The 576,716-nt window shown below is 37.6% G+C and overlaps 3 protein-coding genes, 1 non-coding gene and 2 pseudogenes across 10 annotated transcripts; 2 read left to right on the top strand and 4 right to left on the bottom strand.

The window, feature by feature from the left end:
- Positions 1-53,584: 53,584 nt before the first annotated feature.
- CAPZA3 (capping actin protein of muscle Z-line subunit alpha 3) lies at positions 53,585-54,680 on the bottom strand. Its single transcript, XM_020899356.2, has one exon. It carries the CDS (start codon positions 54,499-54,501, stop codon positions 53,602-53,604), a length of 900 nt encoding a protein of 299 aa, XP_020755015.1. The 5' UTR covers positions 54,502-54,680; the 3' UTR covers positions 53,585-53,601.
- Positions 54,681-54,703: 23 nt separating this feature from the next.
- PLCZ1 (phospholipase C zeta 1) lies at positions 54,704-99,970 on the top strand. 3 transcript variants are annotated; one of them, XM_070453688.1, is made up of 14 exons: positions 54,704-54,846; positions 55,284-55,440; positions 56,433-56,554; positions 67,073-67,304; positions 71,709-71,910; positions 74,728-74,872; positions 79,154-79,303; positions 79,944-80,096; positions 81,358-81,505; positions 87,352-87,468; positions 88,581-88,753; positions 94,323-94,446; positions 98,364-98,513; positions 99,824-99,970. In XM_070453688.1, exons 2-14 carry the CDS (start codon positions 55,428-55,430, stop codon positions 99,907-99,909), a joined length of 1,815 nt encoding a protein of 604 aa, XP_070309789.1. In that variant the 5' UTR covers positions 54,704-54,846; positions 55,284-55,427; the 3' UTR covers positions 99,910-99,970. The 3 variants fall into 3 exon arrangements, with proteins under 3 accessions (XP_070309789.1, XP_070309788.1, XP_070309790.1); XM_070453687.1 differs by having other exon boundaries at positions 54,706-54,846; positions 79,854-80,096; XM_070453689.1 differs by lacking the exons at positions 54,704-54,846; positions 55,284-55,440 and having other exon boundaries at positions 56,465-56,554; positions 67,203-67,304; positions 79,854-80,096.
- A 1,633-nt stretch (positions 99,971-101,603) lies between these two features.
- LOC110140734 (ADP-sugar pyrophosphatase pseudogene) lies at positions 101,604-103,397 on the bottom strand (annotated as a pseudogene).
- Positions 103,398-119,677: 16,280 nt separating this feature from the next.
- Positions 119,678-560,609, bottom strand: PIK3C2G (phosphatidylinositol-4-phosphate 3-kinase catalytic subunit type 2 gamma). Of its 5 annotated transcripts, XM_070453683.1 has the most exons (34): positions 542,962-543,121; positions 541,799-541,907; positions 517,327-518,088; positions 512,997-513,079; positions 507,885-508,042; positions 502,118-502,232; positions 476,777-476,879; positions 471,803-471,873; positions 468,283-468,346; positions 450,609-450,731; positions 445,393-445,426; positions 437,836-438,034; positions 430,526-430,648; positions 423,129-423,257; positions 413,572-413,686; positions 404,040-404,170; positions 395,089-395,277; positions 373,128-373,221; positions 369,371-369,465; positions 294,732-294,912; positions 291,826-291,933; positions 271,276-271,368; positions 269,718-269,847; positions 264,243-264,379; positions 261,719-261,888; positions 231,932-232,088; positions 222,624-222,733; positions 201,338-201,527; positions 200,710-200,831; positions 196,194-196,302; positions 174,468-174,543; positions 152,512-152,606; positions 130,887-131,012; positions 119,678-120,193 (listed from the first exon to the last, which is right to left on the bottom strand). In XM_070453683.1, exons 3-34 carry the CDS (start codon positions 518,005-518,007, stop codon positions 120,041-120,043), a joined length of 4,464 nt encoding a protein of 1,487 aa, XP_070309784.1. In that variant the 5' UTR covers positions 518,008-518,088; positions 541,799-541,907; positions 542,962-543,121; the 3' UTR covers positions 119,678-120,040. The 5 variants fall into 5 exon arrangements, with proteins under 5 accessions (XP_070309784.1, XP_070309783.1, XP_070309787.1 ...); XM_070453682.1 differs by lacking the exons at positions 541,799-541,907; positions 542,962-543,121 and adding an exon at positions 560,528-560,609; XM_070453686.1 differs by lacking the exons at positions 541,799-541,907; positions 542,962-543,121 and adding an exon at positions 560,528-560,609 and having other exon boundaries at positions 413,572-413,683.
- Positions 159,733-165,708, top strand: LOC110151259 (dnaJ homolog subfamily C member 21 pseudogene; annotated as a pseudogene).
- TRNAY-GUA (transfer RNA tyrosine (anticodon GUA)) lies at positions 278,968-279,061 on the bottom strand. Its single transcript has 2 exons — positions 279,025-279,061; positions 278,968-279,003 (listed from the first exon to the last, which is right to left on the bottom strand). It is a non-coding gene; the product is annotated as a tRNA-Tyr (tRNA).
- Positions 560,610-576,716: the final 16,107 nt, after the last annotated feature.

Genomic DNA, 576,716 nt, shown 5'->3' with positions numbered 1-576,716 from the left:
CTGTTTAAGATCAGTGACTGGGTGGCAACTGTCAGATGTGTGAGTGAGCCCAGCTAAGGCCAGAATTGCTAAGCCTAAATTTCCAGCCTTCATTGATGACTCACAGGCTTGTGACCAAAGGAATGCCTATTGTTTTAAGCTGCTGGTCTTAGGGTAATTTGTTGTGCAGCGTTATTATGAATAGATAACTAATGCATCCCCCTTGCCTAAATGTTGTGCATTCACAGCAGCTGCTAAAACATTGTCTCATCTATCCAGATCTTTCCATTGATTCTCTCAGTGCCCTAATTTTCTCCATGTGTATCCTATCCTCTTTCCTCAAGCCCAACTTGTTGACTCAGGTCTGTTGACTTGGTCCTGTTCCCAAAAGACCTCTGCTATCACCTCAGACCTGATGAGCCTCATAACTCTGAGAATATAATGCAACCTCTACATTTATGATAAAACTCAGGATTTTTGAATAATTGATAGATCAAAATCACATTTGTCGAGACTGACCCAATCAATTCTGATGCTCAAGGCTTAGCTTTACTTTTCCTGGATAGCTGGTGCACTGCAGCTGTCCCTCTAATAGAAACACAAAAATGGAACATTTCTCCCCATTTTGATGTTTGGTTATGAATTCTACATGCAAATCCTCACTACTTTTCAATCTGCTGTAGAAGCTTTCCAGGGCAGAGAAACAATCTACCAAGGACATGGAAAACCCAGTGCTTTGGACTCCTGGAGTAAACTCACATGCTGAGTCCTGTGCACGCTCGGGCTTCCCAGGCGGCGTGGTGGTAAAGAATCCACTGCCAGTGCAGGAGATGCAGGTTTGATCCCTGGGTCAAGAAGATCCGCTGGAGAAGGAAATGGAAACCCACTCTACTATTCTTGCCCAGGAAATCGCATGCACGGAGGAGACTGGCGGGCTACAGTCCATGGGGTTGGGATAGGCTGAGCACACCTGTGCTCACGTAGACAATCACTTAATCCTTCAGCCATATCACTCCCACAGCACTTTCAGGACTCCTGTGGAGATGGTGCTGTCTGGAAATTTCTCTACTCCTGGAGTTGGTGTTGCCTGTATTGGTACAGAGGCCCTTAGACCAATTGGAAGACCCACAGCTGCCTCTAAAGTCTCCAGGTGATCTAGTTATTAAAAAAGACACACAAGTTTGAACTACTCCAAGCATGGCTGATCAGTCTCTTCTAAAAATTAATTCTTGTTTCTAAAATATAATGGATATGCATTGAAATGAGGTTAAACACTAATATCCACTGTGTAATTTTGTCAGTGAACTTCCTCATTTTAGTAAATTCATATAATACTATTTGATTCTGGTTTCCACTCAGAACATTCATTCTTGAACCACATTTTCAACTTAAACTGTTGTTTCAATCTTAGCAAGATCTTTCCAATGCACTCTCTGGTTTACCACTGTTATTCCAAGAATCACGACTCAGGTCTGCTTGAGTGTGAGACCTTTCATATACTTTTTCAGCAGACTATTAGGCATATTGAAAATGAGCTCAGAAAAGTAAGATTTTGAAGTGACTTCAGCAACCTAGGAAACTTTCCTAAGTCTCAATTTCTTCATCTCTAAAATGTGATTAGTAGTACATTAGGAATACTATTGTAATAGTAATGTACAATCATGATGTTGTTATGAGAATTAGATCATCTCTGTAAAGCACTTTAGCACCATGACTAGCATGTGATACCTCTATACATATTCACTGTAATTATTAAACGGAGCTGTGAAAAAGTGTCTATTGTTTTAGCCATAGTTCATAGTTTAGGAGATGATGAACATGACTGAAAGCCATATTTAACCCAAATGACATGACAGATTCTCACTTAATTCATTTCTTGAGTAGGTGTTTATTGCACACATACCATATACTGGGAACACTACATGGATCCTGCCCTCATCAGGCATATATTTAAAGGGATAGATAGGTACTAAACACATATTGTTGTTATCTATTCGCTAAGTCATGTCCAACTCTTTTGTAATCCCGTGGACTGTAGCCCACCAGGCTCCTCTATCCATGGAATTTCCCAAGCAAGAATGCTGGAGTGGGTTGTCATTTCCATCTCCAGGGGATCTTCCCCACTGAGAGATTGAATCTGCATTCTTAATTCTTTAAGGTACAGGTCACATGTTATTAAAATAGGCCTGATTATTATTCACTTTACAAAGAAATACTCTATTACAATTCTCATAACAAAATGTAAGATTGGTTCCATCATAAACAGTATTGAAAGGAACTATAAGGTTAAAAGTGTAGGACACTGATACTGCAGTGTCCTCCAGACATTTTGAAGAATCTTGTTCTGATTCCTGCTAACAAAGTGTACTTTATGGATGATGTTTAATGACTCAGAAATAGCAGGATTTAATATATATATATTTATATTTATATTTATATATAGGCCTTCCTATGGCTCAGCTGGTAAAGAATCTACCTGCAATGTGGGAGACCTGGGTTCGATCCCTGGGTTGGGAAGGTCCTCTGGAGAAGGGAAAGGCTACCCACTCCAGTACTCTGGCCTAGAGAATCCCATGGACCTTATAGTCCAAGGGGTCACAAAGAGTTGGACACGACTGAGTGACTTTCACTTTTGCTTTTCAGCATGCCGTTCATTATTTAAGGTGAACTGAACTATGATATGTTAGAAAAGGATATTTTGTTTTGCCTACACGGTGGGGTTTGTACTAAGTGCAATGTAACTGTAATTTTCTGCTGATTATCCCATATTGTTCTAAATTCTTTGTCTCTTAGGACTGACCTTAATTTGGCTTTGGCTGCTTAAGCCACTTCCCTTACAAGAAGTCTGTGTGTATGTATGTGTGTGTGTGTGTGTGTGTTAGTTGCTCAGTCGTGTCTGACTCTTTGCAACCCTACTGACTGTAGCCTGCCTAGCTCCTCTGTCCATGGAATTCTCCTGGTGGGAATACTGGAGTGGGTTGCCATTGCCTTCTCCAGGGGATCTTCCCAAGCCAGGGATCGAGCCTGGGTCTCTGCATTGTGGGCAAATTCTTTATCCTCTGAGCCACCAGAGTCTGAGGAATCAGTAAATAAACACTTAAATGGACTAAGGGAGTCGCTTCTTTAAAGAAGTCCTTTTGAAATTCAAATAATCGCCCCCTAATGTTGTATAAGGGTTTTTCACAGGGAAGCTTGCTCTTGTGCTAGCTGTACTCTGTTGCATGTGGTAAGATTTCTTCAAAAGATAATGTGAACACATGTTTTAAAGTATACTGCATGGTTTGAAGTAAGTGGTATGTAGAGGGCAAAATAATAAAATCTGAAGAAGTGAACTCAGAGACTTTAATAACGCTGAAGGGTTTCTAATGAGATGTCAATTTATAGCATGTCAGTTTAACAAGAGGGAGAACAAGTCTGCGGGGGAAAAGAAAAAAATCAAATCGACGTAAACAAGAAGAAAGAGCACAAGGTTCCCCAACAGGGTGAGTTGAATATTTTTTAAATGTCGAGTAAAAGCAAGAAGGTAGGATTTCCTAAGGTATTCTTGAATCTCTTTTCTTAATAACTTTGCTTCTCCTCTCCCAAGGGGGCTGCACCTTATATACTCAAATTAAATGTCAAGTATTGCAACAAACAGTGATGTTCTTTCATTACTCTTGTCACCGATTTCTGCTGAGCATATAGAAGGCTTCTCTGATTAGAAATCATTGACAGAGAAGCTCAACGGGGTTTCTTTTGAACAGAGTAGTTGAAGTAGTTGAAGATTTTTATGCATGACATTATAACTCCTAATAGTTACCAAGCAGGAAAAACATCCTCTTCTGTAACTTAAAAATGTATTTGGTCATGTATTCAAATATAGCATATATTCAGATTCTGAGTGATCAGACTAAAAATCTCTTTAATTAATATTGCATTTAATGTTTAAACCCATTGGAACTTGAGTAGAATTTGTATCCTACTGTTGTATGAAAATTGTGTAAATCTTAATTATGTTGACTTGGTTCATAGTGCTTTTCAGGCCTATTATATTCTACTTTTCTATGTGTTTATTCTATTAATTTTTGAGAGTTTGATGTTGAAACTCTAACTAACGATCTCAATTGATCTACTTAAAAATAATTGTAATATATAATGGAACTATATGTAACTTTGTTCTGTATTTTCCAAGTCTCCTGTAAATGTGTTATCATATTTACATAAATAAAAAATGTTAAAACCTGTTAACTCAGATGCTTACAGAATCCTTTCTGGTTATTTTTGGAGGTGTCATTTCTTTCATGTTACTTTAGAAGATTCACAGCATCATAACATCTCACAACTGGAAGGACCTCCAACCCTGTTTTGCTTGGCCCAAGTTAGTGGCAGAGGTCCTGCTAGAACTAAGTCTACCACATCCATCTCCCATGATCTTTCTGCAGTAACGCTACTCCATGTCCAAGGATACTTAATTTTAATACAAATATCCTCCAATGGAGATATAGACTATCATTTATTTTATTATTTTCTTAATGGATATAAGGATTGAAGTTTTTTTGGCTCTGCCTTTTACCAGCTGTGAAACTTAATCAAGTTTTTATGTTCAATTTTTAGTTTTTCTCACTAAAATTATCAAGAAATTAGATTAATTTTTAAGGTCTCTTCAAATATCCAGCTTCTGATTTTTTTTAATTGAAGATAATTGCTTTACAATGTCATGTTGGTTTCTGCCGTACAACGGTGTGCATCTGCCGTAATTATATATGCTTCTTGAGTCTCCTTCCCCACTTCCTTCTCACCCATCTAGGTTGTCACAGCGTGCCAGGCTGGCCTCTCTGTGTTATATAGCAGCTTCCTACTAGCTACCTATTTTACACATGATAATGTAGATATATCAATGCTACTTTCTCAATTTGTCCTATCTCTCCTTCCTCCTCTATGTCCAAAAGTCTGTTCTCTATGTCTGTATTTCCATTCCTTTCCTGAAAATAGGTTCATCAGTATTATTTTTCTAGATTCCATATATATATATATATATATATATATATATATATATATATATATAAAAGTAAGTAAAAGTCGCTCAGTTGTGTCCAACTCTTTGTGACCCCATGGACTATACAGTCCATGGAATTCTCTAGGCCAGAATTCTGAAGTGGGTTGTCTTTCCCTTCTACAGGGGGATCTACCTTTCCAGTCCAGGGATCGAACCCAGGTCTCCTGCATTGCAGGCATAATCTTTACCAGCTGAGCCACAAGGGAAATTGCAATGAACATTGAGATTAGATGCTGATTTTATGCTGTGCTTTCCACTACCAAACATTTCACAATGAATATGCTGCAGTCCATGGGGTTGTGAAGAGGTGACTGAAAACATGGATTTATCAGATTTATCAGACATATCAGTGTGTGATGAAGAAGTCAGTCTTCATAACTCACAGAGTGGGTCAAATCTCTAATGCCAAAACGATCCATAGTGATTCCTTTGGGCAAAAACCCTGGACGTTTATAGATGTTCAGTGTCTTTGGGGACAATTAGGGTAACCTCTTCTACCTCTTTTCTGACATGTGACCAGTCTTATCTCTCCTGTTCAGTAGCATTAGGATTTCTCCTGCTACCTGAGTGTCACAAACACCCTATTGCCCAGTTGACATCATGACAGTGGGAGGGGAAAGTTTGTAATTCAAATGCATTAAGGAGCCGGGTTGAGTTGGTCCCCAGGCTCTAGTGTGTGCATACTTTGCTTCTCATTCTCTGACGTTTATTTTTAATATGTGTCTTGATTGTAATTCTGAGTCTGTGGTCTTCCTCCCCGCCCCCAGCCAACATATGTAAGTGCTTTCAGAAAAGGAAAGGCATGATTTTTGTCTTTGAGAACCGCAAGCCTAAATTGTTATAGCTTGTAAAGAAGTACGATGTTGCAGTTTAACTCTTTTCGTCAAAAGGAAAAGGACATTGACAACATTCAATCCCATAAAGGAAGGAAAGCCATGAAGTTCTGACATTTGGTGAGGACAGGGAGCAGACAAAAGGGAGTGAAATTTTAGGGAAAAATAATATGGGTTTTTTGAACATTTAAAAAAATTTATTTTATTGAAGTACAGTTGATTTAGGGGAAAATAGTGTTGAAAAAGTGATTGCCTAAGTAGGCAAGTACCATCCAAACACTTGTAGTGCTAGTTGATTTCTCCATTCTTATAAGTGAAGAACCAGGTTCAAGGAAGTTAAGTAATTTATCCCAAGTCACATAATTAGTGATTAGCAGCAGATCCAGGTTTTAAATTCATGTCCATGTAATTTCACAAAATGTTATCTTCTGATTCTTTATCCACATCCCTTGATACCAGATGTATTTTGAATATAAGAATTTAGAAGGTAATACAGTGCAAATATCATGTGTTATATAACAGTCCCAGCAAGGTCTAAGGCTCCCTGTAATCAAAACAGATTCATATGCTGGCAGAAAAGCATGAATATTCACCTACGGCGGGATAAATGAAGTCTATAAATAGCCTCATACCAGTTCAGGTCAGATTTTGCAGCCAGATAATTCAGGTCAGTTCAGTTTTGTGGCCAAAAAAACTGGGCTTTAGAACTTTCTGAATATCACAGCTGGGGACTTAAGGATTGTGGACTTGATTACCAGCCTGCCTGAGTCTATTGAGGGTGTTCTGAGTGGGCCCTGGGTTTTCTGATTGAGGAAATAGTCTTTATGTCAGACTTCTGAGCAGTCCCATCAGAACTGGTGGTCAGTGATCAGAGTTAGGGGCTGTGACTGTCTCTCTGGGGGGTGCCAGACCCAGGGGTTCTGACTGAGCAGCCAAATCCAAGGGTAGTTAGAGCCAGGCCCTGCACAATACCAGGGGGAACCTCTGTTGGCCATGTTTTTGCTGCCCCTTGATCCTTTTTCCAGGTGACTCAGTGGTACAGAATTCGCCTCCCAACACAGGAGACTTTGGTTTGATCCCTGGTTTGATCCCTTTGAGGATCCCTGGAAGATCCCCTGGAGAAGGAAATGGCAACTCCCTCCAGTGCTCTTGCCTGGGGAGCCCCATGGACAGAGGACCCTAGTGGGCTATAGCCATGGGGTCTCAAAGAGTCAAACATGACTGAGCATGCACGCATGAAACTTTTTCATGCCAGAAGTTTCTAGAGTGAACTTTTTCAGTGATATCACATATTTTATATTTGGGAAGTCATTGAAAAATAGTGGACTTGTTCTGTATAGATTCACATTGCAGTCAAATTCAATGAAGCATAGATTATTTGAAAAATGATGGATATTCATCATTAATGAGCTAAAGCTACATTATGGTAAGGTTATTTGAAAATAAAGGCAGACAAGAAGTGGAAGTGACAGTGTTTTTTTTCTCCACAGGTTAGGCTATTGAGAAAGGGAAAAGCTAACCTGTACCTGAAATCTTTCAAAAACTAATATATAATCATTTTTTTCCCACGTAGTATTTAAAATAGAACTGACTTTGTTGTTGTTCTTTAGCCCCTCTTGGTTCCACATCTTAACATGAGATAATCATTAATAATTTCAAAATTGTGATTGAATATGAAGTTACTGTTATGAGAACATTAAGAATTCATGCCATGCCAGTAGTCAGCATTGCGGAGGTACATTGTGTTGTATCCAAAATAAATTTGACCTTGGTGCTCCACATGCATTAATCACTTTCTTCTGGGCACAATAGCAGAACACTAACTGGATATGAATAATGGATGCCAAAATTTGAGATTAATTTTTAGCATACTAGGCTTTGTATGAACACAAAATGAGGTTAAATTAGGATTCTGGTTGTATCTCAACTGTTCAAATTGCCAGATATTTTAAATTTATTAGGCTAGGAGGTTTTTCCCCTGCCATTAACTGAGTAACTGCTACAATAAAGACAGACAGTATCCTGTAGATGTAATGTCCTTCCCTTATCTCTATAATCAAATTCATATTGACCAGCTGAAATGATAAAAACTGCACCAGATTCCAACAAAGCACCAGGGATAAAACAGCACATCCATACAATGATAGGTGAGAGTAAATTTCTATAGATAAGAATCATCAAAGACATATCTAACCTGATTGTAAAGTTTTAAAATCAAATTAGGCTTTTCCCATAAGTTGACTAAGAAGTATTAATGTATGTACTAAGTGTTAGTACTATCTTCTGGCTGAAAAAAGGTCTCTAACTTAAAAACTAGAAACCAAGACACTGGTCTTTACCTATATACTTTGATTTAATTTAAACTTAGATGTACTCAAGATTAATAAATTAATTTTGTTTAATAAACCTGAATAGTCCCTAATATAGAATCTAAACTACCTCAAAGTGAAAGTTGCTCAGTCATGTCTGACTCTTTGCAACCCTGTGGACTATACAGTCCGTGGAATTCCCCAGGCCAGAATACTGGAGTGAGTAGCCTTTCCCTTCTCCAGGGGATCTTCCCAACTCAGGGATCAAACCCAACTCTCCCACATTGCTGGTGGATTCTTTACCAGCTGAGCCACAAGGGAAGCCCACGAATACCAACTGAGCTATGAGAGAAGCCCAAGTGTTCTATCAATTATATCCAGCGGCTTTTTCATCTGCCTGAAAATTGTAGAATGAGGTAGTGTTCGCTGCTCAGTCGTGTGTCTCTTTGCTACTTCCTGGACTGTAGCCTGGCCAGGCTCTTCTGAGAAGATTCCCTTCTCCAGGAGATCTTCCCAACCTAGGGGTCTAACCTGGGTCTCTTGTCCTGAAGGCAGATTCTTTCCTGTCTGAGCCACCGGGGAAGTCCTGGCAAAGAGATATGAGTATAAATAAATGAGTAAAAACCAAAGAGCTAAGTCTGTTTCTGTTACTGAAAACTAATGCATCCCTATTTCTTTTGCATTTGGAGTAATATTCAGCAGTTCAATTATTATTGGGGCACAACTTTTACTACTGAAGAGAAGTTTGATTATGCAGACACATTCAAAAGATGTTTACACATAAATATATTTTGTTCCTGTTACCAAGATATCTATTTTTAAAATCTTCTTAAAATTCTTTTTGGCTGGATCTTCATTCTTTATGGGGGTTATTTCTGCTAAAATAAAACCGTCATGAGATAAATCTTCAATAATAAATAAATAAGCAACTAAATATTGTATTTTGCTTTAAAATTAGAGCCTAGAGCTAGCTACGAATTGTTTTTTAATTAGGTGATGTTTCAGTCTTCTCAAATACATTTAATCCTGGAGGAAGAGTATTCCCCGAGGGTGGTTTCAGTATGGTGCTGTTAGCTAGTGTCTATGCAAGTCTAAATAGAAATTGTTTTTTCTTAATCATTGTGGAAAGAGAGTAGTATGTGTTCCATACATACAAATTTGGGACTACACATCATGATTTTTATGCCACACATTAAATTCCATGTAGTAAGTTAAATATTGATATTTCCTAATTTAATTATTCAAAAATAATAAAGAATTTAGTACGTGATAACATTTCTGGTGAACACATTGTTCTTTCTTGGAAGGGAACAGTTGTGGTAAGGGTATCTTATTGGTATCATTAGCAGATGAAACACAATTATAATCCTTTCTTTGAGATGATATGCTACACAGAATGGGAAAGTTAACGTAGCAGCAGAGGCTGAGCTATCAAGAGTAATGATACATGGCTGTTTTATTTGCTTTTATTAAAATGTAGTTTATATACCTTATTATGCTAGTTTCAGGTGTACTACAGAGTGATTTGATATTTGCATACATTATGAAAGGAACACCATGATAAGTCTAGTACCCATCTGTCCCTGAACAAAATTATTACAGTATTATTGCCCATATTCCTTATGTTGGATATTACCTCTCCATGGCTTAATCTTCTTCACCTACTTCACATACCCCCTCCCAAATCCCCTTACCCTGTGGTAACTTTATGTTTATTCTCTGTGCTTATGTCTGTTTTCATTTTGTTTTGTTCTTTAGATTCCACGTATAAGTAAAATCATATGATATTTGTCTTTTTCTGTCTGACTTATTTATCATAATACCCTCTAGTAGTAATGCATTCTAACTACCTTGCATTTTTACTCCTCCCTCCAGTATTTTTTTAGTGTCATATTTTACATCTTTTTGTTTTGTGTTAATGTACATGATTTTACTACATTTGCTTTTTAACTTTCCTTCTAGCTTTCAAAGTGGTTGATCACTACATTTATTATATATTTGCCTTTACATGTGACATTTTTCCTTTTATAATTTTCATATTTCTAGTTGTGGCTTTTTCTTTTCCACTTCAAGGATCCCCTTTAACATTTCTTTGTAAAGCTTGTTTAGTGGTATTAAGTATATTTTTTAGCTTTTGTTCCTCTGTAAAACTCATGATCTCTCCTTCAAATCTGAATGATAAGCTTGCTGGGTAGAATGTTTTTGCTTCTACATTTTCCCCTTCCATCAGCTTGCATATACTGTGCCACTCTCTTCTGACCTGCAGAGTTTCAGCTGAAAAATCATCTGATAGTCCTGTGCAAGTTCCCCTGTATGTAACTGGCTGCTTATCTCTTGCTACTTTTGAGATCCTCTCTTTATATTTAATGTTTGCTATTTTAATTTTAATGTGTCTTGGTGTAGACCTCTTTGGATTCGTCTTGTTAAGGACTCTCTGTGCTTCTTGGACTTGGATGTCTGTTTCCTTCCCCAGGTAAGGGAAATTTGCAGCTATTTATTTCTTCAAACAAGTTCTTTGACACTTTTTCTCTCTCTTCTTCTTCTGACATCCATATAGTGCAAATGTTATTATGCTTGATGTTGCCCCAGAAGTCTCATAAACTGTTCAGAGATTTCCACTTACTCCGTCTTCCGGATCACTGAATCAGTTCCTCTGTATCATTAGTAATCTGCTGTTGATTCCTTCTAGTGTATCATTTATTTAAGTTATTTTATTATCCACCTCAGTTTAGTTCTTCTTTATATTTTCTGACTCTGTTGAAATTCTCACTGTGTATATCCATTCTTCTTCTGAGTTCCCTGATCATCTTTAGGATGATTGCCTTGGAAACTTTATCAGGTAGATTGTGTATCTTCACTTCATTTAACTTTTCTTCTCAAGTTTTGTTTTGTCCCACCATTTGGAACATATTCTTCTCTCTCCAAATTTTGTCCAATTCTCTGTGATTATGTCTCTGTATTAGGTAGATTGGTTACACGTCCTGAGTTTGTCGTCTTCTTTTATAGAAGGCAGCCTATGGGGCTGAGCAGTATGCTCCCCTCTGGTCACCAGAACTCCGTGTTCTAGGGGTGCCCATATATGGGCTGTGTGCCCCCTCTCTTATGGTGGAACTGACTATTGTGGACATGCTGATAGATGGGGCTGGGCCCTGGCCAGGTTGGCTGTGATGCTGTGCCTCGTGTGGTGAGTGCAGGCCTACTGGAAGGCAGGGTCGGCTTCCCTCATGGTTGCCTGCACATCCTGGGCTGGTGCTGGCTCACTGGAAGGCAGGAGATCACCTGCTACAAAATAGGATAAAGTACACTCCAGATGCATCCAGATGAGACCAGAATACTACAGTCCATGAGGGTAAGCAAACTGGTGTTTGCCAGAGTGCACCATCCACAGTTCTATCAAGAGAATCGAAGAATCAAAAAAATATTTATTCAATGTAAGCTTCTCTGTCAGCTGAGCTTAAATAAAAGAATTGTCTATGTTCAAGTAGAAAGAGATGTGGGGTTGGCTAGATTCAGGGATGTATTCCTTGGGTCATTAAATAGAAAAAATAAACGGGGTCAGTTGTGACAATCATGCCATGGGTAAATACATTCCAGAATCTAGTCTCATTCCCAGTTATAATTTTCAAACCCAGATCCTTATAACAGAATGCTAAGAAGGTTGTAGCATGATTTAAATTACATAGAATTTAAGTTACTTTCTGAGTTTTGTTTTTTTTTTTCTGACCGCTCCTCATGGCATGCAGGATCTCAGTTTCCTGCCCAGGGATTGAACCTGTGCCCTCTGCAGTGGAAGTGTGCAGTCTTAACCACTGGACAGTTTGCTTTCCAATATTCCTATCCAACTAACAGGATGAACCTCATATATACTCAAAAACATTTATTTTTTCAATCAATACATACTTTTAAAACACAAACTATGTGTTCTGTTCTGTTCTAGAAACAGTTCCCACCCTCACGGATCTTACATGAGCCATGGGGGAAAAGTTATATAAATTAAAAAAAAGTACATATATAGTATATTAAATTCTATGAAGGAAGGTCCATAAGGAATATAAAGCAGTTCTGTGAAGGAATATAAAGCAGTATGGAGGACAGGGAATGTACATAGGCATGGTGATGGTAGAATTTTATACGAAGTGGCCAAGAAGGATCTCTCATGGATTAACCCCTGTGGCTATCTGGGGGAAGGGTGGTCAGCTGGCAGGGACAAGTGTAAAAGTCCCAGGATAGAGGCGTATTTTTAGTGTCTGAAACCAAAGACCAGTGTGGCAGATGGAAAACTGGGGAAGAGTAGTAGGGTAAGAGTTCAGAGAGAGAACAGAAAGCCAGATTATGTGGTTCATTGTAAGGATTTAGGAAGACATTTTGAATGATTTAGGAAACCACTGGAGGACTTTGGGAAAATGAGTGACCTCATTTAATTTGTGTTTCAGAGTGATCAGTTGTATATGTATGAAAAGCCTATAGCTACTATCATATTTAATTGTGAAGACTAAATGCTATCCCCCTAAGCTCAAGAACAAGGCAAAGATGTCTGCTGTGGTTATTTCTAGTTAACATACTGGAAGGCCACACTAATACAATAAGTCAAGGAAAAGAAATAGAAGGCTCAAGACTGGAAACAAAGGATCAAAATTATTTATTTTCTGATGACTTTTTTTTTAAATGGAGAAAATCTTAAGAAATCTAACAACTACTAGAATGAATAAGTAAATTTAGCAAAGCTAAATTGACCTAGTTTAACTAGGTCGATATATGTAAATATATTGTGTTTTTATATACTAGCAACAGAGAATTGGAAAGTGAAATAAAATATAATTTATAATAATGTAAAATACTTAGTGATAAATATAATAAAAGTTGTAAAGCCTCTATGCAGAAAATTACAAAATGTTGTTTGAATGACATTAAAGAGGACAAATAAATTGGAGAGGTGTATCACATTCAGGGATTATAAAACAATATTAACAAAGCAGGTCTCCATGACGCAGCAGCCAATTTGGTGAAATTAGGACTTGAATTAAAAAAAAAAAAACAAATCCCCATTTAGTAAGCCATGGCACTTGGGAAATGTCCCTGGGATTTACAGATCCCTGGGTAATAGTCCTTAGTTAGATTTTTTCTTTCCAGAAAGAAAAACAAAAGGTTTACAATTGTTTATAGGAAGTGATAAGTTTTACAAAACTCTGGTCTTTAGCAAGCATACAGTATTGAACTCCATTACAAAGACCAGTACCTAGGAAGGTTTTCCTTTTGAAACTCAATCAATGTATTTGAAGTAGAACCAAAAATAATTTTTTTTCTCTTTTACTGAAGTTGAATTTTAGAGTACCCCATGTTAAAAAGGCAATTTGCTAACTCCTTCAAATTATAGTTCTATTAATCTGTGGCATATTCCTTCTTAGTCTGCTACTTGCTTAAAAGTCTGGGATTCTTAGGTCAATACTTAATGTAGCAGTCAGATTTTATGTGTGGCTACTGCACACCTACTACACACATATCAGGGGCAATGATACACAATTTGTGGCTTTTGTTGGTTCTCATTTAGAATCATTGTACATCTGTGGGATTTAGAGGGATCAGTAGAGAAGCTGGAAACTGCTAACATGTGGTACCTTTAACCTGCTTCTCATTACTTTTCTGCATCATCCCTGTTTCAATTTATAGTTTCATCTTCTAGTTCCACTTTTGGATGAGCCCGATGCCTATGCTTGCTAGGGAAGACAAAAAGATAATCTTTTAAAAATAATTATTTATTCATATTTGTCTCTACTGGGTCTTTGCTGCTGCACACGGGGCTCTTCATTGCTGCGTGAGGGCTTTCTCTAGTTGCAGAGTGTGAGGGCTGCTCTCTGGTTGTGGTGGCAGGCTTCTCACTGTGGTGTCTTCTCTTGTGACAGAGCACCAGCTCTAGAGTGCACGGGCTCAGTATTTGTGCTGCATGGGCTTGGTTACCCTGCGGCATGTGGGATCTTAGTTCCTGGACCAGGAATTGAACCTGTGTCCCCTGCATTGGCAGGTGGATTTGTAACCACGGGGCCACCAGGGAAATTCCCCCAGAAGATAATTTTTGTTTAATGTGCAGACCACATGAGTTTGCTAGTTAATTATTGCCAAAATAAAAATTATTTTCTTTTCTAAAACTAAGATTACTTATTTGTTTGGTATCTATTTCCTAACTTTTAACTGAGCAACAAATAGCAATCCCATGGCTCAGTCAGTAAAGAATCAGCCTGCAATGTGGGAGACCTGGGTTCAATCCCTGGTTGGGCAGACCTCCTGGAGGAGGGCATGGCAACCCACTCCAGTATTCTTGCCTGGAGAATTCCCAAGGACAGAGGAGTGTGGTGGGCTGCAGGTGTGGTTGTAAAGAGTCAGACATGACTGAGCAATTAAGCACACACAGCATAAAACCAACCGACTGCTTACTCTGTTATATTTTGGCTAGTAGTTTATCCTGGAAGGAATCCGAGGAAATAGTGTCATTCAAATCTAAGCATTCTGAGATTGCATGGTTGTGAGTTTGTTTTGTTAAGGCAGGATTCTGGTTTGAATTGCCTTTATCATTTTTCTGGCTGAAAGTATCTTGATCATACTCTTTAGAAGAGAACTTTAAAACTTCTTCAATTATTTTTGTCCTGGAGGACATTCAGAGTAATTTTCTGAGAAGAATTCTGGCTCTGCCCAAGGGTGTTCCCTCTGCTCAGAGCAAAGGTAATATAAGTGAGGCTTTTGATTCATATTCTTTTTTTTTGCAAGGAACAGAAACCCACTCAGATTAGCTATTGTCAAAGGGGTTTATTGTAAAGTTAGGGGTGTTACTTTAGTTTGCCATGGCTACTATAACAAAGTACCACAAATTGGGAGCTTTCCTGGTGATCCAGTGGTTAAGACTCCATGCTTCCAATGCAGGGGGCACAGGTTTGAATCCTGAATGGGGAACTAAGATCCCACATGCCATGCAGCATGACCAAAAATAAAAAAAAAAATTAAAATAATTTTAATAAAGGTGCCACAAACTGAGGGCTTCCCTAGTAGCTCAGTGGTAAAGAATCCACTTGCACTGCAGGAGCTGCAGGTAATATTGGTTCGATCCCCGGGTTGGGAACATCCCCTGGAGGTGAGCATACTCCAGTATTCTTGCCTGGAGAATCCCATAGACAGAGGAGCCTGGTGGGCTACAATCCATGGAGTCTCAAAGAGTCAGACATGACTGAAGTGACTTATCACATAACATAAGTTGAATGGCTGAAACAGTAAGAATTTGTGACTGCATGGTTCTGGAAGCTAGAAATCTGAAGACAGGTTCTCTTCATGGTTGGCTCCTTCTGAAGCCTGTGAGGAAGAATCTGTTCCCTGTCTCTTCCCTAATTTCTGGTGGTTTGCTGGCAAGCTTTGGTATTCTTGGTCTGTGGTACATCACCTACTGCTTTTATCTTCACGTGATATTCTCCCTTTGTGTGTGTGTGTGTGTGTGTGTGTGTGTGTGTGTGTGTCCAGATTCTCTCATTTTATAATGACATGATCATATTGAAATAGGGGCCCACTCTACTTCAGTATGGGCTTTCCTGGTAGCTCAGAGGGTAAAGAATCTTCCTGCAATGCAGGAGACATAGGAGATGAGGTTTCAATCCCTGAGTTGGAAGATCCCCTGGAAGAGGAAATGGCCACCCACTCCAGTGTTCTTGCCTAGAGAATCCCATGGACAGAGAAGCCTGGAGGGCTACAGTCCACTGGGTTGCAAAGACTTGTATGTGACTGAGCGACTAAGAACACACACATACACATGTTGACTATAGACAAATACTTCTTTTATCTTTGATTTCCTTGTCTATAAAGAGATTAGAATAGAATTTATCTCATAGGATTAGCAATTAAGCAGAAACATGAAACAAAAGTCCTTTCCATAATAACCACCACATAGTAAGCAATAAATGCTATTTATTACTTTATTAATCTATTAAATATAATAGCTATGAGTATTGACATATTTTCTACATTAACACTCCCAACCAGAATCCTAATATATTGCTACAACTCTTCTTGTCTGTTTCTGTTATGCTATTAAAAAAAAAAAAAACCCTTATGACCTAAATTAAATGAATTGTCTAGTCTTTAAATATGTTGACCTCTATTATCAGTGAAACTGATTCTGTTTCTGAATTATTCTAATCAGGTATCATTTTTGCAAAGAGATGCAATTAAGTTTAGTGGATTTATCGCATAGTTTGGAGCCTTGCTGGGTTATTGTCTCTGGTAATAGCTTGATTTGTTTTTTTCCTTTTGGCTTTCTGGATATGTATTCATGCCATCTGCAAATGTGGTTCATTTATATCGTCATTTTAAGGTTTGTACCCTGATTTCTTTTCCTGCTTGGATAGTAATTGCCAATATTATTAATACATGAATTGTGAGTCTTATTAATATACTCAGTAGAAGTGCTAAAAGAAAGACATTCATTGTCTTTTTTTATTTAAAGAAATAACTCTGATGAATTTGTATTAAATATATAAACATATTACTTGAAATGGACGTACTCTTTGGTGGTTAAGGAATTCCCCATGACTTTAGCCTTAGACTTAAAATTTAGAACAAATATTGGATTTTGTCAAATGTATTCTTGGCATTTACTGAGAAGCTTAGAAGATTTTAGTTTTTTCCTGCCTTGTTAATGTGAAGAGCCATGTTGATTATTTTGTTTGTGGTCCATCAGTTTAAAATCTCAGGATAAATCACTGAGAGTTTTTATAATACTTAGATATTTGTGTATCAATTAAGAGTTGAAATTGGCTTAATAAACCTTTCTGTGGTATTTCCTTTTTAGATTTTGGAATCCAACAGTTTTTGCCTGATAGAATTATTTGACCTAGTTTTAATTTTGAATATTTCTGGACAGTTATTGTTATCTGAATTTATAGTTTTGAAAAATTTATATGTTTTATTAATACAGTGAATCTGTCACTATGGGATACTCTTATATTTTTGTCTCATTGATTATATTAATGTGGGTCTTTATTATGTTTCTCTGAATATGTTCTATTTTTGTAAATAGTTATCAGTGCTATTTGTCCTCTAGTTGAATGTTTTAGTTGAGAATATTTGTCACAGGTTAAATAATCTTTTAATATAGAATTTATTAACATTTTAAAAATGAAGCCCAGTGGTTGATCACTGTTGTTAGGTTTTATTCTGTTGCTTAATGAGCTATGAACAAACAGGGTAGAATGGAAAAGCCAGACCCACATTGATCAGAAATCTTACATAGTACCAAGCTTCACAAGTTAGATCAAGGCCATAGGCAGTTAAAAGACTCAGATGCAACAGAGAGAGATCCTTCCTGTGTCCAGCATGTCCCTCTGACCAGGAGCAGATAGGTCTCTTTGTGATGTTGACAGGAGCACATGGTGGAAACATTTCAATTATGAAACATCTCTATTTTTATACCCTGGGTGAATAGCCTACATTGACATTCTCTAAGGAGCCATGCCCCTGTCATCTTTGATTCTAGTTACTCTAGGTAATCTTTAGCCAGAGATTTCTTCTTCAAGTCATTTCAGAAATAAGTTGTCTCCTTTCTAGCAATTATCTCTAGTCTATTTACTGGGAGATCCAGGTTGACAAGGGGGTCACCTGCTTTTTCCCTTGGGGATCTCTTCACCCCATGAAAGAAAGCCAGTTGCCTTATCTACTCCGTCCCAGTTAATTATTGTTTCTAATGATCGATTTTTACTGATTTTTGTCTTCTTTTTCCCAGGCACACTTGTTTCTGCTGTTAGTTGCATCATTTCTCTTTTCCACCTTTATTTGGCTTAATAATCTGTTTCTTTCCCAAGTCTTAGGTGGCTGGTATCCAATAACATTTATATTCAGAAAAGTGTATTTCCTTTAAAGTATTAATTTGGTAATGTCTTATGAATTTGGATGTTTTTAACTGTTTTTATCATTCAAGTCTTTTGATATTTTATCTTTCCCTTAAATAAGATTTTGAAATATTGGGTTGACCAGAAAGTTCATTTGGGTTTTTCCTAAAAACCCAAATTAATTTTTTGTCCAACCAAGTAGTATTTTTAATTTCTTTATTATTGGGTAACTTAATTTTTGTCTAATTTTGCTATGAATATTGCAAATGTAACACATTTCTGCCTTTCGATATCTTTCATGTAAATACTTGAGCTTCAGAATAGCATGTATTTAAGAGTGTCTGCAAACATTTACAAGCTCTTCAAATGTGCCAAGTACTGCTAAAATGGGAGCAGTATCCTTGAATGCTATTTTCTTTTATTTTCTAAGGATTTTGCTATTGTATCATTTCTCTGTCATCATCTTTGTTTTCTACTACATTTACATTTCCTTCCTACTAGATTTACAGTATCTCTCATCTTAAAATGGGACAGAGGGAATTTGAGGGACTTGGTGTATGTGTCTTAATTCCTAAAACCTGTGTATCTGTTACCTTACTTGACCAAAGGGACTTTGCAGATATTCATGCGCACTCAGTCACTCCAGTTGTATCCAACTCTTTGTGGCCCCATGGACTGCCCATCAGGTTCCTCTGTCCATGGGATTCTCCAGGCAAGAATACTGGAGTGGGTTGCCCGGCCCTCCTCCAGGGAATCTTTCCTACCCAGGGATCGAACTCAGGTCTCCTGCGTCTCCTGCATCACAGGCAGATTCTTTACCACTGAGCCACCGAGGAAGCCCCTTGCAGATGTGATTAAGTATCTAAAAGTGGAGAGATTATCCTGGGTTATCTTGTGAGCTCAGTGTAATCATAAGGGTCCTTATAAGAGGGAATTAGGAGGGGTCAAAGCCAGAGGAGATATGATGATGGAGCAATGATGTGGATTCATGAGCCAAGGAAAGCAGGTGGCCTCTGGAAAAAGCTAGGAAATAGGTTCTTTCATAGAGCCTTTAGAAGAAAACTTGTGAGCCTATTTTAGACATCTGACCTCTAGAATTGTAAGATAATAAGTGTATGTTGTTTTATGGAAACTAGGTTGTGGTAATTTGTTACAGCAGCAATAGGACACTAATACACTTGGAATATTTTACTCCCAATTAAAGAGTGCTGTTTTATGTCCCATCCTGGTAGCCATCTCTGTGCAATTAAGGTCCAATATCTTTGCCCTTGTAGCCACCTGATGTAAGGTTAACTGCCTTCTGATAGAGTTTTATCAATTACCATTCTGTTGTCATGCGTATGTAGATAAGATGTTAGGAAACTGCTCTGTAGTCATAAAGAAATGATTCAGAGACTATAACCAAACTTTCAGGTTGCTAATATTTTTGAATCTAGGTGTAACTTAGATAAGCAATGGCTTGTTGTCATTTTTAAATTTAATTAAGGTCAGTTTTGCTTTACAGAAAAACAGCTTCCTTACTTATAATTTTTTGCTTTATTCAATTGTGTTATTCATCATTAGTTCATAAGTATTTAATATGCCATATTTTGACTTCCTCTTTTTATTTACATGATACTTCAATGCATATTAAACTTTTCAAACACTGCATGTTTTATACCATTCTGGGGAGATTTCAGGGTAAAACATTAATATTAGAATATACATCTTTATTGCCAAAATTCCCACTGCAATGATCATTTAAATTTTCTGATTTCATATAAGGAGATAAAAATCAAATTGTCCTCAGAATTTTTTTCCTAAGGAAGTGACTGTTGTAAGATATTGGAGGAAACTTACAAACTTCTGGGTGAAAACTGTTTGAAATAGATAATATTATGACCAGGCAAATTTTTATTCATGATGAAGACACAGAAAATCCTTCCTGCACATGCAAGGGAAAATGAAAAATAAGTCAAAGACAAGATCTTTGCTATGATGAAATAGCAATTGAAAAGAACTAGTGACCACTGAACCCAAATTATTTCTTTGTCTACTCATTCACTTGACAGATATTTACTGAATAATTATTATGTCTTGATTACTGTTCTAGATGCGAGAGACAGTTGTCAGTCAAACATGCTCTGGAGATAGGACAGGAGTGAAGGGAGTATTATCATTCTAAATATGATAGTTAGAGCTGAGAAGATGATGTTTGAATAAAAGCATGAAGAAGATGTAGACCAAGATGAGTTTTAATAATTATTTAAATACAATAAAAATCAGGAAATTCCCTGGCAACCCAGTGGTTAGGACTTCATCTTCCATTGCAGGGTGTGTCGGTTCAATCCTTGATTGGGGAACTAAGATCCCACATGCCTCAAGGCCAAAAAATCAGAATATAAACAACAGAACCAATATTGTAACAAGTTCAATAAAGACTTTAAAAATGGTCCATATCAAAAAAATAATCTTAAAAAAATTAAATCCACTGTTTCTCTTTTTAAGTTATAGTTTATACAATTAGACAAAATATTAAATATCAGAGAAATTTAGTGTAGTAGCTAGATGTTTAGGCTTTAACTCCAGAGTTTTTGAGTTCAGAGTCCAGATTCACCACACACAAATTCTGTGACCTGTGACCTACTCAGCCACACAATTTTTCTACCTGTAATTTTGGAAAGGAGCAATATTCATAGGGTTGGGATAAGGATGAAATGAATTAATATAAAAAGTGCTTAAAATAGACTGGCACATGGTAAGTACTCAGCAAACATTAGCTATTATTATTGTGATCATTATTATTATCACATCAAAACTACATGGGTTGGAAAGAGATGTAGATCAAGATTAGGAACTCTTATTATAATAGCTATAAATGGACTATAACCTTTAAAAATTGTGAGTCACTATGTTGTACCCCTGAAATTTATGTAATACTGTATATCAACTATACCCCAAGTTAAAAAAGAGTAGGAACACTTACTGTCCATAAAAGGAAGTAAAATAATATTGTTCTATTATCAAATTTGGTAGTTTATTTAATATGAAAGTAAGAGTGTTAGTCGCTCAGTTGTGTTCGACTCTTTGCAATCCCATGGACCATAGCCTCAGACTCCTCTGTCCATGGAATTCTCCGGGCAATAATACTGGAATGGATAGCCTTTCCTTTCTCCAGGAGATCTTCCCAACCCAGGGATCAAATCTGGGTCTCCCACATTGTGAGCAGATTCTTTACCATCTAAGCTACCACGGAAGCTCTAATTTAAAATAGATAATTGCAAAACTTCGAGATTCACAAGTATAACAAATAATTCTTTCTCTTTAGAATTTTTTGAGAGAAGAATAACAAATATTAGCAGGATAATGAATAAATTATGAATAGAATGGATGGAATAAGTGTACTAAAACCAAAGCAAAGTTAACAATTATGACATTTAATGTAAATAGGTGAGATCTCATACCCTATACCCATATATCACTCAGTTGTGTCTGACTCTTTGCGACCCTGTGGACTGTAGCCCACCAGGCTCCTCCATCCATGGGAATCTCCATGCAAGAATACTGGAGTGGGTTGCCATTTCCTCCTCCAGGGGATCTTCCCGACCCAGGGATCAAACTCAGGTCTCCCTCATTGCAGGCAGATTCTTTAACCTCTGAGCCATCAGGGAAGCCCTAAGATCTCACTTTGAATATTATTAAGTAGCTGACTTTTAAAAAAATAATTGTCTTGTTTAAATTGTTTTCTCTTTATTTCTGTTTGATATGAATAATGCCACCTTCCTTTTTAAAAATTTTAAACAGTTTTGCCTAATCAAGATCTCTTTGATCCTGTTTCATTTTATAATGGTATGCTCTAAAGTAAAGACTTCCCTTTGCAAATATAAAAAAAAAGCCATCAGATGGAATTTAATGGAATTTAGCTGTGCAATTTATAGACCAAGATCTCTTAGAAGTATAAAATGAAATCCACAAAAATACAGTGGAAAATTTTAATAGTTCTTCATATATTTATACAGAGCAAGAAGACAGAAAACACATTATAATGCTTGAATAATATGGTTAATAATTTTGAACTAATAGTTTAGTATCCGATTTTATAAGCTACAAACAAAATATTTTGAAATTTTCAAATGTCAAGGGAGCATTTATTAACATTAAGTCTTAACTAGCTCTGTTCCCTGCCCACCCCTGGAAAAAAACTCAATAAATTTTAAAAGTAGAAAGTATACAGAGATTGTTGCAATCAATTTGGAACATAATTTGGGATCTCTTTCCAGGTTGAAGATGTGCATAACCTGTCATTAGATGGTTACAGTCCTAAGTACCCTACAAAAATTCTTCTTCATGTATGCAAAAAGATCCACACAAAAATGTTTCTGATACCAATTTTCATCCTCCCAAAAAACTGGAGTGAATTTAACTGTCCATTTATAGAAGAAAAGATGCATGTACTGTGGATTATACGTGCAATATAAAGTTCTATAAAGAGTTCAGATGAATGACCTATGAACCTAAGCAACCATGGGTGGATCTAAAAAATGCAAAATTTAGCTAAAAAGAAGCCAGTTTTAAAAGGATGCAGTATGATACCTATTTGTGTAGACTACCAACATATAACAATATATTTTGTAAATGTGAACACAGAAAGTACGTCATAAAATTAAAAAAAAATAGAAATAGCAAATATTAAGTGCAATATTAATGGTTACATTCTGTCTGGAAGGTAGGGACTGTGTGGACCACTTTCTTTGGTTACCTAAAATAAAATTTGAATTAATAACAATTTTAATAAAAATTCTTTAATTTCCTGAATATTTGAAACATTCCTACAAATTATCATAGGGTCAAAGAGCAAATTGGCTTCCCAGGTGGCTCAGTGGTAAAGAATCTTCCTCCCAACGCAAGAGACACCAGAGATGTGGGTTCAATCCCTGGGTTGGAAGATTCCTGGAGGAGGAATTGGCAACCCATTCCAGTACTTTTTGCCTCAAGAATCCCAGGCAAAAACTCCTCTTCCATACAGAGGAGTCTGGCAGGCTACAGCCTGTAAGGTTGCTAAGAGTCAGACACAAGTGAGCAACTGAGCACTCATGCAAAGAGCAAATAAAAATTCAGCAGTTTAGCAAAGAAAAAATAAAGTCATAAAAACTTACATGATTTGGCCAAAAATATATTCAGAACTAAATACTTTGACATGTTTTGAAAATTTTAAAAAAGAAAGAAATGAATCAAGCATTCAATTAAAAAAGAGGGGAATAAAATAAAAAATTAATTTAAGGAATCCAAGTGGAAAGAGATTTATATATTTGTTGTTCAGTTGCTCACTTGTGTTGGACTCTGCAGCCCCATGGACTGCAGCATACTAGGCTTCCCTGTCCTTCACTCTCTCCCGGACTTTGCTCAAACTCATGTCCATTGAGTTGTTGATGCCATCCAACCATCTTGCCTTCTATTGTCCCCTTCTCCTCCTGCCTTAAATTTTTCCCAGCATCAGGGTCTTTTCCAGTGAGCTGGCTCTTCACATTAGGTGGCCAAAGTATGGCTTCAGCATCAGTCCTCCCAATGAATATTTAGGGTTGATTTCCTTTAGGATTGACTGGTTTTATCTCCTTGCTGTCCAAGGGACACTCAAGAGTCTTCTCGAGAACCAGTTTGAAAGCATCAATTCTTCGGCGCTCAGTCTTCTTTATGGTCCCAGCTCTTACGTCTGTACATGACTACTGAAAAAACATCAGCTTTGACTATATGAACCTTTGTCGGCAAGGAGATGTCTCTGCTTTTTAATACGCTGTCCAGGTTTTTTCTATAAAATAGATAATTAAAAATAGGACAGAAATTAAAAAGGAATGACAACAACTAGTATTTTCACATAAGTCAAGTCGGAGGAAAACCTAAAAAAAAAAAATACAAATTCAGTTTGAAATGAGAGGATTTAATTATAAATGAAGAGTTGATAAAATCATAGGAGAATTTATGCTTATTAGAGCTTTTTAAAAACTATTTAACTCAAGATGTAGAAAACTTTTCTAACATAATCATTAGAAAAAAATTTAGAAACACTCCAATTATCTAAAATTATATACTCCAGAGTCAGAGTCTTTATAAATCATCTATTTAAAATTTCAAGGAAGAGTTCCTTTTAGAAGTCTATTTTTCACTCCAGAGCATTGAAAACCTGTGCTATGTGTCCGTCATATGCCTCTCTGGGTTACCTCCCCGTCTCTACCCTACCGTCTGTAACAGACCGCTTCATCAAAAAACTCCAAATGGGAAACCCAGCAGGAGACAGGAAGGAGAGAGGAAGGGGAGGGTGTAGTATTTATTACCTTGGCTCCCTTCCCAAGTAGTTACCTGTTTGAGATCCCAATTGAAAACCAGAAGTTTTCTCAAGGTGAGCATTTTCAAGTTATTCTCTCATTTCAGGTCTGGTATCTACTTCTACCTGTGAACTAGGTGTGTTAGTTCTTTTCCATCAGATCTAAGTGTTAGCAGCCCTAATGGACTGTGGTATAGTTTGTGGTTTCTCTACTCCTTGCTTACCTCTCTGTACATTGTAACTTTATTAATCTTTGGAATTATCTTAATTTCGCCATATGGTATTTGTTTCTTCCTGGTACTCTGATTGCAACAATAAGTAAATCGTTTAATAAAGTATCACATATTTTATTAATACCTGAAAAAGATACTGCACAACAGAATTACAGACTAGTTTCACCCTTCATTAAGAAAATTCTAAATGAGATATTAAATTGAAATGCTCTATCATGGTATAAAACACTTCACCATGAGTAAGTAGTTTGTATTTTAAAAATACAAGGATGGTTTGATATTAATCCATTTATTTCATATCAATGAATTAAATAAGGAAAAATAATATTGACAAATATTCAAAAGGTATTTAATAAAATTAATGTATTCATAATAAAAGTAATCAATACTTTAAAATTAATTAATAAAAAATTATCTCAAACTAAGAGTTATGTATTTAATAAAAGACCTTTTCTTATCATTAAATTATTTTTTGCACCATATTATTTGACAGTATTAGATGTCAGTGTAGTTAGACAAGGAGCAGTAAATGCCAGAATATTTTGAAAGACTGAGACCAATTATCATTGTTTACTGATGACATAATATTTTAAAAGTTACCATCCCAGAATTAATAAATCTCACTGAAGTGACTGGATTCAAGAACAGTGTACAAAACAATAATTATTGATGATATAATGACCTTTTAAATGAAACAGCAAGGAATTTCACAATTGCAGTATAGCAAATTATACTAGTAGGAATTAACTTAAGAAATGTAAAGAAATGTAAAGAAAACCATAATGTTTTACTGCTGTATATGTAAGAATTCTTGAATGGATGGAGAGACATATAACACTCAATGAGAAGAGTATCATTTCAGTTCAGTTACTGTCATGTCTGACTCTTTGCGGCCCCATGGACTGCAGCACACCAGGCCTCCCTGTCCATCACCAACTCCCAGAGCTTGTTCAAACTCATGTCCATCAAGTCGGTGATGCCATCCAACCATCTCATCCTCTGTCGTCCCCTTCCCCTCCTGCCTTCAATCTTTCCCAGCATCAGTATCTTTTCTAATGAGTAAGTTCTTTGCATCAGGTGGCCAAAGTATTGGAGCTTTAGCTTCAGCATCAATCCTTCCACTGAATATTCAGGGCTGATTTCCTTTAAGATGGACTGGTTTGATCTCCTTGCAACCCAAGGGACTCTCAAGAGTCTTCTCCAACACCACATTCAAAAGCATCAGTTCTTCGGTGCTCAGCTTTCTTTATGGTCCTACTCTCACATCCTTACATGACTACTGGAAAAACCATAGCTTTGACTAGACAGACCTTTGTTGGCAAAGTAATGTCTCTGCTTTTTAATATGCTGTCTAGGTTTGTGATAGCTTTTCTTCCAAGGAGCAAGCATCTTTTAATTTCATAACTGCAGTCCCCATCTGCAGTGTTTTTGAAGCCCAAGAAAATAAAGTCTCTCATTGTTTCCATTGTTTCCCCATCTCTTTGCCATGAAGTGATGGGACCAGGTGCCATGATCTTCGTTTTTTGAATGTTGAATTTGAAGCCAACTTTTTCACTCTCCTCTTTCATTTTCATCAAGAGCTCTTCAGTTCCTCTTCACTTTCTGCCATAAGGGTGGTGTCATCTGCGTATCTGAGGTTATTGATAATTTCTCCTGGCAATCTTGATTCTAGTTTGTGCTTCATCCAGCCTGGCATTTTGCATGGTGTACTCTGCATATATTGTGATACAATTATTGAGAAGAATGTATTTTGATATAATTAACATCGTGGGTTTGGATTCAAAGTGGCCCAGGCTTGGATTCTGGTTCCTCCACTTAGTAGCTGCCTAGAATTCCAAGATTCAGTTACGCTCTCTGTAATTTAGGAATAGCAATGATACTTCCTAGGGTTCTTGTCAGTATGTGCATTTATGCTGTGTCGCTTCAGTTGTGTCTGACTCTGCCACCGTGTGAACTGTAGCCCCCAGGATCCTCTGTCCGTGAGATTCTCCGGGCAAGAATACTGGAAGAGGATCCCTCCTCCACGGGTTCTTCCCTACCCAAGGATTGAACCTGCATCTCCTGTGGCTCTTAGCATCGCTGATAGTTTCTTTACTGCTGAGCCACTGGGGAAGCCAAGGTTTAACACACTTACAGTTAAATTAGAGAGTAATTATTAGGAGCAACTTGACAAAAATTCTGATGTTAATCTAGAGGAAAAAATAATGAGGTAAGAATGGTCAAAGCCCTTTTTGACAAAGAAGAGCTATGTCTTAAAGCGACATGTTTAAAAATATGGAATAAGGACTTAATGGAAGAAAAACAGGAAAATGGAAACATGCACAAATACATGTGAGCATTTACTATCTCATAAAGGGTGACCACCAGTTAATGGAATAGACAGGAATATTCATCCAAGTGGCATCAGCTGTTGGCAGAGAAAAAAAAAATCAGTTTAGTAATAATTTCACACAAACTGGCAAAATAAAATCCAGATAGTTTTAAAAGTTTAAAGATGCATCGTCACACCACCAAATCATAGGGGAAAATACATGTAATTTGAATTTAAATTCTTATTGAAGTGTGTGCTGCTGCATGTTGAATAATAAGTGTACTTTAACTTTATTGGTCGATTAGGTTGTCCAGGTCTTAAGAAAAAAACCTTCTTTATCTTTAGAAAGCAAATTTGTTTGCTTGGGCACTTACTGTAATTCCTTGTTACATTTTTAAATTTAAATTTTAAATTTGGATACATTCCACTCCAAATTTTCTATAATAACTGCATATTCACATGTAAAGTCACTTTAGTATTTTGTGTTTTAGATCAGGTACCCCCATTTTTCCATGCAGATAATAAGATCCGGCTGTGATTCACATATAAACTCTTTTCATAAGGACTTACAGACTATGTACTCGTGTAAAACACAAGCTAGGTTAATTAGAGGATTTTTTCCCATCTCTTTATCTCACAGACTTTAAAATTGGACTTTATAATTGTTTTTCTCCCATTCTTAGACTACTTAGTTAACGATGGTCTTTTTTCGTCCCCATAAAGAGACTCTCTCATAAGCATTAAACAAGAGGGTTTTTCCGCCCTTAAGGAAATGGTCTGCTGTTTCTTTCACACTTTGTAGGTTGGGTGCGTTTTCTACAGAACAATTAGGTCTTCCTACAAAGCTTTGCTAGGATGTAACAGTCCGTTTCTCTATCCATAATGCTCCATTTCCCTCTCACTAAGGCTTTCATTTTCCTGGTTCTGAGGTGAAGTTCATAGCCTTTGCCCTTTTAATTCTTAAAGTGGCAGAAGCTTAGGGACAGACCAAAGAGTAGCATCTGACACTTTCATTTCCGCCATAAAGTGATTAATGAAATGCTTGGCTAAAAATATAACTATAATGCGTGGGGCACTATATGGGTCATGGTCCTATTGAACTCGGTACTGGTCAAAATACATCAATCGTGTTTATGTGATATTTGACTTTGGTTACCTTTGGTTTGTAGGAAACTTGAAAAGTTGCAATGTCAGCGGAAGAAATGAGGATAGTGAAGTGTTTAAAGAGCATAGAACCCTAAGTAAAAAGGATAAAAACAGAGCTTCAGGGGTTTCAGTTCAGTTGCTCAGTCACACGTGTCTGACTCTTTGCGGCCTCATGAAACGCAGCATATCAGGCCTCCCTGTCCGTCACCAACTCCCGGAGTTTACCCAAACTCATGTCCATTGAGTCGGTGATGCCACCTAACCATCTCATCCTCTGTTGTCCCCTTTTCCTCCTGCCTTCAATCTTTCCCAACATCAGGGTCTTTTCAAATGAGTCAGCTCTTTGCATCAGGTGGCCAAAATATTGGAGTTTCAGCTTCAGCATCAGTCCTTCCAATGAACACCCAGAACTGATTCCCTTTAGGATGGACTGGTTGGATCTCCTTGCAGTCCAAGGGACTCTCCAGAGTCTTCTCCAACACCACAGTTCAAAAGCATCAATTCTTCTGCACTCAGTTTTCTTTATAGTCCAACTCTCACATCCATAAATAACCACTGGAAAAACGATAGCCTTGACTAGACGGACCTTTGTTGACAAAGTAATGTCTTTGCTTTTTAATGTGCTGTCTAGGTTGGTCATAACTTTCCTTCCAAGGAGTAAGTGTCTTTTAATTTCATGGCTGCAATCACCATCTGCAGTGATGTTGGAGCCCCCCAAAGTAAAGTCAGCCACTGTTTCCACTGTTTCCCCATCTATTTGCCATGAAGTGATGGGACCAGATGCCATGATCTTAGTTTTCTGAATGTTGAGCTTCAAGCCAACTTTTTCACTCTCCTCTTTCACTTTCATCAAGAGGCTCTTTAGTTCTTCTTCACTTTCTGCCATCTGGGTGGTGTCATCTGCATATCTGAGGTTATTGATATTTCTCCCAGCAGTCTTGATTCCAGCTTGTGCTTCATCCAGCCCAGTGTTTCTCATGATGTACTCTGCATATAAGTTAAATAAGCAGGGTGACAATATACAGCCTTTGACGTACTCCTTTTCCTATTTGGAACCAGTCTGTTGTTTCATGTCCAGTTCTAACTGTTGCTTCCTGACCTTCACACAGGTTTCTCAAGAGCCAGGTCAGATGGTCTGGTATTCCCATCTCTTTCAGAATTTTCCACAATTTATTGTGATTCACAGAATTTTCTGGGGGTTTAATCAGCGACAAAGTCCTTGGGCCCTATCCACAAGGTTTCCTTCTTCTCCACATGACAAAGTTTTCACTTGAATAGCAGTGTAGACACTTCCATAGCCCTCCTTTATGGAGAACACAGAGTAAATCCACGGGAAAATTGGATTAAAATGAACATCAACTTTATAGGCTGAATTGCTTGAAATTGCCAATTTTGCACCTCCAAAATGGTCAAATATCAACAATTTCATGTCGCTCCTCCTGACAGAGAGACTGTGTGGGGTTAGGAGCATCCTTTTTCTGATCTTTGTGTCTGTCCCTTAAACGTTGAGGCCTGCCTAGTTGCTTGTAGGAAAAGGAGAATTGCAAAAACCTCGTATCCTTCATTAAAAAAATCTTATTCCCACCTAAGGTGGGAAAAATTCACCTTGTGATAGCAGTGGGGAAAGTGTATATTTATAGTAGTGAGTCTGCTGTAATGTCCATGAGTATAATAAACTTTCTTTATTTGGCTTGTAATAAATTGAGAACTTTTCACAGTAGGAAATATTTTAAACCTTTAGGGAATGTTTTCCATGGGTTTCTGAATACAGAAACAGATCCTAATAATATTCAATACTAACAAAAATATCTGTATATATGCATTTTACTTTGTATATAATTTAATCAATTTCATAGCAGGACATTTGCAATTAAGAAATATCCAAAGCATCTTCAAAAATACCGATGTTTGTATTAATATCAATGGTTGGCTTCTTTCAAGTGTGTCTCTTTAGGAAGATTTTTGTTTTTTCTATTTTAATTTTTTTAAAATTTAAATATAATTGACTTACAATATTATGTTAGTTTCAGGTATACAACATAGTGATTCAGTATTTTTATACATCTTGAATTGAAATCTGTTTTAAATAGATTAAGGAATGCAAACTAAATTCCAGAGGATAAAGTAGCATCTAGTTTCGTGAAAAGTCTGCAGGTTAGAACAGTTAATGTTGTTGATATGGCTTCAAACCAGCCTTTTGATGAAGAGAAAAATGTTGACAGAAATTGTAATATGCTTAAATGAAAATGAACTTCAAATAGAATCCTAATCATTAAAATAACTGGACTGAAAAAGACTGTTAGCTGAAACAGTAGTTAATTTTTCAGAAAGTACCATGGAATAAATTTACATTCACAAGTTAGGCAGACAGACAAAAAAATAATAGCACCAAATATATGAAGCCCTCTTGGTTTCAATGTATTACTTTCCGAACATGTAGATAGATGAGCAGGAAGGTGACTTTAATATAGATGCACTTGAGGCTTTAATTCATTAGTAATCCAAGAAGGAATAATAAATACTTCAAATAAGCTGCACTTTTCATATCTGCTCTCTAATGAAATTTTAATTAACTATAGAACCAATTATAAGATTTTGTATAAAATGTTGCAAGATTAATTTTTAAAATGGAAATTGAAGCACTCAAGCAGTTTTCCTACTAGGCCTTTAGAAAGATGTTCCTTCCGTTTTATCATAATAAATATGAATATGTAAGTATTTAGGTTTGAAACACAAGCCTCTTTTTTATTTATATGATATATAAATATATAGTCTTGATATATATATATATATATATAGATAGATAGATAGATAGATAGATAAATAGATAATTTGGGAGTACTTCCTTGTTAATTCAGTGGTTGAGACTTTGATGGACCTAGAGATTATGATAGTGAGTGAAATAAGTCAGACAAATATCTTGTGATATCACTTATATGTGAAATCTGAAAAAATGGTACAAGTGAACCTATTTACAAAACAGAGATAGGGTACCAGATGTAGAAAACAAACATGATTACCAAGGAAGAAAGGGGAGAGGGATAACTTGGGAAATTGGGATTGACATTTGCACACTATTGTATATAAAATAAATAACCTGTAAGAACCTACTGTATAGCACAGGGAAGTCTACTCCGTACTCCATAATGACCTATATGGGAATATAATTGAAAAAACAATGGATGTATGCATATGTATAATTGATTTACTTTGCTATACATCAGAAAATAACACATTGTAAATCAAGTGTACTCCAATAAAAATTAATTTAAAAAAAGAGAGCGTGAGAGAGAGCACGGCCCCTTTATGAGCAGAGGTCTTGAACTGACAAATCTTTAAAATCCTCAAGATGATTTTGGGAAATTGTACATTTACAAGTTATCCTTAAGATTTTTCATAAAAAGTTTAAATTGTTCCATGTAATTTCATTCATAGATATTTACATCTTAAAATAAAATATTACACATCAAAAAAAATCTAAAAAAAGTTTAAAAAGTATAAAATGATGTATCACATAATTTAGATAACTTAGATAAATTTTTAGCCAAAGAGGGACTTTCTTCTGCTTTGAGGCCATAACTGAATTAATGGCTTTGTTTATATGGCAGTCAGTGAAATACTCAGAATTAAGGAAACAGTTTTGTTCAGTCTCTCAGTCATGTCTGACTCTTTGCGACCCCTTGAACTGCAGCATGCCAGGCTTCCCTGTCCTTCACCATCTCCCAGAATTCACTCAAACTCATGTCCATTGAATCGGGTGCCATCCAACCACCTCATCCTGTCATCCCCTTCTCTTGCCTTCAGTCCTTCCCAGCATCAGAGTCATTTCCATTGCGTCGGCTCTTCGAATCAGGTGGTCAAAGTATTGGAGCTTCAGCTTCAGCATCAGTCCTTCCAATGAATATTCAGGGTTGATTTCCTTTAGGATTGACCAGTTTGATCTCCTTGAAGCAGACAGCAATCTAAAGAATTCTTCAATAAAGTGCCTTTTACTCTCCTATCATAAACAGTACATTGTAAACAGATACTGCTTGGACTGGTTTTTCAGTTCTACGGTGGGACAGTTTACTTTCCTGGAGTTCTCCCAAATGATTGAACAGTGAAGATACTCCCTCTGCTCTGCTCCGGTGGCCTCACCTTTACCCCATCCCCCACTCCATCGCATCCCTATCTTAGGAAGCAACCTCTGTGAAATGGATTGGTCATTTCTTACCTGGAAGTGACAGGACCCTTTTTATTTACACCTGAGATGATTGACAGTAATGATGGCCCTCAGTTACAACTTTTTCTTTTTTGTTTGTGACATAAAGAAGTGAATTCTTTCTATTCTTTCATAGAAATACTATGAAGAAGCAAGTGTGCAGAATCACTTGTGACATAGAGTAGGGCATGAACCCTTTGCAAGTTATCTCATGTTTTTTTTCATTTCCTTATTATTAGTTTTCTGTTTCTAGTAGTCTGAAACTAGATTCCACAAGCCTCAGGATGACAGTCTTCCAACTGGGCTGTTTGTACCTTTGGGGGTTTGTGAAGAAAGTTAAGCGAATTATATTCTGGATTCTCAATTTCCATAAATACTTTTCCTAAAATGTATCTACTGAGAACTCTCCTGCATGATCAAACAGATTCTCTGTTGCCACCTGTCTTTTCTTTTTCTTTTTTTTTTTCCATTTATTTTCATTAGTTGGAGGCTAATCACCTTACAACATTGCAGTGGTTTTTGTCATGCATTGAAATGAATTAGCCGTGGATTTACATGTATTCCCCATCCCGGTCCCCGCTCCCACCTCCCTCTCCACCCGATCCCTCTGGGTCTTCCCAGTGCACCAGGCCCGAGCACTTGTCTCATGCATCCAACCTGGGCTGGTGATCTGTTTCACCCTAGATAATATACATGTTTCGATGCTGTTCTCTTGAAACATCCCACCCTCGCCTTCTCCCAGAGTCCACAAGTCTGTTCTATACATCTGTGTCTCTTTTTCTGTTTTGCATATAGGGTTATCGTTACCATCTTTCTAAAGTCCATATATACGTGTTAGTATACTGTAATGGTCTTTATCTTTCTGGCTTACTTCGCTCTGTATAATGGGCTCCAGTTTCATCCATCTCATTAGAACTGATTCAAATGAATTCTTTTTAATGGCTGAGTAATATTCCATGGTGTATATGTACCACAGCTTCCTCATCCACTCATCTGCTGATGGGCATCTAGATTGCTTCCATGTCTTGGCTATTATAAACAGTGCTGCGATGAACATTGGGGTGCACGTGTCTCTTTCAGATCTGGTTTCCTCGGTGTGTATGCCCAGAAGTGGGATTGCTGGGTCATGTGGCAGTTCTATTTCCAGCTTTTTAAGAAATCTCCACACTGTTTTCCATAGTGGCTGTACTAATTTGCATTCCCACCAACAGTGTAAGAGGGTTCCCTTTTCTCCACACCCTCTCCAGCATTTATTGCTTGTAGACTTTTGGATAGCAGCCGTCCTGACTGGCGTGTAATGTTACCTCATTGTGGTTTTGATTTGCATTTCTCTGATAATGAGTGATGTTGAGCATCTTTTCATGTGTTTGTTAGCCATCTGTATGTCTTCCTTGGAGAAATGTCTGTTTAGTTCTTTGGCCCATTTTTTGATTGGGTCATTTATTTTTCTGGAGTTGAGCTGGAGGAGTTGCTTGTATATTTTTGAGATTAGTCCTTTGTCTGTTGTTTCGTTTGCTATTATTTTCTCCCAATCTGAGGGCTGTCTTTTCACCTTGCTTATAGTTTCCTTTGTTGTGCAAAAGCTTTTAAGTTTCATTAGGTCCCATTTGTTTATTTTTGCTTTTGTTTCTAAAATTCTGGGATGTGGGTCATAGAGGATCCTGCTGTGATTTATGTCAGGAGAGTGTTTTGCCTATGTTCTCCTCTAGGAGTTTTATAGTTTCTGGTCTTACATTTAGATCTTTAATCCATTTTGAGTTTATTTTTGTGTATGGTGTTAGAAAGTGTTCTAGTTTCATTCTTTTACAAGTGGTTGACCAGTTTTCCCAGCACCACTTGTTAAAGAGGTTGTCTTTTTTCCATTGTATATCCTTGCCTCCTTTGTTGAAGATAAGGTGACCATAGGTTCATGGATTTATCTCTGGGCTTTCTATTCTGTTCCATCCACCTGTCTTTTCTTAAGTTTTACCTCCACTCTGTAAAACAAAGGCACATCCCTGGCCCAAATCTTGCTATGGGACATTTTCCCTGGGTATAAAAAGTTCTAGGGCAATAAGCAGACAGACATTTGAGTATTGGTTGAGGGTTGTTATATTCTGAATTCAGGTAAGTTGTGGAGCTGGATGATGGGAGAGACTTTGCCTCTTCTGTTGCCTCCAGTATTGTAGACACATGCATTGATCTGGAGAGAATGTCCTGAGAACAGGTTTTCCACTTAAAGGTAACTGATTCTTTTCAGCCATTTCCGATAGTCATCCTCAAGTCATGCCATTAGCTCAAAATGAAGAACCAAAGGATTAAAATTCTTTCATCTCTAACTGGAAATCATTTTAATATTATCGAATTTCTTAAGACACAGGGTGATAACTGTAAATGGACATTTTATGTGATTTCTTTCAGATTGGAGTTCATTATTTGCTAATGTAGTTAAACTTACTTTCTCAAGTCATTTCATAAAATATTTATTCTGATTTCAGTCAGCCTAATCTTTCTCGTCTATAAAATATTTAATATTTTCTGCTTTCTATTAGCAAGAAATACAACTGTGCGCTTTGGACTAGGCAATTTTTAGCACTGCATATCATTTCTTTCATAAAATACATAGGGCATTTTTATTCTGGATTTATTATATTTTAAACACAGTAGTTCTTATTTAATTATATACTAAAGCTGAACATCAGAGTTTCAAACATACAAGTTACATATTTGCCAAAGCAGTAGTGTGCTGATACACTCCACAATTCATAAATAACTTGTAATTTTACATACAACAGTCTTGCAAATGAAGAAATAAAGATAGCATTTTATTATGCTTTTGACTTTATTAGAATATGTGTAAATTAAATTAAATATGAAAAGTTTTAGTCTTAATGATTGCTTTTAGTAGTTTGTGCTACAAGACCTGATTTCTGATTTGTTTCACAGTGATTTTTATATTTCTGAAACTATGTATTAACACTTTTTTTGAAAGTAAAAACTTGAAATTCAGTGTTTTTCTATTGTGGGTTAGTTTTACTAATTAGGTTGTATGGTGAAGGTTTTCCACTAATTACAGGCGCTAACTCTGAATCTCCTAGACCTTCATAAGATGAAAACCGACAGTTAAAAAGATTTTTACCTTATCAAAGGTGTACTGAATTTAATACTTTGTTTTCCTCCTCCCTGTCTAAGAATATTGGATAAATAAAATGCCTCTAAGTGACAGAGTTGCAGGCACAAGGCAAGTCATTGGCTGGGTCTTGGTAAAGCCTTTGTGTTCTTCCAAGAAACTGAGAATGTCAGGGCCTAGTATGGTAAAGTGAAAGTGTTAGTCACTCAGTCGTGTCAGACTCTTTGTGACCTCATGGATTGTAGCTTGCAAGGCTCCTCTGTCCATGGGATTCTCTAGGCAAGAATACTGGAGTTGGTTGCCATGCCCTCTTCCAGGGGATCTTCTCAACCCAGGGATTGAACCCGGATTTCCCCCATTGCAAGCCGACTCTTTACCATCTGCACCACCAGGGAAGCCCATTATAATAAAGCCCTTTGCAAATAAGTTGGTTTCTAATTTTTTGCTTTCAATACAGTAAAAGGGCTACCTAACAAGTTTGTGAATTGATATATCATTAGCAATAATTTTTGATAATAGATTATGGTGTGATTTTTATTATATAATTCAGAAGAATTTAAAGAACAGAGTGACATTGCTATCAGAAAACTTGTTATTCCTGTCCACTTATTTATCTGATAGTTTGCTCATTTCTTATATCTATGAAATAAGAAGAAAAATATATTTGATGCTGAATCCCTTCTCTCATTAGCAATTAATAATATTTATTCATAGATATATAAATTCAGTGAAGATCAGTTAGCTTGAGCCATACATTATAGGGTATGTCTTCAATAAGTTTTATATTTAATAACCAATCACAAAATTTTTAATATATTTATGTTGTGCTGAATAAATGTTTATAGGAGAAAAAACTGTTTTTAAACTAAGGCTCTATAGGCAATGGAAAAAATTACATACAGATTTTTGAGCAAAGATGTATTATATTTTCTAGCATAAAAGACTTTTACTTCCAGTAAAAACCTTTCCAGCATAAAGATACATGACATTAGCATAAAATATGTTGGTGAAATGAAATAGAAAAGTTCAAAGAGATAAAGGAACTATATAAAATAAAGTGTTCACTTATCTTTTAAATAGATAAATCTAGGATATTTAGATTCTGTTGGCTGCTTTTTAAAACCTGATATAAAAAGAAAAAAACTTGATATGTGGATTTTATTTCAAGATGTAAATATTTACAATATGCCTGAATTACCTGAAATAATTTAAGCTTTTTATGAAAAATCTTAAGGGTAACTTATAAATGTACAAATGGATGTACAGTTCCCAAAATTATTTTGAGGACTTTAAGGATGTATCAGGTGAAGACCTCTGCTCATCAAGGGACCAGGCTCTGTCTCTCTTTCTCTTTTCTTTAAGTTACTTTTTATTGGTGTACAGTTGATATACAATGTGGTGTGATTTTCTGCTGTATGGGAAAATGAATCAGTTATGCATATACATATATCCATTCTTTTTTAGATTCTATTCTCATATAGGTCTCTGCAGAGTACTGAGTAGTACTGAGTTCCCTGTGCTACACAGTAGGTTCTTGTAAGTGATCTATTTTGTATATAGTAGTGTGGGTATGGCAATCCCAACCTCCCTATTTATCCTTTGCCCTTTTCCCCCTTCACAATTCTAAGTTTGTTTTCTAGATCTGTGACTCTATTTCTGTTTTGTAAATAGGTTTGTTTGTACCATTTTTTTTTTTTTTTTTTACATTTCACATATAAACGATATCATATGAAATTTGTCTGACAGTATGACAATCTCTAGATCCATCCAGGTCACTGCAAACGGCAGGCGAGGAAAGCAGTTATGGTTGGAGCAGGCTCTGCAAACCACATTGAGCCCACAGCCTGTCTGTTTATGGTCCCAAGTTAAGTTAGAATTGTTCTTACATTTTTAAAGGGTTAAAAAAAAATATAGATAGATAGATAGAGGTTGACCTTCTGTTACCTGCAAAGCCTAAAAAATATGTGATCCAACATTTTCGGAAAAAGTTTGCCTACTCCTGGATTAGAAAGGGAAGTGAACTGCTAATGCTGTCACAACAAAGGCCCTATCTGGCCCATCTTACTTAGAAGCTGGAAGAGTGTGCACTTGTTCAGTTGCTAAGTCATCTCCTATTCTTTGCGACCCCATGGACTATAGCATGCCAGACTTCCCTGTCCTTCACTATCTCCCGGAGTTTGCTCAAACTCATGTCCATTGAACTGATGGTTCCATTCAACTGTTTCATCCTCTGTGGCCCCCTTCTCCTCCTGCCCTCAATCTTTCCTAGCATCAGGGGCTTTTCCAGTGAATTGGCTTTTTGTATCAGGTGGCCAAAATATTGGAGCTTCAATTTCAGCATTAGTCCTTCCAATGAATATTCAGGGTTGATTTTCTTTAGGATTGACTAGTTTGATCTCCTTACTGTCCGAGGGACTCTCAAGAGCCTTCTCCAGTCTTCTCCACAATTTGAAAGCATCAGTTCTTTGGCGCTCAGGCTTCTTTATCATCCTGCTCTCACATCCGTACGTGATTACTGGAAAAACCATAGCTTTGACTATACAGACTTTTGTTCTATAGACCTCATGTTCTGTAGGTTTGGAAAGAGTATACTGTGGCATCATTAAAAGCTTCTTCATGATCACTTTCCCAGGAGAAAGCTAATAGGGTGGGAATGCAGACAGAGGGGCATAGTTTTACTAGATGGATAGAATACACAGACTCCTAACTCTGGACTTCAGTGGATGAAGATGACAGGGTTGCCTGAGAATCTCTTGCTGATTCCATAAGGTATTGTCTCACTATAGCCATTCCTAACACCTTTTGGCCTCTGTGCATAAGAACCATATTTTAACAATGTAATTAAAAAGTTATTGTATATATTTTGAGTTGGGCTATCGGGATGCCCAAAGTATTTTCCACAGCTACAGTGTTCACTGTAAAAAGGCACTGTATTCCTCTGAATCTCATTTCTTGGGGTGAATATAAATTGACGTTCTAGTGTCATGTCTTGTGCTATCTGTTCTTTGTGCCATAAACTCCAGGGCATCTTCAGAATACATGTGATTGTATAGTGAGGGCATCAAAGCCCCTCCAGGACTTATTTGAAAAGTGTCAACTCATTTTTCCCAGAAAAATATCACGGATAATTTTACAGCTAAATTCCTTCAAATGCAGTATTCTGCTTAAAGATAAATGGATTTTATCTTTGTGGTTTTGCTTTTTCTGACACATTCACTGAATTCTAATAAGTAAAAATTTAAAAATGAATAGTTCCAGAAACTTCTCTTTGCTAATTTTCTTCACCATCAGGAAGCTAGGTGAGGCAACAAGATAGAGGAGAACAAAATTGAGGATCAGACGGAGGGAAACTGGAGAGGCAGGTAATTTATGTCCTCGACAAAGCAGTTTTATTACACAGAAAATTGTTACAATTTTGTGCCAGTCACAGTAAAGCTGCACTCTATCTTTATGATCAGACTTTTATAATTTTTTGACCTGGCAAGAAATATGCTGCTTTTCCAATTTTCCACAAGTTCGGGTCTCTTTTGGTCTCTCCTAGACAGTGGTACCTGTGGCAGTCTGTGGAGCCAAACTCGCGCTTTCCAGTCACCTCCTTGAGAAAAACAGGGATGGACTTTCTTTTCCAGCCCCAGTTCAAGCTTATCTTGAGGAAGTCAACCTCAGACCCGTGAGTGACATTCCCGACTTCGTTCAGGGCACAGCCTCCTCTTGTCCCTGGCCTCAGTCTCACTACTGTGGATTTCTCACAGCTATGTGAGCTGGAGATGAAGTGTGATGCCTTCTAAACCATGGGAAGTGAGGGATGGTGAGGGAAATGTCGTGGGGGGGGGGGGGGGGGCGGGGGCGGGCGGTATTTCTGCTCATCTTTGGGGACTAAAGTCCCCACTGCTTTAGAAGCAGTTCACACTGCTTCTAACCAAGAAAAGCTCTTTTTACTTCTGTTTCTCCTTCCTTTTTTCTTATGCTTGCATTTCTTTGTTTTTTATTTTAATTTCTTTTCTTGGGGGTAATTTTCATTTAATTATCTTTTTGACTGTGATGGGTCTTTGCTGCCGTGTGGGCTTTCCGCTAGTTGTGGGGAGTGGGGGCTACTCTCTGGTTGCAGTGCGCAGGCTCCTCATTGCCGTGGCTTCTCTTGTTGAGGAGCCCGGTTCTAGGGTCTGTATCTTCAGTAGTTACGACACTTATGCTCTAGAGCTCATTATTTGTGGCACACGAGCTCAGTTGCTCCTCAGCATGTGGGATCTTCCCGGATCAGGGATCGAATCCGTATCTTCTAAATTGGAAGGCGAATTCTCTACTACTGAGTCGCCGGGGAAGCCTAAAATTTAATTTTAATTGGATGATAATCGCTTTTACAATGTCGTGTCGCTTTCTGCCATACAACAGCATGAATCAACCATAAGTATACGTATATCCCCTCCCTCTTGAACCTCCCTCCCACCCCCACCCACCATCTCACTCCTCTAGATTGTCACGGAGCACTGGATTGAGCTCCCTGTGTTATATAGCAGCTTCCCACTAGCTATTTTACGGGTGTGTTTATTACTAGTACTTTCAATTTGTTTCCTATATAGGAAACCATTCTAATGCATTTAATGCATGTTTTAAAAAATATGTTCTTAAAAAGTGTGCATTATTTGGAGTATCTATGTTTAATCTCTGCATTTGTTTTCATGATACAAATCATATTGTGTCTTACTTGCTTTTATCCAGCACTGTGCTTGTACCATCCACCAAGAAGGATATGGCAACCCAGGCCAGTATTCTTGCCGGGAAAATCCCGTGAACAGAGGAGCCTGGTGGGCTACACAGTCCATGGGGTCACAAAGAGTCAGACATGACTGAAGTGATTTCGCTTACATATACTGTTCCGTGTACATTTGCTCTGTTCTTCCAGCCATTCGTGATGTTCTTTGGTGTGCATTTACCATGTTTAACTTTTAAAAAATTTATTCATTTCTTTACTTTTTGGCTTAGTTCCCCAACCAGGAGTCAAACCCGTGTGCCCCCTGCAGTGGAAGCGTAGAGTCCCAACCTATAGACCACCAGGAAAATCCCACCACATTTGACTTTTAATCCATCATTGGTGAACTTCAAAACAGAGATTAGCTTCCTGCTGCAACAAACAACACTGCAGTGAACATCCTTGTACATGTTTCCTTCCGGAGACATGTGAGAAATTTGGGAGGAAATATACCCAGGAATGAAATTGCTAGGACATAGGATCTGCATACAATTAATTTGACTAAATAGTGCCAGATTGCTCCTGAGAACAGGAACTTTTGTTTAATATCCCACTAGCAATACACACGTACACACACACACACAGGCACGTACATGCACATGCATGCATATCAAAACATGTACAGGGACTTGTACATATACACAAATACACATTGTTACCATAATTTACTTAAATCAGCTTCTAATTTTTTGCCTTTTTAAATTAAAACCACTAGTAGTGGTTTTAATTTGCATTTCTTGATTATTGCACATTTTTTTCTTATTTGTTTTGGATTATCTTGGCTCAGTCAGTAAAGAATCTACCTGGAAGGTAGGAGATGCAGGTTCAATTCTTAGGTGGGGAAGATCCCTTGGAGGAGGAGATGGCAGTCCACTCCAGTATCCTTACCTGGGAAATCCCATGGACAGAGGAGCCTGGCAGGCTACAGTCCATGGAGTCGCAAGACTCAGACACGACTTAGCATCTAAACCACCACCAGATTGCCTGTTTCTATACTTTGCCCATTTTAAGATTAGGATTGCTGTTTTCTTCTGTCTAATTTAAGCAGCTTCTTGTGTCAAATTGAGTGTATTAACAGAAGAAGGATAAGATTTACTTTGCTTCTTTACAGCTTCCCACTGAAGACCTGTGTAATTTCACCATTCATCAACCACATGAGGAGCATTTAAAAAATTCTGTTAAAATTATGAGTGTTAGTGTTACCTCAGTTTGCTAAGAAACTGTAGAGTCTTTTTTTCTTTTTTTGAGGGAGGAGGATAGTATCCACTTGTGGGCGAGTTGGTAGTGTAAGTGGAAATGGAGCTTAGGATTTCCTTTGTTGGGACAAGTTCCTCCAGTTATCAAAAGATAATCATCAAAAGGGGAAATCAATGGGTATTTGATTCTACGTGGGTCATAATGAACAGCTAATCAACTGCTGCACTGCAATAGAAATGGAAGTGGGTCTTTCCAGGCATCCTCTCTGAAATTAGGTGTTGCTCAACATCATCCTTTGGATCCAGTCCCCCATACCTGGGCTTGTGTGATGGCTCAGTGGTAAAGAATCAGCCTGCCAATCCAGGAGACACAAGAGACATTCATTCAATCCCTGCGTGGGTCAGAAAGATTCCCTGGAGGAAGAAATGGCAACCCACTCCAGTATTCTTGCCTGGAAAATCTCATGGACAGAGGAGACTGGCAGGCTACAGTCCATGGGGACGCAGAGAGCTGGACATGACACACCCCATATATACTCCTTCTAATTTCTGTCCTGTGAACTTAGAAATAATAGGGATAATGGAACAAAATGTGAAAATAACCTGGACCCAGGACTATCCTGTTAATTAAAGCTGCATGATTTTGAAAAAGGCACTCAAATTCTCAGGGCCTCATTTCAATCCTAGTCTCTAAAAGAAGAAGTAAAGCTGTATGATGGTTAGTCCTTCAGTCCAAAAAAGAACCAAAGATGCCATGAAACTCTTACTATTTCCAAACTTAGAAGGGTTTACCAGCAGAAGATTTTAGCATCAATTTTTTAAGACAAAGATGGAATCAATTATAAGGAAACATCCAAAGCAAGAGAGAATTATTTGTAGAAATTAGGACATACAATGGCTTATTAGCACAGTATTAACACTGTAGATAAATAAGGGATTTCCCAGCATTGTGTGTGCATGCGCATGTGTGCCCGTGCCTGCTCACTCATGTCCGACTCTTTGCGACTCCGTGGATTGTAGCCCACCAGGCTCCTTTGTCCATGGGATTTTCCAGGCAAGAATACTGGAGTGGGTTGCCATGTCCTCCTCCAGGAGATCTTCCTGACCCAGGGATTGAACCCACATCTCTTGCATTGGCAAGTTGATTGTTTACTGCTGAGCAACCAGGGAAGAATTAACCTGCCAAAGCAGGAGACGAAAGAGATGTGGGTTTGATCCTTTGCTCCGAAAGATCCCCTGGAGGATGAAATGGCAACCCACTTCAGTATTCTTGCCTGGGAAATTCCATGGACAGAGGAGCCCGGCGGCTAGGGTCCATAGGGTCACAAAGAGTTGGCCATGACTGAGCATGCACTCCCACACACCTAATAGCCTTGACATTAGTTGTAATGGATTTTTGAGCACATATATAATATTTTATGTCAGAATTATAAAGCTCATTACATATGAATAGAAATTCTTAACTCCTTGATGATATGCCTCAACTTCTTATGTAAAGTGATAACTTTTCAACCTATGCTCAGTTTTCTATGGTTTGTGGAATGTTAGTAAGTTTTACTTCAAAGAGGATGCCCCAAATAAACATATTTGTTCAGCAAATATTTATTCCCTACCATGTGTCAGGTATTATTTAGGTGCTAAGGATGTTCTGGTAAATAAACAAAATTGCTACCCCCATAGGGTTAGTATTCTAATGTAGGAAGTCAGAATTTAAAAGATTTTAGTGGTAATGAGTGCTTCCCAGGTGATGCCAGTGTAAAGAACCCATCTGCCAATGCAGGAGACATAAAGAGACGGTGGTTGGATCCCTGGGTCAGGAAGATCCCCTGGAGAAGGACATGGCAATCTACTCTAGTATTCTTGCCTGGAGAATCCCATGGACAGAGGGGCTACAGTGCATGGGGTCACCAACAGTTGGACACAACTGAAGCAACTGGGCATGCAAGCACCCACTATGAAATCAATAAAGCTGGTGATGTGGGGAGAACTGGGAAGGGCCAGTGCTCTAGAGGAGTTCAGATAGAAGATACTTGAGCTGAGGTTTGAAGAATGAAGACAGTTAATCATAAGAAGAGCTGAAGGGTTTGTTTTCAGGCAGAGGAAATTCCGAGTACACAGTGCCTCATGTCAGCAAGGGTTTGGCAGGGAAAAGGCAGAGGACGGAGCCTAGTGGACAAGAGTGGTGGGCAAGGAGTGGTGGTTGGCAAGGTTTGAGAATGAGGTTCTGGCTAAAGGTCAAAAGGCTCTGCAGGCCTATGTATGAAGACTGTACTTTAAGAACATTTAACTCACTGGTGTGCAGGGAGTCAGTTTATATTTTTGAAAGCTTATCTTGGCTTCATTGTTGGAGCGGTTATGGGTCTAAGAGTGGATGCAGCGATGTCAGTTGGGAGACAACGGCAGTACCCTGAGAGACACAGTGGGCTATAGTCTACAGTGACAGCAGCTGTCGCAGAGAGAAGTAAACAGGTATTCTTTGAGAGGTTGAACTCAGAGACCTTGCAGATAGGTTAGATGTGGATGGTGAGGGGAAAAAGGAGGGATCAAAAGTGATTCCAGAAAATACTCAACGAAAAAATTTTTTTAGCGGCAGACTACCTCTGAACCTTTGATGTAGATAGAGACTCTCTAAGCAGGTGCATATGCAGCATATTCAAACTTTGTATGGGACCGCGGGCACATCCTTTGTCCCTGCATTTTCAGCATCATCTCTTGATGCTTTGAAGATTAAAATATTTAGTAGAGAAGTTATCTATTTAAAGGAAACAATTTATTTTCTCCCTTCAATGTATTCATTCATTTGACTGTCCATTTACACATTCCACAAATATGTTAGGATGAATTGAGAAGGTAGCATTGACATACTTTACCCTATCATGTGTAAAATAGATAATTATCAGGAAGCAGCTATATAATCTGGGAATCCCAGCCTGGTGCTCTGTGACAACCTAGAGGGATGGGATGGGGTGGGATGGGAGAGGGAGGCTCAAGAGGGAGTGAATATATACATAAAATTCTGACTGGTTCATATTTTTGTACAGCAGAAACCAACACAACATTGTAAAGCAATTGTCCTAAAAAAAAAATCTACTAAACACTTATTATATTCCACACTCTTTAATGAACTCACCAAAGTAAGTAAGTCCTTTTTCTTGAGGCATATATCTATAAAGACCTTTTTTATTTTTTTTAAATAAAAACCTATTTTTTGAAGGTTAATTTAAAAGAAGGAATTGAGTGATGGGAATGTAAAAAGGAAGCAGGGTTAGTAATAAGTCCATGAAAATATTTTGCAGAAGAATTTTGGAGTTAAATAAATTTGCAGTAACATAAGAGAGGATATTGGGATTTTAGTCTCTTAAAAAGGAGAAAGATGAGACACATATGGATGAGTTGGGCCAGGTCAGATTGCTCTGCAAAGTCCAGAAAGGTTTGATATGAGGTCTTCTTGGATGAATGAATACAGTGTGACTATCAGTGTTGGTAGCTGGTTAGAAGTACCTCCCGGCACCAACACAATATTATAAAGCAGTTTTCCTCCAATTAAAAAATAAAAGTACATCCTCGGCCAAGTGAAGTCAGTGCAGCGTAACTCAAATTTTCTAGTCAAATTCACTATGAATAGATGTGTACTGAGAGTCAATGGCCAATAAAGTGTATTGAATGGCTCCATGTGACTATAAATAGCCACTGTCATCACATTTTCTTCTGTATCATGAAGTCTTATCATTAGAAATCATAACACACTGCAGGAATGTCTAGAAATCCTGAAGAGATCAGTTTGACCAATGAATTTCAGTGCTAGACTTGGTGAATTTAATGCCAGACAAATACCTCAGACCCTTCTTGAACTTTGGGCATTTGTTATGCTATGATAATAGTTTGGCAAAAGAGTCTTGATTTTTCTTTTTTTGTTATTTTCTAATAAATTTGAAAAGATCCTGATGTTGGGAAAGATTGAAGGCAGGAAGAGAAGGGGACGACAGAGGATGAGATGGTTATATGGCATCACTGACTCAATGGCCATGAGTTTGGGTAAACTCCGGGAGTTGGTGATGGACAGGGAGGCCTGGCATGCTGCGGTGCATGGGGTCGCAAAGAGTCGGACACGACTGAGCGACTGAACTGAACTGAACTGAATACATTTGAAGGCATTTGAGCTGTTGAAGATTGTTTAATCCAAGAAAAAGGTATAAAAAGAAGTACTGAAGTGAACATAGTAAATATCTTTTGGGAGCACTGGGATACTGTTCAGGTATCTCTACTAAAAAAATATGGTGTTTATGGAATCTTCACCTTACTTCATTGTCTCTTGCCTTGGCCATCTCTGAACTGAGGGCTGTATTTTCGTGCTGTTAGGGTCACAGATCACATTCCTGGGGAATAAAAAAAAAGAATCTGTCCAATTAGTAAATCCTTTTCACACCATAAATTCTTTTCTATTCATATGAGTTTGGAGCGCAGACATGGTGCTTGCAAAGTGCAGGTACTTTACATATTCTAAAATAAGAATAAAACGTGACTGGGGAAATAAGAACAGCATGATAAGCATTATATTTATGTAATAAAATTAATTCAGGAAAGTTTTTGCATTTATAACCTAGAAGAGGTTGTCCTTTTCAGGGGAGTTAAAATGGACTGAAGTATATAGAAAAATTATTTGAAATCCTTCCAAACAAATCTTTTATGTAGCTTTACAAAATATATTTATTTGTTCAAAATAATGACATTTTAAAATGAACAAAAGGATGAATTTTGACCTTGAATTAATGGTAAGACAGATTCTAAAGCAGGAAGAAATCATATTCCTGAAGAGGAGAGAGGCAGGAAAGAATAAAAACTTAATTCTGAAGTTGCTGGCTTTGACACACTATGAGTGGGGCTTCTAGGTAATATTGGAAGGTAGAAGTGAGGTGCAGTCAAGCTGATTGGGGTCATTGCTAAGATTATTTAGTAGATGTCTTGTTTTTGTTTGTAGAACATAGGTGGCCAGGGTTGGAGGGATGGTGGGATGGAGTTTAAGGAGGAGCTGTGTCAAGACAGGATGTTCCTGAAGGTCAGGTCTCACTGGGAGATGTGTTCATGGGAAGCTACCCTGGGAGATGTGGTCAAGGTTGTATCTTAGTGCTTAGCAACAAGTTCAATAATAAAATAAAACTGAAAAAATAAGCAACAAGTTTGAAAGCCAAGAGTAAAGAGAAGACACATATGCTATAAAAAATACTGTGTTGAAGAGATACTTTAATCATAGGTGTGGATTGTGAGTATCCAGTACTGTTGTAGCTGAATATTATGATGAATATTGTGAAGAAAAGGGTGATTGCTGAAAACCTTGGTGCGTGAGGGTGATCATGTAAGAGGAAGAGAATGGAGGTCTAAAGTTTGGAGGATGCCTGTGTCTGGTTGAGTGTGGGGTACAGTGGAAGAGGAAAAATGAAAAGACTTAGAGGAGGAGGACAGTAGGATGCAATTAGAACTGAGGAAAGAAAAGCTTTTCAGGATAAAGAGATAGTCAAGTTCCCATGATGATGACTGAGGGGAGGTCACTGGAATGAAGAATGATGATATTGAAAACTTGCAAGAATGGATTTTCAGTATACTCCTGGACCAGAAGCCACAGAGTTAAGGGCAGGAGTTTTGAAGTGTGACCTACCTAAATTGGAATCCCAGTTCTGTCACTTACCAGCTGTGTCAATTTGGCCCAATTTCTTAAGAATATTCCTAGTTTTCTAAAGTGTAAAAAATAATTCCCTGTTCTATGATTCTTATAAGAATTCAATGAGGCAGGCAAAATTGCTTGGTAGAATGCCTAGAATATAGCACAGTCTTAAACCTATTCCTTTAAGAAAATAATAAATGGTAAGGAAACAGAAAAAAAGCTAAGAATAGGATAATCTTTTGAAAAGTTTCATAGTGAAAGGACCTGAGAAATTCATAGGGAAGATTTTTTTTTTTTTTTTTAGGATAATTGGAACTGAGTATGTTTGCTTATGAGCTTCCCCGGTTGGCTCAGATGTTAAAGAATCTGCCTGCAATGCAAGAGACCCAGGTTCAATCCCTGGGTCAGGAAGATCCCCTGGAGAAGGGATGGCTACCCCCTCCAATATTGTCTGGAGAATCCCATGGACAGAGGAGCCTGGTAAGCTGCAGTTCATGGGGTCACAAAGAATTGGACATGAATGAGCGTCTAACTCATACGCACATTTGCTTGTAGAGGAGGAAGCTAAGAGGGGGTAGAGAATGTGAAAAGTCAAGATAAAAAAATAACTGATGAATCAAGAGCCTGGATGACAAAAGCTCAAGGATTTAGGATCAGGTGCACAAGAAGAATGGGCCTCAAAGGGAATGTACATGACTTCAGTGACTCTCAGGAAGGAGAAGGAAATAAGTATATTTTTAAGTGCAGAGAAGAGATGCTGTCGGAGCTCTCTTTGAAAGCATGTGTCTTGCTAGTAAAGGAACACAGTTGTTTATTTAGTGTAGGAATGATGTAGCATTAGAAAAAAAATACTGTACATCACTTTTGGAGAACTTCATTTTCTTAAACATGTTGGAGGAAACAATCTCTCTCCATTGGGAGTGGGAAAAGAGCAAAGCTCTTCATCAGAACTTGAGGCAGCTTCAGAAAGCAATCAACTGCCTTAGTATGAAGAGGCCCAGTGTCAGTCTTGGTAATAGGCAGAGGAATGCATGGCTCCTAAAGGGACAGCAGTGATTCACAGTTTACAAAATAAACTCAAGCCTGATGAAGTCTACCATGCTTCATGTGTCTATTATCCTGCTTTGTTCATTCTTTCATTCATTGAGTACCTATCTTAAGACAGATAATTATAAACTAGATACTTGGGATAAACAAGGTCCGTGTTCTTATGGAGCTGACAGTCCAGCTGGAAATAGGATTGAGAAGAAAATACTAGAATATTAAGAAAAGTATCACACTGAGTCTTCAGAATCTGAAGCATTTTGTGTGTCTGTGTGCATATGCCTGTATGCATGCATGCTAAATCGCTTCAGTCATGTCTGACTCTTTGCGGCCCAACTTGGGGATCAAACCTGCATCTCTTACATCTCCTACATTGACAGGCAGTTTCTTTACTACTAGTGCCACCTGGGAAACCCATGTATATGCCTAGGCATACGTACATGTGTTTGTATCCATACCCAGATTTAAATGCAAATGTGTTTGTGTATGTGTGTGATAAATATTCAGAGAAGAGGTAGTAACTGTAGATTTTCCTGACTATGCCAGCCTTCATATAAAGAAAATAACTACTAAATAATATCACTGTGGGCATGCTTTTAGGTAGAGGGCAGCATAAGTTAGAAGGAGTACAGAATGAAGCAGGGCAAAAGCTAATAGAGTTTTGCCAAAAGAATACATTGGTCATAGCAAACACCCTCTTCCAACAACACAAGAGAAGACTCTACACATGACAGCACCAGGTGGTCAATACCAAAATCAGATTGATTATATTCTTTGCAGCCAAAGATGGAGAAGCTCTATACAGTCAGCAAAAACAAGACTGGGAGCTGACTGGCTCAGATTATGAACTCCTTATTGCCAAATTCAGGCTTAAAAGAAGGAAGTAGGGAAAACCACTAGACCATTCAGGTATGACCCAAATCAAATCCCTTACGATTATACAGTGGAAGTGACAAACAGATTCAAGTGATTAGATCTGATAGACAGAGTACCTGAAGAACTTTGACGGAGGTTTGTGACATTGTACAAGAGGCAGGGATCAAGACCATCCCCAAGAAAAAGAAATGCAAAAAGGCAAAGCAGTTGTCTGAGGAGGCCTTACAAATAGCTGAGAAAAGAAGAGAAGCCAAAAGCAAAGGAGAAAAGGAAAGATATATCCATCTTAATGCAGATTTCCAAAGAATAGAAAGGAAAGATAAGAAAGCCTTATCTAGAGCGCTCACCTAGAGCCAGACATCCTGGAGTGTGATGTCGAGTGGGTCTTAGGAAACATCACTAAAAACAAAGCTAGTGGAGGTGATGGAATTCCAGTTGAGCTATTTCAAATCCTAAAAGATGATGCTGTGAAAGTGCTGCACTCAATATGCCAGCAAATCTGGAAAACTCAGCAGTGGCCACAGGACTGGAAAATGTCAGTTTTCATTCCAATCCCAAAGAAAGGCAATGCTAAAGAGTGCTCAAACTACCACACAATTGCACTCATCTCACATGCTAGCAAAGTAATGCTCAAAATTCTCCAAGTCAGTCTTCAACAGTACGTGAACTGTGAACTTCCAGATGTTCAAGCTGATTTTAAAAAAGGCAGAGGAACCAGAGATTTAACATCCGTTGGATCATCAAAAAAGCAAGAGAGTTCCAGAAAAACATCTACTTCTGCTTTTGTGACTATGCCAAAGCCTTTGACTGTGTGGATCACAACAAACTGTGGAAAGTTCTTAAAGAGACGGGAATATCAGATCACCTGACCTGCCTCTTGAGAAATCTGTGTGCAGGTCAGGAGGCAACAGTTAAAACTGGACATGAAACAACAGACTGTTTCCAAATAGGGAAAGGAGTGCATCAAGGCTGTATATTGTTCCCCTGCTTTATTAACTTATATGCAGAGTACATCATGAGAAGTGCTGGGCTGGAAGAAGCACAAGCTATTATCAAGATTGCCGGGAGAAATATCAGTAACCTCAGATATGCAGATGACACCACCCTTATGGCAGAAAGCGAAGAAGAACTAAAGAGCCTCTTGATGAATGTGAAAGAGAAGAGTGAAAAAGTTGGCTTAAATCTCAACATTCAGAAAATGGAGATCATGGCATCTAGTCCCAACACTTCATGGCAAATAGATGGGGAAACAGTGGAAACAGTGAGAGACTTTATTTTCTTGGGCTCCAAAATCACTGCAGATGGTGACTGCAGCCATGAAATTAAAAGATGCTTACTTCTTTGGAAGAAAAGTTATGACCAACCTAGACAACATATTAAAAAGCAGAGACATTACTTTGCCAACAAAGGTCCGTCTAGACAAAGCTATAGTTTTTCTGGTAGTCGTGTATGGATATGAGAGTTGGACTATAAAGAATTCTGAGCACCTGAGAATTGATGCTTTGAAGACTGATGTTGGAGAAGACTCCTGAGAATCCCTTGGACTGCAAGGAGATCCAACCAGTCCATCCTAAAAGAAATCAGTCCTGAATATTCATTGGAAGGACTGATGCTGAAGCTGAAACTCAATACCTTGGCCACCTGATGCGAAGAGCTGACTCATAGGAAAAGACCCTGATGCTGGGAAAGATTGAAGGTGGAAGGAGAAGGGGAAGACAGAGGATGAGATGGTTGGATTGTATCACTGACTCAATGGACATGAGTTTGTGTAAACTCCAGGAGTTGGTGATGGACAGAGAGGCCTGGCGTGCTGCAGTCCACGAGGTCTTAAAAGAGTCAGACACGACTGAGTGACTGAAGTGAACTAAACTGAGCATAAGTTAGTGAAATACCTTTTATACTTGTTTTACTTTAAAGTATGTTGCCTTTCAAAGAAAAAATTTGATATTCGATGTTGCCAAGATTTTAGCGAGGTCTCTTATGCTACCGATGGGAGTATAAATTGTTAAATCTGTCTGGAAAGCAATTTGGCAATATGTACTAAGAACATTAATATGTTCATATCTTTTCAATATGTGATTTTAGGGAATTTATCTTAAGGGAAATAATGTAGAATGTGGGCAAAACTTTATACACAGAGATACTATAGCCTAATTAATAACAGAAATAAAATGTTAAAAATTTAAATTATGTATCAGTAGAGAAATGGTTGTCTTGTTATTGCAGATGAAAATATGAGTATCATGTAAATAATTAAAATTATTTGCTCAAGTAGTTTTAATGACATGGGACAATATCATACAGGAAATTATATAAAAAGAAAAGGGTACAAATTTTTATATGCTGTAGATCCTTAATATTTAAAGCAATTCCATAAAATTGTATGCAAGGAAATAGACCAATATGCTTTACGCTTTAAGCATTTTTATGATTTATACATGTGACTTTTATGTTCAGAAATAGCAGTAAATATTATTTTAAATACCGTGTGTTAATAGATATCTAGTGGGAAGCTGCTTTATAGCACAGGGAGCTCAGCTTGGTGCTCTATGATGATATGGGCGGGGGGATGGGGGATGGGGAGAGGCTCAAGAGGGGGGAGATATGTGTATACATAAAATAAAAATTAAAAACCCCTGTGTTAGAGTGGGCATTAAATGCTTCTGTGATTTTCCCATGAAACATTAATCTTAGGATGGATTGATCTGCAAGATCAATACTTCCATATATAACCATAATATCAATTCAGATTTTTGTGAAAGAATTTGTCAGATGGGTATATTTTAGTGCAGTGAGAGTACTTTTCCTTGTTGCTTTTCTTTAGTTTTTTTCCCTTACATTTTTAACATGGCAAATGAAGGCAGTCAGATGTCTTTGGCCTGTGTGTGGTGAATCCAGTGAAGAAGTACAAGTAGCCTTCAATGGACCGTAGTTGTGTAGGAAATGATTTCAATTAAGTAAATGGAAAGCAGAGATGTGTTACTTTAAGAGTAGAGCAATGTATCTTAAAATGTGATCTTATAGCCCCTTGTATCGGAATCATGACTATAATTGCTCAAGATGTAGATTTGCTGACCTACTAAGTCAGTCTGAGGATGGGTACTGGGAAGTTGTCTTAAAGATATACCCTGGGTCACTATCCTGAGATTCTCCAAGATCTACCACCAATTAAGACAGGTATGAAATTTAGACATTTTTGCAGAGGAACCTTAAACATTGGCTCCATTGTTCATTAAACAGAATTTGACTTTTTTTTTTTCATTTACATGGATCCAAACTGTAAAGCACTTTGCTTACCACATAAGTTGGATGTGGGGCTGGGACCCAGCTACTGCTCAACTGCAATCTTAGTAGAGAGGTTTAGATTTGGAATTCTTGAAGAACAGACAAAGTGATCAGTAACATTGCTGGGACAAGTGATAGGGGACTGCTTGGCTAGAAAACAGCGACCTATCAGTTCTAGCTCCCTTGGGAGTGGTATCCTTTGGGTGGAATGCTTACCTAAGTCATTGCAGACTGGAGTTCACAACTTTTAATGAGACGGGCTTCCACGGAGAGCTGCAATGCTTTAGAGCAGCGGAGTCCAACCTTTTGGCACCAGGGACCAGTTTCATTGAAGAGTTTTTTCACAGACGAGGGATGGGAGGTGGTTTCAGGATGATTCGAACACATTACATTTATTATGCACTTTATTTCTATTATTATCACATCAGCTTCACCTCAGATCATCAGACATTAGATCCTGGAGATCGGGGACCCTGCTCTCAAGGTTAAGAGTGCTAGGGGTCAGTAACACTCATCACTCACTATGTGCCTGGATGAATTAAGTGACTCAGGTTTTAGATTCTTCTCATATTAAATGGGGTTACCTCTGAGAGCAACCTAATGACAAAAGATTTGTTGTAAATCATCTAGCACAGGGTTCAGCATGAAATTTTCATATAAATGACTTCACAAGAGCCAGACTATATAAGCTTGGAAGTCAAGCTTTTCTACTTGATTCTTTGAAGAAAAGCCTGGAGATTAGAGTAATTCCGGATTCTTGCGAGGGGTTGGGGTGTGAGTGAGGGGGAGTGGCCATGGGTCCAGTAGTCCTTCATAGGAGCTAGATTTTTGATATTTGTTGGTTTCATGGACCATCTAACCCTAATGGCACTGATTGAAACCTACCCCCTTGTTGGTGAGTTGAGTTAGATGAACTATCATTTGCAGAATGACTCTTGTTTGCTTGCCTTCTCCAGTTACAAAGAAAGCCAAAAGTCATTCCTACACATACTCACACAGCCTTAACCCTGGCCACCTATATTAATACTTCTGGGGTGCCGCGTTCTACAAAGTCATTTTAGGTTCTAATAAATGTTTCTGGCTTTATGATTGCCACTACCATGAAACACATTACCATCACTCTTTCCTTGAGTTACTGGTAAATATTTCTTGAATAAAATGATTTGGAAGACTTGTCCCTAATTTAAACTTGCATCTGGAATTCCTTGGCGGTCCAGTGGTCAGGACTCTGCTTTCAACTGCTGAAGGCAGTTCAGTCCTAGGCTGGGGAACCAAGTTCCTACAAACTGTGTGATGTGCGCCCCCCCCCCAAAAAAAAAAGTAAAACCAAAAATTGCCCCAAAATTTACATCTGCCAAGTGATGGACATATCTAGTGGCTTCTCAACTTTAGGAGAATAACCTCAGCGCCTCCCCCCACCCCCCCCCCCCCAGAAACACAACTGAATCAAATCAAGACAGTTACCAGGAGCAATCCTTTATATTATCCAGTTGCAGAGCACACTTCTTGAATAAATGACATACCCTAGTTTAGGATACATCACCAGATTCAAGTCAGAGAGTATCCTCTGCCAGTCAATATGAGTACGGGTCACTGGAAGATCTCTTCGTAGAATTCTTCTCAGAGCTTCATTCGATAACTCCTGTAGTTCTTCCAACAGTGCAGTTTGAAATTTGTTCTCTTGCTCTTCCACAAGCCTTGCGAAACTTAGAGCCAGTTGAGCTTGGTTCACCACCTCCAAGCTTTCTTTCAGGTCCTTGGAGATTTCGACATGTAGGTTGACACACCTGAAGTAGTGAGCTTGCACAAAAATTCTCCCTGTTACCTGGGTTAGGAATGGATTGACCTGGAAAATCCATTTTGATTTCCAAAGGCCATTCCAGTAGTTTGCTGTTTCATAGCTGTGGTCTTCAATACAGGCGATCAAGAACTCCTTACTTTTCACTGTTTTTCTCAGCACATTGCAGTTGCCCTTTGGGTAGTGGTCGTTCACATACAGCTTCAAGGCACACAGAACTACAGTCCTCAGGTACTCCGTCTCATTCCGAATGATTCCATGACTCTGGATGTCCTTTAACTGATTTTGAAGCAGGTCAAATTTGAAAGAAAGTTTGCTCTGGTAGTCGAAAAACCTGTAGTCGCCCACGACGTTGTGGTGAGACAGGAGGACAGCATTCCCATCAATGCTGAGCGGGACAGAATATTTTTGGCAGTGTTGATGGCCTGCACACTCCCCTTGATGGTGCATGAGTTTTTCATCACGGATAAGCAGACAGAGATCATCAAAGGCATTTACAAATTCCCCTGGAGGAGCCTGTATCAATAGTCTGCGAATTACTTTTTCTTTCTCTTTCCTACTCAGAGTGCTACGTGACATGTTTGGTAGCGGCAGAAGCAGAGCTTCTGGAATAAGCAGTGTTCAGAAGATGAGAGAACATTCCATGGGGCACCTTTCCCATCAAGGTGTTAAACGTTCAAGCTTAAGATTACCATGTCTGACCATGCCAAAAACAGGTTGTCTGGCCGGCTCTGAGTCTCCTGGTGAAGTCACAAAGGAGCTTGCTCTGTGAAGTATGGGACTTTCGATGAGATCACAATGGGCGTTCGGACCCAAAGGAAAACATGAAAGTCACCTGACAGCGTGGTGCCCAGCCAACCAGCTATACGAATTTTGAAGATTTTTTAAGAACTTAGCCTCCAGAACAGCCTTCTTCATAAAGTGGTGTGTCTCTGTGTTTATCACATAGGTGGTCATAGATCTAAGAGAAGCAACCCAGAGTTTCTAGGGAGTATTTGGAAGCTCTTTGACCCTTTGGGGGCCACAGTGGCAGGGATTTGTAATCAGGCCCTCAGAATAACTGTCCCCAACCCAGTGGAAGCATGTTATCCTGAAAGGTTTTAGGGGTTTAAACAAAAGAGTAAAAATAAAATGAGAGACGATGACTGTTCATGGGAAAATGCCAGACGGCAAGGGTTGCCTCTCTTATAAACATTGTGGATTTGGAAATGGTCAGAACATAAGCAAGAAGCCAGAAAAATTTTAAGGGCAGTGAAGTGCAGAGACCACAAACCTCCATACCGTCTCTGGGGGATTTAAGTGTTGCGCTAACTGCAAAGAACAAAGGCAACAAACCACTGTGTTTTCTGCTTTCTTTCTAGAAAAGGGGCAGTGGCAACAGCGGATGAGTTTCAAGGAATCCCTTTCTTGCCAAGGGGCAGAGTTAATTATATTTGGAACCCGTGACAACTCATAATGGGGAGAAGCTTCTAAGTGAGGAGAAACGAACTTCAGGTCATGAAAATATGGAGAACAAATATCCACTCAGAAGTCCTTTCTGTTCCTCTTTCCTTTCTCTTGATTTATCTCCTTTGAAGACTCCTGAGCTTGTTTCTCAAATTTAAGTGTAAACTGCCTCCTTCTTTATCCATCCTGAGTTTTTTTTTTTATTAATTTCCCTAGCTTCCTGTATCTTTTTCTTATAACATGAGCTTTGCCATATTAAGTCACAGCCATTAAATTGAAGGGTTTCCCATTAGTTCTAACAATCTGAAATTGAGTATATTGTTGAACAATTGTTACTGATACTTTTCATGATTTTATAGACTGTCAAGTCTTATTTTTTCAATTTGAAGTATCCTAAATTTTGCTGTTTCTCTGTAGATAAAGCAAGCTTGATTATTTTTGTTTTCTCCTTCATACTAATTAGACACTCACCATGGCATTAAAAAAAAAAAAACAAACAACTCTTTCTGATGGTCCTTAAAATGTTGCTTTTGGAAGCATGTGAGTAGCTGGACATTTGGTTAGTATAATGGTAATAATCGTATCAGACATGGTTACTATTTATTGAACTCTCAGTAACAGAAACTATGTTGAATGATATATTATGAGCTCATTTAATGCCCCTCCCTTACTGAAGTATTAATTTGACCACTTTTCAGATGAGGAAACTAACAAATGAGAGAGATCAAGTGATAGAAAGATCTTGATCTTCATGTCTTCAGAAAATAGGCTATATTTCCCAAGTAATAACTGGATTTCTCAAATGTTAATTTTTATTCTTTTCCTACAATTCTTATTTTATTATTTTCATACCTTTAGCACTGAATAGTACCTACTTAAATTTGTTTTAAATATTATTTACCATAAAATTATTTTCTTACTTAAGCATGAGATAGACTATCCTTTGAAAAGAAAAAGAAAAACATTGAATTGAAGAGAAACAAAATATTCTTTAGTCATTTTAAGTACTTAATGACTTTCTGTGAGAATTTCCTTAACTTCTTTTTTTGATGTGTCTCCTACATGGTTTTTGTTGATGGTTCGAGATGACTTCAAAGGTGGAAAAATTACCCTAGAGAAAGCTCTGAAATTACTTGAAAAATTAGATATACGGTGCAATACTATACATGTGAAATATATTTTTAAGGTGAGATAATATTCGTCCCCTGCATATCCCACCCTAGGAAGGACTTAATCTAATATAGGGAAATGTGGTTAGCTACTTGTATGTTTTCTGCAGAAAATACATATGAAAGATTAGTCTTTTAGAAATTAAAGCAATTAATTATGTTAGATACATTTATAATCAAAATGGAAAGAATTTAGGTAAGAGGAAAAATGAGTTGTTGATAAAATTTGAAATAATACCAGGTTATCTGCTTAGAACAATCTGAATACACAGATGTTCACATCAGATTAGGATTTGTCATCTGATTAGATCAAATCGTATAAATGGTGAAATGGTAACTGGATTGGATGTTAGTGATTTATAGAAGGCATGGGCAATCTTGAGAAAAATCATATTTTACTCATTTTCAAGGAATTATACTGTAAGCTCCTCTGGAGAAGGGAAAGGCTACCAACTCCAGTATTCTGGCCTGGAGAATTCCATGGACTGTATAGTCCATGGGGTTGCAAAGAGTTGGACACGACTGAGTGACTTTCACTTCCCTTTGTTTAAAGAAGAATTAGTAAGAAGGGAACCTGGCTCAGTTCTGTCACTAGAGGATGAATGGAAAGATCATGAAAAAAAGAAAAAGCTGCGTGTTAGAGCTGAGTTTTTTTACTAGAAGATGGTAAATTTCTTGGTGAATCAGGCAAGAATACTAGACTGGCCAACCCAGATAGTTAGGAAGGTAGACATCCTGAGTATGATTTTGTTTCTTGGAACTGGGCAGCCAGATAATACAATCTATGGTGAAATTGTTACCAACCAACTTAAACTGGGAAGCCTGTATTACTTTGAAAGTGAAAGTTTTAGTTGCTCAGTCTTGTCCAACTCTTTGCAACCCCATCGACTGTAATCCTCCAGTCTCCTCTGTCCGCGGGATTCTCCAGGCAAGAATTCTGGAGTTGGGTAGCCATGTCCTTCTCCAGGGGATCTTCCTGACCCAGGGATCAAACCCAGGTCTTCTGCATTGCAGGCAGATTGTTTACCGACTGAGCCCCCAGGGAAGCCCCTGGTGTTACTTCACATGTGGGCTAACCAGGGAGCCTGGTAGAGTTCCAGGAATGCTTGCAGAGGCAGGTTCCAGTTCAGAGAAAAAAGACAGCTTGGTACTCCCAAAATAGCAGTTGCCAGGGTATCACCATTTTGCTGCCATTTCTCCCAGCCCTGTTCCCAAAGTGATATGAAAAGGGCCTGGAGACATGTGCTCATACAGTGGATGTATTACCTAGAGGGACCTCCAGCTTAAGAGACCCAGAGCTTTTGTTACCGGCAATAAGCCTATCTGACCTTTGCCCCGGAGGGTGTCGTTATTAACGTTATTATCCTGGATAGTAAACAAACCTGTTTTTTCCTCTGGAATGTAGTACTATCTCTTCATCATGTAAATATCCTTGAAGAGCTAGTCCTGAAGAAAGGCCTGGTGACTCTGCTCAGAAAATAAGCAGACAGGAGCAAGCATTTCTCTCAGTCAGATTTAGTCCTCGGGTTTACTAACCAAAAAAGGAGGTCCAGAAAAGAAAAACTGAACTGCTCAGGAGGTTGCTGTAAAAGACAAAGAATTCAGAGTTGCTTCTATGGATCCAAGTAGCTTGTGCTGCCATAAGCAATAAGAATTTTGATTAATTTCTAATACCACACCTGAAAAACACAAATTTCTCTGAAAGGCCGTTATACATAGAATTTCCCCCCAGTGGTATTGCCCAAAGGGAGAAACAGCTATGTGCTCTCTGGTTTAATAAAATTCACATTCAACACAATATAGAGGTAGTAATATGTTAAATCTGTATTTAATGTGCAATACAGTAAATCTTAGTGATTTTCAAGTTGCTCTGAATTAGCTGCAAGATAGAGATAGGTCTTTGAAATGCACTTGAGTAAAATGCAAGCTGTATCGAAAAGCATTATGTAGAGTGTTCAACAGGTATAACAATTAAATAAATAGCTCATTAATTGGAATTTATGATTATTTGGACATAGCCAGGCTGAAGGTCTATTTTGTCTAGCAAAACTTTTTTAAAGTAGCTATGATAACAGTGTTAATTGTAAAAATTAGAGGAGCAGAGATTCCTTAGAATACTTCAAAAACCTCTTTAAAATGACCTCAGATACTTTAGAAGCATGAATTATGTATAAACAAGGATGATGGTTATGGTAAACCATTAACTTCTATTTAAATAATTCTCCTAATAGAAAATACTTTGTTGCCTTGGGTGAAATTGCTGTATATGGATTAAAACGTTGATTAAGTAGTATGCCTAGGGAAAGTATATTGGTTAACTGAATTTTCTAGATAGCTCGATTAAACTGAAACATCCAACTCTTTTGCTTTAACTTACGTTGCTGATCTCTCCACTCGGCAATGATACACCTATTAGCCAGAGCAAATAAAATGAATCACAGTGAATCTTTTTTTTTTGGTGTCCGCACAAACACAAAGGCTCTCAGTGTCTCAACGCTGTTGTTGTTAGCAAGCTTATTGGGTGTAGAGATTCTTCAGTCTGTTAGAACCTAATTGTGCAGTTCTTGATTGACAAGTCAGAAATCTCCAAGCAAATGTCTTAATCTGCAGAATGGGGATACTAATATATTTATTTTGTAGGATGGTTCTAAATATTAAATGTTATCATTTGTGAATGTACCTAGTATCAGGCGCGGCATAAAGTAGGCACCAAGTAAATTTTAGTTGAAGCTACATCATGATTGTTCAAAAAAATAGAGAAAATTACATTATATTTATTGATTTCCTCAGTGTTAATAGTTGACATAAATTCTGACATGAATTTACTTTCTGACAAGGTGAAATTTTATTATAAAATTTGAGTAAAGCACGTATAACTTCATGACCCTGGCAAAATATTCTAAACTTCTTTTTCCCAAAATTAATTGCTGAGTCTTGACTTGAACAGTAGTTCTCTAAGTTTTAAAAAAATCCCTTTATTAAATAAAAAAAATATTTTTAATCATTATTTTTAATTTGTAGCAGGAAAGATCCCCTGGAGGAGGGTATGGCAACCCACTCCAGTATTCTTGCCTGGAGAATCCCCATGGACAGATTAGCCTGGAGGGCTGCAGTCCATGGGGTCACAAAGAGTCTGACACAACTGATACATGAAGCATAGCGCAACACAGCTCAGGCTGATTTTAGGAAATACTGCCTGTCATGTCAATACACATAGCTCGTCTTAGATTACAGTCTTCACTGTTGGCTGAATATGAAATAGTATCCTTTTCAATTTCAAGAACTTATGTTTCTCTATTTTTGCCACGGTTCTGCCGAACCCAGAAACACAAGCCCCACTGGCTATTGGAGCCAGTGTGTCCTCTGGACAAGATGTGTGACCTCTGGACAAGGAGTGTGTCCTCTGCACAGCAGCTTGTGTGCCCAAGCTCACTTCTTCAGGCTAGACTCCAAGATATGCACAAAGGCCTTCTTCAGGAAAGACTGAGTCTTAGGTACCTCTGATCACTGTATCTGCATTAGGGCTTCCCAGGTGGTGCTAGTGGTAAAAATTCTGCCTGCCATTGCTGGAGACCTAAGAGATGCAGCTTCAATCCCTGAAGATCCCCTGGAGGAGGGCATGGCATCCCACTCCAGTGTTCTTGCCTGGAGAATCCCATGGACAGAGGAGCCCGGCAGGCTACAGTGAATGGGCTTGCAAAGAGTCGGAGAATACTGAAGTAACTTAGCATGCATAGCATGCATGCATGCATTAGGGACAGAAGGAAACAGAATAAGAAAAGGGGAAAGAACAAGTTGCCTGCTAGTTTAAACTAGTATGCCAGTCCAGTTCAGTCACTCAGTCGTGTCCAACTCTTTAAGACCCCATGGACTGCAGCACACCAGGTTCGCTGTCCATCACTAACTCCTGGAGTTTACTCAAACCCATGTCCATTGAGTTGGTGATGCCATCCAAACATCTCATCCTCTGTTGTCCCCTTCTCCTCCCACCTTCAGTCTTTCCCAGCATCACTGTCTTTTCAGATGAGTCACTTCTTCACATCAGGTGGCCAAAATATTGGAGTTACAGCTTCAGCATCAGTCCTTCCAATGAATATTCAGGGTTGATTTCCTTTAGGACGGACTGGTTGGATCTCCTTGCAGTTCAAGGGACTCTCAAGAGTCTTCTCCAATGCCACAATTCAAAAGCATCAATTCTTTGGTGTTCAGCTCTCTTTATAGTCCAACTCTCACATCCACACATGAATACAGGAAAAACCATGGCTTTGATTAGATGGACCTTTGTTGGCAAAGTAATGTCTCTGCTTTTTAATAAGCTGTCTGTGTTGGTCATAACTTTTCTTCCAAGGAGCATAAGTTTTCTTCCTTGGAAAAAAGTATGTCAGAGTTTGAGGAAAAAGTTGCAAGTCATAAGATTTCCTAGGCTATATTTTGAATACATTGTTTTTAGGGTAATTTCAGATAGAATTTTAAAATGCTACATTTTATGTTAGAAGTTCTGGCTTTGATAGCTCAGCTTTCTCATCAGAAAGATCAGCTTTCTTATAATATCGTTTATTAAGTAACCTTTCATCTTTTTACTAGCAAACTGAGCAGTGGAAATGGTAACAACGTGAAAGACCTTAATTCTGTTTTCTAAAGTGTACTATCAGAATGAGTAACAATAGAATTATTTTAATATGTTCTTTTATCCTCCTGGATTCAATCATTCATTTAAACGTATGATCACTAGGCTCCTACTTTAGGGTGTGCTCAGTTATGTCTGACTCTTTGCACCCCCGTGTGGCTCCTTGGACCATAGCCTGCCAGGTTCCCCTGTCCATGGAATTTCCCAGACAAGAATACTGGCGAGGGTTCCCATTTCCATCTTCCAGTAATAGGCTTTGGGAATAAAGAAAGAATAAAGTATCTACTTTCATTGGGGTCATAGATTTAAGGTAAAATATATATTTTATTTTTTTCTTAAAAAATTTATTCGAACATTTCATTTTTATTTTATTTATTTATTTAGTTATTATTGGCTGTACTGCATGACGTGTGGGTTTAGTTCTCTTACTAGGGATCAAACCCTGGCTCCCTGCATTAGAAGCATGGTGTCTTAGCCACTAGCCTGCCATGGAAGTCCCTGAAAGATATATTTTAAAATTGTACATAAATTGTTTGGGAAAGTTCTTTTTGTAATGCTTTGCAAAGAATAACCACTTAATGAACTTTTATGTTTTTGTAAACTGGAGAAAGATGATTTCATTACTCTTTTTTTTTTATGTTGTAAACTGTAAATGATTAATATGTAACATTTTGAAAAGCTGTAGTATTCCGTGCGGTGGGCCCTGAGATTTTGCATATTTCCTGTAATATATTTTAAAAGACATCTTTTCCTGCTCTCCCTAGTTTCAGGGAGATATTTAGTTCCTTTTTCCAATTAAATGAACATATTTCATCAGAATCATCAGGTTCTGAAGGCCTCAGTCAGACACTCTTATACATACTAAGTGTTAGTCACTCAGTCACATTCACTTCTTTGTGATCCCATGGACTGTAGTCCGCCAAGCTCCTCTGTCCATGGAACTCTCCAGACAAGAATACTGGAGTGGGTTGCCATTTCTTCCTTCAGGGGATCTTCCTGACCCTGGGATTGAACCCAGGTCTCCTTCATTACAGGGAAATTATTTACTGTCTGAGCCAACAGGGAAACCCTATATGTACTAAGGATATGGGAAACAACTGACAGACTTTGCATCTGAGACAGTTCTAGAAGGGATGTGTAAAGGTTTTATTCCGGTATAATAAACCCCAGTAGAGAAGCAGGTATAGAATCTTCTAGGAATCCTGGGTAGGGCTCTCTGACATGACCTGAGGAGGAGACACAGAGGGACATAGGGAAGACTTCGAGAGAAGGACGTTTTTTTGAAGATTAGTAGAAATTCATGCTCATGCACAGTCACTCGGTCATGTCTGACTCTTTGTGACCCCATGGACTGCAGTACATTGGGCTTCTCTGTCCATGGAATTTTCCAGGCAAGAATACTGGAGTGGGTTGCCATTTCCTACTCCAGAGGCTTTTCCCAACCAACTTAAATAAAAAAGAAAACAATATTCCAGACAGAAGAAACAGCCTTTACAATAGCAAGAGGTGGCTTGGTATTTATACTGTAACTGATTCAGAGCACAGTACAGTGTGAAGTGCATGGAAGAGGTGGTGGTGGTGGTCAGGATGCAAAAACCATGTCTTTGAGGGTCTTGGAGGCCAATAGTTTGGATTTTGTCTTGAAAACAGAGGAGAAACACTGAGAAATTTAAGAGAGTTAACAGAGATCAGACTTGTATTTGACATTAATTTATTTCTGTAAATATATTCTTGTCAACTGAACCAACACATGCAACCTAAAAGTTGAGAGTTATGTTCTGTTTGATGGGAAGTTTTAGGATTTTGACCCTGGGAGGTAGCATCTAAAATAATCCTGGGAGAATTGCTCTGAGGAGGCAAGGGGGACCCAGGTTACATAGAAATTTTACAAAAGCTAGGTAGTCTGAATGTCAAAAGATCATTGTAAATAAAAGAAAACCAGATATCGGTGAAAGTGAAAGTGAAGTCGCTCAGTCGTGTTTGACTGTTTGCGACCCCATGGACAGTAGCCTACAAGGCTCTTCCATCCGTGGGACTCTCCAGGCAAGAATACTGGAGTGGGTTGCCATTTCTTTTTCCAGGAGATCTTCCCAATCCAGGGATCGAACCTGGGTCTCCCGCATTGCAGGCAGACGCTTTACCATCTGAGCCCAGATATCAGTAGTTTAGTGCTTTTCTAAGTATAAAAAGATGTAAGAGTCTAGGCTCACTGAAATCATTCCTTTGATATGCACCTCAGCTATCTGGGGTCATTATTCTGTGTTTTCATATCCTCCTCAGGGTTCAACATGGGGAGTGGCTGCAGTCTGATGCCATGTGTTCTTTCCTTCCTGAGTTCCCGCAGGGCTCACCAGCTCACATTGAAAGAAAGTGAAAGTGAAAGTCGTTCAGTCCTGCCCGACTCTTTGCGACCCCATGGACTTTACAGTCCGTGAGATTCTCCAGGCCAGAATACTGGAGTGGGTAGCCTTTCCCTTCTCAACCCAGGGATCAAACCCAGTTCTCCCACATTGCAGGTGGATTCTTTACCAGCTGAGCCACAAGGGAAGCCCAAGAATACTGGAGTGGGTAGCCTATCCCTTCTCCAGTGGATCTTCCTGACCCAGAAATTGAACCGGGGTTTCCTGCATTACAGGTGATTCTTTACCAACTGAGCTATCTGGGAAGCCCCCCGCCAGCTCACATTGGAGGGTTGCAATCACTGATGATATCCTTTGTTTATTGATATCGCAGGAACTATTCCATTTCTTACTTTGAGTACGGGCAATAGTGTATTGTCTTTTCTTTCCTTCTTTGGAGTTAGTTCAAGTCCTGGGACTGGTGACAATTGACATATAAAGCTTTTGATCTTCAGTTTTATCCTACAGGGAAGATATTAATACATTGATACCCTATATTAATATTGAGGCTGCTGTTAAGAGGCTCAGTACTCAGATTTGAACCTTCCTTGCTTACCGCTTTTCTTCTTCCCCCTTTTCTTTTGCTGACACTGTGTTCCCCAGGCCTCATCTTTCTTCTCCTTGTTACTTACGCTTTGTGCTTTCCTTTTCCTTCTTTACCAAAATTATAACTTCCCATCTCCAATGATAGGTTTCCCTGGTAGCTCAGCTGGTAAAATATCTGCCTGCAGAGTAAGAGACCCCAGTTCGATTCCTGGGTCAGGAAGATCCCCTGCAGAAGGAAAAGGCAACCCACTCCAGTATTTTTACTTTAAAAATCCCATGGATAGAGGAACCTGCTGAGCGATAGTCTATGAGGTTGTGAAAGAGTCGGGCATGACTGAGCACACATAAGTACCTCACGGGATGGTGTATGTCAACACCACAGTGAGGACGAGGTTTGAGGCAAATCTAGATGGTTCAGGACATCCTCAGTCTTGAAGAATCTCTAGCATTAATACCTCAGCCTGAAGTTGGGCAAGTCTTTCTGGGCAGAGAGCTACTTATGGGCTGCAGTTCTCCTGAGGAACAGGGTTTGCTTCTTTACTTAAACTGGGCAGCCCAGGCCACCAGGTTTTTTTGTTTTTTTAAATTTGTATTGAGGTATGGTTGCTTTAAAATAGTGTATTAGTTTCTACTCTACAGCAAAGGGAATGAGCGATAAGTACACATATATCCCCTCTTTCAGATTTCCTTCTCCCTGTCGGTTCATCACAGAGCACAGAACAGAGTTCCTGCGCTATGCAGTGTGTTCTCAGCATAGCCACTCAGTCGTGTCTGACTCTCTGTGGACCCATGAATCGCAGCACGCCAGGCCTCCCTGTCCATCACCAACTCCCGGAGTTTCCTCAAACTCATGTCCATTGAGTCAGTGATGCCATCCAACCATCTCATCCTCTGTCATCCCCTTCTCCTCCTGCCTTCAATCTTTCCCAGCATCAGGGTCCTTTCCAATGAGTCAACTCTTCGCATCAGGTGACCAAAGTATTGTAGTTTCAGCTTCAACATCAGTCCTTCCAATGAATATTCAGGACTGATTTCCTTTAGGATGGACTAGTTGGATCTCCTTGCAGTCCAAGGGACTCTCAAGAGTCTTCTCCAACACCACAGTTCAAAAGCATCAATTCTTCGGCACTCAGCTTTCTTTATAGTCCAACTCTCACATCCATACATGACCACTGGAAAAACCATAGCCTTGACTAGATGGACCTTTGTTGACAAAGTAATGTCTCTGCTTTATAATATGCTGTTTAGGTTGGTCATAACTTTTCTTCCAAGGATCAAGTGTCTTAATTTCATGGTTGCAGTCACCATCTGCAGTGATTTTGGAGCCCAAAAAAATAGTCTGTCATTGTTTTCACTGTTTCTCCATCTATTTGCCATGAAGTGTTGGGACCAGAGGCCGTGATCTTAGCTTCCTGAATTGATTTTTAAGCCAACTTTTTCACTCTCCTCTTTCACTTTCATCAAGAGGCTCTTTAGCTCTTCTTCACTTTCTGCCATAAGTGTGGTGTCATCTGCATATCTGAGGTTATTGATATTTCTCCCGGCAGTCTTGATTCCAGCTTGTGCTTCTCCAGCCTAGCGTTTCTCATGATGTACACTGCATAGAAGTTAAATAAGCAGGGTGACAGTATACAGCCTTGACATACTCCTTTCCCTATTTGGAACCAGTCTGTTGTTCCATGTCCTGTTCTTACTATTGCTTCCTGCCTGCATACAGGTTTCTCAAGAGGCAGGTCAGGTGGTCTGGTATTTCCAACTCTTTCAGAATTTTCCACAGTTTATTGTGATCCACACAGTCAAAGGCTCTGGCATAGTCAATAAAGCAGAAATAGATGTTTTTCTGGAACTCTCTTGCTTTTTTGATGATCCAGTGGATATTGGCAATTTGATCTCTGGTTCCTCTGTCTTTTCTAAATTCAGCTAGAACATTTGGAAGTTCACAGTTCACGTACTGTTGAAGCCTGGCTTGGAGAGTTTTGAGTATTACTTTGCTAGCGTGTAAAATGAGTGCAATTGTGTGGTAGTTTGAGCATTCTTTAGCATTGCCTTTCTTTGGGATTGGAATGAAAACTGATCTTTTCCAGTCCTGTGGCCACTGCTGAATTTTCCAAATTTGCTGTCATACTGAGTGCAGCACTTTCACAGCATTATCTTTTAGGATTTGAAATAGCTCAACTGGAATTCCATCACCTCCACTAGCTTTGTTCATAGTAATGCTTCCTAAGGCCCACTCGACTTCACACTCCAGGATGTCTGGCTCTAGGTGAGTGATCATATCATCATGATCATCTGGGTCGTGAAGATCTTTTTTGTACAGTTCTTCTGTGTATTCTTGCCACCTCTTCTTAATATCTTCTGCTTCTGTTAGGTCCATACCCTTTCTGTCCTTTATTGTACCTATCTTTGCATGAAATGTTCCCTTGGTAGTATCTATAATTTTCTTGAAGAGATTTCTAGTCCTTTGCATTCTATTGTTTTCCTCTATTTCTTTGTATTGATAACTGAGAAAGGCTTTCTTATCTCTCCTTGCTGTTCTTTGGAACTCTGCATTAAAATGGGTATATGTTCTCATTAGTTACCTATTTTATACATTAAAAAGGAATGGAATTGGGTCATTTGTAGAGATGTGGTTGGACCTAGAGATTGTCATACAGAGTAAAGTAAGTCAGAAAGAGAAAAACAAATATCGTATATTAACACATATATGTGGAATCCAATCTATTTGCAAAGCAGAAGTAGTAAAAGAGAATCAGGCCACCAGGTTTTAAGTGGTAATTATCCACTTGTCATTTCCAAACTCTGGCATCATTTCATGCAGTTTTATATATTTATCTACAATAAGAATCCAATGTAATTTCTTTTCAGGATAAGTTGGTATATATGTTACACAACTACTCTAACATTTTTGTTTTGTATATTTTTTACATTTGAAATGTGAGCCCACCAGTAAATTTTTTTAGTAGGATAATGACAGGCTGCAACAAGGAAGAATCACCATAGAAGAATTTAGAACAATATATCGAATTATTACATACAGAGAAGAAATTGTTGAGATTTTCAACACGTATTCTGAAAACCGGAAAATTCTTTTAGAAAAGAACCTGGTCCAATTTTTGATGCGAGAGCAGTATACACTTGACTTCAGTGAAAGTATTGCTTCTGAGATCATTCAGAAATATGAGCCTATTGAAGAAGGTATGATTTTACTTCAGAGTTTTAAATATTTATATGCAAACTGGTTTTTGTTAATAGCAGTTATCAAATTCAAACTTGATTGGGTCAAATTTCTTCTGGGTAATATTATATATTGACAGTTTTAATTTTGTAACTTACAGACAGTGTACATACCTTTTAGAAAGCTATGTTGTGTAACCACGACTTTCTTTCATCGTCTAGTTCCTTCCTTTTAATTGTTTCTGTACCTCTCAAGTGTGCAGAGATGAACTTAGGCAGGGAAAACAAGATGAGGAACCTATTATAATAAATACCATAATGGAAGAAAGGGTCCTGATATTCATTAATAAGATAAAAACCCAGGTGTAGGTAGTTTTCCATTTTTGTATATTATTGACAAAATATAGAATATTAAACTAGCTAAATGAAAACAGTTCTAGGAAAGAGATAAAACATTGTAAAAGCACTCATTTCTCTGTTGTTTACACTTAATTGTCTACAACATTTCATAAACATTAAAACATTTTTGCTTTTCTTTCATTTTCCTATGCAATCATCTGGTTTAAGTCCAATGACCATTTTGGCTAGTGATCTCTTGTATAGTTTTTGATCTTTATTTCATCTTTAATGGGTAAAACACTTTGATTTTTTTCCACTTATACTTATTTTTAAATAAAATAATAAAGACATAATATAATATTCATATAGTTGCAGAAAAAGCACTATTAAAGCATGCTGTTTAACCCTACAGAGATTAATACAGTAGCTCAGAATATTTATTTAACAAGGGCTATATGAAAGTGCAGGACTTCTCAGGAGGCACTAGTGGTAAAGAACTCACCTGCCAATGCAGGAGACATGAGATGTGAGTTCAGTCCCTGGGTCGGGAAGATCCCCTGGAGGAGAGCGTGGCAACCCACTCTGGTATTCTTGCCTGGAGAATCCCATGGACAGAAGAGTCTGGCAGTCTACAGTCCATAGGGTTGCAAAGAGTCAAACAAGATGAAGCAACTTAGCAGGCATGCACGCATGTGAAAGCCCGAGTTCTGCCTTTGCAAACTGGTTTATGGCTACCAGTGTTTAACATATGATGATATGGGTTCTAAGAAAACAAAACATTCCTTCATGGACTCATACTTCCTGATTTACTGAAGTATTTATCTGTGGCAACCAAGCATTTTTCTAGGGGCTGAGGATATGGTGGAGAATGAGGCAAACTAAGTCTTATATTCCTGGTAAGGGTTGGAAGGAGAATGACAATAAATAATTAAACATACAAATAGATAGTTTCAGAGAGTACTATGTACTGTGAAAAAAAAAATAAAATAGAGAGTAGACAACCCACAAGGTCTAGCTCAGGTGAGTGTTTAGGAGAGTCCTTCATGGGGAATGTAACATTTGAGCTGAGACAAAAATGATGAGAAAGAATTAGTCATGTGACAAAATGGGAGAAGGGTCTGAGGTTTTGGCAAGGGAAGTGTTGGCCCTGAGGTGGAGAAGCAAGGCACAGGAAGAGGACAGTATGGTTTGAACCTGGAGAGATAGGCAGGGATCAAATCATGTTGGTCTCGTTGGTCATAAGCTAGATTTTGGCTCATGACTCAGTAGCACATAAAGACTTTGGATGCTTCTAAGCATCGTTGAGGTAAGACTGAAGATAGTCCTAGTAAGAGTCTGATCTCCATTAAAACTTGCAAGTTTGCAGGAAGATAAAGAGCTTGTACCAGAATGTAAAACAAATACCTCTCTAAGCACATCTGATGAGTCCTGATGCTGAGTCTTTACTTTCAATTACAAAGACTTTCCCTAAGAAAGTAGTGAATTGATTTATGTTTTGGTTCAAGCTCTTTATATCACTGCCACCTGGAAACAACCAGTTCACAGACATGCACTTTATGGCCCTGTTCCAGTGAAGATTTTTAAAACACTTACTTTGGAATTGTTACCCTTAGGTGGTAAATTAAATGATTGTTGTTTAGTTGCTAAATTGTGTCTGACTCTTTTGCGACCCCATGGACTGTAGCCTACCAGGCACCTTTGTTCATGGGATTTCCCAGGCAAGAATACTGGAGTGGGTTGCATTTCCTCCTCCAGGGGATCTGTCCAACCAGGGATCGAACCCAGGTCTCCTGCACTGCGGGAGGATTCTTTACAGTTTAAGCCACCAGGGAAGCCCAACTTAAAAGGTGCAAAGGCCCAGTGGAATGGTGCCACTGACGTTTTGGAATTGTGTTTACATTTTAACTATGATATTACACTGTTTATCCATTTCTTCTTTTGAGTCTTCCTCTGCTTCCATTCGATCTTCCCTGGTAGGTCAGACAGGAAAGCGTCTGCCTACAATGCAGGAGACCTGGGTTCGATCCCTGGGTCGGGAAGATCCCCTGGAGAAGGAAATGGCAACCCACTCCACTATTCTTGCCTGGACAATCCCATGGACTGAGGATCCTGGAAGGCTACAGTCCCTGGGGTCACAGAGTCCGACACAACTGAGCGACTTCACTTTCACTTTCTACTTCCATTCAGACAGTTTTGCACACAGGCAAGACCACTCATTTCATTTACATGGGTATTGATCACTTTAGAGACTTGTTGGGGCCAATTTGAATTATGAACTTATAGTCCCAAATGCTGCTAAGTTTCTCAAGCTTGTCCCACAGTGATATGTGACATGTACCAAATGAGGAGAACCTCATTTTATTTTAAATATAAAAATCCATCAGATTAACTATCATCTCAGTCTGGTAGTTTTTAAGGGCATAACATGAGTTCGCTTTTTATTCCATTACCAAAGATATTTACTTAGTTAATAGTTCAAAGAGCTATAGGCCAATCACTGCTAATTGCACTGGGAAGAATAAATTCATGCAAATCATTACAATTACGATATATGAAGCAGTTGCCCCGTACACTTGCATGTTTCTAATTTGCATAGCTTTGAAATAGAGAGTTCAGTTTGCATCACTATAAACATTTTATGTATTTTCTTCTAGCTTTTATTTTTTTAAAGTAAGATTGTAATAGCATTTTGAATGCTGGCTTTTTTGTTTTTATGATGTCATAAACATTTACTTAATGTCACTATGTATTTTTTTCTGATACATTATTTGTAATGTCTGCTTAGTATTGTATCATATTTTGAGATTTAATCTCTTTCCTCCCCTCCGCCCATTTATTTTGCTTTTATAAATAATGCTAGTGTGAGCATTCTTGCATATCAAGCTTTGTCTGAGTCTCTATTTCGGTAGTTTAAATTCCTAGAAATAAAATTCTTTGCCAAGAACTACTCTCTAGAGTGAATACTCACACCAGCTTATAATATGAGGCAAACTGAATTATCAGAAACAAAAGCAACAGTAACTAACCTTTATAGATCTAATATATGGCGCTAGTATGCATGAATGGATGTTATGATTGCCATCATTCCTAAGACAGGGAGAGGTTAACAGGCTCGTCATATAACAAATAAATGAATTTAACCCAAGCTGTCTCATTCCAGAGCCAGTGTTCTGCTTAGATAGATAATTTTGGTATATATGATACCGAGCAAAAAAGTTCACAGATCATTTGCTAAAGATAATAATATGCAAATGACTCAGTAATTCAATTCATAGGAATGCACCCAATAGAAACATGTACATATTTGCACCAAAAGATATATACTGGTTATTTATAGCAGTATAGTTTTGTAAATAGCCCCAAACTGGAAATTATCTAAATGCTCATCAAGAATAGGATTGATAAATTGTGGTATATTCACACAATGGAGAGCTATACAAAAAATAGGAATAAAAAATATCCGTGTGCCACTATAAGAATAAATCTTACAAACAATGTTGAGTAAAACAAACCAGTCACAAAAAATACATATTGTGTCCATTCATTTATGTAAAACACAAAAACTAAAGAAAACTAATCTATGCTTCTAGAAGCCATACCATTGAATATACTTGGCAGTTGGGGATTGGGGTATGGAGGAAAACTAGAAAGTTAGCAGGCGGCAGTCTTCTGGGGTGCTATCATGTTCTGTTCTTTGACCTTGGTGTTGGTTACATGGATGGTTAGCTTGTGGAAATTCATGAATCTATGACACATGTCCTTTTCTTGTATATATTTTAATTATTTAAAAAAATTTTTAAACAGCAGGTCCTTGTTGGCTATCTATTTTAAATATAGTAGTCTTGTATATATTTTTTAAACATTAAAAAAAAACAGAGATGATTAAGTACTATTTAGTGTACTTAAATGTTGATATGAAAGAACTAAAAATAAAAACCTTAGAAAAATTTGTTTCCAAAGAAACCTGAATAGATTAGTATTAATTCTAAATGAATACTTTAGAAACATGCTCTGCTACTAAGTTTAAAGTGAAATGTAATTTTTATACTATTTATGATACTTCTGCATTCTTTTTATTTTTTATAGTTAAACAAGCACACCAGATGTCATTTGAAGGTTTTAGAAGATACATGGATTCATCTGAATGTCTGATATTTAATAATGAGTATGGTCATGTTTACCAAGATATGACTCATCCATTGACTGATTATTTTATTTCAAGTTCACATAATACATACTTGATATCTGACCAATTATGGGGACCAAGTGACCTTTGGGGATATGTAAGGTATTTCTTTTGATTTTTGAATCTATTACATTTTAAAAATGTTTGAAAGTTCTTAGTGGTTTCTACCCTAGTAGGCTGTAATTCACAGTAAAGGAAGGCAATGCATGTTACAAAAACCATAGGGTAGAGAATTTTGATTGGTGCATATCTTGAATATCCAACCTTTGGGTGGTTGTATACTTTATTCAATGTATTGTTATCATGCATGTGTGCATGCATGCTAAGTTGCTTCAGTCATGTCCGACTCTGTGTGACGCTATGGATTGCAGCCCACCAGGCTCCTCTGTCCATGGGATTCTTCAGGCAAGAATACTGGAGTGCATTGCCATGCCCTCTTCTAGGGGATCTTCCTGACCCAGGGATCGAGCCTGTGTCTCATACATCTCCTGCATTGGCAGGTGGGTTCTTCACCATCAGTGCGACCTGGGAAGCCCTTCTAATCCTGTCTGCCAACCTCCTCTCCCTGGTTATTGGCCCTTTGAAGTTTCCTGAACAATTTGGATATTTTGTGTAGGAAAAATGTGGAGAAGACTTTTAAAATCTTATTTAGCTATTCAGAGCATCCTGTACTTTAAAGAAAAAATATGGTCAAAATTAATTCTCAGATATCTACATGCCAAAAGAAAAATAGTAGCATTTATAGATAATAATACATATGTTTATATGTCAGCCGACTTACATAGATTAAAGGAAGTCTATGTTGCACATTTAATTTTGTTTTCTATGATGTCTCATATACTGTTCATACCAATTTAGCCTTCAGTTTTAGTTTAGTCAGTCCACTGAAGCTACAGTGGTGAGCAAGATTTTCGAAGTGGTTACACTCATTTGTTCATGAAAATAGACAGATAATAAAGAGGGAAACAAATCAGTATTTCCAGGGACTGAATCATATGAACCAGGGTAATGTGATAGAAGGTAACTGTGGGGTAAGGGATGCTCCTTTTAATTGAAGGTTCAGGAAAGGCTTTTCAAGAGAGTATAGCTGTGGTCTGAGTGATAATGAAGAAGAAGTTTTAGATATAGTAGGAAGGGAAGAAGTAATAATGCTTGGCATGTTTACAAGAGAGAAAGACAGCAAGTGTGGGTATAAATGAGTGAATGGAGAAGGAAGGGAGGTGAATTAGAGGAAACAGGCAAGTTTATGAGGGTCTTGGGAGACCATTGAAGGGAGAATGGATTTAATCTGGTTGCATAGGGAAGTCCTTAGGGGGGTTTTCCTTAGGAAAATGTCATAATTTAATTTATTCTTTACTGTGGGAGAAAGACCGATGGTGAAAGTGTAGAGGTAGGAGATGCTTTGGGAAAATATTGTCGCAGTCCAGGGATGACGGTGATCTAGATGGTTAATTCATGAGGCAGCGGTTGAGACACATGGTTTAGTTTGAAATATTTTAGGGAGACAGAGCCAACATGGTGATTTACCAGGCAATCTGAAGAGAGGTATGAGGGAAAGGGGGTATCAGGATTTGGGGCCTGATAATCTAGAATGTGATGACATTATGGGCACAGATGGTGAAGCCATTGTAGGGTGTGATTCAAAAGCAAAAGTTCCGTGATGTCCATGTTCAGTTTGAGATATTGATTAGTTATCAAAGGGCTAGGCAAGATAGTCAATTGGGTATATGTATCTGGGGTTTAGAGAAAGTATCCAGGTTGGAAAAATAAGCTTGGAAGCCCTTGACATATATATGCCATTCAAAGCTATGTGATTGGGTGATATTACTTAGGAAAAATCATAGAAAAGGTATCTTATAATCCCATGATATCATCAAACTTACAAGTTAATATTGCTTCTATAATTTAAAATCTAAGTAAATACATAAATCCACAAATTCAGAAATATACCCACTTAAAATCCTGTAAGGATAAGCCCATTCATCCTCTACAGAAATTTCTATTCATACTTCATTATATTTTTTTGAGAGAAAATACACCTTTTCAACAGGTTTATTTAGAAATATAGAAATTTAATTTTGAATTCTGAGAAAATGTTCTACCCCTGTGAAAATTTACAGTTAAATTTAATTATATTTCTTCCTCTATTTCCTTACCCACTTATGAGAGATACAATTTGATACAAGTCTTTCAAAATTTCTCTACCTGTGAGAGGTGGTGTAGAGTGATGTTTGCCTATTAATATTTAAGTTTCTGGTGCTGATCTTTCCTTCCAGTCCGTCATTTGTTAACTACAAATGTGTATAACATTTTTTATGTTGCAGTTTCCTCCTCTTTAAAAGAGAAAAACCAATATTAACTGCATTGAAGAGTTTAATTCATGAAACCCCCCTTAGATTCATTTAAGTGGAGAATTTCTTTATTGAGTGAGAAATTTTTCATGATTCATTCACGTGTTTCATTATTCATTCATTTCAGTCAGTGTGAGAGAGTGAAAAGTGGCCTCCACACCACCACGGAAAGATAGAGAGCTTTCTCTTACGAGCTTCTGAGTAAAGGGTTTGGCATGACCCAGTGCAATCCCCTCATTTTTTGCTGGACACCAAGCCATGTAGTTAAAATAAGCAGCTAAAGGTTGGCTTAATCATGGATAGAATTAAACCTATCTAGAGATGTAGCCAGAAGCAATATTTTTAAGGTTCTTCTCCATGGAAAAAAAATTTTCTATAAAACCACAGAGGGTTTTGATCTACTAGTAGGCAATAAAACCCAGGTAGTATATGGTTAAAAGTGAAAGTGAAAGTCACTCAGTTGTGTCCGACTCTTTGCGACCCCATGGACTGTATAGTTCATGGAATATGGTTAAAAGTATAACCTATAATCCAGGAGTGACAATTTTATTTTATTTAAATTTTATAGTGCCCTTGTGAAAGGATGCCGCTGTCTGGAAATTGACTGCTGGGATGGATCACAAAATGAACCTGTTGTATACCATGGCTATACATTCACCAGCAAGCTTCTGTTTAAAACTGTTATCCAAGCGATACACAAATACGCATTCCTAGTATGTGCATGCCTTTGTTAAGTCACAGTTATTTAAACATGAGATAATTTAATTGTTTCAAAATCCTATAATGCTTGGCCTTAGTTTAGATCAGTGACATTTCATCTGTCAGTTATGATCCATTAGTTGGCAGCAAAATCCATGCAGTATGTATCATTATGTGTGTATGCTCAGTCATATCCGACTCTTTATGATCCCATGGACTGTAGCCCATCAGGCTCCTCTGTCGGTGGGATTTTCCAGGCAAGAATGCTGGAGTGGGTTACCATTTCCTTCTCCAGGGAGTGTATCATTAAAGATAGATTTATTAAAACAGATCTCAGGTAGGAAGGTACATGTAGTTTCATGGAACTTTTTGTTTAATTATGTAATTATATGTGTGTATATGTATGCATGCATGTGTATTGTGTCATAATGTAAGTTATATTTCTTACCACGAGTTAGGGCCAAAAAGTTTGAGAAATACTGTTCTATTTAATAGTAAATATTTTACCAACATTCAGATATTTTACTTTCAAGACACAAATGTCAAAAATGTATTATCTCAACTTTTGGCATATTTTATACTATGATGGGGGTTATTTATACAGAAAAAATGTTTAAAAGTTTACTTTGGATTTCAAAATAGTTATTAAATTAATTAAGTTAAAGATTCAAAGATCTAATTCTTTCTTTCTAAAGCTTCTAATTCAGTTTAAAAATACTCATCTGTAAATTGAGCAGATTTTAATAGTCACTGAATTTTGAATAATACTTGATCCCATTGACAAGTTTGGTTAATTGAACACCTTCAGACATTTTAAATTGTGTTTTTAAACTTAGTATATTTGATTTCTTTCTTAAGTACTTCAATTGTAGTGTAATTGAAGAGATTTAACAAAATCTAAGTATTTAAGGTCTGTTTAATAAATTAAACTTACAAAGTTGAAAAACCTAAAGTTCTCTTAGCTTGGTCAATGTACTATCTGTAAACAGAAACCTAACTTAAAATCACATACTTAGGTTAATTGTTCCATTATATTTTGGAGTATGAAATACTAAATATTCATAACTAAATATTCATAAAATATTTTAAAATTTATCATAATATAAAACCTTAATATATGGCATTGATTCTCTTAAACATCTAATTTCTGATGTTTAAATTTATCCAAACTTCTCCTTTGAATTTTACACCAATGTAGACAACTTCCTATTTGACATTTCCACTTGCATGTTTAATAACTATAGTTAACATGTTTCAGCTTGAGCTCCAGATCATAACCCTCTTTTTCCTAGTCCTACTTTGCCTATGGTCTTTTCCATCTCAGTTAATGACAACTGTGTTTGGCCTAAATCTTTATTGTCCATGTTAATGTTCCCTTCTTTTCTCTCTAAATCCTCTATATGTTTTTCAGCAAATCCTCCTGGCTCTAATTTCAAAATGTACACTGAATTTAATCCCTTTCCCCATTCTCACTGTCACTCTCCTGGTCAACCGGCATCACCTCTGACTTGCGTTATTGCAATGGCTTCTTATCCAGGGTCTCTGCTTCTCTCCCTCCTCTTCTGAAGTTTCATCTTAATATAGCAGAGTGAATTTTTGATAAGTCCGATCATGGCATTCCCCTTTTCAAGCTCTTTAATTCCACTCAAAATAAAAGTTAAGGTCTGTACCATGACTCCCAAGGCCCTACATGACCTGTTTACCATCACCTCCTTGATGCCCGCTCCTCCTCTCTCCCTTGTTCATGTGGCCATTTTGACCTCCTTACCTCTTTTCAGACCCATCTCAAAGCCTTTGCACTTGCTATTCCCTTCATCTGAAATACTCTTCCCAAATATTTTCGTACCAAACTCTCCCACTTCATTTAGGATGGATAATGAGGGAATAAAAGGAAATAGAGACAGTCTGAAAATTCAAAGGCCTTGCAAGGATGGATAGACATCTACAACTTTTAAGACTCCAAAGAGTATGTGATGAAGTGAAGAGAAAAGAAAGGCCTTGAACAGACTCAGTGAAACTTCTCAGTTGGACACAGTGACACAGTTTTGCAGCAAAGATTAGACTGAAGTTTAGACTTTCTACTCAATATAGTTGCCATTAACTTGGGGGTAAGAGAGCAATGAAATAAAAATACACTGGATATCTATGGCCCAGAAAGAACTTTGAGTATAGGTTCCAGCACATGTGACTTACTAGAAACAAGTGTATATGAAATTGTGGTTTTTGAGGGCATTAGATTGCTAAAAACAGAAGCTAAGTCTGTCTTGCTAGGGGAACCTTAAAACCACGCTTAGTCAGAAAGTGAACTGCAGAAGTTGTTTAACTTTAAGAAAAGCCAACTCCTCAGTTCACACTTCAGATATGGCCAAGGAGGATAAAGACAAGATGATCTTCGCAGAGGATGGAACAAAGACCACAGATGACAGTGAGCTCTTCCCAGTGAGTAAAGTCAGGGCCTAATTGAGAAATCCATTTGCTAGGTCTTCACTTTGCCTAAACTCAAAATCACTTATTATATTTGGGAAAAAAAATTTACACTCTTCTCTTGATATTAGACTTGTTTATATATGTATAAATGAAAATGAAAGTATTAGTTGCTCAGTTGTATCCAACTCTTTGTGACCCCATAGACTGTGGCCTAGCAGGCTCCTCTGTCCAAGGAATTCTCCAGGCAAGAATACTGGAATGGGTTGCCATTCCTTTCTCCAGGGAATCTTCCTGACCCAGGGATTGAACTTGGGTCTCCACAGGCAGATTCTTTACTGTCTGAGCCACGAGGAAAGCCCTATATATATATGTGGGTATTTGCAAGAAGATCATTGTGTAGGCTGAATAAGAGCCCCAAAGATACTAGATTCTAATTCCTGGAACCTGTAAATGTTACTTTATTTGTTAAAAGGATCTCTGCAGACATGATAAGTTAAGAATCTTGAGATGAGACACCACCCTGAATTATCTGGATGGGTCCTAAATGCAGGTATCATATCCTTATTCATGGGAGGCAGAGGGAGATTTGACACACAACAGAGGAAGAAGCAGTGCGAAGATGAGGGGCAGACACTGGAGTGATATGATCACAAGCCAAGAAATCCTGGCCACTGCCAGACGCTGGAAGAGGCAGGGAAGATCTCCCATAGAACCTGCTGACATCTTCATTTTAGCCTGTGAAACTGATTTCAAAATCTTGGCCTCCACAACTGTAAAAAGATAAATATCTGTTGTTTCATGCAACCTGATTTTGGTAATTTGTTACAGCAGCCATAAGAAATTAATAAGCTCAGACTTAATATGATATGTTATATGCAATATGACATATGACATATCTATCAAAGGTCTGTAATAATTCAGCAGACCTTGCAATTCCTTTTCTTGTTACTGTAAATTGGCAAATGTGCCCTGAAAATTATATGTGGAAAGAAGGAAAATAATTTTGAATAAGACATCCAAATGAGTGATATTTACTATTTGGTGACAAATTTAAAAGTTACAGTGGTGGAAAATACCTTTGTAGAGTCACTTTTAACCCACTCCAGTATTCTTGCCTAGAGATTTCCAGGGACAGAGGAGCCTGGTGGGCTACAGTTCACAGGGTCACAAAGAATAGACACTACCGAAGTGACTTAGCATGCACACACACACACACACACACACACACACACACACACAAAGTTGCTTTTACTTACTAGATATTCTTTCTTATTTAAAACCTGGAAATATCTTTATCTTTGTTTCTATTTATAATGCAGTGAATTTTGATTATAGAATTTAAAATAGAAAGAATAGAAAATTAACATTTTGTCTAACATATCAGTGTTAAAATTTTTCCTAAAAATATCAAAACATATATATGTACTTTATAAAGTAAAAATGTAGAATCTTGCTTTTTGGCAGCTTGTTTTTCTTCTTAAGACTAGATCATAGATACCTTATTTCTGTAGCAGTATATATAGCTCTACTTCCTTTGTGACAGATCTTTATCATTCCTTTATATGAATATGCTATTATTTATTTTAAAACATAGGGAGTTTTAACAAATTTATTTAAACTGTTGGGAGTTTCAGTTTTTTCCCCTATATTTTAAGTACAACTGGGACTAATTTACCTTTATGTACAGATTTAATGTTTCCTGTTTTGTCAGACTCAAAAGTATTTTCAGTTTAAAGAACAGATAATTATTTTGCTAAGGTACTGAACATTAGATGTTAGTTTTAAAATCAATTAAGTACTCCTCTTAATTGCATTAAAGTTATTGAGGAGTTTTGATTATTAACTGTGGTAATGGTTAATTTTTTTAGGCATCTGAGTACCCAGTGGTGCTGTCTTTAGAAAATCACTGCTCCCCTTCCCAACAAGAAGTGATGGCCGACAGTTTGCTCGCTACTTTTGGGGATGCCTTGCTGTCATATACACTTGATAATTTTTCAGACAGACTACCTTCACCAGAGGTAATATTTTGTCTGAGAAGCTCAGGCTAAGAAAAAGCCTGCTGCTGTTATATTGGCCAATGAAACTGAGCTGGAGATTGATGAAAAATGCTTAGTTTTAATTATAGTGGTGTATCTTTGCAATGTTCCTAGGAAATAGCCCATGATCATTTGGGTGAATATATTTTGATAAAAAGGATAGTCTAGTGTAGTGTTAGTTGCTCAGTCATGTCTGACTCTTTGCAACCCTATGGACTGCAGCCCGCCAGGCTCCTCTGTCCATGGGATTCTCCAGGTAAGAATACTGGAGTGGGTTGCCATTCCCTTCTGCAGGGAATCTGCCTGAACCAGGGTTCAAACCCAGGTCTCCTGCATTGCAGGCAGATTCTTTACCTCCGAGCCACCAGCTAGATCCCTTGGTTTCTATTAGGTTTTTAGGAATATGGAAAAAGGAGCTACCTATATTACTACTGTGGGCAATTGAAAATATGATGAAAGGCTTTTCAATGACCATGACAAGTACAAATTTACCTGTACATGTATAACTGTAACTTTCAAATTGTTTCTGTAGGCATTAAAATTCAAAATATTAGTTAGAAACAAGAAAATAGGAACCTTACGTGAAACCCTTGAAAGGAGAGGTTCTGATATGCATGGGCAGGTAGAGGAATATGAAGAAGAGGAGGAGGTGGAACAAGAGGAGGATGGAAGTGGTGCCACAGAACCAGAACCAGTGGGTGATTTTCGAGATGATTTGGAAAAAGAAGAACAGTCGAAACGGGTGATCAGAATCCCACTCTTCAGGAAAAAGAAGGTGAGGCAACGTTTTGTGAAAATCTTACAAGTGATTGAAAAGTTGTTTTATTTTTTTGTTAGTTGAGAATTTTTAAAACTTTTTGGAGGAAAACATCTTTTTCCTACTTTGTAATCACTTTATCATTTAAAATTTATTGGGAAAAATTAGCAGTGGAAAAGAAATTTTAGAAGTTGTTATCTCTTTCCCCGTGTTAGCTGTTCGTAAATTCTTTTTCTCTACAGTCAGCAAATATTAGGCCTTCTTATATATTAGACGTTGTGCAGTGTATAAAAGATAATGTCTCTGCGCTGAAGGAGAGCTTACTGTCAGAGACAAGAAAATCACTGTTTATATTATATAGTATTTTAAGTATACAAGTTAGCATGACAAAGGAAGGTATACAAGGTTGCAAGCAATACAAAACTAATTCAGCTGGTTTAAATAAAATGTGAATTAATTCAGCTGGTCCGTAGAAATGAAACATTCAGGAAAGGGAATCTAATTTCAGGAATGATTGGTTAAAGTGTATTAAGCGAAGTCCACAGAATTTTCTTTCTGCCAACTTTGGCCCCCCTTTCCTGATATGGGTGCAAGCCTTTGCAAAGCTTCAGTTTTACGTGCTTTCATATTCAAATCTGAAAGTCCTGCCTATCTTTCAGCTGCCCAAGCCAACTCCTTTTGTATCACAGTAGTAGGCTGGCTGTGATCAAAGCATGCGCACATGCCTAAATTGGTTCCTGTTGCCAGGGGAATGCACTCTGCTTAGCCACGCCCACTTAACATGATTGACACTTAAGCACATGGATTGCGCATGGACGGGCAACGTTTTCCCGAAAAAAACAAAAAACCACTTTGGAAGAAGCTAACAGAAGTGCAGAGAATATAGATCCTGGGCTGGAAAAGTGTACAATAGTGTACTATACAGCTGAAGTTATTCCAAAATGTTAGATCACATTGGAAATAGTCTAAAATTCCTGAACTCGTAAAATTCAGTAGACTAAGACCTTTGGGAAAAGGAAATAGAAATAATTGCCATCTTCAGTACTTACTGCATGAATTGGGATTTTAGGTTTAGATTGCCTGGTAAGTAACATCAAATGCTATTGTCATAGAACATATTTACACTGACCCAATTCAAATAGTTTTTGAGGGTATAATCTTATGAAAAAACTAAAATCATTGATTTGAAAGCATATTTTCCTTATTGGAAAAAGAATTTTTCAAATGATTAGTGCAAAATTGTGAAATTATTATTATTTTTTTTTTTTACACCACAAAGATAAAAATATCTATGGCCCTATCTGATCTTGTCATTTATACTAAAGTTGAGAAGTTCAAAAGTTTTCATCATTCAAATTTATATCAACAATTTAATGAAAGCAACTCTATTGGGGAGTCCCAAGCCCGAAAACTTACAAAGTTGGCAGGTAAATTCTTATAATTCAAATAGATGAAGTGTTTAAACAAGTTATATTCACTTTTAAGATGTCAAAATTGGTCAACAGTGTTCATAAAACTATGTTCTAATACAATTTCAATGTATTTAACAGATTTTAAAAAAGGGTTATGTGCCTCAGGTCACTTTACATTTTATTTCACAGAACTGAGCCATTAATTTACTTCTCTAAATCATGAAAGTTTGCTTGAGAATGTCCAGTATGGACACTTTGTTGAGAGGGGCTGGTGAGCAGTTTATATGAGAGAGTAGTGAGTGACAAGGTTGCAGAGGTAGGCAAAGCTAAATTATAAGAAACTTGAACTTTGCAAGTGAGCAGAAGATTGAAATCTCAGGAGTTACATGATCCTTTGTATGTTTCTGAAAGATGCCTCTGTTAGCAGCATAAGAGTGATGCTGGCTGTAGGGAGGAGATGATAAGGGATTGTTGTTCAGTCACCCATTTGTGTCAGACTCTTTTGAGACCCTATGGACTACAGCATGCCAGGCCTCCCTACCCATCACCATCTCCCGAAGTTTACCCAAATTCACGTCCACTGCATTGGTGATACCATCCAGCCATCTCATCCTCTGTGCCCTCTTCTCCTTCTGCCCTCAATCTTTCTCAGCATCAGGCGCTTTTCCAATGAGTCAGCTGTTCACGTCAGATGACCAAAATACTGGAGCTTCAGCTTCAGCATCAGTCCTTCCAGCGAGTATTCAGGGTTGATTTCCCTTAAGATTGATTGGCTTATAGCAGCGAAATTGAAGCCAGGGTGAAGTTTGTGGACATCTATGAATGAATGAATGCCGAGTCACTCAGTTGTGTCTGACTCTTTGCGACTGTAGCCTCCCAGGCTCCTCTTTCCTTGGAATTTTACAGCCAAGAATACTGGAGTGGGATCCTACTCCATGGGATCTTCCCAACCCAGGGATCAAACCTGTGTCTCTTGTGTTGGTAGGATTCTTTACCACTAGCAGAAGTGGGCATCTATGAGGTAGAGATAGATAGAGTGGAAGCTGCATTTCTAAAGTGAAGAAGAAGGTAAAAATGGTACCCAGACCAGGCTGCCTGATGGCTGTGTACCTACAGAGGAGCCATTTGTCTCTGAATCTTGTTTTCATTGTCTCCAGACTAAATCTGAGGTGCGTTACTCTATGTGGTACAGCCTAAGATAACAACTGTCAGGCCTGGGAAAAAGAATGGGAAGCGGACTCTGCCTTGTTCTCAGACTTACATGGTGGGGAACATCAGCAACTTGGAGTTTCCTTGGTGGCTCGGTGGTAGAGAATACAGCTGCCAAAGCAGGAGACTCAGGTTTGATCCCTGGGTCAGGAAAATCCCCTGGAGAAGAAAATGGCAACCCACTCCAGTTCTTTCCTGGAAAATCCAGTTCTTCCTGGAAAAACCTGGAAATTCTTTCCTGGTGTCTACAGTCCATGGGGTCACAAAAGATTCGGACACAACTTAGTGACTAAACAGCAGTTATCAACTTAAAAAGGAATGGTCTGTTGGTAGGGGAAATCTTTTCTCTTTTACCCTTCTTGAGTTCTTGTGACTGGACTAGTAATAAAATTGATGCCAGACCTGTTGATAGGAGAAAAAGAAACAAAATTTAATTCATAGAAATGGGACCCTAAGAAGTGACCAAAGTAGGCAGCTTTTTTGCTTTCCAGATAAAGAAACAAATGTATGAGAAACTGACAGGAAATTAGTGAAGAGTCTAAATAATTTGAGCTTGGGGTAGTAATTAAATGAGGCACCAGGTTTATTTTTATAGGCTTCTCAACTCTGAATTCCCTATCATTGGTGGAAAGGATGTCCTGCCTTCGGATACAGGGAGTGTACTTTCACATGAGAGGTTTATTTACTGTTTTGAAAGAGAAAGAAAAGAGGGAGAGTGTCCCTCTTGCACTGGCCATTGCTTAACTTTAATCCAAAATAATCAATATGCCACTGAGGCACATTTTGAGGCAGCCTATGCTGGGCCTCCACAGTCAATGAGAATAAGGCGACTTGCCATATCCTTTTTAAAAACTGCAATCTACTATCTTATGTAGAAGCAGAAAAATCAGCACCTGCAAACCTGCAAAAAAAACTTGAGAAAAGCTCCTGGCTATTTGGAAATGCAGATTCTAGTATATATGGTGGTTAACCTCATTGGGCTGGCCACCGGTGCTTTAGGGTTTTGAGGCATGCTTTAACTCATCTCCTCAAAATGCCTATTAGAAACATGCTGGATATTTTAGGACTTTTTGGTTTTTGTTGTAAACTGAGGTTTGTAACCAAAAATCTATTCAGTAGCTCTACATGGCAGTTAAAAGAATAGAGTAGAAAGAAATGGAATATAATAAAATGGAATGGAATAGAACTAAATAATAGAGTATAGAAGAGTATATTGTATGCAGGAAACATAAGAATTATTTTATAAAACAGTTGTGTGTGTTTGTGTGTGGTGTTGGATTGTGATATAAAGTATATTTTTACTGTGAAATATTGTGAATGGAGTTTGAATTTGACCTACTTTACTACAGTCCATCATTTCAAACTATTGGATTGTTTTGTTGTTGGTCATGTGGTTGGGACTTCTGGGCACAGAAAAAATGGTTATAATTCTCTCATTCTCATCATATTAAACACTTGCTCAGCATTTGAAAAGGGACTGCATAGAGTCATAACAGGTACCATCACCATTTCTTTGGAAAGAGTATAGAGCACTTTTCTTGAACTAAAAGTCAGTTCAGTTTAGTTCAGTCACTCAGTCGTGTCCGACTCTTTGTGACTGCCCTGGACTGCAGCACACCAGGCCTCCCTGTCCATCACCAACTCCCAGAGCTTGCTCAAACTCATATTCATCAAGTTGGTGATGCCATCCAACCATCTCATCCTCTGTTGTCCCCTTCTCTTCCTGCCTTCAGTCTTTCCCTGCATTAGGGTCTTTTCCAATGAGTCAGTTCTTCGCATCAGGTGGCCAAAGTATTGGAGTTTCAGCTTCAGCATCAGTCCTTCCAATGAATATTCAGAGTTGATTTACTTAAGGATTGACTCGTTGGATCTCCTTGCAGTCCAAGGGACTCTCGAGAGTCTTCTCCAACACCACGGTTCAAAAGCATCAATTCTTGGCGCTCAGCTTTCTTTATAGTCCAACTCTCACATCCATACATGACTACTGGAAAAACTATAGCTTTGTCTAGACGGACCTTTGTTGGCAAAGTAATGTCTCTGCTTTTTAATATGCTGTCTATGTTGGTCATAGCTTTTCTTCCAAGGAACAAACGTCTTTTAATTTCATGGTTGCAGTCACCATCTGCAGTGATCTTAGAGCCCAATAAAATAAAATCTTTCACTGTTTCCACTGCTTCCCCATCTATTTGCCATGAAGTGATGAAACACGATGCCATGATCTTCGTTTTATGAATGTTGAGTTTTAAGCCAACTTTTTCACTCTCCTCTTTCACTTTCATGAAGAGGCTCTTTAGTTCTTTGCTTTCTGCCATAAGGGTGGTGTCATCTGCATATCTGAGGTTATTGATATTTCTCCTGGCAATCTTGATTCCAGCTTGTGCTTCATCCAGTCCAGCATTTCTCATGATGTACTCTGCATATAAGTTAAATAAGCAGGGTGACAATATACAGTCTTGACCTACTCCTTTCCCAGTTTGTAATCAGTCTGTTGTTCCATGTCTGGTTCTAACTGTTGCTTCTTGACCTGCATATAGATTTCATAGGAGACAGGTAAGGTGGTCTGGTATTCCCATCTCTTTCAGAATTTTCCACAGTTTGTTGTGATCCAGTCAGAGGCTATGGTGTAGTTAATAAAGCAGAATTAGATGTTTTTCTGGTATTCTCTTGCTTTTATGGTGATCCAGCGGATGTTGGCAATTTGATCTCTGGTTCCTCTGCCTTTTCTAAATCCAGCTTGAACATCTGGAGTTTCACGGTTCACATACTGTTGAAGCCTGGCTTGGAGAGTTTTGAGCATTACTTTGCTAGTGTGTGAAATGAGTACAATTGTGTGGTAGTTTGAGCGATCTTTGGCATTGCCTTTCTTTGAGATTGAAATGAAAACTGACCTTTTCCAGTCCTGTGGCCACTGCCGAGTTTTCCAGATTTGCTGGCATATTGAGTGCAGCACTTTCACAGCATCCTCTTTCAGGTTTTGAAATAGCTCAACTGGAATTCCATCACTTCCACTAGCTTTGTTTGATAATTCCTGAGGCCCACTCGAGTTCACGTTCCAGGATGCCTGACTCTAGTATATAGTTAATGATTGGTCAAAGATGTATTGCAAGGAGGTCCATCATTCTTAAAATATAATAAACATCATTAGTTTTATTATAAGGAAAAATCAAAAACATGTTTTCATATATGTGAATGCTTTTCATTTATCTAAAAATAATATAGGTGAATATTATTGAAATGGAATGATTTTCATTTTATCTTAGTAAGTCAAAAATGGAAGTTTATAAAACAGTAAAAATAAGATTCATTTGAAGCATAAGTATATATTCTATGTCAGAAGAATGGAAATATATGTACCAAGAGGTTATCAGGGTTATTAATAGAGCAATGAGATTATATGTTGTTTTCTTATATTTTCTATTTGATTTTCCCATTTATCTAAAATAGACATAAATTGCATTTGTGAAAACGTAGCATGTTTAATTTCTAAGTCTCAGAAGTAACAAAATCAGGTTAAAGATATTTAGTGATCATTCACGTTTATCACTTTGTAGATGAAAAAGTTAAGACCCAGAAGAGTCCATGTTTTATCAAAAAGGTAGATATCTAATGTAGGACTATATAAGGAATCATAACCGTTGGGCACACAAAACACATTTATACATGAGTAGCTTCAAAATGAACTTTTCCTCAAAGAGAGTATGGCCTCTAGAAATGAATTAATTAAATTAACTATAATTACTATTAACTTCAGTAACTAATTTTTTGTCTGACCATGCATCTTAGGAAAAGAATAGCATTTAGGATGAGAGTGGCAATGATTCTGCTCAAACTTGACTAGCAAATAGAGTAGGTGTAGGCAATAACCATTTCTTCCACGACTGTCACCATATTAGCCTAAATAGATGTGGGAAGAGGATCTACATAGTGAAAGAATAAAAATGTTGGAGAAATATGAAATCTTTGTTCAAATTTGAGGGGTATCCAATGGTGGTTTTTGTTTAGTTAATAAGTTGTATCCGGCTCTTTGTGATCCCATGGGACCCCATGACCTCCTCTGTCCATGGGATTTCCCAGGCAAGAACACTAGAGTGGGTTGCCATTTCCTCTTCCAGGAGGTCTTCCCGATCTAAGGATTGAAACAGCGTCTCTTACATTGGCAGGCAGACTCTGTACCACTGAGTCACTTGGGTCAAACACATACGTACAGTCTGTTTCAGTTTCCTTATAATTCCTATACATATTCTTTAAGTGTCTACCTATATTTTTTACACATTTCTATTTATTCTATTTAAATCACTTAAGATTCGAAGCTAATTTACACCATTTACCATTATGGATGGTATTTTATTTTGGAATTTTATATGCTCTATGTCAAAGTGAAATTAACTTGAATGTGAGAAAAAGAAACATGTTATTCAGTTGTTTCTTTCTTCAAGTGAATGATTACATAAAATTGTAAAACAAATTATTATTAACTTTTCAATAACAGTTGAATTACACCATGAAACAAAAGTATGAATTTATTTTGATTTCCATGAATTGCAAATACTTTTCCAAGACAGTAGACATCAAAATTGTAGAATTAAATAAATATATATACATAGTAGTTTATTTGAAATATTTTGCAAAATTTTAATTAATTTGTTTTTCAGCCAGGGAATTTATTCTTCACACCAGGAAGTTCATTACCAGAGTATATCCCAAAGCAATAAGAGCTGACTCTTCTAATTTTAATCCTCAAGAATTTTGGAATGTAGGTTGTCAAATGGGTATGTTATATAGAATATTGAGGTTTGGGTTTTTTTTTTTTTTTTTTTTTTTTCAAAAATAAGGCAAAATAAGTTCATTTTGTGAACTAATAAAATATTCATGAAAAGAGCTTCCTTTGAAAAATTTTTGACCCTGGATGTTTTGGAGTCAAGCAATGATGAATCACTGACTTCCAGAGTTGAGTTTATTCTTAAATGGGTTGCATAGGATAAATCTAGGTAAGGGTATAGACATGGAGGTTAAATTCATGAAGAGTTTGCATGGGAAGTGTCGGAAGGGGAAAAGGAAACTGAAAATGAACGTAAGAGGACAGTGAAGATCAGGTGCTTTGCATGAAAGATTTGATAAGGGCCTCTTCAAATCAAGTGACCTGTGCTTTTTGTATTTTAATCACTTCTGAATTCATAGTACTGAAAAATGAGTAATGAGCTCTGTTATTTATCCTTGTCAGACCCTCCTTATTCCAAACTGATCAACTGGTATGCCTCTGGGACTAACCAGTTAGAAAGTGACAAGTGTTAACTCTTCTGTTACTGAACTGTGGCAAGGCCCATAGGTTTGTAGAGAGGGAACAGTTGGGACCAGGATGGTGGGATGGGCAGTGGGGGGCAGATGGTGGTACTGAATACCACCGGTATCTGTTTACCAGGCTATATGAAGTTGTCTGTATATTTTAACAGCAATTATCACTCTGCCTGTTCCTCACTTTCTCCTCAAGTGATAACAGTACCCCTTTAGACTTGAAAGTTTATGATACATTGGTGTCAACCCTTCCAGCATTTAATGTAGTGATTTTCTTTATTCTCATATTTCCTGAATGTTATCTGACATGTACATTGCTATTCTATAATCTGTGCTATGTGCCAGTTTGGTTTTTTAACTCAAAATATGTAGAATAATTTACAGATTAAGTTTTGAAACTCACCTTCATCTGTTAATGTAGACATGGCAACAGCAAATGTTTAAACATCATGAGTCATTTGGTGAACACTTGCTGTTAAAATGTTCAAAGATATATAATCCATGATTAGGTTTCACTCAACTGTTTAACTATGTTTCTTTAGATATTCCCTCATTTCCTACAAAGTCAAAGTACTCTTTTCCCTTACAGTGGCTTTAAATTTCCAGACCCCTGGTCTCCCTATGGATCTTCAAAATGGGAAATTTTTGGATAATGGTTGTTCTGGATATGTTTTAAAACCACGCTTCCTAAGAGATAAAAAAACAAAGTTTAATCCACATAAAGTACCAATAGATGGTAATCCACTCACACTTACAATAAGGGTAAGATTACTTTTACCTTTTTTTCAGTTATGATATAAGCTAGATAGTACCCATTAATATTTTTAGTTCCATTGATTTTCCTTAATACCTTTTAAATTTCTGTTAATCTTTTCAGGTACTGTAGGTGGACGGTATTGCAGCATCTTGCCATATCTTTTTGTTGCCTTTTTGCATGAATGAAAAAATTCAAAAAGCTGCATTGTTCTAATTAGAAGAACATGTCTAGTTCTAGAGACTAGCTGGGATGAAACAGGAACTTTTTCAGACCCCTTCCTAATCCACACACATCTCATTGATGTGCTTCTGTGTGTTTCCTCTTTCCTTTTTCAATCTACCTCCAAGCAATTCTTTCCCACTTTCATTTGTGTGTTCCTCTTTTGTTGTTATTTAGTCACTAAATCATGTCTAACTGTTTTGCAGTCTCATGGACTGTAGCCCACCAGGCTTATGTGTCCATCAGATTTCCCAGACAAGAATACTTGGGCAGGTTTCCATTACCTTCTCCAGGGCATCTTCCCAACCCAGGGATTGCACCCACATCCCCTGATTTGACAGGTGTTTTCTTTACTACTTGGAGAAGGAAATGGCAACCCACTCCAGTACCCTTGCCTGGAAAATCCCATGAAGGGAGGAGCCTGGTAGGCTACAGTCCATGGGTTCACGAAGAGTCAGACACGACTGAGCGACTTCACTTTCACTTTCTTTCTTTACTACTGAGACACCCGGGAAGCCCCTGCTTGCTTAGTCGCTCAGTCGTGTCTAACTCTTTGCGACCCCATGCACTGGAGCCTGCCAGGCTCTTCTGTCTATGGGATTCTCCAGGCAAGAGTACTAGAGTGCATAGCCATTCTCTTCTCCAGGGTAGCTCCTACGTGACCCTAAAATATTCATGTTGCCTAAGGCTTTTTCTCAATCCTCATCTCAAACTAAACATTCTCTTTGTATTCTTTTATACACTTTCATGGTTTCAAACACAAACATGCTCACATTGCTAATCTGACTTCATTTTTTGACTCTAACAGCTAATTTTTAATAGCCCACCTAGCATCCCTACCAGTGTTCTGTCAGGCTTAAAATATTAAAGCTAAACATCCCTTCCTAGTTAAATTGCTTCTATTTTATTTAAATCTCAGTGAATTGAGTCAAATTCATTTATTCAGTTGACCCGGGCCATAAAATTGGGAGCTATTCTTCTCTTCCACATCTCCTTCACATCCCATGTCTTATCAATCTCTAACTTCTGTAGATCTTACTTTAACTGTGTTTCTTATTCATTCCCTTGATCTGATGTAATTTGCTGCTGTCCTTTATTTTAAAGAATTTGTTATCTGATATCACCTCTGTTCCTTTGGCTTCCTAAGGGGTTTTTAGGTAGCCTGTCTCAGTCATCCTGATCATCTTCTACAAGTCAACAAGAGAGATTTTGCTGAGGCTAATCTGATCATGTCTACTTAATATTTATTTGTTTCTCCGGATTGTTTTCTTAGTCTGGCTTTGTCCCACTCCTCTAGCCTCATCTCCCACCACTTCCAGCCTTTAACCCATTCTAAAACCATATGGAAGCCTTTTTTTTGTCCACAGTGGCACCTCTAGGCACTGCATATGCTATTTCCTTTGACTGGACTACTCTTCCATTCTTCATCTGCTTGTTGCATTCTGACTCATTATTTTCAAGACTTTCAGAGTCACTTCGTTTTGGAAACCTTTTCCTGTGCTGAGTTGCATTCCTTTTGAAGTTTTCTTCTGTTGTTCCATGACACGCTATGTTGTTCTTTAGTCACTCAGTTGTGCCCAACTCTTTGGCAATTCAGTGGACTGTAGCCGACCAGGCTCCTCTCTCCATGGAATTTCCCAGGTAATAATATTGGAGTGGGTTGCCATTTCCTTTTCTGGGAGGTCTTATTGGCCAAGGACTCGAACCCACATTTCCTGCATTGGTAGGCAGATTCTTTACCACTGAGCCACGAGGGAAGCCCAGAAAACCCTACACATGCATGCATTACGGCACTTACCACACCCTAAGTTATAACTATTTGCTTGTTATACTTGTCTTTCTCCCCCCACTTGTCTGAGGGTCCTTGAAAAATAAGGACTATGTTTTGTTCAATCCTTCTTCTCAGTAACTGACACAAAGTATTTGCTTAGTACATGTAGGTTAATTTGAAAAAGCAAAGCTGGAAAATAGCTGGTATACACAGATGTTTATAAATACCACCTATTTATACTCCAAAAGGGGCTTAAGTGACGTGATGTGAAAGAGGTAGGGTTAATGATTTTCCTAGGAAGCTGTTCTCATAGCCACGTGGGTCTTCCCCTCTTCTGATTGTTCTAGGGAGCTTTGTGATTACTTGCACAAATTGTGGAGAGCATGATTTGAGAATCAGAAGACCCAGTTTTGCCATGATTTTTCTTAGGTCCTTGATAAAGCCATTCAGCATTTCTGGTTTACTCTTTGTCATCTGTAAACAGAGAACTTTGGATTAAATTGATTATTTTAAAGCTTATAAAAACTATGGAATCACTTCCTAAGTTTAAAATCTCCTGAGTAAGACCACCAAATGAAAGCAAGAGCTATCTGGTTGACCACTAAGGGTCGTCTGCTTGACATCCATCCTCTGCAGTGGCCCCTGAAAGGGCTTTGTGAATTGGAGTGTACAAATAATTTGAAAAATAAATCTCTAAATTTTATTTCAGTGCTCATATTCGATTATCATTATTACTTAGCATTTTTTTTTTGTCATGAGTTACACTATAATGAAAAGGATTTATTGTCCAGAGGGCTGATAGTCTTGCATGGGTGTTAAGTCACTGTCATGTGTGACTCTTTGGGACCCCATGGACTGTAACCCATTAGGCTCCTCTGTCCATGGAATTCTCCAAGCAAGAATACTATAGTGGGTTGCTGGGCCAATTCCATGCTGATCATTAAATATTTGTGCAGTCACTCTGGTTTCTAGTTGGTGCTATAATGTGTGGATGTAGGAAAGGAAAAATTACACATTGGCACTTTTTTTCTTTTCTCTTCCCTCCTTTTTTATTTTTCATAAACTTTTATTGGATATGGCCTAATTCTTTTTCTTTCATTTTTCCCTTTATTCAAACAGTTATTTATTTGTTCCTCTTTATTATAATATTCAGAAATTGAAATCATGTCTCAATTTCTACATTAGTGATAACTCAGTTGGTAAAGAATCCCCTGGCAATGCAGGTGACCCTGCTTTGATTTCTGGGTTGGGAAGATTGGCTGGAGAAGGGATAGGCTATCCATTCCAGTATTCTTGGGCTTCCCTTGTGACTCAGCTGGTAAAGAATCCACCAGCAATGTGAGAGACCTGGATTCGATCCCTGGGTTGGGAAGATCCCCTGGAGAAGGGAAAGGCTACCCACTCCAGTATTCTGGCTTAGAGAATTCCATGGACCGTATAGTCCATGGGGTCCCAAAGAGTTGGACAGGACTGAGCGACTTTCACTTTCACACTTTATAAATTAGTACACTTCAAATGCTGTTCTTTTTTATTTAGACTTTGTTCCTTTGGTTCAGTTCATTTGCTCAATTGTGTCCAGCTATTTGCGACCCCATGGACTGTAGCATGCAAGGCCTCCCTGTCCATCATGAACTCCTGGAGTCTACCCAAACCCATGTCCAATCAGTCAGTTCTTCACAATAGGTGGCCAAAGTATTGGAGTTTCAGCTTTAGCACCAGTCCTTCCAATGAATATTCAGGACTGATTTCCTTTAAGATGGACTCCTTGGATCTCCTTGCTGTCCAAGGGACTCTCAAGAGTCTTCTCCAACACCACAGTTCAAAAGCGTCAATTCTTGGTGCTCAGCTTTCTTTATAGTCCAACTCTCACATCCATACATGACTTCTGGAAAAACCATAGCTTTGTCTAGATGCACCTTTGTTGGCAAAGTAATGTCTCTGCTTTTTAATATGCTATCTAGGTTGGTCAGAGCTTTTCTTCCCAGGAGCAAATGTCTTTTAATTTCATGGCTACAGTCACCATCTGCAGTGATTCTGGAGCCCAAGAAAATAAAGTCTCTCACTGTTTCCCCATCTATTTGCCATGAAATGATGGGACCAGATGCCATGATCTTCGATTTCTGAATGTTGAGTTTTTAGCCAACTTTTTCATTCTCCTCTCTCATTTTCATCAAGAGGCTCTTTAGTTCTTCTTCACTTTCTGCCATAAGGGTGGTGTCATCTGCATATCTGAGGTTAGTGATATTTTTCTCAGCTTTCTTGATTCCAGCTTGTGCTTCATCCAGTCCAGCATTTCTCATGATGTACTCTGCATATAAGTTAAATAAGCAGGGTGACAATATATAGCCTTGATGTACTCCTTTCCCTATTTGGAACCAGTCTGTTGTTCCATGTCCAGTTCTAACTGTTGCTTTCTGATCTGCATGCAGGTTTCTCAAGAGGCAGGTCAGGTGGTCTGGTATTCCCATCTCTTTCAGAATTTTCCACAGTTTATTGTGATCCACACAGTCAAAGGCTTTGGCATAGTCAATAAAGGAGAAGTAGATATTTTTCTGGAGCTCTCTTGCTTTTTCGATGCTTCAGTGGATGTTGGCAATTTGATCTCCAGTTCTTCTTCCTTTTCTAAAACCAGCTTGAACATCCAGAAGTTCATGGTTCATGTATTGTTGAAGCCTGACTTGGAGAATTTTGCACATTACTTTACTGGCGTGTGAGATGAGTGCAATTGTGTGGTAGTTTGAGCATTCTTTGGCATTGCCTTTCTTTGGGATTGAAATGAAAACTGACCTTTTCCAGTCCTGTGGCCTCTGCTGAGTTTTCCAGATTTTCTGGCATATTGAGTGCAGCACTTTAACAACATTATTTCTTTTTTCCTTAAATTAAAACAAATCTGTACTTAAAATAGTTAGCTTGAATAATAGAAGGTGAAGTAAAATTATTGTTAATTACTTTATTAAACATTTTTCTGCTATTCAATCCCTAAGATATGCATATATGAAATAATTGATATTTCAAACTCAGGTAACTTATGATAATATAGGCAACAATGGGTAAGTTAAAAATTCATGATAATTTATCCAAACATATAAATTATTATATTGTCAGAAAATGCTATCACAGGAAATTATGTGGTGCTTTTTTGTACATTTCAGAAGTAATAGTTATAGTTTCTATTTTTTCTGTTATTTTTAGACTATATAGATTTGAAAATAGTTCAAGTTATCAGAGTACTCAGTCTGTATTATAGCAGAAGGAGAGTCATAATATTTTTAAACATTGCTTTATAACAATCATAACAAATGCTGTTAGAATAAAAATATATGTTCGACCATAAATATTGTAGAATGTGGATTCTACTATAATCACATTTGGGTCAAATGGAATAATTTGGTAATCTTCTTTTGATAAAGTTGAAATTTAACTCATGAAGGACTAAAATTTAAGATTTGCACTGTTTTCTATGTTCAGTTTTTTGGTGGGACTTGACTTATTTCATCATAATTTTTGGAGAACATTTTATTTTGAAAGTAAGCTGTGATACAGTTTGTTCTGCTGAATTCTTGAATTTACTGATTTTTGTGCAGCTTATCAGTGGTATCCAGTTGCCTCCCAGTTATCAAAACAAAGCTGATACCCTAGTGATTGTAGAAATTTTTGGGGTTCCAAATGATCAAATGAAGCAGCAGAGTCGTGTAATTAAAAAAAATGGTGAGCTCCTAATATATTTTATTGATCAGTCTATTAGATTTCATGTTGGAAAGCTTAAAAATTATGTATTGATAGAGTTTTGATACATATTTATTTTTCATAAGGCAAAGCTTTTGCATTATGTTCAAGATGACCAAAGTATTATATGCAGCAAAAACAATTTGATAGTGACTTAATGTTGGTTAGATATAGTTTCAGTTACAGATACAAAAATGTATCTGACCTGAAGAAGTAGTTTTTTTCCATTTTTACTTCCTCTTTGTGTTTTCTTCTTTGACTGATTTTTTTTTTTTTTTTTTTGTTTGTACCAATTATATTTATTGCTGGAAACTTTATACTTAAAAAAAAAAAAAAAGTTTGGGACTGATTAAGAGAGATATTTTGATGGCCACAAATCTATCTATCTAGCTGTTAGCTTCTGTGTAAAGAGCTTAAGATTTCTCTGATATAGTGTGTTGTGTAGTTTTACTTGACAGTTTGAATTATTTTAGATCAAAGGTCTGTGGCTTCTGACTCAGTATGCCGTAGAAACCTACTTATAATAGTATTTGGATTCATAATTCAGTCATTTTTGCCAGAAGGGAAATGTAGGAATGAAAGAAGTGACTGTGGTGAGATTTTGAATGTGCCAACACCTCATGACAGTTTACATAATACAGTACTAACACTGCTATTTATTCTCTGAAGTTGAAATCATTAAGAGCATTAGAAAAGTATAGATTCTTGGGGTTGACTGTTAGTCAGATAGTCAGAATAACTCAGGAAGAGAACTTGCAGCTGATCCTTTGAGAGTAGAATCTTCTTTGAGTGAATATTCTCAAAGTATAGTGGACTTCACTTCAGAGTCTAGAAATCTGCTCCAGGTTGAATGGCATGGACAGAGAAGCAGGTGCAGTTTGAGCTATCTTTTTCTTCTTTGGTGATAATTCCCTCAAAAAATCCAATGTTTGCCTCCTCCCAAACCCCAAATATTCCTCCACCTCAGCCCCTAGGAACAAAGGAGAGAAAAAAGATTTGGAAAGTTTTATTACCTCATCCCGTGTTATCATCGGGAAGGGATACTAATAGTAACTCACTGCCTTATTTGGCTCCCCTTAGAGTTGAAATGGCAGTGTCAAGAAATGGCAACTGCTAATATCAAGAGGCTTCTAGTAATCTATCCCTTGTTTTCTCCATCCCCCTTACTTGAGTCTTCGTGACTAAATGCACAGAACATTAATTTATTCCATGCACCCCTTATGTAATACTATGTAATACTATGGTTTTAGCTCCCATTAGAAATTTGATTGCATCCCTGGTTTTATGGGAATATACCTACAAAAATTCAGTTTGGTTCACCAGACACTACTGAGCCTATCATGGTAAAAGCCTGATTCTAAGTATCAGAAAACTTAAAGCCTCTATTAACTGCATTCTTATGTATGCCCCAACTAATTCTATTATAGATCGTTTATAGTTCACTATGGAATATGAGATGTAAGTGAAATTGTTATGAAAGAGTCATTAGTGCTTTAAAGAAAGTACAAAGAATTGTATGGAAGGGGCAAATTTGAAGATGGTTCTTGGCAAGTGAGTAGAATTTTTTTTTATAGAGATTGAGGATAAGGGAATTTTGTTTGTTTCTTTCTTTTTTCTCCATTTTTGGCCACACTTTGAGACTTGTGGGATCTTAGTTCTCTGACCAGGGATTGAACCCAGGTGATGGCAGAGAAAGTGTTGAATCCTAACCACTGTTCCTCTAGGGAATTCCCTAGGATAAGGGAATTTAAGGCAAAATAATAATATGTGTGCTAAAACATGGAGAAAACAAAATTCAAACATGTTAGCAGAAAGTACAAAAGTTCAAGAACAGTATACTTAAGAAAGATTAGTTGTGAAATAAAATGAGAGATTTACTTTGGGGATGGCTATGGAAAATCGTGAAAGCTGTGACACAGTATTAGAAACTTTCTTTTCTGTATAAAATGAATAAAATTAAAACTTTTAAGCAGGGATATAAAGCACTAAGAACTGAGTGTTAGCAGAGATCATTTCTACAGAGTAGAGAGGAAGAAGTGTGTGAGAGAGAGATGAGAAATACAGGAGAGTCAGGATGTGGTTTCACAGTGATACGATGCAGAAGTCAAGTCTTAAAGAAGGGCTGCACCATCAGAAAAGGAATGGAGGATGCACGTGAGGAAGACCGGCAGGACTGAAAGTGTCGATAGCCGGGCAAGAAGGGTGCTGAGATCGCTTAGCTACTAGGGTGATGGTAGTGTACTGAAAGACACGAGAGTCTGGGAGGAAAGCAATTATGTTTGCATACAATAAGGAAGTGATTTTTAAGAAATATTTTTTCATTTGGTTGCATCAGGCGTTAGTTGCAGCATGGCGTAGCCTCATTGCGTCATGTGGGATCTTTCCTCTGTAGTCGTGGCGCCGGCTCTGGGATGTACCGGCTTCACTAGCTGTAGCACTTGGTCTTTCTAGTTGTGGTGGGTAGGCTTTGCTGTTGCAAAGCATATGGGATCTTAGTTCCCTGAACAGGGATTGAACCTGGGTCTCCTGTATTACAAGGTGGATTCTTAACCACGGGACCACCGGGGAAGTCCCGTGATTTTTAACTATAATAACTATCAAATTAGTTTTTTTTTTCTTTTTCACTTTGACAACTGAAAGGACTTTCACATATGTATATGTATTGATTTTGTGTATGTATGAAAGAGAGAGTATGGTCAAGCAGGGTTAGAAGACAGAGAATAAGTTAGTATAAGAATTTTGTGCAGACATTTCGCAGTGCCTATAGAGATTTCACCCTTAAACCTGTTTCCTGTACTTCACTGAATTATTTCTCTATTAGGACAAGGTAAGATGGTCATTATTTCAATGTGAGTCAATTCATTTAATATTTTCACTATCATTGACTGCATTCTGAATTCCTACCTAGTAAATGTGCACTTGTGACCACAGATACACTATAGAAAGCATAGATATGGTATAATTAGTCACAGATGCTTCAATATGTGCTCAAACATGATACAAAGGACAAATCTATTGAGGTAGTAGGTGTAGCATTGCCTTTATATATGAAAAACAATGCATTGTTTTTCCCTGAACTTTTTAAAATTAAAGTAAGAGCATTTATTTGATCTGGATGAGAATTTCTTGGTTCCATTCAATTGTGCTTAATTTTTATCTGATTTGGGTCACATTGTGATGTAATTTGGATTTCTTGTTTGGCAGGATACTCATTTGGGATGATCTGTTTCGCTAGGGACATAGATTACTCATCAATTTTGGATTTGAAAATAAGCATTTAATCAAAAGAAGGATCAAGCGCTGACTTTAGAGCAAACATTAGTGAGCTCTCAGTCCAACCACTGTCTGTAGAGCTCTTCCCATAATATGTCCTGATCTAGAAAAATGCTGTTATATAACTTCCTGTTGTCTCAAGTTCTTTGTTGATAAAATTCTTGAACACAACAGTCATATTGTATAACAGATACATGTTTCTGCTGTGAAATCAGACACCATTTGTTTGATGTCCTGCCCGACTACTTAATGGCTATTTCTTGAAGGCTATTTCATTCACACACAAAAATAGTTATTTTTTGAAGGTTATGAAACATCTTTGTGACTCAGTTTCCCATCTGTAAATGTGGATAGAGATAACCCTGGTGTGAGGATTAAGTGAGATTATCTCCTTAAAGTGTTTAGAATATTGTCCAGCACTTGTAAACACCTAATAAGTATTATTATTGCCATTATTATTTCTTTCTCATGGATGCATTAAAGATTTAAGTCCTCTAAACCATCAGCTTTCATTATTACTATTAAAGTGTTAAAAATAAGAATTTTTAGAGGACAGATATTAAGCATTTTCCCCTAGGAACAGTGTTTGACTTTTTTTTAATTCTATTTCTTCCTTTATATTTCAGCTTTTAATCCAAGATGGAATGAAACATTCACATTTGTTATTCAGGTGCCAGAATTAGCATTGATTCGTTTTGTTGCTGAAAATCAGGGTTTCATAGCTGGAAATGAATTTCTTGGACAATATACTTTACCAGTTCTATGCATGAACAGAGGTAATATTCTGAAAAGTAAGATGACTGTGCTAATATGTATAATTTGAGTTTAACAAAGAGACTCTTTGATATACCAAATAGCTTTCTTCATGACAGTCAGATATGTAAAGGAAAAAAAAAATATATGTAGTTTTATATATATATATATATATATATATATATATATTGTTATATATACATAAAATATATATAGCTATATCTATATATATAGTTATTCCTATATAATTGTTATATGTATATAATATATAGTTATATCTATATATATATAGTTCTTCCTATATAATTGTTATATATATATAAAAATATATATATAGTTATATCTATATATATAGATAGATATAGTTCTTCCTAGTGGAATTATAGAAGTATGTTCTGATACAGAAGGTGGGATTGGGGACTGGGAATGCTAGGAAGACTAATTAGACAAACAATTTATATGAAAATTTCTCTGCGTGGATTATAGCTCTTTTGTTTCAGTTAAGAGTAGGCATGACCACCATGAAGGAATGAAGGAGGGGAACCATTCAGAAGGGAGAAGAGACAGGGAGCCCAAGACTCTTATCTTGACTCTTTTCAGAGCTGCCTTGCAGTCACCTCTCTGGGGTGATTTACAGTGTGCTCCCAATTTTATCCTTATATTTACTTTTCTAGTACCATCTGAGATGTACCTAGGAAACAGCCTTTCTGAAGCAGAAGGGTGATGGCTAATTTTGGAGATGCTGCATTTTCAGGGTGGGGGAAGTATGAGCTGTGTGGTGCTTAGTATGAAGTTGGGGTAGAAATTTCAAATATTTTACTTTGGAGGAAAATGAATATACATGATGGAATATAGCTGCATAGTCCTAGTTTTTATATGTGCTTTATTATTTCTTGCTGGGAAAGATTGAAGGCAAAAGGAGAAGGGGGATGCGGAGGATGAGATGGTTAGATAGCATCACCAACTCAATGGACATGAATTTCTGGCACAACAATAGATAGCACAAGACTTGACATGACACAGTCAATTTATATCTACCTCAAGTGTGAGATTCAGGAGAATGCAGTGCATTTTTACAGTTAACGTGGTAGCAGTGGAAAATACTCTGGGCATCCCTATAGCCCAACGCATGGACATGAATTTGAGCAAACTCCAGGAGATAGTGGTGGACACAGGAGCCTGGCATGCTGTATAGTCCATGGGGTTGCAAAGAGTCAGACACGAGTTAGCGACTGAACAACAAACAAAGTATGTTATTTCTCAGGAGCTCTACTGGGGCCCCTGATGCTGAATGTATTTTTATTGTGTTAATCAGATGTGATTCCTTTTGCAGGTTACCGTCGTGTTCCTCTGTTTTCCAAACTGGGTGAGAGTCTTGAGCCCGCTTCCCTTTTTATTTATGTTTGGTACATCAGATAGCCACTCATGGTATTTGACATAGCATTAGCTTACACATTGCAATAAAACAGTCTAGAATGAATGTCTAGATATTTTTTTCTTTTAACGTAAAGAAAAATAATTATTTTGAAGGTCTGAGCAAATTCACTTTTAAATATGCAAACTAGAGCAGTGGAAACAAAACAGAAGCTTCAGCGGGTCCCGACTCAGTGTGACATCCTTGTCAGCCAATTTCTCTTGCCCCTCTGCTCCTGAGGCTGCTCTTTCAACTTGCTTGTATCATGTTTAATTAGTAGCATTTACAAGTTTCTAAAATATGTCTGAGTGAATAAGATATGTTGGAAAATATTTGGAGGTATAAAAGAAATGTGAAATATAAGAGTGTTTTAACTTCTAGACGCCCACTAGTGCAAATTGTAGTGGGAAGGAATTGGATTCCAGGTACTTAGGTGCCCTTTTACATCCTGGAGTGTAATTAGCTCTTACACTCTCAGACTAGTTCTCAGATGCTGTGTGCTGGATTGGGTACCCTGTAATTATATAGACGTTTTTATGAGTGCATATGATTTTGATTTGCATTCAAAGTGCCTTCCAGACTCTGTATCTCTACAGTGGCTTACATGCTCAGATCTCAGAATGAATTTGCATTGTGTCTGAATCTGCTTCCCTTGTGGCTCAGCTGGTAAAGAATCTGCCTGCAATGTGGGAGACCTGGGTTTGATCCCTGGGTTGGGAAGATCCCCTGGAGAAGGGAAAGACTACCCACTTCAGTATTCTGGCCTGGAGAATTCCATGGATCATATGGAGTCGTAAAGAGTCGGATGCAACTGAGTGACTTTCACTTCCCTTATGAATCTGCACTAAATGTACACTGAAGTTCGTCTCTTGGTCAGATTTGAAATTCCTCTGCTATTTAATATACTGGACTTCTCACCATCAGCAGGGTTTTGCTTTACTAAATGCCATATGTAGAAGAATATGGTTCAGTATTAACTGTTTTTCAAAAAACCAAGCATACTAATACTGATTCTACCACATTGTTGCAGGGCAGTGAGGTAGAATCACCCAGTAAAATTTTTAACAACAGAGAGGGCCATTATAAGTATTTGTTGAAATTAAATCTGACTTTATAATTAAAACACCAAAAATGACTCTTTGTTTATGATTGTTAATGCATTATCACTTGATAGCCAGAAAAATACACAAAAAAGTCAATCTACCATGTTTTCCTACTATCATGGTTTAGCCTCAGAACTAAATATTTAAAATAAATATGCCACTGGGAATTGAAATACCCAGCCCATAAGGAGTCAGGTATCCCAGACTGCTCAGTGTATAATCGTCCGGATCCTCCTTCATGGACCGTCAGGAGTTAAGACCAAGAGACAGTCTTCCCACTGGTCTTTCCCAGTGGCGCAGAGCCTGCAGTGCAGGGGACTCCAGAGATGCAGGTTCGATCCTTGGGTTGGGAAGGTCCCCTGGAGTAGGAAAGCAGTGGAAAAAAACTCCTGGACTGAGGAGCCGGGCAGGCTGTAGCCTATGGACTCACACAAGAGTTGGGCACAGCTGAGCACATGAGCACAGTCTTCCCAGGGGGGAAATGAACAGCCAATTCTCACAGGAATGCTTCTCTTTTGCCAGATGACGAAAGGACTTTATTTATTTATTTATAATGCTTTTATTTTATGAAAAAGCTAATTTCAAATCTCCCTGAAAACTAAGCCGGATACAAAGTCTTAGTGAAGGAGGCCTGGTGGTTCTGTGTGGCTACTCCCCTCTGGCATTCCAGCTTCAGGAAAAGCCCTTCAAAGGGCCTCACGTGTGCATGTTTTAGTGACCTGGGCACAGAAATAGACTCTGACATCTACTCTCAGATACCCTTCATCTACCAGAGCATCCCGTCTCTTCAGCGGGTCATTCTTTAGTAAGGAAATTACTTCCACAAATCTTCCATCTCCTGACTGTGGCTCAGGCCTTACATTTTCAGTATCATCTCCACTGAGAGTTATGGTAGAGATGTACATGGTGCAACTAATTTGACAAACCCAGATCCATACGTATGGCTGAAGAACATGCAGTGTTACCCTTATAGCCAGTTTTCTGAGCCGCTGCTTCTGCGCTTTCGCTGTCATCCATCAGACCCGGGGGAATTCTTGGCAGTAGCCTCCCACCGGTGGTGGAACTGCTTCACTAGAATGATGCATTCCTAACAAAGGGTTCTTTGAGGCTCTGGGGTAACTGCCATCCCCATCACCCGACTATCCTCTGGTTGTATGCTTTTCTGTTTCACAAGTTCTTGTGTGACCAGTAGGATCCCTGTAAGTTGTTTTTTCAAGCATGATCCATTCCAGAAGGATCTTGTTTAACTCATTTACTGTTCAACCTAATAGCAAGTGGCCTGTTCCGCCCATTAATGCAAGGCTTTTTGCCTTCTCTAAACTCCTAAAGCCTTTTGAAGATTTGGAATTCCATGAGAGTTTAAAGGCTTTCATCAGGTGACTATTGTAAGAGTTCCTTAATTCTTGAAGCAGAAAGAACTTATTTCTCGTTTGTTACCAAAAAGATTTAAAATAAGAAAAAAAAAAGGATCTTTCCTTTTCTCACTTTACTTCAGGTACCACTCAAACTCAGCTCACTAACTTGGAAGACAAAATCTTTCTTTAATATCCCACACTACGTTAGAAATGCAATTTTGAAAGGAAACATTATTTTATTTCCCTTCCAGTAATCTTGGAATGTCTTTAGGCATGTTTGTTTATGTGCATTATTTATCATTTACATTACCCTTTAAATTAAACTGATACCATTATTATTATCATTACTATTATTATTTTCTCACAAGATCTTTTAACAGATACTACCCATAGAAACTCCACTGCCAGGGATGTTCTCACATTAGAGAATATTGGGAATGGTGTGAAAAGCCAGCTTTGACTTATTTCTAGGCCTAATTCACTTATAGAAAAATAATAGTGTTGGTGAGGGAAAGGAAACAGAAGAAACAACTAAAATAAACTCTAGGCTGTGCTAACGGAAGATCTTTTAGCTTTTAAACTTTAGTTTAAATGTCACTTTCTCAGGGTGGCCATCCATGACCTCCTAGATTAGGTTACATTCCTTGGTTTATATCTCCATGCAACTGAGTAAAGTGACAACTAGGAAGAGACTTTGCGCTGTCAGGGAGGCCTTGATGTTGCTAGGAGCTGGCCTGACACTCACAGTAAGGCTACGGTGTTCGTTTGCCGAACATGAACAATTTCACATCAACACCCAACAGGGCCACTATGTGACCACCATGAATAAGGAGAAAAGCAAGATCAGTCTGTAAGTCTGTAACCATGCTGGAGCACCTGACAGAAGCATGGATATTGTCCAAACACAAAAGTGCCAAACACTCCTGGGGAAACGTAGGTGACTGTTGGATTCTTCACCTACCTCCTTGAATCTTCTCTCAAATCATCGAACACAAGCCTGAATCCAATCGTAAGTCCTTTGCCGAGACACGCCATGGCTCTTCATTTGTGTATCTCCCTCGTTGCAATGAGGAGTCAACCCACTGTGTGTATTTCTGGTGGTCTTTGCCTGGAGGCCATTAACATAAACCCGGACTCTTCCTTTTGTTACTCTCATTACCTTGCAGTGATCAGCGACAGGAAAGTTTTGTTATGTCATTAATTTTGACCTTTATTTTTTACCCCTTGCTTCTGGTTGTTTAGAACTTCAAATAGAAAACATGCAGATCATAGTCTAGACTTGCCTTGACTTTTGTTTGGGAGATGGTGGCCACTGGAGGCCACTGATGCTGGTTGCTTTTAAGTTGCCCTGTTTTTGAAAGAAGTGTGGAAGAACTGCCTAGAACTGTAAAAAGGAGGCCTTTATTTAAATATTGGGTAGGAAGCTCATGTTGTGAATTAGGATTGGGAAAATGGAATCGCTTACTTTTAGTGAAGCCCTTCTGGGCGTGAATAATGAACATTTTATTGAGAGACTATATGAATTGGATTCTATTTTCAAGAGTTATTGAAATTCCTTGTGTTTTGGTAGCATCTAAACATTTGCTGAATTACATCTCTTTCAAGGTAACAACCCTCTGGAAATATTTGTACCAACAAAGCTTTCTTGTGATGCATTCTGGATTCTTAGGCCATAAAGTTTGAGTCCCCTGTAGTATTGGAGGTAAGTTATTTTTACCAGCCACTAGAAATTTCCATTTAAAACATTAAAGTGGAATTTGAGCTTATGAGAGATTGGTCTTCTATGTGTCTTGCATTCTTATGCATCAGCTGAGCACACGTAGTGGTGGGAATGGTGGTGGGAGTTGGTGTTAAATTCCTTAAAAACCTACACATTTGCAGGGACCAGTGCTCTCTGTCTACTTTCCATTCCGTTTGTATACACTTTAACCTTAAAAAAAATTATTGATTTATTTGACTGTGCCAGGTCTTAGTTGCGGCATGTGGGAACTAGTTTCCTGACCAGGTATTAAACCTGGGGCCCCTGCATTGAGAGGGCAGCATCTTAGCCACTAAACCAGTAGGGAACACCCTACAATTTAACTTTCATACTTGGTGTCACTAATCCTATTATTCACCCAGGACAATCCCTTTTCTAATGTGATAGTTACATCTCTGTGGTGTTAGCAGTGCCTAAGATGTATCTCTAGTAGCATATTGGGCACCTACCGACCTGGGGAGTTCCTCTTTCAGTATCCTGTCATTTTGCCTAAATCAAATCCCTTATGACTATACAGTGGAAGTGAGAAATAGATTTAAGGGACTAGATCTGATAAACAGAGTGCCTGATGAACTATGGACAGAGGTTCATGACATTGTACAGGAGACAGGGATCAAGACCATCCCCATGGAGAAGAAATGCAAAAAGACAAAATGGTTGTCTGAGGAGGCCTTACAAATAGCTGTGAAAAGAAGAGAAGCTAAAAGCAAAGGAGAAAGGGAAAGATATTCCCATTGGAATGCATAGTTCCAAAAAATAGCAAGGAGAGATAAGAAAGCCTTTCTTCAGTGATCAATGCAAAGAAATAGAGGAAAACAACAGAATAGGAAAGACTAGAGATCTCTTCAAGAAAATTAGAGATACCAAGGGAACCTTTCATGCAAAGATGAGTTTGATAAAGGACAGAAATGGTATGGACCTAACAGAAGCAGAAGATATTAAGAAGAGGTGGCAAGAACACAGAACTATACAAAACAGATCTTCACGACCCAGATAATCATGATGGTGTGATCACTCACCTAGAGCCAGACATCCTGGAATGTGAATTCAAGTGGGCCTTAGAAAGCATCACTATGAACAAAGCTAGTGGAGGTGATGGAATTCCAGTTGAGCTATTTCAAATCCTGAAAGATGATGCTGTGAAAGTGCTGCACTCAGTATCCAGCAAATTTGAAAAACTCAGCAATGGCCACAGGACTGGAAAATGTCAGTTTTCATTCCAGTCCCAAAGAAAGGCAATCCCAAAGATTGCTCAAAGTACTGCACAATTGCATTCATCTCACACGCTAGTAAAGTAATACTCAAAATTCTCTAAGCCAGTCTTCAGTAATATGTGAACCGTGAACTTCCAGATGTTCAAGCTGGTTTTAGGAAAGGCAGAGGAACCAGAGATCAAATTGCCAATATCTGCTGGATCATCGAAAAAGCAAGAGAGTTCCAGAAAAACATCTATTTCTGCTTTATTGACTATGCCAAAGCCTTTGACTGTGTGGATCACAATAAACTGTGGACAATTCTGAAGGAGATGGGAATACCAGACCACCTGAACTGCCTCTTGAGAAACCTATATGCAGGTCAGGAAGCAACAGTTGGAACTGGACATGGAACAACAGACTGGTTCCAAATAGGAAAAGGAGTATGTCAAGGCTGTATATTGTCATCCTGCTTATTTAACTTCTATGCGGAGTACATCATGAGAAACGCTGGAAGAAGCACAAGCTGGAATCAAGATTGCCGGGAGATATATCAATAACCTCAGATATGCAGATGACACCACCGTTATGGTAGAAAGTGAAGAGGAGCTAAAAACCCTCTTGATAAAAGTGAAAGAGGAGAGTGAATAAGTTGGCTTAAAGTTCAACATTCAGAAAACTAAGATCATGGCATCTGGTCCCATCACTTCATGGGAAATAGATGGGGAAACAGTGGAAACAGTGTCAGACTTTATTTTGGGGGGCTCCAAAATCACTGCAGATGGTGACTGCAGTCATGAAATTAAAAGAGGCTTACTGCTTGGAAGGAAAGTTATGACCAACCTAGATAGCATATTAAAAAGCAGACACAATACTTTGCCAACAAAGGTCTGTCTAGTCAAGGCCATGGTTTTTCCAGTGGTCATGTATGGATGTGAGAGTTGGACTGTAAAGAAAGCTGAGCGCTGAAAAATTGATGCTTTTGAACTGAGGTGTAGGAGAAGACTCTCGAACTGTGGTGTAGGAGAAGACTCTCGAGAGTCCCTTGGACTGCAAGGAGATCCAAGCAGTCCTGGGTGTTCATTGGAAGGACTGATGCTCAAGTTGAAACTCCAATACTTTGGCCACCTCATGTGAAGAGTTGACTCGTTGATAAAGACCCTGATGCTGGGAGGGATTGGGGGCAGGAGGAGAAGGGGATGACAGAGGATGAGATGGCTGGATGGCCATCACCGACTCGATGAACATGAGTTTGAGTAAACTCCGGGAGTTGGTGATGGACAGGGAGGCCTGACGTGCTGCCATTCATGGGGTTGCAAAAAGTTGGACATGACTGAGCAACTGAACCGAATTGAACTGAAGATGTATCTGATATTGAATAGAGATTAGAGACTTCCCTGGTGGTCTAGTGGTTAGGACTCCCTGCCTTCACTGCCAAGGCCCTGGGTTCAATCCTGAGTCAGAACTAAAATCCCACAAGCCATGTGATGCAGCCTAAATGAATAAATACAGAAACAAACAAACAAACAGGAAATAACTTAAATTCTTGCAGGAATCTTAAATTTTGTTGTTAACAAACAGGTTCAGAAACATTGAATTGCCTAAGGTCTATAGTGAATGACAGAACCACAGTAAATGATGCAAGGCAATCTGGAAAAAAAGTTGTTAAGTCATACAGTATACAAAAATTAGCTCAAGTGGATATCAGACTTAAGATAGTATTTTTATCAGTTTCTTTGCTGTTTTTTTTTGTGGAGAAATGGACCTTAGGGGTTTCCTATTCCATCATTTTTGCTGATGTCATTCCTCACTAGTAGTATTAACATATTCAATTAGTATAATAATTTTATTACACATTAATGAACCAGTATTGACATTAAGACATTATTGTTAACAGAAGTCCATATTTTATTCAAATTTCCTTACTTTTTACCTAATACGACTTTTCTGTTTCTGGGTCCCATCTGCGATTCACATTTTACTTACTAGTCATATTTTCTGAAAGTCCTCTCGGTTGTGAGAGATTCTCAGACAGTCTTCTGTTTGTAATGAACTTGACTGTTTCGAGAATGACTAGTCATGTATTTGGTAGAATGTGTGTCAAGGGTTTGAATAGTGCTTTTCTCATGATTAGATGGAGGCTACAATTTTTGGAAGGGAGACCTCAGAAGTAAAGTGCCTCTTTCATAAAATCTTACCAAAGATACCTTCTCTCCACATGACTTTTCACTGTTGATATTGACCTTTATTACCTGATTGAAGTAGAATTTGTTAGGTTCTCCTCTGTAAAATTCTGTTTCCCTTGCTTTTCATACCGTAGTCTTTGGAAGGAAGTCACTGTGTGCAGCCCACAGCTAAAGAGTGGGCAGTTAGTTATGTTTCACTTTCTAGAAGGCAAACTATCTATATACATTGTTTGGAAATCTTCTATGTGGGAGATTCATTTCCCTCCTCCCCCATTTATTTATTTGTTCAGTCATTTATATCAATATGGGCTAATGGTGTTGTGGTTATTCAGTTGCTAAGTCATGTCCAATTCTGCAATTCCATGGACTGTGGCACCCCAGGCCTCCCTGTCCCTCACGACCTCTTGAGTTTGCCCAAGTTCATGCCCATTGAGTTGGTGATGCCATTCAACCATCTTATCCTCTGCTGCCCCCTTCTTCTTTTGCCTTCAGTGTCTCAGAGTCTTTTCCAATGAGTTGGCTCTTTGCATCAGGTGGCCAAAGTATTGGAGCTTCAGCTTCAGCATCAGTCCTTCCAATGAGTATTCAGTGTTGATTTCCTTTAGGATTGACTGGTTTGATCTCCTTGCAGTCCAAGGGTCTCTCAAGAGTCTTCTCTAGTGCCACAGTTAGAAAACATCAATTCTTTGGTGGCTCAGCCTTCCTTATGGTTCAGCTCTCACATCCATACATGACTACTGGAAAGACCATAGCTTTGACTATATGGACCTTTATCAGTAGATTTATGTCTCTGCTTTTTAATATGCTGTCTAGGGTTGTCATAGCTTTGTCATTGTATGGGCTCACTGATAACTATTTTATACTTTGAATTATAATCTAACACTACTTGCCCAACTTGGTCTAGTTTTGATCAACAAGAGCCCTTCACTTGGCACCTGTGTCCTAGGAAATATTTTTCACCCCCATCATTTCATTTGTTTTACCTGGGGGACCACTGGTAGCAGATTCCTTACCTGAAGTTGCAATAGATATATGTGAACAGTAAGAGTCTAATGATAATTAATATTTTTGCCATCTGACCTTCAAAACACTTTCATATCTCATTTTTAAAACTTCTCTTGAGTAGTATTTTTTTCAGTAAAGTCTTTTTTCTTTTTTTTAAGATTTCTTTTTTGATATGGACCATCTTTAAGATCTTATTGAATTTGTTCCAATATTGCTTTTGTTTTATGTTTTTGGTTTTTTGACCTAGAGGCATCTGGGATCTTACCTCCCCAACTAGGGATCAAATCCACACCCCCTACATTGGATGGTGAAGTCTTAACCACTATTGCTAAAGTTCTTTTTCTGATGACATGAGGAAAACTTTTGGTTTTTTCCCCCTCTTATTGTTTTCATATTCTTTTCAGATAGTTTGAGCTGAATTTATAACTTTTTTTTTACTTCATCTTTTGGTCTCTTTATTTCTTTAGTTTGTATAAGAATAACAGTGTTTCCTGGACCTGAGTGCCGTATTTACTTTTCCTGTCCCTTTGTTATGTGGCCTAGGCATTTGTTTTTCTTTCTACTCTCAAAGTTTTGTCTAGAGAGAGATGAAGTCAGTGAGTTCCATCCACATCCCTTGTTCACATGAGTCTTGACCATCTTGATCCCCTGGAGTAGGTTGTGTTGTCATTGTTTAGTTGCAAGTCATGTCTGACTCTTTTGTGACCCCATTGATTATAGCCCACCAGGCTCCTCTGTCCATAGAATTCTACAGGCAAGGATACTGGAGTGGGTTGCCATTTCCTTCTCCAGGCCACCGTCCTGACCCAGGGATCAAACCCTTGTCTCCTGCACTGGTAGGAGATTCTTTATCACTGAGCCACCAGGAAGTGGTTAGTCTCACCTAAATTGTTCCTTTCAGACCAACATCTGCTCCAAAGCAAGTTTTCACCTGTAAGTAACCATCCTGTCTGATTTCCCTTCAGTAAGTCCTCTGTATGCTTCATTTTCCCTTAGAGTACCAGTTCTAGAGATTTCCCCAATATGTCCCCCTAGGCCCTCTTGCCAATAATTCTTTTCCTTTGAAAGTCACATAATAATTCTTGGAATCCTTTACACCTGTCTTCCTGGGTTTCCCTCTCAAATATGACCAGATTTGCTTATCACTTAATTACTCTGTCTCAGTTTTTGAGGGATGGTTTCCCAGTTGTTCTTACAAAATGCTGCTGCTTTATGGGAAATCTTTTTTAGAGTTTTCTAATTTTAGCTCTCTTTAGGATGTCATGATAGCTGCTCTCCAAGGCCTTTCTTCTTTTTATCTGACTTTATTTGACTTTTTTTAGGTACTGTTCCTCCTTACTGAACCAGTAACAACTGAAATCTATTGCCATTTTCTGTTACTTTTTCAAGAGAAACTGGATTTGAATCAGTCACCTTTTTCACTTTGTAGTTCTCTCTCCTAGCTCTTAGCATCTCATTTCCCCTTCATATCTGCCCAGTTTATGTTTTTAAGATCCCAGTATTTCTTTCAAGGAAATATCATCCTCATTACTACTCTGTTTGATGCCTTCTATTTTATTTTCCTTTTTCTACTACCTTTGTTCTAATGGTAAGAAATTCCAGTTCCTTCTTGATTCCTGGGGTAAATCAGAATTTCAGAGCCAGAGGCTAACAGGCACAGACTTTTAAATTGCTTTTTCAGTTTTGGGGCATTTAGCAATCTCAGTTATTTTTTGATCTCAGCTTAGGAAGAGGGCATATTCTCTTTATGAAATGAATACCTATTCTTTTTTATTTAAATATTAATAAAATCCACTTCCCTTCTGTGATTGGAGGCATGGTTGGAATCTCTGAACTCTAATAATTAGAGTTTCTTTAATTATCAAATGCAGTATCTGCTTGAGACTGTGTTGTTTCGGTGACTGAAGACTGTGGACATGACACATGAATTCAGGTTTGGTCTCATCTCTTCCACAGCTGTTATCCTAAAGTCACTTCAAAATAACACACACATGCGTGTGCACACACACACACACACACACACACACACAAAAGAACTCAGTATGGGGAAGTTGATACAGAAGGCAAATATATCTGTCTCTGGAGCTAAGAATTTTAAGCTCTAACTTTACTAGAGCTTGTAGCACACTTTAAATTCAGCTAATGTTCAAATTTCTGGCCTAGTTATTTTGAGATATGACTGAGAAATCCATTAAAGAAAGCAGCTGATGTTCTTTTATCACCTAATGCTTAAAAAGCTTAAGAAAATTTTAAAAGGCTTATCTTTCTCTTATAGTCTGTTTTGTTCTCAAGAGTAAATCTTACATGGTCTGTACTCATTAATGCCTAAAGGTTTAATGCTACATCCCTTTAATGATAAAAACCAGTCATTTGGTACAATCTAAGCCATTGCAAACTACCAAGGTTAATAAATCCACATGGCCCGTGCTTACCAAAGCCTAAAGTCCAAGCAGTGTCTCTTGGTTCACTGAAACTTGTGTTGATGCTGTGTTCATTCCAACATTTAAAAATTCTTTTTTAATTTAATTTTGGCTGTGTTGGGTCTTCATTATTGTGTTGGCTCTTCTCTAGTTGCAGTGAGCAGGGGCTACAGTTCATTATAGTGCAAGGGATTCTCACTGCAGTGGCTTCTCTTGTTGCCCGGCACAGGCTCTCGGGCTCATGGGTTTCAGTAGTTTCAGCATGCGAGTTTTAGTAGCTGTGGCTCCTGGGCTCTAAAGCACAGGTTCAGCAGTTGTGGTACATGGGCTTAGTTGATCTGCAGCATGTGGGATCTTTCCAGACCAAGGATCAAACCCATGTCTCCTGCATTGGCAGCTGGATTCTCCATCACTGAGCCAACAGGGAAGCCCTCCAATATTTTTTTTTTTAAGAAAAAGTTTTAAGTTTAATATGTTTATCTAAATTATATTGAGAACATTCTGGATCCTGTGCTAAGAAATGAAGTATATCTTAATTTGTGACTCTTATGTTAACAATATGAGGGTTAAGATTGCTGGGCAGTTTAGTTGTTGGAATTTCTATGATGTATTAAATTGTCATTTTGGGCCTCGATAATATGTCAATTGGCTATGGTTTTTCCAGTGGTCCTGTATGGATGTGGGAGTTGGACTGTGAAGAAAGCTGAGCACTGAAGAATTGATGCTTTTGAACTGTGGTGTTGGAGAAGACTCTTGAGAGTCCCTTGGACTGCTAGGAGATCCAACCAGTTCATCCTAGAGATCAGTCCTGGGTATTCATTGGAAGGATTAATGCTGAAGCTGAAACTCCAATACTTTGGCCACCTCATGCAAAGAGTTGACTCACTGGAAAAGACCCTGATGCTGGGAGGGGTTGGGGGCAGGAGGAGAAGGGGACAACAGAGAATGAGATGGCTGGATGGCATCACCGACTCGATGGACATGAGTTTGTGTAAACTCCGGGGGTTGGTGATGGACAGGGAGGCCTGGCGTGCTGCAATTCATGGGGTCGCAACGAGTCAGACATGACTGAGCGACTGAACTGACTGACTGACTGAATATGTCAATCATGGTAGCTCTTCAATAATCCATTTCTTTTTGGGAATCAAGTCCTGATCTTGAGCTGTATTTGCTAGAAATGAGTCTGTTACCATAACCGCTTAATTGTTTGATATCAGTAACCATGTCATATCTGTGATCCTCAGTTTCTTTTAGCCTGCTCATTTTGAGATGTTGTAGTTTTATGTGGAAGTTTCTCAGGGATTCTGAAGATGACAATGGAGAGGTCAGGGTTCATTGGATGGGCAGTCGTCCAGTGCTTCCAGTCCCTCACATCCAGGTAACTTAAAAATCCGCCCCTCCCTGTAAACAGTGTGTATGTATACATTACATTCAAGTGTGTATGTATATATTACATTCAAGAATTCATTTGAGTGGAAAGTTTACGCTATGAGACTTTTGAATGTTATTAGTTTCTAAAACTATAATAATCTCTCCCTTCCCCATCTCATTGGGCTTCCCTAATAGCTCAGTTGGTAAAGAATCTGCCTGCAATGCAGGAGACCCCAGTTCAGTTCCTAGGTCAGGAAAATTCACTGGAGAAGGGATAGGCTACCCACGACAGTATTCTTGGGCTTCCCTTTTGAATCAGCTGATAAAGAATCCCCCTGCAATGTGTGAGACCTGGGTTTGACCCCTAGGTTGGAAAGATGCCCTGGAGAATGGAAAGGCTACCCACTGCAGTATTCTGGCCTCGAGAATTCCATGGACTGTATAGCCCATGAAGTCACAAAGAGTTGGGCACGACTGAGCAGCTTTCACTTCCCCATTTCATTAGACTTCTTGTAAAAGGCAAATAAAATACAAATATAAAAAGGCTAAAAGAGCTGTAAAACATGATATGAATGAGAGTTAAGACTAGGAGCCATGTTTTTCTCTTTCACTGGTGTGTCATTCAGTCATTTGTTCAGGCATTTAATTTATAAAGACTTTCTAAGCATCTACTACATGCCAGGTTTTTGTAGGGGCTAGAACAGCAAAACAAATGAAGACTCAATGTTAGATTCATTTGTTAGAGCTGCCATAAAAAATGACACCAACTTGGTGACTTAAACAACAGAAATGTTTGTCTCACACTTCTGGGAGATAGAAGCCTGAAACTAAGGGGTTGGCAGGGTTGATTCCTTCTGACAATCTGTTCCACGAAAGTCTCCTAGCTCAGGTAGTTTGTTGGTATTCCCTGGCTTATATGTGCATCATTCCAACCTCTATTTCATGTTTTCATATGGTGTTCTCTCTGGTTGCGGGTCCCTGTCCAGATTTCTTCCTTTTATAAGGACGCCAGTCTTATTGGATAACAGGCCCACTCTACTCTAGGATGACCTCTTCTTAGCTAGTTACATCTGCAGTGACGCCATTTCCGAAGAAGTTGCATTTTGAGGTTCCTGGTGGTTACTGTGCTTTGTTGTGCTCAGTTGTGTCCAACTCTACTGTGACCCCATAGACTGTAACCCTCCAGGCTCCTCTGTCCATGGGATTTCCCAGGCAAGAATACTGGAGTGGTTGCCATTTCCTTCTCCAAGAGATCTTTCCAAACCAGGGATCGAACCCACATTTCCTGCATTGGCAGGCAGGTTCTATATCACTAAGCTACCTGGGAAGCCCTTCTGGTGGTCAGTTCAGTTCAGTTCAGTTCAGTCGCTCAGTCGTGTCTGACTCTTTGCGACCCCATGAATCACAGCATGCCAGCCCTCCCTGTCCATCACCAACCCCCGGAGTTTACACAAACTCATGTCCATCGAGTCGGTGATGTCATCCAGCCATCTCATCCTCTGTCGTCCCCTTCTCCTCCTGCCCCCAACCCCTCCCAGCATCAGGGTCTTTTCCAATGAGTCAACTCTTTGCATGAGGTGGCCAAAGTATTGGAGTTTCAGCTTCAGCATCAGTCCTTCCAATGAACACCCAGGATTGACCTCCTTTAGGATGGACTGGTTGGATCTCCTGGCAGTCCAAGGGACTCTCAAGAGTCCTCTCCAACACCACAGTTCAAAAGCATCAGTTCTTCGGTGCTCAGCTTTCTTCACAGTCCAACTCTCACATTCATACATGACCACTGGAAAAACCATGGCCTTGACTAGACTGACCTTTGTTGGCAAAGTAATATCTCTGCTTTTTAGTATGCTATCTAGGTTGGTCATAACTTTCTTTCCAAGGAGTAAGCGTCTTTTAATTTCATGGCTGCAGTCACCATCTGCACTGATTTTGGAGCCCCCAAAAATAGTCTGACACTGTTTCCACTGTTTCCCCCATCTATTTCTCATGAAGTGATGGGACCAGATGCCATGATTTTAGTTTTCTGAATGTTGAGCTTTAAGCCAACTTTTTCACTCTCCTCTTTCACTTTCATCAAGAGGCTTTTTAGTTCCTCTTCACTTTCTGCCATAAGGGTGGTGTCATTCTGGTAGTTAGGGCTTATCAATTTTGAGGGGACACAATTCAGTCCATAAAATTTACATAACATCTATCTAAATATAAAAGTTATAAATAAAACCAAGAAGTCATTAAATACAACATGCCTTGTTTTCCTTTATAAACACCTGAAAAGACAGCTTTTAATTGAGAATTCTTGGATGTCTTAGAGATCTGTGTTGGATTATGGTGACCTGAAAAGGACTGGCTCCTCTCCTGGAACTGGTTCTCCTTCTGTATGTCCTGCTTTTGCCTCCCGGCTCCCTCCTGTGCTATCGGTGGCCTCATGCACATTTGTGGACCCTTCAGCTGGTACATTTAAGCTGCATCCATATACACTGTAAGCAGCCTGCTCTTGGCCACCACTGGAGCCTAGCCACCCTGATGTTGTGTCTGACTTTACGTGAATGGACCCTTAGAAGGCCTGCAAAGGCTGTTTGGGCAGGGAATTCTGGAGTCATATGTACCTAGAATTTGGTCTAGAATGAGGCTGTGGGTATAGGTGAGTCATATACTCACCATAGGTTTATGGTGAGGGCACCAGAGCAAGGATTCTTCTTGCCTGGGTCTATAGCTGTACTGTCAGTGAACAAGACTTCTTGAGAGTCTTGTGTTTTAGTGAAAAGATACAAAACATAAATAATAAACAAAATAAATAAGTAAATTGTATAGAATGTTCAAAGGTGATAAGGATATAAGAAAAAAAGTAGAGCCGAGTGGGAAGGATCTGGTGTGTATTTGAGTACAGAGCAGGTTTCAGTATGACACAGACAGGTCGAGATGGAAACATATGACCAAGACTTGAAAGAGGTGAGAGAACAGGTAGGTAGATATATGGGACAAAAACACATTTTGGAAGAAAGGAGCTGCATGATAAATATTCCAGGGAAGAAGCATATGCCTAGAACACTCAGGGAATGGAAAGGAGGCCAGTGTTTCTTGAGTGTGTTGAGCATAGGAGGATGTAATGGGAGTTAAAATCACAGAGATGACCAATGGGAGGTCAGATCACAGCAGGCTTTTGAGGTTATTTTGAAGGTTTGTGCTTTTACTCTGAGATGAGAAGGCTCTGCAGAGTTTTGAGCAGAACAACAGGGTGGCTCCAATTGCTGTGTTGAGAATACGCTGTAGGGACACTTCCCTGTAGCTCAAATAGTAGAGAATCTGCTTGCAATGCAGGAGACCTGGGTTTGATTCCTGGGTTGAGAAGACCCTCTGGAGAAGGAAATGTCAACCCACACCAGTATTCTTGCCTGGAGAATCCCAAGGACAGAGGATCCTGGCAGGCTACAGTCCATGGGGTTGCAAAGAGTCTGACAAGACTGAGCAACTAGAACTATTACTATTACTATAAGGGTGGGCAGGGTAAACACAGAAACTAAGGAGACAGTTTAGAAGAAGGCAATTGTAGTAATTTGGGACAAAGTTGATAGGATTGCCTTGAACAGGAGAGGAAACAGATGGAGAGGGGTAAGTGGTTGGATCTGGGAAACGTTGACTATACTTGGTGTGTCCATTCCTCCTATTCACCTTGTTGTGATTCCTTCTTCTTATCTCCAGTTGTTGAAATTTTCTACTAGTCTTCAGATTATTCTCACTTACAGTTACTCTGTTGTTGTTCAGTAGCTAAATTGTATCCTACATGGACTGCAGCGTGCCAGGCTCCTGTGTCCTCAACAGTTGCCCAGAGTTTGTGCAAGTTCATGTCCACTGAGTGGCTGTCTTTACAAATAACTGAGCTGCTTTGTAATTGGTTGTTATTTTGGTGTGCCTGTGGGAGGAAGTGAATTCAGAGTCTTCCTACTCCACCATCCTGGCCATTCTTTGGGCTGGAGTTGTAAAACTGGGAATACATAAGAGATGAGGGTTCAATTCCTGGGTTGGGAAGAGCCCCTGGAGGAGGATGTGGCAAACCACTCCAGTATTCTTACCTAGAGAATCCTATGGACAGAGGATTCCTATAGGCAGTGGGCTACAGTTCATGGGTCACAAAGAGTCAGACATGACTGAAGCAACTTAGCATGCATGTAGCATATGATATTTAAAGCCATCAAAATAGATGACATCACTAGGGAGTGGAAGTTGATGGAGAAGAGGACCAAGGACTGGGCCCTGGACACTTTAACACTGGAGACTATGGAGATGCTCCTGCATGGAAGACCGAGAAGGAGGGACCAATGTTATAGAAGGAAAGCACAAGGGGGTGTTGTGTTCTGGAAGCCAAAGGAATAGCTTTGAGAAAGGGGGTTATTGCCTGTGTATTTCAATGCTGCCAATAGGTAATTTTGGATCAGGGTTGGAAACTGACCTTTGGATTTAGCTATGTGGAGGTCAGTAGGTACCATGAAAAAAGCAGTTTTGTTGAAGTGTTTGGGACAAGCATCTCCTTGGAATGGTCTGAGAGAAAATGAGAAGAGAAAAACTGGAGGCAGAGATTAGAGACAACCACTTTGAAGAGTTCTGCTGCAGAAAAGAGCCAGTCAATTAGATGTGTATTTGGAAGGAAGACAGAAGTGCTGAGATATTTTTTTTAAGGATGGTTGTTCCATCATGTAACCATGTATATTGAAGAGCATTATCTAGAAGAGAATAAAGAAATGATGCTTTTGCATAGAGGAGAATTCCAGTACTGTTTGTGTGTAGGCAAGAGGTGATTTTTCAGTTGCTCAGTCATGTCTGACTCTTTGTGACCCCATGGACTGCAGCACGCCAGGCTTCCCTGTCCTCCATCATCTCCCAGCGTGCTCAGACTCATGTCCATTGAGTCAGTGGTGCCATCCAATCATCTTGTGCTCTGTCATCCCCTTCTCCTCCTGCCTTCTATCTTTCCTAGCATCAGAGTCTTTTTCAATGAGTTGACTCTCTGCATCAGGTAGTCAAAGTATTGGAGCTTCAGCTTCAGCATCAGTCTTCCAATGAATATTCAGGGTTGATTCCTTTAGGACTGACTGGGTTGGTCTCCTTGCAGTCCAAGGGACTCTCAAGAGTCTCTTTTAATACCACAGTTCAAAAGCATCAGTTCTTTGGTGCTCAGCCTTCTTTATAGTCTAACTCTCACATCCATACATGACTACTGGAAAGACTGTAGCTTTGACTAGATAGACTTTTGTTGTCAAAGTAATGTCTTTGCTTTTTAATACACTGTCTAGGTTTTTCATAGCTTTTCTTCCAAGGAGCCAGCATTTTTTAATTTCATGGCTGCAGTCACTGTCCACAGTGTTTTTGGAGCCTAAGAAAACAAAGTCTTTCACTGTTTCCAGTGTTTCCCCGTCTATATGCCATGAAGTGGTGGGATGAGATGCCATGATCTTTGTTTTTGAATGTTGAATTTTAGGCCAGCTTTTTCACTTTTTCACTCTCTTCTTCTACCCTTGTCAAGAGGCTCTTTGGTTCCTTTTCACTTTCTGCCATTAGGATGGTGTCATCTGCATATCTGAGATTTGATATTTCTCCCAGCAATCTTGATTCCAGCTTGTGATTTGTCCAGCTCAACATTTCACATGATGTACTCTGCATATAAGTTAAATAAATAGGGTGACAATATACAGCTTTGACGTATTCCTCCCCAATTTGGAGCTAATCTGTTGTTCCAGGTTTGGTCCTAACTGTTTCTTGACCTGCATACAGGTTTCTCAGGAGGCAGATAAGGTAGTCTGATATTCCCATCTCTAAGAATTTCTTACAGTTTGTTGTGATCCACACAGTCAACGGCTTTAGCATAGTCAATGAAACAGAAGTAGATGTCTTTCTGGAATACTGTTGCTTTTTCTATGACCCAAGAGCTTCCCAGGTGGCACTATTGGTAAAGAACCACTTGCCAATACGTGAGCTAAGGGGACCTGGAGTCAAATGTACAAGCTGAGAGACTGGTTTTGGGTAGGAGCTGGGGTTGTTTTTCAGTGATAATAAGTAGAAAGGTAGAACGTAGACTGTGCTGAGTGGGTAGATGCGCTAGTGAACTGATTCCAGTTTCTAAGTGAAGTAGGAAACAGTCATCAACTGAGAGTGAGGATTATGGTAGAGGGTTCTGGGGTTTTATCAGAGAGAAGGATATGGAATCACTCTATTAGAAAGGTAGAGGAAATAGACCTGAAACACACAGTCACTGCCCAGAGCATTATGGCTGACTTGACTCACATGATCACGTGTTCAGAGCAAAACCATATCAGCCCACACTAGGAACACATATATTTTCAATGAATAAATGTACAGTCTTTTACATGTTTATGCCTATCACTGTATAAAAAGAGCTTAAATTGCTTTTTTAATACACACACAGGAGAACTCTGAGTAAAGCAAGGGTTTTAATAATTTAATTGGTGGAAATTTTTAAAAAACAATTTAATTCTCTTAAAAAATATGATAAAGTGCCTTGATTTGTACCTTGATTTGCAGGTGGAAATCTGCAGGATTTTTAAAAAATTACTTTATGGCTGCACTGGGTCTTTGTTGCTGTGTAGGGGCTTTCTCTGAAATTTGCAGTAAGCGGGGGTTACTCTCTGGTGGTGGTGCATGGGCTTCTTACTGCGATGGCTTCTCTTGTTGTGGCGCACAGCCCTAGGGCTGCCAGGCTCCCTAGTAAGGCACTAGGGTTTAGTTTCCCTGTGGCATGTGGGATGTGCGTTCCCTGACCAGGGATCAAACCCATGTCCCCGGCACTGCAAGGCAGATCCTTTATGACTGAATCACCAAGGAAGTCCCTCCAGGATTGTTTACTCAGGTCACGATGGGTATGAAAGTGGACTCAAAAGTAAGAAAACTTTTTGTTGTACAGAGAAGAGGTTTTGATCAGAGAGGAGAGTTTCAGAGTTTGAGATCTTTGAATTAAGGCACAACAAAGTTTAAAATGTGATAATGCCTCTGATTGGCTGAAATCCAGTGATGATGAGTACTGAAGAGGGTGAAAGCTACAAAAATTCTTCCAAAAATTGGATTTAAGAATTTCAGGCATTTATGCTTGGTTTTTCTGTTAGAAAATAACTATAGTATTCTGCCAGAGCTTACTAATGCCTTCAATAAATATAAGATTACAAGTGGATGTGTAGGTATATGTACTTAATTCAAATTTTTTTCCCCAATTATTTTTATTAGTTTGAGGCTAATTACTTTACAATATTGTAGTGGTTTTCGCCATACACTGACATGAATCAGCCATGGATTTACATGTGTTCCCCATCCTGAACCCCCCTCCCACTTCCCTCCCCATCCCATCCCTCTGGGTTTTAAAAACCTGTTTCAGATATACTTCGGTATTGAAGTGATGAGATTTATTTGCTTGTCTTTTTTGAAAACTACATTAAAAGTATTGCTTTTAACTATAGGCACATAATTATAAAGTGAACGCGGATTTGATTTAAAAGATACACTAAAATGTCCTTTTATTATTTTACATACTGAATTTACACAATCAATTGGAGAAATGTTCTAAGAAAACAATGAAATACACATAGAGAATAAGTAACTAAAAACATTGATTCTGATTTCTTTTCTCTGTGTCCTTAATATACCACACTACCTTTGATTAACAAAAGTTCTGATCTTGTGATAGAGAGGCCCCAAAGTGAAAAAAGTGTGAGTAGTTAATGAAACTGTATGTTTAAAGCAATGCTCAAATTATACTGTTACCTAGTGGATACCATTTTTCTTCATTGAGCGTGACACTGCAGAGTTGGATGTTAATTGCTCCTACAAACGTGGTTTTGCTCTTTACAATAAGCATTAAGACATGTCCTTGGAGCTCTGTGACTTCATCATATACTACCTGAAAAGGGAGAGAATTTTGAAAATATAAATCAGATATGCTTAAATGCATCTTTTAAAAATATTGCTTTAAACAAAATAATTATTATTTTGGAATGGACAGGTTAATGTTGTTATAATCTTTCATTTCTAACTCTTAATTCTGAAGACCTAAATCTTCTGCTAACATGAAGGAGTTTAATGACAAAGTATTTCTTAAGAAGCTTAAAATTTACTCTGATTCCATTAATAATTGTCTATCCCAAATTTAATAAGACTGCAAATCATTCTCTAGGAAGAAATTTAAATACTTACCACCTTTTAACTGTCCTTGAATTTATGTGCAGCATGGAGCCTTGAGCACTATTTTCTTTGTTGAAGGCTAATGAGGAAATCAGACCAATCTCCATGATTTCCTTTTGTTAATTTAATGTAGTCCAACAATAGTTCCTTCTCCATGTGAAGCAGTCATACTATGGTTACTTTAATTTATTTAAAATTGTTTAATTTTTAGTTATGAAAATATATGCTCATTAAGTAAAATATGGGGATGAAACAGAAATGAATATAAAAGAAAGGAGATTTTTATATTTCTACCATTAGGAGATAATTATAGTTAACATTTTGATGTGCTTTTTGTTTTCTATATATAATCACTTTTCAGACTCTGAGCTATAATTATGCTGTGTGTACAGTTTTGTGTGTTTCTTCCTTTCGTTTACTAGTCATGTAACTATTTTTAAGGAGAGAGAACTATTCAACTGCGATTTATAATATCCAAGAAGTAAGTCACAGGCATTATCACTAGGTGCCTGCAGTGGTAAAAAGAAACTTTAAAAAGTACAGGATCAAGAAGTTAGTTATACATCATAAAAGGAGGAGATTGCTGTGTATAAACCCAACGTGGTTGCCAAGGAAACTCCTTTTAACACATTTAGAGGAGTTTCATATGATGCTACAAATGTGCTTGCTTTCTATAGTGAAGCTACAAGATAGGAAGAAGTGCTTTCTGTATATGCAAAGAAGAATCAGAGGAAACAAGTTGAGAGGAAAACCTTGAATCTTCTAGGAAGCCTGCTCAGTGTGTATGGATGTGATTTCTGGCCATCTTAAGTTATCAATGAAATTCCACTAAAGATGAATCTGCTAGCTGCTCCGAACAGTGATTTACTTATCAAAAAAATAATAATTCAATTAGGGGACATGAGATACAATACAGGATGTTGATCCAGTCTATAGTATTTCTTGTGACAGCTCCTGGCTACCTACTCTTCTAGTATCTTGCTCCCATTCCAGGCAGGAGATTACCTTTTAAATTCTTGTGCGTGCATGCCAAGTCACTTCAGCTGTGTCCGACTCTTTGCGACCCCATGGACTGTAGCCTGCCAGACTCCTCTGTCCATGGGATTCTCAGGGCAGAACTGCTTATTCAAGTTATTCCACTTAATTTCTTGAGTTCCCCTGGCTAGTAAAGGATTTTAAGGGATGCCTTAAAAGTTTCAAAGTCTTACCAACGTAATTCATCTTTAATGGCAAAGAGAAGTCTAACATGGACTCTGAATCACTCTTATCTCCTGAACACTTATCTTTCCAGGACTTCAGAGTAAGCTCCTTTTCCTCTTCTCTATGGTGGTTATTTTGAACTATCTAAATTATCCTCCATTTCCCTCCCCACAACACATTCGGCAGATACACTCAATTCCTATTTTACAGAGGAAATAGACGAAGGGGTCCTCAAAGTGTATAAAGAAAAATGGAATAGCCCTGACCTTTAGGCCTTTGGAAAATCTGGTTTCAGAACACTGGGAATCTTATAAATTAGTGCTAAAAATGTAACTTTCTAAGAAACATATCAATGATACGTATTTATTTAAATCTGTTGTCAACTATAGTTCTTCCTGCACTTACAATGGGGTTACATCCTGATGGGCTTATAAACCCAAGGTAAACTGAACAGGTGGCACTGGTGGTAGAACGTGCCTGCCCATGCTGGAGACAAAAGAGACCCAGGTTGGATCCCTCGGTTGGGACGATCCCCTGGAGGAGGGCATGGCAACCCACTCCAGTATTCTTGCCTGGGGAAATTCCATGGACAGTGGGGCCTAGCGGGCTACTGTCCATGAGGTTGCAGAGTTGGAGATAACTGAGCGTCGCGTACTTAACCCATCAAATATCATAGCTTAGCCTTATCTACCTTAAGTGCATTCAGGACACTTACATCAGCCCACAGTTAGGCAAAATCATCTAACACAAAGCCTCTTCTATAACAAAGTGTGTATATCTCATGTAATTTATTGAGTATAGTACTGAAAGTGAAAAGCGGAATGGCTGGCTGGGTACAGAATGGCTGTGAGAGTATTGATTGTTTACTCTCATGACTGAGAGCTGTGGCTCGCTGCCACTGCCCAGCATCAGGAGAGAATATTCTACCGCGTACTGATAACCTGGGAGAAGATCAGAATTTGAAGTACAGGTTCTACTGAATGCATACCGCTTTTGTAGCACTGTAAGTTCAAAAAATTTCAGGTTGAACCATCTCAAGTTGGGGTCATCTGAATGCACTTTCTTATTTGAATATGGTGATAATATTTACCTTTTAGCATTGTGAGGAAGAATAAAATGAGAGAATGAATATAATAAGCCTTGGTGCAGAACCTGGTACATAGTAAACACTAATGAATTATAACCAAAAAAGATCCATCAAATACACAAAAAAAGAACAGTCATTTCTTGGTATTTTTGCCTTGAAAAGTGAAACTGTTAGTTGCTCAGTCATGGCTGACTCTTTGTGACCCCATGGACTGTAGCCCACCAGGCTTCTCTGTCCATGGAATTCTCCAGGCAAGAATACTGGAGTGGGGGTGATCCCCTTCTCCAGGGGATCTTCCCAACCAGGGATCAAACCTGGGTCTCCCTCATTGCAGGCAGATTCTATACCAGCTGAGCCACCAGGGAAGCCCATTTTACCTTAGCTGACTGGAAATAACAGTGATAGACAAAACTGAATCTCCAGCTATTTAGCAAGCTGAATTTCTCTAATACACGATGCTAGGAATTAATTGCCTTCCTGGTTAAAATACAAACATTTGCACTCCAAAGTTAAATTGTATCTAGTTGATACAATGCATATGCTGTGTAAATAGTGGCTGGTAGGCAACCAATTCAAACTTGCTTTCTAGAACTTGGGAAGTTTTTTCCGAGTGTTTTTTGATATGTGGTTGATTGAGCCGATGACCACAGAGCCTGTGGCCACAGAGAGCCAACGTACGTGTTTTCTGAGGAGCCTGGTAATTATCACATGGCATTGACCTTGTATTTAACGTCTCCCGTTCGCTTCCTGAGGGCTGCTACATCAGGGACTTTAGGATTTCTCAAACTGCCAAAGCCAGGCAGAGGTCTGGGGAGTGGGAGAGAATGAGTTCACTCCCCTTCTTATGTAAACCTCTTAGCGGAATTCAAAGGGAATATCATATTGCATCACTTCAAAACGCTTTTCAGGAAAAGTTCTTTCAGGTGTTATTCACAAGCCTCTGTCTCCCTAATCCTCGGACCTGAGAGAGGCCGGGTCAGGATGACTGCCAAGTGTCCCTTCAGCATCCACCTCTCAGACACTAAAGCTCTGACACAAGGCCGAGTGTATCACCTTGATGCTCTCCAGAGTGGCTCCCAACAGGACTGCCTGCCGCCTTCCTGAAAACCTTTCTCACCTACAGAGCCCTGCGGTGGACACGACTGGGCTCAGGACGGGGTGGGGCTGGTGGTCAGAGTGCCCCCAGAACTGCCCTCCACGTCTCCCAGAAGCAGAGTGGGCTGCTAACTCCACTGCCACTGACCTTTCTACCCTGCTATCTTTGTTATCTGGTTAAGAGCCATCATTTTTTTAATGACTCATTAGAAATATAGATTCAATTTTAAAAATGAATTATATTGTTATAGTCCATGTATTTTGCACATTGTATTCCTTTTTTTTAATTGAAGTATAACTGATTTATAGTGTTGTGCCACTCTCTGAAGTGACTCATTTATACATATACAGACATTCTTTTTTATATTCTTTCCCATTCTGGTTATGACAGGATATTGATATGCTACACAGTAAGGCCTTGTGGTTTATCCATCCTGTATATAGTAACTGACATTATATTCCTTTCTTAGACATTATCCTACTATAAAGTATAGAGGCGATATTAGAAAGGACAGAATAAGAATGTTCTATGTAGTTTATGTGCCTTAAAATATTCAGCATTGGCATGAATATCTAGCATAGAATGAGGTGTGTGGTATACTCAGTAAGCAATGGTTATTGTTGTCTGTAACATCCTCTCATTCCATACTCATAAAGTAATGACAATTCTGTTTGTAGAGGAAGACCCCGAGGCCTTGAGGTAGATATGTTGATCAGGGCTCGGTAACTACATTTCAAGTCCAGAAGTGCCTGATTCCAGAGCTCTGACTGACCCCATTAAACTTTCTGTTGTCCCTCCCTTGCTCACCCCCAGAGTTCTGGCTTTGAGCTCTCCCTTTCACAGCCCTGCCTCTTCACTCCACGCAGCAGCCTTAAGCACAATTCAGTTTCCATACTATCGTCTTGCAATCATTCAAATACTCTTTAGAATTATTTACTAGAACTTGGTGTCAAATGACACAGTGAATGCTTGCACATAAGTTAATAGATATTAAATTACCCTAAACAGTGTTCTTCTACTTGATGTAACAGTGTCACACTTACACATTCAGTGTTTGTCAGAAGGCAGTAAAGACCTGACACATGCCTATGGGTAAAAAGTACTACAAACTGAAATTAAAAGAGCTGTGCATTTTTGGTTCTGTTTATATTAAGGCAGAATACATATTAAATCATTTGGTGATAAGTCTCAAAGAATATAGTCATCTGTGTACATCTCTAGTATTACACACTAATTATTCATTGCATTGAAGAAAAAAGTGCTTATTTTTTAAATAACGTTATGGATGAAGTAAAGCAATTAGAATATATGTATATATCATCTATGATGTGCAATGGTTACATGTTATAAAACACTTTCAAGAAAAATAGCTTTTACATAATGAAGCATAAGAAAAAAATCCATAGTTTATGTAAATGGGAGGATGTGTGTAGGTTATATGCAAATATGCCATTTTATAGAAAGAACTTGGGCACCCGAGAATTTTGGTACGCTCGGGAGTCCTGGAGCTAACCTCCCCTGCAGATATGAAGGGATGAGGATGTCTGTATAAGGTGTTGCTAAGAAGCACAGAACTAATAGAGGGGACTTGGCACAGAGATGGGGGCCTACATCATAGCTGAAGGGGAAAGAAAGTAAAACCACAGTTAAAACCAGTGCCCTTTATGGGGGTATTTCTTAGAAATATTCTTGTATTGATACAGACACAGCATAATGGGAGAAAAATTAAAATACTGTAGTCTTACATGCTTACTGAATAAAGCAGGTAACAAATTAATAGGTAAAATATGATCCCATTTTTGTTAGAGAAGGTGTCTGTTGAGAGAAAGAGACATAATTCAGAAAGAATACTTGTTAAAATATTAACAAGGGCTCCTTAAAAAGATAGTGTAGTCTTTTTCTTCTCATGGCTTTCTAAATTCAACCACTGCCCTGCCAAATTTGTTTATATGATGATCGTTACTATTAAGGCAGTCATTTACCTGTACATGAATTCATCTTCCTGCTCATTTGGATTATGTATAAGTTGGAGTTTGCTATGCATAGACTTATGGGCTTCCCAGGTGGTGCTGGGAGAAGGCAATGGCACCCCACTCCAGTACTCTTGCCTGGAAAATCCCATGGACGGAGGAGCCTAGTAGGCTGTGGTTCATGGGGTCGCTAAGAGTCGGACCGACTGATCGTCTTCACTTTCACTTTTCACTTTCATGCATTGGAGAAGGCAGTGGCAACCCACTCTAGTGTTCTTGCCTGGAGAATCCCAGGGACGGGGGATCCTGGTGGGCTGCCGTCTATGGGGTCGCACAGAGTTGGACACGACTGAAGTGACTTAGCAGCAGCAGCAGCAGGTAGTGCTAGTGATAAAGAATCCACCTGCCAATGCAGGAGGCTTACGAGATGTGGGTTCCATCCCTGGGTCAAGAAGATGCCCTGGAGGAGGGCATGGCAACCCACTCCAGTATCCTTGCCTGTAGAATCCCATGGACAGAAGAGCCTGGCAGGCTACGGCCCATAGGGTTGCAAACAGTTGGACGCAACTGAGCATGTACATATATCTCTAGTGGTTGACATCATGGCAAATCAAAAAACGTTAAAGTATCTTTCCTTACTAAATTATACATGTAGTTGAATATATATAAATGTTTTCTAGTTTTACATTTTTCCACATACACAAGAAGTGTCACTTATGGAATTACCCCAAATATTTAATTCCACAAATCTTTTCAGAAGTAGCTAAGTTTCAGAGATACCAAGAAAGATAAGACTTTTCCCTTGTCCTCAAGAAGTTTTCAGTGTACTAAAAGAAAAAAATAACTGTGTAGGACTGAACAAGAGATGGTAAGTGTGGTGTAAGAGTCACAGAGGAAAGAGTGGTTCACAGAGTCCATATTTGAGGGGAACCCCAAAGTTGGCAGAGAAGGGCAGGAGGGCAGACGGCCTCATGAGCTCAGTCACAGAGCTCACAGGGATTATTCAGGGAATGACAAGCTGTCTGATGTGACTGGAGAATATGACTAAGTAAGGGGCAATGGAAGGCATGAGCAAGCAAATGTTCCTGACTTCTTTTTGTCAAAGGTGAAAAAGACATTAAACGTAGCAAGAATTGCTTTTTCAATGGATGGTACTGAAATAATTGGCATTCATAGGCAAAAAAAAGTGAACCTTAACCTAAACCTCACACTTTATTCAAAAGTCAACTCAAAATGATTATAATGGACTTAGGTGTAAAATATAAAATTTTAAAATATTTAGAAAAAATACAGGAGAAAATCTTTAGGAAGTGGTAGGTGAAGAGTTCTTAGAATTGCCAGCAAATATGCAGTGTATAAAAGAAAAACAATTGATGAATCAGACCTCATGAAGATTAAAAACTTTTACTTGTGAAAGACCCTGAGAAAAGGATGGAAGGTCAAGCTACAGACTGGGAGAAAATATTTGCAAACCACATACCTGACAAAGGTTATTGATAATATATAAAGAACCTCAAAAATCAATAGTAAACGTAAGTAAAAATGCAGACTCTCTAATTAGAAAATGTACAAAGACACAAAGACATATTTCACCAAAGAAGATATGCAGATGGTAAATAAGCACATGAAAAGAAATTGAAAGTGAAGTTGCTCAGTCGTGTCTGACTCTTTGCAACCCCATGGACTATAGCCTACAGTGCTCCTCCATCCATGGGATTTTCCAGGCAAGAGTACTGGAGTGGGTTGCCATTTCCTTCTCCACATTAGCTACTAGATACATGCAAATTAAAACCACAGTGAGCTATCACTTATTACCTTTCAAATGAACTAAAATTAAAAATAGTGATATTTTTATTTGATAAAATAAAAATGATACCAAATGTTGGCAGAGATGCAGCGAAACTAGCACAACTATTGCATTGGGAGTGTAAAATCATGTAGAAAAAGAATATGACAATTTCTTGAAAAACTATATATGGCATTATCATAATACCCCAATAATTACATCTTGAGCATCTCTCTAGAGAAATTACAACTTATATTTACATAAAAATCTATACATAAGTGTTCAGAATAGCTTTGTACTGCAGTAGCCCCCAGCCAGAAACAACCCAAATGTCCTTTAATTGGTAAACAGTTAAACTTTCCTACCTCCCTGCCATGACTGCTACTCAGCAGTGAAAACAAACTATTGCTACACGCAGCTACTTGGATGGATCTCTCATGAGATGTATAGTAAAAGAAAAAAGCCAACCTCAAAATGTTACAGACTGTATGATTCCATTTACATAATATTTGAAATGACAAAATTCTAGACGTAGTGAATGTATTAAGAGTTGGGCATGGAGTGTTAGAGTGGGAAGATTGTGGCTTTAATAGGATAGCACCAGCATTTTGATGGAATGGCCTATACCTTGATTGATTGTGGTGATCACACAAACCTATATATGTGATGTAAATGCATGGAACTAAATACACACATACATAAGAACACGTGTAAAGTGAGAAATCCTAATAAGGTCAGTGGATTGTACCAATGTTAATTTCCTGATTATAATATTGTCGATAGACAGGCAAAGTGTTACCATTTTAGGAAAAGTGGTTGAAGGGTATTTGAATTCTCTCTATATTATTTCTTCCAACTGCTTGTGAATCTACAATTATCTCAAAACAAAAAATTTTTTTAAAGATATATAAGGATGATATTGCTCCAGAGACAACTTTGGAAAATTACTGATTCAAATTTGAAGGGCTGTGAATGCCACACTTTGGATTTTGGATATTATCCAGTAGGTAGTAAGGAACATTTGGAAAAAGTTATGTAGGAGAGTAATAAAAATGAGTAGCTTTTGCCACTTTAGATAGAGATTTGAATGATTTAACTGAAAAGTACAAGATGGGCAGATAGAAAGCTATTATATTAGCCAAAGTTATGAGGCCTTTCACCAGAGAAACAGTGATGGGACACAGAGGTGAAGACGGATTGAAGAGGCAGATGACTGCTCAAGTAAAACTGACAAAACTTAGGGATTAACTGGACTTGTGAGTGAGGAAGACAGTGATGTCATTAGTATCTTCCCAGATGACAGTGGAGGGAAACCTGGTTTAAGAGGGCCTAGGAGGCATCCTGAAGGGGCTCTTTCTTTTTTAACTGGAGTATGATTGCTTTGGGCTTTCCTGGTGGCTCAGAGAGTCCTGTGGCATCTTCGTCTCTGTCTCGGGTCACTTGCTGTTAGAGAGGCCAGCACCATGTCCTAAAGAACATCAAGCACACATGCGGCTAACACCCGAGACCCCCTCCAACAGCCAGAGAAGTGAGGCTAGGTGAGCATCTGATGCAGCCCCAGTCAGTCCCTGGATCAGGAAGATCCCCTGGAGAGAGGAATGGCTATCCACTCCAGTACTCCTGCCTGGAGAATTCCATGGACAGAGGAGCCTGGCGGGCTTCAGTCCATGGAGTTGCAAAGAGTCAGTCACAACTGAGTCACTAACACTTAACTTGCTTTTGTAATTGCTTTACAATGATGTGTTGCTTTCTGCTGTACAATGTGAATTCATCTATAAGTATACATATATTCCCTTCATCTTCAGCTTCCCTCCCACCCTCCCTGACATCTCAGGGGCTTTTCAATAATCAGGTAAAAGTACAGGTTTAAAGGGCTTCCCCGGTGGCTCAGTGATAAAGAGTCTGCCTTCCATCTGGAGACCTGGGTTCAATCCCTGGGTTGGGAAGATCCCCTGGAGGAGGGCATGGCAAATGACTCCAGAATTCTTTCCTGGAGAATCCCCATGGACAGAACAGCCTGGTGGGCTACAGTCCAATGGGTCACAAAGAGTCGGACACGACTGAGCATGCAAACACAGGTTTAAAGCTTAGGAAAGAAGCCAGAGTTTGAGGAAATAATTGAGATGCAACCTTCAAGTAGGTAATAAATGAAAATCTGTAGATCCATAAGATCATTTTGAGTGTATATATCAAGAAGAGATGAGGTCACATCATGGAACTCCAGTAAATAAATATTTTCAGGGGAAGAATGGCAATGAAGGAAAATGAGAGCGTGATTAGAGAAAACAGAAGGGAATTAAGAAAGGGCAGAACTCAAGAAGCAAAAGGGAGGTGTCAAGAAAGAGGAAGCAGTTAAGTTAATAGAGTTGCTGTCTAACTGCTCAGCAGAGGACAGCCCGATGGATCACTGGACTGAACAATTAGGAGTCTTCTGGTGCCCTTTGAACAAAGCAGCATTGGTCAAGGTAGAATCCATGTTGCAAAGGATTAAAGGGTGAGAAGGAAGCGAGGAACAGAGAGCAGGAAATATGCCAAGTTTGCTAAAGTGTGGAGGTGATAGCAAGAGGAAAAAAAAAATTTGATGCTTTAGAAAGGCTGAGTTGAAGCCCCTTTTTTTTCCTTAAGACTTCAGAGTTGAGGAACTGGAAAGGTAGGCAAAAATCAAGTGATCAAGGTACAGAGGAGATGGGAAAGGATGGAATCAAGAGAAAAATGTAGGGTTTGGTGAGAAAGAATGAGAGGATTGGATGTTCAGATTGTATACTACAAAGGAATTGGAGAGCTATATATAATATAAATTAACTTTAATATAATGTGTGCTTTGTACTTGTTTATTTTTTCATAATTTTTGCTTTGTACTTGTTTATTTTTTCAGTTTTTCTAAGGAGATTTTATAACGTTTGTTGCTGTACAATAGATTAGACTTTGATAAAGTTATCAGGTAAGGAAAACGAGGGAAAGAAAAGCCTATTAGAGAAAATAAGATTGAGTCAAGGATAATGTTAGGAGGCAAAACAAATGCCATAAAGTCTTGGGCTCTTGCTGTAAGCTAGCCACAATTTGAAAATTGGTTCATAAGCACTTTGAAAGCTGTATTTTCCTATTCCTATAGCATCAAGAACAGTGAGTGGCACACAGTGGCTATTTTGGGAAACATCTTCCCTTTATGAAATAATGCTGCCAATTACTACAGATTTTCCATATTTCGTTGTGAAGCTGAAAAATGGTAAGAAAAAATACAAAGTGATGGGACAAGAGATGAATCATACTTACAATCTCATTGTAAGTGGGGTCGGTACATTTTGGAACAGATTTTGTTTTCCTCCTCCGGGCTTCACTGGGATACGGTAAAAGATAAAATTCAACATGTGCACTGGGCGCGGAGCCATCTGGGAGATGCTGCAAAGGAAAATGGTTATAAATATTAATGTGCATGGCTATCAAAGCAAACAAATACACGGGTACTAAACATCTAGACCAAAGACAGGATCAAGATTTATTACAGTCCCTGTTTACCAGAAAAGAAGAGAACAATCAAAAGAAATACATCACAGCTCAAAAGGAATCCCAAAATACAGTTTAAAGGAGTGAAACAGTCCATCTTAAATTAAGCCCCGTGTCAGAGAGCTACATTTAAAACTCCAGTAAGTATGAGTTACTTCAGTTTTTTGTAGTAAAAATGAAATTTGCATTTTTGACCGAAATGGTCAAGAGATGACTATAATCCACTGGCTGAGGGCCCAAGTGCCTCAGGGGACCATGCACCACTTGAAAATAAAAAAAAGAAAAAAATTCAAGTTTATCACCTAAAATAAGATGTAGAATTGAATGACATGTAAATGTGTATTGCATAATATCATATTTTCAGATAGAATTTAATTAAAATATCAATTAGACCTACTTACAAGATTTTAAGGTAGCTAAAATAATTTTATTATCTGAGTCAGGGGTCCCCAACCTCTGCGATCTAATGCCTGATGATCTGCGGTAGAGCTGATGTAATAATGACAGAAATAAAGTCCGCAATAAATGTAATGTGCACAAATCATCCTGAAACCATCCCCCACTCCAGTCCGTGGAAAAATTGTCCTCCACAAAACCAGTCCTTGGTGCCAAAAATGTTGGGGAGCACTGATCTAAATTATCCTAAAATATATTGGATGATCCTTTCAAAATTGTCTTCTGTGGCACTCCCAAAGTTGCATGAGTTCCGGCCTGATCGGTGGATCAATGATGCTAAATCTATAGCTCTCTGGATCCCCTCTCTCTAGCTTAGCCCAACAGCCTTCCTCCCCCTGAACTTCCCCAACTGGCTTCAGAATGTCTCCCTTTTTCAACCTTTCTTCTTATAAATATTTTTATTTCTTAATAAATTTGAAGACACAGTATACTCTTAAAAGTTTGGAAACAACTGTACTTCAGAGAAATGGGTTTTATCTTTGTGGCCAAATGGAAAGAAAATTGTACGACAAGCTATGCATATCTCGCTTGATAAAATGAGAAATGTTTGTGTAATTTACATTTAAAGTGGATGATTTGAAAGTCACAATTGAGGAGTTTAAGTGCTTATCTTGGTGAATACATCCTAACTACTAAATCAGTAGTTTTCAACAAATTCTGTGAATGACAATGACATTCACACACGAACATCCAGTGCCATCCCCAAGGTCATTAGCTTGAATTTTATATCGTTCTTTGACACTTAGAAAAGCATATTGGAAAGTAAGGAGAGTAAGGAAATATGATATACATTATTATAGGACTAACTTCTGTTCTAATTTACATAGTAAAAAATCTTGTCATTAGGAGAATCTGGGTCTTTATTATTATTCACAAATTAGATAAAATATATCTGAACACATGCACATGTCAAAATGATAAGATCTTCAAAACTGCTGCTTTGGATGGTGCTCAAGATACCCTGCTCCACTCAAAACCCTCCCCCAGGAGGAGCTCTGAAATTTGTCATTGACACAATGGAAATTTCTGTGACACAGAAAAACATTGCTATTAATATTTGAGAGAGCTGATTTTGTGTGTGTGTGAAAGAGGAGAGAGAGAGAGGCATGAAGGCAGTAAAGTGTTTCTGCTCTGTGTAATTGTCTCTCTTTTCTACCACTGGGCTTGAGCATTCCATACCTATAATCACTGTATGTGTCATCTTAGACATGGTGGTGACATCTTAGAGTTGTGGTTCTGGGAGAGGCTTTTTGGTTGCAGTGTGGGCCCCCAAATTTCTCAGCCATGTGACTCATTGGAAAAGACCCTACTGCTGGGAAGGATTGGGGGCAGGAAGAGAAGGGGACGACAGAGGATAAGATGGCTGGATGGCATCACCAACTCGATGGACATGGGTTTGTGTAGACTCCAGGAGTTGGTGATGGACAGGAAGGCCTGGCATGCTATGATTCATGGGGTCACAAAGAGTTGGACACAACTCAGCGACTGAACTGAACTGTGGCTTTTGGTAGATAACTTCTCTGTGGATCAGTTTCTTAACGTCTTAAATGGGGCTAAAGGTGGCGTTGATCTCAAAGTATTCAAAAGATTAAATAAAATAAACCATGTAATGTAAGTATGCTGCTGCTGCTGCTAAGTCACTTCAGTTGTATCCGACTCTGTAACCCCACAGACAGCAGCCCACCAGGCTCCCCCATCCCTGGGATTCTCCAGGCAAGAACACTGGAGTGGGTTGCCATTTCCTTCTCCAGTGCATGAAAAATGCAAAGTCAAAGTGAAGACACGCAGTCGTGTCCAACTCTTAGCGACCCCATGGACTGCAGCCTACCAGGCTCCTCCGTCCATGGGATTTTCTAGGCAAGAGTACTGGAGTGGGTTGCCATTGCCTTCTCTGAATGTGAGTATAGTGCCTGAAATAGAGTAAGATCCAATAAATGCTTCCTACTATTTTTATTTTCTATAATTTGAATAAGAATACACTATATGCACGACTGAGCAACTGAACTGAACTGAACGGATATGCACTGATTGGACTAGATGGCCCTAAAGTACTCTGATATTTGAGAGCAGGATTTCTCAACATTTTCACTATTGGCATTTGGGGCCAAGTGAGTCTTTGTTGTAGGGGGGTGTTGTGTGCCCTGAGGATACTTTAACAGCATCACTGACCTCTACCTACCAGGCTGCAGCAGGATGGTATCATCCTCCTAGTTGTGACAGCAAAGATGACCCCAGACATTGTTAAATGACCCTCGGGGGGCAAAGCTGACCCCGGTTGAGAACCACTGATATTGATGACTCTCAAATTGGAATCTGTAATTCAGCCTTCAGATTCCAGTCTAGTGACCTATGAAGAGCTCTACAAGTCAGTTATACTCTAACCAAAATCCATCTTCACTTTCCTCACTACTCCAAAATTGATTTTTTTTCAGCCTGTTGAAATTGTATTAAATGATACAGTTTCATTTCTCCAATATCTCCCTTGTCACTGATTTTCAAATCCCGGTATGTACCAAGATCAACATCCTCCCTTTTTGCCTTAGTTCATTTGCCACCATAGATCTTTATTCCCTAACTTACCATTAGATTTTTTTTTTCCATTTATTTTTATTAGTTGGAGGCTAATTACTTTACATCATTACAGTAGTTTTTGTCATACATTGAAATGAATTAGCCATGGATTTACATGTATTCCCCATCCCGGTCCCCCCTCCCACCTCCCTCTCCACCCGATCCCTCTGGGTCTTCCCAGTGCACCAGGCCCGAGCACTTGTCTCATGCACCCAACCTGGGCTGGTGATCTGTTTCACCCTTGATAATATACATGTTTCAATGCAGAGCGAAGTAAGCCAGAAAGATAAAGACCATTACAGTATACTAACACATATATATGGAATATAGAAAGATGGTAACGATACCATTAGATTTTAATTACTTTTTTGTGTCCTGGTCTTCCCACTTCATTCCCTCATTTATTCTGTTTATCACTGTTGTATTTAACCTTCCTGGAAACTGTTTTGACTGTGTCACTTTGCTTCTCAGAATGTTTCAAGGATTCCCCGCTGAGGGATAAGCTCCCAATCACGGAACAGAAAAAGTATTTTGTACACAAGCTTTCACCAGGCATTTACTAATTAAGGGTTTGGGCTTCTGTTTCCAATTAGTGTCTTCGAGAAGATCCTTGAATATCTTATTGTTTTCAGAATAATAGAACAATTTAAGTCAGAGATGCATTTGATCTGAGCAGCAGAGTTAGTCTGTCCTTAGGAGCTGTAAATGCAGACATGGATTTCTCAAGTCTTTAAGAGAATCCTTTTTTCCACTTAATGAATACGCCTAGAATGCAGGAGACCCTGGTTTGATTCCTGGATAGGGATAGGCCACTCACTCCAGTATTTTTGGCTTCCTTTGTGGCTCAGCTGGTAAAGAATCCACCTGCAATGTGGGAAACCTGGGCTCCATCCCTGGATTGGGAAGATCTCCTGGAGCAGGGAAAGGCTACCCACTCCAATATTCTGGCCTGGAGAATTCCATGGACTGTAAAGTCCATGGAGTCGCAAAGAATTGGACGTGACTGAGCGACTGAACAACATAGCTGATTCACTTGGTTGTTCAGCAAAGACTAACACAATACTGTAAAGAAACTATATCCCAATTAAAAAATGAGAGGAAAAAGCTGACTGCAGGGTAAAGTAAATGTATCTTGGGGTCTGCTTCCAAGGTCTGTCCTAGGGTTTACACTGAACCCAGAGCTATATGAAGGGATCTCTCTGCTAGAACTGATATTTTCATGCACACCACTGCATCAGGAATGTATCTGTTAAGGTCTGTTATGTTCAGTATCTTAATGTAGCTGCTCAATAGGCTACATCCCGACCCAGGGATGGAACCCAGGTCTCCCACATTGCAGGCAGATTCTTTACCGTCTGAACAGTATCTTAATGCTTCACTTCAAAAACATTGACTTTATCTCATCTCTCAGATCCTGTTAGACAATTAGATCCTTATGACCCTTTCTTACTCCTGTTTTTGCTCCAACTGGAGCTAGACTGTATTTGTAACATAACTACTTGCACTCTGTCTCAGAATGAATTCTTGGTCACCATTCTTCTTGGAGACTTGATCTCTAATTGCTGTCCTTTTCTTGAGACCTTGTTTACTCTTCTGTGATAGTCCTCTCAACCCTCCGGACTTCACTAACTCATTAAAAATCTCCTTGACAATAAGCACAGCAGGTTATTTAAGTCTGCTTCTAGGAGCTAATGATTATCCAACAATTTCTTGGGGGCCTAATAGATGGCGGAGTGTGAACTAAAGTCATATTTTTGCACTACATTCCTGTGCCCTCTCGCAACCACCAATAAGTTTTCGTCTCCATGTCCTGGAGTACATGAAAGAAAGAGGAAAAGGTAGATTCAGTTTAAATGAAGGAGTGCCTTATGGGGGACTTTGTGTGGGGGCAGGGGGATGGCCCCACATTAGCAGCAAGCACTCCCTGCAGAGGAAATAAATATGTCTCACACGTATTTACTATTTTTTTCAAATATATGTATGTGCTTTTGTTAACACAATTTTGTTATTTAAAAGCACTGCTGCATTTATAGTAGTTTTAAACATTTTTTGTATTTTTTTAGATATATCAGATAGCAAAAGGGTTTCAATGGCATCTGAGAAATCAAAAACATTTTTGCTTGTCTAAAAAGAGGCTCCTCTAGTTGAAAAGATTAGAAACAAAAGTCTTAGGATATTCTTAGCTTTCACTGGTGGAAGAGCCTTCCTTCTCAACTGAAAAGTGAAATATAGGGGATTCTTAGCTTGGTTATTATTTTAAATTAGAAATATATATATATATATATAAACATATATATTAGTAAATCTTTATTCACAATGTGTGTTTAGTTGCTCAGTCATGTCCGCTTCTTTGCAACCCCATGGACAGAAGCCTGCCGGGCTCCTCTGTCCACGGGATTCTCCAGGCAAGAATACTGGAGTGGGTTGCCATGCCCTCCTCCAGGGGATCTTCCCAACCCAGGGATAGAACCCAGGTCTCCGACATTGCAGGCAGATTCTTTACCCCTGAGTCACCAGGGAAGCCCTTATTCACAATGCTGACTTCTAAATAATGCTGTTAATAGTTGTGTGAGTGTGCAGCGTTGCTTTGGTCATGTCTGACTCTGTGACTCCATGGACTGTAGCCCATCAGGCTCCTCTGTCCATGGGATTCTCCAGGCAAGAACGCTGGAGTGGTTTGCCATGCCCTTCTCCAGGGGATCTTCCCTACCCAGGGATCGAACCCAGGTCTCCCACATTGCAGGCGGATTCTTTACCATCTGAGCCGCCAGGGAAGCCCAGTGCCACCTAGGTAGCCCTGTTAATAGTTAACTGTGCCAAATTTCTGTCTTCATTTCTTGCCTTAGGTTGCACACAGTGTTTCAAATAGTTTTCAATGTTACTTTTGTATTTTTTGTGATCAGTGAATGAAAGTATCTTGAAAATATAATTTATCAAAATTGAAAAAAATAGTAAGCATTAGTATGTTGGTATAAAAAGAAAACAAAATATAAACTGTAAAGTAAATAAAACCATCTTCACATTGTAGGGTATGCCAGCAACTCTTCATATGAGTGCATGAAAAAGACTTTTATCTTTCATACACAGTAATAATAATAAGAGCTACCACACAGTGAATGTTTAATTTATTTAAAGCACTCTCTTAAAATAATCGTTGAGCTAGTATTGTCTTTATTTTATTCAAGAGGTTTCAATGTAAAGCCTATGCTTTTGTCTACTACCCTGTAAGGTCTCTCTGAAAAGAATGTAAAGAAAACTGACAGATTCAAATTAAGAGCACTTCTAGATCAAATTTTCTTAGTTATGTGATGAAGGTACATGGTTTAAAAATATCAGACACTTTGGAAATGTCTGTAGATTAATTCAAAGTTTAATTGTATTTAATAGGTTATTATCTTTTTGATGAATAATTTATGAGAATTTTCCACCAAGTTTTTTTTTTTAACTTAAATGTTTCCAATCATAGGGTAATATAGGCATTGGTAGAAATCAACTGATGATGATTAAAGCAAGATAGGACTATCAAAACCTGAGGTCTATGCCAGAAACAAAACAATGTAATAAAAAAGCATTTCCCTCATTTATGTGCCTGCCAAATGGCAATTTTGAAACTCAGGCTGGCCATCATGAAGAGGGTGTTTTTATAAAATGACAATGTACATTAAAATTACAGGAGTACAATAAAAATGCTTGTGATGTATGGTTTGCTGTTTGCCTCAAAGAAATGGTGGAATGGCTTTTCCAGTCTTTGTGTTAATTTGTATAAAATGGGATGATTTCAGGTCTTCGTGAATTCAATTAGGATGGTCTTCTGCTTCATATCACATCAATTTAAGCCTTTAATAGAACTTATCATCAATAGGTGAGTTCCAATAATTTTTAAAAAAAATCAAGCTACCATATGTCTAGCACTTTGGATGTTCTGAGAGAGGACACAGAAAAGTGATCAAAATAGTTTCTGCCTCCAAGGCAAAAACAAACTCATTGGCATGATCATCTTGTATCATATATATATATCATATATATGTATCATATATTTAATATATATAATATTATATATATATATATATTAATCCTCTACTTAATATAGTTAGCGACCAGACAGAAGTCACAGTCTAGTAGATAGAAATTCTTTTCTGACTCAGTACATATGGGTTGAATTGCTTCTAAAAGTTCAGAATTCTAACTAGGGCTCCAGACTTTCACTGAAGTATCTTGTGAAGCTTGAAAAGTTTTTCCATTTCTCAGTCTTAATAACATGTTACAAGTAAGCCATTAAATCTCATTTGCTTTTTACAGTCTACTCAATAGAAAATACTGAAGAACTGTTTGAGTTAACTGGTAATTAAAAAAAATTTTTTTTTACAGTTGCATTGAACCACTGTAGATGATTTCCAATTTCCAAAGCCTTAGCTTCTATCCACAGTGCTGAGAAAAGTAAATACAAGTAAGAGACAGACTATGTTTTGTTAGTGATTCCTGAGGAATTGTGATGAACAGATAAATACTGGAAGGTTAGCTTTATGATGTTATATTTGATAGGATGGGAGAAAAGGATGAACTATAAAAAGCAGAAACTAGTAATTTAGAGATAAAATGTAACAGTTTTTTTACCCATATACCTCAAATATTTGCCTGATCATGTCCAACTAAACAGTTTTATCATGATTTGAATAAAGATAGAGATATATGATGTACAGGTGTCAATAATCTGAGTATTATGGCCAATATGCTAGATCAGATCATCAGGACTGAGTTATGAGGGGTTGGAATGATGAATTATATCTAACAAAGTTAAAAAACAATAGACTGAATGTCAAGTTCTTCTTTTGGGCCTGGAAAACTCATTCTGCAAATCCAGGGTGTGAAATTCTTTTTGCTTTCCTTCATTGGAATAGGTATTTTTCTTTTGTTGCTGAAGGGCATATGCCATCTGCAGAATTCTAAATTGGCATTCCTTTTTATTTTCCAATTCTTTTACATGTTTCCCTGTCTTTTAGCTTTGGTTATTTCTTGCCTACATGGTTTCATTCTTCTCCTACATGCCAAGTGTTCTTTTTCTCTAGCTCTTTCACAATTTATTTTCCTCTGTCTTTGGTTTTTGGCAATTTGAGAACAATATATAAATGCATGCCTTTGTTTGAACTTTTCCTTTTGGTACTCAATAAGGTACTTAAATTTATAAATATATGTCTTTCACTAAACTTTGTAAGTTTTTAGCAATTATTTCTTCAAATATTTTTCTGCCTCAAACTCTTACTTCTGTCTTTGGAATCCAGAAACAAATGTGACCTAATGTTAGATCTTTGAGTATTTTCCCACAGACCTCTGAAATTCTATTCTTGTTTTTCTAATCTTTTTCTCCATGTTATTTAAATTGGATAATTTCCCTTGATCTATCTTCTGGTTCACTGACTCTCCCATCTTCTCCATTCTTCTCTTGAGTGCAAGATTTTTAATTTTAGATATTTTATATTTAAGTCCTTAAATTTATACTGGTACTTTCAAAATGAAGCTTATAATTAATAGACCATTTAACAGAACAATATCAATATAATATTATATTAATTTTAGGGGTACAACATAATGATTTGATTATGATGTCTAGTTTACACCCATGACCATACAGAGTTAAATATTTTTCTATGATGGCAAGAACTTTTAAAATCTACTCTTCCCAACTTTCAAATATACAATACAGTATTATTAACTATAGTCAGCATGCTGTACACTGTATCCTCAATGATTTATGTATTTTATAACTGGTAGATTATACTTTTTGATTCCCTTTATCCATTTCACCCCTTCCCTGACCTCTGGCAGTCACCAGTCTGTTCTCTGTATCTATAAGTTCGGTTTTATTTTGTCTAGATTCCACAGACAAATGAAATCTGGTGGTATTTGTCTTTCTCTGCCTAACTTGTTTTGCTAGGCACGGTCCCCTTAAAGTCCATCCATGATGTCACCAAAGACAAGATTTTATTCTTTTTATGGATGAATAATATTCCAGTGTATGACTATATACTTTCTTTTTCATTCATCCATTGATGGACCCTCAGGTTGCCTTCACATCTCGTCTACAGCCAATAATGCTGCAGTAAACATGGGGGTACACATATCATTTTGAATTAGCATTTTCATTTTCTTTGAATAAATATTCAGAAGTAGGATTGCTAGATCACATGGTAGTTCTAGTTTCAATTTCTTCAGGAAACTTTGTCTTTTATTTTTGATAACAGTCATTCTATTTGTGAAGTGATATCTCACCATGGTTTTGATTAGTATTTTCCTGATGATTAGTGATGTGGAATACCTTTTCAAATACCTATAGGCCATCTTTGGCCAAACAAAACAAGTTTGTTTTCTTTGGTAAAATGTCTTTTCAGATTATCTGTCCAGTTTTCAATTTGCTTGTTTGGTTTTCTTGCTGAATTATATGAGGTCTCTGTATATTTTAGATATTATTAGTCTTTTACTAGATATATGTTAATCATATATCTTACTCCTATTCAGTAAGCTGCCTTTTCATTTTATTGATGGTTTTCTTTGCTGTGAAGAAGCTTTGTAGATTGATATAGTCCCACTTGTTTATTTTTCTTTTTGTTGCCTTTATTTTTGGTTTCAATTCCTAAAGTCATCAGTAAGATCAATGTCAGGGAGCCTTTTGCCAGTGTTTCCCTGCCTCCCCAGGTGTTTTATGGTTTCAAGTCTTACATTCAAGTCCTTAATCCATTTTGACTTAATATTTGTGTATGGTATAAGATGGGCTTCCCTGGTGGCTCAGGTAAAGAATCCACCTGCCATCAGAGGAGACTCAGGTTCGATCTCTGGGTTGGGAAGATTTCCTGGAGAAGGAAATGGCAATCCACTCCACTATTCTTGCCTGCACAGAGGAATCTGGCAGGCTATGGCCCATGGGGTCGCAAAAGAGACAGACACAACTTAGCGACTAAATAACAACAACAGTATAAGATGGTGACCCAGTTCCTTTTTTTTTTTTTAAGCATGTAGCTGTCCAGTTTTTCAAGCACCATTTATTAAAGAGACTGTTTTCCCCTACTGTATGTTTTAGGCTCATTTGCCATCAGTTTGTTCTTTCTCAAGACTGTTTTGACTATTTGGGGTCTTTTGTGGTTCCATACAAATTTTAAGATTGTTTCTTCTGTTTCTTTGGAAAGGCCATTGGGATATTGATAGAAAACTGATTCAATATTGATTGAATCTGTAGACCACTTTTTAGTATGGACATTTAATGTTAATTCTTCCAATTCATGAGTGTGGAATATTTTCCATTTACTTTTAATTCTTCAAATTTATTTTGGTATCTTATGACATTTCTGTGTACAGGTCTTTCACCTCCTTGGTTAAATTTATTCCTAGGTATTTTATTCTTTTAAATGCAGTTATACTTGGGATTGTTATCTTAATTTCTCTTTCTGATTGTTCATTATTACTATAATGTGGGTGATTTATATATATATGTGTATTTTCTGCTTTTTGGAAGTTTGCTTTATGCCAGTTTGCGTTTAGGAAAAACCTCCATTATCACCTAACTAACCATTAGGTGGTTATCATTTCATTTCACCATTATCATTTTGCTAACTGAACAAAATCCAGATAATTTTCGCTTTTACAAGGAAAGGTGAAAAGTGAAGACAGCATTCAGTCTTTTTGGGGGGCAACAAACTGTTAATAGCAGTGCTCTCATTGCTCAAGGTAGCATGAACCCTGAACAGCGAGGCTGGTGCTGCCAAGCTCATTTCCCAAGAACTACACTCAGCACTTCAGTATCAAGCTGCCATAGCTCTGACCTGTCTGTGAGCATGGGTGCTTTATCTTGATTTACTCTGTGAATTTGTTAGCAAGATGCAGCCTAAAGTAACTGCTTTTTCATTTTCGCCATTTTGTCTTACTAAAGATTTCATAGGAATGCCCTATTTTTGGATAGTAAGGGAAATTCAGTGATTTCGTATCCTGCAATTTTACTGAATTTATTTATTAATTCTAATAATTGTTTGAGAAGTGGTCAGGATTTTCTATATGTAATATCATGTCATCTATAAACAGGGACATTTCTACAACTTCCTCTCCAATTTGGATGCCTTTAATTTCTTTTTCTTACCTAACTGAATAAGAGTGGTGAGAGTGGGTATACTTGTCTTACTCTTGATTTTTGAGGAAAAGCTCTAAGATTTTTACCATTGAGTACAATGTTAGCTGCCCTCCCCCCAGTGCTGCCCCTGACAGTCCCTTTCATGGATCACAGCCTTGTCCTGGTGAAGGGGCTTATGTAACTCACTGAAGCTATGAGCCATGCCATGCAGAGCCACCCAAGATGGACAGGTCATAGTGAAGAATTCTGACAAAATGTGGTCCACTGGAGGAAGAAATGGCAAGCCACTCTAATATTCTTGCCATGAGAACCCTATGAACAGTATGAAAAGGCAAAAAGATGTGAGACTGAAAATTGAGGCCCCAGGGTGGAAGGTGTCCAACATGCTACTGGGAAGGAACAGAGGGAAATTACTAATAGCTCTAGAAGGAATGAAGGCTGAGCCAAAGCAGAAACAAGGCCCAACTGTGGATGGATCTGGTGGTGAAAGTAAAGTCCAGTGATGTTAAGAACCATATTGCATAGAAATGTGGAATGTTAGGTCCATGAATCAAGGTAAATTGGATATGGTCAAGTGGGAGATGGCAAGAGTGAATATTAACATCCTAGGAATCAGTGAACTGGAAGGGAAGGGAATGGGTGAATTTAATTCAGATGACCCTTATATCTGCTACTGTGGGTAAGACTTCCTTAGAAGAAATGGAGTAGCCCTCAGGGTCAACAAAAGAGCCCCAAATGCAGTACTTGGGTGCAGTCTCAAAAACCACAGAATGACCTCAGTTCATTTCCAAGGCAAACCGTTCAAAATCACAGCAGTCCCAGTCTATGATCCAACCACTGATGCTGAAGAAGCCGAAGTTGAACGGTTCTAGGAAGACCTAAAAGGCCTTCTAGAAGTAACACCCAAAAAAGATGTCCTTTTAATCACGGGGCATTGGAATGTGAAAGTCAAGAGATACCTGGAGTTATAAGCAAGTTTGGCTTTGGAGTACAAAATGAAGCAGGGCAAAGGCTAACAGTTCTGTAAAGAGAATACACTGGTCAGGGCAAACACCCTTTTCCGACAACACAATAGACAACTCTACAAATGGTCAATACTGAAATCAGATTGATTATATTCTTTGCTCCCAAAGATGGAGAGGTTCTATACACTCAGCAAAAACAAGCCCTGGAGCTGACTGTAGCTCAGATCATCAGCTCTGTATTGCAAAATTTAGGCTTAAATTGAAGAAAGTAGGGAAAATTACTAGGCCATTCAGGCATGACCTTAGTTAAATTCCTTGTGATTCTACATGAAGATAACAAATAGATTCAAGGAATTAGATTTGGTAGACAGAGTGCCTGAAGAACTATGGACAGAGGTTCATGACACTGTACAGGAGGCAGTGACCAAAACCATCCAGAAAAAACGTGATACAAAAAGTCAAAATGATTGCCCAAGGAGGCTTTACAAATAGCTGAGAAAAGAGAAGTGAAAAGCAAGGGATAAAGGGAAAGATATGCCCAACTGAATGCAGAGTTCCAGAGAATAGCAAGGAAAGATAAGAAGGCCTTCTTACATGAACAATGCAAAGAAATAAAGAAAAGCACTTTCTTCAAGAAAATTAGAGATACCAAGGGAGCATTTCATGCAAAGATGGGCACAATAAAGGACAGAAATGTTCTGGACCTAACAGAAGCAGAAGATATTAAGAAGAAGTGGCAAGAATACACAAAAGAACTGTACCATAAAAGGTCTTAATGATCCAGATACCCATGATGGTGTGATCATTCACCTAAAGCCAGACATCCAGGAGTGTGAAGTCAAGTGGGCCTTAGTATGCATTACTAACTACAAAGCTAGTGGAGGTGATGGAATTCCAGTTGAGCTACTTCAGATCTTAAAAGATGATGCTGTGAAGTTCTGCACTCAGCATGCCAGCAAATTTGGAAAACTGAGCAGTGGTCACAGAACTGGAAAAGGTCAGTTTTTATTCCAATCTCAAAGAAAGGTAATGTCAAAGAATGCTCAAACTACCACACAATTGCACTCATCTCACATGCTAGCAAAATAATGCTTAAAAATCTCCAAGCCAGGCTTCAACAGTACGTGAACCATGAACTTCCAGATGTTCAAGCTGGTTTTATAAAAGGCAGAGGAACCACATATCATATTTGCAGCATCCACTGGATCATTTTAAAAGCAAGAGAATACCAGAAAAACATCTACTTCTGCTTTAATGACTATGCCAAAGCCTCTGACTGTGTGGATCACAACAAACTGTGGAAAATTCTGAAAGAGATGGGAATACCAGACCACCTTACCTGTCTCCTGAGAAATCTGTATGCAGGTCAAGAAGCAACAGTTAGAACCAGACATGGAACAACAGACTGATTACAAATTGGGAAAGGAGTATGTCAAGGCTGTGTATTGTCACCCAACTTATTTAACTTATATGCAGAGTATATCATGCAAAATGCCAGGCTGGATGAAGCACAAGCTGGAATCAAGATTGCCGGGAGAAATATCAATAAGCTCAGATATGCAGATGATACCACCCTTTTGGCAGAAAGCAAAGAAGAACTCAAGAGCCTCTTGATGAAAGTGAAAGAGGAGACTGAAAAAGTTGGCTTAAAATTCAACATTCAGAAAACAAAGATCATGGCATCTTGTCTCATCATTTCATGGCAAATAGATGGGGAAACAATGGAAACAGTGAGAGACTTTATTTTCTTGGGCTCTAAGATCACTGCAGATGGTGACTGCAACCATGAAATTAAAAGACGCTTGCTCCTTGGAAGAAAAGCTATGACCAACCTAGACAGCATATTAAAAAGCAGAGACATCACTTTGCCAACAAAGGTCTGTCTAGTTAAACTATGGTTTTTCCAATAGTAATGTATGGATGTGAGAGTTGGAATATAAAGAAAATTGAGCCCTGAAGAATTGATGCTTTTGAACTGTGGTGTTGGAGAAGACTCTTGAGAGTCCCTTGAACTGCACAGAGATCCAACCAGTCAATCCTAAAAGAAATCAACCCTGAATATTCATTGGAAGGACTGATTGTGAAGCTAAAACTCCAGTACCTTGGCCACCTGTTGTGAAGAGTTTACTCATTGGAAAAGACCCTGATGCCAGGAAAGATTGAGGACAGGGGGAGTAGTGGGCAACAGAAGATGAAATGGTTGGATGGCATCATCAGCTAAATTGATGTGAGTTTGAGCAAACTCAGGGAGATAGTGAAGGACAGGGAAGCCTGGCCTGCTGCATCCATGAGGTCACAAAGAGTCGGACAGGACTTAGCAACTGAACTACAACATAGTTTGTTTCCTTAAAAAATAATCGGTAATCTTTGAGGGTCAATTTTTTGGTTAAAAAGCCATGAAACACAGTAAGTTATGTATATCTGGGCTGGGTACTCTTCACTGTCCATTGCTTTGGATCTTATTTATTCTTTGAAACTGGAAATGTATGTCATAATAGGCCAACTCTGGAAGAACAATTTTTATTCATGGAATATAAGGCAAATATAATTGTTTGAATAATTATTATTAGAAAATTTCCCTTTATCAAGAAATTGTCATTCATTTAGATAAAGTGAATCTAGGATGTCAATGAGCAATGACAAATTTCTTTTAAAGATCTAGATTTTTAAAAAATTGAAAAGAATTGAGAGCAGGAGAGAAGAAAACAAGTCTAGAAATGGAAGAGTAGGAAGCTGTGGTACATATACACCATGGAATATTACTCAGCCATTAAAAAGAATTCGTTTGAATCAGTTCTAATGAGATGGATGAAACTGGAGCCCATTATACAGAGTGAAGTAAGCCAGAAAGATAAAGACCATTACAGTATACTAACACATATATATGGAATTTAGAAAGATGGTAATGATAACCCTATATGCAAAACAGAAAAAGAGACACAAATGTACAGAACAGACTTTTGGATTCTGTGGGAGAAGGCGAGGGTGGGATGTTTCAAGAGAACAGCATTGAAACATGTATATTATCCAGGGTGAAACAGATCACCAGCCCAGGTTGGATGCATGAGACAAGTGCTTGGGCCTGGTGCACTGGGAAGACCCAGAGGGATCGGGTGGAGAGGAAGGTGGGAGGGGGAATCGGGATGGGGAATACATGTAAATCCATGACTAATTCATTTCAATGTATGACAGAAACCACTACAATATTGTAAAGTAATTAGCCTCCAACTAATAAAAATAAATGAAAAAAAATCATTTTTCTGTTTCTCAGTTATACAAACTGAACTGTTATTTTTTAAAAATCTTGGTCAGTTCTAAATAACTGCACTATTTTGTCAGTCTCTTCACTAGGATAAATAATATTGTGTGGCTTTGAAAGGGAAAAATTTTAGCAATTTTGTTTTAGCCTGTGAATTCACAGGAGGGAAATAGTTCTGAGAGCAAAGATTTAATATAAGATAAACAATTCTTTTCATCAAGCTTACTATCAAATACGACAGAACTGCAGGCAGAATAATTTATTTTAATATTAAAATAAAATCAAGCACAACTTCTTTAGTCTGATTACTCAAGCATGTGAAAATACTAAAGGCTAAAAAATAAATAACAATTAGTTACAAATTGAAATGAGCAAAGAAAATGTGTTAAGAACTTATAGATAGATTTTTCTGTCATTTACATTATAATGTTATTTCAGTCTTCAGATAAGTCAAAGAAATAAAGTAGTCATTTAAAAGAAACTTTGGAAAATGCAAGCTTGAGAACTTTGTTATGATGATTTTGGGAAGGTGATAAAGATCTTAGTTCTTAGTTGTCCACATTAGAAGTAACTTAACATTCTTTCATTTAACAAAGTATTCATTGAGCACCTGATATACTTGACCCTGCTTTAGCCCCTGGGGTTATAGCACTGATCCAGGGCAGTGGAGAAAGGAAGTTTGGAAGTGCCAACCAACAGGGGTGGTTTTGCAATTTTATATATGTGAGTAGGAGAGGACCTCATGGGGAAAGGTGACAGTAAAAACAGCTCTTCAGGATATGTGAGATTGAGCCATTGGGGAATTTGAACCATGGGCCTGGGGAAGAGCAGTCCAGGTATGCTGAGTAGCAGGTACAAATGTCCTGGGGCAGAAACATGCTTCAGTATTCAGGGTATAGGAGGAAAATCATTGCAGCTGAAATGGAGTGATTTAGGGAGTCTGCCTGGGAAATCCCATGGACAGAGGAACCTGGCAGGCTACCGTCCATAGGGTTGTAAAAGAGTCCAACACAACTTAGGGACTAATTACAACAGGCATGAGGTGAAGCTGGAGAGGTCAAGGGTGGTACGTGGCTATCATTGTAAGTAGAATCAGATTCCTTCTCCAGAGGGATATGAGAGAGGAATGATAGGCTCTGACTTTTATTCTCAAAGGAATATTTTGGATGCTAGGTTAGAAGAAGAGATATAAAGAGATATAAAGCAGCCGTCCCCAACCTTTTTGGCACCAGTGTCTGGTTTCGTGAAGACAGATTTTCCGTGGATTAGCGGGTGGGGGGATGGTTTTGGAATGATTCAAGAACATTGCATTTATTGTGCCCTTTATTTCTATTATTATTACATAAGCTCCACTGCAGATCATCAGGCATTAGATCCTGGAGGTTGGGGGCTCCTGATATAAAGGTAAAATTAGGGAGACCTATTGAGAGGCAACAGTAGTAATTCAAGTGAAAAGAGATGGTAGTTTGATCCAATGGTGGTAGTGGTGGTGGTAAAGCACAGTGGGATCCAGGATTTATTTTGCAAGATGAAACTGACAGAATTTGTTGATAAATTGGGATGTAGTTTGTAAGAGCAGTCAAAAGAACTCTAAAGATTTTAACCTGAGCAGCTAGTAGGATGAAGGTGTTATTTAGAGGTGAGGCAGACTGCCAAAGAATCAGGTTTCAGTTCAGTTCAGTTTAGTTGCTCAGTCGTGTCCAACTCTTTGCGATCCCATGAATCACAGCACACCAGGCCTCCCTGTCCATCACCAACTCCCGGAGTTTACTCAAACTCATGCCCGTTGAGTTGGTGATGCCATCCAGCCATCTCATCCTCTGTAGCCCCCTTCTCTTCCTGCCCCCAATCCCTCCCAGCATCAGGGTCTTTTCCAATGAGTCAACTCTTCATATGAGGTGGCCAAAGTATTGGAGTTTCAGCTTCAGCATCAGTCCTTTCAATGAACACCCAGGACTGATCTCCTTTAGGATGGACTGGTTGGATCTCCTTGCAGTCCAGGGACTCTCAAGAGTCTTCTCCAACACCACAGTTCAAAAGCATCAATTTTTCGGTGCTCAGCTTTCTTCACAGTCCAACTCTCACATCCATACATGACCACTGGAAAAACCATAGCCTTGACCAGACGGACCTTTGTTGGCAAAGTAATATCTCTGCTTTTTAATATGCTATCTAGGTTGGTCATAACTTTCCTTCCAAGGAGTAAGTGTCTTTTAATTTCATGGCTGCAGTCACTATCCGCAGTGGTTTTGGAGCCCCCAAAAATAAAGTCTGACACTGTTTCCACTGTCTCCCCATCTATTTCCCATGAGGTGATGGGACCAGATGCCATGATCTTAGAAGCAGGTTTAGGGGGACAATAATCAAAAGTTTTACTGGATGTATGTTAAGTCGTGATGCCTATTGAATTTCTACTAGAGTTGTTGAGTAATCAGTTGTACACATAACTGGATTTTAGAGAGACTTTCTTTCTTTCTTTTTTTTTTTTTTAGGGAGACTTTCAAGTTGTATTATATATACAGAAGGAAATGACATGTATTTAAAGGGTATTTAAAGCTACAGGCCTGGCAATAAAAAGAGAAGAGGGACTGCCCTGGTGGTCCAGTGGTTACGACTCTGTACTTCCAATGCAAGGGGCAAGGGTTTGAACCTGGGTTGGGGAACTAAGATTCCACATCTGTGAGGTGAGGCAAAGAAAATATTTTTTAAAAGAGAGAAAGAGATGAGTTCCAGGGCAATGTTAAGACATTAGGGGACAGAGAACAACCAGGAGAAAACGTGACTTCATTATTAACAACTTTCCTTTGAAGGGCATTGGCAGCATACAGGCCCTAGTGGCCTTAACATGTTAGTCACTCAGTTGTGTCCGACTCTTTGTGACCCCATGAACTGTAGCCTGCCAGCCTCCTCTGTCCATGGAATTCTCCAGGCAAGAATACTGGAGTGGGTAGCCATTTCCTTCCAGGGGATCTTCCCCACCTAGGGATTGAACCCCGGTCTCCTGTGTTGTAGGCAAATTGTTCACTGTCTGAGCCACCGGGGAATTCCAAGCAGTTTTCAAATTTTTAAAGGATTCACTTTCACATTTTCCATTTACTCATAACTTGATCCAAATCTTAAACTCTTAGTCTTACTCACTCCCCTCCTTTATGCTTTCATCACACTCATTTTGAATATACTTATTGGTAGTATAACTTCATTGGAGTGTAAAATGCATTTTTGAAAACTGTCAAAAGTAATTTGGGGATTTAGGTGATGAGTAAAATGGGTGATCAGGTTGGTTAATACTGTTTTTGATCAAACATTAGGCATGACTGTTGAATAATATCAACAAGTTTATTTGTGGTTTATCTGCAGATCTAAAAGCAATGTTGACAGGCATGTTCTAAAATGTCTTCAGCAATGACATTACTGAAATATATGTATAGTTTCCAAGAGGACTGTTTTCAATTGCCCGTTATATGTCATACACATATATAAATTCTGTTAAATTAACACTATTTCTTAAATATACTTTATCATGTGTATTTATATAGATTCTTAAAGTCCATGAACACACATATCGCTATAAATAATATCTAACTTAATCTTCATTTCCCAGCCTAAGACTCTTAAACAACTGCTATTCTCAGTTAAGCTGATTAAATTACTAAAGCAATTGAAAATAATTACTTTTAATAAGTAAAAGTTCTACAAAGCACATTTAATAATATTTGCCCAATTCTTATAAAAATTGCTGATTGCAAACAATACAGATTTACAGACAAGCATCTTTGGATGTCTGGCTAATACTAAATTTATAAAGGATGTATCCCCTGAAAATCATGCCAAATATTTTTCAGTGAACAAATATTTATCAAGTGCTAGTATATTCCAGATGCACATCATGTTGAGAAGAGTTTGCTCCTTTAAGTCCTTCCAAGTGCATCCTTAGATATTTATATGCACAAAGGAGAGAGCCGAAGCAGTGCTTCTGACTTTTGCCATGTCAGTGGATTCTCTGGGGAGTTTTGCCATGTGGAAGACCCGTTTTGCTAGGTTAGTGGAAGACCAGAGAAGCTAGTGAGGGCGAGTGTTACCCTTGCCACTTACTGCATCCAGATTCAGACCTTTAATCAATTAAAGGTGACTCAGATATTCAAACTGGATTTAGAAAAGTCAGAGGAACCAGAGATCAAATTATCAACATCTGTTGGATCACAGAAAAAGCAAGAAAGTTCCAGAAAAACATCTGCTTCATTGACTGTGCTAAAGCTTTTGAGTGTGTGGATCACAACAAACTGTGGAAAATTCTTCAAGAGATGGGAATACCAGACCACCTGACCTGCCTCCTGAGAAACCTGTAGGCAGGTCAAGAAGCAACAGTTAGAACCGGACATGAAACAATGGACTGGTTCCAAATTGGGAAAGGAGTACATCAAGGCTGTATATTGTCACCCTGCTTACTTAACTTATATGCAGAGTACATCATGAGAAATGCCGGGCTTGGATGAAGCACAAGCTGGAATCAAGATTGCAGGGAGAAATATCAATAATCTCAGATATGCAGATGACACCACCCTTATGGCAGAAAGTGAAGAGGAACTAAATAGCCTCTTGATGAAAGTGAAAGAGGAGAGTGAAAAAGTTGGCGTAAAGCTCAACATTCAGAAAACTAAGATCATGACATCCAGTCCCATCACTCCGTGGCAAATAGATGGGGAAACATTGGAAACATTGAGAAACTATTTCTTTGGGCTCCAAAATCACTGCAGTTGCTGACTGCAGCCATGAAAAAAAGGTGCTTGCTCCTTGGAAGAAAAGGTATCACAAACCTAGATATCATATTAAAAAGCAGAGACATTACTTTGCCATCAAAAGTCCATCTAGACAAATCTATGGTTTTTCCAGTAGTCATGTATGGATGTGAGAGTTGGATGATAAAGAAAGCTGAGCACAGAAGAATTGATGCTTTTGAACTGTGGTTTGGAGAAGACTCTTGAGAGTCCCTTGAACTGCAAGGAGATCCAACTAGTCAATCCTAAAGGAAGTCAGTCCTGAATATTCATTGGAAGGACTGATGCTAAATCTCCAATCTTTTGGTCACCTGATGCAAAGAACTGACTCACTGAAAAAGACCATGGTGCTGGGAAAGATTGAAGGCAGGAGGAGAAGGGGAAGACAGAGGATGAGATGGTTTGATGGCATCACCGATTGAATGGACATGAGTTTGAGTATGCTCCGGGAGTTGGTGATGGACAGGGGAGCCTGGCGTGCTGCAGTCCATAGGGTTGCAGAGTCGGGCACGACTGGGAGACTAAACTAACTGTGGCACAGAAAGCTCCCTCTCTTAATGACATGGTCCAATTGCCATCCTGGTCTCTCTGACTTGACCCATCTTCAGGGAGTAATGGGGTATAAATAGAGCAGTTTCTGGTTTTCCTTAGAGGCTAACTAACATTCTTGGTTCTGGGGATGCAAAGATGGGGGGTTCCTGTTATGGAAAAATTATTACTTTTCGAGGGAATAAAAATATCTTTTTTTTTAAAGAAAAATATCTTTGAGCAATTAAATCAGAATATGAAAAGTGTTCAAAGTACTGAATGAGAATCTGTGAGAAAATTACATCTCTGGCTTCACAGAGAAGGTGTTGGCACAATTCAAAGGGATGAGTCAGCCTTCCACAAAGCTTAGCTTGATGAGACAGATGTAAACTGTTGGGACATAGCTTTTTTTTCTTTTCTTTTGGTTCTCAATACTCTAGCTATGCCGGAATTGACTTGTTCTGATACGTCACTGAGAATAAAGTCTGACTTTCATTCTAGGACTTCACCTGTGAAATATGTTATAGCCTTTCCACCAAGGATCACCATTATACTGTACACTGAACATACTGACTACCGTAATTGGCTCCTTGTTCCTCACTGGTACTGGTGGCTGGCCAGTACATCCAGTACTTCCTCTCACAAGTGTTGACATTAATCGCTTAAAGGAAGAAAGTTATTTCTAAATGTAGGTTTACATGTTTCTTATTAGATAAGAGAAACTCACGATGTTTTTCATGTGCTTCACAAGTATGGTCAGCTTCGTGTCTTCGTAGGATATGACTAACTGCACCTTAGGCTTCTTGTCAGCACTCTTCTCACCTGATGAAACAGTAGAATTTCAGTGAGTTAAATTGGAAGTGGCTGGTCATGTGATGGGGGCTTCCCGGGTGGCTCAGTGGTAATGAATCCGCCTGCTTACGCAGGAGACGTGGGTTTGATCCCTGGGGCGGCGTGGAGTCGGGGGAGATCCCCTGAAAGAGGAAATGGGAACCCACTACAGTATTCTTGCCTGGGAAATCTCATGTACAAAGGAGCCTGGCAGTCTACAGTCCATGGGGTTGCAAAGAGCTGGACATGACTGAGCATGACCACATAATACACTGAACATTCAAAGACTAAAACTAAAATATACTCCATATACTTACCTCATCTCTTCCTTTCCAGTTCCACAGCACCTAGTTTAGATGCATAAGGATCTTTTGCTTAAATTGCTAGAACACTCTCTTCCCCATCCCCAGAACCCAATGTAACCCATATTGTACACAATTACCAGTATAATCTTTCTAGGGCAACTTTTATAAAATTACTCTTTCAATCAAAGCACTGTTCATAGCTTTCCATTGCTTATGAAAAAAATTCTGAATTTCTTGGCTTCATGTTATTGCTTCTTATTGAATCCATGTTTGTTTTATTTCCCATTAATATTATTTCATACTGCAGTCCATATGCTCAGTTCTACAGACATCCTCTGCTATTTCGTTCCAGACATCACTCATATTATTCCCTTTATTTGAAATGATCTCTTTCCACTATTTCTGGCTGTTGAATTTTTACCTTTCTACAAAGCCAAATTAAAATGCAAAATAGTTTCTGTGGTCACCTCCCTCTGAACTTCACTAGCACAGCCATAATCACTTATTATTTATATCTTAATTATTACTTTACCTGTCTCAATTTGCTTAGTGGATTACAATCTCCCTTAAGGCTTCCTTTTTTTCCTCTTTTCCCAAAGGATATGTAAATCAGTGCTTGCTCCATAATGTTGCACTAAATGTCTATTTAATGACAAAAGTAAACCTCAATTTTCTTTTCAAGTTATATAATAGCATTCCAACATTAAAATGAAGGCTTCACTTTTTTAATTAAAAGTTTCCAGTTTATAGCCAAAGGATTAAACATAATTCACAGTTTTCTAATATTTCTCTTGGTAATTGCTGGTTTTATGTTCTCTGAGGGAAATCAGAGAGAAGAAATTTATTAATAATAAGAAATTTGGCAGTGTCTTGTTGTGCGCTCATTGGGGTCTAGGTTGTTTTCTGATAGTCAATAGCTCTCTAGCCCTAACATTTGAATATTAAATATTAAATGTGGTATGTTTCCTCTCCCAAAGCCTTTTACATGTTTATTAGAATCGCTTACACATTATAAACAGGCAATATTTTTAATAATTTTCATGTTAATGTGGATTATTGGCATTGAAATAATTAAAATTGACATCGAGTGTTTCTTACAACTAAAATGACAATTATGTAGATAAATAATTCTTTAAAATATCTTGATTATAGTGATTGAATGACACTGTCATTCTGAGATACTATGAGGTAATTCTGACGGTATTACCTGGGTAAACAGCATTTCATAATTTAAAAATGTAGCTGAACTTTTGGTATGAGGACGCTAAAAAATCTGATACTTTCTGATGAACAGTGAATATTATTTTTGAATTGAAGAGTGAAAGGATTATTAGACACATTAATTAGAAACTTAATGTGTTGAATTAGAGGAGCATTAATTCAAAGATAGGGGATTAGCATAAATTTATGGATGAGTGTCTAAATGATAACCATACAACTGTTACTTGAATTGACAAGAGGATCAGTTCAGTTCAGTTGCTCAGTCATGCCTGACTCTGCGACCCCATGGACTGCAGCACGCCAGGCTCCCTTGTCTATTACCAACTCCTGGAATGTGCTCAAACTTATGTCTATCGAGTTGGTGATGCCATCCAACCATTTCATGCAAGGTTAGTAACCGGAGTATCCATCAAAACACATCAGAGTTTAGAACCCACTGGAAATGCCAGCTACTAGGAAGTCACTGACTCAATGGAGATGAGTTTGAGCAAACCCAAGAAGATAGTGAAGGACAGGGAAGCCTGTGTGCAGTAGTCCGTTGGGCTGCAAAGAGTCAGATACGACTCAGCGACTAAACAACTGCAACACAGGAAGTCTTTGTAGTCAATGTAGTAATAGTAGAGGTGCTTAGTATTTCTAGAATTCTTATCGTATGCCAACGATGGGCTCAGAGTTTCACATACATAACTCACTAAATCCTCACAGCAAATTTATAAAGTTTGTGTTTACTTGCATTTTACACACGAGGAAATTGAAGTGTTTGGTCCAAGCTTATGTAGACAGTTAATGGTACCAAGTCAAATGATCTCTAAAGTCTGTTTTTGAATATCATGAGGTAAAGGGGAAACGAAGAGTCTGTAACCTAAGGGGAAAGACTTTAAATGAAGAGCCCAGAGAGGGAGGTTTTTTGTGTTTTCTTTTTTTGACTACAGGGCATATGGGATCTTAGTTCCCTACCAGGGATCGAACCTGGGCCCCTGGCATTGGAAGCTCAGAATCTAACCACTGGACCATCAGGAATCCTGAGGGAGACTTGAGAATAGCTTTGATGGACAAGAAGATACTGGACTATTTTGATTTTTCTGTTTCAAGTTATTCCGGGGGAATCTCATCATGCTTAATCTAACCATTTATAGTAACCCCAAGAACTTTAAAAATAATGCCAATCCAAAGAATGACCATGTTGAAATGCTTGAATGCATGCCATGAAGCAGATAATACAGGGCTTAATATGCATAATGTGTCCATTAATGTTAAAAAATGGCATTTCAAAATTTAACTTCCTTTCAACTGATAATATATTCATATAATTCAAAAGTGAAAATGCATTTTCAAAGTACACAGTAAAAAGTCTTCCTCCCATTCTTAATACCTATACAGCCAGTTCTCCCATTATTATTTTATTAGTTTTGCAAGTATTCCTCCAGAGGGACACATATCCTTCCAGAATTTCTCCATTTAAGTAAATATGAATAAGTATTTTTATTCTTCTCCCTTTTCCTTGAAAAGAATAGCATATTTACTATTCTATACAACCATCTTGGAGGTACTTTCATATCAATAATACAAAGCTTCTTTATTTTTTAAATATACTTTCAGAATATTCCATCATGAGGAAATACCATGATTTATTTAACAGTTTACCCACTGATGGGCAAGTCAGTTGTTTCCAATGCTTTCCAGCTGTTACAAACCATGCTGCATTAAAGAGCTTTGTATGTGTATCATTTTGTATCCCTGTACAAGTATTATAGGATAAATTTCAACAGCAGAATTTCGGGGTCAGTGGGTATTGATTGGCATTTGTAATTTTGGTAAATATCGCCAAACTGCCTTCCATGAAGGTTGTACCAATTTGCATTACCACCAACAGTGTATGAGTGCTTGCTGATTCTTAACCAAGCTTGTTAATTAAATTTTTGAATTTTTGCTGATCTGATGAGTTAAAACGGGATCAGTGTAGTTGTAATTTGCATTTTTCTTGTGAATGACATTGAGGATTCTTTCATCTTGTTAAGAGCCACTTGCATTTTGTTTTTGTTTTCTGGAGGTGTGGATTTATTTATTTATTTATTGTATTCTTTACACTGTTTTCTATTTGGCCATTTTTTTAAACCAATTCATAGGAGATGGTAACATGTTAAATACTCAGCTCTTTGTCTGTGATAAATGGCAAATATTTCACCCATTTTGTCACTTATCTGCACTTTTTTGAACTTTGCTACAGTGTTTTATATCATGCAGAAATGTTATGGATTCTGAATTATTTGTTGTTATTCAGTCACTCAGTCGAGCCTGACGCTTTGCGACCTCATGGACTGCAGCACACTAGGCTTCCTGTCCTTCACCATCTCTCGGAGCTTGCTCAAATCATGTCCATTGAGTTGGTGATGCCATACAACCATCTTGTCCTCTGTCATCCTCTTCTCCTCCTGCCTTCAATTTTTCCTCACATCAGGGTCTCTTCTAATGAGTCGGCACTTTTGCATCAAGTAGTGAAAATAATGGAGCTTCAGCTTCAGCATCAGTCCTTCCAATGAATATTCAGGATTGATTTCCTTCAGGAATGTCTGGTTTGATCTCCGTGCAGTCCAAGGGACGCTCAAAAGTCTTCTCAACACCACAGTTCAAAAGCATCAATTCTTCAGTGCTCAGCTTTCTTTATAGTCCAACTCTCACATCCATACATGACTACTGGAAAAACCATAGCCTTGACTAGATGGACCTTTGCTAGCAAAGTAATGTCTCTGTTTTTTAATATGCCAAGTTGGTCATAACTTTCCTTCCAAGGTGTAAACATCTTTTAATTTCATGGCTGCAGTCACCATCTGCAGTGATTTTGGAGCTCAAGAAAATAAAAAGTCTTTCACTGTTTCCACTGTTTCCCCATCCATTTGCCATGAAGTGATGGGACAGGATGCCAACATCTTTAAATGTTGAGCTTGAAGCCAACTTTTTCACTCTCCTCTTTCACTTTCATCAAGAGGCTCTTGAATTCTTCTTCACTTTCTGCCATAAAGGTGGTGTCATCTGCATATCTGAGGTTATTGATATTTTTCCTGGCAATCTTGATTCCAGCTTGTGCTTCTTCCAGCCCAGTGTTTCTCATGATGTACTCTGCATATAAGTTAAATAAACAGGGTGACAATATACAGCCTTGACGTACTCCTTTTCCTATTTGGAACCAAGTCTTGTTCCATGTCCAGTTCTAACTGTTGCTTCCTGACCTGCATATAGGTTTCTCAAGAGGCAGGTCAGGTGGTCTGGTATTCCCATCTCTTTCAGAATTTTCAACAGGTTATTGTGATCCACAAGTCAAAGGCTTTGGTATAGTCAATAAAGCTATTTTTCTGGAAATAGATGTTTTTCTGGAACTCTCTTGCTTTTTCGATGATCCAGCGGATGTTGGCAATTTGATCTCTGGTTCCTCTGCCTTTTCTAAATCCAGCTTGAACATCTGGAAGTTCACAGTTCACATATTGCTGAAGCCTGGCTTGGAGAATTTTAAGCATCACTTTACTAGCATGTGAGATGAGTACAATTATGTGGTACTTTGAGCATTCTTTGGCATTGCCTTTCTTTGGGATTGGAATGAAAACTGACCTTTTCCAGTCCTGTGGCCACTGCTGAGTTTTCCAAATTTGATGGCATATTCAGTGCAGCACTTTCACAGCATCATCTTTCAGGATTTGAAAGAGCTCAACTGGAATTCCATCACCTCCACTATCTTTGTTTGTAGTGATGCTTCCTAAGGCCCACTTGACTTCACATTCCAGGATGTCTGGCTCTAGGTGAGTGTCACACCATCATGATTATCTGGGTCGTGAAGATCTTTTTTGTAGAGTTCTTCTGTGTATTCTTGCCACCTCTTCTTAATATCTTCTGCTTCTGTTAGGTCCATACCACTTCTGTCCTTTATTGAGTCCATCTTTGCATGAAATGTTCCCTTGGTATCTCTAATTTTCTTGAAGGGATCTTGTCTTTCCCATTCTATTGTTTTCCTCTATTTATTTGCATTGAATGCTGAGGGGGGCTTTCTTATCTCTCCTTGCTATTCTTTGGAACTCTGCATTCAAATGGGTACATCTTTCCTTTTCTTCTTTGCTTTTCGCTTCCCTTCTTTTCACAGCTATTTGTTAAGACCTCCTCAGACAGACATTTTGCTTTTTTGCATTTCTTTTTCTTGGGCATGGTCTTGATTCCTGTCTCCTCTACAAGGTCACGAACTTCCATCCATAGTTCATCAGGCACTCTGTCTATCAGATCTAGTCCCTTAAATTTATTTCTCACTTCCACTGTATAGTCATAAGGGATTTGATTTAGGTCATACCTGAATGGTCTAGTGGTTTTCCCTGCTTTCTTCAATTTCAGTCTGAATTTGGCAATAAGGAGTTCATGATCTGAGCCACAGGCAGCTCCTGGTCTTGTTTTTGCTGATTGTATACAGCTTCTCCATCTTTCACTGCAAAGAATATAATCAATCTGATTTCGGTGTTGGCCATCTGGTGATGTCCATGTGTAGAGTCTTCTCTTGTGTTGTTGGAAGAGGGTGTTTGCTACGACCAGTGAGTTCTCTTGGCAGAACTCTATTAGCCTTTGCCCTACTTCATTCTGTACTCCAAGGCCAAATTTGCCTGTTACTCCAGGTGTTTCTTGACTTTCTACTTTTGCATTCCAGTCCCCTATAATGAAAAGGACATGTTTTTCTGGGTGTAAGTTCTAGAAGGTCTTGTAGGTCTTCAGAGAACCGTTCAACTTTCAATTCCTGAATGTAGTTGACTCTATTTATGGACATTCTATTATGTTTTACTTTCTCCTCTACTTATGCACTGACATCACACCATTTTAATTATTGAGACTTTGTAATGTGTTTTTATATCAGATAAGGTAACATCACCTCTTTGTTTTGCTAAGTTTTCCTGATTTTTCTTTGTTTATTTTCATTTATAAACTGTAGAATTAGCTCATGTTGTTAAAAATAAATCTTCTGGAGATCAATCAAGATGGTGGGATAAGAGGATATAGAGCTTACCTCCCCTCAAGAACATATCAGATAATACATCTAAATGTGGAACAAATTTCACTAGAAATTGGCAGAAGGACTCCTGTACAATCAAGGCTATAAGAAAGATATACGTGTGATCAGGTAGGAAGGAAAGAAAAGAGATTGAGTTGGGATCTTTGCTCCTGGGAGAGACTCAGAGGAAAGGAGAGAATTTATTGGCAGACAGCTGCCCTGGGGAGTGAGCAGTAAGAGCTATGGATTAGGCACCCCAGTCCTGAAGAAGAGCCCCCTTGGCTGGCTGGGGGACCACTGGACCTAATAATAGGGGAGCTGCGAGAAGCCTGGATTCTGCTCCTGAGGAGCATATGCACACTGGCTTATCCCTAGGACAGGCAGAAGGAGGTGGTCAAGTGACTGCTGGGTTTCCCACTGCCTACTTGGTGCATGTCCCAGCCCAGTCGAGTGAATATTCCAGCCCCATTCACTCTTCACATCACGGTGTGTTGGATCTAGGGCAGATACTACTGAGGAGAAGACATAACTTAGGGATCCAGAGACTCCCCAGACCCAGGGCAAGTCTGGTGGGATGGCAGTGCCGTGGTTGATGCTGACTCAAGCTGCGCATCAGAAGCAGCCCAGAGCTCTGAGAGCAGCCCTTCCACCCCAGCTCACACCCCAGTGCATGCTGAGTGTCCACGTGGGGCCCTGCCTGCCCTGTGGTGTGGCTCCACAGGGGAAAGGAGGGTGGTGGAGACCGGGGGCAGTGACTGACTGTGAAGGGTGAAGAATACTTGGAGCTCAGGCTGCAGCTGAGCCAAGGGACACAATTGCAGGTGCTTGCACAGGCCGTGCAGTGCAGACAGCTTGGACCTCCGCTGTGGCCGACACAAGCCGAGAGCCTGCACTGGACCCCTTGCTTCAGCGCTCCCCAGCTCTGGGGCAGAGGTTCCAGTGTGGGGATAGGGGAAACCCACGCTTAAAGGCACCTGTGGGTTTTCTTTGGTGACTCAATGGTAAAGAATCCGCCTGCCAATGCAGCAGACATGGGTTTGATCTGATCCAGGAAGATCCCACTTGCCTCGGAGCGACTAAGCCCATGTGCCACAACTACTGAGCCTGTGTGCTGCAACTGCCGAAGCCCTTGCACCCTAAAGCCTGTGCTCCACAAGAGAAGCCACTGCAAAGCGAAGCCTGCACACCGCAACAAGAGAGTAACCCTGCTTGTCACTAGAGAAAAGCCCGAGCAACAAGGAAGACCCAGCAAAGCCAAAAATAAATAAAACTATTTTAAAAAGGCACTTGCCATTTTTTAGCACTTTTTTTCCAGCCCTTCCATTTCCAGTTTCACCCCCTACCAAGGGGGTAGCTGTCCGCACACCCTGACTAAAGATGTGATTTGCACCCCTGTCAAATCCAGCTCTCCCATTAAAGGCACTGAGCACGTGCAGTCTGAATAGGGATGTTCACACATAAGAACACCCCTTCAAGACTACAACAGGTAACTTTCACACTAAATTCATAGTCAGAGGAAGTTAAGTAAAATGAAAAGGCAGGGGAAATGCTCTCAGTTGAAAGAACAAGATAAAACCCTTGAAAAAGCAGATAATGAAACAGAAATAAAGAATCCAAAGCACTGGTGGTCAAAATGTTAACTGAATTAGGGTAAAGAACAGATGAACACAGTGAAAAATTTACAAAGAACTAGAAACTGTAAAAACGACTCAATCAGAAACGAAGAATTCAATAGCCTAAATTAAAAACACATTAGAAGGAATGAATAGCAGATTGATACAGAAGAAAGCATGAGTGATCAATGAAACCAAGAGTTTTTTGAAAAGATAAAATTGATAATCATTTATCCAGGCTCAGAAAAGAAAGAGGACCCAAATAAACAAAATAAGAACTGAGGAGATACCATAGAGATACATATTGATACCATAGAGATTAAAAAAAAAATCATAAGAAAATACTACCAAGAGTCAGATGCCAATTAATTGGATAACCTAAAAGAAATGGACAATTTCTAGAAACAACATGTCAAGATAGAGTCAAGAAAAATAGATAATTTGAACAAACCAGTGGTGAAACTGCACATGTAATTTAAAAACTCCCAGCAAACAAAAGTCCAGGACTGGATGACTACACAGGGGAATTTTACAAAACATATAAAGAAGGACTAATGCTTATCTTTCTCAAACTATTCCAAAAAATTGAAGAGGACAGAAAACTCCCAAGTTCATTCTACTAGGCCACTAATTATCCTGATACCAAAACTAGACAAAGACACTTCGATAAAAGAAAATTACAGGCTAATTTCTTTGATGACTATAGATGTAAAAATCCTTAATAACATACTAGAAAAGTTAATTCAACAATATATAAAAAGGATCATACACCATGATCAAGTTGGATTTATTCCAGGGACACAAGGATGGTTCAACATTGACAAATCCATCGTTGTGATATACCACATTAACAAAAGGAAGGATAATAATTACATGAGCATCTTAATAGACGCAGAAAAAAAATTTCACAAAATTCAACATTTATTCATGATAAAAACTGTCATCAAAGTCAGTACACAGGGAACATATCTCAACATATCTTCTTGCTCAGTAGCTCAGTCGTGTTTGACTCTTTGCAACCCCATGGATTGTAGCCCTCCAGGCTCCTCTGTCCATGGGATTTCCCAGACAAGAATACTAGAGTGGATTGCCATTTCCTTCTCCAGGGGATCTTCCAGACACAGGAAGTGTATCTCCTGCATTGGCAGATGGATTCTTTACCAAGTGCATCACCTGGGAAGCCCACCTATCTTCTAAGACATAATAAAATTCATTTAGGACATACTGACAACTAATATCATATTCAATGGTGAAAGTTGTGTTCTAATTTCATGGCAAATAGATGGGGAAACAGTGGCTGACTTTATTTTTGGGGGCTCCAAAATCACTGCAGATGGTGATTGCAGCCATGAAATTAAAAGACAATTAATTACTCCTTGGAAGGAAAGTTATGACCAACCTAGACAGCATATTAAAAAGCAGAGACATTACTTTGTCAACAAAGGTCCATCTAGTCAAGGCTATGGTTTTTCCAGTAGTCAAGTATGGATGTGAGAGTTGGACTATAAAGAAAGCTGAGTGCAGAAGAATTGATGCTTTTAAACTGTGGTGTTGGAGAAGACTCTTGAGAGTCTTTTGGACAGAAAGGAGATCCAACCAGTCCATCCTAAAGGAGATCAGTCCTGGGTGTTAAGTGGAAGGAATGATGTTGAAGCTGAAACTCCAATACTTTGGCCACCTGATGCAAAGAGCTGACTCATTAGAAAAGACCCTGATGCTGGGAAAGATTAAGGGTAGGAGAAGAAGGGGACAACAGAGGATGAGATGGTTGGATGGCATCACTATCAATGGACATGGGTTTCGGTAGACTCCAGAAGTTGGTGATGGACAGGGAGGCCTGGCATGCTGCAGTTCATGGGGTTGCAAAGAGTCGGACATGACTGAGTGGCTGAACTGAACTCATATTTACTTTTACCTTTATCCATTTCTTTTTCTTTTTGTCTTCCTTTGGTTTGTTTTGTGGTTCTTATTCTAATTATTCCAATTTCCCTCTGAGCATTGCTTTATCTTTCTCTTGTAGTTTTCTGAGATGTGCTTTTTCATTATTGCTATTCTTTGTAAGTTTTGTTATTTTGATTTGTAAGTCCTTTTGATCCAAAAGTTGTTCAAGAGAACTTAATTTTTTAAACCTTCAAACTTAATTATCTTTTAGCTTTATGAATTTTTCCATGGGTGTCTCACTGTGTTGTCTCATGATTAGGGAATATGAGATTTCTACTTCTGAAAATTTATTGAAATTAATTTCCTTTGTGACCTAATATATAATCTATTTTCATGCATATTCCATGGGCTCTTGAAAAGAAGATATATTCTCTATTTTCAGAATAAGAGTTTGATATAAATTACAGTTTGCCTCATTAATGTTACTATTTAGTTTTTCTATGTATTACTTATTTTTTTCTACTCAGTCTTTCAAAAATCAAGAGAAGTAAATTAGAATATTCTATTACCAGTTTGCTTTGGTGTGTTTCTCCTTGTATGTTCCATAATTTCTGTTTTATACATGTTGCAGCAGTTGCTTATATCTTTATTGAGAATTATACTTGTTATAGTCTAAAGTTCCATTCCTGTTTAATTCAAGTCTTCTGGGACTAAATTGCATTTGTTTTTTTATATGATTGTGACTTTTGATTTTCATGTTCTTTCTTTGCTTAATGTGTGTGTGCTCAGCTGCTCAGTTGTGTTCAATTCTTTGGTGACTCCATGGACTACAGCCCACCAGGCTCCTCAGTCCGTGGAATTTTCCAGGCAACAAGACTGGAGTGGGTTGACATTTCCTACTCAGGGGACCTTCCTCACCCGGGGACTGAACCCATGTTTACTTCCTCTCCTATAGTGGCAGGGGGCTTCTTTACCACTGAGCCACCTAGGTAGCCCCATTACCTAATATACCTATGCCTATATTTTACTTTTCAGTCTTCTAAATTCATTTTGCTTTACGTGTATTTTTACATCAAATATAGTTAGGATTTTCCCTTTCACTCCTATAGGAATTTTCTTAATAGGTGAGTTATATTTATTGATATAGTAGATATATGTATATTTATTGATATATATTTTTTCTCTGCATTCTTATCTTTATTTATTGATATAATAGATATATGTTCTCTTTGTTCTTATTAAACTATTAAAGAAATAGGCCGCGCTGCCATCACTGCCGCCGCGCTCGCTGGCTGGCCGGGTGTGGGCCCCGGGCTCCCGCTGCAGGAGAGGACCACCAGGGCCGCCGCCACCACTTCGGCCCTGGCCTGGGCTCCTGGCCTGAGCCCACTGCCCTGTCGGGCGATAAAGTGTCACTACGAAGGGCTGGGAGTGCGGGACGACGCCGGCGAGGAGGAGCTCAAGAAGGCCTATTGGAAGCTGTCCCAGAAATGGCACCCAGATAAAAATCTGGATAATGCTGCAGAAGCAGCTGAACAATTTAAACTAATCCAAGAGAAGTATGATGTGTTGAGCGACCCTCAGGAAAGAGCGTGGTACGATAATCGTAGAGAAGCTCTGGTTAAAGGTGGACGTGATGGAGAATATCAAGAGGACAGCTTAGATTTGCTTCACTATTTCACTGTGACCTGCTACTCTGGTTATGGCAATGATGAAAAGAGCTTATTATACGGTGTACCGTAATGATTTTGAAATGATTGCAAAGGAAGAACTAGAATCTGCTTTAGAAGAGGCCATGGAAGATTTCCCAACTTTTGGAGACTCCCAGAGTGACTATGATATGGAAATCCACCACTCTACGCTTACCAGCAGAGTTTCTGCACTCAGAACTTTGCTTGCAAAGAATATGATACACGGCAGGCTTCAAACGGCTGGGAGAAACGAGCCATGGAAAAGGAAAACAGAAAGATTTGAGACAAAGAGAGGAAAGAGAATGAACTTGTCCATCAGCAGGTCGCTTTCATCCGTAAAAGGGATAGAAGAGTGCAGGCTCATCGAAAGCTTGTGGAAGAACAAAAGGCGGAGAAGGCGAGGGAAGCCGAGGCGATGAGGCGGCGGCAGAATCGGAGACCAAGCTGGCAGAGCAGTGCAGAGAGCACAGCTGATGGCCGTGGCCGACTTGGAGAGGGAGCTGGGGAGATGGAGGCACAGTATGAAAGCAATTTGGAGACGGATCAGGTGAAGATGAAGCGGAAGAACCGCAGCTCAGAGACGGACAGGATGGTAAAGACAGCGAGGAGGCCGAGGATGCAGAACTTTATGATGGCCTTTACTGCCCCGCGTGTGATAAGTCTTTCAAGACCGAAAAGGCTCTGAGGAATCATGAAAAATCAAAGAAGCATCGGGAAATGGCTGCCTTGTTAAAACAACAGTTGGAGGAGGAGGAAGCAAATTTTTCAAGACCTCAAACTGGTGAAAATAGCCTGAATGCCAATTCCGAGGAAGAAATGGAGGAGGCGCCAAAAGGAAAGCTTTTTAAAAAAAACAGAAGAAAAAGAAACAGAAGCCAGCACAGAACTGTGATGATAATTTCAATGAAAATGGAACTGGAGAAGGAGTAAAGGTTGACCGGGAAGATATCAACCTACATGAAAACAGTGCCAAAGAATTGGAAGATAGTCTCCAAGAAAATGTTGGGATCACAGAGACTGTGGAACTGTGCAGTGACCCAAAAACTGAGGCTAAAAGTATTTCTAAACCCAAAGGAAAGAAAGTCAAAAGTACTAAAAAGTCTGTCAGAGTACCTGCTGAACCACAGACAATGAGTGATGTGCTTATCAGCTGTACAACCTGCCACAGTGAATTTCCATCCCGGAATAAACCTTTTGATCATCGAAAGGCCACTGGTCATGCAAGAGCACCTTCATCCTTAACATCTTTAAACAGTGTAACAAATAGTTGAAACAAAAAAGAGAAACTTAAAAATAGAAATTCTGCCAATGCTTTTTCCTTTCAATTGTCTTTAGTTTTTGAAACCAAAAACTGAAGTGAAATCATCTAAAGAGTTAAAATTTCAGTGATCTGCAATTTATTGCATTGTGGACGATTATTTTTTATCTTGTAAAAACTTTTTTTTGTTTATTATGTATATTTTAAAACATGTCATTAGTGACTGAATTCTACTTTTGCCATCTGAAATTGACTTGAATGTCTCAAAACAGGTAAATATTGTAAAGCATGCATTCTTGACTTTTGTTGGCTCATGTGGACAGAAATGTACAAGGAGAATTAAATTATTTTAACACATAAAAAAAAGAAATATAACTTCTAACAATGATTTTTAAAGAAAGTCTTTCACAAAGTAATTTGCTTTATATACTTATGATATTTATATAAGTTTTAATTTTTGTTCTAGTGGTTATTTTATTCGATATTCTTAGACTTTTATTTCTTTTGACAATATTTCTTTCCTAATAGAAGCAAAGATAACATTAGTGTGATGATCTTTCTCATCTACTTTGATCTACCACCCAATTACATGCAATGTTGTGATCTTTCTCAGTGTTTTTCTAACACTAATATTACATATGCTAAGATTTTTTATTGCTTGATTTGTTACACTTTAAGTGATATCTTTTGACACAGAGCTATTATACATGAGGTAATGAAAGTCTTTTCTCATCTTTTTTTCATCTTTTCCTTCCTATATCAGCCACAAGCAACAGTCTAAAATAATCTTCTAATTACATGAGATTATATAAGATGCGATAGCAAAGTGTATATTTTAAAGCTTTCCAACTCCATGGACTGTAGCAGCCAAGCTCCTCTGTCCATGGGATTCTCCAGGCAAGAATACTGAAGTGGGTTGCCATTCCCTATTGCAGGGGATCAAACCCAGGTCTCCCGTACTGTAGGCAGATTCTTGACTGTCTGAACCACCTTCCCACCAGGGAAGCCTAATCTAAAATAATCTGCTAGTTAAAACCATGAGATTATATGATATATTGTAGCAAAATGTATATTTTAAAGCTTTCAGTGGAAAATTTCAAAAATAATACAAGTATTTATTTACAAGCGAGCCTAACCCTTCACCTCTTGTCCTTCCATATCAATAAAATTTAAATTCAAAACCTGGGTAACATGGACTTCCCCAGTGCAGTGGTAAAGAATCCACTTGGTGTAGATTTGGGTTTGGTCCCTGGGTTGAGAAGATCTCCTGGAATAGAAAATGGCAAACCACTCCAGTATTCTTGCCTGGGAAACCCCATGCACTGAGGAGCCTGGTGGGCTACAGTCCAGGGAGGTCACAAAAAGTCGGCCGTGACTTAGTGACTGAGCACACTTGCATGGGTAACATACTTCAAGCTGTAGATAATTGGTCTGGGCTTTGTCAGAACAAGCAACTAGAACATTAACCAGAGAGACCTTGCCATAGAGACTGTGTGGCTTCAAGCTTGCTTTTAAATTAACATCTCAAAGGTAAAGTAGTGATGTAAGGTAATGATTGAAAGTTCCTTTCTGTAATCATTTATAATTATCAATGGCATCTAAACATGCTCATGAATTCATCCTCTTAACTCTGGCAACTGTTGTCTTTGATCATGTTCTAGTCCATTACCTACATTATTATTTCTGTATTGTGGCAAAAATCTATCTTCTGTGTATCAGAGCTGTGTATTGGTGGAAGGTGGATAATATTTATTTTTGTAGAAGTATTATTTGGCATGGTGGCTGTATTAATTTGTGGGGAGTACAGAGTCTGTCATTAGAGAATTAAAGAATACACAAGATAAAATTGAGCAACTTTCTGGTTAGTGTCTTGGTTGAGCCTGGTGTCTAATACTAAACATGATGATTTACAGATTTTTTTCTCCCCCCGGGTGATACTTCAAGAGGATTCTAGTGGTTGGGAAGCTTTGAATTCCTTGTGCTGGGATTTTTCCACATAAAATGGTGAGTGTGAGAGAAGGAGCATAAGTTTAGATTTTGGTTTCTTCTCTCTTGACCTTTTTCTAAAAATGGCAAGCTACCTTGGCACAGAGTATTAACATAACTTTCATTATTGTTTTTTTTATTGTCAGTTATTTATTCACGAATTCTTTATGGAGTATCTAGAGGAGACAAGGCAATTTGCTCAGCATTGGGTTTACAATGGTAATCCAGATGCACATGGCTTGTGTCTTCATGGATTTTTAGTTTACAAAGAAGCACATAGCATAGTTATCATTGCAATATGTGTTTTGAGGAAAAAAAAACATTATATAGGACTATATAGTAAAGGCAATTGAGATGAGATATGAAGGATGCAGATAATGATGGGGAAGGCGGAACAGGAATCAAGAAATCTAGGCAGAGAAAATTGCATCTGTGAGGTACTGAGGGTCTTGTCTTAGTTGAAGAATTCAAAAAAGACAAGAGAGAAGATCGGGAAGGACCTGATATTCGACTGGAAAGGGAAATTGGTGGGTACCATATTCTGCTGAGATGCAGCAGGAGAATTCTGGTCTTTTTCCAAAGAGCTGGGCCAGCCCATAATTTGTGGGACTCAGTGAAATTAAAATGCAAGATGAAAATTCACAGTCCTTTTCCATAAAAAACTTTTTATTAAGAATTTCAAGACAGTGACAACAGAATATTAAACCAAGTATAGGATTGTTCTAAGTACTGCGCTTTGTACGACTGCATAGGTTACAAGCCCAGGAGGCTGGCTCTGCCTAAAGGCAATGAGAAGCCAAGGAAAAGGGGTGAGCAGAGGAGAGAGTATACTTGGTTGGCACCTTCTGTTGTTCTACCAAGGCATGTTTAGTTAGTAGGTAACAGCAAAGGTAGGACTCCAAATGATTACTAATGTGATCTTTACAGGGCTTGTGCCTAGATACATAGGTGTCCATATGTGCTATGCTAAGTCACTTCAATCCACTCTCAGTTCGTTAGTAGGGATAGTAAAATGGTAAAGTCTGGGATTTTTGCTTCAGGTCATCCTATTTAACCATTACTTTAATACACTGAATAAATTTATCCTCTAATTATTTAACAACTCAGAGTTTCAAATGACTGACAAGAAGTATCCTTAATAGTGTGCTTCTTTTTTGGAATCAAATGATATTCTGTGACAAAAGTATTCAGAATTCAGAATAAGAAAGAGGAAATAATTTAAAGAATACACAAAGGAACAACTTCTTGCTAATCCTTCTTTGTTTCAATGATTTGCGTATCCTGTTTAGAATATGCAGTCCTGCTGTTGTAACATAATAGGCAGCTTGTCTTTAAAAATATTGGGAACCAAAACTTTTGCCCATTATCACTGACGAAAATGTCTTGAGTTATTATATGATGTAGTAAGAACTAAGCAAGCCAGAAAAAAAAAAAAAAGAAACTCTGAAACAACCATTTTAGTTTCTACAATAAGAACCCTAATTTTTGTGTGTGTATGTACTTTAATAAATAATAATAATAATAATCACCAACATAAAACTTGATAGTTACCTGTAGTTTATTTTTTGAAACATGAAGAATTTTCTTTAAGGGCTTTAATAACAAAACAGAGGCCAAGCTAGTAGCTTTTTTAAAAAGTTTGACTTCTCTAGAAATTGGCTACTTTCTTATTATTGTTTTTTTTAATCTGGTTAATTCAAGTTTACAAACAATGATTGTAAAAATCTCCCCAGCTAATACTGTTTTTAGGGAATATTTATAAATTATGACAGTTCAGTTCAGTTAAATGCTCAGTTGTATCTGACTCTGCGACCCCAGGGACTGCTGCATGCCAGGCCTCCCAGTCCATCACCAACTCCCAGAGTTTATTCAAACTCATGTCCATTGAGTTGGTGATGCCATCCAAACATCTCATCCTCTGTTGTCCCCTTCTCCTTCTGCTTTCAGTCTTTCCCAGCATCAGGGTCTTTTCCAATGAGTCAGCTCTTCACATCAGGTGGCCAAAGTATTGGAGTTTCAGCTTTAACATCAGTCCTTCCAATGAACACCCAGGACTGATCTTTAGGATGGACTGGTTGGATCACCTTGCAGTCCAAGGGACTCTCAAGAGTCTTCTCCAGCACCATAGTTCAAAAGCTTCAATTCTCAGCGCTCATCTTTCTTTATAGTCCAACTCTCACATCCATACATGACTGCTGGAAAAACCATAGCCTTGACTAGATGGACCTTTCTTGGCAGAGTAATATCTCTGCTTTTTAATATGCTGTCTAGGTTGGTCATAACTTTTCTCCCAAGGAGCAAGTGTCTTTTAATTTCATGGCTGCAGTCACCATAATAAAGTCTGCCACTGTTTCCCTGTCTATTTGCCATGAAATGATGGGACAGGATGCCATGATCTTAGTTTTATGAGCATTAAGCTTTAAGTCAGCCTTTTTGCTCTCCTCTTAAACGTTCATCAAGAGGCTCTTTAGTTCTTCTTCACTTTCTGCCATGAGGGTGGTGTCATCTGCATATCTGAGGTTATTGATATTTCTCCTGGCAATCTTGATTCCAGCTTGTGCTTCTTCCAGCCCAGTGTTTCTCATGATGTACTCTGCATATAAGTTAAATAAGCAGGGTGACAATATACAGCCTTGACGTATTCCTTTTCCTGTTTGGAACCAGTCTGTTGTTCCATGTCCAGTTCTAACTGTTGCTTCCTGACCTGCATACAGGTTTCTCAAGAGGCAGGTCAGGTAGTCTGGGATTCCCATCTCTTCCAGAATTTTCCACAGTTTTTGTGATCCACATAGTCAAAGGCTTTGTCATAGTCAGTAAAATAGAAGTAGGTGTTTTTCTGGAACTCTCTTGCTTTTTCAGTGATCCAACAGATATTGGCAATTTGATCTCTGATTCCTCTGCCTTTTCTAAAACCAGCTTGAACATCTGGAAGTTCATGTTTCACATATTTTTGAAGCCTGGCTTTGAGAATTTTGACTGTTACTTTACTAGCATGTGAGATGAGTGCAATTGTGTACTCATTCTTTGGCATTCCCTTTCTTTGGGATTGGAATGAAAACTGACCTTTTCCAGTCCTGTGGCCTCTGCTGAGTTTTTCAGATTTACTGGCATGTTGAGTGTAGCACTTTCACAGCATCCTCTTTCAGGATTTGAAAGAGCTCAACTGGAATTCCATCACCTCCACTAGCTTTGTTCATAGTGATGCTTCCTAAGGCCCACTTGACTTCACATTCCAGGATGTCTGGCTCTAGGTGAGTGATCATACCATCGTGATTAACTGGGTCGTGAAGATCTTGTACAGTTCTTTTGTGTATTCTTGCTACCTCTTCTTAATATCATTGGTTTCTGTTAGGCCCCTACCATTTCTGGCCTTTGTTGAGCCCATCTTTGCATGAAATGTTCCCTTGATATCTCTAATTTTCTTGAAGAGATCTCTAGTCTTTCCCATTCTATTGTTTTCCTCTATTTCTTTGCATTGATCACTGAGGGAGGCTTTCTTATCTTTCCTTCCTTTTCTTTGAAACTCTGCATTCAAATGGGTATATCTTTCCTTTTCTCCTTTGCTTTTCGCTTCTCTTCTTTTCACAGCTGTTTGTAAGGCTTCTTCAGACAGACATTTTGCTTTTTTGCATTTCTTTTTCTTGGGGATGGTCTTGATCCCTGTTTCCTGTACAGTGTCATGAACCTCTTTAGGCACTCTTTCTATCAGATCTAGTTCCTTAAATTTATTTCTCACTTCCACTGTATAATCTTAAGGGATTTGATTTAGGTCATACCTGAAAGGTTAGTGGTTTTCCCTACTTTTTCGATTTCAGTCTGAATTTGATAATAAGGATTTCATGATCTGAGCCATAATCAGCTCCTGGCCTTGTTTTTACTGAGTGTATAGAGCTTTTCCATCCTTGGCTACAAAGAATATAATCAATCTGATTTCAGTGTTAACCATCTGGTGATGTCCATTTGTAGTCTTCTCCTGTCTTGTTGGAAGAGGTTGCTTGCTATGACAAGTACCTTCTCTTGGCAAAACTCTATTAGCCCTTGTCCTGCTTCATTTTGTACTGCAAGGCCAAATTTGCCTGTTACTCCAGGTGTTTCTTGACTTCCTACTTTTGCATTGCAGTCCCCTATAATGAAAAGGACATGTTTTTCTGGGTGTCAGTTCTAGAAGGTCTTGTAGGTCTTCATAGAACCATTCAACTTCAGCTTCTTCAGCATTACTGGTCAGGGCATAGACTTGGATTACTGTGATATTGAATGGTTTGCCGTGTAAACAAACAGAGATCACTCTGTGATTTTTGAGACTGCATCCAAGTACTGCATTTCAGACTCTTTAGTTGACTATATTGGCTACTCCATTCCTTCTAAGGGATTCTTGCACACAGTAGCAGATATGATGGTCATCTGAGATAAATTCACCCATTCCCGTCCATTTTAGTTCGCTGATTCCTAAAATGTTGATGTTCACTCTTGCCATCTCCTATTTGACCACTTCCAATTTGCCTTGATTCATGGACCTAACATTCCAGGTTCCTATGCAGCATTGCTCTTTACAGCATCAGACTTTGCTTCCATCACCAGTCACATCCACAACTGGTGTTGTTTTTGCTTTGGCTCTGTCTCTTCATTCTTTCTGGAGTTATTTCTCCACTGATCTCCAGTAGCATGTTGGGCACCTACCGACCTGGGGAGTCCATCTTTCAGTGTCCTATCTTTTTGCCTTTTCATACTGTTCATGGGGTTTTCAAGGCAAGGATACTGAAGGGGTTTGCCATTCCCTCTCCAGAGGACCACATTTTGTCAGAACTATCCACCATGACCTGTCCGTCTTGGCTGGCCCTACACGACATGGCTCATAGTTTCATTGAGTTAGTCAAGGCTGTGGTCCATGGGATTAGAAGGGTTAGTTTTCTGTGATTGTGGTTTTCAGTCTGTCTGCCCTCTGATGGAAAAGGTTAAGAGGTTTATGGAAGCTTCCTGATGGGAGAGACTGACTCTGGGGAAAACTGGGTTTTGTTCTGATGGGTGGGGCCATGCTCAGTAAATCTTTAATCCAATTTTCTGTTGATGGGTGGAGCTGTGTTCCCTCTCTGCTATTTACCTGACCAAACTATGGTGGAGGTAACAAAGATAATGATGACCTTCTTCAAAGGATCCCATTCAAGTTGCCACACTCAGTGCCCCTAGCCCTGCAGTAGGCTACAACCAACCCATGCCTCTGCTGGACACTCTTGGACACTCACAGGCAAGTCTGGGTCACTCTCCTGTGGGGTCACTGCTCCTCTCTCCTGGGTCCTGGTGCACAAGCTTCTGTTTGTGCCCTCCAAGAGTCTATTTCCCAGTCCTGCGTAAGTTCGGGCAGCTCTGTGGTGGTGTTAATGGCGACCTCCTCCAAGAGGGCTTAGGCCATATCCAGGTCTGCTGCACCCAGAGCCCCTGCCCCTGTGGCGGGCCACTGCTGACCCGCACCTCCACAGGAGATGCTCAAACACGGTTTTGTGTCAATCTCTAAAAATATTTTATTTTGTAGACATCATTTTTCTTTAGATACATGCTATGAAATGTAAGAAATTACCTTAATACTGTTTATGGTTTGACTGTAAAAGCAAAACATCTTAGAGGGTAACATTACTTACATGAGTAAAATGTGGGGGCAATAAAAGTGATTTAATTATCATATACTAATTTAGGATTTGTTAGTATAGAGCAGTGCATAATGGGGAAGTGAGTGCTTTACTGAAAATTACTTTCAGTCTAACAAGAGAAACAAGGCAGACACAAAAATAAATATGTAACAGTAAACAATCACACTATAAGGCCTGATCTGGCTATAGAGAACCGTACACATGAGGGGTGAGTAACTAGGATATCAGATACAGAGAGCGGTGATGAGCAGATGGGCCTCATCTTAAAGGTAGAGAATACGAAGGTGGATGTGGACAAAAGGAAGGCTGGGAGTTGCAAAGCAAAGTTTGGGGTAGGGGTGAGGCCTAGCCAATTATGAGTTTACAAATCTTATGTGAGATTAAAAACCAGTATCAGTATTAGATGGCCACTGGCAATGGAATTACATTAAGGAATGCTTTAGATTGGTAGGATATTTAAAAAGTCCTTGCCAATCTAGGTGAGATGATAGAAAAATTAATTAGAATTAACACATTTGGCAGAGAATAGGGTAGATAATTGTGCTGGGCTAGGTTAGGATTCTGATAATAAAGTAAGTCTTCATGAGGGAGGTGGAATAATTATTGAGCTTTAAAAGATAAGTATGAAACTGCTAGATGGTCATTATTATTGCCCAATATTTATTTTTGTTGCTTTCTAAGATGTTGAGAAAACTGTAAGATTTACATGCAGGGGAAACCAGGACCTCTCTCTCTGAAATGCAATTCCACCTCAAAGCACAGTTAACTGAAATGAGTTAATAGTAGGATAGCATGGAATTATTATAATTAGACAAACACACCTGGGTTTAATTTAACTTGATAAACATATTCTAAGGGGTTGAAAGCCTTGAAAATGGTTTGCAAAGACTATGAAAGCCTTATTGTTAAAAATATTTTAATTTGAAAATTAAAAAAAATATAGTTCTGATTTTTTATACAATTGAAACTCAATAATTGTACATACATGCTCAGTTGTGTCTGACTCTGCGACCCCATGGACTGTAGCCCACCAGGCTCCTCTGTTCATAGGGATTCTCCAGTCCAAAATACTGGAGTGGGTTGCCATTTCCTCCTCCAGGGGATCTTCCCAAACCAGGAATTGAACCTGGGTCTCCTGCACTGGCAAGCAGATTCTTTACCACTGAGCCACTGGGGAAGCCTCACAATTATATTGAAACTCAATAATTGTACATGGTAATAATGATAAAATTACTTGCCTAGGTCCACAGCTGATGATTCTTTCATTGCTTGTTCCACAGGCTCAGAGAGGAAAAAGCTACGTACACAATCACTCTGAAAAATAAGACAAAATATATATTTTTATTTCATACACTTATTTATCATTCCTGTTTCTTAGTCTCTGAAAACACTGACCCAAATATAGAGTATTTATAGATACCTGTTTTATTTATAGATATATCTATGTTTATAGATTCCATAAATAGGCAAAGTATACTAGGAAGTTTATTAAGTCAATGCTGTAATTTTTCACTGAATTAAGCTAATCTCTCACGAGATTAGAATCTGGCCATTTTACATTTCTTTAAGAGGCTCAGGTGTACACTGCTTTTAGAGCTCACCACAATGTTTACATTCTTGAACTTTACAATTATGCATCAATCTCACATGTCTTTTTTCTAGAAAATGTGTACTGTTGGACAAAGCTTTTGGAGAAAAATTACTCTCAGTAGGGCACAGACACTCAGTGAAAAACCATTGCTCTTCAGGGCTCAGTTCTAGAAATGCTCACTAAGCTCTAAGCATTATGCAATGTTAGGGGATATTTAGAAAGAGAAAGATGCAAAAGGTGACCTCTGTATTAGAACACAGCCTAATTAGTGGAGGAAACAGATTGTATTGAATGCTTCAGTAGAAATTCTAGTTCTGTGTAATTTTACTACAAAGTGAGTGTGCTTCTCTTTTAAACTGAGATGATCACAAACAAACTGACATTTAACCTGGACTCCAAATAAATGGGCTAACTGATGAATCAGAATAACTTGTCCTTTGTGACTTTGACAGGCATTTTGTTTTAAGGCATTATATTGACACACATTTTGTTTTAAGCAAAGCAGCCTTCCCTGTATTTTTTATCTGAAGTGTATTTTTATCACTACGTAACTGATTATTGCTTTAAACTATCATAAGCTGGCACCATATTAGCTGCAAAGCTGCCTGACATTCTCCATTCTCCCCAGCTAGCTTCGTTATGTGCAGTGGCCCTTGCAACCTTGTCCAGAAACTTAAACTTCCAACTCTGACTCCTTTCCTGATGATTTTGTCTCCACTCTAGAGACAAACAAAAGGCAGATGGAGATTCCTGAATTTCCTGCCAAAAAATTCGACAGATGCACAAAGTCATGCTTTCTCTTTTCTTTCTTCTCCAAGGGAAGAACTCTCTCTCTTCCCATCTATTCTAAGTTGAAATGCACCCTCCCCCCAAAATGTTGAAATCCTAACCCACAGTAGCTCAGAATGTGAACTTCTTTGGAAATAGGATAACTGTAGATATAAATAGTTAAGTTAGGATGAGGTCATATGGTGGAGGGTGGACCTCTCATCTGATATGACTGGTGTCTTTATAAAGAAATTTAGACACATTTTATGCTGCAAAGATGGTGTGGAGAGACAGGGAGGAGATGGCCATCTATCATCTACAATCCGTGGTGAGAGCCTGGGATAGGTTCTTCCTTCACACCTGTCAGAAGAAATCAACCCCGTGACACCTTGATTTCAGGTGTTCATTCATAGCTTCTAGCACTGTGATGCAATGCATTTCTGTTGTTTTAAGTCACCCAGCATATGGTACTTTGTTATGGCAGACCTTGCAAACTAAAACACCATTGAATGCTGCTCATGTCCTTCAGTGTCCCAGATGCTATACCTTTCTCCTCAAGAACCTTGTAGAATATCCCAGTCTATAGTCTTTTTCTTCCTTCCTCCTTCCTCTCCCTCCTTCCCTCTCATTCTTGCCTTCTTCCTTCCTTCCTCTCTCTTTCCTTCTTTCTCTCAAGAATCAAGTATGGCCATTTCTTTTCATTTTACAACCATATTTCTCTTTTTATGATGTTTATATTTCTGTCTATTTTATTAATAGCATCTTATTTAAAAGTAACTGCAAGGGTGGCCACAGTATACATAAAGCATGAAAAGACTAAAGCCCTAACAGTTATTGCTAGAGAATTTTTCCTTCACCATTTCCATTCTTTCCAAGTTTTATTCCAGAAAGAGAGAGAAGGACGATTAATATGTCCATAAGGAGTAATCGCCTTCACAATATTAACTTGGACAGAAACAATAAGGACCCAATTTAGCTGGTACCATCTTATTTTTCTAGGGCTTCCCTTATGGTTCAGCTGGTAAAGAATCCACTTGCAATGCGGGAGACTTGGGTTTGATCCCTTGGTTGGGAAGATCCCCTGGAGAAGGGAAAGGCTACCCACTCCAGTATTCTGGCCTGGAGAATTCCATGGACTGTACCATCCGTGGGGTCACAAAGAGTCAAACACAACTGAACGACTTTCAGTTTCAGTTTTCAGTATCCTATTTTCCCACTAGACAAGTTAAAAAAAAAGTCAGAGTTTTCTAAGTGTGGAAGAGTAGGACAGCTTTTACACTGACATGGTACCCCAGATGAGTTATAAAATTTCTCAAACCACGCAAAGTATACTCATACAAAAACAATGTCTTGTCATTAATGTCCTTTTCAAGTCCTGTTATTTTTCTCCTCTTTGACACAAACTTAACGGGAAGAGCTGTCAGTACTCACACTGATTCCACTTCTTCAACTTCCTCTCACTTTATGATCTACCACACTCAGGTTTCTGTCATTAATTGAACTTTGAAAATGCTCATACCATCATTTCTCTTGTTTACAGTCTTCCCCCTGCCCCAACCAAATCCAATGGAGATTTTCTTGGCCCTTTATATATATATATATAGCTACCCCATTTTTCGTGAAAAATTCTCTTTCACTTGCTTTCTTGTTCTCTCAGTTTTTCTTCCATTTGTCCTGCCATCTCTTCTTACACTTTTTTTCAGGCTCCTTTTCTTTTTGCTTATAACTTCAGTTCTAGTGTCCTTCACTTCTAGGCTCATTTCTCTCATTGTTCTAACATGTTCTTTCTGGGTAATGTTATCCCCTTTGGTGGTTTCTATATTCCCTGGTGGTCTAGGGGTAAGACTGAACTCCCGATGCATGGAACCTTGATTTGATAACTGGTCAAGGAACTAGATCCTACACGGTGCAGCTGAGAGTTCACATGTTACAGCTAAGACCCGGCATAGTCAAATAAACAAATGAATAAATACATAACTATTTTTAAACAATAGACCTTATAATGATTCACAAATCTACACCTTTATCTCCATTCTATCTCTTGAGTCTCAGCCCTCTACTTCAGTATATTGAAATATCTTTTTATTGGCTTCCTCGACTGTTCTAAAGATAATTAAAACCCCCAAAGTATACAACTAAATGCATTTTCTTTTTCCTTGATTTGCTACTTCTTCCTGTGCATGCATGCTCAGTCACTAAGTAGTGTCTGACTCTTTGCAACCCTATGGACTGAAGCCCACCAGGCTCCTCTGTTCATGGGATTTTCCAGGCAAGAATACCAGAGTGGGTTGCCAGTTCCTCCTCCAGGGAATCTTCCTGACCCAGGGATCAAGCCCATGTCTCCCATATCTCCTTAATTGCAGGCGGATGCCTTACCACGGTGCCACCACTATACTGAACTGTATTTCCTCATGCTCGCTCACCTCTCACGTGTTCCTTTCTCCATCCTTTCCACTTCTGTCCACCCACTTGCCCAAGTTTTATCACATTCTCTCTTCTCTACTCATTTAGGCTAGTCAGTGTGATATCAAGAGCAGAGATAATTTATTTACTCATATCTAATAGAGTAGTTTTACTAAATAGATATTTATTAATAAAAACCGAGATCCAATTTCAGATATAGAATACATTGGTCTTCTAATGGAAATATTTTTATCTGTGTAGCAGTTTTATGTATCATTATAAACTAGTTGATTAGCAATTTTGATCTCTACATGTTTATCTCTTATGAACTTGTTTAATAATCTATCTTTAAGAAATATATCCATATTCAGAGAGCTAACCAAATCAAGCTTTTTAGTTTGAGAGTCTGAAGTCAAATTTCAGGTAGTGCAGAATTTGTGGAAGGAAATCTGACCTCCATTGGTTTTTGCCAACCAGTCAGTTATTCTCATTTTGGCAACATTTTGACCTCACCTCCTGATGGTTATTAAACTTCAGTAGTAGGCAGAATATCTCCCCAATTAGTGTCTGAAATGTCACCACTAGCTAATTATTCCCTTGTGTTTACACTGTCATATCCTTGAAACCCTCATTTGTAATTCCAGGTGTGGTTGACATGCTTAGCGCTAATTTCTTCTTGTGGCAAGATGGTTTTCACTCGATGAGAAACATGATCCAGTGTCAATGGAAGGGAAAAAAAAATCAATAAAAATGATGATAGGATAGGAAAATTAATATTACTGGATTTCAAAATAATCAATTAAATTTTTTCTCACATTTGGTTTTACTTGTGTACATGTATCCCACAGCTTTTTAGCACATTGCACTACTGGAGAGTTTGGAGAATTATCGAAATGTTAGTGCTATGATTGCTTTCACTGATAACCTGAACCAGTGTTTTCAGTTGCATATGTACTGACCACCAGGCAGTGTGGCTGTCTTTAGTCATGTAGACTGTATACTGAGCAACTCTGGGTGCCTTGTTTACATGGACCATAGATAAACTCCTAGTCTGCAGGGCTCTCCAAATGTAGAGCTGCCAGATACAATAAATAAAAACAGATGATGCTTGTGACTTCCTTGGTGGTCCAGTGTCTAAGTCTCTGCTCCCAATGCAGGGGAGCTGGATTCTGTCCCTGGTCAAGGAATTAGATCCCACATGCTTCAATTAAAAGATTCCTGCATGCCACAATGAAAATTGAAGATCCTGCATGCTGCAACTAGGACCTGGCACAGCCAGATAAATCAATCAATATTTTTTTAAATATATATGCTTTAAAAAAAGATAACATCCATGCAATATTTGCAGTGTGAAAAGTGGAAGTGTTAGTCATTCAGCTATGTCCAACTCTTTGCAATTCCCTGGATTGTAGCCAGCCATATTCCTCTATCCATGGGATTCTCCAGGCAAGAACACTGGAGTGGGTTGCCATGCCCTTCCCCAAGGGATCTTCCTGACCCAGGGATAGAACTTGGGTCTCCCACATTGCAGGCAGATTCTTTACCATCTGACCCAGAAATTTGTTTATCTCATATTCAGATTTAACTGGGCAGCTTGCATTTTATCTAGCTAACTTACAGTGTGAGATGCTTAAAGATGTATGGGCACACTTTTGGTTGTCTCAATGACTAGAGAGTACAATTGGCAATTAATGAATAAGGCTACTTATTCTAAATATCCTGACATACCTACAACATTCTCCCATCATAAAGAATGTTACTTTTCTGTTTAATTCTTCAAATGGTAATAGTTTCTCAGAGGAAAATCTCTACTTCATTCTAGAAATGAGAAAACTGAATATCAGAACTCATAAGGGATTGACTGATTGAAATTAGTATAAAAAAGAATGTAGAGTATAATCAGTATGCCCAGGTTCAACTGTGTTACCACTGCCAATGACCTATAGACATGAAGAATACCTAGGGGGACAGGTATGTCTACAGAGAGTTTTGCAGGAATCCTAGGGCACTCTAGTCTTTTGCACAAGCGTAAAGCAACTGGGATATATTGATGAGTTATAAACAGGAAAATATGATATTTTATACTTATATACTATATATTCTAGAGAAGGGAATGGCAACCCACTCCAGTATTCCTGTCTGGAAGATTCCATGACAGAGGAGCCTGGCGAGCTGCATCAACGGGGTTGTAAAGAGTCGGACATGACTGAGCAACTAACACACACAATATACTTATATGCCATAAGTATATTTCTAAGATATTTCTTAGAAAGTTTACAGTACTGCATTGTGGAGGAAAGGAAAAACAGAAGCCAGACTTAGAGAATGTCATCAGCAAAATCCCTGTAAGTTCAACATATTCTATCCTCCAAGTATTCCATTCTGCTTTCCTTGTAAGTTTCTGAGATGATGGTAGTGTTGTCTCACATTTCCCTTTATAACCCTGGTCCTGGTGATGGGGTAGGTCTCCTCCTTGCATCTCCTTGCTCTTCTAATCTCTGCACTTGCTTCCTGTCTAAAAATGCCCTGCTTTGAATATTCATGTCTACTACACAGCCCTCTCCCTCTTGTTTCACTTGTCTACTGACCTCTAGGTCACTGGCTTTTATTCCAAGAACATTTTAAATCCTGGAACATTGTCATTTTCTCTAATAGTACCAGTCACAATTCACACTTATGTGTTTTTTTTTTCATTTTTTCTTTCCAATTACTTTACAATATTGTAGTTTTTGCCGTACATTGACATGAATCAGCCATTTATTTTATTATTGACACAAAACATCCTTTTTAAAAAAAAATCATTTCATCCAGTAATCTTATTCTGCATCTCACTGCATCACTCACTTTTGTTCTCTTGATCTTATCTTGATCAATATGACTGAAGCTCTTCCATTGCCTTGATTTCTAGCCTCTGAGGCTACATGCAACAGCTCCTTCCTTTTCAGCTCACTTCCTCTAGTTAAATAACTCGAACAATCTGTTGACCTTTACACTGAACTTAACCCCTCTCATATTCTCATATCTTTCCTTGGCCAATATGGATCACATGGTCGATACTTATAACAACTCTCTGCATCCTCCTTTCAACTTCTTGACCCTTTCCCCCTTTACGTTATCATTCACTTGCAAAAAAACAAAAACAAAATAACTCTGGTTACTCTCTGCCAACTCTGCAACCGTAACAGGCCTGAAGAAGGTCACTGAAGAAAATCACTCACCCATGCTTACTGATCTTACTGTCACCTCATGCCCACTACCATCGAATTGGCACTCAAGATTTTCTGGCAGTTTTACACATATCACTATCCCATTTACGCTTCCATTCACCTATAGGACTATTTAATGTCTTAACCTCACTCCTCGAAAGGCGAACATGCTTTCTCCCTCTTTCAGTCTTCTTGTTGATAGAAAAAACAGCAGCAGAGAAGAATTTTTATAAGCTCCCAACATCTATCATCTTACCATACCTCTGCCATTTTGTCTGCTATGTAGGTGGGCTGCCTGTGCTGTAATCTGAGACTGATTTGGGCACCAGATAGCATGCCTTCTTCTCTACTTTAGGTCATCACTCTGATATCTGGCTAAGTGCATCACCAATTTTTGATTCTTTAGTGGGTTTTCCTACCAGCTTATACATATCATTCATTTCAATAAAAAAAATTCTTCACTTACATTTCCCTGCACACTATTCCCCCCCTCCTCATCCTTAGAGCAAAGATTTTGCAAGGATTGTTTTCTTCTTTCTACCCCAAATTTCTCTCTTCACATTCTCTTTTGAGCCCATTTTAATCAGGTTTTTGTTCCCAACACTAGCATCAAACTGTCTTAGTAAATTCACCAAAGATATCCATTTTGCTAATCTAGTGGTCAGTTCTCAATTTTTGACCCATCAGTAGCATCTGAAACAGCGTCATTCCTTCTTCTTTGAAATATTTCCTTCTCTTGGATTCCAGGCACCAGATTCTTTCGGTTTCCAACAGGTTGCTTTTTCCCAGTCTCTTAGATTGCCTGTCTTCCATCATCTCAAATTTTAAAATTTTACATGGTCTCATCCTCAGACCTCTTCTCTTTAATATTTACATTTTCACCCTAAGTAATATCCACTCTCATGGCAAGAAAAACAAATTATTACCTGAAACTCCAATATTTATATTTCCAGTCTCTCTTTTCCCCTCAACTCAAAACAGTCAATTTTCTACTTGACATCTCTACTTAGAAGCCTCACAGGCAACTGAGTATATTTTGATCCAAACTCTTGAAAACCCTCAATCTCCACTGCTCCTCCTGTAGTTTTATCCATCACAGCAAACATTCAACCAATGCAATCTTGTATGGCCATAAATGTGGGTTGTTGGTCTGCATTTATCCTGATTAATCAGTTTGTGTGCCCTAACAGTTGTTAAGTATTTGGAACATCCCTCCTATGTAAAACATTATATATTTCGTGAATAAATTCATACATGGTTGGTATTTATCTTAAACGATTCTAAAGTTATTGAACTTTGATATCAGTGATCCAGGTAAATGCACTAAGCTATATTAAATACTCTATGAGGTTATACATATTTTTTCTTTGTTAAAGTAGATGTTTATTTAACTAATATAGGATTCTTACTGTCTAATAATGTGTTTTTAAATTAGAAATTCAGTCAGTAAAAAGTAAATCTAAAAGCCAACTGAGCAATTTTAAACCAAAATCTGCATCAGCTTATATTTCAAACTCAGAGCTCATATTAATAGTTTGTTTACCAATTATATTATCAAGTCATTTGTAATTTACAATAATTGATTTTTGAGAGAGTTGATCAATTCAAAATCACCAAAACCTAAGTGTTTTTCTAATATCATATGAATTTATTCTTGTTCTTAAAGTCCACAGAGAGTTAAATCCTTGCAAAGATCAGAAGTAATGTAATATGACACTGAGATCATTTTTTTCTTTCTTTAAAATAACACATTAAGAATTCCTATTTATTAACTGGCCAGCCAACATCTAGAATTGACTGCAAGATTTAGTTCCAGCAAGTTAAAACAATAAGCTAAATCTATCTCTCTCAACCGCCATGAAGCGCTGTAAAAATGTGAATTTAAAAATGAATTCCCTTAAGAGTTTTAAATCAAAGTTGAACAGTAATTATATTTTATTGCTTTTTTCATAGAGCAGCTTGTCAGAATGTCCAGTCTTTAATGTAGTTCAACCCACTATATTTGTATTGGAGTTACTTGGAAGAATGGCACTATGAAAAATAGTGAACTTCTAAGGAATCTTTTATAATCCTGGCTCTAAAATGGCATCAGCATTTTTCCAGACTCTGAAAAATAATCTTGGTTTTACTGATGATACACATATGACATTTATCCTGCCTGCATCGTAATCTCAGCCAGCTTCAAATAGGAAAAGAGCAATATAGTAACAAATGCAGTAATTAACATCTGGGTTTAGCAAGCAGAGAACAAGAAACATATGTTCACTATTAAGACAGGATTTACCCATTTGGATTTATTTTGACGTTTGATTTCTGCTTAAAAAAATAATATTGCTTATGCCGTAAGTGATAGCATTCCTTATTTTAAGGGACTACTAGAAATAAGCAATAAGACTGAGAAGAGCTAAAAATCACAGTGAATATGGTTTTTAAAAGTTTTCAGACAACAGCTGTTGGTTTATCTTAGCTAAACTCCAATGTGGGAACACATTTGTTTAGATACTGCAATCATTTGCTGTAACTTTTATTACATGTTTATATTGCCCTTTATAAAGGTCTTACTTAGTTTAGAACATAATTTAACCAAAACAGAGCAAAATTTAAAGAAACAAAGGGAATTCCTGTTATCACGACTATCAAGTTTACTTGTGGAATGAAACTACACACATTGAAAGAACCAAAGAAGTTTCAATCAGTTTGAGAGACAGGAGTCAAGCTAAACAAGCAATCAAAAACCAAGGAGATGGAGGGCGAGGATGTCTCAGTTGGTGCTTGCAGCCTCATTAGAAGAAAGTGGAATGGTGTGTAACTATAGTCCTCATTTATGTCTGTTTTATCAACCAATTTGTGTGTGGAGAAGGGGAATGGAAAGAAGAGAGAGAGAAAGAGGGGAGAGAATGATGGTCTCAGGGATTCATAGTCATCCCTGTATTTGAGTTGCTCTTGGTTTTACTGATGATACACATATGTGTATCATTGGTAATTGATACACATATGATACACATATATCTTGGGTTCAGATAAAACCTTCAGAGACATCTCTCCCATCTAACTTAACTCTGATACTTGAGACTGGACTTCAAGGCAGTCTTTTCATCTCATTTCCTTAACAAGAAAACAAGACTGCTTACAATTGAGTATGCCCCTGAAAGGGTATATAATATTTTATTTTAGTAAGATAAGGTTGTCCAGTTTCATATTCAAGATGCACCTACTACTTTCTTTTCTCCTCCTTTTCCACTCACTGCCATCTATTATTTATATGTTCATGTCTGTATTTATCACCATATTATAAACTCATTGAGAGTAAAGAATATATTGCATTATTTTACTCTTTTCAATTTGTTCTCTACAACCAATTTAAAGTTTTTAATCTAGAGTGTTATACATAGTAAGTGATCAGTAAAAACTTAAAAGCCTTTACAGAGTTATGTACAGTGATATAAAATATTTTTAAATAGTTACAAATAAATGCTTCACATAACTAAAAAAGACTGCAGTCTTTAATGTATAGACATAATAATTTGTCTTTCCTACATCGCCATTGATAAGCAGCTATGGAAGAAGAAAAGTATTTTTATGAGGATTTTTCCAGGGTCAGAAATAAAGATAATTCTATCACAGGAGTATTCAGCAGAGATATTGTAAATTTATTTTATAAATATTGTAAATTAACTGTCTTATTGGAAGAGGAAAAATATGTGTATGTAAACAAGTCCTCTAAAGTTGTCCATATCACTTAAAATAATTACAATATATGTTATATCCCTGACTTTATAGATTTTAGTGTTTATGCAGATAGCTCTGTTAAAACATAAGAGAGAAGGGAAGAAATGCATCAATATTACAGTTTTTTAAAAATCTCAAAATAACATGATTTACTTTGGAGTTATTTATGTGATTTTTAGGCCAATAATGTTTATTTAGCTGCTCTTAAAATAAGTTTTCATTCCTTGGATATAAACAAATGGAATCAGAGAAGCATACGCCAGCATATGGAGACACTTAAGCTTTCACTGTGGTTAATCTATTTGAAGATAATTGAAAATTGACATTATACATCATGGAGAACCTGGGCGGTCAGTCAGGTCACACTGCTTATTAAAGCTAGTCAGCATCTGCTGATGTCCCTGTCAAATTATTAGTGTTCTATCACTGTATAATATGTATAACAAGTAATGGATCAGATGCATAGAGTTCGTTGTTGTTTAGTCGCTAAGTCATGTCTGATTCTTTGTGACCCTGTGGACTATGGCCCTCCAAGCTCTTCTGTCCATGGGACTTTCCAGGCAAGAATACTGGAGTGGGTTGCCGTTTCCTTCTGCAGGGCAATCTTCCCAACCCAGGGATTGAACCTGCCTCTCTTGTATTGCAGGTGGATTCTTTACCACTGAGCCACCAGGAAAACCCCCATAAAGTTCCTTAGCAATAAAGGAAAGAAAACCCCCACGTGTGAAATTGTGTCTTTATGAAGCTCCAGAACATATCAACATACACAGAATATGGACAAGGATTGTAATTTTCTTAGAGCAGTGTACATATCTGATTCAGCTTTTGAATTTCTAGAGCAGAATTTCCCAAACCCGGTGGTGTCAGAAACGTGTGTGTGTGCTCAGTCATTTCAGTTGTGTCTGACTCTTGGTGACCCTATGGACTTATAGCCCCAGGCTTCTCTGTCCGTGGGATTATCTAGGCAAGGAATACTGGAGTGCTTTGCCATGCCCTCCTTCTCCAGGGGATCTTCCCAACCAAGGGATTAAACTCACGTCTCTTATGTCTCCTGCATTGGTAGGCAGGTTCTTTACTGCTAGCACCACTTGGGAAGCCCATGTCAGAAACAGGTTCTTAAAAAACCACACAGATACCTAGCTAGATACAGTCATACCTTGGAGATATTGTAGGTTCAGTTTCAGAACACCATAATAAAGTGAATATAGCAATAAAGTGAGTCACACAAACTTTTTGGTTTCCCAGTGCATATAAAAGTGATGTTTATAATATACTGTAGTCTATTAAGTGAGCAATAGCAATATGTCTTTAAAAAACATACATAACTTGTTTAAAAATACTTTATTGCTAAAAGAATGCTATCATCTGAGCCTTCAGCAAATTGTAATCCTTTGAATGGTGGAGGGTCTTACCCTGCTGTTGATGGTTGCTGACTAATCAGGCTGAAGGTTGGGGTGGTTGTATAAGATGACATGATGCCTCTTTGACAAATGATTTCTCTGTAGCAGGCAACACTGTTTGATAGCATTTATCCACAGTAGAAAGTTTTTTAAAATTGTAGTCAATCTGCTCAAGCTGTGCTGTTGTTTTATCAACTAAGGTTATGTAATATTTAAAAGTTTTTGTTGTCATTTCAACAATCTTCATGACATCTTTACCAAGAGTGGATTCCACCTCAAGAAACAAGTTGATTTGCTTAACCATAGGAAGCGACTCCTCTTTGTCTGTTAAAGATTCATCATAAGATTATAGCAATTCAGTCCCATCTTCAATCTCCACTTCCAAATCTAACTCTCTTGCTGTTTATATCATACCTGTAGTTACTTCCCCCACTGAAGTCTTGAACCTCTCAAAGTCATCCATGAGGGCTAAAATCAACTTCTTCTAAACTGTGAATGTTGATATCTTGACCTCTTCCCAGGAGTCATGAAATGTTCTTAATGGCATCTAGAATGGTGAATCCTTTCCAGGAGAGCTTCAGTTGACTTTGCCCAGATCATCGGAGGAATCACTATCTATAGCAACTATAGCCTTAAAAAATGTTTTTCTTAAATATTAATGTTGGTGCAAACGTAATTGCAGTTTTTGCATTGTGTAAATTTGCCATTTGATATTGGAATGCATTCTTAATAAATGTGGTCATGTTACACACCATTTTAATGTGCATTTCTTGGTTTATATTTTTTGCTAATGACCTATTACTTGCTGTTTATTTGATATTTACCTTAGACTATGGAAATGATGCTAAGACAAAAAGCAAATCTGAGCAATTTTCTTCTTTGAATTCAAAATGGATCATAAAGCAGTGGAGACAACTTGCACCATCAACACATTTGGCCCAGGAACTGCTAATGAATATACAGTGTAGTGATGGTTCAAGAAGTTTTGCAAAGGAGATGAGAGCCTTGAAGATGAGGAGAACAGTTGCCAGCCATCAGAAGGTGACAATGACCAATTGAGAGCATCATCGGAGCTGATCCTCTTAAAACTACATGAGAAGTTGCCAAAGAACTCAGCGTCAAGCATTCTATGGTTGTTTGGCATTTGAAGCAAGTGGGAAAGGGGGAAAAGCTTGATAATTGGGGGCCTCATGAGCTGACTGAAAATCAAAAAAATTGTCATTTTTAAGCGTTGTCTTCTCTGATTCTACACAACAACAATGAACCATTTTTCAACTGGAGTGTGATGTGCAATGCAAAGTGGATTTTATACGACAACCAGCGGTGACCAGCTCAGTGGCTAGACTGAGAAGAAGCTCCAAAGAACTTCCCAAAGCCAAACTTCACCAAGAAAAGGTCATGGTCACTGTTTGGTGATCTGCTGCCGGTCTCATCCACTACAGTTTTCTGAATTCCGGCAAAACCATTACATCTGAGAGGTATGCTCAGCCAATCAATGAGATGCATGGAAAACCACAACATCTAGAGCTGGCATTTGTCAACAGAAAGGGCCCAGTTCTTCTCCACAACAACACCCGACTGCACGTCACACAACCAATGCTTCAAAAATTGAATGAATTGGGCTACGAAGTTTTGCCTCATCCACCATATTCACCTGAGCTCTTGCCAACCGACTACCACTTCTTCAAGCATCTTGACAACTTTTTGCAGGGAAAATGCTCCCACAGCCAGCAGGAGGCAGAAAGTGCTTTGCAAGAATTCATCAAATCCTGAAGCACAGATTTTTATGCTACAGGAATAAGCAAACTTCTCATTGTCAAAAATGTGTTACTTGTAATGGTTCCTATTTTGATTAATAAAGATGTGTTCAAGTCTGGTTATGATGATTCATGATCCGAAACCACAATTACTTTTGCATCAACCTAATAAGACTTGAAAGTCAAAATTGCTCCTTGATCCATGGGCTGCACAATGGGTGTTGTATCAGCAGGCATGAACAACATTAATCTCATTGTCCGTATCCATTCAGTGCACTGTGAGTGAACAGTGATATTTTAAAAAGAATTTTTTTTTTCCTCAGCAATAGTTCTTAAACAATGGGCTTAAAATATCCAGTAAACCATGTTGTAAACAGATGTGTAAACAGATGTCATCCAGGCTTTGTTGTTTCATTTACAGACCAGAGGGCACAGTAGATTTAGCATACTGTTTGAGGGCCCTAGGTTTTTTGGAATTGCAAATGAACACTAGTTTCAACTTAAACACCAGCTGTATTAGTGTAATTACTCTCCCTTGACAAGAGTCAGCTTGAGCTTTGAAATTCTAAAGCCATGCATTGACTTCTATCTGTGAAAGTCCTGCACGGCATCTTCATCCAAAGGAACGGTGTTTTGTTTAAACCAAAAATCTGTTGTTTAGTATAGCCACCTTCATCAATTATCCTAGCTAGATCTTCTGGATAACTTGCTGGGGCTTCTGTATCAGCACTTGTGCTTCATCTTGCACTTTGAGGTTATAGAGACAACTCCTTTCCTTAAACCTCATGACCCAACCTCTGCTAGCTTCAGACTTTTCTTCTGCAGCGTCCTCACCTCTCTCAGCCTTCATGTAACTGAAGAGAGTTAAAGTCTTGCTCTTTGTTTTAAGGGAATGTGTGGCTGATTTGATTTCCTATCCAGACCACAAAAACTTTCTCTTATCAGCAGTAAGGCTGTTTCTATTTCTTGTGATTCATGTGTTCACTGGACTAGTACTTTTAATTTCCCTCAAGAACTTTTGCTTTGCATTCACAACTTGACTGAGGATTTGGTGCAAGAGGCCTAGCTTTCAGACCATCTCATCTTTCAGTATGCCTTTCTCACTAAGCTTGATCATTTCTAGCTTCTGATTTAAAGTGTGAGATGTGCAACTCTTATTTCCACTTGAACATCTAGAGGCCATTGTAGGGTTACTCATTGGCCTAATTTCAATATTTTTGTGTCTCAGAGAATATATGGAGGCCCAAGGATGGTGGTGGCAAGAGAGAAAGAGAAAGAGAGAGAGAAGAAGGCAGGGCTAGTCAGCAATGTGGACCAGTCAGAACACACAAAGGTTCAGAGTCTTATATGGGTCCAGTTTGTAGCACCCTCCCAAAACAATTACAATAGTGATATCAAAGATCACTTTTCTCAGATCACCAAAACAAATACAATAATAGAAAGATTGAAATGTTTTGAGAATCACCACAATGTGACACAAGACACAAACTGAGCATATTCTGTTGGGAAAATGGCACCAATAGATTTGTTTAAAGTGGGGTTGCCATGAGCTTCAATTTGTAAAACAAACATAATACCTGTGCATGGCAGATAAAGTGAAGTGCAATAAACTGGTGTATACCTGTATCTTGCTTTGCCTGTATGACCAGCATCTCTAAAGACTGACCTTAGAACATACTTTTTAAAACCTCCCCATGAAACACTTCATCAGTAGGTACTATTTTGGTTTCTTGGTCAGGAAGTATACAATGTAGGCAATCGAAAAACATTTGTTGAGTGACAGAGACAGTAGATTTTGAAAGTATTAATAGTCTTTATTATTCCAGTCCTCAGATTGAATTTTTATTGATTTTATCTTTGTTAATCTAGCACTACTTTATTTTGTTATATAGAAAGGACAATTAAGAAGCAGATGTAGGATTTACATCTTAGGAAGGTATTTTCTTGTACTTCAAATACTCATTTTTCAAAATTCATTTCAACTATTAGCAAAGTGTTACTTTGTGAGACTCACACCCATCATATCAGCTTCCTTTTGCCTGATACTTTTATGGCACAAAATAAGATTGCTCTCTTTGGAAGTCCAGGGTTAGAAAGTGGTTGACATAGTCTTCGAGCATTTCTGGGATCTGTGATTTCACAGTAGTATCTCATGTTTGATGATATAAATATCTCTTCTTTTTTCTTCTCCTCCTTTTTTTTCCCATTCAAATCCTACATCCTAATCCTAAAACAAGAATAAGTGGTGCTTGAAATTTCTTCAGCCATGTTTTCCCTAAATATTTGCCAATAGAATGTAAGAACAGCACAAGACAAAATAAAAGCATCTCTTCTTGGGGCCTCTTCAGTAGCACTTTAATTTAGTAGTAAATGTGAATGTGATGAAAACTGAGGTCCTCTGGTAGTTCTGTTCAGCCATCTCAGTGCAGCTGTGATCATGACGAGCTGTAACACTATTCATTAAACCTTGTGGTGATAAACTTCACTTTGCAAGTCTTCTCTACCTGTATATGTCTGACTCCTTTCCTTTTCCCCTCTCAGGACAGTCCTCTGCGAACAGTTCTCTGTGAACCTATCCTCTAGGCAGATATACTTAGGAAATCTCTGTTGTTGCCATACCAAGACAGATCTCAATATTTACCCTATTCACACCAGGACCAGAAATCAGAAGCCTCTTCACTTTGCACTCACTTGCCTCTGCTTAAAAAGGCCAAAGCCTGACATTTTCAATGATTACTAGATATTTTGCCAATTACCCTGAAAAGTCTTTAAAACTATCTGATCTGTAAGGCAGCCCTCAGCCTGAAAGATGACAATCCCATTCACGGTCCTCTCAGCATGATCCCTTGCAGACAGTTGTCATAGCCATGTGTCCTTCACTATGACAAAGTGAATGGACATGACCTTCAGAGAATGTCACAGTTAGTAAGAACATTAAGATTTCAACATACTACATTCTTGAATATGCAAAAAGCATTTGAAGTCCAGTGACATAAATTCATTTGCCTTGATCCTTTAGAACAGAAGCCTCTCTTATAACTTATTTCCCATTACTCATTGATTTGAGAGCTAAATACTAAATGTATTCAAAAGATAATTTATATTGAGTATGCTAGTATAATATTGGGTTGGCTAAAAACATTCTTTCAGTTTTTCTATAAGATTTACAGAAAAATTCCTAATGAATGTTTTGGCCATCTCAAACAGTTAAATTCATGCACCTGCAAGATATCTACGTATATCTTTTAGTATAGTGTAGCTTTTCTATTGTCTAGTGCTGTTTCAACAATCATTTTACATTTTTATTTTCAGTTAGCTTATTATGTGGTTCTGTTCTCATAATGAACAGATACTGTTCACTTCTTTCTCTGTTCATAGCAGATATACTACAGATGTGCTCTGAGTGATCTTTCTGAAGGGTAAAATCATGACCCAGTGCACCAGTAATGCTCATCATTTAAAGCATGACCAAACAGTGTTCCTGGCTTTAGCACTAGGTAACCAAGGAACTTGTCCTCAAGCTGGCAGCTAGCAAGATTCTCCAGACCATTCTTTACCAAGCCAGAGGTTTCTGGTCACAGAGTTCATGTGGGATTATACAGTGGGGTGAGAAAAAAAAATCAAAATTGCATTCATATTTATTTTATAATATAATCCAAAATTTCCCCAAAATTTTGCATTATTTTCTACAAATTTTAAAGCCTTTATTGCTTACTAGCATGGTAGCTTATATATTAAAGATAAATTATGTATTTTGGGAACATGCATTAAAATAAAACTGGTAAGAATAAGTTAGGAGACTGCTAGTACTTTTCAGATGCAAAGTTTCAGTCCCCTAGGTTTTACAAAACAACATAAATCCTATAGGCTAATATATGCTAATAATTCTGTTATTTTTCATTTAAAGTATTTGTTAAATATTGATGAGATTATAAGTGTGCTATCCATGAATAAAAATTAAGTGAATATAGTCATTGATTTCTTTAAGCTTCCAAACAAGAGAAAAACATGTAACCATAATGGATGCTTTGTCCTTGCAATTTCCCTTGTCTAGAGCAACTTTTTCCCAGTTGCTATTTACTAACTTCTATTATGTTTGCCCTTTAACAACAACCTGAATGCCATACTCCCTGGGATGCCTTCTTTACCTCACTGGGAACTGGGTTAAGTATACCTCCTTAAGTGCTCAGGCACTTGTCCTTTGATTCAAAACAGCATCTCCAGCTGAGCTACCAGCCTGGAAACAATATTGCAGCACAATATTCTTGAGTTCAGATTTGCTAAAAATCAATAATATAGTAGGGTACCTTAATATCTACTACATTGGAAACCAAATATCTGTCCACGTCCAAACTGGAAAAAAAAAAAAAGAGGAAAGATGACTAGACTATGAAATATGGTTCTCAAATATGTCATGGGGGTTTCCCTCGTGACGCAGTGCATGAAAAAAAAAATCTATCTACCAATGCAGGGGACATAGGTTCAATCCCAGGTCCAGGAAGATTTCGCATGCTGCAGAACAACTAAGCCCATGCATTTCAACTACTGAGGCTGAGCGCCAGAGCCTGTGAGTGGCAACTACTGAGTCCACTGTCACGAGTACTGAACCTTTAGTGGCTAGAGCCTGTGCTTCACAAGAGAAGCCCCCTCAATGAGAAGCCTTTGTGCTACAATGAATAGTAGCCCCTGCTCACCACAACTAGAGAAAGCCAGGGCAAAGCAATGAAGACCCAGCAGAGCCGAAAACAACACCACCACAATCATGGATCAGAACACCCTCGAGGGCTCATTAAAACACATTGCTGTACCTCACCAAAGTTTCTGATTTAGATTCTTATTGAGGATGAGGCTGATACTTTGCAGTCTTATAAATTTTCAAGCGACGTCCCAAGCACAGTCCAGAAACTGAGCTTTAACCACTAGTCTTAGGGACTGGTGATAGGGATTTAAAATTTTCTCTTCTTGATCCTGACTATATGCAATCTAATACAATCATTATTGACAACTGTGTGTGTGTGTGTTTTTTTTTTTTCTAATAGACTTAGGATGCTTATAATCTGAATTGTGGGATTTTTTTTAAACTAGGTCTATTCATCAACAAACCACAATATTACCCAACTAGGAGGTATAGCAATAAGCCAACATCCTGAATCAGTAAACCTACAGTTAGGAAACAATTTTGAACATGTTCATTAATATATTTTATTTTTAAATTTCAGTAAGGTTACCTTGATATATACTGACTTAATCTGCTATACAACATGTAACTAAAACAGTTCACACTATGGAAAGTAATCTCATCTAATGTCTTTCCCAAGTTGCACATGGAGAAGAAAAGTTGTTGAATGCACAGCTGAGAAAAACAGATTTTTTTGGCGCTTTATTAAATCCAAGTTATGGGGTCAGAAGATTCCCTGGAGAAGAGAACAGTTACCTGTTCCAGTATTCTTGCCTGGAGAATTCCATGGACAGAGGAGCCTGGCAGGCTACAGTCCATAGGGTCACAAAGAGTCGGACAAAACTCAGTGACTTTCACTTTTATAGGGTTAGTTGTAGTCCTCTTGTTACAATACCTTTAACTTACTGAAGTTCAAAGACTGCATATTGCATGTTTCTTAGATCAAAGGATACCAAAGTGCTGCTAGGATTTAATCAAGACTGCAGAAAAATGATCAAATCACTATGATGTACACCTGAAACTAATATAATATTGCAAGTCAACTATGCTTCAATAAAAGGAAAAGAGACTAGAATCCAGGAGTGGTCTGTTAATGTCCTCATTGGACAGCATCACCGACTCGATGGACAGGAGTCTGAGTAAGCTCCGGGAGTTGGTGATGGACAGGGAAGCCTGGCTTGCTGCAGTCCTCAGGGTCACAAAGAGTCAGACACAACTGAGCGACTGAGCTGAACTGAAAGGCTTCACTGTCCGGGTGCCTGGATAGAGGAGAAGGGAAAGAAATAGGAGGTTCTCATTGTTTTAATAAAGAAATTCATACTAGAAGCAGTCAATATAAGTGCTTCTTTTATATACTCACAACTTAACAATAGACAGTTTACAAATGCTAATTACTGATGTAATTAAAAGCACTCTAAAATTTGGGGGAGAGGATGAAGAAGAGGTAGAGCTATTATATGTTCATCTTATGACATTTATAAATTTAAAATGTCAATGTATGACAAAAACCACTACAATATTGTAAAGTAATTAGCCTCCAACTAATAAAAATAAATGAAAAAAATTTGCTTTTTTCTCTTCTTTTTATTGTATTATAGGAGATGGTAGATGTTAACTAAACCTATTGTAACCATTTCACAATATATGTAACTCAAGCCATCATGCTGAAAGCCTTAAGAAAATGGACATTATTAATTAGCACAAAGATGAGATTTTGTTCATAAACGTGGTAGCTTGTTGACTAGCATGATTAATATTAGAAACGCTCTCTCATTGGGACACTAAAGTTATTCCAGATATATGGATTAGCTAAAGATATTCCATAAGCAGTCTCCATTCTTTCATCAAAAGGCAAAAAGTTTAATAGATCTTGTACCTTTTACACTTGGGCTTCCCTGGTTGTTCAGCAGTAAAGAATCTGCCTATAATGCAGAAGATGTGGGTTTGATCCCTGGGTTGGGAAGATCCCTTAGAGAAGGAAATGGCTACTCACTCCAGTATTCTTGCCTGGGAAATCCCAAGGACAAAATTGGTGGGCTACAGTCTGTGGGATCACAAAGAATTGGACACAGCTTAGCAACTAAACAACAACAATAACCTTTTACCCTTAAGGATGATGTTCTAGATAAATCCCTGCTGCTGCTGCTGCTAAGTCGCTTCAGTCGTGTCCGACTCTGTGACCCCATAGACGGCAGCTCACCAGGCTCCCCTGTCCTGGGATTCTCCAGGCAAGAACATTAGAGTGGGTTGCCATTTCCTTCTCCAATGCATGAAAGTGAAAAGTGAAAGTGAAGTCGCTCAGTTGTCCGACTCTTCGCGACCCCATGGACTGCAGCCCACCAGGCTCCTCCGTCCGTGGGATTTTCCAGGCAAGAGTACTGGGGTGGGGGGTCATTGCCTTCTCCGAGATAAATCCCTAAAAGGTCCTATGTCTAGCCAATAACCCCAGAGGATTCTATTAGCTTGGTACCCGCCTCTGTAACTTACATTTATCTCATAGGAACTTTTCATGCAAGATGATGATAAGGATTTAATAGTAAAGGGAGCAAGTGCTCTCTTGAATCCTCAGAAGGACCTGTATCTTCTGTGTACATGTGTACGTTGTATGTATGTGTATATAGGAAGGGATCTTAAGAGTCCTTTTTTTGATGCATATGACAGAAGGGAGCAAAACTGGGAAGTAGTATATCTTTTCAATTTTCCAGCCTACTCAGAATCACTGGTGAGTAGTACCAAAATCTCACCAAGAAATTCTCAAATACTTTTTCATATGGGAAGTGACCACAAACTTAGATCCTCTGAAACAGGTCCCTATGAGAGACAAGGTTTGTTAGAACACAGGATGGAGGTGAAGAGGTAGAATGGCAGATATCTCTGGAAGGGGAGGGATTGAGTGGGTGATGACTGCAGTTCTAAACTCCCATTTTTAGTGACAGTAGATTCAGTCATTTACTCTAGACCTCCTAGTGAGAATAACTTGTATAATTAGACAATTTGTTTTCAAACTGCTTGAAAGCATCAGATAGCTAACAAGATAGTGAGGAATTACCAGACTAAAATCTGGGTAAGACATCAAAATATAAAATCAGTTCTATCTATATACTGGTGAAAAAGGATTTTTAAAAAGTACCATATCTGGTATAACAAAATATTTTTAAGACCTCTATGCATAGAACAATAAACTGTTATTGAGAGAACATTCTAAAAATACTTAAATGGGTATATGACAATGGATTGAAAGATATTAAGATGCAATTTCAGCTAAAACCCCGGTTGGTTTTTGCATAGAATTGACAAGATAACTTTAATTTGCACATGTGTTGAGTAAATGTAGGACCAAAGATGGTATAAAGTATTTAAAAATACTCCCAGTAATAATATATAAAACAGCCCATATGTTATGTAAAAATATAAAAGTAAATTGTAACATACGTTTCCAACTTCATATGATCCATTTAATATCTGTTCCATGTAATGATTTAGATCTCTGAACCTTTTGTGATCTGAATTTGTAAAAGGTAAGTGCCACCAATGAGGAAACCTGTTTTAAAAGAAAAAAAGTATATTTTCATTAGTTTGAAAATTGGCGTCAGTATCTTAGAATTGTTCATGGAGTTATAGCTGCATCAGATGGAAGAGCCAATGAAAACATTTTTTATAAAACCACAGAATGCATGATTAATTCCGAGAGTTTTATTAACATGGCTGTGGACATGTGCTATTTTAACCGTCATTAATGTTAACACTAATTTAATTTAATTTAGCACACTAAATGAATATATATTTTCCCTCTTACTGTGTTTATGGCAGACCACACACTTTGTCTTTTGATACATGTGGGGGTTAATAAATACTTTCTGAAATTTAATGATTCATAATTTTCCCAAAAAGTCACATGGTATTGTTGCTTCTGGGTTCACTGGAGACACTGCTACACTAGCTAAATTAAACATTTCACCAAGTGACATATGCTTCCATCTGGTCTTAGTCTTTTGGAACAAACTATCACTTTCCTCAGAGGTCTGACTTGCAGACTTTCCTTTTCATTATCTGATGATTCATCTTGATGGGTTGGACATTGATTAGGACCAATTACTGGGGGGCATGACCTGTTAAAGGCAACAGGTTTTGCTTCTTAAGGGCGTCCCTGGTAGCTCAGATGGCAAGGAATCTGCTTGCAATGCTGGAGACTCAGGTTTGTTTCTTGGGTCGGGAAGATTCTCTGGAGAAGGGAATAGTTACCCACTCCAGTATTCTCGCCTGGAGAATTCCATGAACAGGGGAGCCTTGGCGGACTACAGTCCATGGGTCACAAAGGGGCGGACACAACTGAACGACTAACACTTTAACATTTCTGGTTAAATGCATCGTTTTAGGAACTATCTAGCAACTTCCTCTGACTGCAGTCTTGCTGTTGCCACCTTCATCTTCTGCTTCTTTGGTCTTGACCTTCCCCTGGGCAAAGGAGCATGGGGGATGGCAAAGGATTGTCAGCAAAGACACCGACGTATGTGACAACTGCGAGATATCCTATCCATTGCTTCTTGTTGGAAATGTCAGGGAAATCCAAAATAATATGTATGTGTCTTTAAATAATTGATATTTTACTTTTTTACTTTTGCAGTTCTAAGGCTTAAAGTATTAAAAAGTTTTCATCCAGATTTATTTATCATAAAAATTATTATCACGTATAATTAATCAAAGCACAGAAATACATTTGGTAAGTAGATAGATTTTTCTGGTTTTAAACATTAATTTGCTTATTTGTGGATGAAATTTCTTTATTGCTAGAATAAAATGGAGTTCAACATTAGTTCTATTCCATTTCTATCGATGGATGTACTAAAAAATATTGCCTGTAAATAAATATATGAGAATTAAGGAATTCAGCTCCAGTAATGTCCTTCAATTGTTTGAAATGCTTTTGAGCTATATGTCAAATATAACGTAGTAATAGTCCTTGAAAATTATTTTTTAGGATATTTTATCTGATGGTGCTGACAAGTCTTTCAATTCTGTTCACACCACAGATTAAGAAAAACCTGACCTGCAAACAGATTTGATATCCAGAATATTAGAATAATTCAGTTTCTCAGTACCAATACCGGTATTTTGGTTTGCCCTTTATTTGAGCCTCAGAGACTTTGTACTCCCTGGCACAGTGTATCAGCATAAAATCCTGGATGGCTGGGAGAAGAGCGATGGTGAAAGTAAGCGAGGGAAAGGAAATCAACCTTTCCCAACTAGATGAGTTTTATTGTTATTTTATAATTTTATTCATTTATTTTTTTGCTGTGCTGGGTCTTGCTTGCTGCGTGGGCTTTTCCTCTAGCTGTTGTGAGTGGGGGCTCCTCTCTAGCTGCAGTGCAACGGCTTCTCATTGCGGTGGCTCCCCTTATTGGAGAGCACAGGCTCTAGGGCCTGCGAGCTTGCGTTGTTGCTTCTCCCAGGCTCCAGAGCGCAGGCTAAATACGTGTGGTGCACAGGTTTAGCTGCTCTGTGGCACGTGGGATCTTCCCGGACCAGGGATCAAACTTGTGCCTCCTGCATTGGCACGTGGATTCTTTACCACTGAGCCACCAGGGAAGCCCTCATGCAGATGACTTTAAAGAAGAAGATTAATTTCAAGGAAGATTCCTATGTCTTTGTATTCTCAGAAGGTACCAAGTACAAACAGCCTAATTTGAAGACCACTGTTTTACAATATGTCTAATTTGAACTTTCTGATCATACTTTCTAGATTGGATTTACCTAATTTGCATAGAGCTTCTCTTAGTAAATTTAGGAGTCAGAGGAAATCTTGCCCTCATCCTTCATGTATATGCATTGCTATAAGCCTGAGTTCCTTTGGGACTGTCAGCATACAAATGTTGTTCAGGGAACAAAGAACTAAATATTCCTCCCTTCCACATGTTGCTTGAATGGCTTTAAAACCAATTTAGGTCACCTGACAGGAGTTGTTGAGCAAAGCAGAATCCTAACTAAAGCTGAAAATCTAGACGAGGCACATGGAAAGAGATTACTGACATTTTAAAGTTTTACAGGTTATACTGACATGTATTGAGGAGACAGAAGAGTAGAACAGAGACACTTTCGACACTTAAAAGAACAGCCATTTACAGAAATGAACGAGTATATTTCTAAATCATTAGTAAGTAAGATACAATGGAAACCACTAATGTTGAATTCAGTATTTGTAGTTGGACTTTAAATTTTTTGGCCAGTATTTCCTTTTCCTGTTGTCATATTAGATGTTTTTCAATAATTCTTAAAGCCGATGTTGTCTTTAAGTTTTCACAATGACATTCCTTCCCTATCAGTCTCTTACTCTGATGACTTTCTAATTTTTAAAGCATTTGTATTTCAAAATTTCTGAGCTATCTGCAAGTATAGTTTCATGAATGTAAACTACTCAGTCTTCAATAATGCCCACTATCTTTCCATCCACTGGTGATGTTGCTTAGATTTATACTTTGGTAAATGACTAAACCCTGAAAGTCTAATGAAAATCCACATGTTCCAAGCATGTCAGGTCAGATATGAACATTCCTATTGTTAGAGGACCATTTACTCAAGAAAAATCCTGGTACATTTGGCTCTCCCTATCTGCAGGTTCGACATCTGCAGATTCAATCAACTGTAGATGGAACTATTAGGAAAAACTAATACAGAAAGTTCCAAAATGCAAAATTTGAATTTGCTGCATGCAGAAAATATTTACATAGCATTTACATTGTATCTACAACTATTTACATAGCATTTATATTGTATTAGATATTATAAGAAATCTAGAGGTGATTTAAAGTTAGAGGAATACAAATACACTCATGGCGGATTCAGGTCAATGTATGGCAAAACCAATACAATATTGTAAAGTAAAATAAATAAATTAATAAAAAATAAAGTAAGAGGAGACTTTAAAGTAAGAGGAGACTGTGGTTAGGTTATATGTAAACACTATGCCATCTTATGGGTAGGACTTGAGAATGCAAGGATTTTGGTGTCTGCATGAGGCGGGGTCCTAGAACCAATTCCTTGTGGATACCAAGAAACTACTCTAGAGGTAACATTTGATATGCCTAGGTGAAAATATAAAAATTTCTAAAAAGTTCCTTTTTAAAAAGTCAAGATATTCCACATACTCATCTATAATCTAAATTTGGCTAGTTCTAAATGATAAATTTTAGAAGATTAATTTGATCAGAAGTTATTTTGAATTATACCCTTTGTTTATGCTTAATATGTTTTTGCTATAACATGAACTGAAGCAATGGTTCTCAAGACTGCAAAATAAAGGTAATAACAAGTTAAATTTAGATAACCCAAGTTCAAGTTAATGTGTGTGCTCCATGCTTAGCCGTGTCCGACTCTTGCGACCCTATAGACTGTAGCTTCCCAGGCTCCTCTGTCCATGGGGTTCTCCAGTCAAGAATACTGGAGTGGGTTGCCATTTCCTTCTCCAGGGGATCAAGTTAATAATTAATAACAAAAATGAACTGATGTGAATAAATTTTACTTGTATACTAATTGATATTGATAAATTTTTCTTGTACAGCAGATAAATATATCAGAGCTTTTTGTCACCATTATTTGCTGAAAGAGAAGATATATCCAATTTCGTTCTGTATTTTCAATTTTATTTTAACAGAAAATTCTAGAAAAAGATTAAATTTAAAAAACAGGCAAAGAAGACAATTTTACTGATAATTGATGAAAAATGAAATTGGTTCTGATTTTTTTTTGTTTACAACACCAATACCTGAAAGCAGACAAAATTAAAAACCTTTTTCTGTTTGATGAGAAAAAAGGTTCTTTACTCTGAGACCAATAGAGACTGCTTGATAGGTTCAGTGGAACTAGAATCAGAATGCTGTATTGTTCACAAATAGAAAACCCCATAACCATAATTTCTCCCTGAATGCAAAACCCCAGGGAGGACAATCCTTACTCTGGGAGGGTCAGTGATGCAAACTGCTTTTGAAGTTGGCTGTGAAGTTTTGCAAACTGGTCAAATGACTTTTCTGTCAGGCTTGTTTCGTTGTTACTGTGAGTCACCTGGATTAGATACAGCTGCAGAAAATAAATAGAGAAAATCAAAAGACGGCAGTATCAACCTTCAATACATTCTAAAATCTGGCTCTGTGTAAACTAAACAAAGCAAGAATTTCTCTGCAAAAAAAAAAAAAAATCATCACAAAAGATAAGAGGTACATTTTGTAAAGGCAAAATTACCTATAAACACACGGTATAGAAAGATATCATAATCTTAGGTGCTAGGAACAGACTGCCTAATTTCTTTTCTTCTGTCCTGTGGACATTTTAATTAGTTCTTGATTTATAGTCTACCACAGGGCAGGAACTGTTCTCTTTGATGATTCTCTACTAACAGCTCTGGTTGTTATGATTTCTCCTTGGAACATCCTCCTTAACTGCACTTCTACTCAAACTGTAACTGATTTTTCATATGCATGGTAAAAAAAAAATAAGCATGGTATCAGGAAGAATGTATATAATGAAGCAAAGTGGGAGATGTAGTCAAATGATATTTAAGTCAAGATGACAGTCTTGAAACTTACATGGCTGGTTTTCTTGCTGAACCCTAAGATTGTTGCTCTTTGGATTGACCTGCTTGCACCTGGCATACAGGATTCCTGGGAAAATGTCTGTGAAGTCGATTTGGCAGGACTTATGGATGTCATTTGTGCAAGTGTATGGATCAAGTTATTCAATTTCACAGGGAAGCACTCCAGACTTTCCTTTATTTTCCTAGAGAAATGAAAAAAGATAAGATGAGTGATGTTCCCCCTGAGTTGACCCATTTCACTTGAGTCATTTCCTTGTGTTAGATGTGAATGGAGAAGTCAAGGACCATGCCTATTGATTTGGAGTACAACTATTAATAGTAAACATTATTTTTTATCAACTTCAAATTCACATCTTGAGCTGTTAGCAAATATAAGAGAAACTCTCGTGGTGAAATATAAAACTAATTGTAATATTTCTATTTTGAAGTCTTTAAATTTTTCAAAAATAGAAATTATTTAAATTTCTATTTTTGTTGTTGTTCAGTATTATGTCGTGTCCAACTCTTTGCAACGCTATGGACGGTAGCACACAAGGCTCCTCTATTCCTCTACTAACTCTTGGAGTTTGCTCAAACTCATGTCCACTGAGTCCGTGATGCCATCCAACCATCTTATCCTCTGTTGTCCCCTTCTCCTCCTGCCCTCAATCTTTCCCAGCATCAGGCTCTTTTCCAATGAATCAGCTCTTCCCATCAGGTGGCCAAAGTATTGAAGCTTCAGCTTCACCATCATTCCTTCCAATGAATATTCAGGGTTGATTTCCTTTAGGATTGACTGGCTTGATCTCCTTGCAGTCCAAGGGACTCTCAAGAGTCTTCTTCAACACCACTAAAAGCATCGGTACTTCATTACTCAGCTTTCTTTATGGTCCAACTCTCACATGCATACATGACTACTGGGAAAACCATAACTTTGACTAGGCAGACCTTTGTCAGCAAAGTGATGTCTCTGCTTTTTAATAGTGTCTAGGATTGTCATAGCTTTACTTCCAAGAAGCAAGCATCTTCTAATTTCGTGGCCGTAGTTACCATCTGCAGTGATTTTAGAGCCCAAGAAAATAAAGTCTGTCACTGTTTCCATTTTTTTCCCCCTTCTATTTGCCATGAAGTGAAGGGACTGGATGCCATGATCTTAGTTTTTTGAATGTTGAGTTTTAAACCAGCTTTTTCACTCTCCTCTTTCACTGTCATCAAGAGACTCTTTAATTCCTCTTTACTTTCAGCCATTAGAATGGTATCATCTGCATATTTGAGGTTGTTGATATTTTTCCCAACGATCTTGGTTCCAGCTTGTGCTTTTCACATGATGTACTCTGCATATAAGTTAAATAAGCAGGGTGACGATACACAGCCTTGACGTACTCCTTTCCCAATTTTGATCCAGTTCTCTGTTCCATGTACAGTTCTAACTCTTGCTTCTTGATCCGTATACAGGTTTCTCAGGAGACAGGTAATGTGGTCTCAGATTTCCGTATTATATTTTTTAGGAATAATTTAAAACATCAATTTGTTTAAAATACTTAAACAATTCCAGAAGTTATATCTATCAAAACAGTGTATATTTCAAGAGGCCCAACATCTATTCCTGAACTCTCGGTACTATTCCTTTCTTCCCTCTATATTTAAACATTTTTGAAAAATTATGATTTAACTTTCATTGTTTTATTTTCAAATATATTTGATTTCCTCTGTCAACTATTTTCTAAGAAGTTGTATACTATAATACTATATTTAATATACACATATTTTACATGAAATGCTTTTCACTCTGGTCTTTATTTATTTATTTTTTTGTTAGGGTTTTTGGTTATTTCTGCTTTATTATGATTATTTATATTTAAGAAGGTTTGCACTTGTGTCCTAATGGTATAATGAATATCTTCAGATAATACCCTTTATCCCCTGTGCCCTTTTTCTCCCGTATCTGATCTCCGTGTTATCCTTTTTATCCTAGTTCATATAATAAAGCAATCTTTATGCCTACTCCACATTTCATATGTGCTTCCTATTTCACTCCCATTTTTTACAGAGCTATTCCATCTACATCATATGGTATCTATGCTATACATATTACACATTCCCTCTTCTGAGATATGCTGCTTTGACTTGTCCCTTTGCCCCCAATTTTTTCTGGATTTTGTTTTTCCTTTGCTCTTACAATCTTTCTCCTTTCATTTGGATTATAGTTATAGCAGTTTGTCTTCAGCTTAGGACTTTTTCTAAGGAGGAAGTGCCAGTTACTTTGAGAGTTTATAGACTTCTTCAGCCTTTTCAGATTTGCCATGGAACCCTTGCCCTTCTTTCTGAACTGGCGTGTGTAAAAGTCCTTCCCCGTTTCAGCTGCTTCATAGCTTATCAAATTGGCCCACTCAGCTTTCCAATGAGTACCTGTGAGCTCTGTGAAGCCTTGTTCTCAGGTCCATCAGATAACCTGTGGCTTCCTTAGCTTCCTCCCATAAGATGCTGTTACACAGGTCTTGTAACTTAATGGTCTGCCCTTCCCTGCTTGTTCTTAGGAACACCTTGTTACCTTGTTACTTAGTTTTGTTTTGGATGCTGTCCACAGCATCTGTTTTATGAATTATGAGAGAAATTCCACGCACACTAAAACATTTGCTTTTTTTTTTTAAATAAAATGTAATTCAAGTTGCACAGTAAAATATTTAGTAAAATGTAAAAGGCTTGCCTCATCCTTCTGTTACCACTCTCCTCCCCCCAAATAAGCACTATGAACAGTTTGGTAGTCTTCTTTTGAGGTTCCTCTATACACCTGTGCAAATGAACAGACATACAGACACAGATGACACTCGTACTATTTTTACTCTTGTTATATGCCATGTGCATACTGGGATTATACCAATGAAAAAACCAGACAGAAATGTCTCCCCTTATAAAGTTTCTATAATGTGAGTATAAAATATCATGAAATAAACATAAAAATATAGGATTTGAGAAAGTAATATAAACTATAGAAGAAACTAAGATAGAAATTGGGGAGAGGGAATATGGGGTAGGAAACAGTTGCCAGTTTAAGCAGGATGAAAGTGAAAGTAGCTCAGTCCTGTTCGCCTCTTTGTGACCCCGTGGACTATACAGTCCATGGAATTCTCCAGGCCAGAAGACTGGAGTGGGTAGCCTTTCCCTTCTCTAGGGGATCTTCCCAACCCAGGGATCAAACCTAGGTCTCCCACAATTGCAGGTGGATTCTTTACCAGCTGAGCCACAAGGGAAGTCCAGTCCACAAGGGAAGTCCAAGAATACTGGAGTGAGTAGCCTATTCCTTCTCCAGCGGATCTTCCTGACCCAGGAATTAAACCAGGGTCTCCTGCATTGCAGGCGGCTTCTTTACCAGCTGAGCTACCAGGGAAGCCCCTTAAGCAGGATGGTCAGGGATAATTTCACTGAAAAGATGAGTGATTTGACGAACTTAATTTGCCAAGAACATAGACCATGGGAATTTCTGTTTGAGGCTATTCTAGAAAGAAACAACAGCTCATCCAGAAGCTCAGAGGTAGATGGATGACTGGTTCTTAACAGACAGCAAGAAACTGCAGTGTGACTGACAGAGTAAGGAGGGGAAGAAAGGAATTAGGCAGATAAAGGGAGCATGTCTTTGTAAGATTTTTGAGATTGTGTGAGATGGAAGTAAAAAAGGCAAGAATCAAAAATCACAATGTAATCTGCTTTTTTAACAGTAATATATTTTGGACATGAACTTGAGCACACTTTGGGAGATGGTGAGGGACAGAGAGGCCTGCCGTGCTGCAGTCCATGGGGTCACAAAGAGTCTGACATGACTTAGTGACTGAACAACAACAACAAATATATTTTGGAAGAAAAATTTTACAATAACTTGTGCATAGTAAGTAGCCCTCAAATATTTGTTGAATGAACAATCTCTCTATTTTGAAAAACGGAGTTAACTTTATTTTTTTAAAAATGATCTATCTGGAAGTATAGGTATACAATGATTAGTTTAACCAATTTTTTTTTTCCCATTGCAAAGACCATTCTTTTCTCACGGATTCAACTTTTGTCCAACACCAGTGGTCTACATACATATAGGCTTGTTCTTGGCTTCTTCATTTGGTTGTACATTGTCAATTTGTCTATCTCTGTGTTAATACTGAAAGTGAAAAGTGAAAGTGAAGTCGCTCAGTCATGTCCGACTCTTTGTGACCCCTTGGACTGTAGCCCACCAGGCTCCTCCATCCATGGAATTCTCCAGGCAGGAATACTGGAGTGGGTTGCCATTTCCTTCTCCAGGGGATCTTCCTGACCTAGGGGTCGAACCCAGGTCTCCCACATTGCAGGCAGACGCTTTAACCTCTGAGCCACCAGGGAAGCCCCAACTTACTACATATTCTTAAATAGCTAGAATTTACAATAAGTCTTGAAAATTCCTTTGCCTTGTTCTTCTTTAGGTGTTTTTTTTTTCCCTACAATTTTAGGTCCTTTAACCTCCTGAATATATTTTAGAATCAGCTTATCAAGCTTCTGTTGTTGTCATGTCTGACTCTTTGGGACCCCATGGACTGCAGCATACCAGGCTTCCCTGTCCTTCACCATCTTCTGGAGTTCACCCAATTCCTGTCCAGTGAGTCGGTGATGCCATCCAACCATCTCATCATCTGACACCCTCTTCTCCTCTGCCCTCAATCTTTCCCTGTATCAGGGACTTTTCCAATGAGTTGGCTGTTCCCATCAGATGGCCAAAATACAGGAGCTTCAGCTTCAGCATCAGTCCTTCCAATGAGTATTCAGGGTTGATTTCCCTTAAGATTGACTGGTTTGATCTCTTTGCTGTCCAAGGGACTTTCAGGAGTCTTCTCCAGCACCACAGTTCAAAGGCATCAATTCTTTGGTGTTCAGCCTTCTTTACAGTCCAGCTCTCACAACAATACATGACCACTGGGAAGACCATTGCCTTGACTATATGGACTTCTGTGGTTTGTCATAGCCTTCCTGCCAAGAAGCAATCATCTTCTGATTTTATGGCTGCAGTCACCATCCACAGTGATTTTAGAGCCCAGGAAGAGGAAATCTGTCACTGCTTCCACCTTTTCCCCTTCTATTTGTCATGAAGTAATGGGGCCATGATCTTAGTTTATTTTAATATTTAGTTTTAAGCCAGCTCTTTCACTCTCCTCCTTCACCCTCATCAAGAGGCTCTTTGGTTCTTTCTCTGCTTTCTGCCATCAGAGTGCTTTGCTTTGCTTTCTGCCATTATCTGCATATCTGAGGTTGTTGATGTTTCTCCCACCTATCTTGATTCCAACTTGTAAGTCATCCAGCCCAGCATTTCTCGTGATGTGCTCAGCTTGATGTGCTTATCTAGCTTACCCATACACAAAATAAATGAACAATCATTTGAGTGGTATTCATTAAACTATAAATTAATTTAGGGAGAATCAACACCTTCACAGTATTGAAACTTAAAACCACTAAACATGGCATATCTCTCCATTTAATTGAGTCTCATTTTACATCCTTCTGTACAATTTTAGAATTTTTTTCCTGTGGATGTTTTGCATATCTTTTGTTAGATTTATCGTAGCTTGTAAATTCTAGTTTTTTTTCCCCTAAATTTTAACGAATAACTGTTAGTATATGAGTAGATTTTAAGTTATTATTTCTAACTATATTGTATATTCTTTTGAAATTTGAATGGACACAGTCATGTTATATGAAAACAATGACAGATTTTTCTGTTACCTTTTACTTACTAAGATTTCTAGTTCAATGTTAAATGAAAATAGTGATAGCAGGCATTTTTGGTTTGTTTGATTATAGGGAAAAGCTTTTAATGTTTTACCACTAAGCACAATGTTGTCTATAGTTTTTAGCTACAGGTTAAGGACACTTCTTTCTATTTTTAGAGTTAAAAAAACAGTGATTCTAAATTTTAATAACTGCATTTTCTGTATCTATTTAGGTGATCATATAAAGCTCCCCCTCTATTTTTTTCACTCCTGACTCTTGAATGTTTATCTTGTAACTACTTACTGTACTAAATTCTGGTTATTTCAAAAATTAAAAGAAAATTATCTGGAATTGCTTTGTTTTCTTATTCAAGTGGAAAATAACAATATACCAAATCTTAAATATAGAGCTTTACTATAAAGATAGAGGCATTATTATATTTTTCTTGACATTAGTGACATTAAAGGTTATAATTTTTCACTTTAAAATACATGTTTATCTAAGTTTCCTTCTATTCTGAGCTTACTAAAAATTTCCAAGAGGAATAGATGTTGAATGTAATCAAACACTGGTTTTCTGGGTTGGCATCTATCCAAGTTATCATGCAGTGATTTTTTTATGAAGAAGCAGCCATGTCCTTGATGTTAAAAATATAAATCAATAATGTTTGATAATTTCCCCCTCATTTTTTATACAACTTCAAGCCCATTTATCTTGTTCTGGTATTAGGTTTTAAAAAAAAAATCCAAAATTTTTCATTATTATATATCAATCTTGGCCAAAATTTGCTAAGAAATTTAAAATATGACCCTGATCATTATTCATTTCCACAGTGTTCATTATTTCTAAAGATGTCCTTTGACTTTATGAATTTATGGGTAGATAGATAGTACAGGATAAAACGTTCATTTCTTTCCTCATCAGCAGTTTAAAGACATGAAGACAATAATAATAGTAAAAGTATAATACTGATCATGATTTATGGAGACCTTAAAATTTATTCACTCATTCAACAAATATTTACTGAGCACATTTTATGTATTGGGATGGAAAGTTTATGGTAACAGCATGTACTCACTTCTTATGAAGGTAGGACTATGAACCATAAATCTTGAGTTCTGATGTACTCATGCTCACATAATCTCAACCACATCGTGGCCTTATTCTTACATTTCCCAAGAGTCAAGATGCAAGAGGGCTAGTGGTGAAGGATGAACTCTTATGATAAACCTAGAGTTTTAAGGCAACTTTCACCTAAATCCATCTCCAGTTTCTCAAGAGGCAGGTTTAACAAGTCAGATAAACTAGTGTTGTTAAATATGATGCAATTTAGGATGGGGGTCCTCAGAGCAGAATTGGACATGACTCAGCGGAAAAGGTCAGTTCTCATTCCAATCCCAAAGAAAGGCAATCCCCCCAAATGCTCAAACTACTGCACAATTGCACTCATCTCACATGCTAATAAAGTAATGCTCAAAATTCTCCAAGCCAGGCTTCAGCAATATGTGAACTGTGAATTTACAGATGTTCAAGCTGGTTTTAGGAAAGGCAGAAGAAGCAGAGATCAAATTGCCAACATCTGCTGGATCATTAAAAAAGCTAAAGAGTTCCAGAAAAACATCTATTTCTGCTTTATTGACTATGCCAGAGCCTTTGACTGTATGGATCACAATAAACTGTGGAAAATTCTGAAGGAGATGGGAATACCAGACCACCTGACCTGCCTCTTGAGAAACCTATATGCAGGTCAGGAAGCAACGGTTAGAACTGGACATAGAATAACAGACTTGGTTCCAAATAGGAAAATGAGTACATCAAGGCCGTATATTGTCACCCTGCTTATTTAACTTATATGCAGAGTACATCATGAGAAATGCTGGGCTGGAAGAAGCACAAGCTGGAATCAAGATTGCCGGTAGAAATATCAATAACCTCAGATATGCAGATGACACCACCCTTATGGCAGAAAGTGAAGAGGAACTAAAAAGCCTCTTGATGAAAGTGAAAGAGGAGACTGAAAAAGTTGGCTTAAAGCTCAACATTCAGAAAACTAAGATCATGGCATCTGGTCCCATCACTTCATGGCAAATAGATGGGGAAACAGTGGAAACAGTGTCAGACTTTGTTTTTTTGGGCTCCAAAATCACTGCAGATGGTGATTTCAGCCATGAAGTTAAAAGATGCTTACTCCTTGGAAGGAAAGTTATGACCAACCTAGATAGCATATTAAAAAGCAGAGACATTACATTGCCAACAAAGGTCTGCCTAGTCAAGGCTACGGTTTTTCTAGTAGTATGTATGGATGTGAGAGTTGGACTGTGAAGAAAGCTGAGCACCGAAAAATTGATGCTTTTGAACTGTGCTGTTGGAGAAGACTCTTGAGAGTCCCTTGAACTGCACGGAGATCCAACCAGTCCATCCTAAAGATCAGTCCTGGGTGTTCATTGGAAGGACTGATGTTGAAGCTGAAACTCCAATACTTTGGCCACCTCATGTGAAGAACTGACTCATTTGAAAAGACCCTGATGCTGGGAAAGACTGAAGGTGAGAGGAGAAGGGGATGACAGAGGATGAGATGGTTGGATGGCATCATCGACTCTATGGACATGAGTTTGAGTAAACTCTGGGAGTTGGTGATGGGCAGGGATGCCCTTTGTGCTGCAGTCCATGGGGTCGCAAAGAGTTGGACACAGCTGAGCAACTGAATTGAACTAAACTGAACTGAGCAACTCAGTACAAGCCAATAAATTAGTATGGAATTCCTAGGTGGGATAAAAGCACTAAAACAATGCCCCTTTAGTTTTTATATAGAAATAACACTTAGAAAAATTTTTTAGTATTTCTTGAATCAAGGGAACATAGTCCAAAAGGACATAAAATAAGATAAAATTTCTTAAGTCATAGGTTCCATCTTAAACATATGTACAAATTCTTTTCTACTTCAGAACAGAGGTACCTTTTTATGTAAGTATTTTAAATTGCTTATCATCAGAAACAACTGCTACTAATAGGTTTCCTAGCTATGTGTGAATAGGCAATTGAGTTTATCAGTCTCAGAAAACTGTCAAATTCAGGTCTAACCTTTCATGTCAGTTTTTTTTTCTTCTCAGGTATATAATACTGTATATTTTGAGCTCATATTTTTGCTAATATAAATTTATATTAATAAATAAAATGGCAAAAGTTTCTGTTTCATAAACTACATTGGAGTAACCATTGAAGCTTGCATGAGTGTTTCGTCACTCAGTCATGTCTGACTCTTTGCGACCCCGTGAACCGTGACCTGCCAGGCTCCTCTGTCTATGGAATTCTCCAGGCAAGAATACTATAGTGGATTGCCATTTCCTTCTCCAGGGGATCTTCCCCACCCAGGGATTGAATCCAGGTCTTCTACAATGGCAGGCAATGGCTTTACCATCTGAGCTACTAGGGAAGGCCAACCATTGAAGGCCTAAAGGTGTAGTTTTGGTGACTGAGTGAAAGTTCTTAGACAACACTTGATGGGAATTTAAAAAAATGCATATTTCTACTGCTGAAGTTTGATATCATTTTGCTGTTTGATAGAACACCAATCTATTTTACTGGTCAATCTCTTTAATAGTCTCAGGGAATACTTCTCAAATGACTTTTCTGTGAAGGAATTTGCATGAGAATGTTCTTATTTTATCATATGTAAACAGTTTCAACTCACATTCTCCATGAACAAATTTCTTCATCTAACTCTCAATAAAATACGTTATCACGACAGTTCCTATTTCGGTACAAATTTATATTGGACCAATAAGTATTCAAAAGTATTCAAAATATTTTTAACCAAAAAATTCCCATGCTGAATGAATTTAATGAATAATCATTGCTGATGCAGTCTTGGTACACCATTTTTTTAAAAAAGATTCCTCTCTATACACTTTTATTTTAAAAAATTAAAGATTATCTGACATTAAAAAGAGAGCACTTGATGATTTTGGGGTATGTAACATGTATGTATATTTGTGTGAAGATACATTTAAGCTTCATGGTCTAACCTTAAAAAATTAGATGCTAAAAATAGATATCTCATGTTAATCTCATATAGTTTTAATGGCATGGTACCCTAATTTGAGAAACAGAGCTATAAACATTTAGGTTTTTTCTCTCACTATGTTCTTTCAACTAATCCAAAGACACTACAGTTAAAGCACATCCATATTATCTGAGATTATCAGTTTCCTATGTAGTTTTATTTCCACATAATTTTGTTTAGCATCCTGAGAAGAGCACCTATTATGCAAGAAATCAGTTTTGTTCTCTTTTGAACTCACTTATCAGTTCTGCCTGTAATCTCAAGAAAGTCAGCTTTCACGAGACTCAATTGTTACCATCTAGAAATATAGTTGATGACTAAACCATGCCATCCCCTGGGACTATTGACAGAATCAAATGAAGTAACATATAAAAAGTTATTAGAAATAGAATGTGTTTGTGCTAAGTAGCTTCAGTCTTATCTGACTCTTTGCGACCCCGTGGACTGTAGCCCGCCAGGCTCCTCTGTCCACGGGATTTTCCAGCAAGAATACTGGAGTGGGTTGCCATGCCCTCCTCCAGGGGATCTTCCCTATCCAGTGATCGAACCTGTATCTCTTAAGTCTCTTTCATTGGCAGGCAGATTCTTTATCACTAGTGCCACTGGGGAAGACTTATAAATTTTATTTAAGAAAGCTTACTACTAAATAAGTAATAAAATGAATATATATATGAGCCCAAAAGGCAGTAAACTAGTAAGATAGATACAAGGGAAAACAAATGTACAGATTTATGATTCTGTGGAAACTGACTTATGGTAGACTCTTCAAATCCTACAAAAGATATGTTAGATAAGGATTAAAACAAGAGGCAACTTTAGAGTTTCTCATCTTTTTCTCTTTTCTCCTACTCATAGTTTAGAACCTGGCTTTAAGAATGAAAAACTGCTCTCCTCCAGGTCCAAGCTTCAAATCTTAAGAATTCATCTACAAGTGTTATGCAAATTTCATCAAAGGCACCCAGCTGCATACAAACAAGAATTCCAGGCTCCATGGCTTTTAATACAATAAGTAATTCTTACATTTTCTTATGGAGGCTTCTTACAAAATTTAGCTAAATTAGAGCAAATGGAATTAAAAAACATAGGGAAATATAGATGGACTAGTCTTATGTATAAGTACTATGCCAGCAAAATAGCATTCCAGGTTTTGATCTCCACGTTCCCCTAAAAGCCAGATCTTTTTTTTTTGATTTATTGTAAAAGCTATCATATGTTTATGTGTCCAGTAACTCAGTCATATCCAATTCTTTTCAACACCTTGGGCTGTAGCCTGCCAGGCTCTTCTGTCCACGGGATATTCCAGGCAAGAATACTGGAGTGGGTTCTATTTCCTACTCCAGAGGATTTTCCTGACTCAGGAATCAAACCTGAGTCTCCAGCATTGGCAGGCCAATTCTTTACCACTGTGCCAGTTGGGAAGCCCCTCTAAAAGCTGTCTTATCTGCAGTTAAAAAAATAGTAGTTTCAAAAATCAATTTAGTTCAGATTAGTTCTTACAATTATATTTTTTAAAAATGGAAGACTTTTTTAGGGAAATGCCAGTTTAATTTGCATTTCCCTTTGAATCTGCTTTCCTAATTTAAGGAAAGTTGGAGGTCATAACTGTTAGTTCCTCTAACTCCTGTTTTTTATTTGGATTTTCTTGTGAGCATTCATTTCTGAAAGTATCAACAGTTAAACTAAGGCAAAAGAAAACTTTGACCCATATTTGTGGAATTCAGCAATCCATGAGATGACACCTGATGTGAAGAGCCGACTCATTGGAAAAGACCCTGATGCTGGCAAAGACTGAGGGCAGGAGGAGAAGGGGACAACAGGATGAGATGGTTGGATGGCATCACCAACTCACTGGACATGAGTCTGAGCAAACTCCGGAATAGTGAAGGACAGGGAAGCCTGGCGTGCTTCAGTCCATGGTCACAAAGAGTTGGACACGACTGAGCAACTGAACAATGAGATGACAATTTGCAAAGTCCTAAAAAAATAAAATCAAGAAAGTTTAATGATAAAAGAGCGCAGGGATCTGCATTCCTGTCCCATACTCTTGTTTCTCAGTTTTCAGGAGAAACCAGGTAGAAAGCCACTGAACTATGTTTTGAGACATTTGAGCATAAGGAATCTTGTCTCACCTTATTAGGTTAGGTGTGCAAACTCAGTTGTGTTAGTCTCCTTACAACCCCATGGACTGTAGCCCACCAGGCTCCTCTGTCCACGGGATTCTCTAGGCAAGAATACTGGAGTGGGTTGCCATTTCTTCCCAACCCAGGGATTAAACCTGCATCTCCTGCATTAGCAGGTGGATTCTTATCACTAGTGCCACCTGGGAAGCCTATAACCATGAAAAATAAACAAGAAGGAATGCTGGGGACACTGGGGATTTCTGGCACTGTGTCTGCATACTTTGTCAGCTAAGGGACTCTGACTCCTGTGTTTGTGATGTGAGGCCTGGGAGCACTCTTTCGGGATGTCATCAACATTTTCAGCAGCTTCATGCTTGTACTTGTTGGGACAGTCATTATGCCTCCTCTACCCAATGGCCGCTCCTTATTAAGACTGTTCCTTCTAAAGCCCAGAGTTCAGAGAAGAAGCTCCAGGCTGTTCTCTGTGAAGGGGTGGCCCATGGTGAGAATAATAATTGACAACTGAATCCATGATGACTTTGCATGAAGGACCCTGTCCAGTAGGAATAAAGGCCACTAGTTAAGTCAATTAGACAATCTCTCTCTGGAATTTATATGAGAGAATACTGGCCAATAGGCAAAGAGAAGTAGTATTTGATAGGGAGAGATAAGCAGAAGAGAAGTCCTTCGTTTTCAATAGAAACTGGCCAGGCATATTGGTTTCTGGAGTTTGTTAGTTGACAGTGTGTGTCCATGTATACTCTTCTCCCCAAAGATACCAGATAGAATCGAGTTCTTGCTATCAAAATACCCCACTGATGCAAATAATTGGTTATTTTGAAGTCTGGGGTTCTGTTTTGCTTCAAGCTGCCTTCAGTTTTAGCTGAAGAGCTGGAGATCTTACATTTACTAAACCAAAGAATCTGCGTGACAGGCCACATGGATTATCTGGGAAGACAAATGGAAAATGTCTTCTCATATATCTGGAGGAGGAAATGGGTAAAGGGAAAAGCAGGATCTTCGTATAGGAGGGAAGGTAGGCTGGGAAATTTATGCTTGATGATCCCGGTCTGGCCTGTGAAATAGGTTGCCTGTTTCTAAAGGACAGCTTGCCTGAGGTTTGAGACTGAAAATTCTGAAATAACCCATTTGGATGGCACTTTAATGGATGGTTGCCTTTGTTGCCTAGCAGTGGGCTCGGCAGAGATATTACATGAGAGTATCAATTTGCAGGGACTGAGTCGTGATACTTTGCTGATTCTATTCAACAGAACGCAGCTGTAAGGGGAGTAAAACAAAAAAAAAAAGTAAAGGAAGCAGAGAGAGGAATTGGCAATGAGGTAAAAAGCCTTTGTGGCCGGTAAACCAATTTTATTTTCATTTTTCTCTAAATGCTATTTGTTGTAATATGATTTTTTAATGTCACACACCCTCTGAAGCTCTTGTGATCATTTCTTAACCCAGAATGTGAATACCCAAGAGTGAAGCAGGATCCTGTGTTGTTCATGAATAGAGTACTCCCTGAGAGACACAGGAAAAGCCATTTCTTTCTTTCAAGTCTCGAAGAGGGTCAAGAGGGGCAACCTCTTAATGCTAATACCGTAGTCAGATGAGGGCACTCAAGGTATCCGCACATGCTGTCTCAGATGGCTTAGTCCTCATTCATGACCCAGGTCTCTGAGTTTAGTAGTGGTAGTGGGAGAGGGTTGATTTTCATTTTAGTTTTATCAGTATCTTAGTAGAGATATCAGAATAAAAGTGGCAGAAAATATTTCTAGTTTGTTGGAACAAAGAGAACAAGGGGTTTAAATATACCAGGGCTCTCATAAGTATACCCAAGTTAATGACACTCATTGAGGCACCAAGATCATTGCTGAACTTGGTTTCCTTTTTGGTAAATTATGTGCTCTGTCATTGACACTTCAATTTTGTCCTTAAGTTTTGATATTCATATAATGTCAGAAAACATAGCTTAAGATAACAGTATAATTTATGCAGAGAAGTAAACAAGCACACAGAATTTTTAAAGGCTTCCTTATTGTTTTCAACTCACCAGCCTGCTTTTATAAATTCACTCTATATGTTAAGCATTAACAGAAGAATACTGTATAATTTCCTTTTAAATTTTAAATGTCTAAATAATAGAGAGTTTAAGTAACTTTTTAACTGGCAAAGAATCATAGTCACATTCAATTCAAGGCTTCCTGAACCTTGATAATAGGTTCCAGCAAAAGTGCTGGATGGAAAGTGTGATAGGAAAGACACTAAACATTTGATCTACAGATACTGACCAAGGAACTTAAAGGAGAGTTGAAAAGATAATCTCAAGGCATATTAAATCATATGTAAAATATCAAGGTACATAATTGAGATTTTAGGACAAAAGATACTACTGAGACAGGCTCTTGGAAATGAATGGGAGAGTGAGTCTCCTGGAGATTTCTCTGAGAAGAAAAGTAGAAAAAAAATAGAGGTTCAAGGCATCTGGTAATGTGCCAAAAGTGGGAAGGCAGGTGGTGGTCTTGGCATCAGTAATAAAGTTATCCCATGGGGATCTCCCAGGTCAACCACTGTATCAGCATGTGTATGTACTTTAGTCATGTCCAACTCTTTGTGATCCCATGGACTGTAGTGTGCCAGGCTCCTCTGTCCATGGGATTTTCCAGGCAAGAATACAGGAGTGGGTTGCCATTTCCTTTTCCAGGGGATCTTCTCAACCCAGGGATCAAACTGACATTTCTTATATCTCTTGCATGGGCAGGTGGGTTCTTTACCACTAGCACCACCATCCTGAACCAAACACCTGGGGAACACCTGATGGTGGCACAGTACAGAGCTAGAATAATAATTCTGTGAAGGACGTCAGTCCGCCAAGGCTTGGGGGTATTCAGGAATGAAGATAGGTGCCCAGGAAAGGTTACAATATCATCCAGCAGCCTGCGTGGGCTCCAATGAATGAATCTCAAGAAAACTGTGGTCTGAATTAAGAAGCAGCGCAACTCCAGTAGCCCTCACTTGTGAGGGGAGCATCTAAGCACAGTAGAATTTAAGGCCCCGCGTTATGGGGCATGAGCCCCTGGATTTGCATCGTGGCTTTGTCTCTTGTTGGCTGTATCCTTTGTCAAATCATTTTCTTTCTCTGGGGTCTCAATTTCCTGATCTAAGTATGTAGAGAAAAGTGATACTGCCTCATAGACTTGTCATGATGATTAAACAAGTTACTGTAGGAAAAGTACTTAGAAAAAAGTTTGACATGTAAGAAGCACTGTATTAAATATTAGCCATTGCTATATGAGTTTTGTACACTTGATGTTTCATGGTAAAATTGTATTTTCTGTGACATTAAACTTTTTAATATATTTTAAGGGACTAGAGCTTGTTTCACATTCAGATACTTTTGGAAGTGGAAATAAGTCCTCTGCTTTACTTGGGAAAAACTGATTAAACTAACCAGCAGATTAGCTTAGGTGATATACTAGATAGTATATAATTCAGTAAATTAGGCATATCATGAAATAATACATGTTCTGTAGAGTTATAGAAGACTAGTGAGTATTAAAATAATCTGAAAAGCCTTTGTGGATGACATCCAGAGTCTCAAGGGATGGATAGGACTAAAGATTAGATCAGAAACCCTCCTCTTTTCTAGTAATTTTATAATTCTTAGGAAGCCATTTTTGATGAGGCTGTACACATAAGTTAAAAAGACAAAGCAGGCATGAATACCTGTGTGCTCACTCGTATCCGACTCTTTGCGGCTCCATGGACTGTAGCTCACCAGGCTCTTCTGTTCCTGGGAGTTCCCAGGCAAGAGTACGGGAATGGGTTGCCATGCCCTCCTCCAGAGAATCTTCCCAACCCAGGGGAAGACTGAACTGGCATCTCCTGTATTTCCTGCATTGGCAGGTAGATTCTTTATCACTGAACCACCAGGGAAGACCTGCAGGACTGAATGTATATTGACAAATTGATCTACCATGGCAAGAATTCATTTGGGAATAACAGAGGTGGTGTGGATAAACCTCAATAAAGACAATAAAGTTTATAAGGTCCTCAAAAGTAAGAGGTAGGATATGGCAAGTCAGAGAAAATTACTGAACAGAGTAATAGTGTGCTGTGGTTTAGATGACCAGATGTGTTTTAAGTCTCCCAAAGAGAACAAGTTCTTGACTATAAATTTGTAGAAAAATGTTTAATTAACCGAATGTACCACATAACATCTGAAAGTGAGAAAATTAGCCTGGCGGAGAGATGCAGGCAGATAAATGAGATCTAGCTCACTGCCAGAATTCTACTGGCTTCAGATCCACTTCTTTTGTTTGTTCAGGTCCTCTCAATGGGAAGGAGATGAGTCAACATAGGCAAGCTCTCCCATCTCTGCAATTCTATCCCTCACAGATCTGAGTGTGTCAGATGAAGTTGGAGGATGTGGAGGGATGAGACTCTGGCAGACAAAGCTTATTTACCTTTTTCTATGGCCTCGTCCTGAAAGAACGTTCTTCATCTGATATATAGTTTTTCCCTTTGTCCTAAATGGTAGCAGGGCTTATTTGTGGACTGTAGCCTGTAACTGCTTTGTTCAAGCATGACACATCAAATGCAGGTTGGAGCACAATCATGTTTTAAACTCCACCTTTTCTGGCCCTCTCTCCATTCCTCCCCCATCAGACTCTGTCTCACTGACATGCCAACCACTGTGCCTGCCCTGCTGCAGCCCACTTTAAAGAAGGGCATCCCAGTCAGATCCTGACAGAATAGCCTGAGGGGACTATTTCTGGTACTAGGTGAACCCATACACCTTGGATGGAGTTAACTGTAGCAGGGTCAGCAGCTTGAGTAAAAGGCTGATTTCCTATTCATGAGGTCCCCAGAGCTGCCCTCAACATAAATCTGGAAGGACCTTCCAGGCCCTGTGATAGACCTTCTGTTCTTCCTGAGGCAGACAGTTAGCTGTCCTTCCTTGGGATTTCTCATTAGTCCCTTGCCCCCACTAATTGAGGCAACTTGAGAATCCCTCATCCTTGAAACTGAGGATCTGAAACACCTCTTCCAGTCTTCAAGCTAGTGTCTTTGGCCACAGTCAATTGTCAACTAATATTTGTAGTTTTCTAAGGGGCACTTAGAAGTGAATTCCTTATTGCCAAATTCAGGCTTAAATTGAAGAAAGTGGGGAAAACCACTAAATCATTCAGTTATGACCTAAATCAAATCCCTTATGATTATACATTGTAAGTGAGAAATAGATTTAAGGGACTAGATCTGATAGAAAGAGTGCCTGATGAACTATGGGCAGAGGTTTGTGACACTGTACAGGAAACAGGGATCAAGACCATCCCCAAGAAAGAGAAATGCAAAAAAGCAAAATGGCTGTCAGAGGAGACCTTACAAATAGCTGTGAAAAGAAGAGAATCGAAAAGCAAAGGAGAAAAGGAAAGATATACCCATTTGAATGCAGATTTCCAAAGAATAGCAAGGAGAGATACTAAAGCCTTCCTCAGTGTTCAATGCAAAGAAATAGAGGAAAACAATAGAATGAGAAAGACTAGAGATCTCTTAAAAAAATTAGAGATACCAAGGGAACATTTCATGCAAAGAAGGCACAATAAAGGACAGAAATGGTATGGACCTAACAAAAGCAGAAGATACTAAGAAGAGGTGGCAAGAATACACAAAAGAACTGTACAAAAAAGATCTTCATGACCCAGTTAATCATGATGGTGTGATCACTCACCTAGAGCCAGACATCTTGGAATGTGAAGTCAAGTGGGCCTTAGGAAGCATCACTACAAACAAAGATAGTGGAGGTGATGGAATTCCAGTTGAGCTATTTCAAATCCTAAAAGATGGTGCTGTAAAAGTGCTGCACTCAATATGCCAGCAAATTTGGAAAACTCAGCAGTGGCCACAGGACTGGAAAAGGTCAGTTTTCATTCCAATCCCAAAGAAAGGCAATGCCAAAGAATGCTCAAAGTACCGCACAATTGCCCTCATCTCACATGCTAGTAAAGTAATACTCAAAATTCTCCAAGCCAGGCTTCAGCAATACATGAACCATGAACTTCCAGATGTTCAAGCTGGTTTTAGGAAAGGCAGAGGAACCAGAGATCAAATTGCCAATATCCACTGGATCATCAAAAAAGCAAGAGAGTTCCAGAAAAACATCTATTTCTGCTTTATTGACTATGCCAGAGCCTTTGACTGTGTGGATCACAATAAACTGTGGAAAATTCTGAAAGAGTTGGAAATACCAGACCACCTGACCTGCCTCTTGAGAAACCTGTATGCAGGCAGGAAGCAATAGTAAGAACAGGACATGGAACAACAGACTGGTTCCAAATAGGGAAAGGAGTATGTCAAGGCTGTATATTGTCACCTTGCTTATTTAACTTATATGCAGAGTACATCACGAGACATGCTGGGCTGGAAGAAGCACAGGCTGGAATCAAGATTGCTGGAAGAAATATCAATAACCTCAGGTATGCAGATGACACCACCCTTATGGCAGAAAGTGAAGAAGAACTCAAGAGCCTCTTGATGAAAGCTAAAGAGGAGACTGAAAAAGTTGGCTTAAAGCTCAACATTCAGAAAACTAAGATCATGGCATCTGGACCCATCACTTCATGGCAAATAGATGGGGAAACAGTGGAAACAGTGGCTGCCTATTTTTCAGGGGGCTCCAAAATCACTGCAGATGGTGATTGCAGCCATGAAATCAAAAGACACTTACTCCTTGGAAGGAAAGTTATGACCAACCTATCCTAGACAGCATAGTAAAAAGCAGAGACATTACTTTGCCAACAAAGGTCCATCTAGTCAAGGCTATGGTTTTTCCGGCAGTCATGTATATATGGGAGGGCTGGACCATAAAGAAAGATGAGCGCTGAAGAATTGATGCTTTTGAACTGTGGTGTTGGACAAGACTCTTGAGAGTCCCTTGGACTGCAAGAAGATCCAACCAGTCCATCCTAAAGGAAATCAGTCCTGGGTGTTCATTAGAAGGACTGATGTTGAAGCTGAAACTCCAATACTTTGGCCACCAGATGCAAAGATCTGACTCATTTGAAAAGACCCTGATGCAGGGAAAGATTGAGGGCAGGAGGAGAAGGGAATGACAGAGGATGAGATGGTTGGATGGCATCACTGATTCAATGGACATAAGTTTGGGTAGGCTCTGGGAGTTGGTGATGGACAGGGAGGCCTGGCATGCTACAGTTCATGGGGTCTCAAAGAGTTGGACATGACTGAGCGACTGAACTGAATTGAATTGAAATGTCACTAGTGGTGGAGAACCCGACTGACAATGCTGGAGACATAAGAAATGTGGGTTCAATCCCTGGGTCTGAAAGATCCCCCAGAGAAGGGCATGGCAACCCATTCCAGTATGCTTGCCTGGAGAATCCCATGGACAGAGGAGCCAGGTGGGCTACAGTCTATAGGGTTTCTAAGAGTCGGACAAGACTGAAACAACTTAGCATGCAAGTAGATATAAACCATTGCTTCTTTCAGAGATAATTTTACTATTAAAGCGCTTTTTTGTTGTTGTTCAGTTACTCAGTCATATCCTACTCTTTGTAACTCCATGGACTGCAGCAGGTCAGGCCTCCTTGTCCTTTACTATCTCCTGGAGTTTGCTCAAACTCATGTCCATTGAGTCAGTGATGCCATCCAACCATCTCATCCTCATTTGTCCATTTCTTCTCTTGAGTTCAATACTTCCCAACATCAGGGTCTTTTCCAATCAGCTGGCTCTTCACATTAGGTCGCCAAATTATAAGAGCTTCAACTTCAGCATCAGTCCTTCCAATGAATATTCAGGGTTAAGATTCAAAAAACCAGACCTACCTAAAGAATCACTAATGGTAGAATTTCAGAAGCAAACCAGATAGCAGGAAGGTATATTTTTGACAGGGGCTCTGCCTGGAGTTCCTTAATCATATCATATAGTTTCCGATGTTGAATGCTGCAAAAACCCTAGAGCATGAGATCAAAGCCTTAGCTTTGGGCTCTAGTCCTAGCTCTATGTCTTACTACTTCTTTTAATCATGGGCAAGCCCTTAATTCTTTAGATCTCAGTTTTCTCATTTGCATATTTATTGTCAGAATAAATAAGTAAATAAACTATTTTATTTAGAAGCTAGGGCTCTTCTAGCTATAGTATTCTGTCATATTTCTACCACTCAACACAAGAGCAGCGTATCCATTAAAGTTCGTTAAACAGAGATTCCTTACAAAAGTGAAATTCTCTGAGTGTTTAGGACATACATTCCCATGAACTCCCCCTAATCCCTTGGAATGGAGACAGTTTCTACGCTATACATTCTGGGAAAAGGAGGGAAAAATAATACCTGTGTGGGAAAGATTTTACTCTCAGTAGTGTTGTCTTTAACAAGACAGAGCATACATCCATTAAAAAATTATAATTTGTGTTTACTAATTGCCAGTTGACTATTACAATGATTAAAAATTAGACTCAAATAAGATTCAATATTGGGCTTCCCATGTAGTTCAGTGGTAAAGGATCTCTCTGCCAGTGCTGGGAACGCAGGAGATGCAGGTTTGATCCCTGGATTGGGAAGAACCTCTAGAGGAGGAAATGGCAACCCACTCCAGTGTTCTTTTCAAGAAAATCTCATGGACAGAGGAGACTGGTGGGCTATATAGTCCGTGGGATTGCAAAGAGTTGGACACGACAGAGTGACTGAATATACACATGATTCAATATTAAGAAATTACAGGAAACAGCACTGTATTTCTCTACTTAAATGTTTACTAGGATAATGATTATGGCTAACATTTATGGAGCATCTAAAATCTGCTAGCAGTTTTGCTATCCTTTCAAAAATTAAAGTTCAAGAGATTTTTGTATTATAAAATGAACCACCCATTTGACAGATTTTGAATCTATCTGATAATCAGTATATTGTGCCCAGACTCTTACCTTGTTGTTCACTAGCGCTTTCCCAGACTTGTTTAATAAAAACTAGATTAACAACAGAAGATAGTCACCAAATATTCCAACATTTGTATTTTCTTAGAGATGAAAGTAGTGAGTCCATATCTCATCATAAATCTTTTTCCAAAATGTTTTTCAGGACATAGTTTGAGTAGAGCAACCAATTTATTTCTGTCAGCTCTCTGACCTCTTTATTGAGTAATGTGTTACATGAAGAGGCTGGTTAGCGAACAATAGCTTTTCCTACAGAAACGCTGACTAAGGCCTCCTGCTAGACAGTCTGCATTGCAGCTTTTCTGTCCCTAGGGTAAAAGACACAAGCTTGTTTTGGAAATGACAGTTTTATACCCATGACTGTTCACCCTGAGATCATCTCAAATGTGAGATGTGTCTGTACACAAGAATACATGCATACGCATACATTCACAGCTAGTCTTACTTGGTAAAATGACTTGTTGCTTCGAGGTCTGTATCTTGTGGACGAAGATTATTATACACATATTTCAGGTCTTGGATTCCACTTAGCTCGGGCAATCCTGCATGTAACATCTTAGCAAAACAAAAACACACAAACAAAACAAACAAAAAAATCTCAATAAATGTAAATAAAATCTCCATTCTTGTCTTCTGTAGAAGAGGCATGTTCAGCAAGAGACAATAGAAATAATAAGAGCTCTAGTGTCTGAATTTCTGGATCCATGATTTAAAATCTAAATGATCTTGAAAAAGGCTTTTAACCTCTTTGAATTTCCATTTTCTCCTTTTTAAAGTGGATATAAAAATACCCAACATGTTCTGGGAGAATCAACTAGTAATGATTAAGAAAGAGCTATACATATAAATTATAACACAAAAATTATATCACAATACCTATTTTTAAGAAGAAAAACTTAATCCCTCCAAACATGTAAGTAAAGCATACAGATCAAATGGTGTGTAAGGAAAGAAAAGAATTCATCTTTCTGTTGCTTAATCTTGTGCCCCATTCCTTTGCTTTTTAATCTTATGTTCTTTCATGAGTCAATGACTCTTAATATAAGAACACATTTTTCTCTAGTTAAGTGGTGACTGAATTTATTAAAAAAATATTAAAACAATGAAACAAAGATTAAACCATACAAAGTTTCAGGTATTTTTTTTGCCAAACTTTGGGAAAATGCTTTGTTTAAATTATGGTGTAGATTGAAGGGATAATATTCTCTTTAGTTATAGGCAGACAGCTTAGAAAAAAAATAGATCTTTGAGATAAATGTGAGCTCTGAGAAAAAAAGAATGTCATCAGTATCTCATGACTAAAATAAATTACTTCCTGCTCTGGAATAGAGGAAGGGAAGTTAAGAACAGTTGTGGGAAGTTAAGAACAACGAGGTTGATCCTAAAAATAAAGAAAAGTCTACTTCCTTGAATGTCCAGTGGTTAAGGCTTTGCCTTCCAATGAAGGGGGTGTAGGTTTGATCCCTGGTTAGGAAGATAATATCCCATATGCCTTGTGGCCAAAATACCAAAACATAAAACAGGAACAATACTGTAACACATTCAGTAAAGACTTCAAAAAGGGTCCTCATCAAAAAATAAAAATCTTAAAAAAGAATAAACAGAATGTGGCTATGGAGGATGGCTGAAATTGTGACTGACTTGATGAAATTCAAGTAAAAAAAATGGATTTGAAACTATTTTCCCTTCCTACTCTTTCCATACAGGCTGAGGGACCAGCATAAATAGATGGACAGAGGAAAGCAAGATGTCTTCCATTTGTTCACAGACAGATATCCAAGATAGATTTCAGGAACATTGGGTATCCTGTGGGTGAGTGACAAGAGATGGGGCTGAAAAGGCAAGGAATGTGGGATGTTTTAGCAATAGGAAATATTCTGTACTTTATCCTAAAGGCAAGGAAAGCTCCTTTCATGTTTATATATGAGCATAAAAAGAATGAATTGTGTTTGAGAAAGATCATCATGGTTACATGTGAAAAATAAAGTGGGGCCAAATAAGAGGCTAGATCGGAGACTGTTGAGGAATGAAGAAAAGTTACTAGAGTTTAAATATACCTAGGGGATAGAACTGAGAAAACTAGGTGGTTGACTGGATGTATTTGGTGGACTAGTTGGGGCTTAAAACATAAATACAGATTTGGGGGTTATTAGCATACAGATAGTAATTGAAACCATGGGAATGGATTAGGTTGTCCTGGGAAGTTGTTAGCCATCTTTCCCTGTGGATGATCCAGCATCTTAAATTCATGATATCTAAAGTTGAGCAAATTTTCTTCTCCTATAAACTCTTCCTCCTGTTTTTTATTTCATATCTCACTGCCACTATTGTCCAAATAACAAGAAGTGAACGTGTTAGTCACTCAGTTGAGTCTCTTTGCGATCAGGTTCCTCTGTCTATGGCATTCTCCAGGAAAGAATACTGGAGTGGGAAGCCATTTCCCTGTCCAGGGGATCTTCCTGACCCAAGGCTCAAACCCAGGTCTCCCCATTGCAGGCAGATTCTTTACTGTCTGAGACACCAGGGAAGCCCATAGTAACAACAAACTCATATCTTATTTGAGTTTCTCTTCTTCTTGATTCCCAATGACAGTCTTCCATTGCAATTATTGTTCCAGCTCAGCTCCCCATCTTCATTTGCTTAGATAACTTGAATAGTTTTTTTTTTTTCTGGCTCTTCAATACTTATCTCTCTAATTACATAATTTCTAAGTTATCCATCTAAAATCCAAGCTACATGGATTTTAGTATGATGGTACTTCCTTCATCAAAAACAAAGAAATTTTTCTAGGTTCTCAGATGGCTATATCTCAGGTGGCTATATAAATCCAAAATTTTCATCCTGGTCATAAATGACTTTCTTAATCTAACTGTGATCTAACACTTCAACCTTACTATCTACATAGGCCTCCATCTGTGCCACAGACTGGCTGCACTTGATCACCTCTGTTTCTAACACATGATATGCCCATGGTCTTTAAGCCTTCACACATACTTATGATTTTCTTTCAGTCAGGATTCCTTTCCTCTCTTCCCTTGTCTGTTGAAATTCTTTTTGAAGGCTCATCTCAAATACTTCTTCCTCCTTGAAAGCACCACAGGTGCCCTTGCTAAGATTTCATAATTTGTTTTCTTTGTACAGTAATCCTATTTTGGTTACAACTCTTTCAAAGAACTTATTGCTGCTTAGATTTAGCTATGTTTTATTTGAGTGTAAGTTTGTCACACTAGATCTTAAGTTCTTTGAGAATAGAAATTAAGTTTTTAGTCCACATTGAATTGTCTCTATTGCTTAACATGGTGCTTTGTAGTTAGGACTTAATGAATGTCTGAATTAATGAATGCATGAGTGAATAAAAACCCTGTGAGGCATTGAAAACCTACAGATAGAACTTCAGTCCCAACTAATAAACTTAAAATCAACCATAGGGAGATACATTGCCAAGAGCAACTAAAGCTCAGATTAGGTTCTATCGGTTCTGTACTTAAGAATTCCAGAGACATATGTGCACTTATTGTGACAGTGTCCCCCTTTAACACACTATGACTGTCTGCTTGTTATGAACACCTAGATCTGAATTCCTTTCTAGTTTCTCTGAATATTCTGAATTCACATATGCTCCTTTAGGGCTCTGTCAAACATTTCTTTGGGAAACAGACCTTATACTTACCCCTTCCTACACATGCACACATACACACACAGACCACACCAGTGGTCTGCCAGCTGCAGATGGCCTCAGATCCAAATTCTCTCCCTTTCATGTGGCTGATTAAAGGAAGCAAGTGCTAACTTTGCCCTTGTTGATGGGATTCATTCCTTAGAAAGAGGGCTTTTAGTGTTGCAGCTCTGCACGGGAGAGTAAGGACGGTCTCAAACTTGGGTTCACTTCGCCAGGTCTGTTCACTGACCCACAGAGATGTGATTCCAGTGCCTGCCAGCTTATATTACAGGGGTCAAAACTTTAGATGGGCTTCCCCGGCGGGCTCAGTGGTAAAGAATCCGCCTCCAATGCAGAAGATGTGGGTTAGATCCCAGGGTTGGGAAGATCCCCTGGAGCAGGAAATGGCAACCCACTCCAGTATTCTTGCCTGGGAAATCCCATGGAAAGAAGAATCTGGCAAGGCTAAAGTTCATGGGGCCACAAGAATTGGACACGACTTAGTGACTAAATCACCAACAATAAGAAAGAGAAAGGGTGGCTGGTACAGATAAACAGATAAGTTCCTTCTTAAAACATGGGAACATTAAAATTTTTTTTTTAATTCTGTTTTTCAACTACTGAGTCCAAATCTATCTTGATAGTCATGCTTCAGAAAGCAGACACTCTTTGCCACCATGTAGAGAAGTTAGAAAGATTTCTGTTGGGAAATATTGGATATAAAAATGGGTGTGATAAACATTTTAAACTGGGTGAATGGTCCCTATGTTCTTTGGGAGCCTTCCATAATGACTGCTATTGATTTTTTAATAAGAGAAAAGCTGATGAAATACAGGCTTTTATGTTAGTGAATTCAGCCAGCAACACTCTTGGGTCTCTACAGATGTTTTGCTTTTAAGCAAGATGGGAATTTCATAGATTATTTTTCCCCAGCTTTTCCCAGGAGTAAACAAAAATGACTGTGGATAACTGGAAACGGACTGTTCTCTACCAACGATGAGCAATGAACTCCACAGCAGACACCAAATGTTTGTGTCTCATAATCCTTTGTTATTGACCATTCATGGAGGGCAGAATTTATGATCCATGTCAAGTACTTCTCAAGTCATAACTAGGTTATGGCACAGTAGATTAAGTTCTTTTTGAGTAAGTTAACACAGAAGAAGTCATTTGAGAGAGAGTTGAGGGAAATATAGATTACACACAGAGGTAGAAAGTAATCCAAAAGGAGTCCATGTGTAGGCCAGAATTGGAATGGAAAAAAAAAATAGCTTGGGGTAAAGAGAATGGGATTGATATATACATACTGCTGCTGCTGCTGCTAAATCGCTTCAGTCATGTCCAACTCTGTGGGACCCCATAGACGGCAGTTCACCAAGCTCCGCCATCCCTGGGATTCTCCAGGCAAGAATACTGGAGTGGGTTGCCATTTCCTTCTCCAATGCATGAAAGTGAAAAGTGAAAGTGAAGTCGCTCAGTCATGTCCGATTCTCCATAACCTCATGGACTGCAGGCTACCAGGCTCCTCTGTCCATGGGGTTTTCCAGGCAAGAGTACTGGAGTGGGTTGCCATCACCTTCTCTGATATACATACTACTATATATAAAATAGGTAACTAATAAGAATGTACTGTATAGCAAAGGGAACTCTACTCAATACTCTGTGGTGACCTAGACGGGAAGGAAATCCAAAAGGGAGTGAAAAGTCAGTGTTAGTCGCGACCCCATGGACTGCAGCTCACTAGGTTCCTCTTTCCATGAGATTCCCCAGACAAGAATACTGGAGTGAGTTCCACTCCCTTCTCCAGGGATCTTCGTGACAGAAGGATCGAACTCCAGTCACACACATTGCAGGCATATTCTTTACCATTTGAACCACCAGGGACGCCCCCTAAAAATGTCAACAGAGTGTATATATGTATATAGATAGCTGATTAACTTTGCTGTACAGTGGAAATTAATACAACATTGTTAATCAACTATACTACAATTAAACAACAAGCAAAAAAACCCGAGCTTGGCACTGGTACTGCTGTTCTTCTGACAATGGATACTTCTTTTTTCCAATAGACTATAAACCCCATGGGGACAGAAATTCTGTTTATCCCTTTACAGACATATCTCCAGGGCCTAGCACAGTGACATAGATGCAGCCAATCTTCATCAAATATTTGTTGAGTGATAGAATAAATAACTAAATGCCGTAAAACAATCTTCTGTACATTTAAATTTGGTCTTTATTTTATAAGAAGCTCTACCAGAGAAGACATGGTCTTGAAACCTTTACTGATGCTTTGTTTATCTACAGAACCCCATAAGAAAGAAATGTGAAGAGCAGAGAATCAAGAGGTAAGTAGTCAGAAACAGAGATATAACATTGCTGTTTTATACATGTGTGGGGTCACAAAAGAGCCGGAGAAGACTTAATGACTAAATAACAACCACCTTCATTTGTCTAATTGGTCCGTTTCCCAGGTGAGGCTCAGTGGTAAAGAATCAGCCTGCCAATGCAGGAGACGTGGGTTCGATACCTGGGTCAGGAAGATCCCCTGGAGCAGGAAATGGAAACCCACTCCAGTATTCATCCCTGTAAAATTCCATGAAGACAGGGGCCTGACACCAAGGCTATGATCCATGAGGCCCCAGAGTCAAACATGACTGAGCACACATGCACACACTAATTGGCTCACGTTGCATCTGATATCTGTTTCAATTTCTGTAAAAGTCTAAATCTAAGATCATAAAATTAATTTGAATTAGTATCATTCACTGCCAACTTTTCTTCCTTAGCCTAAAAGTCACACTTGAATAATTAAAACAGGGAATTTTTTTGCAAATACTACTTACCAAAATCCTTCAATGTCTGATTTTAATGTTATTTTATGAAAAATTATTTGACTACTTGAATAAAATATCACATATCTACTTCTTTAGATGAAATAACATTGTATTACTCTTTAATGACTATTTAATATATTATGACTCGCATGCTAAAATTTTTTTTTTTACGTAAGTGGAAATGTTTATTAAACAAAAGAAAAAAGTCCACCAATACCTTTTAGAATTTTTTTTTCTTCAAAAGCTGTTCTTTCATATTATTTTAACATGCTTGTCATTCAGCATAATTTTACTGTCATCTGAGAAACAGTATAAAATGATATTCGTCCTTTTCTGCTTTGGGTTTATTTTTGAAATGTCTGTGACTGGTGGAAGCAATAGTTAGAATATGGTACTCAGTCTTAGTAGGCAGTTACTTACAGCATTTTAGACATTTAGAATCGCTGGGTACCTAATTTGCTTGTGTACATGAATTTTGTCCTCCTTATTAAATTGAAAATTTTAAGACTGACAAGATCTCATATGTTCATGTATTCTCCACAGTTTCTGGCATATAGTAAGTACTCAAAGGTTTATGGATTCATGAGTTAGACCCCATTAGAGTGCAAACGTTGACATCATCTGGATATTTACTATGAAATGGAGTCAAGGTCATAGACTCAGCCCTTGTAGTTTTACCTGTGGCTTGAATACAATGAACTATAAACCATCTCTGTTTATGACTGTAATATGGCCTAACAGAATTGGGAGATAGAATAAAATTCTACCAGTATGAATCACTGGCTATTACTGGAAAGTCAGTTTCACTCTGGAGATGGACAGAACCGTATATATCTAGTTTACATGTGAAGTAACCAAAGTGTCTTTCTATATGAAGGACTACATGTTTATAGAATATTTAGAAATCCATATTTTCAAGACAGAGAGGAAAGAAGTAAGGTCCATATGTTGGTTGAAAGGTGAAACAAGAACCAAAAGCCAATCTTCAGTGCAAGAAGGTCAACATTTATTTAATACTATGCAATAGAACTTTTCTGCTATGATGGAAATGTTTTATATTCGTGCTGCCCAATATGGTGCCACTAGCTAGATGTGGCTGGTGAGTGAAATGTGAAATTTCAAGTGAAATGTGGTTAGTGAGACTAAGGAGCTGAATTTTAAATTTTATTCCATGGTAATTAAATTTAAATAACCAAGTGATTAGGGGATACTGTATGGACAATGCTCTAATAGGTTAACAAGGATCTAGTGTAATAACTGGATCCTACTATAGGACAGGTACTGTGTTGTTTATGTTAATTATCTAATAGGGCTATTACAAAATGTAAATCAATTAATACACATAAGGCACTTAGCATAAATGCTCATGGAAAGTATTCAGCACTAGGTCATGTATTTATCAGTCCTACAAGGTAGATGCTACTACCTTTAGTTAATAGATGAGGAAATAAGAGTCCAATTGGGGTGAGTAACACATGCTGAGGAATATAACCAGTAAGAGGCCAACTTAGAATTCAAACCCGGGAATTCAAACCTACCCTTAACAACATCTAATAGAACTGTCATCTGATGGTTCTAAACCAGTTTTTAAAAATTTATTTATTTTTAATTGAAGAATGGGGAAACAATGGAAACAGTGAGAGACTTTCTTTTTTGGGGCTCCAAAATCACTGCAGATGGTGACTGCAGCCATGAAATTAAAAGACGCTTGCTCCTTGGAAGAAAAAATATGACCAACCTTGGCAGCTTATTAAAAGGCAGAGACATTATTTTGCCAACAAAGTTCCATCTAGTCAAAGCTATGGTTTTTCCAGTAGTCATGTATGGATATGAGCGTTGGACTATAAAGAAAGCTGAGCACCGAAGAAGTGATGCTTTTGAACTGTGGTGTTGGAGAAGACTCTTGAGAGTCTCTTGGACTGCAAGGAGATCCAACCAGTTAATTCTAAAGGAAATCAGTCCTGAATATACATTGGAATGACTGATGCTGAAGCTGAAGCTCCAATACTTTGGCCACCTGATGCAAAGAGCCAATTCATTAGGAAAGACCCTGATGCTGGGAAAAATTGAAGGCGGGAGGAGAAGGGGATGACAGAGGATGAGATGGCTGGATGGCATCACCGACTCAATGGACATGAGTTTGAGTGAGCTCCGGGAGTTGGTGATGGACAGGGAAGCCTGGCGTGTGCAGTCCGTGGAGTTGCAGAGTCAGACACGACTGAGGGACTGCACTGAACTGAACTGAACTGAAAGATAATTGCTTCATAGAATTTTGTTGCTTTCTGCCAAACCTCAACATGAATCAGTCACAGGTATACATATATCCCCTCCCTTCTGAAGCTTTCTCCCATTTCTCTCTCCATCCCACTCCTCTAGGTTGATACAGATCCCTGTTTGAGTTTCCTGAGACATATAGCAAATTCCCTTTGGCTATCTATTTTACACATGGTAATATAAGTTTCCATGTTACTGTCTCCATACAGCTCACCCTAAACCAGTTATTTGTGATGATTGTACTGATTCCAACACCATGCTGATTTATGAAAGATGTACAGATCTCCTACAATTTGCTGCAGTTATTAGTGTGTATGTATGTGCCCATAGGAATCACCACATTTCCTTTCCAGGAGATATTTCTATCAGATCCCTCTCCTTTCACCCTGACATTTGGTTGGTTCACTGGACAGTGGAGTGAAACATTAAAAATTCCTCTGTTGGTCAACAGAGAGCACCCAGGACTATGATGCATAGACTCAAATGTGCTATTCTAGAGTTGAGTTGCTAGCAAGTCATCCTACATTTTTGACTCTCAGTTTCTTCATCTGGAAAATAAGCAAGTGATCAAAGGGACTGGGAGGAAAACCAGGAAAAATCCTTGCTTGTCCTACATCACTGGGTTGCCATAATGTGAAAATGAGATAACATTTTAAAAATACTTTTGAAAAAATCCTAAAGTACGATGCAACTGATATAATATTCTAAATTACTGTCCTTGATCTTTAATAAAAATATACTGAGATAACCCCTGAATATATCAGTATTATTGTGAAGAGAAAGGTTTGAGACAATGACTGTGAACTAATGTTATGAATTATTAAGAAATGTGTTGGTAAGCTGTACAATGGTACTTTTAGTTTGTTCATTCCATTCCATTTTGAATAGCTCTTTGGGGAACTCCAAATCATTAACAAAGATAGACGACTGAAAGAGAGAAAAAAGTGAAGCTTATTATTTCTATTAATTCCCCAAGGGACTTACCATTTCTAGCAGGTTCAAGAGCAGCCGACTGTGTCTTCTGACAATATTATAAGCTCGACAGCAAAGCTCCACAAATTCTTGGAAATGCTGTGGGTTTTTCCCACCCTCTGTAATAAAGTACTCCATCTCTGAAGTAAAAATAAAAGGGGCTCGGTCCCTATAAGCAAAAAAAAAAAAAAAAAAAAAAAGAAAAGAAAACGAAAAGCAAGAACAACCATAAACAGGAAGAGAAATGGTTGGAAGAATCAAATTAGGTAGTTACAACAACTTATTTCCATTTGAAATTTTTTGTTATTTTTCTCTCCACTCTAATGAATGAACCTCCTTCATTGTAGGATGGTTAGAGAAACTTGCTAATTATAGGCTTTGAATAATGTAACTGAGCTGTAACAGAGAAGGAAGGGCAAGTTATTTTACAGAGTTGACCTATACTGTCTCAAATAGTAATTCCAAGTTATTTTTGATGTGACTATTATCCACTAAAGTTAATATAGGGAATGTGATTTTATAGAAAATATATTTATTAATAAAGTATGAAATGATAGAACAGATCATGTTTTTAACCTCATGGTACTTTTTCTTTTTTTTAATGGTCTTCCCTGATGCTCAGATGGTAAAGAATCTGCCTGCAATGAGACAGAGTCAAGTTCAATCCCTGGATCAGGAAGATACCCTGGAGAAGGGAATGGCAACCCACTCCAGTATTCTTGCCTGGAAAATTCCATGGACAGAGGAGCCTGGAGGGCTACAGTCTTTGGGAAGACTGAGTGACTAACACTTTCTTTCACTTTCAGCAAATTGAGGAGCATTATTTACAACAGCCAAGATATGGAAACAACCTAAGTGTCCATCAATATACAAATAGATAAAAAAGATGTGACATATATATACACACACACACATATATATATATATATATATATACACACACACATATATATATGTATATATATATATTTATGATATATATGTAAAGAAATGTTATTCAGCCATAAAGAAGAATGAAATCTTGCCATTTTAAACAACACGGATGGATTTAGAAGGCATCATCCTAAATGAAATGAGTCAGAGAAAGACACATGCTATATGATTTCATTGACATGCAGATTCTAAAAAACTAACACAACAAAACATAAACAGACTCATAGAATCAGAGAACAAACTGGGGTTGCCAGAGGGGAGGGAGATGGAGGAATTAGTGAAATAGGTGGAGGAGACTAAGAGTTAGAAACTTCTTGTTATAAAATAAATAAGTCATAGGGATGTAATGTACAGCATAGGGAATATAGTCAATAATACTGTAATAACTTTGTATGGACACAGATGGTAACTGGACTTACTGTGTTGATCATTTTGTAATGCATAAAAATATTGAATCACTGTTCTACAGCTGAAATGAACGATGATATTGTAAGTCAACTATAGTTAAGAAAAAAAAAGCTAAGATACGCATGACAAATTCTTTCAGAAGGTAATCTGTGAAAAAACAGATGTTACCAATTCATTGTGATATGCTTAGTAAGGGAAAAAGAGGTAGCTATGTTTCATTTTATACTAAGTGTAATAAAAATCTTGGTCAGAAACGAGGAAATATGACCAGACACTGTTAGTGTGGGGTCATGAAAAATTGGACATGACTTGATGACTGAACAACAATACCTAGCTCTTAGAATTGCTGTGAGGACTAAGAACACATACACAAAGGCCCGACACAGACAACGCTATAGATTTGTGAACGGCTATAAGAGGTTCATGCAGAGGGCACAGACTGTAGCCTTGCCAGCTAGGCTTCCAGTCATATTCAACCACTTACTAGTACCCTGAACAAGTCACTTGGCCTCTGAGTGTCTCAATATCTTCCTCTGTAAAATGGGAATAAGAGCACTTGACTGCTTGGATAGTTGAGAGGATTAAATGAGTAAAAGTACTTAAAACATAGCCTGGCATATAGTAAACACTCAATAATTTTAAATACTGTTCTTAGTCTCCAAACTAATAAAATTATTCTTGGAGCTGAACCTGGTCATAGCTAAATCTCTCTTTCTCTTCAAAAATTCCATCTGTGAGATCCCACCTATCCTTCAATGTTTAATTTACTTCCAGCTTCTCCATGTGATCTCTTTGGCTGCATGTCCTTAAGTGGACATTTGAATTTGGTAGCATTTTTTATAAATCATTCAACCATGGGGTCATCACTACAGGTAACATTTTAGTGAGTTTTAGCAATATCGTAGACTTCTATAATCAGAAAAAAGCTTAATTTTATATATATAAAAGTCTTCTTTTTCTTACTCTCTATAGTATATTTGCTATATTGAGTGAAGTTTTTGAAAACTTTTGAAAGGGTCTCAAACTTTACAACTTCCTGAAATTTTCTTTTTTAGTGTGATAGATATGCTTTTCTCTTTGATAAGGAAAAATATGTCTGACCAAATTGATTTCTCTTGGAAAATTTTTTAGTTATGTTTAAGTTCATGTGATAATCTATTTCAAATATGTAAAAAAAATATACAAATTAGAGAAAATATCTAAACTAAAAGAGAGAACTGAAAGTGAATTGAAAGATCAACTTCCCAAGTAGGTAGGTGCCCAATATGCTAGTAGAGGTCAGTGGAAAATATCTCCAGAATGAATGAAGGGATGGAGCCAAAGCAAAAACAACACCCAGTTGTGGATGTGACTGGTGATAGAAGCAAGGTCCGATGCTGTAAAGAGCAATATTGCATAACCTGGAATGTTAGGTCCATGAATCAAGGCAAATTGAAAGTGGTGAAACAGGAGATGGCAAGAGTGAACGTTGATATTCTAGGAATCAGCAAACTAAGATGGACTGGAATGGGTGAATTTAACTTAGATGACCATTATATCTAGTACTGTGGGCAGGAATCCATTAAAAGAAATGAAGTAGCCATCATAGTCAACAAAAGAGTCCAAAATGCAGCACTTGGATGCAATCTCAAAAACGACAGAATGATCTCTGTTCGTTTCCAAGGCAAACCATTCAATATCATGGTAATCCAAGTCCATGCCCCGACCAGTAACACTGAGGAAGCTGAAGTTGAATGGTTCTATGAAGACCTACAAGACCTTCTAGAACTAACACCCAAAAAAGATGTGCTTTTCATTATAGGGGACTGGAATGCAAAAGTAGGAAGTCAAGAAACACCTGGGGTAACAGGCAAATTTGGCCTTGGAGTACAGAATGAAGCAGGGCAAAGGGTAATAGAGTTTTGCCAAGAGAACGCACTGGTCATAGCAAACACCCTCTTCCAATAACACAAGAGAAGACTCTACATATGGACATCACCAGATGGTCAATACTGAAATCAGATTGATTATATTATTTACAGCCAAAGATGAAGAAGCTCTATACAGTCAGCAAAAACAAGACTGGGAGTTGACTGTGGCTCAGATCATGAACTCCTTATTGACAAATTCAGACTTAAATTGAAGAAAGTGGGGAAAACCACTAGACCATTCAGGTATGACCTAAATCAAATCCTTTATGATTATACGGTGGAAGTGACAAACAGATTCAAGGGATTAGATCTGATAGACAGAGTGCCTGAAGAACTATGGATGGAGGTTCATGACATTGTACAGGAGGCAGTGATCGAGACCATGCCCAAGAAAAAGAAATGCAAAAAGGCAAAATGGTTTTCCTAGGAGGCCTTATAAATAGCTGAGAAAAGAAAAAATGTGAAACGTAAAAGAGAAAAGAAAAGATATACCTATTTGAATTCAGAGTGCCAAAGAATAGCAAGGAGAGATAAGAAAGCCTTCCTAAGTGACCAATGCATATAAATAGAGGAAAATAATAGAATGGGAAAGACTAGAGATCTCTTTAAGAAAATTAGAGCTACCAAGGGAACATTTCATGCAAAGATGGGCACACTAAAGGACAGAAATGGTATGAACCTGACAGAAGCAGAAGATATGAAGAAGAGGTGGCAAGAATACACAGAAGAACGGTACAAAAAAGATCTTCAAGACTCAGATAACCATGATGGTGTGATCACTCACCTAGAGCCAGACATCCTGGAATGTGAAGTCAAGTGGGCCGTAGGAAGCATCACTATGAATAAAGCTGGTGGAGGTGATAGAATTCCAGTTGAACTATTTCAAATCCTGAAAGATGATGCTGTGAAAATGCTGCACTCAATATGTCAGCAAATTTGGGAAACTCAGCAGTGGCCAGAGGACTAGAAAAGGTGTTTTCATTCCAACCCCAAAGAAAGGAAATTCCAAAGAATGCTCAAATTCCCACACAATTGCACTCATCTCACATGCTAGTAAAGTAATGCTCAAAATTCTCCAAGCCAGTCTTTAACAGTATGTGAACCGTGGGCTTCCAGGTGTTCAAGCTGGTTTTAGGAAAGGCAGAGGAACCAGAGATCAAATTGCCAATATCTGTTGGATCATCGAAAAAGCAGGAGAGTTCCAGAAAAACATCTACTTCTGTCTTATTGACTACACCAAAGCCTTTGACTGTGTGGATCACAACAAACTGGAAAATTTTTGGAGTGGGAATACCAGACCACCTGACCTGCCTCCTAAGAAATCTGTATGCAAGTCTAGAAGAAACAGTTAGAACTGGACATGGAACAACAAACTGTTTCCAAATCGGGAAAAGAGTACATCAAGGCTGTATACTGTCACCCTGTTTACTTAACTTATATGCAGAGTACCTCCGAGAAATGCTGGGCTGGATGAAACACAAGCTGGAATCAAGATTGCCAGGAGAAATATCAGTAACCTCAGATATGAAGATAACATCACCCTTATGGCAGAAAGTGAAGAGGAACTAAAAAGCCTCTTGATGAAAGTGAAAGAGGAGAGTGAAAAAGTTGGCTTAATACTCAACATGCAGAAAACTAAGATCATGACATCTGGTCCCATCAGTTCATGGCAAATGGATGCGGAAACAATGGAAACAGTGACAGACTTTTTCTTTTTGGTCTCCAAATTCACTGCAGATGGTGATTGCAGCCATGAAATTAAAAGACGCTTGCTCCTTGGGAGAAAAGTTATGACGAACCTAGACAGCATATTAAAAAACAGAGACATTACTTTGCCAGCAAATGTCCGTCTAGTGAAAGCTATGGTTTTTCTGTAGTCAAGTATAGATGTGAGAGTTGGACTATAAAGAAAGCTGAGCGCCACAGAATTAATGCTTTTGAACTGCTGTTTTGAAGAAGACTCTTGAGAGTTCCTTGGACTGCAAGGGAATCCAACCAGTCCATCCTTAAGGAAACCAGTCCTGAATGTTCTTTGGAAGGTCTGATGCTGAAGCTGAAACTCCAATACTTTCACCACCTGATGTGAAGAACCGACTCACTGGAGAAGACCCTGATGCTAGAAAAGATTGAAGGCAAGAGGAGAAGGGGACGATAGAGGATGTTATGGTTGGATGGCATTACCAACTCAATGGACATGAGTTTGTGTACACTCTGGGAATTGGTGATGGACAAGGAAGCCTGGCATGCTGCAGTCCATGGGGTCGCAAAGAGTCGGACATGACTGAGTGACTGAACTGAACTGATATAAACTTAATAATATTATTGAACCTAATTATAATATAAATAATCATAATAAAAATAATATTGTTGAACCTAATTTTAACCATGTTAAATATTATGGTAGTCTAAATTGTGGCATCTTTTCTATATGATTTGTATGGCTCACTTCTGAGCAATTTTTAAAAATAATGTAGAATTTGACTAAGATTTTTCTATAAACAGAAGGAAGCCTCACATATGAAACAGAAAGCTATCCCAACCTGACAAGCTGTAGGTATTGTAGCTGGATTGATTTATCAGTCTACTCAAATGTGACCACAATCCCAGGTTGCAGAATTAATGTATTGGAGCCTGTATCTGAAGTTAAAGCAATACTTACAATTCTTATATTACAATTACTTATATCTCATAAGTTGGTTGTGGCAAGAGGGAAGACTGGAAACTATTTGATCTCTTAGAGTCCATACTGTACTGCATTCTGAATCATATGTTGGAAATCTCTCACTTATAGCTGTATAAATAAACCAGAAATTCCTTATTGTGACTATCCCTTTTTTTTTCTTTTCCAGATAAGTGATTTTACTATTACCTGCCTAAGCCCTAACTATTTGTGCTTCTGTACCTTTTACTTGTATAGTTTGCCATTTCTGGATATGTTTCTCTTTCTGTCTTAATATCCTTATACTAAGAGACCAGGATCAAAAGTTTTTTTAGTAAGTTTTCTCTAAGGAACCTTTCCGTTGCTGACTTCTCCTTACTCTGCCTTATCCTTTTGCTTAGTCCTACAGCTAATATATTTTATTTTTTATAGTCTCTAGTAATCTCATGAATTTCCCCCAATGATTGTATGATTTTAAGGGAACATGAAGTATTTTATTTTCCCTTTGTAGTTTTTAATATCTCAAACAATATTTTGTTGCATTTATTGCTATATACAATGAATGCAAGAGTAAATAAATAAAAGCTCACACAGTGAAGAGCTTAGATGATTTAACATTTATGTGGAAAGACCATGTGAACAAAGTTATTATGATTCTGTCATTTTGTTGTCAAATTTAATCTTTTTATTAACTTATGATCAGTCTTTCCCTGAAATTATTATCCTGTAAAAATGCTGGGAGTATTTTGTATAAATTTTCAATATAGGTAGGAAGCAAGTAGTAGTTTAAAAATGTATATATACTTGGGAAATTTAAGGATATTTCTCTTAAAAATAAATACTAATTACCAAGACAATTCTCTTAGTATGGGAAACAGCAGGACAATTAATAATTTGCTTTTTGTTATTACTTATGCATAAGCTTCCCTTTTAACTCTACTGTAGATATAAGCTCCTTGTATCAGGTCACTAGAATACCAAGGTCATCATCATTAACTATATACAGATTCTTACTGTACTGAGAGTACACGGAGATTTAGGAAAAGTCTCTGCCCCGCGGGCTTCCAGGTGGATCAGTGGTAAAGTATCCACCTGCCAATGCAGGAGACGCAAGTTTGATCCTGGAGAAGGAAATAGTAACCTGGTCCAGTATTCCTGCCTGGAGAATTCCATAGACAAAGGAGCCTGGTGGGCTACAGTTCATGGTGTCTCAAAGAGTCGGACACGACTTAGCGACTGAGATGCCTGCACACTCTGCTCCTTAGGTGACTTCAGTCTAGCTAGAGAGGCATGCATCTAAAATGTTAGCATACTATAGGTATTTATCAACAAATATTTAATAGGCATCTATAATAGATATATGGAAGGATAATAGGTAGGTGGAGGTTAAAGATTTTAAAAACCAATACCCTAAAAGCAATGAAAATTTACTGAATAATAACAATAGTTTTTAAAAGCTCTTTCCAGCTGTAATATGGAAAAGAACGTAAAACAGGGAGGGTGTATGTGGGCAGATCAGGTAAGAGGTGTTTGCAGAAGATTTTGATTAGATGTGAGAGTTGTTTAGATTAGAATTGTGGCATGCAGATACAAAGAAGTGTGTGTGTGTGTGTGTGTGTGTGTGCGCGTGTGCTTAGTCATGTCCAATTCTTTGCAACTCCATGGACTGTAGCCCGCAGTCTCCTCTGCCCGTGGAATTCTCCAGGCAAGAATACTGGAGTGGGTTGCCACTCCCTTCTCCAGGGGATCTTTCTGACCCAGGGATTGAACGCATGTCTCTGGCATTGCAGGCGAATTCTTTACCATCTCAGTCACCAGGGAAATACCTAGATACAGTGAAGTGGAAAGAATTAAAAACGACTTTGAAGAAGAAAGTCAAGAGGACTTCATGATGGTTAAAATGGAAGCAAAAAGAAGAACTAAGCAGAACTTTAAATTTTTGGCTTGTATATCAGGAAGGTGACAGCGCAGCATTCCGAGTGGGCTCAGCCTTGAGCAGGTTACCTTTAAGACTTACAAGAACAGAGGATAATGAGGTGTTGCCACACTTACTTCTGGACCACAAAGAAGGGCTATAAACTGGAAGGAAAATTTTGTGACTTTTGGGAAGACTACATAGGCATATTTTTCCTTATTCCTACCACTAAGTACATAAAACCCCTTGGAAATCATATATAAAACAAACATAAGAAGACTCTTAAAGGGTGTAGAGAAGAGGAGAGACTTAATAGGGGCCTCAGACCTCAAGGAACAACGTATATTTCTGCCTCACACATTCCAGACATAGAGCTCAAGAAGCCAGCAATATGGAAATGCTGGTGGATGTAGGCAAAAACATGACCAAAAGAAGGCCTGCTCTCTCTAGCCTAAAGATCAGGAAAGGGTAGCTTGGCAAGACAGAAAATGTTTAAAAATAACCACTCTACTCCAGCCAAATATCACAGAAAAGGCTGTGACTGTACTCCCCTACCACACTAGAAGAGATGAATAGTGGGGAGCTTAAGCTTCCATGCTCGCAAGGCCGTATTGAGGCACCTCAATCCCCTCTCAAGGGGTATCAGAGACAGGTGAGTCAGGAGCTAGGTATTGATGGAGGAAGAGATACATAGATCAGTGGAAAAGGATAAATAATGCAGAAATACTCATTTGTATAGCCAAGGCTATGGTTTTTCCAGTAGTCTTGTACAGATGTTAGAGTTGGACCATAAAGAAGACTGAGCACTGAAGAGTTGATGCTTTTGAATTGTGGTGCTTGAGAAGACCTTTGAGAATCCCTTGGACTGCAAGGAGATCAAGCAGTCAATCCTAGAGGAAATCAACCCTGAATATTCATTGGAAGGGCTGATGCTGAAGCTAAGGCTCCAATACTTTGGCCACCTGACTCAAAGAGCTGACTTACTGGAAAAGACCCTGATACTGGGAAAGGCTGAGAGCAGGATGAGAAGAGGGCAACAGAGGATGAGATGGTTGAATGGCATCACTGATTTGATGGACATGAGTTTGAGCAAACTCTAAGAGACAGTGAAGGACAGGGAAGCCTGGCATGCTGCAGTCCATGGCATCACAAAGAGTTGGATACAACTGAGGAACTAAAGAACAACAAGCTCAAATAAATATGCCCAACTGATTTTTGAAAAAGGGGCAAAGACAATTTAATGGGAAAAGGTTTCAGTGTTTTGACCAGATGACGCTGTAAGAATCAGACATCCATAGCCAAAAATATAAACTTTGATCTAAATCTCATACCTAATATAAAAATTAACTTAAATGGGTTACAGACTTAAATGTAAAATGTAAAAGCAAAATTTCTTGGAAGAGAACACAAAAGAAAATTTTGGGGGCTATGCAAAAAGTTTTTAAGAGGATGAAAAGAAAAGTTATACACTGAGAGATAATATTTGCAAATCCAATAGCCAGCAGGGGAGAGTGTCTAGAATATGTAGAGAACTCTCAAATCTTAACAGTAAAAAAACAAATGATATAATTAGAAAATGGGCAAAAGACATGAAATGTTTCATAGAAGAAGATATGCAATAAATAAGCACATAAAGAATGGTTGACATCATTAGTTATTGTGTGTGTGTGTGTGGGGGGTTACTCAGGCAATGTGTGTGCTCAGTAGTGTCTGAATCTTTGTGACCCCCATGGACTATAGCCCACCAGGTTCCTTTGTCCATGAGATTCTCCAGGCAAGAATACTGGAGTGGGTTGCCATGCCCTCCTCCAGGGATCTTCCTGACCCAGGGGTTGAACCCGTGTCTCTTGCATTGGCAGGTAGATTCTTTACCAAGTCACCCGAGAATCCCCATTAGTTATCACGGAAAAGCAAATTAAAACCACAATGACATGCCCATAAGAATGACTAAAATATGTAGTTAACAACAATGCCAAATGCTGGTAAGGACATGGAGAAAATGGATAACTCATACATTGATGGTGAAAATGCAAGTAGTACAGCCTCTCTGGAAAACCACTTGGCAGTTTGTTAGCAACAACATGAACTATCATACAATCCAGCAATTATACTTTTGGGCTTTTGTCTCAGAGAAATGAAAACATATTCACATAGAAACCTGTATGTGAACGTATCAAGCAACTTTCCTGTAATAGCTAGAAACTGGAAATAACACAGATGTTCTTCAGTAGGTGAATAATTAAACAAACTATGGTATATCTACACCATGGAATATTATTTGTCAATAAAAGGAACAAAGTATTGATACACACAACAGTTTGGATGACTCTCCAGTAAATTATGCTATGTGAAAAAGGCCAGTCCCCAAAGTAACATTATTGTATGACATCATTTACATAATACTCTTGAAATGACAAAATTATCAAAGTGGAGAACAAATTAGTAGTTGCCAGGGGCTAAGGATGGAGAGAGACGGGGGGTGAGAGGCAAGTGGGGCAACATGGAGGCTCTGGGGGTGATGAAGCTGTTCTGTATCTGGATGGTATAATATTAAGAAGCTGGTCATGATACTGTACTGTAATTTTATAAGATGCTACAAGTGAGGGAAACTGGTAAAGGGCACATGGGATCTCTTTGCATTATGTCTTAAAACTACATGTGAATCTGCAAATATCTCAAACTAAAATGTTCAGCTAAAGTTTGCATGAGTCATCTGGATATAAATATTGATGGAGGTCTTGGATGTAGCTGATAGCAGTGTGCTGGAGACAGAACAGTGAGAAGAGAAAGGAAAAGGCTAAGATAAATCTCTGGGAATCTGACATCTAGTGGCTTGGGAAAAAGGAAATCACCCTGCATTGGGCACTGCCTGGGGGAGAAAACTAGAAGGGAAGCAAAGATCATCACTATTCTGAAGATGGAATAGTTAACGCTGCTGAAATCTGCAGGTAAATTAGGTAAAATGAAGAATAAATAATGTTGTGCGTGCTAAGTCACTTTAGTTGTGTCTGACTCTTTGTGAGCCTATGGAATGTAGCCCACCAGGCTTCTCTGTCCATGGAATTCTCCAGGCAAGAATACTGGAGTGGGTTGCCATTTCCTTCTCCAGGGGATCTTCCCAACCCAGGGTTGGAACCTGCGTCTCATATGTCTCCTGCATTGGCAGGAGGGTTCTTAACCACTAGCACCACCTGGGAAGTCCAAATAATGTTGGGTTTAGCACAATGAAGTTCACTGATTTTATCAAGAAATGAAGAATAAAACCAGGATGAAGTGGGGAATTGGAGGTAAGAAATGTAGATCAGGAGTTTTGATACTTCTTTCATGAAATTTGTGGAGGTGAGCAAAATGCATGGAAATGGGGGGTTTGAGGCAAGATCATTCAAACTTTGGAGAAATAAACATATTGAAGAGTATTATTTAAAAAGGGAGAGGGAATTCTGTGGAGGTCCAAAGGTTAGGACCTTGTCCTTTCACTGCCGTGAAGTGTGAAAGTGTTAATTACTCAATCATGTCTGACATTTTTTGACCCTATGGATTATAACTCATCAGGCTCCTCTGTCCATGGAATTCTCCAGGCCAGAATACTGGAGTGGGTTGCCATGCCCTCCTCCAAGGGATCTTCCTGACCCAGGGATCAAACCCACATCTTCTGCTTTGCAGGTGGATTCTTTACTGTCTGAGCCCCCAGGGAAGTGATGGCACAGGTTCAATTCCTGGTTGGGGAACTAAGATCTTGTAAGTCGCACAGTGTGGCCAATAAATAAAGAGACAGATAGGAGAGGAATGCAGGGAGGTGTGAATTCTTGGTAGCATAATGCAGCAGTCCCTAGCCTTTTTGGTACCAGGGACCGGTTTCGTGGATGACAATTTTTCCATGAATGGGAATGGAGATGGTTTGGGGATGATTCAAGTGCATTACATTTGTTGTGCACTTTATTTCTACTATTACATCAGCTCCACCTCAGATCATCAGGCATTAGGTCCAGTATAATGTATGTAAGAAGGCGAGAAGGAGATGGCTCCAAAGCTCAGATGGAAGGACTGGCTTTGGAAAGGAAAAACAAATTTGTCTATTATCACAACAAGAAAGAAATTGTGATGCAGATATAAGTTTCTGAGTTTTGTATTGAGTACAAAAGCAGGCTCTGTTCTGTTTCCCTTTTTCCTTTTTTTTTAATTTTCCCACAATAAAGTAAGAGGTGTGGCTGTCTGTGTAAAATAAGGGGTAGTAAACAGTGGGTTGGAGAGACTGGAGGTTTATCCTGTAAGGATAAGTATGGTAGGATTGCTGGGCCGTGTGGATGGTCCATTGGAAACCAAGAACATCTGCCTGTTGTGCTGGGGCTTTCCTGTAGTGCAAAACTGCTGAGGGTCAGTAGCCCTGGCGGTGGAGACCACCCTATTCTGAAATACAGTGTTAATGACATGGACCAAGCATGCCAACTGCAGTGGCTGTGCCCTGAAACAGCTGTGGTGCAGTCTCCTTAAAAATGAGCATTCCTCCATTTACTGAACCGTTCCTTAAACAAATAGGTGCATACTTGAAAAATGAATGATGTTGGATTTTAAGGTGTCAAGCACATAACCTATTTGAGGACATAATAATTCACAGAAGCAACTTCCTCAGATGTAAATTATGCAATCTAAATATTAATAGTACCACTGGGCTTCATCCCAATGGTTCTGAGTGGTCTTTGGCCATACCAAGTTCAACAAAAGTCTCTGCTGAGCTCGGAAAATTAGAGTCATATCCCTTGAGCACTTAATTTCTATTAGATTAATGACCCTGTTAGATTTTTTTTTAATGTAAGGAAAAAAAGGGTGAGCAATTGTGCCTGAGTTTTCATTCATAAAAGAGCATATTTCCCATAGACAAGAGAGTGGCCCTCCTGCTGTCACACTTGGTCCTAGTGTTTGAATGCCTCTTACCATACAACCATCTTGTAACACGTTTAAGGACATGAATTTAATATATACAATGGCCATAAATGCAGGATAACTATGTCATCTGGTACTAACTAAAGAAACAGCCAACTTTCCCAATGCTGAAGAGGAAACAGTGTGTTGGAATTAGAGAGAAACAGAATTACCAGATTCCTACACGGCACCCTCCCAAGGGTACAGCACCCAGTGACTAGGACTCTGGGCAAATTATAATGACGAAGACTTCTTAGTTCTTGATTCATAAATTAGAGAAAATAACAGTAACTTCCTCAAAAACTTTTGTAAGAATTAATTAAGCTAATGCATATAAAGTACTGACAAGTCTTTAAAGGGTAATTTTGAATCTCTTCTTTAGAATCTGCTCCCTACTACTGGGTGACATAGCATCTCACTGAGAAGCACTGCTTTCTACCACTCCCAGCAATATTTCACAGTAATTTGAGAAAAGCTATGTGTTTCAGCATTGATGATGGAGGCAGGGAATATGAAGTGTGGGTTGGAAAGACAGAGAACTCAAGCAAGGATTCACAGTGGTAGAATTTGTCTGCTATACTGTGGACATACTTTTAATTTCCTTTTATAGGATGAAAGTGTGAAAGTGTTAGTCATTCAGTCGTGTCTGACTCTTTACAGCCCCTTGGACTGTAGCCCACCAGGCTTCTCTGTCCGTGGAATTCTCTAGGCAAGAATACTGCAGTGGGTAGCCATTCCCTTCTGCAGGGGATCTTCCTGACCCAGGGATCGAACTGGGGTCTTCTGCATTGCAGGTGAATTCTTTACTATCTGAGTTACTGGGGAAGCCCTTTTATAGGATAGTTCATCTAGTATTTACTTGAGCAACTGATAAAGCCAGTAAGTGGATACCTACAAAAGGACATATACAAGTTTGAAAGGCTCCAGTGCTGAACACATGTTTGTACATCACACTGAAATGTGGGACTCAGTAGTGAGGCACATTTTGTTTCTATTACTGAAATTATTATTGCTAATTTCATGAATTAAAAATGTTTTTGTCCCCAGGAAGTAACATCGTCACATTAAAATATATTGTTTTAAAGATTTTTTAAAAGCTCCAGACTGCCATTATGGTGGATGGTGATCTTAGCACACAAATAAGTGGGGAATGTTTCAGCCTACACTTTCCCTGATATCATGAGCGACCTACATTTCAGAGTGCACATTCTGCTGTCCAACACAAAGAAGACAAGTCTCTTGTCTCATATCCATGAGTTAATTGAGAAGGCACATTTGGCATCTCCACTGGAGAGGAGAGCACCTTGTATAATTAGACAGCACAAGAAATCTCATCTGTGCAATATAATAAGAACATAAGGGTACATGTACTATCACAAAAAGAACATTTAAAGTCTTGGGAGATCTCCAAGTTCTCAGCAGTTATTAACTAAGGAGACCCTCACCAATAATCTCTTAAGTGTAAAACAAAGTTTTCCCTCCACTAACCTCTTTTATAACTCACTGTGGGTCCTAAGTTAGACTCTGGGAGGTCCTTGATCTTTAATTGCTTAATAACTTTAGATACTGACTCTGGAGTTCCTTCTCAGGCTCAGACACTCCATCTCACTTCTTTGAAACTGCTAATTAAAACAGCTACCTCTTGCAATTATCAGTCCTACTTTCCTAAGTATGATATTTGGGAGTGAGTTTATAGTAGATTGGGATTATATGGGGCTTCCCAAGTGGCACTAGTTGTAAAGAACCCACCTGCCAATGCAGGAGACATAAAAGATGTGGGCAAAAATCAAGAATAGCCCAAATTAACTCTGAAAACATTCCAGTCACTCCCAAAGTTACCATATGCATGATCAAAATTTAGGAATCAAGCTTGAAATGGACCTTTTCCCTCTTACTGAAGAGTTTAACACCAGGAGCGTCTCCCTGAGCAGGTACTGTTTCTTCATTTGGGTATCAGATAACGTTCTAATACCTGGTTCAAGTTTAGGAGATATATTTAGTCTTGCTTTAAAAACTAGACTCAGACTCAGGACTATGAGATGTTTTTATTGACAAGCACATTGTACCTTGGATCAGCTGAGGACTCAGTACCCATGTCTTCCATCTTAAACATGTTTTGTTCTCACTGGTGCAGGAAGGCAGGATCTTTACAGTATTTATTCTCTCTCTCCTCTTCTCTCCTTCCCTCTTTCATTTTGTTCCTTTTATTCCCTCTCTGTCACAAACTTTTCTTCCTTTCTTAAGCACTCTTCACTTTTTTCATCTGACAATCTACAAATTTCTCTTTGAAAAAAACTCATGGTTGGTTTGGCTTTTTTTTTTTTTTTTGCTTAAGTTATTCATTTTTTATTCTTTTAATTTATTTTTTTCTTTTTAATTTATTTTTTTATTGAAGGATAATTGCTTTACAGAATTTTGTTGTTTTCTGTCAAACCTCAACATGAATCAGCCGCAGGTATACATATATCCCCTCCCTTTTGAAACTCTCTCCCATCTCCCTCCCCATCTCACCCCTCTAGGTTGATACAGAATCCCTGTTTGAGTTTCCTGAGACATATAGCAAATTCCTGTTGGGTATCTATTTTACACATGGTAATGTAAGTTTCCATATTACTATTTCCATACATCTTAACCCTCTCCTCCCCTCTCCCCATGTCCATAAGTCTATTCTCTATGTCTGTTTCTCCACAGCTGCCCTGTAAATAAATTCTTCAGTACCATTTTTCTAGATCCTGTATATGTGCAATAGAATACAATATTTATCTTTCTCTTTCTGACTCACTTCACTCTGTATACTAGGTTCTAGGTTCTTCCACCTCATCAGAATTGTCTCAAATGTGTTCCTTTTTATGGCTGAGTAATATTCCATCTTGTATATGTACCACAACTTCTTTATCCATTCATCTGTTGATGGACATCTAAGTTGCTTCCATGTTCTACCTATTGTAAATAGTGATGAAATGAACAATGGGATACATGTGTCTTTTTCAATTTTGGTTTCCTCAGGGTATATGCCTAGGAGTGGGTTTGCTGAGTCATATGGTGGTTTTATTCCTAGTTTTTTAAGGAATCTCATACTGTCTTCCACATTGGCTGTATCAATTTACATTCCCACTAATAGTGCAAGAGTGTTCCCTTTTCTCCACACCCTCTCCAGCATTTACTGTTTCTAGACTTTTTGATGATGGCCATTCTGACCAGTGTAAGGTCATTGTGGTTTTGATTTGCATTTCTCTAATAATGAGCAATGTTGAGTATCTTTGCATGTGTTTGTTAGCCCTCTGTATGTCTTCTTTGGAGAAATGTCTGTTTAGGTATTTCTCCCCCTTTTTGATTGGGTTGTTTGTTTTTCTGGCATTGAGTTGTATGAGCTGCTTGTATATTTTGGAAATTAATCCTTTGTCAGTTGTTTCATTTGCTGTTATTTTCTCCCATTCTGAGGGTTTTCTTTTTACCTTTTTACTTCTTTTTACCTCTAGGAGGTGGGTCATAAGAGGATCTTGCTTTGATTTATGTCATCGAGTGTTCTGCCTATGTTTTCCTCTAAGAGTTTTATAGTTTTTGGTCTTACATTTAGGTCTTAATCGATTTTGAGTTTATCTTTGTGTATGGTGTTAGTAAGTGGTCTAATTTCATTCTTTTACATGTAGCTGTCCAGTTTTCCCAGCACCATTTTTTGAAGAGGCTGTCTTTTCCCCATTGTATATTCTTGCCTCCTTTGTCACAAATAAGGTACCCATAAAACCATAGGGTGCATTTCTGGGCTTTCTCTCTTGTTCCATTTGTCTATATTTCTGTTTTTGTGCCAGTACCATGCTTTCCTGATGACTATAGCTTTGCAGTATAATCTGAAGTCAGGAAGGCTGATTCCTCCAGCTCCATTCTCCTTTGTCAAGACTGCTTTGGCTATTCGGGGTCTTTTGTGTCTCTGTATGAACTGTAAAATTTTGTTCTAGTTCTTTGTAAAATGCCATTGGTAATTTGATAGGGATTGCACTGAATCTGTAGATTATGTTTAGTAGTATAGTCATTTTCACAGGATTGATTCTTCCTACCCAGGAACATGGAATATCTATCTGTTTATGTCATCTTTGATTTCTTTTATCAATGTCTTATGATTTTCTGTGTTCCATTCTTTTGTCTCCTCAGCTAAGTTTATTCCTAGATATTTAACTCTTTTTGTTGTAATGGTGAATGGCATTGATTCCTTAATTACTCTTTCTGATTTTTCATTGTTAGTATATAGAAATGCAAGTGATTTCTGTGTACTGATTTTGTATCCTGCAACTTTGCAAATTCACTGCTTAGCTCTAGTAATTTTCTGGTACTATCTTTAGGGTTTTCTATGTAAAGTATCATGTTATCTGCAAACAGTGAGAGCTTTACTTCTTTTGTGATCTGGATTCTTTTTATTTCTTTTTCTTCTCTGATTGCTATAGCTAGGACTTTCAGAACTATGTTGAATAACAGTGGTGAAAGTGGACACCCTTGTCTTGTTCCTGATCATAGGGGGAATGCTTTCAGTTTTTCACCATTGAGAATAATGTTTGCTGTAGGCTTACAAAATATGATCTTTACTATGTTGAGGTAGGTTCCTTCTATGCCCATTTTTTGAAGAGTTTTAATCATAAATTGGTGCTGAATTTGGTCAAAGGCTTTTTCTGCATCTGTTGAGATGATCATATGGCTTTTTATCTTTCAATTTGTTAATATGGTATATCACATTGATTGAATTGCATATATTGAAGAATCCTTGCATTCATGGAATAACTCCAACTTGATTATGGTGTATGAGCTTTTTGATGTGTTACTGAATTCTGTTTGATAAAATTTTGTTGAGGATTGTTGCATCTATGTTCATCAGTGATATTGGCCTATAGTTTTCTTTTTTGTGTGTTGTCTTTGTCTGGTTTTAGTATCAGGGTGATGGTGGCCTTGTAGAATGAGTTTGGAAGTGTTCCTTCCTCTGCAATTTTTTGAAAGAGTTTTAGAAAGATAGGCATTAGCTCTTCTCTAAATGTTTGATAGAACTCTCCTGTGAAGCTATATAGTACTGGGCTTTTGTTTTTTGGGAGATTTTTGATCACAACTTCAAATTTCAGTGCTTGTAATTGGGTTGTTCATAATTTCTATTTCTTCTTGGTTCAGTCTTGGAAGACTAAACTTTTCTAAGAATTTGTCCATTTCTTTCAGGTTATCCATTTTATTGCCATATAGTTGTTCATAATAGTCTCTTATAAGCCTTTGTATTTCTGCATTGTCTGTTGTAACCTCTCCTTTTTCAACTCTAATTTTGTTTATTTGATTCTTCTCTCTTTTTTTCTTGATGAGTCTGGCTAAAGGCTTTTCAATTTTGTTTATCTTCTCAAAGAACCAGCTTTTAGTTTTAGTAATCTTTACTATTGTTTCTTTCATTTCTTTTTCATTATGTCTTCTCGGGTCTTTTTTTTTTTTCTCTCTCAGGTCTTTTTGATTTCTTTCCTTCTACTAGTTTTGGGTTTTTTATTTTTTATTTTTTTGGGTGTTGTTCTCCTTTTTCCAGTTTTTATAGGTGTAAAGTTAGGTTGTCTCTTCGATGTTTTTCTGTTTCTTGAGATAAGATTGTATTTCTATAAACTTCCTTCTTAGGGTTGCTTTTGCTGCATCCCATAGGTTTTGAGTTGTCATGTTTTCATTGTCATTTGTTTCTAGAAATTTTTTTATTTCCCTTTTGTTTTTGTAGTCCAGATTTCTTTTGTTTCCCATTTGCATGGAATATATTTTTCCATCCTCTCACTTTCAGTCTATATGTGTCTTTAAGTCTGAAGTGGGTTTCTTGTAGATAGCATATATGTGGGTCTTGTTTTTGTATCCATTCATCCAGTCTGTGTCTTTTGGTTTTGGCATTTAATCCATTTACCTTTAAAGTAATCATTGATATATATGTTCCTATTGCCATTTTCTAAATATTTGGGGATGATTTTGTAGATCTTTTATCTTCTCTTGTATTTCTTGACTATATAAGTCCATTTAACATTTGTTGTAAAGCTGGTTTGGTGGTATTGAATTCTCTTAACTTTTTCTTGTCTGAATAGCTTTTTATTTCTCCATCAGTTTTGAATGAGATCCTTGCCAGGTACAGTAATCTTGGTTGTAGATTTTTCCCATTCAGTGCTTTAAATATATCCTTCCATTCCCCTCTGGCCTACAGAGTTTCTGCTGAAAGATCAGCTGTTAAGTATATGGGGTTTCCCTTGTACGTTACTTGTCGTTTCTCCCTTGCTGTTTTTAATATTCTTTCTTTGTGTTAGTCTTTGTTAGTTTGATTAGTGTGTTTCTTCTTGGGTTTATCCTGTATGGGACTCTTCATGCCTCTTGAACTTGATTGACTATTTCCTTTTCCATGTTGGGGAAATTTTCAACTAAAACCTCTTCAAAAATTTTCTCACACTCTTTCTTTTACTTTTCTTCTGGGAACCCTGTAATTTCAATGTTGGTGCATTTGATATGGTCCCAGAGGTCTCTGAGACTATCCTCAGTTCTTTTCATTCCTTTTACTTTATTCTGGTCTTCAGAAGTTATTTCCACATTTTTATCTTCCAGCTCACTAATTTGTTCTTCTGCTTCAGATATTCTGCTATTGATTTCTTTTGGAGTATTTATAATTTCAGTAATTGTGTTGTTTGTCTCTGCATGTTTATTTTTAATTCTTCTAGGTCTTTCTTAATTGATTCTTGCATTTTCTCCATTTTGTTTTCAAGGTTTTTGATCATCTCTACTATCATTATTCTGAATTATTTTTCAGGTAGTTTGCCTATTTCCTCTTCATTTATTTGGACTTCTGTGTTTCTAGTTTGTACCTTCATTTGTGCAGTATTTCTCTGCCTTTTCATTTTTTTTTTTAAACTTACTGTGTTTGAGGTCTCCTTTTCCCAGGCTTCAGGGCTGAATTCCTTTTTCCTTTTGCTTTTTGCCCTCCTAAGGTTAGTCCAGTGGTTTGTGTAAGCTTCATATAGGGTGAGATTTGTGCTGAGTTTTTGCTTGTTTGTTTTTCCTCTGATGGGCAAGGCTGAGTGAGGTGGTACTCCTGTCTACTGATGATTTAGTTTGTGTTTTTGTTTTGTTTGTTGTTTAGATGAGGCTTCCTGCACAGGGTGCTACTGGTGGTTGGGTGATGCCAGGTCTTGTATTCCAGTGTTTTTCTTTGTGTGAGTTCTCACTATTTGATTCCCCCTAAGATTTGTTCTCTTGTAGTCTAGGGTCTTGGAGTCAGTGCTCCCATTCCAAAGGCTCAGGGGTTGATCTTGAGTTTTGCATGGGTCTATATATTCTTTTCCACTGGTCAGATATTCCTGTCTGCTCTCAGCTGTTGTTCTGCATGCACTTCTGTGTCTGAAGATATATTCCTGATGTATCTGTGAAGAGAGATGTACTCCATGTCCACCTACTCCTCCACCATCTTGTTCTCTCTCTTTATTTTTAATTTGAGTATGATTGCTTTACAATGTTGTGTTGGTTTGTCATAACAACAAGGTGAATCAGCCATAGGTATACATATGTCCCCTTCCTCTTAAACGTCCCTCCCACCTCCCACTCCATCCCACCCCTCTAGGTTGTTCCAGAGCACTGGGTTGAGTTCCCTTTGTTACACAGCAACTTCCCACTAGCTATCTATTTTACACATGGTAAAGTGTATGTTTCAATGCTACTCTCTCAATTCGTCCCACCTTCTACTTTCCTTGCTGTGCCCACAAGTCTATTGTCTATATCTGCATCTCTATTCCTGCCCTGCAAATAGTTTCGTCAGTACACTTGTAGATTTTAGGATGATGGCTATTCTGATTGGTATGAGGTGATACCTTGTAGTTTTGACTTGAATTTCTGTAATAAAGAGCAATGTTGAGCATTTTTTCATAAGAATGTTTCTTAACTTGTCATGGGAGGGAGGTAAATAAAAGGAATTTACTCAAATGAAAGCCAATGATAAAACATAGTAGAATGATAAAGTGAAGTAAAAGAGGGAGAATCAGCTATAAGATGATGAGAGTGACAAAACAAACTTAATTTCTTGAAATAGTGAGAGAGCTTTGAAAAATCCAGAGGTCTATTCAAATGCTAGGTGGAGTTTACCTTGGATTGATTTTATGGCTAGTTAAGGCTTTTGTCAAACTTACAGCTTACCAAAAAATTTTTTTTCAGTTATTTCACTGTGGTAAAACACACACAACATGAAATATACAATATTATCCATTGTTAAGTGTACAGTTCAGTGGTATTAAGAATATTCATAATGTGTGACCATCAACACCATTCACCTCTACAATTCTTTTCATCTCTTAAAAGTGCAACGCTATACCCTTTAAACAATAACTCCTCATTTACCTTCCCCACTGCTGCTGGCTGTGGGACTCCTGGCCACCACTGCCTTACTTTCTGTATCTATGAATCTATGATCTAAGTACATCATGAAAGTGGAATCATACACTCGTGTGTGTGGTTTTTTTTTATTTTAAATTTATTTATTTTTTATTTGAAGGATAATTGCTTTACAGAATTGTGTTGGTTTCTGCTGGCTCACTTGTGATTTGCAGAGTGGCTTATTTTGCTCAGCATAATGTCCTCAGGACTCATCCATGTTGTAGCATGTGTCAGAATTTTCTCTTTAAAGAACTCCATATTCTGCTTATCCACTCATCTGTTGATGGACATTTGGATTGCTTCCACATTTCAGTTAGTATGAATAATGCTGTTATAAACATGGTTGTACAAATATCTCTTTGCTGCTCTGTTTTCAGTTCTTTTGGGAATATTCCCAGAAGTGGAATTGCTGGATCATATGCTAATTCCATTTTTAATTTTATGAGGAACAGCCAGAAGGTTTTCCACAGTAGTTGCACTGTTTTGCATTCTCACTGACATTTCTCCACATCCTTGTCAAGAACTTATTTTCTGTTTTTTTTTATAGTAGCCATCCTAAATGGGTATGAGGTAGTATGTATCAAATTTTGAATCTCATCCTCCAGACTCCCACATGGAAAGTGACCATCAGGTAAAATCCCTTGGTAAATTTTCAGTTGGAATAAGAGAATATGGAAAATTCTTCACAAATTTATCTTCAGAAAAAGTGTAGTTGCTCAGGTCAAGGAAAGTAAAATGTATGGCATTTTTGCAGTGATCCTTCAGTTAACCAAAACTGAGTCTCTGCTAAATGTCACGCATTAGCTAGGTGTTTAAGATACAAAAGTGTTCTCATGACACTTACAGTGAGAGAGGTATTGGAAAGTGTGTTTTTCTTCTCAAAAGTTTAGGTGAAATTGAAACCTGCTTTGAGTTAAAGGAATGAGTCTTTCTTAATAAACAATTTTGTGAATAACAGACAGTGAAACTCACCTAATTTCAAAGAACACTAAGATAGTAATTAAAGCATGCAGGAGATCATTAATATCCATATAGCATGTGAATTACTGTGAATATTGCATTAAACCAGAAAGATTGGAGTAAGGCAAAAATTAATCTTTTAATCTGCGCAGGGAGTTTTTTCCCCTAAAGATCGTTAAATTGAGGATATTTAGAATATAAATAATATAACACTCAAATTAGGACTTAGGCATTAAACATTTTAAAATTTAGTAGTAATTAAATTTGAAGATAATGTCAAAATGATTACAGGTGCAGATAATTTTTAAGACTAATATTGAGAGGAAATTCTGAGATCAGTTATATAAAGTGATTGCTGATTTGCTAGGATAAAACTTAAAACTGAGTCTAAATCATATTGTAAAAGATATATATATATATAGATCACCCAGGTGTATATATTTTAATAGGAAAAAACCAGACTTTGACTTTTGTTGAGTTCTCAAATGATTTTCATCTGTTTTAATAGTTGATTTATGTCCTAGAGTGTGGTGGTAAATATTTAATAACCTGCTCACTCACTTTTTCTAAGAAAAAAAAAACGCTCTGATTTGTGACATTTGCCAAATTTCCATGATATATATTCTCCCACCATGACTGATTTCAGGCTACCAGTGGAATGTCATTGAAATGTGATGTTGAGAAGAAATAACACATAGTAGGCTCTTTCAAGCCAGTATGAGCCAGTTCTCACACACCTCGGCTCATGTCTTAAATTACATCAGAAGTCAAGAGTGACTTGGTGAAAAACATCATAAGCTGAATAGACCTGACAAATAGTGTAATCTATTCTTTCAGGCAGCAAGCTTCAAAGTCAGAGAACTAAAAGAACTAACAGTTCAATTTATGAATTTCAAATATATCCTTTAAAGAGTCCCAAATAGGATATTTAGCTTTCTGATGGCTCAATTGGTAAAGAGTCTGCCTGCAACATGGGAGACCCAGGTTTGATCCCTGGATGGGGAAGATGCCCTGGAGAAGGAAATGGCAACCCAGTCCAGTATTCTTGCCTGGAGAATTCCATGGACAGAGGAGCCTGGTGGGCTGCAGTCCATGGGGTCAAAAGAGTCAGACATGACTGAGTAACTAACATGCTTTCATGATATTTAGATAAGTTTAAACAACAACAACAAAAAACCCAATAATTACCTAATGATGCAACCTAATTTCTTGTCACTTCATTTGGAATTTTTACATTATTATTAATTCCAACAAACATTTATAGAGGCCTCACTCAGTTTAAGGAACTCTTCTAAGCACTTTACATATATCAATTAATTTAATCTTCAAACCAAAACTATTTTATAGCTGATTAAACTGATGCACAGAGAAGCCATGTGTTTAAGATCAGATCATTAGTAAGTGATAAGGAGTTTTTTTTTTTTTTTAAAGCAGAACTTATCTTAGGGTGTGAGACTAACTACTGCTCATATGGCCTCTTAAAATTATCTAGAAATAAGGCTGCAAGAGGTTTTCCCAGGTTGTACTAGTGGTAAAGAATCCGTCTGCCAATGCAGGAGACTTAAAGAGACATGGGTTTGATCCCTGCGTCAGGAAGATTCCCTGAAGGTGGGCAACACACTCCAGTATTCTTGCCTGGAGAACCCCGGTGACAGAGGAGCCTGGTGGGTTACCTCCACAGGGTCTCAAAGATTTGGACACAACTGAAGTGACTTAGCATACATGCATAAGGCTGCAAGAAAGACTTCATGCAAGTCCAGCATTACCAAAGTGAAAGATCATACGGACTGGAAATAATAGTCTAAAAAAAATAAAAGCGTGAAACAGTGAATTAGAACAATAAACATCACCAATAAAGGCCTTCCTTAATTTCCACTCCTCTGTAAGAGAGTCACCATCAAGAAATCATTGAGTGGAAATTTAGAGTTTATTACAATAATATTTTTATGCAATGAAAAAATTACTATATAGAAATAATCGTTACACAGCAACTTTGAAAAATTGTGGATGCATAATTTGTTAATCATCTTTATTTGAATCTTTGTGAGAGAAAATAAAGAAATGAACAAAATAATTAAGCAATATTTCAAAAGAAAAGCCAATTGGTTTCAGAAAGTTGGTGAAATCTCATTGTTTTCATGGTGGGGATTTAGCCATTTTTTTCTCCCAGAATCATTAAGTAATGCTGGGGCTAAACTGTCCTGTGATTTAATCTGCCAGTGTAAATCCTCTTTATCTAATCTCATAATTAAAACCAACACTAAAGAACTGCTTTTTTATGTACAGGATGTGAAATTCTTCAAATTCATAACTGAGCTGTAATTTTTCTTTCTTTCTTCATAGTTAGAAAATCTATAGGAACCTCAGATTTGGTCTATTGAAGATAGGTTTTCCAGATTTCTGGAAAACTGAATTCAGAGCAGTGTTTCAGGGACACCTGAGTGAAGACTCCAAAGGAGTGTTGCTGGGCTGACTCACATAATTAAAGAATCAGAAAAGCCTGATGTTTATAAACATTTCTTAAACAGAATCACACAGATGGTTAGTGTGAGATGCTCTGGAATGATGATATAAGCATAAGTATTAAAGGGCAATGGCACAGCAAGAAATCCCTTTATTTCTTGAGACTTCTCTGGAGGTCCAGTGGTTGAGACTCTGTGCCCCCAATGCAGGGGTGCAGGTTCAATTCTTGGTTGGAAAACTAAGGTCCTGCATGCTTCAGGGCATGGTAAAAAACAGCAACAAAAAAGTCCTTTATTTTTCAAGATCGTATTTTTACGGAGAATGTCACTTCATTACTGTTTCCTTTTAAGGAAACCAAGGGGACATCTCTCCCTAGCTTCAATTTATTTGCATCTGCTTTGTTGGATCATTAATTTCCATTATTAAGTTCTGTATTCTTGGCTAAGGGTTAAATCTGCAATATAGAGAAGGATTGTATGTGAGTTCTTTTTGTCAACTCCATTCCCATTCACAACTGGAAACTGTACTCTTTTATGTGAGGTTAAGCAATTGTCTTATGAAGTAATATCAGTTAATGTATGGGGTTAGTGACACTTTATAAACCATAAAAAATCACATGAATACTTTCCTTCTCCATGTTTTTAGGGAGTAGACAAATAGGAGAAATATGCATTCTGGGATACATATGCTCTTTTTTCCCTGTGGGTACAGCATTTTTTGTAAAGGAGTAAGATCCTGGTTTATTGCTGGTTATTACTGGGACATTTATATGGCCTTGCTAGGCTATAAGAGATTAGAATAGTCATAGAGCATGATTTACAAACCTGGCTTTGTACATTAGAGGATGTTTATTAATATGTCTAGTATGTGTATAAAAGAAGCAAGGTGTAGTTAGGTTTTGCTCTAGAGATCAGTTATATAATGTAGTAATGAACACATTTATCTCAGGGGGATTCAGAGGCCTTTTTTATAAGAGACCTTTGTTCACCTAGCAACCAAGAACAACCAATGGACTTAGGATTGAAGAGTTGGCTGCTTAATGAAACAACATTCAAATGAATTCCAGAAACAACTGAAAGAGATGTGGAAGGAAATTATTGGATGCTGCCTGAGATTCAGGGCTTCCTAGATGTCTCAGTTGTAAAGAATCTTCTTGCCAAGCAGGAGATGTGGGTTCTATGCCTGGGTCGGGAAGATCCCCTGGAGAAGGAAAGGGCAACCAATTCCAGTTCTTGCCTGGAAAATCCCATGGACAGTTTTTGCCTGGGAAATCCCCATTGGGGGCTACTATGGGGTCGCTAAAGAATCAGACATGACTTAGTAGCTAAGCAGCAGCAGAAGCAGCAGCTATAATTCAAAATATGAATCTATATAGAGTAATAGTGAGTAGGCATAGTTCAGGTTAATCATTAAAGAAACTCAAGGCATATATTAATACTTCCCTGGTCCAGTTAAGAATCAACTGGTGGTTAAGAATCCACTTGCCAGTGCAGATGACATGAGTTCAATCTCTGCTTGGGGAGGATTCCACGTGCCTCAGAGCCACTAAGCCCCTGCATCACGACTACTGAGCCCGCAATGAGAAACCCGTGCACTGCAATGAAGAGTAGCCCCTACTCACTGCAACTAGAGAAAGCCTGTATGCAGCAAAGAAGACCCAGGACAGCCGAAAAAAGAAAAGGAAAAAAGGGCAGAAGTATCAGTATCAAGAAAGAAATCCAAGCAGACATTGCCAATGAGCCTTACATAGTCACTGGTGGAGATAAAATCCTGCAAACAATAATCCACATGGATCATAATGCTTCTGTTGGCCACCTCAGCCAGTGCCCAATAATCTCAAGGAAAGACAGTGCCAACTTCATTTTCTTTCATCCAGTTAGTAATTATTGAATGGCTGAGGGCTGACTAGTGAATAGTTTATTGGCTGAGTAATTCAGCAAGGACTTTCCTGGTGGCTCAGCAGTGAAAAGTCCCCCTGCCAACGCAGGAGATGAGAGTTCAGTCCCTGGGTCAGGAAGACCCCCTGGAGAAGGAAATGGCAACCCACTCCAGTATTCCTGCCTGGAGAATCTCGTGGACAGAAGAGCCTGGCGAGACCCTATAGGCCATTGGGGTCACAAAAGAGTCAGACTTGACTTAGTGGCTAAACAACAATTCAGCAAATGGTATTAAGAACCTACCGAAGTAAGGTTCTCTGCTGGGCACGTTTTCATGACCTTCTTAGAGGTTGCATTAAAAAAAACTGTCACACTTCAGAAGCAGCAGAAGCTGCTGAAGCATCAATAAACCAACGAACTGGGCTTCACCTCTTCTGTAGACCCTGGTATATACTGCTAACATAGCACTTACCCTATTGTTTAGTAACTTGTTCTTTATTTTTTGTTTCCCCAGCTGAATTTTTTTTCTGTGTAACTGGAATATCTTTATGCATATTTTAACCACCCCGTGGTCAACACAGATGCTTATCTAATAAATGAATAAGGGTTAACCTGAATTCTCAGTGGGTGGTGTGCGTATGTGCTAAGTTGCTTCAGTTGTGTCCATCTCTTTGTAACCCTATGGACTATAGTCCACCAGGCTCCTCTGTCCATGGGATTCTCTAGGCAAGAATACTGGAGTGGGTTGCCATGCCCTCCTCCAGGGGATCTTCCCGACACAGGGATCGAACCTACATCTCTTATGTCTCCTCCACTGACAGGCAGATTCTTTACCACTAGTGCCACCTGGGAAGCCCCCCCAGTGGGCAATACAGCACAATAAAGATGTCACAATTTTAATGTAATCTTTAAATTTCTAGGAAAGAGTGGATCTTAGGGAAAGTGTTACATGAGTAAATTATGTAATATGCTCATAGCTATTAACATCTGTCTTTCATAAACCAGGTATCCCTCTGCTGTGATGTTCTAATTTTCTATACCTCTACCTTTTCCTTCACCACATTTTTGATAATTATTTATGTGTCGGTCTTCCCAGTATTCTAAAGACAGGGTAAGCACCACTGAGGTGGCTGTGGCTCAGCTGGTAAAGAATCCGCCTGCGCTGCGGGAGACCTGGGTTTGATTCCTGGGTTGGGAAGACCCCCTGGAGAAGGGAACGGCTACCCACTCCAGTATTCTGGCCTAGAGAATTCCAAGGGGGTTGCAAAGAGTTGGACACAACTGAGCGACTTTCACTTCACTTCACTTCCCAGTATTCTAAAGACAGAGTAAGCACCACTGAGGTGGTAACTATAAACTCTTCATCTTTGTATCCCCAAGGTTTATCATAGTCCTTCACACATAGGCCACACCAAAAGATGTTTAAGGAACGAATGAGCATGTGGTGAATTTTCCTGAGCTTATTAATTATAGAAGACAATGTTTTGAAAGTGATACAAAGTGAAACAACTCCATTTGTAGGCCTTCAGAAAATAGGAGCTATCAGTTTGTAAGAACTGAACCTTATTATGTAGTTTATTTGGCATTTTAATATCAGATTATGACCAACTAGTGAAAATTCATCTTGTAATATTGTAGCAGACATTTTGATGTCCTCTGTTGAGGAGGTGTTTTTAGCTAAAAGTGACTGATGGGTCTTTGGAATGGTCTGATACCATTTCTACTTTAATATGAAGTTATCTTTTTAAAGCAAGGGACTTTTAGTCTTAGACTTCTGGTTCCCTTGCCTCCAGTTCAAATAAAATAAAACACAAGCCTGTTTATTCACCAGTCTTTTCCATTTCAGTAAATGATATAATTATTTGCAAAGAACAAAAATCCAAGAGTCATCCTTGAATGCTTTCCTTATTTCTTCTACCCACCAGGCCTGTTTTCCCCTCCTGCTAATGATTGACAGTGCCCAGTCAATTAGTAGGTCTTGTGGCTCAGATTCCAAAATATGTTTGGAATCTTCTTTACCACTAAGGTCTTCCCTTAACTATTGTAATAGTCTGCTAACTACTTCCATTATTTCACAGGACAGCAGGAGAGAGCTTTGAATTCCATTGAGATCTATCAATGGTTGCCTCTGAATGTTAAGTAAAAGCCATCCTCTACACCATGTCTTCAATGCCCTATTTGATCTGGCCTCCAGCAAACTCTTCATCTTTCTTCCCTACAGCTCACCTCTGTATCCCATCTCCAGGCCCCAAGGCCGTCTTCTTGTCATTAGAACACACCATGCTTAGTCTGTGCTCATGGCTGTTATTTTGGTGTCCTCTCTTCCAGGAATACTCTTCTCATGGATCTCCACAAGGGGATCACTCACTATACAGCTGTCTCTCATTTCTTCGAGGAAGGCTCTCTAAAATATTGGATTGGCCAAAAAGTTCACTCAGGTTTCTTACAATGTTATGGAAAAACCTGAGCGAACTTCTTGGCCAACACAAATAGCATTCCTCACGCAGTTACTTTCTATCCCAATTCTCAGCTTTTGTTTCTTAGTAAAAAATGAAACCCCTCATTTCCTCATGTTATCTTCTTTGATGTCTGTTATCCATACTAGAAAGAGGTCAGGGTTTGTATTTGCTTCATCCACTGTTGTATCCTCAGAGTCTTGAATGGTAGTTGCTTACTGAATATTTTTGGAATGATTCAAGACTAATTTAGTCAGGAAGTGTGCTCATGTAAACCAGGGTGGTGATTGCTATGGGCAAGATACCAGCTGTATTGAAACCATGAACTCTGTCCTCACTGTCCATTTAAAGCTTATAAGAAAATGAAAATACCATGTTTCAAACAATTCCGACCAAAACAGGAATAGGATCCTATGAGAGGAGGCCAATTTAATTCACTAACAATTTGAGGAACCTAATTTGTTCCGTTAGGGCTTTCCAGGTGGCTCAATAGTAAAGAATCTGCCTGCCAATGCAGGAGACAGAGGAGGCAAGGCTTTTATCCCTGGGTCAGGACGATCTAGATAGAGTAGGAAATGGCAACCTGCTCCAGTATTCTTGCCTGGAAAATTCCATGGACAGAGGAGCCTGGAGGGTTACAGTCCTTGGGGGTCACAAAGAGTTGGACACGACTGAGCACACACACACACACACACACACACAAACACAATTTGTTCCATTAATAATCTATTGAGAAAACTCTTCCCTTCAATATTATTAGCTATATAATCATGTTTATGCTATCTTAGGGGATTTGAGAGATGTAGAGCAACTCATCTGCTGGGTTTCTATTCTGTTACATGTTATAGATCACTTCAGGAGACTGCCTAATTACTCCAATAAACATGTTTTGAGCACTGACCTTTTTATCCCTCCAAAGGTTTGTGCATGACCCAGGAATTTTCCAAAGTCAATATGAAACATGTGGCCCGACTTTGTTAGCATGATATTGTCGTTGTGTCTGTCACAGACTCCCAGGATGAATGTTACCACACACCAGCCAGCACAGGAATAGAAAAAGTTCCTTAAGACCTAATCAGTTGAAAAACAGTAACACAAAAGTAATATAAACACAAATGAGCAAACACAGAGGTAATGGTAAAAGTATGATAAAAAACAGGATTGTATCATCTGGAACCGATTCTACATCTCAGTTGAGAAGATATGATTAAATGGTTGGTTCTTGATATGCTACAGAAGAAGGTAAAGCAGTCTGTTCTTTGGCTTAATGAGTGTTTTTGTTGAAATGAGAGAAAATATCTTTTGTTCAATTAAAGCCAATTTTCATAGTTTATTCATAATGTGATCTTTTAATGTTACAGTTGCACAAGAGTGGATGACTTTTTTCAAGGTAAAAGAAGAAGGAACAATATGGCTCAATATTGCCTAGTCCTATAGAAATTTAAAATATCAATTTTGGAATATATGAAGTTTTTACACAAAATAAACTATATTGAGATGTCTCATCCCTTACAAATATGTCATCCAGTTAATGCCCCAAAGGGTTTGCTACAGTATATAATTGTGTGGGTGGAAGAAGGTTCCATTAAGTCAGTTGTGGCTTATGTTTCTTTAATGAACACAGGTTTCTTGCCAAAATTCCTTTTTCTACAAAAAAATTGTCTCCTGGGTATACATCATTTTGGTGGATGATGGGACGATGAGTGTAACCATGGTGCAACCATGAGTGACAGGCTGAGCCACAGATATGGACCTCCTCAGCTAGTGTGGCTGACCCTTGGGAAGGGAAGTCTATGTGGCTGGACTACATGCCGGGTCAGTTCCAGGTATCCCAAGTGCCTTAATTTGTCTGTCTCAATTTTCTTTACTTATAAAGATAATAAAATATGTCTTTCACATGGTATTTATGAATATTAAATGTATGTGGAAACACATCAAGCAATACAACCTCAGGGTTTGTGCCTAACTCAAGTCTCAATTTTGGGAATGGGTAAAAACTAGATTCAAGATAAATTTCATCTAATTCTTTGTTATTTGGACTCCCAAACCTGTATTTTGCTGTATTCCATGGCTCAGCTGGTAAAGAATCTGCCTGCGATGCAGGAGACCTGGGTTTGATCGCTGGATTGGGAAGATTCCCTGGAGAAGGCAAAGGCTACCCACTCCAGTATTCTGTATAGTCCATGGGGTTGCAAACAGTCAGACACAATTGAACAACTTTCACTGATTCACTCAATCTCATAGAAGTTTGGAGTGGATTAAATCTTGGGTCTCTCTCGCCTGTCCCAGGCCAACTAGGGTGACCAAACCTCCCAGTTTGCCCAGGACTGAGGAATTTCCTAGAATGGGGGATGTTTAGGGCTCAAGATGGTTCTGAGCAAATCTGATGCTGGCCCACATTGCATCTTTGTGTGAATCAGCATAAAGGTGTCCCTACCTCTCTAGGGGACCTAGGTGTACCAGTTCATGCTTTGGCAGGTGGGGCAAGGCGTGGCTCTAGTCAACTCATTCTTTCGTCTAGGAGCCCTGGTTGAGGGCAGAATCTGAACACTGTACACTGCAGGCTAGATGCCAAGGTAAAGTGGGGAAAATGTTTGCAGTCAAATGGAATACTACATTTTGTAAATTCTGAGATAAAAAATGAAAACTCTATTATGCATTCTGAAAACATTGAAAGAATAAGGCATGAGAAAACAAAACTTGGCAGAGGAAAATACATTGCAAAGGAGGGAGGGGGATTTATAGAAATTATAGATTGTAGACAAATAGGCAGAGGTAACTTAGAGAAGATAGTTTCAGGAAGCATCATCTCATGTAAGATGGCTGTAAAGGAGGCTGCTAAGTCTTTATTTATAGCCCAGAATTTCCACCCAGAGTAAAAACCAAACACAGAAATTTTTACTGAGTTAATATACCAGTACCTTGGACTGCAAGAAGATCAAACCAGTCAATTCTAAAAGAAATCAACCCTGAATATTCATTGGTAGGACTGATGCTGAAGCTGAAGGTCCAAATCTTTGGCCACCTAATTCAAAAAGCTGCCTCACTGGAAAAGACCCTGGGGCTGGGAAAGATTGAAGGCTGGAGGAGAAGGGTGTGGCAGAGGATGAGATGGTTAGATAGCATCACCAATTCAATGGACACGAATTTGAGCAAACTCCAGGAGACAGTGAAGGACAGGGAAGGCTAGCATATGGCAGTCCATAGGGTCAAAAAGAGTCAGACAGGACTTAACGATTGAACAACGAAAACAATATACCATTTAAACTGTGTTGTTATTACTAGACTGTGACTGAGTGCATTAGAATTCAAGAGAACTCAAGAACTCAAGAGAACTCTATTTTTTCATAAATCAGAATATCTAATGAGCCAGTGTATATCCTTATTTAAGTACATCATTTAAAACTAGCCACAGAAGGACAAACCTTTTCATAATCCACCTTTAAAGGGTTGTGCTGACTGAACCATTTTTTGATTGTATTTCCTTTCAAGGGTCCTATTGGTCCAAAACGACGATGGATTTTTGCTAGGGTTACAGCATCAGGCACCATCTGCACCAACCCTGGGTGATAAAAAAGAGATTATGGAAACAGCTCTTCCTCTGCAGGATGAAGGATACTTAGGAAACGCATCTTGATCTAGGTAACAACAACAGTTGCTAGCATGACTTGGATTACGCCCTCACCCCGCTTTTTTTCTTTTTTCAAATTTTCTTTTCTGAAGGAGTCTTACCTAGATGGTATTCCTTCTAATTTTTCCTAAATCCTGGGGAGTGATGAGGCTACTCATGTTTGGTCAGATGTATAAGAAGTATCTATTTCTACTAGATGCTTAGATGTTCCATTAAAACAATAGTAGAAAGTCAATCTAGATGGTCTCCCAGAAATCTCACTGAGTCAACAGAGTAGTGAATTAATTAATGTATGGCTTGTGCATTCATTTACAGTTTAAAGGAAGACATTTAAACTTGTATAACAAGCACATCTATGATATAAGTGAATCAAATATAACCTACATGACAAATATTTCAAATATATGATAAAATCAATGTTCAGGTTAATAAATGCTTCACTTACCAGTTTCACTTCTAGGAGTGAACAGAGTAACTCTGCAGTGAACATGGGCAGAGCCGCCTGCTCCTTCCTTCTCAGTCAATGTTAAAGGGAAGCGATGGTAATTTTTTAACAGAACATACATTGGTTGAACTTTAATAGGACCTTTGACCCACAAACCATCAAGGCTTCTTTTCACTGTGTTCCTAAGGCTATTGGAATGTAAATATTTTCAAGCCTTCTGATTTTTATTCTGTACAGAACAGCAATTTAAACCCAGTGTTTAAAATTCTCCTAGGAATAATGCCAAATAAACAACCTGTAATCTACAGTTCTGTAAATAAAGTCATTGAAAAAAATTAGAGTTGAGAATTTCTGATTTCCACAATCTTCAACAGATGCAAGAGTTGCAAACACAAATGCCCAAAGGGATCAGGGACATAAATGTAGCTATATAAAAAGAGAGACAGTTAAGTTTTAAAAATTGACTATTTCATGTCTACCTTTAAAATATTCAAATTAAACAACAAATGAGTAGATCATAGTAATGGTAGGCAGAACACTTCTCTGTGTTGGATTTGGCCAGTGGCAGCTGGTTGTAGCCTTCATCTCTCTCTCTCTCTCTCTTTTTTTTTTTTTGCAGCCTGAATCTTTTAATATTCAATAGCCCAGCCCAGGGTGACCATTAGACATCTACATTGCTAGATTGGAGAGAAACTTAAAACATGGAGAGTGGGAATAGAATCCTGCAAGATATATTAAAATCAATTTGTTGAAAACAAAAAAAGAAGGAAATGTAACACCCCAGAGATATATCCGAGTCATATCTTTAATACCATTTCTCCCTCCCTGCCTAACAGTATTTGGCTCTTGTGCAGGTATTTCCTTGCTTATAGAGATAGTGAATGTAAAACTTAACATTTGACAGTAATATAATTACTTTGGAAACAGTAATATAATTTCTTTTTCCAACCCTGAAATTTTCCTTCATTCTTCCAGTTCCTCCATTTAATACTTTCTAACAGAAAACCATGGCACCTGGCTCCATGGTGCTTCATCGCCACCTCTCATTTGTTGTTGTTCAGTCAGAGTCATGTCTGACTCTTTGCGACCCCATGGACTATATAGCTCACCAGGCTCCTCTGTCCATGGGATTTCCCAGGCAAGAATACTAGAGTGGGTTACCATTTCCTTCTCCAGGGGATCTTCCTGACCTAGGAATTAAACCCACAGTTCCTGCATTGGCAGGCAATTTTGTACCACTGAGCCACCAGGGAAGCCCTGTGCATCTGACCACAGCCCAGACTAGCACATAGATTAGCGCACCCCTTAGATACGGTACTGTAGCAAAGTCAGTTATGCTTCAGACCTCATTTGTCTTCAGGGAGTTAATCACTGCTAAATCCCAAGTCATTTATCATAAGTCTTTCATTGCTGACTACCCGGAAAACTTTGTACCTCATTTATAACAATCATGGTGGCTAAATTCTGCCCATTAATTAAAACCATAATTTACATTTTTATCCATTTTAAGCTACTGTGTATTATACACCTTTGAAACACTTCTAGCATAATTCTGTGCACATTGGGTAACATGTGTTTCTCCAATCCCATAGTTCTGTAATACAGCATTTCTCAAAATTTAATGCCCATATGTATTGCCTGAGGATCTTGTCAAAATGTAGGTTATGGTTCAGTAGGGTGGAGGTGGGGCCTGAGATTCTGAATTTCTAACAAGTTCGCAGGTGATGTCATGTTGCTGGTCCATAGGTCACACTTTAAGTAGCAAGGTTCTTAGGGAGAAAACTTTTTAAGATGGTATCAGACAAGGTGTGCATGCATGCTTAGTCACTAAATTGTGTCTGACTCTTTGCAACCCTATGGACTGTAGCCTGCCAGCTTCCTCTGCCCATGGGATTTCTCAGGCAATAATACTGGAGTGGGTTTCCATTTCCTTCTCCAAGAGATCTTCCTGACTCAGGGATTGAACTCATGTCTCCTGCATTGGTAGATGGGTTCTTTACCACTGAGCCACCAGGGAAGCCCCCATCATATAAGGTAGTGATTCTCAAAAAAAGGTGCCTGAGAAACACTAGAGCAGCTTTTTGTAATCATTAGACTGAGCCTCTCCACCTTGCATCACCCTCCCCACCCCTGCCCAGTGGAGAGCTTGATTTAGTAACCTGGTTGGATCCTAGATGTAACTGCTCCAATTTTCCTAAGTAATATTTATCCCATCAAATCTGGAGCAAATTTGGAGCAATAAAATAAATCCTAAAGAAATTTTATCTGCTCTGATAATCTCTCCCAAAGTTCCTACAACACCATATCCCAAATAGTCATGAGAATTAACAATAATGTTGATAAAGTTGTATTAACTTGTGGCCTGGAGTATACTCTCCTTAAGACCAACAGCCCTGTTTAGGTCATTTTAGTATTCCCTATCTTTGTGACAGGTGTCCCCAGTGGTTCAGCAGTGAAGAATCCGACTGCAGCGCAGGAGACACAGAAGACATGGGTTCAATCCCTGTGTCAGGAAGATCCCCTGGAGAAGGGGTGGGAACCTACTCCAGTATTCTTGCTTGGGGAATGCCATGGAGAGAAGAGCCTGGCAGGCTACAGTCCAGAGTGTCGCAAAGCGTAGGATACTAGGGACTTAGCACACATGCATTTTACTTTGTGACATTTCTCGAGAACAGTAGATATTCAATAACCCTTGGAATCTGATTAAAAACAGAACCTAAATGCCTAAAAAAAGACATTTGCTTTAATGATCGCCATTTCAGTGGAAGAAGTATTTTTCCATTATAATCTTACAACTAAAGAAATTGTTGGTAGATAGTGGGGAAGAATAACTTGTTTACCTAATTATATCTGTAACTTTGGGCAAGTCTAGAGTTATTTTTGCTGAATTATTTTATGAATGTTAAAAGTTTTAGTCTCCATTACATTCCTATGATTGTAAACAGAGAAACCTAGAGATGGAATTGAAGAATTCCACTGAGGTTATTGCTGTATTCAATTTCTGAATAAAAAGTAATCCATGTGACATCAAGAAGCTCAGCTTGGTTCATCTAAGCCTTGGCTCATTCTTACCCTTTCAACATATTAGGATATGAAAGAATTAGGTCATTTATGTGAGAAAAGGGAGAATAAAACTGAAGGAATAAGGATCTCTGAGAAGCAGTAATAAAAGACTTTCAGGATTTAGGACATTAGAAGTTCAGGAGTGGTACACTTGGCATGGAAACAAAGGCCCTATTATTAGAATCAAAATAATTGGGTAGTTTGACTTGTAACAGTAACCCTGAACTATCTAGCTGCAAGTTAACTAGGAGATGCTTCCATGTTTAGCTTCTAAAATCTTGAATCTCAGTTGGCTTGGGGACTGAGCCTAGGTATGGGACCCCAGGAACTGAAGGGTGCATGGAGGCAGTAGCAGTTTTTCTTTTAAGATGATGGGTTTAAATTGTAGTTCTGTCTGAATTAAAAAAAAAAAAAAACAACATAATCCCTTTTCCAATTCTATGATTATTTTATCCCTTTGTTTATGCAGATATATCTTCTATGCTGCTGCTGACTAGTGCTCAGTTTTGTTTGACTCTTTGCAACCCCATGGACTGTAGCCTGCCAGGCTCCTCTGTCCATGGGATTTTCCAGGCAAGAATACTGGAGTGGGTTGCCATTTCCTTCTCCAGGGGATCTTGCCAACCCACAGATTGAATTTGGGTCTTTTGTGTCTTTGCTGTACTGGCAGCAGATTCCTTAGCACTAGTATCACCTGGGAAGCCCATATTGTCTATATTTCATACCAATTAATTTAATGAAATTTTAAGTGGCAATGGCCACATGTAAGAAAATCATGATACCTTAGAAATTATTTCTTCAATTTAGCATAATTGTAATTAAGTACAACTTTTACTTCTGATGTCTGCTTATTTGTGTGGATCCTCAACATTTTATTTTCATTGAAAATGTGTACATATGTAATTATATTTCCATATTAACATCTTGGCTTTTATAAAGAGAAATGCTGAAGTAAGTTCAAAGTTTGCATAGAGATCATCTTTGATTGTTGATATCACATTTTACTCAAAAGTCTTTCAGAAACTAAGTGCATGTTTATAACTTATTTCGAATTTTCAAAACTCCTTTAAGTGTTTGCAACTTTGTAAATTTTGTCTTAATTGGAAACAATTGTAATTTTTATGAATAAGCAGATCTTTCTATTATCAGCTTAAAAAAGAGAAAAAATATGAATTATTAATGTAAATAATCCTTAAAGACACTCAAAAGAATATTACAGTTAACATTTGCATTGTCAGAGTCCTGATTAATATTTAGAAGGACATTATGCTTTATATAAATCATCTTTGTTTATTGTTTTTGAAACGAATTCTTTTTTTTTTAAAAGAAGAACGACTATGTTTGGGGCTTCCCAGGTGGTGCTAGTGGTGGTAAAGAACCTGCCTGCCAAAGCAGAAGACATAAGAGATGCAAATTTGATCCCTGGGTTGGGAAGATCCTCTGGAGGAGGAGGAAATGGCAACTCACTCCAGTATCCTTGCCTGGAATCCCATGGGCAGAGAAGCCTGGCGGGCTACAGTCCATAGAGCCACAAAGAGTCAGACACGACTGAAGTGACTTTATCACTTGATGATATTAAATTATCTTGACTTATTGTTTTTAAAACTAATTCTTTGTTAAAAAAAAAGAAGAATGACTATGTTTAGTTCTTTGGATTTTAAAATTTGTCATCTAAAATGAAAGTTGTAGAAAGTCTGAGGGCATATTACCAATAAATGTATGAGATAAGTAAAGTAAGTCAGCTTTCTAATCTATACTGACCTTGGCCTTTTCCTGTGGATAGACATCTGTAAATGATCATTCGCATATCTAGGCCCTCCTGCAGCCAAATATTGTCCATCACTTGAATAATCTGCAGAACAAGCATATCCTGACGGAGATCATCTCCAGCCTGTTAGAAACAAAATTATAGACTCTGGGTTTCTCCTTGAATTTCATTGAAAGTTTTCAACAACAGTATATGTCATTCCCTTCTCTGAATAACTTTCCAGTCTGACTTAGGGTGGTTTCAGTTGTTCTGTTAGCACTAAGAGTACCCTGTGTTTCTGATAGAAGATCAAAGAAAATAAGAACTTTCTTTTAAATGATTATAGAAGCTTTAGCCATCAAATTAGAAGTGTCTTGGAATGTTGTTCCTTGATACCAATATTTCAATTTACTATCCATGTGCAGCCTCTTAACGTCAAAGTCTGGTGAAGAGAGGCTAGACAAACATTCATTCAAGTTTCAAACTCAGCCAAGTGACATCTCTTTAAAAGTAATGTATTTGATGTGTTACAAATTTATACACTGATATACAGTTAAATTACCTGGAGCTTCTTGACTGGGAGTATAAATAGCACATATATGATTCATCAGACTGACTCATCGGCTTCTCTTACTTTGAAGGCAGTTACAGAGTTTTCAGAATAAATGGCCTTTGATAACAAGAAATCACAAAGGGTGATTTTCTAGCATAGGTGAAGGAAATGGAAAATGTCCAAAGGGGAAGGACAGTTCTATGCTGTTAGCTACCAAGAGGCTCAGTTTTGAAAATGCTTTCTAAATTATATGCAGAAGACTGTGTGCCACAATGAGATTTTGTGTGGTTTTTTTTTTTCCTTCACTAAAAATGCAGTGCTGGGGGAACTCTTAATGCTTGAGGTTACACAGATCACAGCAAAAATATGGATGTACTAACAAGTGTGATCCTTAAACTAGTCAGAATTGAATACAAATTCCACTCTGAGACCTTGTTTTCTGGTTTGGCTGAGTCATTTAACACATTAATCGAATGACCGGCAAATGTTTCCTTTGTTCCTACTGAACTGTAGGTAACTTTTTACTCTACTGGGCCCATGGGATTCATGATAAAGACTGCTATGGCCCATATTTATGTTTTATTTAAAAAGAAGACAACAACCCAAATTACTAAAATAAGCAAGTGCTCACTAAGAAAAATTTTATGCTAAATCATATCATTTGAGTTTCAGCTGATTTTGATTCAAATTTAATATGAAGGCCAAAAGAAGACTCTCCCCCGAGAAACTTACCACAATTCTGCTTTCTGTACTACTCAACAGTGATCATATAATTTCATTTATTGAAACATACCTCCAAGAGTTTTGCACTGAAGATTCACTGGCTTTGAGCCAGTAAGTTTGGATTTATTGCCAATCATAGTTTGGCATGTACTATAATTCTGTGAAAATGAGGAATCGAAAATAACTGGCATCTTCTGTGCTGTTGCCAGAGGAATAGAGCTATACTATTTTTCTGAGTAATAAATCAATAGTCCTATCTATGGGATCAATTTGATGTTTCAGGAGAGCTACTGTACCTTAAAAATGACACTGATGTTTTCGCCCATTGGATTGGCATTAATGAAAGTAATCTTCAACGGCAAAGCATTAGATGTGAAATATGAACATGCCTACAGGACAAAAGCAAGAGAAATATGGTGAGCAAAATAAAGCAAAAAGAACAGTTTGAAATCATGGCCCCAGCGGAATCTGTTATATGAGCAAATGTAACACATATGAATAATTTTTACACTTTGAAACAAAGAAACATATTTATTTAAAAAAAGGCTTTAGTCTACCAACCAAAGCCTTCATTTGTAAACTGAAAAGCCAGCTTTTCAGCAGGTTATAAATCTTCAAGGACATTTTTCCCTCACTGAGCAGTGATGGTGTGTAGGGGGTTTAAATAAACTAAGTAGTATGTAGGTATTGTGCTTTTACTGGTTGGTTAATATCTAAAAGATGAAATTGCTATTTAAAAAATATATATTTCTTTTTTCATTCTTTCTGCTCAATAGCATATTTTAAGGAAACATGGATAGAGAGTTAAGAAAGCCCTGAATACAAACTTGGACTCTGATACAGAGGGAAGCTGGCTTCCCCGGTGGCTCCAGTGGTAAAGAATGTGCCTGCCAATGCAGGGGACATAAGAAATGTGGGTTTGATCCCTGGGTTGGGAGGATCCCCTGGAGGAGGGCATGGCAACCCACTCCAGTATTCTTTCCTGGAGAATCTGTTGGACAGAGGAGCCTGGCAGTCTACAATCCATAGGGTTGCAGAGTCAGACACGATTGGAGCGACTTAGAATGCACGCACAGTGTGAAGTAAGCCATAAAGAAAAACAAATATTTTGTATTAACACATATATGTGGGATCTAGCCAATCCAGCCAATCCATCCTAAAGGAAATCAGTCCTGAATATTCATTGGAAGGACTGATGTTGAAGCTGAAACTCCAATACTTTGGCCACCTGATGCAAAGAGTGGCCTCATTTGAAATGACCCTGATGCTGGGAAAAACCGAAGGCAGGAGGAGAGGGGGACAACAGAGGATGAGATGGTTGGATGGCATCACTGACTCAATGGACATGAGTTTGAGCAAGCTCCAGGAGTTGGTGATGGACAGGGAAGCCTGGCATGCTACAGTCCATGGGGTCACAGAGTCGGACATGGCTGAGTGACTGAACTGAACTGATGGAATCTAGAAAAATGGTACTGATGCACCTTTTGGCAGGGCAGGAATAGAGATGTAATTGTTGAGAACGAACCTGTGGACACCGTGGAGGAGGAAGAGGGTGAGATGAAAGGAAAGAGTAGCACTGATATATACACTACCACATGTGAAACAGATAGCTAGTGGGAAGTGTCTATATAACAGAGAAGACAGCTCAGCATGGTACTCTGTGACAACATAGAGGGTAGGATGGGGAGGTGGGAGGGAGGTTCAACAACAATATGTACGTTGTTATTTTTGTTTAGTTTCTGAGTCATGTCCAACTCTGTGACCTCATGGACTGTAGCCTTCCAGGTTCCTCTGTTCATGGGATTTTCTAGGCAGGAATGCTGGAGTAGGTTGCCATTTGCTCTGTAGACAATCTACCTGACTCAGGGATCAAACGTGTGTCTCCTGCTTAAGCAGGCAAATTTTTAGTACTCAGCCAACTTGGAAGCCTGAATAAACACACACACACACATACATCATTTCAGTTCAATTGCTCAGTCGTTTCTGACTCTTTGCGACCCCATGGACTGTAGCATGCGAGCCCTCCCTGTCCATCACCAACTCCTGGAGATTACTCAAACTTATGTCCATTGAGTCGGTGATGCTATCCAACCATCTCATCCTCTGTCGTCCCCTTCTCCTCCTGCCCTCAATCTTTCCTAGCATCAGGGTCTTTACCAGTGAATCAGTTCTTTGCATCAGGTGGCCAGAGTGTTGGAGTTTCAGCAACATCAGTCCTTCCAATGGACAACCAAGACTGATCTGTTTTAGGATGGACTGGTTAGATCTCCTTGCAGTCCAAGGGACTCTCAAAAGTCTTCTCCAACACCACAGTTCAAAACCATCAATTCTTCGGCATTCAGTTTTCTTTATAGTCCACCTCTCACATCCATACATGACTACTGGAAAAATCATAGCTTTGACAAACAGACCTTTGCTAGCAAAGAAATGTCTCTGCTTTTTAATATGCTTTCTAGGTTGGTCATAAATTTTCTTGCAAGGAGTAAGTGTCTTTTAATTTCATGGTTGCAGTCACCATCTGCAGTGATTTTGGAGCCCCCAAAATAAAGTCTCTCACTGTTTCCATTATTTCCCCATTTATTTGCCATGAAGTGATGGGACCAGATGTCATGATCTTAGTTGTCTGAATGTTGAGCTTTAAGCCAACTTTTTCACTCTCCTCTTTCACTTTCATCAAGAGGCTCTTTAGTTCTTCACTTTCTGCCATAAGGGTAGTGTCATCTGCATATCTGAGGTTACTGATGTTTCTCCCAGGAATCTTGATTCCAGCTTGTGCTTCATCCAGCTTGGCATTTTGCATGGTGTACTCTGCATATAAGTTAAATAAGTGAAAATATATAGCCTTGAAGTATTCTTTTCTCAATTTGGAAACAGTCTGTTGTTCCATGTCCAGTTCTAACTGTTGCTTCTTGACCTGCATACAGATTTCTCAGGGGACAGGTCAAGTGGCCTGGTATTTCTATCTCTTGAAGAATTTTCTACACTTTGTTGTGATCCACAAAGTCAAAGGCTTTGGCATATTCAATGAAGCAGTAGATGTTTTTCTGGAACTCTCTTGCTTTTTCAATGATCCAGCGGATGTTGGCAATTTGATCTCTGGTTCCTCTGCCTTTTCTAAATCCAGCTTGAACATGTGGAAGTTCATGGTTCATGTACTGTTGAAGACTGACTTGGAGAATTTTGAGCATTACTTTGTCAGCACATGAGATGAGTACAATTGTGCGGTAGTTTGAGCATCCTTTGGCATTGTCTTTTCTTTGGGATTGGAATGAAAACTGACCTCTTCCAGTCCTGTGGCCACTGCTGAGTATCCAAACTTGCTGACATATTGAGTGCAGCACTTTCATAGCATAATCTTTTAGTATTTGAAATAGTTCAACTGGAATTCTGTCATCTCCATTAGCTTTGTTCATAGTTTGCTTCCTAAGGCCCACTTGACTTCGCATTCCAGGATGCCTGGTTCTAGGTGAGTGATCACACCATCGTCGTTATCTGTGTCATGAAGATCTTTTTTGTTCTTCTGTGTTTTTTTGCCACTTCTTGTTAATATCTTCTGCTTCTGTTAGGTCCATACCATTTCTGTCCTATATTGTGCCATTTTTGCATGAAATGTTCCCTTGGTATCTGTACTTTTCTTGAAGAGATCCCTAGTCTTTCCCATTCTATTATTTTCCCTTATTTATTTTTGTAAATTAATTTATTTTTTATTGAAGGATAATTTCTTTACAGAATTTTGCTGTTTTCTGTCAAACCTCAAAATGAGTCAGCCATTGGTATACATATATACCCTCCCTTTTGAAATTTCCTCCCATTTCCCGCCCCCCATCCGATCCCTCTAGGTTGATACAGAGCCCCTGTTTGAGTTTCCTGAGCCATACAGAATTCCAGTTGGCTATCTATTTTACACATGGTAATTTAAGTTTCCATGTCACTCTCTCCATACATCTCACCCTCTCCTCACCTCTCCCCATGTCCTTAAGTCTATTCTCTATATCTGTTTCTCCATTGTTGCCCTATAAATAAATTCTTCAGTACCATTTTTCTAGATTCCATATATATGTGTTAGAATACAGTATTTATCTTTCTCTTTCAAACTCACTTCACTCTATATAACAGGTTCTAGGTTCATCCACCTCATTAGAACTGACTCAAATGTGTTCCTTTTTATGGCTGAGTAATATTCCATTGTGTTTATATACCACAACTTCTTTATCCATTCATCTAGGTTGCTTCCATCTTCTACCTATTGTAAATAGTGTTGCAATGAATAATGGGATACATGTGTCTTTTTCAAGTTTTGTTTCCTCAGGGTATATGCTTAGGAGTAGGATTGTTGAGTCATATGGTGTTTTCTTTCCTAGCTTTTTAAGGAATCCCCATACCATCTTACATAGTGGCTGTATCAATTTACATTCCTACCAACAGTGCCAGAGTGTTTTCTTTTCTCCACACCCTCTCTGGCATTTATTGTTTGTAGACTTTTTGATGATGGCCATTCTGATCAGTGTGAGGTGATATCTCATTATAGTTTTGATTTGCATTTCTCTAATAATGAGTGATGTTGAGCATCATTTCACGTGCTTGTTAGCCATCCATATGTCTTCTTTGGTGAAATGTCTGTTTAGGTCTTTTTCCCACTTTTTGATTGGGTTGTTTGTTTTTCTGGCATTGAGTTGTATGAGCTGCTTGTATATTTTGGAAATTAATCCTTTGTCAGTTGTTTCAGTTGCTATTATTTTCTCCCATTCTGAGGGTTTTCTTTTCATCCTGCTTATAGTTTCCTTTTCTGTGTAAAAGCTTTTAAATTTAATCAGGTCCCACTTGTTTACTTTTTTTTCTTTTCTTTTCTTTTTTTTATTAGTTGGAGGCTAATTACTTTACAATATTGTAGTGGTTTTTGCCATACATTGACATGAATCAGCCATGGATTTACATGTGTTCCCCGTCCCATTCCCCCCTCCCGCCTCCTTCCCCATCCCATCCCTCTGGGTCTTCCCAGCACACCAGCCCTGAGCACTTGTCTCATGCATCCAAACTGGGCTGGTGATCTGTTTCACCTTTGATAGTATACTTGTTTCAATGCTATTCTCTCAGAACATCTCACCCTTGCCTTCTCCCACAGAGTCCCAAAGTCTGTTCTGTACATCTGTGTCTCTTTTTCTGTTTTGCATATAAGGTTATCATTACCATCTTTTAAAATTCCATTTATCTTTCTGGCTTACTTCACTCTGTATAATGGGCTCCAGTTTCATCCATCTCATTAGAACTGATTCAAATGAATTCTTTTTAATGGCTGAGTAATATTCCATGGTATATATGTACCACAGCTTTCTTATCCATTCGTCTGCTGATGAGCATCTAGGTTGCTTCCATGTCCTGGCTATTATAAACAGTGCTGCAATGAACATTGGGGTGCACGTGTCTCTTTCAAATCTGGTTTCCTCAGTGTGTATGCACAGGAGTGGGATTGCTGGGTCGTATGGCAGTTCTATTTCCAGTTTTTTAAGGAATCTCCACACTGTTCTCCATAGTGGCTGTACTAGTTTGCATTCCCACCAACAGTGTAAGAGGGTTCCCTTTTCTCCGCACCCTCTCCAGCATTTATTGCTTGTAGACTTTTGGATAGCAGCCATCCTGACTGGCATGTAATGGTACCTCGTTGTGGTTTTGATTTGCATTTCTCTGATAATGAGTGATGTTGAGCATTTTTCATGTGTTTGGTAGCCATCTGTATGTCTTCTTTGGAGAAATGTCTGTTTAGTTTAGTAGGAGGAATCAACCTGCCTGACTTCAGGCTCTACTACAAAGCCACAGTCATCAAGACAGTATGGTACTGGCAGAAAGACAGAAATACAGACCAATGGAACAGAATAGAAAGCCCAGAGATGAATCCACGTACCTATGGACATCTTATCTTCGACAAAGGAGGCAAGGATATACAATGGAAAAAAGACAACCTCTTTAACAAGTGGTGCTGGGAAAACTGGTCAACCACTTGTAAAAGAATGAAACTAGAACACCTAACACCATACACAAAAATAAACTCAAAATGGATTAAAGATCTAAATGTAAGACCAGAAACTATAAGTCCTAGAGGAGAACATAGGCAAAACACTCTCCAACATAAATCACAGCAGGATCCTCTATGACCCACCTCCCAGAATATTGGAAATAAAAGCAAAAATAAACAAATGGGACCTAATGAAACTTAAAAGCTTTTGCACAACAAAAGAAACTATAAGCAAGGTGAAAAGACAGCCCTCAGAATGGGAGAAAATAATAGCAAATGAAGCAACAGACAAAGGATTAATCTCAAAAAACAAGCAACTCCTGCAGCTCAATTCCAGAAAAATAAATGACCCAATCAAAAAATGGGCCAAAGAACTAAACACTTGTTTACTTTTGTAAGGAGGTGGGTCATAGAGGATCTTGCTTTGATTTATGTCATCCAGTGTTCAGCCTATGTTTTTCTCTAAAAGTTTTATAGTTTCTGGTCTTACATTTAGGTATTTAACCCATTTTGAGTTTATCTTTGTGTATGGTGTTAGGAAGTGTTTTAATTTCATTCTTTTATATGTAGTTGTCCAGTTTTCCCAGCACCATTTACTGAAGTTGCTATCTTTGCCCCATTGTATATTCTTGCCTCCTTTGTCAAAAATAAGGTACCCATAGATGCATGGGTTTATTTCTGGGCTTTCTATCTTGTTCCATTGGTCTACCTTTCTGTTTTTGTACCAGTACCATACTGTCTTGATGACTGTAGCTTTGTAGTATAATCTGAAGTCAAGAAGGTTGATTCCTCCAGCTGCATTCTTCTTTCTCAAGACTACTTTGGCTATTTGGGGTCTTTTGTGTTTCCATATGAATTGTGACATTTTTTGTTCTAGTTTTGTGAAAAATGCATTGGTAATTTGGTAGAGATTGCATTTAATCTGTAGATGCATTAGGTAGTATAGTCATTTTCACAATATGACTGTGAAAGTATATGATTCTTCCTATCCAGGAACATGGAATATCTCTCCATCTGTTTATGTCATCTTTGATTTCTTTCATTAGTGTCTCATAATTTTGTGTGTACAGTTCTTCCTTCTCCTTAGGTAAGTTTATTCCTAGATTTTTAATTCTCTCCATTGCAATGGTGAATTGGGTTGATTCCTTTATTGCTCTTTCTGATTTTTCATCGTTAATATATGAGAATGCAAATGCTTTCCGTGTATTGATTTTGTACCCTGTAATTTTGCTAAATTCACTGATTAGCTCTAGTAATTTTCTGATACTATCCTTAGGGTTTTCTATGTATAGTATCATGTCATCTGCAAATTGTGAGAGCTTTACTTCTTCTTTTCTGGTCTGGATTCCTTTTATTTCTTTTTCTTCTCTGATTGCTGTACCTGGAACTTCCAGAAATAGGTCAAATAACAGTGGCAGAAGTGGACACCCTTGTCTTGTTCCTAATCTTAGGGGAACTGCTTTCAGTTTTTCACCATTAAGAATAATGTTTGTCGCTGCTGCTGCTAAGTTGCTTCAGTCGTGTCTTACTCTGTGCGACCCCATAGCCCACCATGCTCCTCCGTCCCTGGGATTCTCCAGGCAAGAACACTGGAGTGGGTTGCCCTTTCCTTCTCCAATGCATGAAAGTGAAAAGTGAAAGTGAAGTTGCTCAGTCGTGTTTGACTCTTTGCGACCCCATGGACTGTAGCCTACCAGGCTCCTCCGTCCATGGGATTTTCCAGGCAAGAGTACTGGAGTGGGTTGCCATTGCCTTTTCCAATAACATGAATGTGAAGTGATAGCTCAGTCATGTCCAACTCTTTGCAACCCCATGGACTATATAGTCCATGGGATTCTCCAGGCCAGAATACTGGAGTGGGTAGCCTTTCCCTTCTCCGGGGGATCTTTCCAACACAGCAATCAAACCCAGGTCTACCACATTGCAGATGGAATCTTTACCAGCTGAGCCACAAGGGAAGTCCAAAAGTGGATATGTCTCCTTTGAGCCGGAGTCGAACCAGTGACCTAAGGATGTCTCTCGGTTAGAGTGTCAACTACAGTGCTCCACTCTACCAACTGAGCTATCAAAGGGACTTAAGGAAAAGGAAAGACACAATGTTTGCTATAGGCTTATCACTTATGGGCTTTACTATGTTGAGGTAGGTTCCTTATATGCCCATTTTTTAAAGAGTTTTAATCATAGGTATGGATGTGAGAGTTGGACTGTGAAGAAAGCTGAGGGCTGAAAAATTGATGCTTTTGAACTGTGGTGTTGGAGAAGACTCTTGAGAGTCCCTCGGACTGCAAGGAGATCCAACCAGTCTATCCTAAAGGAGATCAGTCCTGGGTGTTCATTGGAAGCACTGATGTTGAAGCTGAAACCAATACTTTGGCCACCTCATGCGAAGAGTTGACTCATTGGAAAAGACCCTAATGCTGGGAGGGATTGGGGACAGAAGGAGAAGGGGACAACAGAGGATGAGATAGCTGAATGGCATCGCCGACTTCATGGACATGAGTTTGAGTAAACTCCAGGAGTTGGTGATGGACAAGGAGGCCTGGCGTGCTGCGATTCATGGGGTCACAAAGAGTTGGACATGACTGAGCGACTGAACTGAACTGAACTGAATCATAGATAGGTGCTGAATTTTGTCAAAGGCGTTTTCTGCATCTATTGAGATGATCATATGGTTTGTCTTTCGATTTGTTAATATGGTGTATCACATTGATTGATTTCCATATATTGAAGAATCCTTGCATCCCTGAAATAAATCCAACTTGATCATGGTGTATGAGCTTTTTGATGTGTTGCTGAATTCTGTTTGCTAAAATTTTGTTGAGGACATTTGCATCCATGTTCATCAGTGATATTGGCCTGCAGTTTTCTTTTCTTGTGTTGTCTTTGTCTGGTTTTGGTATGAAGGTGATTTTGGCCTCATAGAATGAATTGGGAAGTGTTCCTTCCTCTGCAATTTTTTGAAAGAGCTTTAAAAGGATAGGGATTAGCTCCTCTCTAAATGTTTGATAGAATTCTCCTGTGAAGCCATCTGGTCCTGGACTTTTGTTTTTTGGGAGATTTTTGATAACAGCTTCAATATCATTGCTTGAAATTGGGTTGTTCAAAATTTCTATTTCTTCCTGGTTCAGTCTTGGAAGACTGAACTTTTCTAAGTTCTGTTTCTTCCAGGCTATCTATTTTATTGCCATATAGTTGTTCATAATAGTCTCTTATTTTATTTATTTATTTATTTTTTCATTTATTTTTATTAGTTGGAGGCTAATTATTTTACAATATTGTAGTGGTTTTTGCCATACATTGACATGAATCAGCCATGGATTACATGTGCTCCCCATCCCGATCCCTCCTCCCGCCTCCCTCCCCATCCCATCCATAATAGTCTTTTATAAGTCTTTGTATTTCTGCATTGTCTGTTGTAACCTCCCTTTTTTCATTTCTAATTTTGTTGATTTGATTCTTCTCTCTTTTTTACTTGATGAGTCTGGCTAAGTGTTTGTCAATTTTGTTTATCTTCTCAAAGAAACAGCTTTTAGTTTTATTAATCTTTATTATTGTTTCTTTCACTTCTTTTTCATTTATTTCTTCTTGGATCTTTATGATTTCTTTCCTTCTACTAATTATGGGTTTTTTTCCTTCTTCTTTTTCCAGCTGCTTTAGGTATAAAGTTAGGTTGTCCATTTAATGTTTTCCTTGTTTCTCAAAGTAGGATATATATATCCTGCAATAAACTTCCCTCTTGGAACCACTTCTGCTGTATCCCATAGATTTTGAGTTGTCATGTTCTCATTGTCATTTGTTTCTAAAAATTTTTTAATTTTCCTTTTGATTTCTTCATTAACTTGTGGTTATTTAGAAATGTGTTGTTTAATCTCCATGTGTTTGTGTTTCTTACAGTTTTTTTCTTGTAATTAATATTTAGTCTCATAGTGTTGTGGTCAGAGAAGATGCTTGATATGATTTCAACTTTCTTAAATTTACTGAGGTTTGATTTGTGACCCAAGTCTATCCTGAAGAATGTTCCATGTGCACTTGAAAAGAAGGTGTATTCTTTTGCATTTGATGGAATGTCATGAAGAGATAGATGAGATCCATTTTATCTAATGTATCATTGAAGATTGTGTTTCCTTCTTAATTTTCTGTTTTGATGACCTGTCCATTGGTGTGAGAGAGGTGTTAGAGTCTCCTACTATTATTGTGTTACTGTTAATCTCTCCTTTTATGTCTGTTCATGTTTGTCTTATGTATTGAAGTGCTCCTATGTTTGGTGCATAGATATTTACAATTGTTATGTCTTCCTCTTGGATCAATCCCTTGATCATTATGTACTGTCCTTCCTTATCTCTTATAATCTTTTTTATTTTAAGGTTTATTTTGTCTGGCATGGGGATTGCTACTCCAGCTTTCTTTTGCTTCACATTTGCATGGAATATATTTTTCCATCCTCTCACTTTCAGTCTATATGTGTCTTTAGGTCTGAACTGGGTTTCTTGTAGACAGCGTATATATGGTCTTGTATCCATTCTGCCATTCTGTGTATTTTGGTTTTAGCATTTAATCCATTTACATTTAAAGTAATTATTGAGATATCTATATATATCTACATATATATAGATGTATACGTATATATATATCTATATATATATACACTCCTATTGCCATTTTCTGTCTGTTTGGGGTTGATTTTATAGATCTTTATCCTTCTCTTGTATTTCTTGACTATGTAAGTCTGTTTAATATTTGTCGTAAAGCTGGTTTGGTAGTATTGAATTCTCTTAACTTTTTCTTGTCTGAAAAGCTTTTTATTTCTCCATCAATTTTCAGTGAGATCCTTGGTTGGTACAGTAATCTTGGTTGTAGATTTTTCCCATTCAGTACTTTAAATATATCCTGCCATTACCTTCTGGCCTGCAGAGTTTCTGCTGAAAGATCAGCTGTTAAGCATATGGGGTTTCCCTTGTATGTTACTTGTTGCTTCTCCCTTGCTGTTTTTAATATTCTTTCTTTGTGTTAGTCTTTGTTAGTTTGATTAGTATGCTTCTTGGTGTGTTTCTTCTTGGGTTTATCCTGTGTGGGACTCTTTGTTCCTCTTGGACTTGACTGGCTATTTCCTTTTCCATGTTGGGGAAACTGTCAACTGTAATCTCTTCAAAAATTTTCTCATTCTCTTTTTTTCTCTCTTCTTCTTCTGGGACCCCTATAATTTGAATGTTGGTGCATTTGATATGGTCTCAGAGGTCTCTGAGACTATACTCAGTTCTTTTCATTCCTTTTACTTTATTCTGATCTTCAGAAGTTATTTTCACCATTCTTTCTTCCAGCTCACTGATTTGTTCTTCTGCTTCAGAGATTCTGCTATTGATTCCTTCTAGAGTATTTTTAATTTCACTAGCTGTGTTGTTTGTCTCTGTATGCTTATTCTCTAATTCTTCTAGGTCTTTGTTAATTGATTCTTGCATTTTCTCTGTTTAGTTTTCAGAGTATTTGCTCATCTTTACTATCATTATTCTGAATTCTTTTTCAGGTAATTTCCCCATTTCCTCTCATTTATTTGGACTTCTGTGTTTCTAGTTTGTGCTTTCATTTGTGCAGTATTTCTCTGCCTTTTCATTTTTTTTTTAAAGTTATTGTATTTTATGTCTCCTTTTCCCAGGCTTTGAGGAAACTTGAATTCTTTCCTTGAAAAAGGTCGAATTCTTTCTTCTCTTTGATTTCTCTCCTCCTAAGTTTGGTCCAGTGGTTTATGTGAGCTTCATATAGGGTGAGATGTGTGTTGAGTTTTGTTTGTTTGTTTGTTTTTCCTCTGATGGGCAAGGCTGAGTGAGGTGGTACTCCTGTCTGCTGATGATTTAGTTTGTACTTTTGTTTTGTTTGTTGTTTAGATGAGGCGTCCTGCACAGTGCTACTGGTGGTTGGGTGATGCCAGGTCTTATATTCCAGTGGTTTCTTTTGTGTGAGTTTTCACTATTTGATACTCCCTAGGATTAGTTCTGAGATTATGTGATTAATCACAGAAAACTAGCCAATCTGATCACATGGACCACAGTCTTGTCTAACTCAATGAAACTAAGCCATGCCATGTGGGGCCACCCAAGATGGACGGGTCATGGGGGAGAGGTCTGACGGAATGTGGTCCACTGGAGAAGGGAATGGCAAACCATTTCAGTATTCTTGCCTTGAGAACCCCATGAACAGTATGAAAAGGCACAATGATAGGATACTGAAAGAGGAACTCCCTAGGTCAGTAGGTACCCAATATGCTACTGGAGATCAGCGGAGAAATAACTCCAGAAAGGATGAAGAGATGGAGCCAAAGCAAAAACAATGCACAGTTGTGGATGTGACTGGTGATAGAAGCAAGGTCCAATGCTGTAAAGAGCAATATTGCATAGGAACCTGGAATGTTAGGTCCATGAATCAAGGCAAATTGGAAGTGGCCAAACAGGAGATGGCAAGGGTGAATGTCTACATTTTAGGAATCAGCGAACTAAAATGGACTGAAATGGGTGAATTTAACTCAGATGACCATTATATCTACTACTGTGGACAGGAATCCATTAAAAGAGATGGAGTAGCCATCATGGTCAACAAAAGAGTTCGAAATGCAGTACTTGGATGCAATCTCAAAAATGACAGAATGATCTCTGTTCATTTCCAAGGCAAACCATTCAATATCACGGTAATCCAAGCCTATGCCCTGACCAGTAATGCTGAAGAAGCTGAAGTTGAAGGGTTCTATGAAGACCTACAAGATGTTTTAGAACTAATACCCCAAAAAGATGTGCTTTTTGTTATAGGGGACTGGTATGTAAAGTAGGAAGTCAAGAAACACCTGGAGTAAGAGGCAAATTTTGCCTTGGAGTACAGAATGAAGCAGGGCAAAGGCTAATAGAGTTTTGCCAAGAGAATGCACTGGTCATAGCAAACACCCTCTTCCAACAACACAAGAGAAGACTTTACACATGGACATCACCAGATGGTCAACATCGAAATCAGATAGATTATATTCTTTTCAGCCAAAGATGGAGAAACTCTATACAGTCAGCAAAAACAAGACCAGGAGCTGACTGTGGCTCAGATCATGAACTCCTTATTGCCAATTTCAGACTTAAACTGAAGAAAGTAGGGAAAACCACTAGACCATTCAGGTATGACCTAAATCAAATCCCTTATGACTATACAGTGGAAGTGAAAAATAGATTTAAGGGGTTAGATCTGATAGACAGAGTGCCTGACGAACTAAGGACGGAAGTTCGTGACATTGTACAGGAGACAGGGATCAAGACCATCCCCATGGAAAAGAAATGCAAAAAGGCAAAATGGTTGTCAAAGAATGCCTTACAGATAGCTGTGAAAAAAAGAGAAGCGAAAGCAAAGGAGAAAAGGAAAGATATTACCATTTGAATGCAGGGTTCCAAAAAATAGCAAGGAGAGATAAGAAAGCCTTTCTCAGCAAATGCAAAGAAATAGAGGAAATGCAAAGAATAGAGGAAAACAACAGAATGGGAAAGACTAGAGATCTCTTCAAGAAATATCTTCAAGAAAATTAGAGATACCAAGGGAACATTTCATGCAGAGATGGATTCAACAAAGGACAGAAATGAGGTGGACCTAACAGAAGCTGAAGATAAGAAGAGGTGGCAAGAATACACAGAAGAACTGTACAAAAAAGATCTTCATGACCCAGATAATCACGATGGTATGATCACTCACCTAGAGCCAGACATCCTGGAATGTGAAGTCAGGTGGGCCTTAGGAAGCATAACTATGAACAAAGCTAGTGGAGGTGATGGAATTCCAGTTGAGCTATTTCAAAACCTGAAAGATGATGCTGTGAAAGTACTGCACTCAATATGCCAGCAAATTTGGAAAACTCAGCAGTGTCCACAGGACTGGAAAAGGTCAGTTTTCATTCCAATCCCAAAGAAAGGCAATGCCAAAGAATGCTCAAAATACCACACAATTGCACTCATCTCACATGCCAGCAAAGTAATGGTCAAAATTCTCCAAGCCAGGCTTCAGCAATATGTGAACTGTGAACTTCCAGATATTCAAGCTGGTTTTAGGAAGGGCAGAGGAACCAGAGATCAAATTGCCAACATCTGCTGGATCGTCAAAAAAGCAAGAGAGTTCCAGAAAAACATCTATTTCTGCTTTATTGACTATGCCAAAGCCTTTGACTATGTGGATCACAATAAACTGTGGACAATTCTGAAAGAGATGGGAATACCAGACCACCTGACCTGTCTCTTGAGAAACCTGTATGCAGGTCAGGAAGCAACAGTTAGAACTGGACATGGAACAACAAACTGGTTCTAAAAAGGAATAGGAGTATGTCAAGGCTGTATATTGTCACCCTGCTTATTTAACTTATATGCAGAGTACATCATGAGAAACACTGGGCTGGACGAAGCACAAGCTGGAATCAAGATTGCCGGAAGAAATATCAATAACCTCAGATATGCAGATGACACCACCCTTATGGCAGAAAGTGAAGATGAACTAAAAAGCCCCTTGATGAAAGTGAAAGAAGAGTGAAAAAGTTGGCTTAAAGCTCAACATTCAGAAAACTAAGATCATGGCATCCGGTCCCATCACTTCATGGGAAATAGATGGGGAAACAGTGGAAACAGTGTCAGACTTTATTTTTTTGGACTCCAAAATCACTGCAGATGGTGATTGCAGCCATGGAATTAAAAGACACTGACTCCTTGGAAGGAAACTTATGGCCTACCTAGGTAGCATATGAAAAAACAGAGACATTAATTTTCCAACAAAGGTCCGCCTTGTCAAGGCTATGATTTTTCCAGTGGTCATGTATGGATGTGAGAGTTGGGCTGTGAAGAAAGCTGAGCACCAAAAAATTGATGCTTTTGAACTGTGGTGTTGGAAAAGACCCTTGAGAATCCCTTGGACTGCAAGGAGATCCAACCAGTCCATCCTGAAGGAGATCAGTCCTGGGTGTTCATTGGAAGGACTGATGCTGAAACTGAAACTCCAATACTTTGGCCACCTGATGCAAAGAGTTGACTCACCGGAGAAGACCCTGGTGCTGGAAAAGATTGAAGGCAGGAGGAGAAGGGGACGACAGAGGATGAGATGGCTGGATGGCATTACCGACTCGATGAACTTGAGTTTGAGTAAACTCTGAGAGTTGGTGATGGACAGGGAGGCCTGGTGTGCTGTGATTCATGGGGTCGCAAAGAGTTGGACACAATGGAGCGACTGAACTGACTGAACTGAGGGTTAGTTCTGGTAGTCTAGGGTCTTGGAGTCAGTGTTCCACTTCAAAGGCTCCGGGTTTGATCTCTGTTGTGGCACATCTCATTTATGTGACGAGTTGCTTATGCCTGTTAGTGGCTCAACAACCTGGTTATTTAGTTATTTTAGAGCTCTCAGTCCGCCTCTTTGATTTATTGTCCTGGGAAATAGCAATACATTCCAAGACCAGAGTAATATCTCTATATGTATCTGACTGTGAGGCACGGCCTGTGGTTCTGCACATCTCTGGGCACCGTGCACATTTCCACCTGATCTCAGAACACAGCTCCAATGTATTTTCCTCTATTTTTTTGCATTGATCACTGAGGAAGGCTTTCTTATCTCTCCTTGTTATTTTTTGGAAGTCCATTCAAATGGGTATATCTTTCCTTTTCTCCTTTGCCTTTAGCTTCTCTTCTTTTTTCAGCTATTTGTAAGACCTCCTCAGACAACCATTTTGTCTTTTTGCATTTCTTTTTCTTGGGGATGGTCTTGATCACTGCCTCTTGTACTATGTCACAAACCTCCGTCCATAGTTCTTCAGGCACTCTATCAGATCTAATCCCTTGAATCTATTTGTCACTTCCACTGTATAATCATAATGGATTTGATTTAGGTCATACCTGAAGGGTCTATTGGTGTTCCCTATTTTCTTCAATTTAAGCCTAAATTTGGCAATAAGGAGTTCAGGATCTGAGCCACAGCCAGCTCCTGGTGCTTTGCTTTTGTATGTATGTATATTTATGGCTGATTCACATTGCTTTGGCAGAAACCAACACAATGTTGCAAAGGAATTTTCCTCCAATTAAAAATAAATTTTAAAAAATTTGTACTCTGTCACTTATCAACTGTAACACCTTGGACAAATTACTTAAATTTTTTTGCATGTGTGTTAGTTGCTCAGTTGTGTCTGACTCATCATCCCTATTTCACATCGGGATAAATGTTTGTATATTAACGTAATATAGGGATAAAAATCCTACCTCATACAATTTTCTAATAGGTATATGAACTAATGGATATAAAATGGCTTTTATAATGTCTGATATTAATCAGGTACTTAAAAAAGATTAATGCATTTTTTCCCTTTTTGTTAATGAACATTTTCTTATCTTTACAAACAATAGGACAACATGCATTTCCTGTTCTCATGTTTTTCAATTATACTTTACATTTTATCTTCAGCTACAGCTGAACGATATCATAAACAATATCAACTGCTTTCCATTATTTTCCTTTTATGTGCTTACAATTGTTTGAGTGCTAAAGGTTATATGTTTTTAGGTTATTAGAGAGTTCATGTTGACAATGAAGAATTAAATCAATACTAAAAGGAAAAGGATTTGATACTTTCAACTTATCAACTTAGTAAAAATATGAGATCAATACGTTTTGCAGGATCAGTTTGAATGTCATTATTTCTGAGAAGTCTGAAATGGGTAGAAGAGAGGAAAGGATCTATTTCTTAACCTATTGATGTAAATCTAACATAATCCTCAAGCAAACAGAAACCCTTGTTTACTAAATCAATTTGAGTTTTACAGTGAAATGATGAGACTGCTTGTTAAGTAATGAATTCTTGCTGCAAGAATCAGTCAATCAGGGAACATATGAACTCCTGTCATGGTATTCAATTAGGAAACCCTGTATTGGGCCACAGTCTAGACCAGTGGTTTTCAAATTCTCTTCATTCAACTCTGGGGATGCGCAGGGTGTGGGGAGGTGATGAAGTCTTTGAGGCATGCCAAGTCCAGGAGAGAGACAAAGGGCTAAGAGAGACTAAGCCCTTCTTTGTAATTACATCACTGAGAGTGATTGTGCTTTCATTGTTTCATATTTTGGTTTTCAGATGCAGTCTGTTTTTTGAGAGTCACAACAAAAATAACACACACTTGACAACTAGTATGCACAAACCACTATCTGTATGCAAATAGAAAGAGGCACCATATCTACCTCTGAAAGAGCCTGCAAAAAGTTGGTATGAAAGTATACACACTGCATTAAGTCAAAAATAATTTACAAGGCAATGTAACATAGTTGAATGAGGAAGCATTTGAAGAAGAGAGTATTTCAGAGATGAGCTGAATTTGAAGATTGTGAAAGACATAGATTAGTAAACAGGTGAAAGAAAAGGCTTGCTAGATAGGAAAAGGCAAACAAAGAACTCCAGAGTAGAAGTTAAAAGTGGATTGGGAAGGCCATAACCAAGAGATAGGAAAGAATAAATCAGTCTTGGAGGATAGATTATAAAAATGATGAGATAAAGGAGCTGGAATAGAGAAAGATAAGAAAGGTTAGAATAGGGAAAGGATGATATGACTTCTCTTGTTGCAAAGTAAACACTGCTGAAATAGACTTAAAATAGATTTTTAAAAGGAAAAGAAACCTATTAGTAAATGAAAAGTCTGGTCCTTACTCTCCCAGGAGTAGAGAAGGATTGCATTAAGTTATTCCCACTCTCTCATTCTAACCATCCCTTAGTGAAACAGGAAATGGTCCATTGTGATTAGTGGTCTGAACAAGAGGTAGGGGTGAGAATTCTCCTAGTAAAGAAAGCTTAGCTAAACCCAAGAAGACTTTTGCTCTCTGTCTTGAAGGGCCATGTTTTAAGAAACGGATTGAGCCAGGCCTGAGTGCTTCTCCCTAGTGTAGTTAACTGATGATGATGCAACTCGAATGCTGACTGTGTATGCAGGCTTTTCCACTGGACTTCTTTCCAGAGTGACTTCTGACACACGATAAGCTCAGTATTGACTTCCCACCATCACTGCATTTATCAGCTTTCTCCCCAGATGGGCTCTCTGAGGTCCTAGAGGACTGGTGGTATAACCAAAGACCTTCCCATGCTCATTATTACATCCACAGGACTTCTAACCTGTGTGAATTCTGTGATATATAATGAAGTGTGAGTCTCAACTGCGTATTTTCCACATTTATTGTGCTTTTCTGGTGTGAAGTCTGTAACATAAAGTAAGATATTTACTAGACTAAATGCCAAGCCATGCCACATTCAAAAGGCTTTTCTCTGGTGTGAATTTGCTCATAATCAACAAGTTTAGAGGTCTGACTGAAGGCTTTTCTACACTGCCGACACACATGTGCTTGTTCCCTGGCATGGGGGAACCAGTGTCAGTAAGACTGACGCTGACTGTCTTACTTGACACTGGATTTTACTCTGACTGAAGGCCTTACTACATTCCTTAAACTTGTAAGACTTCTGTCCAGTGTGAACTTTCTGGTGGTCAGCAAAATTTCTATCAGAATAGAGAGCGTTCCCACATTCATTTCAACATAACGTTTGTCACCTGTGTGAAGTGCCTGGGGCTGTAAAAAGATCCTACTCTGAATGAAGGCCTCCCACACTCATGATATTCTGAAGACTTCTCCCCAATAAGGGCTGTCTGATGTGCCTCTGAGGGGATGAGGAGTGAAGGCTTTTCATGTTCGTCACCTTGATGAGGTGTCTCCTTGTCTAGTATTTTTTGAGACGGGAGGAGTGGTGACAAATCTCCTCACACTCTCATTCATAGAACCTGTCCCCTCAGTGGGTGCTCAGATGAACCACTGGCTGAGGGGTTTCTCTAAAGCTCTTAACATACTCATTACATTCCCAGAGGTTCTTACAAGTACGGATTCCCTGATGGTCAACCAGATGTGGGTCCTGACGAGAATTTTGCTGCATTTATGGCACCTTCGGAGGTGATATGTGTCCCTTCAGACCTCCTTGTCGTTCAGTAGGACTGAGGACAGACTAAAATGTCCTGCAGGTGAGAGCTTTGCCTGCCACAATGCCTGTTCATTGCTGTACCAGAGTGTGTGGGCAAAGAGATGGCTCCCCTTGGGGCACTTGCCAGCCTCAGGAAAAGTGCTGATGGCTGCGGGCTGCTGTAGGCGAGGAGCGTGGTCCCAGCCACAGCACTTTGGGTGCTGACTGCTGGGTAGTGGGGACCTTGGCCTGGCCAGCTCACCTGCACACTCCCACAGGCACCCAGTAGAGCCAGGGCTCCATATCCCCAAGGCCTGTACGAGGCATAAATGATATGTAATTTTAATTGAAAACAAATCTTTCTACTCCTTAAACAATAACAACAAATCAAGAAGGCAGAAATAAAAAATAACATCTGACCTCCACAATCCCATTGTTCTTTCTATGTATTGCTCATGTGGCTGCTCAAATGACCTAGTTTTTTATGTAAAAAACTTCCTTTCCATTTCAAAAACTGTTGACTGGACCCAACTGCTTTTTGACTGTAGTGCTAGAAAAATATATCAATACTTATAATAAAAAAAAAGATACAGCTGTCTTTGCAATATTGAGTTTCCATGTATCTTTAGTCTCAATCAGTGTATACTGCTTATAATAAAAATGTTACACATTTTTAAAAAAATCAGTGATGATTTGGATTTTAGCTTTGATAGACAGCTCAGCTTATGGAATTGATGCCTTGTTTTGTTTTTGTTCAAAATACATCAATGAAGTATATTAGGAAAGTTTGTAGGGTGTCTTTGTAGCAGAAAAGTTTTCAAGGTGACAGCATTAAGTTTGTAACAAAATGTTTTCTATTCATGCATTGTGCGGGTGTGTGCGTGCTCAGCTGCATCCAATTCTTTGCAACCCCATGGACTGTAGTTCTCCAGGTTCCTCCGTCCATGGAATTTCCCAGGCAAGAATACTGGAGTGGGTTGCCATTTCCTTCTCCAGGGGATCTTCCCAACTCAGGGATCAAACCTGAGTCTCTTGTGTCTCCTGCTTGGCAGGCAGATTCTTCACCACTGTGCTACCATTAGTATGAATAGAAGAGGAAGCTCTCTTCTATTCATACTAATGGTCTAATTTTTCCCTTAATTATTATATTTGTTTCCTTGACTGTGTTAAGACTTCAGTTATGTAACATTTACTGTGTATGTATGAAAGTTTAATCTCTTCACTTCTAAATGTCACTTATCAATCCTTTTTAATAGAGTCTTCTAGTCTTGGACTTTGGAGAAAGAAAATAATAAAGCCCATGGAGAAAGAATGATTCTAAGTCAGACAAGGGTGACTGATAGAGACTTGGCAGAGAAGGGGTTTGTGAGTTCAGTGATGCTGAGAAGGGCTTTCCGGGCATGAGTAAAATCACAAAATATATCACATAGCATCATGACTCATGAACATCAATGAATTTTAAATTAAATCAAAACTGAGATGTTATAGCTAATGATATACTCGTGTCCTAGGCAAGGGTGCACACGTAATCTAAATAAGCATGGAATTAAACCAGCCTGCACGGGGTCACCAAACCAACCAGTTTTGATTAAGTCAAGAAATCAATTTAAGTAAGGAGTATCTTTATTTTTTTCACTGAACTGAGAGTCTGCTTCTATTAATAAACCAACGAAATAGCTGATGTGGTTAATGTGATCCCAACTGGTCACAGTGCATCAAACAGAGTATGCAGTTTGGATGAGATTCAATTAATTTTTCTTAAATAATTATAATAACAATTCACAATTTGTTTTTGCCATTTCAAAACCATCCAGTGAACTAAACAATACAAAATAAAAATATTCAACTTATCTACTGAATATATCAACTTACATCACCATCAATCCCCTGTATGCATAGGGCAGGGTTCAGAGGGAGGTGACAGGTCTTTGTGCACCAAAAGAATTCTTCTAGTCTGCCAAGCTCCTTCTTCAGGACCTCCTGTGAAAAATCATCAGAAAAAACATTTTTGAAACTGTAAAGAACTTGACTTGCCTTTCAAGTTATACATTTCTTCTATTGATTATAAAAACTCATTAATTTAGGGTTACACACTTGGATGCTTTGGATCAGTGGGTGATGTAGCTGCATATGAGGAGGCAACAGACTAAAGACAAGAGGGAGTCCTAGGAAAAATGAGGGAGTAAAGATTGAATGCCCTTTCTGAAGCACTTTAAATTAAAAACAAAAGCAAAACAAAGTACTGTTCTATTCAAACAAAACATGATGCATTGGGCTTGACCTGTGACCCAGCAACTTGCAACCCCTGCTTTAAGGAATTATTAACATGATCCATTTATCATAATTCCCTGAAATCTTAGTTTGTAACTCTTAAGATTTACACTTGATACTAATAGTACATTTTAGAAAAAAATTTCCCTAGAGTAGAAGCAATAATGTCAAAAAAGATAATTACGAACAATTGATAAATGTCAGAAACGGTAACATATATGAACAAATAGTTTACTAAATGCCAGTGAGTGTATTTCTGATAGTTGACTCACTCCCTTCCACAGTCCTCTGCACACGTGGAAGGTCAGAGACCAAACAACCCCTTTAGAATTGTGTATCCCCTGAGAGGTAGAGAACAAACGTACAGATGTCAAGGGGGAGCTGAGGGGATGGGATGCATTGGGAGATTGGCATTGACATACATACATTATTATTTATTCTGTATAAAACAGAAAACCAGTAAGAACCGACTCTACAGCACAGGGAACTCGGGGCTCCACGGTGACCTATAGGGGAAGGAACGCCAGAAAAGAGGGGACACATGAACATGTAATTGATTCACTTTGCTGTAAAGAAAAAACTAACAAAACATCGTAAGGCAACTATACTCCAGTAAAAATTAAAAAAATATATATATAACTGTGTATTCCCTGTCAAAAAGAGGGAAAAACAATGATAATTAAAAAACAAAAACCAAAAAACTTTTGACCTATTTTGAAAACTCTTTTAAGTCCATTTCTACAAACGAGGTTATCAGATTAATGATGCTTGACTAACTCTCAAGAGTTTCTCAGCTCTGACTCCTGGCTCATGGTCAAATAACAGAATCGACTGCTCCCAGAATCCAGAAAAACAAGGAGGAGAAATGGGGCAAAGTTCCACAATGGGATTCTTTTTGTCTGCCCTCTTTGTCTTTTCTATACCTGGATTTGCCTGAAGAGCATCAGAGGGGAACCTCTGCTCTCTTTAACTAAAATCTCTTCACTGGGTATAGTTAGGTTTAATTGGGTTTAAAAAAAAAATAGAGAAAAACAGCTTACAGTAACTTGTGAGAAATTATAAATTTTTCTCCCACATCCTTCTTTTTTCTTTTCTCGTTTTCATGTGAAAGAGGTGTTCTCATAAGAGCAGCCAGTCAAGGTGAGAGAAATGCATTTATATGAGAGGATGATGTCAATATCACTTTGGAACTTGATGCAATTGGTCAAAAAGGCACTGTACTGACTGTAGTATGCATCTTCAATACATGAGGGACTTTAAAGTATAAGAAATAAAGACCAAACCTATACACAAAGTTTGTAAATTTTAAACCAAATTTATTTTACTTATGCTCAACTTTTTGTTTACCATTAGACAATAACTAATGAGTTTGCAATAACATGGAGAAGTCATAGAAATATTTTTTTTCATTGCTTATCATGTTATGTGCCTTAAGGCTCTTCTCTGCATCCAGAAATTATATGCCTCCCATTAAAAATAAATTCCATGCTTCTGCTTTTTATTTTCCATTTTTTTCCTACATAGGTAAATTAGCATAGCTTCTGGCATTATTACCAAATGAAGTGATTTCCAGTAAGAAAAATCTTGTGCTGGGAAAGAGTTCTGGGACACTTTGCCTCCTACTATTGTTATATCATTTTGTTGAAAACTCTTGTTGATTTTAAACAGTGGATGGAGAGAGACCATGAGCTCCCTTGAGGACAAGATTCATGGTTTAGTCATCTTTCTATCCTTAACTCCGAGACCATAGTAAGTACTTGTTATTGAATTATATTCTTAATCCAATGAATGGAAGTTCATTATCTCTCTACATCTAGATTGTGAACTTAAGAGAATCTACTTAATGGTCTGTAACAGTGAAGGGAACTAGTAATGCAGACAATTAAAAAGAGCAAGTGTTCTTCCATTAGATCAAGAAAAAGAATAGCCAGGTCCTTTATTATAATCAGTGATGAAAGAGGTACAATATTTTGACTACCATCCATGGATGTTAGTACGAAAGTCTTACTATCCACACCACTATTGATTTGTTTCATGTATTTCACTTTATTTGTTGTGGCAAGAAAAAAAAATGCCTTTAAAAAAGTAGCTTTGATTAGTGCAGAGTTAGAAAAATTTAGACCAAAATTTTGTCCCTTGGACAAGGGTGTTTAAAAAGTCCCATTTGTGTACTTCTTCTGTAAGTCTGAATTGTGCTTCCATTCTGAGGAAATTACTTCATCTGGTCGTTTTAGTCAAATTGCCCTGAAATTGGTCTCTTGTCAGGTACTGTTTGTGCAACATGGCTATTTAAATTAAAAAACCATGTCCTGGTGATAGAAATTATCATTAACATTAGGATAGTAAATTGACCAAAAAAAACTTAATCAAAAGAATTGATTGAAGTGTCTTATGACTAAGTGGCAGTCAAGGAATGTACTTTCAGTGTTATGACATTCAAACTTAATTGAATCATAATGAAAAAGAAAACAAAAGTTCATTACAGGAAGATTGATGTCCCAACAAACCTGTCTTTGAGGGTCACTAGCAGTCTTGACTTTTTCCCCAATGTCTCCCAGAATCTTGATAAGTTTCTGCTCCTTGGAAAACTCACCCCTCAGGGCTTTTCCTGCACAGAATTGGAGTGCAGCCAATAGCTTCTGATACCAACTTTTAAAATAAGTTTCATTCTGTGCATCCTTTAGCAGCCTGAAGGAAAGGGAGAAAAAGAATTCTTGTATCTAAAGTTGATTTTTTTAAACACCTCCAGCAGGAACAATAAGTGCATTTCAGACTAATCTGTGTGATGGCTTTGGGCAGTTTAACAGCCTAGAATGGGGGAAATGTTGTTTATTTGTTGCCAGTCATCAAGTTTCATCTGATAGTTAATGAGATTCCGAGAGTGAAAAATCAATGAGACCCACTATTCCTCATTTCAGTTCATGATGCACTTTTTCTTCTTTTAGGCTTCTTAAGTTCTAGGACAAATAACTTATCCTAAGAGCCTATTTTTGGCTTATTAAAATACAGACAAAGTTTTTTAAATTGTATTTAATAGTCACTATACTTAATGGCGACTCAACCATCAACCCCATGTTTTTCTGTTTTTCTTCAATAGATAATGTCCGCACGCTGTCATATATCTATGTATTGCTCTTTATTACATCACTTCCCCTTGATTACCTGGAGAAAAATACCATAAAGGCAAGACCATGGTGCTTTTTTTGTTGTTTTGCTTTGCTTTCAAGTATTTTTGGATTCAAATCTTAGCCCTACAACTTTCAAGTAACTTAGGCTACTTACTTAAACCAGTTGAGGTTAAAGAAAAAAAGTAATATCTCTGAACCTATAGAATTATACAGAATATAGAAAAAGTTAATGTGATTCTAATTCAAAAGGGCTTAGCTCAAAGTATGTACTAGTCAGTAAAAAAACATTAGTTCAGCTGTATCTTGCAGTCTCCCCAAGCCAACTTCTCTCACTGGCAGTCTGCTGGTGTCATGAACATGGGAAGCACGGAACAAAAGAAGGGAAGGACACTTCGCGAGATAATGGAACAGTGACAATTACTGGATTACTCTTTCTGCCATGTGACAATTTCTATTTCCTTGAAACCAATCCCAATATGCTTCAGCTTTACTTTTTATTATGCCCTAAAACACTGAAGTAAAAAAGACTGATTCCTTTAAATGTTAACCTCTCTTTGACTGATTCTTTAATTCTTGTCTCTAGTCTTCTGAAAAAAAATTATCATTCAAGGAACTAGAAGAAAGTTATGAGAATGGAATGCTGAAAAAAAGGATTAAATGCCTAGAAGCCAAAATATTAATATATATAGATGAGTTTCATTTTGCATTCCTAATTTTGCATCTCTGCCCACTATGTATTGTGCTACAGAGATTCTAAGAAACACATTATTTTCATTTGTTGTATGTTCTCTGTTCTTACACATTTAAGTTAAAAAATTAATTGAATGAATCTGCTTTTTTTAAAGGAAAGGGCTTGCTCTCTTGTCATTTTTACGAAGCTAACTTATCTTCTCACACCTCTTTTACTTTTGCAAAGGAAACATAAACTGAGTGGAATAAGAGTTCTTATTTCTGAAAAGCATTAAAAAAACCTCAAGGGGCTAATGATGTATTGATGAAAATATAATCTATTGATACTTATATTTTCAATGTAAGGAGAATAACAGACAATAAAACTACTCCTTCAATGAGATTTTTGAGATGTCAGACATAATAAATGAATCATGTCATTATTTGAAGGCTCTAGGAAAGTGAGAGTTGTATGGATGTGAATTGGAAAGCCTCAAATGAAAGCATCCACATTTAAAACTTCAAGATATTTTCTGCAGAGTGTATACCTCAGAGGGGCTACCCAGTGGCTCAGTGGTAAAGAATCTACCTTCAATTCAGGAGACATAGGAGACACAGGTTCTATCCCTGTACGGGGAAGATTCCCTGCAGGAGGTCATGGCACCCCAGCATTCTTGCATGAACAGAGGAGCCTGTATGTGGGCCATAGTCCATGAGGTTGCAAAGAGTTGGAAATGACTGAAGCGACTGAGCATGTACCCATGTATACCTCACAGATTTTCACAGTAATTTGAGGACTTCAGTAATATACAATTGTATAGGCTACTTAGTTTTCAATAAGGTAAGGAAGTGATGGGTAGAATATTTCTATATCCCATATCAATGCTGGCCAACACTTTCATACATTTTAAATACTAGTTACTTGTTTTGAAAGATATTATTATTTAAAACTTTTAGAACATAAATATTACTCTATTACCACCTGACTATTACATACATGATGAAAGGTTATTCTGCACAGATGAAGTCAACGTTTTACTAAAATAATTAGAGAAGACATATTTTAGGAATGGGAGTGTGGTCATAGGAATTGTCAAAATTGTATTGCTGGTATCCAAAATACTCTTAGCCAACTCGATGGACATGAGTTTGAGTAAGCTCTGGGAGTTGGTGATGGACAGGGAGGCCTGGCATGCTGCAGTCCCCGGGGTTGCAAAGAGTTGGATATGACTGAGCGACTGAACTGAACTGAATTCTTATTCTATTAGAAGTCTATTTGCTTCTCTCATAGCGCTGGTTTAAAGAGGGGAAAAAAAAAAATCAGTCTAACTCATTGTTCAAAATAAAACATCAGGGACTTCCCTGGCAGCCCAGTGGTTAAGACTCTGCCTTCTAATGCAGGGTGCGTGAGTGGGCTCATGGTCAATTACTAGTTGGGGAGCTAAGGTCCCACTTGCCTCATGGAGAAAACCTAAAAAACATAAAGCAGAAGCAATATTGTAACAAATTCAATAAAGACTTAAAAAATGGTTCACAATCAAAAAAAATCCTTAAAAAAAAAAATAAATAAAACAGAGCAGGGGAGATTTGTAGAGAGATTATGTGACTGTGCTTTAATTTTTTTTCATTTATTTTTATTAGTTGGAGGCTAATTACTTTACAATATTGTAGTGGTTTTTGCCATATACTGACATGAATCAGCCATGGATTTACATGTGTTCCCCATCCTGAACCCCCCTCCCACCTCCTTCCCCATCCCATCCCTCTGGGTCATCCCAGTGCACCAGCTCTGAACACTTGTCTCATGCATCCAACCTGGACTGGAGATCTGTTTCACACTTGATAATATACATGTTTCGATGCTGTTCTCTCAGATCATCTCACTCTTGCCTTCTCCCATAGAGTCCAAAAGTCTGTTTTATACATCTGTGTCTCTTTTTCTGTCTTGCATATAGGGTTATCATTACCATCTTTCTAAGTGAAGAAAACGCAGTGTATTTCATTGTGATTATTTTTCTTATAGAACATGTCTCATTCAAACTTTAAGTTCTCCCATGATGACATGGTCTCCTGGTTCAAGTTCTACGGGTTTTTACTCAACTTGTAAGTTGTTTTACACAGTGCAGAATTGAAATGATAGTGTGTTATATAATGATCCTGAGAGGTCAATTAGTCTATCCTTGTGTTGTCAGGGACAATCATTTTAACTGAGGAGAGAAATTAACATGTACTTTAATTTTAATCTATTCAGAGAAAGCTGGACTATTCAATTTTGAGTGGAGGGTTACATAATTCTGTGTCAATGACCTTCACCAGCAGGAAGTAGCAAACCCATCATGTGGTATTTTTTACCTGCTGCTTCTTTTTGTAAGACTGGAAAACAACTGGTCACTTTCCCCTGAGAATTACAGAAACTCTTTTCACAAGACACTGTCACTGGGAAAAGCAGAATTGCTTATGCCAAATTACAAAAAATAATTTTTTAAAGTTCAGGTCAAGGGATTGAGAAATAGGAAATAAGTCTTGGTGCTGAAAGACTAGGCTGTTAAGATGCAGGCAACGTGACCACAAACAAACTATGAGGTAAACCTCAAAATGTCAGAGACCTGTTTATCCCAGTGCAGGCGAGATACAGGAGTAGTTCAACTTGATATTATTTTTCACGTGTGTCTAATGGACTGTAAGTAATGACAACATTAAAATGAGAATATATGCATAAAATCCAGCCGATTAAAGGTTTTGGTAGTGTTGAGAATGAGAGGTAAAAATAAGGAGAGAAGCAAGCATAACACAGGTGACAGAGCATACTTGCTCTGGGATGTCATAAAGGCATTTGCCTAAGTTAAGGGGATAGTGGTGAACTCAGATACACAAACCCCAGCAGCATGAAATGGAGATTTTCCTTGGAAATTAGAGCTTTCCTCCATTTCTTCATGCACATCATGCTTCTGATCACATGGTGAGTGACTTGCTGGAGGTCCAGGAAAAGGATAGCTAGTTCTCATTTCATCAGTCTACCAGCAGGACAGAACAGGCTAATCACACCAGCCCAGCTCTCCTTGCCTCATGACTCCCTTCGGTGTAGGTCTTAATTTTAGTTCTCAATAACATGATATCTTAATCAGATGGTAAAGAATCTGCCTGCAATGCAGGAGACTCAGGTTTGATCCCTGGGTCAGGAAGATCTCCTGGAAAAGGGAATGGCAACACACTCCAGTATTCTTGCCTGGAGAATTCCATGTACAGAGGAGCCTGGTAGGCTACAGTCCATGGGGCCACAAGGAGTCAGACATAAATGAATGTATGAAATACACACCCATGTGTGTATTTCCTGTGAGGGAAGAGAAGAAACAACAGTCAAAAGAAAACTGAGCTACACAATGAAGATGAGTGATTTCAGGTCACTCCAGGACCTCCCCTTCCCATTGCGTCTATTGGTTTAACTTTAGGTGAGGGTAAGGGATGTGCTCCTAGACCAGGTCTTAGTGAGCATGGTTGGATTTTAGAAAGTGACTTCTTCGAGTGTATTTATAACCCTGGGACATATAAGGGCTGAAATCCAATATTTGATATGGAATTATTAACTATAAGTTTTCAACAGTTTATTAAAAAGTAAAAAATAATGTACTTCTTTAGTCTTTATAACTTTATTTTACTTCTCATTGGTTGACAGATTTATTTAATATTTCCCTAAATTGAGGTACTTGATACATTTTATTGTCTTGCAAACATAGCTGTTGCCCATGACTAGCTCATTTCTAGAATATTGATTCTCTCTTTCAGAAATATAGCACCAAACTTCTTTTGAATTTTGCACATAGGGAGCATTACATGGTCGAAGTCTGCTGAAATGTAATTTCTAATCAATAGTTATTTTGCAACATACATTTGTCTATAAGCCACTTTGAAATAAGAATATAAAATTATTAAAAGGGAATAAATTCAGAAGATAATGAAATCCATACTCTGGAGACTGTATACATTTTTAGAACGCTTAAATATATGAGAAGAGCCCCTAAGGTATGAACTGACTTCATTTTACCCCCATTTTGCAATTTATGTACCGAATATTTATTACCACCTCCAAAGCAGTGTGTTCAGAATGCCATATGTTCATACTTATAATCTTTCCACTGTGTTCATACTGTGTGGTAGATTTGATTATTTTTCTCAACACCATGCTTTCTTCTCTGAAGCTTACACAACTACACTCTTTGCTCTGTGACTTCCAGTGTCTTTCCAGAGACAACATCTACTTTTCCACCCCATGTCAGGATTGGCCTTGTGACGTGCTTAAGCCAGGAGGCTATGACTGGATAAAATGTTATGCCCAAATCTGTGTGGATGCTTTAAATGTACTATCATGGATTGGTTTGCTGTCTTGTACTTCTGCTTTCTGCCATGAGAATAGCATGTACCCGCTGGGGTTGGAGGTGAGGGATGGGGTTGTTCCTTCAGTGCTGGAATGAGAAGACAATGCTGAGTGGAGCTGAACACTGCTGTGTGGAGTCCAGGGCAGCCTAGCAGAGCTATAGCAAGTCTGCAGCCTGTGTGGTACATAAGTGAGAAATAAATCTGTTGCTATAAGCCACTGAAACTGTGGGGCTATTTGTTGATATGGTGAAAACTAATGAATATGCCAAGTTTTATACTCTTTCTCTTTCCCTTTTCTTTGCTTTTGTTTTCATTTGTTTGTTTGTATTGCCTTTAGAATATGGAGCATATATATATTTTTTAATCTCTCCAATGTTAGCCCTGAGGATACTCTGGGGGCAAATCTAATTAAAGAAAATAAACAAAGGAGGCAAGTCTGGTGAAATAGATGGGTGAACAATTTGAGTACACTAATTTAGATTAAAAAATTAGAAAAGTTAGAAAAATGACTTTCTTTTATGGATCATTCAGTCAGTTCAGTTGCTCAATTGTGTCTGATTCTTTGTGACTCATGGTCTGACTGCAGCATGCCAGGCTTCCCTGTCCATCACCAACTCCCAGAGCTTGCTCAAACTCATGTCCATCGAGTCAGTGATGCCATCCAACCATCTCATCTCTGTCTTCCCTTTCTCCTCCTGCCTTCAATCTTTCCTAGCATCAGGGTCTTTTCTAATGAGTCAGTTCTTTGATCAGGTGGCTAAAGTATTGGAGCTTCAGCTTCGGCATCATCTTCAATGAATATTCAGGACTGATTTCCTTTAGAATTGACTGTTTGATTTTATGGATCATAAAAAGCCCAAAAGAGTATTTGATATGGTTCATTTGGACATGCATATTCTGTTATATTGCTAGAATTTTATTGTTATTTTATTACTACTAACATACTTTTTGACTCATTTAGAGTATGAGCAGGCCTAGGTACCATCTGCTGTTTTGTCCAGCCCAGGTGTCTGAACATCTAATAGGAGATTCTCTCTGAGTAAAAATGCACTAATGAGTGGAACAGGACAATGACAAAATCTTTTGACCGACATAACACAGGACTAGACAAACCTAACACACTACCAGATGAAGGGTCTGATGGTTGAGGGCAGTGAGGGAGGCAGTACACCTAGCTGCTTGAGAAACTGAACTCTGCTAATGGTGACAGCTGGAAGAATGCAACAGCTGAATAGGGAGGGTTTTGGAGGAGAAAGCATTTATCTATATTAGCATGCTTAATGGAACTTCCTTTAATGGAAGACTGAAGATTAAAGGAAAGAAACAGCAGTTATCCTATGCTTTAACAATAGCCAAAGAAGTGACTGGAAGTCAGAGAACTCCACAGGGTTTATTGGGAGATGGCCAAAATGGCTATGACTCACCAAGTGCCATCTCCCCTACTGGGCTTTATATTTTCAAGTGGGGTTAAAGGAAAGGGGCTGTTTGAGAGTCATGAGTCATCAGCTTAGTGAGGGATAGAGTGGATCTGCTATTCTCACACATCCCTGCAAAGTCTAGTGAGGAGGGAAGTTCAAGGATAGCCATTTATTCAGATATGTGCAAGGATGGGAGACTATTGCCTCATTTCCAGGTTAAATGTCTGTGCTAAAAGAGGGTATGTTGATTTTCCCTAGGGATGTCAATAGGGAAGAGAGTGCAATGCCAAGATGGAAAAACAGGATAGCAAAGGAGCAGCCTGTACTCCTGCACCCTAACTGGCAAAGCAAGGATGTGTGAGTTTCTCATGATTCAGATAAACACATGGCAGGTAATTAAATGTGATCCCACTCCTTGTGTTGGTTCCTCAGCCATGTCCGGCTCTTTGTGACCCCATGGACTGTAGCCTACCAGGCTCCTCTGTCCATGGAATTCTCCAGGCAAGAATACTGGAATGGGTAGCCATTCCCTTCTCCAGGGGATCTTGCCCATCCAGGGATTGAACCTGAGTCTCCCACATTGCAGGCAGATCTTTACCATTTGAGCCACCAAAGGCTCAGCCAAAGGAAAATCTCATAATGGGAAATCCTGCAAGGCTGGAACTCACTCACATGAGGGAGCCAGCTTTGACACTGAATCCACAGGGGCCTTGATGGAGAATCAGAGACTACACACAGAAACTGTACTTTCTTGCCTCAGTGAGTGTGAGGGTCACTCTTTCTCTTTTTCCCCCACTCCAAATCAAGAAAAGCGAGAACTAGAAGACAGAGGGAAGAGGAGTGAAACAGCAGGTAATATTCTCCACCCACCACAAGTCCCCTAAGCTAAAACTTGGGGGTGCTAGAGACTGAGGGGGAGGTGTATGCCAAATTGGAGAAGAAAATTAAGTTTTAAATTGGACAAAACTGGTGAAGAGGTTTTTTTCTTTGCTATCTAAAAGTGACCTAGGAATCTGTGGAATCTATCCTGGCTTTATTTAGGAAATGTGAAAGGGAAGAGTAGATTTTCAAAATAATAAAATGTTTTATTGGAGACCTGCCAATATCAGGCTCAGCCAGTTTAAAGAAAACCAGGCAAGACAGTTAAACACCTATGAGTCAGTGCAAAAACAAATATAGCTTCAGGAAGTGCACTGACTACACAGCAGGAGAGAAAAAGTCTCAAAATGCAGAGCAAAAACTGGGGAGTCTTGTCTCCTAATTTTCAGAGAGTTGGTTGAGATTTCTCTCTTTGCCTTTCTTCATCCCCTTGCAGCCACCGACTGCTCTTTTAGAGCACTGCTGATTTTGGCTTCCCTTGTGGATGACTGTTGTGATACAATACACAGAATTGTATTCAAGAAATCAAAGTTGTTTCATCAAGAAATAGGATATTAATACTTCATATATGTGTACATAGAGGTACATATTTATTACTATAATTGATATTTTATCATCATACCAAAATCTTTTAGCAGTGATGACCAGTTGCATAGTTAATTATAAGCTTAAATGGTATTTTTCTGAACAAAAATTAGCCATAAAGGGTACCCAGTTTATGTACACATTTGTAATCAGGATGATGCTTACACAGCAATGTTGCTCTCTTAAGATCATCTGGAAGCTATGAAGGAAAGAAAAAAAAAAAACTATGCTGAGCAGGTAAGTTCCCCTGAGTAGATTCTTGAATCTATAATTAGAAATCAGAGCCCTTTTCGCTCGTCTTGCTAAGGGGCATGGTCAACTTGGGAGATGTCATTGCTGATGTTTAGTAGCTAAATTGACTCTTTGTGACCCCAAGGCTTACAGCCCGCCAGGTTCCTGTCTCCATGGGACTTTGGAAGGGTGTTGCTATTTCCTTCTCCAGGGCATTTTCCCAACCGAGGGATGGAGCCCATGTCTCCTGCTTGGCAGGTGGATTCTTTACCACTGAGCCACCTGGAAAGCCCAACTTGGGAGATTAAGGTAAATAAATAAAACTCTTTCCAATCCACTCACAGGTATTCCTTTGTTCACATGTTTAACATACTGAATGATGTGATGTCAGAGAGCAGAAACTCTGTCATTCTCCTCTCATTCCAACACACTTTCTGCTTTAGTGTTATTTTATTCAAATCACTTTCCTTAATTGAGCACCAAGCTGTGAATGGCTATCAGTGACCTCTCTCGGTCCCCACTGTTATACTTCATATGTGCTTACTAATCCTAAAACAAAACAGGTGGACTTTTGGCCCTGGGCACACTTCAGAATACTAGCTAGCCTTCGATGAGGCCCTCCTGTATTACATTTCCCTTTTTTCTCATTCTGGTTTTCTCCCGTCACTGACCAAGATTCATACTGCTTCTGCTGCTCTTCCTTGGCCAGAAACTACCTAGCCCTGCTCACCCCTGTTGTGTTCTAGGGTCCCAATTACTCCTTGTTTTTCTTACTCTGAACACATATCTCTCACTTCAAATTACACTCATATTTTTAGAAAATAATATCACATTAGTGTAGAGCTGAACTGCACTTTGAGATAATCCCTCCCACCCATCACATTTATTAGGTGAGGAAATGGGAAGATTAAGGGACTTGCCTAAGATCCTTATGACAAGAACACTGCATTCTTAACAGGCTCTTTCCATAGCACCACAGCTTGTGTCTGTTATGGAACAGATGTTTGTGTCTCCCCAAAATTTGTATATTTAAGCTCTAACTCTAAATGGGATGATACTGGAGGTGGGACCTTTGGGAGGTGATTAAGCTTAGATAAGGTCATGAGAGTGGAGTAATATAATTAGATTACTGAATTATAAGAAGAGGAGACTGGAGCTCTGCCATGTGAGGACACTGGGAAGGTGTCCAGTACCCGTCCAAGAGCCAGGAAGAGGACACTTATGGAGGACTGAAATTGGCCAGCACCTCAATCTTGGACTTCCCAGCCTCCAGACTGTGAGAAATAAATTCATGTTGTTTAAGGCACACAGTCTGTGTTATTTTTTAACTGCAGCCTGAACTGATTAACACAGTGTCCTAAAAACCATTAAAACACAACTTGGAAGATAATTTTATGCTTGCATCACCTCTGGCAAGAAACTTAGTGCTTTAGCTCTTCACTTTCCTACTCTGTAAAATGTTGGAGTTTGTGAGGTTCTGTAAGATACCTTCCAACTCTAGGGCTCCATGACTTTAATACTTAATGAACTTACCCAACATCTACACCAGGCATTTCCTAAGCATTTCCGGTAGCTCTGTTAGGTAATTCTCACAAGCACTCCAAATAACGTGATTCCCTCCATTTTACAGAGGATATTACAGTTTACAAAGATCCAATAACTTGCCCAAAGTTATTGGATAATTAGGTGACAATGCCCAAAATCACCCAACCTGTAGACCAGGGATTCAAATGCAAGTGTATCAGACTCCAGAGCCCCTGCTCTTCATCATCACCTTGTACCACCTTGTGATATCCTAACACAGGTGCCAGCTGATGATTTACTCTGAGACCAACAAAGATGGCTCAGCAGGTAAAGAATCCACATGCAATGCAGGAAACACAGTAGGTGCAGGTTCGATCCCCAGGTTGGGAAGATTCCCTGGAGGAGGAAATGGCAACCCACTCCAGTATTCTTGCCTTAAGAAAAATCCCATGGAGAGAAGAGCCTGGTGAGCTATAGTCTATGGGATTGCAGAGAGTCAGACATGACTGAGCACAGGCACTGATCAAAGGATTCTCTTCTTGCCTCTTTCTAATTATGTTTTTCTTTAACATCTTTCTCTTACTTACTGTTTTGTAGCCCTCAGAAGTCTTATGCTCTCTAGGTTGACTTCTTTCTTTCCAAAGTTCCTCATTTAATTTTGTCCTGCTATGTGTAAGCTCCCTGCCAAAAACCACCTAACGATGTTAATAATATTTTCCTTTCTGCTTCTATTAATAACATTTTTTGAACTTTTAAATCAGAGCTTGTTAACCTATTTTCATGTGAAATACTTACAAGCAAGAATACTTTTTTCTCCCCACCTAGTCAGTAGAATGAATAGGATATGTGGATCTACTTTGATAATGCAAGTAATACACTCATCTATGCTCTATCCTTCCTCACTTGAGAAAGTGAGACCAACACCAAAATTTCAAAGGATTTGGACTTTCATGGTTTGTTTATACAAGTGGTGGTGCTGTGTGAGGCTAACTAGGAGAGTGGAGGGAAAAGATGCTGAATTGAAAATAACACTCATTACACTTGGGAACCTAAAAATCCTGATGGATTGTGTGGACACAACCCGTGTGCCTTGAGCTACCCACCTTAACTGGGTCTGTGGTTCCAAATAAATGCCAAGCTGTGGCAGAAAAGAAATGGGGAGTCATTACCGACAGAACATGTGCCAAAATAAAATAAATTTTAGTTGACATATAATTAGTGTTCAAATTCATGCCTGTGGAGTTTTAAACTAGTCCAATAGATGTCTACATTTTCCCTAACTTATATTTTAAAATATGGTTCTGAACTGAGTTCCTAAACTCAGCCTTTTTGTTTTCTTTTTCTATATATATATATTTTTTTCCTGAATACACGTATAGTTACTTTAAAGGCCAAGTAAGCACCTTTTTCATAAAGCTTCCTTCACAAAAATTTTTTAACAGCAAAGCAATTCCTTTGCTATATGAATGTTTCATAAGAACAGCAACCTAATAATAAAAATCCTCTTTACCACTCAGTCTTTTGTTCTTGCATAGCCCTCTGGTGAAAGTTGGATAATCATTACATTGTGCAGTGAGCAAGTCATGCGTTTGAACACAGCCAGAGGGGCTGGTTTACAAGGCTAAAGGCAAAGCTGGCTTTGAAATACCCTGCTTCCCCAGAACCCAAACGCATCAGAACCCTAGTTTCAAGTCACAGCTGGGCGGTTGCCTCACCCTTCATCCTTCAGAGGCACAAATAGCAAGGTTTATTCTGTGAGGGTATTAAAGTTTCCCTGGGAGGCTATCTGTAAGATTTGGAGCTGTGTTTGATGTCCTGAGAAAATTTCTGGGACATTCTTGCTCAGCATCATGAAAGAGCGTGTTCCCTGAAGTCGGCAAGCACTGTTTAATCCTGTTCCTTTTGGAAATTCAATAAAGCCTTAGAGGTGTTCCAGGAGGTGTCCACAAACTACCTGATTAATTTTCTGTTGATTTAGGTGATGTTGTTACTTCGTTGCTGTGGCTCAGGTTGTGCGTGCCAGGCAGGGATAACTGTCCTGTCCACCATACTGTATGATTGTGGGAAGAGTACTAAGCCTATTCCATCTCTCAGGCTCTCTGTATGCACAAGTAACTTAGAGGTTCCAACCTAAGTCTTCCCATTTCTAAAACGATAATAATGAGTGTCCTGTCATCAGATCTACGTGTCTGTTATGGACTGAATTGTGTTCCCTGAATTCTTATGTGGAAACCCTAACTCTCAATGTCACTGTCTTTGGAGACAGGCCTTTAAGGAAGTAACTAAGATTAAATGGGGTCATAAAAGTGTGGACTTAATTCAGCAGGACTAGGGTTTGTATGAGAGGAAGAGACGCCAGGTAAGTGTTCACATAGAAACATGGCCATGTGAGGACCCAATGAGAAGGTGGGCTGTGTGGAAGCCAGAAAGTCTGTTTTTAGCTCTTACCAGTAACTTATGCTTAAGCACCTTGATCTTGGGAGTTCCAGCCTCCTGAGCTGGGAGAAACTTAATTTTTAATGTTCTAGCTACCTAGTCTCTGGTACTCCGATTTGGCAGCCCTAGAAGCCTGTAAGACAGTTTCCAATCTAGAAGTCATTTTTCCAATTTAGACCTACGTGTCCATCTGTCTACAAGATATGATTCTCGAATTTTCTTAAGGCATCTTAACCTTGAGGGTGAAGAAATCAAGAAGTGATAGTTGTTCAGTTGTGTCTGACTCTTTGCAACCCTCTGAACTGCAGTCCACCAGGATCCTCTGTCCATGGGATTCTCCAGGTAAGAATACTGGAGTGGGTTGCCATACCCTCCTCCAGGGGATCTTCCCAACTCAGGGATTGAACGCAGGTCTCCTGCAAAGAAGGCAGATTTTTTACTGTCTTAACCATTACATGACTAATTTCATCATTATTCCTCCCAATGCCTACTTTTTTACCTGAATTACTTATCTCCACAAAGAGAATGGCCAGCCGTCCATCACCTGAACTAAAAATGAGTCAAGATTCCTCTCTCACCCTCATCCCAACATCAACTCTGTTACCATGTTTCATTATGTTTACCATTTAAATAGCTCTCAAATCTAATTCCTTCTCTCTGCCCTGACTGACAGCATTTAATTGAAGTCTTAATTTCTTGAATGTATTACCTTACTCTACTGGTACTTGATTTTCCTACCACCTGCATTTTTAATTTTTTTTCCACCTCAAATTAGTTCTCTTTACTTAGTCTAATAAGTCCTGTTCTAAAAGTCATGAATTAAAAGCCATGTAGCCTCAGGATAAAATATAAAATCCTTAGTATGAACAGACAGGGCACTTGGTGGTTTAGGTCCTCCACATCTTCAAGGCTTGTCTCTGAGTCCCATTCATGTTTTTCCATTCTCAAACACAAACTGCTACTTATAATAAGTTGAATCTTCTCTTTTCACAGGTTAGAATGCTTTTGTATTGCACCAGCCCCTGTGTCTGAAATTATATTTCAATATGTCAACATGTTTGTCCTTTAATGTTTAACTTAATTGGCATCTTTTCTAAAAAAAGTCTTTCTTAATTTTTTTCCAATCTTGGGCATGTGTTCAGTCTTGTCTCTGTAAGGATGAAGTGTTTTCCCATATCCATTATTCTTGTAACACTACCTGTTTTTTTTTTATGGTGTTTTAATTGTTTATTTTTTTTTATCTTTCACCTACTAGACTTTAAGTTCTTTTTTTAATTTAATTTTATTGGAGTAGGAAGTTTCTAATTGTGACAGTAGCCAGTCAATGTGTTAGTGCTGTCACCTCAGTAGTGTCCAACTCTTTGAGACCCCATAAACTGTAGCCTGCCAAGCTCCTCTGTCCACGGGATTCTCCAGGCAAGAATACTGGAGTGGGTTGCCAGTTCCTCCTCCAGGAGACTCTATACAGTATTATACAGTAATATTCACAAAAGTACAACCATGTGTAGAAGATATATGCACATGAAAATGTACACTGAACATGTGAACTAACATGTGACAGGATATGAGAACACATATTCTCATCTTTGAAAGTTTGCAACTTGAAGGTTCAAATGGAGGGGACTTACTGTTCTTAATTAGATGGACTTAGTTGAGGAGGCTCATATTGAAAGTGCATCACTGGGAAAGGTACTTGAGCTAAGAGGCAGGTAATCTGTAGGGAAGATATCTTGCAAAGCACTTTTCTATTAGATAAGCCATGCCATTTTAGAATTGGAATTTCCTACATCTCAGAGGAAAAAAATATAAATGTAGACATCTATTTCTGCTTTGTTTACTACGCCAAAGCCTTTGACTGTGTGGATCACAATAAACTGTGGAAAATTCTGAAAGAGATGGGAATACCAGACCACCTGACCTGCCTCTTGAGAAACCTGCATGCAGGTCAGGAAGTAACAGAACTGGATATGGAACAACGGACTGGTTCCAAATAGGAAAAGGAGTACATCAAGGCTGTATATTGTCACCCTGCTTATTTAACTTATATGCAGAGTACATCATGAGAAATGCTGGGCTGGAAGAAGTACAAGCTGGAATCAAGATTGCTGGGAGAAATATCAATAACCTCATATATGCAGATGACACCACCCTTATGGCAGAAAGTGAAGAGGAACTAAAGAGCCTCTTGATGAAAGTGAAAGAGGAAAGTGAAAAAGTTGGCTTAAAGCTCAACATTCAGAAAACTAAGATTATGGCATCTGGTCCCATCACTTCATGGCAAATAGATGGGGAAACAGTGGAAACAATGGCTGACTTTATTTTTCTGGGCTCCAAAATCACTGTAGATGGTGATTGCAGTCATGAAATTAAAAGACACTTACTCCTTGGAAGGAAAGTTATGCAACCTAGACAGCATATTAAAAAGCAGAGACATTACTGTGTCAACAAAGGTCCGTCTAGTCAAGGCTATGGTTTCTCCAGTGGTCATGTATGGATGTGGAGTTGGGCTATAAAGAAAGCTGAGTGCTGAAGAATTGATGCTTTTGAACTGTGATGTGGAGAAGACTTTTGAGAGTCCCTTGGACTGCAAGGAGATTCAACCAGTCCATCCTAAAGGAGATGAGTTCTGGGTGTTCACTGGAAGGACTGATTTTGGAGCTCAAACTCCAATACTTTGGCCACCTGATGTGAAGAACTGACTCATTTGAAAAGACCCTGATGCTGGGAAAGATTGAGGGCAGGAGGAGAAGGGGACGACAGAGCATGAGATGGTTGGATGGCATCATCAACTCAACGGACATGAGTTTGGGTAAACTCCAGGAGTTGGTGATGGACAGGGAGGCCTGGTGTGCTGTGGTTCATGGGGTCACACAGTGTAGGACACAAAAGTGACTGAACTGAACTGAAGTGAAGAAAACATTACTGTACATTTGTGAGCAAGAATGTGTCTGTGTGGGAGGGTGGATCTATTTAGGTGCACAATCAGAGCATTTATTTCCAAAGAATTTCCAAAAGCTTGTTGTATGGTACTTAAATCTCATGTTAAAAAAAAAAAAATGTTGGTGCAAAAAAGTGTCAGACCCTAAAATTTATTCTTAAGAATGCGTTATAATAATTAAAAAATGTTTATCTACCCAAGTTAATATGGCTTGTAACAACCTAAGGGTGGTTTTTATTCCTACTGTTATTCTTCAGGGGTCTCCAAGTCTTTTCTACTTTGGACCACCAAATCATCTAGTCCTCTATGGGACTGTCCAGTCATAATTTATCCTTGAAGAAAAGCTTCAGGAGCTTGCTTTAATGAGACTCTTTAGTTACCTCAGAAATCAATAGTGGAGTTTGGATGATAGTGTTCAAAGGGCAGATAACAGAAATTGCTTTGACAAAGGTGGTTGAGAACTTTCTTCTTTTTAATGACATACAACATTAAAAAAAAGAATAAGTGGTTTACTATTCACATTTCTTAGGGAATGACATTTACTCTTATTTAGGATTTAAAAATTAATTCATTTGAATTATGAATCAAATATTTGCATACTCTACTTTTGGAGGTGTTCTTCCCTAAAACAGTATTTTATGTTAGCTAAATCCAATAATGCTTAATTTCTTATTTTTCCTTTGTTAATGCTTAACTTTTTTTCTGTTTCCCTCTATTTCAATTAGCAGCAGCAGAACAAAATAACTTATTTATTTTAATGCTTTTTCTGTTCAGAGTGTAATGATTTCTATTTTCACAAATGAGGAAAACATGCTGATAAGAGGGTAAGTTGATAATGAATTTGTGCTCATTTCTTTTCCTAAGAATTTTGGAAAAGTATAAATGGACAAAGAATTCAGCATGAGAAAGTCTGTTATTTTTGCATAAACTCTGCCTCAGGAAACATTCATGGTCTCATCCCTCTCTTGGACTGGTGATACCATTGGTAATCAATTAAGAAGTGGTATTTTCAGTTTAAAAGCTTTGAAATATAGGTAAAACAATAGGCCAAGGAGTCAGACATAACTGATAGTGTAACACAGTCGGGCCATTTAATTGCTGTGTGACCTTTGGTCTCTGATTTAAACTCTCTGAGCTTCCACAGTATCTAATGACTGCTCTGAGGACTAAATGATAAAATTCAGGAAAGTACTTAGTGAAAATCTGCCATTATTATCATCTCAATCATAATGGTAATCATTGTTCTTGCTATCCCTAGAAATATGCAGTTTGAATTCTAGCTTGCATTTTTCTAGACTTCATAAATGTTTTTGGTTACAGTGGGGTTCATTTTACAGCAAATGTTTTTCTAAACATGACCTAATGGAAAACTTAAACTTTCCTCAATCGAAATAGCTGCTGAGTTAAATATATTTCTTATTTGAATGCTATTTAGACAACACTCTCCATTTAATAAAAAGACAGGAAGAATGGTAGAAAGCTTTCTCCACTGTTCAAGGCAATTCTGGTTCTAAGGATATGCAGGTTCAATATCTGCAGTTCGTCTTATGTCACTATCAAAAATACTGGCAAAACAACCGCTAGAATAACGAAGAGAATAAACATAATAACAACAACAATCACTGAAATCGAGGCACCAAGTGTAAGAAAAATACTGTAATTTATTCAGCAGGCACTCTAAAGTTGACCATTGTTACTGATAAGAGTGAATATATGAGTATTTTTCTGAGTTTTTAAACATACACTGACATATTGCTCTAGACATATTACTTCTACTTGACCCACATAGCAGGGCTTGTTTTTGATATTTGATCTGAATTGGTTTAGCATGCAGAGAAGTAGCAGTCAAGCATAAGACAGAAATCAACTTTGGAAACTGCCCCAACATATAAATGTGGCCAGATACACAAGGGCGTTTTGTCTTTTCATTAGACTAATGTGCTATCATTTGTAGGCTAACATTTGCACAGTAGTGGAGAGAATAATTACTTCTTTTAATGTTTGCCCAATAATAAGCTGTAAAATGGGGCTTGGACTATAGGAAGTTTTATGGAAATAATTTTATTCAGAAGTTTTTTTATTTGTTTTGTAAAAGAGCATACATTTTTAAACAAAATCTTATTTAGAACTATCTTCTTCCTCCCACCTCTCCCTTATTAGAAAAAGAGATAAAAAGAGATTTGCTCAGTTGAGAATGAGGTCAACAGCTGCCTAGACCAATGGTCTGTTTTGGTGTCACCTTTCACCTTCAGTAAAACACTTCTCCAACACTGCGGTGTTGAAGAAAACTCTTCAGAGTCCCTTGGATAGCAAGGAGATCAAACAAGTCAATCCTGAAGGAAATCAGTCCTGAATATTCATTGGAACAACTAATGCTGAAGCTGAAGCTCCAATACTTTGGCCACCTGTTGCGAAGAACTGACTCCTTGGAAAAGACCCTGATGCTGGGAGAGGTTGAAGGCAGGAGGAGAAGCGGACGACAGAGGATGAAATTGGATGGCATGACCGACTCGATGGACATGAGTTTGAGCAAGCTGCGGGAGTTGGTGATGGACAGGGAAGCCTGGCGTGCTGCAGTCCATGGAGTCACAAAGAGTTGGACATGACTGAGTGACTGAACTGACTGACTTCACACTCAGAGATAGCTCTGGGAAGTTTGTGGTTTGAAAGAATACATGTTTAAAACATACTGGGATAGGTAAACATTTCTATTTTTAGAGATGCAATGGTTGAGGCCAAGAGAGAAATAGCAACTTGTAAAAAAAAAAAAGAAAGAAATAGTGACTTGTTCTAGTTTGTTGTTATTGCTAGTTGTGTCTGACTATTGCAACCCCATGGATTGCATCATGCCAGGCTTCCCTGTCCTCCACTATCTAGTTTATACAACTACTTTATTTATAGTATTTTATTCAAAAGATAGATACTAAGCATCTACACATGCTCTGATAATACAGTCAGTCAGTCAGTCAGTTCAGTCAGTCCAGTTGCTCAGTCGACTAACTGTAAAACACTAAGGTATTTAAAATGAGTCAGGTCTTTGCCTCAGGTGGCCAAAGTATTGGAGTTTCAGCTTCAGCATCAGTCCTTCCAATAAATATTCAGGACCTCTTTCCTTTAGGATCGGCTGGTTGGATCTCCTTGCAGTCCAAGGGACTCTCAAGAGTCTTCTCCAACACCACAACTCAAAAGCATCAATTCTTTTGCACTCAGCTTTCTTTATAGTGCAACATTCACATCCATACATGACTACCAGAAAAATCATAGCTTTGACTAGATGGACCTTTGACAGCAAAATAATGTCTCCGCTTTTTAATATGCTATCTAGGTTAATCATAGCTTTTCTTCCAAGGAGCAAGCATCTTTTAATTTCATGGTTGCAGTCCCCATCTGCAGTGATTTTGGAGCCCAAGAAAATAAAGTCTCTCACTGTTTCCATTGTTTCCTCATCTATTTGCCATGAAGCAATGGAACTGGATGCCATGATCTTAGTTTTTTAAACGTTGAGTTTTAAGCCAACTTTTTCACTCTCCTCTTTCACTTTCATCAAAAGGCTCTTCAGTCCTTCTTCACTTTCTGCCATAACGGTGGTGTCAACTGCATATCTGAGGTTACTGATATTTTTCCCTGCAATCTTGATTCCAATTTGTGCTTCATCCAGCCCAGAATTTCTCATGATGTACTCTGCATAGAAGTTAAATAAGCAGGGTGACAATATACAGCCTTGACATACTCCTTTCCCAATTTGTTACCAATCTGTTGTTCCATGTCTGTTTTAACTGTTGCTTCTTGACCTGCATATAGATTTCTCAGAAGGCAGGTGAGGTGGTCTGGTATTCCTATCCCTTTAAGAATACAGTAGTGACCGAATACATGATAATACAGTAGTGACCAAAACATGGACACGCAACAGTGACCAAGACATAGTGTTGATTGTGATGACCAAAATTCTTATGCCCATGGAGTTTATATTATAGTGGGGGAGGACAGATGTTAAGCAAATATGAAAATGGATTAGCAAGATAATCTAAAGATGTCATATAAAGTGACCAGAATGCAGACATTTACATAGCTGATAAGTACAGCCAGTGAAAGAACATCTTTAGACACAAATCCAGAGAACAAAAAAATAAAATTAAAATATCTGCAGCTGTTTAACTTTTAAGATGGGGGTACATTTTAAAGAAAGATGCTTTAAGCAAAAGTGAAAGAATTACAAACATATAATTACGAACAATTCTTAAATAAATTAGCTGCTTGATTTGTTTCATATTTTTATAAATTTGAATGTACTTTTGAATCAAGAAATGCAGAGTGTTCTTTCAAATTTGAAAATAAGGGAACGTTGAGCTAGTTCCTATTTGGAATAAGTTAGTGACTGGGGAAAGTTCACTCCAGTAATATAGACCGATAGAGTTACATTTCTCATAGCTTTTCAAGTATATGCCATTTTGATTTTTTGAATTGGACATTAATAGACTCTTATGGATTTAGAGACCTCCCATAATGAATTAACATCCAAATATTTATAAATATTAATTTCTGGACACAGGTGAGATATTTTATTAGGTACTGTCAGAAAGCCATTAAAGTATAAGAATCCTTTGCCCAAGAAACACATCTAGCTTAACTGGAAGTAAGGGAATTAAGATACACTTAAAAATATAAGATCTTACATTATGCGGATCAAATGTGTGCTAAGTTGCTTCAGTCACATCCAACTCTGTGTGACCCATGGACTGTAGCCTGCCAGGCTCCTCTGTTCATGGGATTCTCCAGGCAATGATCCTGGAGTGGGTTTCCATGTCTTCCTCCAGGGGGTCTTCTTGACCCAGAGATTGAACCCAAGTTTCTTATGACTCCTGCATTGGCAGGCAGGCTCTTTGCCACTAGTACTACCTGGGAAGCCTGAGGTTCAAATATCAGCACACAAATTTTTGGTACAGAAAACTGACTAGAAAAAAAATAATTCTTGTTCAGAATGACTGCAGAAAGGTCAGATGTAAATTAAACCATAAAAATAAGTAACACATGAATAGGATGTATTACAAAGGTAGGAAGTTTCCAGAGATGAGTCATATATAAGCAATGACTCTGTGATGGGATGAAGCAAAGTTTATTCAGGCACTGGTAACCTCAAAAATCTGATAACAGCAGAGGTTTATGCAGGGGACTAGTGGAAGCAAAATTGTAAAGGTATTAATAGATTTGTGATAGATTATGAGCACGTGCTCAGTTGTGTCTGACTCTTTGCAACTCCGTGGACTGCAGCCCACGAGGATCCTCTGTCCATGGAATTTTCTAGGAGAGAATACTGGAGTGGGTTGCCATCCCCTTCTCCATAGGATTTTCCTGACCCAGGGATCGAACCCAGGTTTCCTGAATTGCAGGCAGATTCTGTACCCTCTGAACCACCAGGAATCTTAAATACCTAGCAAAGAAGGTGGAAGTTTCTATAAATAACATTAAACAGGAGTACATGCAGTCAAGATTTATGAGTAGGGAAGAGATATTGCATTCATACAGGTTCAGATTTGTCTCCTCCTGTGTACTCATTTTGTAGATGAGAAGACCTAATTCCATAGGGCGTAACTGTTTTCCCTGATGTCAAACAACTGGTTCTTCTGCAGCAGTCGCTTGGCTGCATTTTTATAGGTTTTCAAGATGAGAAGTTTTCGTTTATTTCTTTTCAGATAATTGCATGGCTGAGAGTGGCTGTGGTACACTAGAGGGCAAAGAAACAGATTAGACAAACTCTGACATAATGATTGAGCCCTCACAAAGGTGTTTCTCGATTTCTTAAAACCTATTCTTTCTTTTGATGAATAAAACCAAGCTCAAGCCTTCCTTCAATCCTATTTGGAAATTTTGAAATCAAGTAAATTATTTTCATGATGAGCAATTAAATACAAAGAGAACAGAGTTGTAGACACAGTGGGGGAAGGAGGAGGGGGGCACAAACTGAGAGAGGAGCATTGAAACATACACATTACCATATGTAAAATTAGATGGCCAATGGAAATTTGCTGTGTGATGCAGGGAGCTCAGATCTGGTGCTCTGTGACAACCTAGAGGGGTGGGATGGGGTAGGAGGTGGGAGGGAGGTTCTAGAGGGAGGGGATATATGTATATCTCTAGCTGATTCATGTTGCTGTTTGGCAGAAACTAACACAATATTGTAAAGCAATTATCCTCCAATTAAAATAAATAAATTTTTTAAAAAGTACAGAGTTAAATTTGAGTTTTGAAATTATATTTAATCCTGTTGATAGGAGCTATATTTCTCTTTTGGACTTTCCTGGTGGCTCAGACGGTAAGGAGTCTGCCTTCAATTCAGGAGAACCGGGTTTGATCCTTGGGTCGAGAAGATGCCCTGAAGAAGGAAATGGCTACCCACTCCAGTATTCTTGCCTGGAGAATTGCATGGACAGAGGAGCCTGGCAGGCTATAGTCCATGGGGTTGCAAAGAGTTGGACAGGACTGAAGCAACTTAGCACGTACCAATCAGTAACTTTGACAAATATCTTGCCCTTGACAAACTCCCACCCTAAATGTTAGTCTGGTTCCATGTCTATTATTATTTCAACTGCCCTCCTGATAGTCACCTACCTTTACTCATGCTTATATTATTATAATTCATAATTTCTCAGCCTATACTGTTATTATAAATAATAAAACAATATTATAAATAATCTTTCAAATTGCTTTCTACTCTGTGTGTGTGTTAGTTGCTCAGTCATGTCTGATTGAGCACTCCATACTGGAGTGGGTTGCCATGCCCTCCTTGGGGGGATCTTCCCAACCCAGGGATAGAACCAGTGTCTCTTACATCTCCTGCATTGGCAGGTGGGTTCTTTACCACTAGGGCTATTGGGAAGCCCATGTTAGGCTATGACTCAGGTCAACTCTATATGGCTCCAAAACTTCTAAGTTATTAGTGCCAGGTGTCATAAAGTCTACAGAAATTAAAATAGTAGTAGCAGATTGCTACCCTTCATTTTCCTATACTTAAAAAGTTTTAAGCACATAGGGAAGATAGTAAGAGGTAAAAGTGCTGATATTTAATATTTAATATTACAGTAACCAGTTTATGCAGATGTCACCACCCTTATAGCAGAAAGTGAAGAGGAACTAAAGAGTCTTGAAAGTGAAAGAGGAGAGTGAAAAAGTTGGCTTAAAACTCAACATTTAAAAAACTAAGATCATGGCATCCAGTCCCATTGCTTCATGGCAAATAGATGAGGAAACAATGGAAACAGTGAGAGACTTTATTTTCTTGGGCTCCAAAATCACTGCAGATGGGGACTGCAGCCATGAAATTAAAAGATGCTTGCTCCTTGGAAGAAAAGCTATGATTAACCTAGATAGCATATTAAAAAGCAGAGACATTACTTTGAAAGATTGAAGGCAGGAGGAGAAGGGGATGACAGAAGATGAGATGGTTGGATGGCAACAATGACTCAAAGGATGTGAGTTTGAGTAAACTCCAGGAGTTGATGATGGACGGGGAGGCCTGGTGTGCTGCAGTCCATGGGGTTGCAAAGAGTCAGACACAACTGAGCAACTGAACTGAACTGAACTGAACAAGTTTATCTAGTAAACTTTTTAAAAAAGAAACGCCATAGGTGAATTAAGCATGCATGCATATTTTTAAAGAAAATATAAAATGAAATATCAGAAAATAATATCATAAACCAAACATGGAAAGGAAAAAGGGATAAAGGGAAAAGAGAGAGCGAGAAAGAGAATGATTTGGGAGGCAAAGGAAATTTGGGGGGAAATGGATTATTAAAAAGAATTTAAAGGGGTCAAGGAGTTAAATTGGAGAAGGAAATGGCAACCCACTCCAGTATTCTTGCCTGAGAAATCCCAAGGACAGAGGAGCCTGGCAGGCTACAGTTCATGGGGTCACAAAGAGTCAGACATGACTTAGCAACTAAAACAACGAAAACAAGGGGTTAAATAAGAGATGCCCTTCCATAGGATAAAAGTCAGAGTAATATATATAATAGCTTGTTTAAATAAAACCTCAACTACAATCTGAAATGTGATTATAAATAGGTATAGTATAATTCGAGCATATTCAGCATGTCTTTGAAAAGGTCATGGTTAAAATAAGCAATCTGTTGCCATTAATTACCAAGCTTATGAAAGTATTTCCAAGAAAACTTCCCCTTCTCTCCTTCCCCTGTGGGGTTTTTTCCCTTTATTTCCCATAAGAAATTATTATTTCCATTTTATGCAGAGTCAAAAGCATCACTGCACTGATATCAAAGAAGCTATACACTACTTTGTAGGTAAGAGCTTCCTTGTCAGCAATGAACCTCTGAGGCAGTTCCAATTTAGGAGCAGTAGTTTAGGGACTGAGAGACAGAAGAGCCTCTGGTCATATTTTCACACGAAGCACATTTAATTCTGATTTGGGAGGAAAGTTTGAAAATACAACACAAAGGCTTTATCTGAATAGTTGATTGAAACAATATGGATATATGATCAAAGAGCATACTAAACAGTTTTTAGAGTCCTTTTTGCTGAAAAGATGGATTACAGGTTTAGTATGTTATAATTTCAGGGAAATGAAACCATGTTAGCTTTTTTCTCTCCGTAAGGTACATTTTAGTCATTTGTTTATCTTGTGCATTATTTACCTTTAACCAACGAAATTAAGCCCCTCAGTTTCAAATCAATACACTGATTCATGTTCTGGCTGTTAAGTATATGGCTTTTTTGTTCACGGCAACATGGGTGAGATTAAAGTATATTTTTAAAAAGTAATTCACAGAAGCACTTATAGTCATTATTTTTTATGAAACTCAGTCCTTGAGAAACCAATTATGAATCACAAAAGGTTAGAAATTCTTTTTAATCACAGAATATTACTGCTCAAAGATCATAAGGTACAATTAATCAGTGTATTACTTACAGTCAATAAAGGCAGATGTCACAGGAACTATTTGTTCCCTGTAGTCCCATAATCCATGACCTCACACTGTTCAGACTGTCTACTTTGCTTGACATAGTTGAGAATTTTTTGAAAACTTCTCTATTAATGAACTTTATAAAACAAATAGTATTTTAAGGCTCTGGCAGGGGAGAGCATTCCAGAATCAACAAGGACGCCAATCAAGGATAAGATTTTGAAATAAGAAATACTGCTCCCTTGGCCCCATGCTTCTTGGTTTTAGAAGTCAGCATTTTGTGTGTTGGATTTCCTACCAGAATAATAGAAAGATGCCAGAAAAAGATCCTAAGAATAGGAGTAGAATCAATTATCTGAAGCAGCATCTCTGTATTTGAAATCTGTTTGCCAGCTTTGAGCAAACTGACATAGTCATAACTTGTTTGACTGAACTGGCGAATCAGTGAATAACTGGGCAGTTCAATTTATAATATAAAGTCATTTTTATATGGCTTCCCATCTTTCAACATTTCAAAAATAGGATACTATGAATGACAATATAAGGTCATTTAGTACTTGTTCTTCTAGAACATGGTAAGCTCCAAGAGTGACTCAGTAAAAATAGTAATGAAAGGTAAAAATGTAGAGTTCTGTTGATTCTGTTTTCTTTTTGAGAACTGTGTTCTTTCACTATCGTATTATTTCTATTAAATTAGGAACATTCAAAGTGAAAAAAGAGGTTATTAATTCTATTTATATCAAATGTTAATACTTTATTCATGTGTGATTGAATTAGAAGTTTGGAACAGATGAAGGTTAGGGAAGGATAATGTTGATTATCTGACTCTGGGGTCATTTTAACAGAGCTTTCTCCTTTCTGTGTTGGACTAAAGTGGTTTGCTATTGACTTTTCCCCATGTGCTAGTTCTTGAACATTTCAAGCTTCTCTAAATAAATTCATCCATCCATTCAGTAATCACATCAGCCAATAAATGGTTAAACTTCAGGAAGGCACTAACATTTTTCTATTCTCTTCATAAAATATCTTTTTATTAGTTAACTGATTAAATTTATTTTAAGTGTTACAAGCTTGGATTTATGTAAAACATTTATAGAAATAAACTACAACCAGTACAACTATGTATTCTCCTGGTGGCTCGGATGTTAAAGAATCCACTTGCAATGTGGAAGACCTGGGTTTGATCCCTGGGTTAGGAATATACCCTGGAGGAGGGCATGGCACCCACTCCAGTATTCTTGCCTAGAGAAGCCCCATGGACAGGGGAGCCTGGCGGGCTAGAGTCCATGGGGTCGCAAAGAGTCAGACACAATTGAGCGACTAAGCACAGCACAGTACAACTATGTATTTTAGATATTGTGGTATGGTATAAGATTTCATCTATAAAGGAGTTCTACAAATAAGCTTGAAACCAATACTTTGATATTGGCCCTGAAGATAATTGGTGTGGGAAGTAGAAATTAAAATATTTCAAGTTGGAATGTAATAATGTTTAAGAATATTAGTCCTGTCTTTATTAACATTTTTGTTTTTAAAGAAGTTCATTAAGCCCACTATTTCTCTGTCTAATTCCACTGTTTATGATAAAATTTCACTTGGTCTCATGGTCACAAGAGAAGTCCACAATAATAAATTGTGTTGTTTCTACCCTTAATGTATATCTGAAATATCACTTTCATCACTATTCAGTTCAGTTCAGTGGCTCAGTCGTGTCCGACTCTTTGCGACCCCATGAATCACAGCACGCCAGGCCTCCCTGTCCATCACCAACTCCCGGAGTCTACCCAAACCGACGTCCATCGAGTTGGTGATGCCATCCAGCCATCTCATCCTCTGACGTCCCCTTCTCCTCCTGCCCTCAATCTTTCCCAGCATCAGGGTCTTTTCCAATGAGTCAGCTCTTTGCATGAGGTGGCCAAAGTATTGGAGCTTCAGCTTCAACATCAGTCCTTCCAATGAACACCCAGGACTGATCTCCTTTAGGATGGACTGGTTGGATCTTCTTGCCTTAATCCAAATTTGAACTATTTGAACTGTTCTGCCTACTTTCATCTTTACATCTCTGCTGCTTTCTCCAATCAAAATGCATGTGAACGCATTTATACATAAACACCTACAAAATCTATTCACTACACAATAGCTATGAAGCTTTTAAAGTGAACCAGTTCATATCCTTCCCTGTTCCAAACCCATGAAGGAATTTCTACCTTATCCATAATAAAATCCAAAATTCTTGCCCTGGCTTATGATGATTTGACCTCTACTGAGCACTGTCGCCTCACTTCCAACTACCTGCTCACTCCACTGGACCACTTGGCCTTCTCCAGTGCAACACGTGTAGTCCCAGCCCTCATTCCTAAGGTCCTCCTCAGGCATTCAAATGGATCCCGCCTTCATTTCATTCCAATGTTTATGAAATATCTTACTACGCTTACCAGCAATATCCAGAACACTGTTATATTTATCCTAATAACAATCATCAGCACCTGACATCACATAACATCACATATTTATTTGTATTTTTTCCTGCTATAATGGATACCCCTGAAGGCATAAATTTCATTCTGTTCACTTACACACTGCAGCGACGAGGAAGTATTCAATAAAGATTAAATGAATGAATAGATAACTAAATGAATGTGTATGCCCATTCTCTTATCTTGCTTATGTGGACTAACTCCAAAGCAAGCCATAGAAATAATGCTTACTTACTATTTTACATTATTTAATCCTGGACTATCTTCACAACTCCCACATGATGATTTTCTCAATATGTTAATTCAAGGTTAAAGCAATTAGATTTCAAAATTTTATAAACATTGATCCTTCCAAGATTATTTTCAGTCTAATTCTATGACAAGTGATTTTTAAATTGTAGAATTCTTCAAAGACAGTCTATGATAAATCTCATGCAGCAACAATACTTATCATAACTTATCCTGGGTGGCCCTTCCATTCTTTTGGTTTATTTTACAAAGAGACAATAGTCATAGGAGTGTTTGGAATCACACTGTTCAAACCCAGTTTCAAAAAAGACAAAAAACAAAACAAAACAAAAACAAATCCCAGGTTCAACAGTTATTAGCTGAATAACTCTGGGCAAGTCACTTAGTTTCTCTAAGACAAATGTTCTTTATCTGGAAGGAGAGGATATTAATATAGTCTGTTCTACAGTAGCATGTATTTCTGTAATGTGAATTACTCATGTAAGATTAGCATATGGGGGAATGATGTTAGCATAATGCAGAAGTTATATTGGTTCATAAGCTATTTTTTCTAGCATATTAATAGTATTTTGTGCCACTAAGAAGCAGCAACTGAATGTCATGTACAGCAAAAGAGTTGAAAACAATAAACCAAGGAAAAATAACAGTAGTATTTTCATAGTTTCCAGTAGTATTCAAGTTCTCTGTTCAAAGTGGCCACAAACTTTCTCATGAAAGAACTTTATACTTGCTTCTATCAAGGTAAATTTTATCTTATACTTCTAAGTTAAGCTTTGCTGCTCAGGGCTGCCTGGCCCCAGTCAGGGAATACTGGGGCAAAGCCCTAGCAGTTGCCTGAACCATTTGTCCCGAGGATCTTTCCTTCAAGATTCCCTGACATGGCACCGGTTGCCCCAGGGCTTGGCAGTTGAAGCTAGGAACCAACAAATTACCCATTGACAGACTCAATTTTGTAGGGTAAGTCATTGCAGTTTGCACACTGGGAACATATTTCCCCTTCACTGTGGGCTTTTCCTTTAGGGAACAAGCCAATTTGATTGGGGTACCCTGTTGGGAAGGGGAATTGTTGTTGGACTGTACCTGAGCTGGAACTGGGTTCATTGGAGAAGTAATTCTTATGGGGGTAAGCCCATCTTAGTTGGAATTGACTCATTTGTTTTGTAGAGTAAATTTATTGACATGAGTTGGGAATCAGTTCAGCTGGAACCAGTTTACTGGGGAACTAGTTCTTGTGGGGGTTAAGTCTACCCTGGTTGGAATTAGTTCTTTGGTTTGTAGGGTAAGTTTGGGAGTTGGGAACCAATTTGTTGGTGTATCGATGCTGCCATTTTTGTGTGGAATTTTTTATACTGGACTTGTATACATCTTTTGTGCTGTGGTATGGTCATACTCATAAAAATGGGAAGTATGCCATCAATTAATGGGAATTACTCCATCTATCTCGAAGGAGAGTGCTTTTGGCCATATACTGGACACATGGGATACAGATAAATGGATACTGGGTATAACTGTAAGCCTATGACTATGCTACTGTAATGGGGTGTGGACCCATGTATGTTAGAATCAGAAGAGCAATAGTCCCCGAATGGCTCACTCTATTATGCAATCTCACAGTTAGAAGTGTTTTGCAAAAGAGCAGGGAAAAGAGATGAGATACCACAGGTAGAAGCACTTATGCTATTTCATCAGGAGAAAAAGGAATCAGAGGACTACCGCCTTATGGTGCGGAGATCTGAGAGGAAAACCCAGTGGGATACCTAAACAGAAGAGCTTAAACAAAATTCAGGAGACAAAACAAAACCCAACTGAGGATCCGTCAGTTTCTAGAAAGAATTTATCAAGTTTATAGGTGCTACACAAATACAGACTCTGAGCACCCTGAGAATGCAAGGATGATAAATATGACCTTCATCAGGCAAAGTGCCCCAGAGATTAACAGCAGGGAACAACGACAGAAGCAAGGAGATGAGAAACAGAATGTAGCTTTTTTGGGGCAGCAGCTTGGAAAGCCAGTAACCTAAATGAGGGCTTAGGCTCAGTGGTAAAGAATCTGCCAGCCAATGTAGATCCCTGGTTCAGGAATATCCCCTGGAGAATGGAATGGCAACCCACTCCAGTATTCTTGCCTGAAAAATTCCATGGACAGAGGAGCCTGGTGGGCTACAGTCCAGGGGTTTGCAAAGAGTTGGACACGACTGAGCACACACGCAATTATACTTTGCATTTCTTTATGTATTAGGAATCTAACATATTTCAAACTGTCCTGGTATTTATTACTAAGATTGTTACTGTTTTGCCTAGTTCTCTAACAATAATATTCACAGAAATGTTGAATAGTCAGCCTCAACACTTTTTCCCATAATCCCTACTTCCTTTCAGTAGATGATTCTGCCGAATGTGAATTTTCTTTAGGAATACATATGGCTGTGGTGAGGATTACATGAGATAATCCATATGATATTTACTAGAGTGTCTGGCATCTACTAAATATTTAAAAAAGAATGCCTGTTGCATACTCTTAATGTGTATGTATGTGTATGTGTGTGATGGGTGTATAAATCTTGTTGAAAGACTACTAAATTGTTAAACTGGAGATGCACATAAGTAATGATTTATAGTATGCAAACTGCTTCTAGTAACAGTATTAAAAATATGTTTTTAAATTGATTACTGACTTCCATTTTGGGTAATGCAGCAGTTTAAGTATCCTGACCAAGTTTATTACAAAAGAAAATCCCAAATGCTAGACTATAATTAAAATATTTATTGTAAAATATATTACATGCATGGATGAGCCAGCAGGAAGGTAAAGATTCCTCAGATGCCAAAAAAAAAAAGATAAGAGAAAGCAGAAATGTGGAGATGTAAATAGGACTCGGAAGCCAGATTTTGCCTGGCATTTGCTGAACTTAAGCAACAAGGACTTTTATTTTTCACTTGGGGTGGTAAGGAACAAAGATTGTACCCTGAGAAGAGAGATTTAATAAACGATTTACCCATAAATCTTGGAGCTCAAAGGGATAGGCCTTTAGTTTAGGAGTTAACTAAAATCAATTAGACATTTCCAAAGCACTTCAAGGAAAATTAACTTTCTGAAAACATGGTGCTGGGTGGAGAATTCTTTTGGCTCTTATCTGGGTTTATATCTCATATATATAGTACCCTAGTGTTCAAAAACTCCTTCAGCAAATAACTTAGTTGATATCATTCTGAATTGACAGAGCTTTCAGGCACACAGCAGAAGCAAATGCAAATCTTCTTTGAAGGAACCTACATTCATCAGGCAGGACTTCCGTTATGGCTCAGACGGTAGAGAATTTGCCTGCAATGTAGGAGACCTGGGTTCGATCCCTGGATTGGGAAGATCCCCTGAAGAAGGGCATGGGAATCCACTCCAGTATTCTTGCCTGGAGAATCTCATGGACAGAGGAACCTGGCAGGCTACAGTCTATGGGGTGGTGAAGAGTTGGACAGGACTGAGGGACTAATCCTTTTACTTTCACTCTCACCTTCATCCAGGCAGGCCTCATACCAATGGATAAAAATTCCTATAGATAAGTTTCCAGAAAATATGAGTTCTCAATCAACTACTCTAGGGGCTTCCCAGGTGGTGCTAGTACCTGCCTACCAATGTAGGAGACACAAGAGATGCTGGTTTGATTCCCTAGGTTGGGAAGATCCCTTGGAGAAGGGAATGGCAACCCACTCCAGTATTTTTGCCTGGAGAATCCCATGGACAGAGGAGCCTGGTGGGCTACAGTCCATGGGGTCACACAGAGTCAGACATGACTGAAGTGATTTAGCACAAATGCATGATCAAATACCTCAATATACATAAGGAAACAGGACACTACGAATCGGAATCAGCAGCAATAAAACCCACAAAAATTAGACCCACACTGTCAGATAATTTTTCACTGAACAATTTCAGAGTTCATGATTTGTTAATGCAAATAATTCTGGGGAAGTTAATAATGGAACTGAGTACACAGCTAAGTGTCAAGTTCTGAGATCAGACCTGTGACTGACTCTGACATGAGGAAGGAGGGAAAGCAAGTGGGCAAGGAGGAAGTGGGACCAGGTAAAGGGCAGAGCAGAGAGGCTGGAGTAGCAAAGAGCCCTTATGATCATCATCCACTTGCATATTGTCAGCTCTGAGACCATCAGTAAACTCATTCAGGGCTAACACAAAAGGGTTTGAAGAAGGAAGACATTGAGTCTCTCTGGGTTTTAGTTTTCTCACTTGTAGAATGAGAGACTAGGTCGTAAAGACATCTAAGGTCTTCTTATTTCTCACATTCTATGTTTCTGTGATTCCACAAACACAAAAACTGTCTTAATTGCCTTGGTTTGCACCAGAGAATAAAAGCTACTAGACTACCTGTACTCATTAAATACCATTCAAATTATGAACACCTGCATCAGAAACACAACCAACATATAATCTCCAGTGCAGTCCACGGCTGACTAATTAGGGAGCATTCATCCCCTCAGGTAAACATTTAGCAAGAATCCTCTCTGTTGCCTATGCCAAATTTATCTGTAAGAGGAGAAGCCTGGATTGAAATATTAAAGAGAAAATATTTTATTATGGGGCAGTGGTGGTGAAATTTTTTTTTTTTTTGCAGTATTTTATTCAAATACTGAGCTGTCATTGTAAGAGGGATAATGCTTCAGTTTCTTGCTGCCTTATGTTTGATTTCCCTGAGATATGGCGGGCTTCCTTGTGGCTCAGACAGTAAAGAATCTGCTTGTAATGCAGGAGTCCCAAGTTCGATCCCTGGGCTGGGGGGATCCCCTGGAGAAGGGAATGGCAACCCACTCCACTATGCTTGCCTGGAGAATTCCACGGAGAGAGGAGACCAGTGGGCTACAGTTCACGAGGTTGTACAGAGTCAGACAAGACTGAGTCATATGCTATTAAAAACTGCTGCGCACTACTATAAGCATGCTTGAAAATCACATGATGAAAGAAATTATCTGAATCTTATCAAATTTCGGTATGTAAGGTATCCTGTGAAAACGAATAGGTAAAGCAAATCTTAGGACTCTAAAAGAATGATAGAAATCAGACCACAGGAATCAATGTTGATGATGGTGACTATTTACAATAATTAAATTGAGTCAGAATCTAATATATCCTTATCAATTACTGAATTTTTCCATGCTGATTGGAAAAACTATATCTTTAAGTACAGTTGATAAAGTCTGTGGTATTCTTGTACACATAATGATTCTATGCCAAAAGAACATTTTATAAATGATAGTATTTATTTATTCTTTTAAAAGCTGTTTCCAAATCATTGAAAATAATGTAATGCTGGATAATTTAGTTTTATTGGTAAAGGGAATAGATTTTATTGTTGGTAAGCAAGTTGGCCTTTAGAAAACAGCCAATATCATGTGTTGAAATGAGGCCAATTTAATCAGTGAGAGGAAATTTCTAAGCCAGAAATTCAACTTGCAAAAAAAAAAAAAAAAATGATATTACTTGGGGGGAAGAAAAACACACACACAGAAGATCCACATTTGTGACTTCTCTTGTAAACTTGGTTAAGTTTTTAGAGTTTCTCACAGCTTAAAAAAGAAATTCAATTGTTTCATTCAGTTTTCCCAAGGGTACTGGTTTAGATTTCAGAATTATCAGTTCCTTTTAACTTATCCTCTGTCAGTGATCTATAAAACAGGCCTAAATTATAGCGGAGACAAAGCAAGCAGAAGGGAATGAGAGGGAAAAGGACTGCTTACTTGATTTCATTCTAGTTTATTCTAGTATCGGTTATAATATGCATGCCATATCTCAAAGGGAAAGCCACACTTGTTGTATCATAGTTCTCCACGGTATGTTATTTACCTTTTGCAAAAGGGCTGTGCTTTCATTTGAATACTGTCTCTGAGTGGCCAATATTCTATAGACCATTTATGAAGTTTAACATTAGAATTACATCTCTTCAGCCTTTTCTAAGGATTCTCTAATGTATCGTGGGTTAAACTAAAGGCTATGCAGGGAGGACATTAAGGTAATTCCCTATGGTAAGCTGAATAATACACTCCTTTCCCCCATTATATCTGTGTCTTTATCCACAGAAACTGTGGCTGTGTTACCTTAATTGGTCAAAGATACTTATGATTAAAGATTGATTATTCTGGATTATCTGGCTGGACCCACTGTAATCAGAGGGTCTTTACAAAAGGGAGGTTGGAAAGTCAGAGTGAAGAGGAGATATGATGGAAACAGAGGTCAGAGTGAGGCCACTGCTAGAAAAGACTCCCGAGTCAAGGAATGTGGGCAGCCTCTAGAAGCTGGAAAAGGCAAGGAGGTAGTTCCTCCCCTAGAGCCTCTGGAAGAAATAGAGCTCTGCTAATACCTTGATTTTAGCCTGATAAGACCCATTTTCTGATTTTAATGTCCAGAACTAAGTTGGTGGTAATTTGTTACAGCAGCAATAGTAAACTAATACATTTGCTATAGGGCCTTACTGAGAAATGGAATTCTTTGCAATGCAAGTTGTATAACATCCCTTATAAAATAAATATACCATTAAAAAATTAACAGATACTAGATAAAATGAACAGAAAACCATACCCAACTTCCTTTAGAATGTGATTACCTCAATAGTTAGACTTTTATCAAACCAGTTGACTTTATTATCAAACCAGAGTGTAAGTATAGGTGAGGATCCAGGAAAACAGCCATTTTTGTGTACTACTAGTGAATGTGTGAAGTGAAGTGAAGTCGTTCAGTCGTGTCTGATTCTTTGTGACCCCATGGACTGTAGCCTATCAGGCTTTGCCATCAATGGGATTTTTCAGGCAAGAGTACTGGAGTGGGTTGCCATTTCCTTCTCAGGGGATCTTCCCGACCCAGGGATCGAACCCAGGTCTCCTGCATTGTAGGCAGATGCTTTACCCTCTGAGCCACCAGGGAAGCATGTGTAGCACACAAAAATACCTGTTTCCTGGATCTTCAGCTGTACTTGCACTCTGGTTTGATACTAAAGTGATCTGGTTTGATAATCAAGTCTATTCCTGGGTTGGGAAAATCCACTGAAGGAGGGATAGGCTACTCACCCCAGTATTCTTGGACTTCCCTTGTGGCTCAGCTGGTAAGGAATCTGCCTGCAATGTGGGAGACCTGGGTTCGATCCCTAGGTTGGGAAGATCCCCTGGAGAAGGGGAGAGCAACCCACTCCAGTATTCTGGCCTGAAGAATTCCATGGACTGTATAGTCCAAGGGGGTTGCAAAGAGTTGGGTATGACTGAGCAACTTTCACTTCACTCACAGTGAATGTGTAAGTTCCCACAATATTACTTAATAGAGGGCATTGGCAATGGAGAGCAAAAGAAGTATAAACACTTAAACAACTTCTATTCCAGCGGTTCAACTCTTGAAAAGTAGCCTAGTGAAATAACCAAGGCCCTATGCAACTACTTAAGCACAAGGAAGTCTATCTAAATATGACTAGGTAAATATAGGAAACAATCTGAATTTCTGATCAGTTCAGTTTCAGTTCAGTTCAGTCGCTCAGTCGTATCTGACTCTTTGCAACACCATGAACCGAGGCACACCAGGCCTCTCTGTCTATCACCAACTCTCGGAGTTTACCCAAACTCATGTCCATTGAGTTGGTGATGCCATCCAACCATCTCATCCTCTGTCGTCCCCTTCTCTTCCCGCCCTCAATCTTTCCCAGCACTAGGGTCTTTTCAAATGAGTCAGTTCTTTGCATCAGGTGGCCAAAGTATTGGAGTTTCAGCTTCAACATCAGTCCTCCCAATGAACACCCAGGACTAATCTCCTTTAGGATGGACTGGTTGAATCTCCTTGCAGTCCAAGGGACTCTCAGGAGTCTTCTCCAACGTTACAGTTCAAAAGCATCAATTCTTCTGCACCTAGCTTTCTTTATAGTCCAACTCTCACATCCATACATGACTACTGGAAAAACCATAGCCTTGACCAGACAGACCTATGTTGACAAAGTAATGTCTCTGCTTTTTAATATGCTGTCTAGGTTGGTCATAACTTTTCTCCCAAGGAGCAAGTGTCTTTTAATTTCATGGCTGCAATCACCATCTACAGTGATTTTGGAGCCCAGAAAAATAAAGTCAGCCACTGTTTCCACTGTTTCCCCATCTATTTCCCATGAAGTGATGGGACCCGATGCCATAATCTTAGTTTTCTGAATGTTGAGCTTTAAGCCAACTTTTTCACTCTCCTCTCTCACTTTCATCAAGAGGCTCTTGAGTTCTTCACTTTCTGCCATAAGGGTGGTGTCATCTGCATATCTGAGGTTATTGATATTTCTCCTGCCAATATTGATTCCAGCTTGTGCTTCTCTAGCCTAGTGTTTCTCATGATGTACTCTGCATATAAGTTAAATAAGAAGGGCGAAAATACACAGCCTTGATGTACTCCCTTTCCTATTTGGAACCAGTCTGTTGTTCCATGTCCGCTTCTAACTGTTGCTTCCTGACCTGCATACAATACAGCTTTCCCAAGAGGCAGGTCAGGTGGTCTGGTATTCCCATCTCTTTCAGAATTTTCCACAGTTTATTGTGAGTCACACAGTCAAAAGCTTTGGCATAGTCAACAAAGCAGAAATAGATGTTTTTCTGGAACTCTCTTGCTTTCTCAATGATCCAGCAGCTGTTGGCAATTTGATCTCTGGTTCCCCTGCCTTTTGTAAAACCAGCTTGAACATCTGGAAGTTCACAGTTCACATATTGCTGAAGCCTTGCTTGGAGAATTTTGAGCATTACTCTACTAGCACGTGAGATGAGTGCAATTGAGCAGTAGTTTGAGCATTCTTTGGCATTGCCTTTCTTTGGGATTGGAATGAAAACTGACCTTTTCCAGTCCTGTGGTCATTGCTGAGTTTTCTAAGTTTGCTGACATATTGAGTGTAGCACTTTTACAGCATCATCTTTTAGGATTTGAAATAGCTTAACTGGAATTCCATCACCTCTGCTAGCTTTGTTCGTAGTGATGCTTCCTAAGGCCCACTTGACTTCACACTCCAGGATGTCTGGCTCTAGGTGAGTGATCACACCATCGTGATTATTTGGGTCATGAAGATCTTTTTTGTACAGTTCTTTCGTGTATTTTTGCCATCTGACAATAGGGTGTTAACTAACCATATCATAATAATTGATGATATTAAAATAAATAAAGGTATTAATTAACAACAGAATACTTGTCAGCTGTAAAAATAACATCACGAAAGTGTAATTATTTTTGGAAAGATGCTCAGGGCAAGTTGTATTTTTAAAATTACACTATGGACAACACAATATCTATAATATAATATCATTTTCATAGTATATACAATACACACAGATTATGTACTTACATACACATAGACACGCAGTTTAGGAGAGTATCTGCCAGCAAGGCCTACTGATATCTAACACTTACATATCACAACTGATTTGCAGCATCTATTCTAGGCATTCTACATAACTCATTTGATCCTCACACCAAACCTAGAGAGTAAGTGCTATTATTAGTGTCTATTTTTCACCAGAGGAAATCAAGGTTAAGAAGGTTTAATTTGTTCAAAGTGATACAAATAGTGAGTGGGAGATCTGGTAATCAGTGTACAGGCTTCCCTGGTGGCTCAGTGGTAAAGAAACCTCCTGCCAAGCAGGAGATGCAGGTTTGATTCCCGGGTCGGGACGATCCCCTAGAGAAGAAAATGGCAACCCACTCCAGTATTCTTGCTTGGACAGAATCCCATTAACAGAGAAGCCTGGCGGGCTACAGTCCATGGAGTCACAAAGAGTCAGACACGATTCTGCAACTAAAACAACGATGTGAAGAATTTATGCACCTAATCAACAGGGGACAGCTTTAAAAATGCTCGGATTAGCGACATTTGAAAAAGTATTTTTACTGATCTAGATTTTGTATTTTTGATATAACAACAACAAAAATAGTAACAAAGATTAAGATATATTGAGTGCTTTAATTATTCCAAGCATTGTGCTAAATGCTTTATATGCATGATCTCAATTAATCCTAACAACTTACAAGGTAATATTTCTAATCATCTTGTTTTGCATAGTAAGTAAATAAATCTCAGAGAGGTTAAGGTACATTTTCACAATCACACAACTACTGAGTGTCAGATGGAAGTTCATACTTACCTGAATTCAAGGACACTGTTTTTAACTACCATGTCATGCTGCCTGAATGAACTTAACACTGTAGAAAAATTCATTGAAAGAAAAGAAACCCTCCCTTTCTGGCCTTGGGTTCAGAGAACTTCAACATACCATTTGATGTGACTTAATAACAGCAATTCTCTACACATTATAGACTTAGTTATATTGAGTATATTTCATTAAAGAGTTCAATTTAGGCACAGGTTAAATACTCAAAGGACTGGAAATGAATCTCAAAATAACTAATGTATTTCCAATATAAAATCCAAGTAGTGAGATTTGAATTTAATTGTTTCTAACAGTAAAGATACCCACTACAGAATATAAAGGAGTGAAGCAGTCTACACATTCATAGGGATCAATATCTAAATAGTAGAAATTAATCTCTCACACTTTCCCATGAACATTACCTTGAGGCTTCTGCTGTAGTAAAAGGAAGTTTTCAACAAAATAACTGCTTCCTAACATAGGTTACAGGCTTCCCGAGGGGCTCAGATGGTAAAGAATTTTCCTGCAATGCAGGAGACCCAGATTTGATCCTTGCATCAGGAAAATCCCCTGGAGAAAGGAATGACTACCCACTCCAGTATTCTTGCCTGGAGAATGCCATGGACAGAGGAGCCTGGCGAGCTACAGTCCATGGGTCACAAAAAGTTGGACACGAATGAGCAACTAACACTTTCAATGTAGGCTATTCTGTTAGTTCCTCATGTAGGTTGCTCTCTTTTCCTTTTTCTAAATGTCTTAGAATTAGGTGAGTGGCTAAAACAACTCATATTGGACAGACCTGTGCCAAACAAACACTTAAACAAACCCAGGAATTGAATCAAGTTCTGCTGCACTGCAGGTGGATTCTTTACCAACTGAGCTATCAGGGAAGCCTGATATAATTATTTATGGGGATCTATATTACAAGTTTTAAGGATTGTCTGAGATGTAGTTATATATTAAAAAAAAAAAAAAAAGACTAGCTGAGGGTTTCCAGGTGATAAACTTCTTCAAACTCTCTTTCGCTGAGGATTCTTTTTCTAAGATTTTAATGAGAATAACAGCTGATAGGCTACAAACTTAGTGTATTAAAACAATGACCATATATTAGCTATGGATAATGAGTCTGAGCATGGTGTGACTGCATAGTCTGTTCAGGATCTCACAAAGCTGAAATCAACGTACTGGCCAGATTAAGTAACTCTTCTGGTGGCTCTGGGGAATAATTTGGTTCCAAACTCATTCAGATTTCCATTTCCTCACTGGTTCTCAGCTGGGCGTCACTCTTTGAATACAGAGGTCATTATCACTTCCTGACACATGGTCTCCTGCCATCTTCAAAGTCAGCTACAGAGCATCTCCTCATATCGATTCCCTCTCACACTTGGAATTGTTGTAGTAGCTTTATCATCCGCCAGCTAAAGGAAACTCTGCTCATAAGGGTTCAACTGACTAGTCAGGCCCACAGAGAGTAATTTCTCTCGCCATATATAAACAGACCTCATTTTATTCAGCCTTGTCTTATAGTGCTTTCCCAATACTGAATTTTCTTTCTTTCTTTCTTTTTTTTTTTTAACAAATCAAAGATTTGTGGCAACTTGTCTTTGACTAAATCTTGGCACCATTTTTATGACAGCATTTGCTCACTTTGTATCTGTGTCACATTTTGGTAATTCTCATAATATTTCAAACTTCTTCATTTCATAATTTTACCATGACTATCACTATTTTCATTCTTATTGAAAGTCTCAAATAAAAAAACCTGGTCTTTCATTAAAAAAAATTTGATACACCTTATTCCTATTTTATAGAGATTGAAAAGTTTTAGAGTCAACACATATAAACACATTACAAAGAAGGAGCATCTGGGACCCTATGCTTGCAACTTAAAGAATTGGGGAAATTTTTTGGAACAGTGTGAAGATATATAAATTTTCTAAAATCAATGATGTATGTGGTTTAGACAGGTAGGAACAGGCTCACACAGAAATGAGGCCAATGACAGTAGCATTGAAGAATGAGCTATATTAGTAGTGTACCTAACAGCATAATTTCCTGATGGCCACTAAAGAAGAACTGTTAAATTATTTTTCTGTATTGACATGATAATATGGGCCTACATTGCATTCATATTTGTTTTTTATATTGCTTCAGTCACCATCATAAATAAAAGTAAATTCAGGAAGGAAGAGGTAATATGGAATGCTGCAGAATCAAGCAAAAGCATTTAACTATTCTCTGTTGATACTAATTTTTCTTACTTTCACATTTATCTAATAACTTCCTATGTACAAGCTACAAAGGAAAATATAATATGCATATCCTCATCCTATCCATTTTTCAAGGATCCATTTTTGTCTTGTCTCCTTCCAGCCAATTTCTCTACTCCAATCCACCCTGATTGCTCCTTTTCCTTGGTTTCAATTTTATTCTTATTTCACATTGAAATGCTTTGGAAGTAACCACTTTTCGATGCCTTCAAGAATGTTGGTTTTGTCTCTCAGGAATACAAAGCCTTAAAAGTGGAAAATGGCTGTGCAAAGAGGATGGACTGTAAAATAAGAGAGATACAGGTGTACAGGCTCAAACCCAGCTCTGCCTCACTAGCAGCATGGCCTTGAACAAATGATTTAACCTTTTAAAAGATTAATTTCTTGCTAAACTTGCATCTAGCTTTCTTTAAATCTCTGACTAGTAAACAATGGCCTGTGTTGAGTTCTTCTTGAGGACAAAGCCTCTGTGTAACTGCTCTGTAACTCAATGATGGGCACATCTGAAACCTCAAGGGCTTCCCTGGATGCTCAGCAGTAAAGAATCTGCCTACTATGCAGGAGACCCAGGTTCGATCCCTGGGTTGGGAAGATCTCCTTGATCCACTCCAGTATTCTTGCCTGGAAAATCCCATGGACAGAGGAACCTGGTGGGCTACAGTCCATGAGGTTGCAAAGATTTAGAGATGACTGAAGTGACTGAGCATGCATGCTGAAACCTCAATCAAGATTTCTGGGCCACTTCTGGGAACTCCAGAATGGTTTAAAAAAATGGTGAAAAAAATAGCATAAGGCAAATGTCTCTGACATATTATGAATAGAGGCGTAAAGTCTTTAAATAAAAAAGGTATCATGAAGATTTTGAACTTGAAGTTGATTGCAATTCAAACTCAGCAATTCAAGAAAAAAAGATAACCTATTCACTGTTATTTACATTGAAGCCATTCCTGGTTCTTCCCCATCCCCTCATACCTTCGGTGGGAGGCATCTTCTGATATGGTTCCCAGTGATGTCCTTCTCCTGGTGTCCATGCCCCTGGGGAATCCTCCCCTCGAGCATTGGCTGAACCTAGTGACTTGCTTCCAACTGATAGAATATGGCAAAGGTGACAGGATGTCACTTCTATGATTACACTATAAAACACAAGACTTTGTGTTGCTAGTATTTTCTCTGGCTAGTCTTGTATTCTCGCTCTGATGAAGAAGGTCTCCTGATCAGGAATCAAATCTTGTCAAATATTAGTTTGAGTCAACATGGAAGTCAATTCTGTTCCAGCTAAATCTTGAGATGACTGGGGATCTCAGGTTGACACTTTATTACAGCCTCTTGAGAAAGAAATCTTGATGCAAAATAGCTAAGCTCTGCCTGAATTCCTGATCCACAGAAAAAGTGAGATGATAAACATGCTTTTTTTCAGCCAGTAAGTTGTTGGGATAATCTGTTACCCAGTCCCTGATGCTGAGAAAGATTGAGGGCAGAAGGAGAATAGGGTCTCAGAGGATGAGATGGCTGGATGGCATCACTGATGCAATGGACATGAACTTGGGCAAGCTCTGGGAGATGGTGAGGGACAGGGTGGCCTGGTGGGCTACAGTCCACGGGGTTACAAACAGCTGGATATGACTGGGAGACTGAACAACAACATCAGATAGTGAATTCATCAGTAAATTGTATCAGCTCTATGTTCACATTTAGAATAGAAAATTCTGTTAATAAAATTTCCTGAATTCTAAATTCAAAATGAGAATAGAACCTTACCAATTTACTGTTACCACCTTCATCTAATACAATTTCTCACCTGATTACTGCAGTAACCTCTTAAGAACATGTGACTTTTCTGCTTTTGCCTTTTCCCCCTTATTTTATTTCAAAATGGCAGGCACAATGATCCTATTAGTGGAGTCCACTCTAAGTCAGATACTCAAACCACCTTACAGAGACCTATATAGGCTTGCCTGGTTTGTGTCTTCTTCCTGGGCACACCTAGCACATCACATCAGCTTCTCAGACTTCCCTACCATGCCATTATCATACTCTGATACTCGCCAAAAGATTTTGAAGCTCCTGCATTTTGCTTTCTCAGCATAGAATGTGCTACACCCAACAACTTCATAGTTGGTTTCTTTGAATATCTTACTCTACTGTCTTCTTCTCAGAGAGGTCTTCCCTGGACACCCTAGTAAAACTGCAACTTCTCAACATAGTTCCTAGTTTTATTTCCATTGTATTTATCACAATAGCATATTTTATACACTTTATTTATCTTGTTTATTATCTGTCTCCTCCACTAGCATATAAGCCCCATGAGGGCAGAGAGTTTTAATATGTTTACTATTATTCCCAGCATATGAAACAGTGCTTAATACATAGTAGGCATTCATTAAGTGAATGAATGAATGAATGAATATTATCAATTTGTACTTGCTAGAAGAAATTAGTATAGAAACTGTTTTGAAGAGAGGATGTGTATTATGTAAGCATGCAATGACATTTTTGTGGTACTTAAGACCACAAGGAGCTTTACATTAATAAGCTAAGCAGTGGGGTGGAATTAAGCCAGCTTTTGGTTCTTCCTAACAAACAGGAGTAAACCTTGGCATGGAATACTCCAAACCACAGACAACTGACAACATTCAAATTAGGCACTGAGTCAGAACACTAATTAAAATGTACATTTAAAAGCTAATTGAGTGGCGTTTACTTGCAAAAATTATTTCAGTAGTAAATTACTTCCTCTTTATTTTTTTAATTAAAGAGAATAAAACAAGGATGACAGAAAGTCGCTCTTTGTGGCTTCACAATTATTCTTTAGAAACAACACCTGAAAGAAAATTCCCAAAGGCACTTTCCAATTTTCAATATTGCCATTAACTCAAGATAAGAGTGTCACTTTGAAATGTTACACTGAACTTCAGACCCAACTCCAACACTCAGGACCTATAGTGAAGTCGCTTAGTCGTTTCCAACTCTTTGCGACCCCGTGGACTGTAGCCTGCCAGGCTCCTCTGTCCATGGGATTCTCCAGGCAAGAGTACTGGGGTGGGTTGCCATTTCCTTCTCCAGGGGATCTTCCCCATCCAGGGATTGAACCTGGGTCTCCTGTATTGCAGGCAGATGCTTTATCCTCTGAGCCACCAGGGAAGCCCTTCTAGGCAAGTATTAAAACCACAGGTCTCAAAACTTTTTCAACATTTATTTCTCATATAGAAAAAATTGTAGAGCTGCTCTCAGATATATATATATATATATATATATATACACACACACATATATATATATATTCATTTAAGAGTTATCTGCACTAATTCATTTCAATGTATGACAAAAACAACTGCAATGTTGTAAAGTAATTAGCCTCCAACTAATAAAAATAAGTGGAAAAAAAAAAGAGTTACCTTCCTATTATTCCATATAAATATGTTAATTATAAAACATAAAAGATATATTAGAATATTAGTATTTAAAATTAGTATTAAATATTAGTATTAAATATTAGTATTTAAAATTAATTTTAATTCCATCACATATATTAACTAAAATGCATTTCTTGCTCTTTCTAAATGCAGTTATTAACACTACTTGTTGATAATTATATTAGTAAACATTCTGCATTATATTTTAAGGTCTTGGTTTATCACTTTATGCTACCAAGGTCTGGGTTCAATATTTGGGTTTACTTGGTTTCATTACTGGGAAAAGCCCATCACAAAGATGCATAGATCCAAGTAGGAGAAAGACCTCAGAGTCTGCCCTGTCATAGGTGTATTTAATAATAATAATTTTTAATAATACTATCTAACAGCTAAGCAAACATTTCTAAAATTTTGCTAGAAATTTTTATTATTACTTACTAGTTGTTCTTAAAAGCTAGTGGAAGTTTTTGCACTTTCATACTTTTAACTTCTTTATTTGGAAGATTTTAATACAAGTTAGAATTTTCTATCCCCAAGTTTTAAAAGTATATAGATATGAGAGATTTTGCATGTCATCCTTTTACATAATTTTTGGCAACAAATGCACTTAATTATGAAAACATATCCTAACCAACATAACATTTTCAAAATACTCCCTCTTAGCACATTAACAAAAATGACATTTGCTTTTCCATTATGTAAAAAAATTACCTTTATCTTGAAGGAGCACATGAAATTCAGTGTATGTGTGTGTGTGTGTGTTACTTTAAGAAAATATCTGCCAAGTAGCATACTAAACACCACAGAAAAAGCTTCACATTTGAAACACATAGTTTATAAATGAAATTACACAACTCACTTTTATGTTTGCAAACTTTTAAGAGTGTTTTATCACGAGATAGCCACTGATTGTCTGGGCCATCTGTCTAGACAAAAATTCTTCATGGTTACTTCCTGTATTATTACAAAGAACTGTAATGATAGGACTCTGCCTTTTAAAATAACATACATCTACTTAGCCAGGCACAAGCAAAAAGTGCCACGGGTGATTGCTGTACGTTGTGGAATTCACTCTTCTTTTATGATGTCATAAGAGAAAATGAATCACCTGACATGTGAATCAAATGAGGGTACCAATGAGTACCCTCATATTAAGTGCAATGATTACTGGAATATGTGGTTCAATATCTGTATTTAATCACTGAAAAAAGGTGGAACACCATGGAGCCTTGGGACGAAACTGAAGAAATTTAAGACCCCTAACTATAAGGAGATATTAATATCATTTACATCTCTTCTAAATAAAACAACTTCATTCAACTCCATCTGCTCTTTATTCCATATATGTACTATTAAATAGTAAAAACATCTAGCAATTAAATGAAAAAAAGGAGTCAAGAGAAAGAAAGCAAGGCCTTTGGAATCCAGTAAGACTAAAGAGGGTGTACTTTCACTGTTATATTTATAATGGATAACCAACAAAATCTTACTGGATAGCACAGGGAACTCTGCTCAATGTTACATGGCAGACTAGATGGCAGGGGAGTCTTGGGGAGAATGGATACATGTATATGTATGGCTGAGTTCCTTCACTGTTCACCTGAGACTATCACAACATTGTTAATCAGCTAAACTCCAATAAAAAATAAAATGTTTAAAATAAAATTAAGAAACACAGTATACTTTATTTTGAATAAAGACTATCTTAATACATATATTCTCTGGAAGTTAACATAAACCTTTCTGACTATGATGATTTATGGTATAGGGTTCATTATAACAATTAAATATTTACTTCTGCTCTTTCCAATATTAATTGAAACAAAACGACACCAAAACCTAGCTCCTTCACTGTAACAGTCAGGGTCCAAGCAGGGAACAATGTCCATTTAAAATTTGAGGAATGTGTTATGAAGAAGATACGGGAGGGATGATGAGAAACCACCTTGAACAGCTAATAAGTGAGGCCACTAACAGTGGGATTGTTAACAGTCTTAGGCCTGGGTGTGGGAACACTTATGGGACCTCAGGAGGGAGTCAGTGACCATACAAGGAGCAGTGAAGACATGGCCAACTGGAGGAGAGTTTCACAGATAGAGGCAGGGAATAAATATATACCCCGACTACACTTCTTTTCCTGTAATATCCTGCTGAGTATACTCACTGGCTATTGTCAGCCAAAGGCAAAGGAGACTCTGGAAGCTGACCATGAAGGTTAGCCTTCTTGAAAGGGCAGAGAGCAGGGTGAAGAGTGGAGAGTGGGTCTGAAGAGGCAAACACAAGACACAAGGCCAGATCTTGCTAAATTTTATTTCTTTCTGTAAGACGAAATAGTTAAATGACAGACTGGCACTAAATTCTATTTTTAAAAAAACTATGTAAAAAAGATATGAGATCAATTAAAAAAATATGGAGAGATTATATAGTCTGTTGCTGTGACCCTAAAGCATGACTAATTATAGGCTTTTAAAAAATTGCTTCTTTTACCATTTTGAATAGGTAATGTTTCTATGTTACAAAATTCAAAATTGTAAATGGGACTAGAGTGAAAACTGTCTACAATTCTCCTTTCCTTCTGCTCATTTTCCCTCCTTACATAAAACCATGGCTCCTAGTTTCTTTCCTGTACTTAACAGATTTTTCCATATGATTGCAATCAAGATTAAGTATATAAATATATATTTTTTACTTTTTACAAGTATCATAGAGTATTATATACACAGAATGTAAATTCCTTTTGAAATGTAATAATACATCTTTAGACAGTTTTAAATCAATACACAGAGTATTTTCTATAGTGCATGTGGGCATGCTAAGTCGCTTCAGTCATGCCCGACTCTTTGCTACCCCATGGACTGTAGCCCGCCTGGCTCCTCTGTCCTTGGGATTCTCCAGGCAAGAATACTGGAATGGGTTGCCATGCCCTCCTCCAGGGGATCTTCCCAACCCAGGGACTGAACCCACGTCTCTTTCATCACAGGCAGATTTTTTTTGCTGCTTAACCACCAAGGAAGCCCTGTTTTCTATAGTATATAAGATTTTGTTTGCATGAGTGAAACAGAACCTCCTTTATTAGTTTTCTATTGATGAGTATTGGTTTCTGCCTTTTTTCCTACAACAAAATCTACAGTGAATATTGTCATATAGACATTATTTTTACATCTTCTACTATATTTATAACAGGACTTAAAAGCAAAATTGTTTTGTTATAAGGTTAGCATATTCAAAATTTTAAATTATACTGATAAATAAATCTCCATAAATAAATCTCCAGTCATAACCATTAAACTTCTAGCTGCAGTTTGAGAGTCTGTTTTTCTACATTTCACAAGCTGAGTGCCACCAAATTTTTTGGTGTTACTAATTTGACAGGTTAAAATGATGAATGATTTAATTTTAATTTCTACTATTATGACTTAGGTTGGACAATGATTCATTTTTTAATTTATTATTTATTGGATTACTTGTTTATATCCTTTAACCATTTTTATGGATTGGGAAGGGCTCTATATTCATTAAGAAAATAAGTTATTGCCACTGAAAAGAGTGGGTTTATAAAACACTTTGATTCATGAAAAAGTGTTTTTCTACTTAAAAGAAATTATATATTTCGTGATAGAAATTTTATGGTCCCTTTCTCTTTTACCCTCTTTCTGTTTGTCTTATAAATCTTTGATGTACTTGGAATTTATTTCAGGGAATTGTATAAGTTATGGATCCAGCTTTTTATCACACAGTTGGTTATCCAAGCACTATTTACTGAATGATCTATCTTTCCTCCACTGATCTAAAATTATTTTTATTAAAAAGAAATCTACTAAATTATTAAAGACAATTTGGTATACATCTGGACCATCAAATCTCTTTCACTAATCTTTTTTTTATGGCAATCTTTGTTTTTTTTTGGTTTTGGCAGTACTATACATTTTTTTATTATGGATAATGATTCATTTTGATCATAAATGTACCAAAAGGATAAAAAAAAATCCACTGTGCTAAAGAGTGTTCATGATAAAGAGTTATCAAACCTAGAACATAAATTGAATGAGTTCTTTGGATTTTGGATGAAACAAGTGGACTCAGAGAAGTGCTTTTAATAAAAATAAAAAAAATAAAAACATTTTGTTGGATAAAAGCTCAAATCAATTCAGGCACACTGAAAATAATAAAATAAAAATTAGTCATCATTTTTCACTATCATCAGCAGTGACAATAGAAAGATCCCTGTATTGACTATCATATGGAGGACCTGGCCATCATTATACCCATTCTACATTGTGAAAACTGAGGTCAGGAGAATTTAAGATTAGGCAGCTAGGAAATACCAGAACCACCACACCACCACAATTAAAATATTGATGAGCATTTGCTACATGTATTAGGCTAAGTGTAAGTATTCATAAGATGCAGGCTTATATACAAGACTAAAACATAAATTGTCAAATGATTGATAAAGGCAAAATATGATATAGGATTTCAGCAGAGTTAGAAATTTTTGAGATTGGAGTTGTTTAAGTATGACAATATTTTTATATTAATAGGTGGAACTGTTAAAGAGGATGACTCAGGAAATAAAGATCATGACTCAAGAGGTCATTCTAGGGAGTGGAATTGAAGATCAAACATAAAGTTATAGAAGGAAGATGGCTCATAATATATTTGGAGAAAAGGTGTATAGATTTTATCAGAATGGGAGAGATTTTACATCCATTACTTCATTTATGTATTCATTTTGTAAGAGAATAGTGCTTTGGTACTTTCTGATGGACAAGATGACAACTGGTATTTGTTTCTTATTAAAGGAAATACATTCATAAACACATGAGAGTTAGGAATAGGAATCAAGCCTGGTGTGAATATCTGCATAGTTACATAATGCTTCATGAACTAGGAATGCGGAAGTGGCAACTGTGTAAATAAATAGCTCTTGGGTGGCCAGGGGAGATCATTACATTCTAAAATGTTTTCCATCCAAACTTTGCTGTCCTATTTTAAAACAATCCTTGGATCTTTCTTATGCCTATGCTAGCATGCCTGCGTGCTCAGTCGCTCAGTCGTGTCTGATTCTTTGTGACTCCATGGAATGTAGCCTGCCAGACTCCCCTGTTCATGGAATTTTCCAGACAAGAATACTGGAGTGCATTGCCATGCCCTCCTCCAGGGGATCTTCCCAACCCAGGGATTGAACTTGCGTCTCAGGTACCTCCTGAATTGGCAGGCAGATTCCTTACCACAGAGCCATCTTTCTTACACATAAATGATTGGCGATGACTATACAGTTATTATATTATTGGATAGTAAGAGATTAGGAATAGACTTTAGTAGTTATACATTTTGATTTAGCAATTCTTCATTGTCTTATTATAATCATTATACAACGTAATTCACTTTTGCCATGAAATGATTTTCTGTTCATTCTGCCTCTGATTTTATTCTTTCCTTGTCTTTAACCAAAATTTCAACTTTTGACAATAGCATTCCCATTCCAATATACAGAAGAATTTTCCAGTGCTTACGGAAACAAAAGGGTAAAGAGGTTCTTCAGAGGCTCCTTTAATTAAACAAGAAACAGTCCAATAAATGTTTTCTTTATTTCCTATGTGCTGTATAACGAACACAAATGCTTTTCCAAACCATAACAGCACATGAAATAAATGGAAAATATATTCATATAATATTGAACAAAGATAAAAATATTAAATATGTAAGTATGTGCTCTGCTTAGTCGCTCAGATGTTTCTGGCTCTTTGTGACTCTGTGGACTGTAGCCTGCCAGGCTCCTCTGTCCATGGGGATTCTCTAGGCAAGAATACTGGAGTGGGTTGCCATGCCTTCCTCCAGGGGATCTTCCCAACCCAGGGATCGAACCCAGGTCTTTCGCATTGCAGGTGGATTCTGTACCGTCTGAGCTATAAGTATAGATTTCCTTCCATTTGGGCTTGCCAGGTGGTACCCGCCTGGGAATGAATTCACCTGCCAATGGCAAGAGACACAGGAAACCGGGGTCTATCCCTGGGTTGGGAAGATCCCCTGGAGTAGGAAATGGCAACCTACTCCAGTATTCGTGCCTGGAAAATTCCATGAACAGAGGAGCCTGGAGGTCTTCAGTCATTGGGTAGCACAGAGTCAGACCCAACTGAGACTTCACACACACATGGGGAATACACACACACACACACACACACACACACACACACACACAGACAGCACAACACACAGAGTAATTATTGATTTCTGTATACTAATTCTATTTCTTAAATTGTGAGATCAGCTTCCAGGAACTCACTCCAAACTAAAAATTAACACATTAGCCATAGAGAGAAACTTGTAGCCTGTTTTATTGAGTTCTAACTCCTATTTGAAAATTGTAGGTACAAAAGGACATAGCTTTTCTTGTCATTTTAAAAGAAGTACTCCTAGATAATTTAATCAGTTGTGAAGGTTGTCGGTAAGACCTGAAGAATTATAATGCAGTAACTTGGTACTCTCTTTCTTTCCTAAAATGAGCCCAGTTTCAGAAAGTTAATCTGGCCACTCTTTTCTCATTTCAGCCTGTGTCTTTCCATGAGGTCCTTGGAATCTACTCAGATTATCCTTATCCATAGCCTCTTTGAAACAGTGTCAAAACTGTACTTCCAAGAATTCATTTTAACTAAGCTTGCTTAATCCTGAAGACTTTTAAATTTTCCATTTCCTTCATAGTTATTGTGGTTATCTTACAATTACTGTGATATTCCTTTATAAATGTTCTTATATTGTTTCAGATTAAATTGCTTGTTTATACTTATTATTTTAAGAAAGAATGTAAACTATTTGAGGGCAGGTACTTATTACATTTTTTAAATTGGTCCACTGTATATTTTAATAGTGCCCCACACTCAGTCTCATTAAACGTCTCTGAGTGAGATGAAAACAGTTATTTCTCTCAGTCTGGGGGTTGATACTGTCAGTTAAATCAAAGCAATCATAACCATTCATTTTAATGTAGTTTTGATTTAGATGTTATTATGCTAAATGTGGCTCAGTGGTAAAAGAATCCCCCTGTCAATGCAGGAGACTCAGGAGATGCAAGTTCCATCTCTGGGATGGGAAGATCCCCTGGAGGAGGGAATGGCTACCCACTCCAGTATTCTTGCCTGGAATTCCCATGGACAGAGGAACCTGGAGGGCTACAGTTCATGGGATGGCAAAAGAGTTGGACAAGATTTAGCGACAGAGCACACACACATGCTAAAATGTATCACACCTTAAATCCTAATTTGATGTTTCTAAATTGGTAGAGTACAAACCTTAAATGCTGCTGATAGGTGGTCAAAATTTTTTTTTTGCTTCTTAATGGAACCCGGTATTCAGTCTCACTACTGAATGAAAATTTTGTTTACTTAGAGTTTTACATTTTTATAGCCTCATTTGAATAATAAAATGCACAGACAGAAGTAGGAGATTAAAAGAAAACAAAGCTTAAAGAACAGTTAAGTCAGGAGTTGAAGTAGAGCAATCTGTATCGCTGCACTTGGCACTCACGTCTCTAGAATGTACATCTGTCTTCAGCACACTGTTCTGGTACCTTTCGTCATCATCATCTGCTCTACTAGTTGGTCCTCTGCTGTGTCATTGGAAAATCTTGGACTTCTCCTATTACTACACATGATTTTAGAGTTTGTGGCATAGAAAAAACAAATAGACCCAGAGACAGTATTTTTGCAAATGAGTAGTTGAATTGAATGAACAAGCCAACTAAACATTCTGGGAAATCAGAATTTTGAATTCTAGTCCTAGATAACAGGTAGTTATTTAACATAGATCAGAAATTCAATAAAGAAACAACAGTGTAATTGGAGGAGTGAAGGTTCATATATTAATTGAAATAAATGTATCAACTAGACATTCATGACCCCACCACAAACCTTTTTATCTTTGAATAAGTTATTTAGCTTTTTGGAGGCTTAATTTTTTCATGTATAAAAATAACACCTACTTTGCAGATAGAATAGCCATAGAGTTGTCAGGTTTAGCAAATGAGGGTACAAGATAACCAGTTAAATTTATTGAATTTCAGATAATATTTTTTAGCATAAACATGTCATAAATAAAGCATGACATACTTGTACTAAAGACTACTTATTGTTTCTTTGAAATTCAAATTTAACTGTATATTTTGCATGACCTCTGGCAATCCTACTTGTTGATGACATGTTGAGCACTTGGTACTTGGTACATACCATGTACGGGGTAAAAAGCGGTGAAGGTACTGGCTGATCCCAATGCTGTGATTGTGAGAGACAATGCAATTTAATTAGTATTAAGAGTGGGAGCTCTGCAGTCAGACTGCCTGATTCAAACCTCCTTCTCCAACTTAACAGTTCAGCATATTACTTAACATTTCAATTTTCTTATCTGTAAAATGGGGATAATAATAGCATCCCATGGTGGAGCTGTTGTGTGGATTAAATGAGTTAATACTGGTAAAAATATTTAACATAGTGCAAAGACTTAGCGACTGAACTGCAACAACAGATACCATCAATATAAGCCCTGGATACATGCTAGTTATGTCTGTGGTTTCGGGCAAACCACAGATCCACTTTGCCTAGAACTGAGGGGTTTTCTGGAACATGGGACTTTGAGTGCAAAAACCCAGACAATTCAGGACAAACAGAGAAATGTAATTTATGCTTTTAGCCAGGGAAACAGAACTCACAAATATGAAACTACAAAGGAGTTAAATAATAGTAATAATAAAAATAACATCACTGTCATCATCAAAAATAATAATAGCAATTCATGTGTTAAGGACACTGATTATAATTTATGTTTACCAGCTCTTGACTAAAATAATTCAAGGAAATCATGTTGAACTGGTTACTTTTAGGAGTGGTTAAGCCTTTGCCTTCAAGGAGCTATCAGAAAGACAGACTTTATACAGACTTTAAACAATTTATTTCCAGACAATTTGACAAGTAACATAAACAGGAGGTCTTTGGGAATCCAGAGAAAGGTTTAATCAACTCTAGCAAAGGATGGAGACGATTTAGAGAAGATATTTAAACTGTGTATTGAGAAATGCCAAGGAGTTTTCCAGGCAAAAAGCGAAGAAAAGCATTTTAGTATCTTCAGACAGTAAAGAGATGTGAAGGTAGTGATCTCTCCAGGCAGCAGCAAGCATGCTGGCATGGTCCGACCATCAGAGCGAAGAACAAATAGTATAAAATGAGACGAAAAAGATGCAAGTGAAGGACCAAGTGTAAAGGAATTATGTGCTCTTCTCTTTATGTATCAGCTATATATTCCTACAGGATAAAATGAAAATATAAATTAAATATGATACAAAGGAAAAGTACAGATAGGAAAGATGGACCTGGAGTGAAGTTAGTGTTAGAATTCAGGCTACAAGCTCATGCTTAAAGGTCAGCCCCAAATTGTATATACAATCAAAGGGGAGTAATGACATCTAATGAATGTTTACTATGTGCCAAGCACTATTCTTAATAATATCAGACTTTCTGGTGTCTTCAAACAGTTTTCAATCTAGAAAAGATCATTCAAAAATTATTTTAGCTGTACAAATTAATATTTATTTTATTAACTTTTAAATTTAAAGAGTCCATTTTCCTTAATGTTTTAAGGTCAGTTTATATATCTTATACTATTTATAAATGTAATTAATTTTAATAATCACTTTTGGTGGGGAGTGGAGGGTGTATCTCTGATTAATATTTTCCTAGTTAGAAACTTAATGCTATCAAACAATTTGAACTTCATTTATAAATTTAGTATATTTAATGTTCTTTTAATAGCTCAGTAATCTGTCTTGAGAGAGAAAACTTTCTCAATATAGCTTATACATAATATCATAAATATGGTGTGCTGTTTACTCAAATATTTCATATTATTTATATAGTACCATTTCAACCTAAAAATCATAAGCCTATTTGATTACTTGGCTAATCTGATACTCTAAAGGCCACATTCTCTTATTTAAAAAAATTACAATGGCATACATATGCATGTAATATAGTTATTACAATATAGTTCTCTGAAATATTTCCATATCTAATTATAAATCTAAGGGTTAAATGATGCTTTCTTTTATTCTGGCTGTACCACATGGTTTGTGGAATCTTAGTTCCCCAACTAAGTCACTCAGTCCTCATTCCTGAGCATTGTTCTGCTCAGGCTCCTCTGTTCATGAGATTTTCTAAGCAAGGATACCGGAGTGGATTTCCATTTCCTACTCCAAGTTCTCCAGCCAGATAAGGATTGAGTTCTGACCCTTGGCAGTGAAAGCTAGGAGTCCTCCTAACTACTGGACCACCAAGGAATTCTTGATGTTTTCTTAAATGTACCAAAATCTTGATAATTATTGAAACTTGGTGACAGTGTATGTGTGTGGGGGTAGGTTATGGTACTATTTTCTCTATTTTTGTAAGTATTTGAACACGTTTAAAACAAAAAAATTAAAATGCTTTGTCATTAAAGACGCAAACATGTTATCCAAAAAATCTTGGAATATCTTTTTAAGCAATTTTTGTGTTGCTTTCTCAGCTTGATGAGATTTCCTAACTACCAGAATGGCTTCTGGGTAGAACACTGGCCAGTTGATGCTTAGTTTGTAATTTCTAGGTCAACACCTTCCAACTGGGGGAGTCTTTCAACCCATGTTCCTTAGGTTCACAGTAGAAATTGCATCATTTTTCAGACTGACATTAGCATTCTACTACATCCTCTCATACCTGCCCCTTCCTGACCTCTGAGATCTCTATCCAACCTGCACCTTGGCTCCCACAAGCTTCTCTGTCACTTAAATAAATTTTGCTTTTCTCTGGCCCTTAAAATATTTAAAGGACTTTGCTTCTGGCTCCAATGACCGCTCCTGATGAAACCAAGCCTGGCTACAAAAGTCTTTCTGAGCGTTCCCTATTTCTTGTTTGTAGGAAGAAGGCTTCAGACTCCTAGACCTTCCCTGAGTTTCAAATGGCAGGTTCAAAGTTACTACTTGGGGGAGGGAGGGAATACAGAAACAAAGGAGGAACAGGCAAGAAACAATTGTGCAGCAGGGTATTGGTTCCTCCTTGGGATATACGTAACAACACATCTCTGAGTTCTTCTGCAGGAACTAAGGCCCCCACCTTGGTAGAGGACAGTAACTTCTAGCTGAGCACAAGATTCCTGGAGCACCATACTGTTGCTGTCGTTTAGTTGTGTCTGACTCTTTTGCAATCCCATGGACTGTAACCCGCCAGGCTCCTCTGTCCATGGGATCCTCCAGGCAAGAATACTGAAGTGCGTTACCATGCCCTCCTCCAGGGGATCTTCCTGACCCAGAGATTGAACCTGCTTCTCTTATATCTCCTGCACTGATAGGCCAATTCTTTACCACTAGCGCCACCTGGAAAGCCCTGAATATGCACATGTGTGTGTGTGTTAGTCACTCAGTAGTGTCCAACTCTTTGCGACCCCATGGACTGTAGCCCACCAGGCTCCCCTGTCCATGGAATTCTCCAGGCAAGGATACTGGAGTGGATAATGGAGTGGTTTGCCATTTCCTCCTCCAGAATATGCACATACCCTTAGCTTAAATCTTCACCAGCTCTGCTGTTCAAGAAGACACTGCTTTGGAAAAGATTCCTGGTGTTCTCCTTGCTTGCTGCAAAGAATAATAAATTCTTCCTTCTCCTGATCTCTGGTTTGGTTGTGTCTTTTGGCTTGACACCCACCAAGAGGTGAACCCGGTTTTTGGGTAACACTCTGTTGCATAAACCTTCCATTTCCTCGCCTCTCTCTCTTTTTTTTTTATTTTTGGCCACGCTGCCCAGCATGCAGGATCATTGTTCCCTGACCAGGGATGGAACGTGCATCCCCTGTGTTGGGCCAGAGGAGTCTAAACCACTGGACTCCCAGGGAAACCCCTTCTTGTTTCTCTTGCTTGATGATATATTCTGATAAAAAATATTTCTGGTTAAATCCAGATCTCCACATATTTCTTGGACAGGGAGAAAAACACACAAGCATGCCTGTTGTCCTTTTGAATTAAAAGCAATAATTTCAGGTGATCTCACTCTTCATATCTCCAACACCAATTGCCCTATTCAAAGATGTTTTTGTTTTCTTCATTTTATAAGCAATATAGGAAATGGCAACCGACTCCAGTATTCTTGCCTGGAAAATCCCATGGACGGAGGAAGCTGGTAGGCTACAGTCCATGGGGTCGCAGAGAGTCACACTCGACTGAGAGTGTATCTGTATGTATCTGTGTATCAGTGTATCTAGCCCCTTATGTGTTCCCATCTACCTTTCAATTATTTTTCTGTTTGTGTGAATTTAGTGTATTAATCCTCTTGTGCCATAGATTCTGCTCCTTATCATTACTCACTGATGATGCATCAGAAAATTTACCACTTTTGTCTCATTAATGTTGCTCTATTAGTTTCTCCCATCAGTATATAAAAAAGTGGTCTTCCAAAAATGGCAGTAGTGGTAAAGAACACGCCTGCCAATGCAGGAGACGTAAGAGATGTAGGTTGGATCCCTGGATAGGGAAGATCTCCTGGAAGAGGGCATGGCAACCCACTCCAGTATTCTTGCCTGGAGAATCCCATGGACAGAGGAGACTGGCAGGCTATAGTCCATGGGGTCACAAAGAGTTGAACATGATTGAAGTGGCAGTATATACACATATAAAAAAAGCTGCTATTTCTCACATTCTAAAAACAAACCCAATGTTCATTTTCATGATCCCACTTCTCTTTCCCTTCCCAGTAAAATACCTAAAATCATTATCTTTGATGCCTACAAAAATCCGTCTAGTCAAAGCTATGGTTTTTCTAGCAGTCATTTATAGATGTGAGAGTTGGACTATAAAGAAAGCTGAGTGCCGAAGAATTGATGCTTTTGAACTGTGGTGTTGCAGAAGACATTTGAGAGTCCTTTAGACTGCAAGGAGATCCAACCAGTCCATCCTAAAGGAGATCAGTCGTGAATATTCATTGGAAGGACTGAGGTTGAAACTGAAACTCCAATACTTTGGCTACCTGATGTGAATAACTGACTCACTTGAAAAGACCCTGATGCTGGGAAAGATTGAAGGCAGGAGGAGAAGGGAATAACAGAGGACAAGACGATTGGATGGCATCACCAACTCGATGGAGATGAGTTTGAGTAAGCTGCAGGAGTTGATGATGGACAGGGAAGCCTTGGCATTCTGCAGTCTATGGGGTTGCAAAGAGTCAGACACAACTGAGAGACTGAACTGACTGATCTCCCCTTCCATTATCTCTTGAATCTATTCCTATCAGGCTTTTATCTCCACTGTACTGTAAATTGCTTTTTCAGTGACCTGCAGTGATCTCCACTGTGCTACTCTGATCTCAGAGCTACTTAACCTATTAGCAGTCCTTGACAAAGTTGATCATATCAGTTTTATTTCTATACTTTCTTTATTTAGAAATAATGTTGCAGAATTCCATGCTCACTTGACTTATATTTTACATCTCTGCTTCTGCTGCTTTTTAGTCTTTATTTCTGCTTCTGCCTTATCTTTTTGACTTTTAAATGTTGGCTTGACCATGAATTATTTGGACTTTGCCTTTCTATCTGTTCTCATTCTACCATCACATCATCTGTGCTAGCAGTTTTAAACCTCATCTTTTGTGTTGATAAATCCAGTTTTTATCTGTAGTATAGATAAAGATGTCCATAGTCCTTATTTCAGATTTTAATAGGTCCAGATTGATGTTTTGATGTCTATTTCCTACCCTTAGAAATAAACACTCCTAAAACTATTCTTTCAGCTGTTCAAGCAACAACCTTGGTATTATAATTTAATTGTTTCTCTTATACTTCTCATTCATCAGAAAATTCTGCTGGCTTTAATTTCAAAAATTAATCCAGAATTCAACCATTTCTCACTTCTTTTACTACTGTATCTTAGACTAAGACACTATAATCTCTCACCTGGATCATTGAATTAGCCTCCTAATTGGTTTTCTTCCTCAGCTGATTTTTAACCCAGCATACAGAGTAATTCTGTTAAAATATAAGTCAAATCATGTCTTTCATTTTCTCTGAACCCTCTAATGACTTTTCATTTAGATTAAAGCTAGTATTCTCATAATGCTGCAGAGAATTTTATATAACTTGTCCTCATCTTCACCTTTTTCCCAGTTGATCTCATTTCCTACTATTCTTCCCCCTTTTCAAGTTAATTCAGCCACACTGGGCTCATTGTTTTTTCTCTAACACCCCAAATACAGTTTGCATTTGCCATTTCCTCTTCCTGATATCCTCTTCCTTTACATACTTAATCCACTCTTATACCTCACTGATGTCTTCTTCCAAATACCACCTTTTTAATAAAGCCTTTCCTTCTGTGTTGTTCAGTCACCAAGTCATGTCCAACTCTTCATGACCCCATGGACTGTAGCATGATTAAAGTGTTAATTGCTTCAGTCACGTCCGACTCTTTGCGACCCTATGGACTGTAGTCCACCAGGCCCCTCTGTCCGTGGGACTCTTCAGGCAAGAATACTGGAGTGGGTAGCCATTTCCTTCTCCAGGGGATCTTCCCAAAGCAGAATCAAATCCAGCTTTCTGGCTACTCTATCTTAAAATTGCAACTCCTTGGACTCTTGTATTCCTGTATCTCCTGATGGTTTCAGTTTTCTCCTTAAATCATATCAACATCCTATAACTATGTATCTTTTTTCTTTCAAATGCTACATAAGGAAGGGCAGGGATTTTTGTATGTTTTATCCACTGCTGTATCCCTGACGATGACAACATAACCTAGCTCATGGAAGGTGCTTGTGTGCTTAGTCACTCAGTCGTGTCCAACTCTTTGCTACCCAAGGACCATAGCCTGCCAGTCTCCTCTGTCCATGGGGATTCTCCAGGCTAGAACACTGAAGTGGGTTGCCTTGTCCTCCTCCAGTGGATCATCCCAACCCAGGGATCAAACCCAGGTCTCCTCATTGCAGGCAAATTCTTTATCATCTGAGCCACCAGGGAAGCCCAAGAATACTGGAGTGGTAACCTATCCTTTTTCCAGGGGAATTTCTTGACCTAGGAATTGAACCAGGGTCGCCAGCATTGCAGGTGGTACTTTACCAGCTGAGCTACCCAGGAAGCCCATGGAATGTGCTTAATAAATACCTATTTAATGAGTAAATCTTCCTATGGGATAGGATAACATCTCTTATAGATATAAGCCTGACACTGGTTGGATTTTCTGTATCACAAAGCTCTCCATCTCTTTCATCCCAAATCTGTTCTCACAACAACCCTCTGAAAGTAAATGATATTCTCACTTGTAATGCCTGAGAAAAACTGGTCTCATAAAATTTAAGTACCTTGCTAGAAGTCAGATACCTAGTAAATAGTAGAACCAAGTTTTGCATCCAGGTACAGTGATGTAGATCCTAAACTATTAACAATTACCCTGTGAGTTAAGAGAACCTACATTTTTATATGTTAAAAACAAACTGCATGTCTTGGAGAAGCACAAACTTTCCTGCTATAGATAATAAAATTAAATTTATCTTGTGGGTCATTCTATATACTATAGGATGATTGATCTGTGTCTTAACAGACACTGCTGAATCACTGAATTGGGTAGATGAAATAATAAACAACAGCATTATTAGTAGAGAAATGATGATGTTCTAAGTTAAGGGTTTAATAGAGATGGAGAAGATGGTACTGATTCATATTTCTTAAGTTAACTTGGTAGATACAGTGGGTGATGGAGAAAATTAACCCAGCTATAGAAATGAGTGGCTAGAAAAACTGATAGGAAAGTAAGTCAACTCTGAGTAGTTTGATGATACTGAAGAACCAGTGAAGGTCAGGAGTAGAGTTTCTATTGCCACTGAACTCTGAGTTTAGTATTTGTGATAAAGTCAAAGTGTAAAAAGATTAATACATTAGATTTCTAAGTTTAAAACTTCAGATGAAGTACCATTCTTAGTGATGACAAGATTAAATATATAACCAGGGAAAGCAGTTACTGAAGTGTGAAGGTGCTAAATTTTACTGGTGAAAGAGGAGGTCAAGGGCTCTTGACACTTTAAGATTTTAGCTGAATCATTCATTTAGAAAGGAAGCATTCCAGAATGGTGATAAAATGCGGGATGGTGAGAAACACGAGGAATGGTGTTCCAGCAGGTTTCCCAGGTACATAGTTTTCCCATTTACACTTAGGTGAAACATGCATCAATTAGACCACAGAGTTACAGATATATGCCCACCTATCTGACGAAATACTTTGGTTGGGGAAGTGCTATATTCCAACAAATAGAATATCATTTGATTAAAAAATAAAAAAAAAGAAAGGGAAAGAAGGAAAAGCATAAGAAGAAATAATTGTCATGTCTAGGAACTGTATGAGGCATATTGCATAATCTTATGTTATTCCACCTTTAAAAAAAATCTCAATTCTTTCAATGATTGACTGATTCAGCATATATTTATTGAGTAGCTACAGGTGGCAGGGCCTGTGCTAGGTACTTATGGTAAGTATGGTATTCTTATTTTGCAAATGAGGAAATGGAGGCTCAGATGTTAAGCCAATTGCCCAGGACCAAAAAGGCATGGTGTGTCATAGTAAAGATCACTGGGTGCTTCAAAATAAAGCTCCAAAAGTGACAGATACAGTGTACCCTAGAAGTTGGAGCAGGAGTTGGACCTAACTTTAATATGAAAAAAAGAAAGTGAAGCCGCTCAGTCCTGTCCAACTCTTTGCGACCCCATGGACTGTAGCCTACCAGGTTCCTCTGTCCATGGAATTCTCCAGGCAAGAATACTGAAATGGGTAACCATTTTCTTCTCCAGGGGATCTTCCCGACCCAGGGGTCAAACCCAGGTCTCCTGCATTATAGGCAGACGCTTTACCTTCTGAGCCACCAGTAAAGCCCATCTTCATATGTACAGAAATAAAATAATTTCTTCAAGATAGTAATTGCTAAGGCTTCTGGGTAAAGGAAAGAGAAAAGAGCAATATTCAGTCTTCACTTGTCATTAATCCACTGCCAAATTGGAAGGAACTGCCAACTATGACCCTGAAAGTGAACCCTGCATAACTGATGTTACTTTACCTTAAGAACAAATTATCATTTTGGTCATAAGTTCAGTGATAAGGTTTATTATAGACATTTTGTACCAAATGAATAAGTCATTCAAGGTTTGAAAATCTGACTAAATTATGAAAAAGTCCACGATGGCCACCAATCACATTTTCTTCCCCATTTCATGAGATATTCCAATGACTTCTTATCTTTTCTCAGATAGCCTACAATGCTTTCCTAGTGTGGTAGGTTTAGCAATGCTTTGGTGATCCATTCTCTTGCTGTTGTAAGAGGTTCTTTAGTTCTTTGCCTTTGACGTTCCCAACTTCTTGAGTGAGTACAATTTGCATTTGCACTTTACAGTCATAACCCTTTAAAATAAACCATTACAATACTGCAAATTAGCCTCCAACTAATACAAATAAATGAAAAAAATTCAAAAAAATAAAATAAAATAAAATAAACAAACGATTGGTGGAAATTTTTACTTGTATCGTCTCCTTCTGAATTGTGTTAGCAGGCAGTGGAGTGATGTGAGTGATATAGATGCTGAATGTTGAAATGTAAAAACAAGTATCAACAGGCAATCTGTGAATGTTGTTAGATTCCTTTGTCTGTTAAATTTCTCTGAAACTAAACGATGCACATATTCCCAACTTTTTCTGACACTGAGAATGTTTCAAGATACTTTTCTTAACAGGTCTCTGAACTAATCTGTATACACATTGATTTTCCTGGTCCCACATCCAAATTCTATTATTAAGCTTCAATTACAAATTTGAATTGGAAAAAAAAAAACAAAGAACAATCGTAGGAGTAAGGAGTCAAATGTCAATAATCCAAGATTTAAATTCAACACAATTATTAATTAGCCCTATAACCTTGGGAACTGTAATATTATGTTTCTAAATGAATTCCTATGTTTTCTAAATGACTCAAAAATACATCCTTAGATGTGCTAAATACACATCTTGATATATATGATCTCAATCCATTTTAACAACTGTTAGGCATAATTGTATTTCTTTTTACAGATTATGGGAAATTAAGCAATTTTTCTGAAAGCATTTAGCTAGTAGAGATCTGAGTTGGAATTTCTATTATGTTTCCCTCCAAATCTTGTTCTCTTACTATTACATTATTCTGCCTTTTATTGTTATTCTCTTTTATAATATTTATGTGGCTTGGCAGATCATAATGGATGAGACTCAGGGTCAATTTCTGGCTCTTCCACTTAGTAGCTTTGCATATTTAAGCTTTTGAGAACTATGTTTTTCATTTGAAAAGTGGAGATAACAGAGTTCTCTGAAATAATCAAACAGTATTTGGAATGACTAGTATATTATCTAGCGTTTGTCTACCAGAAGGCAGTGCTGTCCTAAGAAGAAAGAGTATTGAAAACAGAGAGTTGGATGATTAGAATTTTTAGCAATACTCTTCAAGTCAGAGCCATACCAGAGCTGATAAACTTTAGTACTCTAGTATTCTTAGCAGAGAAAAAATAATAAAATATTCCTAATGATTATCCAAGACACCATCTTATCACCAATTAGGTTCATGAAGTTCCTTGATCCTGAGAAGGGGTTCACTGGACACTTGACACAACTATTCCCAATAACAAGTAATTGCACATGAACACACTGAATGTATGGATGTGAGAGTTGGACTATAAAGAGGGCTGAGCACAGAAGAATTGATGCTTTTGAAGTATGGTGTTGGAGAAGATTCTTGAGAGTACCTTGGACTGCAAGGAGATCCAACCGGTCCATCCTAAGGGAAATCAGTCCTGGGTGTTCATTGAAAGGACTGATGTTAAAGCTGAAACTCCAGTATTTTGGCCACCTGATGTGAAGAACTGACTCATTTGAAAAGACCCTGATGTTGGGGAAGATTGAAGGCAGGAGGAGAAGGGGATGACAGAGGATGAGATGGTTGGATGGCATCACTGACTCAATGGACATGAGTTTGGGTAAACTCTGGGAGTTGGTGGTGGACAGGGAGGCCTGGTATGCTGCAGTTCATGGGGTTGCAAAGAGTCAGACACAAATGAGTGACTGAACTGAACTGAACACTGAATTTGGTTTCATAATTCAATAAGAGGGCTTAAAAATCATTGAATAAAATGTTTATAATTATTCTGTTGAGACAATAGAGTTGAAAAACAAACTCTAGCATCTGTAGTAACTACTTGGATTAGCTAAGAGGGAAGCTAATGGTTGAAGAAAACACATTACTTAAACTACGTTTATCATTATTTGTTTATATTTTCTATTCCTTTCACAAAATAGCTAAAATTATGTATATAATAGACACTCAATAAGAACTTGGGGAACAGATAATGAATGAAAGAATGAATGACTAACATAACACTTTTTCTCAGTAGACTTTTTTTTTTTTTAAGATATAGCAATGGAATTTATTTCCAATATTTGTACATATCTCTGAAAAAGTTCTTGATGGCAATGTTCTCTAATGATTTATTTATTTATTTTTCCAGTTTTATTTATTTATTTTTATTTTACGATATTGTATTTGTTTTGCCATACATTGGCATGAATCTGCCATTGGTGTAAATGTGTTCCCCATCCTGAACCCCCCTCCCACCTCCCAAAGAGGACACAAATAGATGAAGAAATATACTATGTTCATGGATGGGAAGAATCAATGTAGGGAAAATGAGTATACTACCCAAAGCAATCTATAGATTCAATGCAATCCCTATCAAGTTACCAACGGTATTTTTCAGAGAACTAGAACAAATGATTTCACAATTTGTATTGAAACACAAAAACCTTGAATAGCCAAAGCAATCTTGAGAAAGAAGAATGGAACTGGAGGAATCAACCTGCAGGACTTCAGTCTCTACTACAAAGCCACAGTCATCAAGACAGTATGGTACTGGCACAAAGACAGAAATATAGATCAATGGAACAAAATAGAAAGCCTAGAGATAAATCCACGCACCTATGAACACGTTATCTTTGACAAAGGAGGCAAGAATATACAATGGAAAAAAAACAACCGCTTTAACAAGTGGTGCTGGGAAAACTGGTCAATCACTTGTAAAAGAATGAAACTAGAACATTTTCTAACACCATACACAAAAACAAACTCAAAATGGATTAAAGATCTAAATGTAAGACCAGAAACTATTAAACTCCTAGAGGAAAACATAGGCAAAACACTCTCCGACATAAATCGCAGCAGGATCCTCTATGACCCACCTCCCAGAATACTGGAAATAAAAGCAAAAATAAACAAATGGGACCTAATGAAACTTAAAAGCTTCTGCACAACAAAGGAAATTATAAGCAAGGTGAAAAGATAGCCTTCAGAATGGGAGAAAATAATAGCAACAAAGCAACGGACAAAGAATTAATCTCAAAAATATACAAGCAACTCCTGCAGCTCAATTCCAGAAAAATAAATGACCCAATCAAAAAGTGGGCCAAAGAACTAAACAGACATTTCTCCAAAGAAGACATACAGGTGGCTAACAAACACATGAAAAGATCCTCAACATCACTTATTATGAGAGAAATGCAAATCAAAACCACAATGAGTCATGCCATCAGAATGGCTGCTATCCAAAAGTCTACAATCATTAAATGCTGGAGAGGGTGTGGAGAAAAGGGAACCTTCTTACACTGTTGGTGGGGATGCAAACTAGTACAACCACTATGGAGAACAGTGTGGAGATTCCTTAAAAAACTAGAAATAGAACTGTCATATGACCCAGCAATCCCACTACTGGGCACACACACCAAGGAAACCAGAATTGAAAGAGACTTGTGTTCCCAAAATTCATCGCAGCACTGTTTATAATAGCCAGGACATGGAAGCAACCTAGATGTCCATCAGCAGATGAATGAATAAAAAAGTTGTGGTATATATACACAATGAAATATTACTCAGCCATTAAAAAGAATACATTTGAATCAGTTCTAATGAGGTGGATGAAACTGGAGCCTATTATACAGAGTGAAGTAAGCCAGAAAGAAAAAGAACAATACAGTATACTAATGAATATATATGGAATTTAGAAAGATGGTAATGATAACCCTGTATGTGAGATAGCAAGAGACACAGATGCATAGAACAGTCTTTTGGACTCTGTGAGAGAGGGTGAAGGTGGGATGATATGGAAGAATGGCATTGAAACATGTAAATTATCATATGTGAAATGGATTGCCAGTCCAGGTTTGATGCATGATACAGGGTGCTCGGGGCTGGTGCACTGGGATGACTCCGTAGACTTCTTATGCACTTATCTATCTCTGTTCCCTGAAGTCCACTGGTCCACTTTTTCAGCTTCCTCCATGACAACTAGAAAGTAAAGCTCTAGACTGAATTCTGTGATATTTGCAGAGTCATCAATCAATTTTTGTTGACATAAAAAATTGAGACTCTCTAGAAGTAATGGTAAGTTTTACTTGGAAGAAAGTAGTGGAAATTTCATCATTTTGGCAACTGAATGACATTTACAGTCTCTTAGTAAACATATATACACAGTGCCCAATTTATAAAAAAGATTTATAAAAAAGGAAAGTGATTCATACATTAAGATTTTCCATTTAACAATTTCAGATGACTAAACTCAAGTTAAGATAGACCAATAATTTGACATTCTTTCACAAGTGGTTAATGTATCAGGCAGACTGTCATATCTGAAGACAAACACTATTTGTGCAAGCTGTTCACTCATCTTTGGTCAAAAATGAATCACACATGCCAAAACAAGAACAAGAATTCTAAGTTATTGAACATGACAAATATTTGATTGAAATACCCAGGTCTAGATTTTGTAGCAAATAAAAGCAACACATATGAAGCTTTTTAGAGGAAAATAAAGTCAATTCCTTTCTGTTGAAACTACAATACTTGTACACAGATGAAGTTGAAATCTGAGCTAGAAAGTTAGCAAAAAAAACAAAAAAAACTTCCAACCTTTTCAGAGTGATCTTTTGATGAGCAAAGATAGAAAGTAAAATAGTGTCTGAAAAGAAAGGACTTATTCAGTAACTGATATAAAACAAAAAGAACTAAGAATCTTCACAGCCCAGAAAAAAGAACAAAAAATTGGAGAATACAGGAGTCAGCAAAAGTCATAAACTCCTCAGTAATTCCCTAAAGCTCACAGAAAGTCTCAATACAGATTATATTTTAAAAGATAGTAATCATCTATTTGGCAAGGTTTGCCCCTAAAACACTTCTTGCCAAATCACTAGACATAACCTTTTATTTTCAATCAGGGCTTTAAGAAACACCATAGTTAAAGTCATAAAAGCATCTCACTCTGTGGACTCAATCAGTATTAACACCTGATACCTCTTCAAAAAATTTATTCCAGACTACCATATTTTTCTGTAAGTCAGTTAACTCAACAAATATGATTATTAGAATACCAATGGTCAACTCTATACATTTAGTATAATATGATTTGGGCGGATTGCCTGCTGTTGTAAGTACAGTAGTTAAGATAATCTGTTGGCAGCACCAATGCATGTGATGTGATTATTTTTAAAATTCATTCAGCAAGTATGTATTGAGCACCAATGATTCTACTTTCTGCCACATGGGTGGTGTCATCTAGATACACAGATGACACCACGCTTATGGCAGAAAGCGAAGAAGAACTAAAGAGCCTCTTGATGAAAGTGAAAGAGGAGAGCTGAAAAAGCTGGCTTAAAACTCAACATTCAAAAAACAAAGATCATGGCATCCAGTCCCATCACTTCATGGCAAATAGGGGGAAAAAAATGGAAACAGTGAGAGACTTTATTTTCCTGGGCTCCAAAATCACTACAGATGGAGACTGCAGCCATGAAATTAAAAGGCACTTGTTCCTTGGAAGAAAAGCTATGACAAACCTAGGCAGCATATTAAAAAGCAGAGACATTACTTTGCCAACAAAGATCCGTCTAGTCAAAGCTATGGTTTATCCTGTAGTCATGTATGGATGTGAGAGTTGGACCATAAAGAAAGCTGAGTGTGAAGAATAGATGCTTTTGAACTGTGGTGTTGGAGAAGACTCTTGAGAGTCCCTTGGATTACAAGGAGATCCAACCAGTCAATCCTAAAAGAAATCAGTCCTGAATATTCATTGGAAGGACTGATGCTGAAGCTGAAGCTCCAATACTTTGGCCATCTGATGTGAAGAACCGACTCATTAGAAAAGGCCCTGAGGCTGGGAAAGATTAAAGGCAGGAGGAGAAGGGGATGACAGAGGATGAGATGGCTGAATGGCATCAATGACTTTATGGACATGAGTTTGAGCAAGCTCTGGGAGTTGGTGATGGACAGGGAGGCCTGTTATGCTGCAGTCCATGGGGATACAAAGAGTTGGACACAAATGAGCAACTGAACTGAACTGAAGTGAATGATTCTACTATGTGCAATGTTCTGTTAGGAGAGATGATCAAGATAGAGCCTCACAGTACAGAAAGGGAACAGAGGTTTTTATCTACACCAAATCTATTTCCCTCTTTATATCTGAGGAAAGAATCTGATTTTGTTCAGATATAAAAATCTTCAGAAGAGATGAATAGTTTGGGGATAGATTCTCAATATTCTAATCAGCTGGGTAAGTCAACTCATTCAATTGCCATCTAATTAGATAACTGGTTCAGGATGACATGCAACCCAATTCTGGCAAATGATATAGGAAGTTAACTCTGCTATGCAGTTTACAGAAAACTTTTCTTGTTGGAGAAAGATTGGTCCTTTTCCTTTCATAACCATGTTATGAAATGGACTAGAGACCAGTCAACATGCTAAAGATGACAGAGCAGAAAGATCAAAGAAACTGAGTTTATGACAAAATCAGTGAGTTTCTGCAATAATAAACTCCAGAACCACCTGACGAGCAAACTGAGATGATTATTTTTTCACATCATTTCAACACTTTGAATCAAAATTTTCTGTTACTTGTGGCCCAAAGTGTCTTAAAGAAAAGGGAAATAATGAAGTCAACGCAAGTATGCACACTTCTCAGGTGGCTCAGTGGTAAAGAATCTGCCTGCAAATGCAGGACACACAGGAAACTCAGGTTCAATCCCTGGATTGGAAGATTCCCTGGAGTAGGAAATAGCAACTTGATCTAGTATTCTTGCCTGGAAAATTCCATGGACATAGGAGTCTAGTGGGCTATAGTCTGTAGGATCACACAGAGTCAGACATGACTAAGCAGGATGAGCATGCATTCACATAGATATACACCCAATCTGCTTTCCTACGTTAGCTAACAGTGGGCAGGCCTTCTTATTGACTTCCCATGTATGGAATATAATCCAAAGTGTATGTGCTACTTCTAGACCTGGCACCTAAAAATATCTTCAACCTGATGCTCTGATTCTCTCTCTTTCTTTTTCTGGGTCCAACACCATCAGTATGGTGATATGCTTCTATTACCTGTCACTAATCCAGATCTTTTCCTGATCTTCATTAAAAACCAACAAAAATCAAGCAATGCTGTTTTTTAAGGTCTTAACCCAAAACTCCAGCATACACTATGGCAGAGAGGGGCTAATATTATTATAAGGGAACCAGATGACTATCTAGGGAAGCAATGATGTAACTGCATGTAGTTATAATGAAAAATTGCAAGAGACTGGATTAGAAAGTTTAGTTCCCAAATGTCAGATGTCTGAGTTCCAATAATTGAGCTCAGTACGTATATACATATGTACATACACACATATATACAAAATGTTCCTTTTTACAACTGTTTACTGATTTAACAAAATAGAAGAATATCAAGGAAAAATAATTTAAACTAAGAATAATTTTAAGGTGGAGCTCTGTGCCTGTTTTTGCATTTTTCTATGGTAGACCTTTGTATTGGGCTTCTCTCATGACTCAGATGGTAAAGAATCTGCATGCTGTGGGAGACCTGGGTTCGACCCCTGGGTTGGGAAGATCCCCTGGACAAGGGACTGGCAACTCACTCCAGTATTCGTGCCAGGAAAATTCCATGGACAGAGGAGCCTAGGGGGCTCCAGGGGGTCGCATCAGATTCTATTTTCATATATATTTAATAGGAGTAATAAGACAAATTATATTAGAAAATAACTTAAAATTTATATTATGCTTTTTAAATACATCTTTTTATTAAAGGAACTACATATAACCTTTATCATATAAAACAGACAAAAAACAATAGTTCTTCTTTTTGACTGTAACTAGAAAACTGTGTTAATGAATTTTACAGATTATTATGTAAAATGTAAACCTTTTCACAAATAACTGTCGCTTTTCTCCAGGTTGGTTGGAGTGGAGAAGAGCTATCATTAGTTTGGTGAGTTGTTGATTATAGGGATTTTATCTGGTGTGTACTTTTCTGAGAATGACAGGGTGAAAGATGATTATAACAGATCAATATTAAATGACAAGATATATCTTCCCCTTACAAAAAAGTGAAGCAACAATTCATTATTTATTATGCTGTAAAGATAAAATGGTGAATTAGTGGCAATATAGTGATTCTAGAAGGTAAAGGATTGAGGCTTTAAAACCACCTATTGATTCTGTATCATGCGTGCTCTATTACACCATAATAACTCCCTAAAGTGCAGCTTTTCACTCTCACTTTAAGGAGTGTTCCAGACCTCGAAAGAGACACAGCACGTACCTCCTCTGTGTATAATTTGTATGCCTTTATCAATATTTAAGTCTGACAGAAGGGAAGTGTTTTTTATTTACCTGATGGCCAGCCTTGCCTCTCTGCCTTGTGCCTATATTATATTTGGAACAGGTCATGGGCAAAACTGTCAAATGGGCAGAATCTGCGGCCAGCTCTCTCCGTCTCCTCTGTCCCTGCCACACAGCCCAGAGGTTTTTTTTCTGCCCGCTAGATGCTAATGAGAGTTAGCCTGTGAGTTTCTTTAGGCAAACACCATTCTAGTCTATCCTTAGTAGTTTAGCAGTATCTAACATCTTAACATCTGTCATATACATGGACAAATGAGGACTTCCTTGGTGGTCCAGTGGCTAATGATCCCCCTGCCAATGTAGGGGACATGGGTTCAATCCCTGGTTGGGGAAGATTTCACATGCCTTGAGGCAACTAAGCCAGTGTATCAGCTTGCCCTACTGAAGACCGCATGCCCTAGAGCCCGTAGTTTGCACCAAAAGAAGCAGTCACAAAAAGTCCACGCACAGCAACTCGAGAGTAACCCCGCTCATCACTAGAGAAAGCCTGCTTGCAGCAACGAAGACCCAGCACAGTCAAAAATAAAATATTTAAATATGAACAAATGATAAATTAATTCCTCATAAGCATTATGTTCTGAATATATATATATATGTATAATATGAGAAGAGTGCTTCTGAGAGGAAACATTATTTAACCAAAAGGAGCGGTTGCTAAAGAGAGAGTTTCAGGCATTGGTGAGAGACAAATTTAGGAGAGGGGTAAGGGGGTCATGTGACTTCAGATCACATGATGCAAAATTTCCACATTATTTTGCTTTATTTAGAGTAGTCCCTGATTTGAGAAATTGCCCCAAAATTCTAGATAGGAAAAATTTAAGGGAGATTGTTAAGAAAATGACTGGTCAGTTTTCAAATCATCTCAATTTTAAGCGTACTACATTAGAGCTCATATAGTCCTTTGATACCATGGGCCACCCTGGAAAGTCCTTGCGGTCCCAGAGACTCCAGTGCCTTAGTTCACTGCGGCTCTCTCCCAGCTGTTTCAGCAGACGCTGCATCAGGGGCCAATCACCTGATACTGCTCTAGCCTTGCCAGCATTGTTTGGCATCAAGGCTGATTGACTGCTCAAGCAGCTCTCTTCTGCCCCCTTCTGTCATAAATTTGCATGTACCCAGCTGGGCCTGGGACAACTTTGTCCTATTCGTTCCTTCAGTAGCAATTTATTGAATATTTGTCAAGTGCCAAGTACTGTCCTTGATAGTACTTGATACATATGATATATTCGATAAATATATATTATATACTTGATAGTATTTATCAGTGAATAAAACAGAAAAATATTGTTGTACTTGGAGCGTCAGCCAATGGGCATTTCATCTCAGGTTATCCCCACACTTTGAAGAGAACACTTTCAGAGTTTTGTAGGATATGACTTAAAAAAACAATTTATACAGATTTTTACTCAAAATGGCTCTCTTGGAGCTCATTCAGCCAGACTTATTAATACTATTAGGAATATGAAAGACTGCAATATTGCTGTTCCACTTATGATACGTGTCTAGCATACTGATTCTCCAATTTTTTTTTTAAAGCAAATATTTAAATTAGTTTTCTTTGATAAAGAAATGTTTATCTTAGCTAAGCTTCCCTAGAACAGATACAGGAATTAAGGTGTATGTGATTTACTGAAGGAGTTACTCTTCAGGAAACTCGGTGGAGGCTTGGAATGAAAATGGTACCGTAACGATTTCCCGCTCCCCAGACTAGGTAGCTGTGTTAGCAGAGACGGATTCCGCAGAGAAGAGGCAGCTGTCAATTGGCAGTCAATATTCACAGAAGCTGCAAGAGGGGTCTACCCGCTGGGTAGAGGGGATCTGCCTAGGGCACTGACAGTATCTTTGAGAGTGCATTGAATTCCCTGCATGTGAAACTATTGCTGGCCTTAAAGAAATTTCTCTGGTTTCCTGACTTAAAAAACACTTTTTTGTCAGTATCTCCTGAGTGTCAGGCATTGGTATGATTCGTACGTTGGTGAGTATGACATGATAGCTATCATGAGTCGCTATCGGGACTAGCAGGGGAAGCAGACGGGAACAGAAGTGTTAAGGTAACGTGACACGACAGCCGTGGGGTCATCTAGGGTCCACTCTGGGAGACAGCACGGGAGTGGTACCCCTGCAGGACAGTGGCTGTGGAGTCAGGAGAGGCTTCCTGTGATGTGTCGTCAGAGCCAGTCTGGTCAGGGCCCTTCGTAAAGGCCTGTCCTTACTGTGTACTGCCATCACAGACTAACACACACTGAACAATTGAGATTGATCTCGCAGCTCTGGAGACCAGAAGTTTGAAATCAAGATTGGGCTGTGCTCCCTCCCAAGGCTCAGGGGGAGAATCCTCCCCTGCCTCTTCTAGCTTCTGGAGACTCTGGACAGTCCTTGGCTTTGGACTGTATCACTCCCATCAATGAGGCCATCTCCACATGGCCTTTTCTGTATGTGTGTGTCTTCTCTTCTGTTTCTTACAAGGACAGTTGTCATTGGATTTAGGACCCACCCTGATAAAAACCCACACTGGGATTCCCAGGTGGCTCAGTGGTAAAGAACCTGCCTGCCAATACAGGAGACACCAGAGACTTGGGTTTGATCCCTGGGTCAGGGAGATCCCCTGGAGAAGGGCATGGCAACCCGCTCCAGTATTCTTGCCAGGAAAATCCCTTGGACACAGGAGCCTGGAGGGTTATGATCCATGGGGTCTCACAGAGTCGAACACAACTGAAGCAACTTAGCACTCACACACTGATAAAAAAGGATAATCTAATCTCAAGATTTTAAATTTAATTATATCTTCAAAGACCCTTTTTCCAAATAAGCTCAGAGTCACAGGTTCCTGGAATTAAGATGTAAATAAATTTTTTGGGACATCCCATTCAATCCAGTGTCATACTATCAGCTAGTGACGGCTGTTTGTTTATTTCTTATTCAAAATGGAAAGGGTCTGAGCTTAAATTTCTATAATTGCTATATGATGGGAGAGAGACCTCTTAAGTATGAACTCCAAATGCTACCCTACCAATTTACAGTCACCTTTTAGGGTGCAAACTGTGATTGAGAGCTTTTAAACTTTCCCAATCCAAAGCTATTGTTAGCTCCCTTTCTGTGAAAAATTGGGGATATTCATCCTATGTCACCCTTTCAATGGAGGAGACTTGCAGTAACTCCAAGTCAATTTCCCTTTTCAGGAAGGCTGCCCGCAGTGACGGCAAGCAGTCAAGATGGTTTCTGAGAAAGCCTGTTTATTCACAACTCAATATCTGAGGAGTTAACCTTCTATCAGTGGCAGGTGGGAACAACTGTTTGGGGGAGACCTATTTGGGAGGTATACAATTACAGGGATTGGTAAACAACTGAACATATTAGTGAGAAACAGGGAGGGTCCAGAAAAGCTTCCAAGACCTGAGTGAGCAGGGTAAGTCATTGAGTTCAGCGCTGAATATGCTGAATATGAAGAAGCAGGAGCTCACCCAAGTGGAAAAAAATCATTAAACTGATGTCTGATGGAACTCTACCTTTTTTAAAAGTTATCAGATATTGGTTTTTATTGTTTTTGCTTTATTTTCTAAGGAAAGATAAATTGAGAATTTTTTCAAGTGTATCATGAGGATTTTGAGCAGCATCTTTGAAGTTTAAACTCAGCATTCTACTTACAATGCCCCCTAAATATGATGCTCATTCTCAGTCGCTCAGTCATGTTTAACTCTTTGCGCCCCTATGGACTATAGTCTGCCAGGCTCCTCTGTCCATGGGATTCACCAGGCAAGAATACTGGAGTGGGTTGCCATTTTTTCTCCAAGGTATTCTCCCAACCCAGGGATCAAATCTGCAAATCCCACGTCTCCTGCACTGCAGGTGGATTCTTTACCACCAAGCCACCTGGGAAACCCCAAATATGACGCTAGGCAGCAGCTTTTTTTTTTTAACTCCAAGATATATTTTAAATATATGTAATTTTCTTTGATGCTTAGAATATTTTGCCTGATTCTTAATTTTTAAGTTTTAAAATGAGATGGGTATTTTAAAATTGCCCTCCATGTTGTCTTGTTCTTTTTTCATATTTTCATAAATTAAGCATTCAGAAACAAGCAGTTCATTTATAACTTACATCTTCTTCTAGTCCCTCTATCTTACTCTCATCTTAAATCAGTGAGAAGGGAAATGGGCTTTGTTACTCTTTTTTCTCTTTTTCATAAGGGTGAGTTCCATACTGAGAAAGTCTTTCCTCCCACCTTCTTTGACAAAGTGACATTATTGTATTTATTGTGAACCTGCAAGTACGGCATTGATTGACAGCTCTGTCTGTACCCACTGTTTCCTATCAAAAGACCCTACTTTTTGCACCTTTAGCAGATGCAGAACTTACTAAGATGGCTCTAGTACTAGTATTATGACAATCAATGTAAGTCCTCAATATTTTATTTTAATTTTTTAAATGATCTTTTTATTTGCTCTTCTACTTTATATATTTTATATTATGTCTTGGTTCAAATATTTAGATCAAGACTGTTACGTAGTCATGTTACTTTTTAATATGTCTTCATTTTAGTAAACATGTTTTAAAAAAGTGAAAAGTGAACAAAAGTGAAGTTTGAAGGGAAATAAACGTCGAGGGTAATGGAGTTCTAGCTTTAATATGACAGTGAAATACCAACAAATATATCCACTTAACTTCCCTTATCATCAAAGTAGCTGTTGGAAAAATGTAAGAGAATAAGACTTGATTCAGAGTCTGATGAAGACAGTCTACTTAGTGGAAGGCCTACTACTGGCCAATGTATCTGATGCCTAATTATACTGACATACTAGAGGAAAATGATCTGGCTTTTCTATTAGATACTTGAAATGGAAATCTGCATCTAATCAAACATTAGTTCTTGACAATTCCTTGTATTTCTATTTTTATATGAAATCCTTGAGTCATTTTCATGGGAAGAGTGATGTCAACAAGAGCAATGTTTTTCAAAGTAGAAAAACATGATATTAAAAAATGATATTGACTTCCTTTTTTCTCATTAATTAAAGTTCTTCACTAGCAATTGAAGCCAATAAATGGTGCTTGTCATACATATGTGAGGACAAAAGATAGATTCAATTCCATCCTTAGGTTACTGACACTTGTAATCGCTAAATTTTTTGTGCGAATTTAGTAATAACAGTAGGGAGAACAGCATCGAAAGACACCTTGTTTAGTAAGATCAGGAGCAGGCAGTGATGGGAGAAATCCTGATATATCTTAAAAAAGTCTGACTTCTTCACTAATAGTATTCAAATTTAATGTTTTTGGAAAACTTTAGTGCTCCAGGAATTTTAAGCTTAAGACAGTATATTGGCCTCGATCCCACTGTTTATAACTAATATTGTTACAGAAATTACTTTTCAAGCTTACATTCTTCCAAAATATACACAATCTTATAACTAGATTTTATACTGAAATATCCAAGACGTAGATGTGACCACATGTAGACCTTGTGATTTAAAGCTATCAGAAAAGGATCACCTAGATTTAAAATTCCTGTTGGATTCAAAGAGCAGCAACAGTAGAAAAGGAAGATTTTTAAGACAATGACAGTTAAATTATACTCATAAATAAAAATGACCCTGATAAAGACTCACATTTGGCTGAATTTTAAGTGGAAGTTTGTATCAGTTTTATAAGGAAAAGCTGCCCCACAAAAAGAAGTCGGCAATAAAAACAGGCATCCTACCTCACTTTGGTTAATCTTACCAGTAAAGACGATGGGCAAACTGGATGCTTTGTAGTGAGCGGTGTAACAGAAGTTGAACTAGAGGACTCTCAAGGCTCCATTCAAACTTGGCAGCCTGAAACAAGAGGTGCAATTTCTTTACTTTCTTTTTCAGTAACAAAATCATATCAGAATACAGAGGTACTTAAGAGGCTTGAGAAAGGGAAAACAGCATAAACGGTTTGACAAAATACTTATATTGGATATATTTATCACTTGGTGTATAACTAATAACAGAGCATATACACATCACACAATTTAGTGTTGCGGAGTCTGCCTTTTTTTCTTTTTTGGCTTTTAGTATCACAGAATAAATAAGAGCAGGTGGTTGGTGGAGTTCAACCATGGCTAGGGAGAGAATCCTGGCACACAGAAAATAATATCATGAACAGTGTCTTGGATATAAAAGATGGCATTATTAAACAATAGATGTTTCTATTCTCTTGGTTTGAAAAAGTGAAAGTCATTCAGTTGTGTCCGACTCTTTGTGACCCCCATGGATCCATGGAATTCTATAGGTCAGAATACTGGAATGGGTAGCCTGGATCAAACCCATGTCTCCCGCATTGCAGGCAGATACTTTACTCATTGAGCCTCTATGGAAGCTCAAGTAAACTGGAGTGGGTAGCCTATCCCTTCCCCAGAGATTCTTCCTGACCCAGGAATCGAACCGGGGTATCTGTGCAGAATTGCATGCAGATTCTTTACCAACTGACCTATCAGGGAAGCCCCCACACTCAAAGCCTTAACTGAAATCACCTACTGAGTATTATCCTGCAGACTTTCAAGCTTTACTTTTAAGTGTCAAAGCTACCTTTCAGTGGACACATAATCTACCCATCCCCCAATCTCCCATTCTTTCATTTGCACGGTGAACAACTTTCTAACGTTTTCTAGGATATTCAACCTGACGGAAAAACACAGCAACAGCAACCTTTGAGACCTAATTTAGACCTCCACACCCACTTCACCATCAGCACTCAGTATCTGGGCCCTCATCATCATCTCATGAACCACAATAAGCTGTGAAAATGAATGTCAGGTTTTCTCCCTATCTTTCTAAAAGGACTTATTCCTGCTTGAGAAACAAAGTTTCTATGGCTTGTTGCTCCATAAGCCATTTAAGTCACACACACACACAGAGTTAATACCACAGTCCAGAGAGCAGAAAAAATTGGTACAATGTTCATTCAACATACACCTAAAGAAACACCTCAGTATACTAATTATCCTTCAGGATGGGAATGTTTATGAATTCTTGAAGTGTGAGAATGTCAAAGATGATCTCAGCAAATTTGCATAAACTCGTGATGCTGTCTGAATATATAAAGATCATAAAGTGTGTTGTCTTAAACTGCAGTTATGACCTTCTTTAACTAACATGCTAATATTGGATTGACTAGACCATGGGCTGTGTTCATGCCCTTATAGTGAACATATCCTATGAGTACACTAGCAGGAGAAAGATGCCTCAGAGTCTACTTCTGTGCTTGTCTTTTAGCTTTCTTTTAAGATTTCCGTGTGATTTCTTTATGAACCCAGTAACTACTTACTGACCATGAAAGGCCTCCCTTGCTTCCAAATTCACTGCATCACTCTGTCTGCTGCTACAATTTCTCCCTACATCCTGCATCATCATCTAAGAAGGAGACAATATTTTGGATGCATGCTTCGCTGGCTTCCTAGTTGTCTCAGTGGTTAAGAATCTGCATACCAATGCAGGAGAGGGGTTCAATCCCTGGATTGGGAAGATCCCCTAGAGAAGGAAATGGCAACCCACTTCAGTATTCTTGCCTGGGAAATCTCACAGACAGAGGAGCCTGGCAGGATATAGTCCATGAAGTCGCAAAAGAGTTGGATTCAACTAAGGAAACGGAACAACAACAACAACAGCATTATTTTGAACTCTCTTCTTGAAACCTACCTGCATTGTTACAGCCTGTGGTTTGCAGTAACCTCTGGGTCTGTGGCTTATTTGAGCATTAGCTATGAACCATAAGCTCAGACAGTAAAGAATCTGCCTGCAATGCAGGAGACCAGGGTTTGATCCTTTGGTCAGAAAGATCTCCTGGAGTAGGGAATGGCAATCGACTCCAGTATTCTTGTCTGGAGAATTCCATGGATAGAGGAGCCTGGCAGGTTACAGTCCACATGGTCACAAAGAGTTGGACACTACTGAGCGACTAACACTTTAAGAACCATACCTTCCATTTTCATCATGGTCTTCAAATACCTTCATATTGCTCTTTAACACAGCCTGCACAGTTCTAATAAAATAATGCATAAGAAAATAACATGATTCCAGAAAATAATCAGCAGGGTAGGAAATTTTTTTTATGTCTTGCAAAGTCAGGGTGCAGCATCAAAGTTTTAAGGGCAAACTCCACAATGAATGTTTTGAAATGTCTTCCCATTTGTTATTTTCCAGTCACATTAATATTTCTTTACATCTCACATGATTTTATAATTATCATTTTTAATTAGGGAATATTTGCAACTTTACCTATCTTTACCTCTGTGTATTTGCAATGCTGGATCCTGGGTGCAACTTGTCTTATAAATGAATTTGCATTTACAGGCATATGTCTCTCAGCCACATTCCTAGTGTCAAGTGTTACTGACTCAGATTCTGGCTTTCAAATAGATTTAATTTACATATACTATTGTAGAAATTTCCTTTTTTTGAGTTGGGTTAGATATAGCATGTTTCCCATACTCAAGAGGCATAAGATGAATAATGTTTCTGCAAGTTGAATTAATTTTTATTTTCACTACACACTCCTGCAAGGCTAGGGAAACCACAACTGTAAGGAGTGGTAGTAGTAACTCTCTGGTACATATGCTTCTAGATCAGTTCTCTCTTTAAGGCTTTCAGAGAAGTGCATGTTCTGTTTGTAAAGTAACATAGAATTCAATTGTATTATTAGAGACTCCTCACTTTAGTCTCAGGGTCCCTGTCTTAAATTCAAAACCTGAGGCACCTGGCATATAAAATAGCTTATAACGATGACCTGATCTTTCAGGTAAGAAAACAGCTGAGTTAAAAGCAAAGCAAAAGAAAAACATACAGACCCCTATTTTAGACCTATTCAGCATTCAGTATCCAGTTAACTTAGAAAAAAAATCATTGTTTATATTTTGGATATTCAATCATATACATGACTATCTGTGCAATTGTTTATGTGGTAACATATTCAAACTAAATCAGACCATGATCAGATTTCTAGATAGGTTTATAGTATTTTCCAAAATTACTCCAATATCATGATATATGATGTCACAAAACTACTATCTGGCAGCAGAATTTGATTATTAGAAACTACTGTTTTAAAATCTGTAATTAATATTAGGATATGGGAAAAGCAAGAAAAATATTATGAGCAGACTCCTAGTAACTATTTTCTACATAATGTTTATTTGGTTACTTTTTTATAGTTTTATATATACAGTTGGATAGCAATTTTTCATCACAAGTGTTATTTATTTTTCTGTTATAATTAATCAGTGAAGGTGTTTTTTAAAAAAATTTTCCCTTTTGGTGTTTTTTGTAACCATATCAATTTTGGGTAGAGAATTTCTGCAGTAACCAAGTTGACATATGAGCTATATTTTTAGCCCCTTGGCTAGCCAAACTGAAATTATCACTTTTTATGTAGGCTACTGTTGATTCACCAGGACCTGTTTTAGAGAATTATTGGCTAAAATCCTGGAATCCCTTGGCAACTTTGCTGTCCTTACCTGAACTAGCTGTGGGAGATATTCCAGTAGTTCATCATTCAAGAGGTTGTCTAACTGCTGAACTGCCACATTACGAATTTCTTGATCTGGAAAACTAAAACAAAGTAAATGTACTTACTATGCTGTTAATAGCATATAGTAATGCATGAGAAATATCAAGAAAACAGAGAATTAATTCCAACCCCAATGCATTAGATAAAATAATCTCACAATCATTTAAGATAATCATTATCATCAAATAATCATTCTTTTTTTTTTCATATTCTGTGCTCTCCTGTGAACTGTAGTCTAAAGTTCTTTTGACTAGAATTTGGAAACATGAGCTTAAGTCAGATCCTTGCCAACTTTTCTGCCTATAAAATGTGGATTATAGGATATCTAAGATTTTTTTAAAAATATATGAAAATCTTTGCTTGTTATTTAGCCATGTATTTAAGTAAATAATTACTAGCTGGAGATCTGATGGCTTATATGATTAAAGATGGGATAAAACATATTTAAATGAGTCTTTAGGCAGAGAATAATAAAAAACAAGAAATCTAAAGTATCTTACAATAAATAAACACAAAGAATTTAATACAGCTAAATCTTACTAGGCTGTTAAGTTCTTGAATGTAACTATGCCTTACTTATTTTGAACTGCATATGCCTGTTGTAAGATTTAGCACCAACTAAACACAATAAAATCTTGCTGCTAAACTAAATTTATGAAGGTAGTTCACATCTGAAACCCTACAGTTTGGAGGGTTCTCATCTGTGGGTACATAGGGTGGGCTGTACTATGCCCTTTTATATAAGGGACTTGAGCTTCTAAGTTTTGGTTTCTGCAGGGGTGCTGGAACTAATGATACTGATGGATGACTGTGTGCCTCATAACAACTAACACTGCTCCATCAGTAGAACTGTGTGTGTGTGTGCACATGCATGCTCAGTCGTGTCTGACTCTTTTGTGACCCCATGGACTGTAACCTTCCAGGCTTATCTCTCTATGGGATTCTCCAGGCAAGAATACTGGAGCAGGTTGCCATTCCCTTCTTCAGGGGATCTTCCCGATCCAGGAATTGAACTTGAGTTTCTTGCGTCTCCTACATTGCCAGAGCTCCCAGAAAGTGCCTACATATAAATTTGACACCATGCTTTGACATGATAAATAAATATAACAAGGGTTTTGGTGAGAGCAACACCCTTATTTTTTTAAATAAACAAATCTTAAACAATTAATATGCTTAATTTAAAATTCGAGGGAACAGTTTAGAGCAATTCACTTAGAAACAAAGAAAAGAATAAATAAGACCCTCAAATCTCTTTGCATGGAAACTATGAATGCTTTTCAGGTGAGAGCTCTAAAGACTGTGGAGGTCAGAACACTTTAGTCTCTAATGCCCAGTCTCTTCTCAGCATGTCCAGTTACTTAAGGGTGAAAGGAATACATGCAGCTATAGTCTAAAGGACAAAAATAGCACCACTCTATTTCCCCAACTGTCCTTGATAGCAGTTTGAAATGTGGTGCTTAAACAGGTTACATATTTTCTCTTCATTCATTTAAACTGAGCATTTTAATTGCAACAAGAATTTCACTTCCAAGGTTGGTCATTCAAAACCTTTACTTCTGATCTACATATACTTTTCCAATAATATTTTCCCTACGGATATTCTAGCAATAAGGCCTACTGAGACTGTAGTCCAGGCACATCTCATGAAGTACCACTAAGGTCAGGTTTCAGCATAGCATCACGCACAGATGGAAAGAAGAAAGGGTGTAATAAAAATGCAAAGCTGGAAGAAGGTCAGCTTGTTTTAGCACACTAAGACTTTATTTTCTCCTAACTAAATGTGATTGACTCTAATTTATTGCTCTCAATTACTAAACCATTTGTCTGAGGCTTGTAGACATCAAGGTCAGTTTGAGGACACTTTGAAGTCTTGGGGGAATAGTTACTTGGTACATTTTGTTGCCTAAGTGATGACTTAGATCAGATACTAGTCATCCTTGCTTTCCTATGTGCCTATTTCATCTTACTGATGTGAATGACAGCAAAGGAGGAAAAACAGAAAACAAACATCACAACAAAATAAAAGTCTGGTAAACACTGTATCTCTAATCATGTGCTTATTTCCAAACACTAGAATGTAAAGTCCTTGAAAGCAGAAAAATTTTACCTGCTTTGTTCACTTACTGTCCTCATTATCTCTAGATTGGGGGACACTCTACATATTTCAGAAATGTCTAAATTGAATTAGTTATCTTTCTATCTAAAGCATCACTACTGCCAGACTTCTGTCTCACAGTCTGTGTTATCATCTTTCTCCAGCCATGTAGGTCTGAAATTTTAATAATTGTTTTCTCCCTCTTTGCTAAAGACTCGTCATTTAATTCCCACCCCCCTCCTTTCTATCTGGTGAAATTCAATTCATCCTTGAAGACAAAGTTCAAGCATCAATTTACTGGTGAAGCTGTTTCAGCCACTTTCTAGAATCACCCCCTTTTCTATGGGATTCTGAACACAAGGTTGAGGGTAGGCTCATTCATTTACATCCCTAGTCCAAGCATAATTGAATAAAAGTTTGTGGAATTTCTAGTAGTCTCTTGTCTTTACATCTGATCAGTTGCCAAGTTCTGTTGCTTTTTCTATCCCAATGGCCCTTGCATCAATGTTGTTATTTAGTCACCAAGTTGTGTACGATTCTTTTGCGACACCATGGACTGTAGCCTGCCAAGTTCTTCTGTTTACGGGATTTCCCAGGCAAGAATACTGGGGTGGGTTGCCATTTCCTCCTTCAGGGCATATCCCCTACCCAGGGATCGAACACATGTCTTCTGCATCTCTGCATTGGCAGGCGGATTCCTTTACCCCGGGCCACCAGGGAAGTATTCTATGCTTGTTTTCAGTTTCTTCTGCAATTATCTATGCTAGGCTATACTTGGCTCACACTGGTATTAGCATTTTTAATAGTAATACCTTACAAAATTTCCTGAATTATTTTGTAAATTCATTTCCTATAAAACAGTAAATGGTTTTCTATTTTCAAAGAAACTTTCAGACCCATACTATTTATTTACATACTAAAAGCTAGCCAAACACTCCAGACTTTGGTACTACTGCAATACTGAATAAACTGCCCTGGCTCATTGTATGCTGTTTTTACTTTGAATATGCTATGTTCATTGTCACCTTTGTACGTACTGTAACCTCTGCTTGGAACACCCTCCCTTCTCTTCTTAAACTTCTAGCTCTCCTTCAAGCTGTGGATCATATTCCCTTGAAGGCCACTATGCCAGTCTTTAGCAATCACTTTTCTTAACTCCCAGGGCACTGAGTGTTTCCTCCACTGGGCAACTGGGTGTGACAGTGCGTGAAAGAATTTATCATTTTATTAATATGTATCCTCATTCCTCAACTAGTGAATATACTGTTGCTAAGGATTGGTCTATCCTCTTTTTTTATTTTGAGAATTCAGGACCACCCTCCTTACGTGTTGGGTGATTAATAAAAATACACTGATCATAGGAATTCCCTGGCAGTCCAGTGGTTAGGACTCCATGCTTCCACTGCTGGGGTGGGGGGCGGGGGCGGGGCATGGATTCGATCCCTGGTCAGGGAGCTAAGATCCCATGTGCCATGTGGCATGACCAAAAAAATAAAATAAAAGCATTGCTCACAATAATAATAATGAGGAAAATCATACTATGCTTCTTGTGCTCTGAGATAATTTATATATTATATATTGGTAGCAGGAGGTTCAATTCCACAAACAGCATTTATACAAATCCCAGATTTTTTTCCCCTCACAGTCGAAACAGTAAGACAAAAACAAATCCGATGGTGATGGAAGAGAAAGAATTTTTTTTTTCCAGGCTCTTTAGGAATAGGAGAACAAAAAACTAGTGATATCTTTATAGAACAGTCCAAAAGGAATATTATGTATTTGTATTAATACACACAAATGTTGGGAAGAATGTTTTTGCATTTTCATAGAAAGGGATGTCTCTTTTTATTCATTACTGGTGCTTGAAGTTGAGGAAGCAATTGGAAGAGAAACTGGCAAGAAATGAACCACATGACATCCTGAGATGTGACTAAGGCCTAACGACATTAAAGCATATCCAAATATAACCTGAATCTGACTATTTTAGGAAGAGTTGGCTACATTAAAAGAGATGCTGGCAGTGTTGGTGAAGTTCCTGGAAAATGGGGCCCTTTTATACATTGCTGGCAATATATAGCAACATGTATAAAAAGAATCTTTAAAATGTGCTTATTCTTTGATCAAGTAATTCTACTTTGGGAATTTATCCTACAGAAATAATCAAAAATGTGTGTGAGGATATATGTATGCAAACAAAACTGGAAATAATGTAAATATCTAAAAATAAGCACTGAAGTTAAATGTTCTATGACTCTATGATAAAATACATGCTGTCATTAAAATATTAAAATAATATTTAATAATATGAGAGTATAATGAAACATGTGCGCTTAACAAAAAAGATGGAAAGGAAGGATCAAAATATGAATACTAAATTTCTAGATGGAAATGTCATGGATGACTTTAGTTTTCTTTTTTAAAGCTTAGTTTTTAAAGATTTTTAAACTTTCTATATGACTGTTTTATTGGTTACTAAAAAACAGTAATTTTAAAAGTAAGTCTCATTCAATTAATTATGAAAATACATTAATAATTGCAAATAATTGCACATTTTAAAATAAAATAAATTGAAAATAAATAATTGCAAATTTATTACCATTAGAACAAAGATCCAAATCATGTATTCTTTTAAGAATACACATTGTAGAGTGAAAGAACAAGCCTCATATTTTGTACTTGATTTAGAATATTCTTTTAACTAATAGGCCCAAATAGGGATCTCTACCCCTGGAGAATTTGTGCTTAATATCTTTTCAGGGCCATGAACTCAGCCACAGATCAATGGACAAATATGTTCCACAAATCCTGGCCTTTCTTCCCTGTGATGTTGTCTGAAACTATTTAAACATTCTTTGGGGATATAGCTATTGGCATTTCATGCTCAGTAACTTGCTCCTCAATGAGGTGAGGGCTACTCATATTAGTTCTCTGAGTGTGGTGTGATATTTACACACCGAAATGTCATATGTATCAGAAGAACTTCAATCTATTTTGAATTTTCCACAAGCCAGGTTATTGTAATTTCCAATGACCTGGTTTGCTTGAAAAATAAGTATAATTTTTGCTGATAATAAACTAGAGCCACTTTCTAGTGAACCTGCTAACCTTGGGATTACTAATTTCTGTAGTCATGGACATAACACCTTGAGTCTGGGAAATAAAGAAAAGTCTCAGTAGAAGGATTCATCAGGCTGATGTCAATTAGGTCCTCGTTCATTTATATTTATCAGAAACTTCCTTATAATCTGGTGGCTCAGAGGGTAAAGCATCTGCTTGCAATGTGGGAGACCCCGGTTCGATCCCTGGGTTGGGAAGATCCCCTGGAGAAGAAAATGGCAACCCATTCCAGTGCCCTTGCTTGAAAGATCCCATGAATGGAGAAGCCTGGTAGGCTACACGCCATGGGGTTGCAAAGAGTTGGACACGACTGAGTGACTTCACTTTCCTTACCTCATAATCAATCAGAAAATAGATAATTTAAAATGTAATAAATGGAGATCTATCCGTTTTAAGGTATTAAAAAGATATAAGATCAGTAAAATTCATTACTTGTTGGGGAGGAGACCAGGTAAGTGAAACAAATTTTCATTTATTATGAAATTAAAAAAAATTAGAAATAAAAAGAGTCCATGTGAAATAATCACTTATTTAAGGTTATTCATAATTTTTAAATGTCCATTTAATTAACTTTATGCTATCTAATTTAACTTCCAAAGTATGTCTGAAGAGAGGAGCAAAAAAAACCCAAAAAAACAAAAAACAAAAAAAACCTCTACGATTATGGTCAAAAGCAAAAACATTAAGACTGGTTTACTATTCAGTTTTATATGAGCTTCCTGAACAGTGATTCTATATATTCAGGGTTTAGTTGCTTTTGAACTGAGCTAATAATTGCATCTTAAGGATTTCTAAAAGGGTAAGATACCATACCTCAGAAAAATATAAAACTCGCTACAGTAATTGTTAAGGGATTTTTACCTAAAAATAGCTTGTTGTCCAATGAGGACATTTGGACACAAAGAAAAAAAATACTCTTTGCAGACTGGCTCTAAAAGTTGAATAAAGGAATCTAAGAAATATGGCTAAAAACCTCAAAATGTGAAAACATTAAGTGAAATGAAAGCAAATTCAAGACAAACATTTTTCAAAGAAACTTCAGTGAGATATCAATTTTATATTTTGCTAATACTGTAGGGTAAACACAAAGTTGAAAGTCAAGCAGAAAATTAAGTTGGAATTGCAATCTTTACATGGGCAGGAACGGAAGCATATCAAATATTCATGTAGTTCTTTGACTTAAGGGAGAAGCAGAAACTGACCAGTGGTTAGAATCTGCTGTTAAGCAGAAGTTCTTCAATTTCTTTTGGACCCTTTGAGATACTTAAAAATTACAGACGATTCTGTTAGGTAGTTAGAATAGGGAAAAAGAGTCCAAAATGGCGGTGGCTAAAGGACAAGGAAGGGAAAAGCCCGCGAAAATAGAACAAAGGAAGGTGAAAGGAAGGTCGGAGGACCGGAGTGAGGATTTCAGGTAGAACAGCATTCCTGGCTGAGCCCAATTTGCATAGGGCAGGCCCAGGGGGAAGAAAACATATAAAAGGAGGAGCCAAGCGTTTTCTCTCTCCTCTCTCTCTCTCCTGTGTGGATACGCTTTCTCTCTCCCTCTCTACCCCCCACCCCCACATGCTGGCGCGCTCCTCCACTCTCTTCTCTTCTTCAAGGATGGATTTTTCTGCTATCTTCTAAATAAAATAGAGCTGTAACACTGATTTGTCTAAGAGCTATGACACGGTTTGTCCAAGACCCAAGAGCTGTGATGCACCGAAGGCTTTAAAGTCCGTCGCTCCAAATCACTGTTGTGATGAGACAAAGAACCGAGGCGCATACACTCGCCTGACAATTTCAAAGAGTTTTTTTTTTATGTGGGTTATGCAGGCAGGTGTTCATGCTCAGTCATGTCTGATTTTTTGAGACTGCATGGACGGTAGCCCACCAGGTTCTTCTGTCCCTTGGATGTCCCAGGCAAAAATACTGGAATGGGTTGCCATTTCCTTCTCCAGGGGATTGTCCCCATTCAGGGATCAAACCTGCATCTCCTGGGTTTTGGCAGGAAGATTCTTTACTGGGGAGTCACCTGGAAAGCCTCTATCTATAAATAATTATCAATTAAAAATAAAACCAAGACATTAAGGAAATATTTATCAATTCATTTTAAGTGACATTAATAAATTCATTATATGTTAACATAAACAATATGTTTCTAAAAAATATAGCTGTATTTTCTGAAAGAAAATAGTGAGAAGAATTATACCGTTTTTGTCTCGAATGTCTGGCTTAACAGAAAACAGCTGAATTCTCCTATCTGCTTCAGCACTAACTCTGTTGTAATACTGCATATCATGCAGTCTCTGGAAAATCCCACTCTACACTCATGAGTAAATGAGTATGACAAAAAGAAATGATGTCTGGAACTACTTTGGAAAAAATTTTGACCTTGTGACATCGCTGTAAACATCTTGAGGACTGTAGACCGTAGACTTTGAAAACTTTGGATGTACAATGTAGTTTTGGTCAAAGGATCAGCACCTGTGCCCTGTTTCTAAGACAGCAGCACATCAACCTATGTCTCCCATGAATGAAAAATTGGCTTCAAAGTCATCTGACCAACATCAGACTTGGGACTTGTCATTCTTCCTCAAACGTATAATTCCTCTCATCTCAGAGGGCTATAGGAATATCACAACGGATTCAGACAAGCTTCAATAGGACCACTGGAATTATGAAGTGAAATTTCAACAGAAAAATACATCTTTCGACTTCTTCCCATTTGGCTTGTTACTTTGTCATTTCTACTTATTTCTTACTTTCTTTTTCTCTTCTTTTTCTAGTTTGAAAAATGATATAGGGTCAATAGCTTACTTCAAAAACTTCTGAAGTGATGGGTGAAAGCCAAATGCAATGTAACAAATGTTGACCTTTAAAAAAAAGCAACTTGGAGTAAACTGAAAAGCAAAGAAATCTGAGATCAAATTTAAGTGTAACAGAAATGTCAGACTTCAGAAAACACAGTAAGAATTCATGCAGAATGCCATGAGGCTATTCAGCCTAAAAGCACCAATGTCAGGTTGGAATTAGAAAACCATCAGAAGTACAGAACTGTTTTTCCAACAGGTATTGAGTCTGATGACACACTCAGCATCAGCTTGGAAGGAAAATGTCAATATGAACATCCTTGCTATTTTTCTAACACTAAAAACAATCAGACATGACAGAAGAAATTTTTTTCTAGGAAAAGAGGTGAATAAGGCTTCTTTAAGATGATTGTCAACCTCTATCTACTGAATAATTCATGTTCTTTCAAAATTGTTCACATGATTATAGAATATTAGAATTTAAGGAAACCTGGAGATCTGGTTCAACCTCCTGACTGTATACATGAAGAAACAAACTCAGAGAGTTCGGGCTATTTTCCCGAGGTCATTCACTGGTGGATACTGAAACTAGATTCTAAATATCCAGAATACTAGGCCAATATTTCTATCAAGGCCTTCTAATATTTTGACTAGCTATTATCATCTATGCTTATATAATAGGCACAAGACTTATTTGGGTGTATTTTTTAATTTTATTTCATTCTAAATGGGTCAATAGAGACATATAATAGTAAGTAGTGTAATTTATGTATCTGGATTGGGGCACTGGTTCAGTCATGAACCAAAAGGAATAAGAATGAGTCCTAGGCCCAAACAAACAAAGGAACTGTTCATATATTTCCTGATGGATAGTGATGGACTTGCACAACGAAACTGGGAAATGACTATATAGTCATGTGTGCATGTGTACTTAGTCACTTAGTTGTGTCTGACTCTCTGCGACCCTTTGGACCGTAGCCTACCAGGCTCTTCTGTTAGTGGGATTTTTCAGGCAAGAATACTGGAGTGGGTTGCCATTTTCTCAAGGAATATTCCCGACCTAGGGATCAAATCCATGTCTCCTGCGTCTCCTGCACTGCAGGTGGATTCTTCACCCACTGAACCATTGGGTAAGCCATATAGTCATGGTATTAACTAATTACTTAATTAAAATGATCATTTATAATTAAAGTGTAGTTATTGGTTTTGTTCCTTTTTATGATTGCATTTTGATTTTTACTTAGACGACGTTAGAAAGGCACTACCTAAAGCAAATGGTATATTGAAAACATAATAGAGAGAGTTTGTGTTTGGACACATTGAACATTACAAGCAAAAGCAGTATGACGTTAAGAAAAAGAATAAGGGGTTTTGATGTTTGCGTCTCTATTTCTGCTTTGTAAATAAGTTCATCTGTATCATTTTTTTTAGATTCCACATATAAGTGATATCTATGATATGTTTCTCTTTCTGAGAATGGACATATAGACACCATGGAGGGAATGGGGGTGGGATGAATTGGGAGACTGACATATATACACTAACATGTATAAAGTAAATAACTAATGAGAACCTCCTGTATAGCACAGGGAATTCTAACAAGTGCTCTGTCACCACCTAAATGAGAGGGAAATCCCAAAAAGAGAAGACATATGTATACATATAGTTGATTCATTTTGCAGTACAGCAGAAACTAACACAATATTATAAAGCAACTATACTCCAATAAAAAGTATTTTAAAATTTTAAGAGTTTTATAATTCTAGTCAATAGGCATCTGACTGAAAAAAATAATAAGGTGTACTTAAAGTCCAAAGTATAACCAAAAAATACTCATTGAGAATAAAGTTATTCATTGTCTTGTGGGGAAAAAAAAGAATAAGGGATTTGGAATCTAAATATGAAGGGTTCTAAAAATAAATAAATAAATATGAAGGGATCTTTTCTTATCTTAAGACCTCTCCCTAAACAAATTTATTTGCACTCTTGACTTATTTCCCATCCTTCACTGGATGATTTCCATGTTGGGGTCTCCAGCTTAGATACCTTTCTTGAACACCTTTGGTCATCTCAAGCACTCCTCAAAGCCAACATACAAAGTCTGAACTGCAGCGTTCTTGCTCTTCTATTGTTTATGTGTCACCCAGTGTGCCCCATCTTAGGGAATGTTACTTTTATCCCCTTACTTACCAAAGACAGGGACCTAGGAGTAATCCTCGATACTCTTCTTTTTCACTACGCCTTCCCATTCAGTCCTGTCATTTTTATGTCTAAATATTCCGATTCTCTTCATTTCATTACCTTACCACCCACCTTCTAGGGCTTCCCTGGTGGCCCAGCAGTAAAAAATCTGCCTGCAACACGGCTTTGATCGCTGGGTGGGGAAGATCCCCTGGAGAACAGAATGGTAACCCACCAGCATTCTTGCCTGGAGAACCCCATGGCCAGAGGATAGTGGCAGGTTACAATCTACGGTTTCACAAAGAGTCAGACAGGACTGAGCAACGAAACCACCACCACCACCCCCACCTTCTAAGGCTGACTTGCCATTCTCTGATCCTTGGACTACTTCCATAACTTATTGCATCTTCTCTCATCTACTTTTGCTTCCTTCACCAAATCCATGCTTCACTTAGAAACCAGAGTAATCTCAGAAAGATGAAAATCAATTCAAAATATTCTCTCACCGAGAATTATTTATGCCTTCCTGTTGCTTTCAGAATAAAGACGAAGTTGCTTAACACGGCCCTGTTTAGAAGACCCTAACGTGATCTAGTTCCATCTGAAGGTATCTGTTCATCACACACTCCTCCCTTGTACTCCAGACATACTGGCTCTCTTCAGTATAGTTCAGTCGCTCAGTCCTGTCTGACGCTTTGCGACTCCATAGACTGCAGGATGCCAGGCTTCCCTGACCATCACCAACTCCTGGGGTTTACTCAAACTCATGTCCATTGAGTCGGTGATTCCATCCAACCATCTCATCCTCTATTGTCCCCTTCTCCTCCCAATTTCAGTCTTTCCCAGCACTGGGGTCTTTTCAAGTAAGTTAGTTCTTCATATCAGGTGGCCAAAGTATTGGAGTTTCAGCTTAAACATCAGTCCTTCCAATGAATATTCAGGACTGATTTCCTTTAGGACAGACTGGTTGGATCTCCTTGCTGTTCAAGGGACTCTTAAGAGTCTTCTCCAACACCACAGTTCAAAAGCATCAATTGTTCTGCGGTCATCTTTCTTTATAGGCCAACTCTCACATCCACACACGACAACTAGAAAAACCATACCTTTCACTCTTTGGACCTTTGTTGGCAAAGTAATGTCTGCTTTTTAATATGCTGTTTAGGTTGGTCATAACTTTTCTTCCAAAGAGCAAGTGTCTCTTAATTTCATGGCTGAAGTCACCATCTGCAGTGATTTGGGAGCCCCCCAAAATAAAGTCTGCCACTGTTTTCACTGTTTCCCCATCTATGTGCCATGAAGTGATGGGACTGGATGCCATGATCTTAGTTTTCTGAATGTTGAGTTTTAACCCAACTTTTTCATTCTCCTCTTTCATTTCATCAAGAAGCTCTTTAGTTCTGCTTCATTTTCTGACATAAGGGTGGTATCATCTGCACATCTGAGGTTATTGATATTTCTCCGAGCAATCTTGATTCTAGCTTGTGCTTCATCCAGCCTGGCATTTCTCATGACATACTCTGCAAATAAGTTAAATAAGCAGGGTGACAATATACAGCCTTGACGTACTCCTTTCCCTATTTGGAACCAGTCTGTTGTTCCCTGTCCAATTGCTTCCTGACCTGCATAGAGATTTCTCAAGAGGTAGATAAGGTGGCCTGGAATTCCCATCTTTTGGAGAACTTTCCATAGTTTATTGTGATCCACATAGTCAAAGGCTTTGGCATAGTCAATAAAGCAGAAATAGATGTTTTTCTGGAACTCTCTTGCTTTTTCGATGATTCAATGGATGTTGGCAATTTGGTCTCTGGTTCCTCTGCCTTTTCTAACTCCAACTTGAACATCTGAGAGTTCATGGTTCACGTACTGTGGAAGTCTGGCTTGGAGAATTTTGAGCATTACTTTACTAGCATGTGCTGCTGCTGCTGCTAAGTCGCTTCAGTCATGTCTGACTCTGTGCGACCCCATAGATGGCAGCCCACCAGGATCCTCTGTCCCTGGGCTTCTCCAGGCAAGAATACTGGAGTGGGTTGCCATTTCCTTCTCCAATGCATGTATGCTCAGTCACTTCAGTCGAGTCCAACTCTGTGACACTATGGACAGCAGCCCATCAGGCTCCTCTGTCCACAGGATTCTCTAGGTAAGAATACTGGATTGGGTTGCATGTGAGATGAGTGCAATCGGGCGGTAGTTTGAGCATTCTTTGGCATTGCCTTTCTTTGGGATTGGAATGAAAACTGACCTTTTCCAGTCCTGTGGCCACTGCTGAGTTTTCCAGATTTGCTGGCATATTGACTGCTTTCATATGATGCTTTCATATGATGCTTTCACAGCATCATCTTTTAGGACTTGAAATAGCTCAACTGGGATTCTACCACCTCCATTAGCTTTGTTTGTAGTGATGCTTCCTAAGGCCCATTTGACTTCACAATCCAGGATGTCTGGCTCTATGTGAGTGATCATGCCATCATGATTATCTGGGTCATGAAGATCTTTTTTGCATAGTTCCTCTCTGTATTCTTGCCAACTCTTCTTAATATCTTCTGCTTCTGTTAGGTCCATACCATTTCTGTCTTTAATTGAGTCCATCTTTGCATGAAATGTTCCCTTGGTATCTCTAATTATCTTGAAGAGATCTCTAGTCTTTCCCATTCTATTGTTTTCCTCTATTTCTTTGCATTGATCACTGAGGAAGGCTCTTCTATCTCTCCTTGCTATTCTTTGGAACTCTGCATTCAAATGGGTGTATCTTTCATTTTCTCCTTTGCCTTTCACTTCTCTTCTTTTCACAGCTATTTGTAAGGCCTCATCAGACAACCATTTGTCTTTTTGCATTTCATTTTGGGGGATGGTCTTGATCCCTGCCTCCTGTACAATTTCATGAACCTCTGTCCATAGTTCTTCAGGCACTCTGTCTATCAGATTTAATCCCTTGAATCTATTTGTCACTTCCACTGTATAATGTAAGGGATTTGATTTAGGTCATATCCAAATGGTCTAGTGGTTTTTCCTACTTTCTTCAATTTAAGTCTGAATTTGGCAATAAGGAGTTCATGATCTTTACTGCAGTCACCTCCCAGTCTTGCTTTTGCTAACTGTATAGAGCTTCTCCATCTTTGGTTGAAAAGAATATAATTGATCTGATTTCAGTATTGACCATGTGGTGATGTCCATGTGTAGAGTCTTCTCTTATGTTGTTGGAAGAGGGTTTTTGCTATGACCAGTTTTTGGGGGTTTGTGTTCTTTCGGCAAAACTCTATTAGCTTTTGCCTTGCTTCATTCTGTACTCCAAAGCCAAATTTGCCTGTTACTCCAGGTATTTCTTGACTTCCTACTTTTGCATTCCAGTCCCCTATAATGAAAAGGACAACTTTTTTGGGTGTTAGTTCTAAAAGGTCTTGAAGGTCTTCATAGAACCATTCAACTTCAGCTTCTTTAGCATTTCTGGTCAGGGCATAGATTTGGATTACTGTGATATTGAATGGTTTACATTGGAAACAACAGAGGTCATTCTGTTGTTTTTGAGATTGCATTTAGGTACTGCATTTTGGACTCTTTTGTTGATTATGATGGCTATGCCATTTCTTCTAAGGAATTCTTGCCCACAGTAGGCTCTCTTCTCACTTCCTAAATGCAGCTTCTTCATTTCCTAGCTGCCATCTTCCCATGGAGCGCTTCTCTTATCTCCCCTTCACTAGTTCATTTTCACTCATCTTAGATATGAAATCAAACATATAACTTCCTCAGGGAAGACTTTTCCCACTCTGGAGAAAGATTTGGATCCTTTGTTTTATGTTATCATGGAACCATGCACTTTTCTTTCAGAGCTGTTATGACACCTGTTATTTTACATTTATAATTTGGTAAGGGCCTATTTCTCCCCACCTCCAGTGGACTACAACTTCATAAAGGCAGGATTATGTTTCTTTTTGCTTAATATGCTAGCTTTAGGGCCTGAAGAAGTGTCTAACATGAACAGGCCATCAATAAGTATCTATTGAGTGAATGGATAAACAAACGATATAAATTACTTCGTCTATAACATAGAAATCAGTAAAAGGGGGGGAAATTGTACGTGATGGTAACAATATTAAAGAGACTGTTTTATAGGTCAATCACATAATATTTTGAAAGTGCTTAATAAGTAAGCTATAAGTCACTATTCAATTTTCAAATATAAATTTGCTCTTTTACCATATACATTTTGACAAGTGATTTTAAGCTTAGTGAAGCTTACTAGAAAATAAATTCTTCCCATGAATTTATGATATTTACAATTTAGCATTGAAAAAAATCTGAAAACTATAAACCCTTTTAAAAATACAGATACCAGGAAGAGGATGATGTTGACAAGCTTGACTGGTAACATTTATTGAAAGTTCTCGTAAGTACTTTATCCTGTAAGGTACAACACATGGTACTTATTACTCCCACTGGCAGGTAAGAAAACTTGACTGAGGTGATTCAGGTAGTAAGTGACAGAGACAGATATGTCTGATTTCAAAGCTTATATTGTCAACTGTGAAAGTTGGAAGCAACTCCATAAACTCTTCAAAAATACACAAAAGTAAGATTCATATCTTTGGCTTATGCAATTCTAAGTTCTTCATTCTCAGTATATCACTTTGACTCTCTCTTCATGTGGAATATTGAAATCTTCACATTTTTCTCTTCCATATCCATTTGTTACTGTTGTTCAGTCACTAAATCATGTCTGATCCTTTGAGACCATGGACTGCAGCTTGCCAGGCCTCCTTGTCCTTCACCATTTCCCAGAGTTTGCCCAAGTTCATGTCCACTGAATCAGTGATGCCATGCAACAGTCTCATCCTCCGTTGCCCTCTTCTCCTTCTGCCTTCGATCTTTCCCAGCATTAGGGTCTTTTCCAATGAGTTGGCTCTTTGCATTGTGTGGCCAAAGCATTGGCACTTCAGCTTCAGCATCAGCCCTTCCAGTGAGTATTCATGGTTTATTTCCTTTAGGATTGACTGGTTTACTGTCCAAGGTACTCTCAAGAGTCTTCTCCAGCACCACAGTTTGAAAGCATTAATTTTTCACTGTTTTGCCTTCTTTATGGTCCAACTCTCACATCCACACATGACTACTGGAAAGACCAAAGCTTTGACTATATGGACCGTTGTCAGCAAAATTATGTCTTTGCTTTTCAATACATTGTCTAGGTTTGTCATAGTTTTCCTTTCAAGAAACAATCGTCTTCTGATTTTATGGTTGCAGTCACCATCTGCAGTGATTTTAGAGCCCAAGAAGAGAAAATCTGTCACTGCTTCCACCTTTTCCCCTTCTATTTGCCATGAAGTGATGATACTGGATGCCATGATCATAATTTTTTTAATACTGAGTTTTAAGCCGGCCTTTTCACTCTCTTCTTTTACCTTCATCAAGAATCTTTTTAGTTTGTCTTTGCTTTCAGCCATTAGAGTGGTATCATCTGCATATCATTGCTGATATTTCTCCCTGCAATTGATTCCTGCTTGTAACTCATCTAGCCAGCATTTCGCATGATGTACTCTGCATATAAGTTAAATAAACAGGGTAGCAATATACAGCCTTGTTGTACTCCTTTCTCCATATCCATAGTTACCTATAATTCTATTCATATATTTCCTTTCCTCCCAACTGAGAGGAACAAGTTACTCTCTTTCCTTGATAACACCTCTATTTTCATTTTTGGTCCAGTCTGTTGGGTGTTGGTGTCATCTCATTTTCTCACTTCACCCATCCCTGTTTTCTGAGCTTCTCCTCATGCATCTTTCATCTCAGTTTGTAAACATGCTTGGAGCTCTTTTATTTAAACAAACATATGAAGTCCAAACATCAAAATCGTTCTCTTACCTCCTTCAACTTTAGTAATCTTCTCACCTTTGCGATCAATCTTATTCCAAGAGGCACAAATTATTTTTCTCTATTTCCTCTTTGATGCCTTGAAGATGGCATCCAACTTCAATACCCAAATTTGCTCTTTCATCCACAACTCCTGTCTTGGTTAATGATGTAATTATCTATCACGTACCTAAATCAAAAAGTTCAAAATCTTCCTTATTTCCTCTCTTGTTCACTTTCCTCTGAAATATTTCTCCAGTCTGCTTTGGAAATCTCTACTGATGCCTAGAGCAGGCCCAGACCACTTTTCAAGTAGACTATTTCTATACCTGCATCTAATATCCTTGCTGTTACTCTTTTTTACAGTTGACACTTTACATTAATGCACAGAATTATCCTTGTACAAAATAAATCGGACTGCATGAGACCCATTTTTAAGATTCCATGGGGTACAATAAAGTTAGTTATGAGTAACTGCCTGACTTATAGAGCCCCAAATAATTTAAACTGAACCAACCTTTTCAACTTTGTCTCCCAGTACCATTCCCTTCTAATATTAGAGTAAATCTCTCATTATTCTCTGAACTTCCATAACTTTGACCATCTAGTCTTTCTTTCTGGAATTCCATTTCCTCTCTTCTCCACTCAGGAAATGCCTATGAATGTTTCAAGTCAGAATTCAATTCCTTTCCAAAGCTTTTCTTACATTTTCTGAGAGAATCTCTCTCTCTCTTCCTTGGGGGCATACAGCACTCAACACTTTGATTATAGTCTAGAGAATATTGTGTGGTGATCTTCAGTTTGAGTCTTTCCCTCTGAATTGTCTGTTCTTTAAACACAGTTGCTTTGTCTTATTCTGCTTCTTTGATTCACTCTGTGCCAGTTTCCATGTACACATATTTTTGCTCAAAAAATAAATGGAAAGGATACATTGTCACCTATCAGTTGATTGCTTAGTCAAATGTGGAAGTTATAGCTGTCTAACTTTTCCATATTCTCTTTGGCCTGCTTACAATGTTAGTTAAGAATGACTTTAGTACATTAATCTCTACAATAAAGAATACAGTGGTTTGATGCAAACATTTTCGTGGGACATTTTTCCAGGGAAACTGATTTTGAAAGCTAAGGCACTGCCTATTAAGTATTGCTCTTGTTTCTGCAAAACAATAATTTCACTTCATGTAGGATGGGAAGTCATCCTTGTCAAATTTTTATTTAAGCTTCTGATGTAATCCTCTGATACTAATTCAGAGTTGCTATTTTTAAATGAATGCTTTCCTTGAACTGCCTTCTAATTCCTTGGGTAATTTCTGCTTATTATTAGTAGTTGAATAGTTGTGTCTGTGCACCAGGGTTCAAGAAAATAGCAACCATCTGCCAAGAACTACAGACCTTAGCCCTTGGTCTCTGGTATTCTGACAGTACTGCCTTCTCTAATGGAAATATCAGTACCCGGTGAACACACTGTTAACACTCAGCTGTGGAAATATTAACACCCTATGGCCCACAAGAGCTAAATCAAATCTCAACATGTCTCTTGCTAAAAAGAAGCCAGCAGGAGGTGGTGAATCTTCAAACAGGATTAAGTAATCAGCAATATTAAAAATTTTCTGAGCTAGAAATGGAGCACGCTGGTTCTCAGGAGGTTAAGCCACTGGGAAAAAAAATAGATTATTCAATGGAGACAAAATATAGACCTTTGAAGAACTCACTCTGACAACTCACTTAACAAGCACATAGTTTGTTCTCAGAGAAGTCAGCTTTTGAATTTAGAGATGTTGAAACGTTCATTTCTCCAAACAGCCTGTCCCCAAGTCTTTCAACAGTTTTGTTAAACTGAGAGTGGGAGTCAGAGGATGAGTACAGTGGAAACACTCCAACCTTTTCAGTGACCTTTTTTGATACATAATAAGGAACTGTTCAATGTGCAAATAAATCAACTTCTACTAAGCTCCTTGAATGACACTTACTAAACACCACTCTACTCTGAAACCAGTCCTCATAATGTCTAAAACTCTGATTATTCAGAAAAAAGGAAATTACACAGGGAAGTGGGAACATCCAAGCATAAGTGCTGCTATTTACTATAATCAAACTACTTTGGATAGTCTTATTTACATATTTAGTACATAAACAAACAGCATGTATTTATGTAGGAATGGTGTGAATTATAGGGTGAGGATGGCAAGCTCCAAATCTCTGGATTTAAGTCTACCTCCTTAACTTACAAGTGCCTTTTGGGCAAATTAACCCTTGTAAGCTTCAGTTTCCTCAAAGGTAAAACTGGGATAATAATAGTATTTGTTTTATAGGGTCATTATAGATAATAAAATGAGGCAGTATTAAGGGAGCACTAAATGAAAAGTTAAACCTTATACTTAAAATATTAAGAGAATCAAATAGATGTTCAACATCTCTTCAGGTAGAGAAGCTTAGTTATCAGGAATCAAAGAATACAGAAGTCCATCTAGTGAATCCTCTTTATCTATAAGCAAGAAAACTAAGCAGGCTTCATGCTGACAAAGATTTTTGTAAAAATTATTCCATGAACTTTACAATAAAATATTAGTTAATACATTTAAACATCTTTAAAATAGACGAAAGTATATCTTAATGGAACAATAAGCTATCAAAAAAAAAAAAAAGGCCATAGTTAATGCTTTAGAAACTTTAAGAAGTTATCCCATAAGAAAACTAGGCTTTAGCCATATAGAGTCATATTAATAGTTTTGCCTTTATAATCATTCTTTAAGTATTTTTAACAGTTTTATAGAGATGTGATAAATACCATATAATTCACTCAGGGTACAAGTTAATGGCTTTTAGCTCCCTCCCAGAGTTACTGAATCATAACCACAAAAGAAATCTCATAACCACAGACTCTCGTTCCCTACATTGCCCCAAACTCCTCTGGCTCTAGGTGATCAGGGATCTACTTTCTGTTTCGATCCATTTGGCTATCTCTGGGCATCATAAAACATGTGTTCTTTTGTGACTAGCTTTGTTTGCTTAACATGTTTTCAAGGTTCATTCATGTTGTAACATACATTAATATTCACTTATTGAATATTCTAACATTGCATGGACAGACCACATTTTATCTATCCACTCATTATTTGATGGTCATTTGAGTTGTTTTTACTTTTTGGCTATTGTAAATAATGCTGGTCTGAACATCCATGGAGGAATTTTTAAGGGAACCTATTTTTCATTTATCTTGAGTATATACCTGAGTGGAATTGTTGGGTCATATGTTAACTTGATGTATAGTATTTAAGAAACTGACTAACTGTTTTCCAAAGTGGCTGCTCCATTTTACATTTCCATGAGCAATATATGAGATTTCCAATTTCTTCACATCCTTGCCAAGGCTAATTGTCTTTTTCTTTATAGTCATCCTAGTTAGTGTCAAGTGATATCTCAATGTGGTTTTCATTTATATTTCCCTAGAGATTAATGATGCTGAGCATCTTTCCACGTGCTTATTGGACATTTCTATATTTTCTTTGGGGAAATATTAGAGCCTCTGATTATTTTTTTTTTAAATAGGTTATTTATTGTCTGGTTATTGAATCATAAGAGTATATATTCTGAATTAAATTCCTTTATTAGATATAGGGTTTGCTAATACCTTCTCTTATTCTGTGAATTGTTACCTTCACACTTTTTTTTAACCTTTACATTTTGAACCAATTTTCTATGAGCTAATCAGTTCAGGAATGACAAAACAATAACTGTGCTACTTTTCTAAGTTTTAACTGAGCTAAAAACAATTAGGATTTAGCAAAAAAATATTTGTAGATATTGGCTACTCTTATCTATATCAGAAAAAGAGGTTAAGAGTAAGGTGAAAATGGGAACTCATTTCTTCCAGAAGTTTCTTGAAATATAAGTATGAACTGTAAGTAATTCCAATGAAACCAATTGTTAATTGATTTTCTTATACAATTATTTCATTAATTAATTCAACTGTATAAGGAGATGTAAGAAACAAAGATAATTGATGACTCCTTCTAATAATATAGTTTAAATATTATTTTAAAATAAGGTATAAATGATCATAATGAATTTTTGAGATTGATTCAATATTGAGTAATTACTATGTCTCAAGTATTATTAAGCTTGTGGGAAACAGAAACACTATGATGAACTATTTGGGCTTAAATAGCTCTCATTCTAATGTGGATAAATTATATGTTTCAAATGTTGTGTGTAAACACATTGCAATATAATGTAATTCATAAAGAAACAAAGCACTGTAATAGGAAGATGTGGTCAGTTTTACTTAGTGCAGTCAAAGAAGGATCCATGTAGAAAAAGCCTTATAAAAAGGGGGAAAGCTACAAGCTCAACTAAAAGACAAATTCTATCTATGTATCTATCTGTGTTCTATCATTTATCAAGGAAGGTGGGTATATGGGTGCACAGTAATTGATGAAAGATATCAGAAAACAGGAATATTCAATGTATGAGGCACAAAAAACATAGAATTTTAAGATAATTTGTAAATTTTGAACTTGAGAGGAAGCTTCTAGTAACTCCTACGAATAATAGAAAAAAATTCCTTTCTCCTCCTTTCACATGCTAGAAGTTTTATAAAAGACACGAATTTTAAAATAAACCAAAATAAATTGTTTGAAAAGTCCTTTGTGTCACTTTCTCTCCCTTCTTTCTCCTTCATCAGGATCTTGAGAAAGAATTCAGAGCACAACTGAGTGTCATAATTCTTCTCTGACTCTAGAGATTGCAGACTTTCTTCATGGCATCAGTGCTGATGCCATGAAGAAGACTTAAAATATCTCTTCTTGGCTTTGAAAGTGAAGCAGAAGCCAAGTAAGAACTGCTTCCCCAAGCCAGAACCAGACATCACACTTGTTCCCACATGCTTTCTCTTAACTAGACGATGACATCATTATCCACCAGATTCTCAACCACCATGCATTTTATTCTGGGGAAGATACAGAGAATACACAAGGGATAGGTTTTTTTCATTTTGCTCTTATCATTATCATTGTTTTACTAACTGGACACCTACTATAAATGGGTATTTTGCCAGGTTTTGCATATTTCAATAGTAAAAGATACTGTTTCAATTTTTAAGGACTCTTGTTTTGAGAGAGGGACAAGTAGAGAAGCTTATTTTTCCCTATTCAATATTTTTTGGTTGTTATTTCTCTAAGAGCAACTAGACTCCCCATTTAAGAAACTCTGGCATTAATTTTATTTCAAGTTTATTTTACTTTAGAAGACACAACTGGAGCCCATTATACAGAGTGAAGTAAGCCAGAAAGATAAACACCAATACAGTATACTAATGCATATATATGGAATTTAGAAAGATGGTGACGATAACTTATATGCAAGACAGAAAAAGAGACACAGATGTATAAAACAGACTTTTGGACTCTATGGGAGAAGGCGAGGGTGGGATGATTCGAGAGAACAGCATCAAAATATGTATATTATCAAGTGTGAAACAGATCACCAGTCCAGGTTGGATGCATGAGACAAGTGCTCAGGGCTGGTGCACTGGGAAGACCCAGAGGGATGGGATGGGGAGGGAGGTGGGAGGGGGGTTCAGGATGGGGAACACATGTAAATCCATGGCTGATTCATGTCAATGTATGGCAAAAACCACTACAGTATTGTAAAGTAATTAGCCTCCAACTAATAAAAATAAATGGGGAAAAAAAAGAAGACACAATTACAGTTTAGATTTGTTTCAAATTGATATTCACAGCTTGCATTTATCTAAATTTAATATCCACAGCTACTGAAATTGGAAATAAACAGAATTGGTATTGAATTACTTATAGAGACTTGCAGTTTTTCTCCTCAAAATTTTCACATTAGTAATATCATGCCTGTCATGCAATTCTTACCTGGAAGTCAAAAGTCCAAGTGCCTCCAAAGGGTGAGTGAATTTCCATCTTCTTAAAATGGTATGCATTTCTGAAACAGTTCTTTCATCCCATCCAGGAGCACTTCCCAAGACCAAAGGAAGGGAACAATTTTCATTGTTGCAGTAGAAGCGATAAAACCATAAGTATCTTCTCTTTTCCTCAGAAAGGCTGTAAAACCAGATTGAAAGCGATACTTTACTGGAGTCTGTGACACTAACAAACGTTTGCTATGAACAGTCAGTACAAAATATTAGGTCTAGTTCTTTGATTTTTAGTTTCTTTTGGAAAATAAGTCCTTTATCTTCTTGGGACAGTTTGATAGGTTATTTTATCAGATTATTTCCCACTAACTTTAATCTTTTATAGAAAAATTAAATAAAATGTACTTCAGATAATTCACATGTATTTTTCCTTGCTCTTATCTTTGCCACTTTTTAAAAAATGTCATTCTGGTTAGTAAAGTTTCTGTCTCCTTTAAGGCAGAACAAGTTTATCAATTCTGCCACATGTACTACTTAGAACAAAAATTCTCAACCATTTACTTTCTTATTGTTTTTGGAAATTAACTTAGACCCAAGTGGGCCTGCGAAGAAATGGCATATTTTAAAGATGATATTCCTTCATTTCGAAGCAAGTTTCATCAGAGGTCAGAAAACTTTTTGCTCTAAACTTCAGAAACAAAGATCTCATTTCATCCCTGGATCTGGCTTTAAATTCTCAGAGTTTGCTGGAAGTTTGGAGTTAAAATGCCAGTGAATAGGACTTTCTCTCATGCACAAGTGTGTCCCTCAGAAGATCTAGATCTGGGACAAGGGCCATTGATTCACTGACAGTTTACCATGTTTTGCTTACACTCCAGGAAAAGCATTCAAGACCACAGTTGAACTGAAGGACAGCATTTCTCACACGACAATGACAGCTTTTCAACACTGTCTCCTCCAAACTGACACTCTGTCACTCAGCTTTCATTAACTAAAACTCCCAAGAAGAGATAGCAAGACTTATTAACAGATTTTAAATATCATTATTTCTCTATAATGTCTTCTGAAATCCTCTCCATCTGCAAAATGAAAGAAATGAATTCCAGAGGATGGTTTTTGAGGTACATTTGGGCTCTTTTTCTCTTTTGTCACTACCTTCTTCACCAGAAACCCCCCAGAAGAAAAATACTCCATAATAAAACTATTACTATGCTACTAAAACTAATTATTTTGTTTTAACTGAATTCATTTTTCAATATTGAATGATGCCTTTTTCTCTTTTACTGAAGCATAATTTACATAAAGAGAATGCATGGATTCAGTTAATTAAATTTTGACAAATGCACATATCATGTATGATAAAATCCACACTCTTTTCAAGATATAAAACAGTTTCTTATGCTACCAGAGGCAAGCAGTAGTATGACTTCTTTCACTTTAGACAAATAATATCTACTTTCAAACTTCATATTAACAGAATCATGAATTTTTTTTTATTTATAGCTTCTTACACTAAGGATAATTTTTTGAAATTATCCATACTGTTGAGTATATCAGTAGATTTTTTCTTTCAGTTAATGAGTATTACTCCTTTATATGAACATATCACAATTTGCTTATCCTTTCTCCTATCTGATGGACACTGGGAGTGTTTCCTGTTTTGGAATGTTATGAATAAAGCTTTTGTGAACATTTGTGTGCATGTGTTTGTACAGGTGTATTTTCATTTCTCCTAGGAAGTACCATGGAGGGAAATGAGTTGGTTGTATGTCTCGTGTTTACCTTTTGAAGAAACTGCTTCCTGAAGTGGTTGTTACATTTCACATTATCAGGTGTAGGGTGTGACAGAACCAATTGTATAGCATTCTTGCCATTCTTTAATTTTGTCCATTAAAAAATATTATCCAAGTCACTGGAGTTTAATTAAAAGCATACTGATCATTTGAAAAAAAAATATACTAACAGATTATAATTGTATTTTTATCAATTAGACACTGTCATCTTAACAACAGAACAACTAGAACTGTCATCTTAACAATAATGGTTATTCTAATCAATGATATGATATATTCTTCCATTCACTGAGGTTTCCTTTAATTTCTCCTAGCAAAGTTTTGCATTTTTAAGTAATTGTGTGTTAGTCACTCAGCCATGTCTCATTCTTTGCAAACCCATGGACTCTAGCCCTTCAGGCTCCTCTGTCCATGGAATTCTCCAGGCAAGAATACTGAAGTGGGTTGCCATTCCCTTTTGCAGGAGATAGAAATGTTGATATTGTAAATATTGATAGAATTTATAAAAATGAAATTTATTTTCTATTTTTTACTGGAATATAGTTGCATTTTGTACATTAATCTCAAATACTATGATCTTACATAATCACCCATCTGAAAATAGAGTCAGTTTTATTTCTTTCTGACTTTTACACTTTTAAAACTTTTCTTTTTTTTCTGTAGTACTGCACTGGCTAGGACTGACAGTATAACACTGAAGAAGAATATTTAGGCAAGCACCTTTGTTCCCAAACTTAGGGGGAAAACATTTATTCTTGCATCATTTAATATAATGCTAACTATAGCTTTTCCTATAGATCCAGATTCAACTCAGGAGTTGAAGGTCAAGGAAGTTCCACTCTATTCTATTTTGAAAGTTTTTATTATAAATTGGTGCTGAATTTTGTCAAAATTTTTCCCCCAAAGATATCAAGATGGTATGATTTTCCTTATATATCCTTTTCAATTCTTTTAATTTTAATCTAGCTAAATTTTTGTATTTAAAATATGCACCTGTAAACAACATAAAGTTGGATATTACTTATGGCAGAAAGTGAAGAGGAATTGAAAAGCCTCTTGACGAAAGTGAAAAAGGAGAGTGAAAAAGTTGGCTTAAAGCTCAACATTCAGAAAACGAAGATCATGGCATCCGGTCCCATCACTTCATGGGAAATAGATGGGGAAACAGTGGAAGCAGTGTCAGACTTTATTTTGGGGGGCTCCAAAATCACTGCAGATGGTGATTGCACCCGTGAAATTAAAAGACACTTACTCCTTGGAAGGAAAGTTATGACCAGTCTAGACAGCATATTAAAAAGCAGAGACATTACTTTGCCAACAAAGGTTCATCTAGTCAAGGCTATGGTTTTTCCAGTGGTCATGTATGGATGTGAGAGCTGGACTGTGAAGAAAGCTGAGCACTGAAGAATTGATGCTTTTGAACTGTAGTGTTGGAGAAGACTCTTGAGAGTATCTTGGACTGCAAGGAGATGCAACCAGTCAATCCTAAAGATCAGTCCTGGGTGTTCATTGAAAGGACTGATGTTGAAGCTGAAACTCCAATACTTTGGTCACCTCATGCGAAGAGTTGACTCATTGGAAAAGACCCTGATGCTGGGAGGGATTGGGGGCAGGAGGAGAAGGGGACAACAGAGGATGAGATGGCTGGATGGCATCACCGACTCAATGGACATGAGTTTGAGTAAACTTCAGGAGTTGGTGATGGACAGGGAGGCCTGGCGTGCTGCGATTCATGGGGTTGCAAAGAGTCGAACATGACTAAGCAGCTGAACTGAACTGGGATTTCCCAAGCAAGAATACTGGAGTGCATTGCCATTTGCTCCTCCAAGGGATCTTCCCAATCCAGGGATTGAATCCACATCTCCTGCACTGGCAGGCAGATTGTTTACCACTGAGGCAGCCAACCACAGTTATTGCACTGCTTTATGTATAAGAGCCTTAGAACACTATGCTTTTATTTTTCTACTTCTCATTATTACTGTAGCTGCTATACGTTTATTTTTATTTATTATATGCCCAGTTGTACATTATTTTTAGTTAAATATTTTAAAAAATAAATTAATAAACATGAAAAATGTATATCTTTATTATCTAGCGATTTTCCCTTTGTGGTACTTTTCATTTACTCTTGTAGATTTGAATATCCATCTAGTCATCACTTTTTTCAGCCTGAAGTATTTTCTTTAAAATTTCTTACAGTACAGATGAGCTTATAATTAACTAATTCAGCTGTATTTAGTTGAAATGTTTTAATTTTGTCTTAATTTTTGAAATGCAATTTTATTGGTTATGGAATTTTTAAGTTGATAGAGTTTCTTTTCCCCTTTCAAAATGAAAGATAACATATAATGTCTTTTGGTTTCCATAGTTTCTAATGAGAAATATGAAGTTAATGAGAAATCTGTAGAATTACAGTTCATCCCATGAATATGATTTACTGACTTTCTCTGAAGCCTTAGAAAAATTTTATATTTATCTTTAGTTTTCAGACAATTCACTATGGTGTGCTTAGGTGATGTGTGTGTGTGTGTCTGTGTGTGTATGTATGTGTATGTATTTGGGATTTGCTAAGTTTCTTATATCTGTAGGTGATTTTTTTAAAATAAACTTGTAAAATTTTGGATATTATCTCTTTAAGAATTTGTTTTCTTCACTATCTCTCTTCTCTCCTGTGTGTCCAATACATACATGTTACATTGCTTGATAATTGTCCTATAGGTCACAAGGCTGTATCACTATTTTCAGGTTTTGTTCTTTCTGTATTTCAACATGGATAATTTCTATCGCCCATTTTTTAAACCCACTGTTCTTTTATTTCATTATGCAATCTATTAAGCTTTTCCAGTGATTTTTAAAAATTTAGATACTGTGCCTTCCAGTTCTTAAATTTCCAGTTTTCTACTTCATTTGTTCACCCATACGTATCTTTTAATTCAAACCCATAAATGCCTTTATACTACTACTACTGCTAAGTCGCTTCAGTCGTGTCCAACTCTGTGAGACCCCATAGACAGCAGCCCACCAGGCTCCTCTGTCCCTGGGATTCTCCAGGCAAGAATACTGGAGTGGGTTGCCATGTCCTTCTCCCAAATACGTTTATAACAGTTGTAAAATATTTGGTGGAGGAGGAAATGGCAACCTACTCCATTGTACTTGCCTGGAGAATCCAATGGACAGAGAAGCCTGGCAAGCTATAGTCGATGAGGTTGCAAAGAGTTGGATACAACTGAAGCAATTTAACATGCATGCAAAACATCTGAAGCCTTTCTAACTGCCTCCTTCAATCCTGGTCTATAGTTATATATTCCTGACTCTTCCTATGTTTAGCAATTATTGGTGGTACACTAAACATTTAAAATCCTACATTATTCAGAGTCTGCATTTTGCTACATTTGAGTGCTGAATGTTTCCATTTTTTTTTTTTTAGGAGGCAGTTTAATTACTAGTAGATCAGCTTGATCCTCTTGGGGTCTGTTTTTATGATGTGTTAGACTAGGCCAAGCGCAGTCCTAAGTCTTGAGCTAGAGCACACTTACTCCTAATATGCATCTTTCTGATTTCTTTATTGAGTGCTGAGGTGTTCTGTGATCTTTCTGCATCATTACTGGTCAGAAAATTTATGTCTCCCAGCATTGCGTAACCTCTAGAATCTACATTTATTTCATATCTCCCGGTAGCAGTTCTTTTGCTATAAAATCCCCATGTGCTCATGAGTCGCTCAGTACTCAGCTGAATATATAAGGAGATACCACTACATATTTCTGTAGCTCCTATCCGGTGGATCTCCCTTTCTCCGCTATTATTCTCTGGAAATTCTAGCTGCCTCAAAATTACTAAACTCTGTGATCTCTGCCTTATTATTATTATTATTTTTAATCTCAGGAGGTAAGACCTGCCTGCTCTTCTTTAATCATAACTTCCAGAGCTATGATACAGAAAATGTCTCTGGGTCCGAAGGCCTTTTTACTCATGGGTTCACCTCAAGCCTTCTCTGCTCAATTTCTGAGAGCAGTTGCTTTATATGTATTTCTCTTGTGTCTTATTTCTTTAATTCAGGAGGACTAGTTTAGTAATATAGTAGGTAACCTTCATGGCTAGAAGTGGAGGCATAATTTCTTTCAAAAGATTTGTTTTTTTACCTTATGTTCTGAGATTTTCCTTACATTAGATACTTTTCTTTAGAGGTCATCAAGAAGGTATTCTTGTTTTTACAAATGTTATAGTACATTTTCACCAAACTACATTGAGTCTGAACTTCTCGACTGCTTACATTTAACCAATCTGAAAGAAAACAAGTATGTCACCAACTAAATGATAAAATGTGGTATTTGGAAAATGAATTTAATCTGTTTCTAACATAAGTTTTATCACATTGAAGACTTCTCCATCTGTTTGCACAGACCTGAATGAAACTGTATTCTACTGAGCATTAATAATTGTATTTGAGTGAGTAAAAGAGAAAAATGTTGCTTATTTTATGTATGTTATTGACTTAAATAGAAAACTGAAGTATAGAACCAGTTAGAATTCACTGGGGATAATTTAAAAGCACAAACCTTTAATATTTAAAAGCAGTTTCTATGCTTATTTATTTGTTGGTTTTGACATTTTTTGTTTGAACATATTTAAAATTTCAAAGGATAGCAACTTTTTATATTTAAAAAAAATCTCTCATACAAATATATCAGTCTTTGACATGTGACATACTTGTTAAATGTAAAGTTTTAGATTTTTGAGTAAGAACTATCAAAAGATGCTTCATTTAATTAAGATGGCAATAGTCTAGAATAATGATGGATAATCAAAATATGTGTCATAAGAACTATGAGAATCCTTAAGGTCATTTTTATACCAAACTCTATGCCAAGGAACTTTATCCTTTATAACATTTATTTTACACATATTATTTATCAGGCAAAGGGTAGAGCACTGGAAATGTAGTAATAAATAAGATAGGTTCCTGGTTCTCTCGGTTCTCACAAACAAATGAGAAAAAAAAACACATTAATGACCAAGATGATACTAGATTGTGTTATGTGTGATAAAAAAGGTAATAAGAGAGATTGTAAAGAGGGGAAAACGTCATTCAATAGGGTCATAAAAGAAGGTCTCTTTGAGAAGATCACACTTAAGTGAAGACCTACAGGTTGAGGGGCTTCCCTGGTGGCTCAGATGGTTAAGAATCTGCCTGCAGTGCAGGAGATCCAGGTTCAATCCCTGGGTCAGAAAGATCCCTTGGGGGAGGAAAGAACACTCCAGTGTTCTTGCCTGGAGAATCCCATGGACCTAGGAGCCTCGCGGGCTACAGTCCATGGGGTCACAAAGAGTCAGACATGATTGAACGATTAGCATTTTAACACTTTCACTACAAGTTGAGATGATTCAGCCATGTGAAGAACTAGGAAGGAGTATTTCATGAAGAGGAAATCCAAAATAAGAAGACCCTGAGATGGAAGAGGGAACGGCACATGTGAAATATGTGAAGTAAAGAGATGTCATTGGCTTGAAGTGAATGAGGAAAAGAGTAAGACGTGTGGAAATTAGAGCTCAGGGCAGTAACAAGATTATCCCAAACTAAATGCTTAATCACTTTCAACACCTCAGTCTGAAAGGTCTCAAACTAATCCCTCCTCCAGAAAATGACTCTAACATGTGCCCAGTTCAGCAACTTCAAACCTTAGACTCCTCAATGAATTACCTTGATTGTTTGGTTTCTCATTTGGCTTCACCCCTATTTACTATTAATCATCAAGTCATGTCTTTTCAATTCACAGATATGTGCCAAATCCAGCCATTACTATCAATGTCCATAATGTCCACTGCCATTGCCCTCGTTCTAGTGACCATGACCTTCTTCCTAAAATATTACATCAGCTACTTTACTGTACTGCTTTCTTTCTCTTTTCAGTTCAGTTCAGTTGCTCAGTCGTGTCCGACTCTTTGTGACCCCATGAACCACAGCACACCAGGCCTCCCTGTCCATCACCAACTCCCGGAGTCCACCCAAACTCATGTCCACTGAGTTGGTGATGCCATCCAACCATCTCATCCTCTGTCGTCCCCTTCTCTTCCTGCCCTCAATCTTTCCCAGCATCAGGGTCTTTTCAAATGAGTCAGCTCTTCGCATCAGGTGGCCAAAGTATTGGAGTTTCAGCTTCAACATTAGTCCTTCCAATAAACACTCAGGACTGATCTCCTTTAGGATGGACTGGTTGGATCTCCTTGCAGTCCAAGGGACTCTCAAGAGTCTTTCCCAACATCACGGTTCTAAAGCATCAATTCTTTAGCGCTCAGCTTTCTTTATGGTCCAGCTCTCACATCCATACATGACCACTGGAAAAACCATAGCTTTGACTAGAGGACCTTTGTTGACAAAGTAAGATCTTCCTCTCTTACTTCCTCTCTAAACCATCCTTCAATTTATAGCCACTGGATCACTCAAAAAGATTATTCCAATCACATGACTACCCTGTTCAAAACCTTTAAATAATCTTTTATTCTTGGAATAAAATGTTTTATTATATATCTCACACACATGAACAGTTGCTTTCTTAGTTTTGTGCTTTTCCATGTGGTAATGAGAGCATCATAAGCTGTGGTTTAGAGATTACCAAATATTAAGTACAAACAGTAAGTACACAGAATTAGTAATCTCTTATAATTCTTCCTGGGATATCTCTTTCCCAGAGAATTGCTGTTTGACAAAATTTAAGTACTCCTTTAGTTACTAATTTAGTGGTATTAAAACATAAGCTATTTCTTTTCTTTTTTTAATGTTATTATAATTAAATTTTACATTTTCTGGTTTACCAAAACAATTTTCTATCTAACTGAAGAGCAATGGTTTATCACTGTTAAATGATGATCTGTATCTACCAGTCTCTGCTTTGTTGTTCTGAACTGAATGTTTTCCAATCTTTTTATTTTTCCTTGACCGAAAATTTTCTGAGTGTCACAGAAAAAAAAATCTTAAAAAAAAAACGCAATTACTAGCTGAGCTCCTAAGTATTAGTGGATCATCCAACGGATGTGATCGTAGGAAATGAGAAGAGTTATGTGGGAAGAAAGGTTCACTCTTAACAGATATGAGTGCTTCTAGAATGATTGCTGGTATGAAATGCAGGCAAAATTCCCTCCCAAGAACTGGGTCACTTACAGTATGGGAGTCTGTTTCTGTGACAGTCTGGCAATATGTTTTAAACATTCTTTTGGTGGTTCTTCAAGATCACTTCCATTCTCTTCAGAATCAAGTTTCATATACTCCCACTCAGTAGCTGGAAAATCAATCTGAAATAACAAAAAGATGGTTTGCCATGTATCAAATGTCGAAAAATGCATCATTAATTTAATGATCTCTATCTTAGATTTATAGAAAATAAAGCAAAAGGCAGGAAAATATCCTATGTTTCCTGTGATGTTTATTATTTAACAATAATTTTAGAAGAATCATTAGGGTTTGGACTTGGTGTTTAAATATACATGATATTTGGTAAATCCTCAATTATTTATATAAATGGTATATAAATTTGTAGTTTGTAACTTTATCTGAGAAAAAATAAGAACATAATATTTATTAACTTTTCATAAAGTTAAACACTATATTTTTATATAATGCTGAAATTATACCCTTTCTGTATTTCACTACTAATGTCTATTTTTAATTGATGAAAATTATAGTTTGTAATCACACTTTTTTCATGTAATCACTTGAGAAAATAAAAAGAGTAACTTTATGTTGGTCTCTACTATTTAAAATCTGTAAGTCTGTGAACCACTTTGTAGACATGATAGTGAACTCTTCTCTGGTAAAGATCTGTTTTGCAAGTATACAACCAAACAATATTCTTGCTGTGGCTCTATAGTTCAGTTTTGTAGACAAGGCTAGAATGCAGACCTTCTTTTTTCCTGGCTTAACATGCCTCCCACTAGACCACATTTAAGTGATAACCTGATTCTAGTAAATAACATTTGTCATTGTTGTTGTTTAGTTGCTCAGTCATATCTGATTCTTTCGTGACCCCATGAACTATATAGCCCACTAGGCTCCTCCGCTCATGGGATTTCCTGGCTAAGAATACTGGAGTATGTTGCTGTTTTCTTCTGCAGGGGATATTCCTGACCAGGGATCGAATCCACATCTCCGGCATTGGCAGGCAGTTTCTTTACCACTGAGCCACCAGGGAAGCCCAGTAAATAAAACAGTAGTTATAAAAAAATACAGTTTTCAAGTATGTAAATGAGATAAATATTTTAAAGCCCTATATAATGCTTAGGGGGTTTCCCTGGTGGCTCAAATGGTAAAAGAATTTGCCTGCAATGTGGGAGACTCAAGTTTGATCCCTGGGTCAGGAAGACCTCTTTGCCTGCAGAATTCCATGGACAGAGAAGCTTGGCAGAATACAGTCCATGGGGTCATAGAGTTGGACATGACTGAGTGGCTTTCACTTTTCATAGTACTCAAGAGTATCACTTTTTTTTTTCATTTTCATATCAGAAAATCTAAAGAATTTATTTTTCTCTGTTGATCTATGTTAGATTGTGATCTCGGAGAAAATGGAATAAAATTATATGGTAGACTGTGAGTTATGGTTTGAAATACAGTTTAATCTACTTGGGTTCTTATTTGAAAAGTCTTAGGAATTTTATTCTTTAATCTTTGAAACTTGTTGCAATATTTGTTTTTGGTATAATTTTTGTTACAATATATGATTCTTTAATCCAACACACCAAAGCAATATTATAGTAAATTTTGCCTCTTGACAGAAAGATTAATTTTGCCTTGGAAAGAAGTGCCTCCAGTATTAGTAGGTTACCCTTTACTCTTAATATATCCAGATATTTTAAGAATAGAAAACAAAAATACTAGAAATAGTATTTAATGAGCTAATTCAATTTTATGTTGGTCCTAAGTAAAGGGCAGGGTAGATGAGGAAACTAAAGATAGCGGATGAGAATACAGAAGTATCCTTATACAAAATCTACTAAAAATTCATTGATATATTTCAATTACAAAATTTTTTTCATTTCTGATACATGAATGAGGTCCTATACAAATTGCATATTTTCATATTTTATGAAGCTAAACAGTTACCGATTCTTCAGTTGCTAACAGAAAATAGGGCTTTCCTCAGTTGCCTCTTGTTCTAGTTTTTCACAAAAGATACCTTCCCAAAATATGTGTTAATGTACAACATTTTCCCTAGAATTCTTTTGAGTTCTATGCATTATGGAGGAAGAGAAAGGCAAACATTAACAATTAAAATAGGGTTGAATACATACAAAGCACCCCAAGCTATGCTTCAGGTTAATAATGGCAAACATGTGACTCTTCTTCTGTGATCATGATGCACCAAGCTTGGCCTTAGTCTTATTTTTTTTCTTTTCTTCAATAGAGTGTTGCAGGAGCTCTCTACTAATGTGTTCACTTAATGTGCCATGACACCTACTGCTCCATTCTTGCCTCAAAGAGTTAAGGATAGACTACTGACTTCAAACAAAACAAAGAAAAAAAAGAAAATTATGAGGCTCTTTCTTCCAGGGTACAGGAAAATATTCAGATCCAATCATCCACACTTATAATTCACACTTTCTTATACACTGAATATTGACCTCTTGTGTTCCATTTATCTGTTCTGCTTTTACCCTCTCCTTCATCCTTCTCCAATTACACTTGGCCATCATGTTTCCTACTATGGCTTCGTTTTGGAATTCCTTGAAGGAGCTGCTGTGAATGTTCCTAGTGTTCATGTTCACATAACTGTGCCAATAAGATGTTCATGGACTTGCTCAGGCCCCCCTGATTCTACCTCCTTGTTCAAAGAAATGAGCCTGGGCTGTAGGTGTAGTTTGGATATAAGGCATATACATATTGGACCATAAGTTCTATGTGGTTCAAGGGAAGGAATGATGTCTATCAACTAGATGGCAATTGCTGTGAGTCTGTGGAAAGAGTTGTAAAAGAGGAGCTGAAGAAAAAGGAACCTATGCTACACTAGGACAAAAATGTACTGTGTTCTAAGGATCATGTACCAATAATATTACTGTTGCCTCACCCTAACATCACTGATAATGAAGGATAAACAGGTAATGAAATGTTAGGTAAAGTAAAATACCTTGTATGAACGAGTAGGTAAGAACTATGGTTTAAGGAAGTTCTCAAGAAAGAAATACAATGTTGTAAATGTGTTGACAAAAATCTTCTTGGTTATTATGTGAACATACAGGTAGGGAACGCTAACACTTCTTAGAGTGAAAAGAGGGAAGGGGGTAAGAGGGAAGTTCATGGAAGAGGGTTCCAAGGATCCTAAAAGGTGAATAACAATGACAGAAACTAAGCCCAAGGGTGGATAACAGACAATTTAGGGAAGGTGGTAGACACATTGAAGGCAGTGAACAGAATTCATAAATGCACAAAAGGTAAAAGCAGGACAGTGCATGTCGGAGACCAAACTTTTGAAGCTGCTGGAGCTTGATGTCAGGGAGTGGCAAGGGAAACAATGGGAGGAGGCTGTGCTTTAGAACTTGCCTGTAATTCTCTAGTGCTGAGTTACTGAAGAGAATAAGAAGGAGAGCAGTGGGTTCAGATTTATGTTTTAGAAGGATCATGCTTGTGGATTTTGGATTAGAGAATAACAAAACTAAAGACAAGGGGGAAAAAGCTGAAATATTGTAACCTAGAAGGGCAATGTTGAACTAGGGCAGACACAGTGGGGACTTGTGAGGACAGATTTGAAGAACGTATGAAAGAAGAGTTGACAGGATCTACGGTGGACAGAATATGAGTATTGAGAGAGATGAGACAAGTGCAACAGCTAGCTGTATGTGAGTGCATGAACAGTCATAAATAATTCAGGGAGTGAAAGCAATTCTCAGAGGACAGTGAGCTCAATTTGGGATGTGTTGTTTTTGAAGCTGTCTACAGAATATCTCTTGATGAGGGTGAAAGAGGAGAGTAAAAAAGCTGCCTTGAAACTCAACATTAAAAAAACAAATGGCACCTGGTCCTATCACCTCATGGAAAATAGAAGGGGAAAAAGTAGAAGCAGTGACAGATTTTATTTTCTTGGGCTCCAAAATCACTGTGGACAGTGACTGTAGCCATGAAATTAAGACACTTGCTGGCTCCTTGGAAGGAAAGCTATGACCAACCTAGACAGTGTATTAAAAAGCAGGGACATCACTTTGCTGACAAAGGTCTATCTAGTCAAAGCTATCATTTTTCCATTAGTCATGTACGGATGTGAGAGTTGGACTATAAAGAAGGCTGAGTGCCAAAGAACTGATGCTTTTGAACTGTGGTGCGGGAGAAGACTCTTGAGAGTCCCTTGGACTGCAAGGAGATCCAATCAGTCCATCCTAAAGGAAATCAGTCCTGAATATTCTTTGGAAGGACTGACGCTGAAGCTGAAACACCAATACTTTGGCCATCTGATGCAAAGAACTGACTCACTGGAAAAGACCCTAATTCTAGGAAAGACTGAAGGCAGGAGGACAAGGGTGTGGCAGAGGGTGAGATAGTTAGATGGCATCACTGACTCAATGGGCATGAGTCTGAACAAACTCTGGGAGATAGAGAAGGACAGGGAAGCCTGGCATGCTGCAGTCCATGGGACCGCAAAGAGTCAGACATGACTGAGTGACTAACACTTTCTTTCCCTGTGGTGTAAAAGAGTGTGAACTAAAGATACGGACTTAGGCATGAACCTGCAAGATATTGTAAATCAAACCTTAGGAACAAATAAGCCCCAGCAATTCCATTGCTGGTGTATACAGCCCAGATAAATGAAAACATAGGTTCACACACAAACTTGTACATGAATGTTCAGAGCAGCTCTGTTCTTAATAGCCAAAAAGAAACAATGTAAATGTATATTAACTAATGAGTGGTGTATCTATATTGTGGGCGGGGCTTCCCTGATGGCTCAGCAGGTAAAGAATCTGCCTGCAATGCAGGAGACACAGGAGATGCTGGTTCAATCCCTGAGTCAAGCAGCAACTCACTCCACTATCCTTGCCTGGGAAATCCCATTGACAGAGAAGCCTGGCGGATTATAGTTCAAAGGGTAGTGAAGAGTCAGATGTGACTGAGCAATAAGCACATTTCTATATTGTAATACTATTTAGCAATAAAAAAAAAAGAATACTGATATGTGATGCAAAGTGGATGACTTTTGAAACATTATGCTAAATGAAAGAATCCAGCCACAACAAAACACATACTGTATGATTCCATTTACATGAAATGTACAGAATAGGTGAATCTATAGAGACAGAAAGTATATTAGTAGTTGCTAAGAGTTTGGGACTGGAAAGCAATAGCTAAAAGTTATGAGATTTCTTCATAACAATGAAAAAGCTCTAAAACTGGCATTGGTTGAGATTAGTTGTGCATATCTGTGAAAATACTAGAAAACATTGAATTGTATACTTTAAATGGGAGGATTGTATGGTATGCGACTTATATCTCAATAAAGCTTTAGAGAAATTCTCTCAAGGAGAATATACATACTGAGAATAGCAATGGACAGCAGACAGAACCCGTGGGAACTGTCAACAGTGGGAACAAGCAAAAGAAAAGGAGCGGGAGAAAAAAACAGAAAAAGAATAACCAAAGAGAGTGTGAAGAGAAACCTGAGGGCAAAATCAGCAAAGTCAGAGGAGAAGAGTGTTCTGGAGTAGGGAAGTTGCTGCTGAGTCACTAAGTCATGCTGGTCTCCTTTGTGACCCCATGGACTATAGCCTGCCAGGCTCCTCCGCCCATGGGGATTTTCCAAGCAAGAATACTGGAGTGGGTTGGCACTTCCTCCTCCAGACCCAGGGATGGAACCCACATCTCCTGCGTCTCCTGCATTGGCAGGCGAGTTGTTCACCACTGAACTCCTTTGGAAGCCCTGTAATAGGGAAGAGATAGAGCCAAAAACTGCACAGAGAGGACTAGAATGAAGAGGTATGAAAACCAGTACTGGGTTTGGCAACTAGAAATTAGGAGGTTATCTGACAGCAGTGTGGTGAGGACAAATAAACCAGAATATAGTGTATTTAGAATGAATGGGGGGGACTTCTCTGTCGCTCCAGTGGCTAAGACCTTGCCTTCCAATCAGGGAATGTGGGTTCAATCCCTGGTTGGGGAGCGAAGATCCAATCTACCTTGTGGACAAAAAAGCAAAACATGTAGCAAGCAATATCATAACAAATTCATTAAAGACTTTTAAAATGGTTCACATAAAAAAAAGAAAAACTTAGAAAAAATAGAATGTATAGGAAACTAAGTAGAGAAATATAAACTAGAACAAGAGCAACATTAATTAAAACAACTCTGTTCTTAGTGCTTAAATTATGAATCACTATACCAGATTGTCCTCATGCTAAGAGTTGACTCATTGGAAAAGACCCTGATGCTGGAAGGGGTTGGAGGCAGGAGGAGAAGGGGACGACAGAGGATGAGATGGCTGGATGGCATCACCGACTCGATGGGCATGAGTTTGGGTAAACTCCGGGAGTTGGTGATGGACATGGAGGCCTGGCGTGCTGCGATTCATGGAGTGGCAGAGTTGGACACGACTGAGCGACTGAACTGAACTGAACTGATACTATATTGTATACAGGAAGAGGGAAGAAGTTGAGGGAGACACACATTGATCAGATCATATAATAATTTGTCTGCATGTCTGAATTCATATCTGTGCATGCATGCTAAGTTGCTGCAATCATGTCTGACTCTGCAATCCTATGGACTGTAGCCCTCCAGGCTTCTCTGTCTGTGAGATTCTCCAGGCAAGAATACTGGAGTGGGTTGCCATGTCCTCCTCCAGGGAATCTTCCTGAGCCAGAGAATGAACCTGCGTCACTGACATCTCCTGCATTGGCAGGAGAAATCTTCACTACCAGTGCCACCTGGGAAGCTCCGAACTCAGATCTACTTCACTCTATTCACTGCTTCCAGTCTGCAGCATAGCGTAAAAAAAAGAAGGCTGACTGGAAGGAATTAAGTTCTGTAACATATTATAACCTGCATCATACCATAATTGTCATCTTTTAATAACAGAGACAATCAGCAAAGCACAGACCAGAAAGAAGTTGAACAGGCATAGTACAATCCTCTCACTGTATGGAGGTGGAAAGTGACTTGTTCAGAGTCATGATGTTTACTGTTAAAGAGCTAAGACTCGACTCCGGATCTCCTGACTCTGAGCCTGATGTCTTTCCCTGTGACTCACACTGACTCCTTAACACAAACACTAGTTGCAGAACTTGCTTCTAATTTCCTCACCATCTCATAATCCTTAGGTTGACAATTCCACTCTAAATTCAGCTCTGTGTAATTAGAATGAGACTAGTTATTAAGGCTTTTAACTTTATTACCTTAATACCTCTTACTTTATTTTGTATATTTCATCATCAATTGAAAAAATTCTGAGACGCTTCCATCTATGTCTATACCATGTGAAATTATTTTGTAAAAGTAGATAATTGAACATTTTTTCATACTGTTGGATGATTTCCATATCTTCTCTCTTTTTCTTGTAAGATAAATTATGTCATAGGGGCTTCCCAGATGGCTAAGAGGTCAAAAAAAAATATCCGCCTGCCAGTGCAGGAGACACAAGTTTGATCCCTGGGTCAGGAAGAACCCCTGGAGAAGAAACAGCAATCCACTCCAGTATTCTTGCTGGGAAATCCCATGAACAGAAGAGCCTGGCAGGCTACAGTCCATGGGGTCGCCAAGAGTTGACTTAGTGACTGAACACGGGCATGAGGTAATTCTGACCTGGCTGTAGGTCTCTACCTGGAATCTATGCTGCTGAATACTTGAAACTTCTTCAGCTTCCACTTCCAAGATCTGTGCTCCTAAAGCAGCTGATCCCCTCACTTGAGAGGAATCAAGGAAGGTCTCATCTGATAGTCTCCTTCATGTCTCCCACCCCATCTCAGCCATTAAAGACCCCGATAATCATAAATTTATATCCATAAAGCTCTGACAGTGGTCAGACTTGGAAGATTTTTGTTAAGCTCAGGTGGTTTAGATCTGGCAAGAAAAAGTCTGCATTCATCTTCTTAAAGAAAGGTAGTTGTCCTGTTACAAGGAAACATCTGCTAATCACTAAGTCATCATCTGTTGAGTGTCTAGGATGCTGTGCCAAGATCCAATCTAATCAACCACTTCTTTGGCATGTGTGTGGCTTTATTTTTTACAACATCTGGCTTTTATTTTTTTTATTTTATATGGAGGTATATAGCCAATTAACAATGTTGTGATAGCTTCAGATGGATAGCAAAGGCACTCAGCCATACATATACATGTATTCATTTTCCCCCAAACTCCCCTCTCATCCAGGTTGCCACATAACATTGAGCAGAGCTCCCTGCACTATACAGTAGGTCCTTGTTGGTTATCCATTTTAAGTATAGAAGTGTGTAGGCATCTATCCCAAACTTCCTAACTATCCCATCCCCCATTCCCCACTCCCAACCCCTGCAATCAGAAGTTCCTTCTCTAAATCCATGAGTGTCTCTTTTGTAACACTGTTTTTTTAATAACCCCATCCACGGATTAGAAGTGGATCTTCAGCTACTGTCTAGAGGTGGAAGTTCCTTCATCTTGCAAAGTGAAAGCCACGCTTTCTTATTAGTGCTGCTTTTCTTTTCCATTTTTAACAGCTTGCTTTCCATGTTGCTAAACTTTGTTCCTCACATCCTTTACTCCAAACCTGGAAATTCTACGAACCTAGAGATTCTACTCATTTCCTCCAGCATAGTGATTCTCACTTGAGGGCAATTTTATTCCTAGAGACCATTTGACAGTATTTGGAGACATTTTTGGTTATCAGAACTGGGAAGATACTACTGATATTCAGTGGGTAAAACTGAGTTAAATATTAACTCAAAACACTGTTAAATATCCTACAGGGCACAGGGCACCCCCCACAACAAAGACTCATCCCATCCAACATGTCAATAGTGAGAGGCTGAAAAATCCTGTACTATGCAGCACAGCCCGGTTTTTCTCACATAGATGGAGAGTCCGTATTCCCTGCATTCGCATGTATGGGAGCGGTTGGGCTTCAGGTATCTGATGAAACTGATCACTTAATAGCATGAAAAAAGTGAGGAAAATGGAAAAAAAAAAAAAATCCTCTGAGCAGAAAGGATGAAAGCCCAAAATCAGTAATTACCTTTCATTCATGATTACAAATCACAGAAAGAAGAGAGCCTTTAAGGAAAAAGGAAGGATTTGGTTTGCTGTTTCTCCCCCTACTATTCAGCTTAATGGCTAGTCATTTAGAAAACATATAACAAAAGAGATTTTAAGGCAATATGACATAATGAAGAGGTAGGTGTGAATAAGGTACCAAGTTAATAATATATACTAATGACTGTTTTTAGACAATGGAAAGAAAAATGAATATGTATAATGAGTAGACTCATGGCAACAGTCCATTCCTTTCCTTCCTGATTGTGCTGGATGGAGAATGGCTTGAAATTACTATTATATAAACTGGGAGAAAAGTGCTTTGAGAACACGGAATGCAAAATAAAAGCAATTGAGGTTTTACAGATCCCAGCAGGCTGGAGAAAGAGAAGACTATTAAAATGTGTGATCCTGGAAGAATATTGTTTCTGTAATTGACAACAAGCTATTTATCAAGTAATCCTTGCTGTGTGCTTTAATCTCATCGCCTGACACTTACCTGCAGGGTCACTGGGGACGGCTGACTTACATCCCACACTCCTGGAGCAATCATTTCCATGGGAGGCTCACTTTGTAATGTCATGCTGAATAGCACAGACCCGAGAATGGATCTGCTGCAAAAGACAACACGTATGGACAGACAGAAGTCATGTCAAGACGGAAGCTTATAAATTAAAAAATATATGTAAACACAATTAGCTTCAGTAGCTTTACTCAGTAGTTAAAAGAGAAATAGGATATTCCACAAGTCTAGATACTGAGGAATGGTTCGTTTTTAATAATACCACATGCATGGCTATGTCTGTAGATGCCTACATTTATTTTCCACAAGAGAAAACTGTTTCCACAATGGTTTCTAACAGGTAGCATTTACTCTTAATTTCCAACAATGCTGATTACAAGATGGGACTAAGAATCTCAAGTTTATATTCTTGGAGTTATGACTGCCTTAAATCAATAAAGATGTTAATAACTTTTAAGAATATTTTTTTGCTTCATAGGGTGACTAAATTCCCTGGGAATCTTTAAAGATATGAGCTCTAAATTTATAGAAAGAAAAGATTTAAATTAGCATATGATTTGCAGATCAAAGTAGTTGTGGGACTTCATGGAGGAAGTGGTTCTTTATACATAAATAGAAAGATTATTCATATTCTGAATATTTAAACCTATGTTGTAAATTACCATAGTAAATGAGAGTGAATACAGGAAAGACTTTAGACAGGAAGAATTCATGGATAGTTTTAACAGCTTCAATAACATCCAAATTCACAGAGGCTTATAGGAATTAAAAAACAAGCTATACCTGGCTTGTATATATGAATATGATTATTGGCTAAAATGTTCTACTGATCACTGGGAACAGTCTTTGATTAACATACCAAATTAAAACTGTAGAACTTAAAGTCAACAAGATTAAAGTTTATACAGAATTTTAATTCATTAAGCAAGTCTTTGGAAAATAACATAGAATTCTACCTTGCCATTTAATGGACAAATATGCAAAGTAAGAGGAAAAAAATCCAAATAAAGTTTTCTAAACCCTTAGCTTCTTGAGGCTTGGCTTCTTTAGCTTTCATATTAAAAGATACTATTAGAAAGTATACAGGGGAGTATAATTTTAATCACTACTATGCAGATATTTTTATATAACCCAAGAATATTCTTTTAGAAGGATGAATTTTGAGTCATTTTTATCCCTTTCTTCTATCCTCACCTCACAAAACTTGAGTTTTGTTTTTTTGTTTGTTTGTTTTTTGGTATAACAATACCAGGGACCAGTATTAGCCAATACTAGCATTAGCAAAAGTAGTGTCAAAGCGTTAGCTGCTCAGTCGCATCTGACTCTATGTCACCCCATGGACTGTAGCCCACCAGGCTCCTCTGTCCATGGAGTTTTCCAGGCATGGATAGCCATTCCTTTCCCCAGGGGATCTTCTTAACACAAAGATGGAACCTGGGTCTCCAGAATTGCAGGCAGATTCTTTACTGTCTGAGTGACCAGGGAAGCCTACAGTATACTAACAAGCTAAAAGTTAACTCAATGGAGATAAAGATTAGAAAATTATTACTGTGGTTTTCTCTTTTACCTTTCAGAGTATATAACCTTGCCCTAGATGGTCTGAAGCATCCATCTTCTTGGGAAAACTTTTGGATTAGTTTCAGCCAGATTGCAGGAGAAGAGTGCTATAACTGAGCTTGGAGGGCTCAGATGTTAATGTCCTCCACAGAATTTACAGAAAATACGCCTATCCATGGTAGAGTAAACAGGAGTGTCGGAAGGTGGATGTGGCATACTGGAAGGAGAATGTGGCAAAAGAAAAAGCTACCACTTCTGGCAATTTGAGTTGGTGGGAAGCAGAAGACAGAGAAAGAGGGGACAGTGTGATCATGGTATCCCAAGTTCCCCTCTTCTGCCCATAGGAAGGCAGATGGGGAGGAGTGTTAAGTACGTGAGCACAGCCTAATGCTGAAGGCAGAAGGGGCTCCATTTTATGCTCTGCACTTCAGATCTGAGAAGAAAATCATTTCTTGAGCTGATCCTGTACAGACTTGAAGAGTGACCTTCAACATGGGGCCACATAATACACAGGCCAAAGGAACTCATGTTCAGCTTTATTGGGTTTTTGGTTTCTTTACAGAAGAGATGGAATCTAGACAGAGCTGAAGATGCCTGTGTGGGAACGTTTCCATAAAGGGAGTCAGGTGGTGGGGATAAAGGGCCTCTACAATAAGGGCATCTGGTTAGACCATCTGAGCTGAGGTCAGCTCGGAGTCCTGTGTGGGTCTATGGTGCCTGCCAGAGCCCCGGACACCCTGGAAGTGTCAGTTAGCCCTAGAAAAGTTGGGAGGGTGCCAATCACAGGCTACAATAGATGGAACAAACAACCACCGGCTTAAAAATGCCTTTGATTTGGATATCGTATGTCACTGGGCCAAATAATCTGTTTCTTTTCTGATCCTTTGTATCCAGATTTCCCAGGTGGCGCAGTGGTAAAGAATCCACCTGTCAAAGCAGGAGATGCGGGTTCTATCCCTGGGTCGGGAAGATCCCCTGGAGAAAGAACTGGCAACCCACTTCAGTATTCTTGCCTGGAGAATCCCACAGACAGAGGAGCCTGGTGAATCCAACAGACAGAGGAGCCTGGGAGACTACAGTCTTTGGGATAGCAAAAGTTAGACACAACTCAGCAACCAAACAACAACTGTCCTCAAAGACTTAGGGTGTCAGAAAGCTGAGTGATTGAGCATTTTATCCAAAGGAGGCTGCAAAATTCCAAAAAGACCTATTTAGATGATCAAATTGGCTAATTTTTTAGTAATCAATGGAAAGTTTGTCCTCCTCCTTATACAGGGTGGGAGCTCATGAGGAAAAATGTGATATATTAATTGCACTTTTTCTTCACATCTAAGTTGTGTAGTGAGCTATATTTATGGCCCTACTATATTTAGACATCTTGGCCATATTTCACTCTGAAAATCTGAGTGATCTAAGCTGATTCCCACAAATAATGAAGAGACTCAAGAATAACTGTGAGTTATCTGTCATTTGTCTCCTCAGATGGAGTCTGGATCAATAGTCACCCTGGCCTTAACCCTGAGTTGTATGGGCACAGTGAAGTCAGAACACTTGATTCAAGTATACGTATGAAAGGATGTATCAAGAGATAGGACATAGAGAGAATGAACTTCTAGTTGTCCAGTTAAGGTTAATACGATACATACTTTAAGACAATTCTGGGGGAAAGGGTGTTTGGTACCATTCTTTGGGTTCTCTGTGGGCAGGAAAGTACCTAATTTATACTCTGACAAGGGGCCTTTTTCAATACTGTAGGCATGACTGAAAGACTACATTTCCATAGACTTCTGTGACTAGAAAATATGAGCATGAGGAAGATGATCAGTGGAATCAAGGGATTTAAAGAATGCATCTTAGTGTTGGTGGTCTCAGAAAAAAAGGATGAAAATGGAAAATTTTAATATCCAAGTTGGTGGGATTCACCAGTAGGTTTTACATTACAATGCCATGCAAAGGTTTATGAAGTCAGTTAAAATTAAGCAAACAAAACAAAAACATGATGAAAGCAAAACATACCAGAAACAGTTTCATAATCGTGGAAAGAGCACCAGATTTATACCAGGACATCTGTATCCTGTCTTCATTAGCAAGCCTTAATTTGCTTAATTTCTTCGAGCTTCTGACACAAAATCAGTAATTTGTGAGTTTTCTATCTGTCTTCATGTGGCCTTGTGTTTGGGGGAGTAGATTTTAGAAAGGTGATGTTGTGCTGTGCTGTTCTTAGTCACTCAGTCATGTCTGAGTGGCTTTGGGACCCCATGGTCTATAACCCACCAGGCTCCTCTGTCCATGGGGATTCTCCAGGCAAGAATACTGGAGTGAGTTGCCATGCCCTCCTCTAGGGGATTTTCCCAACTCAGGGATTGAACTCAGGTCTCCCGCATTGCAGGGGGATTCTTTACCATCTGAGCCGCCAGGGAAGCAGAAAGGTACCGAGGCAATGGCAAATTGTTGCTCAGTTGTTAAGTCATGTCTGGCTCTTTGCTACCCTATGCACTGTAGCCTGCCAGGTTCCTCTATCCATAGGATTTCCCAGACAAGAGTACTGGAGTGGGTTGCCATTTCCTCCTCCAGGGGATCTTCTTGAACCAGGGATTGAATCCATGTCTCCTGCATTGGCAGGTGGATTCTTTACCACTGAGCCACCAGGGAAGCCCTGGCAAAGAGATAGGAATCTAGAATTTCAAATGCCACCCTGCCCACTCCACCAACATGTATATGGACTGTTCATTGATCTTATATGTGGAGATTTTGAATAAGATGTCATTAGCAAAGGACTATGCAGATAAATAACATTTCTATCCTTAGTTTAGTCCAGTTCAGTCACTCAGTTGTTTCTGATTCTGTGACCCCAAGCATTGCAGCATGCCAGGCTTCCCTATCCATCACCAACTTCTGGAGCTTACTCAAACTCATGTCCATCAAGTTGGTGATGCCATCCAACCATCTTGTCCTCTGTTGTCCCCTTCTCCTCCCACCTTCAACCGTTCCCAGCATCAGGGTCTTTTCGATTACTTAGTTCTTCGCATCAGGTGGCCAAAGTATGGGCGTTTCAGCTTCAGCATCAGTCCTTCCAATGCATATTCAGGACTGAATTCCTTTAGGATGGACTGGTTGGATCTCCTTGAAGTCCAAGGGATTCTCAAGAGTCTTCTCCAATATCACAGTTCGAAAGGATCAGTTATTCGGTGCTCAGCTTTCTTTATAGTCCAACTCTCACATCCATAGGTGACTACTGGAAAAACCATAGATTGGACTAGATAGACCTTTGTTGGCAAAGGAATGTCTTTGCTTTGTAATATGCTACCTAGGTTTGTCATAGCTTTCTTTCCAGGGAACAAGCATCTTTTAATTTCATGGCTGCAGTCACTATCTGCTGTGATTTTGGAGCCCGAAAACTAAAGTCTCACTGTTTCCATTGTTTTCCCATCTACTTGCCATGAAGTGATGGGACCAGATTCCATGATCTAAGTTTTCTGAATGTTGAGTTTTAAGTAAACTTTTTCACTCTCCTCTTTCACCTTCGTCAAGAAGCTCTTTAGTTCTTCTTCACTTTCTGCCATAAGGGTGGTGTCATCTGCATATATGAGAATATTGATATTTCTCCCTGAAATTTTGATTCCAGCTTCTGCTTCATCCAGCCCAGCTTTTCTCATGATGTACTATGAATATATGTTAAATAAGCAGGGAGACAATATACAGCCTTAGCGTACTCCTTTCCCTATTTAAATCCAGTCTGTTGTTCCATGACCAGTTCTAACTGTTGCTTATTGACCTGCATTCAGATTTCTCAGGAGGCAGGTAAGGTGGTCTGGTATTCCCATCTCTTGAAGAACTTTCCAGAGTTTGTTGTGATCCACAGAGTCAAAGACTTTGGCGTAGTCAATAAAGTAGAAGTAGATGTTTTTCTGGAACTTTCTTGCTTTTTGAATGATCCAATGGATGTTGGCAATTTGATCTCTGGTTCCTCTGCCTTTTCTAAATCCAGCTTGAACATCTGGAAGTTCTCGGTTCATGTACTGTTGAAGCCTGGCTTGGAGAATTTTAAGCATTACTTTGCTAGTGTGTGAGATGAGTGCAATTGTGTGGTAGTTTGAGCATTCTTTGGCATTGCCTTTTTTTGGTATTAGAATGAAAACTGATCTTTTCCAGTCTTGTGGCCACTGCTGAGTTTTCCAAATTTGCCTGTATATTGAGTGCAGCACTTCCACAGCATCATCTTTTAGGATTTGAAATAGTTCAACTGGAATTCCACCACCTCCACCAGCTTTGTTCATAGTGATGCTTCCTAAGGCCCACTTGATTCGCATTCCAGGATGTCTAGCTCTAGGTGAGTGATCACACCATCGTGGGTATCTGGGTCATGAAGGTCTTTTTTATACAGTTCTTCTGTGTATTGTCACCACCTCTTTTTAGTATCTTCTGCTTCCGTTAGGTCCACATCATTTCTGCTCCTTTACCTGTTAAGGCCATACCATTTCTATACTTAAGGGTCCTTTAAATTTCAATATTGTACAAATTCCTATGCCTGGATAAACCAAATGAAAATCTGTAGCACCAGGAGAATAGATGGGCTAGTTGGCCCTCTCTGGCCCCCTGTTTCCTCAGACAATTAAAAAGCATGTTTAGAATAAATTAATTACTCTCATTTTTAAGTACAGGATTCTATGCATCCATGGTTTGGCATTCTGGAGCCAGCACTTTCAGAAGATCTGATCTTATAAAACTCTTTGAGACTCTGACTCTCATAGATCTAACAGGTTTCATGGCCAGGAAGAGAGACAAGATCCCCTCCTGTGCTGGTGAGGTTTCCACAGCTCATTCATGAAGTAGGGCGTGGCATCTAAGGGCAGGAAGGGAGGCAGCTTGAAGTAGGAAGATGTTTGGACAGAAGTCAACCCTCCATTCTGGGTTCTCATTCTATTCCTAAATAGCCCAGTGACCTCTAGCCAGTCCCTTAACCTTCTTTCATGATAAAGATCTTCATGTATAAATAAGATATTTGAATTGAGCTCTGAGAGTCTTTATCCTACAGGGTGGAAGAATGAGAAGGCATTTTTATCTACAACTTGTTTTTATTATTTGATTTTAAGGGTATATCTGAAATGACAATACATTTCAGGGGTCAGGGTTGGCTCCTGAGTCTCAGGAATAAAATTGTATTATGATTTACTTAGGCTTCTTTTTAAATTCTACAAAAGAGATTCTCATTTTCTTGCATTTTAACTCATCTCAGGAACTCTGGAACTACTGATGCCTGGGCTTCTTCACAGACCAATTAAATTAAAAATCTTTGGGAGAACTTGGGTTTTGGGTTAGTTTTAAATCTCCCCAGGAGATTCTATTGTTCAGTCAGGGTTGAGCATCTCTGCATTGAAGGAGTTTACTGCAGTTTAGAAATGCTAAGTAAGGACCACACTATTTGTTTTGAATTTAAGTAGGGAAGGTAGCTCATAGACATGACTAAGGTGAGAATAACCCTGTCTTACTGCAGTGGAGGCATTGTGAATACAGATGTGGTATAAGCCCTGTCTGCAAAGGAGAGGATTATAAAACTTTTGTGGGCAACATTTTACCTTTGTTCTTGACACATGTCTTTTTAAAAGAATTGAAAGTGAGTTTGTGTGGTTGAAAATGTTGAACTTCATTTTTATTTGTGCACACTCTTGATGCAGCCATAACCAGTACATGTGAGTTTAATCTTGGTTGGTTCTTCTGAAACCCACCTCTGGAAACCACAAAGAGACAGAAAGCCCTTAAGTCCGCATATTTTCAAGTCGTGTGTATCTTGGAAAAAATAAAGACATAAATGTTCATTACAGCTCCACACGACTAGGTATGAGCAATTTGAACTGAAATAAATGACAGAACTGATATCAAATGTTTATGGGCAGGGGTCATCCCGTGAAAGGAAATGAAATTAAGTGACTTATTTGATGTGATCTTGGAAAACCTGCATTACATAAATTGGGTTAGAATCTCCGTAACTCAAAGCAATGAACACAATGGGAGTTATTACATCTCCCCAACTGGCCACGTGATGGATTTCTGATGTCTTAAAAAGATCTAAATTTCTTTACGTTGTTTAGCGCAGGAGAGAGCAGATTTTCTGATTTTCATAAGAAATGATATTTTGGAAACACTTCCACAAATGCGTACTGACATCCTCGTTGAAGTAAGTTGTGTTTCTGTGATGTCTCAGCATCCACAATTTTGCCATTTTTCCTTAGGAAAAGCACTTAATATCAGTCCTAGATGGCATTCCTTTAAAGATACCCATTGTCTCTAATCACTTGCCTCTAAAATGCCTACCAAAGGTTAAGTGACAGATGACAAAACAACATGGAGGCAGCATTTTACTGTCACAATAAGCATGTAGAAAAAAGCCTTGAAGATTAGTTTGAAAGACAAAAAACATTCCAGATCTTTAATATGTTTAACAAGTTTTTGATTACCTGCTATGTACAAAATAGTGTGTTAGAGGTAATAAAATGGATTTTTTTTTTCAGTGAATAGCTACAAATGTATTCTACAAACATTTTAGATCTTACAAATACTGCAGATGAAACTTTAAAGAAACTCACTCAGGAGAAGGAAAGGCACCTGTGCAGCTGCTCCCAGTGAGAAAGTAATGAAAGTTCTTAGCCCACAAATCAGATTTTTGAAATATCTGCTAACAGCAGTTGGTATTCCTGTTAGGGTTGAACTGTTTCTGATAGACTTTTGAGATCTTATTTCATTCTAAATCTCCTATAGAGATTGATTTTCTTCCAATTCAGTTTAATAAACAAACCTGTACTGATTGCCTATTTATAAGAGGTACCATATTAGATGACAGAGATTACAAAGAAAATACATTCCCTGTGCTCACACATGTGGAAACTGGCTATAACATGAAAATAAATAAAAGAGCAACAAATATACACACACAAACATGCACACCATGTCATAATTAATCCAATAGAAATTATCTTTAAAATGTATTACAGAGGACTTTCCTATAGACCCAGTGGTTAAGACTTGTGCTTATACTGGAAGGGGCACGAGTTCAATCCCTGGTTGGGGAACTAAGATCCCACATGCCACAAGGTGTGGTCAAAAGCAAAACATACAAGCAAACAAAACCAAAATACATATCACAGTTGCTTTGATGACATTTTATTTATACTGACTAAAAGTGGGAACTAAAACCTGATGAAGAATTTTGTTAACATTTTTATATTACCAAATCTTTCTAAAAGAGCAGAGGCAGAAATACTCTTTATAATAAGATTAAAAAAACAACACAGGTTCTAATTCTTCAAAAGTCCCCCCCCTTTTTTTTAAACAGTTTGATTCTAAAGCAAGTTTTGTCAAGGGAGAATAACTAAGATGTTTTAAAATATTTTTCTTTAATGACACAGAAAATCACATTACTGACTTTCTCAAATATTCTAAGTATTAATAATTCCAAATCCTTATGGTTAAATTGACAGCTACTTTTTCAGTGGCAACTAGTTCTCACAGAACTAATACTTGGCTTACTTTTCTGAAAAATATCATCTTAAAGTTGACATGTATTTTTTCTTGGCAATAAAAGGTCAGTAAACCAATTACATTGAATAATTTTACTTCAGCCAGAATTTCATGACTTACATTGTTGCTAAATGACAGTACTGATCTAAATCATTTTGTATTAGTAATTCCAGAGAAACTGGCTGGTCAGAGAAGGAAAAGAAATTGAGATTGGTCATGCCGATACCTTTTCATGGTAAATGACCCAGTTGACAAGCTGAGCATGAAGCTTGTTTCTAAAGCCATTTCTACATTTTGCTTTTTAGTCCTGCTTTCAACAGTCATGATTTATATTGAGGTAGCTCAATTTTAGAATAAAATGTCTTCTTGATTTTCTCATTATGCCATATACTGAACATTATCTAGGTCCAAGGAGGTTTTATTGAGATGGAAGTTTTGTTAATCACAAATGATATACTTACTGTTTTGGAAACAGTGGAAAACAAGTCCAGGCCAATAAATCTGCATTGGTTGCATAGGTAATCCCAAACAATTTTATAGTGAGCATGGATTCCCTTGGAAGTGATTTTATTTCAAGAGGAAAATTGATCCTTAAAATAAAAGAAAAAATTAGGTTGGGCTTTCCTGGTAGCTCAGATGGTGAAAAAAAAAAAAAAAAATTGCCTGCAATGCAGGAGACCCTGGTTTGATTCCTGGGTCAGGAATATTCTCTGGAGAAGGAATGGCAAACCACCCAGTATTCTTGTCTAGAGAACTCCATGGACAGACCATGGGGTCACAAAGGGTCAGACACCACTAAGTGTGTTAAGCACTGTTACCCTTGATCTCATTAATACTCCCAACAACTCTAGGACACGAGGACCCAATTTAAATGATGTTTTCATAAAGTTTTCCTTCTAATACAGTGCTGTGTAACACAAGTATTTCAACTATTTGAATTGAGACATTCTCTTAAGTTTTAATGTTTTATCTTATAAATGCAGAAATATAGCAGAAGTACTAGAGTAATGAGATTGATTATGGTGATTGCTATGATTTTGACACATAAGCTTATTTTTTGAAAATACAAAAACTTCAGCATCAAGAAAGTATGATTAACATTGTCTTAGGGAATGGGGGGAGGGCAGGAAATAACTCATAATGGGTCTTAAAGAGTAGGTTGGCTACAACCAGGTGAATAGTTGGAAAAGAATATTCCAAAAAAGAAAAAAGTGCACAGACAAAGGCATATACACATGGAGCTGAGGAATGGTCAGTGGTGCATTGTAGCTAGAACAAGAAACATAGTCAAGTTGGTCTTAACCTGAAAGTTATGAAGGATACAATTAGAAAGATAGGTGGTTGCCAGAATATTTAAGAACTCTGTATGCCAGGCAAAGGAATTTGTTATTTTTTTCCTAATGGCAAAAGGAAACGTTTAAATGAGAGAGCTAAAAGCATAGAGAGTTGTTTATAATTTTAAATGTGAACTATTCTGGGTGATGATGAGATTCCAGGAAATTGGGGGCTGATTGCTGAGATGTAATAGACAGTACAATTCCTGGATATGTCAAGGTGAAGAGCATCAAACTCAGACCCTGGATGGATTGTAGATATGGGTAAAAAAAGTGGCTAAGAATAAGCATAAGGTTTTTAAAGGTGGAAAAAATTTGAATTTGGGCATCGAATCCATTAATATATATATGAGATTGCCTAGAAAATATAAAGATACTTTAAGACTGGGAGGAATATACCTGGGTGGTCGAAGCATCTAAGAAGAAAGAGCTTTTGACAGGAAATTGAGAGATCTGAGGTTCCTAATGGTGGACAGGAAGAAGGGTATCTTTCTTTCCTTTCAGGAGTCATCTTGGCTACATAGAAATGATACAAGAATCTCAAGAAAAATACAGTGTTTAGGAGAAATAGATTTATGGGTGGCTAGGAAGCATGTGTGGAGAAGGAAACAGCTACCCACTCCATTATTCTTGCCTGGAGAATCCCATGGACAGAGGTCGCAAAGAGTTGGACACGACTGAACGACTTTCACTCACTCACTCAGGAAGCATGTGAGAGTTGGACTATGAAAAAGGCTGAATGCTGAAAAATGGATGCTTTCAAATCATGGTGCTGGAGAAGACTCTTAAGAGTCTCTTGGATAGCAAGGGGATCAAACCAGTCAATCCCAAAGGAAATCAAGCCTGACTACTCACTGGAAGGACTGTTGCTGAAGCTGAGGTCCCAAAACTTTGGCCACCTGATGTGAAGAGCTGACTCACTGGAAAAGACCCTGATGCTGGGAAAGACTGAAGGCAAAGGGGGAAGAAGGTGGCTGATGATGAGAGGGTTGGATAGCATCACTGACTCAATGGACATGAATTTGAGCAAGCTCCAGGAGCCTGGGAAATCCTCTGGACAGAGAGCTTGGTGTGCTGCAGTCCATGGGGTTGCAAGAGTCAGACACAACTTAGCGACTGAATCACCACCGGGAGATAGTAGAGGACAGAGGAGCTTGGTGTGCTGCAGTCCATGGGGTTGCAAAGAGGTGGACACAACTTGGCGACTACACAACAACAACAGGCAGCATTCAGCCTGAGGAATAAGGAGCAGTTAATTCAGACCAGTGACCATAACTGCTTCTGAGGAAATACACATCTTTCCCCTCAACATGCTATTCTCTGAGATGGAGAGGTCCAGGTCCGGGTGTAAAAAAACCATCAAACAAGACAGAAGAGCTATTTTAGAGGTAAAAGTGGATAACTAATAATTGGCTGACAGCATATTAGTGGAATAGGACAATGACGAATTGAAGATGAATTTTAATTAATAGAAAACACAGATAAGGAATTTGGGATAGGTGATTTATATGTGGCTTATGGCATACTGTCATTGAGTTAATAACAACTCAGAGACATCAATATGTAAACTGTGTGTGGAGATTAATCAAAGGTTTTGATTCAAATGTTGGCCCTCTGACTACACAGATGTTCTTCTTTGAGTGATAAATTTAACCTTTTTAAGCCTTGTTTATCTATAAAGGGGAAAAAATATTACATAACACAATATGTGATAAATGGTAGATTGTATATAAGCAGTATATTCCTTATTCCATCAACAATGTAATAACTTATATTAGCCACTGTAAAACAGATGAAATATAATTCTAGTTAAAAGTAAGGGAGGGGACATACATATACTTATGGCTGACTCATGTTGATATATGGCAGAAACCAACAAAATATTATAAAGTAATTATCCTCCAATAAACAAAGTTTTTAAAAAAGGAAGGAGAGAAAACAAAGCAAAGGCTAAAGAAAATTTATTTTTCATTATTAGCAGAAATTTAGACTATTGAAAATTAAATTATCACACATTTAGTTATCTAAAACTTGTTCTTATCTTTCATATTATTTCACAGTTATAATATTTATTCAATGTAATGTGGACATATTTCTTAGCTTAAAAAGAAGCTTTGAAACTCAACATAAAATGTTGATGATTTTGTGAAATGCAGAATTTTCTTGAAGTTTCTTGAATATTCTCTTTTACCTGTAATTGACTTTCTATTTAGTTTTCATAATTTTGTGTTAGGATGGAAGCTATAATTTCACTTTCTCACATAATCTGGAATGTTCTTTTTCCCATTGAGTCTCTCTTCTTCATGTGTAACTTCACTTATTAGTGAGCTTTTCAAATCAAGAATGACAAAACATTCGATAAGTTACAGTGGATAGTTACTGCCTATCTCCATTTTGTCATTTTTATTAATAAAAATAAATTCTTCCAGAGTAAGAATACATACTTTATAGTTATTTATTCATTTTCTTGAATACATATGGATTTTTAAGCCAGAATAATCTCATAGTCACTGAGAAATCTTTTTTATTAACTTCTACACAGCTATTGAAAAATCAAAGGAATGAACTTTACACAAAAAAGGAAGAAAAATACTTTGAGATAATTCAATAAGTGAAGTAAGATTGCTTCTCTATATCTACAAACTTCAAATTTTAACCATATGCTTGCCTTACTCTACTATTTAAAAATGACTAAAAACTAAAATTTTTCTTAAACATTCTTTACTTCTATATAAGACAGTTTTTCTAAAATCAGAATAACTTTTTGATAGTGAAATTGGGAGATTTAAAAAGTCACACTGTATAGAATTCCCCTATTAATACTGATATAAAATAATGGACCATTGTAAGGACTTTGACTTTTGTCTGAGTGAAAGAGGGAGCCATTTCAGGATCATAAAACAGCACAGTGATGTAGCCTGACTTACATTTTAAAAAAGAGGTTACTTGAGCTGTTGTATGAGAAGGACTATAAAGGCGGAAGAGAAGTAAGGTGACTATCACAAGGCAGTTGTAGGAATACAGGGGAGATATGATGGTGGCCTATACAAATGAAAGTGACAAGAAATAACACTCTGGAAATATTCTGAGGACAGAGCCAGTAGGATATCTGAGAAATGGGTCTGAGAGAAGGAAATTCAGGCTAAGGATCTGATCTAAACAACCAAAACTGGAAATGATCATGCAGGGTGGCCATCCATAGGTAGGACAAATTTGGAGTGTAAGATCAAGAGCTTAGTTTTAGACATATTGAGTGAATAAGTACGGAGTTTGTGACTGATGCCTGGGTTGGCGATATAAATTTGGGAGTTGCTGGCATACAGATGGATTTAATGCTATGTGACTATAAGAGAAAACTAAGGTTATAAATATAGCTACAACAGAGGAAGCTTAAGCGCCGGGAGCCAGCACATGGGATCCCACCCATGACAAGGTCATGAGAAGAAGACCTGACAAGCAAGGCAGATCAGGACTTCAGGGATTTCGAAAAGCTGCCCTGGCACTCACCTTAAAGATGATCTCTGTCTTTCTGATGCTTGCTGTATTAGACTACTCCTTAATTTCTGTGACACAGGAAGAAGGCCTTCCCTGATCTATCTCCAAACAGAATCAACTTAGAACTTTAATCAATATGTCCCCCGGACGGCGGTATCCTATAAGATTATCCAGGATGAAAAAGAGTGTTTCAATTTAGACCCCTTTGCTGGCATTCTAGCCTGCTTGGCAAATGTGTACTAATGCACATGTCTGCTCACAACACTTTAATCATGAACAGCATAAAGAACCTGATCACACAAAAGGCCCTAATAGGCACAGAGCCCTTTGGGGGGTGAGGAAGCCCTATTAGAGAACACAAAAATTTATTCTTAAAGTGGTTATAGTTAAAGATTCAGAAAAATAAGAGTTTAGAATTGTTCATTTTAACCAGGAATGCTAAACAGGGGCTGCCTCACGGGAGCTGCAGAGTCTTTGTGTGGTAAACCTTTTAGATAAATTTAATTGATAACTTCTGCAAAAGGACTGACCTTTGTGTTCATTAAAGAATAGATTGCGGAAAACAGCTTTGCATTCACCTAGGTCATAAAATGTCAATAGGCCCCGAGGCCAGAAGATAATGTATAAGACTCTCACAAAGAAGTTGCAGGAAACACCCTGGTTTCGTGAAGGACAAGCTGATGTAATATTAAACTATCTTCCCCTTAAAAAATGTACTAACTTAGAATATAAAAGCTACGGTAAAAAAATAAAGATTTGCCAGACTCGACTACACACCCCCAGTCTGGTCTCTCTCTCTTTCTCGCCGACGCCGTTCATCCTGAGGGTACCCCTGGATCCTGCTGAGGCTGGACCCCAGAACTTAAGGGCTAAGACTATGAGCAGTGTGGGAGAACAAAAGGATACGGAGAAGGAATGCCCAGTAAGGTAGGCGGAAAGCTAAAAGAATGTGGGAAACAGCTCCTAATAGATTATGTAAGATGAAGACAAACATCAGATTCAGCTCTGCAGGTCACTGGTGACTTTAACAATCAATTTCAGTGGAAAAGAGATAATGAAAGCCTGACTGGAGTATGTTTTAGAGCAGGGGAAAGAGCCGAAGAAAGTGAATACAGACAACTCTGGAAGGGTTTTGCTGTAATGTAGAGAGAAAAATAGCATAGCTGCTGTTGAAACAATACAGCAGAGTTTTTTTTTTTTTTTTTTTTTTAAGTTTAAGAACTATTTGCAGAATATAAATATTCAGCCTAAGATTTTATATGTTGTAAGAAAGTATGAAAAATCACAGTAAAAACCTCAGCTTTGGAGTCAGAGTGTATCTGAGCACTAATTCTGCCTTTTGCTGGTTGTGGGACCAGGGCCAAGTTAATTAAGCTTCATAAACATCAATATTCTGATCTGAAAAATGGAGATGAAAATATCTCTATGTATTTTTGTTATTAAGTTTAGATGAGATAATATGTTTGGGGGGTAAACTCTGATGACTGGAATGTAATAAGCAGTCAAAATCTATGTCACATATTATTATTAAACAAAGTTTATGTCCTCAAATTTACAGTCTAGTAATAAAACATGCAATTAATTGTATTGTAATGGGTATATGTCAATAAAATATATAAAGGATGCTACAGGCCAGGCACCTAGAAAAATGGTAAATAAATATATTTTTAATGAAATAAAATGAGAAGAATTAAGATACACACTACTATATTCAAAATGGATAACCAACAAGGACCTATTGTATAGCACATAGAACTCTACTCAATGTTATGTGCTAGCTTGGATGGGGGGTTAGTTTAGGGGAGAATGGATACATATATATGTATGGCAGAATCACTTCACCATTCATCTGTAACTACCACAACATCATGAATTGCCTATATTCCAATACAAAATAAAAAGTTTAAAGTATGAAAAAAGATAAAAAGATTTGAAGGACAAAAAAAAAAGAAAGAAAAGAATTCTGGTTAAAGTAACTAACTCTTGGGGGAATCAGAGAAACTCCACAGGAAAGATAACACTTATGCACTCTTGAAGGACAAGAAGAAAAGTATACCAATGTAGTTATTCCACTAATACTAATAATTTCAATTTCTTTTGAGATTTTTTTCTCTGAAATTGATTTTAGAATTAGGAAATTTTTCTCTTGAATTGTTTAAATGATGGCACATATTTGTCAGTTGAAAACAACCATGGATAAGCTTTAATTAAGTCAGAAGAAAAGTGAAAAGTCAAGTGAAAGTCACTCATTCATGTCTGACACTTTGTGACCTCATGAACTATACAGTCCATGGAATTCTCCATGTCAGAATACTGGAGTGGGTAGCCTTTCCCTTCTCCAGGGGATCTTCTTGACCCAGGAATCGGACCAGGGTGTCCTAATTCTAGTAACTGAGTTGGTTAATATATTTTTGAGGAGTCACTTATTACATAAAATTCATTCACTTGCCAAGCTACATTTACTGGACTCTTACTGTGTCTGGTGCTGCTTTAGCTGTTAGGGATAAAATTTGAAAAATAAATAAATAAATAAAGATCTTGGTAGGAGTTGATTATCCCAAATTAGATGGCATTTTACACAATGCATAGATAGTTACTGTACAAAAACTTGATTGCTTAAATAAATTTGCAATTGGCTTTTGGGAGAAAAGAGATTACATATGTCATTAAGTGACATCTTCTTTGTTATAACTGAAATCCATCTTCCTCCAATACCCAATAGAGGGTATTCCTTTTATCCAAAGTCTACAAATGATTAATAATTCTCCTTTTCCCAATTTCCCTCTTTGAGAAGTTCAATAATATAGATTGGCTATTTATCTAGATTTTTAAAGGGACCTTTAATCTGTTGAATTGAAATTAGTTACCTAGTATGCTTAGCATATTTACCACATCTCTGAATCAAATCAACCAGCTACATTAAAAAAAATTATATCTTTCACTTAGAAAGCAGCAGGGGAGAGGGCAGGTGGAAGGAACCCTGGTCTTTATTGGACAAATAATCCTTCTAGAATAAAGATTAAACTTACGTTTCATTCCAGTTGACCATGAAAAAAAACAACTTTTTGACGGGAATATTTCTGCAGTTTCTCACTTGGCACAGCTTCTTTCCAGCATATGTAAGCCAACAGGAGAAAGAAAATGCTTTATAGCTAAAAACAAACAACATTGATTTAGTAAGTTGAACACTATGAAGGAAGCAGTTTTCTATATGGGTCAGTTATTTTATAGTTAAAAGTCAAATGATAAAGTGTTGTTTGCTTGTACAGAGTGTACTTTAAAAATTACTAAGAATTTATGTTTGGTGGCTTCAGCAAAATTGCAGAATAATGGGAAGTCCGAGACCCTCTTTCCCCTGCTGGAGACACCAATTCAACAACAATACATGGATCAGTTTTCTTTGCAAGAAATCCAGAAACAAGTTAAAAGGCTCTTGCACCCAAGTGCAAAACCAGTCACAAAGAAATCGGTAGGAAAATTCATGGCACTCATCTTGCAGAGCCCTTTCTCCCAGCAGAGTGTCATGTGACCATAAAAGATTTCCAACTCCCATCTTCTCCCTGGGGTGGGAAAGAGAAGACTGGATGTCTGACATTCAGACTTTTTAGAGGTTTATCCAAGGGACTGGTTTTTCTCTTGCCTAAATCTGAGTGCTGAACAGGAATCGGTGCCAAGTTCGGGGCCTCTGAAAACAAAGGCAGTGAGTGGTCTAAACTAGCACAAACTAAGGACTGGTAGGCAGAGGCTGATGCAATCTGATGATCTCTGAATTGGCAGGAAGAGAGCGGAGCAGGGAGGGTGCAGTGTGCATCCAACAGTTTGGCTTTCTTTAGAGGCTGTGTGAGGGTCTGGTTTATGTCTCATGCACCAGAGCATCTATGGGACCAGGCATACTCTGAATGCTGGCGCCCAGCTGAGAACAAAAAAGAGCTGAGCAGCTTATGGAGAACCAGCAGGAAGGACCACAGGCTGATGCTAGATGAAACAAGAAATTCAAGTTCTTGGCAAAAGAAGTAAAACCTCTCTAAGTGTGAATTGACACACAAATCCAGGGAGGATGCACCTACAAGAAAGGTTTGAAAACCCCCAAATCTCTAGCTGATTGGTAACATTCTGTCAACCACAAATTGGCATTTGCCATGGATGCTTGCCATCCACCGCTGCAAGGATTGAATCACATGCTACTGTAGCTGCTGATCTCCAACACCCCTTGAAGGAGTTCAGGGTAGAGAGCAGGAATGAGGCACTCTGTGTTTCTGGAAACTGGAAAGGACAGGTCTTATAGATAGTAAGATATTTTCAGGAACTGAGTTTATGAGCCCTGTTCTTGATTCTTCTCATATCTTGAAAAGCACCAAAATCGTTCATATCTAGAAAAGCACTAAAATGATCATTTCTCGTGACTAGCAGAAGCTTCACGAGATCAACAGAAGCTTTCTACAAAAAATCTGTGCTTGACTGCATGTACTCCCCCTTCACCAAAGTCACATATATGCTGTCCTTTCCCCCTGCCTCTTTGGGGCCATTTTTCAGAGCTATCTGAGGTGCTGTCTCGCAGACTGGAGTCCTCATATTGCACCAAATAAAACTTAACTCACAACTTTCACATTACACATCTTTTTTCAAAGCAACAATTCTTTCCTTGTATGAAACCAGTCCATAAGGACTGGGAGAGGTAGCTGATTTTTTTTTTTTTTAATGTTCAAATCTCAATACAAAGTAAAACAAGGTATACAATGAGAGAGGAAAACATGGGCCCAAACAAAGGAACAAGATAAATCTCCAGAAGTGAAATGAAAGTTGCTCAGTTGTGTCTGACTCTTTGCAACCCCATGGACTTCTCTAGGGCAAAATACTGGAGTGGGTAGCCTTTCCCTTCCCAGGGGATCTTCCCAACCCAGGGATCAAACCCAGGTTTCCCGCATTGCAGGCAGATTCTTTACCAACTGAGTCACAAAGGAAGCCCTGAGAGTAAAAATGCATTTCTAAATCATTTCTGAGAATGAAAGGATGAAAAATGAGGTTAGGCTAGATAAACTTACCATCTTCAAAGTCAATAATTTTGTATGAATCTAACTGACATTACAAAGATCCTCTAGTCTTTTCTCTACCAGGTCTCCCAATGAAAGAACAAAATTAGAAACCAAAGAGAAAATGCAAACAACCGTCACGTGTTGTTCACTGCAAAGCCAAGTTTATTTGAAACATATTAACATAAAATGGTGCCAGGGCTAGAAAGCAAAGACCTTCATAATAGATGAATTAAAGTAACAAGTGCAGACACAGAACCGACACTCTTTTACTTCCCTCACAAAAGGGTAAGTTCTTATATCACCATATTGACCAACTTCATGAAATGTTACGAATACATCAAAATTGTAGAGAGTTGGTTTATGCTAAAAGAAAAATCTCCAGAAACCAATCTTAAAGAAATGGAAGTATATGAACTACCTGACAAAGAATAAAATATATACATATATATACACACACATGCTCAATAAGCTCAGAAAAATAATGCATAAATAAAATGAGAATATTAAAAAATATATAAAAAATATTAAAAAATAATAAAAATATTAAGAAGAAATTGTGGAGCTGAAGAATACAACTGAGTTGAAAAAAATCAATAGGTGGGTTCAAGAACACACATGGATCAGGCAGAAGAAAAAAATCTGTGAGCTCAAACATAGGTATTTGAAATTATTCAGAGAAACAAGAAAAATGAAGAGTGGAGAAAGTCTAAGGGGCTTACGGGACACAATCAACAGGACAAACAAACACATTATTTGAGTCCCAGAAGATGACTGAGAGAAAGAGACAGAAAGCTGATTTGAAGAAATAATGGCTGAAAACTTATTAATTGTGGGAAAGGAAATGGACATCCAATTTCAAGAAGCCTAATGGGCTAAACTAGGATGAGCCCAAGGAAGACCATACTAAAACATTAAAATTAAACTGTTGGAAGTCAAGTACAAAGACAGAACTTTGAAAGCAGCAAGAGAAAAGTGATCTGCCACATAAAAGGGATCTCATCAGCTTTTCAGCAGATTTCTCAGCAGACACCTTGAAGGCCAGAGGGAGTGAGATGATATACGCAAAGTTCTGAAAGAAAAAAAAATATTGTATCTGGCAAAGCTGTCCTTCAAAAATGAAGGAGAAATAAATACTTCCTCAGGTAAAAAGCTGAGGGAGTTCATCAGCACTAGACCTGACAACATGAAATGCTAAAGGGAGTCCTTCAAGTGGAAATGAAAGGATGCTAGATAGCAACAGGAGACCATATGAAAGTATGAAAGCTTGCTGGTAAAGGGAAACATATAGACAAATACAGAATACTGTAAGACTGTAATGGTGATACATGAATAACTTTTAACTCTGCTACAGAACTTAAAAGGACAAAGTATAGAAAACTTTAATAATAACAATATATAAAATTTAAGAAGATGCAATTTGTGATATTAGTAACATAAAGTATGATGAAGGAAGAAGAGGAGAGTCTTTGTATATGACTAAAGTGATATTATAACAAAATTTTAAAAAGTGAAGTTATTATCAGCATAAATCAGTGTTTTAAATATAGTATGTTTTATGTAAGGCCCATTGTCACCACAAAGAAAACAACCACAATATAGATGATACGCAAAAGAATATAAGAAAGGAATTGAAGTGTACCATTATAGAAACTCATCGGGACACAAGGAAAGTGGCAAGACAGGAAAAGAGGGACAAAAATGCTACAACACAGAAAACAAGCAAAAAACTGGCAAAAGTAAGTCCTTCTCTATCATTAATTATATTAGATATAAATTAAATTCTACAATGAGAAGAAACAGCATTACTGAATGGACTAGTAAACAAGATCCAACCATATGCTGTCTACAAGGCATATACTTTAGATTTAAGGACACACCTGAAAGTGAAAGGACAGAAAAAGATATGATAATCAAAAGAGCATGATTGGCCATACTTAAACAAGACAAAACAGACTTTAAGTTAAAGCTGTCACAACAGACGAAAACATATGATGATAAAGAGGTCAATTTACCAAGAAGATACAATAACTGTAAATATACATGCACCCTAAATTGAAGCAAATATATTAAGCAAACATTGAAGGGATGAAAAGGAGAACTAGAAAATAACACAATAATAACAGAAGATCGCAATACTGGTTACAAGGAATAGAACAATCAGACAGAAGCTCAATAAGGAAACAGAGGGTTTTAATAACATTATAGTCCAGATGAACCTAATAGACATTTATAGAACATTCCACCTAACCTCAGGGCAATATGCATTCCTCTCAAGCTTGGATCTTTCTTTAGCACAGATCACAAAATTGGTCACGGAACAAGTTTTCACAAATTTTAAAAAATTGAAATCGTATCAAGTATATTTTCCGACCACAATGGAATACAAATAGAAATCAGTGGCAGGAAAAAAAAAAACTGGAAAAATTCTCAAATTAATGTTAATTAACACTTCTTAGTTTCTGTCTCTTTTTTTATTTTACTGAAATATAGTTATTGTACAATATTACATTAGTTCCAGGTGTACTACATAATGATCTGATGTTTGCATACATTATGAAATGATGACCATGATAAGTTAAGTAACCATCTGTCCTCATAAAAAGGTATTAAAATATCATTGATTCATGTTTCTTATGCTGTATATTATTAACACATCCATGTGAGTTATTAGTTATATAACTGGAGATTTATGGCACTTAATCCTCCTCACCTATTTCACCCCCAACCCACCCCTTTCCTTCTGGCAACCACTTGTTGTTCTCTGAGAGTCAGTTTTCATTTTGATTTTTAGACTCTACATAAGTGAGAAATGAGTACTTTGGAACAACCAATGGGTCAAACGGAAATCAAAAGGGAAATTAGAAAATATCATAAAATATGAAAACACATACCATAACAAAACTTATGAGATATAGCAAAATCAGTTCTAAAAAAGAAGTTTAAAGCAATAAATGCTTACATTCAAAGAAGAAAGATCAAATAAAAACTACAATGAGGTACCACCTCACACTGGTCAGAACGGCCATTATCAGACAGTCTACAAACAATAAGTGCTAGAGAAGGCGTAGAGGAAAGGGAACTCTCCTACACTGTTGGTGAGAACGTAAATTGGTATTGCCTTTATGGCGAACAGTATGTAGGTTCCTCAAGAAGCTAAAAATAGAGCTACCATATGATCCAGCAATCCCATTCCTGGGCATATATCTGGAGAAAACCATGCATCCCAATATTCATTGCAGCACTATTTACAGTAGCCAGGACATGCAAGCAACCTCAGTGTCCATCAATGGAGGAATGGATAAAGACGATGTGATACATGTATACAGTGGAATATTACTCAGTCATAAAAAGAATAAAATAATGCCGTTTGCAGCAACATGAATGAACTTAGAAATTTTCATACTGAGTAAAGTTAGATGGAGAAAGACAAAAATTGTGTGATATCACTTATAAGTGGAATCTAAAAAAAAGTACAAATGACCTTATTTGGGCTTTCCAGGTGGCACTAGTGGTAAAGAGCTCACCTGCCTGTTCAGGAGATGTTAAGAGATATGGGTTTGATCCTTGCATCGGGAAAATCCCCTGGAGAAGGGCAAGGCAACCTACTCCAGTACTGCCTGGAAAATCCCATGGACAGAGAAGCCTGGCAGGCTACAGTCCAAAGGGTTGCAAAGAGTCAGGCACAACTGAAACGACTTAACACACACACATGACCTTATTTACAAAATAGAAATAGAGTCACAGATGCAGAAAACAAACATGGTTACCAGGCAGGGAAGTGGGGGAGGGGAGGGATAAATTGGGAGATTGGGACTGATATATATACACTACTATATATTTATAAAGTAGATAACTAGTAAGGACCTACTATATAGCACAGGAAGTCTTTTCAATACTCTTTAATCACCTCTATGGGAAAAGAATCTATAAGAGCAGATACATGTATATGTATAACAGATTCACTTTACAGCAGAAACTAACACAACATTGTAAATCAACTATGCTGCAATAAAAATTTCAAAAACAGATTTAAAAAATTAAAAATGAAAGAAGTTCACAAATAAACAATCTAAATCTATATTCAAGGAACCAGAAAACAAAGAACAAACTAAGATAAAAATTAAAAGAAGAAAGAAAATAATAAAGATTAGAAGCAAAAGAAAATAGAATAGTGAAACAATAGAAAAATAAACAAAACTAAATTTTCCACATACATAAATAGAAGCTGTATGTATATAGCTTTCTCAGTATTTATCTGGCTACATGGTTTTTCCAGGTGAATTAGAATCAATAAGGATATACTAAAGGTTTAAAAATTATGAAAACATTCTAGTTGCAGTTTGTTACATTATACATCATCCTCCTAAAATACTTCATAAAATTAAGAAAGAGAAAAAGTGTAAAAGAATCATCCCATGGGTTTTAAAGAATGTTTATGTGAGATCCATAGATAGTCGTTTTTCTTTTTTACATACGAAGGTAAAATTTTCATTATAATTGACTCATAAATTTTGCACAGTTTCCATTTGCAAAAATACAGACCAAGATAAAACTTATTTCTCTTTTAACTAAAACTGTTTCTTTTAGCCTTTCTTTGAGATGCTAAGTGCAGTGGGTGCAATAAATCCATTAGAAAATTACTATTCTCTTATCACTTTTAATTTGATTTAATCAGTATTCTCTTACAGATTTAATCCATAAGGAATTTAAAATAATTATTATAATATTACTCTAATTATGTTACTCAAGAAAATAGTACATAGCAGAATTAACCTCAAACCTGGCAATGTTCCATGCATAATTGTGGTTAATTTCTATTGTAACTCAAGTAACTCTTGGCTAATTTTTACTTTATCAAGGTACTAATCTCACAAAATATTTACCACTCACAACTTGATAGGGATCAAAGTGATTTCTTTCTATTTTTAAATATTCTCCAACTCCTTGTATGTGTGTGCACATTCTCACCCTGTGTTAATTGGCATCAGTCATTTAAACTCAAACATAAAAAATGAAAAATTTAGGGCAATCACTATGTGAAGGTGGGCATTTTCTGTTTCTCTTATGATATATTGACAACATGCAGTTATTTTTAACAGGAGAATGGGAGAAGACTTGAGAGAAAAGAAATGTGCACTGGACTGGAAATAAAAGTGTGAATGATTTTAAGAACATGGATACATCCATGCTGATTAAATTTCAAGATGAAATACTTGCTTCTGCAAATAAGAACAAGGCAAATTATACTCAACTAGAAGCTACACAAAACTAATTAACCCTTTTGTGGAAAAGGCATCACTACTCACCTGTGCACCCAGGTTTCTGGAATATTGTGAGCTGCATACACTGTGAAGCTAAGGTGGGAAGGGACCCCAAGATTTTCAAAGGAGACTCTATACAGAGGTGCATGTAGAGGCTGGAAATCTGCATAGAAGCTGCTGCAATGGATATCAATTAGCTGATAGATGGATGTGGATAGTTCAGTTGTCACTTTCTCTATCAAACCTGGGGAGAGGGCGGGGAGAGGGATAGAAACTAGGTCATCTGTGAAGGGTCATATTTATCACAAACCATTCTTTACAGCTTTGAAACTTTTTATAACAAAATTTAAAGAAAATTGAATTAAAATGACCCTCTACCAACTGAAGCCAATTAGCCATCTGTGCCTCTGTATGCAGCCTGGGGTAGCTGCTATAGTGTAATTAATAAGCTTTCATTTCTTCAATTGCATAAATTTGGGAAGCACAGCCTGTAATCACAAATCATAATTCTGGGTTATCAATTTGGCATTCTGATCAACTATAATTCACAAAATTTTTGGCCTAGATTATTATTGTTTAGAATTAATGTTCAGACAAGGGACATGTTTTCTGTGTGGTTTATCCCTACTTTAAACAAACTCTATCTAAGGAATTAATTATAATAAGTTTGATTATGCTATGTGTGCCATTAACTGAACACTAATCATACACATTATGCTGCCATAAAAAGAGTGCTAGTACATGGCTGGGATCCGAGGTAAGTTTAGAAAAAAAGATTTATGACATTTAGTATATTTCTTGAAAATCGAAGCCTTGCTGGAGTTTTACCATTGTTATTTGTAGGGAGTCTATTGATTATCCTAAAAGTGACTTGTCATGAAGTAAGAAAAAATTAAGAAAAAAATGAAGAAAAATGACTAAGTACAGGGACCAATAGTTTTGAAATGTCTGCTAGATGCCGTGCCAATTTACCTTAGAGCACATGAAAAGCGTCCCCTGATCATTAAATTTAAGGTAAATTCTTCTGAGAATGGTATTCTCCCTCTCGTTAAACCCTCTTTGCTGGACAAACTCCAACCTGAGTGGGAGGGAGCAGAAAAGGCTGATGAAATAGACTAGGCAGAACTGGTGGACTTAGATACGAATCTGGTGCCATTAGGATGGAGAAACCTGAGGATGATGAATGTCATCCCTGGGTAGGATTCACTGTCAGACACTTAACAGGGACACTCACTGCTGACATTTTGTATGCAGTAGTCAATGCATTGAAAATTGTAAGATGCTCATGACCTGCAATTATTTTTAATATTCAACTATGTTGTTTCAGAAGTTAGGTGAATAATCTCGTGTAAAAAACTGTATTTTAAAAATTATTCCTTTTTTACCTAGAAGACGAAACTCTTTAATGGACAAATACTTAAGTGACAAAGGGTTTTAAGAGATAAGTGTATAATATGAAGTGTTATGAATGGAGCCCTCCTACCCCTCTGAGTCACTCATGCCTGACTTTGCTGACAAGCCTCGTAGGTCGGGGGTCGCAAGGCTCCTGTGGTCGTGATCAAGACCCCTCGGTACTTCGGGCCTTGTCCAATCCCCCCAAAAGGCCTCCTTAAATCCCACAGGCCGGTCTTGGTAGACGAGAGTGAGGCAGAAAGCCATGCGTTCCTCTATCCATCCTGTGCCAGAAATATGTACGGAAATGCGTGGGCCAGAATTATGTACGGAAATGCCGAATTTCAGAAACTTCTACTTTTCGGCCGCCTTGTTCTGGAGAAATTGAATGAAAAGGCAGTGCCGCCAGTGCGGGGAAGACAGAGGGGAGAAACATTGTTCTTGGAGGCGGTTCCCACGTGGGGACTGGACGCCGGGCTGCGGAGAAGAGCCTCCCGGAGGAGAGCCGGCCCTCCAGGCGGTACTTGGGAGGGAGACACCTTGTCCGGAGGCCTGAAGCCCATGCCTCTAAGCATCCGCAGCAATCCTCGGCTTCTGGGCGGGACCACGGAGAACGTGATGGAGCCCTGGCGGAGGGATGGGCGGAGCCAGCCTGTGTGGGTAAAGGCAGAAGGTCCTCTCCCCTTCCTCCTGATGCTAGGCCTCCGCCCATGCCCATGATTGCTGCTCCAGAAGTCAGCCTCCATCCGACTTCTGTCTCGGGTTACCGTACAGCCTCTATTTCCCGGAGGAAAAGGGCCGAGACAGGAGCTGGTCAGCCTCGACTGGCAGCCTTTCCCCAGCAGGGCTGAGCTAAGTTTACAGACGCCTGGCAGGTGTTCGCAGATGATGACTGAGGTTTCTGTAGCGTGAGGGACAGACCAATGGACAATTTCCCTCCATTTCAACCCCAAGCTTGCCAATCGGACACCAGTTAGTTGTGGTTCGCGACTCTGCGGGCAGAGTGCGGGCCTTTTCAAGCGAGGCGTCCACGTGGTACTGGGAGTGTCAATTGCAGAGTAGGGCTGTGTAGCCTTGGCTTTGGAGTGGTCCGGCCTGAATGCCTGTTCTCGCTCTCCGGATTGCAGGTTTAGTCCACTGGTTGAGCAGGGCTGGTGGTGCTCACCTGTCCCAGATGGGGTCCCGAATGCCAGGTCCAGGGCGGGCTCCTTCCTCGCCCTCCCTCCGTCCCGCCTCTCCCACCCCTCGGGCGGCTGGGTCATGTGCAGCCGTGAGTCCCCAAGACCACAGCCCAGAAGAGCGAGGTGGCCAAGCCCTTGGCAGCTGAGGAGACATTGTCAGAACAAGCGCATCCTCAGATCTTATGTTCTCAAGATCTGTTGTGATTTTTTAAAAATTCTCATAACATTTTATTTTAGTTCGGTTCAGTTCAGTTCAGTTCAGTCACTCAGTCTTGTCCGACTCTTCGAGACCCCATGAATTGCAGCACACCAGGCCTTCCTGTCCATCACCAACTCCCTGAGGTTACTCAGACTCATGCCCATCGAGTCGGTGATGCCATCCAGCCATCTCATCCTCTGTCGCTCCCTTCTCCTCCTGCCCCCAATCCCTCCCAGCATCAGGGTTTTTTCCAATGAGTCAACTCTTCGCATGAGGTGGCCAAAGTACTGGAGTTTCAGCTTCAGCATCAGTCCTTCCAATGAACACCCAGGACTGATCTCCTTTAGGATGGACTGGATGGATCTCCTTGCAGTCCAAGGGACTCTAAAGAGTCTTCTCTGACACCACAGTTCAAAAGCATCAATTTTTCGGCGCTCAGCTTTCTTCACAGTCCAACTCTCACATCCATACATGACGACTGGAAAAACCATAGCCTTGACTAGACGGACCTTTGTTGGTAAAGTAATGTCTCTGCTTTTTAATATGCTATCTAGGTTGGTCATAACTTTCCTTTGAAGGAGTAAGCGTCCTCTTTTAATTTCATGGCTGCAGTCACCATCCTCAGTGATTTTGGAGCCCCCAAAAATGAAGTCTGACACTGTTTCCACTGTCTCCCCATCTATTTCCCATGAGGTGATGGGACCAGATGCCATGATCTTAGTTTTCTGAATGTTAAGCTTTAAGCCAACTTTTTCACTCTCCTCTTTCACTTTCATCAAGAGGTTTTTTAGTTCCTCTTCACTTTCTGCCATAAGGGTGGTGTCATCTGCATATCTGAGGTTATTAATATTTCTCCTGGCAATCTTGATTCCAGCTTATGCTTCTTCCAGCCCAGCATTTCTCATGATGTACTCTGCATATAAGTTAAATAAGCAGGGTGACAATATACAGCCTGACGTACTCCTTTTCCTATTTGGAACCAGTCTGTTGTTCCATGTTCAGTTCTAACTGTTGCTTCCTGACCTGCATACAGGTTTCTCAAGAGGCAGGTCAGGTGGTCTGGTATTCCCATCTCTTTCAGAATTTTCCACAATTTATTGTGATCCACACACTGTACCATATTTTAAAGGTTTTTATATTTTGAGTTGTAGAAAAAGAAATGTCCATTAAGATCATGAAAGGGGCCAAGTGTGGGGCTGGGGCTCCTGGGTGGTCCAGTAGTTAAGAATCCGGACACTTAAACTGCAGTAGGTGAGATTCGAGCTAAGATCCTATCAGCCGTGCAGTTCAACCAATAATAATAATAATAATAAAGATAAAAAGATGATGAGTGTAACAAGTGGAACAAGTCACAAATTTGGCCTAAGCATATTCAGTGTGGAGTCACATCACACAGTATTATTGTTTTTTTGAGACACATGCACTTTCTCATAAGTAGTTTCCAAAACGGAAATTGCTTTTTGGTTCTTCTGTGCTGTGCTTCGTTGCTCAGCTGTAGAGAAAGAACTCCTTCCAACCCCATGGATTGTAGCCCACCAGATACCTCTGTCCATGGGGACTCTCCAGTGAAGATTACTGGAGTGCTTGCTGTGCCCTCCCCCAGGGTGTCTTTCCCAACCCAGGAATCCAACTGGGGTCTCCTGCATTGTGAGCAGATTCTTATGGTTCTTAGTTGCTTCAAGAAATTGGCAGAATGAGCTAGACACTTCCTCCAATAGTATGTGTGCCGTGTTCCATTGCCCAGGAAAGAGGCCAGCTTCTGCATGGAGCTTCTTCCCACATCCTGTCCCTCAGTAGCTCTGCCCGTAATTAAACATTTTGTTGTTGTTGTCCAACACATGCTATTATTCACTTAGTTATTCATAAATTTGTGCAAAATTTATGAGATGGCCAAGTTCTACTCACTTGCTGTGTTTCTAAAATTGTGCCCTTTGTTGAAACAGCCTGAGGTGACAAGCAGAGTGAAAGAACTCTAATTAAAATTCTCTGAGAAATCAGCAGTAGCAATTAATGAAACAGAAGAGGAAAGGCGCATAAAAATAGTCTTTAAAGAGGTCTCATCAAACTCTGGAGGCCAACCAGCAGGGTTTCTCCTGAACAACAGGAGGCAGAGAATTATAAATTTATAAAAGCATCTTGTTTCTCTGGTCCTCAAATTGTATTCTGAAGCAGGAAGTACAGACTTCTTGTTAATAATTCCCAATCTTGTGCAATTGAATGCATGTTAAAATAAATCATAAAGTTGAGTTAGAGATCTCCTTAATTCAAGCCCCAGCACATATTTTAGAGAATCTTAATTATTGGGCTAATTACTCAAGCTCCACTTTTTACTTTTTTGCAGAAATACAGTTCTAGGTTAGAATTTGCTTCTTTAAGGTAGGATAGAGATTGGTGAAATATGGGAAAATGTTTATTGTACCTGATTTTGCAATGAGAAAAGACTTGTAATAACAGGAAATAAGCAATGGCAATATATAGGTGATTAAAATGCATTAATTAGAATGTTTTGTTTGCCTTTTTATGGAATGAAGGAGTAAGAGTACATGACTTTATTCTAATGTACTTTTGAATGGAAAATAGTCCCCGTGTTGTTGCTCTTTTGTCACTTTCTGTACTTCTGTTCAGTGAAGTCTGTGTTTTCCTTGCAAACATAATCTGTATTAAAATCTGGTTTGTTTTTCATGTTCCAAATAAACTTTGTTTACACAAACGGCAACATGCCAGATTTAATGAATGCTGGTGTAGAGCACAGGTATGATCAGATCTCTTAGCTTCAAAGTATATTGCAGAGAATCCATAAGAATATTAAGTATGAGAATCAGAATCATCAATAATAGTGGCTTGTTGTTAGATCAACATTTTGTGTAAAGAGGGCTCTAGACTTTTATTTCAGAGTACTTAAATAGAAAGCAACTGCATGTATCTACTGGCAAATGTTCATTTCATTTTGTTGTCATTTCAGCACTCTTCCTTTCTGCTTTTTAAACTACTGTAAGGTGTTTCTACATAATAAAATACTAGAAAAATATATTTATCTTGTAGAATGAGAAGTATGATTTATGAAAAGTTTATGAGAGCTGCAGATGGAGAATTTTTAATCCAGAATTAATTCCTTTTCTGTGATGATTTAGCATGGATTATAAGTCCCTGGGAACATTTCTTGCAGTTTTGTGGACTCTCCTATCCTGACCCCTGAAGAACATAGGATGAGAGGAGTTTATTCCAACATTCCTAATAGAAAGGAAGAAAAGGCCAGTTTCATATAGGCATACCTCTGACTTATTCACTCCTCGTTCTTCTACTTGTATTCTATGCTAGGAAGATTGTTAGGGGGTGTCTATCTCTTCCCTTCCTTGGTGGTGCTCTGGAGTTTTATTATGTGAATGCTTGGAATAGGGATTTTTGCACTAGCACAGGTTTTTTGCCCTTACCCTTTGCTATCACGTTTTCATCTGTGATGTGAAGTGGGGGAGTTCTTCCTATGTATTGAATACAGTAAGTCCTCTATATATGAATGAGTTCAGTTCTGAGAGTGCATTTGTAAGTCCAATTTGTTTGTAAGTCCAACAAAGTTAGCCTAGGTACCCAGCTAACACAATCAACTATATAGTTCTGTACTGTAATAGATTTATAATACTTTTCACACAAATAACATATAAAAAGCAAACAAAAATATTTTTAATCTGATAGTACAGTGCCTTGAAAAGTACAGTAGTACAGTCCAACAGCTTGGGTACAGAGACTGACATCAAGTGAATAGGTGAGAAGTTACTGACTGGAGATGGAGAGGAGGAGGTGGGAGATAGTGGAGCTGAAGAATCATTAGCAGTAGGAGATGGAGGGCAAGCTGCAGTTTCACTCATGCCTGAACACACGTTTGCATCTTTCAAAGTTTGCAACTTGAAGGTTCATGTGTAGGGGACTTACTGTATCTTCTTTTGAGTGGTGGGAATTAGAATTGACAGGATATCCTGCTATACATAACTTTCTACTGAAAACCACTAAGGGTATAGAGGGCAGGTCAGAATTATTGTTTGTGCTTTCACTGTCGCCTTTGACAGTGTTAGTTGAACATTTGTGAGTCAGATTATTTCCTTTAAGATTCTCATAAGTGTTCATAAGCCAAATATGATCTGCCAGTGCAAACAAGAGCAATATTGACCACACCCTGCACTTTACATACTGTCGTATCCTTTATTCATATTAGGAAAACTGAGGATCAGAGAGTTTCATTCTTTACTATCAGAGTCAAAAAATGGGCAGTTGGAATTCAAAACCAGTTCTGCCTGATTCCAGAAGCCAGACTCATTGCTGTACATCACACTATCTACCCTTTTCAACAGAGGCCCAGTCCTCCTGTGGCTTACAGTTTTGTAGGCTCAGAGCTTCGGCAAAGACTTAAATATTTCAGAACCAAATCCTCCTGCCTGATACATTAAGTTGGTGTTTCAAATAGAGCTTGATTTTAAAATGGAAATTAATGACCTTGAAGAAAGACATCTGCTACATTTTTGACTTCTCTTACATCATAATATCATTAGTTAAATAAAATTTTATTTTTTCTTAGAATGATAATAAGGGCATTTTCAGAATTCCTTTTATTTTTATAGCTTTCTTGACTTTATTTTTTAAAAAATCTCAGGCTCAAAGGCAGTGGATTTTTATTCACTTGCAGAATAATTACTACCGTCAGTAAAAAGAGTTTTAACAAAAGTTTTTTCCCTCAAAAATATTTTGTGTGTGTGTTATCACCATATTTGCAAAAATTAAATTATTTTTGACTTTAGAAATTGTTTATTTAAAAAATACTTGGATGCACGTATGTTTTACCTTTTGCTGAAGCGTCTGAATTTTGATGAAGATTCTGAAAAAAAAAAAAAAATAGGTCCAAAGATACACTTGTTATTCGGAAAACAAATTTGGAAAACCAAACCAATAATGTCCACAATCTACATACATAAATTTCTCTGCCATGATAAAAGGAAAATGCATTTCTTGGTGTCCTATATCAATATTACTTATTAAACAGGAAATCTAAATTGTAAGATGAAAGAAAAGTCTTCTAACTGTCATCATCAGCAATCTTTGTTATTTGATTCAAGGAAAAAAATTTCTAGCATAAACTCATGTTTCTTAGTATTATTTGAACAGTTCTGCAGATATTGCCTGGTGGCAAAATAGCTTCTGGTGGTTCAGACAGTAAAAAAAATCTGCCTGCAATGCAGGAGACCCAGGTTTGATCCGTGGGTGGGGAAGATCCCCTGGATGAGAGTATGGCAACCCACTCCAGTTTCTTTCTTGGAGAATCCCATGGACAAAGGAGCCTGGCGGGCTACAGTCCATAGGGTCGGAAAGAGTCGGACATGACTGAAGCAATTCAGCACACACCCACGGATGGTCCCAAAATCCAATCCCCCTTCCACAACGGAGACTGATATTTTAGTATAAAAGATTTGTCAATTTTCTCTGTTTAGTGTGTTCAGTTCTTATTTTAACAGTCACTTAGATAGAGGCTTAAAAAAATCATACAGATTCACTGTATAGTTTCATTTCTTTATTTTGTAGGATTAAAAAGAGAAACTGGTAGTCAAACACTTGAGATTGTATCCTGAATTAAAAAAAAATACTATCTGAAATTTGTGTTTTTCATCATCATTTAAATTTGTATCCATTAGCATGGTGATTTTTACTTGCTTGTTTGTTTATGTTTATTGTACACCTGGAGTTACTTTAGTGGTTTAGAATTTACTGGCTATAACTTCATTATCATGAAAACTATATACGGTAGGTGATTCACAGATTCACTAAAAGTTACATTTGAGTCCAAAAGCAAATTCAGTTTTTTAACAAGATCCATTTTAATTGACACTAAATTTTTTTTGAAATTTTGCTTTGACAAGTTTGCTTTGAAGGAAATCCAATTAATGAAAAGCTTGATTTCTCAAATAAACAAACTAGGGAATAATTGTTTTCCTGTATCAAGGAACTTGTTAGAGTATTCCTTTAAGAGAGAAAAGTTTTCTGTCATGTTTAGAATGTAATTAAACATTTATATAACTTTTCATTGAAGAATATCATTCACATGAACCTTCTCAGAAGCATTTCTCTTAGGTAAAATAGGTCATCTGAGCATAGATTCAACCACTAAGCTGAACAATGAGATCTTTACCCCAGCTTTGTGGGTGAGATTGTTAAACACGTTACCATGACTTAACTAGAAGTCAGTTTATTCAGAAATGTAAGCTTGTATTTTAAAATCATCATGACACCCACCTACAGCACAGTGTGTAAGACTGCATTTTTTATTTGTAGTTTGTTTATTGCATATTTAATGGAAATATATTATGTGAGCTTCTGGAATATAATGCTAAAGAATGGAAAATTGTTTCCAGTGCTAGGTGGGAGCATGAAGTATAGATGGAGTACAACTGCATTCGTGATATAATTCTTCATTTTGCCAAAACTTACATTTAGTAAATAATTAGTTCCCGGTATGGCAGGAAATAGTGTTTTGCTAGTTGACCTAAAAATGCAGCCAAGAAAAAGGACAGCTTTGAAATTTGAGTTTGTTGGCAGAAGACATATTTCTCAGTGTTTCTTTAGTTTTAGGTTTATGGTGGGTGGATAGATTGAATTACTTTGGCATTATTAGCCAAATTATTAGTTGGTTACTACAGAAATAATGTAAAATATACTTACTACTTGTGCTGATTTTCTTATATAGGTGGGCTTATAGTTAAGATATGTTGAGAAAAGGGATGGACAAAATATCTGAATGATGTTGAGTAAGTTAATTTTCAAAATGTACTCAAGCAGAATCTGTTTACTTGGGGATATTCAACTATTTATTTTGATTCTTGGCATATATGAAATAAAACTGGTAAATGTCAATTCTTTTCTTCATTTCTATGCATGAATAGTCACATACAATTTAGTGCTCAGAAGTATAGAAGAAATGTGAAATATGATATGGGCTTCTCTTGATTATTGTGATTGTCCATATTTTCCTAGGAAATACTTTGTTTCTCCTTGAAGGATTCTTTTGCTTCAGATATGTTGAAAGTTTGATATTTTTGAGAAAACTGTCATTTTTTTTTTAACAGGGAGTTTCAGAAAATGGATGTTTAAAGAAAGCCTTTTCTTTAAAAAGCTTTTTTTTTTTTTTTTAATTAAAGTGCTCCTTTAAAAGCATTTGAAGTGCTTCATCCTAAAATTAGATTTTCCTCCTTCTTTGATCATTTGTTTGTTTCTACTGATTTACTGAGAGCAGGACATAAAAACTGAAGAACAGCCAAGTGGTCTTAACAGATGGGAAGACATGTGTTCACATTCATGTGTCTGGCCTCCTACTCTAGCATTTGCCATGAGGTTGGCTATAACCAACGGTCCAGAGATAAGAGAGTACTTAGTGGTACTTGGGTGAATTAAACTCTTCATCTTGGCCTCATGAAGAAGATTATAAAAAACTACTACAGCAACATCTCTACTACTTCCACTAATAATAATGGGTGGTAGTGGTTTGCTTGCTAGATTGTGTCTGTTTGTGACCTCATGGACTGTAGCCTGCCACACTCCTCTGTCCATCAGTTTTCCTAGGCAAGAATGCTGGACTGGTTTGCCATTTCTTTCTCCAGGGGATCTTCCCAACCCAGGGATTGAACCTTCATCTTCTGCATTGTAGGCGGTCTCCATTGCAGACAGATTCTTTACCGCTGAGCCACTCAAAATACACTATCATCTGGCCCATTTGTTAATGTTATTTCTGATGCAAGAACCCTGCAAATTCTGTTTTCTTTTTCTGTTTTAGAGATGAGGAAAATTGAAAGTTAGAGAAATTAATTAGTTTTCCAAAGTATATTCACCTGGGAAGTGGCAGATCTCAAATTCAAATCATCTCTGCATGACCCTATGCTTTTTGTATTTTGTTACCAGCTCTAAGTATTCGTATTATCTCCAAAAGGTGGTAATCCAAGAGAAATGAATAACTTGTTGCAAGTTAACTCTCGCTTGTTATCATAAGTTAACTTTAGCTGTTGTAAAATCTTTTGTTGGTATAACAACTTTGCTCTTCAGTCATCACTGTCACTGTTCATGTAATGCAAACAGGGTATTTACAATTCTGGATTTATTACATATGATTGCAAAAAACACAATTGTAATTATTTATAATAAGACATAGGGGCCAAAACAAATACCATATATTAACACGTATGTAAGAAATCTACCAGGCTTCCCTGGTAGCTCAGCTGGTAAAGAATACGCCTGCAATTCAGGAGACCCCAGTTCGATTCCTGGGTTGGGAAGATCCCCTGGAGAAGGGATTGGCTACCCACTCCAGTATTCTTGGGCTTCCCTGGTTGCTCAGATGGTAAAGAATCCTCCTGCAATGTGGGAGACCTGGATTCCATCCCTGAGTTGGGAGGATCCCCTGGAGGAAGGCACGGGAACCCACTCCAGTCTTCTTGCCTGGAGAATTGCCACAGACAGAGCAGCCTGCTGGGCTACAGTCCATGGGGTCGCAAAGAGTTGGACATGACTGAGTGACTAAGCATATAGAATCAAGAAAAATGGTACTGATGAACCTATTTGCAGGGCAGGAATAGAGACATAAATGTAGAGAACGGACTTATGGATTGGGGCAGGGGTAGGTGATTGTGAAGGAGAGGAGGAGATGAATTGAGAGAGTAGCATTGACATATATACACTACCATGTGTAAATAGCTAGTGAGAAGCTGCTGCATATCATAGGGAGCTCAGCTTGGTGCTCTGTGATGACTTAAAAGGGTGAGATGGGAGAGTAGGAGGGAGACTCAGGAGGGAGGAGACATATGTATACATATAGCTGATTCAATGAACATGTATACACATAGCTGATTCACTTCCTTATGTAGCAGAAACTAACACAACATTGTAAAGCAATTGCACTTGAGGGAAAAAAAAGACACAGGATGTCCAATACTAAGAAATTACTGCTTTTTACCAAGTCACCTATTTGAAACAACAAGTATGACAATTTATATATATTAGTATAATTGTCAACTTCGTAAATCAGTCTTTTTGAACTTTCAAGACTGGTGCATTCAAGGTAATAGAATCTATGCTCTTCCTATCCATACAGATAAGGAATGCATGCAGTCACTCTCTTTTATGAAGTTTCATATGTACTGAAGTGTGTTTAGAGGCCTGAGCTCACATTTCTATTTTGCTGCTTATTAATCGTCTATACACAGCACTCTAAGCATCAGATTTTAATACTAAAATAAACAGTAAAATACCAGTTTCAAAGTATTGCTGTGAGGATTAATTGAAATAAAATAAAAATTAAATGAAATGAAGTAATATATAAGTGAAGATATCATTGCAAGTCACTATCAAGTATTAGTTATTATCATCAGCAGTATCATATCTTTTTGACTTTATCACTGCTAACCTAGTAATAAGACTGAACAATTCATTGTAACCAGATGTCCTAATCTTTTTCTTAGGCAATAATCACATATAATCGACATCAGATTTCTGAGATTTAAAAAAAAATCATATAGTGCTCATTTTTATAAATGGAAAAACCAGGAAATCATTATAGAATGTGAGATCATCAAAGCAGTGTGCCTTGAAGATTCAACAAAAAAAATCACAAAAACTGATCTCTTCTTTCCTGCATAAATGCTTGTCCAAGCAAGCATGGGTGCCTGCCTCTGCATACACTGATGTGCATGAGAGCCATTAATAGTCTATACAAACACTTGCCTGTGAATATTATTATATAAGCACATTCAACTAGGTAGGACTGTAGGGTAGATTTCAGTCTCATTTGAAGGTTATATTGTAGTTACACTTTGAAGGTATAAGAAATTTCCTTTTAATTAAATCATTTTGGTATAGTAGAATTAGGTTTTCATTACCCCCAAATGTTTGAAATATATATGAACAGCAACACATGCACACACTTACACACACACATACGTATGTACCAGTTAGTCAAAAGTCTTTCACTCTCCTTAATTAATTATTGAAATAATTGTTGTGTAATAAATAAGTGTATTTACCTTTGCTTTTCCCTGAAGAATAAGATTTAGTTCATTTACAGCATCTGTAATTTGTTTGGTCTCCACACATCCCAGAACACTGCATATATTTTTTACTTCTTCGATAACATTATCCACATTTTGCTGTAGATGAAAAGATTGATACCTTTTAGTTTATTGAAATCTAGAGGACACTGATATATATTTAAACTACCTCTCTACCTAGGAAGAGGAAACGGAATAAAAAATGATTGTTTCCATGTAAAAGATTCTCAGGACTGGTTACCCTGTGATCTAAGCATGATTTGCATTGAGTGAATGCTGAAAACTAAGACTATCAGTCCTAGTTGATATATATCAACTCTAACATTATCTGATATAAAATGGGCGAGAGAAGAGACAGAGAGAGACTGAAAGTCTCTGGTTCCTGCAAAATACTTGGAAAACCAGACAAGTTATAGCAGATCTGTGTAGAGTGCAGAATACATTTATTTTTGTAAGCACTGTACACAGGGCAAAATTATTAAAAATCAGAGTTCAGAACAAACTTGGGACAATGAAGTTTGGTACTGGAGGTGTTAGGTAATCATTTGATTATACTGTATTTTAAGCTTATGATGTTTCAAAAATAAAATCACTGATGACAAGTACAGTCCACAGAAATGACCAACTATTCTTAAAATCAAAATTACTGTCTCTGGTTAAGATAGTTATACACATTTTGTGTCACAGTTCTAAGAGCTTTTAATTTTTTTTTTAATTTCTGAGGTTTCACATGTTCTTAAACTTAGCTTTCATTAAAAAAAAACTGCCCTATTTTGAACTTATTCTTTTTTATTTTTTATCAGTAATTGTTGAGAAATCTTTTTTTCTTTAATCCTTTGCTAATCATTTTTAACTCTATAATATTTTAATGTATTTTATCTATATCACTAATAAAGTTGGCTTTTCAAAACACATTAGCTCTATCAAGTCTAGAATCACATTCACTCCAATGGAGAATTTCAATGGAGTTTATTTCACGAGAGATGGAAAAATTTTTTTTCACACAAAGATATGAATTTATAATACAAAAGATTTTAACTCTACTTATTCTAGATCATTTTCTTATCAAAATATTATCAATATAAAGACAAAAAAGTGGGTATTATATTTAAGAATATCATTTTGCGTCTTTTGTGGAAAAATAAAGCTTTTTAATATATCTCCAGTACCTTTTATAATGATTTTATAAACATTGAAAACTGTTGATAAAAACCTAGAAAGAATGGCTAATTAATACTATGAAAGAGACAATCAGGATTCCAAAATTGTCAACAGACTTGATTAGTGAGCTAAAAACAAAACAAAACAAACAAACAAAAAAATGAGCTTAATTGGGTTCTTGGATCTTAAGTCTTCAGAGATTAAGAAAATATAACTACTCAGTTATAACATGGGAAGAAAAATTTATTACTAATGCATGTGGAAAAAGCTCAGTTATTTTATTTATGTGTGAAATAAATGAGTCCACATTGTGATGTGACTGCCAGAAGAGCTACTTTATTATTAAATTGAAAGATATGTACTCTCCAGAACCAGAAAGTTAGAGCTCAGCAAATGTATATAATCTGAACTGAGGTCAGTGTTGAGTATCACGTTTGCCACTGGACTTAACACATGAAGTTTTTCCCAAAGAGAGCAATCCGACTATTAATATGATATGAATATACTTTTCTGAAAGAAATAATAAATTCTATTTCCAGCTCTGCAATAGGGTTACATGTGATAAAATCCTGATTCTGTCCTATTCTACTTATGGCCATTATCAAAATTATTTAACTTCCATGGATCTGAATTCCCTCATCTGTAGAATTGGAACAATAGAAATTACTTATTATGATTATTAAATAATAATTAATTATTACTATTTGGAGAAGGAAATGGCAACCTACTCCAGTATTCTTGCCTGGAGAATCCCATGGACAAAGGAACCTGGTGGGCTACAGTCCATGGAGTCGCAAAGAGTCAGACATGGCTGAGTAACTAACACACAATACACAATTATTATTAAGGTTAAATAAGATAAAATAGGAAAAGTCCTTGGCAAAGAATGTGGGCTAAATTTTAGTTAATTCATTTTTAATTAGTTCATTTTTATCCATTCAAACAGATTTTTTGGTTTATAAGAGAAATCAGACACTGTTCATGCCCAGGTAACTAATAAGATAAAAATTAAGAAATATTAAAACTATGAGAGAGATGTGTATCAGGTTTTGAGTGAATGAATTTGCTTTTCATTTGTACATTCTTGGTAGTTATGAGATACATGTGAATTTGTTGAAATTCATGATATATTACTAGTTGAAGTGCAAATGTTGGGTTGACTGGGTCACTCAATAACTAATTTATTTCATCTGTTATTGTAGTCTTGTAGTGCCTCTTGTCTGATCTATTTATCTCATTTGATCTGCATAAAAATTCAGAAAGATAAATATTTCATTTTTGAGTCACCACAATTACTAGAATATGTTAAGTGAAATGTTGCCATTGTAAAATTTGCTTGTTGACTAACTAGATTGAGTGCAACAGGGATACTGGATTGAAGATGTTTTCAAAATTTCATACTTGGAAAACCAAGACAGAGTGCCATGAGTTATGGCAAAATAGGAAGTTTTGGTGGAATTGTGATATGTGTATATTTTTGATACACAGAGCTTGAGTTGCCAATGGAAAAACCAAGTAGACTCAGCCTCTGGATGTTGGGAAATGCAGCAGAGTTCTAGCTCTTGCAGCTGTAGGGCTGAGTAAACATGGACACCTTACACACACACACACACACACATACACAAACACACACACACACACACACACACACACACACACACAGTGTACACATATAAACATTAGCTGAACCATAAGAAAAGATGTAAATCCAAAGTTTAGCCCAAAACCAAGATAGGATAAATCTGTGGATGACGGAAATTAAATGAGGGAATTTAAAGGCTGAGCATTAACTTCAACATGGATATGTCAGTAGCCTGGGAAAATGTCAGTGGACTTAGATACGGGTGTTTACTGCTTAGAATGGGACAAGTGCTGAAATTTTAGGCCTAAACCTATTGGTTGAGGTAGGAGAAAGGACAGACCTGGGACTGAGATCCCTGACACTGGATTGTCACCTGCAAAAATGTGGAAAAAACAGTGCCTACTGACCAGGAGAACATTTGAGGAATTCTCTGTCAACCTGGGCATTGCGTAAGGAAAATGATTACCTGAGGAACTGTTTTGTGTAGCTATGGGGTATTAGTTTGCACTACCCTTAGCAGGAATATATGCTAAACATAAGCCAGTGTTGTTACTATTTTGGACTCAGGCAGAAGCAAATGCAAAACTTTTCTGACCCCAAACCACAAGGGCTTTGGGTGATCCATCATGAAGTATTCTACAGACACAAAACAAAAGAATTTGTCCCTGATTTCAAGAGATGACAAAGCTTAGATTTCAGTGTTATTTTCATAGAGGTGATACCTGACAAAGAAATTGGATTTGATTGTTCAGAAGGAAAATATAAATAGAGGAAGTAAAAATGGAAACCGGGGTATATAACATTTCAGAACATTTAATATTTAGATCATGAAGGAGGAAGTATGGGTCACAGTTGGAGCACACAAAGTTTTGAGACATAAGCCATAAGACTGCAGTTTAATGGGCATAAAGGAAATATAATAGATGGTACTAGGAAGTTCCAGTTTGGAAAAAAGAAAAAGGAAACACAATCACTTTCAAGTATATGATGACCTTTCAAGTAAAAAAGGGATTAGATTTACTGTAAGTTCTGGAATGATAAATTAGAACAAATGATTGCACATTTAGGGAATTTCATTTTGGCTCAGTGTGAGATATTCATTTTGGCTTGATATTTTGGAAGAATTATTTTTTCCCAAAATTGAGTAGGCTGAGTAGAGACTTCTTCCACATTACAGGTGTGCAGGCAATCGGGATGTTTAGAGGAAATTTTTGCATTAAATAGGAGTTTGAAGTAGACTACTTTAAATTCTTTCTAACTCTATGGATTAGTGAAAACTAACAATACTGCTGTGATGTTATTTCATGTGCTCTATTCTAACCTTAGAAATAATTGATGTATCATAGACTCTGAAGGAGCACCAGTCTAATACTTTAGAGATGAAGCATATTTGTAATGTATTCTGAACACTGGAGAAGATTGGTGACAGTCTCCTCCTCATCTTTCTTGAAAACAAAACTAAACTAAGAGCATAAGGTTCATGTCCCTGACCCCATTCCCTTAATTTAGCTATGAGGGAGACCAAAGTAACAATGTATTTAAATAGCTTGCTGTTTTCCAGGATTTTTAAAATAAATCTTAATTAATTTCTATTTCTGTTTACATACTAAAAATTATCAAATTTAATTAGTTATCAATTTATCAAATTCAGGAGACAAATTGAGAATTTAGAATTATCTTTATTCCAGGTTCAGCAGTTAGTGCTATTATAAATTGCTCCTTAAAGATTAAAAATTGAAAAAAAAAAGATTAAAAATTGTCTTTGGAGTTTCATTTCAGCTAAAATGTAGAACTTTGGATCCACTGTAAAAATAGAAAAAGGCAGATAATATACAAAGATCATAATTTTTCCTGACTGCATTAGAGATTTGAGGTCAAAAGGTGACCAAGTAGACTAAATTCCAGAGTGGCAGGCCCTGCCAAGGGGAGATGGAGCACAAAAATGTCTTTGGCCTTTGGCAGAGCACAGGAGAACAAGATGACCACTATATAAAAGGGTAAGAATAAATCAGCCAAAATTTCAGCAGATTCTTAAAGGCTAGATGTGAGTAAGCATGTCAATTTGAAATATCTGGGAGTTCAAGAAACAAGGAGAGTTAACAGTCATTTGTAAGCTCATCTTGGACACCTACCAGTTGTTCAGGGGAAATAATGAAGACGGTGCAGCAAACTGAAGGTCCATTCATTGGCCTTCTAGGGGAAACCCTATTTCTGTAGATCTTCCTCTTATAAGAAGCAGAAACTCTAAGCTACTGGTTTATGATACTAGAAAAATGACAATATGAGAGGAGACAGATATTTTCTGTGATCCTGAGCCCAGGCAAAAATCTCTTGCTTTGGAGGAAGGGAGAAAAAGCAAACAGCCTGCCTCACAGGGACAAATGGGACATGGGTTAAGATCTTTTGCTGGTGAGAGAATGGTTGAAGCAAAAACCTGTTGTTCCTGGGGAAAAGACTGGGGACCCTGTATGGAGTCCAGGATCTCACATGGGTACCAGTCCGAAGTCAGGAACCACTAGGAGAAAGGACAGAAAACTGTCTCCTGTACAAGATTAAGTGCAGATATAAGGTACAGTTTGGCTGCCAGAAAGTTCCAGTTTTAAGGCAGAAATGCTCAGACAGTTCCAATCCTGAGATTCAAAAGCACAGCCTAAGGCTGTTGTTGATCATTACCTGAAAATTCCCTCTACTTTAATACAAAAATGAGTCTATTTTGAATAATAAACAATAGCAGAGTACACTAGGAGAGAGACAGTAGTGTTGAGAGAGATCGTCTCTGTGACCTGGCAAACGGGCTGTTGAAAGCTGAGGAACAGAGAAAAAGATTCTAGTACTGCAGTTGCTCTATATTAGTATAGGTGAAGGTAACGAACCATTAGGGGAATTTGAAGCCTGAAGTGCCCTGACTATAATGATAGGAAGAACGAAACACAAAGTTAAATCCAGACTAAATTTACCAACTCTACATACTAACAGAAGAGCATTGCCCCATCCAGGTATGAATACCATTAACCTCAGTCTCTAGTATTGTTCTATATGGGATGTTTAGGACTCAATACAATATTGGAATCTATACCAAAAAACCAAGATATAACAATCTATTGTCAGTAGATGAGACAACTAACAAAACCAAACTAATAAATGACCCAGATGTTAGAATAATCAGACGAGGACTTTTAAGTAACTATGATTAGCGTGGGACAGGACATAGTGGAAAATGTAGACGACAGGCATGAACAGATGGGGATTTCAGCAGAGAAGTGAAAACAATGCAAAAGAGGCAAGTGGAAATCATAGAAATATAAGCATATACTTGATACTAGAGATGAAGAATTCTTTCAATTGATTGAACATCAATCTGAGCATCAGATTGAACACAGTGAAGTAAAGTATCAGTGAAATTGAAGATAGATCAAGAGAAACCATCCTACTGAAACACAAAGAGGAAAATGACTGGGAGGAAAAACCAGTACACACCATCCAAACCTGTCAGAGACATTTATGCATTTGGAGTTCTGGAAAGATAAAAATGGGGGAGAGACATATTTAAAGAGATGGTGGCCAACATATCAAAATTCATAGGCTGCCACTAAAAGTTAGAGGGAAATTTATTACTTTAAACTTTGAATGATTCTGTGTTATTGAATTAGAAGAAACCGAATTTATCATAAATCCTTCCCATAAGGAAAATTCTATAAACAGATGGTTTCGTTGGTAAATTTTATCAAACATCTAAGAAAGAAAGAAAACCAAATCTACACAAATTATTTCAGAATGCAGAGTCAGCCAGAGGGAACATTTCTTAACTTATTTTATAAAGCTAGCATTATTTCAATGTTAAAATCAAGCCACAATATTAGAAGAAAAGCACAGACTGATGTCTCATAAACACAGATGCAGATAGCCTTAACAAAATATTTGCCAATTGAAGCCAGAAATATAGAAAGAGTTCTAAGTCATTACAGTTCAGTTCAGTCGCTCAGTCCTGTCTGGGGTTTTTGCGACCCCCGGGAATGCAACATGCCAGGCTTCCCTGTCCATCTCCAACTCCCACAACTTGCTCAAAGCAATCCATCGAGTCGGTGATGCCATCCAACCATCTCATCCTCTGAGGATGAGGATCTTTTCCAGTGAGTCAGTTCTTCGCATCACGCGGCCAAACATTGGAGCTTCATCTTCAGCATCAGTCCTTCCAATGAATATTCAGAAAATTTCCTTTAGGATTGACTGGTTTGATAACCTTTCAGTCCAAGAGACTCTGAAGAGTCTTCTCTGACACTAAAGTTCAGAAGCATCAATTCTTTGGCATTCAACTTTCTTTATAGTCCAACTCTTACATCCATACATGATTACTGGAAAAACCACAGCTTTCAATAGATGGACCACTGTTGACAAAGTAATGTCTCTGCTTTTTAATATGCTGTCTAGGTTGGTCGTAGCTTTTCTTCCAAGGAGCAAGCATCTTTTAATTTCATGGCTGCAGTCACCATCTGCAGTGATTTTGGAGCCCAAGATAATAAAGTCTGTCACTATTTCCATTGTTTCCCCATCTGTTTGCCTTGAAGTGATGAGACTGGATGCAATGATCTTAATTTTTTGAATGTTGAGTTTTAAGCCAGCTTTTTCACTCTCCTCTTTCACTTTCATCAAGCAGCTCTTTTAGGCTGGTGTCATCTGCATTTCTGAGGTTATTGATATTTCTCCCAACAATCTTGATTCCAGCTTGTGCAGTGTTTCTCATGATGTACTCTGCATATAAGTTAAATAAACAGGGTGTCAATATACAGCCTTGACATACTCCTTTCCCAATTTGGAACAAGTCTGTTGTTCTATCTGGTTCTAACTGTTTCTTTTTGCCCTATATACAGATTTTTCAGAAGGCAAGTAAGGCAAGTATTCCCATGTCTTTAAGAATTTTTCAGTTTGTTGTGATCCACATAGTCAAAGGCTTAGTCATAGTCAATAAAATAGAAGTAGGTGTTTCTCTGGAACTCTCTTGCTTTTTGATGACCAACAGATGTTGGCAATTTGATCTCTGGTTCCTCTGCCTTTTCTAAAACTAGCTTGAACATTGGGAATTCTCGGTTCACATAATGTTGAAGCCTGGTTTGGGGAATTTTGAGCATTACTTTGCTACCATGTGAGATGAGTGCAATTGTGCGGTAGTTTGAACATTTTTGGCATTGCCTTTCTTTGGGATTGGAATGAAAACTGACTTGTTCCAGTTCTGTGACCACTGCTGAGTTTTCCAAATTTGCTGACATATTGAGTGCAGCACTTTTACAGCATCATCGTTTAGGATTTGAAATAGCCCAAATGGAATTCCATAACCTCCACTAGCTTTGTTCATAGTGATGCTTCCTTAGGGCCACTTGACTTTGCATTCCAGGATGTCTGGCTCTAGGTGAGTGATCACACCATCATGGTTATCTGGGTCATGAAGATCTTTTTTTGTATAGTTCTTCTGTGTATTCTTGCCACCTCGTCTTAATTTTTGCTTCTTTTAGGTCCATACCATTTCTGTCCTTTATTGTGCCCATAATTGCATGAAATATTCCCTTAGTATTTCTAATTTTCTTGAAGAGTTCTCCAGTCTTTCCCATTTTTTTGTTTTCCTCTATTTCTTTGTATTGATCACTGAAGAAGGCTTTCTTTTCTCTCCTTGCTATTCTTTGGAACTCTACATTCAACTGAGTATATCTTCCTTTTCTTCTTTGCCTTTAGCTTCTCTTCTTTTCACAGCTATTTGCAAGGCCTCCTCAGACAACCATTTTTCCTTTTTTGCATTTCTTTTTCTTGGGGATATTCTTGATCACTGCCTCTTGTACAGTATTATGAAACTCTGTCCATAGTTCCTCAGGTACCCTCTCTATCAGATCTAATCCCTTGAATCTACTTGTCACTTTCACTGTATAATCATATGGGATTTGACTTAGATTATACCTGAAATGGTCTAGTGGTTTTCCCTACTTTCTTCAATTTAGGTCTGAATTTTGCAGTAAGGAGTTCATGACCTGAGCCACAGTCTTGTGGCTCCTGGTCTTGTTTTTGCTGACTGTGTAGAGCATCTCCATCTTTGGCTGCAAAGGGTATATCAATCTGATTTTGGTATTGACTGTCTGGTGATGTCCATGTGTAGAGTCTTCTCTTGTGTTGTTAGAAGAGGGGTTTTGCTATGACCAGTGTGTTCTTTTGGCAAAATTCTGTTAGCCTTTGCCCTGCTTCATTTTGTAATCCAAGGCCAAACTTATCTTTACTCCAGGTATCTCTTGACTTCCTACTTTGGCTTTCCAGTCTCTTATGATGAAGTACACATGTTTTTTTGGTGTTAGTTCTAGAAGATCTTGTAGGTTGTTATAGAACCATTCAACTTCAGCTTCTTTGAGGCTGAGGCATAGACCTGAATTACTGTGATACTGAATGGTTTGCCTTGGAATGGAACAGAAATCATTCTGTCATTTTTGAGATTGTATTTTGGACTCTTTTGTTGACTATGATGGCTACTCCATTTCTTCTAAGGAATTCTTGCCCACAGTATTAGATATAATGGTCATCTGAGTTAATTCACCTATTCCAGTCCATTTTAGTTCACTGATTCCTAAAATGTTGATGTTTACTCTTGCCATCTCCTGTTTGACCATTTCCAATTTACTTTGATTCATGGACCTAACATTCCAGGTTCCTATTCAATATTGTTCTTTACAGCATCGGACTTGACTTCCATCACCAGTCGGCAGGTGGATTCTCTACCATTAGTTCCACCTGAGAAGCCCCTCACTGTGTCTATAGTAGTGCAAAGATTTTTCAAAAATTGAAAAGAATAAATGAGAAAATCATACAACCATATGTATAGGTACAGTGAGGGGCTTCCCAGGTGGCACTAGCAGTAAAGAATCTGCCTGCCAATTTCGGAGACATGAGTCTGATCCCTGGGTTATGAAGACCCCCTGCAGGAGGAAATGGCAACCCACTCTAGCATTCTTGCCTGGAGAATCCATGGACAGGGCAGCCTGGCAGACTACATCCCTGGGGCTGCAAAGAATCGGACTTGACTGAGTGACTGAGCACACATACACACATAGATACAGTGAAGCCTGAAGATGGCATTAAATTGCTGCAATTTCATTATAAAACCTGAAGGATGAGGAGCTGAGTCTTCTGGATGAGCCAAGAAAGTTGTTTCTCAAAATGGAAACTATTCCTAGTGAGGACACTGGGAAGACTTTTGAAATCACAACCAAGGATTTAGAGTATTAAAAAAAAAACTTAGTTGATAAGGCAGTGGCAGTGTTTGAGAGGACTGACTTCCAATTTTGAAAGGAGCTCTACTATTAGTAAGGTACTATCAAACAGCATTGCATGCCCCAGAGAAATGATTCATGAAAGGAAGAGTCAACCAATGTGGCAGACTTCATCGTTTTCTTAAGAAATTGCTGCGGCACTCCAATCTTCACTAGATGTCAACATCAAGGCAGTATCCTCCATCAGCAAAAAAGATACAATTCACTGAAGGCTCAAGTGTTTGGGTTGATATTTCTAAAGAAGGGAAGCAAAAAGCAAAGGAGAAAAGGAAAGATATACCCATTTGAATGCAGAGTTCCAAAGAATAGCAAGGAGAGCCTTCCTCAGTGATCAATGCAAAGAAATAGAGGAAAACAATAAAATGGGAAAGACTAGAGATCTCCTCAAGGTAATTAGAGATACCAAGGGAATATTTCATGCAAAGTTGGACTCAATAAAGGACAGAAATAGTATGGACCTAAAAGAAGCAGAAGATATTAAGACGAGGTGGCAAGAATACACAGAAGAACTATGCAAAAAAGATCTTCATGTCCCAGATAACCACAATGGTGTGATCACTCACCTAGAGCCAGACATCCTGGAATGTGAAGTCAAGTGGGTCTTGGGAAGCATCACTACAAAGAAAGCTAGTGGAGGTGATGGGATTCCAGTTGAGCTATTTCAAATCCTAAAAGATGATGCTGTAAAAGTGCTGCACTCAATATGCCAGCAAATTTGGAAAACTCAGCAGTGGCCACAGAACTGGAGAAAGTCAGTTTTCATCCCCATCCCTAAGAAAGGCAATGCCAAAGAATGCTCAAACTACTGCATAATTGCATTCATCTCACATGCTAGTAAAGTAATGCTCAAAATTCTCCAAGCCAGGCTTCAGCAATACAGGAACCATGAACTTCCAGATGTTCAAGCTAGTTTTAGAAAAGGCAGAGGAACCAGAGATCAAATTGCCAACATCCGCTGGATCATTGAAAAAGCGAGAGAGTACCAGAAAAACATCTGTTTCTGCTTTATTGACTATGCGAAAGCCTTCGACTGTGTGGATCACAATGAACTGTGGAGAAAGAGGTGGGTGGGCATACCAGACTACCTGACCTGCCTCTTGAGAAACCTGTATGAAGGTCAGGAAGCAACAGTTAGAACTGAACATGGAACAGCAGACTGGTTCCAAATAGGAAAAGGAGTACATCAAGGCTGTGTATTGTCACCCTGCTTATTTAACTTATATGCAGAGTACATCATGAGAAATGCTGGGCTGGAAGAAGCACAAGCTGGAATCAAGATTGCTGGGACAAATATAAATAACCTCATATATGCAGATGACACTACCCTTATGGCTGAAAGTGAAAAAGAACTAAAGAGACTCTTGGTAAAAGTGAAAGAGGAGAGTGAAAAAGTTGGCTTAAAGCTTAACATTCAGAAAACTAAGATCATGGCATCCGGTCCCACCACTTTATGGCAAATAGATGGGGAAAGAGTGGAAACAGTGGCTGACTTTATTTTTCTGCGCTCCAAAATCCCTGCAGATGGTGATTGCAGCCATGAAATTAAAAGATGCTTACTCCTTGGAAGGAAAGTTATGACCAACCTAGATAGCATATTAAAAAGCAGAGACATTACTTTGCCAACAAAGTTCTGTCTAATCAGGGCTATAGTTTTTCCAGTGGTCATGTATGGATGTGAGAGTTGGACTATCAAGAAAGGTGAGCACCAAAGAATTGATGCTTTTGAACTGTGGTGTTGGAGAAGACTCTTGAGAGCCCCTTGGACTGCAAGGAGATCCAACCAGTCCACCCTAAAGTCCTGGGTGTTCATTGGAAGGACTGACACTGAAGCTGAAACTCCAATACTTTGGCTACCTGATGCGAAGAACTGACTCATTTGAAAAGACCCTGATGCTGGGAAAGATTGAGGGCAGGAGGAGAAGGGGATGACAGAGCATGAAATGGTTGGATGACATCACCGACTCAATGGAGATGGGTTTTGGTGGGCTCATGGAGTTGGTGATGGACAGGGAAGCCTGGTGTCCTGTGGTTCATGGGGTTGCAAAGAGTTGGACATGACTGAGCGACTGAACTGAACTGAAGCAAGGAATTATTTTTTAATTATGGTACACGCATTGTGTTTTTTTAAGACATAATGTTATTACACACTTACTAGACTACAGTGTAACAAAACTTTTATACATACTGAAAAATTAAATAATTCATGTGACTCACTTTAGCGCCATATTTTCTTTATTGTGGTGGAATGAAACCAAATCTGAAATATCTGAGGTGCAAGTTGCTAATGGATGCATACTTCTGTGGTGATATGGCAAAGAAAAGTTACAAAGTGGCTTTTCTGCAAAGAATACCTCTTAAGGAGAAGAAAAGAGATATAAAGTGGCACACAGCCAGATTTTAGGATACTGGCAATACTTTGTACCAAACTTATTCTGTAATAAGATTGCCTATTCAGTTCTTTAATTTGTGTGTGTGTACTCTTCATGCATTATATAACTCACTGCACAGATCTTAAGTCATCAGATTATGTCATTATTCTGATGAAACTCTTTACATCTCACTTGAAAGTGAAAGTCAGTCGATCATTTCTAACTCTGCAACCCCATGAACTGTAGCCTGCCAGGTTCCTATGTCCATAGAATTCTCCAGGCAAGAACACTGTCATGGGAAGCAATTTTCTTCAGAGGATCTTCCTGACCCAGAGATTGAACCCAGGTCTCTTGCCTTAGCAGGCAGATTCTTTACCGATGAGCCACCAGGGATGCCCACTTAGGATACAAATTATGTTGAGTAGTAATTATCTTCCTTACTGAAGATCTTTCATTGTTTCTTCTTATTTTTGTCTGGCAGTTTTCTATACATAGGTTTGACTTTTAGTAGTTTCAATCTGCCCTTTATTTCTGCTAAGATAGGTTGCAGTTCTGCAAAGGTGTTTTACTTCCTTTTTAAACTGACTTATCTCCTTCGTCTCCTTGACTTCTCCGTTTGTGACCTTTTAGCTGGTCCATGTTACTTATTCATTTTACTCTATTTTATTATGATTATTTTTGCTCCTTTCCCTCCTGTTATATTCTGTTGTGAATGCAAATCAGTTTTGTGACATTTTTCTTCTGGATTCTATACAATCCTCTACTTTAGTGATGGTGTTAAAAATAATAACTCTAATAGCAATAAAATCACACTTGTTCTTATCTTTTCTTGAACATTTTTAATCTTCCAGCACTATATAATATTAAGCACATTACATCTACTGCTTTGTTAATTTTTAACAATATTATTTTACTATCTTCACTCTAGTAGTGAGTAATATAAACTCAAGGATTGTTGAATTAAAGCTTACCCTGTGGCAGAATGTTTATACATACATTTGGAATCTCTGCTCCTAGACTCTGTCTTTACTGCCACTCTGGTTAAATTATGTTTGAAATTGGAACTTCTGAAAATCCAACAGTCAGTCTGCTTATTACTAAGACAGCTATTGTCCGAAATATGCTAAATATATATTATCAGATCCCTGTGTGCCCACTTTCTTTCTCCTTATAAATGGAATTTTTGATCTCTGTTTAGAGGCTAAAATACTGTTAGATTTTGATCTTGAGGAAGGTGTGAGAAAAGAATTATTCTGCCTTCCTCATTGAGTTAGTTACACCTGAACAATAGAGAGAGGCTTCCCTGTTGGATCCGTGGCAAAGAATCTGCCTACAGTGTAGGAGCCTCGGGAGACTTCTGGCTTTGATTCCTGGGTCAGGAAAATGCCAAGACATGGCAATCTACTCCAGGATTCTTGACTGGAGAATCCCGTGAACCGAGGAGCCTGGCAGGCTACAGTCCATAGGGTTGCAAAGAGTCGGGTGTGATTGAAGAGACTTAGCACAGACACACGTGAACAACAGAGGTGACTTTTTTATTTTTTGTCTGGTTATCTAGTTGGTACAGCCTCTGAGTTATGCGCTTGAAGGTAAGGTGTTTGGAGGCTTTTAGCTCTTTTTATACCAAGCAGATGTTTCATGAAGCCAACCTACATTTTGAAGCATGGATAGATTTTTTCAGTCCAGATCCATTTGGTCTACAATGAGTTCATCAGTTACTAGATTCCAGTGTAAGTTTGTCCTCAGTGATAGGGATTGCTAACTTTCTCTAAAGGTCCTACTTGGCATTTAAATAAAAATTTTGGAGACAATGCGTTAGAGGCTACTAGGAGAAAGCAACTTTGAATCCGAAGCTGATTCTTCCACCTAGATAGAAATCTGGCTTTACACTGCTTTATCCTGGAGATCTACCACTCTGTGTTCTTTATGTGAAAATGCTGTTTCCAATTAGATTGTTAGCAACATGGTTCTGACTTTGATTTCTGTTGATTCCAGTAAGTAAATAGTTTAGTAATTTGTACCAAGTAAGCATTAAGTAGCTCCTCTGGGGAAAATTCTTTCTCTTTCTTCTGTTCTTAATTTCTCCTAAATGTTAGCAATGAATTCTGAATATAGAATGAATACAGAAAACATTCCTTAATTATTAGTAGCATAGAAGAGAGGGGGAAAAAATTGCCAAAAGAAAAAGCTCTATGTAAATTACTTACAAAATTAGCTGTTTACAAGCATAAGTTAGGATGCCCAATCTGAAATGTGTCAAATGTAAAATATGCTAATAGCCATTGCTGATGAAACAAAATATTTGGAAATTTAAGTTATCCATATTATTCAGTAATATTCATGGCAAGTTTATTCAACTTGCTTGTTCGTTATTTTGTCAAATCATATAATAATTCAAGTATGAGATAGGTAAAAACATTGTTCTTCAAATTGTTAACTATTTTCAGTTGATGAAATGCTATTTAATGGACTTGTCAAACAAACAGAAAGTGCAATATTGTAAATTGATAATATCACAGTCTGTTCTCACTTCTTAGATATTTAGCTATTGATGCTTCTTAGGAAGAAATGTCATTTAAAAAATTCATTGGTTTAGAGAGAGTTCATGTGGAAAATTGCAGACACTGTGGCCTATTTATAAAATAATTCAGATGTGGTGATAATAACTATTTGCCTGTGATAATATAAAGACAGTATTTCTTTGATGGTTTGCCAACTTTTCAGTCGTATTGGAAAAATTGCTTTTTTTCAAAAAATGATTTATTTTAAAGTGAAAGTATTGGAGGCCTCATATATAAGGCCTCTGCATTTGACAATTAAATTAATTATCATGGATCTGTTATACATGAGCAGTACTGAGACATTTAGGTAGTTAAAATTCATCCATAAGGAAGGTATGATAACCTCCACAGTATATCTGTGTATAGTCAAGAGCCATAAATGATATGGGAATGGAGCCTTAATATGCCCTGGGTACCTGGTATATTTCAAATTTTACAGTAGAAAGAATGGAAATCACAAACAAGTAGTAATTATGACACTTTTATAAGGTTTAAAGCAATATAAATAATTGTGAATTGTTTGCACATTCCACATTTTAAACTTGCAGATTCAGGCTAGACTCAAGAAAGAAGTGGAATTAGAGTGAGAGGATTTACACCTTGGGAAGGAAGATGAGTTGTGTATTTGTCATTCCTGTATCTTTACTTATTTACGTGGAATTAACGTGTGAGTTTCGTATCTACATCAAGAAGTGTAATGTATTATTTTCAGAACTGTTTACTCTTTTTTAATATTGGGGATAGCAATTTAATATTGCTTAAGATCTGGACCCTTTGTATAGTTATCAAGAGTCATTTGTTTAATGGAAAAAGAAGTCTTCACTTGTTTTAAAAACATTCTCTTACCTCATTTTCTGTAATCATACAGTATTTTATCTGTGGAAGACTAATATGTATGTTGAGCACATCAGGAGAAATGCTGGGCTGAATGAGTTACAAGTTGGAATCAAGAGAGGCAGGAGAAACACCAATGACCTCAGATATGCAGACGACACCACTCTAATGGCAGAAAGTGGTACCAAAGAGCCTCTTGAGGGTGAAGGAGGAGAATAAAGAGCTGGCTTAAAACTAAATATTAAAAAAAAAAACTAAGATTGTGGCATCCAGCTCCATTACTTCATGGCAAATAGAGGGGGAAAAGATGGAAGCAGTGACAGATTTCCTCCTCTTGGACTCTAAAATCACAGTGGGTTGTGATTGCAGCTATGAAATCAGAAGACAGTTGCTTCTTGACAGGAAAGCTTTGAAAACCTAGGCAGTGTGTTGACAAGCAGAGACATTACTCTGCTGACGAGTCTGTAGAGTCAAGGCTATGGTCTTCCCACTGGTCATGTATGGCTGTGAGAGCTGAACTGTAAAGAAGGCAGAACACCAAAGAATTGATGCCTTTGAACTGTGGTGCTGGAGAAAACTCCTGAAAGTCCCTTGGACAGCAAGGAGATCAAACCAGTCAGTCTTAAGGGAGATCAACCCTGAATACTAGTTGGAAAGACTGATGCTGAAGCTAAAATTCCAGTATTTTGGTCGTCTGATGTGAACAGCTGACTCAGTGGAAAAGTCCCTGATGCTGGGAAAGATTGAGGGCAGAAGGAGAAGAGGGTGCTAGAGGATGAGATGGCTGGATAACATCACTGATGCAATGGACATGAACTTGGTCAAACTTCAGGAGAATGTGTGGGACAGAGAGGCCTGGAGTGCTGCAGTCCATGGGATCGCAAGGAATCAGACATGACTGGGCAACTGAAAAACAACAATCCTTCCCTGGAAGAACACACTGTAAGAAATGATTTGCCTAATGGTGACTACAACTTGGATGCCTAACAGGCATTAGATTAGACTGAATCCATTATTTTCCCTGCCAAGCTAGTTTCTCCTACCTTCACAGTTTAGTTCATTAATGTCTCCATGCAATCAGTCAGCCGCCAGGAATCTGGAGATAGTCTAGGCACTGTGTTCTTTTGTTGTTCACAGTTTTTCACCAAATCATGTAAATTGCACATTTCCACCTTTTATGAAGTCCCTTCCTTTCCATCCCCACATTGGAGCTTTTGCCCATGCCCTCCCCATCTCTTTGGGTTAATGAAATGTCCTATCGTCACCCATCTGTCGTCGTGCTGCCCTGCATAATGGCTCTATGTCATCAGCTGATAAATTAGAAAATCATTAAATTGTCCATAAAATGTCCTTAAGACCATACATCATAACTTGGTTCCTGTTTCTCCCTTTCATCTGGTCTTTTCCTAGGCTTTCACCTTGAACCTTAATTGTGGCCATTCCAAAGTTTCAATAGCATACAGTTTCTGACTCAAACCAGGCTGTTTGCTACCTGCTCTATTCCTGTTGTTATTTGCTTTAAGTTATCACTACCTCTGACTTTCCTTCACCACACCCCTCCCTTGGCTGGCACACTCATTTTTCAACACTCAGATCAAATAAGTAAAATCGATCACTCTCTTTTGCGTGTCCTATATACACATAGGTCTTTCACAGTACACATGACACTTTATTACACACGTCTGGTTACTTGTCTGTTTTGCCATGATAGGATGAAAGCCACTGAAGTGTAGATCCTCAGCTTTATAAATCTTTGTATATTCAGAAATGTGCAAAGTTTTAGAGAAAGAGTAGATAATAAATGCTTATTAGATTAATTAAGTAAGTAACAAAAGTTAATACCTGGGTTTTCAATAAGTATTTCAGGTGGAAGTCATATTTTTGGATTACTGTTGAGAGACACTGTCTGGAAAGAAAAAAAGAACTTTGTTTAAAGTTGAGTGGGAAAACATTAAATTTAGCAAATTTATCACAAGTCTTGCGTTGCCCATGATTCTATAGCAAATATGGTTTAAGGATTTCTGTTGATGTAATTTTAAATATCATTTTGAATGTCTGCCTTAAAACCTCTGTATAACTTGATAGGCTACAAGCATATTTAAAAACCTTAGAACTCAGAAGAAATTTTTGACAGCTTAACCAAACCTCTCAAAGACTGTTCATTATAAGAAACTACTTTTATTTCAAAATGTCAGTTGCAAAGGGATTCACAAGGAGATAATGACAGATACATCAATATTAAATATGCAAAAATTTGCAGAGAATTGCTTTCAGAATTAATGACATATTTATCATAAGTAGTGTTGTATTTGATCCCAAACCTCTGTGTTTTCCTGGTATTTTTGCTTTTTTCCCTAAGCTCCTATTAATGCTTCAGCTTTATCTCTTCTTAGGTGGAATAGGTGTGAGTTGAACAGAGATTCTTCTGGCTTCACTATTCAAAATTATTTTCCCAAACATTATTGACTTTCCTTTCCTATTTTTTCCTGAAAGCTCCTGAATTGAATCAAGTGATGAATTGTACAACACAAATTCACAATGGTAAAAACACACCAATATATTTTATAATAGCAGTTAGCCCTGTTCGATTCCCTGCCCAACTCTATGAGTGTCTGCAGCCAACCCTGTCGCTACACAGGCACCTGCAGCTGGTCTTCACAGCTGGGTGTGTGTGTGTGTACATGACCAGCCCCAGCAGCAACTGCTGTCTGCCCTGGTCCCTAGCTGGAGGCACTACTGAGGATCACAACAGCCCCTGCAGCACTGCAGACCCCCCACAGCACTTGCCAAGGACCACATGGTGGTGGATGCTGTGGAACCCCATGGCCTGAGCCGAGCAGACTTGGCGTTTCTCCTCCCCTCCTGGAGTTGTCTCACAATTCTGTGCTCGGTGCCTTGCACCACTACACCCAGGGTCACAGCACATTCCGGGGTACCCTTGCCTGTAGGTGAAGGTCTTTCCATACTGAAGCCAGCTCATGCAGTCTGGAAGAGGTGACTGCTGCTTCTTGCGTACAGACAGCTATGCAAGACTGTGTGCAGTGAAAGTGGTCATTGCTCAGTCATGGCCAACTCTTTGTGACCCTATGGACTGTATAGCCTTCCAGGTTACTCTGTCCTCGGGATTCTCCAGGCAAGAATACTGAAGTGAGTTGCCATTCCTTTCTCTGGGGGATCTTCCCCACCCAGGGATATAAGGCTAGAAGATCATAAAAAATCAGGGAAATATGACACCACCCATAGAATACAGTAGACTTCCAGTAACTGACCCCAAAGAAATGGAGATACAAGAATTGTCTGATTAAAGCACTCAAAATAATTGTTCTAAAGATGCTCAGATAACTACAAGGGAACACAGGAAAAGAATTTAGTGAATTTAGCATAACCATGCAAGAAATAAAATGAGAAATTCAGCAAAGAGAAAACACAAGAATCAAATAGAAATGTTTGCGCTAAAGAATACAAGACTGAGCTGAAGAATTTGATAAACTACCAAACAGAAGACTCCGTAAACTTAAAGACAGATTTCTTGAAATCACCCAATCAGAGGAACAACACAATGAAGAAAGGGAATCAAGAAATGTTGTCTGTCAACTATACTTCAATTAAAAATTACTGACAATGAAAAGTTAGTGAATAAATCCTATGGGCCTCACAGTCAGTTCAGTCACTCAGTTGTGTCTGACTCTTTGCGACCCCATGGACTGCAGCACGCCGGTCCAGCATGCAGTTGCCATCACCAACTCCTGGTGCTTGCTCAAACTCATGTCCATCGATTGGGCGATGCCATCCCACCATCTCATCCTCTATTGTCCCCTTCTTCTCCTGCCTTCAATCTTCCCCAGCACAGGGTCTTTTCCAAAGAGTCACAGGCTCCTTTTGTTTCTCTGTGCCCCAGGTAGCATCCACCTACAAGTCACAGCCCTCCACCAAACAGTTCAAAACAAATCTCTGACTCCCAGGGATTCCAGACTTTTTGAAGAATTTGTCCAATTTGATGTTTCTCTCTGCATTTGTTGATGTGGTAGTTGTCTTATAAATTTATTTTGAAACACAACCTTTGATTTAATACACCATTTTGATGGGGACCTATCTGAAGCATGTAATTAGTAATACAATAATAATTTAGATTAAGTGATATCAAAAGTCCTCCTTAGTTTTACCCATTCTATGATATTATGGTATGAGGCCGAATACTGGCAGGAAAGAGAAAGACATGATATTTTAATGAAAGAATGTAGCCTTTGCAAATTGCAGACAGCATTGATTTCACTCTTTCTACTAACAAAAGGACTTCCCTGGTGGCTTAGATGGTAAAGCGTCTGCCTACAATGCAGGATACCTGGGTTTGATCCCTGCGTTGGGAAGATCCCCTGGAGAAGGAAATGGCAACCCACTCTAGTATTCTTGCCTGGAGAATCCCATGGACAGGGGAGCCTGGCGGGCTATAGTCCACGGGGTCGCAAAGAGTTGGACACGACTTAGCGACTAAACCAACTAACAAACTGAGTGATTGGCCCTAGATAACTTATTTAATCTTCCAGAAGTTCAGTTTCCTTGATTCCAAAGTAAGGTAGTATGTGTTGTTATGGAGTTAAAGGGAGAATTCGATGAGATAATGTATGCAAAATGTACTAGAACTCCAGGAAGTGATAGCTATTATTAATAGTCACTAAAACAATTTTAACTCTCTTTTATATCAGGCTGTGCTTTAGAGAATTTATGACACATACCTCCCACACTCCATTTTTTGCTCATTTAGCTCAGAGCAACTTTAATGCCTGATAAACTCACCCTGTAGCACTGATACCTTTTCCCAGGTTAGCTTTTTGATACGTCTATTCTTTCAAATAATACATGCATACATTGAGATATCAGACTCAATTAGGATATGCTCATTTGCTGTCACTTGAGTTTTCCAATTTGAATTCACTCTCCTTAGTTTATAATGTACCAATTATTTTCAAGGAGTTCCAGAAAGGAATTTAAAGCAGGAGATGGTGACTTTCAAAGTATGGAAATTCAGTGATATAAAGAGCTTAGTGACATATGCACAATCAAATTTACCAAATGAATGAGAAAAAAAAATCCTCGAAAATGTAATAAGCAGTAGTAAAGAGATTTTTAAATGAATGTTAGATTGTTCTGGAAGGTGTTAGCAGCTCTTCAAACGCATCTGAATAGCTGTGAAGAATAGATAATTACTAACAGAATTTGCCAAAGGGAGATATCTATTAAAAGCACAATAGCTTCCACAGTATTAGTGAAAGGATAGTTTTTACAATCAACTGAAAAATATTATGATTTGGCACTTGAGAAATCAGCCAGAAAGTAGTCTTGGAACAAAAATGAAATGTCTTACCTGGACACTTTCCAGATATGCATAAATTCTAGAAGTTGCTTCAGATAAAACTGACTGTGGTCATCTTCATGCTGTAGACAGCAGGATATATTAATATTTATAGAGAGAAGAGGAATGAATCCCAGATAAAAATAGGTCCGTAACTTCCTGCTGTCATTTTATTCACCTCTTTTGATAACCCTCATTTATCATTTTAATATTTTGTTTTAAAGACCTTAGAAGACACTTCTTAACTGTAGAAGCATTCCTTTCAAAAGTAAAGCAGAAAGCTGCTCTTTGGTTGAGAATAAACTCCAAGGACTGTTGAAAGGCATCCTGCCACCGCCAAGGTCAAATACGAATTTATCCCAGCAGGAAAGCAATTTTGACACCAGTTCTCCCACGTATGTGTACGTTTTCTTTACATTTAGGCCTTGGATCCATGGCAGCATAAGACTTGACAGCTTGCCATATTGGCTGGCAGACACAGAATGGAATCCTCCGTTTTTCAGATTTTCCATGTCTTGCCACCAAAATATCAGGGTAAGAGAACTTCCCATTTCATGAACGCTGAGTTATGCTAATGAAAGACAACTGCTGATAGGTGTAAATTGCAGGAGTTATCAGATGGCATTGTATTTTTCTCCCAAGATGAGCAGGAACTACCCATCTTAAAATAGCAGCGTCCTGATCCACATCTCTGCATTCACACAAACGCACTCTCATCTTAACTCCTTGATCAACTCTTCTGAAATGGGCACCTATAAAAACCCTATGCAGGTCTGCAGAGGAAACAAATACACCCCATCATCTTTGCACTTTTTCATCACCCAGAGCTGTTAAGTTTTACAGCCCAATGGGTCCCTTAGTGCCTGGGGTGCATATAATCTTGTATGTCAGTATGCACACAATCTAATTTTAAGACTGCCTGTTAGAGTTTCTGACAGAAAACATCAGAAGGAAAACCTTTACATGGCTTAAGGTCAACGGTAAATCAATTTTTATATTGGATTGTTTTGTGAGGAAGAGGGAGGAAGCTAAGTAACATGGAAAGAATAAGGTCACTGCAATGAAAAAGGAAGGCTCTGTATTAATAGAAATGCTAAGGAACTTGGCAACATGAGGCTTACTCTATAGGCATTTACATCCAAGGTCCCTGGTTGATGAAATCTGAAAGTGTGATAGTGATTGAGACAGTTTATTTTTCTGCAGAAGATAAAGCTAAAGTTCAGGCTTGTAAAGGACAGTAAAAGGGAAGGGAAAATAGAGAAAATAAGAGTCAAAATACATTAAGGTTTGAACTGTAATGTTTGGCATTTGCCTTATTTCAGAGACTTCTCTGGTGGCTCAGTGGTAAAGAATCAACCTGCAATGCAGGAGACACGGGAGATGTGGGTTTGATCCCTGGGTCAGGAAGATCCCCTGGAGGAGGGAATGGCAACCCACTCCAGTATTCTTGCCTGGGAAATCCCATGGACAGAGGAGCCTGGGGAGCTGCAGTCCATAGGGTTGCAAAGAGTTGGACATGACTGAGCACACATGTACTTATTTCAGAAGTTAAAACCAAAGCAGTATATAAATAATATGACATATTCGCATCTTTCAGTGTACCGTAATCATATTCATTTAAAAGCTACTTTACTTGGCTTCCAGAGATACATTTTGGGGCAGGGGAATTGTCCTTTTTCACACAGTCACTTAAAAGAAAAAAAAATTATCTAAAGGATCTCAAAGAGTTGGAGGAAAGTTTGAGCACATGTCCTTGGAATGTATTGTGCAATTTACTTTTCTCCAAAGCTGAAAGCCCTACCTCTGTTTTAGTAAAAACACTAAGGTATTTTTTTTTCCTTTTTCATACAGAAATCTATTGCTTTAAGTATTCTGTGAAAGCTTCCTTAAGCTATAAAGATTCTTAATTTTATGATTAATATCTACAATGTTGGCAATATTTTTGATCAAACCTGAAAGATGTAAAGGGAGAAAATTAAAAACAAACATGTTTCAGTCATTCTTGTCATCAAGACAGGAATTTAAAAATTTTGAAATCTAGGATGATTTCTAAAGAATATCAACCTGTTTTGTGAATAATCTCTTGGAACATGAATTAAATCATCATATGTCAATATAATAGGAGTCAGTTTAAAATAAGAAAGCCATCTAAGTTGAATTGAGCTTTGTAATGCTTTTTACAATGAAAAAAACTCTGAAATATCTCCTGAACGGTGTTGGTGTCAATAAACTTAATAAAATGATAGTGATCATTATAGTTCCAATATTACATAGAAATAATATTGTCAAGCCAATTTTATGTTGTTTAACTAGAAAGAAAATTTAATTATTCCTAATGTTTAGCATACAGCTGAAATTATGAAAATCATAGAGAATTTTGGCATCATTTTAAATAATAGAATTAAGAGAGGAGACCATTCACCATTCCCTTAGCATAGATTTATAAAAGAAAAAGAATCATGGGTCATTTATTTTAAATATAGCCATTCAGACCATGAAGAAGGGTTGCAAACTGTTAAATTGTCTCAGTTATATCATTATATTAAATTAATCAACATGCTTATTTAGTCCTGAAAGAAGATTTTATAAAACCAGGCAATTAGTTTTTATTTTCTTCAACTATAAGATTTTCAAGTGAAATTATAATCTAACCTACTGGATGGGTACAATATTGTAAAGTAATTAGCCTCCAACTAATAAAAATAAATGGGAAAAAAAATAAAGATATCTTAAACAAAACAAAAAAAATTCATAACAAAAAGTATGATATATCAGAGTGCAACATATGCATCATGTTGACATAACACACCAGTGTCCAGATTCTAATATTTTCAATATCATGAGTAAGTTTTTGAGCTGTGTGAATGTTTTAACTAACATTAGGGTGATCTAATGGCTAAAACTTTGCCTTCCAATGCAGGGGATGTCGATTTGATCCCTGATTGGAGAGCTAAGAGCCCACATGCCTTGTGACCAAAAAACTGAAAAAACAAAAGTAATGCTGTAACAAATTCAATAAAGTCTTTAAAAATGGTCCACATCAAAAAACTCTTTAGGACTTCCTAGTAGCTCAGCAGTAAAGAATCCACCTGCCAGTGCAGGGGATGGAGGTTTGATCCCTGAAATGGGAAGATCCCGCACACCACAGAGCATCTAAGCCCATGCCCCACAACCATTGAGCCTGTGCCCTAGAGCCTGGAAGCCACAATCACTGAAGCCGTAATGTCCCAGAGTGCGTGCTCCAAGACAATGAGAAGCCTGTGCACCAAAACTAGAGTAGCACCCACTTGGTGCAACTAGAGAAAAGCCCACGCAGCAGTGAAAACCCAGCCCAACCAAGAATAAAGAAATAATATTATTTTTAAAATTTAAAAAAAGACTACAATATCATATAGTCTAACATCCTATAGTTTTTGCTTTGGGGCTGTTATGAATTAATACATGTAGAGCACTAATAGTGCCTGGCACCTAATATATGATTAATGTGGTTAATTATCATTAAACACCCTGTGATGGCCCAGGCTTTGGGATATGTGGATACAACCGTGGAAAACAAAACAAAGCCAAAAAAACATAAAGGTAGAATTTTGACTAATTGCCCTGACACCCATACCTAAAACGTTTGAGTATAGTCCATAGATTCTCAGTGGAGACTCACTGACTGGGCTCAGATCCAAGTCTCTGCTTACTAGTTCCATGAATGTGACCTGAGAAAGGTCATGAGCTCCTTGGGATTCAGTGTCTTTATTGACACATGGAATTGTAAAGAGTAAATGTGATGTAAATGTTAAAGTTTCAGATATAAAATATATGTTCAGTACATATTATATCAAAGTAGTGGAGTTACATGCATTTAAGAATAAACCTGAATTTACATGAAACTGAAATATTAGTGATTTGTGAATTACCACCAGTGACATTCTTTTTAGCAATTATTCAGCTTCTAAACAAGAGTAGGAGTTAGAATGATACATTTTCTCCTCCCCCTGTTGAAATGAAGCATGATAATTTCAGCTTTTTCATCAACACTGAGGACAATTTGAAGATGCTTAGGTTTATTAATATTAAGGGTATTAGTTACTTTATAATGTTTCTTTGTGGAGATTTCAGATGCATAGCCCTGGAGCTGTCAACGCCATCTGAGTTGGGTACGAATTCCAAAATATATTTCTAAACAACTCTCTTTTGGCCTCATTATGTTATGTTCCACATAGATATATTGCAAACTAATGCACTACCTGACACTTTTTATGATGAAGCTCCCCAAAAAAAAAAAAAAAAAAAAGTCATGCATTGGAAACCTGTTATTTAAGGTAAATGACAGGGTGATGGGAGTTTTGCTTAAAGCAGGTAATTGGAAGATTCTATAGATAAAATCTGCTAAAATATCAAAGTTTTCTGCATACTGTGCAATTTGGGTTTGATATAACTCAAGACATCACACAGGGAATAAAATTTATATCTAACAACATGAAGCTGTCATTAAAGCACAGTAATTCCTTTCTAAGGAGTTTTATTATATATATTATAAATATTAATCTGTCCTGACTTAAACTGTGTTGATACCACCATTGTCTTCAAATAGAGCAAGAGTTGTGTTATTTTTCTTCCTTCAATGGTTTCCCCATTATATTTTCTGTTCCATTCATTTACTAGTGGATTCTTGTATGAATATAACATAAATAAGTTACTCATAAATGACTTTTTAAGAGACCAGTTGATTTATTATACTGAGGTTGCAGTACGCTGTTCATGTAATTGCTTTAGTCCAAATTGTTAATAGACATATGGACATATATTTCATTATGTTTCAATATACTCAAATTGAATATGTACTCAATATACTCAAAATATGTTCAAATATACTCAAATAAATACATATTCATTAAGCCATGTAATCCCAAAATGGTAACGATCCATAAGGATGGGAACACTGCCCTTAAAGAACCCATTTGCTAACTGATGCCAATGCTAAGAAAGTCTCACCTTTCGAGATAATGTTCCTGGGGTGTCTCTCTTTTTCTGTAGATGAAGTTGAATAACAGATTCATTTTTCTGAAATACTCTGTGGCTTCCCAAATAGTGATCACTGAAAGAGAAAAAAAAAAATGAACATAATTATTTTCTCTTACTACTCCCCCAGTGTGTTTTCCTCCCTGACTTCATGTCATTTTATTTTATTTTTAGAATTTAGTCTGATAAAAGTTTAAATATATCTGTAGTTTTCTGTCTGTCTACCTATCTATCATGGTTTTCCAGGTGGCTCAGTGGTAAAGAATCTGCCTGCCAATGCAGGAGACATGGGTTTGATTCCTGGGTCAGGAAGATCCCTGCTGGAGGAGGAAATGGCAGCCCACTTCAGTATTCTTGCTTGGTAATCCCCTGGACAGAAGAGCGTGGCAGGCTCCAGTCCATGGGGTTGCAAGGAGTTGGACACAACTGAATGACTGTGCCTTATATCTGTCTTCTCTCGTGTGCATGTGTATACAGGCGTATAGAGATATGTCTCCTCATATTCAGTTTTAAAGGCAAGATATATTTATTTTCAAATTCACTGTTAGAAAAAATGAGTAGACACCTTTAGAATGGATATGATAAAGAATCCATATTCAGAGTTAGTTTTATCTGGCCATCTCAAAGCTGACCACAGCATGTTTCTGGGAGGTCTAATTGATGCCACAAAATGTATGTGGGGATCACTGTAACAAGAAAGCAGAGACGTGTGGCAGACATATCACAAGTTTAGAGACAGATGTACCAGCTCCTTGAGCTTAGGCCAGTTAAACTCTCTGAAACACAATATTTTCCCTTTAAAGTTGGGATATTAATGTCTATGACAAAGGCTTGACAAGCAGATTAAATAAAACATATTGCACATTTCAGACATTTTTAATGGTGTAATTGTATTTTGTTTTCCTCCCTCCCTTTCTTCCTTCCTTCCTTCCTCTCTCTCTCTCTAAATATTTCCTAATCACAGATGAAATAATGAACAAAACAACCTATTGCTATCCATAGGGCTCTTATATTGTTCCTTGAGTTATTTCCACTGTGAATCTAGACATGAGACATGGCCAGTGTATTCCCTGAGTTTCTGGAATCATTGATTTCTGCCTTCCTCCAAGGGCTATTCTCGTATTCTATCACATATACTCAGGTTCCTCTTTTCACTTCCCCCAACCCCAACTCTTTTTTTCTTCTTTTTCCATGCTTAGAGTTCTGAAATTTCCTCTGAAGTTGCTCTTCTTATTTTGGGAACCACTTTAAGAGTAGCGAACCATCTTGCTCTCAAAGCTTCCTTCCCTCAGTGTGTTGAAGTCTGGACCCTGGATCCCAGTGCAGTGAATTCAGTCTCAGATATATATGGCTACTGCTTTCTTGAACTGCGTATTTTACCCACTTGTATGTACATCCCTCACTAGGGTTACCAGAGAAAATAGATGACCAATAAACATAAATTTCAGATAACAATGAATAAACATTTTTAGTGTAAGTATGTTTCATGTATTATATGAAACATGCTTACACTAAGAAAAATGGAAATTTTTGAAGTTCAAATTTAACTGAAAATTCTGTATATTTATTTGCTAAATGTGTCAGTTCAACTCCCTTCTACAAGTCAGCCCAAGTTCTTCCCTTATCTTTGCCTCAAGTGTGGTGAGGAGAGGGGTAAGGTCTGGGTAATTTTCAGATTTTGGAAGGAATTTTTCCCCTATAAATTTTCTTTTTTTAAAAAAGTTATGTTATAGGAATATGTTTTCAGGGAAAACATTTGAATTAGGCTAAATTGTGCACAATAAAAAAATATCTTAAAATTGTTCTCTTTCCCTTTGTCCAAAACCATAATTAACGAAAGTATATTGCAATTAAATAAAAGAAAATAGGCTGAGATAAATGGTCAAGCCCACATACATTTATGTTAAAAATAAGATCATTTTTATTTTATCTGTGTCTCTATCTTGTAGCTAATTTCTTTTAATTTATTTTTGGACACTGCCTTTTTGTTTCTGGCATACTGCATGGTACTCAGGATCTTAATCTCCCAATCTGGTGATCAAACTCATGCCCCCTGCAGTGGAAGCACAGAGTACCAAGCAATGGGACGTCAAGGAATTCCTGAGACTTTGCTTCTTGATCTGAAAATTTAAATTATACCATTCATAGCAATACCATCTGCTGTGTTATTGTAGGTTTATATTAAACATATTTGTTTTTAAAATTTTCCCTTTATTCTTTGGGATTATTTGAACCTTGAGTCTCTTTTTCCTCTATCTTTAGAGGCTTAGAAGACACAAATAATTTTAATCTTCTACTGGTCGCTATTGTTTTTAGTAAGATATATCTTAAATCTTTTCCATTTCAACATCAATTTAATCATTATCTATATCACATTCTCAAATAAATCTCCAAGCTTAATATGACTTTGGCTCTATTTCATAACACTACAGTTGCCCAAGAAGAGATCATTTCAATATTTTTTCCAGATTCTTTTATAATTTACTAGATGCAATAAAAGCATAGTAGATTAGTTGGTCCAAAAAGTTAGAAATGGGAATTATGAAATAGATATCTTAATACACTTTATTTCTAAACTAAAAATAGCTAAATAGCCTCTCAATAACCAAAGTCTTGATGCTAGAATAGGGTTGTTGATATAGGATGAAGGGTCTGTTGATTACAATTTTGTGTCTTCTGGTATAAAGCAAATCTATAATTATCTTTAATTTTCAGCTCCAGCTTCTAACCTGAATGGAGAATTTCTTTAGATTCTTGTGCTTATTATTCTAATCTTTTGAAGTTGTTTCCTCCACACTTAATTCAGCAGCAGTGATTTTTAATGATCTATCAGGAATGTATTTGTTGAGTAAAGAGGGATTTACAGCTCCAATTTTAGACATTTTTTTCAATATAATAACAATTTGCCCAAATATTCTTAAATTAACAAGGACTTTTTTTTTCATCTCTGACCTTTTGTATTTAACATATGAACAATTTTCATAAATATCTGATGTTTCTGGACTCTAAATATTTCATTAATCCATATATTTATTCCTGTCCAGTACCAAATTGTTTCAACTATTTTATAGCATATTTTGAAGTTTATAAATAAACAAAAGTAATCATTTAAAAAATTATATTATCTTTGCATGATTTCTCTTTCAGAACAATTTTGAAATTAGTGTGGTAGTATTAAAGAGAAATTCTAATATAGTGTTGACTTATATTTCATTTATGGAATTATATACGAGGAGTTGGCCTTTTTATAACATTGAATTCTTCCAAGGAAAATATACGTCTACATGCATTCTGATTCTCTTCTATACCCTTGAGTAAAATGATAGTTTTCTTCCAAGTAGATTTTATAAGTATGCCCTTTGCAGGATATTTTATAGTTTCTGTTCTATTACAAATCGAATATTTTTTCCATAATATTTATTAGTTGAGTTTATTTGTTGATTTTTCTTATGGAATTCTGTTGTAATAGATGAAAGTTTTTCAGTTGATTTTTTTGTATTTTCTAAGTAGAAAGCTATATTCTTTTAAAATAATTGCAATTTTATTATCTTCCAAAAGCAAAAAGCTTCCTTTTGATTTTTTATTCTATTATGATAGCTAGGATGCTTGGCAGACTTTTGAATAGCAGTAATGAAAATAGATATCCTTCTCTTTTTCTTGACTGTATGGAGTGCATCAGATGATTAACACATATGGTATTTGCTGCATTCCTGGTCTATACTTTTGTTGTCTATTTTGTTAATGATTTTTTTCAAATTATGAAAAGTTCAAATTTTATTTAATGAGTTTTTTGCCTTTACTGAGTACATCATATTGAGAAGATCTTTTTTTCCTTGAATGTATTAATATATTAATTGTATCAATAGGCTTTTTCTATGTATCTTTACATTCTTGGGTAGATTTAATTTGCAATTTTTAAAGTTTCTTTTTGTATATAGCAAAATCTAGATTGGCCTATAATCTTAATGTTTGTGTTAATATTTATTTGTTTTAGACATTACAATTTAACTATCTTTATAAAGTGCATGCATCTTATTCTCTGTCCTGGCACAGTATATAATTGAGAATTATCTATTCCCCCAAGGTTTGGTGCAATTTGCCTAAAACTACATTTTCTACTCCCCACTGCTCTTTGTTCTGTTTCACATTTATACTTCTCCTTGAGCTAATTTTGAAAATTCATGATTCCTTAGGAAATTATCTATTTTTTATAACGTTGTCAAACAAATGTCCCAAGTCCCTCCTATTTAAAAAATCTTTTGACATTTACCTGGGAGCTCTACAATCCCCTTGCGATCCTTCTGTCCTTTCTATCTTATCACTCTTCTTGTTTTACCAGAAGTTTTTTTATAAATTTTTTTTCCTGTCCTTTCATGAGAATTTTGGTGGGCTGCTGGTAGATTTGCATTTTCAGTCTAATGTATTAATCCAATTCTGAAGATTAATAATTATCATTTTAATTTTGGGAATGGTTTTACATGAGAAGAGAGCTCAGAAACTGGAAAGGAAGTACTTTTCTGGTCCAGCTCTTTCATTTGCAAATAAAGACACTGAGTTCAACAATCTAAGATCAGAAACTAGAACATAAATATTTGGAGTAAATATAGCTTGCTTGAAGTTTATTTATAGAGTTAAACTTTCTTGTTATAATGTGATATACATGCTTCTTCTTATAAAATAGAGCAGGGGAATTAAGGTGTTCTGCAAACTTTGAGCTAAAAATAAAACATCTCATGGGAAAATAGGACAGGAAGAGACCACTCAAATCAATACAGGTCTACACAGAGTTCATGTGTTTGTGTGCATACACACACAGACACCTTAGTACAGAACACTAGCATGGTCTTAAAAAGACACATTTAATTTCAAAAAAAAAAAAATATATATATATATATGTATATATATATAGTAAAATAGACCTGGCTTTTAAAAATGTCTTTAACTTGGTGAAAGAGAATATATAGAAAACCCTGATGCTGCTGAATATAGAGATGAGGGCAAAATGTACAAAAATTGTGGAGAATTCTTCAATAAGCATTTTCAAGACCGTGAAGTCAAGTTGAGGGGGGAAAAATGCATGTTTTCTGGGTGAATAGTCACAGTCACTGGTACAGTATTGTCACTCTCAGCAGCTTTATGTATATTTCACATTCATCTATTGTTACTTAGCAGAACAAAACATTACAAATATGCCTGAAAAATTTCCCTGTATGTAAAGATGACTTGTCTGAATAAATTAATTCATGTTATAGAGATATGTCATATTGTTGAAGAATTTGGAGAAGGAAACGGCAACCCACTCCAGTATTCTTGCCTGGAGAATCCCGTGGACAGAGGAGCCTAGTGGGCTGTCGTCTATGGGGTCGAACAGAGTTGGATACAACTGAAGTGACTTAGCAGCAGCAGCAGCTAAAGAATTTGTATTTGGTACTTCTTTTGGGGCTATCATGTTTCAAATACTAAACAGTCTTTTTTACATATGTTAACAATAATAAAAACTATTACTGCACTCAGTAGTTGATATAATATTTACATGTTTCTTTCAATAATGAACAAGTTTTATTTAGTATAAGCTCTTTCTTTGGGGAATTGCTTTCCAATGAAGGTGTATGTAGAGTATTCTCACACTGGGGCATTTGTTCTAGTACAGTTACTAGCTAGAATCAAATTCAAGTTTGTATATATTATTTTTATTAATTTTTAAACTCAGCAGTGGCCACAGGACTGGAAAAGGTCAGTTTTCATTCAAATTCCAAAGAAAGGCAATAGCAAAGAATGCTCAAACTACCGCACAATTGCACTCATCTCACATGCTAGTGAAGGAATGCTTAAAATTCTCCAAGCCATGCTTCAGCAATATGTGAACCGTGAACTTCCAGATTTTCAAGCTGGTTTTAGAAAAGGCAGAGGAACCAGAGATCAAATTGCTAACACTTGCTGGATCATTGAAAAAGCAGGAGAGTTCCAGAAAAACATCTACTTCTGCTTTATTGACTATGCCAAAGCCTTTGACTGTGTGGATCACAATAAACTGTGGAAAGTTCTGAAAGAGGTGGGAATACCAGACCACCTGGCCTGTCTCTTGAGAAACCTGTATGCAGGTCAGGAAGCAACAGTTAGAACTGGACATAGAACAACAGACTGGCTCCAAATAGGAAAAGGACTACATCAAGGCTCTATATTGTCACCTTGCTTATTTAACTTACATGCAGAGTAACATGAATAACATGAGAAATGTTGGGCTGGAAGAAGCACAAGCTGGAATCAAGATTGCCGGGAGAAATATCAATAACCTCAGATATGCAGATGACACCACCCTTATGGCAGAAAGTGAGGAGGAACTAAAAAGCCTCTTGATGAAAGTGAAAGAGGAGAGTGAAAAAGTTGGCTTAAAGCTCAACATTCAGGAAACTGAGGTCATGGCATCCACTCCCATCACTTTATGGCAAATAGATGGGGAAACAGTGGCTGACTTTATTTTTTGGGGCTCCAAGATGCAGATGGTGATTGCAGCCATGAAATTAAAAGACGCGTACTCCTTGGAAGGAAAGTTATAACCAACCTAGATAGCATATTAAAAAGCAGAGACATTACTTTGTTAACAAAGGTCCGCCTAGTCAAGGCTATGGTTTTTCTAGTGTTCATGTATGGATGTGAGAGTAGGACTGTAAAGAAAACTGAGCACCGAAAAATTGATGCTTTTGAACTGTGGTATTGGAGAAGACTCTTGAGAGTCCTTTGGACTGCAAGGAGATCCAAACAGTCCATCCTAAAGGAGATCAGTCCTGGGTGTTTATCAGAAGGACTAATATTGAAGCTGAAACTCCAATATTTTGGACACCTGATGTGAAGAGCTTACTCATTTGACAAAAGCCTGATGTTGGGAAAGATTGAAGGCAAGAGAAGAAGGGGATGGCAGAGGATGAGATGGTTAGATGGCATCACCGACTCAATGGACATCAGTTTGGGTAAACTCCAGGAGTAGGTGATGGACACGGAGGCCTGGCGTGCTGCGGTTCATGGGGTCGCAAAGAGTCGGACACCACTGAGCTACTGAACTGAACTGTTTATTAAAGATAGCAACAAAAGTTCATATTAAAATGTTTGGAAGGGTATTTTGAAGGAGATTCAAAACTAAATAGAAGTAACTCAGAATACTGTTAATGGATGGTTTAAGAGAACATGTTTTCCTTACTGTGTGAGAGCTCTCAAAGTGATGACATGTTCTTTCTGTGCTCTGACATGGTTCTGTGATTTTATGAGGAAAGCAAAGTACATAAATGAGAAATGCACTTTATTCTTTTTTTTTTTTTTTGCTCAAAGTAAGTCTAGAAAATTATAATAGACTAAATTATAGTACTATAAGTCTTAGGCTGTCCTGAATGTGCTGAAACTAATCAATTTGTTCAAGTTTGCTAAACAAAACCCTTAATTTTATTGAGAATAAAAAGACTTGTTTTCTCCCCCAGGAATATAGGTAACTGGGCTTTTATTGCTAATGAGTATAATCTATTACCTTAAACTTTATACAATATTACCTAGTCTTTTTTCCCTGGTAATTAACAGTTTTATTTTTATTTGAATTGAAGGCAATTGCAACTTATAATCAAATGTTTAAAGAATAAATTAATACTAATTGTAATGGAACTAGCTAAAACATTTTTAAAATAGACATTTTTTTAAGATTATTTAAAAATTTTACTTAGATTTAATTTTTGAAGAGGACTTTCTTAATTTCATCAAAGGAATTCAGCATTTTGTTTCCTAGGAGAGGTCAGAAGAGAGAAAAGGGACTCCATAGTAGATAACCGGATCAGACTAATGAATGCTAGTGATGAATCAAGAGGTAGATATTATTTCTTAATTTGATTTAAAACTATGTATGGCAGTTTCAAGGTAAGACTTTTAATTAATTAACATTAGCTTTCTTCTTTTCTTATGTCTTTTTAGTACTCTGAGTTTTTGAACTCAAGAGTCAGTTAAATAGTAAAGAAAAGTTTTGCTTTATTTTGTTTAAATCAAAGATTGAAAAGTTGGCCATAACTGCAAGCAGTAGGCCCAAACATAATTTCAAGGAAGACTGTTCACTTTCTCCTTATGTGGCATTTGTGGTTCACTATTGACAATGCAGTCATGATTTACTTAACAGAAACTTTTAGGTGCAGTAAATTATGTTTTTTCACACAGAAGCTCATAAGGAAAATTGTTTTTAAGTTGAATTAGAAAGCAAGAGAGCAAGACTTTTGAGAAAAGAAATTGCTCAAATCACAGGAGTAAGAAACAAAAACCTGCACTCTTCAATTGGCAGGTTTTTAGATAATAAAGGAAAAATGATGAAGTAATGTTATACTTCATATATTATTGAAATATGTCCATGTCTCTGTATCTATCTTATCTATATGTGTATCTAAACTTCACATGAAGTTTATAGGTGAAGGTATAACAAGGTTTACTATCTGCAGAAACTGCAGAAACTTTACTATAAAGCAGAAACAGGAACAGTCTAGGAAACAGTCTTTCTGTCCCTAGGTCTTTTATCTGTGCTGTAACTCACAGAAAAGACAAGATGTTATAGTCCCTGACCTCAGTACTGCCACTGCATAAGTCCCAGAGGTTCTGTCTACTGGATAAGATCATGAGCAATAGGGAAATGAGATTACCAAGACACTCCTACTGTGGTAGTTAACTTGTGGGCAAAAACCAGGAATGTAATGGAAGATGCTAATATTTTTATTATTTTTCTGTTTAATTTATTCTGACTTTAATTAGCTCATCCAGTCTCCATACTTCATATTGCTCACAACTTTATTTTACACTACCAACAGCCTATGTTACAATTGATAAAATTCCAATGCTTTCATTTGCTCTTTGCTCCTAATTTAAAAACTTTGTGAGGCAGTTTTTTAGGAGTATATGATACTTGATGCAACTCTCTTTGATGTTAACTGAAGTACCTGATAAGAATAGCATGATAGCCACGTGTAAGAGGTCAGGAGCCATCTCATTTTGAGAAGAGTTCTGGAGTTAGTAGAGTGAGTTACTGGATTCTTGAAAGTGTTTTATAGAGAGAAGGAGTGCCAGAGCAAGATTCAACAGAGTGAAAATGAAATACTTTAATTGACAGGAAGAGTTTGTCATATACTAGGTTATGAGAAGTGGTAAGTGGCTGTAAAAATAAGATAGTTGACTTATTAAAAGGGGAATTGTGACTTTCTAGGAAAATTATCTTCATTTTTCAATATGTTATGAAGTATAACATTTTGTTTTATTGATTAAATTCAGTATTTGTGCAAGACACTGGTTTTACAAATATGTACTTTAGGTTGTGGTCCTAAGATGGCAGAGGGATAGGATGGGGAGACCACTTTCTCTGCCACAAATTCATCAAAAGATCATTTGAACGCTGAGGAAATTTCACAAAACAACATCTGAATGCTGGCAGAGGACACCAGGCACCCGGAAAGGCAGCCCATTGTCTTCGAAAGGAGCTAGGACAAAATATAAAAGATAAAAAGACAAAAGAGCTAGGGATGGAGACCTGTCCCGGAGGAGGGAGTCCTGAAGGAGAGAAGTTTCAAAAACACCAGGAATCGCTCTCACTGGTGGGTCTGTAAGGAGTTTTGGACTCTCAGAGGGCAACATAACCAGGAGGGAAAAAGCAAACAAATAAACAAAAACCACAGATTATGCACCTAACTGCAACTCCCAGTGGAGAAGTAGCCCAGACAATCGCATCCGCCACCAGCAAGCGGGGTCTGAAGAGGGAGGCACGGGCTCCATTGCGTAGGGTTAAGGACCAGGCCTGAATACCCTGAGCACAATCTGAGGGAGCTAACGTGAGATAGCAAGCCAAACTGTGGGATAGCGAGAGAGAGAGAGAGAGAGAGAGAGAGAGAGAGAGAGAGAGACACACAGAGAAAGAGAGAGAGAACTTTTCCGTGAAAAGCTCTAACCTAAGGCACTGCTGGGAGGCTCACAGAACAAAAGACTGAGCGAATTCCAGAGGAGAACTAGTGGGCTGCAGGCTGGCCCATCCCCCGCCAGAGGCAGAGAGGAAGGCGGGTGACAGCCAGAGCTGGAAGGCGAGGGGCAATCTCCACCCCAGAGACAACATCCTCTACCAAACTGCGAGCAGGCTCCCAGTGGCTAAGCAAGTCTTACTGGTATCCTGGACAGTTGACATCCACCAGGAGGGCCACAGCCAGAGATCAGCTCCCCAGAGAGAGACACATGGCACACCTGAGATGGTGCTCCTGCTGTGCACCCAGGAAACTGAGCGGCTGGGACCAGGGAGGTTATAAGACGCACCGCCCACCTGGGGAGAGTGTGCTCACCAAACCCCTGGTCACCTGAGCTGCTCAGACCTGGGAAGGGCACAAAACTCAGCCCCAACTGAGTCTGTGCCTTTGTGGAGTACCCGAGAACCTGAACCTGAGCAGCTTAGACCTGGGAAGTGTACACAACCCAGGGCCCAGTTTAGACAGTTCCCCTGCAGAGCAACCTGGAGCCTGAGCAGTGTAGAGCAGGAAAGCACACATGCCGTGAGCGGGGGCAAATCCAGTGTGGCCGAGACACTGTGAGCACTCCCCACACATGCCAGTGATATTTGTTTGCAGTGTTCCTCCCTCCCAACAGCACAACAGAACAAGTGAACCTAAATAAGTGACCACTTTCACCCCCTTGTGTCAGGGTGGAAATTAGAAACTGAAGAGACTTGCAAACAGAGGAGGCCTAAATAAACAAAGAAGAGGGAACTGCTTTGGAAGTGACAGGTGCAACAGATTAAAACCTTGTAGTTAGCACTGACTATATTGGAAGGGGCCTATAGACTTTGAGAAGTATAAGCTGGAGCAAGGAACTATCTGAAACTGAACTGATCCCACACTGCCCTCAACAGCTCCAGAGAAATTCCTAGATATATTTTACTACTATCATTAAAAAGAAATTTTTTTTTTAATTTTAAGTGCTTTATTACTCCTTTAGTTTTATAACCTACTATTACCTTGAAAAAAAAAAAAGATCTTATTTTTAAAGCAAATTTCATACATTTTAAAAATAATTTTTGTGATTTTTAAAAAAATATTGTATTTTTGAGAGTCTAAACTCTAGATTTTTAATCTTTGCCTTTTGGTATTTGTTATCAATTTTGTACCTTTAAGAATCCAATCTTCAGTAGCCATTTTTACTTAGGAGTGTGATTACTGGCTTGATTGCCCTCTCCCTCTTTTGACTCTTCTTTTTTTCCCCCACATCACCTCTATCTCCTCCCTCTACCCAACTCTGTGAATCTCTTTGCGTATTCCAGGCTGTGGAGAACACTTAGGGAAATGATTACTGACTAGATCAGTTTCCATCCTTTTGATTCCTCCTCTTCTCCTCCTGGTCACCTCTATCTCCTTCCTCCTTCTTCTCTTCTCTGTGTAACTCTGTGAACCTCTCTGGGTGTTCCAGGCTGTGGAGAACACTTAGGGAACTGATTACTGACTAGATTGCCTCTCCCCTTTTGATTCCCCCTCTTCTCCTCCTGGTCACTTCTATCTCCCTCCTCCCTCTTCTCTTCATATAACTCTGCAAATCTCTCTGGGTGCCCCTCACTGTGGAGAACCTTTTCTCCATCATCCATTAGATATTTTATCATCAGTGTGGTATGGATGGAGAAGTCTTGAGGCTACTGTAAGAATAAGACTGAAAACCAGAGGCAGGAGGCTTAAATCCAAAACATGAGAACACCAGGAAACTCCTGACTCCAGGGAACATTAATCGAAAAGAGCTCAGCCAAAAGCCTCCCTACCTACACCGAAACCAAGCTTCACCAAGAGACAACAAGTTTCAGAGAAAGACATACCAAGCTAATTCTCCAACAACACAGGAACCTAAGCCTAAGCATTAAAATACAGGCGGCCAAAAGTCACACCAAACCCACAGACACCTCAAAACTCACTACTGGACACTTTATTGCACTCCAGAGAGAAGAGATCCAGCTCCACCCACTAGAACCGCTGCAACCTTCCCTAATCAGGAGACCTTGATAAGCCACTTGTCCAACCCCACCCACGGGGAAGAACCTCCACAATAAAGAGGAACCACAAACTTCCAGCATACAGAAAGGCCATCCCAAACACAGCAATCTAAACAAGATGAAAAGGCAGAGAAATATTCAGCAGGTAAAGGAATCTGATAAATGCCCACCAAACCAAACAAAAGAAGAGGAGATAGGGGGTATAACTGAAAAAGACTTCAGAATAATGATAGTAAAAATGATCCAAAATCTTGAAAACAAAATGTAGTTACAGATAAATAGTCTGGAGACAAAGATTGAGAAGATGTAAGAAAAGTTTAACAAGGACCTAGAAGAAATGGAAAAGAGTCAATCAATAACTGAGACCAAAAACACTCTGGAGGGAACCAACAGTAGAATAATGAAGGCAGAAGATAGGATAAGTGAGGTGGAATACAGAATGGTAGAAATAAATGAAGCAGAGGGGAAAAAGAAAAAAAGAATTAAAAGAAATGAGGAAAACCTCAGAGACCTCTGGAGCAATGTCAAATGCCCCAACATTCAAATCATAGGAGTCTCAGAAGAAGAAGACAAAAAGAAAGGCCTTAAGGAGATAATAGTTGAAAACTTCCCTAAAATGGGGAAGGAAATAGCCACCCAAGTCCAAGAAATCCAGAGAGTCCCAAACAGGATAAACCCAAGGCAACACACCCCAAGACACATATTAATCAAATTAACAAAGATCAAACACAAAGAACAAATATCAAAAGCAGCAAGGGGGAAAAAAAAACAAACAACATACAAGGGGATACCCATAAGGATATCAGTTGATCTTTCAATAGAAACTCTTCAGGCCAGAAGGGAATGGCAGGACATACTTAAAGTGATGAAAGAAAAAAAAACCTACAACCCAGATTACTGTACCCAGCAAGGTTCTCATTCAAATACGAAGGAGAAATCAAAAGCTTTACAGACAGGCAAAAGCTGAGAAAATTCAGTACCACCAAACCAGCTCTTCAACAAATGCTGAAAGATCTTCTCTAGGCAGGAAACACAGAAAAGGTGTATAAACTTGAACCCAAAACAACAAAGTAAATGGCAATGGGATCATACTTATCAATAATTACCTTAAATATAAATGGCTTGAATGCCCCAATCAAAAGACAAAAGACTGGCTGAATGGGTACAAAAACAAGACCCCTATATTTGCTGTCTACAAGCTGCTGCTGCTAAGTCACTTCAGTAGTGTCCAACTCTATGTGACCCCATAGACGTCAGCCCACCAGGCTCTCCCATCCCTGGGATTCTCCAGGCAAGAACACTGGAGTGGGTTGCCATTTCCTTCTCCAATGCATGAAAGTGGAAAGGGAAAGTGAAGTTGCTTAGTTGTGTCTGACTCTTAGCGACCCCATGGACCACAGCCTACCAGGCTCCTCCATCCAGGGAATTCTCCAGGCAAGAGTACCTGAGTGGGGTGCCATTGCCTTCCCCGATGCTGTCTACAAGAGACCACCTTAAAACAAGGTACACATACAGACTGAAACTGAAGGGCTAGAAAAAGATATTTCACACAAATGGAGACCAAAAGAAAGCAAGAGTAGCAATATTCATCAGAGAAGGCAATGGCACTCCACTCCAATACTCTTTTGCCTGGAAAATCCCATGGATGGAGGAGCCTGGTAGGCTTCAGTCCATGGGATCGCTAAGAGTCAGACAACTGAGTGACTTCATTTTCACTTCTCACTTTCATGCAGTGGAGAAGGAAATGGCAACCCACTCCAGTGTTCTTGCCTGGAGAATCCCAGGGATGGGTGAGCCTGGTGGGCTGCAGTCTATGGGGTCGCAGAGTCAGACACAACTGAAGTAACTTAGCGGCAGCAGCAATACTCATATCATATAAAATAGACTTTGAAATAAAGGCTGTGAAGAGAGACAAAGAAGGACACCACATAATGATCAAAGGATCAATCCAAGAAGAAGATATAACAATTATAAATTTATATGCACTCAACATAGGAGCACCACAATATATAAGGCAAATGCTAACAAGTATGAAAGGGGAAACTAACAGTAACACAACAATAGTGGGAGACTTTAATACCCCACTCACACCTATGGATAGATGAACTAAACAGAAAATTAGCAAGGAAACACAAACTTTAAATGATATAATGCACCAGTTAGATCTAATTGATATCTATAGGACATTTCACCCAAAACAATGAATTTCACCTTTTTCTCAAGTGCACGAGGAACCTTCTCCAGGATAGATCAGATCCTGGGCCATAAATCTAGCCTTGATAAATTCAAAAAAGTTGAAATCATTCCAAGTATCTTTTCTGATCATGATACAGTAAGATTAGATGTTAACTACAGGAAAAAAAAATATTAAAAATTCAAACATATGCAGGCTAAACAACACACTTCTGAATAACCAACAAATCACAGAAGAAATAAAAAAAGAAATAAAAATATGCATAGAAGTGAGTGAAAATGAAAACAAAGCAACCTATGGGATTCAGTAAAAGCAATGCTAAGGGGAAGGTTCAGGGCAATACAAGGTTACCTCAAGAAATGAGAGAAAAGTCAAATAACTAACCTAACTCTACACCTAAAGCAACTAGAAAAAGAAAAAATGAAGAAGGGTTAACAGAAAGAAAGAAATCATAAAAATTAGGGCAGAAATAAATGAAAAAGAAACAAAGGAGAAGATAAATAAAATAGACAAACCATTAGCCAGACTCATCAAGAAAAAAAGAGGGAAGAACCAAATCAACAAAATTAAAAATGAAATCACAACAGACAACACAGAAATGCAAAGGATCATAAGAGACTACTATCACCAACTATATGCCAATAAAATGGACAACTTGGAAGAAATGGATAAATTCTTAGAAAAGTATAACATTCAAAAACTGAACCAGGAAGAAATAGAAAACCTTAACAGACCCATCACAGTCACAGAAATTTAAACTATAATCAGAAATCTTCCAGCAAACAAAAGCCCAGGATGAAACGGCTTCACAGCTGAATTCTACCAAAAATTTAGAGAAGGGCTAACACCTAGCCTACTCAAACTCTTCCAGAAAATTGCAGAGGAAGGGAAACTGCCAAACTCATCTATGAGGACACCATCACCCTAATACCAAAACCAGACAATGATGTCACAAAAAAAGAAAACTACAGGCCATCACTGATGAACATAGATGCAAAAATCCTTAACCAAAATGCTAGCAAACAGAATCCAACAACATATTTAAAAGATCATACATTGTCATCAAAGACCAAGTGGGCTTTATCCCAGGGATGCAAGTGTTCTTCAATATTCACAAATCAATGAATGTGATACACCATATTAACAAATTGAAAGATAAAACCATATGATTATCTCAATAGATGCAGAAAAAGCCTTTGACAAAATTCAACATCCATTTGTGATTAAAAAAACCCTCCAGAATGCATGAATAGAGGGAACATACCTCAACATAATAAAAGCCATATATGATAAACCCACAGCAAACATTATCCTCAATGGTGAAAATTTGAAAGCATTTCCTCTAAAATCAGGAACAAGACAAGGGTGCCCCCTCTAACCACTATGATTCAACATAGTTTTGGAAGTTTTAGCCACAGAAATCAGAGACTAAAAAGAAATAAAAGGAATCCAGATTGGAAAAGAAGTAAAACTCTCACTGTTTGCAGATGACATGATTCTCTACATGGAAAACCCTAAAGACTCCACCAGAAAATTACTAGAGCTAATCAAAGAATATAGTAAGTTGCAGGATATAAAATTAACACAGAGATCCCTTGCATTCCTATACACTAACAATGAGAAAACAGAAAGAGAAATTAAGGAAACAATTCCATTCACCATTGCAACGAAAAGAATAACATGCTTAGGAATAAATCTACCTAAAGAAACAAAAGACCTATTTGTAGAAAACTAGAAAACACTGATAAAATAAATCAAAGATGACACAAATAGGTGGAGAAATATGCCATGTTCATGGATCAGAAGAATCAATATAGTGAAAAATGAGTGTACGACCCAAAGCAATATCTAGATTCAATGCAATCCCTATCAAGCTACCAATGGTATTTTTCAGAGAACTAGAAGAAATAATTTCACAATTTGTATGGAAATACAAAACCCTTGAATAGACAAAGCAATCTTGAGAAAGAAGAATGGACCTGGAGGAATCAACCTGCCTGACTGCAGGCTATACTACAAAGCTACAGTCATCAAGACAGTATGGTACTGGCACAAAGACAGAAACATAGATCAATGGATCAAAATAGAAAGCCCAGAGATAAATCCACGCACCTATGGACACCTTATCTTTGACAAAGGAGGCAAGAATATACAATGGAGAAAAGATTATCCCTTCAACAAGTGGTGCTGGGAAAATTGGTCAACCACTTATAAAAGAATGAAACTAGAACACTTTCTAACACCATACACAAAAATAAACTCAAAATGGATTAAAGATCTAAATGTAAGACCAGAAACTATAAAACTCCTAGAGGAAAACATAGGCAAAACACTCTCTGACATAAATCACAGCAGGATCCTCTATGACCCACCTCCCAGAATATTGGAAATAAAAGCAAAAATAAACAAATGGGACCTAATTAAAATTAAAAGCTTTTGCACAACAAAGGAAACTATAATCAAGGTGAAAAGACAGCCCTCAGAATGGGAGAAAGTAATAGCAAATGAAGCATCTGACAAAGAATTAATCTCAAAAATATACAAACAGCTCAGTTCTAGAAAAATAAACAACCCAATTAAAAAATGGGCCAAAGAACTAAAGAGACATTTCTCCAAAGAAGACATACAGATGGCTAACAAACACATGAAAAGATGCTAAACATCACTCATTATCAGAGAAATGCAAAGCAAAACCACTTCACGCTAGTCAGAATGACTGCTATCTAAAAGTCTACAAACAATAAATGCTGGAGAGGGTGTGCAGGAAAGGGAACCGTCTTACACTGTTGGTGGGAATGCAAACTAGTATAGCCACTATAGAGAACAGTGTGGAGGTTTCTTAAAAAACTGGAAATAGAACTGCTATACAACCCAGCAATCCCACTGCTGGACATACACACCAAGGAAACCAGAATTGAAAGAGACACATGTACCCCAATGTTCATCGCAGCACTGTTTACAATAGCTAGGACATGGAAGCAACCTAAATGTCCATTGACAGATGAATGGATAAGAAAGCTGTGTTACACATACACAATGGAATATTACTCAGTCATCAAAAAGAATACATTTGAATCAGTTCTAATGAGGTGGATGAAACTGGAGCTTATATACAGAGTGAAGTAAGTCAGAAAGAAAAACACCAACACAGTATACTAAGAAATATATATGGAATTTAGAAAGATAGTAACAATGACCCTATATGTGAGACAGCAAAAGAGACACAGATGTAAGGAACAGTCTTGAACTCTTGTTAGAGAAGGTGAGGGTGGGATGATTTGAGAGAATAGCATTGAATCATGTATATTATTATATGTGAAACAGATCGCCAGCCCAGGTTTGATGCATGAGACAGGGTGCTCAGGACTGGTGCACTGGGCTGACCCTGAGGAATGGGATGTGAAGGGAGGTGGGAGGGAGGTTCAAGATGGGGAACACATGTACACCCCTGGCTGATTCATGTCAATGTATGGCAAAAATCACTACAATATTGTAATTAGCCTCCAATTAAAATAAATAAATAAATTAAAAATGAATGAAAAAAGAAATAATAATCTAAAAAAATGTGTACTTTATTTTTCATTGAGTCAAAAGTCTTAGTTTGCTAATATCCCAGGCCTCGAGAGTCCCTTGGACTGCAAGGGGATCCAACCAGTCTATCCTAAAGGAAATCACTTCTGGGTGTTCATTTGGAAGGACTGAGGTTGAAGCTGAAACTCCAGTACTTTGGCCACCTGATGTGAAGAGCTGACTCATTTGAAAAGATCCTGCTGCTGGGAAAGATTGAGGGGAGGAGGAGAAGGGGACAACAGAAGACGAGATGGTTGGATGGTATCCCCAACTCAATGGACATGAGTTTGAGTAAACCCTGGAAGTTGGTGATAGACAGGGAGGCCTGGCGTGCTGTGATTCATGGGGTTGTAAAGAGTCGGACATGACTGAGTGACTGAACTGAACTAATATCTTGTAACTTGAAACAAAAACCATGAGCCATTAGTGTGAGCATCACTCAGAAATCTGTTAAAAGTGAAGTCTCTTCCCTTGACCAAGAAATTCAGAATCTGTTTTTAAAAACATCCTCAGATAACTCATATGCACATTGAAGTTTGAGGACACTTTTAATATATCAATGTAAAGGTAAAATTATATGTAATTTGTGTCTATCTTATATATTTACATCCCCTGCCTTTTCAGAATTTTATTACTTTACTTTGGTAAAGACAGATTAGTTCAATAAAATAGCGAAATATGACTTAAGGAGGAAATGTTATAAAAGTAATAGATTAAAAAAAAAAAACAGACTGCCAAAAAAAAAAAAAAAAAGTAATAGATAATCACAAAAATACTATTAGTAAAGTTGGGAAAAAATATCCTTACCATTGACATTTAATATTGACCAAAATTTTAAATCAATTTTTGAAAATTTGCTTGGTTCATCAAGTAATTACTTATTTTTTTTTTATGACTATTTTAATAGACTGATATTCCATCTGGAAGAAACCAAGAAGTTTAAATTTTGAGGATTTGCCTTATCTAATCCAAACCAGATGAGAAACTGCAAAAGTAGCAACTAAATATAATTTGCCACTATCTTCACAAAGCAGATTAAGAAACAGAGATCTGATAAATTAAGGGGAGTTTAAAATAAAAAATCTTTTGACCACACCAAAAAAAAAAAATCTTTTGACATCATTTTACAACAGTAATAGTAGGATTTGGGGGGAAGGAATACATTTTTATTTTTCAGTTTATTATAACAACCATACAATACTTTTAATTTATTTAGAACTGTGCTTAGAGCTCAAGACAATCCATATGTAATGAAAGGACTAGTAGAAGCTTAATAAAATTTTACATTTTGAATTAAAGATTGCTAAAATATAATCCTACATCTAATTTTTAAAGTAGAAAAATATATTAAAGACTCAGTTTTTAAAAGGAAAAAAAATTGAAATTAAAGGAGGTTAACTCATTTTGCCAAATTAGGGGTGATAGTTACCAAGAGTGGGAAGGATTTGTTTTCATATTATTTATTTGCTTAAACAGACTCAAGATTTCAAAAAGGGAGTTCATTTTTATCTAATTGGAAATTTGGAAATGACAGTTAAAGTCCACTTTTAGTGATTTTGATTTGCCTTTATTTTAGTCGAAGCATTTCGAAGCATATCCTGATTAGAGAAACTGAAATATTGTGCATATGTCAGAAAATGAGTGTTCAGTAAGTTATGTATCTTCTCCTTGAGTTTGACCAAAATACTCTATGTTGAATTATAAACTCATGTTTAGTGGGTTGTTTACCACTAGCGCCACCTGGGAAGCCACATATGGTCATTATTCATAATGATATGTTATTCTGGAAGTTTTGTTTTCAAGTGGACCTTTGTCATGAAAGGAAGCTTTGTAACTGAATGGGAAGACAGGACTTCAAGGTCAGAGAGACCTGTGCCATCCTGACTTTGCTGCTTATGATTTTATGAACTTCAGGGAGTCAAGTTAATTTCTTTTAGCCTCATTTCCCCCATGTTAAAATGGGAATAATCATGCTTTTCTTATATGGGAACAGATGGTATTATATGTGAAAATTTTATTAATTGCTCATAAGAGGCTTTTAAAAATATTCATTTATTTATTTTAGAGGTTTGGCTGTGTTGGGCCTTTTTTTGTTGTGTGGGCTTTTCTCTAGTTATGGAGAGCAGGGGGCTACTGTCTAGTTGTGGCACACAGACTTTTCATTATGGTGGCTTCTCTTGTTGTGGAGCACGGACTCTAGGATGCATGGTTTCCAGTAGTTGTGGCTCATGGGCTCAGCAGTTATGGCTCATGGGCTCTAGAGCACAGGCTCAGTAGTTGTGTCACATGGACTTAGTTGCTCCATGGTGTGTGGGATCTTCCTTGACCAGGGATCGAACCCCATATCTCCTGCGCTGAGAGCAGATTCTTTACCTCACTGAGTCACAAGGGAAGATCCATTAGAGGCTTTTATAAGTAGATTTTCTTCTTGTTTTTATTGTTATAATTATTCTCATTTCGATGCAACTTCCTTAAGCATCCCTGCTTTTATCTGAGATTCAGTTTTTCAAATGCATAGTTATCTTTCTGGCTATTATTTTTTTTTCATTTAATATTCATTTGAGCTTCTGTTGGTCTTTCTGGGAAGGGAAGGCATTGCTCACCTTTTCTCTTGTCTTGTTTTTTATGTGTATGATTTTTTTTTTTTAGTTGAAGGATAATTATAATATTGTATTGGTTTCTGCCATACATTGACATGGATCAACCATAGGTATATTCATCTGTCTTCTTGATCTGTTCCCATGCTCTCACAACACCTTACAACTGATACATTTTCTGCCTTCAGTGTTTCCCTCTTCATTGGTTCTTTCCCTTCATCTTATGAATATTTTCAATATCTCTCTTATCCACATTCCCCAAATATCCAGACTGGTTCTCCTCAGCATCTAAAAGCCCATTTTCCTCTAGGCTTTTATCACCATACATTATTTCTGAGAGAGTAGTCTGCTTGAGTTTCTTTTTAACACCTTCCTTTCTCCTAGATCATTGCAATCTTGCTTTTTTCTCCTCCATTTTATGAAACCTGTTCTGATTTGAATCAACTAATTTCTTAATTGATAAACTTAATGATGATTTATCAATCCTCATCTAATTTATTTCCAGTATGATGCTGTATTTACTTCTTAATTCAAATTTCTCTTTCCTTTCGTGAAAGGCAAGTTTTCCAAAGTATTGTACAATTTAAATGGCTTTTTTTCCTCCAATTTCCTTTTTCTGCTCCTCTTCTTTCTTTCATCTTTTGTATATTAATGTTCTCAAGATCCTTTCTTTTGTCACTTTCCTTACACAGTTGCATGTATCTCTAAAATTTCCATTCCCTGTTAGTGCCAATGATTCCTTAATCCATGCCAGATTTCCCTAAATTTGAGCTGTTCTCTCAATATCAGATGCCCCTTGGCATTCATATACTCAGTAAGTTTCTAACTTGATTAATTATTTTATACCCTACAGAATGTCACTCACCATCTGGCTCTACAAGGATTGAGTCACTAGCCACTGCAGTCACTGACCTCCACACCCTGAAAGGAGTTCAGGGAAGAGATAGGAAGGAGGCACTCTGTGCTCTAAGAAAACTGGCAGAACTGGCTTTCAGATAGTTAGGTATTTTCAGGAGAAATTTTATGAACACAATTTCTTGCATCTTCCCATACGTAGGTATATACTGAAGTCTTAAAGATATATCTCTGCCTCTTGAATAGCAATAGTCTTCCACCAAGATGTGTGTTCGATTGCATGCCTCCCTTCTCCAAGATCATGTATAAACTAATCTCATCTTAACTCTTCAGAGCAGTTCCTCCAAGCTAGCTGAGAGGCTGCCTGTTGGCTACAGTACCTGTGTGCATGCTCAGTCATTCAGTCATGTCAGACTCTTTGTGACTCCATGGACTGTAACCCACCATGGAATTTTCCAGGCAAGAATACTGGACTGGGTTGCTATTCACTTCTCCAGGGGCTCTTCCTGACCCAGGGATCGAATCCATGTCTCCTGCTTGGCAAGCAGATTCTTAACCACTGCACCACCTGGGAAGCCCATAGCCCCTCCCCACCCCCCCAAATACTGTAACTCACAGCTCTCACATTGTGTGTTTGTATTTCAATCATCACACATTTACTTGCCAAGTTCCATTAATTCCACCGTTTTAATACGCTAGGGATTTAATACTTCCTGTTTAGCCCCACTGCTACTACTTTAGGTTAAACTCTGTCATCTTTCATATGTTTTTCTATCTCCAGTTTCCAACCCTCATTTAAGCATATGTTATTATTAATACGATCACTTAAATACTTCTCCCAGACTCCAGAATAATTTGTTTCCTTAATCTCCTGATAGCAAAAAAGACATGTCTATTGGTTGATGTTTTGTAAGTAAAAAAAGAATAAATATTATCTTTATTGTAGTTCTTTTTCAAGGAATAGCTACTCTAGCATTTTAGTGCACAAGATCTCATTTACTGTATAGGATTACATTTTCATATGTAGGATTTCTATTTATTTTCCAAATAGTAGTATACTTATTTTAACTAATATTAATATATTAAAATAAGGTTATATATTGAAAATATGGTCAATATATTGAAAACATATCTTTTCACCCTTAAAAAGTATGATATGTGTGTATGTTAGTCACACAGTTGTGTATGATTCTTTGCGACTCCATGAACTGTAGCTCGCCAGGCTCCTCTGTCCATGGAATTCTCCAGTCAAGAATACTGGAGTGGAATGCCATTCCCTTTTCCAAGGGATCTTCCCAACCCCGGGATTGAACCTGGGTGTCCCACATTGTGAACAGATGCTTTACCATCTGAGCCATCAGGGATATACATGTTTTCATATCAAGATTTATGATACTGTATTTTCTATTAATTTATAAATTAATATAATGAAATTATTATGTATAATGAAACTGTATATAATGAAATTATCTTATCACTGTTGTTGAATACTGATGAAGATTTAGGATTTTTTTATTAATATTAGAAATTATTCTATGGTGAATGTAGTATTTTGTAACTCTTTTTTGTATAATTATGATTGTTTCTTTAGAAATATTTGTAGAAGCAGAATTTCTGGAACACATATGTTTTTGACACATTTCTATAGATGTCTGACACATTTTTGACAAAATTTCCTATAGAGCATGCTCTGTTTAAATTCCCAGCAGCTTTTTCGATTTTGTCCACTTTTCCCACTGAATTTCATCATAATAAATATTTTAACAACTTGTAAGCCAAAGATGGCATCTCATTGTTTTAACTGCATGTTTGTCCTTAAACACTTTACTTTCTTGTTCACTGAATTTCCAGTCACATTCTTAGCTTTTTTTTTAATCTTAATAATTACTTCTTTAAAAATTTATGCACATTTTATATATTCCAAAGCTGTTATCATTTTGTCATACAGTACTGATTTCGTTCCTCAGTATTTACCCTTTAAATACAAATTAATCATTGACTTTCTTTTGCACCATTTCCTTATTCTTGCTGTTAATCCATGTCTCTTTTGACTTGCAGGTAGTTGGTATATACAAAAACTAATAGTGCCTTCACAAAAAGACTTTGTAATAACTAATTACATAGTTTTATGAATTCCTTAGTCAAGGAAGAAGGCAATGATTATATTTTAAGTCATGTTTGTATCTCAATGATAAACCAAATCACTTGCACACCTGTATGCCCAGTAGGTGTTGAATTGGAGTACTGTAATTCCTGCACACCTATCCTGTAGACCCCTGAAAAACTGCAAATATTTTCTACCCCATGCTCCAGCATGAAGAACCATTAGCTATTTTCTGGGTCTTACTCAAGAGCTTTTTTAATGTTGTTTTATAGTTAAGAGCACAGAGTCAGACACGACTGAAGTGACATAGCAGCAGTAGCATAGTTAAGAGCCAAGGTTATGCAGGTAGCCAGTCCTGAGTTTGAGTCCAGGCTTGACCCTACCAACTTCCTAGTTGTGTAACCTTGATGAAAGTCTCAGATTGCCCATCTGTAAAATGGATCATTATGGTATCTATCTCTTTGATATGTTATGAGACTTAGATGTTTACCCAATTTGAGACAGGGGCATAATTAGCACTTGATAAATGATGACTATTATTTTAATATTATCATTACAATAAAAATTAGTTAAGTACTTCAGATGAATTGTAATACTGTATCTGTTAGAGTTTGAATTATTATTACTTATTGCATCATTAACTTATTACATGTTACCTGTGTTCCCTCTACAGAGAAATAAGAACAGATATCCAAGTCTTTAAGGATATATTTTTAAGATAAATTATGTTGGAATACATGAAAAAAATTTGAATGAAATACATATTCCTTTAGCTATTAGAAAGATTAGTAATGAGTATTCTGCTTATTAAAGTAGTCATATCAGTCCTGATAGGCTATTATTCTTAAATAGTAAGCAAATTCCAGATATGTACATATCCTTCAATTTTGATTAGATAATAACTAACTCTAATTAACCTACACTAATACTTGGCAACTTTCCTATCTTAATAAACCCAGGTAAGTGAATTTTAAAAAAATAGTATAAAAACTTTTAAAAAATCTATTAATATATTATTATGTTTATATTAATAAGAAAAAAAGAATAAAATGATTTTGCTATAACTGGGAACAAAGAAAGGAGACTAATCAGTCTTAAAAATCATTTGCAGTTAACATTGCACAATAAAGGAAAATCACCCACAAGATATTTTCAAGCATATTCATGGTGGAATAGCAAAGACAAGTGACAATGGGTGTCTCAAAAGAAATACATTTTTACTTCCATAAGACTGTTTTCAATCTTTAGGTACTGATAGAAACACAATGAGGAAATATAAATACCAGAAGAGAAATAACATGATAGCAGGAGAGAAATATTAGTATTTCCTTTCTTAAGTTTGTGTTATATTTTCAAGTTTTGTCTTTAGGGAATTTTAGGACAATAGTTATTGTGGTACATTAAGAAGAGTTTAAGTTTTTTTTTTTCTATCAAATAAGTATATACATAAGAATAGACTTTTCTAATTATTTTACTGAGCTCCCTGAATAAAGAACTGAAGAAAGTATTTTAAAACTTAGTCTTTTATGAAAATATTATAATTGTCATACTCATACACTCTGTGATTTTGAAATGTATTTAAACAACATGCTAATATTGTTCTGAGTCAAAAAACTTACTTATTGCAAAATAATTTATTGTTTAAATTGTGATCAATCCTACTAAGCTTTGTCACAAGTAAGATAACTTGAGTTGCCCAAGATTTTCTTGATTTCAGAACTGAAAGTCCCATGTCTGGGGAGCAGCCTCAGTCTGAACAGACTGAGATGGTCACCCTAGTTACAGGTCACTTAAATATACAAAATACAAAATCAAGCCAAGAATAAGACTGTTAGTATGACACAAAATTTTAAATTCACCTTAAAGTGAGCAAAATTGATTATGAATAGAGTATTTTCACAGTCTGATAAAAGCAAAGAAATGCTGCTTAATATAGATTAACAATGATCAAAATTTACCTTAATAAGATACTTACTTTTGTAAAAATTCTTCATGGCCACATATACTTAAAAGATGATCTCTGGGGAATAACTGGTCATTTGTGCAAAAATGTGGAATTTCTGCAATTAGGTCTTTGACAAGATAATTAGCTAAAAATAAGATTGAATAAAAGATGTTAATAAGAGCTCATTATATATTGGTTAAGTAAAATATTTTGAGCACAAAAAATGATGCACGCATTATGAACTGTTATAACTATCTTTATCAAGAGGAATTAAAATGAGATACATCACACTTACTGGTCTGATTATATGTGGAGCTTTTTTTTTAAGTATTCTTTGCATTTTCTTTGATCACTCTATCTTCATATAATCGAACAGAGCTAGGTATTTCATTTCTCATTCTGAAATCTTTGGTAACGGTAGCTTCTGCATTAAAAAAAAGTGTTCAACTGTGGTCATCCTTAGAGATTTGAGAGATGCCAAAGAGATATACAGAGTGAATGCTAGGTGGCAAGCCAGGAGCCTAATCCAAATATGGCAGCTTCCAAAGCTGGTGCTCTTAATAATTCTGAGTCTTTACATCTGATCGTTCTTCCTTTCCTGTGCAGATCACCTCAGATTCTGTCTTGGATAGCATTATAATAACCTGGAAGGACATTGATCTTTTTCTTCACCTTCCCTAGGACTCAAAAGTGTCAGCGTATTATAGGGTAAAAACCCTTTGCCATCTCATATTTACATTCTACAATATCCCCCCATAATGACACACATATACTGTTTAATTATGTTTGCCTATGAAATATTTTCTATTTATAGATGATAAAGAGGGATTCATTATCATATATGATAATAGTTAGAAATTATGGACAGAGGAACCTGTTGGGGTACAATCCATGGGACCACAGAGAGTTGGATATGACTGAGAGGCCAAGCACACAGCCAAAAATGCTTTCAATGTGATCTTCAATGAAAGTAGGTACAACGGATTGTATTGATGATCCTTATTGAAGATTTGAACAGCATACTGCAAATCCTCAATTGCACTTAGTCAAGTTGAGTTTTGCTTATAATTATATGTTTCCATTGATGTGACTTCTTTTACCGCCAAACCATTGGAAAAGATTTTTGTCACAGACTGGCTAGCAAAACATAGTATAAGTGGTATTATTGAACTTGCCATGAAGGAAAAAAGGAAGCATATAATGCTGGATTTAAAAGTGTGTATTTTATGGGAGATCAAATTGTTATCAATAAAATGGTTAGAGAAACAAACGGTAGTGATCATCAGGGAATTAGAGATTACAGAAATTCCCTGACATAGGAGAGAGTATCTTATATGTGCTATTGCTTGGTAATATTGACTGAAATATTATGAATTGCAGCTAAAATAAAATATAGCCACAGGCAAAATCAAGACTGGAAAGGCTTTGGAAAGAAGGGGAGAGCATTGCCAGTGTAAAATGGCAGGGAAATATCTCCAAAGACTCCAGTTTATTTTAATTAATTTGACTTTCCCATTTCCAAGACTGTATTGCCTATGCTATTTTGTAGTGTGTATGAATTCATTATTTCACTACAGTTAATTGTTGCAGCTTACATGAAGGACACCATAAGCTAGTTTCTAGCTGTTTCTCCTCTTCTGTGCTTTGGTGTCATGTCTTCTGCTACTCTTTGGATGTCTCATTATCACTTCAAATTCAGCATGTCTATATCTGAAATTACCATTTCTCTCCTTGAAGCCAAACAGTTAAGTTTCTGTAAGTTAAACTTTTCATCCATATGGTAAGCCAACAAGTACCATGGTTTATTTTAAGTAGATTTTATACCTGTATCTTCAATTTGGCAGCTAATATTATCCTTTTTCCAGTTTCTCATAGTTGCCAACTTCATACAACCCTTCTCAATCTGTTGACCATATTGCCTACCATATTGAAAAGGCGAAGACCCATTCGTGATTCTTTAAATTATGCTACTTTGCAGCTTAAATCTAGTGTTTATGCATCCTTCTTGATCCCTTTACATCTCTTTTGACATAAAAAAGTATCACTGTTGTTTTGCTTAGTGCTAAGTCATGTCCGATTCTTTGCGACCCCATGGACTGCAGCACACCAGGCTTCCCTGTCCTTCACTATCTCCTGGAGTTTGCTCAGACTCATGCCCATTGAGTCAGTGATGCCATTCAACTATCTCATCTTCTGTCATCCCCCTCTTCTTCTACCCTCAATCTTTCCAGCATCGGGGTCTTTTCCAGTAGCTGGAGTATCCTTGCTTTTTATTAAATCTAACTTCTTCACATATGATTCTTCCATCACTGGTTTGCTGTTCCATCAATTTAAAGCCCTTCTCTTATATATATGTAGTATTCCCCACTCTAAAGATGCTTTTGTCTTTTCTTTAAAATGTTCTTTTTCTGTTTAATATTCCAATAAAATCACTCCTTTTCCATTATATTCCCTTAAGGATAGTATCTTATTTATTTATTTAATTTTTACCTTCTCATTACTGCCAAATTTCTCTAGAGTACATAACTTCTGATAATAGTTCTCAATTACTCTTTAATCTTTGCAAACTGATTTCTACCATTTTACAGGTCACAAATGACTCCCTAATACAATTCCAACTATGTGTCATCTAAATCTAGACAGTGAAGACACTGGCTTTAGAATAATCTTGGAGTTGGAAAAAAGGACAGGGAATCTTCTTCACTGAAGTGATAGCTGAAGTTTGTAGAAGCAGAGAAGACCTTGTTCAAAACACCTGCTCCTCCAGAAGGATTCTATTTTCTCACTCTGGGGGAAACAGTTCTCTTTGGATGAGAACCTTTCACCGTCTCCTCCTCTTTCTGTCTAGATTTCGTTATTCCTTAAGTTTCTAGCAACAGCTTCTGTCTTTTATTGGTCATTCTTGAAATGCTCTTCAGAATTTTATTCTTTAGAGTACATCTATATTATTAGTAAAGCATTAATATAAAGTAGCAAAGGGATCACAGTTTTGGCCTAAAAATTAATTTAAGATGAAAACATTTGAAATCTTATCTGTACTTTTCTTATCTGAATAAAGCGATGCCTCATAATACAGGTGGTATTAATTTCCTTCTGAGAGAGCTTCCTGCAAATTCCAGAAAGGAGACAGACCACACACCCACTAGCATAAAAAGATGTATAATGATTGTTTTTTCTAGCTGAAGCTTTACACACCTCCTACTGCACACATTTTTATGTTATGCTGTTATATAAATGTTTACCTCTGAGTTTCAGCAGGTCACTCATTAATGAATAGCCCCTGCATGCCTGTGTAAAGAAACCTTGTCTTTTGTCCTGTTAATCTGTCTATTGTCAATTATATCACAGTCCTAATCCCACTTCAAATTTAAATTGGCAAAGGAGAAGTTTTTCTCCTAAGAGTAGCATACACTACTCTGTATATTTTCATAAATGTGTCTTGTCTCCCCCTCTACTTTTTCTCCCTTCTCCTAATCCGTCCCTTCCTCCTCCTCCTTCTTGTAAACACTCTTAGTATCTTTGAGGCCACAGACATCCTCTTTACCACTGTACATCTCTAACACTTAACACAATGACCTAATCACTTTACTGAAACTTCTTGTAAAAGTCAAAAGTGGCCTCTGGCTTGCCAAATCCAATATTGGAAATTAAATATTATAAACTGGAAGATCAGGAGTGGTCTCCTTAGTTCATAATTCTTTCTTCTTCTCCAGCAACTGAAGTCAACGTTACTTTATGAAGTCAACTTTATGATATCTGAGTATCATTCTGGTAGGATCAAGGTGCAACAGCACTGACCTTGGCTGTCCAATCAGAACCCTGCTTTCAGAAACTGGGACATGGATCTGAAAGCAGCTCTTTTGCCCCTTTTCTCTTTGCTCATTTCTGTTCCCCTGTAACCTTGAAAGAACCTAATTAACCTGTTGATTCTTTTCTGAGATAAAAAGAAGTAAGATGAAGAATTAAGTAGTTAAAGAATGATTAGTTCTCTAGAGCAACACCCCACCCCACCTTAGCGATCCTGCAGACATGTCCCACAGGCAAGATAACATCTGAAGGGAGAGAGTCAGTCAACCTCCACAGAACAGAGAAAAATGCAGAACCCAGCCTTCTGCCTCCATGATTCACTGAGATTCTTCCCCCACTTGTTTCCCTTTAAAAACTGTCAGGGCTGAGCAGAATCTTCGGAGTGGCCTTGGGGCATGAGTCCATCTTCTCCACAGATGGCTGGCTTTTCTGATTAAAGCACCTTTAATAATTCCTCCTGATTATTGATTTTTAGCAGTGGGCAGCCAAACCTGAGTTTGGTAACAGATCCAACAGACTGAACTTTCTTTAGAGATTGAACTTTCTTTAGAGATTGAACTTTCTTAAGGTGGCTGGCCAAGGAACATTTAAGCTTGAGCCTGGCTTTCCATGTGTTTCAGAAAAGTAAGGGAAATGAGTCAGCAGAAAGTAAGAGAAACATAAGAAACAATTATACAGAGAGGAGACAAGGTGAGAGACATACAGGAATTTTGGACTGCTTGTACATCAGAGTTTTCTTCCCAAATGTTTTCTGAATTCCTACTCCTAAATTCTAAAGAAATACCTGTAATCCTTAAAAAAATTTTTTTAACTTACATCAGCAGGAGTTGGTTTCTGTTAGTTTTAAAGCAGATGATCCTAATGCCCCTACGTAATATTATTATGTTTATAGTCATCTGTACTAACTTGGAGCATTAACTAGAGTAAGAAAGAAAAAAAAAAAAAAAAACCCAACAAAATCTAGTAGTCATAATGAAACTACAGTCCATGGGGCTACAAAGAGTCAGACATAACTGAGAGACGAATACTTCTACTTCAATTAAAAAATTGAAATCAACCTTGAATATTCATCAGAAGGACTGATGCTGAAGTTGAAGCTCCAGTAACTTTGGCCATCTGATGTGAAGAGCCAAAAAGACCCTGATACTGGGAAAGATTGAAGACAGGAGGAGAAGGGGACAACCGAGGATGAGATGGTTTGATGGCATCACTGATTCAATGGATATGAGTTTGAGCAAACTGCAGGAGATAGTGAAGGACAGGGAAGCCTGATGTGTCACCATCCATGGGGTCGCAGAGTCAGACATGACTTAGCAACCGAACAAGAATTTGTCAAGGAACAGCAGTTGATAGGTAGAAACTTAGTAGCAACAAATGTTGTTTGAAGAAAAAAAATGTTTTGCAAAAAGGTTGACTGTAACAGTGAAATAAATATTAAACAATTTAAAGAGATTCTAAAGCTTTAGAGAAGTAAGAATCATCTGGTGAGTTTGATAAGATAGATACCTGGGATCTATCTGCAGAGACTGATTCAGTAGATCTGCTAACTATGCTGGACTGACAGGACCATTATAGTTCTTACTCTGAAGATACAGGCTGTGTATCAATGTCTATTCCATCTCCCAGTTTATTTACTTTTGAATAAAACAGTTGTTTCTAAAGGATAAGAACAGCCATTTCCACTTACATATAGCCTTTCTCTAGAATCTTTTTGAAATTCAGCTTTTATTTTTAATATGCTAAAAACTTGCTATACTTGCTATTTCATAGCAGGAAAATAAGGTGTCCTGGGGTGAGCTATGGAGAGAGCTCTTTGAAACAATAGCTAAACAAATGTTAAAAGATTTCCAGCTGTTTTCCTGTTACTTCACTTCAGGGCAAAATACTAGCTAATACTGCTTCTTTTAATGACTTCAGACTGTGGGCTCAAGGTTAGGCAGCTCATACCAGCTTTAGGTAGATTTTTATACTTATTTGCAAGATTACTTACCACATGGGATAAAATGAAGTCCTTGTGTTGAGTTATCAGTAAAAATATTTATATTAAACTTAGTATTAGAAAAGAGCTTATATGGAAATGCTGTAGTTGGGCTCCAAATCTTCCCAGAATTGGAATCCATGTCAGTGGCATGATATGTTTCTCTTATTCTGAAAAATATATGTGAAAAAGTACTTAGGACAAGATTTTAAGAAACTTCTTGCAGGGTTTGCAATAGAAGATTTAACATAGGAAAGTAGCCAGCAGCTGATTCATGGTACAGTGCTGTTAGCTAGCTAGATTGGTAAAGATTACAGTTAAACCAAAAACAACTGTAAATGTCTGGTCTTTAAGTTTTCTCTGGTGCATCTCATTTGAAGCAATTAGAAATAAATTGTCCAGCTAAAACAAGATAGGAGCAGTTGCTATTGCTGCCTTCTCTCCCACAAATGTACACACACACTATATTGCATTCCTTTTTGTATCCCACCAGACACACACACACTATGATATATTCATTTTTGTATCCCACCATCACCCAACACATTCCATGAACATGAAATGGGTTCCACAAATGTTTCTAAATGCTTTATTGAATGGAAAACTTTTTGCCAGTGCACAACTACACAGCCAGCCAAGCAGACTTGGAAAAGGAATTTTGTGACATTATAGAGAGAAATTTCATTAGACCTGCCTGATGGCTAATGCCTGACAATCCTATGGGGGATAATACCGTTTGCCAGATTTCTAAGAGAAAAGATTTTTCTTGCCTGGCAACAACTCAGTCAGTGAGAGGCTGTCACAAGTCAGCCAATGAAAAGCCACTATACTGGGAAACTCCCTTTGTCTCTGATGGATTTTTGTAATAGCCCCTCCCAACTTCCCCTTCTCCTTTATGAAAGTTTTCCTCTCCTTTGCTTTACTGGGACTTGCCTGTGGTTTTCCATAATTACATGTCCCAAATTGTAATTTTTTGCTTCTCCCAAATAAACCCATTTTGCTGATGAAAAAGGAATACATTGTCATTTATACAATATGAAAATTCACCCTGAACAGTGACTGTTGCTTCATTGACATTTCCTCTGAAGCTTGAACTCGTGCCTTTCTCAAGCCAGAAGTCACTCATTTATTTATTCATTGATGGTTAAATTCTCTTGTTTGTGTCACATTGGTAAGTACAATTCTTGGCAGCTCATTTTCTTTAAAATTTGGATTTTACACAAATATTTGGATTTTACATAAATAATTGAGCCCAGAAGTCATTTGTACATTCTGCACAATTACTTGCTGTGTCAGAGTCAGAGAATTGCAAAAGAGTTTCTCCTTGGAGCCAGGAGCCTTGAGTTTGAACTCTGACTCTCTTATTCAGTAGTTTTACGGTCAGAGGCAAGTTATTTGACCAGTTTCTTTGTTTGCACAAATGAGGATATTTATATCTACTTTAAAGTTTTATGTGAGAAAAGGCATATAAAAGACTTTTGTAGAATGTAAAGCAATATATGCATGTAATGTATCATAATTATCATTATATATAGTTATAGCTGAATCCCTGTAGAGCTATATTTTTATGCCCACATGTAGAATATAACATAAAATTTGTAACTAGCTATTTAAAATGCTTTTGATGATGAATATCAAGTCTTGGATTATTTTTCCTTTTTTGTTAATATTGCAGAAACCTAAACTTTCTAGTACTTTTCCTGAATGAAAAATTATGCATTCTGTGTAATATATCAGATATATTACATCCTTGACATTCTTCCTAACAATTTATGCAGCTTTAAAGTAGTGTACGTTCATTGAAGTAGCCCCATCTCTGTACCCTTAAACTCTACCAAAACATCCCTTCCTTAAGGGACCTCACAAGTGGAAAAGTACATGTTCATCCAATGGGCCTGGCATGCATAAGGATCACCTTGTTTTCTGGGTTCCATCCCCAAAGTTTTTGACTCAGTAGATAAGTGGAGGATTCCCACCCCCACCCCCATTTTTTTCTCCCAGCAGTTTTCCAAATAAGCCACAACTACTACAGTTCAAAGAACCACTGTTTAGGATAAACATATAGGCCACTCTTCCTTCTTTTACCCTCCTTCAAAGGTTTGCACTCCATTTCTGAATTGAGACGCTGGATGATCTAGCATTCAATCATATGATAAGATACTATTCAATGCATGCATGCATGAGTTAACCTTCTACCATTTTGGAGAATTAAATTTAGAATGTAAATTCATGACTCTTTCTTTTCTAAACCTTCACTGAGCATCTACTGTGGGCCCAAAATTTTTTGTGTGTACTCTTGCTCTGGCGACTCAGACAGTAAAGAATTCACCTCTAGTGCAGGAGAACTGGGTTCGATCTCTGGGGTGGAAAATTCCCTGGAGAAGGAAACGGCCACCCATTCCAATATTCTGGCCTAGAGAATCCCATGGACAGAGGAGCCTGGCAGGCTACAGTCCATGGGGCTGCAAAGAGCTGGACATGACTGAGTGACTTTGACTATTGCTCTCTGACGGCCTTTGCCTGCAGCCCCTTAAAGCATGGTTTAGTTTCCCGGCCAGAGATTGAAGTCAGGCCATGGCAGTGAGAGCGCTGAATCCTAACCACTAGACCCCAGTGACCAGTGACAAGGCCCTGGCCCATCAGATGTGTAGAAGTGAATTTTCACATAGAGATGGAAAGTAGTGAAACAAGTAAAGTGTTTATTAGGAGGAAAAGAGCACATGTGGATAGGCACATGGGTGGGCTCAGAGAGTCATGCCCTCACAGGAGTTTGAATCCCTTTAATAGGGTGTTTCTTCTGGGTTTCCTTTGGCCATTCATCTTGCTTTGCATGGTTCTGAGTCTGTATTTGGTTTATCTCAGGGTCCTTCCATGGGTGCAGGCACATCTTTTAGCCAAGATGCGTCCTAGCAAATGTGCTATTGGATATTGACATTACCTGCTATGCCCTGGCACTGCCTCCCTTTTTGACCTTCAGGGAGCCTTCCTGCACATGTGTAGTTGGGAAGATCTCTTTGACATCAAGAATGAGGAATATGGGATCTTTTATCTCTTAACTGGGTAGGGCTCAGCTCCTCTCTCACTCTTATTTTGGAGTATCTATCTACAGGGGACAAACTCTGGCTGCATAGCTTGGGACCCATCTGTCTCCTGTCTCACTATGATATTTTATTTTATCATAAAACTATATTTCTTGAGATATATGGCTTAAAAGTATGTCATAGTAGGAAACCAAATTCCATAAATTAGAGAGCCTCTTGAAGGGTGTATAGCAGGAATGTTAACAGCATTTTTAGGCATTTTTAGGTATGGTTACTTAAGTATTAGGAAAAAACACAAATGAAACTGGATATATAAATCCATTCTACTATGGCTTTCCAGAAAGTTTGGAGACTCTCTTAAGAAAGTTGTCTTTCAAATTCAATTTGGTTATTTTTTAAATGAAAGAGCTTTGGATATTTAGATACCTAAATATTTTTGGTAGTATTTGGATACCAGCACATAGTAGGTCCTCAAAAAAATTGTTGTTGAGTGAACAGTGTGTTTGTGGACAAAATAATTATGCATATATAAATTTATTTTTTATGAGTACATGCCAACAAAAATTATTGAAAACCAAAAAAGTAAATGTGTAAATATAACCTTTATCTTCTTTTTACTACTTTAATATTTACTATTGTTTGGTTGTTGTTTTTTTAGTACTCATGGTTACTTTGAAAGAAACTATTGAGAAAAATTCCATCTAAGAGTTTTAAAATGTACCATGAGCTACTGACAAACCATCTCATAAAATATTTTTATGTCACTATTAAGAAGGTTTCATCAAAGAATATATACTAAATTCTCTTGGGGAAAAAAGTTATGGGAGAGACGAATAAGTGTTTTTTGATGGAGCTATACCAAGTACTACCTTGTGATATTAAGAGAGCTATTTCCCATGCTTCGAGAGTAGAAATTATCACATCTTAAATTTTATTAAAGTGTCAAGTTCCTGGCAGTGCTTGTCAGGTTGTGACAGTAGGTAGCTTATTCTTGAAAGAATCAATATTGATATCTTTAAACATCCTAATTTAGGAATCCAAAGTGCCATTTAAAATTTTCTTGTGAACTGGAGCAAGAAATTAATTAAAGATTGAATATGGGTTCATGGATTTGAAATGCTTTTTTTATTTTTGTATTCATGTGCCCTTTGGTTATTCCAATATGGTAACAAATTTTTTTTAACTTGACCTTGCTTTTCAGTTTTTTTGCTTGTTCTTTGTTAAAATCTCTGTCATACATGAACTAGTTACTAGGCACTCAGGTAGCTTTTTATGATAATGATTAAATAAATGGTTCAACTCTTTAATCCCAAATGATCATTCAGCAGGCAGCTGCTACAGGTGATAAATAAACTAATGTTTACTTATATGTATATTTATTACACTTAAAACAGTCCAAAAATATAAAAATCAAGATAATTAAAATGAAAGTGCACTAATTTTTCAAAAATTTCAGAAATCTGAACAAAAGAAAAAATGGCATTATATAAGTTTTCATTGATTTATTAGAGATTGGTCTTTAAAAAGGAGGCATCTACCTTTAGAAGTTCTTTTTTTAGATTAGCAAAAAGGGGATGGTAACATCCCCTAGTGATCGAGTTTGTTTTTCATTGGACAAACACCGATGCATTTGTTCAGCATTCTGTCGGTCCATTCAGGGTAAGATTGAGTTATTAAGCAGCAGGTATTCTCATTGTTCTAAACAGTATATTCCAGGTAAGAAGGATAAATTCATGCTAGTTTCGGACAGAGCCACAGAAGTCAGTCACTTATGTGCCAGTTAAATGAGAAGTTAATTTACTGCAAACCAAGCTATTAGCAAACAGCATGAGCAAGCCCAAAGTTATAAAACATTCATCTTTAGCAGATTTTCAGGGGAAAATTTTATTTAACTGTAAACAAAGAAACAATACCAGAAGTTGATTAATGAACTACTGGGTAATACATTTATACTTTTAACTATGTTAAAAATTATAGAGCTTTAACATTCTATATGCAAGATTAGTCTGTTCAGGGATGTTAAAATAGACAAATTCATGCACGTTCTAGAAATGTCAAAGTTGAATGAAATAGCAGCACTCACTTTTTTACTTTGTTGCAAAAGGATGCCAAACTCATATTACTGCCTTGAGCTACTTCAACCAGCTGAATGGAACAACCTGTCAACTTAAAATAAAAACTGTTAAAATAGTTTTGTGTGGAGAAAAGGTAAATACAATTCTAAAATTTTTAATTTGTTTTAAAAAGCCATTCTGCTTTTAATTTTATTTTTAAAACTTTATTGAAACAATACAAATGGAAAAATACATAAATCTTAAATATATTTATATTTGAACTTTGAGGAATGTATGCAACTATGAATATTAATATCCAATCAAAATATACATTTCTATCACTTTAGAAAGTTCCCCCATATCTCCTTCCATCAGTCTCAACATTTATTTGGTAACTGTTAATTCACATTTCTGTCACCATAGATTAAGTGTATATGCTCTTGCGTTTCTGTCTTCTTTCATTTAAATCATCTATGTTTTAAAATTTATGCTGTCATACATTATAATAGTTTATCTTTTTTATTGCCTATTAGTAGTATTCTTTTTCATTACTATTCCACATGTTAGTTTACCCATTTTCTTGTTGATGGACAGGTGTGTTGTTTGTAGTTTTGGGGTATTGTAAAGAAAAATATTAATTTTCATATGCAAGTGTTTTTTGGACATGTGTTTCACTTCTGAATAAATGCATAATGATTCAGTCAGAGGGTAGGTATATGATTAACTTCAAAAGAAAAATCTTTGCTTTATGTATTTTGAAGCTGTTACTAGGTACATATGCATTTAAATTTGTTATGTCTTCCTATTGACCCTTTTATTATTACGAAATGACCATTTTCTTTCTAAACTGTACTTTTTCTGATATTTGTAATGACACAAGGCTTTGTTTTGCTGGTTGAATGTTAAATATGTTGATTCTTTTACTTTCAAACTATCTGTACCTATGGTTTTCAAATTTGACTCTTGTAAATAACACTTGTCTTTATCTAGTTTGGAATGTATTCAGTATATTTCTGGATGTGGTTGGGTTTAAGACTGCCATGTTCGCACATGCTTCTATTCATTTCTTCTATTTTCTTTTGTTCATCTATTTCTCCTTCCCTGACTTTTTCAGTTTTTCTTTTCTTTTTTTTTTTTTTTACTGTTCTTTTAGTGGTTATACTAGCTTAGAAATTACAATATGCATCCTAAATATTTACAGTTTACTTAGAGTTAATACTGTACTACTGCGTTTAAAATCTAAGAATTTTCAAGAGCAAATAACATTTACCCCCTTCATCTTTTCTGCTCTTGTTGTCTTATACTTTTTATTTACTTATACAGTAATTCTTATAATGAAAACTATTTTTTTTGCTTTATACAGCTGTCTTTCAAAAAAAATAAGATTAAAGTAGTTTTTCATATCTACTAACATATTTACCATTTGTTCTGTTCTTTTCTAGATTCCATCTGGTGTGGTTTTTTTGCATATAAAACACTTTGGTGTTTTTTGTGTGTATGTGAACTAAGTTTTCTCTACATTTGTTTATATGATAATATTTTTATTTCATTTAAAATTTCAAGCATGTACTCAATGAATACAGAAGTATGAATTCTCTTCTTTTGCTTTTTTAAATAAAACCTTAAAAATGCCATTTCATTGTCATTTTGGCTTCCATTGTTTCTGGAAAGGTAATGCTTTAAATCAACTTGTTTCACTGCATGAAATATTTTTTCTCCTCTGCTATCTTTTATGATCTTCTTTTCAAATTTGGTCTTCATATGTTTTAGTATAATTTGTCTACATGTGCTTGTCTTTGCATTTATAGTTTGAGATGTATTGTTTTTCTTATATCTGTAATTTAATATTTTTTACCCAATTTGATAAAATTCAGGGCATTATTTCTTGAAATGAATTTTTCCATCTTTCCTCTCCTGTTAGCTTTCTAAATTATCCATATGTTAAACTCCTTATCTCATAAGTTTATTAGTCCTGCTCACTTTTATAAAGTTCTTTTATTTTCTCTATTTTAGTTTGGATAATTTCTATTATTTTTCTTTCAAGTATTGTTTTTTCCCTCTGTCATCCTTTATCTGTTTTTAGCACACCCACTGACTTTTTCTTTGCAGATATACTTTTATTACTAAATTTTCCATTAGTTTTTGTTTTTTCATAGTTTCTTGTTTCCTCATGAGGTTCCTCATTTGTCTATTCATTATGTTCACCTTTACTTCATCTACTTGAACATCCTTTTAATAACCTCCTTTGAGTCACTGTCTGTTAATTCCAACATCTGTTCTATCTCAGAATCTATTCACTGTGTTATTTTCTTGATTATGGTTCAGAATTCCCTATTCTTTACACATCTTACTCATTTGTTATTAAATGTTGGCTATTGTAGATGACACATGAGGAATTGTTTCTACAAACTACAATTTTCCTCTGGCAGGCGGTCCTTTTGGTCTTGTCTGCCTTGATTTTATTTTTTGTAAGGCCACATCTCATTTGGTATGTAGAGCATTTACTAGAGAGCGCGACTTTTGCTCTTAAGAGGTAGTTTTGTGTGATCTCAATCGAACATCTGAAGTGCTCTGCTCAGAGTCTGCTCTTGCTGGATCAGAACCTGTGGCCTGCATAAGTTCTCTTTGTGTGTGGTGAATACGATCTCTTGGCCAACAGTCTGCGGGATGAATCATGTAGACTCCCGACTCCCATCCACTGCAGAGCTCCCTCTGTGGTCTGCGCTGCAAATCACCGCTTCCTTCACAGCCCAGAACTGCAGTCTCTGCCTCCTCAGTTTACTGATGCTGTTGTCGTTCAGCCACTCAGTCGTGTCCAGCTCTTTGAGACCCCATGGACTGCAGGCTTCCCTGTCCTTCACAGTCTTCAGGAGTTTGCTTAAACCCATGTCCATTGAGTCGGTGATACCATCCAACCATCTCATCCTCTGTCATCCCCTTCTCCTCCTGCCCTCAATCATTCTGAGCATCAGGGTCTTTTCCCATGAGTTGGCTCTTTGCATGAGGTGGCCAAAGTATTAGAGCTTCAGCTTCAGAATCAGTTTTTCCAGTGAATATTCAGGATGGTTTCCATTATGATTGGCTGATTTGATCTCTTGCTGTCCAAGGGACTCTCAAGACTCTTCTCCAACACCACAGTTTGAAAACATCAGTTCTTTGGCGCTCAGCCTTCTTCAGGTACTGCGGCTCAAGTTAGGCTCCACTAGCCTACCTAGCACCAGGAAAGAGCCCTGCAGAAACCAGAATGACCATAACAACACTTGGGTGTTTCTCTTCTCTCAAGGATCCCTGTCTCGACTGGTTCTTCAGTCCTGAAAACAGTAGTTCCATGTGTTTTGTCTAATTTCATAGTTGTTTTCAGAGGTAAGAGAAAGTTTAGTACTTGTAACACCATCATGATCAGAATAGAGGTTCCTAAAATTCATCCACTTCTAATTCAAATCCCTTGAGGTGTGATTCCTTCTGCAAGTGCCACAGACACAGTTGTGTCTTCCCTAACGAACTCATCCTCTGTGTTATTTTACTGTGTTGACATTAATCATTTGCATGTAAATTTGAACAATATGCTATTCCTAAAATTGGGTATCATGCATTTTTCTTCTTTGTATTTGTTATGCCTAGTATATTATATATACCTTGAGAATATGACAAATAGTTGTCGAATAAATGAAGAATCCTTTTGTCTAACCCTGTAAATTGCAGCTGAAATAATGCTTCTTCTTTTTATTGTTTACTTCTGATTTCCCTTGTGTCTAGATTCAGTATAGCAGAGAAATGTTCGAATATTATGCAAGAAGCTTTGTGGTTACTAAAATGATTGGAAAACTACTAATGAACCCATCAGGATGAATTGCACAATGATTACTTAATTTCCTACTCTTGAAATGTTCCCAATAGATGGTGCCTGCCAACAGAGTAATTTAGAAGCCTCTGAGTAAAGGGCCATTTTTCCTACCAATAATGATATGATGTTTTAATTCATGGTAATGTAACTCAAAATATAAATGTAATGAAATGTATTTGTGTTTCTGTGTGTGCATAACACAATAAGAATGAAAAATACAATCATATAAACCTCCAACTATGATATTTTTATCTAATAAAATGTAAATACTATACCACACTGTTTAATTTTGATGAAACCAGAACTTTAAAAATATTATAAAAACTCTTTCTTTAGAAAAAATCATTAATTCATGAAAATGGAATTTGTGAATTATAAACATTTTTTCCAAAGTAGTGTTAATACACTCCCCTCCCCTACTGACGATTAGTTACTCTTGTTACTAAATTCACCCAGCACATTATTGATTGATTCTTTCAGATTCATATTTTTAGGTTGACAAATATGATACATACCTCAGTGTTCTTTGGGCATGTACTTTCCCATGTCCTGGGTAGAGAAGAACCTTTAAAGGGCATCAGAGAAGACTCCACAATGTTCATATTTCTACTGCTTTTATTTTCTTCTTTTGGCATCAAGTTACTTGACAAGAATGGATATATAGGAAGAACACTGCTTTCAAATCCTATATGGTAGTTATGATTTTCATTTTCCAGTTGACTCTGTGAATTAATTCTATCCAGACTGGTGGATGATAGAGGTAAATTATTGAATCCATAATCATCAGCACCATGGTATTTTCCTATGGGATTTCCCCAAGAGCTTCCTTTATTGATGTTTTGAGGATTTGGTAGCACAGAATGCCTACTAAAACCAATTACTGGTGTTTCACTAACTTGGTGACAGGAGAGTTCTGAGCCTTTAAAAGTGAATTCATTCAAGGATGTTTGGTGTGTTTCATCTAATGAATGTTTTCTTGAGTTCCAGTGTGGTGCACTGGGCATAAAAAAGGCATTTTCTTCAATTTCTCTCTGACAGAGTGGGATTTTATTACTGATCTCATCTACTACATTATCAAAACCCAGACTGACTAGGCTAGGAAAAAGAGGTTGAGTCAAGGAGGGGAATTCTTGGTGCTCCTGCTGCTTTTCAGGTGATTCACTGGAATTTAGATCTGTTTTCCAGTAATATGCCATTCTTTATTTTATGTAATCGAGAGGGTTGACTCTGCTCCAAATATCTCTTCAATGATATTTTAAAAGATGATAGGAATTTTCCTAGACAAATGATAAAAGGAAATAAAAAATGTGACTAATTAGAAATAAAAGAGCTTGCAAGAAAGAAACAGGTTGAGTAAATACGGACAATTGTTTTGAAGTTTCCCCTTAGCAAATGAGATGAACCCATGAGTTATATAAAAATCCATCAGGGCTCACAGAATTAAAGTCCAAGGGGGACTATTGACTTCAGAGACATGCATGAAGCTCCTGTAGGAGAAAGCTAAGTCCACTTCAGTCATGACGGTGGTTTCATGAATGAAAGCCGGTATTCCCCTTTGGATTCCTTTTCTACTGAAAATCCACTGGCTCATAGCAGCATTATCTCCTTCTATATTCAATCACCTATCAGCATGCTAGTATGCTAAATAAAGTATCTTAACAGTCTCCTCATGATCAGCAGTGATTCCATTCCTAGATACAGTCTTAACTTTTTTCTGCCCTCCATAATTAGTTATCTTGTAGGTTGGCTAGACCCTTTCATATCCTCCCCAAAACTTCTTTAAATAACTGCAAACTTCTCTCATCACTTCTCTAAAGCAACTTTCATTAAGTTTACTGAGGAGAAAATTCAACTGATGTTTATCCATCTTTATTTTAACTTTTCTCTCTGCAAAATTTGAACCCTTTTGTTCACTATACTTATTTAAAATTTTCTTGCTGTGTCCTACATTGACTCTCTGTGACACTGTACTCTCTGAGTTCTGTGTTAGCACTTTCTCAAGAATCCTCTGCGATATTGTTCATTACCTACTGGACCCCTTGTCAAAGCTTTTCTTCTCAATCATTCTCTGCATGTAAATTATTTCATACCTCCTATGGCTTAAATCACCCTCTACATATCAATAACCCTAACACAGGACGATTTTTATTATTGTCTCCACTTGGAAATTTTTTTTAACCTCTAAAAGAAAGTCCAAAACCTAAATCAAAATTCACCCCAAAACCTGCTTTTATTCTAAAGTCTTCTGTGACAGAAAATGGCCAAACAATTCACTCAGTTTCTTAGACCAGAAACAAGGGTTTTATCTTTGAGTCTTCCCACACCTTCATTCTTCTACATCCAGTAAATCACCAGTTCCTGTAGGAGACCTTGCTTCCTTTGTTGTCTACCACTGTCACAATCCTAGTCTGAAGTTTTCTAATCCTCTCATCTGCAATGTTGCAGTGTCACTGAAACTACTTCCACATTTTCTACAATTCATTCTTGAGTCTTGTAATCTACTTTTTATGTTACAGTGCTATATTTAAGAGACTAACCATATATCAGCTCTGTATATAACAGTGGTTTCCTACTGTCTCAGGGTAACATGTATAAATGATATACATGTAACATTTTTCTTTCCCATTAAATCATTAGGCCATGTTAGTCTTTTTACTTATAATTCAGTACTTACTGCTTTACTTCATTCAGAGTAGTTGTTCATTTGCATTTATTGATCAAATGATTTAAATGTTGGAAAAATTATAGTTGAATTATAAGAAAATGACACTGAAAAGTATTTCTGTCATTTTGTAGATTTATTTGGAGGAGGAGGAGGTGGCAATCCAATCCAGTATTCTTGCCTTGAAAGTCCCATGGACAGCAGAACTGGACAGACTACAGTCCGTGGGGGTCGCAAAGGGTTGGGCACGCCTGACTGAGTGACTAAACAACAACATGGATTTATTATTTGCCTTAACAATTATATATGTATTAAGGACAAAAACATTTTAAAAGGTGATTATGATAGTCATTATCTATCAAATACCATTTTCTATCAGTGTGTTTTGCAATGGCAAATGATTTTTATTATATTGGTAATAATGGTCTACTTGAAACTCATAACGACCTGAGACATAAACGAGTTAGATTTATTATATTTCACTCAAGAAACTGCACTGATTCAAGAAAGATGTTCAGGAGATATAAATAAAATGGAACTTCAGGAGATATAAATAAGATGTGTATAGAAGGATATATGAAATAGAAAATTAATCTATAAAATTTATGCCAAACTATTCAAATTGATAGGTCACATAGATACATTATCTAGCTATGATTCCTTTTGCAGATATTGCCATTTTTTCATTTCCATAGTAGTAGTGAAAGGTATGTTTCATTAAAGCAAATTATACACTAACAAAAGCAGAAGATATTAAGAAGAGGTGGCAAGAATACACAGAAGAACTATACAAAAAAGATCTTCATGACCCAGATAATCACAATGGTATGATCATTCACCTAGAGCCAGGCATCGTGGAATGTGAAGTCAAGTGGGTCTTAGGAAGCATACTATGAACAAAGCTAGTGGAGGTGATGGAATTCCAGTTGAGCTATTTCAAATCCTAAAAGATGATGCTGTGAAAGTGCCAAACTCAATAGGCCTGCAAATTTGGAAAACTCAGCAGTGGCCAAGGGACTAGAAAAGGTCAGTTTCCATCCCAATCCCAAAGAAAGGCAATGCCAAAGAATGCTCAAACTACCACACAATTGCACTCATCTCACACTCTAGTAAGGTAATGCTCAAAATTCTCCAAGCCAGGCTTCAACAGTACGTGAACTGTGAACTTTCAGTTGTTCAAGCTGGATTTAGAAAAGGCAGAGGAACCAGATCAAATTGCCAACATCCACTGGATCATCAGAAAAGCAAGAGAGTTCCAGAAAAACATCTATTTCTGCTTTATTGACTGTGCCAAAGACTTTGACTGTGTGGATCACAACAAACTCTGGAAAATCTTAAAGAGATGGGAATATCAGACCACCTGACCTGCCTCTTGAGAAACCTGTATGCAGGTCAGGAAGCAACAGTTAGAAATAGACATGAAACAGACTGGTTCCAAATCAGGAAAGGAGTATGTCAAGGCTGTATATTGTCACCCTGCTTATTTAACTTATATGCAGAGTACATCATGAGAAACACTGGGCTGGATGAAGCACAAGCTAGAATCAAGATTTCTGGGAGAAATATCAATAACCTCAGATATGCAGATGACACAACCCTTATGGCAGAAAGTGAAGAAGAACTCAAGAGCCTCTTGATGAAAGTGAAAGAGGAAAATGAGAAAGTTGGCTTAAAACCCAGCATTCAGAAAACTAAGATCATGGCATCTGGCCATCACTTCATGGCAAATAGATGGAGAAACTGCCAAGGTCCAGCCCCAGCAGGACCAGGAATACCCAAGGGATGAGTGGCGTCAGCAAGGAAGAAGACAGACAGACAGACACACACAGATGGTTGCATAGAAGAGGTAGCTTTTAAAAAAATTTTTAGGATAGCTCAGTTTTTATAGAATGAATGTTACCTCCCCCTTAAGTCACCACATATTACATCAGGTATTGGTTTGTGCTTCCATCAATATTTTTTTTCCCCATGTTTTTCCCCTAAGCATTCATCTAGAATGTTTCCGATTACATGGTTTATACTTAAATGTCCCGTACATAGTCTTCTTGCCTCAATGGCCTAACATACTCACTTTAACAAAAACAATGTTCCACAAATCTCAGGTATAGTGCAAATTCTTTGGACAATAAAACAATACATGGGAAGGGTCACAGTAACATGTTTGACATTTCTGAAAATAGTACCATGAGAAAAACCTGATATTTTCTTTTACCTGAAACCACAAAATCTCAATTTATAATGATTAACTATTAAATAGCAAAAACACCTCTAAAGCAGCAAAACACCTTTATTAATAGTAAGATAATGGCAGTAAAACTGGTTAATATAAATCTTCTATTAAAATCCTATGTACCCCATTTTCTAATTTTACAAAAATACCCATAATATCCCATGTTGTTTAAAGAAAGGGAAACAATGAACAAATAGCAGCAAGGAAATAGCAATAGTGAAAACCCTTTCAACCAAGGAGCAAGTAAACTAAAGCAGTATATCTACTTCTAAATCTAAATACCTCTACTCTTTTCTATTCTAGAACATTATAATCTTTTAAGCAAGCAGTCAAACTCTACCTGTGGCCTTTTCTTCTATGACTTGATGTTTATGGTCGTGTCCTGAGCCAGAGCAATCTTGAGCATTTCCAAAAAGGCTTGGACTTTTCCAGCGAGGCCTTATTACTATATATTATCATTTCCAAAAATTAATAAAAAGCCCAACAACAGTAAGACAGAAGGAAGAAAGGGACATACCGGGCCCTTGGGACAACCTCAAGAGGAAGAGCTGCCTTGCAGATTCCTTTCTTGTCCCGTGACCTTGTTCCCGGGACAACTTAGAGGGGAAGAGATGCCTTGCAGGTTCCTTTCTTATCCCTGTGGCTCCGGAGGGTACATATTGGGCCCCCGGGGCAGCCCCATGTGCGGAAGAGCTGCCTTGCAGGTTCCTCTCTCATCCCATGACCTTGTCACGGACTGGGTGCATCCCGGAAGCTCCCAACAGGAAATAGTGGCAGACTATTTTTCTGGGCTCCAAAATCACTGCAGATGGTGATTGCAGCCATGAAATTAAAAGACACTTACTCCTTGGAAGAAAAGTTATGACCAACGTAGACAGCATATTGAAAAGCAGAGACATTACTTTGCCAACAAAGGTCCATCTACTCAAAGCTATGATTTTTCCAGTAGTCATGTACAGATGTGAGAGTTGAACTATAAAGAAAGCTGAGTGCCAAAGAATTGATGCTTTTGAACTGTGGTGTTGGAGAAGACTCTTGAGAGTCCCTTGGACTGCCAAGGAGATCCAACCAGTCCATCCTAAGGGAAATCAGTCCTGAATATTCATTGGAAGGACTGAGGTTGAAGCTGAAACTCCAATACTTTGGCCACCTGATGGGAAAAACTAACTAATTTGAAAAGACCGTGATCCTAGGAAAGATTGAATGCGGGAGGAGAAGGGGACGACAGAGGATGAGATGGTTGGATGGCATCACCGACTCAATGGACATGAATTTAGGTGAACTCTGGGAGTTGGTGATGGACAGGGAGATCTGGCATCCATGGGATCACAAAGAGTCGGACACAGCTGAGCGATTGAGCTGAATTGAACTGATACACTTTCTTCTGTCTCTATCATGGAACTCAGAATTTTCTAGTAAGTGTGACTTTCCTGACAACCATAGGTAATATCCTTTTCTAGTCTTCTGTAGTCTAGCCTGCTGTGTCTTGTCTTAGCTTAAATGTGGTAAATATGGCTACATCATGTTGACTTTTTAAATTTGGGGGTATTTCAAATGAACTGAGTGTTTTTTAATTATTTTGAATTTTTTCTAGAGCCACAGAGGAAGACTTTAAATGAAGTATCAGTGGTATAATGCTGAAATTAAAGATTCAGGTAAGCTGTACCACCTGGTTGTTGTTAATAATAATGATTCTGAACATCTTTTGAACACTCTAAGGCAGTACTCAGTAGACTGCTTTCTTTACATGAATTAACATATCCTCTCAACCTGTGACATTATTACTGCCATTTAACAAATGAGAAAACTGAGGCACAGAAAGGTGAATCAACTTACCCAGTGTCTAAGGGTTTGTGTTCATAGATTTGTTTTAAATGGGAATTAAAAAGAAGCAAGTGAGTCATAATTCCATACTAATATAACATCTAGAGCATGCCAGAATTTAGGCACTGAAAGACAGCATTAACAATTCAAACTTTCTTTGCTGAAAAGGGTTGGAAACTTAAATATTTTTATTAATAATAATATTTTCCATGCATTTCTCACAGCACTGAAACTTGAAATGAGTGAGAGGCTCTCCTTGAAGTAAAATCTCATTATAGTGAGATAAAGGAGAATGATAAATACTTATTCATATTGAAAATGTAATAAAACAGAAACCACATCCAGATCCACTTTTATAATATTAAATTTGGAGATTTTAAGAAATTCCTAATAATTTTATGTCTCCTCTTTACCATTACAGTCCTGAAGATAGACTATACCTTAGTTTAAAAATAAATAAAAATGTGATTGAGTGCCAGCTGGTAAATGTATGCAGTCTGCATTAGGAAGTAATGCATAAAATAACTAAAAGTCATATACCTTAACTTTGAGGCAGAATTATACATACTATGCATGCATGCTCAATTGCTCAGTCGTGTCCAATTCATTGTAACTTCATGGACTGTAGCCTGCCAGGCTCCTCTGTCCATGGGATTTTTGAGGTAAGAATACTGGAGTGGATTGCCATTTCTTATTCCAGGGGATCTTTCTGACCCAGAGATCAAACCCGCATCTCCATGTTAGCAGGTGGATTATTTACCATTGCGCCACCTGGGAAGTTCTACTATATATATACTACATGGCATCAAATATGTCATAACAGGGACGACATGGCTGTTGGTTCCTGATTTAAATAATGCTCTGTCATATTATAGGAAAAAGTTCTGTGGTAGGCAAAATAATGCCCCGCAGCCAATATTTCCATATCTTTATCTCTGGAACATGTGAATATGTTAGGTTACACAATGAAGAAGAATCAAGGCTCTAAATGGAGTTAAGTTTCCTAGTCATCTGATCTTAAATTAGGAAATTACCTGAATAGGATCAGTACAATCACAAGGAGGGCTTACCATGTGGCACAGTGGTAAAGAATATGCCTGCCAACGCAGGAGATCCAAGTTCAATCCCTGGATCGGGGAGATCCCCTGGAGGAGGAAATGGAAACCCACTCCAGTATTCTTGCCTGGGAAATCCAAGGATAGAGAAGCCTGGTGGGCTATAGTCCATGGGGTTGCAAAGAGTCAGACATGACTGAGGGACTGAGTGTGCACAGATACACACACACTCACACACACACAATCAAAGGATACTTACAGACAGAAGAGGTCATAGTGATACTCAGGAAGGACTCACCTGATTTTATTGGCTTTGAAGATGGAGTAAGGGGTCCATGAGTCAAGCAATGTGAGCAGCCTCTAGAAGCCAGAAACGGGAAGGGAATGGATTTCCCTCAGAAGCCTCCAGAAGGAAGCACATCCTTTATAACACCTTGATTTTTGCACAGTGATAATTGAGTTGTATTTCCTACCTATAAAATTGTATGATAATAATTTGTGTGGTTTCAAGTCACTTAAGTTCATGAACACTTTTTACACTGGCAAGAGAAAATCAATACAACATGAAAACTGGAATGTGATTAATGAATGGATTGGAAAATCAGGGACTTGAAGAAGGATAGCAGACCACGCAAAAACGTTTCCCCAGTCTTTGCTGGTAAGTCCAGATAAATTCAAACAGTGAAGTTCAAAAGTGTTAATAATGACAAATTAGTATTCTTCAATAGTTTGTAACTTTCTATTCAGTTTGACTTTCAAGAGATCTGTTTTTATTGAAGATTAAATGCTCAATTGCCCTCAAAAAACAAGTAGAGACAAAACCTGGGTACCTACCAGAGAAAGGGCAGCCCCTGCCAGCTGCTTCCACTTTGTAAATCTCCTAAGATGCAAATATCATCCAAATAGCCCCAGTATTCAGAATAGGAACAAAAAGATGTTTATTTTACAAAAGAACAAAGAACCTTTCTGAAAATTGTCTGTTCTTGATCCAAAAAGTTCTGACTGCATTACTGAATCACTCTATCTGCAGGGACAAGATGAGAAGTTGAATGGAGTAAATTATGAGACTGAAGAAACATGATTTTTGTTTCAGATAGCAAGTTGTAATGTGTTGAAAATTTAGCAGTTTTTAAAATATGTATTCATGTCATGGGAGATAAAGATTGTGCCAGCATAAGGCATGTCAAAGTGTAATCAAGCTCAACCATCTGTATTTCAGCAAGGTGGAGGGCAAGTCCATATTATCTATAGCAGCAAACCTGGGTTCTGAGAAAATTCTGAGTTGGCCACATGGTTTGAAATTCCCATCTCTCCATATTATGAGCCAATTTTATATGTCATGCAGACACTATCTTAGATAGACATAAGTATGATCTTTCTCAGCTCAATTTGCTGAATGAATACAGAGAAGACTGTAACTATTTATATATAATTTAATGATATATATAATTAAAGCATATTATGTATAAAATTTGCATTACCTTACTTTTTCCATTTTCAATTTGTAATTGAGTGGTAAGGTAAACATACTATTTTCATGAACTCTGATTATTTTCATGTAAGCACAGACAGGACATACTTAGGAAAAACATTAATTTCCAAGGAGTCTCCATCAGGTGCCTTTTTATGTGAATAATTGACATTTTCTTAATAATGTATACTCCTATAGAAGACGCTTCCTATTAGACTGCCTCAAGCACTTATATGTGGGAAACTTGAAGCTGTCACTTATGCTTATTTTTGAGGGATATTGACTTGAAAATATCAATTCATTTATTCACACCTCTATTTACTCACTTGCACATATATTTATTCAGTATGTGTTTTAAAATACATTGTGTCAGGTACTGCGCAAAGCACTGGAAATATAAGAAGGATAAAGCACAGCTCTTGCCCTCAAGTATTTCACAGACATAAATTTATAATACAGATGTATGAGAATGACTTTAATAGACAAAGTCTTCATTTTGTTTGATGAAATTTCATATTGAACATCATTAAGATTATTTTACTTTAGAAAGTGCAGAAGTAAAATTCATAAAGCATATATTTAAGGCTTATATATTGGGTATGTTTTGTTCAGGTCACTGAGACCTGGTTTCAAGAATACTTTGATTCCTAAGTATTGTTGAGATTTTAACCTCAAACATGATAAAGCAGTTGAAGCAGTAACTCATTCAATTCCTCTGAGTGTGTTTTAAGAATAAACATGACAATGGAAAGTCAGCCTCCAGCTCTGAGTAAGAGCTCTGGGGGAAATTACCTAGTGTGACTGAAGCCTGTTTCAGGGGAGGACAAAGACAGTCAGGAAATTTGACACCAACCCTGAAGGGAGGAAATCTTCAGACCCAATCCGGTCAACCCTTGAAATATGACACTCAGTAGGGGCTCCATAAACACAGCCTAGTGGTATTTGGGAAGAACTAACAGTGTTTTGCCTATTGTTAGACGAATCTATTCTGAAAATTAGGACTAAGAATTTTATGTGACTGAAGCAGTAGTGGCTGCTGTCTTCTTTGCCTACTTTTGCAACTAATCCATAGGTCCCTATTGCTTAATTAAGTCTCTGCTACTGAGTGTTTGGCCAATGCAAGAGGCACGGGTTTGATCCCTGGGTCAAGAAGATCCTCTGGAGAAGGAAATGGCAACTCACTCCAGTTATTCTTGCCTAGGAAATCCCAGGAGCAGAGGAGCCTGCTCGACTACAATCCATGGGGTTGCAAAAGAGTCAGACACAACTGAGCGACTAAACAACAACATTGAGTGTTCTACTAGTAATGAATGAGTAAGTTAGAGGGTGCTGTCAATAATTTACTTGGTTTCCAGAGAAATACTTTACATTAAACTTTAAGTAACAACATTAGGAAAAGACAGTTGCAATTTATCAAAGTGGATTGAGCAAGGTTTCAGGAAGAGATGATTCCTAAACTAAGAGAAAAAAGAAGCAGTTTTCCAGACAGGTTTGGCAAAAGGAAGAGGAGGTCCTTGGTTTTCTAGACAGAGACTATTATTTGTGAAAAGTCAAGGAGAAAAATAGGAAGAAAGAAAAACAAGAATAGGAAAGAGGGGATAAAGAAACTGTGAAATGCAGAAGAAAGATGAAGATGGAAGAAAAACGAAGATGTGAAAAGATACTCTGTTGGAACAGAGTCCTAGCTGTGTTAGAGCATGAGGAAGACTAACATAGTCTTGTAACTTAAATGGAAAGAGAATTGTCATCAGGTTTTATGGCAGGAACACCTGTGCCAAGTGGATAATTTACTCTTACGTTTAAGAGATACAAGGAAAGAAATTGGGAAGCAAAAATATGTCTTCACTTAACTGACTCCCAAATTAAAATTCCTCAAACTGTCATGGCCACATGAGCGCTTAGGGAGTATTGTTTTTATGGACTAGTTATTTAAGCTACTGAAGAATAATCTTCAGATTAATCAAAAAGGTGGAGATACATCAATATTGAGACTACTGATGAGCATTAAATATACACATATTATCTTGAAGAACTCAGATAGATGAGGGATATAGGAGGCAGTTTAATATGGCTGCACTGAAAATCTAGATAGAGTTCAACTTTAGTAAAAAGTAGGGAAAGTGAAGAGAACATGTACACATTTTTGGAAGAGTTTTTATTAACCATATGGTGACTGTGTTAGAATTATTATCCTTATAATACTTTGTGTGTAACGCTTGGTAAAACAAGCAGTATTCTCAGAAGTATAGAATTATAACTGAAAGCATTAGAATGAACTCATCCAATTTTTTTTTTGAAAGAAATCACATTTATCTATCTATAGCTTTCTTCATTGGAAAAGTCTACAAATAAAGCCCATCCTAACAGCAGTGAGCATCTCTGCCATCCAGGCTGTGATATAAAAATACCACTTCCTGTGAAAAGAAACAAAGCTACTTGAAGTACCACCTGTCTTTGAGAAAAGGGCAGCTAATGTAACATGAGCCTAGCAAATCCTATTATTCTAGTTAATAAGGAGGTTGTCACAGAATATAAGGATGCACCAATAAAAGTTGAGAGCCAACTTGAAAAGGCTTACATTGTCCAAAAAGTATAATAAACTGAAATGGATGAAAGCATATCAAACATGTTAGATGCCTGAATTCATAATGATACACATTCACACCTACAACTAATTGATTGCCTTTGTATGACACAGGGCTAATGAACTACACAATAAAACATGTTTTGTCCTTTTTTATATGAAGTGATCTAAGTAATATGTGAAATGATTTGAAATAATATGGAATGTTATGAATAATATGAAGTGATCTAGGTAATAAATGAGGCAAAGTTTCTCTTTGTACAAGTACTGCAAAATGTAAGTGAAGAAAGAATGATGAAGTCAGGTTATCAATATTTTACAGTAAGTCATGAATTATAAAATCTAGACATCTAGCATTGGTGGCTGCTAACATCACAAAAAGAGGAGCAGCTAGCATTTTGTGCCCTCTTTAAGAGTTCAAAACTATCATGAAGTCTTGCCAACAAAATCTAATCTTAATCTATCTACATATATTTCTAGATCCAGTCACCATGCACAAGGATACAGGATAGAATTAAATCATATGGAAACTGATATAGAAAATTAAGCTAGTTTCTTCTGCAAATAAATTAGAAGACAAAAAAGAGAGATGAACTATATCAATTGAAAAAGACTGTAAAAACCCATTCCTGCACCCCTCCAAAGAAATAGAGAATGTAAAACAAAGTCATACACTTTAGGGATACACATTTCAATGATGAAACTATATACAGAAGTACAGATGTGACATCAGAAGAGCTGTTTTTCTTGGGGGAGGAAGGGTATTGTAAGATGGGTTGGAGAGGTTTTTGAGGTGGCAAAAAATCTTATTTCTTGACACATAGGGCAATTAGAAGGTTGTTCAATTTATTTACAATAGTACATTAAGTTATACATTTGGTTTATGTAGTTGGTAATATCATACATTTTAAAAAAGTAATGAGTAGCCAGATTTATTGGCCATATGTAACTTGAGGACTTGTACAAATCTAAGTGAAGATGCTGAATAAGCATTTGTGTATGTAATTCTTCAATTCAGGGGATAAATTTTGTAGCTGGACCCATGAGCCTTGTCTGAGGAGCAGTTGAAGAGTAAAATAGGTATAAACGAATCTGATAATGGAATCCCACTGTGGGGGAAAACCAGTGTTTAATAAATGAATCTAAAAAGAAAAGGTACAGAATAGTCTAAAAGGTAGGAAGAGGAATGGTAAGCCACTGTCACTTCACTTTCTCCACTTTTGATCCTGGTAAGAGACTAAGAAATGAAAGGCAAGTGATTTCCTTTCAGGAACCTTATTATGAAGTTGCACATATCACTTCTGCTCACATCCATTGGCCTGAATATACATTTGCAAGGAAGCCTGGGAAATGCAGTTCCTCACTGTGTTGCCAGGAGACCCAAAGAAGCACAGATATTCTTGTACTAGAAAGAGAAATGATGGAGGAAATTGAAGTTCTCTGGATGGCTTGGAGTTAGAATGCAAAATGAAGATGTTGAACCAGCTACAATTAGGAGCAAAACTCTTTAATGGATGTGGAAAAACAAGGTCAGGGGATGGCAGTAAGTAGAAGGGACATGTTAGGAGAGCAAAATGTTATGGGGTCCTGGTTGTATTTGTCTCATCTTCTTGATACAAGGGCCATGGGAGAACGAACAACTTCCACAGAACTGCAAAGAAGCAGACTTGGAGAGCCAGGGTTACTTTTTGGAAAAGGAAGTGAAGAGGCTAAGAAATTAACAGTGCATCTTGCACATTAAATCTCAACCAAAGAAATACCTCTCACTATATATTTTATAAGTATGGATTTCTGTTACTCCTCTTACTTTGAAGGGATATGGAATGCGAAACATTAGTTAATTTATTCAACTCTAGTTCTTAAAATTTGGTCCCTGGTGGTTCAGGTGGTAAAGAATCTGCCTGCAGTGCAGGAGTCCTGCATTTGATCCATGGGTTGGGAAGATCCCCTGGAAGAGGGCATGGCAACCCACTTCAGTATTCTTGCCTTGAAAACCCCCAGGGACAGAGGAGCCTGGCAGGCTACATGGGATCTCAAAGAGTCAGACATGACTGAATGATGAAAAACAGCACAGTTCTTAAAAATATCTGTTTAATTTAATTTTTAATTAAATTTTAAAATTTAAACTTTTAATTTAATTTTTAAAGTTTATTTTTTAAATGGAGAATCATGAATATATTTTTTTAATAATGGCAAATACTGCTATGTTTCTAGTAAAGAACTTGAAGCATATTGAAGCATGTTTAGAATACAAGACCATTCTTTAAAGGGATTTGTATTTATGAAACATTATATATTTTCATCATAAAATACCGACAACAGATTGTTCTCTGCTCTTTCAGACTATTTAGAACTAAAGTATAAACAGTTGTATTAAAGTGAAAGTGTTGGTCGCTCAGTCGTGTCTGACTCTTTGTGACCCCATGGACTATAGCCCGCCAGGCTCCTCTGTCCATGGGATTCTCCAGGCAAGAATCCTGGAGTGAGTACCCATTCCCTTCTCCAGGGGATCTTCTTGACACGGGGATTGAACCTAGGTCTCCTACATTGCAGGCAGATTCTTTATCATCAGAGCCACATCTAAATGAAAAAATGAAACTGAAATATTAGTCACTCAGTTGTGTCTGACTCTTTGCGATCCCGTGGACTAGGACTCACTAAGTGCCTCTGTCCATGGGATTCTCCAGGCAAGAATACTGGAGTGGGTTGCCATTTCCTTCTCCAGGGGATCTTCCCAACCCAGGGATCAAACCCAGGACTCCTGCAGTGCAGGCAGACTCTTTACCGTCAGAGCTGCCAGGGAAACTACCAGGGAGCCACATACAATTAGGCCAAATTTCACAGGATCCTGGTCCAAAGTAATTTGGACTACTCTAAGTTTTACCTGACCCAGGAATTTAATCCTTAAATATTAATATTTTCTTGAAAGACAACAATAGTCCTTAAGGCCATTCTAGGTGCTAAACATGTTCCACGAACCTACAGCAAATAGCTATTCTACTATAACCTCCAATAAATAACTTTTTTCTATTTTTGCCTTTTCCTAAACCTGAATCTAGGTTTTTTAAACATTTTAAATATAAAAAAAGCAAAGATTGTCATATTTGCTGTCTCATCTAGCTTAAGCTTCATTGTTATATACTAATATAATTTAAATTTTTTTTATATACATGCGAAGGTTTTTCCTTATGTACTGTTTGAGAATGGAAAGTAGCAGAGACAAATCAATAGCAGTTTCTTCTTTGGGGGAACCCTAGTAAGGATCTGAAACTAAAGTGGTAAACAGTTTTATCCCATAAGTAAAATCTCATCACATGGTAGTGGCTTTTCAGGACATGGTTTGAGAACTGTGAGACTGAACAGAACTCAGGAAGCAATGATGCTCCATTACTGCAGTCTGTGTGGATGCAGCAGAAGGGGAGGAGGAGGGATGCACACACCGTGGTACCCATCAACTGTTCTAATAGCTAGAAACATGTCTGTGTTTTTCAGTGGGTAAATTAAACTTCCAGGTGAATTAAATATTCAAAATATCATAGATATTGAAGAGATTTCTACCTAATGATACTTAGTAATCAGTAGCACAAGATGTAAGAAATCTAAATTCTTACTGAATCTTTGACAAAATTATTGATATGATGAATTTTTGCTTCTGTGACGGCTCAGACTGTAAAGAACCCACCTGCAATGCAGGGGACCTGGGTTCAACCCCTAGGTTGGGAAGATCCATTGGAGAAGGAAATGGCAACCCACTCCACTATTCTTGCCTGGGGAATCCCATGAACAGAAGAGCCTGGTGGGCTACAGTCCATGGGGTTGCAAAGAGTTGGACATGATTGAATGACTAAGCAGAGCACAGCACATGATGAATTTTATTTGAGTAATAGTTAAGAGACAGATCTCAAAAATGTTTTATAAGCCAAGTGTAGGAGAAACCAATAATAATATGATAATATGACTATATTGTTACCATTAATGCTTCTAAGGACTTGTTTATTGTGCCAGCTCATACAGTGAGCTATAACACGAGGCATTCCTCTAAGATACATGGTTAATATATACATATGGTTAAAATAAGCATATTTTATTTTAATCATTTAAAACATATATCTGTGGTACAGGCTCTATGGAGACAAATATGGAGCTTCCTTAAAAAACTAAAAATTGAGATACCATATGATCCAGTCATCCAACTCCTGGACATATATCCAGAAAAGACAAAAACTCTAACTTGAAAAGATACAGGCACTCCAGTGTTCATAGCCACACAATTTAAAATAGCCAGGACATGGAAGCAACCTAAGTGTCCATCAAGAGAGGAATGGATCAAGAAAATGTGATGTGTGTATGCATACATGCACACAAAGGAATGTTGTTGTTTAGTCACTAGATGGTGTCCAACTCTTTGAGACCCTGTGGAATATAGCCTGTCAGACCCCCCTGTCCATGAAATTTCCCAAGCCAAGAATACCAGACTGGGTTGTCATTTCCTTCTCCATGGGATCTTCCTAACCAAGGTATCAAACTGGCATCTCCTACATTGGCAGGGAGATTGTTTACTGCTGAATAACCAGGGAAGCCCCAAAGGGATATTACTAAGCCATAAAAAAGAATAAAATGATACTATCTCCAGCAACATCAGTTCAGTTCAGTTCAGTTCAGTTCAGTTGCTCAGTCGTGTCCGACTCTTTGTGACCCCATGATTGCAGCACACCAGGCCTTCCCGTCCATCACCAACTCCCGGAGTTTACTCAAACTCATGCCCATCGAGTCGGTGATGCCATCCAGCCATCTCATCCTCTGTCGTCCCCTTCTCCTCCTGCCCCCAATCCCTCCCAGCATCAGGGTCTTTTCCAATGAGTCAACTCTTCGCATGAGATGGCCAAAGTACTGGAGTTTCAGCTTCAGCATCAGTCCTTCCAATGAACACTCAGGACTGATCTCCTTTAGGATGGACTGGTTGGATCTCCTTGCAGTCCAAGGGACTCTCAAGAGTCTTCTCCAACACCACAGTTCAAAAGCATCAAGTTTTCAGTGCTGAGCTTTCTTCACAGTCCAACTCTCACATCCATACATGACCACTGGAAAAACCATAGCCATGACCAGAGGACCTTTGTTGGCAAAGTAATGTCTCTGTTTTTTAATATGCTATCTAGGTTGGTCATAACTTTCCTTCCAAGGAGTAAGCATCTTTTAATTTCATGGCTGCAGTCACCATCCACAGTGATTTTGGAGCCCCCCAAAATGAAGTCTGACACTGTTTCCCCTGTCTTCCCATCTATTTCTCAAGAGGTGATGGGACCAGATGCCATGATCTTAGTTTTCTGAATGTTAGGCTTTAAGCCAGCTCTTTCACTCTCTTTTTTCACTTTCATCAAGAGGCTTTTTAGTTCCTCTTCACTTTCTGCCAAAAGGGTGTTGTCATCAGCGTATCTGAGGTTATTAAAATTTCTCCCAGCAATCTTGATTCCAGCTTGTGCTTCTTCCAGCCCAGCGTTTCTCATGATGTACTCTGCATATAAGTTAAATAAGCAGGGTGACAATATGCAGCCTTGACGTACTCCTTTTCCTATTTGGAACCAGTCTGTTGTTCTATGTCCAATTCTAACTGCTGCTTCCTGACCTGCAAACAGGTTTCTCAAGAGACAGGTCAGGTGGTCTGGTATGCCCATCTCTTTCAGAATTTTCCACAGTTTATTGTGATCCACACAGTCGAAGGCTTTTGCATAGTCAATAAAGCAGAAATAGATGTTTTTCTGGAACTCTCTTGCTTTTTCGATGATCCAGCGGATATTGGCAATTTGATCTTTGGTTCCTTGGCCTTTCCTAAAACCAGCATGAACATCTGGAAGTTCTCGGTTCACATATTGCTGAAGCCTGGCTTGGAGAATTTTGAGCATTACTTTACTAGCACATGAGATGAGTGCAATTGTGCGGTAGTTTGAGCATTCTTTGGCATTACCTTTCTTTGGGATTGGCATGAAAACTGACCTTTTCCAGTCCTGTGGCCACTGCTGAGTTTTCCAAATTTGCTGGCATATTGAGTGCAGCACTTTAACAGCATCATCTTTCAGGATTTGAAATAGCTCAACTGGAATTCCATCACATCCACTAGCTTTGTTCGTAGTGATGCTTTCTAAGGCCCACTTGACTTCACATTCCAGGATGTCTGGCTCTAGGTGAGTGATCACACCATTGTGATTATCTGGGTCATGAAGATCTTTTTTGTACAGTTCTTCTGTGTATTCTTGCCACCTCTTCTTAATATCTTCTGCTTCTGTTAGGTCCATACCATTTCGGTCCTTTATCAAACCCATCTTTGCCTGAAATGTTCCCTTGGTATCTCTAATTTTCTTGAAGAGATCTCTAGTCTTTCCCATTTTGTTATTTTCCTCTATTTCTTTGCTTTGATTGCTGAGGAAGGCTTTCTTATCTCTCCTGGCTATTCTCTGGAACTCTGCATTCAAATGGGAATATTTTTCCTTTTCTCCTTTGCTTTTTGCTTCTTTTCCTTTCACAGCTATTTGTAAGGTCTCCTCAGACAACCATTTTGCCTTTTGCATTTAAGATTATCATACTAAGTGAAGTAAGGCAGACAGAAAAAGACAAATCACATGATATCACTTATATATGGAATAAAAAAAATTGATACAAATGAATTTAGTTACAAAACGGAAAGAGACTCACAGAAATAGAAAGCAAATTTATGGTTACCAAAGGGGGAGGAGGGTGAGGGATAAATTAGGAGCCTGTGATTAACATATACACACTATATATATGTGTGATATATATATATATATATATATATATATATACACACACACACTATATATATAAAATAGATAAACAAGGACCTACTGTATAACACAGGGAACTATATTCAATATCTCATAATAACCTATAATGGAAAAGAATCTAAGAAAGAATGTAGAAATTTAAAAAGTCAATTTAAAAGTTGACTTTCTTTAGAGTGGCATCTGGCTGGTAGTGTGTGGCTTGAAAAATTAATCAAATATTTTTAAAACTAAAAAGACAAAGTCTATTCATCATACAGCATTACCAGCAACAAAGACTGGCAACCATTCACTTGGTTGCACAGATTTTCACCATATGTGAGACCAAGTAGATCAATCTGAATTAGAAGGGAAAAAATTGACTGGCACTTGCTTAATTATCTTTAGGATATGACTTGCTTTATTATCTGAAGGAGAATAAATCTACCAGTCTAACCAATGGGAAAGAAACGGCCAATTTCCCTAGTGCTGCCTGACTTGGAGATTCAGGGTCTGAACAACTCTCCCCACTGACCAAAAAAAGAGTATCTGCACTCAGGACCACTTTACCAACCTCCTTTCTACATGCTTTCTAAAGTTAAAATTTGTAGTAATACAAAATAGAGTCTACAGTGGCTAAGCATTATGTTTCCTGAATCTGAGAATATGAGAAAAGAAAGTGTCATAAGAAAGTACAAAGGTAGACCACTTCTGGTATAAGAAGAACTATATATACATTGATTAGAATTACCTAGAAAAATGCTTACCTTCTCAAAGTAGTTAACCAGACCATGATAGTAAGATTGATGAAGTCCAGAATTTAGAGAAATTAAGTGACTGCCAGAGACCTGTAGTTAAACAAATTCTGTTCACATGTAAATGTGAACATTTCTATAGCTGAAAATCTGAGAAACATGTTCTAACAGCAACCAGGAAAACAATGAGGGTAATCAGAAGAGTACAAACATTATTTATGAGTAATCAGTGGAGGGAATCTTTATTCCTCAAGGATGAGTAACTGGAAAAAAATCGACAGTGCAGATGTGAAAATATTCTGCAAGAAGTAACATGACTAACAAACAAGAGGATAAATTATTTTTGAAAGATATATGCTACAATGCCATGCCCTGCTAAGTCACTTGTCATGTCTGACTCATTGTGACTCTATGGACCATACCGTGCCAGATTCCTCTATCCCTGGGATTCTCCAGGCAAGAATACTGGAGTGGGTCGCCATTTCCTCCTCCAGGGGATCGTCCCAACCCAAGGATCAATAGCCTGACAGGCTCCTCTATTCCTGGGATTCTCCAGGCAAGAGTACTGGAGTGAGTAGCTGTTTCCTCTACCAAGAGATTTTCCCAACCTAGGGATCAAACCCACGTCTCCTGCATTGGAGGTGGATTTTTGACCACTGAGCCATATGCTATAATATACCTAAGTCAATTTAATAAAAATGTAAGCTTTCTTGTTTTTTATAAAATTAAGAAATGTGTTAAATGAAATAAGAAAAAAATAAAATTTTAAGTAGTATAACAATAAAATGAAGAAGAAAGATATGGAGGAAAATGGAAAAAAGAGATACGTTAAAAACAAAATTAATTACTGACATGCAAAGAAACTAAATATTCAAACATTTAAAATATTCATTAAAAGCAGAATGACAAAAAAGAAAATGAAATTTTGAGATAAACACAGAACCACTCTATGAATAGAGGAAAAAGAGCTAGTGATAGAAATAAATGAGAGGTACTCTTGCAATTGCAAAAGGCAGAGAAAAGATATCTAACATCATATTATTGAAATGAAATAGAGGTAACATTGAAGAATGCCAAAAAAAAAAAATCTAACTAAGCTGAATGAAGCTCTGAATATGCATATCAAACCTAAATACTTATATGGCACATACAACCAGGAAAAACTGAGGATATATGTAAAAAGTCTAAACTTTTTAAAGGACAAGGTGAAGAGGAGGAGGGGAAAGGAAGAGGAGGAGGGAAGAAAGTTAACCTGGCCATTGTTGTTGTTGTTCTTGTTCGGTCACTAAGTCATGTCTGACTCTTTCCAACCCCATGGATGGAGCCTACAACGTTCCTTTGTGCTCCACAGTCTGCTGGAGTTTGCTCAGATTCATGTCCAGTGAGTTAGTGATGCTATCTAACCATCCAGACATAGACTTCACCTTTAAACACTAGCTGTCCTAAGACAAGGGAACAGCCGCTACACAGTGTTGAGGGCAAATATGTTTTACGTCATTCAGTTTGCTATTTATATGTGAAAATAGGTAAAACATATATTTGCGTGTATGTAAGTTCTTAGAAATCTTTATACACTTCTAATGGAAAAGGTGTACTAGTTGACAAAATTTTAATCAAAATAAGAACTCAGGATTAGAGACCTAAGAGTAGATAGTAAAGATCAGTTAATGTTGACTTAGTCTAAATAATTATTATGAATAAAAGTTTAAATGTAATAAGAGATTAAATTTTGAGATTTAAATAAATCTCAGAAATTATTTGGTATTAATAAGTTAGGTGAGAAGTCATAGACTTATTTCAAAACTGAAAGGCATGCTAAACTTTCTGCCTTAAAAGAAGAAAGGAGATTAAAATATGCTATTTTCGTTTCACCAATGATTAAGAAAAAATAAATGCATATATAATTATTTGTACACATATATAATTGTAATGTGTCACACAGAATTATTTGTTGAAGAGCAGTGTGTATAATTTTCAAACCACAAGGTGAATCAAAATTTGATAGCATTTTCATTATAACAATAAGGAAAATAGGAAAAGTATGTATTAAGAATGAAAGCTAGAATGAGGCAAGTAAGTTCAGTGGCATTTCTAATGACAGAAGTATAGATATGTGGAATAAAAAGTTATTAAAAAATAAATGTATTATCATTAAAAAAATATTACATTAAAAATATGTAATTCTCAACTGTGTGGTTTTTGCAACAGAAACAAAAAGTACCAGAGAAAGGTTAAAAGTTTTTCCAAGTATGTTGCTCAAACACAGAAATACACAAACACACAAAATGAAGCAGGATAGGAAAATAGAACATAAAGCAGAAATGCATCAATATAATCTTGTTGCAGTTTCTCAAGATCTTAAAATAAATGTGGACATTTATGCATATATAAAATGTGTTGTGTGTATATTTTTAAAAAGGTGAATTAATATATAATTCTGAGATTTTGTAACCAACTCAATTTATTAATAGTTTTCTGTGCTTAGTCTCTCAGTTGTGTCCGACTCTGACTCTTTGCAACCCCATGGACTGTAGCCCGCCAGGCTCCTCTGTCCTTGGGATTCTCCAGGCAAGAATACTGGAGTGGGTTGCCATGTCCTCCTGCAGGCAGTCTTTCCAAACCAGGGATAAAACCCAAATCTCCTGCACCACAGGCAGATTCTTTACTGTCTGAGCCACCAGGGAAGCCTATTAAATCTTGTATTTATATTTTATATGATTTTCCCTTTTCTCTTTCCAAGAATGAATTTTCTAATAAATAGTTAATTAATAAGTCATAGCAGAAAAAACCTGGCATATATCAATTTTAGTTTAAGTTAGACATGAAGGAAATGCTGGGTCTCTTATTAGATGGGGCAGGCACACCTGGTTAATTATTTGAATAAATAAGAATCTTAGCACCATTAGGTATAGATTATAATCATAAAATAAATTCTACAGGGAGTAAAGATCTATAATGTGGAATCATGAGACTCTTGTATCAGTGGTTTCAAAACTACTCTGAAGCACACATTTATTCCCTGACTCAGGTTTGTCATTTGTTACAAGAAGTTGTCAGAAAAAATGTCCAGATATGTTTGAGAAATGCTATTATGTTAAGGTAGGAATGCTTTTTTAAAAAATAAAATTTCTTATAGACATTTATAGAGGCTTTACTGTGTTTTGTGATAGCATAGTATTGGAGTAGGGAATGGCAACACATTACATTATTCATGCCTGGAGAATCCCATGGACAGAGGATCCTGGCAGGCTACAGTCCATGGGGTCACAAAGATTCAGACATGGCTGAGCACGCACAAGAACATAGTTTACTTTTTAAAACTTCAGTAGAGGGCTAGAGTTTGCAGTACTTTTAAAACTAATCTACTCAGGATACTTTTCAAGAGCACTTTTGTTCTGGTCAGGACTCTTGGTCACAGGCGGCAAAAGTCAATACAGAAGGAAATGTGATGTGAGCTGAGGACAGTCACAACTAAGCCTCTCTTTCTCTCCCTTGGCTCTCTCAGTATATTGGCTTCTGTGTTTTCTAAGCAAATGAACTTTTCCTCCAGGATGGGGAATATGGATAGAGGCTTCCTGGAGACATGTACTTTCTGCCTAGCAAATGGCATCTGGTTAAATATTTGAAGCAGGGATTTGACTGACCAGGCTTGGGTCCTGGTCACAGGGGTCAGAGGTAGACAGAGGATGAAGTACTAGGGTTAGTGCAGACTGGAACACAAACCTAACTTTATGTCCTGTTCACAGGAGAATGAAAACCCAGACACGACCGCACCTCTTCCAGTCACACTCATTATTATTTTCTGGAAGATAGTCCTTTAGCATATGTTCCAGGAAATGCTGAATAGGAAGAAAAAAATGTAATTTAATAATTACATTTGCAAACACTGATGAATGCTAACTTAGAATGTGCTAGGTATTAGTGCTCTACTGTTAACCCCTTTAATCCTCATACAAACATGAGCCTCATGAGAGTCTCTTGAATAGGCATTATCATTGTCTTCATTTTAGAGGAAATGGAAGCACAAAGAATGTAAGCATCTTGCAGAGTTCCTATATAAATAAAAGTGGGAAAAATGGAATAAATTTTTTCATGAAAAAAGATTATTATATTTAAATCACTCCTATTCAAAGTTGTGCATTTGTAAGAAATAATCAGAATGATACCTAAGCAAAAATATCACAACAAAACAGGAAGCCAGTATGATCAGGAAAATAAATCAAATGAGGAACATATGCATGTCTTTCAAGAAATATAGCAAAATAAGATCATGTTTTCTGAAAGGAATGATGAATACAGATTTGTAGTAAATATGTGGATAATTCTAAACTAACAGTTGGCTGTATACATAGTGATCTCTAATACAGAGATCAAAATAGATATAATCAAACACTAGTGATAGTCATTGAATAATGTGCGAACCTTTGTGACCCCATCTAATGTAGTCCACCAGGCTCCTCTGACCATGGAATTCTCCAGGCGAGAATACTGGGGTAGATTGCCATTGCCTTCTCCAGGGGATCTTCCCAACCCAGGGATCAAACCTGGGTCCCCTGCATTGCAGGCAGATTCTTTACCATCTGATCCACCAGGGAAGATCAAAACAGATATAATTAAACACTAGACCACAAGACTGTAAAAATTTGGATTGGGTTATCTAAATTTTAAATGCTCCTTATAATATCCAGGAAGAAGTACAGATATAGATAACTAGGTTTTTAAAGAAAGCATATATAACTTTTGAAAATTGACCATATATTCAGCTACTTTTAACATAACTCAAAGTCAGGATTACATAGACTAATCTTTATGACTCTGAAGTAGTTAAATATTAGTTAAAAGAAAGAGAGTTTACAGAAGAACTCATATTTTTAACTTTAAAAACATTTCTGAATAACTCAAGGAAAAGAATCACAATAAAGTTGGGAGACATTTAGAAATACAAAATAAAGTTGTCAAGAAAAGAAGTATTTTGTGTAAGAGAATTTCAGAGATACACATCATGCTTATTCCACAGCTCTAAATAATTCTTGAAAATATTCCATCCAAAAAAAATATAAATGATAATAATTTGAAATAGAAAAATGTGTCATGAAAGGACTATTGCTAATGGCTATGTGTGTGCTAAGTTGCTTCAGTTGTGTCTGACTGTGTGACCCCATAGACTGTAGCCCACCAGGCTCCTCTGTCCATGGGATTCTCCAGGCAAGAATACTGGAGTGGGTTGCCATTTCCTTCTCCAGGGGATCTTCCTGACACAGGGATCGAACCTGCAAATCTTAAGTCTCCTGCATTACTAATGGCTGATAACATTTATAATTGATTTATGTATAAATAATTACAGTGGTTCATTTCTGCTATGATTATCTATGTATCATTTTATCAGATCATACATTTAAAGAAAAAGGCAATAATTGTTAGAAATACAATACAGTACTTTTCTAGATAGAAAATGACTATTACATCAGTTTTTCTAAATTCCAAGAGAACTATACTGTTTTTTTGCTTCCTTGAAGAGGATTTCCTTATGACCAAAGAATCTCAGCTATGACAGAAAAAAAAACCCATGAAACCGGGGACTGAAGTGTCACCCTGGCAACATATGAGCTTATTCATTCCATCTGTGAACTCACCTACTTACTACGATCCTTTTCTATAGGAAGTGGATGAAGCTATGTTGTTGTTTTTCCAGCTCAGTCAAGATGATCTTCTTTCCTTATGCTCATTCCACAGACTTGCTTTCTACATAGTACAAATGGCAGGTACACATGTATGAAGTTAAGTCACATGTCATGGAAAGTGCCCCTGAGACTGAGTAAGAAAACCTTGATTTGAATCTAAGCCCTTGATATTATTAATGACGTGTGTGTGGCAGGTGCGTGCTCAATCGTGTCTGATTCCTTGTTACCCTGTGGACTAGAGCCTGCCGGGCTCCTCTGTCTATGAAATAGTGGAGTGGGTTATCATTTCTTTGTCCAGATTAATGACATAGATAATATTATTTATAATGTAGGTAACATGCTCTTGAACCTCTCTCTGTTATTTGATATGCAATATGGCAATTCGATAATGCAATTTAACAGTATCACGTGTATATTATGATTTTTAAGTGGGATATATCATTTCTATCATCAAACTCAAGTATCAGAAATATAATTGTTTGCCAGGTAAGAATGTGAGGGAGTAACTTGTTACTATACCCTGTTCATACCAGCCTTCAGTGGGCTACCAGTACATGGATAGAGAGACAGAACAGCGCAGGAGCCCAGCATGGAGTGACAGAACAGAAACAAAACAGCTGCTTCCTGCAGCAGGAACTCTTGTTAATTTGGAGCACATATGTTAAGAATATCCACCCTTCATTAAGAGTTTCTTTACGCACTCATCATCAACACACAGTCTATAGACCACAGCCACTGATTCAAGACATTGAAGGAAACATGCACAGGGAAGGAATCTACCAGCAGACGGGACTGAAATTGGCTCAAGACTTTGACAGATGTGAAATTGAGCAGGTAAGAGATGAAACAAAAGAAATTATATCAGTGCTATGGGGTCATTCGGAGATAGGGAGAAAGGGAAAGAGAGGGAGAGAAGAGATCATCAGGTGCAGTTTTTCAGGAAAGATCTATATCTTCTGGAGAATATTTACAAACCTACTCAGAATTGAAACTCATCTACCATTTATTTCACAATATAATTAAAGAGCTACTAGGCTTTAACAGTACACATGAATTCAAATATTCTCCTATGTATTTGGTTAACTATAGAAAGTTGATTTGTTTCAGTCTCTTACCTGGAACATATATCTTCTTGAAGCGAAACATGATCTCATTTCTGTCCAAGAGTGAAATACATTCATACAAGCTACAACACTCCTGTTTCAGGGGAGCATTATGCTTCCACTGGAAGCTTTTATTCCTGTTTGACGGGTTGAACATGTTTAGGAATCTATTTTTTATCAAACCTTGGAGGGTTATGTGGAAAAAAAAAAAGGGAGTTTACATAATGAATACAGGATTTAAGCCAAACACTCAACAATGAATTAGCTTCTCTGTGCCGAACAGAATTCGTGCCAGAAGACACTGAATGGCAATATGCAAACAAAGTACTTGAAAAAAAAGTGTATAAGATGAACCTATTTCCCCTCAAAGTATTTTCCCTCATGTGATCCTGCATTTGAATGTGGGAGTGGATGGGGACAGGGGCACTGGTGGTTTCAATTCCCAGACGCAGAGTTGAGCCCTCGAAAATGTTACTGTAAGCATTCTATGAGTTTAACTGTCAAGTTCTTTTTTTAAATTAGGATTTAATATATTCCTTTTATTTTGGTTCAACCTCAGGACCCAAAGTAAATTTCCAGTGTAAAAATAATTTTATTATCTAATCATGTTTGAAAGAAACAGAAAGAGAAAAGAATATTTACAAGGTTAGCCAGAAAGCAGATGTGGATAGTTTTTGTTTTGTTTTGTTTTTTAGTATATTGCTATTGAAAATGAACAATGTGTGGAGTTTTGGAGTCAACACATAACGTATCTAGTTGGATCCAGGAACTAGGTCCAGTCAGGAGTATGTTTGCTTTATTGAGGAAAGTTTTAGGAACTAAAATATAGGATCCTCAATCCTTCTCTTTTTTATCCTTTTAATTTTATATTAGTGTTTTTCTAAGATTGATATCTTGAAAGGAAGGATAGACAAGAGAAAATTAAAAATTACATTCACATTAGAACACCTGATGAAAAGATATTTGTAAGAATGAAAGTCACAAAATTGTACATCCCCCTCGCATTCCTTTCCTTATAGAGTAACAGGTTGTGTGGGGTGAAAGACAGAGTAGAAGCTTAAGTAGAAATAGAGGGTGGTGATACAGGGAAATGTTTTTACTTTTATATTTTAATAATTTTAGCCTAGATTGTAATTCTAAACTTTGGGACTCTGGAGAGGTAGAGAGACGTAAAAATCACTTTACATGTAGTGATTTTCACTCAGTGCATTTATGCTCAACATTTACTTTCTCTTTAAAGTAACTCCTAAAATATACTGCTAATTTTTAAGAAAATAAATCCTTGAAAAATTGGAAATTTTTATACCTACAAATCTCTTTTGTTATGGTCAACATGAATTTTGGAGGAAAAGCCAAGAGATCTGGACTGATTTGAGAAGTCCAGCTGTTTGGACAGTCTAATCTTGGCAAAACTGAAAGATTAAGGTTAACCCAGTTTGATATTGGTTATTTATTAACAGGAAAAGGTACCAAAATGTACCTTGTGCTTTGTTTACTCTCTGAATATGCCCTTCAACATCATCTATTTCCTTTACATAATGCTAACCCTTTTTAAGTAGAACTTTTAATTAAAAATAAAATCAGATGGAAAGCCATGCCATTTTTAGTGTTTATTTTTTTCATGACTTTGTTCTGTGTCCACTACTTAAACAAATAAATCCTCCTCTTCAATACAGTAGTCTACTCATTTTGCAAGCAAAGCATTTAAGACAAAGTGATCAGCCTCCTAAAACTTTCCTGCTTGTTGGATTAAGAAATCAATGTCCAAGTGCATATAACTGATTTATTTTTTAGTGTGATTTCCCCACTCTAAAGATGATTTTTGGTTGTTGTTGTTCAAAATGACTTGATTTTCAGAACACACACTCCAAGGTAAGTTCTGTAAGTGTCCTTGCTAGTCACCCTGCAGTCTCGCCTCAGACCTGAGAAAGAATCTTCAACAGTGACCTTGCCAGTAGGATAAAGTTTAACAGTCATCTTCAAAATTGACTACAAACAGTTATGATCCAGAACCTTGAGACTGGTTGTGTGTGTTTCACGTATGCTCAGCATTTTCCTTACCCTTCATTATCTTCCTAATATTATTTTTGTAAGCTGTTTTAAAAGTGAAAGTTGCTCAGTCATGTCTGACTCTTTGTGACCCCATGAACTGTGTAGTCCATGGAATTCTCCAGGCCAGAATACTGGAGTGGGTAGCCTTTCCCTTCTCCAGGGGATCTTCTTGACCCAGGAATTGAACCGGGGTCTCATGCATTGCAGGAGGATACTTTAGGGCCTTACTTATTAAGTGAAAAATTCTTAAAAGGTTATCTAGTGTGTGCTTAGCAGTACTTGGTTCTGGATCTACTATGATGAATAAGACAGGCAAGGTCCCTGCTATCATGCAGGGGACAGTACAACTTTCTACTCCTGCCTTATTTTCTAGTTGAGTGACCTGAACCTAGTTAGCACCTCTTTGAAAAACAATTAAAGGCAGTTGTAGATAAGATAAAGTTATTTGCATATTTCTATTTCAAATATCAGGAAACTGACAAATAAAGGGAAATATCTTGATCAAGTTATTTTGAAATTAAGTGCTAGCTGTATTGCTACTATAGTAAAAGTAAATTGCTTATTGTTTCATTCACTGTAGCTTGGGAGAAGGAAAAAAGTGAATTAATAGAATATGAAGTCTCGATAGAACTTTCAGACCTTTAAAAATAGTATTTGTTTAAAGTCTAGTAGAATATAAAGGAGGAAGAAATTGATATTCATATGTCCAAATCTCATACAAACTGAGCTTCTTGACTCTTATTTTGGTGAAGTGAATACAGTTATTTTGTTTTAAATGATAATTCAATTACTAAAGCATAAGCACAGATGAAAAGTTCATTTAGAGTATTCAGTTGAATAAAATGATACTTCAACAATATCTGCTCTGCTGAGGTGCCTGTTGTTGATTAATAACACTGATGATGCTGTAGATTGGCTCATTAAACACCACTCCAGCCTTCTTCCTGTGTGTGTCTGGCTGAAGATTCTGAAAAGCTTAAAGTGATACTTCTCCTATGCCTTTGCAGTAAAGAGTCAGGAAGAGAATTAGACTCTACCATTAAAATGTATTTGCACAGACTTTAGAAGGTAAAAGCAAGGAATAGTTGTGTTGCTTTAGATTTTTTTTTTTTTTCCTACCAGCAGGCAAGATCTTGGTTTCTAAAGCAGTACTCCAGTGTATGTTATCCACTTCCTTTCATGTTGAGAGGCAGCTGTTGCAAAAGCAGTGATGACAGCTAGTTCCCAGCTTTCTGATTATGGAACTGCTTTTAAAGTGGAATGTCTGTACTCAGCCTTTCCTGTGGCAGCTTCAGTCCCTGGCTGTGTCAGCTCTACAGTGTTTGTGTTCATGTCCAGAGCCCACAACTTTGGCTCTTTCTCCTATTAATTTTGAAAGCACTTTATTCTCTATATTAAATCTTTCTTGCTTGCTTTAAATATTTAGGTTTGTTTCTGAAGAACACAACAGCGTGTCAGACTGTGAGTTGTCTAATACCTGGTGTTAACCTCTTTCTAATAATAGAGTTTCAACTGGTCACATATCTATATAATGAAAGACTGCCTTGCTCAGCCTCTCTTATTGAGAGGTATAACCGTGTGTCTTAAGTTTCAGATAATAGAATTTAAACAGGCTTATATTTGGCATTACTGGGTTTTGTCTTTAAAAGGATGGAGCATACAATACTCTGATACTTTCTAGTTGCTATGTGATGGCAAAGGTTGAATATCTTCCCTAAATCCAGGGACAGAATATAGAGAGTATAATGAGAATATAGTGTTCAGTCAATAGTGAACCACCCACACCTGAATTATTTTATGAAACACACGTTCTATCCTGTTTTGTTATTGTTGTTCAGTTGCTCATTCATGTCCGGCTCTTGAGACTCAACGGACTGCAGCATGCTAGGCTTCCTTGTCCTTCACTATCTCCCAGAGTTTGCTCAAACTCATGTCCATTGAGTCGGTGATGCCATCCAACCATCTCATCCTCTATTGCCTCCTTCTCCTCTTGTCCTCAGTTTTTCCCAGCATCAGGTCATTTCCAATGAGTCAGTTTCTCGCATCAGGTGGCCAAAAGATTGGAGCTTCAGCTTCAACATCAGTCCTTCCAGTATATTCAAGATTGTGTTCCTTTAGGATTGACTGATTTGATCTTGCAGTCCAAAGACTCTCAAGAGTCTTTTCCAAAACCACAGTTCAAAAGCATCATTACTTCAGCATTCAGCCTTCTTTAATGCTGGATTTTAGACTCTCTCTTGCTTTTGAAAAATAACATCTCTTAAATAAAATGTAATTGGGTTGCTAGAAGTAGAATTCGAACGTAATTTTAAAAATGAGGCATGGGTCTAATAGCGGGATACTGGGTGGCAAGAACCCTACTATTGCAGGCTGAAAAGCCAGTGATTCTTCTTGTATCATGATAAAACATTTGACAAAACTGTCACTTGTAATCCTTATAAAGATAGACTATTTGCCAAAAGAATGTGCAGCATCTGTAAATTGCTTGGAAAACCTTAGGACATTAAAAAACTCAGAAAGTTTATGGGTGTTAGCTCTTTCTTGCCATGCACATTTCTGTGACAAGATGTACTTGGCCTGGTTATAAGATGCGATTTTAAAGAAGCAGCTTTCACAGTAAATAACCTCTGGTGTCCTCAAGTGCCTCCATTAAAACCTCTCAGTTAATTGGGGTCCATTCTAGTTTCAAAGGTTAGATTAAGGGTGATGCTTTCTTGCCTCAACTAATATTTTCAGAGAGCATCAAAGCAGACATCATTAAATTGAGGGGAAGCCAAAATATTCTGAACAAAGAAACCAGAAAATATAAGAGGACAGCCTGCAAGCTTGGAAAGCTTTTCTCAATTAGATCTCTGGTTATGATTATTTGCCTGTGGATCCGACTGTCAGTAGAACAAAAGCTTACTGAGTTTTTTAGGGATTGTATCGATCTGCAAAAGCCAATGTATGCTTGACCTTTAAAGCAGCTCCTGAAGCCTCCCAACTGGCCTTGAAGAACATAACCCAGAAATTTGTACAGTCTTCAAGGAGAGAATAGAGTCCAATTCTATCTTAAGGAGGAAATTATAAGGTATTCAGCTATTTTTAAGAATGAAAGAGAGAAATATTTAAAACAAAGAATTCATTCATTCAATATTGATGTGACACCAGGACAGTCCATGTAAGTCAGGATGATCACAAGCAAACTAGTCCTTATGGTAATGGGAATAAATGGACAAAGAACAACATCCCAAAGTAAAGAAAACAGGAACTGTAAATGACAAGGGACGATGAAATTTCTTGTGGATAATATAATCCGGATCTAGTCAAGGAAATTATTTCAGCACCAGAATGGGGAATGTTTATAATTCCTGTGCAGTAGGATTTGATCATTGCTTTGAAAAATGACAGCTGTTCTTTTCCAAATCTTCCATTTTTTGGAAGGCAGTTGTGCTTGCCACTATATCTCCAACACTGCACTCTTCCATTTTTTTTGAATGGGACTTTATTATATTGGATATACATGTGTGTAGAGGGAGGGTAGGTCAGTGGGAAGAAGTGCACACCTGGATTTTTGGCGGCAGGCTGCAAGTTGTGTCCCAGTGTCTTTTTTCCCCTCCTATAGTAATGGCCAGCCAGTCAAAAGCCACACTTCTCAGCCTCCATTTCAATGAGATTTGGGCAAGTAACTAGTTCGTTCTATTCAATGAAATGTGAAAAGAAATATGCGATTTGAAAATATGCGATGTGAAAAGAAATATGCCCTTAAAAGGATGACATGTACACCTTCCTCTCTGCTCCTCCTTCTTCACATGCACACACACACACACACACACACACACACACAGATGCACACTTGAAAGGTAGCAATGAATACAGTGGCCATTTTGGACATGGATAGCTGGTACTGACAATAGTAAATCTGAATTGCCCATTATCATTCTTACCTTAGCTATAAAGAAGAGAGAGAAAACACAAGAGAGAACATATTATCATGTTTATACTGCTGTATTTTGAGTCTTTGTTATAGAGTTTATGTTAAAACCATGTTAACTACCACAGTATGCATAGACCAAAATGATTATTTTTCCTAAAATTTTATTCATATTGCATTAGTTACAAAAATTGAATCAGAGATCCAAACTGGCTATTTCAAGGTGCATGTTTAAATTAAAAATTGTAAGAAGTATTCATGTTCCATAAATTTAGAATAAAAACTTAATTGTTCTCAAACAATTATCTCCAGAGAATATTTACAATGAAAACTTCATCCACTGACTACTGATGCCAATAATCATTAAATTAATGCTGATAAACATTCTATGAAAGGTTTACATATTAGACTATTACAGCTTTTCACACAGTTTGGTATAAAGCTGAGAAATATGGTCCGTAGAGGGACTACTTGAAATGAGAGTTTTATGAAGTCTAACATCCATTCTGGAAAATAACAATAACAATTGAAAAATTATCTTGGCTCATCAAATGTAAAGTTAATATTCAGAGTATGTATAGAGTGCACAAAACCAGTGAATTGATTTTAAAAGGAATTAAGCTTTTTTTCCTGCTTATAATGACATGATGAGAAAATTCCTCTACATTAAAGAAAAAAACATGTATTACATATCTATTCCCAAATTTGTCAATTAAAGTAATTGCTTGTGTTTCTTAATCTAAGACCAAAGAACTTAGTATGCACTTTTCTTTCTTCCTGGGGTTTGTTTCCTTGGAGTGTATGAGAGAGTTCTCACTGCCTTTTGGCTTATAGGGCTGCCAGGGTGAGAACAAAGCTGAGCGGTGAAGCCTGGGGAGAGGGGGCCAGAAGAGAAAATTTGTCGAAACTGTTTTATTTGTAAAGAGAGGAAATTAGTTGAAGTTGTCAGCTTGGTTTTGGCTAGTTTTACTTACTGATTGTATTTTAGCATAGTATAGATAAGTAGAATTTGAACATAAGAGATAGTGAGAATCAAACTGAAGTTATACTGTGGATACTTTCAAGCCTTGGAGGATATTATTGTGCTACAATTACAGAGGAAATGGCCATGGACATCAGGGTGGCTAGTTTCCTTAATGAGTCTACTTTTACCCATTTGAAGAAGACTCTTGAGAGTCCCTTGGACAGCAATAAGATCAAACCAGCCAATCCTAAAGGAGATCAACCCAGAATATTCATTGGAAGGACTGAAGATGAAGCTCCAATACTTTGGCCACCTGATGCAAAGAGCCCACTCATTGGAAAAGACCCTAATGCTGGGAAAGATTGAACACAGGAGGAGAAGGGGATGGGAAGGATGAGATGGTTGCATGGCAATACCAACTCAGTGGACATGAATTTGAGCAAACTCCAGGAGATAGTGAAGGACAGGGAAGCCTGGTATGCTGCAGTCCATGGCGTCACAGAATCAGACATGACTGAGCAACTGAATAACAACAACTTCTAAATAAAATCATTCTCTCTTGTTCTTCTGAAATTGCATTGCTCCCATATCGTCAACTTCAGAGGCACTTACTACTCTCTGTGTTGTATTATAATGGGTATATATGTATACTTACACTCCTTCTTTATTATAGAGTCTGTGTTTTATTCCCATCCTCTTGCTTTCTGAACATAATAGGCACCAAAACGTTTATTATAAGAAGTCATTGTTAACAGATCTTGATCCTGCTTCTGGGCCTTCCTGTATGTTATTGTACTGTTTCTACTAACTACATGCATTCATAAAAGAGGTTTTTTTTTTTTTTAGTTACTTACATTTTTTCCTTTATTCATTCCATTACCTTCTGAAACCGGAATTAATACAGTAATGCAGGAAATTCCTCTTCCAACCCCCCAAATTTTAGAAACTTAAAAAATTGTCCCCTGTTTCTCTATTACCTTATTTAATATAATTTTTTGAGACATATATTACATACAGTGAAATGTACAGATATTAAGTGCACAGTTTGATGAGATAGACCAGCTCTGCTCCTAACCTCTGGCAGTTCTGGAGATACAGCTGGATTTCTGGCATGTTTGACAGTCTCTCCCCTCAGGCTGCTGAGATCCACAATGTATCCTAGCACTGCCAGGCCCAATCTCATCTGGGTTATATCTCTACAGCAGCAGTGTGTCAGGACTATGGAATCTTTTCTCTATGCACACACAGCTTAGAATTTGCACAGAGACTCAAGAGGACACTTAGATTTGTGCAGTCCTCTGTCCAGCTACCTCCTCTCTGGTACCCTTTTCTTGAAAATAACAACTACCTTGGTGGCCCAGAATTCCAATCTTTATTTGTTCTACTCAAAGAGATTGTTGTTCTGTGTTTGGCTCTACTTAAATTGGAAAGTGATCTCCAACAAAAAGCCAGGATGAATGTAGACCTCATTTTGTATATTATTTTCTTTCCTTCAATGATCATAGCCCTGAGTTCTCTGTATTCCAATTTTGTCCAGTTTCAGAGTTACTTGCAGCAGAATTGTGATTCTGATGGACATTATGAGAGTCAGAATTGAAAATCCCTTATCAGGTTAATTTTTACTTACTTTTTTTTGACATTTTATCTTGGTTGATTTGCCTTTCTTTAAAGATACAGTAAGAATAATGCATTTCATATCAACCTTCTATAGTTGTTCAAGGATCAAATAATTTTTGAAAAAAATAACTCTAGAAATGATGCAACTTAAGAGTATTTAAGATCCTAACTCTTAGTATAACTCTTTAATATTTAATGCTATAATTTTATAAATGTACACACTGTATGTTAAACAGTTAGAACTGGACATGGAACAACAGATTGGTTCCAAATAGGACAAAGAGTACGTCAAGGCTGTATATTGTCACCCTGCTTATTTAACTTATATGCAGAGTACATCATGAGAAATGCTGGACTGGATGAAGCACAAGCTGGAATCAAGATTGCTGGGAGAAATATCAATAACCTCAGATATGCAGATTATTACCACCCTTATGGCAGAAAGTGAAGAAGAACTAAAGAGCCTCTTGATGAAAGTGAAAGAGGAGAGTGGAAACATTGGCTTAAAGTTCAACATACAGAAAACTAAGATCATGGCATTCGGTTCCATCACTTCATGGCAAGTTGATGGGAAAACAGTGGAAATAGTGACAGACTTTATTTTTTGGGACTCCAAAATCACTGCAGATGGTGATTGCGGCCATGAAATTAAAAGACACTTATTACTTGGAAGAAAAGTTACGACCAACCTAGACAGAATATTAAAAAGCAGAGACATTACTTTGCCAACAAAGGTCCATCTAGTCAAAGCTATGGTTTTTCCAGTAGTCGTGTATGGATCCGAGAGTTGAACTATAAAGAAAGCTGAGCGCCAAAGAACTGATGTTTTGAACTGTGGTGTTGGAGAATACTTTTGAGAGTCCCTTGGACTGCAAGGAGATCCAACTAGTCCATTCTAAAGGAAAACAGTCCTGAGTATTCATTGGAAGGACTGATTCTGAAGCTGAAACTCCAATACTTTGGCCAACTGATGTGAGAGACTGACTGATTTGCAAAGACCCTGATGCTGGGAAAGATTGAGGGCGGGAAGAGAAGGGGATGATGGAGGATGAGATGGCTGGTTGGCATCACCGACTCAATGGACATGAGTTTGAGTAAACTCTGGGAGTTGGTGATGGACAGGGAGGCCTGGCATGCTGCCGTTCATGGGGTCACAAATAGTCCAACACCACTGAGTGACTGAACTAAACTAAACTGAACTGTATGTTAAATTGATTTAAGTAAAGGAAGAGAATCCAGTTCTAAAAAAATAATACAATTTAGGAAATAAAATATACTTACCAGTTTCTTTCAAATTTTTCCAATAAAATTCCTTATTGACAAAGAGAATCTATACTGGTCTATAGGAAGTATAAAATTTATTTAAGGTGTTACATTTTATCTTAAAATTGTGTGTATACAGTGAATAACTATGTTAAACTTAAAATATAATGTTCCCTCCTCATCTCAGTCTTGGAGCAAAACTGAGTCAGAACTTCATACTTCACAATGAGTTCTATAACTTCAGTTGTAGCCTATACATAAATAGTCTGCTGAGAGAATTGTGATAATGTGTGTCTGTATTTTTCTGAAAACTTTGAGTCTACTATTTGGCATACTTAATTCCGAATGTTAATATTTGAATGAGTTGTGTCTCATAGTCTTTTATCTGAATGTTTCTTGCATCCATTTTCTGGGACCAATTCTATTTTAAGACAAAGTAGAGTTTATCATATTCAGAGATGGATTAAAATTTTAATTTTACTTTTTTGGCTGTGCTGCATGTCATGTGAGATCTTAGTTCCCCAACCTGGGTTGAACCCACACCCCCTGCATTGGAAGGCAAATTCTTAACCAGTAGACCACCAGGGAAGTCCTAGTAAAGATGTTAATATTGCCAAATATCTCATGTAATTTTGGTACCCTTGATCTTTTTCCCTTAAGATGAATTACTGATTTAATTTTCAGATATCCTCCCAAATCTTTACAAATGAGTGTGGTATGTATACTTCTATAATACATTGTGATATTAAGTGATGTACTAAATATATTTTACATGATGTATTTCATATACGTTTTCTAGTCAGTCTATAATATGGTCACATACAGTTATGTTAGAGATCCATTAACTGGCAGACAACAATACTCAGAGAGACAAATAGCTCTTAGGATTCAAATGATTATGACTAAAACTTCCAACTCTTACAGATAAGTTATTAGCTGACATTTTTAATGGTCTTCGACATTCTAAACATAGTTTTACTTTGATCACTGAATAAATTCTTATTGCTGATAGAAATAAATAAAACTACTAAAAATATTCATAATCTCTGGCAAGATCACAATGTTCTCAAATTGTCTCTGAAGAGAAAATGGATCAGTTTACTGTCAGGCTTTATTACTTCTCTGGTGCCACACACATTTTCATGGGGCAAAGATTTCTAAAAACTTTGTTTAGAAAACTCAAGAATTAACCTTTCCTGAAGAAATCATTTTTAATGTCTTTTCTAATTTTTTCACTCTCTTTCAGCTTCTCTGTATGCTTATTACAGGCCAAAGATTTTATAATTTCAAGTGCATTTTAAGTAATCAAAGAGAAATCAAAATTTTCCATAATTGTATAATTTGCATATTTTTATATAATTGTGTGGCATCAACTATTATTCAAATACATTTACAAATGAACTTTATTAAAAGTCAAAACAGAAACTGGTATACTTTTATGTAAAACTGGCCAAGTTTTCTAACATTGCCTGTTATATTTATGTCTATTTTTTCGTTTTATTGAGATATAAGTAACCCTTATATATAGCCCTATATAAGTCTAAGATACACAGCATAATGACTTGACTTACGTTCATCATGAAATGGTTATCACAAGTTCAGTGCTCATCTGTCATCTCATTTATATACAGATTTGAATAAATAGACAAAAATTATTCCTTGTGATGAGAACTCTTAGCATTCACTCTTTTAACAGCTTTGACGTATAACATACATTAATTATATCAGTCAAGCTGTATGCCACATCCCCAGTACGCACTTATCTTATAACAGGGAAGTTGTACCTTTGGACCGCATTTATTCAGTTCCCCGTTTCCCACCCCCTGTCTCTGGTAACAACAAATCTGATCTCTTTTTCTATGAATTTGTTTTGTTTTTAAAGTATAATTGACCTGTAAAGCTATGTTAGTTCCTGTTACACAACATGATAATTTGATACTTCTGTACATTTCAAAGTGATCACCATGGTAAATCTAGTTAGCCTCTGTCACCATACATAAGGATCTCATGGTTTTGACTATATTCTCCACCTTGTTCATTTCATACTTGTGACTCATTTGCCTCTTGATTTTTCTCACCAATTTCTTTCCTCTTCTAGCTCCCCCTCTCCTCTAGCAACCACTTTTTTCTTCTCTCTATTTGTAACTCTGTTTTGTAATGTTTGTTCTTTCATTTTTGTTTAAACACTGCAATATCTAAACTGTCATGTTGCTAGTTTTCTCAAGAAAATAAGTTAGATCATGGACACAAATATTTGAATTTTTAAATGCTATCAATAAGAAGACAGCAGGACCTTTTTTGTGGTTTGAATAGTCCACTCTGTGTTTCCAGATTTTCAGTTAGCTTGAATAGTGATTGCATCTCTGCTTAGTTTCAAACGGAAGCAAACCCGTTTCCAACTATGCTATAACGCCACCTTCTGGAAATGAAATGCTTCTGTAAATGTCAGGAAGCAGTTCATTGTTATTGTGGTAGATGGTACTGAGAAGACTCATGCTTCATCAGGAACATAAGTTCCTTTTAACCCCAAATATTCTCTGCCTCCAGCCCTGGGGAATTAAAGAAGACACTGGTGTGTAACAGCTGCAGAGTAAGTGAAAGTTTTTAGTTGCTTATATTAGGAATAATATTCTGTTGTATTTACTTCCCCCCGCCCCTTTTTAGAACCGCAAAGTTGTTCTGCTTCTGTAATACATGACATTTTTACATCTAATAATAGTACATAGAAATAAGTAACACCATTGTTCACACCATAAAGAATGAGCTAAGCCTTTGCAATTCCAGTTAATCATTCTGTTCTAAAGGCTAGTTAATGAATATACATTTTGTTTGACATAAGACATGAGACAATCAGGATTTTTCTGACTAATTCTAACTACGTCAAGCTAGTTAAACTTGTTAGTAGCCGGAGTTCACACTTAGGTATGGGGTAACCCACATTTGCCACCTCTGAGGAACAATTGTTTTCACAGTGATAGTGTTAGAACTTAAAAAAAAAAAAATTGGTATTTCTTTGTTGGAAAATTATGGGGTGAAGATGAGTATGTATAAACAGATTTTTTTTAATGATAGTTTTATTTCTAAAATGTAAACTTTGTAAAATATGCTTCCGAGGTTTCACTTTTTAAATAAAAAAATCTGCTGAAGATTTAAAAATTCATAATTTCTGTGTTAATTTTTAATTCTGGTCACTTGAGGACTATGTAGATATATACTAGTCAGTTAATCTTAGTGGTTTCATACAGACATTGGCTATATCTGGAAGAGCAAATTTGTTGTACATGAGTAACCACTCATGCCCACAGCAGATATTACTAAATGAACTTGCCTCTGTTTTTCTATGAATCCAGGAAGCAGTATATACAATGTTTTACTCTAGCTACCCTCGGTAGAATATAGTTCATTTATGAGATGAAACTTACTGATTATTGAGGCCCTAGAGGAAACAGATGACTCTAGCGGTAAAGAACCCACCTCCTGCCAATGCAGGAGACACAGATGTGTGTTCGATCCCTGGGTTGGGAAGATCCCGTGGAGGAGGAAGTGGCAACCCACTCCAGTATTCTTGCTTGGAGAATCCCATGGACAGAGGAGTCTGGTGGGCTCTAGTCCATGCGGTTGCAAAGAGTCAAACATGACTGAAGCGTGCACAACACGCAGAGGAGCCACAAGAAGGATGAAAAGTAAAATGCTTGCAGTTGGGATGGGAGAAAAATATGAGCAAGAGAAATATCAGTTTTAAGGAAAATGTGGAAAGACAGGTCCTTTAGTGATATAATTTGAGTCAGCAAATAGTACTCATAGTCTCATACTATCTTCAATTAAATTCCACCATTAGATATTCATTCTTTTGAAAGTAGTTCTTATTCAATAGAAACGACTAACAGAAAGTCAGAAACATAAAACTGTACCAGTCATTAACAGTTTTACTATATTTATTTCTTAAAAGCATCAGTCATCAGTGGACCATCTGTTCTTGGGATGGGGGAGGAGAATATAGACCCAATTTTGAGCACATGTGCAGTCCAAAGAGAGCAGAACCCAAAACAAAATAAAATAGTAGAGTGATTACTTTGTCTAGGAAGAAGTCCAACAATCTTCAAGCCTATTAAGTGCTAGATACTGGTTATGATGCTAAAGATATAGAGAATGTATGCCAGAGTCCTAAAGTACTTTAAAGAGTCAGAGAGACTGACATAAAAGGAGATAGTTCGAAGTATTTCATTTGAATTCATTATTATGCCTACAAGTAGTAGGGAGGAAGAAGTTGAGGAGAACCAGCAAATAAAATTCCCTTGAGAAATACATTTAAAACCAAGATAATGGATCAGAGAAGAGAGAAATCATATCAAAGAGATTAATAAGGGCAAGATGTGCCCCAAAGTATTGTCTTTTATATAATGTATGACCTTGATATATATAAAGAATATAATCTTAAGAGTGATTGAGCAGTAATGGAAACATACAAAAAGCAGTCATGAAATCAGAGTTGAAGGAATCTAACCAGATATTGCCCCTGTTAATCAGTAAAGCTAATTTTGGTTGCAGTTTATGTTTAGAAGGGAGAGAGGGGAAGAAGGGCTTCCCAGGTGGCGCTAGTGGTAAAGAACCATCTTGCCAATGCCGGAGACATAAGAGACATGGGTTGGGTCCCTGGGTTGGGAAGATCCCCTGGAGAAGGGAATGGCAACCACTCTAGTACCTAAACAATTCCATGGACAGAGGAGCCTGGCAGGCTACAGTTCACGGGGTCACAAAAGAGTTGGACAGAACAGAGCAACTGAGCACAACACATTACCTCCATAGCTCACAATCCAGGAAGTTAATTTTTGCTTCCTACCAGTTCTGGCAATTTGAAATCTCACTGATTCTGATTGCCCTGGATCTCCCTCCTTATAGATGCTGGACATGCCACAAAAGAGATGTCCACACATCTGTGAGAAGCTGGAGCCTTTGCAGTATTATAATTCCATAATCTGAACCTGGGTTTCCTGGATCTCTAATTCTGGGAGACATCAGAGTTCATCCCTGAACTAGTTCATCCCTCCCCTAGCATCAAAAAAAAAACTCCATTTGGGAAAATAGGGCTTATGATATTTCTCTCTGAGACATTAATGATGAACACTGGCATGTTAAAAGCAGTGAGAAACCCTAAGGGAGGAAGCAATTTTCATTGGGTACAAATTGTGTTTTATAGAGTATATAATTTTTCTTTATCAGCCCATTGTGATATGATTTGGAAAGTTTTGGGATCGACGGTCTCCAACATGAAAATAAATGATTCTCATCACCTTAGTCTATTGCCATTAAAGATTCAAATTATAATATTCCTCTTTGCTTCAGAGTCTGCCAAGCAAACAATTGATTATAATCATAATTTGGGATTCTATATAGGTCAGCCTGTAGGGAAAGAATGTCCTAGTTTTGACCATCAGAGAATTCCTGTCTGCATAACAGCCATGTTGCTAATGATGAATTACTAATTGGACTCCTCTTTATACATCAGTCATGTAACAGAATGCTGCAACATTTTTATGATATGATATTGAAATGTAAGTAAATCTTTCCCTTATAGTCCAATGAAGTAGGACTCTTCTCAGTGTTTAGTTATATTACACCAGCATCAAAAAGTATAAAATGCTGATGTTAGCTTTGAATTAAAATGTGAATTCACTGGCAATAAGTGATAATAAAATATAAAGAATAAAGCACTGTGCTTGTTAAGTAATAAATACTCCCAAACTTGAACTATATATTATTGAATATGCTTTTTTTCTTCCATAAGCTTTTCCCTATTTTGTGGGGGAGGGGATCACATTACCTCTTTAATGGAGTACTTTAAAATTCAGATGCCCAATTATTAATATCATGTGGTGCAGTTCTCATTCTTTTAACACTTGATACAGAAATTCTTGAAAGACTCTGGGCATATGAAAATACATTCCTTTTATAGTTCAAAAATTGAGAGCCAGAAAGAATGTAGGACTTCCATGACAGCATATGGGAAAATTATAAATCTTGGAATCTCACCCATATCTTTGCTTTCAGAATTAATCTTTTATTATAATCTACCTTGAATATTAAAAAAATACTGTGCTTTTTTCCTTCCCAGACACCATCAATAGAATGTATTAATCTATACTATACACTTACACACTTTGAATGTAACTCCATTTGACATACATCATTTCTGAGTTGTTTCTTAAATTAATGTTTCTATTAAAAAGCTATAATAAATGTCCTGAGGATGAGGCTGTGTCTTCTTAGCTATTCTCCACAGCTCCTTTTAATGGCATTAGAGCGGTGCTAAAGATGTACCTTATCCAGTCATGATTGGAAATCCTAATACTCTTCTGGCTTGGTTAACACTTTATTGATACTTTAAAATCACTTTAGAAAAATAATTTAAGATATCAGAGAAAATTACATGATTCATGTGTTTCCTGGACTAAGGTAGTTCTCAGAAACCCAGAAATTAGGTATGAAAAAGGCTCCGAATTCCACCAAAAGTAACGTAAAATCTCTGCCTCTCAAGTGCTCTGAATTATTATACTCTTATAGCAATCCACCAAGAACCTGCAGAATCCCAATTTGTTATATACTGCCTAACCATTAGAATCTACAATGTCTCCTTCTGTTAATACAAAGGGCTTGACCAAGAGCTGATGACACCCGGATTATCTTAGGTTTCTTTTATTATACTTTTAGATTCTGTTATTAGCCATTTGATTATATTGTTATTGATACTTATAGGCAGTTAGTTTTCCACTTTATTATGTATCCTGAAATTTGGGGAAAATGTCCTTTTCTTCCAGACATTTTCTTTGGCAGATAAAGTTATTTTGCTTAATTCTATAATTTACTAAGATCACTGTGACAGCTAATATTCTATCACTGTTTTCACACGAAATTCTTACAGTAGAGCCTCTTGTCTCATAATTATTAGCTCACAGTATCTTGAACTGTAATTGTCACTTTGTTTTCTCCTCCTGAACATAAAATCTTGAAAGCAAGGATTCAGTCATAATTTTCTCAATATTTCTTTTGTCTATAGTAATATCTAGCATTAAAAAGACTCAAAATATTACATTAATAAGCTTAGGCTTATGCTCTACATATTGTTACAATGACAGATTCTGTGTCTGTATCACATTTAGGAGTTTCCAAATTTTAAATTATGTTTGAAAATGCAAGAACTGTAGGAAGAGTGTGTACACATTAAAAATGAAAGCTAGTTTCAAAGCTAGAAGATTAAAAAAAAAATCCCAAAATGATAGCTCTGTAATGAGAACTTTATTATCCTGCCACTGGTTTCTTAAGTGTTAAGCACTTTTATTAACATTCTTTAACTGCACACTCTTATTTGTGACTAAAATATCTAGAGTGATCTGTGTTTCTAAAGTTTCTATTTAACTCATTTCTTTGAATTTGTTTTCCACTTGGTTCTTTGGGCCAAGTAGAAGTGAACTACTGACCTTGACCATATCTTTTAAACTTTCTGGGTTTTAGAGTCCTGTCTCTAAAAGAAGAGTTTCAAAACAAATCCTCAACAATTAAATGGTTAAACAAAATATTCTTGCCATATGCTGTTTTATTCTTACCCAGAAAAATTATCCCTAAATTTGAAAAATATACATTGTAGAAAACTTTGCTTATGGGAATTCAAATGCCATTTATGACTTAATCGTTTTTACAATTATTTAGGCATTTCTATCATTATATAAATACAGATAATATTTTATAACACAATGTACATCAGTATTACTTACCTTATTATTTCTTCATTTTAATTGTATTTCTCTCCTCATTAGAAAGCAAAGAGAGTGAGCTCAGAAGCTCATTTCATGTTTAATGATTCACTACACATTATGAAAGGAGTTTTGTTCACCCTTGATTTTATCTTATCAGTTGCTGTGCAAATAAAATTACATGTTCCCATACTTTGTTTGAGAACCTTCAATGATTGGCATGACCACCATCAAAAATAATTTTCTCCAATCTCTTCCGTTAACTCTTACTGTTGACACATTTAATTTATACGATTAAACAGTTACCAGTAACAGTCTAGCTATTTAATGATCCCTCTTTCACTGACTTCCATGGCCTGGACAGGGGCTCAAGGCTATAGAAGGACTTCTATAAATTTTTAAAGAAATTTTATTATTCTTTGGGATTCTCATTCTCTTTTTCTGTCACCCATATAAAATCTAAAAGTTCCATTGATAATTTAATGGAATTGGAATTAAAAGTGTGTGCTGTAGCTTTGTATTTATATTTCTTCCCTACAAGGAAATTACTGGATTCACTGTCTTTTAAAGAATAGAGTTCAGTCTAATGGATTAATTCTCAAAATGTTTTGCTCCCAATAATATTTTATCCTCTTAAGAACTACTGAATAGCTTTTGTTCATATAGTTTACATATATGTATGTATATGTGCATATAAAGACATCATATTAGAAATGATAATACTATTTTACATATATATATGTATTAATTTTTTCTGAAGTTCTTTTTTTCAGTCAGATTGAGAGGTAGATGACATGTAACTTTGGACAGAGTTAAGGTAGGCCACATGTTGATTTAATACATATATACTAAAAAACACTTGCTCCTTGGAAGAAAAGTTGTGACCAACCTATATAGCATATTAAAAAACAGAGACATTACTTTGCCAACAAAGGTTCATCTAGTCAAAGTTATGGTTTTTCCTGAAGTCATGTATGGATGTGAGAGTTGGACTATAAAGAAAGCTGAGTGCTGAAGAATTGATGCTTTTGAACTGTGGTGTTGGAGAAGACTGTTGAGAGTCCCTTGGACTGCAAGGAGATCAAACCAGTCCATCCTAAGGGAAATCAGTCCTGAATATTCATTGGAAGGACTGATGCTGAAGCTGAAGCTCAAGTACTTTGGCCACCTGATGCGAAGAACTGACTTATTGGAAAAGACCCTGATGCTGGGAAAGATTGAAGGCAGGAAGAGAAGTGGACGCCAGAGGGTGAGATGGTTGGATGGCATTACCAACGTGATGGACATGAGTTTGAGTAAACTCTGGGAGTTGGTGATGGACAGGGAGGCCTACCATGCTGCAGTCCACGGGGTCACAAAGAGTTGGACACAACTGAGTGACTGAATTGTACTAAACTGATACTGCAAAATGATTACTGCCTAGGGTTAGCTAAAATGTGCATCATGTCACCTAATTGCTATTTGTTTTCTGTGGTTAAAACATTTGAGATTTACTCTCTTAGCTACTTTTAAGTATATAATACAGTATTATAGTTAATAACTATCATGAATTGCTATATATTAGATTTCTAGAACACATGTATCTTATGATCAGAGGTATGTACCATATGATCAGTATCTCCCATTCCCTTATCCTCCTCCTACCCAGAACCTGGTAAACACCACTCTGCTGTCTGTTTTTGTGAGTTCAGCTTTTTTAGATTCCACATGCAAGTGATATCATACAGTATTTATCTTTCTCTGACTGACTCATTTCATTTAGCATAATGTCCTCGAGGTTCATCTGTGTTGTAAAAAATGACAGAATGTGCTTATTCACAGCTGAATAATATTTCACTACATATGTATGTATATATATTATATATATTGTACATATGTAATATATATCTATATATGTAAACCATGCCTTCTTTCTCTATCCTCCATTGATGGACATGAAAGTTGTTTTCCATGTCTTGGCTATTGTGAATAATGCTTTAGTAAACATGAGAGTGTATATATCTGTTTGAGATTTTATTTTTATTTCTTTTGGATATATACCCAGAAGTGGGATTGCTAAATCATATGGTATTTCTATTTTTAATTTTTGAGGAACTTCATACTGTTTTCTATAGTGGCTGTACAAACTTCCATTCTCACCAACAATGCACAAAGATTTCCTTTCATCCACATCCTCACCGACATTTCTTATCCTGTTTTTTTGTCCAGTTTTCCCCAAACCATTGTGTATTCTTGGCTTCTTTGTCATAAATTAATTGACTGTGTATGTGTGGGTTTATTTCTGTTCTCTCTGTTCTATGGATCTCGGTCTGTTTTTATAACAGTGTCATATTGTTTTGATTATTACACCTTTGTAATATATTTTGATACCAGGATGTGTGATACATCCAGCTTTTACTTTGTTTCCAAGATTGCTTAGCTACGTAGGATCTTTCATGATTCCACATAGATTTTAGACATTTTGCTCAATTTCTATCAAAAAGAACATCAAAGTTTTGATCTGGATCACCTTAGATCTCTAGATTGCTTTGATAGTGTAGTCATTTTAACAGTATTAATTCTTCCAGTCCATGAGAATGCAATATCTTTCCATTTATTTATGCATTCTTCAGTTTGTTCATCAGTGTCTTATTGTGTTAAATGTACAGATCTTTTGCTTTCTTGATTAAATATTTTCCTAAATATTTTGTTCTTTTTGATGTTATTGTAAACAGGGTTGTTTTATATCTTCTTGATAGTTGTTACTGTATATAAACACAACTGGTTTTTTTATATTGATATTGTATTCTGCTAAACTACCTATTTTGTTTATTAGTTCTAGCAGTTTTTGGTATAGTCTTTTCATATGGTCCCAATTCATTTTTCTTGTCTAATTGCTCTGAATGGGACTTCTAGTACTATTTTGAATAAAAGTGATATGAAAGGACATACTCTTCTTGTTCCTGAACTTAAAGTAAGGCTTTCAGATTTTTTAAACACTTAACCTCTTAATTTTAGTTGCTTCATTTATGAAATCTATAAAAACTAAACTGTAAATTGTTTTTCATGTTCCTCAGAGTATAAAAATTGCATGAAATTTAGTGTAGTGTGAGTTTGTTATAAGCTACATATTGTAGCCATTGTAACTTCATATTGTTTCAATATTGTTATTAGAAATGGGATTACATTAGGGTACAATTGTATTTTTCCATTTTTTATTTATCTAAAAAATTAGTTAGGGAAATTTATCCCTAAAATACTTTGAAACCTCCTTTAAAAAGTAGTAATAGCATTTTTGAGCTAATTCAATTATATTCCTAAGTAAGGATTTTTTTTATTAAGAAAGAATTCTTAAAAATTCTCTTTGTTGACAATGTGCCTATACCATTCTCTTTCATAGATCTGATTAATAATCAGCTTATTTTCCTTTTTGTAGTATATTATAAAATACACATTGATTCAGAAGCATCATTTCAGGGCTTTTTATCAAGTTAAAAACCTATCCTTTGTTCCTATAAAGAGTTGAATGTACTTATAATATGGATTGCTCATCTGACGTCTTAGAAAAGACAAGAAACCCCAGTGGTACACTCTGAGAAGGTACAAAAACTGGGGTTAAAAGCTCTAGAGTTAAGATAATCCTATGATTATTTTGGGGTGTAAGTTTAAACAGACCTTGGAATAAGAATTGAATCCACACACACACACACACAAACACCTCCCTAATGAGATGTATTAGATATACTCTGACTGACAGTGTTGGGAGAAAAGAAGTTCAAAACATTTCCCTGTTAGCTAAGGGAAAATGTGTCCTTGTGAGAAATCAAGACCCAAGGTCTGCGTCTTAGGTGAAATCAAGTATGATTAAAAGGCACCAACTGTGCCAAATCCTCAGTCCGAGATTAGCAAAAATATTTGTCCTGGTCCAGAGATACCCTTGTAAACCTGTAATACTGCTCTAGAGCCACCCTCTTATAATGTAAGGCTGGGAGGAATTCAGTAGGGAAAAATTACAATCCTCACTACAAAGCAGCTTTAGATTAAAATAAATCACAACACAAGTGAATGAACAAAAAGTGTCATGAGTAAAGTATCAGTTCTAGCAAAAATAAGCCAGAATTTTGAGATAACAAGACTAAATGAAAATAACAAAATGAATCTGATATGTTTAAAATTATTAAAGCAATAAAGTGTAAAACCTGTAAGGATAGAACAAAATACTGTAAAGATAGACAAAATAGAAATTATGCACAGTAAACATAATACAGAAAAAACAGATTACATATATATATACATATATATATGTACACACATATCTTTTATACACACACACACACACACACACATACATATATGTGTAAATTTGTATTCAAGCCGGTGGTAGCTCAGATGGTAAAGACTACTTGCAATGCGGGAGTCCCAGGTTCGATCCCTGGGATAGGAAGATCCCCTAGGCTACCCACTCCAGACGTGAAGCAGAGACTGAACGACAGCAGAAAAAAAACAAAGGAAACACAGACTCTGGTTTAGATTAAAATGGAAAAATGTCCAGTTAAATATGAACTATAAATGACATCATGAAATTCACTTAACAAGTATGTTTTAGGATCCTATTATGTGCCAAGCATTGTTTTAGATATTCCAGTACTTCATTGAGTCAAACATACAAATATTCCTGTGACCATGAAATTCAATTTCTAGTGGGAGAGAGAAAATAAGCAGTAAGTACATTACATAAAAGGTGAAAAATATGAACAATGAACAGAGAAGTTTTAAACTAGATAATATAAAAGGTATATCAGCAGATACTTTGTGAAAGAAAATTGTGATATCTGTATTAGTATGAGAAAAATGAAAACCAGGAGAACAAGACGGCAGAGGAGTAGGCGGATGTGGAGTACATCTCTCTCCATGGATACATCAGGAATACACCTTCATTCACAGAAGTGCATGCAGAACACCAGCTGAGAGCAGAAAGGAGTACTTGATCAGTGGAAAAGAATATACAGAACCACTCAAAACTCAGTAGGACAAAGGAACTAGGGGGAAAAACAGGAGTGTTAGTAGGACTGGACCTGCCCTCGGTGGGTGGGGGAACTGATGCAGGGGTTTGATCCCCACATAAGGGCAGTTGTCTGAGAGGAGAAACATTTAAGGCCGAGAGTGAAACAGCTGATCTGTGGCAGCCTAAATGGAATGAGAATCAGACAGTCCTTGCCACAGCCATACATAATTATTATTTGCCTGATTTTGTAATTGCCATTGATATGAGGTTCATCTTTGGTTTCTCTCTCTCTCTCTTTTTTTTTGGATATTTATTTTACTCTCCCTTAATGCCATAACAAGGAGAAGGCAATGGCAACCCACTCTAGTACTCTTGCCTGGAAAATCCCATGGACAGAGGAGCCTGGTAAGCTGCAGTCCATGGGGTTGCTAGGAGTCGGACACGATTGAGCGACTTCACTTTCATTTTTCACTTTCATGCACTGGAGAAGGACATGGCAACCCACTCCAGTGTTCTTGCCTGGAGAACCCCAGGGACGGGGGAGCCTGGTGGGCTGCCGTCTATGGGGTTGCACTGAGTCGGACACGACTGAAGCAGCTTAGCAGCCGCAGCAGCAATGCCATAACAAAACACTTGAAGAATATTCATTCCTAACCAGAGATCAAACCCTGAACCTTTGAAATGGGAGCACTGACTCCAAGACTCTAGACTCCCAGAGCACTAACCCTCGGGTGTGTCAAATAGTGAGGACTCACAAAAAGGAAAGCACTTGAATACAAGACCCGGCATCACCCAACCACCAGAAACACTGTGCAGGATGCCTCATCTAAACAACAAACAAAACAAAAATACAAACCAAATCATCAGCAGACAGGAGTACCATGTCACTCAGCCTTGCCCATCAGAGGAAAAACAAACAAACAAAAACACAGCACAAATCTCACCCTATACAAAGCTCATGCAAACCAACCACTGGACCAAGCTTTGGAGGGCAGAAACCAAAAGGAAGAAAGATTCAACCTTCTTCAAGGAAAGAATTCAACTTTCACTGAGGCCTGGTAAAAGGAGAACTCAAACACAATAACTTAAAAAAAGAAAAGAAAAGGCAGAGAAACACTGCACAAAAAAAGGGGAAAACTAGAAACACAGAAGTCCAAATAAATGAAGAGGAAATAGGAAAATTACCTGAAAAAGAATCCAGAATAATGATAGTAAATATGATCAAAAACCGTGAAAACAAAATGGAGAAAATACAAGAATCAATTAACAAAGACCTAGAAGAATGAAAGAATAAGCATACAAACAACACAATTACTGAAATTAAAAATACTCTAGTAGGAATCAGTGGCAGAATATCTGAAGCAGAAGAATGAATCAGTGAGTTGGAAGATAAAATGGTGGAAATAACTTCTGAAGAGCAGAAAAAAGTAAAAAGAATGAAAAAAGCTGAGGACAGTTTCATAGACCTTTGGGACCATATCAAATGCACCAACATTTGAATTAGAGGGGTCCTAGAAGAATAAGAGAGAAAGAAAGGGTATGAGAAAATTTTTGAAGAGATTATAGTTGAAAATTTCCCCAACATGAAAAAAATAGCCGATGAAGTCCAAGAGGCACAAAGAGTCCCATACAGGATAAACCCAAGGAGAAACATGCCAAGACATATACTAATCAAACTAACAAAGACTAAACACAAAGAAATAATATTAAAAGCAGCAAGGGAAAAGCAACAAGTAACATACAAGGGAAACCCCATATGCTTAACAGCTGATCTTTCAGCAGAAACTCTGCAAGCCAGGAGGGAATGGCAGGATATATTTAAAGTACTGAAAGAGAAAAATCTACAATCAATATTACTGTAGCTGGCAAGGATCTCATTCAAAATTGATGTAGAAATCAAAAGCTTTTAAGACAAGCTTACGTTAAGAGAATTCAGTACCACCAAACCAGCTTTACAACAAATGTTAAATGCATTTCTATAGTCATGAAATAAAACAGCAGAAAAAAGATGTACAAAATCAATCCCAAACAATTAGAGAATGGCAAAAGGAACATATATATCAATAATTACTTTAAATGTAAATGGATTAAATGCTCCAACCAAAAGACACAGACTGGCTGAATAGATACAAAAACAAGACCCATATATATGCTGTCTATAAGAAACCCACTTCAGACCTCAAGACACATATAGACTGAAAGTGAGAGGATGGAAAAATATATTTCATGCAAATGGGAAGCAAAAGAAAGCTGGAGGAGCAATTCTCATATCAGACAAAATAGACCTTAAAATAAAGAAGATTACGAGATATAAGAAAGGACACTACACAATGATCAAGGGATCAATCCAAGAGGAAGACATAACAATTGTAAATATCTATGCACCCAATATAGGAGTACCTCAACACATAAGACAAGCATGAACAGACTTAAAAGGAGAAATTGACAGTAACACAATAATAGGAAGAGACTTTAACACCCCACTCACACCAATGGACAGATCATCAAAACAGAAAATTAATAAGGAAACAGAAGTCTTAAATGATACATCAGGTGAGATGAATCTCATTGATATCTTCAGAACAGTCCATCCAAATGCAGAAGAACATCTTTTAAAATGCACATTGAACATTCTCCAGGATAGACCACATCCTGGGTCACAAATCAAACCTCAGTAAATTTAAGAAAATTGAAATCATATCAAGCATCTTCTCTGACTTCAATGCTATGAGACTAGATATCAATTACAAGAAATAAACTGTAAGAAACACAAACATGTGGAGATTAAACAACACATCTTTAAATAGCCAACAGGTTACTGAAAAAAGGGAAATAAAAAAATTTCTAGAAACAAATGACAATGAGAACACAACTCAAAACTTATGGGATGCAGCAAAAGCAGTTCTAAGAGGGAGAAAGTGAAGTCATTCAGTTGTGTCTGACTCTTTGAAACTCCATGGACTGTAGCCTACCAGGCTCCTCTGTCCATGGAATTTTCCAGGCAAGAGTACTGGAGTGGGTTGCCATTTCCTTCTACAGGGGATCTTCCTGACCCAGGGATTAACTCAGGTCTCCTGTATTGCAGGCAGACACTTTACCTTTATTGCAATACAATACTACCTCAAAAAATGAGAAAAACATCAAATAGAAAACCTAACTTTACATCTAAAGCAACTGGAAAAAGAAGAAAAAAAAAAACATTTCAAAATTAGTAGAAGGAAAGAAATCATAAAGATCTGAGCAGAAATAAATGAAAAAGAAATTAGAGAAATAAAGATTAATAAAACTAAAAGCTGGTTCTTTGAGAAGATAAAATTGACAAACCCTTGGCCAGATGTATCAAGAAAAAAAATAAAGAAGAATCAAATCAACAAAATTAGAAATGAAAAAGGAGAGGTTACAACAGAAAATGCAGAAATACAAAGGATTATAAGAGACTATTATGAACAAATATATGGCAATAAAATAGATAACCTGGAAGAAATGGACAGATTCTTAGAAAAGTTCAATCTTCCAAGACTGAACCAGGAAGAAATAGAAATTACAAACATCCCAATTACAAGCACTGAAATTGAAGCTGTGATCAAAAATCTCCCAACAAACAAGAACCCAGGACCAGATGACTTCACAGGAGAATTCTATCAAACATTTAGAGAAGAGCTAATGCCTATCCTTCTAAAGCTCTTTCAAAAAACTGCAGAGGAAGGAACACTGCCAAACTCATTCTACAAGGTCACCATCACCCTGCTACCAAAACCAGACAAAGACAATGCAAAAAAAGAAAACTACAGGCCAATATCACTGATGAACATAGATGCAAAAATCCTCAACAAAATTTTAGCAAACAGAATTCAGCAACACATCAAAAAGCTCATACATCATGATCAAGTTAGGTTTACTTGAGGGATGCAAGGATTCTTCAGTATATGGAAATCAATGTGATACACCATATTAACAAATTGAAAGATAAAAACCACATGATCATCTCAATAGATGCAGAAAAAGCCTTTGACAAAATTTAGCACCTATTTGTTATTAAAACTCTTAAAATAATGGCATAGAAGGAAACTACCTTAATATAGTAATGGCCATATATGGTAAGCCTATGGCAAGCATTGTTCTCAATCGTGAAAAACTGAAAGAATTCCTCCTAAGATCAGGAACTATGTTATTCAACATAGTTCTGAAAGTTCTAGCTACAGCAATCAGAGGAAAAAAAAAAAAAAAAGAAACAAAAAGAATCCAGATCAGAAAAGAAGTAAAGCTCTCACTGTTAGCAGATGATATGATAATGTACATAGAAAACCCTAAAGATAGTATCAGAAAATTACTAAAGCTAATCAGTAAATTTAGCAAAGTTGCAGGAGACAAAATCAATACACAGAAATCACTTGCATTTCTATATACTAACAATGAAAAATCAGAAAGAGAAATAAAGGAATCAATCCCACTCACCACTACAACAAAAAGAATTAAATATCTAGGAATAAACTTACCTAAGGAGACTAAAGAACTATAAACAGAAAACTATAGGACACTGATGAAATAAATCAAAGATGGCATAAACAGAGAGATATTCCATGTTCCTGAGTAGGAAGACTCAATCCTGTGAAAATGACTATACTACCAAACACAATCTACAGATTCAGTGTGATCCCTGTCAAATTACCACTGGCATTTTTCACAGAACTAGAACAAAAATTTTCACAATTCAGATTCAATTCACAATTCAATTCACAATTCAATTCACAAAAGACCCCGAATAACCAAAGCAGTCTTGAAAAAGAAGAATGGAACTGGAGGAATCAACCTTCTTGACTTCAGATTATCCTACGAAGCTATAGTTATCAAGACAATCTTGGTACAAAAACAGAAATATAGACCAATGGAACAAGCTAGAAAGCCCAAAAATAAACCCATGCACCTATGGGTACCTTATTTTAGACAGAGGAGGCAAGGCTATACAATGGGGCAAAGACAGCCTTTTCAATAAATGGTGCTGGGAAAACTGGACTGCTACATGTAAAAGAATGAAATTAGAACAGTTCTTAACACCATACACAAAGATAAACTCAAAATGGATTAAAGACCTAAATTTAAGACCAGAAATTATAAAACTCTTAGAGGAAAATATAGCAGAACACTTGACATAAATCAAAGCAAGATCCTCTATGACACACCTCCTAGAGTAACAGAAATAAAAACAAAAGTAAACAAGTGGGACCTGATTAAACTTAAAAACTTTTGCACAGCAAAGAAACCTACAAGCAAGGTGAAAAGAAAACCCTCAAAATGGCAGAAAATAATAGCAAATGAGACAACTGACAAAGGATTAATTTCCAAAATATACAAGCAGCTCATACAACTCAATACCAGAAAAACAAAAAAAACACTCAAAAAGTGGGAAACAGACCTAAACAGTCATTTCTCCAAAGAAGACATACAGATGGCTAACAAACACATGAAAAAGTGCTCAATATTGCTCATCATTAGAGAAAAGCAAATCAAAACTACAAGGAGCTATCACCTCACACCAATCAGAATTAGTTCAGTTCGGTTGAGTTGCTCAGTCATGTCCAACTTTTTGCAACCCCATGAATCGCAGTATGCCAGGCCTCCCTGTCCATCACCAATTGCTGGAGTCTATCCACACCCATGTCCATCGAGTCAGTGATGCCATCCAATCATCTCATCCTCTGTCATCCCCTTCTTCTCCTGCCCTCAATCTTTCCCAGCATCAGGATCTTTTCTAATGAGTCAGCTCTTCACATCAGGTGGCCAAAATATTGGAGTTTCAGCTTCAATACCAGTCCTTCCAATGAACACCCAGGACTGATCTCTTTTAGAATGGACTGGTTGGATCTCCTTGCAGTTCAAGAGACTCTCAAGAGTCTTTTCCAACACCACAATTCAAAAGCATCAATTCTTCAGTGCTCAGCCTTCTCTATAGTCCAACTCTCACATCCATACATGACCACTGGAAAAACCATAGCCTTGACTAGATGGACCTTTGTTGGCAAAGTAATGTCTCTGCTTCTTAATATGCTGTCTAGATTGGTCATAACTTTCCTTCCAAGGAGTAAGCATCTTTTAATTTCATGGCTGCACTCACCATGTGCAGTGATTTTGGAGCCCAGAACGATAAATTTAGCCACTGTTTCCACAGTTTCCCCATCTATTTGCCATGAAGTGATGGGACTAGATGCCATGATCTTAGTTTTCTGAATGTTGAGCTTTAAGCCAACTTTTTCACTCTCCTCTTTCACCTTCATCAAGAGGCTCTTTAGTTCTTCTTCACTTTCTGCCATAAGGGTGGTGTCATCTGCATGTCTGAGGTTATTAATATTTCTCCTGGCAATCTTGATTCCAGCTTGTGTTTCCTGCAGCCCGGCGTTTCTCATGATGTACTCTGCACAGAAATTAAATACTCAGGGTGACAATATACAGCCTTGCCTACTCCTTTTCCTATTTGGAACCAGTCTGTTGTTCCATGTTCAGTTCAAACAGTTGCTTCCTTACCTGTATACAAGTTTCTCAAGAGGCAGGTCAGGTGGTCTAGTAAAACCATCTCTTTCAGAACTGTCCACAGTTTATTGTGATCTACACAGTCAAAGGCTTTGACATAGTCAATAAAGCAGAAATAGATGTTTTTCTGGAACTCTCTTGCTTTTTCGATGATCCAGCAGATGTTGGCAATTTGAACTCTACCTTTTCTAAAACCAGCTTGAACATCTGGAAGTTCACGGTTCACGTATTGCTGAAGCCTGGCTTAGAGAATTTTAAGCATTACTTTACTAGCACATGAGATGAGTGCAATTGTGTGGTAGTTTGAGCATTCTTTGACATTGCCTTTCTTTGGGATTGGAATGAAAACTGACCTTTTCCAGTCCTGTGGCCACTGTTGAGTTTTCCAAATTTGCTGGAATATTGAGTGTAGCACTTTCACAGCATCATCTTTCAGGATTTTAAATAGCTCAACTGGTATTCCATCACCTCCACTAGCTTTGTTCATAGTGATGCTTCCTAAGGCCCACTTGACTTCACATTCCAGGATGTCTGGCTCTAGGTGAGTGACCACACCATCATGGTTATTTGGGTTGTGAAGATCTTTTTTGTACAGTTCTTTTGTGTATTCTTGCCATCTCTTAATATCTTCTGCTTCTGTTAGGTCCCTACCATTTCTGTCCTTTGTTGTTCCCATCTTTGCATTAAATGTTCACTTGGTATCTCTGATCAGAATGGCCCTCATCAAAAAGTCTACAAACAGTAATTTCTGGAAAGGGTGTGGAGAAAAGTGAACACTCTTGCAGTGTTGGTGGGAATGTAAATTGAGACAGCCACTATGGAAGATGATATTTGAGATTCCTTAAAATACTAGGAATAAAACCACCATATGAGCTCTCAATCACACTCCTAGGTGTAAACCCTGAGGAAACCAAAATTGAAAGAGACACATGAATCCCATTTTTCATTGCAGTGCTATTTATAATAGCTAGAAAATGGAAGCAACTAGATGCCCATTGACAGATGAATGGATAAAGAAGTAGTGGTATATATACACAATGGAATATTACTCAGCCATAAGAAGGAATACATTTGAGTCAGTTCTAATGAGGTAGAACCTATTTTACAGAGTGAAGTTAGTCAGAAAGAGAAAGATAAATGCAGTGTTCTAAGACATATATATGGAATCTAGAAAAATGGTACTAAATAATTTATTTACAGGGCAACAATGGTGAAACAGACATAGAGAACAGATTTATGGACATGGGGAGAGGGGAGGAGAGGGTGAGATGTATGGAAAGAGTAACATGGAAACTTACATTAGCGTATGAAGAATAGACAGCCAACGGGAATTTGCTATATGGCTCCAGAAACTCAAACAGAGGTTCTGTATCAACCTAGAGGGGTGGGGTGGGGAGGGAGATGGGAGGGAGGTTCAAAAGGGAGGGGATATATGCATACCTATGACTGATTCATGTTGAGGTTTGGCAGAAAACAGAAGAATTCTGCAAAGCAATTATCCTTCAATAAAAAAATAATTAAAAAAAAAAAAAACCAAATTGAAAGCCAAACAATTATTAGTGAGTAAAGATATTCTGGAGACATTGTTCATATTTCTTTATTACACATACTAGAATGCTATTCATTTATTCCAGAAGCTCAATGTTTTATATTTTAGGGTCTATTGAATAATTTATCTCAGTTATATATTTAATTTGTTCTTTATTATTTTCTGTTCATATCCTTGGATGATAAAAGTGGCTTCCTTGTCCCTTGAGATGCAGTTGGCCTCTAATTTGGTTAATATGTCCCTTCCACTAAAGAAATAGGACAGTCAGGCACAAACAGAAAGCAGCATGAACACAATCGGTTGTTGATGCTGTAGAGTAGATGGGCTTCCCTGGTGGCTCAGATGGTAAAGAATCTGCCTGCAATGCAGAAGCCTGGGTTTGATCCCTGGGTAGGGTAGATCCCCTGGAGGAGGGCATGGCAATGCACTCCAGTATTTTTGCCTGGAGAATCCCCAAGGTCAAAGGAGCCTGGTGGGCTAAGTCTATGGGGTTGCAAAGAGTCAGAGATGACTGAGCAACTAAGCAATTGGCCATTGATGTTATAGAAAAGAGGTCCCAGGAAAGTGATAAAGTATCTTTCTTAATAAGAACTAAAGAGCCTCTTGATGAAGGTGAAAGAGGTGAGTGAAAAAGTTGGCTTAAAGCTCAACATTCAGAAAACTAAGATCATGGCATCTAGTCCCATCACTTCATGGCAAATAGATGGGGAAACTGTGGAAACAGTGGCTGACTTTATCGTTCTGGGCTCCAAAATCACTGCACATGGTGAATGCAGCCATGAAATTAAAAGACACTCCTTGGAATGAAAGTTATGACCAATCTAGACAGCATATTAAGAAGCAGAGACATTACTTTGCCAACAAAGGTCCATCTAGTCAAGGCTATGGTTTTTCCAGTGGTCCTGTATGGATGTGAGAGTTGGACTATAAAGAAGGCTGAGCACTGAAGAATTGATGCTTTTGAATTGTGGTGTGGAAAAGACTCTTGAGAGTCTCTTGAACTGCAAGGAGATCCAACCAGTCCATTCTAAAAGAGATCAGTCCTGGGTGTTCATTGGAAGGACTGATGTTGAAGCTGAAACTCCAATATTTTGGCCACCTGATGTGAAGAGCTGACTCATTTGAAAAGACCCTGATGCTGGGAAAGATTGGGGGCAGGAGGAGAAGGGGATGACAGAGGATGAGATGGTTGGATAGCATCACCGACTCAATGGACATGGGTGTGGATAGACTCCAGCAATTGGTGACGGACAGGGAGGCCTGTCATGCTGCAGTTCATGGGATCACAATGAGTTGGACATGACTGAGTGACTGAACTGATACTGATTCCTATTACCTATTTCTTATAGTCATTAAGGTTTTCTTACACTAAATTCTAAAGAATTGCCAAAAGAAATACCACGGAGGAAAAGTAACAATGGTATCACAAATTTAGATTTCTAATCTCAGTCCTTTACTTGTTCCTGGAATTAAACTTACCTTAAAATAACATATCATGTATTTTAGAATATACCAAGAATATAAATATGTAAGTAAAGATTCACAGTTGGCCTAAAATATTAAAAAGCATTTGTTTGTTGAAATTTTTCATATGAATATAGAGTTGCTTTTCAGCACTTAATTTAAACTATTTAAGTATATTTTAATTATCTGGGTAGGATTAATATGTTAATTTACTACAAGTGTGTATTTAAATTCATCATTTTCATATCCTTTCATTTTCCCTATGCCTTTCAAATTCCTGCAAAGTTCCTCTGGAGGGCAGTATTATCATAACTAATAAAATTAGCTCCAGCTGGCTGTGACAGGGAAGCACTGTATCTTGGCTGCTTCTTGCTTACCAATTTCAGATCTTAATGTTCAGCATGACTTTAACTTTTTCACCTCCTTAAGGGAAAACAAAACAAAACAACTCTTCCGTCTATGTCTTTTGAAGATTATAGAAATTATCCCCAGTCACATTATACCCTATTTAAAAGCAAACACCATTTTTCTCTACTTCTTGATAAAACATCCTGGAAAGTGAATGAGGTGCTAGTATGAAGTGTGAGTTCTGCATGGGAAATTTTTTTTTCTAACTGCCTTAATAAAATATAAATAGGAGTTTGCATGTGTGCATGTGTTCTCAGTCACTTCAGTCATGTCCAACTCATTGCGACCCTAAAGATTGTAACCTGCCAGGCTCCTCTGTCCATGGGCATTCTCCAGGCAAGAATACTGGAGTGGGTTGCCATGCCCTCCTCCAGGGGATCTTCCTGACCCAGGGATCAAACCTCAGTCTTCTGCATTGCCTGTGGATTCTTTATCACTAGTGCCACCTGGGAAGCCCAGGAGTTTGAGTAGCAGTATGGAAGTCAGCTAAGCATAATGTCCCATCCAAATTTAATTTTCTTTCACATAATCTTTTGCTCACTCATTGAGAATTCAAGGTAAAACCAAAAAAAATAACCCCTTTAGAGGTCAAAGTCATTTTCATGTTTTTATGTCTGTAGAGAATACATGTTATTTTAGGAAAATGATGCCACTCAGAAAGCTGTATTTGAGGACTATAACCTTGATAATCAGTTCATTAAATAATTTATGTGATCCCACTCAGAATTCTAATTGAAAAGGAATGCATTTCATTGAAGGTCAATTGAGATAATTACCTATATAAATTACACCTGAGTCACTGAACTATTTATTTGTACTATTCTCTTTTCAAAAAATATATTTGAATACTTTATGTTTTTGAATCTTTATCATTTGCTGCCTAAATAAAAAGGTTGTTTGAAGATCTCATAAGTTTCTAAATTACAATCAGAAGTTAAATATTACCTTCTAGATAATGAAAGTTTTCAGAAATACTCTGATTTTAATGATGTATTATATAGAAATGTAGTAACTATAAATTTGATGTTAAGAAACAAAGTAATGCATATAGGAAGTAATTTTAATATTTTTGCTCTGCTTATCTATTTTTTTAGATTCTATTTTATGCTTTTAAGATGCTTAGTCAGCAATTTATTGGTTGTCTGAGTTAATAGAATGGTTAAAAAAAAAAGAAGAAGGAAATTCAACCCTAGATAGAATCTCCTGGCTAGTACATAATATTAATTTTACATACATAATATTGTTTTAAATCAAAGTTCTAGAATGTGATGATATTAGCG

Source organism: Odocoileus virginianus, chromosome 23, assembly GCF_023699985.2.
Source record: "Odocoileus virginianus isolate 20LAN1187 ecotype Illinois chromosome 23, Ovbor_1.2, whole genome shotgun sequence".
Taxonomy (NCBI): Eukaryota; Metazoa; Chordata; class Mammalia; order Artiodactyla; family Cervidae; genus Odocoileus; species Odocoileus virginianus.
The sequence above is the reverse complement of the archived record's forward strand: the minus strand, read 5'-3'. Positions and strand labels throughout refer to the sequence as shown.

Coding starts and splice junctions, on each gene's coding strand:
- CAPZA3 (XM_020899356.2), bottom strand. CDS start 54,501: ATGTCACGTAGCACTCTGAGTAGGAAAGAGAAAGAAAAAGTAATTCGC.
- PLCZ1 (XM_070453687.1), top strand. Junction 87,469..88,580: donor GAATGTAGGTTGTCAAATGG/GTATGTTATATA, acceptor TTTCCCTTACAG/TGGCTTTAAATTTCCAGACC. Junction 98,514..99,823: donor AGTTCTATGCATGAACAGAG/GTAATATTCTGA, acceptor TTCCTTTTGCAG/GTTACCGTCGTGTTCCTCTG.
- PIK3C2G (XM_070453682.1), bottom strand. CDS start 518,007: ATGGCATATTACTGGAAAACAGATCTAAATTCCAGTGAATCACCTGAA. Junction 476,880..502,117: donor CATGAAGAATTTTTACAAAA/GTAAGTATCTTA, acceptor TTTCTCTTTCAG/TGATCACTATTTGGGAAGCC. Junction 152,607..174,467: donor ATCATCAGCTGTGGACCTAG/GCAAGTAATTTT, acceptor CTGTTTCATCAG/GTGAGAAGAGTGCTGACAAG.